The 487630-nt window shown below is 45.8% G+C and overlaps 16 protein-coding genes and 6 long non-coding RNA genes across 62 annotated transcripts; 11 read left to right on the top strand and 11 right to left on the bottom strand.

Annotated features, from left to right (window-relative positions):
* The first annotated feature begins 2098 nt into the window (after positions 1 to 2098).
* satb1a (SATB homeobox 1a) lies at positions 2099 to 67405 on the top strand. 13 transcript variants are annotated; one of them, XM_072705430.1, is made up of 15 exons: positions 2099 to 2171; positions 2489 to 2610; positions 3485 to 3608; positions 13279 to 13365; positions 40857 to 41095; positions 42539 to 42718; positions 43329 to 43455; positions 44284 to 44407; positions 48641 to 48752; positions 51660 to 52111; positions 54319 to 54531; positions 57370 to 57441; positions 57542 to 57697; positions 64464 to 64670; positions 65471 to 67405. In XM_072705430.1, exons 5-15 carry the CDS (start codon positions 40885 to 40887, stop codon positions 66038 to 66040), a joined length of 2424 nt encoding a protein of 807 aa, XP_072561531.1. In that variant the 5' UTR covers positions 2099 to 2171; positions 2489 to 2610; positions 3485 to 3608; positions 13279 to 13365; positions 40857 to 40884; the 3' UTR covers positions 66041 to 67405. The 13 variants fall into 13 exon arrangements, with proteins under 13 accessions (XP_072561531.1, XP_023665557.2, XP_023665553.2 ...); XM_072705431.1 differs by lacking the exons at positions 2099 to 2171; positions 2489 to 2610; positions 3485 to 3608; positions 13279 to 13365 and adding exons at positions 26232 to 26447; positions 30806 to 30908; positions 31243 to 31302; XM_023809785.2 differs by lacking the exons at positions 2099 to 2171; positions 2489 to 2610; positions 3485 to 3608; positions 13279 to 13365 and adding exons at positions 25700 to 25800; positions 30806 to 30908.
* On the bottom strand, positions 32902 to 37787 carry LOC111842797 (uncharacterized). The gene is made up of 2 exons (XR_002837995.2): positions 37651 to 37787; positions 32902 to 34482 (listed from the first exon to the last, which is right to left on the bottom strand). It is a non-coding gene; the product is annotated as an uncharacterized lncRNA (long non-coding RNA).
* Positions 67406 to 81050: 13645 nt separating the features above from the next.
* On the bottom strand, positions 81051 to 83118 carry LOC111842757 (uncharacterized). The gene is made up of 4 exons (XR_002837990.1): positions 83046 to 83118; positions 82080 to 82227; positions 81790 to 81875; positions 81051 to 81108 (listed from the first exon to the last, which is right to left on the bottom strand). It is a non-coding gene; the product is annotated as an uncharacterized lncRNA (long non-coding RNA).
* Positions 83119 to 101231: 18113 nt separating this feature from the next.
* LOC111842840 (uncharacterized) lies at positions 101232 to 103047 on the top strand. Its single transcript, XR_002838005.1, has 3 exons — positions 101232 to 101430; positions 101928 to 102005; positions 102696 to 103047. It is a non-coding gene; the product is annotated as an uncharacterized lncRNA (long non-coding RNA).
* A 5889-nt stretch (positions 103048 to 108936) lies between these two features.
* Positions 108937 to 163075, top strand: tbc1d5 (TBC1 domain family, member 5). The gene is made up of 23 exons (XM_023809792.1): positions 108937 to 109050; positions 132901 to 132951; positions 135355 to 135470; positions 139739 to 139805; positions 143317 to 143425; positions 144180 to 144269; positions 144355 to 144429; positions 145141 to 145208; positions 145521 to 145623; positions 146423 to 146511; positions 146729 to 146779; positions 146872 to 146941; positions 148043 to 148215; positions 151517 to 151659; positions 153648 to 153754; positions 156825 to 156910; positions 157486 to 157739; positions 158316 to 158381; positions 159391 to 159554; positions 159685 to 159784; positions 161228 to 161307; positions 162126 to 162299; positions 162396 to 163075. The coding sequence occupies exons 3-23, from the start codon at positions 135374 to 135376 to the stop codon at positions 162669 to 162671; spliced, it is 2442 nt and encodes an 813-aa protein (XP_023665560.1). The 5' UTR covers positions 108937 to 109050; positions 132901 to 132951; positions 135355 to 135373; the 3' UTR covers positions 162672 to 163075.
* Positions 163076 to 165702: 2627 nt separating this feature from the next.
* LOC111842783 (inactive phospholipase C-like protein 2) lies at positions 165703 to 207774 on the bottom strand. 3 transcript variants are annotated; one of them, XM_023809740.2, is made up of 7 exons: positions 207713 to 207774; positions 206360 to 206938; positions 187605 to 190091; positions 181883 to 182086; positions 176875 to 176950; positions 169638 to 169747; positions 165703 to 167327 (listed from the first exon to the last, which is right to left on the bottom strand). In XM_023809740.2, exons 2-7 carry the CDS (start codon positions 206603 to 206605, stop codon positions 167121 to 167123), a joined length of 3330 nt encoding a protein of 1109 aa, XP_023665508.2. In that variant the 5' UTR covers positions 206606 to 206938; positions 207713 to 207774; the 3' UTR covers positions 165703 to 167120. The 3 variants fall into 3 exon arrangements, with proteins under 3 accessions (XP_023665508.2, XP_023665510.2, XP_023665507.2); XM_023809742.2 differs by lacking the exon at positions 207713 to 207774 and adding an exon at positions 207473 to 207702; XM_023809739.2 differs by lacking the exon at positions 207713 to 207774 and adding an exon at positions 207486 to 207702.
* A 142-nt stretch (positions 207775 to 207916) lies between these two features.
* On the top strand, positions 207917 to 223334 carry dazl (deleted in azoospermia-like). Of its 3 annotated transcripts, none has more exons than XM_072705659.1 (10): positions 207917 to 207936; positions 217676 to 217798; positions 217884 to 217975; positions 218116 to 218167; positions 218255 to 218321; positions 218731 to 218870; positions 219297 to 219377; positions 219865 to 219915; positions 221153 to 221219; positions 221907 to 223334. In XM_072705659.1, the coding sequence occupies exons 2-9, from the start codon at positions 217793 to 217795 to the stop codon at positions 221195 to 221197; spliced, it is 534 nt and encodes a 177-aa protein (XP_072561760.1). In that variant the 5' UTR covers positions 207917 to 207936; positions 217676 to 217792; the 3' UTR covers positions 221198 to 221219; positions 221907 to 223334. The 3 variants fall into 3 exon arrangements, with proteins under 3 accessions (XP_072561760.1, XP_072561757.1, XP_072561758.1); XM_072705656.1 differs by lacking the exon at positions 207917 to 207936 and adding an exon at positions 216877 to 217081; XM_072705657.1 differs by lacking the exon at positions 207917 to 207936 and adding an exon at positions 217144 to 217506.
* Positions 223335 to 225475: 2141 nt separating this feature from the next.
* On the top strand, positions 225476 to 258927 carry rftn1a (raftlin, lipid raft linker 1a). 5 transcript variants are annotated; one of them, XM_072705438.1, is made up of 11 exons: positions 230984 to 231128; positions 231254 to 231517; positions 231895 to 232044; positions 244406 to 244583; positions 249175 to 249283; positions 251732 to 252167; positions 253095 to 253298; positions 255157 to 255263; positions 255373 to 255476; positions 256946 to 257021; positions 257437 to 258927. In XM_072705438.1, exons 3-11 carry the CDS (start codon positions 231900 to 231902, stop codon positions 257956 to 257958), a joined length of 1881 nt encoding a protein of 626 aa, XP_072561539.1. In that variant the 5' UTR covers positions 230984 to 231128; positions 231254 to 231517; positions 231895 to 231899; the 3' UTR covers positions 257959 to 258927. The 5 variants fall into 5 exon arrangements, with proteins under 5 accessions (XP_072561538.1, XP_023681080.1, XP_023681079.1 ...); XM_072705437.1 differs by lacking the exons at positions 230984 to 231128; positions 231254 to 231517 and adding an exon at positions 225476 to 225961; XM_023825312.2 differs by lacking the exon at positions 231254 to 231517 and having other exon boundaries at positions 230483 to 231021; positions 257440 to 258927.
* On the bottom strand, positions 254026 to 266989 carry oxnad1 (oxidoreductase NAD-binding domain containing 1). 2 transcript variants are annotated; one of them, XM_072705440.1, is made up of 8 exons: positions 266904 to 266989; positions 266326 to 266456; positions 266161 to 266224; positions 265564 to 265670; positions 264978 to 265119; positions 262874 to 263116; positions 262311 to 262419; positions 254026 to 254797 (listed from the first exon to the last, which is right to left on the bottom strand). In XM_072705440.1, the coding sequence occupies exons 2-8, from the start codon at positions 266427 to 266429 to the stop codon at positions 254781 to 254783; spliced, it is 786 nt and encodes a 261-aa protein (XP_072561541.1). In that variant the 5' UTR covers positions 266430 to 266456; positions 266904 to 266989; the 3' UTR covers positions 254026 to 254780. The 2 variants fall into 2 exon arrangements, with proteins under 2 accessions (XP_072561541.1, XP_023681081.1); XM_023825313.2 differs by lacking the exon at positions 254026 to 254797 and adding an exon at positions 260936 to 262097.
* Positions 266990 to 267237: 248 nt separating this feature from the next.
* LOC111850922 (polypeptide N-acetylgalactosaminyltransferase 15-like) lies at positions 267238 to 281125 on the bottom strand. 5 transcript variants are annotated; one of them, XM_023825316.2, is made up of 11 exons: positions 281046 to 281125; positions 272914 to 273304; positions 272553 to 272719; positions 272125 to 272329; positions 270978 to 271139; positions 270071 to 270185; positions 269777 to 269971; positions 269245 to 269376; positions 268826 to 268927; positions 268404 to 268547; positions 267238 to 268305 (listed from the first exon to the last, which is right to left on the bottom strand). In XM_023825316.2, exons 2-11 carry the CDS (start codon positions 273120 to 273122, stop codon positions 268114 to 268116), a joined length of 1623 nt encoding a protein of 540 aa, XP_023681084.2. In that variant the 5' UTR covers positions 273123 to 273304; positions 281046 to 281125; the 3' UTR covers positions 267238 to 268113. The 5 variants fall into 5 exon arrangements, with proteins under 5 accessions (XP_023681084.2, XP_023681085.2, XP_023681082.2 ...); XM_023825317.2 differs by having other exon boundaries at positions 281055 to 281114; XM_023825314.2 differs by lacking the exon at positions 281046 to 281125 and having other exon boundaries at positions 272914 to 273749.
* Positions 273331 to 274308, top strand: LOC111850924 (uncharacterized). Its single transcript, XR_002839902.1, has 2 exons — positions 273331 to 273461; positions 274091 to 274308. It is a non-coding gene; the product is annotated as an uncharacterized lncRNA (long non-coding RNA).
* gpnmb (glycoprotein (transmembrane) nmb) lies at positions 279737 to 286186 on the top strand. The gene is made up of 12 exons (XM_023825319.2): positions 279737 to 279935; positions 280655 to 280786; positions 280867 to 281010; positions 281469 to 281642; positions 282193 to 282354; positions 282784 to 283125; positions 283253 to 283294; positions 283644 to 283862; positions 284290 to 284395; positions 284752 to 284966; positions 285105 to 285195; positions 285396 to 286186. The coding sequence occupies exons 1-12, from the start codon at positions 279866 to 279868 to the stop codon at positions 285544 to 285546; spliced, it is 1848 nt and encodes a 615-aa protein (XP_023681087.1). The 5' UTR covers positions 279737 to 279865; the 3' UTR covers positions 285547 to 286186.
* Positions 286187 to 288467: 2281 nt separating this feature from the next.
* igf2bp3 (insulin-like growth factor 2 mRNA binding protein 3) lies at positions 288468 to 303804 on the bottom strand. 4 transcript variants are annotated; one of them, XM_072705903.1, is made up of 17 exons: positions 303593 to 303804; positions 303300 to 303504; positions 302260 to 302320; positions 297120 to 297168; positions 294036 to 294087; positions 293887 to 293950; positions 293298 to 293576; positions 293077 to 293211; positions 292783 to 292905; positions 292559 to 292694; positions 292170 to 292298; positions 291933 to 292001; positions 290996 to 291112; positions 290647 to 290721; positions 290440 to 290571; positions 290175 to 290288; positions 288468 to 288800 (listed from the first exon to the last, which is right to left on the bottom strand). In XM_072705903.1, the coding sequence occupies exons 2-17, from the start codon at positions 303472 to 303474 to the stop codon at positions 288702 to 288704; spliced, it is 1809 nt and encodes a 602-aa protein (XP_072562004.1). In that variant the 5' UTR covers positions 303475 to 303504; positions 303593 to 303804; the 3' UTR covers positions 288468 to 288701. The 4 variants fall into 4 exon arrangements, with proteins under 4 accessions (XP_072562004.1, XP_072562005.1, XP_072562006.1 ...); XM_072705904.1 differs by lacking the exon at positions 291933 to 292001; XM_072705905.1 differs by lacking the exons at positions 302260 to 302320; positions 303593 to 303804 and having other exon boundaries at positions 303300 to 303396.
* Positions 303805 to 311324: 7520 nt separating this feature from the next.
* tra2a (transformer 2 alpha homolog) lies at positions 311325 to 317279 on the bottom strand. 4 transcript variants are annotated; one of them, XM_023825323.2, is made up of 9 exons: positions 317093 to 317279; positions 315234 to 315367; positions 314908 to 315067; positions 314403 to 314456; positions 313210 to 313398; positions 312742 to 312857; positions 312412 to 312513; positions 312110 to 312174; positions 311325 to 311771 (listed from the first exon to the last, which is right to left on the bottom strand). In XM_023825323.2, the coding sequence occupies exons 1-9, from the start codon at positions 317126 to 317128 to the stop codon at positions 311761 to 311763; spliced, it is 867 nt and encodes a 288-aa protein (XP_023681091.1). In that variant the 5' UTR covers positions 317129 to 317279; the 3' UTR covers positions 311325 to 311760. The 4 variants fall into 4 exon arrangements, with proteins under 4 accessions (XP_023681091.1, XP_023681090.1, XP_023681088.1 ...); XM_023825322.2 differs by having other exon boundaries at positions 312412 to 312516; positions 317093 to 317278; XM_023825320.2 differs by having other exon boundaries at positions 312110 to 312180; positions 312412 to 312516; positions 317093 to 317277.
* Positions 317280 to 319325: 2046 nt separating this feature from the next.
* ccdc126 (coiled-coil domain containing 126) lies at positions 319326 to 326603 on the bottom strand. Of its 3 annotated transcripts, none has more exons than XM_023825330.2 (3): positions 326477 to 326603; positions 322758 to 323096; positions 319326 to 320815 (listed from the first exon to the last, which is right to left on the bottom strand). In XM_023825330.2, exons 2-3 carry the CDS (start codon positions 322990 to 322992, stop codon positions 320607 to 320609), a joined length of 444 nt encoding a protein of 147 aa, XP_023681098.1. In that variant the 5' UTR covers positions 322993 to 323096; positions 326477 to 326603; the 3' UTR covers positions 319326 to 320606. The 3 variants fall into 3 exon arrangements, with proteins under 3 accessions (XP_023681098.1, XP_023681096.1, XP_023681097.1); XM_023825328.2 differs by lacking the exon at positions 326477 to 326603 and adding an exon at positions 325911 to 326409; XM_023825329.2 differs by lacking the exon at positions 326477 to 326603 and adding an exon at positions 325270 to 325851.
* Positions 326604 to 326623: 20 nt separating this feature from the next.
* fam221a (family with sequence similarity 221 member A) lies at positions 326624 to 332143 on the top strand. Of its 2 annotated transcripts, XM_023825327.2 has the most exons (7): positions 326624 to 326837; positions 327442 to 327615; positions 328118 to 328308; positions 328428 to 328634; positions 329058 to 329153; positions 330133 to 330221; positions 331377 to 332143. In XM_023825327.2, exons 1-7 carry the CDS (start codon positions 326632 to 326634, stop codon positions 331473 to 331475), a joined length of 1062 nt encoding a protein of 353 aa, XP_023681095.1. In that variant the 5' UTR covers positions 326624 to 326631; the 3' UTR covers positions 331476 to 332143. The 2 variants fall into 2 exon arrangements, with proteins under 2 accessions (XP_023681095.1, XP_072561650.1); XM_072705549.1 differs by lacking the exon at positions 331377 to 332143 and having other exon boundaries at positions 328428 to 328629; positions 330133 to 330224.
* Positions 332144 to 342609: 10466 nt separating this feature from the next.
* Positions 342610 to 345323, top strand: npy (neuropeptide Y). Of its 2 annotated transcripts, none has more exons than XM_023825337.2 (4): positions 342610 to 342956; positions 343275 to 343487; positions 343948 to 344028; positions 345060 to 345323. In XM_023825337.2, exons 1-4 carry the CDS (start codon positions 342871 to 342873, stop codon positions 345121 to 345123), a joined length of 444 nt encoding a protein of 147 aa, XP_023681105.1. In that variant the 5' UTR covers positions 342610 to 342870; the 3' UTR covers positions 345124 to 345323. The 2 variants fall into 2 exon arrangements, with proteins under 2 accessions (XP_023681105.1, XP_023681106.1); XM_023825338.2 differs by having other exon boundaries at positions 342716 to 342956; positions 344966 to 345323.
* Positions 345324 to 349156: 3833 nt separating this feature from the next.
* On the top strand, positions 349157 to 374788 carry pals2b (protein associated with LIN7 2, MAGUK p55 family member b). 4 transcript variants are annotated; one of them, XM_023825348.2, is made up of 13 exons: positions 349157 to 349458; positions 356365 to 356473; positions 363186 to 363304; positions 364376 to 364528; positions 365368 to 365526; positions 366463 to 366690; positions 369380 to 369511; positions 369945 to 370041; positions 370283 to 370351; positions 370444 to 370605; positions 371130 to 371332; positions 371992 to 372120; positions 372931 to 374788. In XM_023825348.2, exons 2-13 carry the CDS (start codon positions 356464 to 356466, stop codon positions 373105 to 373107), a joined length of 1638 nt encoding a protein of 545 aa, XP_023681116.1. In that variant the 5' UTR covers positions 349157 to 349458; positions 356365 to 356463; the 3' UTR covers positions 373108 to 374788. The 4 variants fall into 4 exon arrangements, with proteins under 4 accessions (XP_023681116.1, XP_023681117.1, XP_023681115.1 ...); XM_023825347.2 differs by lacking the exon at positions 349157 to 349458 and adding an exon at positions 354871 to 355195; XM_023825349.2 differs by lacking the exon at positions 356365 to 356473.
* Positions 374789 to 375629: 841 nt separating this feature from the next.
* gsdmea (gasdermin Ea) lies at positions 375630 to 384351 on the bottom strand. The gene is made up of 10 exons (XM_023825275.2): positions 384124 to 384351; positions 381538 to 381786; positions 380685 to 380877; positions 379694 to 379868; positions 379470 to 379590; positions 379014 to 379184; positions 377806 to 377933; positions 377255 to 377429; positions 377072 to 377145; positions 375630 to 376804 (listed from the first exon to the last, which is right to left on the bottom strand). Exons 2-10 carry the CDS (start codon positions 381743 to 381745, stop codon positions 376565 to 376567), a joined length of 1485 nt encoding a protein of 494 aa, XP_023681043.1. The 5' UTR covers positions 381746 to 381786; positions 384124 to 384351; the 3' UTR covers positions 375630 to 376564.
* Positions 384352 to 385764: 1413 nt separating this feature from the next.
* On the top strand, positions 385765 to 387036 carry LOC140581962 (uncharacterized). Its single transcript, XR_011985022.1, has 2 exons — positions 385765 to 385896; positions 386063 to 387036. It is a non-coding gene; the product is annotated as an uncharacterized lncRNA (long non-coding RNA).
* osbpl3a (oxysterol binding protein-like 3a) lies at positions 386492 to 414957 on the bottom strand. 3 transcript variants are annotated; one of them, XM_023825272.2, is made up of 22 exons: positions 414632 to 414957; positions 404787 to 404958; positions 402877 to 402993; positions 402130 to 402183; positions 401862 to 401975; positions 400623 to 400787; positions 400182 to 400275; positions 399873 to 399976; positions 399626 to 399754; positions 399220 to 399379; positions 398500 to 398630; positions 396961 to 397092; positions 395438 to 395528; positions 394650 to 394891; positions 392538 to 392675; positions 391704 to 391767; positions 391402 to 391480; positions 390927 to 391071; positions 390410 to 390554; positions 389904 to 390030; positions 389225 to 389347; positions 386492 to 388072 (listed from the first exon to the last, which is right to left on the bottom strand). In XM_023825272.2, the coding sequence occupies exons 2-22, from the start codon at positions 404865 to 404867 to the stop codon at positions 387976 to 387978; spliced, it is 2532 nt and encodes an 843-aa protein (XP_023681040.2). In that variant the 5' UTR covers positions 404868 to 404958; positions 414632 to 414957; the 3' UTR covers positions 386492 to 387975. The 3 variants fall into 3 exon arrangements, with proteins under 3 accessions (XP_023681040.2, XP_072562030.1, XP_072562031.1); XM_072705929.1 differs by having other exon boundaries at positions 404844 to 404958; XM_072705930.1 differs by lacking the exons at positions 404787 to 404958; positions 414632 to 414957 and adding an exon at positions 403104 to 404757.
* Positions 414958 to 461857: 46900 nt separating this feature from the next.
* Positions 461858 to 486809, bottom strand: LOC140581939 (uncharacterized). The gene is made up of 3 exons (XR_011984987.1): positions 486698 to 486809; positions 463373 to 463470; positions 461858 to 462497 (listed from the first exon to the last, which is right to left on the bottom strand). It is a non-coding gene; the product is annotated as an uncharacterized lncRNA (long non-coding RNA).
* Between the last annotated feature and the right edge of the window lie 821 nt (positions 486810 to 487630).

Here is a 487630-nt window from a genome sequence, read left to right as displayed (position 1 = left end):
GACGGACTGCTTTGTGAGAGGCAGGGGCATTACTGAATACCGAATTACAGGGGTATGTATGTACTATTGAATAAGTAACCAGAGAGATAATTTATATTAGGAATAACTTCAATTGTATATTTGTTCACACTGGATTTCATAGGATGTATATCTGAAGGATATACTTATATAGGCATAGACGACTCGGGTGAAAATGGTATTTGAACATATTAAAGTTCAGTAAAATTATGTTTGAAAGTGTGGTTTGTGTTCATCATATCAATATGTAATAATTTATTATGCATCCTCTGGGAGAAAAGCTCAGAGTCCCCTTTGACTTGAGGTGTTTGTGTGTGTGTGTATATACACATATATACACATATAAACAATCTCTCAATCTCATTAGTATATACATGTCACTGGAATGGTTTAGCACCAAAGGATGAATGCTGTGTTCTGCAGGTGCCAGGGGCCAGGGGAACAACCTCAGCTCACTCTAAGTCTATATCCTGCATGTGTAGGTTTGTCATGGATTCTGCAGCCTCCTGTCATGAATTGTACTGTCACAGCATGCGGAGGTGGAGGCACAAACAGTTGCACACACGCGCATGCAAACTGCAGCACCCATGTCTTGCACTATGCAAAATACGTGCATAAACACAGATGCGCAATTACATCCTTGATTGCGTTTTGTTTTAAATGTCCCGCATACTCTGCTTCTTCTTTAATTGGCTTTTTTTAATTTTGAGAATTGTTTGGTGAATTGAAACAGAATCTAATTTGTTATTAAATGTTAGAATCGACAACTGAGTACAAACCTAGTGTTTGCGCGTGTGTGGATATGTATGGAAAAGAAGCGTTTCCCTCAAGCTTGCTCTGTACGGTTCAGCGTTTACAAAAGCAGGCATGTAATTGGCATCCAAAGCACCATGCTGCACGTAATCCTCTTCACCGGTTCCTAACATGCTGCGGACACGAAACTCCCCAAACGCTCTCATCATTCCAACAATCACCACTTGTCCGCAAGCACTTTAATATAGCAACATAATTCATTAATGTTCTTTTCCAAAAGAAACGTTTTCTGAGTGTGAAGTGCCCCTCGCAGCAGAAGAGCTGTCGGGGAACGCCTCCCGCCCGGCTGAGGCGCTAAACGGTTTGCCAAAGTCAGATCAGGGCAGTCAAGACGACAAATACAAATCAACGGCTCAACACTGTGGTATCATGGGCGACCCGACAGGCGAACAGCAGAGCAGGAGCAGGGTGAGCCTGCAGATATGTCCTCCAACGCGGCCGTGACCGCGACCCTGCAGGTACGCCCTCCAACGCGGCCGTGACCGCGACCCTGCAGGTACGCCCTCCAACGCGGCCGTGACCGCGACCCTGCATGTACGCCCTCCAACGCGGCCGTGACCCTGCAGGTACGCCCTCCACGGCGGCCGTGACCGCGACCCTGCATGTACGCCCTCCAACGCAGCCGTGACCCTGCAGGTACGCCCTCCACGGCGGCCGTGACCGTGACCCTGCAGGTACGCCCTCCAACGCGGCGGTGACCGTGACCGTGACCGTGACCCTGCAGGTACGCCCTCCACGGCGGCCGTGACCGCGACCCTGCAGGTACGTCCTCCAACGCGGCCGTGACCGTGACCGCGACCCTGCAGGTACGCCCTCCACGGCGGCTGTGTTGCATATGCTGTCAAAATATAGATTCATTTGATCTGACTGTTTTCATTTTTCATCAGTGTGATTTGGGACTTCGCCATCTTGCTCATTTGATTTCCTCTGCCGGCCCCTGGAGGATGGGCTCCCCCTTTTGATTCTTTTTCCTCCCGAGGTTTCTTCCTTCTAGGGAGTTTTTCCTTGCCACTGCCACCTCTGGCTTGCTCACTGAGGGCTGTGGGTGGGGATGCTGTAAAGCGCTTTGAGACAAATAATGTAATGTTGTGAAAATGCGCTATACAAATAAAACTAAATTAAACTGAAATTGAATTTTTGAGAATCGGTCCTAACGTTAAAACATCGATATTTTTTATTTGATTTGATCACTCAAATGTTTAAATTATTATAAGGTGCAGGATGTTAACTACTACCGGGCAGGGCCGCCCATAAAGGGAGAGAAAAGAAAACGGGTCCGGACACTCGGGAAATTAAACGACCGATCCGCCAGCACAGCACCGCCATCGGCACCCCCATAGGTAAGCTTTATAGTCGGGGCTGGGCTGAATTTTGCGATCAGCGATACCAACCTTGTATCGAATCAAATAAGAAGCTCGCGTCTCGTGCTGAGTGACGGGAATCGCCGGTGCACTCCGGGGTCAAAGGTCATGTAAACGCAGCCGGGTTTATCTATTTATTAATCTATATTTAAAAACTTACACTTTCCAGAACTGGGGCAAACCTATTTGTGCTGATTAAAGTGGACATTTCGCAGCTAAGCAGACAGAACTACGCTTCTCTGCCTACTTCTAATGTGGTATATTTTCCCTCGATCATAACCCGCATTGTGTCATAGCTCCAGAACAGACAGCGATTCCCCAGCACCCTGGGACCCCGGCAGCGGGCTGCCCTGCCTCCAGGTGATGAAACGCGTCGATTGGTGGAGCGCAACGTCTGTCACCGCAGGCGACCAATGAGGTGCGTGAGCCCGACGAGCCCCAGGGAGGTGCTGAGGCACCGGCGAGCGGAGGCGACATGGCCGCTGTTAACTGCCTTTCCCCAAATTGTACCAATTATGTTCGGTCTCCGTGGAGCTGCCGCCATTACCAGCCGAGTCGTTCGGGTTCTGAGTTTTGTGGTTTAAAAGACGAATGGTATTTTATCCATGTAATTGTGACCTTCCGTTATCGTTTTATGAACCATCGTTTTGCACCGCTAATTAATAAAAACGCAACTTAACATTTCACAGAAAAAGAGGCCCTGACTGTTACTGTCATATAATATCGCATATGAGACAACGGAAAAGAAATGAACAAATATGTAAATTCGTTATTCTTGGGCTTGTGCGTGTACCTTAAATATCCATTTATCATTACATGTATACATGTATTTTTTGCAAAACTGGGACACAACAAATCGGTGCTTAAGCTAAAGCTTTTCCCGGCACCTCCGTCCTTCATCCCTTTATCCTGTGAGTGACTCAAAATTCAAATCGAACAGCGGGAATTAATAGGATCTTGGTATTTGGGGACAGCGTGATCCTAAACCGCCCTGCCCAGCCCGTGCCAGGGCCCTCAACTTCGCCAGCACCCAGGCTCTGGTCTATTGCCAGGCACACAATATGGACCTGTCACATCCACGGGGACATCATGGACTTATGGGATAATGCACGTTATGAGAGGATGCTACGTAAACAGTGCATAATGTTTAATTCATTTAAAGCTCTCTGGTTTTTTTTTTAATAGTCATCCTGTCATACAGGTAGGGATCTGCGATTAAGGAAAGTTATATCCTGTGTATTACATGATGAGACACCTTTACCTTTGTTTCCTTCCAACCCCCCCGATTCCAGCACCCCTCCACCACCCACCCTGTGGTGGGGAGCGCAGCTGGCCTGAACCGGTGCCATATCTGCGATGGACTGAGGCGGATGTAGCAGCGGATTGGAAAAGGCTTAATCGCCACACAGGCCACATGTGAGCACTCGATAAGATGGCCGTCCTGCTCTCGTGCCAGGTTTGCCATTCCCATCCTCCGTGCTCCGGGGGGAAGGGTTGGGGGGGGGGGGGCAGTGCGCGAACAGGAAAGGAGCGACTCCCATCCCCTGGAACCCAATAAAATATATTTTTTTGGGGGGGAGAAGGGGCACACTAGGTATATTGTCACTCTGTTATTCATTCAGTGGCAGAAATGCCTGCTCTTGTCAGCACCGACTTCTGCATTTCTGGCACGTATCTTATTGTACATTTTTTTAAAGTGGTTACCAGTGTTACCGGTATCCCGTCCAGGGTGTCACCTGCCTTGTGCCCTGGGATAGAATGTAGGCTCTTGGTGATCAGAGGTTGGATAAATGGTATAGAGGATGGATGGATGGGTATTTTTTACATTCAGCAACAATTCAAATTTTGAGATAAATCTAAAATTAAACCTAAGTGGTTAGGGTGGTTACTGTAAGAGGGACCCAGTCACTAATAATAATAATAATAATAATAATAATAATAATAAGCCTCTGTTTTGTGGCTCCGCTCAGACTACACTCCCCCCCGGGCTGCAGGTGTCGCCCTCCTCCTGACCCAGTGCCCGTTTTGCTCCCCTGGCTTTTCCCCCCCTGCTGACCCCGAAGCAGCTGTCTTTCGCTTTCACTTGCCCCCCCCCCCCCCCCACCATTTAGTTAGACCCTCCCCCAGTCACATGTATCCGTTCCCCGTCCAAAGGAAGACGTCCCATCACTTATTGGGCACGGTTCTTATATTAATCTATAACTGTGACAGTACACCCCCCCCCCCCCCGCCCCCCCCACGATGACTGAAATGTGAAACAGAGTGTTCGGCAGTGAGGCGTTGTTTTGCGTTCCTGCGCCTGAATGCATTTATGCGTACGTCACCCCGCCAACCACACTCCCCATTCTCCTTCCTACCTCCCCCCCCACCACACCCCCGAGCGGCTGTGTCCCAGGGAAACAATGACCGCTCTAAATCTGTTTATATTATCCTGTGGAACGCCCTGCCCCAAAAAATACAGATCCTTCTTTTGAGCCGGCGTGCAATTTAGTGCATGGCATCTGCTTGTCAATAATTATTGAGCAAATGCGTTTGACCTCTGACCCCCCTGCCTGGATGAACCCCAGGTGTACCATTCTGCTGGAGTAACGAGCGATCTGGCGGTCCCGTCTCGCTTCCTGCCTCCCCGCGTCACTCGCCAGCGCTGCTGCCCCCCACAGCAGCTGGGTGACTTCAATTAAGCACTGGGTGTGTAAATGTCAGGAGAGAATTAATAATTATACACAAATTGAAAATCCAACATTAAAGGATTGCGATGTCTCCTGGATAAATTATTTAATTTGCTAATTAAATATTGTGAGGTTCTGCGTGTCTCTAGGTTACGGGCAGAGGGGAGGATTTCACATGAATTTCCAAATTGTGAAATCTTTTTTTTTTTAAATTTTTTTAAATACCCCACCTTAATGATGGCTTTCTCACGCCTATCTTATGCAGATCTCTGCCAGAGGAATTGTAATCTTTACAAAAAAGAAAATCTCCTTGCGTTTGGCGCCTCCTCAGAGCGTTTGTCATTCCACACCGTCACCATACCGCATCCCTCGGTGGTTAATTCATGCCGGTCGGCTTCATAGCAAACCCCGGCGCCCGAAAAGCCAGTTTCCCCGCATCAGCCCGGCTCGCATCCTCCGCAGCTTGCTTGGATAAGATGCATCCGAGAGGATTGACCCAACGCCAAGAGAGCCTCGGAACTCAGAATTACCTGACGCCCGGCTCGAAACGCGCGTAACGGACGGGTGGGAATCATATCAGGGTTTCAGGTTGTGCGTCCGTGGAATGAGGGAATGAGCATGTGCCCTAACCCTCATGGCACCTTTAACCTCTGACCTTTCTTGTTTTGTTTTTTTTCCAGTGAATTTGTCTCCTTATTGACTCTGCATGTGATTTGAGCCCAGGAGCAGTCGGCTGATTTTTCATTTAAATCTTCATGAAGGGTCAGCACTTTCAAAGCCAACTGGGGGGGGGGGGATACGCAGCTGACCCTGTCTTGCCACACAAGTTAGTAAAATGAGGGAGTTTTGTTTTAAGACTGTCAATAACAGGACTACACACAATATCCATCCATCCAGGAAGTTCTCATTTCGCTAAAGTAATTATTTCCATGAAACCTTACATGATTTACCCTTCCCCATACCATTCAAGACACCTTATAGTATAAATACAAGCAAGCTAAAAAAAACTAGCAATACATACTGAAGAACACACAATAAATGAAAAGATTAAGTTTAAACATATTGTAAGTGTAAGGCACCTTTTGCCTTCACCAGCTCCATAAAAGCCCTGGACATATCTGATATGTTTTGAGTAAATCCAGATTGAAATAAGCCAGTTTTACATAAGTCAAGGGCTGCCTTTACGCAGACAAACAGACAGATAGATCCCATGCTCTCGGAAACAGCGCCACCACACACGCCTTCAACTGAGAAGTTAATGATCTTTTTAAAGACGCCCCTGTCCTTCAGCTGTGCCAGATCCCAGCTGAGGCCTCGTGAGAAAACCCCAGTTTGCTCTTAGTGGTCATGAATGAACCGTGTTGCTGTGTGCGACCATCTAATTTAGGTATTGTTTAATTAAACAGAAATTAAGAGAACTGTGTATGGAATATAATTTCACATATGAATTATTATCTTGCAGTTCATTATCCATTCAGTCTCTGGAGATTCCTTATACTCTTGAAGATTCCGTTGATAGGAACTTATTTCTGCTCTCACAGATGTGTCAGAAATTCAAGGTAAACACTCACAATGTCCCTTAAGGAATCCGCTTTCCCTCAAGTTTTGTTTGTCATAAGCAATTCAGTTTAATTTTGCTGAGTTTTTAAAATAATTATTATTAGTTTTCTTATTTGTTTTCCGTGACAGGCAGTAAGGGAGGCCACTGCAAGATCGCAGGGTTCAGCATAAATGCGCTGAGAGTTTGGCCCGTTTCCAAGATAAATGGTTATCTCTAAGGTGGGGTGTGGGGCTTGAACTGAGCCCAGTACCTGTGGGAATTCATACGGGAGGCATGTAGCCACGTGCAGGTTTAAGCGGGGCGCCACACGTGCAGCCCACACCTCGCCTGCGGGGGCACCCTCCGAAGGTCGCGTTCATTCTAATTGATTCTTTGTTCTCTCTTACCGTGCCCCCCCCCCTCCCAACCACAAAGCAACAATGCCTTCCATGGGAACGTCTAATTGGGCTTCCCCGGTGGGCCTTTCCGGAGAAAACAGGCCGCTGCGGAGCCCCTGCCGCGGATTCCTGCGGCCCGCGGGGACCACCAGTGATGGGAGGTCCTTCCTCAGTCCCTCAGAGGCTCCGAGTGGGGAGTCGTAGGTGGGGGGGGGGGGGGGGGTTTGTGTTTATAGAGCAGTGCTTTTCATGGAGATTAAGAGCACTGTCTTGTGGGCAATAGGGAACGCGCAAGGGGAGATGGATGGTGTTTAGTAAGGGATGGAATCACTGGTTTGCTTGGGAAAACAGTATTTTGGGGAAGAGTGGCAAGGGTATGTACCCCGAGGAGCGGGCATAAGCGGGTTTGCCTGCTAGTGTTTGGGAAGAATAACGATATGAATACTGTGTTTAAAATAATATAAAAAACAGCATTTGTAGGGCATAAAGATGTGTGTTGTGCAGAAGAAGATTATGTCCTGCCTGTGTAGGTGTTGTATGTGGTTAGGAGACCCACCCAAGGGGGAGATTTTAAATTAAGAAGCCTGGGAACGCTGGGGGTGGGGTACAGCACTTTTTTTTTTTCCAAAAATCAAAGTATGAATGTTAGTTATTTTAATTTTTTGTTTGTTGAATATGTAAAACCATTGCTTTGGAAACAAAGATTTATCTCCTGTCCAAGACATCACATTGGAACTAGGAAATGGAAGTTTTAAGTACTAAAATACTTAAATCTATTTCTTATACTAATTGTGAAAAGGAATAAATATCGAGCCTCGTTTCTTTTTTTCCCCTCCCACTCTGTCAGGGTTGAAGTCGTGTTGCAGTTGATGTCGAAACGCCGCCGTTGGCCGCACTGGCTTCCATGGCCGTGTTCGGGCTCCGTTGGCTCTCAGAGTTTCGCGGCCAAAGTTTTGCTGCTTCTGGCCCCCGTCCTTCAGCACGGCTCCTGCTACGTTTATCCGTCTCCCGTTAAAGGCGCTTGCTTTACATTTGAATAGACGGCCGTGCAAGTTGTTCTGGGTAAGAGCTTTTGCCAGAGGATTAAATGTAAATGAAGTACTGTTACTCTATGATACCTGGCTCTGCCTGCCCTGCGGCGGCCTGGTCTCTGGCCCGGATCCGCGAGTCTTTATCGCGCGAATAAAGCCAATCCGTCCTGCGTTGGTCGGACTCACTGTCCGGGGCGACCCATCACAACAGCGCGGTGTGTAAAACATCGTTTCATTAATACTTCGTCATGCGTTCTAGACGTTGTGACAAGCGGAGTGTTGTTGGAAAGGGACGGGCCATACGCACCGCGACTTTGGACCGTCGTCTTTGGCTGAGGAGGGATTCTGCAGTGAGATGTGAACCGTTTCGTCCGCGGTTAGTTTGTAAAGTTTCTTTGTTGTTGTCTTCAGCTATATGATCCATGATTCAGACGCTGAGATGAAATTTCCATCTCATTGGTCATAGTGCAAAAAATACATTGAGATAAATAGAATATGAATATGAAAGACTTTTGAACCCGGAAAATCAGATCATTTGAGCACAACGTGCTGAGACGTGGACATAAAACACAGATAGAAAAATACTATCAAAATACAAAGACAATGAGTTGTATGGAAAGTAAACGCAGACTACCTGGTATACTATAGGAACACCATACTCTACACCAGGTAAACAGTGCCTGACTCAGGCCACACCCCCCTCCCCCCCAGAGAGGTCGTAGTGAATAAAGGTGAACCCGACAAGTGTTCAAAATGTACTTTGCATAATCCAATGATTCACAGGTGCTGCATAAACATAACCAGCAAAACTGAATCTATTTTCATCTCAGATTCATTTTCATCCCTGTCCTAAGGACGATAATCATTTGCTGTGGATATTATAACTGGAACTGTACACATAATTAAAATACATTTTGTGGTTAATGCACAAATATATTTTACTGTTTGCAGCAATGGCCCTAACCCTTATATATACACACACATATATAAAGAGTGTGTCTGTGTGTTGCAAAAACTAAATTTATTATTATGATCATAGTTATTAGTATTAAGTAATGAATGTGGATTTTCTGTGTTATACCGTTCAAATTGTTCCATGCGTTTCCTAACCACATATCCAGCACTGCGGGGGGCTGGATTGGGAGGAAGCCCACGGAGTATGGGGCGAACATGCAAACGACACACCCCCACCTAGAGGTGTGGGGTGACAGTGCTCCCCACTGAGCCGTCATGCTTGGCCATCTAAGGTGTTGTCCTTGAATACTTATTCCTCATAACTTCATAACACACGTCTGAACAATTACAAACATCCAACATGCTGCCATTACCTGTAGTAGGCCTGAATTTTGTTTGTTCAAGTTGGGTGTTTTTAAACTCCAAATCTCCAAATGAGAGGTCATATCTACAGACACCTCATGGATGCTGTGGTAGCTGCAGACACCACCCCTCTACCCCACCGTTCCCAGCCCATAAAATCCCATAAAGGGATTTTATAGTGGCCAAGACTCTGGATCAGTTTTTTCATCCTTCGTTTCAAGAAAAGCTTATTTTTGACTATAATTTCACAGAGCAGTAAGTAAATCTGCCAGTATCCGGTCCAACTCGTCTGAGATATCTTGTTCATAAAATCAGCTCTGACTCATTTTTTTTCTGAGTGAGTTCCTCTGAAGGTAAACCCAGAATTTAGCTTCTAATCCTCCACCACTCACTCATCAACTGATTAGCGCTGTTGTCATAGTTTGATTGTTTCTGTGACAACCCGACCATGACTGTTCGTACTTTTGTAGACAATAAAAGGTCAATTAATTAATATACTTACACATGCTTCGCTGATTATCCTGCCAGATGCCGTAACGTACAGTAAATGTCTTATGAATATGCATTTTGATTTAGGGGATACGTGGCAGCCCGCCTCTCTGTCCTTTGATGCCTGCTTCAGTAACCGTTGGCGCTGGAGTTTCTTCCAAGCTCCAAGGAACGCGATATCGCATTTGAACGGTCCTCGGTGGCTCTGCGGGAATTATAGGAATTCGTTTAGAAATTGGCGTTCAGCACGAGCACTTTGAGGCAGGCCACGAGGGACGAGGGGAGGCAGGAGGCCCCTGACTCTGAATCGGGGTGCCCACATGACTGCTGCGATATGGGGGGGGCAGGATGCCAGTTTTTATCGACACATCCAGATGAATCGAAAGGCACAATTCCTCCTGGGGACCTGAGGTCTACTGGCTCCATATCCGGACAACCTCCAAATCTTTAACTTGTGATGGACCCCAAGGCCCAGGAAGATCCTTCTCCACCACGCTCCCAGGCATACTCCACGCTCCCAGGCATACTCGATCCCTGGGCCGGGGAGCCTGTTTGCCGCAGAGCCCAAGCAGACCAAAGCCGCAGCCATTCCCCCTCCGGAGCAGCCTCCATGTGGTGAACTCTTGGCACCAGCCGGGCCTTGGTGAATCCGGGAGTAGTAGATTGATAGGATATGCTTTCACCAGGGGCTATTCTTGTGTTTGGAAAAAAGCAGCACTGTGTTTTTCCAAAGCTTTTCCATATTTAAATGCATAATGGTTCTCTGGGCCCTCCAGAGAGTTTGAAGAGTCATACTGAACGCGCCTTCATGCCAAGTGTTTATTTTCCAGCTAAATGGTTGATTAGAAAAGGCAACAAAACAAACTGAAGACCAATATAAAGTATTATCCAGATTTGTGAGGAGTGTGGAGCAAATGCATGCTGTTTGAGAAGGATAGATTAAAAACTCTTCACCCTCCGAGAGTGGACCCTTTGTCATTTAAGTTTCTTGGTCATTTGAGATGTTGATTAGGCAGAGACATTCAACATTTTGGGTTATATCTCCCCTAAAGGATTTTCTGGAATTGTTTCTCAGAGCAAATGGTACTGTGATGTGTCAAATATGATTCATGTCGTTAAAAGGGAAATGGGTACTTACATAGCTATTATGTTGTGTGTGTAATAATGTAATAAGATGACATGGGTAATGGCCTTTAATGGTGTGTGGGAATACCCTGCAATGGGTTGGTGCCCCATCCTGGGTTATTCCCTGCCAGGCCCCCAGCGACCATGAATAGGACGTGAAGTGGGTAGAGATGGATGGATGGATCAGTATTGGCCAGAGAAGATGGATGGATGAGTATTGGCCAGAGAAGATGGATGGATGGATGGATGGATGAGTACTGGCCAGAGAAGATGGATGGATGGATGGATGAGTACTGGCCAGAGGAGATGGATGGATGGATGAGCATTGGCCAAAGAAGATGGATGGATGTATGGGTGGGTATTGGCCTTCCTCATCCTTGTTGGATTGCAGCTTACCTCCTTACATGTTTCGGATACTGTGATGTGGCATCGACTTTAGAGAGGACTCCTGACTTTTTTTCCCTCATTATGGCCTCCACTGTAGAGCGCTGGTGTTTACTGGAGAGCTGAGCTTAGAGTGCCAGCCAACAGGTAGGCCAAAGAGACGCGTTGCCAATAGCAATAGCGATTTGGAGGACGCTTTAAAACGTTTTAAAAGCATTTTCTCCTAGTAGGGCTATTGTCACCTCTTCTGGGCCATTATTTGTTGCTACAGAAGTGAATTTACCGGAGAGACACGGTCAGTCTGTTTCCTCTTGGATCTCCAGGTCTGTGCTCCGCAGACGAAGGAAAGTACAGACGTCGAGGAGCAGTTAATAGACGCGAGAATGGAGCGGGAGACAGTGGGGAAAAATACACACGTGCCCATCCTTACAGGCAGCAAAGGAACGATGTGAATGTGACAGTAAACGTGATGCCAGCGCAAAGAGTAAGGAGGCAAGCGAGAAGAAGAGCAGCATTGATGTACAATAACGTGAAATGTTGCGCGGTACCTCGCCATCAAAGCCCACTTAACTATATCTGCCAAAAAATGCTGACTCCCTGCCAACATAGCCATGGAAACAGAAATGTTTTATTTCCACAAGCGCACTCCAGTGCTGCACAAGCACTCCAAGGCTTGGAGAGAGCCGTTACCGCCGCCCCCCGCCCCCCCCCCCCCCCCCATGGGATCCACCTGTGAGGTGCTCTCTATGGCAGGAGCAGGGTTCGAAAAAGGCACACCCACGGCCCCCACAGACCGACTGTCTCATGCTGGCTGGACACCCGGGACCAGGTCACAGGTGACAGGGTGTCCATCAGAAGGCAGTCGATGAGGACCAGGAGGCGATGCGTGGAGAATCGGCGTCCCAGTTAACCGCATGCTGCCGTTAGCGCCTTTCAGTGCATACCTCACAACAGATTCTCATTTCTCCTGAGGGCAAATAAAACTCTGACAAATTCAAATGCATTCACTGAGTCTCGGGAGTAAAAAAAAAGCAAAAACATATTGATGATGTATTACTGTCATTTTTTAAATTTAGACGTTCTTTTTTCCCCCTCTTTTTGCTCAGCTCCGGATACTTTGGCTCAGTGGTTTTGATTAATACAGAGCCTTAGTGTTTTTGAAAAAGATTTATACCTCAATTCGTCTGCAAAGTAATCAAATCATTACAAGCTAATGACAAGCATGCGAGCAATAATTATGTATCTTTCCTGTGACTATCCCAGGCTGGTATTTATATTCCCTCTCAACATGCTGGAATTTCACCCTAATGCGAGTCCGGCGGTCCGAACAGCACCTGCTATAATGAGAGCGTCTCACAAAGACCACAGGAATGTTGTTCCCAACAGTGGCTTTACTAATTCGATCCACCCCCCCCCCCCAACCACCCCTCCCGTTTCATTTCTGAGAGCGAAACCCTTCGTTGCATTTGATACCGTTTCCCCGAGTCTCATTCCCAGGTTACACTGGAATGCTGTGGTTAGCTTGGAATTGATTTTATCAGATTTATTTTTTATTTTGAAAGGTGGTGTTGCTAGGATGAGGGACACCGACGACGTGTTGAATTTCACGCAGAGACTCATTAAAGGGGTGTGATGGCCTGGCGTCTTGTGCCCTATGCCGCTTGGGAAAGACTCCAGGCCATCCCATGACCCTGAGCAGGAGAAGTAGATAGAAGAGGTTCAGATGGGCTATTAGAAGGGCGCTGCTCGAAAGATGGTGGCGCACGCGGATGTGGCGGCTCCATGCTCCTCCAATCGGTGTTCCCTACAAACAAATGTCAACATTTACTATAGTTGCCAGAAGCTTTTACAGATCAACTCGAGCTGTAACTCGGAAGCAATACCGCAGGAGATTCTCAGAGCACCAGGACTTACAGTGACTCCTACCCCCGGAGGGAGACGACGCAGGCGGCGCAGGGAGAGGAAGCAGAAGAGGGGCAAACGAGCGGGCTAGCTCGCTAGGCTAATATCCGCGCCGCGTAAAGTCCCTCTTCCTAGTGCTATTCTCGCGAACACTAGATCACAGTAAAATGAATGAGCTCCAACTGGATATTGCCACACATTAAACTATGAAGGACTTCTGATTTTTTTCAGAGACGTGGCTGAATCCCAGCATACCGGATCCTGCAGTTGAGCTAGCAGGACACACGCTGCACCACGCCGACGGAACGACCGACTTCGGTAAGAGAAAAGGAGGAGCACTCAGTATCAACATTAATAATGCTTGGTGCACCGATCCATCCACAGTCAGTAAGTTATGTTCTCCCGACTTGGATGCCTACCATCCCACCTGCCCAGAGAACATTCAGTTGTTATTGTCATGGCAGTATACATACCGCCACAGGCTAATAATAAGCTAGTGCTCGAGCAGCTATATGACGATATCAGTAAACAACAGAACACTCACCCCGACAGAGTTTTCATCATTACCGGGGATTTCAATGAAGTAAATCTTAAAAATGTACTTCCCAGATTTGACCACCATGTGAACCAGAGGGGAAACACATTGTATCATGTTTAAACAAACATAATAGATGCTTACAAGGTCGTACCACGTCCCCACCTTGGACAGTCTGATCATCTTACTCTGATTCTTGTCTCTGCACACAAAGCCCTTGTTATCAGTGCTAAACCGTCTTACAGGCCTGTCATTTTGGCCTGAAGCTGCCATCTCCTAGGTCCAGGACTGCTTCAAACACATCGGAATATATTTTTCCATCAGACCGATTTAGATACATATACTTCATCTGTACTATCATGTATTAATTACTGTGTGGATAATGTAACTGTCAACAAAAGGATCAGCGTGTCCCCAAATGAGAAACCGTGGCCGAATAGCGAAGTCAAACAGCTGCTCAGGGTGAGGGACACAGCATTTAAATCAGGAGATACCTCTGCCTGTGGAGCTGCCAGAGCTAATCGTAAGAGAGGCATCGGACCCACAAAACTAAAGTACAGAGTGGATTTAGGAGGCCCTCGATCATAATTCAAACTCACAGCGGATGTGGCAAGGCATCCGATCAATGACGGATTACAGAAAGAAGAATGTGCTAGAGAATAACAATGACAACCTAGCAGAGGAACTTAACAGCTCCTTTCCAAGGTTCGACAAGGACAATAACCAACCTCCATTCAGCTTCAAACTAACAGGTGACTCGGAACCTTTGGCCCTTCACACACATGAGGCACTCAAACACATCAACATAAGGAAGGCAGGTCCTGATAGTGTGCAAGGACTCGTGCTCCAGGCCTGTGCTCACCAACGAGCAGTGGTATTTACACACATATTCTACGCCTCTCTTTCCTTATCTGTAGCCCCTGCGTGCCTGAAGTCCTCGACCATAGTGCCTCTTCCAAAAACACCTATGATTACCTGTCTTAATGACTACCGACTCTCAGCCAGGTCTTCTCAAAATGTTTTGAACGGCTGGTACTCACCCACATTAAAGCCTCTGTCTCAGCCAATCTAGACCAACAGCAGTTTGCCTACCGGACAAACAGATCGACTGAGGACACCATCTGTGTGGCTTTGCATGTGCTGCCCTCTCGCACCTGCAAAAGACCAACGCCTACATTAGGATGCTCTTTGTTGATTATAGCTCAGCGTTTAACACCATCGTAAAATGGCGATCATCAAACTCAATGTATTGGGTTCAACCCCCTCCATATGCAACTGGTTACTGCACTTTCTCACCAACTGCCCTCAGTCTGTCAGACTGGGCGAGTACACATCATCCACCCTCACCCTGAGCACTGGTGTGCCACAGGACTGTGTGCTAAGTTCCCTCCTCTATGCACTCTTCACCCATGACTGTAAACCGTGCAATATGCATCTTGCTAATATGTGTAATAATAGCCATCGCCACTGTGCACTGGGCATCAATAATCTGTTCTGGGATTTTTTTTAGAACAGCATTGTCTATGGAAAGGCCATTTAAACATATTTGTACAATTGTATTATTCGTAGCTGCTATTTTGCATTGCAGTATTTATTAATGCACCTTTGGGGTTGTCATAAACGTAATTTTGTTGCGTTCCACACTGACAATAAAGTGCTTGAATCTTGAATCTTAAAGGGTAAGATTAGAGAGGCGGAGTGACTTGGTTGAATATTACGGGGGTGGTCTAAGACATATCAACCACGTCGTTACAGGAAATGTTCCCAAAGGTGTGTCTAACACACATATCTCTGACTTTTGTACCACGCTGGAAGAAAATTTATATGGTATTGTATTTCCTAGATTACTTTTTCTATCAGTCTAATATTAATATTTGATATTTCACAACTGTGGAAGTACTTCATAACCTTCCAGCCAAAACCTTTTAGATCAGTGGAATAAAAATAAGCTTTTGTCACAGTGGATCGACAGAAGCGATTTTCACATGCACACCTTTTCGTAACACAGGTGTGCCTAGGCAACAGGACGCGTCTCCCTGGTTATGTTACATCCTTAGTCCTGTGCTGTTGTTTCTGGTTACTTTACATAGCTATAGGTGGATAATGAAAATGTGGTCGGGTTTGATTTCTCAGTCTTATTATGCTGTGGCTGGCAGGGTGGCAGGGACGCCTCGAGGGGCGGAGTTTATTTGGGGGGAGGGAAATGAGATAACAAAGTGGGAGCTGAATCGGGGGGTGGCTGATCCTCCATTGAGCGGGTGACTACAAGCTTTCGGGCATGGGGTTCGAGAGGAGACCTTCCCCTCAGGGTGGTTGTCCTTTATGGAGGACGAAATGTGACTTAAAAACAAATAAATAATGTTCAGTATAAATACATAAATCCTTGGCATGGACTGACAGATTGATTGATTGATCGATTGAATAAAAGAATAAATACTATTTTTTTAGTCACTTATGCCAAAGATTGAATGATTGATTGATTATTTATTTCCTTCCAATATTTACTTACTTATTAACTTTTTTATCTCTACCGAACATTTATTTCTTCCTCTTGTATGCTAATGAGGTGGGCTGTACTTACACGCCATTGGTTGATCGTTATAGAGAATGCTGTGCTAAGCTTTTATGGTGCGTTCGTTTTTCTCTTGGAACTCGGAAATTCCGAGTTGAGTGACATCACGTCCGACAATCTCCCGTTCAAGCTACCCACATCTCGGAACAAACATGGCTGCCTCCATGAACATGCTGTGTGTTGTTGCTTTATATTGTAGCAGATTTGGAGCTTTCCAAATGGAGAAATGGAGATTTTTCCGAGAGACAAACAAGAAACACGAACTTGTCAAACCACATTAAAAGCTTTATAAAATATTTTAGTACATTCATAGCGATATTCTTTTTTCGAACGGCAAACAAACTACAAACAAACCAAGTCGCCATGTTGAAATTACGTCACAGGGGCAACTCGGACAACAAAACTTGTCCGACTTCAGTGTCATAAAAGAGGCATGTTTCCGACGTTTTTCGTGACGTTTCGTGACTTTTCATCCGAGTTCCGACTTGGAGAGAAATAATGGAACGCACCATTAGTGTATTAGATTTGACATTGTGACAGCTAGGGGTGGGTGATCTGATGGTTCTATCCCGTGACTGATCTTGGAAACATCCACCACCTATTTTTATGTGAATTGTAGAGATCGTGACCTTTTATGTCCTCTTCCTAATGTTTCCAAACCTAACATAAAACTTTGATGGCCAGTAATTATTTCAATTTGTGCTATATTCACATAGTAACAGAATGACTTCCGGCAATTTACTGTATCAATGTATTGTTATATGTTGACTCTCCTAGCACCTTCGTAATGTGGTTCATGTTCACGTAATTGAGTATGGCTGTACTGGTTATAAAAAAATTAACTTCTTAGATGGCTGTGCTGATTGGCCAAATTTTATCACATGACTTTATTACAGGGTCACTTTCACGCATTACGTATTTGTAAAACAATTCATTGTGAGCTATTGGCATGGTGGAGGAAAAGCTGGTGCCAAAAACGGATGCAATTCAGTAGTGTGTCAGTAGTAGGCTTGGATAAAATACTGTACTTTGGAAAAGTATCGAAGGCTGAATACTGAATACACTGCGCTAAACATCTTCAGGAAATGCATTCTGTTACAGTACAAACGTATTCAGAATGCATTTAGAATACTTATTATAAAGGCATGTGTGAAACAGCTTTGCTGTATCATTTATTTTCTTATTGCAGTACAGTAGGGTGGTGAATTTGTGACAAGGGGGGTGCTGAACCTAGCCTGCTACTGTGCTCTAGCCTGGAGATGAGCTTGACTGAGCAATTTCAGACCTCAGTACTATAGTGACAGTAAAGACCATTAGCCATTCTGTGGCTTAAACGAACACATAAATTAATAAACAAAATAAACATTACGAATGATTATCGAGTCATTCGGCTACATCCATAGAATATGTTGAATGTCTTATGCTTGCCATGTTGAAACTGATTTGTATAACGGTAAAATGTGTACATTAGAAATACATATTCTGTACTAGGCTGTACGAGATCTGTCTGAGCAGCCTTACGGTACTTTCTTGACCAAAAGATTTTTAGAGAACATTTAGAGCTTCCCACCTCAGCATGCAGGAGGAAGAAATGAAAAAATAAATGTTTGAAAATAAACGAGTGAACGAATTAATACATTTTTGGCACAAATAAATAAATTGAATTTTTTGTTCCATCAATTAATTTGTTCATCTATGCCAAGGATTTATTTATTTATTATCATTTATTTATTTATTTATACCGAACATTTATTTGTTTGTTGGTTGGTTTGCTTGTTTTTAGGTCATGTTTCGCCCTCCCTCATCCTTTCTTCTGTCCAGTAAGGAGAGAGAGAGAGTAAACGCCGCTTCATCATTCTCAACTCTCTCCCTGACCTTCCCACCTTCCTGGTCGGGGCAATTAGCAGCTGCCAGCCAAGTGTTGTTAGCCGTCCACACGTGTAGTTTCCGGGCCGACTGCGAGATACCTGTTGTTGCTGTGCGCTCGTACGGTGCTGGGGGTGCACACCGGCTTCCCAGCCACGTCACAAGAGCAACTGTCATTATTTATTAATGGCTGTTCTTTCCTCCCACCTAAACATATACATGCCACATTCACACTTTTGCAAAGTTTAAACTTCTCCTTGAACCTAACAGATGGTACCAGGTTGCTGGCAGTAAAAAGAAGCCAGCAGGTTGAGGGAGTGGTAGAGCAACTGGGCTCCGGTAAAATACCTAACCTGAAGTTCCAGTAGAAAGATTCAGCTATATAAACAAGTACATAGTAGGGAATATAACCATTTTGGGTAAAAGTGTCTGGCAGATAATGGTATTATTTTTAGATTTTATTGGAAAGCAGTCCATGGTAGCTCAGTAGGTATCACTGTCGCCTCACACCTCCAGGTTTGGGGGTTTGAATTTCGCTTCTGCTCTGTGTGTGTGTGACATTTGCATGTGCTCTCCGTGTCACACAGGATCCCTCTGGGATCTCCAGTTTCCCCCTGCAGTCCAAAGGCATGCGGTTAGGCTAATTGGCGTCTCTAAGTAGCCCATTGTGTGTGCGTGCCTGGGCCATGCGATGGACGTAGACCACTGTGCTTACCTGGTGGTCTGGATGTTCTTAGAATGACCTGGTTTGACTGCATTCAATTGGTTGCATAAGGGTCGGCTTAAAAAATGACCACGCCAAACCCATTCTGAAAAATATCTAATGGGGACTAAATTTACTTTGTAAGCACCCATCTATAATTCAGTCAAGGGGACTGTGCCTTGTTAGCGGGCTTCATTGGTGAAACAAATGTACAATGTGCATAATGCATCCCAGGGCTTTGAGTTTCTGGCTGGGATCATGATCGAACAATACGTTCTTGCCGAAAGCTCAAAGCGGCAGTGTGGCTTTCAGGATTAGCAGCACAGTGTGTTCCCTTCCGGCTTCAGTCGTACTTCTGCTGGACCTTTACATTCTCATTTAAAACGTCTACTAAACCTTTCATTCCTCATCAATGAAATCAGCGCTAATAATTACGGATATTACATGGTTAGAGAGCATGAAAGCGTTTCATTTCCATGCAACTTTATCCAACTCTGCTACTCTTCGCAAACCAAATCCAAGGGGATTTCCTAATAATTACTCATTTTTTCACACTTAAAAATTCATATTTCACAGTAATTAAGATCCCCTTGTGCTGTGGGGATTATAGCAGGGCTTCTGATTCGCCTTTAAATGAGGGGGAAAAAAAAACCTGCAGATTAATGGCTAATGAGTTTGTGGTGGGTTTTAATATGTCACATCCATTTAATTCATAAATACACATATTATTAACACATCAAACGTCTCATGCTAGCAATGGCACGTCTCTCTTTAGCGGTTACTGTTAATGACAACTACCCAGGCATGACGCAAGCCATCTAGGGGCGCTCCTCTAGCGGAGATCCAGTGAGAAGAATTTGGAGTCGCTTAATCGAATTTGTCCAATTAAGGTGGTGGTGGGGGAGGGGGGGGGGATAATATGACGCTCTCCCTGAGATGACGACTCGCAGGGGGTGCGGTGATTTGCTGAGATGCGCATCAGTAACGGAGGGCAACTAACTTTTGTCGTGCCCCTGACAGCTGTGGCTCCGACCAGCTAAGCGCTGTCTTCCATTAGGCCATTGTGATGGTTAATTCCGCAGCAAGATGCCATCCTCCATAATAGCTACTTCAGTGTATCTGTCCTGTACTGGGTAATTGGAAGTTGGAGGTAATTATCCACCACCATTGGTCATATCGGCTTCAAACAGTGAATTGCCGGTGAATTTCGAAAATGACTGTGTCTGTCTTCTCCCTAACGGTGTGCTGTGCATTAGAAGACAATGGCGACCAAGCGAAAAACAATATGCTTTACAGTACGCGCGGCCCTTCTGATTGTTACAGCATTAATGTCACTGACACGCTTGCTTTCAAGAATAATCAATCAAGCCATTTCATTTCCGTCCTCTGGAATCAGCTCTTCGGGGTGTTCCCCTAATCTCTCCTGACACATTGGAACATCACACAGTTGATGATTAATGTGGATTAACAGTCCTTTAACTTGAGTGCGCTCAAGTGCCTAATATACCACGACACGTTCAGTTAGCAATCAAAAGACTGCCCACCAGCCTTAAACCGGTTTACCTTTATTGGGCACTTAGGGAACGAAGGACTGTGAAGCTGTTCATTTTAATGCCACTACTGATCATTTCTAACTGCTGTGTCCCAGGGGAACATGACCCCGGTCTTCACCCGAGAGTGCTGGGTACTCGTGACGAGGACGTGCTGGGGCGGTTTGGAATGAAGAGCAGGAACCGTGTGAAGTGGAATCAGAGAAGAGTCAGCTCTTGAGAAGAGGTCACTGAAGGTCACGTTTGTTGAACAAGGTGGTTTCGAGGGGAAAGGGGGAGTATTTCTGAGTCCCGCCGGCACGTTAAGAAGGTCATTTGGTGTTCAACAGTGAATCTCTAAAAAGTGTTGATGCCGGGGTTCTACTGTAGCATACTGAAGGTGAGCGAGCTATGATGATTCTGTTATGCCCAGTACCTAAAAACCTTATCTAGCTTGTCAGGCTTAGGGATGTTCTGATTCTGACTGGAATCCACCATGTTAGGAGCTGCTGAGGTTGTGTGGTGCCGATTACCAAGACGCTGCAGGTCTGGGTGAATGTTATTAACAAGGGTTATTTTCTCCAGCACGAATACCTGCTGTCATTATGCAAGGTCACTACCAGGAAGCAGGCGAATGTGTGCCGGGTCTAGGAAGACAAGCCAGGGAATACAAGGAGCAGGATTGGCACCATATGGAGAAGTTGTAGATGGCTTTGAATGCAGAAGAACAAGGAAGAGTCACAGCATGAAGAGGACTTGATGTTCAGTCAAGTCAGTGCTCAGTCCATTTATTTATTAAGCAAATCTCCTAGTTAGGTATGAAGGCAGACAGCACCGACACCAGGGGTGATTTAGAGCCATAGACTCAACAGAACAGCGCACTTCCGGATTGTGGGAGGAAACCCACACACAGGTGGGGACCTGGGAACTTTCAGGAAGGACATAGTTTGAACCCACAGCACCGACCACTGAGCCACAGGGCTGCCGCTGGTCGCTGGGCGCACCGTGTGATCATGCCGTGTTACGTAACACGCCCTCCACATCAGGCCTGCTGAGGTGCGCTTCTGAAAACATGCCGGTGCTTCTATGATACTAGTCAGGAAGGTGCAGAAAACTGAAAGGAGAAATGATGCAATGAGAAATTCAGCAAGTCAAAAAACAACCCTTGTGGTCTCCTGCATTTCGAAAGCCAGCAAAGTATTTATATGTTATTTAAATATATTACATATTATTTAAAGAATTGTAATAATTAGTACAGTGTGGTACAAGATGTTAGACTAGATAATTGCATTGTAACCATCATCACCGGTCACATCTTGTAACAACCTGAATCCTAAAACTTATTCAGCCAATGGTAGGGCAGTTTTAGAACTTCTGCAATTGGCTTTCAAGGAAACAACAGTGAAAGAAGGGCTCCGCCCACTGAGGCACGACACGCTGTGAACGAAACGCCCTTCTAGGCCCTTAGTATGAACAGCTAAAGCACATCAGCCCAAAATGGTATTGTCCTGTTGGCGTGTTTGACACTTGCGTTCTGGATCATATGAGTCATATAATCTGCCTGGGATAGACCATGGCATTCCTCCCATTCCTGCATGTGTGTCCATTCGTCCATCTGGTCACCCTCCCAACAAAGAGGAAGCATATCCTTTGTTAAAATCTCCATTTAAATAAAGGTTAGGAATTTTTTGACTGGATTCCTCAGATTTCAGATTAGAGCTAGCTGCACCCCCATAAGTATCGAACCGACACCCATGCCCTGAGCCATAAACCCTTTGGGGGGGTTACACTCCCTGCAAACCAGCTGGGTTCATCAGCAGTCCACCTCTTGGTGCTGTGTACTGGGATCTGACCTGTAGAAGTCATGGTTTCCACCTAAGTGGAGCTGTCCAGATTACAGCCTCGTTCCAAACCAGCATCATCCTGCACAACTGTTGAGCTCCCAGTCAGAACCGAGTAATGGAACAGATCCCAAACTGTACTCAGAACTGTCAGCCTTTACCTACCATGGAACGCCACAATCATATTTAATTACCACTATTCAAAGAAGAGGAAAAAAAGTTATTATAATAATCTAATGTTCCTAAGATAACCTAATTTTCTTTAGTTTGCTGTGCTTCTCAAGTGATTTTTATATTAAAAAGTATATATATATATAATTAAAATTGTACTGTGAAGAAAATTGTGACTTTGATGCAGATGTAGATTCTGTGAAGTAATTACTGGTTGTAAACATTAATTGTACAGGGAATGACCTCTGTAATTTCATTTTGTTCCAAAATGTAGCTTAATAACCTTCTGTAAACTACTTTTCAGGACTCAGCATATCAAATACCTTGATGCAGAATATCTCAGTCAGTAGGTTGCACACACTTAAATAATTGTATATTCAACCTGATTTGTGAGGTTGTTATTAAATCACCAAAACAAGAGAAGAGACCTTCACACTACACATGCGAAATATAATAAAAAATAACTTGGACTGAAAATTTGCAGAGAGACAAAAAGACTTTCTGTTACATTCTTGCATCTTTTGTCATGCTGTTTTTGAATCCAGACATACTTGGATTGTAACAATTAACATATTTATAGTTCTCTTCCTGTCAAATAGTGCAGTTATTATCAATTTGGGAAGTAATTATATTGCTTTTTCTATTGCTTTTGTGCTTTATTACAGGTGTTTCAAATATGAATTTGAATCTAAATGGGGACTGAAGATAGTCTAAAGTCAAAGTCAACATCAGTTTGAGGTTCTGCTCAACCAAGCCCAGAGAATCATGGGAAACACGTAGATTATGCTGCTTCTTCTGTAGATTTAGGTGCACATAAAAATGACACTCTGATCACTGTCCTCCATGTCCATAACTGAATATCACAACAATACTATCTTCAGACAGAAGTACAAGAAGCTGTAGTCAGCACCTTTGGGAAAAGGAGAAATGACAGTGACACCTAAGATCAAACTCATTTAAAGAATTAGACAGAAAATTCATCTGGAAGAAAGCACACAGTCAAATGCCCTGAGTATTTATCAGCCTGTCGGCTTAATAAGAACCACCATGTTCTTAGGATGTATGTTGGAAGTCAAGATAAACCCTTTCCCATGGGTTCATACTTCAGATATTCACCCACTTGTTCCAGGAATAGCTCTCAGTAAACATGTCTCCTAAGCATAAAGAGGAATAAGGGGAGTGCGAACGTTTTCTGATCCTCTGTCCTCCTACCTGCATTATCTCCTGGCGCAGCCCCTAGATATCTCCGTGTTTCAAATCACAAAATCCCAGCAAATCCATTCAGTCAGATCAGCCCTCTCTGGCCCATCTCAGTGCACTATGCGCTCCCCTGTGCGTGTACCATAAGAGCATGCTTGGTTTACCAGCAGTTGGACGTAACAGAGAACAGGATATTTAACCCCATTCACACGGAAGTTCATCATACCTGCAGTCCACCATTCAGAAAAATTAATCATATGACCAAAAATGAAACCGTGCAGATTTCGTCAGTTAATTTGAACTTTTTTTTTCGGGGAAACTGGTGTCTGATGATGAGAAGACAGAAAATGCTCCTTTGTAGAGGCGATGGAAAACACCTTAAGTTTTAACCGCGCTGCAACAGCAGGGAAGCTGCGACTGCGTTCTGCAGCTGAACACATCATCTTCAAAGCTCTGTTCTGACAGCCTTTATTTCCCAGCCCGGTGCTGCGTCCTTTGTAACACAAAAAGTTATCAATTACACTTCAACTGCCTGTTAGACCCATCGTGCGTTTTGTGATTATGTAATTACATATAATGTGACACATTTCTTTGGATTATGTTCTGCACTAAAAGTTGTGTTCGCGTTAGACGTGCTATAATAGAGCTATACTGTGTCTATATGTCACGACCTGCCCCGCCCTGCTTGTCTGTGCCCAGCGTTTCCCTTGGTCGTGGCTCCTAATCAGCCACGCCTGAAGCTCGCTAGTCTCACCTCTTGTTCCTGCCCTCTTGTTACCCAGCCACAGCTGCCTCGTGTACACTAGTCTGTTAACCATGTATAGAAGTGTCTCCTAGGCTTGTGCTCCCTGTTCGGTTGTTGTTCTCTGTCCGCGTGGGTTTTCCCCTGCCTATCTTTCCCCAGTAAATACCCCTGTGAGGGGTGTCCGCTTGCACCCAGCCTGCATTTGGGTTCGTCCTTCTCGCGCTCCGAAGTGACACTATACCTACCTGGGTAAAGGTGTTGGGTAAGGGTGAACCAGTTATCACGTCAGATATTGGAGATTTAGTGGTCAGATTTGTGCTTCATTGTCTTATTCTTGCACTAAAACGTGCCAGTTGTACGATTCCGTTAGGTGCCTCTTCTTTTAATTGGCAGCGTATTTATATTATTCTTTAGTATTCAGCAGTTATTATAAATATATAGAGTTGTTATACTCGTTATGGCGATTCCTGCCGTGACCGCTTAATCCTATAGGGCTTCCTGCGCGTCTGATCTCCACACGGAAACATACCGGTCAATCCGTCAAGTTGCTGGACGGAAGGCTGGTTTTTAGGGATGTGAGTTTTGATGCGCGACGTCGCTGGAGATGCCAGCGACTTCGTCCTTATTTTTTATCTTTACGGTAAAAAAAAAAAGCCTTGCATATTATGAGACGGAAGAAAATGCATTGCTGTCTGTTGTTTATTCTTCGAAATCTACTATGATTCATAAAGTATTTAAAAATAAACTTACAAATGACTGTAATTTGTTGCACGTAAGACGGCACCCTTTAATTGCTGCGTTAAGATATATATTGTATATTATTTCAACCTCAGATGTGTAATAAATGAGTGTGAACACTATTTTGATCTTGCGCTTAGATTTTCACACTATCAAAAATTAGATTACTATACGTGAACAAATATCTATCTTCAACACAATTAGTTTAAAAGCATTCAGCAATGCACTATTTCCGTAAATAATTATATAATGTTACAACCAAGTTCCATTTCCTTAAAACGTGTCTACATATTCCATTTACATTGTTGTTGTTTTTTTTTTTTTTTTTGATAATATTAATAGCTTGTATTATAATTCAAAGCGCGCCGCGCGTCAGTTTGTTCCCACCTATTTCACACATGCAGGGTTAATTTTAACCCGTTTATATCTACTTAAGTTATGCAGATGACTGGTCATTTATATCAAGTGAGACAGATATAGCCCATATATCGTTCACATACAAATACATACATATATTAGCATAACAAACACTATTAAAACCATTCTAGACTCATTGCTCTGTGTCAATCGGATCTGCTAACCCACTTTTACCATATGAAAATGACAGCCTAGAATAAAACCCTCATGCAGAATGCATTATATAAACTATGCATTTATACCATTGTACTACACAATGCATACACAGCGAGATCCTTGTGGGAACCGTGTATTTTATTTCCTGTTTCAGTTTCGATTTGGCCTTTACGCCAGTGCCATATTGGAAACGGGAGAAAATGTATCTACATAATCTGCCAACCTAAAACTATGCCCTTTGTCTCTCTTGATAGGATGTCTTGGAGGCCGTTCATCCATGGTAAAGTAAAATGATTTTTTTGTGGTAAATACGGCTCAGCGCAGTGCAATATAAAGGCACACACGTTTATAGGCTTCTCTTTGATGCTTGGTTTATAATTCGAGTTAGTATTTATAAATTCTCACATAGATACCCCCATAATTTCGTTTGTGTCATTCTAATGAGGCATTCTGTGGAGAGCAGCATCAGCGCACTGCATCAGCCCCCCTCTCCGGAGCTTGTAAACATGTAGTTTGTGAGAACAGATACGGCTGAAGCTTGTAGTGACATTTTAAAAATGCTGTTCGGGTACCAGGAGGCTGACACTCCGGGGTTCGGGCTTGAGACGGGCCGCCGCCACAGCTGGCAAATCATCGATGTGGGCATCAGAGACTGGGAGGGGCAGCGCTGTGTCTCACTCCGGCTTTGCCCTAAACGCGCTTCCCGCTCTTCTCTGCGCGTCGCACCGCGCCGCCTCATCACTTCGACTCAGTCCCCCCTCATTATACAGCGTGCAGTGCGTCTTTATTTGTGTGTGTAAGTGTAAGAGAGAGAGCCTTTAATCCAAGACTTCTCCCCCTGTACTGGACCAGTGATACGCACTCCGACTCTTTTCCGCTCTTGATGGAAATCGACTTGCCTGGCGACTTCTGCTAACTTTCTCTAAGGTACGGTGTTCTCACGTTTTCCATCTTCCCTGCTCCGCCGTGCTTCCGATACAGTTTTGACAAGGTCAACAGAACACGTGCTCTGTCACAAGATCGCCATGTCACACAGCCGTCGCGCTGCGTCTCCAGTCCCCTTTTCACTTTCACTATACATTTAGGTAGCCTATATAAACTTGTGATTTGCTCGTCTGTCTGAAAGTTACATTGCACTCCGGAGGGGACTAAAACTTCGCTACCTGGAAGGCATTAGGGACCAGCATTCAATAACACGCTCGCTCGTGTCGCTTGGTTTACCTGCTGTTTGCGGTTTATACACTTCATCGTTTATGCACTTTAGATTGCAGAATCGCGATCACTGTAGGGATTTTTCTGAAAGATGTTTAGTGGCGCCGCGTTTGTGAAAATAACGTAAATAACTGCACCGCTTCTAGGTATTTGTACAAGCCTTGCATTCAGCGTCGCAATATTTGGACTATTAAGTTAGAGATACAAGATACGCGTGATTTTGCGATGTGGATGTTTTGTTCCTCTCAACTTGGAGTTAAGTGCGTCTTGATGAATATGTATCAATGCCCATTCAGCCAGTTCTCTTAACTCGGCTCTTGAACGCACCTGCAGTCTTTAATTGCATCAGTGGCACTCATGTGCAATTCAAATGTAAATATAATTTTACAGCATGCACATTCTTGGCAAAGCCTGATGTTCACGGTGATTCGTATGTGGGGGGAAAACGGCACGAATACCTGCTTAGCAACTTTTCAGATAACCGCAAGTTTGTACTGGCGTGCTTTTAAACATTTTACTGCGGAGAGTTCACAGCCTATTAAAAATAATGTTAGTTTGTTTGTGTGTAGTGCTGAGGCAGAAATTGCATACAGACATGTTTTTTTTCACGATACAAAAAAATAAGCATTTTACGGTCACGTATATTAGCATATTTTCCCGATGTCTGGAATACTGCATGCAGTCCTACTCAGAAATCACCTCCCCGACATCTGATTTGCACTTTAATGAGCTAAAAATGTAGGCCTCCAAATAAGGTGTAATTCTTGTCCTGAGTTAAAACATGAATTACGAGGAATAAGTTGGCACCGATGATGATGATGATGATGATGATGATGATGTTAATCCCATGGACACCTGAGAAGTCGCTATGAATTTGTTTTCGCTGTTGAATGTGAACCTGGGTCTCCCGGTTACAGGAATCCCAATTGGCGATTAGAAGAGGGCGAAGGACAGGAAACTTTATGCCGTTTCCTAATGCCTTACGAAGACTGCATTTTGAGTCGTTATGATAATTGCCTCCGAAACAATTTGAAACAATTATCCATTGTGGCGATGGCGGTAATCAGTCGTACAATACAAATAACATTGCATAATCTTTACGTTATTTTTGTTGTTATTTCTTGGAAACCCTAAAACCGCTCTCTTAACAAATGTGTAGGCTATATTGTATATTTTAATCAGAATTGTGTGTAAATTTGCTGATCTACCCGCTTGTCTCATTTAATATCCTGCGGCATTTACGTTTTGATTGCACTATTTTAAGAGATTTGTTACACTCGATCAATGAGATAATTGAGCAAATTAACCTTAAATCTGCCTCACGGCGCACTGAAAAAGCTCAGCCTGTCAACGAAAACGCTTCGCTTTAAAGTAGGCAACGCGATGACCGATTTAAAAAGTTGACAAAACAATGTTCAAGAATGTTAGCATGGAAAAATATTAATGCCATATACAAAAACAAATTATGCCGGTATACCTAAAAAAAGAGTATTTATTTATTTATTATACATTGTCAGGAACTGATTATCAAAACGTATTTCATTTCAGGATTACTTTAGTTATATCATTTATTTTTAAAATTGAATTTGTAAATGGAGTAACATTAAAAAGTGATATCATACCACAAACACAGAAACCATATGGTTTAACTTTTCATTGTGTACATTTCCATTTTGTTATTGACCCAATATTGCAGCGTGGGATATAATCAATTAACAATGGTGGCGTTATATAGATTTTCATATAAAAAATTCAGCAGCTAAAAATCCATTTCAGTTGTGAGTGAATCCTGGGGCAAACAGCCTCAGCCAAAGTGACAGTTTGAATAGTTTGCATACCTTTGGCCACAAATATGTCATGTTTGTTCATGAGGTGAGATGGGATTTTTTCCCCCCCCAGAAATTAGATCCCAATGTGATAATAATCAAGTGATTATTCTTTTTTTTCTTTTTTTTGAGGGGGGGGGGGGGTTATCATTCTGTTCCCTAGAAGCTTTCAGGCCAAAGAGCATGTCAGCTAACTTAAAAAGTTACGATGGGGTGGTTCCATTCTGTCTCATTCATTGTTCCATTCTTACCATGACTGAGTTTTGCCTAATGTTGCAGATCCTTCACCAGAACATCATTTCCAGATCAAAGGTATCACTGAGACATGTGGTTGTCATTTTGCCGACCGGGGCTGGGGTTTGCCCTGGTGCATCGTGAACCCTTATCTTCACAGGTGCGCATTTACATGTCACGTTAGCGCCGAACGTGTCAGTGCCGCTGATTTGCATGATGTCGCCTCGTCTCCTGACTGGGAGGTACCATCAGGGCCGCCAAAAGGATAGATTACCTGAAATAACCACTGCTTTCTTTACGTGGGCATGTGTGGCTTTGAATAAAAAAGAGCAACGTAGCTGGAAATCAGCATATTGTACTGAAATCAAAGTATAATCTGCATACTCTTTGTGTCATAACGCGAAGCAGTTGTTTCTCAAAACTGCATATTTATGGAACGGGGCTTTTATCAGAATTCTGCCCAAGTTTTATTCCGTTTAGAAAAACTCAGGGGGATAATAAGTTGTTTTGAATAACAATATGTGTTTATGTGAGATCTCGTAACTGGGGCGGTTTTGATACGCACCGTTTAGCGATCGGGTGCTTTGACGGCTAATCCGTTTTTCTGGTGATGCTCCAGGCCGATCCTTTTCTTCAGCGCCAGCCACGTTTTTGCACGAGCACCATACGAGCCCATCATTACTTGACCCAAACCGGAGTGCCACATCGCCACCTATTTCCGACAGTGAGGGGAAGTCGGCCTTTGTTGACACATTCTGTTAGCCCCAAATATGTCCAGTCGATCCCAGTTGAGACCACATGGAAGACGAATGGAAGATGCTGCCGCTGTTATCTTTGAGGTTTAACAAACTCGAAGCCACATGGGGTAACAAAGGTGTCAGATAAAGAAGTTCTGCAGTGTGTTTATGGTGATACAAATTACAGGTTTTGTTTTGTTTGTTTGGTCTTTCTTGATGACTTTTATGAGGTTGGTCTATGGACAACTTACTGCTCTGCTGTCCGAGAATCTCTCAAAAAAATGAGCCATTCCGAACAAATGCAGAGTTTCCCCCTTCAGTCAACCACATAACAAACATTACAATAAAGCTTGTTTGTGCTTTCACTTTGAGAACTATGCAGTTTCCATCCAGTGCAGTCACACACACACACACGCCACCACCCACACAAACAAGCGTAACTGTGGCTAGATAGACTGTAATGCAAACATTTATGCAGAAACCAGACTAGCTTTGGTTATTCTTGACTCTTGTAGACGTTTCATTGCTCCACTCCACTGTCTCCACAGCGATTTGCTTGCCATTGTTATGCACACTGTTGCGAGGGATGTTTTACAGATTTGAAGAATTTTGTCTTCACGTACATTTTGTGCATTTGCCACTTACTCTTGCTCAGGTAGACATACCGCTTCACAAAGGGCATTTCGATTATTCAAGGTGAAAACCCTGAATGCCGAAAATCATTCCTAACGTTGGCGTCTGCCAGGTAAAATACCGAAAACGGCAGTGCGCCATACGGGACAGGAGTGTTCTTCCGCCACTGTCAGCTGTGGGTCTAGCTGGTTCACTTGGCTTTCATTTAAAGATCGCATAATCACTCCCCTCCTTCACCGCCTCAGTAATTAACACTGTAGTCAAACAACAGCTCAGCAAATGGGGTGAAATTATACCTGCAGCAGGACGGTTGCAAATACCTGTCGGGCTGCCAGCCAATCAGCACTCGTTTGCCCGTCGCCAGTAAATTAGAGGCTTGTCTGTCTTTCTTTTAATATGCGACTCCTCAGCCGACGGAATGAAGTTAGGATTCCTAATGAAGAAAAAGAGCGTGGCGATTATTCAGCTCTGACGGCAAGCCACGACGGGTTTCAAGGAGACGTTTATCTTTAGAAGGACCTGCCGGTACATTCCCAGGCTCGTGGTCAAAAGAGAACGGCACACATACCTCAGCATATACATATTCATAGAGATCCCCATACCAGGCAGTTTTACTGAAGCTAATTTATGCTTTTGATTTCAGGGTTCGTTTTAAAAGGAGGAAAAAAACACTGACATACATGCGGATGCCATAGAAGCTGCCAGAACAGTGATGTTTGTGCAGTGGATGGGACACCAATGTACTGGTCTGTATGTTTCATTCATAGAAGGGAATTAATAAGCGCTGTAGAAACCTAGGAAAATATCTACTGAAGTGGGTGGAAATTATAATTCAGGTAGAAGAAAAATCACAATGAAAGTAACTTTGCAGCTGTCATTGCAAAGGTCCTAAGCAGACAAACTAACTGTGTACTTATGGTCAAAGTTTGTTTCTTTTGGGTAACTTTGGTCATTCTGGCAGGTTTCACGGTTTCTGTTTGCTGGTCATTAGCCTTTGAATGCCATCCTCCTAATCATCAATTTATTTTTGTTGTCATTTTTTGTTTTTTGTGGAATCTAAACTGCTGAATGAACATCAAGTCCGCTTTGCCGCGGCGAGCCAGCACGTCGTTCCATGAAGCATTCATCCCGGTAAAAACGGTGAGGAAATGCGATTAGGACATGGCGTGCGATCGTTCGAGGCAGCCCTCTCAGACAACGCAGTCTGCCGTTTTCCGATCGGAGCTGCATTGTTCGCCACACTCCGCGCTCGCCGATAACGCGATCCGTGTAGGCTTTCTGCCGCCTTTGTTCGCGGCCGACGGCGACAAATAGAGAATCGCAGCCTTCCCGAAGGATCCCACATCTCTGGTTTTGTAATACCCGCCCACGTGCTCCAATGACACGATTTACAGCAACTACATCTCCCTTTGTTCCTCTACTGCGTGCGGAGCTGTTCCCCTGATCCCCGACTCCTAACCACACAATGCGAGGAGAGCGGTGTTATCCGGCGACGCAGGCAGCACCATGCGAGCCCGCTCTGGGACAGGGCCCGACGTGATTCTCCCTGCGTTCACAGGAAGGGCTTCTGGAGCGGTACCCATGTCCCGAGAAATATCGTAGGCCGCACTTTTGCTCCTGGGATTTGGAGGGATTAGGCCACTGGATAGCCGTGTTGCTGACCCAAACACCAGAAATGCCCCAACATCAAAAACCCAGAGGGGACAGTTGTTGGTCACTGGTCAGGAGCGTAGTCAGTCAGGGGACGTGGCCTTCCCACCATGTGGCCCTTAAAACCACACTGCACATTTTGTTGTACAAAACTCACTTCATTCCGTTCCATAAAACCTCACTGCATGTCCTATCACATAAAACCTCACCGCACATCAATTCGTATAAGACCTCACTGCACGCTCCATCATATAAAACCTCACTGCATGTCCCATTGTATAAAACCTCACTGCACATCCTGTCGTATAAAACCTCACCACACGTCCCGTCGTATAAGACCTCACTGTACGCTCCATCATATAAAACCTCACTGCATGTCCCATTGTATAAAACCTCACTGCACATCCTGTCGTATAAAACCTCACCGCACGTCCCGTCGTATAAGACCTCACTGTACGCTCCATCATATAAAACCTCACTGCATGTCCCATTGTATAAAACCTCACTGCACATCCTGTCGTATAAAACCTCACCGCACGTCCCGTCGTATAAGACCTCACTGTACGCTCCATATTAACCTCACTGCTCGTCCCGTCGTATAAGACCTCACTGTACCCTCCATCATATAAAACCTCACTGCACATCCCGTCGTATAATCCGACATCTTATCAGCCTTCTGACATTAAATATGCAGAGAGCAATCCAAGGGGGAAAAATGATGGACACTCACACCCCCTCCCCTATTTTTGTTGCCAGCAATATTTGTAACCCCAGAATTTCATTATCATATGGCCCCCACCAGGTTGGGCATGCCCCTCCCCCACATAAGCAGGCCCCCTGCCCTGTCCACAGACAGATTTCTGTCCCTTTCACTCCCAGCTTTCCCCCTGTTTATCACACTATTAATTGTTGATACGTTGCAATGCACAAGACAGGCATTAAGGCCTAATTATTTAATCATGTGAGACTGGTCTGTGGTACCAGTGACAGCAAAGTTACTCTCCAAGCCTTGAAACCGAGATGTTTGTTGATTGTTAAATGACTAATATATTTCATAATTCAATAAAGGGGAGATGAATACACAAGTGGTGAGCTTATGAAATATACTCTTTACTGCGTTCTCTCACACAGCCACCAGTCATTAATATGCCAGTTTCAGTGAAGGCAGCTTAGGGAAGGGAAATTATTTCTGGTAGGGCTGCCTCAGAGGAGTTCTTCTCCCAGCTGACGCTTTCGCAGGATTTGTAGAAATCACGACGCCACAGCATTACTGACACGGTCCTGCATTTGTGTGTGTGTATGTGTGGGGGGAGGGGGGGGGACTCAAGGGAGAGATGCACTTAGGTCGCAGGGTGCAGGGAAACCACAGACCAGGCTGAGCGGCTCGACTCGCCAGATCGGTGAGCTCCTGCCCGGGGGTGCGAGTTCCGCAGAAGAGCAGAAACGGAAAAGTTAGTGTCTATGTTGACGTCGGGGGCCAGCGGCCACTCGCTGACTGCGCCCCACCTGTCACCACAGTGTAAGTGGGACAGCTATGGGAAACTTCCGGAATGCAGACCAGCGTGTTCCGGCACCTTAAAGACACACGCAAAAAATAGGCGGGCTCAAGAGACAAGCTTTGCATAGACTGTTACTTATTAAAAACCAGTTAAAAATAATAATAATAATATGCATGTCCTGTCTGAGATGAACCATACATGGCAAAAAACAAAGCAGTCAATAGGCAGTGTGTTTGTTTTTTGTTTTTTAACGTGTGACGTGCAGTTGAATGAGGGTAAAGCTAACAGGACGTAATGCAGTGCAGCCTGGTGTAGCTCCACGTGCCAGTCGTGCCCAGAAATTCCTTTATGCCCTCATAACTGTCCAATAAATGTCCGGGAGCATCCGGTTGCATCCATAACAGCCGCTCTGTATCCTCTCCAGAACGTTCTTCTGACGGTTGCAGCTTTTCAGTTAGGATAAGATCATTTGGCAGTACAAAAATATGTAGAAAGGTCATTAAGTCGCTATTAATCAGTCACACCTGGACATCGATCCCTCCAGCCAAATTCACTTCAGTGTCTTGTGCATTTTTATATTATTAGTGTTAAACTTCCCCCCCTTGTTTCGTACAAATCTGTTACAGTTGTATGACAATAGGAAAAACAAAGACTGTGGATTTGCAGCAGTATCGACAGGCCGCTCGGCTGTGCACAAGGCCGCTGAACAATTATTATTGTCTCATCTGTTTAGGTGCAGGGCAGATGTTGCATCGCGTTTCCTGCCGCGGCGCCGCTTGTTTTTTTTGCCTTGTGGTGGCTTTTCATTAAAGATTGTGGTCCGGAGTAACAGCACAGTATCATTCTAAGGAAATGCAACGCTGCACCTTCCACCTCTGCAGAGGCATCGCCTCTGAGAATCGACCTTTTTTGGCCACGGCTTTAGAAGACGAGCACTTTCAGGTGACTGGAAACTGCGTGGCCATGGTGTGATATTTTTACAATGCCTGTACCTTTTTAAACTGAATTTGTTTTAAGCAACACATCAATGGGTTGTACAATGGTTCAGTGGGTGGTGCTATTGCTTCACACCTCCGGGGTTGGGGGTTCGAATCCCGCCTCCGCTTCACGTGTGAAGTTTGCAGCTTCTCTCTGTGTTCGGTAAGTTTCCTCCAGTTACTCTGATCATCTCCTGCAGTCCAGAAAAAAACATGAATTTGGGTTAATGGTTGCGTCCTAATTTCCTGTAGCGTGTGTTAGTGCCCTTTAGTGGACTGGTATCCTGACCACTATTCCCAGGTCATCCGTAATCCTGCAATTTCCCATTGGGTGAGAAGTAGCTGAATTAGTACCTGCTGCACTAGCTCTGTGTATCTTCAGTTGTGATCTTTCTGATACAGGTTTGAAATCTGTTCATTACTTAAGGCCACTGTCTCATCAAGATCAACCTGACATCTGATGAAAGCTTTCAGTAACTGAGTGTGTCCATGTAGGTCAGCTGCGTACCTTTTGAATCTGTTACCTTTTGGTCGATTAGACCAGAGCCCTGGTTACTCTATATTGATATATATGTATATACATATATTGATCACTCTAAAAGGCAAGCTAACATTATACAGACGCTCCTCTACTTACGAACGAGTTGTGTTCTGAACAGCCGTTCGTAACTTGAAATGTTCGCAAGTCGTTATTCAACATCATTTTAAGGATTTACGCAAGTACAAAGAACTAGGATGCTGGGAGTTCGCACGCTACGCTGCTGCGCGGCGGGAGTAGCGGCCAGAAGTCGTACTGGGCGGAATTTGTCGCGGACAGGAAACAGGAGCCCAAGGAACACAATTTGGACTTACAGTCCTCTTCGTTCGTATGTCTGAAAGTTCATAAATTGAAAGTTCGTAAGTAGAGGAGCGTCTGTATATTTAAATTGTGGTTTTTAAATGCTTTCGTATTGTTAAGAGATATAAGATAGAGCATAGTGACTTATTTGATTATATCTTATAAGAACATAAGGAATTTACAAATGAGAGGAGGCCATTCGGCCCATCAAGCTCGTCTGGGGAGAACTTAACTAATAGCTCAGAGTTCACTTGATTCGGAAAACCATGAAGACAGCAGAAAGTGGCCAAACTATGGTTAAATAATGGTTGTCCTACTTATCCAAGTATACTTTGCAGTCATCGCAAACCAACAAGCATATTTTCCCCATATCATCCTATAATGGGTACCTGCCTCATTGACTCCTCCTCTGTAATTAAAAGATAGCGTTTTCTTTGATATTCCTCTTTTTTTCCATTGTGTGTTACTGTTAGTATATCAACTGGGGCAGCGTTCTAGCCTTTGGGGGCTGCTACCGGAGCCTGTCTGAACTTTTATTGACATGATAAAGCGGCAGGGAATGCAAACGCCCAAGACCACCCCCATGACAGCTTCCTATCCGTGTCTAAACCTCCCCCCCCCAGCTAGCGTCGGCTAATGCTAAATATTAACAGTCCGCAGAACGGCAGACAGGGGGTAGCTGAAAACAGAAGCATCTTCACATAAGGCTGGCTGTTGCTGTTTCGGAAACAAACTCTTCAGACCCTGTTCAGTCTCCAGAAACATACTTTTTATTCTCATGCAAAGAAAAATCATTATATCTTCTCAGGGGCATTGCTAGAAATTTTGGCCCCCATGAAAGCATATCATATTGGGCCCCCCAGTCCAGACCAATCCGTTTTACAATTTTTTTTTAGGGCCCTTGTCACTCAGGGGCCTGTCGAATTGTCCTAACCTCCCACAGCAGCGCCTACTTGAAATGTGCAAGCAGGAACCTTGGTTGTTTTATTTATACGTGGAATATTTTTTACACCTCGCTGTCACAATGCTGCTGAGATATCATTCGTAATGTGTATTTCATAGAGGTCATTCTTAAAAATATTCCAGTATTTTTTTTTTGTTTTGTTTTGAATGTCGAAACAAAAATTTTAGCTTTGTTCTGTTTTGATAGATCATTTTCAGTCTGATACATTTGTTTGAAATATCTCTGTTGTGACTAAGGTAGAGGTGGAGTGACTTGCTAAAAAATGAGTGTGTTTTTTTTTCTACGAATAGAATAATTTCAAACCCGTCATTTCAAACCCGGGCGTTTTCTAAACATTTAATTTATTGGTGAAAACTGGCTTGTAGAAGCAAACTTAATAAAGCTGAGCAATTTTCCCGGACGTGAACGTAGAAATACAGGAAATAAATACAAACGGTCTGCTAAAAAATAGGTGTAAAATGCTGGTTGGAGGCTCGCAACGGTGCGATCACACAGTACACCCCAGAGGGCGCGCCCCCGTTCCCCAGCAGCCCCCGTGCATGAGGCGCGCCATCGCGTAACCTGTCAGTGCCCCCACCTCAATGGCCAAAGTCAGCCTGCGCTGCGAGCCTAATAAGCCATCCTTCCCCTGCCTCGGTGCCATATGGCGGCTGCTTTTGTGCTGGGCTTCGCTGTATGGGCGTCTCGGGATAAGCACGGGAGCTCGTTTAAAACACGCGAACCCGTTTTCCGGGGGAAATAAATCACAATGCCAGCATGGTAACTGAGATGATTTCAATTTATGCATTTTTATTCTACAGATATACTTTTATTATTGGATCCTCGCATCTTATTATACAACATATAGATTTTTTTCCTGTGTGTTACATTTCAGCAAGATAGAAATCACGGGGGCAGCTTTCTTTCAGCTGATGATGCGACTGACAGTAAGTGCAGAGAAATTGTGCCTTGGAGTACTTAACACAAGTGCATCTACACAGCCTCGGCGATGATCAGTGTTTTCGGGATAAAATATTTTAATACTGAGATTTTCATTTCTCAATGCGCGAGCATATGAGAAAGTAAGAGTGCGTGCTCGCGTGTCTGTTTAGTGTGTGTGTGGCGCGCGCGCGTGTGTGTGTGTGTTATACTGTAATAAATGCAGAGCCGCCTCACACTAATCAAGCTGATTAAAAATTCCTACGCGCATAGCCGGAAATCGCACCCTCCTCTATATTCCTTCCACTTTTACTTTATTTTTTTTTTAGGATCTCCGCTTAGCCAGGACATCGGCCGTCACGGGAGGCCGTCCCAGGCGACCAAAAAAACGCTTTTGGGGCGGCCGCTTCGGGTTCTGTTTTATTTTATTTTTTCCTGTTGAAATGGGGAGAAAGGGGAGAAGCGCGGGCAGCGCCGGCGCAAGCTAGGGGAGTGATGAGTCAATACAACTAATAATTTAATGGGGACACGGAGGGAGAGAAAGAAAGAAAGCGAGGCTCCGTCCAACCACGAACAAAACCGCCATGCGTTTCTAGCGATCTCGATGCTCCTCGGAGATGGGAGACTAAAGCGTACTTTTACCTGTTTGCGATCGCCGGCCGTGCATTGTTTTCTCATGAGAAGACGGGTCATCCTCTATTCCCTCTTTGCCCTGACAGTAGGCAGGCGAAAAAAGGCGAAAATAACTTGAGATCCGCAAAGCGATCGCGCACGGCTGACATGTCCCTTATTGCACCGAGACGGGCTTAATGATATTTCGGCGTTTGTTTACTCCCGGCTCCTCTATCACGACCTGCCGTTTTCCAGGCGGACCTGAGCCGCCGAGTCCGTCGGAGAGCACGCAGGCATCGACGGGCGATGTGCGTATATTTCTTAAAAAGGAAACTTTTCTAGGCGTCCGGGTGTATTTGCGAGCTGGTATGGTAGGTCGTTTTATTGTGGCGTAAATGCAATATTACCACTACCGCCAAATAGTGGTCTCGGATATATTGCATCTGGCCAGCCGTCTTTTTTATCGCTTACCCGTGTTATCGCATTTGCAGTCAGCCCCTCACATGTGAATATTTGTTTCGTCCTTTTTGGACAAATCGCCTTTTCTGCTATCAGGGAGAATCTGTAATTGGAGAGGACTGTTAATACTCTTTGACATATCAAAAGAATTCTACACGCAAGAAAAAAAACTTTTAGGTTTTTTTGTTCGTCATCCGAAGGAACTTGAAGAGAGACAGCGACCGCCCTGCACGGCTTTATGCGCTTCCCAGTTAGCAAGTGGTAAGTTTCAGGTTGGTTTCGATCGGTCCTTGTTTCTCTACAGAATCGTTTTTTCCTTCTTGTCTTTTTTTCTGTTTTTTAAAGGTCATCTCCAAATCCTGACCTGGATCTTTACGAGGTGCGGAGTCTGGATCTAGTCGTTCTAATATTTTGAAAATGTCACAGTAACGTGCATTAATATTATTATTGCAGATATGCCTTGTTTGTGCCACCCGTTACCGTACGCGGTGTTTTTAGATGGGGGCACTGCAGTCATAAGTTTGCATGTCTGAGACTTAATTTCGTTGGGAAAAAAAGAAAACTCTTAAGTTGGAAGTTTATTTCTACGACATAACAAGATCTAAAAAGCATTATAACCGGATTTGAGGCGGCAAAATCTCCAACGTGGTGTATTGAAGATTGAAGGTCACGTTGGTGTGTTTTTGGTGCATTGGCAACAAGCAGAACTGTAAATTTGATGTGTTTATAGATGGTGTAGGTCAGCTCATGAAAACCACAATCTTACACATGATGTTAATGCGTTTTAGCATTTCTCCTAGGGCTCCGCATGAGGTATTATGTGTGGACTTTTTTTGTTTTGATTTATTGTAATTTTTTCATGTTTTAATTGAGCTATTGTTTTCCTTTACGGGGGACTAGTGAAGAATGCCACAACCATGATTTTTTTGGCCCGTATTGGTGGACCGCGTCCTTCCTACAGAGGCACCTCTTACCATGTTTTGGATGGTTTGGTTTTGGGGTGCTGGGGTTGCGTTCCTTAACTGAAGGCACCGGTTACTGTTCGGTCGACATCTCATCCGCGTGATACCAGCATAACTCCTGAGTGCAGAGAGCCCAGGCTGAACTCTAATGGCATCCTTCCCCTTCGAAAACGCTCTCATTGAGTTGAGCGTAAAGGCGTGAGGTTGAGTGAGAATTAATTTAATTGATGGTGTCAGGTTTCTCTCCAGGATGCTATTTGCTCGAGGCAGCTGGATCCCTTCGTATAGCAGACTGAATACCTCAATTTTGTCTTCGTGTGTGTGTGTGTGTGTGTGTGTGTGTGTGTGTCTTTTTTTAAGCAATTTGTGCAATTTTAAAAACCTCAATGTCTAAGATCCATCAAGGGACTGACTGGCTGTGGTATGACGTGTTTGTGAATTCCTGTTTTTGTGTCGGGAACCTGTCAAACCAGTGCTGAGACAGGGATAATTGTGGTCTCAGACTGGCTTACTGCATATTACTCAATACAAAGGGAAAAGATTACCAGGATTTTTTTTGGTGTCTTTAGCCCCCCCCTTCTGGCCCAGAGGGGAGAGTAAGTTTATTTTGTTAGTCTTAGTTTCTGAACACATACTAGGTTGCTTATGAATGAACGGATTGCAGATCTTTACCCTTTAGTTGATATATATGTTTCCCAGCGGTTTTGATGCCTGATGTACGGTCGACCTGTCGGACCCAGCGTGAATTTTTAATTTGGTGATTAGTTGTTATTGTTGACACACCACAACGAAATGTGTTCTCTGCATTTAACCCATATGTGACAATGTGACATAGCAGGGGGCAGCTAATTCAGCGCTTGCTCAGGGTACCTCAGTGGTGCCTTGCTGGTCAGGGATTCGAACCTGCAATCTTTCAATTACAAGTGCACTTCCCTAACCATTAAAGCCACCACTGCCCACCACTGAAGGGGCTGTTTATTCTCTGCACCTTGGCCTGGACTATAGTCCCAGCACAAGTGAACTGTGGCCCGTATTTATGCGACAGTCTGAAGAGTATATGTCAGATGGCTTATTGTTGACATTTACAAGCATTCTTAATTACCAATCTGCTTACGCTAACCCTAAGCCATTTCAGGTGTGGGATTTTACCTTTTAAGTAAGCTTGTCCTAAACGGAGGGCAGGATACACAGTACACCACCACTGGGTGAACATTATCACCCTGGTGAAAACAGATGCAGGCTCTTGCTGTCAGAGGTCTTGAAGAGAGATCTATTGCCCAAAGTCAGATAAATGGTTTCACACCCTTTTGGTTTACCAGGCGATCCTCAGCACAGTCCTAGTTTCATTAAAAGCCTTTTAGTACAGCAAGTTATCAATAATTTATCGTGACATTTATATCAAATCTTTTCTAGTACGGCGGAGTCCGTCGTTCAGCAGCCTTTGAGGAGAGTCTGGAATTTATTTGAATTTATCGGCATAGATGCCGTTCTAAAGGGCGTCAGCAGGTGCATTATGGGGGAAAATTGAACATTCTCCAAGCTGGCAGACGAACACTAATTATTTGGATTTCGCTCTGCTGTACCTTCCCCCAACAAAACCTCGTTCTCTTTTGACATTACATTATACGTTATTTGCTTTAAATAAAGGATTGTTTTTGTCCTCCCCTCGAATCGTGAAAGGGTGCACAAAGGACTTGGAAGGACATCTGGTTACACGTGCGCCATTGTACTTGCACATCGGTATAGGTGTAGGTGACAGGCCATCGACCACGACGCGGAAGACGGGAATAATAACAGCTTGCGACCTCTCCGCAGGTGACGGCGAGCGGCGACGCTGAGAACCATGGACCACCTCAGCGACTCGTGCCTGGGGAAGGAGAACTCTGAGCTGCCCAACAGTGTCGGGGACCACAAGAGCCCCCCTGCCAAAATTGCACGGCTGGAGCAGAACGGCAGCCCCCTGGGGAGGGCCCGGCTGGGCAGCAACGGCGCCAAGCTGGCTGGAGTGTCCCTCAAGGCCTCGGGGCACATCCTGAAGTCGTCCCACAAGAGAGGTAAAGCACAAAAAAAAGACATTCTCCAGGTCTTCGTAATTATGAGTGGCTGTTGAAAGCTGATAAGTGTTTGGAAACTCAAACTCTGGGCAAGCATTTGGTTGGCCATTTCAGAGGAGGAGCAAGTTGATGGCCTGGTCCAAGCTCACAGATTTGTCACACATCAGCTGCGTGTGGCACAGTGCTTTTAATGTATTTTGAAATATTTTAATACTCTACCCTGGGTTCTCAGCAAGGCTGAAAAGAGCTATAACTTGTTTGAATTTCTTTTTTGTCGTTTGTTCACCTCTTGGTTGACGCTGGTCAGTGACCTGTGCCTTTTCTGTCTTGGATTTGTGGCATCTTTGAACATAGATGGCAGAATTCAAGTCCTAAATCTGTGGCATTTTAGAATTCTTATGAATTATCCCTGAAATCCTTCTTGTCCTTTTTTTCTGGATGTCTTGTACATGCTGTAATGGAGTGGCAGAGAGTCATCCTCACGTCTCTGGGTGTGTTTGTTTGGATTTAAATCGAAGTTGGAGTTTATAGCGTAATAAACAGTGATTGATTCGCCTCTGGCCAGTCTTCCAGGCATCTCAGCTTAGCCGTTAGCCTTGTCTTTTTGTACATTTCTATACACCAATACTTATAAAGATAAATTGGATGTCATTTCAGGTAAACGGATGCTTTGTTATCAAGGTGGAATCTGTGGGCCTGCACCCTGACTTCCTATTTTTATTTGTTTTTCTCCATGGGAATGTTGCCCTGCGGAATGCGTAATGGGCACAGAGCCGGGCGGCGCGTGGCGTGTGGCAGGACATTGGCAGGCGCCCGTTTCCGTCTCTGTCCGTTCACTGCAAACAAAGCCGATATTGATCCGGGAATGCGCTGATGCAGTGGCCCGCATTGTGAGACGTTCTTCTGTTAGACGTGGAGAATCCCACTCACTCCACGTTCTGACCGCCCTCTCCCCAGTCACCGATGCAGATTCCATGGGTGGGGGGGGGGGGGTATACAGCCATTCTGGATGCTAGTCGCCTTTCCATGAACTTCTAAACGGACGGCTCCTGCTGACTGGAATGCTGGGTCATCTGCAGAGTTGCTCTGGTTACCATGGTGATCTGGGTTTGGAGGGCGGGGCTTCTGCACACCTATCCGCTGCGTCTCTAACATCATGCTCCCCGTCGAGTCGAGTGTAAAGGCGTGAGCCGCCTGGTCAACCATGAAGCCGTGAAGGCCTCCCTGTGCCTCTGGGTCTGAACCGAGCCATATTTTTAGCACTCGGTGATGTGCGGCTGCCCCAGACATGGAGTGGTTAGGCGGGGATAGGTAGAGTTAGGTGGGGAACATGGATGTTTAGCTTCCTGTCGCTGTTACCTCAACATTGTTCCTGTGTTTTTGAAGCTGATTGGTCCGTTTTTGAAGCTGATTGGTCCATGTGCCCCATCTCCCCCCCCCCAGGTAACATGCTGCCTGTGTTCTGTGTGGTGGAGCACCATGAGAGTCCGGTCGAGTTCACCGATGCCCGTGAAGAGCACGCCGAGTTCGTACTGGTGCGGAAGGACATGCTGTTCAACCAGCTGATCGAGATGGCGCTGCTCTCACTGGGATATTCCCACAGCTCGGCAGCCCAGGCCAAAGGTACTGAAAACCTACACAGACTAAACCCCCCCTATCCCCCCCCCGATGGGAAGTCGCCGCCAAACGGAAGCCGGCTACTGCAGATTAATCATTTTACGGTGGATGTCTGGAATGCGCCCGGCCAGTGGTCACAGGTGCTCTCTGTCCCAGAACTGCATCGTGCTCAAAGGCCGGATTTTTCATTTTTTATTTTTTTCCCCATTGTGAAGTTCAAAGCCAGAGACATCCATCAGCCACCTGACAGCTGGCCGCCACTTGGGGGGGCGGGGCTGCCGATTGCATATCTTTTTGTTTTTGTTTTTTTAAATAACCGATCCGCTTCCCACTTGTAACCACGTGCGGCTCTGCCAGCTGGTGGGTTTACATTTTTTACATTTATTTCTTTGTTTTGTCCTGTGCCCCAGCCTCAAAGTCAGGGGCGTTTGTAGGATTTTTTTTTTCCTTTTTAAAGTGGGGGGGTATAAGAGACACCATATTTCATATAGTGGCGCCAGCCTTATTAGCCAGTGATATGTCTTAAATTGGTGAGTGACAGGGGAGTGGGCCAGTCAGCTTGTGGCCCGCCCCCTCCATGCTCCTCTGTTCAGGGTGTGCCCCTGTTCCCCGGCAGGTCTGATCCAGGTGGGTAGGTGGAACCCCGTGCCCCTGTCCTACGTGACAGACGCCCCTGACGCCACGGTGGCAGATATGCTGCAGGACGTTTACCACGTCGTCACGCTGAAGATTCAGCTGCACAGGTTGGACCCTCTGGTTGGGCTTTTGGACGTGGTGCCTACGGACCCCCGATGCTCACATACAATCACAGCCCCAACCCTAATCACACAGGCTTATTTGCCTGACCAATGACCTTCTGCACCCAACACCCCCTTATAAGTCCTGGAGACACTTCTAGAACAGCCAGGTGCCTTAAGGGTACGAATTTACAAGCACATCCACCTAAACTGTATGGTTAACAAGTATCAGTGACATTGAGAACCTTGTACACTGTGTTGCTTCCCTGGAAGGAGAGTGTGGATGTGCGTTAAGATTCAAGACGTCATTCGTCCAAGTGACGACCTGGATCTGAGTTCTTTAGTCCTCTTTTATCTAAAACTGCTGCACCGTTCAGCCTTGTTTGTGGAAAATTTTTCCCTTTGTACAGAAATTCAAGCATGTCGCCTACCTCATATACATTAAGTGTTCAGAGCCCGTGTGCGTGTGCGTGTGCGCGTGTGCGTGTGCGTGTGGGGCAAACCAACCCGCCCCCCTCCCCAACACCTTAAATTGCTCGGCCAAGCAGATCAGAGCAGGAAGGTAGAAGTAACGTGGAATAATAGTCGCCGTATGCAGCTGATGTATAATTCATGCATCAACACAGCAGATGTGTTGTATAAAGTAATTAACTAATCAGAACAATCAGGAGGGGGGGGAGGGGGTGGAGGCTCTCTCCAGATGGATCTGCATCATGCCCCAAATGAAATCTGTCTGTCTTGTAGGAACACATCCAGCTCCCTGTCCTGCTCTAGTATCACTCTTCCTCCCCTCTCTCTCTCGCTCACCCTGCCCCGCCCCCCCTTTTTCTCCAGTTGCCCGAAGCTGGAGGATTTGCCGCCCGAGCAGTGGACTCACTCCACCGTGAGGAACGCCCTCAAGGAGCTGCTGAAGGACATGAACCAGAGCTCGTTGGCCAAGGAGTGTCCCCTTTCGCAGGTAGCCGCCTCTCTCTGGCCCTTCTGAACGCCCACGGACCGGCCCCCACATGAGCTCATTCCCCAGGCAGCTTCTGGTCAGGCTGCCGTCTTGGATACAGTTAATGTATTTTTTTAAGTAATTTATATTGCTATTTCCAGGGTCCGCGTTCAGCAAAGATGATGTAAGGGATAGTGCGACTTCAGAACATCCCGCGACTGCCGAGCATAACTGAACCAAGTAATTCTACGTCTGTGCTGAACAATAGGGAAGAGGGACCCCTGAGTTTTGAGAGAATCTTAATGAGAGGTTCAGTTTCCTTGACCACTTTGTGCTTTAGTGTGGCCCGCAATCATGATAGGTAAACATTTCATGGAGCGATTGCTGGAATATTAGCTCTGAGCAAGGTATTAGTCCATGTCTGACAATAAGCGTTTTTGGATTGCCCCACCAAGGGCAATGCTGATAATTTCGGGCTGAAGGCACGCTTGAGCTCCAGAAGAACATGGCACAGTAATTCTCTCCTGGTAGCATGCAAGTGCTAGCAGGATGATGCTAATCAAAGCCTCCTTACCTCCTTCCTGGACCTCTTCGAACCGTCAGCCACTGCATGACTCTGCCAGGCTGCCAGCGCTCTGTAGCATCTCGGCCTCATTGAGCTTGTCCACAGGTGGTGAACCAGGAGGGGGTTGTGGGGTTGGAGCCCATCCCAGGCAGCATAGGGTTCAAGTTAGGGGTACACAGTGGATGGAATGGCAGTCCAACGCAGAGTTCATAGTATTAAGTTATGATCTGGGTGGAGAGCCAGCCTCAGAATCCCCGAGGAAAGCAATCATGGTCCTGAAAAAGACTTGGGCATTGTCTGAAATAGCAGCTGATTGCACAAAGCTCAGATCGCCAATGAAAATGACTCTGGTCGCCATGGCATCGTAATGTACACTTTTTGAAATGACTCTGGCTGGGTCTGATGCCGAGAGCAGAGTCCAGATATTAACTTTACCTGGGGGGGGGGGGGGGGTTACAGCATTGTGGCATCATAATCCCGGTCCAGAAGAGGGTGGGGGCTCTCTGGGATGAGAGCGCTGTCTCTGCCCTTTGCCAGGGAATGATGGAGGGGGGGTACATCAGTTGCAGAGAAGGAGGCACAAAGGGAGGCAGGAATCTGTTTTATCCTGCCACTGAAATGCCGTCCTGCACCGCTACACCACTCGGAGTGGGTAGGCGTGTCCCCCCCCCACCGTGCCTGGGACAGCTGGTTATGCAGCATACCAGCTGTTAATACTCTGCTGCAGAAAAATATTGATACGTTTTGTTGTTATATCGACGACGACCGTGGATTTACACCATCTTTGTCGTCTGCTCCGTTCATTTAACACTTTTTTTTTCCCTTGCTGCGTGTGGGTTAGATTTGACCTCAGCCTGTAAAATGAAGTGCATGAGGCAGTTTGTGTAGGTTAGTGATTTATTTTTCACAATCACAGATTTTTATTTTTTTTTTTAATTTTATGATGTTTATTTTAAGAAGCGTGTAATATCACTCTGCGGTTTGTGTGCTGCATATATATATACACACAGTATATACTGGTTAATAGGCTGGTTATTGTTGCCCCGGTATTCGTGTTTTTATTTTTTAATAATTTTTTTTGAAGCGTTATGTAGCTTTTGGTGTGTTGACATGCCGCGTCTAGCAGGGACCAGGGTCTCCAACTATGACAAAACAGGGGAAAAAAGCTGTTGTAGAAAATAGGGATGACCGGCGGATTTTTCTGTTCTTGGATTAGCATTTTCACGACGTTAAGGCCTGTAATCCCAGGATGGAGTGTGTTAGAGAGGTTCGCAGACGGAGAGGAGGGATGACCTCACCGCAGTGTCGCAAGCATACCAGCACGTTCTTTCACCGTGCGGCGCGTAGCGACTCTTGTGTGCATTTTGTAGTGTGCACCTTCACCCTGTGGCATGCCGAGTGGCGAGTCAGAAAGGAAGTGGATTTCAGCTGCAGCATTGGCTAATTACTGCTTCGTCAGTCTCGACTTGGGAAGTCGTTTATTACATCAGTTCCCAACCCTCCACCCCCAACTTAAAAAAAAAATATATATATATATATATATATATTGTAAACCTAAGGTCTGATCTTCTAAATCTGTGCCTTTTTGGAGTTTTTGTGTGTTTTTCCCCCTCCCCACATACCCCCACGCACAAGAGGAATCCCTCCCAAAGCAGTCATTCTCTCGCACAGCAGAAAACCATCAAAAGCCATCTTTGTGGGCTTTCGAAAGCCCTTGTGGATTTAAAGTGACAGCATTCCCGCCGCCCCCCCCCCCCCACCCCACCCCACCCCATGCTGCCGATGTCAGAAGAGTGTAATTAAGATGTGTTAAATGGGGGTGGAATAACCCATGTCCCCCCATACAATAGAGAGCGGATATTTGTGCGGGTTCATGGGGTGAGTTGGACCCGCGTGGTGACGTCTCTGTGAGCCTCTCCCCTTGACGGAAGCTAGAGATTGTTTTGGCAGATAGTGTCTCCTGATTCTTCCTGGGCACGGTGACAGGGTTGGGAGATGGTTATCACTTAAAGGGCCCGTGTCAGGCCACGCTCTCACTGCTCCGTGCCTCAGCTCAGAGGACGGCTCCACTCGCCCACTTCAGTGTCGTTGCACCCGAAACCTTTTTTTGAACAAACGCCAACCTTAAATTTATTACAGCATTTGTGCCAAGTCAGTCAAACCAGAGCCCTTTAAGGTGTTTTGATTTTACTTCAATAATGGTGGTGATTTATGCCAGTTTTGACTGTGAGGCATCAGTCAGCTTTTATTTCATTATTTTGCATTTTGTTATCGGTGTTTAGTAATAATGAGTGAATTTTAGTTGTCGGTTGTAATTTTAGCAGCGAATGCCTCCGGTATGTCCCGTGCCAAAGTGTAAATACGTTTAAAGTTGGCCCAAAGCTAATTACAAGAACAATTATACGATTATGTGCAGGGATCATGTTGCAGTTTGACTACACTCTATGAGAAACATAGTTAAAAAAGAAATTGTATTTCTATATATACACAATATATATGACATGTAGATGTAAACATAGCCAAACACAACCAAAGAGCATGTTTTTATTGGAATTCTCCTTGATTTAAGGGGGTGGGTCTGTCATGTTAATTTTTAATTGGGCCGCGGTGAACCTGTGGGTGTTGCATGTAGAATAACATTCGTGAGGGATTCTGGGACTCGTCGAGCTTCGAGATGCAGTGCTCGATGCAGCTCGATATTCATACTTAGCAGTGATTCTTAGAAAGGTGGCCGGGATAATGCCGACCCAAAGGGAAAGATCAGTCCCTTCTCTGTTTAGGAGTGTCAGGCAAAGGGGGCAGAAGCCACTGATTTGTGCTGCTCATTCATAGCCGGAAGTCATTCCTTTTTCTCTATTTACCATTTTTTGTGTGTGTTTTTTTCCCTTAGAAATGGTGAAGATGGCATACCTGTAACCTGAAAACAGATGGTTTAGTCTTTTGAATATTTATAACAATCAAACTCTCTGCCATGTGCCCCCAGGGCAGCGGGAACATCGTTTGCTTTAATAAAAGGAACTCCCACCCCCCCACTCACCCTCCCCCAACCCATTTCTTGTTTGTGGGGAATGGATTAAAATAAATATGAAAAGTTGAAATGTGTAATCAAATGTAAAAATGGCACCGGATCGTGTGGGGGGGGGTCATATCTGCTTACTGATTCTGTCTTTTTCACATGAAGGTAAAAAAATAGTTTCTTTAGCAGATTGTGGCAAATGACTCACAGTTATTTGGTGGTTGGGGGGGGGTGGAATTCATCTGCGCTTATTACTGGTGTTTTTCTTTTTATGGAGGCTGTATTTGAACATCGCAGATTTTCCTCAAATTTTAGTGTCTGTTTTTGCCCCCCCCCCCCACAAAGTGCACCAGGCTCTTGCACGACGTGCCTCTAAACATTTATCTCTGTGCCGCCAGGTCCCAGTCTGTTATTCACAAATGGATTTTGGGTTTATTACCTTTTCTGATTGGCGGTTTAAAAAACAAAAAAAAAAAAACAGCCATACATACACATTTTTATATGAGAAAAATACCCTTATCTTTTCTTGCTTTTCCTCCAGGAAAAATAGCCCAAAGCTGTTGAGGTTTCCTGATGCAGGCCCATGTTCTCCGTAGCCTGGGGTGTCCCTGCACGCCACGTTCAACGTATGTGTCCCACTAACAATTTTTCCCTTCTCCTTTTTCCTTTTCAGAGTATGATTTCGTCCATTGTGAACAGCACTTACTATGCAAACGTCTCAGCAGCCAAGTGTCAGGAATTCGGCCGGTGGTATAAACATTTCAAGAAGACAAAGGATATGATGGGTAAGTGAAACGAAACTAGCGGAAGGAACAAAAAAACCTTGTTTAGCCGGGAATTTGTTTAGTGCCCTTCAAATGAACGCTTAAATAATGCCGTTGGCTTTCTTTTGCACTTCGTGCTGCATCAGACTGATTTGTCTAGTTTTTTTTTTGTGTGTGTGGAATCCCACAGACAGTTTTTTTTTTTTTCTTTTTGAAAACACGTGTCAGTCACTCCGTCCGCCCGTTCGGGTGGATGCTTTATGAAAATCATGAGCTCCTTGGTCTTGGTAGCTCCCAAGGTGGGGGGGGGGGATGTACTGCTGGGTTTATGAGGCCTGTAGCCTTAGCACGCTAGCATTCTGCTGACCTTCACTGTTAGAAGGCTACCTGGGGGGGGCGGCATTCTCCTCGACAGCCCCCACAGCTCTGCGGTAGGCAAATAACACCTAGTAGGGTTCCCTCTTTCACCTAGTAGGGTTCTCCCCCCCCCCCCCCCCTACATCTACAAGGACTTTTCGATTTGACGGAAAGTTGGTCTTTGGTGACTGTCCCTTTCAAAAAGAGAGAGGCTACCATCAAAACCAACCCATCAGACTCCTCTAATTAACGAGCCGCTAATTATTGATGGTTGGGTTTATGATGCTGCACACGCCGGCCCAGCTGTTCACGTTACGTTAGTGTGTCATCATTTCTGGAGGGATTTATGAGGGTGGGGTGATTGAGGGGCTGCTGGGAACCGGATGTGGCCACTGAGGTGAGAACCCCGTTCTGCAGATCCTCAGCACCCAAAAATTCGGATCAGCCCTTGATGTGGCTGGCTTAGTAGTTCTCCCGGTGAGACCTGCAGACCCAGTCATGGCCTATGTTGATTTATTTATATTCTTTTTATTACTTTGCAAAGCTAAATGGCTGGGGGAAGTTGAAATTCCTTATCTGACCCTTTTCGTCTCTCTTGACCCCCGCCTTCCAGCCCAGAACTTAATCTCGTGCCAGAACTGGAAAACCCAGATGAGTTGCTTCTGAGCATTATGTGTACTTGTGATGCACCAGTACATTAGAACTGTTGTTTACTGCTGTTTTTTTTTTTTTGTTTTTTTTGTTTTGTTTTTTTTGCCCGCTATCAATTTGTCACAAATGCTGTACAGCCGTTTTTTTTCCCCCTTGGGAAGTCAAAACTGGAAAACCCAGTTAGCTGATATCGAAAAACTATCAAACCAGGAGAGCAACTCTTGAAATCTGAAACGTGTGTGATTTCACAGTCTGATATTATGCCGGGGGGGTCGTCATCAGGCTTGCAGTGTGGTCTGCATTTAGACAGAACTTTAAACATGACTCTACAACAGCTCTTCACACTCTTCCATAGTGGGCATAAAACCCAGGCCCAAAGCGGCCTCGTTTAACACCCTACAGACCACACCCTTTAACTCTGTACTGGTGCTTCATTTTGTGAGAGTCACCCAAACTGAACCTCCTGTTAACAGGGGTTCCCTTACTAAACTCCTTTGTGTGTGTGTGCGTGTGTGCGTGTGTGTGTATATGACCAGAGGGACTCTCAATAGAATTCCTCTCTCGGAACGTTGGCCTCCACGTTTGACGGCACCGGCGACTAATAAAGCCCACCAGAGTCTCAGCGGGGCGCCTGTCAAACTTTCCCCAGGAGTTAGCGTCGCGTCGCTAGCCAGCGTCTGGCTGTCATCACGGTTGCCTCTGCGGCGTTTGTTTGGGTGTGTGCGTGCATGCCCGTGTCTGCGTGTGTGGCTGCCTCTGAGCGTTTTCTCCAAGCTAGCTTTATCAAAAAGGCAAAAAAACAGTAGCCGAGACCGGTGTGTGTCTTTCACTGTCCCCTGTACAGCAAAAATCCTGCAAAGGCTTATTTGCTTGTAATTGTTTGGGGTTTTCTTATTGCGACCTCACACACACTGCTGGGATATTACGTCTTTTGAAGTTTTTTTTTTTTTTAAACCTATAAACATGCAGTATGCGGGGTTCCCCATGGGGTCGATCTCTCTCTCTTACTCACCGTTCTTGTTTGAAGTGCTGAACTGGCAGACGTTCCCTTTCCCGTTTCATTTGCTTTTTACTTCTACCCTGTATTTAGCGTTTCCATTCAAAATCCACGTCAAATACGACATCAGCGCTGCTGCCTTGTTTTGAAATGAATCCCAGCCTCTTCACTCAAAATTCTACCAGATACTATCACGCTTCACCCCAGAAGTTTATGCACATGCTTAACAGCACAAATAAGGAGATCAGATGTTTCTCCCTCTCTGCGGGAGGGTGGACCTTGCCATCTCCTGCACGGTGATCAGAAGAGCGTCGCCACGTTCGGACTGAGCCGCTGATGCTTGTCTGTGTCTTTGATAGCTGTGTACTAGCTTTCAGTTGATGTAAATGCTTCCCCTGCGCTAAGTACCCCAAGCGGTTTGCGTTAAACCCCTGATCCTAAACTCGTCATGCTTTAATTTCCGTGGTATCGCCCTCTAGGATCGGTGGTGATGGTGAAGTGGTCCTCAGGATAAACATCTATGACCCTCTTAGTGTAGAATGCTTTGTTTGCAATCCCAGCCCTTTTATTTATCTGAAAGAGTGCCGTCGTCTTATCAGTGACTGTCTAAACGGCACTGGAACTTCTGGTGGAAGTTTACCCAGAAATCCTGCTAACTGGCTTCTCATCCTCCTTGGGTCTTCGCTGCTGTCTCGTACTCCTTGTTATTGGATTGGGAGAGTTAGACACCATCTGCTTGTGATGCCAGAGATTAACGTCTTTACCCCGTTCTATGAGTGGCGGTATCCCGGCACGTTTGGCGCTGCGCTTTCTCCATGTGGCCTGCGAGTTCCAGAACTCTGTAACAGCGCTGGCTTGGGTCTCGCCAATGCTGTCTCTGTGCTCATGCGTGTCTCTGTGTCTCTCATGCTCTTCCTGTTCAGTGGAGATGGACAGTCTCTCTGACCGCTCCCCGCCAGGCTCCAACCATGGGGGTTACAGCCAGCAGCCCATCCCGGGCAGCACGCCGGAGCACCCATCCTCACCCGTCCCCATGTCCCATGGCGGCCAGCCCTCGGTCCGTGCCCAGCTGCCCGGCCTGCACCCCGGCATAGTCTCCACGCCCATCAGTCCGCAGTTGGTCAATCAGCAGCTGGTCATGGCGCAGATCCTCAACCAGCAGTACGCTGTCAACCGGCTTCTGGCCCAGCAGTCGCTCAGCCAGCAGTACCTGAACCACCCGCCTGTGAACCGCGGCCTCGGCAAACCCCTGGAGCCACAGGCGGCCACCAACTCCGAGGTCTCGTCTGAGATCTACCAGTGGGTGCGTGACGAGCTGAAGAGGGCTGGCATCTCACAGGCTGTGTTCGCCCGCGTGGCCTTCAACAGGACACAGGTGTGCAGCTCTCTCTCTCTCTGTCTCTCTCACACACACACACATGTGTGTGTGCGTGTGTGTGTGTGCAAAAAAGATTGAGGGGAATTGTCACGGTAACATTTGACTTGTATTCCAGGGCAGTCCTCTATACTCTGTCCTCAGGTTTGATCATGGTGTAGCAGGTTCTATTGATGCTTAGATGCTGCTTTTCATGCCTGTTGCGGGAGTCACATGGCATCACCCAACACGCCAACAGGGACACATGGCATCACCCAACACGCCAACAGGGAGCCGCCGGTCGTCTTTCTGTCAGCCGGGGCGTCGTTAGCATTTGCTTGAGCAAGACCTCAGCCCCGCGAGCGCCGTAGTGTCCCCTAAATCACCTATTAATCATAGATCATGCCAGCGCCTCGCAAGTTTCCTGGTAGACAGTCACTGTCACCGCGCCCCCCTCCCCCACATGCCCTGCAGTGTGAATGCACTTCTTCCCAGACTGCGTCAGTTATGCTCCCACACCTGCGTCGTCTTCGAGCGCCGGTGGTGACACTGCACCGGCCAAGGTGCCACGGTCTCCTTCACCGGCCGCCTCCACCTCACACCGGTGTTATCTCAATCTCAGCCGCTTATCGGGGGGGGGGTGTGTACGAAACCAAGCCTGGGCCGCGCCTGTGTCTTTCGCTGATGCCGAGGGGTGGCGTTATTTTATTTTTCCCCTCCTTTTGTCTTTTATTCTTTCGCTACAGTAGTCAGGAATTAGCCCCCGCAAACAGGCCTGTGGAGGTGGAGCCACGAGCGCCAAGGCGAAGCCTCGCATTGTTATTAAAGGCAATTATTAGAACAATTTACCCTCCGATTCCTGTCGAGATGGAGCGCCATGACAACGGCGGTGAGACTGAGGAATGTCGCCACAGTAAACGCACCTGGCCGGCCGCCAACTAGGGGGCGGGTGAACGCGGGGGGGGGGTGGTGTGTGTGTGTTTCGGTCACGTAGCACCAGCAGAAGCTACAGATAGAGATGGTGTCTACGGATATTCTGCAAGGTTTTTTTCTGGGCTAGTTGCTACAAAGCACGGCTCTCCGAGGTTCCTTTTGAAGTTGTATGTTTCTGATAAAATCTTCCTGGATCAGTGGAATAGCTTTTTTTTTTTCTCCTTCCCCCCCCCCCCCCCTGCAGGGAAACAGTGGGCAAACAGTGGTGGTTTTGTGCAGACTGGCAGGCTTTCCTGCACACCCCCCCCCCACCCCCTACAATCGCCAGTGTTCTTCAGTCTGTTTTCCACACCGCTAACAGTCTTTGCATTTCTTCTGCTGTGTTTTATTGCACCCCCACCCCTTGCCCGCCGTTGGCCCATCCTCAACCAGTTGCTGTTGGAGGACATGTCCCATTGGCGTGGCTTCTGGCCCACCGAGAGCTCCACTTGCTTGCAGTTTGTACGTTATAATGTAGCTTCACGGCATGTAGATAAGACTGTATGTTGAATTCCACCACACCCCCATCAACACTGCATTATGAATCACTTTATTTAATCAAGGATGAGTGGTTAAACTGTTAAATTCAGCCCTGAATTCTGTTATGATTCTCGAATCAGTAACGATATTCCTTATTCATACGTCACACCCTGTGAACAAACCCTAAAGCCTTTCCCATACTGCACTGTTCTCACCAATTGCAGTGCAGCAGCTCGAGGATTCTGGCCAATCAGACATTTAGTTTGGTCTTCCAATCGCATGAGTCCGTTCAGCTTCGGCGCTCCTTGCGAGGTCGTTCCAGAGGAGCCATCTTGGATCCCGCCAGCTCAGCACCTTGGCTCACAGTTCAGTTCCACAAGTCCAGCATTGCTTTGTCAACATCCCTGAAAGAGTGTGGCGTGTAACGGTGATGTTGTCAGGCTGCCTTAAAGATTAGCCCCGCTGTGTTTCACCCTGGAATGTTCACAGGGCAAAATTTATTGACAACTTATTATTTTTAAATTGGTGAGGTGAGAACCATCTAATTTTTTTAAATTACAAAGATATTTAAATATTTTATAAACCATATTCCACTGATGTTAGTAAAGGTTCTTACCTAAGCATTATTTTTAAATAACGATTAAGTCTTTCGTCAATTTCAGTACATTTCTGTTTTTATCACTTCCCCACCCGCTCGATTTCCCTTCTCCCCATTTGTAATAGATCTGACCGCTCTAACTTAGAGTTTGTCTCTTGCTCCCCCCCCCCCCCCCCAGGGCCTGCTGTCTGAGATCCTGCGCAAGGAGGAGGACCCCAAGATGGCATCGCAGTCCCTCCTGGTGAACCTGCGCGCCATGCAGTGTTTCCTGCAGCTGCCCGAGGCAGAACGAGACCGCATCTACCAGGATGAGCGCGAACGCAGCCTCACCGCCGCCTCCGCCATGGGTCCTGCCCCCCTCCTCAGCGCGCCTTCGCCCCGGTCCGCCCAGGTATGGCTCAGCCCCACCCCTCTGTCCCTATCCCACCAATGAGGCGACCGGTCCGCCCAGGTATGGCTCAGCCCCACCCCTCTGTCCCTATCCCACCAATGAGGCGACCGGTCCGCCCAGGTATGGCTCAGCCCCACCCCTCTGTCCCTATCCCACCAATGAGGCGTCCGGTCCGCCCAGGTATGGCTCAGCCCCACCCCTATGTCCCTATCCCACCAATGAGGCGTCCGGTCCGCCCAGGTATGGCTCAGCCCCACCCCTCTGTCCCTATCCCACCAATGAGGCGTCCTGTCCGCCCAGGTATGGCTCAGCCCCACCCCTCTGTCCCTCTCCCACCAATGAGGCGACCGGTCCGCCCAGGTATGGCTCAGCCCCACCCCTCTGTCCCTCTCCCACCAATGAGGCGTCCGGACCGCCCAGGTATGGCTCAGCCCCACCCCTCTGTCCCTCTCCCACCAATGAGGCGTCCCCCACCTCTTTGTGCCTGCTGCCCTTTCATTGGACAGTTGCCTGGCAAATATACCCATCACTGTTAAGTAAAACTTATAGGCACAGAAAAGTGGTAAAAATGCATCCGTCTAGCAAGTGCCCGGGGTCATGGGGGGGCCTGGAGCCTATCCCAGGCAACACTGACCAGTTTACAGATGCCAGTTAGCCTCTCAGCTTCCATAGACAGGCAACACTGGGAGAACTGTACACACACTGAGCTGGGGGTGGGACACAAACCTGCAACCCTGCGGGCGTGAGGCCAGGGTACTACCCACTGAGCCGCAGTGGCGAATATCACATGGCTGTTTTTAAAATCGGTGGCCTTTTTTTAGCAAATTTAAAACTGAACCGTGACAATATTAGTGATGCCTGGTGTGCCTCTCCACCGTGTGGATTCACCAGGACATCATTTCTGCCTGGCTGACGTTTCAACCCCCCCCCCCCATTCCCCAGCCTCCAGGGTTCGAGTGCCACTTTAAAAAGCCACGTGGCAAGTTTTTCCACTTAAGCGGCTTTGCCGAGCCACTGGCCCGGAGCGGGACGGGAGGCCGCCCGCGTCGACCCGTTGAAGAGCCTCTTTTTGTAACGGGCGTGAAGTGGGTCCTTCTGCCCCCTCCACGGCACAGGCTGCGGTCCCAGGACCCAGTGAAGTGGATTGGACCCCGCAGAACATGCGGAGGCTGGAGACAGGACATGGTGTGGCGGATGGGGTCAGACAGAGGACAGTCAGGTTCTGTTCCCTAACAAGTGGGGACTTTATTCCCTGGACATAATGGCTTAAGTTTGGCAACCTGATGGCTGTCAATGCGATTTTAGCTCACGAGTGCCTAGAATGTTCTAGTGCAATGCCTTCCAGCACTGCGTTTCTTTATAGGGGACGGCGGGAGTGTAGGGTTGGTATGTTGGGATGGCATGGGGCGGGTGTATGTCGCAGCATTCAGCAGATCACTTTCATAAATTGCTCTGTGTTTGGCGGTCAGTCAGAATGAACGCAGATACGCACGGATGCTCCAGGTCACCCGGAATGCTGTCCGTCCCCGTCCCCCTATCATAGGGATCTGTCCATCCGTTTCCCATAACTGTGTATTGGGTGTCAAAAGTATCCCGGAAAGCAGGGGAGACCCCAGCTGGGACACCAGGCCGATGTAGGTTTCCTGAGCAGGGAAAATGCCTGGGCTCAGGGGTGACCTTGTGTCATTCATTAGGACAGAAAGGGATAATCGTATAGTGTCAGGCTGGAGGGGCCGCAGACTTGTGGATACCTGCTACCTATTGCTTTGTTTATAGATCTTCAAAAATTTGAACTTGGCACTTAAACATGTATTTTTAATTCAGTTTTAGGTTATAACTGAATGACTTGTAGGCAAAACGATGTGTGTATGTGTGATTTTATAAAAAAAATAAATAAAATTGAACACTGACTTTTAAAATGTTTCTTATATTATGTTATGGGCTTTTACCTTTAACAGCCCTTGCAGATTCCCAACCTCAGTCTCCAGTTACAGACGTGGGAATGGTGCAGGTGACCTCTGTGTCGTACTGCCGCGTCCCCCCCAGTGCCCCCCCACCCCTCCCTGGACAGTGGCGTGTTCTGAGCATGCTCCCAGCGCACCGTCGCTCAAGGATAACTTGATTATACGTGGAGGCAGCCTTCCCGGCAGGTTTATTTTCCTGTGTGCCAGGGAGCAGCGTGTGGCTGACAGCTGGTCACAGGAAAACACCCCAGGCTCGTGGGGGGTTGTGGGGGGGGGGGATCAGAGAGGTGGGGGCATCCGAGAGGTGGGGGCATCCAACCACACAGCATCATTGTATGTGCAAACAGGCTGAAGAACACTTAAAAAAAAAAAAAAAAAATACTAATTAATTAGAATGAGCTTCTTCGGAAGGCTGCCGGCCGTTTGCTTAGCATGGGAATGGTGGTCACTGGGCCTGTTCTCCCCAGACTGCGGAGAGATGGCGTTCTCCTCCCTTGGAGCCAGGAGCCCAGGCTGCCCACCTCACTCCCTCGACCTCACAAGTATTAGCCCTTCAGCTTCCCTGCAGATGGATGGCGGAATTTGAAGTGGAACCTTCCGGATGACCGGAATCTCAGAATGGCCCGTGGTCCTGATTTGAAATATTTAAGCTTCATTATGAGCAGAACAAATACTCCAGTGATGTATAAATGTTGACAACTTATGTCTGGGTGATCCGCCCCACCCCCCCCAAATGGATGCCGCCCGTTGTTCAGTCATACAGTGCCGGATGTATCAGACACACACCCCAGGGGAGCTGACCTTGTGGGAACATTCTAGCAGAGTAGTACTGGGACAATGGGTTTCCTAACGTTGCCCTCTCTTCACCCCCCAGCCCCGAAGAGAAGACTGTGGCAACACCAGGCAAGATGACTGGCACCCACGGGTCCCTGTCGGGGTGTCCCCTGTGAGTACCCCCCCCAGCACTCTCAAACTCGCGGCTTCTCATGATAGTCCCACCCCCCCCCCCCCAATGTAACATACCCCCCCCGGTACCTGTGGCCCAGGTGAAGCCGTCGCCACTGCCCGCCGAGCGCAATGGCAAGCCGGAGAGCTGTGTGCTGAACATCAGTGCCTCCATCTATGACGAGATCCAGCAGGAGATGAAGAGGGCCAAGGTGTCGCAGGCCATGTTCGCCAAGGTGGCCGCCTCCAAGAGCCAGGTACGCCCCCCCTCCACCCCCACCCCCACCCCCACCCCCTTCACAGAGAACTGGTCCCTGTCTTCTCTGGGTCTGGCCATCATTCAGATGCCGGGTTTTATTTTTACACAAACGGCTCAGTGGGTGCCGACTGGAAACGTGCTGTCTTGGCAATGATTTACATGTACCTTGATGTTTTGGAACATAAATCTGCAGCATACCATTGTCCTCTGAGATGCCACAGCGACGTGAGATTCCCCCCCCCCCCCCCCCCATTATCACATTGGAGCAGGTAGACCACCCCAGGAAGGTCTGCAGGGGAGGGTAGCGGGTTTTAGCTGATGTGGAGACCATGCCAGGACATGGGGTGAGGGGATAGGTCGATTTTTCCCAAATAAAACTCTTCCCCCGGACCGAAGGGTGTGGAAATACATGTTCCATCCGAATGCGATGAGGTCTACGGTCAAGAGGTGTCCCGCCCAACGTGTTCTGCTAATGTCTGCTCCAACTGCAGCTGAACTTGTATGGGAACCCCACCACCACCTCTGGCTAATTTGGACCGGCCCATCAGATGGGTAGACACACACCCCATCCTCACTGGTCTGGAAGGCAGTAGCCAGTTGGGAGGTGGGGCGTTGTGGGGGGGGCAAGGGCATCATCCAGGCTGGCGCTTTTGGCCAGTGGTCTGTGAAGGCCTTGGCAGCGTCCTGCAGGAATTCAATCGCGGCTCGTGGTACTACGAGTCCTGGGGGCCCTGGCACGTCAGGTGTGTGTGTGTGTGTGTGTGTGTGTGTGTGTGTGTGTGTGTGTGTGTGTGTGTGTGCGCGCGAACGGGTTTACCTATCCTTATGGGGACACAATGTCCCCAGAACGTGATAAATATCAGGTTTTTTTCCTGGTCCCCATAAAGGAGAACTCTATTTTATAAAAATCGGTGACTGCTATGAAAAAACTAAAAATGGATAAACTCTTGTATTTTGTTAGGTTACTTATGGTTATGGTTAGGGCAGGGTTGGGGTTAAGGTTGTCATAGTTAGCGTTAGCATTTTTCCCATTGAAATGAATCCCCATAAGGATATGTTTACCCTACATGTGTGTGTGTGTGTGTGTGTGTGTGTGTGTGTGTGTGTGTGTGTGTGTGTGTGTGTGTGTGTGTGTGTGTGTGTGTGTGAGCACTTCAAAGGGCCGGCCTGGCCATATGGTCCCCTCTTTGGGTTAACAGACTCACTGGGCCTTGATGTTCCAAGATTGTGCCTGTTTATGTTGCTTGTTGGACTCTGTACATTGTGGTTGGTCTGTATCTGTGCATATATGTATATATTTTTTTCCCTCTTCCTGTGAAGCTCCATTACGGTCACATTTTTTGGACTTGAAGGTGCTGTTGGGTTAGGCTTATTTGACTGGGAGTTCATTTAGTGGTGGGTGGGTCTGTACCGTGGGTATGGTTAAAATAGCGTTTTCTTCAAGGAAAGTTGGGAATTTTATAATGCTGCAGCTGCTGCTACTGATAATAGTAATGATTCCTCTGTGCGTGAGGTAATTCTGAGAGTTTCCTGCAGTCCTCCTGCCGTCGCACACTATTGTTTCCAGTGGCGCTGGCAATGCGTGTAAACAGTGACTGTAATAATAATCTGTTTATCACGCCACCCCTGAGTGGGTCTCCCCCCTCCCCCTCCCTCTTTGTTCTACCTCGGCCCCACCTCCCCGTCATTTCCACGCTGCTGCGATTGGCGTTGCCGTGGGCAAAGCCCACATAACCCAGGGGGGCGGGGGCACCTGGCACCAAAGCCTCCCCCACCAAACACACACACACACACACACACAAGGAGGTTTTCGTTATTAGCGGGGTGCTAATGGAGCCTGACTGGATGAAGGGCAAAGAGCGCCCCCTGCAGAATACCCTGTCCTCACGAGGGCACCTCTCCCACTTCCCAGAGTCGCCATAATACAGCAGGGTGCTGTCTACCCATTGGCTGGTGCTTTCTCACACATGGGACAGCGCGATTTTCACCCCCCACCCCCCAGCTTATACGATGCACATCAAATGATGAATGTCAAGGGATGGTGCCGCGGCAGTGGCAGGGTGTGGGACGTGCTGTTGTACCGTTGCGCGGTGAACATTGATTGGATTAACGGGCAGCGGCCGCTCGTCCCCTGTGCTCGATCAGGGGGGTGGAGGGGGGTGAATGAGTTACTGAAGGCACCACAGCAGCGCCACACAGAAGCATCTGCCAGATAAATAAATAACCACCGCCCCAGAGGGCAGGATGGGTTGTTTCGCTCCGGTTTCTGTGGCAACGGAACAGCGAATGTCATTCTGCGGGCCCGTACACTGGGGAGGTGGCTCAGCCCAAAACTGGGGGTGCCTTTCCAGGTGACGTTATTGTCTGTAGACATTGTCGGCTCTGCCAACCCCCCCCAACTTCCCAACTTGAGGTGCATGGGGGTCGCCGGGGTGCGTATTGGGTGGACCAGCCGACAGGGCAAAGTAGGGAAACGGCCATCAGGTTTTTTTTCTTTTTTTTTTTTTAATAATCAATTTATCTACTTATCTCGTTGCTTGGGTGTTGAGTTTCCATAGAAACGGCCAGCAGAAGCCACCGCCGTACTGTGCTTTGGGGGGGGGGCACGGTTTTTAAGCGAGGCGGAGACCCCCGGACTTTTGAATAATTAATTCAGCGCGTGAGTTTTCACCCAACAGCAAGCTGTCCCTGGAATGAGTCCCCTCCCTCGCCTCCCTCCCCTGCCTCGCCTCGCCTGCCTCGCCTGCTGCGCTGTCCTCACACACACGGCTTCTCAAGCATGTCTACTCAGTGCTCCTTCCTCTTTGTGCCACCCTGTTTTTTTTGGTGGTCGTGGTTTTGCTGTTGCCATAGCCTTTGGGAGCACGATGTTATCTGGCACTTGGTGCCACGTCCTTTCTTCCAGAGCTGTATAAGCCACGGCGCCCCCTACGGGACACAACACCACAGAGCACAGGTCTCAATTAGCCACTGATGTTTCTTTGTCTTGTGCAGAGGTGAGGTTGAGATGAGGTAAAGAAGGGACTGCAATGTCTTTGATGCGTGGGGGGGGTGTGCCATTTTGATCCTGTTTCTGTAGAACCCCCCCGCCCCCACTCGCCCCCCCTGGCAAGACCACACAGGGCTTGTTCTGAGTCCCATTCTCGCTAATCTGATCAGGCAGGCAAACGCAGGGGGAAAAGCGCTTTAATGATGCCCCTAATTACCTCAAGTCAATACCAACTGTATTATTAGACTCCGAGAAAATATTCCATTAGGGCCCCCCCCCCCCCCCCCCAGGACTCACCGCGCACGCCGCTGCCGAGCGTCGCCTCCTCCTACCCCCACCACCCCCCCCACCCCCCTGCCGCCTCGCTCGTGATTAATTTTATTTACGCGTGCAGGAGCGCGCGAGGTCGCACCTGCAGCCCCCCCGGCCCCCGCCCAGCCTGCGGCCCACCCGCCTAATCAGATGTGTCATAATTACCATTCAGCGCGCCGCTGCCATGCGCCATGAAATATTCCGATTGAGCTGCTGCAAGCGGCCCTGCCAGGCTCCGCGAGGGCCCTGCGCTCTGGAAACATTAGGCCCTGCTCCAGGCTCACTTGTTTTCCTGCCTCCCCCCTCCTCTCTCGGCTCTCTCCTCATCCCCGGTGTCATACGGGCACAGCATGCCATAGTAACACTCAATGCCCCGAGTGACCGGTTAAATGTCCTTTGGATGTGCTTGCTAACCTCCCCCCCCCCCCCACCCCCCATATCAGAGACGGGAGGAGGAGGAAGAGAGGGGTCACCTGTTCATTCTCTTCTGGCTTGTAAATTGGTATCAGCCCCCACCATCTCTTACATCTTTAATACCGAACAGCTCTTCCGATTACGAAACAGCTCATACGGGTTTCTCACGATTCAGAGTAGCTGGATTTAACAAACGAGTGGCACATTTATGCTGCCGCTCCCCCGCGAGTTAAATGTACAGTGTGGCGCACCTGTGTCACCCCCCCCCCCCCCCCCGCCACCACTTAAGTCCAGGTCACCAGTAACGCTTTCAAAGTGGATCTGGATTGAGTTACCTGCTGGATTAATTACGAATTTCCCAGCAAAGTTACCTTATCAAATTACTAAACCAGCTTCCTTTCTGTTATAAATTTAGTCTGCTTCACTAATTCTTGACTTCATGTTCTCAGAAACATCGTAAACTTGATGCATCCTCCTTGTGTCAAGGCTGTAGGATTTTATCGCTGCTTTCCGAATTACTGCTGGTTTGCTTGAAGGGTTAAATCACACTGGGAGATGAAAAACATTTTCCTCCAAATGGTATGGTTATTAAATAGCGCTCAGATTCGCTTTCGGTGACGTGGCTGTCAGTGTTTGCCTTTGCTCACGCCGGTCAGTTGTAGATTCTGTGAATGACTGTTCAGGCTGGTGAGGTCCTCGGGTCAAATCGGGTCGAGGTGAGGTGGAGGTGTGCGGCTCGGCAGGTTAGGACGCTGTGTCAGTCGTCGGAAGGTTGCTGGTTTGAATCCCAGGGTTGGCAGTGAATTGTATATCCCTTTGGGAATAAGCTAAATAACTAAAATGTAAATATGAAAAGAATATAAAACTTCTGCAGTGCTGTTATGGTGCAGCTGGTGTGGAAAAAGATTCTCCTCCCAGGCTTTGTCAGCAGTCGTGTGTGATACAGGCGATGTTTCAAATGAAAAGAGGGTCCCACTTACTTGTGGTTTGATTTTGTGGGTGTCATCTAATAGTAAAATAGAGCGTAACACGCTCTGACGGTCTTTACTATCTCCCATTGGCACATACGGTGTCTTATTCCACACCTGCACTAAGGAGCGTGAGCTGTAAAGCTTCCATGCGGCTGCGTCCAGGGAAAGTTCCGGAAGCTCTCCCACGGCCGGATGTCGCTAGGAGGCGCGAGGGACGGCAGCAGCCGCACTGTGTCCTCCGCGCTAATCCTGCGAGGGAGGCGTGTGCCGGCGCCCCGCCAGGACCGGATGTGACGGCTTTGCACCTCAGTGGGTGGAGGAGTCGTCGGGGGCAACCAGCACGCAGCTGGAGTGCTCGTTTAAGGGGTTGACTGGGAGTTCAGGGCGACGGGGGGGGTCAGGGCGCCGGGGGGGGTCAGGACGCTGGCCCACTTCTCTCTTTTCTTTCCCCTTCCCGTTCTTGCAAAAGTCTGCCTCTGCCAAGGAAATTTGAATAACCGCCCAGAGCTGATACATTTGCATAATAAGATTCCCGCAAAAACGTGTCCATTCGGGACTAAATTCTGAGCCTCACTGGACTCAAACGGCCCATAAGAATCCACCGACACCGGGTCCCATTTCGCTGTCCGACGACAGGGCACAGTTGGGGGACACGGCAGGCAGGCGGGTGCCCGCTATGGGGTTTGGACGCAGCACGTTATCTGCAGGATTCATCTGCGTGACGCTGTCGCTGGCACAGGACCAGCAAGAGGAACAGCATCGCTTTGTCTCTTAGGTTAATGTGGCTTTTTGGTTTTAATTGTTCTTGCTCTGTCATGGAGGAAAACATTCCTGTGCAGCTTGTGTTTTTAACCGCACCCCCCCCCCCCCCCCCTTTACCAAATGGACAGACACTGCTCGGAACGGCCATCACTGTTTGTTTTTCACAAATGTGAGGTCTTTCTTGTCATCTCGTCCTGGCTTCCGTAAAGGCTCCCACAAACGCTCAGTGTAATTGCTCGCGGACAGCTGGCTTGCCCAGGACCCGTCAGCGGGGGAGGGGTTGATGTGCACAGCTGAGGTAGCGAGATGGCTTTTATACACAGAATGTTTTACCTGCTGGGGGGAGAAGGGCCACGCAACACTCCCATCACACCATCTCACACGTATGGATTTCGCAGATGTGATATGAGGCCCCTCCCTTTGTGGCTTCCCCCCCCCCTTTTCCCTCCTTTACTGTCCCCTATCCATGTAACCCCACCACCTTGCTGTTATTACATGCCTGCACAATCAGAATGGGGAGAAATTTTTGTGTCAAACTTACTCTCATATTCAACCCATTTGATCTTCCTGTGTGATTCAAAGGCATCTCCGGGTTGGTGACAAACTTGATTTTAAAATTATATTGTGTTTATTCATTCAAACGCACACGTAACATTCCTCCAACCCCCAGGGGGCAAATAGGCCCCCCCATCACCCCCAGGATGTTAGCTCCTATAATACTATTAACATCCTGCTCGACCTCCATGCTGTGCCGTCAAAAAAGTTTAAAAAGGCACCTCAAATGGTTGTGCATTCCCACCTTGACACCCCCTTAATTTTGTTAATATTGAGCGCGATGGAGGTTAACCATGTGATATGCCGCTCAAGTCAAGGGTGTATAGATATGTACAGCCTGTTTTGCAAAGGATTGCGGGATGCAGATTTCGGCAGGCACCAATAACCCGCCTTGAGACCTACAGTGGGCAGATCACTGATTGTTTTAATGCGATGAGAATCAACAAAATAACCAATGGAAAGGAGGTTAAACCTGACTGTCTGACAGTTGGGTACAATCCAGCCCACTGTGAGCTTCCCAACCTTGTTTCAGCCGTTGCAGTTATGTGGAGCGATCTGTACTTCACATAGACCCCCCAAGACTCGTTATTTTTATTGGATTATTTTAAAATGATGAGTTATTTTGGGCATCGCCTTTACCCAGCACAACTTTCAAGGCCCAAAGGCACTGAGTAGCAATCAGAAGGTTAAATGGGCTCCGTGACCATGGGAGGTCTGACGTGCCACTTACTGACGAGCCCTGACCCCTCTCCTGCTCACAGGGCTGGCTGTGTGAGCTGCTCCGCTGGAAGGAGGATCCATCCCCGGAGAACCGGACCCTGTGGGAGAACCTGTCCATGATCCGGCGCTTTCTGAGCCTGCCGCAGGCAGAGCGCGATGCCATCTACGAGCAGGAGAGCAGCGTGGGCCAGCAGCACTACGCCGAGCGCCCCCCCCACCTGCTGCACGTGCCCCCAGAGTCCACTCAGGTGAGTCCTCCACACCCACGCCTCTGATCTGCTTCGGCCCCCTTTCGCGTTTTTATGGCTTTTATGCTCTAAACTGGGGTGCTCTCTGTGTGATATCTAGGCTTCTGCACCCCTCGCTTGATTACCTCACCGGGGGCTCGAATCCCGCCCCCTCTGTAATCCCGCTCATAGTGTGTGCCCTGCAGTGGACTGACACGCCACCCAGGCTCCAAGCTTATACTAACCCTGCACTAGATAAGTGCTTATAGAAGGTACATGGATAGATTTTTGATGCCGTTTAACATTCATAATGATAAAATGCAGTTAAATCAGTTGTTTTGACTGGATGTCTGTGCCGCAGTATGATAACTGTATATTATTCCGGCCAATAAATCCTCGGGAATGTGAATGGAAATTGAGGCAAGGCTGCCACACCACACCAGCAGAGCCAGACTGGGGCGGGGTGGAGCAGGGCTCCTGTAATCGGGTTAAACACCATCAGCGCAGGAGCACCTTTTGATGCCTGTATCCTGTGATCACATTTATATCTTCATCCCTCCGATTAGGGAGGCAAGACGCTGCACATTTCTGCGCCTGTCTCGTGGGGAGGAGTGATCTGTCTGGCATCTGATTGGTGGCTATGCGGGGAAGTGGGTGGGCCTCCAAGTTTGTCAGTGGGCAGGTTACTGGTTCAGATTTTAAGATGAGCCACAGAGGCATTGGTTTAGGTGGTGGGTTCCTTCATGGGAGGGTCCAGGGATTCCAGTGAGCCCCCCTTTAATTCTGTATGTGTGCGTGTGTGTCTGTTATTTTCTCACCAGTCTCAATCCCATCAGCCCCAGCAGCACCAGCAACAATCCCCGCTGTCTCAGCAGCTCCCACCCCAGGCCCCGCTCTCCCAGCAGCCCTTGCAGCAGTCTCCGCAGCAGGCGGGGCCTCGCCTACCTCCCCGCCAGCCGTCTACGGCCTCACCCGCCGAGGCATCGGAGGACAAGGCTCGGCCCGGAGGCAAGATCTCCCTGGAGGCCCTGGGAATCCTCCAGAGCTTTATCCAGGATGTGGGCCTCCACCCCGATGAGGAGGCCATCCACACCCTGTCCGCCCAGCTGGATCTCCCCAAGCACACCATTGTAAAGTTCTTCCAGAACCAGCGGTTCTACGTCTGCCATCGTCAGGGTCAACCCAAGGGCCCAGTTGGTCTAGGTGAGGAAGAGGAGGAGGAGGAAGAAGATGAGGACGAGGAAGAGGAGCAGGCCAATGACGAAGAAGACAAGCTGCTACAGCAGCTGAATGAGAGCACTCAGACTGTCAACAGCGACTTCTCCATCAAGATGGAGGAGCATCTATCAGGAGTCGTCCATACCGGGTCGGGGTACGACCCCAAAGAGTAGCACAGTGCTACAGTGCTGCTCTAACCCTATTTAAATAAAGCTAGTAATACTATGGTATTACTACCGTTTTTGCGTGTTTCTTTAATTTTGTGAATATCTGTATTATTCACTGTAAAGACGATGCCGAACATTTATTAACTTGCAAAAAAACACAAAAAACAATGAAAAAATTGTTACCGTGGATGTTTTCCGACTGCACTTGACTCGTTCATTTGTTCTTACACTTGATTTGAGCTACTGATGAAGGCAACAAGGCCGTGATGGGATGTTTACATCCGTGATGTCCACTGGATTTAATGAGAACACACTGGGACCAGAGACTAGGGCTTTACCGCAGATTTACCGGCCTCAGACGCCCGATTCCGCTGGCAGAGTCTGATTCTGAAATGCAAACTTGATCACGCACAAACTCTGGAAGCAGACTCTGCAGGATCGCTGTGGGAAGTGAGTCTCCCTTTTTGAATAATATTTGTTTGGAAGAAATATATATGTATAAATAAAGACGTATATATTAACTGTAAAAGGATACAGTTTAAATAAACTATGCCAACAAATGCCTTGTACAATATGGCACTGCCGAAAATTTTTTTTCCAGAAATTTTTCACTGTATCTTTCAAAGTCTCCATAGGGTTTAAAAATGTGAAGCCTCTCCATTCTCCTCTTGCATTTAATTTATTCTCCCATGCAGTCACATGGTGGTCTGATGCAATTTCCTCTCTCTTCCATAAACTTTGACTTTTGTTTTCTATTCAGAAAATGACTTCTTTTTTTTTTTATGGACGGTTAAAAACAAGTGTCTTAAAAAGTTCTGGAAAGAGGGGAGAGATGTGCTTTAGGTTGCCTATTTACAGAAAAAAAAATGTGATGTTTGTTCCAGCAGTTTGTGCTTCAAGCTTCACAATAAATGTCGTATGCAATTCTTACCGTCATGCAAATATGCTTAGGTCATCTACTAACACACAGGACACCTTAGAGCAAAAAGTAACATATGCAATACATGTGACAGTTCGACGTTTTTCCTTGTGTCTTCCTTTTAGTTTACCAACCCTCCCTCGTTATAAATCCTCTGTATAAAACGTGTACCTTTTTTATGAGTTTATTGCGATGACGAGGACGATTATTTTGCACCAATTGGCTTTTTCCCCTTTTCCTCCTCTTAGGTGTTTTTCCCTCCATTTCTATATGCAGAAATGTGCAAACTAGAAGTTAATATTGACTGCTAATTAAATGATTAAACTGTTTGTATTGTACAGCAGATCCTTGGTATTTATAAGACAGAAAGCAACCACCTTTTGAAGGGCATTTCTTCAGAAATGTTCATATTTAATGGTTTCCTTATTACATATTAAACTTACACAAAAGTCTCCTTGTTTGCTCTTTTTCAGGTGCAGTGTGTGTCTGCGTGCGTGTGTGCGCGCATGTGTGCACGCATGTGTGTGTGCGTGCGTGTGTGTACTTGAATGGGTTTTGCTGTGTGAATAACTGATTTCTGGTGACACAGTGACTTAAGGGATACTTCAGCAGCCTCACCCCTCAAGGGCTGTTAGTCCATCATCCGTGTCGTTCTCCCCATTTGCATGGTCTTCCAGAAACGTGTTCCGGGCAACTGGTGGCTCCGGAATGCCAATGGTGAGTGTGTGCCCTTTAATGGACTGGCATCCCGTCCAGGGACCCCCCTGCCCGGTGCCCTCTGCTTCCTGCGATAGGGTCCAGGCTCACAGAGACACTTCACTGGATGAGCATTTATGGAAGCTGGACGAATGAATAATAGATATTTCTTTTCCCTGTTAATCCATATCGGAAGCTTCTTTTTTTTTAATCCCGTCCAGCGTCTCATTTGCTGGCTCAGCTTTGACATTGAGCGGAAGTGATTCTGGAGCCTTCCAGATAAAGCAGGATGTGACCCTCTGGGAGCAGCTTCCCCTGGCCAGTCTAGGCGCACTGACAGCCCGTGTTCACCACCACTATCACCACCCCCCCCCCCCACCCTGACGTGCTGGAATGGGTGCTGTGAGAGATATAAATCTAAATCTGCCTAATCAAACTGAACTCTCCGTCTTTCATTTGGATATATTTCATCGTTCAATCTGTGTGAGCCACAGGATCTTAAAGCTGTTAATCATTAGTTTAATGGACTATTCTGCAGAGTTCATGGGTGTGAACTTCTGAATGGATCTAAAACATTAATGTCTGATTAAATATTAACCACTAGGTGTAATGGTGTATCTTCAAGTGTTACAACCTCCATCTGAGCTATGTGGTTGGCTGTAAAAATTGGTTTTCGTGTTAGGAAAATTGTTTGTAAAGCTGTTATTTGCTGCAGGGGAACCAGTCTATGGGTGACCAATGAGGCTTGTGTGATTTAAGCTTGTATTTTTTAATGAAAATCGTTATTTGTTGGTTCAGTTTTTAATAAATGGACACATTTAAAGAAGTTAGGTTTAGCTGGAGAGTATATTTTACACATAAAATTGCTTTTTTTTTGTGGTTTTCGCAATCTGATCAGTTTATGAAATGGCTTAACTTTTGACAGCATCAATGGATATTGTTGCGTTCATATATTCTTTGGAAGTTTTCTTTAAAAAAATTAAAAAGTAAAAAGGAACTGCTTAACAAGTCCTCTGCCCTCATGGCCAATCAAATCCGGCTGTAGAAAGTGACACCTTCGTGGATTTTCTCTGCAAAACCCCTGAAAAATCTTTGGCGGGCACGTCCTTTAACATGTGTTGATGTACTTCATACATTGCATTCATAGAGAAGCAGTTCTTGGTGTTGCTATCCCATTGCCTCAGCTCCTACACCTATGTGACCTCACTAGCCTGACTCAGAGAGACAGGGACCTGTGGCCTTGTGAACCACCGCTGCTGGGTCGTAGTGTCAGTCACTCTGGTGAAAGGTCTGAGTCTGGCAGGACTGTCCACATCGCGCCCGTTGTCTTCATCATTTCCCAGAGCTGTGGCTGCGTCACCCGGCTTTACAGCATACGAAGCTATGCAAACAGAACCCCCCCCCCCACCCCAGACGGAGAAGCTTCCTGTGTCTCTGGAGCATAAGTGCACTCTGGTGTTCTTGGTGGATTTTTTCCCTCCTTCTCGCCAGTAAGCGATGTTGACCCAAGGCTTTGAGTGTTTGCTTTCCCGCTGGTCCTCGTTTGCATAAAGCTAAATCGTAATCGAAACAGGGCCTCCGACGTGTTGACAGGCCACGCGGGACCGCGGAGAGCTAGAGCCGCTTTGCCGAGGGTGCCGTCAGCCTTACTATCCATGGAAAACAAAACTTTTGCACGTGGCGTAGACTACAGGTTCCTGGAAACAGTGACTGTGTGGTATTTATATATCCGGAGTGAGTCTTGCTGTAGATGCATAAGTACATTTGCATTAAAGGGCATGTCAACCTTTCTCTGATCATCATGGTTTTTAATTGAGCTTTTAATACATCTCTAATTTTTTCAGCGTGAGAAGCCGCCTCAGGATGCTTGATGTGGTAGGTGGTGATTTATCAGGGATTGCCCTTTTCAAATTTCTGCCATATTTGCCTTCAGATTTAGAGTGCCTGCACCCCACGCACCCCAGCGCCTGCCACTTCCTTACCCTGCCTCCTGGAATGGATGGGGTAGGGGCTGTTGGAACAGAGAGCCCGGTTTTCATTTGCAGAAAATGACATGTAGCCATCAGGCAGTCATTTAGGGGGAGGTGTGCCAATGTCTGGAAGGTTGTGGGTTTGAATCCCGTAGCTGGCAGGGTAATCATAAGAATGCTGAGCGGGTGTGTTTGTGTTCCTCATGGGGAGCAAGATAAGGTACGACCAGTGCTGCCTCCTGGGAATGCATAAAACTGTGCCACGCTATTGTTTTCGTGATCGTCTGATCATGTAAGGATGGCTGTGTCCTTCTTGCACTTTTATCTGATCAGTTCGCATCGCAAACATTCATCTTGCTCGTGAGCGTCACGCCTCGCACGGATCACGCAGTGCGTACCATCATGAGACCCTGCCCTCTCGTCCTTCTTCACCACCAGTCCTTCACCCTTCCCTCCGATGCTGTCTGGGGTGCAGAGTAGAATGCCCCGTGGTACCCCTACCCGATTCACCACCCGAGTCCGTGCTTTTCCCACCGTCATAACAGCAGCACTGTCTCCACCCTGCCCACATAAATAACGGCCTTCATATCTAAACGTACACATACTTCACGTACCTATGCAATCTTGGTTGTTTTGGATTCCAGCCGTCGTCAGAAGGGAACACTGTGTACGATGCAGGAGCTGTTTTGGCAATCACTGGTGGCCTTGTGGCAGATGAACGTCAGCCTGGACGGCCTCACCTGAGGCAGATGGATTGGCAAATGCCGCTCTCAAACCGTCCAAAAAAAAGAAATATTTGACTCCAGGGGCCAACACCAGGGTGAATTCTGATCAATGTTTTGATGAAAATGCAATTTTTTACTACGGACACAATATTTAAAAACATAGACTACATAGATTTTTTTTGTTGTTTTTTTTTTTACTCAATCAAAACATTTTGCCATCGACATGTTTGTCCATTTACAGACAGGTTGATGATCTCTGTCTGCCCTGGCAATCTGCTTTCATAGCATTTCATTACAACTTTGCAAAATGTTCAAAGTAATTCAAAGTAATAATTTTAAATTTTCAACAAGCGAGGTTTTTTGCTTCAACCTCACTTTTTTATATTCCTGTATTCATCCAAATACGCATTATCCATTGATATTTTAATGCAGCGAAGTCAGCCTATGGGTTTGAAGCTAACATCCTTACAGTTCGCTATCTACTGCCCTACTTGTCACGTTGTTGCGTTCATCTTCTCTGATGTCACACCCTTTGCCATAAGAGCTCCAGCAGCAGCAAAGACAGTTGCAGTGGCAGCAGCAATGCATCAATATCATTTTAATGCAGTGTCAGCTGCAATGCATCAATATCATTTTAATGCAGTGGCAGCTGCAATGCATCAATATCATTTTAATGCAGTGGCAGCTGCAATGCATCAATATCATTTTAGTGCAGTGGCGGCAGCAAAGCATCGATGCATTTTTAGTGCAGTGGCGGCAGCAAAGCATCGATGCATTTTTAGTGCAGTGGCACGGGTAGGGGTGCAACAGGCGTGATGCAGGCAAAATTAGCAAGTAGCTACACTGGACTTGGTCTTATTTTACATTCTGACTGCATCACGGTCCCGGTTGTTGTCCAGGGGCCCGTCGGCAATCCCAACACCGTCTGAGTGGGGGGGGGATTCACGAGTCGACGGCGGCCTGCCTGGGCGGCAGCGTCAGCAGTGCAAGTAACTCCAGGCAATGAAATTCCCTCTTTAACCACCAAGTTTAATTGTTAAAATATGTGTGGCTTTGGCATAGATAAGAATTAATTTGCTATCTGAGCACCAGGCAGACAGGCAGCCGGCTTCCCACGTGCTAGCCCCACCCTGAGTGGCTCCAGACGGAGACCGGGGCCCAATCAAACGTGATTAGCCTGGCAGTCAGCCTATGGAGTCGGCCCTGAGCGTACCCGGTGTTATGTGAGAGCTTTGTTGTCACCAGAAAAACGTCTCCAGCACCATAGGAACAAATTTGCCCATGGCTGTGAGGTAAACTGAGCCCAAACTCCTTGTTGGTCCCTTGTTAATGTTCACATTAGCAGGAACACGGCGTCACCTAGCTTCCCTTGTGCCTCGGAACGGGGGGCAGGTGACTCAAAGGCATTCTGTCCTCCGATGTGGCAGCCACAAGCCACCTGGGAGGCAAAACCCTGAGCTGCAGTCTGCGAAAGCTGATTACCGCCAAACTAGGCAGCGGACAGCCTTCCTGCTTCCTGCTCTTCCTGGTCTCAATGACAGAAGGCACAGTGGGTAGCGCTGTAGCCTCACACCTCCAGGCTTGCGGGCTTTAAATCCCACCGCCTCTCTGCATGCACCATTTGTATGTTCTACTCGTGTTAACATGGGTCGCTTCCGGGTACTCTGGTTTACTAGCTTAGAAAGTATCCAGATAGGCAAATTGGCGACTCCAAATTGCCCATAGTGTGTAAGCGTGTACCCTGTGATGGACTGGCATCCCATTATTGAGTCCCTTTCTTGCTGGGACAGACTCCAGACTCTCCGTGATCCTGTACCGGATTAGCAGTTAAGGACAATGGCAGACAGTGGCAACAAAGCAGCGACCACCTCTTCCGCCCACAGCATCTGCAGGCCTCACAGCCCCCTTGCTGAGAACACAGTTGAAGTGGCCTCTTCTGGTTTCGAGGGCCAGTTGAACCCGTCTCCCCTTCCTATCCTGCGTGTATGACCCGAGTTCTATTTCAAAGAGGTATCCCATTGATCGAGTGGTTCTGCTCATGCAGTGGGCGCTGTGACGTGATGCACATATGCCGCTCTGTTACCTAAGTGGTACATTGTTTGGTTGTGTCTGCTGGGTTTGTGTCCTTTTTTTCCCCCATCTTCACAGAAACACATTATTTGATAGCTGTGCGTGCCCTCGCCACATCCTTGCTGGCCCGCTGCGGTGCTGTAACTGTGGTTCTGCACCTTGAAGTTATGTTGTGAAGTCTTAGTGCCCCGCACTGCCAGAAACCCCGTCGTCTTCACAAATGTGACGACGATCTTGCCCTGGCACTCAACGCTGCTGCGATTTGCACTTTGGAGAAAAGTGTTTTCCAGTTAAGCTGAAGTAAAGGTAAGAGATGAGGCCCTGCAAAGCATTCCTCAGTATTTGGAGGTGGCTCTACATACATGGCATGTGGCGCATTCCTCAGTATTTGGAGGTGGCTCTACATACATGGCATGTGGCGCATTCCTCAGTATTTAGAGGTGGCTCTACATACGTGGCATGTGGCGCATTCCTCAGTATTTGGAGGTGGATCTACATACGTGGCATGTGGCGCATTCCTCAGTATTTGGAGGTGGCTCTACATACGTGGCATGTGGCGCATTCCTCAGTATTTGGAGGTGGCTCTACATACGTGGCATGTGGCGCATTCCTCAGTATTTGGAGGTGGCTCTACATACGTGGCATGTGGCGCATTCCTCAGTATTTGGAGGTGGCTCTACATACGTGGCATGTGGCGCATTCCTCAGTATTTGGAGGTGGCTCTACATACATGGCATGTGGCGCATTCCTCAGTATTTGGAGGTGGCTCTACATACGTGGCATGTGGCGCATTCCTCAGTATTTGGAGGTGGCTCTACATACGTGGCATGTGGCGCATTCCTCAGTATTTGGAGGTGGCTTTACATACGTGGCATGTGGCACAATCCTCATAAAAAAAAAAATCAGGTCTGTACAGCAAGTAACCTACTAGTTAAGGACCTGAGCCGATAAATTTTAGTATAACGTGTTGTGTCGATGTCAACTAATCTAAAATATTTATTTATAAATATTTAAAAGTGTAGAATTATAGGTGACACACATCATTTTTGGGAAATGTCTTGTAAATTTATGAGCTACAACAAAGTCTTGACTATAAAAGGGAATTAAGGCCCAAACTACTTTGACTAGCAAATCTGTTATGCAAATGCGGTACCTATTTTTTGTCTAATTTTTGAGCAGATAGAACTGTAGTGTGTAACTGCAGTGTTTAAGCAAACGAAGCTTGGCTATACCATCTGTTGGAAACAAAACTGTTCATCTAGTCGATGGATTTTCTTCATTCGTTTTTGAAATTACTCGTCCAGGTGAAGAATAATCCCAATTGAAGGCCATGATTAAATTTGCCCCAATACAAATTTTATACAGAAATGCTAAAAAATGACCGAGCATTCATGTATTTGTTAAATACATATATAGATATTAACGCATAAATTACACATATATCTTACAGTATAAATGGGATGGGTGGGTGGATTTTATTTAAACTTGGGTAACTAATCCAATCGATTATTTTTAAATACTTGCCTGAAAAAGATCTGACCTCTGTGGTGAATAAAACTCACACTCATATTAAAGAGTTTAATTTTTAATAGGATAGAACCATTCAATAAAAAACTGGGCAGAATCAAAATGAAATCTAATGACATCCCATCCAGGGTGTCCCCTGTCGTGTACCCTGAGCTTCCTGGCTCCCAAAGACCCTGTACTGTGTGAGCAGTTGGAAAATGGATAGAAAGGCTTTACTTGTTGAATGTTTAGACCCTGTAACGATTGTCACATTTCAGAGATCTCTGAGAAGGAAATTTTGCGAGGCTAGTTTAAGAAGATGGATGGATGGATGACTGCTAGTATATTGCAAAGATATACATTTTTATTTTGCACAGTACTTAAAAAATTAAAAAGATTAAAAAAGCAAACTCTTCAGCCAAGGTCAGTAGTATTTCTACAGGGTTCTGTGAAATAACCCACCTGATCAAATCAGAGTAGTAAATATCTTACCTGCCAAGCTCACAGCACACTATGCTGACTTTCAGTCCTGCCCCCCTTCACACACTCCTGCTCTTTGGAACTGTAAAAGTTGACAAGATGGAAGCTCTAATTATTCTCATACTAATTAAAGAATTGAGCAGTTCTTGTAGTGGTTGTGGACGTGCTAGTAAAAATAAAAAAAGCCAGAAAGCAGTTACAGATGCACTTATGGCCACTCTGCAGGATGTGCAAGCCAAATGTTTAATTGAGGCAAAATTTGGCAAGACCATCTTGATTAATTACAGATTTAGGTGAGGTGTTTTAGGGTAATTAATGAAACAGATTTATTGTGAGGGCTGTTTTCTTTATCACAGTCATTATTACCTCCAGCTTGTGTATATAACACAAATGATATTATAAAAGTGTTCATACAAATGCATTTCTTTTCAGCAGGAGATCCATACTTGACTCACATGCTTTGGAAAGCAGTTTGGGTTAAGCCCAGTTGTATCTGCTAGCTAGTAGCACCTCCTGATGGTCTGGTATGATGCTGCATTTCCTGCATTTCCAGGACGGACTACCCCCCTCACTTGAAAGCAGAAATCCACTACTTTGTGACAGAGCACCATGGCCTCAGATTTGGAGGTGCTGAATCTCATACCTATTACTTTACAATCTGTATTATATCACCGAAGCAGACATCTCGATCCTGACTGGATGAGGCCAAAAGCTTAAAATCATCTGCAGGTAGCAGGGATTACTGCTACTTCCTCGTACTGGGCATCCTTACTGCCATGGCTGCACATTGACAGCCTGTCCTTAAAAACCAAAGAAACCCCTGCAAGAGACCAACACCCATTTCGAATGGCTTTTATTTAGGGACTAAAACAGTGTATTTTAAATACCATAAATACATTTGTCACAGGTGTAGTGAAAAATAGCTGAATATTTATAATTATAGCGTTAACATGGTTTAAGACTTTCCCTGGGTGGGATGTCAAATGTGTAACCATGTGAAACAGGGATGGGTGGAAAGAATAGGATCTTTATTTGGGCACCAAAGTGGAAATGGGTTTCAAAACAAAACAAGACAGCCATTTTAGTGGCAGCATGAGGGAAAACAGCCACAGGGAAACAAAACAGGCATCAGATTCAGAAAGGCCTACAGCTGGGTGTGGGGTCGGAAGTCAAGGTTTTGGAAAGCATATTCTACAGGAGAATAAAGACCTTCCCAAGGGTACAAAAGCAGGGCTCCTCTGGGAAATCAGAACCCTGATTACAAATCCCTATTTAATTTGTGAAAGTGTTCCTGGTCCATGTGACCTGGTACTGGATAAGCGGCTGCCAGATGGAAGGACGGATGCACACTGGTGATGTTTTAAGCATTTTCACAGTTTATGCTGAAAATGTATAAAAACATGAGAGCATTTTAATTAAGCAGAAGAGCCTAGAACGATAAATGTGAAATATGATTAATTAGTATTTTTTAGAATATAAACACTAACAGGGAAAAAGAAGAAAAAGTTATATAAACATAAGGGTGTAAATAATACTGAGAGGAGGCCCCTAGAAGCACATGCGAGAGCCACATGCCACAATGGCCCTGTGTGAGAAGGAAGGCGGCTCCCCTTCTGGGAGGTCTCCTGAGGAAGACCGACAAGGAAATTATTAAGGCACGCGGGGAATGCGCCGGCCGCCACGGAAGACGGCAACTCGCAGGGCGTCCTACTGCAGAGCAAGAGTGCCGCCCAACTTCATGTTTTGCGCGACAAGTTTGGACACGGACCCGAGTGGCCCTGCGGCCGGCAATGGGCCAAAACTAAGGAACACCCAGAAGACTCCCACAATGAAGTTTGTTTTAACTTTAACTCCACACAAACGCAGGCGGAGTGACAAGACGTAAACGGTAATTATGTCTACGCTGCTGTCCTGCCTCAATTTCGCTGTTATTTATGGCATCCCAGCAGACGGGGAACAAAGTCTAGGAAAAAGGAGAGTTTTTGTTTTCTTGCCTGGTGGGTTGAGTTGCTCATATTTCCATCTCACCAATGGGAAAACAGACCCAGTCCAAACAAAAAACGCATTTTATTGAATATCACCAATAATATAAGGCTGACACATTGCCCCTGGATCAGACCACGTAATGCAAATGCACCTCAAAACAGTCGTATGGAGTGACCTTTCTGAATATTTAGATATCACTTTTATGCTAAAAATACCTATGAGTGCAGCTTCCAAAATTACCACAATTAGTATTCAATGATGCTCTGAACAGCCGTTTTAATCAACAGTACATTTTCTGTTATATAATTTTGGTGGATTTTAATGAACTCATGCTCCCCAGAGTAAATGATCCCTTTAAAGATTCCTCCGCATAGATTAATAAGTATGCAATATTGAAATCTTTTGTCTTGAAAACGAATATGTTGCAAAATAAAATGCTTCTCATTATTTATTTATTTATTTTAAAATTTACTCCGGCATCAGAGGATGCATGAATGGAAGTGGGAGGCGGGCTCGCTGATGGTATCTACATATGGTCTTATGGTGTCAACATTAATGGGCTTTCGTTTTGTTGGAGTAAAGGGGGTTGACCTTGGATTGTGCTGTGTTGGGCTGTGTGTGATGGGATAATCAGTGGTGACTCCAGTTAACTAGTCTTGGCTTGTCCATGGCAACATGGGTTTAGGGATGTCTAGTCCACACTTTCCCTAGTACAACAGCTGCCCTGGTAAGTTAAATTCGGTCATACGACCTGTGAAGGTGTTAAAGGTTTGACCGTTGGCCTTCAATGTGTGTAGCTCTGAGCTTAGGCCACTTTTCCAACCCAAATCCTTGCACCCAGAGTGAAAGATCACTCCAAACTGTGGTGTAGCAACCTCGGGATTATCAAGTGGTGAGGTTCACAATCATTACTCATGTGCCGGTGCTACCATGACTAATGTCAGCCTCTTGTGAGTTGGGCTGGCAGTGCATCAGTGTGCTTCCTCGTGTCATGGGCACCACTATTAGAAAATCTCCTAACTTACAGCCTGTTACAAGAAACTCTCAAAAGCGCAGTCTCAGGCTGATGTGTCCAGTGATACTATTTACTTATCTTTTGTCTGCCGTAGCTAGACTGGAACGTCAGACAGGGCTGTGATAGGAAGCCACCAGCGTGGGAGGTAGTTGAAATCCCTGACATCTGGAAAAATGCTTTTTTTGTGTATCAGTCAGTTCCACCACAGAGCTGAAGCAGGGTCACCAGACTCTTGGGAACAGATATGCTCTGAGCACTTTACATCAAGGCAAACAGTTGATATAGCAACCTATATTAAAGCAAGACCCTCTACAGAGGGCACAGAAATACATGTATTGGCGAACTCCAGCGCACAGTGCAAACGCATGTCAGCGCCATCCAGAAGGTAGGAAGTTTTTAATGGAGTGAGCATGGAGAACACCAAGCTGGAACTTTTTGGGGTTTTTTTCGTGTGTCATTCTGATGTTAAGAGGCTTTTCTGTGTTTAATTCATGGGCTCCACAACGCTAATTGGATTTACAAAGCCCCCGACTAAACAGATTCCCCCCCCTCCGCCACCAGCCAGGACTTTCAAGCTCCACAATGCAAGCAGCCTTCATACACAGATCCACTTGAGGCACGAACTGGCGGGGGGGGGGGGGGTTCCATCACCTGGGGGTTCTGTCACCTTGAAAACGGGTGTGTTTGCACCAAGTTTAGAAGAAAGTTCTCACGAAAAGGAATGGAGGTGGGGGAAGGGTGGGGGGCCGGGATGTGGAATCAGAGCTCTCCAAATGAGGGAGAGCATGGGATTTCCTCAGTTTCTCCTAAGATAACTTAATGTCATTTGCCAAGATGTGGTGGGGAGCGGCAGTCGGAGATGCACTGGGAGATGCTGCTCAGCAGACATTAAAAGGCTGAACACGCAGCAAAGACCAGATGTTCCAGCAGGTCTTATTTATACAACCATCAGCTATCTCCTAGTGTCCACGAAGTCTGTCTCATGACACTCACACGTTCACTGCTTGATTTCCGCTTGACATGGTTCACACAGACCTTAATATTTTTCAGTTGTACCTTAGCTCAACATAATGTAAAAAAAAATTGATTACTATCTAAGCAAGTAGTATAAACAACCATTTTAGAAAATACCTAAACTTGTGGTCCATATATTTATGAGCTAAAATATTTCACATAAACTCTTTCCTGTGTTGCTGATTTTTAAAACCAAAAACTTGTCCCCTGGGTATCTTTAAGTGACGTCTGGTATCTCTGCTTCAATCATCCACACTATCTCCTCTGAACAATCTACCACTTCTTAACGAACAAGATGTTCTGACTTAAGGAGGGAAATAATTATTCCTTCCAAGATATGTTTATTTTTTTGTCTTGGAAAGATTTGCTCTTTTTTCCCTTTTTATATAGCCACTAAACGAGACACAACACTGCTTCACATGGGAATATTCAGCTAAGATTACCGTGTTTTTACAAAGATGTCTTTGATAACGTTGGGTCCTTTTGTTTCCTGTCCCACTTCTAGAGTTTACCAAGCAGCGGTGCTTGTTTACTTTTGTCTGTGAGGCTGAACGCCTGCATGGCAGAAAACAGCCACGCACAAAGCCACTCAGATCTCTGAAGACAAGGACGAAGAAAGTCCAAAAAGAGAAAATCCCCAGAAACAAAGGGGGCTGTAATAAAGGCATTAGCAATGAAGCAGACAGATGCTAATCTCTCATTTCCAGAGACACGTATCTCTTCACACTTCCCAGTCACAGATGTCACCTGAACAGTGGCAGGAATCCAGCAGTGGTGGGAAGTTTAAAGGCAGGAGTTAAAGAGGATATGACTCACACATTTGTGTACTTGCAGAATATTCACATAGATGCTAAAAGGCAGACTTGTGCTTAGTAGTAATACATTAAAATCAATTTAAAAGTCTGTTCTGAGTGGAGGGCTGACAGCTGGACTGTGGTTGCCAGTACCGCACTGTCCCGGGTCCTGGTATGGTCTCCCCCAGGCCCGAAAAAATGAGGCTCTCTAGCATCATTGTGTATGCACGGCGACTCCTCGGGTAACATCTTCATTCAGCCGCTTCGCTAATGTCTGTGGCGCAGGCATCAACATGCTTTGTGCAAAATGAATTACTGCTAATTAAAAATCAACAGAAATGAGCATGCAGCACTCCGTGCCCCGTTAATATTTGAGCCAGCGGCGGCGCTAATTAAAGCGCCACTAATTTTTTTTCTCCCCCCCCCCATTCGGAATCCGCAAACGGACGATAAATTACCGGGGAAAAAAAGTACAGGTGTGTTTGGCCATCAGGGCCGTAATGGCATGATAAATCGGCACCATTCTTCACTCTTCTTTCCCCCGGATGGTTGCCGACTTGGTTCCTGGTGTTCTCCCTGCGTTTATGAATCACACCAAGGGTGGCGGTTCCAACCGGGCCCAGTTGACGATCCACCGACTGTTTGTGAGGAAAGTGCCGATTGTTGATGGTTAATGGGGGATTCTTGATTTAGTAATAGACTGCCTGCTGGTTAAGTAGGCATGTTTGCACCCAAAAGGTAACTAGTTGAAGCCTCATGAGCCAATTTAAAAATGTCAACCAAAATGTTGCTGGATGTAGTCTCTTATTTTGCTTGTCTTTTTCCTCCATGAAGCACCACTTCTGTTCCAAAAAAGGTGGTGCACTGACTGTAGTCATGTGATCAGTTGTGAAACTCTATTCTGTTCCAAGGAATAAGTCATTCTCCTTTTAACTCCTTTTCAGGTACCTGCCTGTCCTGTGCTTTGAAGACATCAGTTTTTTAGCACATCATTGGTATTATCAAAGTCTTTGCAGAATGATGTTCTTTCCCTGGCAGACTTCCAATGCTCTCCCACCGGTGTCTCTGGATTTTTAATGTAGTGTTTGTTCCAGAGCATTACAGCAGTAATGGCAGAGAAGGATTAATCGACTCAACTTGAGCAGATTTTGGGGTTCAGGTACAAAGTCTTACAAATGTTCAGCCACTCCAGTACTTGGATACAATGTCCAGCACTAAGATGCAGAAGCTGTCCTTTTGTTACTCTCTCCTTTTGTTACTCTCTCCTTTTGTTACTCTCTCCTTTTGTTACTCTCTCCTTTTGCTCTACTTTTTCTTAAGTTGTCATGTATTATTTTTCTTTCCCTGTTTTTCTCTCTCTATCTGACCACCCCCTTTTTTTCTTCTTCTTCTCTCTTCTCTTCTCTTTCTCTCTTTTTCCCTCTCTTTCTTTCCCTCCTCTCTTCCTCTCTCTATCGCTCCTATTTCCCTGTCAGCTCCGGCTTCATGCCGTAATAATCTAAAATGGTGAATAAAGAGTATATCTCAAGTAACAAGAGGAGCTTAATCCGAAGCTCCACTTGGCAAAATCAAAGTGTCGGCACAATAAAGCACCCAGACTAACATCCTGCTTGCTAAACAGCCGGACACGACAGGGGTAAAAAATATATATATATATATTCAGCCACTGCTTTTCTTCACCTCGTGAGTAGCCAAATTAAGAGTTTAATTTTTTTTTTACAAAATTAGAAAAAAAAAAACAGAACCACAATGAAATCCAGACAATAGTTTCCAGAATCCCATTAATCTATGACCTGGTTACTAGGACATTCCAGAAGGTTGCAGAGTGTTGAGCGAGTAATTTGTTGGAGTTGTAATAGAAGAGATCACACAGCAACTGGTTGATGCCAAACCCTAGAACTCAAAGCAAGATACAACTTGGGATCGGGGAGCACTACTAAGGCAATTTGTGGACAATCATTATGCTATATAAAATCTCAGGTGTGCAGCAATGAAACTGATACCGTTTGCATGAGTAATTTTGGGTGCATATTCCATACATCAATCTTCTAGTTGCTTATTAAATACAGGGTTTAAAAAATCTTCAACCATTCCATGTGCTTCAGAAAAAGACCATACAGTGACTTTTGTTTTCACATTAAATACCACAGAATTGTTTGTCGATAAAGACCTACAGTAGCAATGAGACGAGATTTTACCTACAATGCAATGAATGAATGGTAAGTGTATACCAAGTACTTTTACTTAGACTCCACACAACACTGTGGAAGTATTGTTTTTATTTTTTTTCTTGTTATATTGTCTTTTGTTTCTAGTGTTACCAGACTTGTTTTTTTCCTGTGGACAGATCTTCATCTATGGATGCATAAAATAAAAAGTTTGTTGGTTTCCATACTTGGTTCTAAGTGCCAACAAGTATGTTTTGGGGCCTGATTGTATCACTACTGGGAGAGATACCAGGGAAATGAAAATGCAGTGTTTACAGCTGCCTATCAAGATGACTGTTTTTTTTTCCACCAAGAAAAAATCCTGATGATCTACATTTTCCAAGTTCATTAACTATGCATGAACATTCTTTACCTTTCCTCTTAAAACTTTGGGAAAATGTCTGCGAGCAAAGGCTTAGTGGAAATTCCATCCAAGATGTCCCTCATGCTCTGTGATTCCTGGAATTGGAATAGATACCAGGCTTACCATGACCCTCTAGTGGGTAAGCAGTTGAAAGATAGATGGATGGATGGATGGACGGGTGGATGAATAATTTGGGGAGGAAATATGCAATATAATAAAATATGCAGAGAAGGGGAGGTCTGCAACAACTGGGTGGGGGGGGGGGTTGTAAAATGTGTATGAAAATGACATCAACTCACCACCCAAACAATTTTATGTGTCCAACAATCCCTGTTAAGTGCTGGGCCCCAAGAATCAGCCAGGGAATCACACCTGTGTTGCTCTCCATGTGCATCCTCTGTTTTCTATAAATTCATTAGCCTCGCCCAGTAACCTCTTCTGAGATCTCTGAAAAGTCAACAGTCACAGTAAGGTCTAAATTACTCAACAAGTGAAAGGTTTCAATCAATCCATATGTCTAAGATACTTATTCTGTACAATGTCATAATGAGCCTGGAGCCAATCTCAGGAATTATAGGGCAACAGACAGGGGAGACGCAGGACCGGATTCCAGTCTATCAGGGGCAAAAACACGCTCATGCACACAGAGCACTATTAAGAGACACATATACTCCTAACTGTATGTTTTTGGACTTTGCCACACAAACAGTGCCAGGGGTGAAAATCTAACCCAGAAGTCTTTAAGTCTTTGCAGTTCGACATGCAGATGACATTAAGATGCTGGAATGTACCATATCGAGAATATTGCTGCTTTTCCTGTGGGGTCACAAGGGCGAATGTGCCACACTCACAACCTCTAAACATTTTACTAATCATTATCAGCGTGGGCTTTGTGCTGTAATTTTGATAGTTATTTATTATTTTTAATTTCTTCTTTGCTATGCAAGCACTTTGCTCCACCATGTCTAGCAAGTAATAATTAACAGTCAATTAATCAGAGACCTGCTTCTAAGTTTTCGTCCCTTCTGCTGTCCCACTCCCCCGCAGTTTTAAGCTATAAAAAACTCACGTCCAAATATTGCGCGCTCGTTTTTTTTTCTGTAAACGCGAGTGACACACGGCTTTTTCTACCGCACCGTGTAACCAGTTTATAACAGTGTAAAAAAAATCAGTAAGAGAAACGGGGTACTGAAGAAGAGGGAGAAATGATGTGTAATTTCTGTAAAAAAAAAACAACTTATGTTGAATCAAGCAACCCCGTTTACCTTCTCACTCAAGTCGCATCTCGCGCGCGGGCACGCGCGTACGTGTTCACAAACCGCGTCTACATTCGCGTGCGCGCGTCACGAGGAATTAAAGCCCACCATCTGTAGCACTATTTCTCACAAACAATGTCCCGAATAAGCGTCGCCGCGTACACTTCCAAACAATAACAACGGTCGAAATTGAATAATAAAAAAGGGGGCAAATAGAGGCTGATTATGTGTGGTCACTTCATTAGCTCCGTTAACTCTCTCCGCCAACACTCGCACACGCAGCCGCATAATTACCTAATTATGCTAAGCGCGCTGACGTAGGTAGCCCCGCCACAATTACTAAACAGGCTCCTAAGCCGTTTCATCTCGCATACACTCGTAGAAAACTACCCCGCGAGCCCTTTAATTAGCGCCAGCGAGAGGGGGTTTGTCCGCCTCTAATAATGTTTGTTCAGGCAGGAGTCAGACTGGCCAACCACTACAGGCAAGGAGCCAGAGCTCTGCTGCTTTATCATCAGCCGAGCATCTGAGACACGAAGCGCTTAGATGGCTACTGAAGAAGCTGTACACCTGTAGCTCCTTTGCACACACTGGGGGGCTGGTGATTTCGAAGTTAGGAAGGCGACAGGAGCTGGTTACCCAGGTCAATACAGTCGTCGTTGTTAAAGCAGGGCCAGCTTGGCCAGCAGAGAGGGGTGGGGGGCACCCCTGACCATGTGCCCGCACCAGCCTCACCGCACCCTCTGACACTAATGGCCACCTCAGTCCTTGGCAGGCTGTCATCTCCACGACCCCTGCCCGATCCCTTCCCAACAAAACCCACAGCACCACCCGCCCCCTCCCAGCGCAATGAAATTACGCGTTTGTGATCTTCATCAGATGGGGACGCATTCAAGCACCATTTGTTCGGAATTGCTTTTAGTGTAATTTGATAAAGTTTCAAATTTTCATTTATTTCCATGGTGAAATTTCTGCTGGGGACAATCAGCCTGGCATTGGCATCATCATCAGTAATAATAACAATAATAACGATAATAGTATTTGTGAAATGCAATGATGGGGGATGATGATGATTATTATTATTGCCGTCGTTATTATGTTAAGCCCCCCCGTACCATAGACACACTGCTTCACATTAGTGATTTACACAGGTTAATGAACCCACCCCACGTCTCGACCGGCGAGGAGACATTACTGAACTTTTTAAAGCATCAGTGATTCATCTCCTCTGGTAGATGTATTTTTGCAAATGAATAAATGACCACAAGGCCCAAGTTAATTTATTTATATACTGAACAGTGCATGCATTGTAGCCCAACAGTATCCAAGGGTACTGGCATAGAAATAGAATGGCTAGAATAGCTCCACTTATTAAAAGCAACAGCAGTCGTGCTCTGTAATGTGATTTGTAATGTATGACATAAGCTTCTGTTATTCTTTAATGTCAAGCGGCTATGGACACCATATGGGATATGGGACAGTTACCCAGCTAGGATGCAGCACGCATTAACCTGCCGATGCCCTTCCTGCACTATAGCTCGTATCGTACACAGTCACGCGTGAAAAAACTGCAAGTTGTTTCCCGTAGAAATGGAGGATCCACGCATGATTGTAATCTCGCATGGGTTGTTTTGTTGACTCATTCAAGTGATTTTTTGAAGTGTTGGATTCCTTGCTGCCTTTTTGTGATGTAAGGGGGAAAACTCAAGCTTATTTCCAGGATTTGACATGTGTATGAGTCCCTAAATTCACTAACAGCAGTGCTGGGCAGATTCCTGCCTTGTGCCTCTGACAGCGGTGGCACGTGTTAATGACATCACACCCCCTCTCTCATGTGACACTCAAGCACTGTCTCAATTCACAAAACTGCATACAGCACCCTTGAGCCAAGCAAGCTAGTATTTCAGCCTCTTCACCTCAGGTTTTTTTTTTTTTTTTTTTTTACAACATGTAATCAAGACAGGTTTAATTTTCATGGCTGCGTTGGCTTGCTGTCCAGGCATCTGAAGGATGTGCATGCCACCCTTGTTCATGATGCGTATAAAGCCCGCTGCGCGGAATGCAGCTATGGCGATTAATGCAGCCACTTCTGCAGCAGCTTTTAAATGCGAGTGTCTAAAGTGAATAGTCTGGATTCAGGGTATACTTAAGACTGTGGGAAAAAAACAACCCCCCCCCCCACCCCCATGTCATTCCTGTTTGATAACTCAGCAGTGCTATTTATGAGATGGTCTAATTGCTAGGTTCTGTAATAGGTAGACAGCACGCCTGAGACTGTTCAGCCTCCCTCCCCCTTTCCTCCAGATGCCGTGAGCCAGGTTTCCACAAGTCCGCTCGGAAATACGCGTCACTGCAGAAAACCGTCGGTTAGACACCTCAGAGCGGAGGTGTGTCCGGGCTGGAGCCTCCCTTAGTCAGACGGGGGGAGAAGCTCACAGGAATCCATCGCGACTCTGAGGATCTAATGGGCAAGATGCGTGCAGCTGTGACAGAGCCCAAGCTTGCAGATTCGGCGGCGCCGTGGCGGCTTAAGGTGCAAGAACGCCCCCTGGGCAGAAAGTCTCTCCACTGCAGCCCCACTGCCTGGGATGACAGGCGCGACAGCTGAACTGGCAATTCACAGGGTAATCGCTCGTGTTTTCAACATTCTAGCGATAAATGTTTTTAGATATTTTGTGATCTGTTCATTTTCTGACTTCAGACAGGGTTACAGGGGGCCTGAGGTCTATTATCAGCAGCAGAGAGCACAAGGCTGGAATGCAGCCTGGATGGGAAGCCAGTCCATCACATGGCACACACAAACAGTCACATGCTCTGGGCAATTTAGAGACGCCACCTGCATGCTTCTCGGCTGTGGAGGGGAACTGGAATACAGGGAGGAAACCCATGTGACTCGGAGAGATCATGCAAGCCCCCCCACACACAGAGCAGGGCAGGATTTGCATCCCCAACGCCGGAGATGTGAGGCAACAGCGTTACCCACGAGCCCCCACGCCGACCTATATATTCTGTGATATATTACTTCATTAAAATTTGAAGAAGTATTTTAAACTCTTTATTCTTCATTTGTTTTCCTGGGATTTCTTTTCCAGTTTGGGGTCACGGTGAGGGTGCAGTCAATCCCAGGGAAGCCGGTTCATTACAGGACACACACTCACATGCACAATTACCCAAAAAAGGGGAATTTTTTGGTTCTTATGACAGACTAATTCAAGTAGATCTGTATATGTGTGTGTGTGTATATTTGACATCTGAAATTGTAACCAGGATAAAGTTTGCTACCTTATAATGCAATGTGCGGATATTTAAAAACCCTCTAGCAAAACATTTCTTTAGGCAAATATAGTGAACTAAGTTTAAATAAATATAATAGAATGAACAAAGAGCATGACCCATTTGAAAATTAAGATGTGTTTTTCCAGTGATAAATATTTATATGAGGTGAATAAACATTTGGTGTGTTTCAGCAGGATCAGTATTAATTAGCCAGCGTAGAAACACTGATGTGGACTGCAAACCTTCCTCCAGTCATGACTGCTAACATCTGGGCTGTTAGAGTCCTTCATTGCTCTCCGTCTTCCATCTCCACACTCCTCCCATTACCTTTTATCATCATCAGATATTGTTTCACTGGGTATCTCTTTATGATGCTCAATTAAGGCTTTCTCCCATTTATTAGAGTTTTTACTCTAAATCAATGCAGGCCCCATACTTTTACGATGACATTTTTGTTGCTCGTAGCTACAAGTTTGCACCTCTCCCTGTTCTTGTGGTATATATGCATGCCTATACATGCCCGCATCACACATAAAGGATCTATATATCTACAGGCTGGGAAAGTTGGTGTGCATGTCATGTGAAGCTCTTTTGGTGACTATCGTCATGGATACGGATCACCATCGCGCTCACCTTTATTCATTCAATAAAGGACAATATGGGCGCGAGCCTCTTTATATGTGCCCTTCACTCGAGAACATGTGTTAAATCAAAAATTCATGGCAATCTGTCAGGAGGCGGCTGATATTTATGCATCCAGAAAATCTGGCTATTTACTACGAGCTTTGACCACGTTGCAGGGATTCCTTCCTCCAGCCCATCCTTTCTGGCTGACAGTGTCCGTGTCAGATGAACGTCTCTCCCATGATGAATACATCATCTCCTGCCAAGCACCACCCAGACTCAAAGCACCCTGCACTGCAGTTCCCCCACCATCTGCTGTGACTTGACCCCGGGGCCTAATAAAGCACCCCGTCGTCATGCCTGAGAATTAGCCCCCCCCCCCCCCCCCCGAGCAGGGCTCTCTGAAGGCTGGTGGAGACCAGGGACATCTACACTGTCCTACATGCTCCGCAGCAGCAGAAATGAAATGGCCGCATGTGGGAAGGGGTAGTATGACGATCACATGATTAGGATTCTGTGCTTTTGATCAGAAGGTTGCTGGCTCAACTCCTAGGGTCAGAAGAGTTACTTCACCATCAGGCCCTTGAGCCCGACCGTTAACATGAATTGTTTTCTCAATCGTACCTTGCTTTTGATGAGAGTCCCCTAAATAAATGCACATGTCTGGGGTTTAAGGACAAGAAGACCCCCTACGCTGAGCTACTCTGCAGAGTACAAGGACCTCCCGCTTTCACCCATCTTGTTGGGTGCTGGTTGATATGCGTTGGCACGTTACTAAACGCAATGCACTTCGCTACATCGCACAGCTTTCTGTCGTCAAGCAGAGACGTAAAGAAAAAATTAATGGCCTGTTAACAGCAGCTCTCCCCTTTTCATCAGACAATGCTTGGTCGGCTGATTGGTTGGTCATGTTAATTTAGACAAACATGACCATCAACATGCTTGGGCAAGGTGGGTGACACTGATGGGGTCAAAACCAGAAACATATGTAAACCATAGAAAAACAGATGGCCATTATATATGGTATATATGGATATATATATGGATAACTAGAAAGATATATGTAGTAGCATCTCAAAAATACAAAGGGAACGATCATGAAATAAGTTACAATAACTTTTGACTTCACTCTTTCAGTTGTTTGGCAGACTCTTGTATTAAGAATAACTGACAACATTACTGACCTATGTGTGCTTAAGAGTGTATTTCAATCAAATGCCTTGCTGAAGGGGACTAATGAAGGCCCTTCCCAGGTTCCATGCCCTTGGCTGTTTCCTTTTCCAGTCTCAGGGTTCCTTTCCAATCAGAAGTCATGGACGAGAACCTGCCGTCCACCTGCTGAGAGGCCTGATTAATCTCCTGGCCCCTGTTATAGGCAAGTAGAATTCCTCAATCACGTCTCCTTTGTTGGTTTGAACAGGAAGGTGACATTCAAGTCCGCATCCACAGATTAGAGAGGATTCTGCCACTAATTCTTCATTTTCAGGCAATATTAACCTTCCATCTATCTCTCATAACCGCTTATCCGTGACTGGCTCCCCATCTCAGGGAGTAGAGGCTAGGACGCAGGACAAAATATCAAAGAACAAGGGCAACTCACAAACACCAGTTCAGCTAAACCTCAGGCTGCTGGGTGGAAACCAGAGTAACCAGAGGAAACCAACATGAACATGGAGAGAAAATGCAAACTCCACTAAGAACCATATAGTTATCAGAGGCCTCAGTGCTGACTACCTACTTGTCAACTTAAGTGTTTTTTTCCATATTGCGGAGCAGCGTTTGGCTCTGTGCCCGTAATCAGAAGGTTGCTGGTTCAAATCCCAGGGTCAGCAGAGTGATTTCACCTTTGAACAAAGCCTTTATTACCCCCAATTACTCCAGGGACTGAATGACACTGCTTTTCCAATTGTGTGGCTTCGAATAAAAGCGTCCTTTAAATAAATAAACATAAAATAATTAGCATGCGTCTAATTCGCTCACACACTTAGCAAGTTAGCATCTGCTGCAACTAAACTTCTAGATTAAAGCTGATTTAAAATTTATTTGGTCCTTTGTTGCCTGCGTTTTTGTATCAAGGAGACAGCTTTTGTGCAATTGCAATTATAAAGTGAATACCTTAATCTGCATCCTGGAGGAGCAAGTAAAGTTACTTAGGCAATGGATCTCTTGCGATACACCGTTATCAGGCTGTAGACAACGTCGTTTAATCCTCAAATTATCCTTTTATGAGCGATATTCCATTTGGTGCCTTTTTGTTTTATTTAATTTTTTTAAATACGCCCATAATAATAAAGAGGAAAGATTCTTTTTAGCACAACACTGCAGTCTTTGTCACCGTTTTAGCGAGTAATTACACAGGCGAGCCGCCCATCCGTCAGCATTGCCACCCTGAAGGACGCCTCGCGGCACATCGCCGTCTTCGGAAGCGCCGACCTAATCCTCTGGAGATACTCGGGCCGAAATAAAGTCTCAGCCTCCAGAAGGTAGCTGAGAGCAACCGTTTCCGAAGGTGGAGCTACGCATTTCTTTGTGAACATAAGGATATTTCTGCAAGAGCTTGTTACGACAATGCGTAAGGAAGTAACCGGGATAGCAAATATAATGCACCAAAACGCACGAGGACATAAGGAACTGTGTGACTCAAAGCACGTAATATATTACACGTCTATTTATGAGAATGGTACTCGAAACACCGCTGGCCTTTTCACGAGTGTGCAGCAACACAAACATGACCTTCATTTTTAAAACACTGCTTCTAAGTCTCGTGTGGCCAAAGAGCAGCGCAGATAAGTTATGCGTTACGCCAAGACGAGAATATGCATCCAAGACCTTAGCGAAAAATTACCTCGCACATGGTGTGGCTCTGCAAACAGGACTCCATATGAAACTTAATTAACCTTAATTATAATTAGAGATATATTAAAATAATGACACACACTACTATTGGGGAATGGGTTGTTGCTTGTAACTGAATTAAGATAAACTGTATTTTATCTCCGTTGATTGTAATATTCCCTTTTCTTCAGACAGATTGCCATATCTTGTTTAATTTTTTTTCACACTTGCCGGTTTTCCCAAAGGGTACCTAATTATGTACAGCAATCTTCTGCTTTACAGATGTGTCCTCTGATCTAGGATTCTTCTCTGGGTGCTTTAAATAAATATATACACCACCCATATATTTTCAGCTCTGTTTATTAATACTGGAGATACCTATATTAGAGGAATAGCAGCATTTATTTGAATAAAAATCATCCCCCAACAAACCGTAATTTTTTTAAGGAATAACACAAGAAAAAAATTAGGGCATTTTGTCTCCGCAATCAACCCCCTAGAGTTACACAGTTTCACTTGGTTCCGTTCCGTGCAAGCAAACTATTGTTCCTCCGGTGAAACAACCAAACATTATTTATAGGAATCAAAGAGCCAGCAGATGTGATTTTACTGTAACCACATCATTACTGTAGTGACCACTTACCCCCCAGCCCCCCAAAAAGGAAACAGCCAGGTCTGATATTTCACCCTATCCATATAAACATGTCTGACTTGTCAAGGCACATAAGTAGATAAACTACTAAACAGATCTTATGGTTCACGAAAGTGCCATTTTTTTGCCCTATTTTTTGTGACATCATCCTCCAGGTTTGGAATGTAGGGGGAGGGGTGTTTTTCAATGCTGTCACTTTTGACTTGTAGGTGTAAGTCTGACAATTGGGTCCTCAGCATGGTGCATCAGTCCATCTCTTCAGGGTTTCAGGGCTTTTCAATGGATGCCGTAGATTAGGAGGACCCAACCAGTATTTCATGGGGCTGTGGGATGTTCGGGATTTCGCAGACGGGTTAGTCAGTCTCCAAAAATTAATCTTTATGATGAACATATTTTCATTTGTTTAAAATGACTGTTTATGCATTCTGATGGCATATGAGAAAAATACAAACAGTTACAGTTATGAAATCGACAAAGCTATCTGCCGGCACCTCAAATCCCCCCCCCCCCCGACCGTTTCAGCGACATGAGCTGGTCCACACATGGCAGAAGGTTTGGAGTCGCTACCCTAGATGACCCAGTCAGGTAATACCAGGGCAGTTAAATTCAGATAGCGGCCAGCTGAGGGCTCTGTCCCATCCTGCCCCACCAGAGAAGCCGCTCTCTGCCTTTCCTGCACCATCGGCCGCTCTTTAGGCCCTCTCTTTTGGGGATATGCGGCCACATCCATCTCTTGGCAGAAGCCGTGCCTGCCACTCCTCCCCATTGCTGGGCTTTGCACAGTTCCTTGGCAACCTGGTGCCCGCCACTTGCCCGGAGATCTGCATCCCAAATTCCCAAAGCTTTACTTGGCCCCTGTATCTCGAGGCGGAGTTCACCCCCCCGCCACCCACCCACCCCAAGCCAGATCTTCACATTTCCATTTCAGCTCACGGCGGCGCGATCTTTATTCTTTCTGCTTCGGATTGACCCTCCCTTCTTCGTCTCATACGCCTTACGAAGCTCCACACGCAGATTACGAAGTAGAGAAAGCGACGAGTCCCTATCGCAGGCCGCTGCTGCCTGCGGTGTCCAACCAGTAGCCTTCGCAGCCCCGGCCTGAGCCAGTTCTCGCCGCCTTACGCAGTCCGGGCCTGGTGCTGCCAAGCCCTCTCAGAGAGTGCGTCTGCCTGATAAACGGAAAGCTCATTGGAGCCGAATCGTGCTCATTTCACACGCGGCGTTTTGGCTGCGGCGCTGCCTTTCCCCAAGCCTTCGGCCCGCACTCCCGGATGCGGCTTCCAGTTGGCTTCCGTTTAAAAAACACACACATCCAAATGCACGTGTGTGTGTGTGTGTGTGTGTGTGTGTGTGTGTGTGTGGGATCGGGCTTCATCAATCCACCCGGAAAACGTGGCTTTGCTCCCCACACGCTCTGCCCCTCCTCTCACCTGGAACCAGACTCCTGCTAAGAAACGTTAGCATGACATGTGAAATGATGAAACGATGAAATCATGCTGATGATTTTTTTTTACGTTGTATATGTACATTGGGATGCTTTTTTTCCCCCAAATACCCAGTATTGCTCTCCTTTGAGACGTAAACACATGCACTGGTGGGAACGTGTGAAGTTTGGGGTCCAAGCACAGGGTCAACCATTTTCCCTCACCCCCGGGACATTTTTTTTTCTATTTACACACATTTGAGGGAGAGGACACCCACTTTGCACAAAACATGTGCAGACCACCCATTAAATGTTTTAAATCATTCCACCGCTCAACATCAATGCAACCAACAGACATGGATTGACACAGACAGCATGCAAACGTTCAGGAGCTACATTAAGAGCATCAGACACTGGGAAATGAAACAGAGGAACCAAGTGGGTCATGACACCTTCTGAGGCCAAGGTGAACCTGATGACGACCTCCCAACAAAAACAAATCGCCTAGACAGTCAGCAGCGATGATGAAATTGCAGCAGACCACGAGGTGACCACTGACACAGCACCGTGATTCATGACCAGGCGTGGGAAGGGAGCAGGACTGCGAAGGTGCCTCTGGAGGGGATGTGAAGGTGCCTCTGGAGGGGATGCGAAGGTGCCTCTGGAGGGGATGCGAAGGTGCCCTCTGGAGGAGATGCGAAGGTGCCTCTGGAGGAGATGCGAAGGTGCCCTCTGGAGGAGATGCGAAGGTGCCTCTGGAGGGATGCGAAGGTGCCTCTGGAGGAGATGCGAAGGTGCCCTCTGGAGGGGATGCGAAGGTGCCTCTAGAGGGGATGCGAAGGTGCTTCTGGAGGGGATGCGAAGGTGCCTCTGGAGGGGATGCGAAGGTGCCTCTGGAGGGGATGCGAAGGTGCCTCTGGAGGGGATGCGAAGGTGCCTCTGGAGGGGATGCGAAGGTGCCCTCTGGAGGAGATGCGAAGGTGCCTCTGGAGGAGATGCGAAGGTGCCCTCTGGAGGAGATGCGAAGGTGCCTCTGGAGGGATGCGAAGGTGCCTCTGGAGGAGATGCGAAGGTGCCCTCTGGAGGGGATGCGAAGGTGCCTCTAGAGGGGATGCGAAGGTGCTTCTGGAGGGGATGCGAAGGTGCCTCTGGAGGGGATGCGAAGGTGCCTCTGGAGGGGATGCGAAGGTGCCCTCTGGAGGGGATGCGAAGGTGCCTCTGGAGGGGATGCGAAGGTGCCCTCTGGAGGGGATGCGAAGGTGCCTCTGTAGGGGATGCGAAGGTGCCTCTGGAGGGGATGCGAAGGTGCCTCTGGAGGGGATGCGAAGGTGCCCTCTGGAGGGGATGCGAAGGTGCCTCTGGAGGGGATGCGAAGGTGCATCTGGAGGGGATGCGAAGGTGCCTCTGGAGGGGATGCGAAGGTGCCTCTGGAGGGGATGCGAAGGTGCCCTCTGGAGGGGATGCGAAGGTGCCCTCTGGAGGGGATGCATCATGCACTGCTGGCTAGAGATGAGCTTGATGGCTTTAGCGACTCCTGAGTCCATCAGTGCTCCTTAGTGTGAGCCATATGGTACCGGGGGAAATGGGGGCTCATTTTAGTTATTTTTAAGGGGCTTCTTAGGCTAAATTCACAACAGATGGACAGACAGACAACAGAACGTTACCATGGACACCACACACAGTGCCCCTCATGTTGACTCCACCCACGAAGAAAATCGCTCACCGTACAAGCATGGAAGGAGTGTCTGGGAATTATAAATGACCCGAAGATAGCGCCCCCTAGCTGTGGAGGGAGTTTTCATTTTTCCCATGTTAAATTCCCACACACTGACAAAGCCTCCCCACCCACACACATACACACACTGCTGCCCATTGTCAAAGTATAAGTCATGAAGCTTGAGACATTACCGTGAGGAGTGGAAAGTAAGACTTTGCTAGCTGCTGTTTCTCACGGTAATATTTGTTTTTGATTCCTAATTGGCAACTAGGGAAATTATCATTTAATCACAGTTGGGAGGGTTTTTTTCAAGGCATTGTATAAAGTAAAAAATGACTCATTTTCCAGACCTCAATTATTTTTCGAATAATGATGAATAGCTAATCGTTTTCTCTCTACAGAAGAAAAATAAGCTTATACTTAATTTTTTTAGTTTTTAATTTTGTTTAATTTAATTGCTTTTTAATAGGCTTAGATCATTTTTATTTTCAAAGAGTAAAGCTTTGTATTTCATATTTCTTATTTCCTGTTTATATCTGTACAATTTACATTAACTTCAATTGAAAATCTGTAATTGTGTGTCATTACATGTTTTTTAATTACTGCCGTTTATGGTCAAATTACAAAGATATCCTCATTTTCCTAAGCTTTCATTGTTGCTTGGTCACAATAGAATCGGTTGAGTAAAATAAAGGAAAACAGGAGATTTTGAGCGACTTCCTCTACCCAGGAAGCTACGCACGTGGCATTTTATGAAATCAGAGAAGGCTTGGAGTTCTGATGTTTGTTTTGATGTTAGGTGAGAGCTCTTGTTGGTCATTATGCAGAATGTGCTCCATGGATGCTGCATGCGATCGAGGCGTGTTGATGATGGGCACCTTCATAGTTTTGCTCCACGTGGAGTAAGGCAGGTAGATTAAAAGGGGCTGCAATGTCAGCCAAAGATGGTAACTTGTCTTATTATATTACCTCTGCCTTCCAATGAAGAGGGCAAACCTGGGCCATCAGCAAGCACCTGACGCCAGCATAGACCTTCTGCTGCTGGGTCTCAGGTGTTAGCAGGAAGCTGGGTGTAGACCCCCCTGGGGAGAGTTGGCCCAACCTTGTAGAGTGAGGATTGCCACAGGGGCAGGAGTCCAAAGTGTCACAGAACAAAGGAGCTACAAAACTGAAGGGATCTTCCCCGCAAAATGAACATAGAGAAGATAATTACATCCTCGACATTACAATGGCCAGGAACTAAAAGCAATGCCTTCTGACAGTTGACCGACTGCTGTGCACAGCTGAATTATTTACAGTATCAGTGCCTCTCACGCCTGCCAGTCAGTCCTTCTCCCTTTCAGTTCATCAGGTCCCCATCCTCCTCGTAGAACAGAGCCAGATGAGCGCCATTAATTAGCGCCGTTCATAAGTTACAGGTGCCGACAGACCTGCTTCTCAGGCTTGCGTGACTAATCGAATTCTCTTTTTCTACCTAATCCTTTCTCCAAAACTCTAACGCTAAAATCTTGCCATAAATAACAATATATCGTGACAGCCAGCCTCAGGTGGTCAATGCATCTTAACATGAGTGATTTTTATAGCTCTTATGAAACTCACATTTTTTGTTTTAAACACTTGATCGATATGGCGGCTCAGTGGTTCCTACAGCTGCCTACCCATAGGGTTGGGGATTCAAATCCCCGTCCAGTTTCTTCTCAAAACCTGCAGATTGTCCAGCTGTTGTTAAATTGTCCTTAGTGTGAGGGAATGAGTACATTTGTCCCGCAATGGCTGAGGATGCTGTGTGTGTGGGGGGGGGGGGGGGGGTGTAGGCTTTGGTGCCTGTGATCATAAGGTTGCTGGTTCAAATCCTGCGAGTAAGCATATTTCTGTTGGATCCTTGTGCAAGGTCCTTAACCCCCCCCCCCAATATTTTTCTATGAGTATATGTGTGAGTATGTCTCAAAGGAGAGCATATGAGGGATATGTGGAAAAAAACAGCAAATTTGTTTGTTTTGAATGACAAAATTTCAGATTTCGTTTCCTGAGGTAAGCTCACTGCTGCCTCCTACTGGATGAGTGCTACCAATGAATGGTAACTCAATCAATGGATTCAGAAAGTGTTACCCAACCAGAGTTTTAGCTGGACAATCTAAGGTCCAACAGCGCAAGGCTGCACCTGTGTAATCACACAACGTGCTGAGCCTTTTGCTTCCCTTGCCTTTAATTTGTGGCCCCTCTGTGAGAAGCAGGCCTGGTTTTCCCCCGGCGGAGGGTCCGGGGGATTCCTGTCTTGGTGTCTGCTAAACGGCGGGCGTGCGGCAGCCACAGGAGGCTGTCTCATTATCCCATCCCGTCACGGAGCGCTTCCCGGAGCGAGTCCCACACCCATTGACCAAACACAGCGGGAGACGGCCCTCTCCTAATGCCTCGTTTTCTCTAAGTGATAGCGCTCTCTCCTCTTCTCTCTTTATTTTATTCCCTCTCTTTCTGTACTACATGTGCACACACACAGGCCGGTCACGCCGTTCCCTTTCTCCACCAATCAGAGTGCGGGACATGAAAGTAGCCCCCCCCCCCACAACCATCCATGTCCCCTCCCCACCACTTCTGAGGGCTTGCGTGCATGTTCTCCCAGCGGGGTGAGATTCATTCGTCGTCCTCCTCCTCCTCCTATTCCCGCTCTGTCCCATGGGGGAGAAAGCGAGCGATGAAGAGGCCCCCCCGGGTTGGTGTGGTGGGGGGGTTGGGATTCTGCTTCAGTGCAATTTCACCCATTCATCTCAGCCCACTGATGAGCGCACTGAGGGGCCCGAGCATATCCCACAGAGACGAGAGGAGAGGAGGGGGAAAAAAGAAAAAGAAAACCCTCACGGGGGAAAAGGGGGGAAGAATGGTAGCTGTTTTGGTGGAGATGCTAATATTAGTCTTTGGCAGTCGTTGTGTAACATGAAGGAACAGAGGAGCCGTGCTGCCTATTCAATGCAGGAGAGCAGATAAGAACCTCTCACAAAAGGAGAGGCGAATCAAAGGATCCGCTATTGATTTTCCATTAGATTTACTTTTGCGTGCCTTTTCAAAATCGTCACAGTGTTGCCACGAGGTAACCTTTTGAGAGCGCGTCTCCTGCTCTCATTTATTTAAGTTATTTAAATTGAATCTTTTTAATCGAGGCCAACGTGTGTCTGATGTTTCTTTCATACCGGGTTCTTCGACAAAAGTAGTCTGTTATTACGTTCAAAAAAGGAAAAAATAAGACTGCATAAAGGGTTGATGTGCATGTTTGTGTGAGTTTGAGCATGTGTGTGTGGTAGTACTTGACTGCATATTGTAGCTATTGGTTATTCCCTACCAAGCTGTATTCATACCTCAGTGTGCTACGCTGCCCTCCTATCCATTAATTTGCTTCAGTTTCGCGTGTGGAAAAGGCATCGTGACCTTGGCATTCCCACGAGGAAGCGCAGGCAGAGCCTGACCCAACTGCAGCATTCCCAAGGAAGAGTGGGAAGGCTTCCCAGCTTCCTGTGACACTTCCTGTGACACTTCCTGTACGGTGTGGCGCACTGGGTGTCCCACAGGGCCCCTACCTTGAAAAATAGTCCATGAAAAATTCTGGAAACTTCTTTCATTTAGGAAGTCTCTCCTATGCAACTCTAATATCCCTGGAGACCCCCAGGACCCAAAGAGTTCACTTATGAACATAGATTGATTGGATTTTTTCGTTGAGATGTAATGATTATAATTTTGCTGTTTTTTAAAATATATTTTTTCTTAAGTAAATTGTCTTGACTAAACCTCTGGGGAATAGCGCAGGTTTTCGCTACAGGTAGCATCATGTTGAACTAAAAAACAAATGAAGCCAGTATTTATTAATCTTATCTGACTGAATTTTGTGCTCTTCCTACTGTGCCCTAATACATCCTGCCTAATAATCCCTCATATTAGTTACAGTTGTTTAAATTTTACAGGCATTTTAATAATGGAAATGTTTATTTTGCTTACACTGGTAGATGAAAACACCATAACACAGTAGCTGTACTCACACCCTCCATCCAACCCCCCCCCCCCCCCAGGATAAAAAGTAAAAAGACAATGCCAGTGGAACGATTGCCAATGCCGTTGTTTCTCATCCAGAATTCATTACGTGGGCAGCGGTTGTTATATCCTGTTTGGAGGAAGAGTAATCCTGAATGTTGTTGTTTAGTGTGTGTCAGCAATCTCCCCTGCGGATTCAGGGAAAGAGCTGGGAATTCTGGTGCCAGTCCAAGAATAAGAGAAGTTTCTGTGGCAAGGATGCGGGTGGGAAAAGCTCCGGAGAGGAGTCACTGAAGGACATTGGACCCACGGCTTGCCCGTCGCCGTTTGCCCCCTTGTTCTCTCTCTCTCTCTCTCTCTCTCTCTCTCACTCTCTCTCTCTGCCCAGCAATGTTGAGGATGATATTCCATTTTTGCAGATACACATACTGAATTTCAAAATAAACAATCCCACTAAACTGTCAAAAAACACTCCCTCGGGGCTCTTTCGTTGCACATTCCAAAGACACGTGGTTAGGTGTGCTCCCTGCGATGGACCAACATCCTGTCCAGGGTGCCCCCCCTCCATTGCCTCTGCTTCCTGACGCTGGCTTCCGGGCCCCCGCAACTCCCCCCATAACTCATTTTTGGCCGCTAGATCGGTAAAAACACAGGAATACAGTGAAATACCTGTAGTTACAGTGAGGTGAGCAAAATTATTGAAACACCATTTGAAAAACCAAATCACAGCTACAAACATAGCTACACCGGTGAGTCATATTAAACTGAATGCAAGTCATCAGTCTGTATTAGCTGTGGAAGAGTTCTGACAATCAACACTTTGATATGTGAGTTTTCAAAGTACAGTATCAAAGGGGCCAAAGAGTCTGAAGTTGAGGTGCATCAGCCAGAGCGACGATAAAATTATTTGATGTATCAAAGGAAACAGGTTCAAAAATCATAGACACGCTGTACTGGCAGAGAGGACTAGCAGCAACGAGTCAAAGCTCCCAGTGAGAGATGTCAGAGACTAACGCTTAACAGAATAACCACCACACACTGCAAAAGTGCAGCCTCAGAAATTACCACAGAACTGCATCAGCACCTCTGTCACCCAATCTCAACAAAAACTGGGTTTGGTGAGCTTTACAGAGCTGCGATTCATGGCAGGGCTGCTATGTAGGAGCCAGTCGTATCCAAGGTCAATGTTCAAAGATGCACAAGCTGGCACGAGAAACGCAAAACCTAAGGCCCTGATCAATGGAGAAAGTAATGCGGTCTGATGAGTCATCTCTCACCTTCCCCCTACATCTGGATGGGTTTATATTTAGAGAAAACAAGCTGCTAAGCATGGCCAGGGACCTCTTATGGTATGGACAGTCATCTCATAGGAGTTAATAGGTCCAATGATTTCTCTGCATGGTTATACAACTGCCAAGGAATATAAAGACATTTCAGAGGACCAGGTGCACCCCATGGCGCAAACACTGTCCCCTCGTGGTGCTACCATTTTCAAGCATGATAATATTCCCAAAATGCACTGCTAAACAAATTCAGGCAGATCCCTGAACACAAGGCCGATGTCGAACACCTTCCATGGCCGCCCCAACCACCGCATCTAAGTCTCATTGAATCTCTATAGAAGGTTCTGGAACATATATATAGCTCATTCCTGGAGGCCGTTATACTTTGGTCCAATATCCCACCTCACACAGTGTAAGACAATTATCCAAGGACTGATGCTATTCTTAATATAGTTGATATAATATTGTTATTTTGTCTCATTATTTTAAATACACACATAAATATTATATTTATCCATCCATTTCTGGAACTGCTTTTCCTATTCAGGGTCACGGGGGGGTCCAGAGCCCATCCCAGAGGCTATGGGTGCATGAGAGGGAACAACCCAGGATGGGGCATCAATGCATTGCAGGGCACACTCACACACACACTCACACACACACTCACACACACTCACACTCACACACACACTCACACACACACTCACACACACACACACACACACACACACTCACACTCACACACACACACTCACACACACACCATTCACTCAACTCCAATTACCCTCAGCATGTGTTCGGACTGTAGAGGGAAACCAGAGTGTGTTCCTTATATTTGTTATATTCTAATAAAGAGTGATAACTGCATTATGAAGCTTAAGGGGAATCTAAAGACCGAATGCTTTGTGGGGACTCCAGTGCTCCCTGTCCTACACCTATGAACTCACTTACTGCAGAAAAGTAGTTTTTCAACCAGTCCTGGGTAACTGCAGCCCCCACTGACTTCTGCTTGACCTCTTAATTCATGTTAGACTTGGTTACACAATGCAGCAACAGCTCATTTACATTAGAGTAGCTTATTATCGGTATAATATAGACTGTGAAAAGAAGTCATATGTGTCACCTTGATTTGGTTCAAACAATGGTAAGACTGCCCTTTCAACTTAATTAGGATAATTTTACCATTCACTTGGTTAATTATACAAAAAATTTAAATTAAATAATCCAGTCAATAAAAGAAATAATCATCGTAATTTACAGTTTATTGCTATACTAAGAGCAAGACGCACTAACTAAAAATCTGCAATGTCAAGATACGTGAAGAATTAGAAATGAAATTAGCATTAATCAAACCTAGCAGCATAAAAGTTTTAAAATAATATCATATACATCCCTGACCTTAAGTGTCCCTCTCATCCCACTGTGATATTCAGGAAAATATGACAATTCTTTTAAAAACACAGATTCGACAGATTTGATAAAATGACAGATAGGAGCCAGACATATCAGCAAATATTGCAACAGCTGTTGAAAAATTACAAATTTGTTCTGCCAGTGCTGCATGTGGGCTATTTCTACAGTAGAGAAGGAAAAAATATGAAATATCATAACAATGTAATGTCTAACTGCGATGCACTGCAGGCTTACAAAGACAGCTCAATTTATACAAACAAGAAATGTATGTTGGACGAAACGTGACTTCAAATAAATAAATAAATCAGCCATTACATTTGTCTTTGACATGAACCAAAAAATTAATTGTTGGTAGAAATAAACAAATAAATCCATTGCCAAAAACCAATCAATCAATAAACAAATCTGTAGAATTAATGAATAAATAAGACTTATTTATACCAATGCTTGATTGATTGATTGATTGATCTCCAGATTTATTTACGTATTTCCTCATTTGCTTGTTGATGTTGGCAGCCCTAACCTTTTTCCAAAGCACTGTTGGTCAGGTGGACTGTACTGATCTGGGCTCCATTACCTTGGCCTTGCCAGGGTGTAAAGAAGTGTTGGCTGGCATTCTTGATTTAGGTTTTATTTATTTATGTTTGTTTATTTATACCAAAAATCTATTTATGCCTAAGATTTATTTATTTATAAAGTCTTGTTTCTTCCTCCATAAAAATGTGAAACGATTTATTTAACCTGTAAAAAGTACATTTTCACAAAGTTGTGTGGCGCTCACTTTCTGAATCACTGAAACGTAATCAAAACGATAGACACCATGTGTAAAAGGCGGGAAAACTATTTAGTCGAGTTTCATTTTATGTTAAAATTAACCCGCAAAGTGGAACCGTGCTTAAATCTGGCATTGTACCGAGACCACGTTCCGTGTTATGACGCAACCTCAGGCCTACACATCGACGCAGGTGCTGTTTGTGCAAATCAGGAAAGCGCACCTGTGAACTACCGACTTTTTTTTTTTTTTTTTTACTTATGAGGTGGTTTATGGTCGTATTTGCTTGCTTTTTTATTTTCTGGCAAGTTGTTTCTTCGTAATCTGGAGTCTAGATGGAAATGGACAGTGGATCAGCCGCAAAGATTAGGGTGAATAGCAGGTAATCCTCGCCAGTAGCCGAAATACAGCAAACCATTATCTTTTCTGTTTTTTTTTTGCGCTAAATTGAGCATCTTTTCTACGTAATTATCTAACAGCCTAAAATTCATTTTTTAAAATAAGTTATAATCCAGCTGGGGAATGGGAACAATGAGCCAATTTTCAGGGTATAAAAAGGTATAACGGAATGCCGCTTTGTCCCCTCCTATTGGAATTGTAATATCCTGCGAGTGTCTTGCGGAAGTTAATCCACTTGTTCTGCGCTTCGCATGCAGGCATGTCGTCCTACACATAGCTCACTCACCAGAAGTCCCTACAGTGCGCTTCTGAGCATGGTGATAATTCACGCAAAAGACTAACAGCGGAGTTGTGAAGTGTTTATTTGCTGGAGTGTTATCTCTTTCGCCATTAAACAGCGTTTGGGCTTTCGTGAAACATCTGAAAACGGGATGATGAACAAAATGAGCAATGTCCCACCACCCCCGTTTTCGTTTACAGAAACAACGAAACGTCTTAAAGTTCTCCAGGATTCACAGACACGATGACGCTCTTCTGCCTTGGACCCCTCTTGTTTCTGTAGGTAACAGATCGTTTCCTCGGTAATTCCCGTACTTTTCATATTTAAAGGAAAAAAGCTAAAGGGGGACATAACGGATCTGGAACAAAACGCGTGCTTGACACTCAAGTTCTTTGCTTTGTACGTTTAAATGATAACATTTCATTTTCAAAAAACAGACTTTATGATTACATTAATACCCTAATTAGAAAAGCTCCCATTCTCATGTTGGGAACGTATGCCTATTTTTCTTTACTGATTTTGCTTTTAATATTGGTAACAGAAATTTACATAGCATATTAGATTCTGCGTTTGCTTGCTAGTTTTCCATTCTTTTTTTTGAATTTCACTTGCCTTCCCTATGTTACAAGTTGTTCATTAACGTGGCACCTTATTGCACTCAGTACTCAGATATGTTAGTTTAGATCAGCCAATTGATATCTGAGCAGTATGAAATCATATGAATCCCAATGATACGTGGGTCTAATTTATAAAACAATCTCACACTCATATTTAGCTTGCTTTTAAAGTAAGCCAATATAAACTTGTTAATAATCTGTATATAGATTACATTAAACGGTCATGAAATATATATATATATATATATATATATATATATATATATATATATATATATATATATATATATATATTAATTTAGGTAAAATATTAACAAATAGTAATGAAAGTTTTCATTACATCTCCTGCAGTTTGATGGCACTGCCCCCGCTGGTGAGTTTTAGCATTGCAGCTACCACGAGGGTGCATCCCTCCACCGCCCTTCCGCGGAACCAGCATTACAGACACCGGGGAATGGTATCTGGTGTGAAGGGGAGCTGGGGTGTAAAAAAATGCGTGGAGGACAGCATTCCTCCACGTTGCTGTGCTGGGAGCCATGCAGGGACGGCATTAAACAAAGACGCTGAGCTCGCCAATAGCCATGTGTCTGATCCCACCTAGAGCGATGCATTTGTTCTCGCAGTCCTCTGCTCTCTCGTTGATCGTCCACCTCGGAGACGGCTGGGCCTGTACCAGCGAGGCCTTCGGCATATTGGAGAATGAATAAAGGATGATTTTTTTAAAAGAAAGAAGAATTTTCTATGCTTTTGTTAATTTTATTTTTCACAGAAATAATGCAAAGGCGAATGAAAGGTTTATATAGTTAAAAAAAAAACATGTATATACACATGCACTCAAGAAAAATGTAGATTTCTGGGATGGGGACCATAGGCACCTCATTCTTTGCTTTTTTTCTCTCTCAACGCGCCTTAAAAATCAACAAATCCATTTGTTCAGCAGCTGCAACTCTGTGTTAAGCTGATAACGACCTGGGCCAGCCAGGCTTTTGCTGCAAGTCAAGGCTGATAGGCCTGAATCTGTTGGCTTTTTTTTCTTCGTCCTCATTTTTTAAAAATTCAATGCTAATGAACAAGGAACGTTTTCAGAAGCCATAATGCTTCTTGTAGATCTGTCGGCTGCTATTATGACAGATGTTTCCTTGAAAGTGCTCACGACACTTGTTTTCCGTGTCTTATCTCGTGCTCCGCAGAATGCCTGCACCGAACATGATGCGATGTTTCTCCTCTTTTTTATTTTCACCGTAGCCACCGGACGGAGACAAACAGGGGAGCTGAGCAAAGGGAGAGAGTCCTGTCCAAAAAAAAAAAACACACTCGGAGGGGGAGGGAGCAGCTTTTCCTTCCTTCCTTTGCAGCCAGTTCAGTCAACCGCATTTTTTCTGATGCTCTTTGGAGAGCTTTGGCGTGTTTGCAGCCGATCAGCGGTGTATATATACATATACATATCGTTATTTATATATACGTCGTTATTTTTTATTATGACGACGCCACGAGCCGCGGTGTCCGTGCGCGGCCACGGTACCGCGAATGCCGCTCGGGGGGGAGATACGCTTGACTGTGATCAAGCGGCTCCGGACACCAGGACCCGTGGGTACCGTGACACGAGCTGCAAGGGGTCGCGCCGTTTAACGGCTCCGTGAAGCCGCGGCTCCCCGCGGCTCTTTTAAGATGATAATGATGGTGTATGTTTTTTTATGAAATGAAACCAGTTCGTGTCATTCGGGATCATTTGGCAATCAAGGTTTCTTCTCAGCGAGGGTCTCTAAACCATCTGCTTGCTTAAGCTTTTTTGAGTTTAAGTTGCCTGATTTGCCATGATGAGACCAGTTTTCTAGGTATCATACCCTCATGTATCAAAAAATGGAATATTTTTAATGAGACGATTTTTTAATGTAGTATAGTCAATGCAGTAATAATTGCTATTAGCCTATATAAATATTTAGGCCCCATCTCCAACACATTCAGATGTTTTCATTTGTCTACTGTGTATATTGAAAAGGTTTAATAGCGAGCAGCAACTTCAATTAAAAAACAATTATTGACGTGGCACCCACATAACGTGTCCCCCTACGCTTGTGAACGCCGGCCGTTTCTAATTATGGGTGATAGTCAGATTCACACAGGCATGATTTCTTTTGGAATAATACGAACAACGTTGTAAAGGTCTTTGGTATAAGTAAACCTATACGAAATATACATTGAAATACACAAAAAAACCTACCCATCCACCTTCCAAAACACACAAAAAGTAATAAAATATGCAGATCAATTTTTAAAGTTTTTGAAGTGGGGAATTCATATTAATAGCAACATTTTTTGCGTAAACAAATAAGGATAAAAGTAAAACGAGGTATTAACAGGCCTATGTAACATCATATTTATTAAAGAAAGAAAATCCGAAACGAGTATTTGCCCTTGCAGAATACTAAATGGATACAGGTGAATTACTTCCGTTTGTGCAGTGGCTGTCACATCAAATCAGTGTGGCGATAAAGAATATTTTGTTGTTAATGACCACTTCGGGAGCCACTTTGTGCTGATCGTAAGTTATTTATATTTGCATTGTTAAATCCCCATTGAAACGACACAAGTACGGTCGCAACTGGCGTGGAGCAATCAGGACAAGGCTATTAAAGTGAAAGAGGTTAAAAGGGAATGGGATTCTGAGTGGACCAACAAGTGTTTTTTCCAGTGCTGGTACATTAGATTGTTGGTTTTAGCCTTGCAACTCCAGAATATACTGTGCAAAATTAACACTCGGGGAACGGAGGTGAAAGCGAGCGCCATGTCCTGATTGGCTGCTCAGTGCGCACCTCCTGTGCACCTGCGGGGCACCCGCGTGCTGCCAGCAGTAGAAAATGCCCCTGTCCTCCATTTGGCAGTGGTCTGCCTGTGTGGTTCCTTGTGGTCTGTCTTGTGCAAAGACATTAAAGACTTTACCTACAATTTATTATCAAGGGATGATTAATAGTTGCAGGCGTTGAGACTGGAGAATGGGATGATTTTTTTTAAAATTTTGTTTAGACTCTGAAACAAGTTTCACACTAGTGTGTTTATAATAATTTTGTCTAAATCATTCAATTTGTAGAGTAATGTAAAGTTACTTGCTGCAAGAGAAAGGTGTATAAAAGGCTTTACATGAGGCTTCGTAGAGGCACAGTAAAATCCAGTCAACATTTTGACAGTTTCAAACAGCTTCTCAGCAATCAGTGATTAATGAGGCTCCCTGGAACACAGTGAGGGAGAGGGGGGGGCGATAAACGGCTGAATCGAGCTTCCTCCCGGCACGTGCGTGCGCGGCAGTGCACACAAAAACGACATCGTGCACGTGTCCTTTGAATGTCCACTCTCGGAGAGGGGGAACGGCCAGAGGCGACAGCAGATGGGGTCTGTGTTCTGCACAACGCCGCCTGAGCAGCCACCGGCTCCGTGACGTCGGATGTGCGTTGTGACTCATTTGGTATGGGATTATAAAACCACCCGCAGTTAGCCCCATCGCGCGGACAGAAAGCCGCGCAATTTAACGCGCCCCGCCCACGTCCGCATAAATAGCCCTTTTATTGTAATTCGTGTTATCGTCCACAGTGCAGGTGTTCCCCGTGAGAAAAGGAAAAAAACAGCACCAGATAATGTCAGTCTTCACCTTGTCCAAAACATTTTTTACCTTTTCATATGGGTTCGTATGAATTAAATTCCTGTCATAGGTTGTAAGTCTACTTGTGTTTGCCCAAGGCGTTAAGCAACATGATATTCCAGACATGGCAATAATGTTATGCACTGAGAACAGAAGAAATGCAGCCAAATTCGTTATGGGAGGTGGGTGGGTGGTACTTCTGGGTTCATATTACCAGACTCAGATGTGGGGGGTCTTTGATGGGTCATCTCTGTGACTGCTTCGGACATAAAGGTATTAACGGCTGCCGCTGCTACTGTATCCTCCTGGGCCACCGTTCAAAACGCCTCTTTCCTGCTTTATTCTTCTTGCGAACGCTGCCACGCGTTTACGTGCAGCCCCCAAGGAAGATGTAATACGAAACACAAATGAGGCCTGTAGTTCCCTCCTGTGGTCCTACTTTAACAATGAGCGTTCAAAGCTAGAGGGCTTTTGCAAGACATATTGATTAAGCATGAAGCAGATTAATTTTTAGAAACTTACTGTGCCTACCTTTGTGATAATAAATTGGTACATATGACACCCAGTGTTGGGAGGGTGGAAAATCTAGTATGGAAATACAGTTTGGAAACCCCATTGTCTGATGAAAAAAGTCAAGATTTTTGGAAATATATAGACTGACATAAGTAGCCGAGTCTCTACATTAGGCTCCTGTGAAAGATCTAAAAACTAAACTCATCTGAACACTTGATATTTATTGATGGAAAAATTTTAGTCAGGAGTTGGATCTATGGTTTGGCCATGCCCCCCCCCCATCAAATATGAGGCCACCCCAGTTGCCACCCCTCACCAAAACATAAAAATGAAATATGGAGCATTTAATTCTGTAAAGCAGAGCTGTCCAACCCGCCGATCAGACGACGACGGCGTGTCTCCAACTCCGCCTCAAATTAATGGATAAACCTAGCGATCGGAAAAATGCACCCCCCTCCCGGTCAGCAAGATATACCAAGGGAGACCCCCCCGTTCAACAAAATATTACCCCATTGCCAACTCAGTAAAATCATTGGGTCTAATCTGGCCACCCCATTGTACAAGGTCTGGCTATGTCCCTGTTTCTAGTTAATATCTTTTCACTCACAAGTTACTCAAAGTTTAATTAAAAATAAAAATGCTTTACTACTGCAGAGTTATTAGTAATTAAAATGGGTAAGTTTTTTTGCTTTGGAGCGCAGTCACCAGTCACGCTTTTGGGTAGCAGCATTGGTTTTTAAACAGACTCTTTTTTTCGGTTTTATTTTTGAACTCGTCATTAGTGGAGGAAGTGTCTGGCTGGTATTCTCACAAATCCTCCGCTGTCTAGTGATGCATGAGATGGGGCCACCTGGCTGAGATGGGGCACAATCCAGGAGCTGGAGCTCCAGCAGCTGACTAGCTACGGATAGTAGCGTACTGATTGGCCACGCTTTGTTTTTTCAACCCGCTTTATATTTTTTATTTCATAAAGAATAAATGCAAATCAGCCCTTGACGCGCTAATGCATAGTAGGAGGGGTTGTGGTCTCAGTAGAGGCGAGGGTATGATGGGGGGAAATACTGAACTGTTTTTTCGTCAACAGTAACATGTGCGCACGTCGTCAAAGTGCATTGCCCGCTTTAAAATGCCGCTCAGCAAAGGTTTGTTGTCAAATGTGATTTGGATTATATGTAACGTAGCTACACCCTGGAATCTCACTCAACAAGTGCACAGATGTGTCTGCTTGCATATGTGGGCATATTTTAATGTTTAAATATAGAGGTTGCCTTAATAAAGGGTAAAACCAATTTGCTGCAGAATTTCGCCAATTTACAGCAGTATTTCCTAAAGGACATTTATCCAACTGCAATATTATGCCTCTAATGAAATGTTGCCCTTGTGAGACTCTAAATACCTTTCCCAGAAAACAAAGAATATTCAGGCTGACAGAGAACATAGTGATTTTATGCTACAGCAGATGCTCTCATCTTAGCCTTACTTGTTCTTATAGAAACACTATGTTTAACACTGTTAGTCTTCTTGTTTTATTTCTGTAAATGTGGGTAGAGATAATAATTGGAAAACATATTTAAGGGTGATACATACATAAGTCTAAGTATATAAGTATCCTATTTGCAGCCAACATACTCTAAACATATCCCAGCTAAAACAGCCCGTATAAGTGTGAATAATGACGTACAAGCAGAAACTGCCCCACAATAAAGCCATTAGAGGGAAATATGGTTGGGTTAACAGGCATAACAGACTGTAGATAAGCTGCCTGCCGTGGCATTTCAGATATTTTAACCAGATGGCTTTGTGATGGCCTGCTTGCCTGTAGTACCCCTGGGGCACGTACTACTGGCCAGTGTCGTCTTATAAACACAGCAAAGCACTTAAATCACAATAAGCATTGTCTGCGGGACAAATTGGTGATTACTAAATGAAAAACGCACCATCTCAAGGTTTATGAGATTTGAGAATATAATTAAAACCATAAGTACTCCTACAAGTTGCCCGAGTCTACCGCAGTGTGGGAGTTTAATAATTGCTTTGCCGAAGTATAAGTCGTGAGTTTGGAAAAATAGAAGAAAACACCAAGGTTGCATAATAAAACATAAAATTAGCTGGATTTAAAATATGCTGTAGGGAAATTGTGTCATTTTGCACTAGAGGCAGAGATTGACTGAATTTTACCTATGTATGATTTACTGTATTTCCAGTTATTATATGAAGTATTTTCTATATAATTTTATATAAAGAAGCAAGATTAAAGACATGTGATAAAAACAATAAATGAAGTACTGTTCTAAAATACGTATACATATTTCTTTTTTTTCCCCCATTGCTCTGTTTCACTGAGACCTTTGTGCGCGCTCCCGAGTCCCCTCACAACATTCGCTCGCTCTCACGCTCGCTGACGGAGAGTTCAAAGGTCACGCCGAGTCCGCAGCGAGGCTTCGGCACTCTGGTCACGTGTTCAATCAGCTGTTTCCTCCCGACGTCCGCCTGACTGGGGAGTGTTTACATTCAGTGTAATCCCGAAGCGGTAGCCGAGGGACCGCATGAATTACCAAGGTAAAGACGACATACGCCTAAAAAGCGGAGGGACTGAGGGAACAACGGTGCTAGTGCGGACGCTGCTTGTTCGCTGTTAGTGGACGCGCATGTATCGCTTTTTAAACGTGTTTTCGTGTGGGGAGCGTGAGGGCCTGGGAAGTCGGCGGATTCTCTTCCTGGTTTTACTGTATGCTTAGCGAAAGGGCTGCAGAGGCAGAAAGGTGACGTGATAGCGGTTTAAAACGCATTCACGCAAATCTCTCTCCAAAGTCCTGTTTTTTTTAAAAAACATCAAGTGTACAGACAGGAACGGTTTGTTTACGGATTAAAATACATTTAAGATAGCGTTTTTAACGCTTTGGGTATAATATCATTACAGGCTATTTAGCTGTATGCTAGGCAAGGATGCGAGTGTAATATATATTACATGGTTCTTACTGAGTATGTAAGGTAATAACTTTTTATTTTGTGTAATTAGTCTTCCAGTGTTAGCCTTCTAGTGTTTACAGAGACCTTTGGAGGATTGTGCTCTAGTTTTGTCCTACATGTTCACACAAAAAAACCGAGCATTTTTCAAGCCGCCTTTTAAAATAAGAATTTTAAATATGAATCAAGTGTGATTTGATTTTATTAGGCAGGACGGTGTGATTTTCGTTTTGATGTATAATGTCATTCAGCTACTATAAAAGTGTAAAACCTTTCTTCCCAGTGACTGGGTATTACTTCACTAGTTGTTAAATAAACATAGTCTCAGATGGCAAAATATTTCTCATTCCCAAATACTTAGTTAAGTAACTGACTAATTTTGGTGAGTGCCTCTCACAGATTACACCCTGGAGCAGAATCATATTGCTTTTGGCCTTCTGAATTCTTACAACATTGTCAGCTTAGGCCTCAAGATTTTACAAGGACTCCTTGAATAGTTTAGAAAAGGGTAACTTGCTATGCATCCTGTCATATATTTTATAATTTTGGATTCGATTTAAAAAACTGAATGCAAACTATGCCAGAATACCTGCAGTGAAGTGCAGGTCCCCCCGCCCCCCCATGTGACTCTGTCCTGAATCTCTCTGATTGGCTGGGGAAGGGAGGACATGTGACATTGCTTGAAGGCTTTTTGAACATTGCGTTGTTGTGTAATGACCTACGTACTGAAGTCATTTTTTTTTAGCTTTTCCCTTAAAGCTTTTAAGATACAGACCATTTCTTGTTCCGTAAAGGCTTCACTTTTCAAAGAGCATCATATGACTGGACTTTGAAGGGATGCATATTTAGCCAGTGCATTACAGTAGGCTGCTCAGCAGTGGGGTTTTGCGACATATCGTTCTACACATTTTAAATACATTATTCACCTTATCCCCTGACACAGTAGATGAAGTGACATGCCAGGTAAAGGTGGGATTAAGGTGTGAGAGAAAAACCCTGACAAAGCAAAAAGGTAAATCCATTACATTTAAATTGAAGATACTCCTACTTTGTAAACTTTAGAGATGTCACTTTATGATTTTTTTCCCCCCTCTTGTGCCAGACCCTGTCATGGCACAGCAGAGATGGATGTTGACCTTTGTTACTCCGCCCTGTAACTGGCCGCTTTATTTTACTGGCTGTGCACCGGACAAAAGCCTCTGTGTTTCTGTGCTGGTCGTTCCCTACCAGCTACTTTGGCTCCTTTTTCCATTGCCGGCCTGTTCGCCTTTACAGTTTTGCTCGTCAGATACTGTGTTTCATGGTAGGAGCTGGCAGTTTACAATTGCATTTGAAGTTAATAGTAATAATTCCAGCCTGTGTTTTTGATGTTGGGACAGGGGCCCCCTGAAAAGGGAGCCACTGCACTGTGTATTTTCCGGTCTCTCTTCCCCTGAAGTTGCATGCATATATGCTTGAACACTCATCTGAATGTCTTCAATGCCATGTGAAAAGTCAGTCACAAAATTACAATTTACTTTGGACAGAGCTAACATTAGGATGGTAAAATGACTTCTAAGCAGCCGCATTGTTTCTCTTTCTGAGCTGCTTCTCAATAGCGCACAACACAGGCCTTAATTCTAGGTTGGTGATAAAAAATTTATAGAAATGACCAGCCCTACATGCTGCTGTTCATGAAAGCATGTTTGAGTCAATCAATATATTAGGTGGGAAGCTATACCCCGTATCTTCTGCTAATTGAATTCCTTCTCCTCTGTATGTGTTAATGATTTACATGGTTAGCCTCGTCTGATTAATTGCTGGTGTTGTAATTCTTAGGATGAATACATACATTGTAAAATGGTAAGACTAATCTGCCAAATGGGACTTTTGTAGAAAAAGTGGAGATGCATTGTATCCATCCATCCATCCATCCATCTTCTGTAATCGCTTGTCCTATTCAGGGTCGTGGGGGGTCCAGAGCCTATCCCGGAGGCTGTGGGCACAAGGGGGGGAACAATCCAGGATGGGGCTATACCCATTCAAAAAAAAAAAAAAAAAAGTAAAACAAGCAGTCGTGATGATGATGATTATAATTATTATCATCTGTCGAGGCCTTGTCTTAAGGTGCCTTAATGTCACAGTGTTACACATGTTATTAATCTTTCTTTATTTATGGAGAAATAATATTCCCATTATGATGTTTTCATTCCAGAAGTGCTTCTCTGCTCTTTAACCTTCACCAAGATGTTGCCTCCCTGACTGATAACATTAGTTGTACTCAAAATGCTCAAAGCATTTTGCTTCAGGATTTTAGCTGTATTTGTCCTTGAGCAATTAGCCTGTGAAATTTTCGTTTGTTGGGGAAGACCCTAGGTCATATGTTTTAAATGATTTAGCTGTTAAAACAAATACCTTTGTGAATTTCAAACATGGCACATTTTAGCAGCCAATAACGTAATAACTACCAATAACATAATAACTACCAATAATTTAATAACATGCCAATAACATAATAAATTTCTCCATTCTTAATGTAATTAAAGTCAATAATAACTGGCCAATAATGCAATAACTTACATTATTGGCAAAAAAGTTATTGCATTGTTGGTTCAGAAAATGTATTAGATTATTGGCCAGTTATTGCATTATTGACTTACATTAAGAATGGAAAAATTATATTATTGGCAGTTATTACATTATTGGCTTCTATACAACATATGTGTGGGGGCTTTATATGACTCAGTCTCCTCATGAAACCTCAGCGTCTTCCGTTCATAAGTTGACTTGAAGAACGTGTTTTCCTGTGGTATCGGAAAGCCTACGTTGTTACTGTCTGTGTAGTATCTATATATTCTCATGTAGTATCAGAGATGGCCACTTTGGGCCTGTACCTAGGTTAGCATGTTCTTCAGCTGAATCTAGGCCTCTGCTTGTTATAACAATGGTAAAACTGAGGAGGATTAAACAAAAGTATTTTAATATGGCTTAAACTAGTTCATTATGAGTTGCAGTTGTTTTCGATTTAGGTCCCCGGGGAATGCTCATCAGTTAAATGAATTCATACATCTAGAAAATGTTTCTGTATAGACAAGCTTTTGATTTACAGGCTGAATTTTAAAACATGAGCCCATATGTTTTTTGTCTCTCTTAATGCAGGAAGTTTAAAGGAAAGCATCTTTTAAAGAGCTATTGGTTCAGGATTGAGAAAGGATGAGGGTTCCACTGTGTAGCAGCTGGTGCGAGAGTCATCACAGAGAAATGGCCTGAAGTTTGCTTGTATATCACTGGAAAAGCGCAACAGTCACTTAAATTTAGTGGTTAGTCGCTCACATTTTGCTGTTGGATTAGCCGCATACTGTCTGACTTTCCCCTTTATGTTTGGTTTTACACACGTCCATCTTTTTTGAAATGGGTTAAATCATGAGGATCTTTTAATTTTTATTGCAGTGCTGGGATATAATTTCATTTTTCAGTTTATGATCGTGTCTTCCTAATTCTAAGTTATTACAGCATGAGTGTAATTTCACTTGGCCTTAGAGGACTCCGTTGTGGTCTCTCATGATTTAACTGATAAAAAGCCAAAGTTGCAATACTTATTTGTTTATTAAAGAATCCTAGGTGGGGTCATTTACCTTGTTAATATTTGCAAAGATAAATGAAGCATGCTTTTAAAAAAAATGGTAATTGAAGGATGTGGTGTCTCTGTTTTGGATGAAGTTCTCTATTTTGTGTGTAGTTCTCCTTGTAGCCCAATCTGTGCATCCCTTAGAGGACTGTGTTGAATCTGTAATTTTATTTTCGCAATTCAGGTTTGAAGTTGATCAAAGATATTGCAGAAATATGTGTGTTACCCAGGGAATTGGTTTAGGCAGTCCTCTTCGGTTGGGTTACAAAATGGCAATAAGAAACTGGCAGTTACAGGGCTGGCTAATGAATGCCTGGTATTTACAGCTGTAGATGTTGCTTGTCATTACTGCATCAAATTCAGATATATGACAGTGTTTCATACCACGATCAGATCGCAAGCCTCTACTCTTGTCTCATGCAATGAAAAATATGGCAAGCTGAATGGGAGAAAACTATCAGTAACAAACTTTACCAAAGCAGTCCAATTCTTGGAAAGATGGTGAAAGTAACTTAAAAAATTGTTGAGGCCAGGTCATCTACCTGAGGTGTTGTATAGGGCATACCATGCTGACTCGTGTTTTTACTTGTAGATGAAGATTTGCCTGTATGCCCTACATGTAACACTCCTTTAATTGTTAAACACGTTTCGTTGTATTGTCCTTCTTTTAACTCCTTTAAGCAGAGACATTTACTGACTCTTTAAAAGAGATTTTTGGTAAAATTCCGTAAAATGCTTTTTTGGATTGTTTTTATTGAAGGCTAATATTGGGCTTCTTATTTAGATCATTTTAACAATTTGTAGCGTTTTATTGCTATGTAGTTTTTACTTTTGTGGTTCTTCGCTCTGTTTTAATACCCTTATACTCTCGCCATGAATATGTCCTCCTTGCTGTCATAGTGTTAACAATCAGCATAATCCTTCAGTCTTGTCATTACTGAAAGCTATTTACAATGTTCTGCTTTCTCACATTTTAAAATATTTCCTGCACTTTGGCTGAATTTTCTAGAAGATAACGTTCATTGCTGAATAGTGTCCTTCCTACAGTGGGACTTGAGGTACTTAACTGGGAACCAGAAAGTATGTTCTGGTGCCAGGTGTCCTGGGTCATGTTTACTTTTGAATTTGAATTAATAAGGCTGTGGGCCAGTTCTGCCCCTACTAGCTTCAGTGTGTCTTGCAGGCTAGATAAATCAATTGTACTCCATCTCTTATTTAGTTCTACGCTCTTCTGCAGAAAGGTGGGACTAAGGTGGCCCTCTCATTCTGTTTCATCCTGATGGTTTTAGCATTTGTTCAAACATTTGTATGCACTACTGGAAAGTTCAATCGGCGTGATCCCTAATGGGGAGGGCCATTCTTGTGATGTTGAGTAGGTTAGCATACGTACTCGTGATTCCCTCTGTTTAACCTTTAACTGAGCAGGCCTGTGTCCCAGAATGCAGTCTGATTATTATGCTGCTCGTTTTGTATTACGTTTGCGCACTTGTTTTAGGACCATAAACAAAACCGTAGTATGACACACATCCAGCACTCTACAGCTAAGCGCTAACTCTTCAGTGAGCATATTTCCCTCCTTGCTTGGTACCACAGTCGGTGTGCAAAGTCCTGCCAACATGTGGAGAAATTTGAGGGTCCTGCTGCTGGGACCGGCTGGGGTTTAAGGCACTTGCACGTGGTTCTGGGTGTTTACTGTATGATCCCACTCATTGCTAGCCGATGCAGACTTTCCCTGGTACTGCCTCATTAGTTTTTGAATCGGTAGCCTTTTTGGGGTTCCAAGAGTTGCAGGAAGTTTGGGTTTATTGCTTAAGAGGATAATCAACCACCTGATTCACCCGATTCTTGACGGTGTGAGACTATAAGGAGGCAGTACAGGATAAAAGTGCTGCGTCTCAGGAGCTCTGTAGTCCTACAAAGACCTTCTGTGCTAAGAAAAAAGTTCCCGCAAAGCCTTGTTGCTCATTTATCATTTATACTCTACAGTGTTTTGATTTGAAAATTTTTCATAGTTTTGTTGCAAAATTCATCTGTAAGCAGCTAAGTATGTATAGCCAACAGCTGGTCTTCTTGAGTTTGAATTTTTTGGAATTTCAAATATTGTTTTTCCTTTTATCATTTAATCACATGTGTGTGCATCGTAAGCCCCTCTGTTCATCCTACTGAAAAACAGGAGGAATGCCACCGGGTCCTGCAGATGTAGTGTACTACACGTCAAAGCTCTGCTCAAGGGTGGGGATGTGACACCTTGGAGCCATGGACAGGGACATAAATAATGCTAAAATGGGGAGATTTTGGACAGAGCCCTAAGAATCAGGGCCAAGGTGAGCAGTTATTGCCTTAGAGATCTGCAGATGTTGCTATTCATAGTGATTTCAGTGTTCAGTTGTTCGTTTATACAGCTGGACTGAATGAGGGAGTCTAACATAGGGGTCATGCTGTTATCCACAGTACGTTACCCTTCATGTAAATTAGTTAGAAAAATAAATGTTGAATGAAATTCAAAACGGAATCCCGCAGTAGAAATATCTCAATAATTTATTAGGAAGTATACACAGATATTATTTTAAAAAATGATGCCGTGTCCTGGAGCATTACCGCTACCCACATCACCATTACACGCAGCAGTGAGAAATCGGCTCCCGCCGCGAAAACGGGCTTTTACGTTTTCGTCACTGGAAGCTTGTCTCGGCTGCAGCCAATCCCATTAGTTCCGTTGCTGTGCCATTTGTTTCCGTGACTACTTGTTTGGGCGTGCCCGTGGAATTATTTGTCCGCCGATTTTTATTTATGCGTTTCATTATTTATTTATTTGATTATTTAGTAAATTATTTATCCGTTGAATTATTGATGTCTCCTCATGACGCGTTTTAAATTATGTATAATTTCATTTTGAGTTTATTGCGTTTTCTATGCCGCTTTGTCGCGGAGCGAGATTGGCTTTTTTTTTTTTTTCTTCCTTAGTCATAAGAGGAAATTACACCCCACCTCCAAGGCCTCTGTGTGTTCATTGAAGTGGAGATTGAGAAGTTCCACCTGCAAAATTATTTGCATTGATCCTGTTCTCAGATTTTACAATAAAATGCTCATAGCCTTCCGTAAAGTGGGCCCAGTATGGGATTTACAATGCTAAGTAATCCATTAGCGAGATATCTGATTGGGAAAATTGCCAACTGTCAACTCTAGAGTATGACACGTACTGTATGGGATGTATAGCTACTAACCCTAACCTGCTTGCCTATTGCAAAGTATGGTAAATATAATGGATTTGCTTTAATTGGAGGTTGTCGTCATGAATTTGATCAACAGGTTACTATTAATAGAACTGTATGCAAAATCATCATCTGCTTCCAGGACAATCTCTTACTTACGCAGTTGCCTTGGAAGCAATAGGAGTAGAATGTTGCAGTCACACGACTGCGTGTTGTTTTAAAGAATGCTGTTGATGCTGTAGAGAGTCTGGTAGGACCTTCGCCTGTGTTATTTAGTTTTCTGTCAATACATTGTGCAGAAACGCAGCATGGACCAGATGGCAGCTTCACCGGGTTTGCCTTCCACTGGCGGTTAGGAAGGTTCTTCGTGTACTTTCCGGAATCCAAGTAAATACTCCTTATAAGCCTTTAAAAAGTCCTGAGTAACCATCTGAAATGATTTCCCCATCTTTGTGACAATCCATATATGTATGGTTAGATTTTTCTTTTTCCATTTCATGGTCGTTAAATGTAGACATGCTTTCTGTCCATGTTACCTTCATGTATAAGTTTTTGCCTTATCTTGTTGGGGGGGGGGTTCACTCCTGAAATCATTATTCTTTGTCTGGCCCTTCATGACTTAGTGATGTTTGGATGAGCGAAGGGATCAGAGTTCTGTTGTGTAACCAGGGGATTTGACATTTCTGTTATGATTAGCTAGAGACCCTGTGCTATGGAGGATGAAACGTGACTTAAAAATAAATAAATCAACCAATAAATAAATAAGTACTTGGTAGAGATAAAAATAAATCCTTGCCATGAATTGATTAATTAATCAATTAAAAGAATTAATTAATTAAAAATATTTATGGCAACGATTTATTTATCTATTCAATTATTTATTTCCAGATTTATTTATTTACGGATTTCTTCATCTGTATGTTAATGAGATGGGCAGCCTTAACCTTTTCCTAAAACACTATTGGTCAGGTGGACTGTGCTGATCTGTGCCTCATTACCTTGGCCTTGCTTGGATGAGTAGAAATGCTGGCATACTTGTTAGCTAATGACAACTAGCATAAAAACAATTTATGAGCTCCATCAAAGCCAGTACTGTCTCTGTTGTTAGGCAAAAAGGAACAACTTGTCAGTGAAACATTGTTTTGCCGCTTTTCCACTGCCTCCAAGAACCTAGCTGAACCTGAACCGCATCACAAACCGGTACTTTTCCATTGCAAAGTATGCGAGCGGTTCCTGAGCCACATCCGAGCCGTAACCGCACTGACATGGCTCTGCTTAGCAGCAGGGCTGAAAGCGTGACCAAACCAAGCTGTTTGCATCACTACCATCTGATTAGTCAAAATGCATGGAGATACCGGTGTTCTGTGCATGGATTATTTGAAGGAAAAAGTGTACATCCTATATATTCATTATTAGTAGTATCTCACACCGCACTGCATTCCCGAAAATTCGCAACTTGTAAAGTTCCAACCTCCTACTTGAAAAAGTACTATAGAACAGCTGAACAGAATGGATTCGTAATGCACATTTACACTAACAAATGCTAATTCTGCTAGCATTTGATACTCGCATAATATGGTAGTTCTCACAGGCGTATTAGCGGAAATTAGCACACAGTAAAAATAATAATAATTACACATAGTAAATCACGATGTGCACCGTGTGAAGAGTAAATAAGCATGTCTTCGGTTTTATGTCACTGGCGCTTTGCGCTCTCCAAACCCAGTAACACGTTTATTGTGTTGACCCTTCTGTGCAGTGGAAAACCAAAGGGAGCTGGAACCGTGCTGTAACTAATCTCTCGGGTATAGGCTGGTTCCAGTTTGCAGGTGGAAAAGCTCCATTTGATAGTTTAGCAACATGTCCATCTGTAAAACCACAATTTAAGTAACTGTACAGTAACTGTATGATTTAGGCTCTCAATATACCAACCAGTAAGTATGCAAGGAAAAAAAAACAAACAGTGGTCATATACTTTAAACAATGAATACACTTATTAATTTGCACTATTTACAGATATTCATGGTGTGGTACAAAGCATGCCAAGTAACCACATAATTAGTCTTGCTGACCAACCCAACTGGCCAATTGTGGACAGTGGGTGGGATCAGAGCAAACAAAAAAGTTCACCTCAGGGGCCCCTGCACAGACAGTGCACCCAATCAGTGATCACCACTTAAACGGTGTTGTATTGCTAAAACAATACTGATTTTGTTTGAAGAATCAGACCACCTAGTGTTTAAGCTGGTTAGCCACTTCCCTTAGCATGATAGATGGTGGTTACCTTGTGGAAGCAATTACATGTCTGGAGACTAGTTAAGACCACTAGTCAATCAGTTACTATTGCTTCTCCCTGGTTTGCCTTCCTGGCTAATAGTGCATTTAGAAAAAGGTTAGGGCAGCCTACCTCATTAACGTACAGACGAACAACGGAGGGCTACAAGAATGATTCCTGGTCTTAGAGGAATGTCTTATGAGGAGAGGTTAGCTGAGCTGAATCTGTTTAGCCTCGAGCAAAGGAGACTAAGGGGGGACATGATCCAGGTCTATAAGATTCTAATGGTTCTGGATGCTGTTCAGCCAAATGGCTATTTCAATATTAGTTTAAATACTAGAACTCGTGGCCATAAGTGGAAATTAGCGGGAGAACATTTTAAAACAAATTTGAGGAAGCACTTCTTTACACAGCGTGTAGTTAGAGCATGGAATAGTCTTCTTGCTAGTGTAGCAGAAGCTAAAACCCTGGGTTCCTTTAAATCAGAGCTAGATAAGATTTTAACAACTCTGAGCTATTAGTTAAGTTCTCCCCAAACGAGCTTGATGGGCCAAATGGCCCCCTCTCGTTTGTAAATTTCTTATGTTCTTAAATAAATCTGGAAAAATATAAATCTTATTTATTCTACAGATTTATTTATTTATTCATTTATTTATAGTTTTTTTTTTCTTCTATTTCTACCAACCATTTATTTGTTTATTTATGCATGCATGTCAAAGACTTCCTTTTTTGGTTGATTGTTTGTACGTCACGTTTCGTCTTCTATACTTTGCACCAGTTTAATGTTCATTATAAATGTCTCTATGGAAGTCTATAGTGAAATGCTGCATTATTTCCACATGAATCTGTTTCATTCATTTGGCAGTAGTTTTAATGGAACTTAGTTTGGCATTACTTTTTAATGCGGTTGAAATTGTGATTGTTAGGATTCTTATATTTTTAATAAAAGAAGGTTTTGATTTGATTTTTCTAACCTATACAGAGCAGCATGTACCAGTTACATAAGCATGTTTATTCATAAGAGTCAAATCAATGGCAAGAAATTTATTTGGAATAAAAGGAAATTTTTCATTTTTAATGAATCTTGTGAGTTTGCCAAACAATTGTTAAATAAGTTACCTGACAGCGATCAGAATTTTTTACGACCCATCATGAAATGAATAAATTGGCTGTGTGCTCTTGCCTTCTTCTTTATACAGTGTGTCTGTGCGTTAATTCTACACCAGAAATATTTTTGCTCCCTGCACAGGTTTCGCATGAGCCGTATGCCTGCAATATAGCTTAACTGTCATTTTTCTGTGAGAAATTGTCCGCTTTTTTATTTAAAAATGTGTGAAACTGTCTTTGTCAAAGAAGAAATGAGAGCAATGGTAAATCGACAAAGCTGTTGTAAAACACGTTTCTGTCTTGTGAACTTCTGCTCCCATAATGAAGCATTCATTATGATTATTTTATAGGGCTGAAATTTTTTAAAAGTACAAGAATGCATTACTCTCCGTAATGAACAGATGTTGTGGCAACAAGCGCATACATTATGCATTAAAATTTATTTCTATTTTGATTGTAGATGCTGATTTATTGAGACAAGGAGAGTTCACTGCAGTAATGGATTTAAGATATGCCTTTGTTGTATTATTTACATAATTAATAAGGGGAAGTAAACATATTGTGTGAGTTATACTTTGTATTTATAAATGCAGAAGTATACTAGCTAGGATAATAAATACAGCTTGGTTCATTAAACCTAAAATCGTGCTGTGTTATTTAATTATGAGACCTATAACTTTTAAGAGAAGAGTATATCCCTTTCAAAAATAATTCAGCTTTTGAGGGCATTTGCAGGGCTTCTATAATGCAATAATATACCAAATTCCATAAATTACATTGTTTTCTTCACAATTTAACTGCAACGGAATTTTGCAGAAATTCCTGCTGTGCTTCTCCAAAGGGGAACCTGGACTCGGACACTTGACCATGACATTTTGGAGCAGTGATTCTCAAGCCTGTCCTTGGGGACCCCAGACAGTCCCCAATTTTGCTTCCCAGTACACCTGAATAAAAAAAAATCAAACAGATAGAAGCACTGAATACACTGGTTACAGGTTTGTTGGGAGCTGAGAGGGAGCAAAGATATGGACTGTCTGGGGGGGGGTCCTCGGGTCCTCGGTTGAGAAACAATGCGTTGCAGCACGTATCTATGTGCATTCCAGCATTGACATTTTTCTTCTTTCTGATTTCGCCATTTCAGCACAGATAGCCCACTGAGCCACACGCTGCCCCTAAGCCGTGTGCCTGTAATCACAAGGTCGCCGGTTCAAGCCCAGCACGTCTGCGGGTCCTTGAGCAAGGCCCTTAACCCCCAGCTCCCTGGGCGCCGCTACAGGTGGCTGCCCTTCGCGGACAGCTTGCTCTACAAAGAGCAAGTTCAGGCAGGCGTAAAAAGAATTTCCCCACGGGGATTAATAAAAGTGTCAATTATTATTATTATTATTATTATTAGATATCATAGGCCTGACCTAGCCGAAAGTTTAGTGTCCAGCATTGATGGTAATTGCGTCACCGTGAATCTCTGGGAGCCTCTTTGGTAGCGTCCCATCTTACCACAACGCAAACTTACTATGCCCGAAACGACTGCTCGCAGAAGAATCCCGAAAGCTGGGTACGCTCCCGTGTTCCCGACTTGGCCGAACGGGCCCCTGGCTGCTCGAGGAAGGATGAGTAATATGAAGACACAGCGTCTGTAAATAATTGATTCCAGCCCGGAGGATGCCAGGGAGCAGAGCGAGAGACCAATAAATCATGTGTACCTCTGTCGCTCGTCGCTTTCAATTATTCCTGAAGGTTTTGTGACAAAGCGACGCACCTGCCCCGCTGGCCCCTCCAGCCTCTGTCCGCATTCTCGTCCTTAACGGGAAGTTCATGTAGAGCCGCTGATCTGGTTGTTCCTCTTAAATTCGCACGCCACCTTAATCCTGTTCTTGCAGCTTCTGCTAGACGGCTCCAGTTCTTTACAGGCATTTTATTTTTTTCCTTTATCTGCAGGCGTTTGGTGCTTTCGTATACACTTTGCAGAAGCTTTTTGTCTAAAATGAGACACAGTTTGAGAGGGTAGGACCTTGCTCAAGGGCCCAATGGTGAAATCACTCTGTCAACAATTCAATTTGAACCAACGACCTGTTCATGGCCGCATCATCTTAACCTACTGAGCCACACATCATGTTTAATAAAAGAGGTGTTCCGTCGTTGTCCCAGAGAGTTCCTTAAGTTCTCCTGACTATTCTGGGTTGGAGGGGTTGGGTGCACTTAAGATAGATACAGGCTGGTTTATTGTTCCTCTCCCCTTATCCATAGATGGACTTCAAACAGGGAATGGGACATAGACCGAGCTGCCCTGTAGTGACACAGTGGAAGAAGCAACAGATGTTGACGTTGATGTGAATTTCCCGCTATGAAATGAGAAGCACTTCCTCTATTCCAGATTCTCAGTGGCATGAGAGCAGAATGGCCGACGGAGGGAGAGCTCAATAGAAAATGGTTATTTGGGATGAACAGGACTGTTGGTGCTGGAACTTATACCAAAGTCTGAAAAATGGGGCAATTATCATCGTGATGGTGGGGGGAAATCTGCAGCTTTTAATTAAGTGTGCTTGCCAACTTCGCTCTTTGTTTAGATGTTTGTGCTGCGTACGAAATGCTTTTATTAATGCAAACAAACAGGAATCATTTTTTGTTGCATTTAGTTGGGTTCAGGCTGACCCAGAAAGAGTGACTTTTAGTCTTTTTAATTGCTTTGTGCTTGTTTTTGTTGTGGTATCAAACAGTGATGTATGTCTGTACGTATATTTAATGCTTTTAAGGGTCATGGGTCTTGAGAAACAATTTTTTTGATGAAGAAGAGGAAAGTTAGTTCCAGTTCTGTAGGAGGTTCTCCGGTTAGAAATGTGGTGAATATTTGTAACTGGTGTTAGTAGGAATACACAGTTTGCTAGACGGAAAGATGGATGAATGGAAAAAACACTCTTATCAGTGCATAGGCCACCGCATCAGTCAGAAGGCATCCGTTCTGACTGCCACAAACCTGAATGCATTTTTCATAGCCGGTCGATTTTAAACGTGCTTTGGGCCTAAAGAAAGAGTGGGTTTCCAACCCTGATGAAGAATTCCCGAGGCTGGTTGAAAGTATCATCCTGCTGCGTCCTCTGTAAATGTCGTATTTTCCTGACCTGTGTGTCTCTCATTGTGCGTAACGCTGTCTGTGGAAGTCCGAGACGCATGCATGCAGAGGAGCATTCCCATATAGGCATGTCAGTCCCAGAGCTGTCGAAGTTGGCCAGTTGGGGGAATATTTCTGAAAGCCCAACTGCTGCGCTTATGATATTTTTTTAGTTGTAACTGCTATATGTAAATGAAAACAAGCTAGAGGAATGGGATTGGAAGATGGAGAAGGGGCGGGGTCCAGGCAACCAATGAACATACACCAAAGCTATTCAAGTCATGGGCCTCAAGGTTTGAGCACTGCTGATTTTCCAGCCTTTCTTTACCTGTGAGCCAGGTGTGAAGCCTCTGACCAATCAGAATAAGTAATTATTAAACTCACTACCTAGGAGAACTGAAAACAAGGGCTGGATTAGAAATCGGGGTCCAGCTTTGAAGAGCCATGGGTTATAGTATCCTTTCTCTGATACCTTGTCACCAGTCTTGTAAAGCTGATTGTTTTCTCCCTTCAACACTCACCCGGTCATTTATGCCCCAGCAAAAACCTGTATCCGCTCTTTGAAACTCACTGCTCTCTTTCCTTTGTTTTCCCTCATGCTGACAGTGAAATGACGGCCTTTTTGTTACCGTTCATCCCGGCTGCTTTTCATTTACACCTCCACTCCCGTGCCCAAATAAAAGCCTTTCCACTTTCCCTCGTCTCGTGATTGTTTGCCGTTCCTCAAGTGATACAGGTACACGTGTATTTAATTACCACTGCTACTTTTGTTTCAGTCAAGTTAGTGTGTTTTCTTTTTTTCTAACTTGGCCTTAGTTAGCTACAACCACCCACTCTTGTGTTTTGTGTTTGGTGGATTGTTAGACTGACGTCGTCCAGTCAGTATGATGGACATGAATGAAATGACGGTAGCGGACGCTAGCATGGCTGTTGTTGTGTACGTCAGCATCTCACGCTGCGTGAGAGCCATCAGTGGCATTAACTGGGAGGCAGCACATGCACTGGTAGAGATCCTCGTCACAAAAGGCAATCAGGCCTGGCAGTTGGCCAGTGAGCTGCCACCTCATGGCCGCTCGTTTGCTAGCCCTGGTTTGCCGAGCAATCATGTTAGCATTGTCACGCTGTAGCATGTACCCTGTGTCCTGAACGTTCATTTTGTTGAACTAGATTTCTTTGACTGTTACGTAAAATGATTAAACTGTAAGTCTGAGGTACAATTGTGGTCATCAAAAGTTTTTTGTCAGAATGTATCCTGATTTTCAAGAGTTTGATTGTTGGTTTCACTGTAGCAGTAATGTAGCTTGCAATGTCCCCGACCTCCTCACTCTTTAAGATCACAAAGCACCGTGATTACTGTATGTAGCTTCAGAATTGTAGCATTCTCTGAATTACTTTTTTTTTTTTAAAAGATAAAAGCATACAATTGCAGGTTGATTGTGTTTCTAAGAGGCATTGTTACGCCACATGCCTTGTGTCCATTTAAGATGGAATTAATTTAAAATAATCACTCTTTTAAGCATGAATAGCATCACTTTAAGTGTCGTTAATGTGATTGCTTTCACAGGTATCCTGTGTATCCAGCAGATACTACAGATCTATGGTGGGGAGGGGGATTGGGGAGGTACAGTACTTGCAGGGCTGTTTCATAGGCTGAAAATTTTGAAGTTGAACTCCTGCTTGTTACATTGCAGTCAATGGTCTCAGAGGGGAAGCGGTGAGAGATGCATTGATTTCCCCCCCCCCCCCCCCCCACCTCCCCCATGTAGCTGTGCTCAAAACCAAAAACCCTCAGAGGAATCATTCCCGGCGTCTCCGCGGCTTGCACGGCTCCCACTAATCGGCAACGGCACGGATGTCTGCTGGGAAGTCTGTGACGGTCCGGTGCTAATTCCTGCGCTTAGGTTCCACAACAGCGGTGCAGTAGCCGGGGGGGTCGGTTGGGGGGGGTGGTACGTGATCAGGCTAAAGGGCCGTATATCTGAATGAGCGTCAGGCAGCCTCCAGATGACAGTCCATCCCTCAGTTATAAGACCTTGAACCCCACAGTGATGAGAAACCACCCTGCTGATTAGCCGGGTGTTAATTTGAGAAGGTGCTGCACACGTTGTCGTAAGAATAGATTGCAGGGGGCTTCTGTGTAGATCTGTCTCTCCGCCCTTAACAAGTCTGTGTCAGTGGGCTTAGAGCAACGGCTTGTTCTCTGCTCTTCCTGGCGGCTGTCATGCAGAAGATCGAAATCCTAATCACCCCTTGACTGTCTCTGACAAGTGTTGCTCTGTCAGTTTGAGAGTTTGCAGTGGAAAGAATAACTTTGAACTGGAATGTATGTATTTTGTCTTGAATTGATGGGGGGGGGAGGGAGATCTACACGCACATCCCAAGTCTGTGATGTGGAGGCTGACCCACAACGGCCCCCTCAAACCCTGCAGACTGCTTGCGTTTCCCCCGGCATGGTGTGCCCCCCCCCCCCCCAAGCCGCACTCGCGGATTTACAGGGGATCGGGCCCGTCTCTGGAGAATGGTAAAAGGCTGATTAATCATTGTTTCTGCACCGAATGCTATGGGAACAATGGCAAAGTGGTGTCTCACGCTTAATTAATCCCGGTGATCTCCGCCAGGTTTGTCTCGCAGATAAGTCTCGGTACAAAACTGTTCCTAATTCATCAACCCACGCCGTGCCATCCGCCCAACCAAACACGCCATTTATCTCTTATCGTTTGTAGTCGTCTTTTTTTTCCTCCCTCTCTATTAAAAGAGAGACTATGACATTGCCACATTCGAGAGTGTCCTATATTAGCTTTGTATAGACTAAGTACCCGAGATTACAGTGGTAAATCCTGTTTTATTGTGCAACATCTGGTCCAGTCACACCACATTTTATCATTCGCTGGTTGGAGTTTTCCACGACTGCAGCATAAATCATCTTGCTAATCGGAAACGGGAGTGATGTGAGGCCCATCTCGCACGAAGGGAAAAGCATATGGCCTAGCTGTCCTTAATTCCTAACCTGCGCGCGAACAAACATCGTTAGGCTGATTTACGTTTGGCGGTTCGGCTGAGAAAATCCCTTCCTTTTGTCGCCCTTAATTTGGATTTACTGCATCATGCAGAAACACCAAAATGTATCATTTCATTTCCTTTTTTTTTTTTGTCTACTAAGTTTTAGTCTTGTACACTTTGATTCATGACTTCTTCTACGTATTAGTTTTATTTTGTTTTCTTTTATGCTAATATACCTTCCCCTGTGATGGGTTGGGGCCCCATCCTGGGTTATTCCCTGCCTAGGACAGGCTCTGGCTACAGAGCCCTGCAACCGTACATAGGGCAAGCAGGGATGGATGGATGGACTGGCTACCAGGGTACATACCCATGGTGCATATAGCAAATTTGTAAATACCGATTTACTAACTGGTTTTTGTAGTGATTTCCACTATAGCTTATATTTGTTTTTTTATGCTCAAACAATATTACTAAGATTCCCAGGCAAACGTGTATCGTCTGCTTGTAACTGCTATCCTGCAACTTTTCTGTTAGTCACCAGTTTTGTTTATTTCAATTTTTTTTTTCAGCTGGTGGATGTCTTGCATAAACCCCCCCCCCAGTTTGTCAGCCTGTGATGTAGGATCAGGGACACACGGGGCTGCGCGCTGGGAACGTGCCTCCCTAAATGCCCACCGTGTACATATGGTGAGGCGCTGTTCCTTAACAATTAACCGCTGCTGGGATGCGAGCAAATCGCATTGCTGGGATCCCATCAGCGAGTCGCTCTGCATTTCGACATTAATGCATTCATGGCTGGAGACGCGGGGATGATTTTAGAGCTTAAATATTTAATTCGAGTTTAAAATGTAGTGCGTAATTAACGCTCCCCACTGACAAGAGCACAGCGTATTTGTCCATCTTAATTAGATTGTTGTTTACCTATTAAATATATATCATATCTCGTCATATATTCCTGATGTTAACAGATGGTGTTGGGAGTTTCTGGATTTCTCGTGATTTATGAAGTTGGACTTTATTAGTAAGGATTCCACTTTAATCACATTATCACAGGCCTCAATGCCCAAGTCACTTTTTTTTTTTTTAACTGAGCAAGCTTTTTCTTTTTTAAAAATCTTTCCAATTCTCTGACTGTAAAACGAGGCTGTCACCGTCTTCCTCTTTTAATAGCGCACTTCGTGATTTGTGGCAAGGTGCGTTCAAATTGCCGCCGAGGACGACCTTGCTGATTAAACCCAGACTGCTCCAAAAGTATCCTAATCTGGCAAAATATAATCCTATATAGGACAACCCCATATGCGACTCATTAAACGCTATAAATAATGTATCGGGTCGGTGCGTGTAATAAGCAAAGGTGGGGTTTCGGAAGCGCGAGCTTGTTATTCATTTGCATACCTGCTGAAGCTTAATGTCTGAAATGCTAACACAGATATTTGGTTTGGAAGCGAAACTAGGGTGCAATTAATATGATTCACCCCCTGCAGAGCTGCTCATGTGTACTAATATGGTGCTTTAAGTTTAGCACTGTTTTATAATATAAGAAACACATGTTCAGTAATGTCTAAAGCAGGCTTTGTGTGTTTTGAGAGAACTATCGCTTTCAGCCTCGCAATAAGGGCCTAGGCGGAGATCGCTATAGAAATCTAAGCGTATGTTTTCTTTATGAACATGTGCCTGTTTATCGGCTTTAATTGTGTTTAGTTTGCTAGTAGATGGCTTTTCTTGATCCACCGTTCCCGTTAGTGGTCTTTTGATATTTCTGTCTGGACTAGAGGGAATTAAAAAAAAATAACCACGCAGTGCCGAAAATAATCAGCCGTGAAGCGTCCATCGTATTATGGGACTTCTCGGTTTTCACAAATGATTGAACGTTTAATAAAGGAAAAATAAACCATTCCCCGCCGCTGCCAACATCTGTATCGCAGGACTAACGGCTCACCGGAGTGCAGAAGCCCCGGAAAACTTACCAGGCGCGGCAGCGTTTTCGCGGAACCTGCGCAAAGTTAGCCAAACTCCTCATTACCGAGATACCTCTGCGCCTGGCTTTCAGGCGGAGAAGAGGTTTTAATTGCTTTAAAATGCGAAAGCGTGATAAAGAATGGATTAATTTGATTTTTTTTTCCACCGGTAGCAGATGGTTTATGTCTGAGGAATGCATCGGTTGTGAAATTGCATCCCTCGGCTCCTCTCTGATTGGCCACTGTTAACGAAGCAGACGAGAACGACAAAAGTATTGCGTGTGTTCCCGTAATAAATTAAAGAGGAGCTTATTTAAAAAAAAAAAAAAAAAAAAGATATGCAACTTAAATAACATGAAGTCTGTGATTTCCCTAAATCGGCTTTTCCCAAGGACCGTAGGTGTAATTTTATTGTTTATTAAAAAAAGATGCACGTTTATTGTTTCCTTTAACAAGCAGATGGCCGCCTTGACTTATTTGTTTGTTTTTCGTTTCTGAATGGCCGATCAGATGCATGATGGGAGATTCAATGAGCGGCTCGTCAGAACGGCGACGTCGCAACTCTCCAAAGGTTACTTTGGTTTAGAGCTGCGCAAACAGCTGGCCCTAAGTCCCCTTGCTTCGGAAATAAAATCTTAAGGCCGCAACACTTGCCGACTGCTCAGAAGATGGTTGTGCCCGGCAAAATCAGGGTGGATACCTCAGTGGTGTAGCACTTTGCCTTTCTCCTTCAAGACTTATCAATCCCTCTTGCTGCTTATAAAAACACCCTGAACCAGTCCGTGATGCTTTTGTTCTTGCCTGGTTCTACCACAATATCTCTACCCATACTTCTCTGTAGTTCACAGATATTTCTAATTGCATTTTTCACATGAAAAATACTGTGTAAGGATGTGGCTGTATTATACTTCAGTTAGTATAATATATTAGTTGGCCTGGTAGCCAGGTTGTAACCCTACGATGCACTGAATGCAGTGAGACTGTATAATTTATTGTGCTTAATGTTCCTGTCGGTGTGTTAATGACCTCTGGTTTGTTCTAATTCATTTGCTGGACCTGTGTGCTCTTAATCTGTATGCCCCTTTGGACCTATAACATAAATGTATATGAGGGGAAAAATGACAGAAAACTTTCCAAACAAATAATGTTGACCTGTCAGCGTGGAGTCGAGGGGTTTCACTCTGACCATGAGGTTCTGAGGGCAAACACTGGCAGCTGAAGTCAGGGTTTGGTTTCTGGATCCGCATTTTTTGTTGCCACGTCTGCACAATCGGTGCTGTTTCACACCCACGGTTAACAGTTTCAGGGTCAGCCGTCCGCTCCCACCTGCAGAGCCATCTTTGATGTGTCCCAAGATCCACCTGACTGTTGTCCAGAAAGGTTTCTTTTTTTTTTTTACTGACATGGAAGGTTCCGGTCATTTCCTTCAGTGTTCTAAGGTTGACCTTTAGGGTGCTGTGTGGCTCTGCGGGTTAGGATGCTGTGCTTGTGATCGGGAAAGGTCACCGGTTCCAACCCCAGGGTCAGCAGAGTGATTTCACTATTTGGTGAGATCTTATCTGGGATAGCTCCAGGGATTGACCCTGCTTTCTCAAACATTTTATGTTGCTTTGCATAACAGCATCTGCTGTTTAAATAAAATGTGGAGAAATGTCATAAAATGCACTTCCACTGTCTCGAAAGTTGAGCAGGGTATTTGGGGCAGAAGTACCATGCGAAGTGGTTACAAAGAATTCTGAATTCTCTTGAGCTGTTTATCTGTTTCCAAGTTGCCGCTCTTCTGTTTGTTCTCAGCCGGGGGCTTCTGCTGAATGATTGCGGGAGGGACGGTGTATGTGGCTTGGGAATCACACGACACCCCCTAAGATCTACCGAACCATTGAGTTGACCGGTATTAATGAGCGAGACTGCAGGGAAGTGAGGGATTTTCTTAGATGGTCTCGCATCTTTGCATTCTTGATGGTCATGGTCCTTCCATCTTACATGGGAGGAGAAACCCAGACGTGGGACTTTTAAAACGCTACGAAAAGAGTATCTTGACAAATGCATCAGACTAAGCTTGACAGGCTCATCATGTAACTAAATAAGAACTCTGTGCTCTTAAATTACCATTTGGTGCTAATTTTGCATTCCTGTGTCTTCATGCATACACTATAATCTCACAGTTCACTGTAATGTTACACTTTTTTGTTGTGCTTTTTCTTGTTTTCTAAATAGTAAGTCATTTCTTTCTTTGCTCCTCATTGTTGAAATTATTCTCCAAAGTCAAATTAACATTATCTAATTTTGAGGCACTATGTAGTCCGCATTCTCGTCGCCCCATGGATGACCTCCCCCCGTGGGCCAGATAGGATTGCGTTTAGGGAGCGTGCGATCGTACGGAACGCAAGACTGCCACTGCACTGATCAGCCCACCCTTCCCTACCTCCCTCGAGCTGGATGGGAGATTATGTTGTCATTGTAATCGTTGCCCCCTCCCCCCCCAAGGCTTTCTTTCTGCCAGATGAAGACTCATGTACTTCACTCTGAAGTGGGGGAGGGAAATCCCATTTATAGCTGCGCTCATCTTTCCAGTGATCGAGGATCCATACCCGTGTCCTGAAGGTTATAGGTTTTGAATCTGGGGGCTGACAAAGTATTCATATCACCATTGCATCCAAGAGCCAGGACCTTGACTCCAGCTGCTTCAGCTGTGCTGGACACTGACTCGCCCTATACTTCACCTGTAAAACACTCTCATGGAGAGCAAGATAGGCAAAGAACTCCTTTACGTTGTTCAAAATTTGCTATGGTCCAAGGTCTGACCTGGGGATGCCATCCAACACAAGTTATGAATGGCTGCGTCGGGCCAGAATAAGATGCTGTCCACACCAAGGGTTTCTGCCGAAGGAGCAAATCTCAAAATAAGCATCTCTGAAAGATTCACGTCCCGTGACACATCTCCGCTCCCCCCCCCCTCCGCCCATGTTCGTGTTTGCCTGCGAAGCGGGATCTGCTTCTCTGAGAAGCGGCCGAGTGTAGCTAAACACATAGCCAGGCTTTTGGAGCTCCAAGTGGGGTGTTCAGTCCATGGGAAAGCGTTCGTTTGGACTTAATCGACAGGCTTTCGCCAAACAGATGGCTCTTCGGCAAACGAGGCACGCTGTCCAGCCAAGCACTTTCCCTGGGTTTCTTTCACTCTCAGAAGAATCAGCATCCCCATACAGAGTAGTAATCCAAATAGGAGAAAAAAATGTGCAGTTTGACAGTTCTGATTAGTAATGGATGTATTTTTTATATCATATTTTTTTCTCTAATCATGGCTGTACCACGCCCCCCCCCCCCCCCAAGTCCTCTGATCATTGGGTAATTTCTGTTAAATAAGTGCTTAGCTTTCTAGCTTTCTGAAACAGCCACTGCGACTTCAGGGAGTCATTTTTACAATCAGCGCCCAAGGGCTTAAATTACCATCTCCCTGCACTTCTATAATTAGCCTGATATTAGCAAGAAATGTTTGCTTTGGTTAAATTATTCAGAACATTTATTTCATTCGTCAGAGGAAAGATCAAATTGTTTCTTTAATGCACGGTTAAAGGCGGACAAGCAAGCAAAAAAAAAAAGCTTTAGTTACAGAATAACCATGCTTTCAGGTCTCATTATTTGTCCCTGGAAAGCCCGTCTTTGCACTGTGTGCTGGATAAATGCTGGCAGTTTCAGTTTTAAAATGCTGCATTTCTGCATTTTATGGTGATTTTTGGGGGTCACAACTTTAGGATTATAAGGTGCTGATTAAGTCCAATGAAGTATGATGCATAAGCTGGGTTAGAGGTGGTGAGCCCTGTGTTTGGGAGGATCTGACATTGTTAGATGGTTCAGCGTCATCTGAAAGTTTCTTAATTTCTTCTAAGCGATTTGAAATGCGCTTATGTCCCCGGCCCGCTTATGAATGGTTTTTAAACGTTCTGTTGTCCTAAGCTGTTTACAGATGCGTGAAAACCACTCTCAACAGACTCTGCAATCACATATAAATAATCAGCGACAGACTTTATTAATGCGTTGATACATAGCCAGTCTTAGTCTGTAATGAATATATTATCAATAATGAGATACTGGCATTATAATTTCCAGATATTACCTTTGCCGTTTAGTGGTGTTTGTAATAATTTATAAGCAAACCTGGAAACTGTTACCGTAGGAACATCAGAGCATATCCAGGGAGCTGTTTGTTATTCGGATTCTTCCCATGATGATGGAGCTGATTAGGCTGAGCTGTATGCCCTGTTCTACCTGGGCCCCATCTCCCCCCAGCCGTCTGAGGCACAATTACCCCAAAGTGAATACATGGGGGCCCCCGTCTTGTGGAAATAGCGGAGCTACTCGTGGACTGTGCGGCAGCTAACTGGCTCCCTGTCGCCGTGCCAGCAGCCATGAGCTGCGCGGTGCAACGGACGATCCCTGTGTTCTGCTGTTCGGCGACGGGCCGGGATGGCAGCTACGTCAGTGCCCGGCCGAGGCTGCCCGGCCGAGGCTGCCCGTGTGTCCTTGCACAAGGCCCTTAATTCAGCTGGATGTCATGGTAGCTGTTGCATAAGCAGCCTGTGTAGTAGCCCTCGGTGCATGCAGATTAGCACCCCAAGCAGCGTTTGTGTAGGTAACAATCCACTTGGTGTGGAGGAGGGACCTTTTCACCATCTGGAGACCTACTTTCCAAACAATTTTTGTGCTTTTCGTCTCACTCCCCAACATGTCCCTTTGGTATTACGGAGATCTCAGCGTTTACTCGACTGGGGTCGTCCCCTTACTGCAGCTGCGCTACAGGTTCATGTACAGAATCTCAAACACCCAGTTTAACAATGTGTCTGTCAGCCCTGGAGTTTCAATTCCACGCCATATCTTGCTTTTCTCTGTCACTTCACCACGTTATTCACGGCTCTTACACGGACACGACCAGCAGCATCGTTTCCCTTCCACTTTTTAAAAAAAGTATGACGATTTTCCGTGAAATAAGTTGAAACTGACAAAAATAATTGGCGTCCAGCATTCCATATTACATATTCCACACAGCAGAGTCTTTGCTTTTGTCATAAATCAATAGGACTCATGTTCTCCATATTCAAAGCACGGCATGTATATATGGTGCCGGCTTCCCTCCATTCTCTGCCTATCTGTCTGACTGTCTTGCCGTTGTTTCCTTTCAGATCATCGTCCATGCGGAGAGACTTGAGCCAGAGGCTGGTCGATGAAGACAGGTGAGCAGCCATTGTTACGGTGAGCTCGGGGTGGCCTGGGTAGTGGCCTGCGTGGGGCGGATCGGAGCCCCAGCTCCGCCATGCTGGAGGATCGCCCTCCTTCCTGTTTCGTCTGCGTTTACTTCCTGCCGTCTTGTAGACGCGTGTGACCCGGCACTGCGCCACCAGTGAGCTTAATTTAACTAAAGTTCACATTCCGTTCATTAAAATAGAACTGCTATCCCGACTTCATTTATAAATAAAAAGCGTTTAACGTGCAGCTGGCTACCGGCTGGATTTAATGTGCAGACAGAATTATGCAAAATTACCGCCGCTCTTGACAAAGACTATACATTAGCCACAGACAATGAGCAACATCACACTTAAACATCAGGGGAAAAACGTATACTTTTATGGTAATATATATTTTTTACTGTTTCTGAAAAATGTGAAGCATTTTGTTAATATTAGTGTTAAGGGAGTGTATTTTTTTTTTTTACTGCGGTATAAAAGTAGGTAATGTAAAATCCCTCGGATGGACATCGCCATGTGGAAAGCCAGAGTGTCGTCCAAGAATTATTAAAGGGAGCGATCCTTCCCTGGGGGAGCTATACCAAGTACTGAAACAGGAGTGCCAGTCCAGAGAGTTCTCTTTGAAAACTTGAATTGTTGATACAGTAGCATTTTCACAAAGAAAAATTGTACCTTTGTAAGTGTATTTAGTTTAGCGCTTAGTGAGTTGACCCACCTTGGCTTATTTACGCCATGTTGTTCGTTTACTAACATGGGAACAAAGTCTTTCCTCCATTTCACAAGACAGTTTGTAGGGGGGGGGGCGCTTTAATGATTAACTGATTGATGTTTATTGATGAATAATGTAGGGTGTTTGTTGAGGTGGCAGGCCTGCGTTCAGCACCAGGACACCTGACGCCTGCTGTTCCCGATGGGGGGGCTCTGGAAGCAACCAATCGCGGCGTTTTCCCTGCGTTGGCTTTATCGCTATGAAATATTCAGCCGTGCCAGTGATTGAATTTGCTAATAAAATCAGAGCTGCCCCCTTGGTGTCGCGTTGCTAAGTTGGCGTAAACACAAGAGGAGGCCGGTCGGACCTGGTCCCGCGGCCCGGTGGCCCATTTCCTGGCCCGGTGGCCCGTTCCCTGGCCTTGCTGGAATTTGATGATCACACTTGCTGATCCTCACATCTCCCGCACTGGGCATCCGGCCTAAACGATGCGGATTTTGTGCCCGTTGTTCATGTCGGGGTAATAATGAAATGGTATGGCTTAGCCTGTGCTGCCTTCTAAATGCAGGGCTGTGTTGTGGGTGTGGAGTCTGATGGAGCGTCTTGGCTGCTTTATATAGATGATGATGGCAGTTTGTGACAGTTCTGCCCCAGCAAAGCTGCCCCCAGACCAACCTGCCCCACTCCCACCATGTCTTTCAAAGGAGTCTAAGAATTAGAAACTGGAAAATGACTCAGGGGAGCCTTTATTCCTTAATTCATATATTCAGTCAGTCATTTATTTGTTCATTTGGTCATTCAGTCATTCCATTTTCCATTCATGCATTGTCATTCTTTTGTTCATTCTTTAATTCATCCACTTGTTTGTTCAGTCTTTCATTCATTCAGTCATTTCTTTATTCTTTTAATCATTCCTTCATTCATTCACTCATTCAGTTATCATTTTGTTCATTCGCTGTCATTCTTTCTTTGCCAGTCAGTCCCATTCACTCATCCAGCCATTCCTTTATTCACTCACTCACTCGCGTCAAGGTGCCCCCTGCTGAGTAACCAGTCCTAATTTGCTCCCCAGATGTGCCCAGTGCGGTGGCCAATGCTGGGAGATGAACCCATTAGGAAGGTGCCGCCCCAGCATGTTCATTGCTCATTTGCTTACCGTGGCACATCCACCGCCGGGGCTGTGAAAGCGCTGCCTTCGCCGGGAGCAGATTAGCCGAATTTGCCACGTGGGCCTTGGCACCGGTTCAGGCCGCATGGCCCCTGAGATAATGGCACCATGTCACTCCTGTAATTTAACTTCATGTGAATAATGTGTGTCGCAGCGAGTGTGTCAGGCTGCGTTACATAACGGAGTGCAGCGGGCAGCTGCTCTGTTGGCGCGGTTTGCCGCTCTGCTTCCTGGGTGAGAGGTCATGTGACCAGATTCATTAATTCGGAGGTGCAGCAGCCAAGGGTATAATTGTGACTAACGATCATTTTTTGTGTTTCTTTTCATATCCTTCGACTTGTACTGATGGTGTTGTCATTTTTTTCCCCCAGGTCCTCTATCAATTATAAAGCCTTGAAAGATGAGTGCTTTGTTTAAGCAAAAGTTTGAAGTACTCTAACACTTCGGCCTTCCAGAAACCAGTTTGGTCCAACAGGAAGCTGAAATGCTGTGTTCTGTTTTCCTTTTTTTGTAGGCCATAGTTGATTGTTGACATGCAGCACCCCAACTTGGAGACCAGGCACCCGCTTCAGACAGAAGACCATGAGACTGGATTTGACCCCTTGCAGAACTTCAACAGGGGAAGTGGATGTGAGTAAACCTCAGAGATCTGGTGCTGTCCTTGATCTTCGTACTTCGCAGAGGAATTGAGCTCGAGCTTAGCAACTGTTGACCCAGACCACCTTTGACATTATTCAATGATTGGTTGAGTTGTGCTAATTTACTTTGGAAACAACCGTCACTCTGAATTGTGAAATAATGGAGCATTAAAAATGCATTGGAAGTAGAAGAATGTTGTTAATTTTCTGGGACTTCAGATACCGTGAATGGGGCATTGTTTTCATGTTTAACGTTTGTTTGGTTGAGAGAGTCTGTGTTTCAGTTTATGTAACTTGACAGATTGTTGTTTTAAGGTGGAATTTTGCAAACCACAATAAGATTTATGAAAAAACAAAGCAGCCAAGATTTTTTATGACTTATTCTGTATTTTGAAGGCTATAAATATCTGTGCTGTATGTTACTTGTTGCAGCATGACTTGCTGTCTACGCCTCAGTGTCTGTCTGGACCTCGTTGTGGTAGAATGACTTGTAGGTTTAACAAAGGAAGTTTTGTTTTTGTTATGATAAAGACCAGCTTCTGTGCCTGTGACCGAAAGGTCGCTAGGTTGAATCCCATGTTTGTCAGAGGGGCGACGTCTCTGTTGGACCCTTGGACAAGGCCCTTAGCATCCTGAGAAATGCTCCAGGGTCCAGGATAAACGTCTGACCCTGTGCTCAGACGCCGAGCTTCACTCTCACTCTGTATGTGTGTGTATGTCTTTAAAAAGGAGAGCAAGTTGGTATGTGTGGGGGAAAAAAACACAGTCCGACTTACCTGTTTTCATACATGTACAAATGGAAAATAAAGTTTCATTTCATTTCGTGAGGTGATGTCAGTCTAAAAAGTGCCCTGGACACCGGCTTGGGTTCCAGTTTTCGGTTCCTCTCCGCTGTTTGTCTTCCTGATCGTCTGTGTTTGGAGGCGGTGTGTGGGAGGCGTGTGTGCGGCATCTGAAGATGGGAAGCGCGTCAGACATTGCTCCTGTTCCGCTAGCAAAGACGCTTCCGGTTTTAGCCAGCTGCTAACTGCTGACGTGTCTTATCTGTTAGGCTGAAAGCACAAATCACCTGTCGTAACCTTTTCAGCAGGTCAGCAACTACAATGTGGCACACAGGGCTCTGCCGGTGACCAGAAATGTAGCGATTAGTATAATATCGTAAATATAGCTAAAGTGACTTTTATTTCACGTTATTTATTTTGTTTCCCAAAGCTTGTCACAACTTCTGCTTTTTTGATGCTCATCAAAGGTTTTTTTATACATGCAAAAACTGCGACCTGTTTTAAATTGTGCTGAATTAATTCTCCTTTTGTACTTTTACCCTGGAAAACAGGAGTTTAGGTTTAGGGAAGCATGCGACCTTCTTGCTGTTGGGAGGCCTGGGGTTTGTTTATCAATATGCGTCCTTGACCGTTCTTGTGTTTCTGCATACCCGTTTGACGTCATCTTCCATTGCCGAAGTACAGTTCCAATATTCAAGAACAAAAGTATGCAGAACGCTGAAAAATCCCCAGATGTCATTCTTGCCCAGCCCCAAATATCAAGTATACATCTGTTGCATCCTCCCCAACAAGATCAGTCCCATCGTTCGTGCCCCAAGTTCGTTCTTGGGAGGCAAGTCAGCAAGAGCACTCTTGCTAAGAACACAAGTACGTTCTTCGCGTTCCTGGTGTTGATAAACATCCCTGGCTTCAGCCACATGTTGGACCTGCGGTATTGTGGGACGAGACGGTATAGGAGGACTTGCCCCACGACGATGCAGGCTGTATCTTTCTGTTTACACATTAAAAACATGTATGAACTGCTGAATATCTGCTGACCAGTCAGCGTGTCACTTTTTCGTCTCTAAAACTCCAGTCACCTCTGTGATTCTCCATACTATCAGAACTTTAATATAAGCTGCAGAGCCCCACTTAAATATTGTAGATATTCTTCTAATTCCTGTCGTACACACTGGCTGTACTTTAAACTTTAACAGCACTAGCAAACTTAAACCTGCTGAAGTTGTGGAGGGGAAGCTGTTGGATGAAAGGGGGTCTCAAGTCTAGGTGAGCTGGGATTAACTGTGTTTGGGGTATAATCTCTGGTGCCACATGGCAACGCCTCGGCACATCAGAGACTGTCGTCATGGTGAAGTTTGAACCTGAGGCGGGTCGCCATGGTCACGCTGGACCACATGACCTGAACTGATGATGGGAGCATGTTTCCGGGGAGACTGACAATTATGAGTCATAAACGCGACTTGCAACGTGAGCTAGCAGGAATTAGCACGTCAAGCTCGTGAATATGTATGGGAGACGGTCCCTGGGGGAACGCTCTGCGGCTTGATAGATCGCTCCTGAACTTAAGGGATTCAACACTCCATTTCTGTTCCGGTGCTTTCCGTTGCTGTGTCGATGCATTTCTTACTGGTTGGGTTTAACGCCCCCCCCAACCACCATCAGATCATCTTCAAATAGTTTACGTCACATCTGTTTTCTGTCTTTATGATGCCTGTAAAACGCTGAATTATTGCCACCAGATGGCCCCCATAATACAATAACTTCGCTTATCTTTTTCAACAAAAATGTCGTTGATTTATATACATTGCCGATAAATTATGTCCTGCATATACGCGTGATGTATTATGTGCTGAGCATGTAAATATTCAGTTATTCATAAATCTGCGAGAATGGCTTCTTTTTGAAATCGTGCGTCTTTATTCGTTACAAAGAAATACTGCTTCGCCAGTGAGGGTTTATTTGCCAAGACCAAAAAATATAACGATATAGTTTGTATTACAAGTCACTGCATGAGTCATTCATGGTCTGTTTTTAACAAGCCGTCTCCCCAACTTCTTACCTACCAGTTTGCTTTCAGAATTAAAAAAGAGCAATTTAAAAAGATGTTCTTTTTTAAAATGTTAAAAGTTTAAGCATCAGTGGAAGAGTAGCAGCAATGCAAGACAACAGACTAGAGGCTCATCATTTTTATTCTGTCTTCCTGTCCTTGAAAACAAGCGGAGTTGTGCCCGTTAGCTCTCCAAATGGTCCGGGATCTTGGTTTTCTGTCTGAGTCTTTGTTTTAGCCCAGGGACGTGAATATTTCTGGCAAAATTAGTGACTCCACCCAAGCCTCCCTTTCCCATGTGCGGGTGATCTTCTCCTTGAAAACTTTCGACACGCCACCTCGGATCCATTATAATCTCCTGCTCCTGAGATCATACTAACCATAGCCTTTACAAAAAAAACCTGTTGTATACAGTGCCCCCTAATGGTAGGATGATGTAATTGAAATCTTCCTCAACCCATAAATCAATCAATGAGGGGGAAAATAGGCAAGCATGACCTTTTTTTCCTGTAAAATTTTAAGTGCCTTGCGGCTGGGGATTTTCAACAGATCTGTCATAAATATTTTTATCTTTAAAAAAAAAAATCCCTTCCAGCGAAACGCATTGGCCGCTGAGCAGAGAGCGAAACTCTTATTTCAAATTCGTCTGGCTGATGTAGGTGTATAACTAGCAGAGGGCCCTGGAGGAGCTGTGAAAGCTGTTTGCTGAGATGAAGTGACGTATCAGGGCTCGAAGAATGCAGCCGGAATGGAGCGGAGGATGACCGTGACAGAGCCTGGTCCTCCTGGGTCCTACAGCGCTGTAAATACTGCCTGGGCCCTAAAGAAGCAGCCCCTCCGACATTAGGGCCCCAGAAGCCTCTCGTGTGCCTTAACCTTTCAGCTCCTGAAGTTGCTCTGGATAATCCAGCATTTCTCCCTTTTCTGAAGAGTGAATTATTTTCTCAGTCTGGCTGGATCCTCAACATCATGTCCCAGAAATGTAACTTTAATGGGACTTGAAATTTTCTAATGATATAAGCATCCCTTTTTGTCTCTGGCTTTTCCTTTTGGTCATTGTCTTCTGTAAATAAGGCGTATGGCCCCAGTAGGCTAGGGAAGGTTGTGGGTTCGAATCCAGTGCCCAGCAGAGTAATCGTGTACTCCCTAACTGCATTCTGCTCCAGGAGAGATGGATGCTGGCTGACCTTGATCTCTGACCCTCACTTTGGACAAGAGTATCTTGTAAATAAGTGTAAATGAATACCAGGTAACCTGTAAGTGACTCTCTGCAGATCAGTTCAGCTTCAGATTCCTGAATAGACATGCTTATATTTTTCATATAAGCACCTTTTGCGGAGGGCCTCCCCGATGCCTCAGGTCTCCGTGTGCATGTAGACGTTCCTGACACGATGGCCCGCTGTATTGATGGTCTGTATCTGTGTGTCTCAGATGGAATGCTGGACAGCGTGTCGTCTGCACCATCCTCAGAGGTGGAGTCCACCTTCCTGTCATACAGGTAAGAAGCTCAACGGCGCCCCCTAATTCCAAATATAATTTTTTTTCTTCTCCCCAGAGATCCCGTGAAATTACAATTTCCTCGCCGGGGGTGGGGGGTGTGTTGCTTGTGAACTTCAGGTGTCAGCTTGCTGCACCATTCAGTGTTTGGTAGCAGGGCGTGGGGCCATCGGATTAAAGTAACTGCATGTTTTGCCGCTGGGGGGGAGTCCCCGCTGCGGTCAGCCCCATCACTCTCTCCCTCCTTCCTTTTAATTTTCTTAATCACCAAGCAAGATGCGGTTTTGCCGTCTGAAAATGTCAGGCACACACCCCACTTCCCACACGGCAGACAGAAAAAACGCGCACGTGTGTGTGTGTGTGTGTGTGTGTGTCAAAGGAGAAGACTGTTTACTTGTAATTATTACATTGTGGGCACTAGATTTCTCCACAATGTGATAAAAACCTGTAATTTTTTACCTTGTGGCTACTTTTTTTTGGTCCCCACAAGGATGACCTCAATTTTTTTTAAATCTGTGACAGTGCCTTGTACAGTATGTTGTTTGGTTAGTGCCTGTTAGGGGTTAAAGTTGTCATAGTTGGGATATAGGGTTAGGGTTATCTATGGAGAGTCCCCACAAAGGTATGAATACATGCAGGTGCATGCATATGTCTGTGTTCTTATCTTGGTTTAAAATTATGAGTCATACTGTTCTACCTACTGCTGGCCCATGATAATCGTCACCCTTCCTGTGAGTGACCTACAGGGGGCAGCAGAGGCACAGTCCTCTGGGGACTAAACATGTCCCCTAAACAGATAAAAGCTGGTCTCTGGCGTGTCCCCCAGTCGCCATGCGACACGCTGGCATTGCCTACTGGAACAGGACCCTCAGCAATATGTATCTCGGCCGCCCCCTGGCTCCCAAATCCCTTTTAACACCCTGAACTGGATCACAGACGTACCTCAAGCAGTCAAAGCCAAATAATGACGGTGTAGGTCCTGTGTAACTGACCTGGACTAGCAGGGAGCAGCGTGTTTTGAGTATAAACGGTCTGCATGTGAAGTTTAGCCAGCCTTCCTGCATGGTTCTCCACTATCTTTATTTTGGTATTGGTCTATATTAATCATATGAACTTTTCTATATAGGTGTAGTGTGTGTGTCCAGCCTGGCGGCGCTGGATAAGCTGTTTATTTGTGCTGATGAAGCAGGTACGCCGTTAGTGCAGGTGTTTCCATCCCCACTGCGGTAAACAGACATGTCTGCAGAGAGGACCATCACACTGCCTGATTTCCCCCGGGCTCAGAAATTCACTGAACTTTACCTGTCAGCACAGCTGAGCTTCTCCATCAGTCATTCCCCCCCACCCAGCCAAGCGGAGCTCCTGACACGGCATGGCGATGGCAAATGACCTGCGAGAGGCCCACGGGGGGGCGCAGCAATGGGGGCGTCGGGGCCATGGTGCCAATGGGGAGTTCATCTGGACCACAGCTGTCACTGCGGGCCTCACAGGGACCTGTGTGTGTGTGTGTGTTTGGACCAGGCCACACTTAAGCCATTACCACGCCACCTCATGCTGAGTAATTTCATCAACCACCGAAAGTTCTCACCGGTTGCGGTCCTCTTTAATTAATCGCTGAGGGTCTTTCGAGGTGCACGTGTGCAAATCCAGGTGTTACACCAATCTGTGCGCAGAGTAAGCGGATATCTCTCACAGGCTAATTTACTCTGGTACCCCTGTCGCGCCCGCATGCTTGCAGACTAACAGAAGCTTCCAGATGCCCAGCACCCAGCCCTTTGCAGTTGCGTGTCCACGTGCCGAACACGTGTGCACCATCTCCTTGCAGGAACCTGCCTCGGTTGCCACCTAAGGAGCAGGCCTGCACCTCGTAAGCTGGGCTGGGTGGTGTCGCCACTGATGAGCTTCTGTGTGGGTGTAATTGGCGAAAGGCAGACATGCTGAGCTGTGAAGACTGTAGGGTGTTAGCGCTTGGTGACACCTGTATGGTGCCCCGACAGGAGACAGACCTTCCTGCATGCTGACGTAGCCCCAAAAAACAAATACAGCTTCAGATTGCGAGTAACTTGGTCTGCGAGTGTTCTGCAAGACGAGTAAATTTTTTTAAATAAATTTTAACTTGATAAACGAGTGAGGTCTCGCAATACGAGTATTACATATACGCTTTATCTGCCGAGCATCACAACTGAGCTGATGGTTCTTCTCTCTCTCTCGCTGCGGAATTGTGGGCAATCGTTTCCGAAGCATGGTCTCAGTCGGTGTCTCACTCGTATAGTCAAAATTTAGTAGAAAAGCACCACCCGAATAAGGGTGTAGCAGTGCGAGCGATGAATCTGTTTAACGACAGTGCAATGTCCACATTTCCGTGAAATCGAAAAGGAGGCAAAAGCGGCTGTCATTGGATAGGTTCCTTGTCAAAGTCGCACAAAAAGAAAAAGATTCCAGTGAGCCAACAGATATCAGTGATTCCGATGGTTATAATGAAAGTCTTCCTGCAAAATAACCCTCCTCTTCTCCTCTCTCTCGTCTCCCTCACACCATCCACAATTATTTTCAAAGGTAAAGTGCAGGTTAATTTGTTTTATGTATTTTTACTTTATTTTTTGTATTAATCATTTTTATATGAATGTTTTTGGGTTGTGGAACGAATCATCTGAGTTTCCATTATTTCTGATGGGAAAATTTGCTTTGATATACGAGTGCTTTGGATTACGAGCACGTTTCCAAAATGAATTATGCTCGCAATCCGAAGTTTTACTGTACCTGTTTATCAGGGTCCTTTCGAGTAAGGAGGGGTGTGGTTCATTAGGTTAGGCCTCTGTGTCTGTGATCGGAAGGTTAGAGATTGGAATTCCGTCCTCGGCAGAATAGTCACGTATGTCGGACCCTTGAATAAGGCCCTAACCCTCCAAGTTTCTCCAGGAATGACTTTGTTTTCTGACCTTGAGTTTCGCTCTCACTGTGTGTGTGTGTGTGTGTGTGTGTGAGAGAGAGAGAGTGAGTGAGTGAGTGAGTGAAAGGAGAAGAGACCTTCATGGGATACGCAAAAACAAAATTCAATTCAATTTATTTTTATATAGCGCCTTTACATGGGTGTGTTGTGATATGTTACAACATAGTTAAGACAGAATAGTACAAAAACAGGGAAAAGGGAAGACAAAGAAATGAAAGACAGAAAGTCCGATGACAGGGGAGGAGAGGAGAGGAACCAAAAACTCCCAAGTAGGGAGGGAAAAAAAACTTCTGGGGGTCCAAGGAGGACTGGCTGCCCAGCCCTAACCCCCCCCCCCCCACTATTGAAAGAGAATTAGGTAGCTTGCTCGCTTGTTAAAAGCAAGATATAAACTGTGATCAAGAATTCCGGTGTGCCTGTATTTGTGCAAATTAGATGATAAAGCATCATTTCAGTTTTCATTTTGTTTCAAAACGGCAGGCAGATTTTTCATCCCCTCATGTAGGTACAAGCGACGCCGACGGCCCCCTTCCTGACCGCTCCGATCTCCTTCTCTCCGCAGAAAAGAATGGGACGAGTTATTTTCGAACAGCAACTACCTGGCGAGGATCCGGCAGGCCGGGATTAACGGGAGGCTGAGGAGCAGCAGGTTCCGGAGCATGTGCTGGAAGGTGAGGCACTGCCGGCGCGGCAGCCACAAAGGAGCAGAGCCCGTTTGTGCTAATCCCACATCTGGCAGGAGCGGCCCTTTGTCTCCCGCGAAATCCGCGCACGTCTCTAGTCGCGTGTCCTCCCTGCTTGTCCGTACGCTACATATTCTGAATCCTACGATGGCTTTCCTCTGAAATGCCGGATCTGGGCAGTTCCCATCTCGCACGTTTCTTTGCCATTAACCCAGGAAGAACTTTACGTTCAGATATTCAACCGTCCAGTCTTTTGCTTGGTCCCGGTCCAATGTTTGGAAACCATTTCCTCCTGCCTTAGTATTCTGGTGTGTGCATACTCTGTAAATAAATTATAGCGTAACAGTTGTGTATATTTATATATTTGATTGCTGTGATGTGATCTTTGTTTAGAGTTTATAAGCAAATAGAGCTTCCGGTGTTGAACTATATTATATCGAGTAGAATGAATTATTGACGCCTTCTCATGATAATGATGCAGAATGCAGAGTGGGCTGTGGGCAGTTTCCGACTTTTCATGGGGGGAGATGCCTACACTGAGCTAGGAAGGCCTTTTGGGTTCCTCTTCTCAGAGGATGGGAGTTGGCACATTCAGCTCAAGAAAAGCGGCCTATGACTTAAGAGAGGATCACCGTGGGTAGGGGGTATCCGACGGCGTCGTTTGCACGCCGCACAACCTCTGCCCATCTTCCTTTGAAGGTCAGGTGTGGAAGATCGTCACGGGTGTGCTTTCCCATTCCAGCTTTATCTGGACGTCCTTCCTGAGGACAAGAATCAGTGGATCAACAAGACAAAGGAGCTGCGAGCTCAGTACGAGAAGATTAAAGAAACGGTGAGTGTGTCCAGAGGTCGTCTGGTGTCGGTCCTCATGGCTGAAGAGTTGAATTATTGTCTAATTTCTCGCTGACCTCTCACAGCATATAACCAACCCACGCAAAGCTGCGGGACAGCAAGACCTCGTGGTGAACAACCCATTATCACAGGACGAGGGTGTGAGTCCTTCTCCCCGTTTCCGTCCTCTTCCCTGTACCGTGTGCTCTCTCACTCATATTCCCTCGTTTGTCTTTCTTTATTAGTCTTCTCACCTTCTCAAGCCACCCCGTTGAACCTTTTCTATGCCCTCCTCCAGCGTCAGAATTCCCTGCCCTGTTTTTCGCTGCCTACAGCGGCCGTGTACCCCACCACCAAAACAACGTATTTGCATAAACAAACACGATCCTTATTTAGGAGACGCTGAGGCAGCATGTTCTGCTAACCAGCTAGCTAGCTACAATCTTCTGACTCTGCTTGCTAGAGATATTTTTAGTTTTTGAAACATCTGAGGTGGCCCCAAAGTAAGTTTTTGAGCGGGGCCCTAGAAAGCAATAAACCCGTTTCCTTAGTCCTTAGTCCGGTCCTTAGTCTCAGACCAGCTCGTCTTTTTAAAGGTGCAAATGCAACTTTGGCAGTCAGTCAGGTGGACGACAAATCGCATAAATCTCAGTGGCAGCAGTGTTCCAGGCTCGGTGCGGCCTGGAGCCGTAGAAGATGCCGAACCTAACTGGCATCTCTCCCACCACGTGTGGGCGCCTTTCTCAAGCTGCCAAAATGCGTACGAATTTCAAACCGCACTAAAGTTGGTGGGGGGGGGGGGCGGGGGGCACAGTCACTCTGTCTGTCTGGTGCTATATTTAACCGGCTGATGACTTTGAACATCTTTGCAGAGCCTTTGGAACAAATTCTTCCAAGATAAAGAGCTTAGAGGGATGATCAAGCAAGATGTGCTGAGGACGTAAGTGCGAAATCGACACTGTTTCCAGGCTTCGGGTAACAAAGCGGTAAGATTAGCCAAGGCGGCACGCCGCTCTCGCCGAAGCGATCGGAGTCTCGCGGCATGCGCCGACCGCCTCTTCCCGCGTGCCGTGGTCAAAGGCGCGAGCTAGTTATCTGGCGGGTTTCCCAAGAGAAAGGCCAACAATTCTGGAATTTCCCGACTCCCTTAGCCGTCGTGCTGATGCCAGCGCCTTGTATACCTTGCTTAGCCTTCCAGGATGAGCGGGTCCGCTTAGTCATTCCCATCTCTACGGCGTTCTGCCCGCTCCAGGTTCCCGGAGATGCAGTACTTCCAGCAGGAGGACGTGAGAACCAAGCTGACAGACATCCTGTTTTGCTACGCGCGAGAAAACGAACAATTACTCTACAAGCAGGTCAGAGACGCCCCGCCGTCCCAGGAATAATGAATAATGGAGGGCCGTCTCCGCTCATTACTGCCGCAGTGAGACGGCAGCTCCTTTCCGTGAGGATGAACACGGATTACAGCGCAGGCTGCAGGATACACCAGCCGCCTCAGTCTGGCCCATCCATCGATTTCTGTACTCATTACGTTTATTTAGTGGATGCTTTTATCTAAAGCGACGTACAAGTGAGGAGAGCAGGGTCCTTGGGGTAATTGGGGTTAAGGGCCACGACTCAAGGACCCAACGCTGAAATGAGGACTCTGCCAGTCGCATGATTTGAACCTGTGACCTTCCAGATACGGGCTTGGATCTCTAGCCAGCTGAGCTGGAGTTAACGTGATAAACATGAGCACTGTGTGTCCCCGTCTTTATTCCCGCTACTTAAGCGATCCTTAACATTATCAAGACTGAGCTGTCGTTAAGGATTGAGTAATCGGCTGCCTCTTCCATGGTTTCCTGCAGCCCATGAAACAGTTTCCTGTATTCAGCTGTCAGGGTCAGACGCCGCAGGATAGAGCTTTGGGGTTCAGCTGAACTTGTGCAGCTAATGGACTTTAGCCACAAGGACTTTAGCTTTGCGTGCGACTGCTTCAGACGTTACGTGTTGTGTCGAGCAGTGTGCCAGGTATTTGGTGTTCTTGATTGCTTGATTGATTGGTTGAGGTGTACTTTACACTTTAGCCCAGCCAGCCGTCTGGTAGGAGCCTGGATCTCTAGGGTGCTTAGAAATGTGCGTGTTCCCACTCGAGGTTCTCGTCCTCTCCTGCAGGGCATGCACGAGCTGCTGGCCCCCATCGTGTTCATCCTGCACTCGGACCATCAGGCCTTCCAGCACGCCAGTGAGACTGCGTGCCCCAGGTCTGTGCCTGCTTCTGGTCTGATCCGGTCCAGTCCAGTATTTTCATGCTCCTTGTAATGTATAGATAGGATGTATAGGAAACTGGTTGGTGTATAAGAACTGTCCTAGTGGAATATACCAGGTCTTGTCTTGATGAGACTCGCATGGTGTAGGTGGCTATGATCTGGTTCTTATGTCAGTAAAAGAGTGCGTTACTGACTCGTGTTCAATTCGCAGTGAGGAGATGAGGTCCCTGTTGAACCCGCAGTTCCATGAACATGACGCTTAGTAAGTGAACAAGTGAAATTCAGTAACGTGATGTTTACCTTTTGCTGTAACCGCGAGCAACTGTGACACCAGCCTGTCCCTCTCCCCCACAGTGCCATGTTCTCTCAGCTCATGGAGACAGCTGAGCCCTGGTTCTCCAGCTACGAGCGAGAAGTCCGCAAGGTGAGTGGAGCCCCCCCCCCCCAAGACTTTTGATTGTTAACCTGTCGTAAATTTAGGGGGGGAAAGTCATCTTCATTTTCTGCACTGTGAATTTTCATTTATTCTGTTAATCTCTAGTTTTTATGTCAAAAAACTTTCTTTTTTCAATTTGCTCAGTATACCGAGGGAAAAAAAAAAAAAAAAAAACCTCTGTGGTGAAAATGTCAGGAAAAATAGGTACCTCAGCTCGTTTATAATTAAAGTAATTTTCCGATCAATTAAATGGTTTAAATGCAGATTAATCGGTAGATAGTTTGTTACCGGGGTTTCTGCAGTGCTGGCACTTAAGGGAATACCGCCGATCCGAGGGATCTGGTTAAGCAGATGTGCAGTGGGTACCGTAGTGCTTAAGGAAACGGGCTCAATGCATGCTGGGAAGGATTCGTTACTGTGCCGCTGAGCAGGTGCCTCAGCTCAGTGATGCATCCAGATGTACCGATGGCTAATTGCAAAAACAAAAACAGCCCGATATATTAATTAATAGTAATAATTAATAGTAACCCTCCCAACCTTTGATTGTTTGTTTCATATAGATATATTTTTTTTTTCTTGGTTGAGTCTGAAGCGGATAGAAAGCGACTTTACAACATCGCCGCAAGCTTTTAAACTAGCGCTGCCGTGGTTTTCACTTGGCAGGAGACGACTCACTAAGTTGCACTTAGCTAGTTGCTCCTGGCGAAAGCGAACTACGGGTGTTTTTTGGTTTTTTTGCGCTGACATCCCGGAGAGCTCGCCATCGTGAACATTAACAGGCTTTCCATGTTTAATATTTAACATTTCCGCCAGCCATTTTGTCTCCCTCCAAAGCTTGCTTTTCCAGGCTGGATACCATACGCAGAAAAGTGTTCATTCGTCTTCAGGGGGAAAAAACATTCTTTAGAAAGCAGTTTCTCTGAACGTTTTACTTAAAATTAGCTTAAAGCCACTTCTCAATGAACAGCCTCGTTGACTTAGGTAATTCTGAGTCTCAGATTTAGGGCATGCTCACTCTCTGCAGGTACTTACTGTTGACTTGTGAAATGTTCCTTTTTTTTATTTTATTTTAAATCCCCTCTCCGCCAGGGTAAGGAGGAGATGATGACCAGCATGCCCTTTGCCAGACCACAGGATGCAGGCCCGTCTGTCGCCATAGTGACAAAGGTCAACCGCATCCAGGACCAGCTCCTGAAGAAGCATGACATTGAGCTGTATATGCACCTTAACCGGCTGGAGATCGCCCCACAGATCTATGGGATGTGAGTGTGGTCCTACTGTTGTCCTATACAGCAGGTATAGGACAAACTGCTCAGTCGCATGTTTACCCAAAGTTTAAATATTTAACAGATGCTTTGACATACATGTGAGGATTACAGAGCAGGATCAGCCAGTCCCTGGAGCAACTGGGGTTAAGGGCCTTGATCAAGGACCTAACATTGGCATAACTTTGCAGGCGTGGGTGTTGAACCAGCAACCTTCTGATCGAAGATCTCGCTGCACCATCCCCTAATAAGCCCTAGATGCCATAATAAGCTTGTAGACGTTTGCTGCATATTTAATCCCCATGTTTAACTAGCATCTGGAACTCAAACTTCATAACCAAATGCTTAGACTGTAAGCAGTCGTATAATAGTTGGGGGAATTAGTCAGGGTTCCCTTTTAACAGCGGCTTCCTGTTCTCCTTTAATTCGGGGGAGGGGAGGGGTTCTTTCTCTAAGCCCGTGTCATCACACGTTACGCTCCGGGGCCCTGAAACCGCAGCCTTCGCAGAAGCAGCCCGGGTGGCAGGAAAGCGAAAGCGAAAGCAGCCTGCGCTGGCCGCATTTTTACATCTCAAAGCTGTTATTTCCAGGCACGAGGTGCAATATAAACACTGTTGCTTTCGGGTGACTGAAAACCAGCCTTCGCCCTGGTACTCCTCCTTTGAATTGCGGCGGAGCCATCGTTTCATGAGCCCTAACCTACGCCAGACTGATTCCAGTCCCCGGTACATATCTAATTGTAATTGAAATGCGTGTTTCGCACTAAGTGGCGTGAACATGCACACGTTTTCACATGCAACTCGACGCATGATGTAATGTGACACCTGCCCTCAGGAGGGCACTCTGATTTTTCACCTTTCAGTTCACCGCAAAGTGATTCTGCTCCGCCGGGGACCTCTGAGACCCCCTGGGGGGGCCACACGGGGCTGACAGGGATGAGGAGAGGCTAATGGCTCGCTGGTGACACCGGCACGTCCGTCACCGTTTGGCTAATTGCCACAACACTATCTCCTGTGTTACTCATCAGCCTCTCACGGCATGCCACACTAATTGGAATAATGAGGAAGTGGATCAGGCCCATGAACATCTCACCCAGAGGAGCGTTCATCTCAGACCCAGACCTCTCCCCCTCTTCAACTCCTTTGTCTCTTTTTGCCCCGCCCCCGGCCCCCCTCCCCACCGTAACTGTTCAGCTCGATGGAGACCCCCTTTGGGTAATTAACAGAACAGCTCGTTGGCCAGTACAGTATTGGTCGGTGGGTTTTGTGTGACACTGTGCTGCGTTTCACGGGGGTGGGTTCATTGTTTTTACTGAACCCCCCCCCCCACAGTCTGACTCCTTCAGATTTTCCAAAAACTAAGTAGGTAATGCGAAGATCGTAGCTAGTTGGCCTACTAGCTAGTTAGCATCTCCTGAATAAGGAATATGTTTGTTTAATGCTGAGTGCAGTGACGAGTTGTGGCCAGTGCTTGTTCTGAGTGGTAAACATGGCCGCCGAACATATGCAGTGCAGGCCGTCTCACTGCACGGCTCCCTCAACTGTAAGCATGATTTACTCAGCCACCGAAGGCTTTGTTTTGGTGACCGTTTCCTTGCAGCGTAAACAGTGGATCCATGTCGGGCCACTGTCATCTTGGGTGACGGAAGCATTATTAGTCTGGATGCTCTCTCCTTTCTTATGATGTTCATCCTGCTCTCAAATGATAGCAAAGCCAATCAGGGGCCAGATTAAATGCGCAGTCTGACACAAATCATGCAGACCTCTCACCTGGAGTCCTGCTTTATTCCACGGAGATTTTTATAAGCAGTGATTTGTAATGATCATAATCCTTCACGACAAACTAACTTTCTCAACTCGTAGCTGTAAGAAATTACATCTAAGAATAAAGATGTGCTTACAAGTTTATTTAAACTTTTTATGAAGCTATGAACTATCTAGTTTCAGAACTGATGGTTTTTTTTTTTTTTTTGGAAGTTTTGGAGAAAGTTTTGGATTTAAAAAAATGGGCAGTAAAATAAATTCTGTCTGAGAATATCTCCTCTGTGTTTGAGGCCAACTTTCCTCCTCTTTTCTTTCTTTATTCCTCCCCCGCTTGCGCATGTCTTTGTTCTGCTCTGGTCAGCATCATGCGTTTGGTCCGTCCTTGTGGGGCCCATCGGTGCCTCGCATGGGAGTTCAAGTGGCTGGGCTGGGACACCCATGCAGACCGGCAACGGAGGGGCGGTGGGGTCCGGTTTGGCCGGTCGGGCCGCAGAGGGTCTCACAGCTACACGCTTTCTGGGGACGGCATTGTCCGAGAAGCCCTATTCCTCGGGAGAAGGGAGAGTATTAAACCTGAGCATGCTGTCGAGGGGGGGTGGGGGGGGGTGGTTTGGATTCGACAGGGCCAGAGATTGGAAGAGAGATGGAGAGAAAGTTATCGCTGGCCCCAGACGTGCCTGGGGAAGTGCGAAATCTCAGACATGAGGCATTTTGGAGCGGGAAGGAAGAGCAGCGTTCCACAGGGAGGCTGCGGGGGCCGGCCGGCCGGGCGGGCGGGCAGGCGAGCGGCGTTCCGAAGCGTGCCGTGTGCCGTGTGCCGTGGGCGGGAAGCCGGGGCCGTCTCGCCGGACGTGCCTGTCAGGTGATGCCCAGTCCTCGCTCCTGCCGCCACATTCCCCGGCTGGTGTTCATCTCCAGGAGCCCTGTGCTGCGGCCCGGATCTGAGGAAGCGCGCGTCTCCGCATGGCCAGCGCTGGCATCTGAGCTGCTGAAAGCGCTTCCTTTGTCTCAAGGCTTTGCCGGCTCGCAGACCCATGCTCGTGCCCGGAGGTCCTCTCCCTTCCGTCTGTGTCCCCCCCCCCCCCGCGCCCCTCTCCGCCATCGTGGTCCTGAGCGCTTTTGAAAAGCCGCGCTAAACCTCGCTGTGACTAGACAACAGTGACAAGGTGACCCGGATATGACCCCCGTGCTGCCGGTCGCCGTACTGACACGGGCCGGGTCCCCCCCCAACCCCCCCCCCGGCTTAGTTGAGGCCCAGGAACTGGCTATCTGATAGGACTTTTATTTAAACCTTTCTTCAAAATGCATAACATTAATTATGCAATAATTTTACTAACAAATAATAAAAAAAAAAATCATAAGAATGGAAACTGAGTCATGCCTGGGATTACATAAAGGTTGAATATCCCCTGTAGCAGATGCTTATTTAACTAAATGTATTTTCTCCAAAGTCGCAGCCTCCCACTAGCTGGGATGTGAAGGATCTGGTATTTATTGCCGACCGTCCCATCTGCTCTCCCCCCCCCCCCCCACAGCCGGTGGGTGCGCCTGCTGTTTGGCCGCGAGTTTCCCCTGCAGGACCTCTTGGTGGTTTGGGACGCCCTGTTCGCCGACAGCATCACCCTGGACCTGGTCGACTACGTTTTTGTGGCCATGCTGCTGTACATCAGAGACGCCTGTGAGTTCGAGTTCAAACCTCCGCCCGACCCTTCAAATCCGAGCTGTGATGGTCTTGCGTTGCCGTCGCTTTCACATCGGGCTCTTTCTTGACTTAGTGGAGCATGCCCACTGGCTACAGCGAAGTGGGATTTGACACTTTTTATTCTAAAACTGAATGGAACATTTTTCTCATCTGTTAATTTTTTGCTGTTGAGTCTCTGTGCTGAAAGTGTGAGAACTGCACCACCTATTGGCCAGATGTGGTGTTTTAATTTTATTTTTTTCTCTTTATTAATTGTAACATCCATCTCCCAAACCGTTTATTTAGTATAGGGTCACTGTGAGACACGCTGGACGGGATGCTAATCCATCACAGCACACAGTCATATTCATACCACCACACACCAATTTAGGGACACGGGTTCACCGAATCTGGATTGTTAGCTTATGGGGGTAAACTAGAGTGAGAATGCTGAGAAAACCACTAACCCGGAACACAAAAATGGATCCAGGGGTGGGGGGATTCAAACCCACATCCCTCTGAGCCTCTGAGGTACCGTGTGTGTAGGGCCGTGATATGCAGGGTTAGGCAGATCCGCAAGCTTGCATCCGGAGTCATTAGCCGGCGAAATCGGTGACTGTGGTGAGCTCTGCCCCTCTGCTGCTGAATTATCACACTCTCCCAAAACCCATAAAAGACATGCGGCCCCAAAGATAAGGAAGTCAGCCATGTTTGATTGGTACTGCTCGGGATGGGGGGGTGGGGATTTTGTTAGTTTAATTCCTCACTCGCTTCGTTTGATGGATCGCAGTTTGTTCCCGGTGATTGATTCATCAGTCTTTGGAAGATAACCCTGCAGAAGTGTTATCTGTGACTGATTACGCGGCCTGTAGCAGACGGCCCCACGTATTGTTTGACGGGCTCGCCGTCACAGATGGCTCCGGAACCCCCCCCCCGGATAAAATGTTGTGTCATCGCGGCTTTTATGTGCAGTTTATTAGGGTTTGAAGTAGCTGAGGAAGTTAAAGGTGAGAAACCAGACAACATGGGAGTTTGATAGTGGACACACACACACACACACACACACACACACGGTGCACCGGAAATGTCATACACAGACTTTCACTAGACATCTACCACTCGCCTGTTAATGTAGTAGGTAGTGAATGTACCCTAGTGGCCAAAATTGTGGAAATATTTCCAATTTTTAGAACTTTATTCAACCATTGCTCCTGTTACTCTTTTGATCATCCAGTGCATGAAATTTGTAGTATTCTTTATCTATAAACGTTACCGCTAATATTAAGTGTAGTCATTTTTAAAGCGTAATGCCAAAAAAGCACGGTACTTCCGCAATGTTGGCCACTGGTATGTGCATGAGAACGGTGTGCAGGCGCTCAGACGTGCTGCAGTCGCATTTGCTCATCCACAGATGTTTGCCATTGATGTAGCTTGATCACCGCAGAAGTTAAAAGCTGTTATTAAAAGAACTGTCAGCAAAAAAAGAAATACCTGTCAGAGTCAACTTATGTACCTAGCTATTGTTTTCTACTTAACCTGGTGTTTCTGCTTCCTTTGCCATCTTGAGTTCTTCGTCTCCGGGAGCGGGTCCAGTGACCTTCTGGAATAATGTAGCATCCAGTCGGTTGCACACTTCAGAATTTCGCAGAATGTAGTATGTCATCCAGGTTCTGTTCACCTACTGAGTTTTCAGACATACTGCATACTATATTTCACCTACTACATAGCAAACAAGTATGCGATTTCCGACATTCCCACAGTAAACTAAGTATGCTATCTAGCCCAGGGAGCTGTCATGGGTTATCATCCCGATCCAGCTTTTATATAGTTCAGCTTTCATTCACCTACACAAAGGACATGCCCAGGTTGTTCTGTCCTCAGTGATCCAGCTCTTACAATTACTGGAGTCCTTATGTCGGTTCTTTATTTATGGCTGTGAATGAATGTTGCGGCAATCGGCTCTTTGACCTTTGTGTGTTTCCCAGTAATTGCCAGTAACTTCCAGACGTGCCTGGGCTTGCTCATGCACTACCCACCGATTGGGGACGTCCATGCCCTGCTGCATAAAGCGCTCTTCCTGCGTGACCCCAAGGTACGGCTCCTAAACAGATGCCAGCCCCGCTCCGCTTACCCCCCACCCACCCAGTGAATCTAATGAGAGCATTTTTACCAACTCAGTCATGATGTCATGGTGATGTCGCTATGATGTCACTGTTGATTTGGGCTCAGTGTGCATCCTCAAATGTGAGGCAGCCAACAAAGCAGCTCATTTGGGTGCTGAGTCAGGTATCAAGGTCTGGGTGCTTATAATGGGGGAGACAAGGATTGGGAATAAGACAAATTGATCTGATTGGTTGTGGGTGTCATGTAACTTCCACTCCCCCAATCTCATAGGTTATTTGGCTTTGAGACTCACCATGTTCTCATGCCAGCGTCCCAAAGTGACATCATAAATTTTTCAGTGCCGTTTCTTCTCCTGTATCCAGGATGAGAAATGCAAGGTTGATCCTTAAGGAAGAATCTGCAATCATGAAATTCATGAAGGAATCATCATGTTGGGGAATCCCCTCACAGGAAAGCATCCTTCTCAAAAGCACACTTTCATTTAAAAAAATTCTCTTTTTTTTTGAACAAGGCAGGTGCTCCTGAATATTCATTTTTTTGTGGAAAGGTCATTAGTAGTTTGAGGTGGATTTTAATGGCTGAAAATGCTGAATGCGTGTCAGTCATTGCGTGTATTTAACGGACTGATGCCTGCTAGTGAATTTTCATGAGGAAGATACCCGTACTGTATGCCAGTAGCAGATTGGACAAAGGGGGAGTAGGCAGAGTCGAGTGGTGTTGTCTTCGGATTGGCCAGCGCTTCATCTCATGATTATTCATGAGGTACCATCACTGCTGTGTAATTGGCTTGCTTCCATAACACTTAGTGCTGACTTGGGAGGTGGTGGTGCAGGTGGGGGGGGGGGGGACCAATTGCGTGATGTAGGTGATCCAGACACAACTAATCGACCTCAGATGAGTGTCTTTTGTTTTTCCGCCTATGGGGGCTTTTCAGCACGTCCTTGGGTGGAAGCGCTTATGCCGCTGCTCCGTGCTCCACCCATTTTGGGCAGAAATGCCACAGGGCGCTGCCACGTGGTTTGAGCCTCTGTAAGTAAAGGCCGAGTTTTCAGTCCACCTCCTTCCCTCGTGAGCAGGATTGGTTCGGGACGGAAATGGGTTCTGATGTTTTATATATTAATGGTTAGGTCATCATTTAAATCATCTTTGGCTGAATATGAATATAATGCAGATGAATTGCCGTATGGATCCCTGATCACTGCGGGGGGTTTGGGGCGGTTGCGCAGCCATGCTAATGAGTGCCCATAACAGGCCGTGCTCGCTGGCCCGGCTTCACACGCCCGCATCGCCAGGTCGATATTAACACTGACACATCTCCCTGTTAATTGCTAATTGTGTTTCTCATTAAGCGCGAGTGTGGCAGGTGGCTTTAACGCTTTGTGAGTAGCCCCCCACCCCCCAGTGTCCTCCTGCGACTTCCTGTCTAGAGGCAGAGGTCCTCCTGGGTTTCAGGCTTCCGTGTTTCTGATTCAGCCCCCCCCACCCCAAGCCCCACCTCACCCCCAAGGGAGCAACTTGTTCATGCTGCACTTTGGGACACCCTCCACCCTTAAAGTTGTGGGAACTCAAAGGGAAATCTGCATGCATAAGGCCTTAGATGGGATGAATGGGCCAAAACTACTGGCTTTGTCTACGTAGAGTGTAGCATATGGCCCCTACTGACCCTGTATATCACCTTTCCCCTCGTTCAGTCCAGCCGTGCCCCCGTGTGATGTCCCGACCTTTGACCTCCCAAGGTCTTGTGGACAAGCCGTCCTACGGGCCTGCAGGAATCATTGATCACAAATGAAAATGTATTAAGGGTTTGTCCTGGTGTTTCTAGTGATTCCCTCAGCTTTATAGCTCAGTGTTTCCCAATCCGGTCCTCGGGGGCCAACAGTCGGTCCATGTCTTTGCTCCCTCCAAGCTCCCTGCCAGACAGTCCACATTTTTGCTCCCTCTGAGCTCCCTGCCAGACAGTCCACATTTTTGCTCCCTCCGAGCTCCCTGCCAGACAGTCCACATTTTTGTTCCCTCCGAGCTCCCTGCCAGACAGTCCACATTTTTCTTCCCTCTGAGCTCCCTGCCAGACAGTCCACATTTTTGCTCCCTCTGAGCTCCCTGAAGGACAGTCCACATTTTTGCTCCCTCCGAGCTCCCTGCCAGACAGTCCACATTTTTGCTCCCTCCGAGCTCCCTGCCGGACAGTCCACATTTTTGCTCCCTCCGAGCTCCCTGCCAGACAGTCCACATTTTTGCTCCCTCCGAGCTACCTGCCAGACAGTCCACATTTTTGCTCCCTCCTAGCTATCTTCTGGGACAGGGGCCGGAGCAAAAACATGGACTGTCTATGGGTCCCCAAGGACCAGACTCGTATAGCTTGCATAGGAGGTCCACATTTATCCACTGGGCCTGAGCCGTCATTGCTAAGCCGTCCAGTTGGGTGTAATTTAAAAGGACATTTAAGGCTATGAAGGTGAGAACAGTGAAGGGAAGGTTAGTCATAGCAGTCTGGGTGGGGCGTCTATAGTAGGATTTCCTCCTTTCTGCGGATTCACACTGAGCCACAGAGACCGGCAGGGTGGAGTGAACATCCTGTATGACGCAAGGCACCATTGGTGTGACCTTCCTCTGAAAGCGACAGCTCGAGTGACCGCGAGTCTGAGTGTGGCAGCACGCATGGGTGCCCCAAGTACCTCTCCTCACGCAGTGACCAAGTCTCTCGATGTGATGAACCGCAGCAGCGTTCCTGCAGTCGCTCTCACACTATTAGCGATATTAAACAGGCGCATCTGTTTTTAATTAGGAGATAAAGTCACATGGTCACCAGCGCCTGTTTCAATGCGTTTCCTCTCCCATTTTTACGACGCTCCCCGCAGTCGAACTGCAGGGTGCTGAAATTATTCTTCCTGCGATGGAAGGAAGAGCACAGCGGAAACCCAGGGGCTAAATGCTGGCAGGAGGCACAAATTTGTTCCCCTCCCCCACCCACTCAGCTGTGATGGCATTTCCTATTTCTGACTGTCCTCTCACATCGCACCCATCGCTCCTCGCTTCAGAACCACCCCAGGCCGGGAAACTACCAGTTTCAGCAGAACCTGGACTATTACAAGACCCGTGGTGCCGACCTCATGAACAAAACCCGGTAAGCTCATCCTCCAGGTCGCCATGTCTGTAGGTGACATGTTCCCTCGCTGAAGGCCGTGACACCAGGCGGCTGCCATTGCTAATGTGATAACTGTTCAAGAGCCAAACAACCCACTTGTCAGTTTTTCCTGCAAGGTTAAATAACAACTAGATTGCTGTAGTTGGTTTAAAAAACATTGCTATTGCTTTGGGGACGGCCAGTGACTCACCACCATTGTTACATGGCAAAATTCTTCTTTATGAATGGGTTTAGCTTTTGTACAGGAAGTGATATCATTTTGGCTTACCTAACCATTGAGGGTCAGGCACAGTGACAGGCATGCAGTTCTTTCTGCGGCGTCTACTCTGCCGAGTCGAACACATGAACACTGAGCACTTGGTCAAACTGCTCAGTCAGTGAGCAGATTTAGCTTGTGAAAAACAAGCTATGAGATCTGTACAGATGGTGAGCCCCCCTATACGACAGATTGGCTCAGGGTGTGTTTGGTAGAGGGAGGGTGAGAGTCTTTCAGCTGGTGTTTGCACTCTGTCTGTCTGCACTGAGGTGTTATTCCCCTTCCATGTCCCCCATAGAGCTAATGCCAAATCAGCCCCCCTCAACATCAACAAGGTGTCCAACAGCCTGCTGAATTTTGGGAGGAAGCTGATCGCCCCGGCCATTGCCGGCACAGTCTCTCCCATGGGTGGCGAGGCTCTGTCTGCCCCCCCCCCCACGGTGCCGCGCTCCACGGCCGAACCCTGTGCCCCCGCCCCCAGCAGTCACACGCAAGCTCAAGGCCAGCACCGCCTACTCAAGTCAGAGAGCATGCCCGTGCATCTGAGCAAAGGTGAGCTGCTGCCAAGCTGTGTGACCGTCTCACTGCGTCCTGCAGGGGGCGCTGCGCTCTGCATTATGGGGCCACTCACTTCACTCTGCCATTTAAAATACAAAGGCTATGTGCAGGTACTATAGGTTACAGGAGACAGCCAATCAGATTTGAGACATTGCTGTATATGATAATGAAGAGCAAGTTTACAGTCAGGTTTAAATTGTTTGTAAATCATTGCTGAATAATTCTGAGTGAAAGGTCAGAATTACTGGAGGTTTTTGCTGCTGAATGACAGATATTTCATAGACGAAACTCTAAAGGCTACATTTTCTGCTGCCACCACTGGGTGGCGCCCTGGCCTGTGTCTCGCGGCTTGTTGTCCTGTTCTCCAGTGACTGGATCTGGTGTCACCTGTCTTGTGGCCTCACAGCTGTATGGAGCAGGTGTTGGTGTACTGGGGGGGGGGGGCTCTTCTACTGGGATGTTCCATACAGAGGCGGGTGGGTGGAGGTGCGGGGAGGGCCCCAGCGAGCTTGTGGAAAGTCTGCATCTATGTGCGTGTGTTTGGGCTGAAGTGCCTCTCCTGTCTGCCAGATGTAGGTGCAGGTGGAGCTGCACACGTCTCTGCTCCCGCCACCCAGATCCTTTCTGACGTCCAAGGTAACTGCTGCCACCATGACTATGCCTGCATGCTTTCAGTCGCTCATGCTACCCCCTTATTTTAAATAGCCAGCTTTATAGTGACGTTTCCATGCAGTATTAGCAGTCAACCACCAGAGGGCAACAGAACATCATTTTACAAAGCACTGCTTTCATAATTTCATATACTATTACATTTAATTGTTGGCGTAGGTTATGTTTTCCTGTTTTAGAGCTCTTTAGACGCCACATTTTTTCTTTCCCTGTAAAGAGGGTATTATTATGTTCTCTTGACTTTATGTGGGTTGGAATTCCATTATTCTTATTAGCTGGATTTCCATCATGGTGATTGGCCAATTGACCACCCTCAAAGTCATTTTTAATTGGCCTCCGTCTCAGGTCATTGGCGTCCAATTGTTGGCAGCTTTTCATGGGCGGTGATAGATGAGCTTCCCACCAGCGATCCATGCCGGGACGCGCGTTTGCCTGTTTCTGCGCGTGCCGGTCCGGGCACATCTCTCTAGGGCAATGCCAGTGTGCCAGTGTGCCAGTGTGCCAGTGTGCCATGGGCGCTGTTCAGCTGGAATTGGCACCGCCTGTGTCTGTTCGACGCCGTGTATCTGTGACTAACCAAACCGCGCTCTGATTGGTTATCTGCGTCCATGCCCACGTAGCCCTCTTTATCATCCAGGGAGGCTTTCCACGTGCTTTCGCTTTTCTTCCTTTCTTTTCTCCTCCCTCTCGTACGGTCTTTGGCAAACCGGCAGGTCGCGCCCCGTGGGCTCAGTGAATCCAAGACGGGGGCTGAGCTGCAGCCCCCAATGTGCTCAGACACCCACCTGCTGTTTGGCCTATAAAAAAGGTTGAAAACATTCCTCCTGAATTTCCTAACGTGCCCCTGGGAGCTGCGCGCCGGTTTAATGTCGAGCGGCGGAGGCAGCGTCGCTATTGGTTAAGCCTGAGCCACCCTGCAGACCCCTGCTCTCCTGCACCCAAACAGACGTGGCCTTTTCTCCCCCTGTCCCCACAGGTCAGAGCTCCAGAACTGTCAGCTCGTCTCCCAGCGTCGAGAGTCTATCTGGGGGCCGGGACCCCAGCACGGCCTCCCCGCCCCTGTCTGCCACTAAGAAAGACTCCTTCTTCACCATCTCCCGCTCCCGCTCGCACAGCAAGACCATGGGCAGGAAGGAGGCAGTGGGTTCCACCCGCCCTGAACTCTTTCTCCAGCCTCCTCTCTATCTCTTCCCCTGAAAGCACAGACCTCTGAATGTGTCCCCTACACGCAAGCCCAATTTATTCAAGGTGTCCTTCCCCTTTCTTCCAGGAGGAGGAGCTAGAGGCCCAGGTGTCCTTCCTGCAGGGCCAGATCAATGACCTGGAGGCAATGTGCAAGTACTGTGCCAAGATGATGAACATGCACATCGGTAAACCACCAGAAGCTAGCGTGGAATTTCTTAGCTTGTACTGTTGCGATGGCGAAGCTGATGGGGATTTCGGGTTGGGGCGGATTTTACTCCCTCTTGTCTTTCAATGACTTGAGAGCATCTGTCTGGAGCTCCTTATTGTTTTTTTTAATGGAAAAAGGCCGCCTCTTTAACCCCAAAGCCCTTCGCCTGATGTCTGGCGATGTGTCCTGTCTGTTAGCCTAAAAGTGGGCGCAATTAATTGAGCACACGAGGCCTCCAGCCCTGAGTGCTCACTAAGAAGCAGCCGGCCGATCGGCAGGCCTGATAGCGCCTGGCTCCATCCACTCCTGTTTGTGAACGTTTGTTTATCGCTATGAAGAGGTTTATTGGGCCACCTAGGCGGCCGCGCCAAGGTTGATAAGGGGCGGTAAACTGCCGAAGAGAGCCGACCGCGAGGGCAGAGTCTGAGGAGGATGCGGGAGATGGGCTGGCTCAGACCCGAGGGGGGGGGGGGTTCATAATGCCCTTCAGTGAGGTACTTAACCTGCTCCAGTGAAACCCCCAGCCAAGTGAATGGGTACAAAAATGAAGTCACCTCTCTGTTAATATGAAAGTATATTACAACGTCGTCTGGTGGTCGATAATGAACTACCTGTGATGTAAGCTAGCCTGATGCAGCCCCCTGCCCTATTTACGGCCTGACTGTGGGCTACGGCCCCCCTCCTTGATGCTCCACAGAATGTCCATTCAGACCCGCTGACCTGGGCCCATGACTCATCTGGAAGGTGTTTGTGGGGGCGGTACCCGGTTGCTCTCAGATGGGTTTAGAAATTAAATCTGCACTTGCCCAGTCAGAAGATTTGCAAGAGTTTACTGGTTTCAAACCAGTACTTCCAGCCCTGGGGACATTGGGGTTACCCCGAGGCCTTTGTTGTCTCCCTCGTTTTGGCCACGAACATTGAGGCAGTTTGATCTCCGCGCCTGATGCCGCTCTTGGTGACGATGACGACAGCCAGCCTGCAATGTCGGGGGAATGAGTAATTACAGCTAATCTGTGCAGCTTCTGGCCCCCCGGCTGTCTGACGGGGCGGGGGGGGGGAGGGGCTAAGCCTGTCTCTCCTGCCCTGGGGGTGGCCTGGGGGTGCGCATGGGCTGGCTTTAAGATGAACTGGTGGGTGGTTACTGTTGTGTTGACTGGTTTCATCTGGTTCAAATAGAAGTTTATCGGTCGCATGGCGTGACAAGCAGTCATTGCATGCAGTTCAGGGTCAGTAGTGCTCCAGATTATGTGGATCTAAGAACCACCCCCCCCCCCCCACCACCAAACAAAATTATAAATTCCTGACACAATTGTTCCAATTCATTAAAATCTAATTCGTTCTCAAAAGCAATTATGCATCAAAGACGTGTCGGTCCAACCCGCTGGTACCGGGGCGTTAGTGTCTGCTTCTGTCTTCGCAGGGAAGATCCAGGACGTCATCCTGCAGGAGAAGCTGGAGAAGGAGGACGAGGTGCTGGTGTCGCTGGCCGGGCTCAAGCAGGTAAACGGCGGCCTGCCGTCTGTCTCTGCAGGGACGCGTGTTTCCTGGGCCGTTTCATTTCCAGAGCCTGCCTCTGTGCGCCGATGTGCAAATTCGAGCAGATCCCGTGAGACGCGGCTCAGCCTGTGGGCAGAAAAGGCTCTCCTGAGGAGGAGGAGGAGGAGGAGGAGGAGGGTGGATGACAGATGCAGCTGGGTGGGGGTGGGGGGAGGGGGTGAGGTCTCTTGCTCCACCCTCAACTGGAGACAATGACTGGCACAGAGAAGGTCCTCATGGGCGTGGGCCTCCGCAATCCGGGCTTGGTAGTGATGCGTTGACATTCGGGAATGTTAATTAGCACGGGCCCGGCCGCCCGTCCATCATCCGAGCCACCGGGGGCGTCCCCGAGCCATCACTGGGGTGCAGATGTTCGCCAAGACCCACCACTGTCAAGACATGGTTTTCCAGCACAGAAATCAAAAAGCTCCATCTTTAAAAATAGATAAATGAAAGACATACGAGTTAGACAAGCAGTCCTGCCCCCCACCGACGTTCGGCCCCCTCTGCTCATCTGTCACAGCTCTGTTCCTCTAAATGGCCTTTTCTTGACTGATTTAATAATGAGGAAAGATAAGCCATGACCCCCCTTCAGACCTCAGTCACAGCATCTTTCTGCAGAAGTTCGGACCAATTGCTCCCCGTCGTTCCCATTTCCCAGGTGACCTTTGTTTTGATGCAGTGTACTAGGGTGATTCGGGGGGTGCCAGTCTCTCCAGGTTGGGACAGCCTTGCAACAGCTGGTGAGTCTCACCCCCTCGGTGTCCCCCTGTCGCCCGCAGATCAAGGACATCCTGAAAGGCTCCCTGCGCTTCAACCAGAGCCAGCTGGAGGCCGAGGAGAACGAGGAGATCACCATCGCCGACAACCACTACTGCTCCATGGCCCCGAAGGGGGGGGTTCGTGGCGGGCCCCAGGAGGCAGAGCATGTGGGGGGGTCGCCGCTCGACATGCAGGTAGGCCCCCCCTACTGTCGCACTCACTTCACTTCAGCCAGCGGGGGCCTGTGGATGTGTGTGCATTGACCTTGTTGGGGTTGGGGGGGTGCTTAGGCTGCAGAGTCAGGCCTGAACCCAGAGGGGAAGAACTGGGACGACTACATCCTGATCTCGCAGGACGAGGACATACAGCCCAGGCAGGCGGAGGAGAAGAGGTCTGGGGTCCAACCCCCGAGGTCCGGCCAGGGGCATCCGCAACTGGAGCAGGAGACGGGCGGCTCGTTCCACGACCCCCTGATGAGCACTCCGTCGGGGTCCTCCAGTCCAGAAGAGGGCAGCACCCACAGCAAGGACTCCGACTTCACGATAGTCAATCCTATGGACCTGTGAAAACCCACTGAAATATGGCCGCTTTCAGCTGGTGGACAAAAAGGTTCTGTGTACCTATAACAAATTAGAACAGCCCCCGCCATGCTGAGTCGCCCTCATGCAAGTATGGAGGCTCTGGGAGCTTGTTTTCCCCCATAAAGGTCTAACACCCCCCACCCTGTCCCTAACACACCCCGAGTTCTTAGACAAGTGACCAATCACATCGGTCTGTTTCTTTTTTAATCCCCTAAATTTAAAGGCAAAATGAATAAATATCTAAGGTAGTTTTTTTTTTTTTAATTGTGATTATGAATCTTCTTTTTTAACCCTTACTTTGGACAGTCCTGATGGCTGCCGTGTACAAACTGCAATATCCACCAAATATTAATAAATGATAGGAACAGATCGTTCTTTATAGTAACAAACATGCTTTATTGTGTTTATCACGGGTGTGGGACACCATGTGGGGGCGCTGTTCTACTGGTGTGTGTGTCTGTGTGTGTGTCTGTCTGTGTGTGTGTGTCTGTGTGTGTGTGTCTGTCTGTGTGTGTGTGTCTGTGTGTGTGTGTGTGTCTGTGTGTGTGTGTCTGTCTGTGTGTGTGTGTGTGTGTGTGTGTGTGTTGGGGGCGAGGGAGGCTGGTCAGCATTTATAGCCTAAAGCCTGTAGACTATAGAGCGCAGGGTATATACATCAAGCATATATATCAAAGTGTTCATACAAGCCTATTGCCCCCCCCCCCACACGGAGCCCGTGTTTTATTGTTCTCTGCCCCCAGCCTCCCACAGTGTTGGTCTTAATGGAAAACGAGGCTGAACTGGCACATTTTTTAATTTGTTTTTTTTAGTGCCACTGGCTGAGAGGCGACCGCCCCCCCCCCCCCCCCCAATCTGTGTCTGTCTGGAGGGGAAGCTAATACCACCCTGAGCCCCAGATGTTACTCTGCAGCTCCCCGGATGCTGTGGCAGGTGGGTGTCACACCTTAGCCCTCCCCCCGGCTCATTATTTCATCAGAACCGCAGCCCTGGTCGAGTGTTAGGGGGGTTTTAATATTGTGAATCATGGACCGTGGGGGGGGGAGGTGTTCCCGGTCTTGTTCTTCAACGTAAAACCATGCTGCGCCTCGCATTGAACTGAGACTGGTGACCTCGCTGTGAAGATGATTCCTGTGCCCCCCCCCCCCCCCCAAAATGAGCCCCATCACCCCTGTGCCCATATGGAGCTGCCCCCAGACCGGCCCTATTATAGCTGCTTAGATAATTATGAAGCAAATACCAAATAATGCACTTCCTTTGGTGTTCATCATTCAGTGATTCTTTTCCTTTTTAATCTTAAACAAATTTTGTTTACAAAATGAAGTGCGTTAATTAATGCATATATGAGTGTATGTATTCCTGTCATGAAGCTGGTCAGTAGACACCCTTACTGGCAGAATTGTGCTGCACATTACACTTATACTAATATATTCTGTTTCGACATTGATTGTAAATTTCGGCAGGCAGATAGAGGACGGCTTGAGCAGCTGACTGTGCTCATGTCGGAGTATGTGCAACCACTATAGCCTGTGCTGAGGAACAACATGCCCCCCACCCCCACCGAACTGGGGCCTTTGGCATGCTGCCGCTCTCATTCCCTCCTCCCCTCACACTGATCCTGGATCAGCGTTCAGCTGGTGGGCACTTGAATACCTTGCTGGGTCTTTTCTATGTTTTTTTTTTTTTTTTTTTATATAAATGTGGCTTTTTAAAACACACATAATAAAGACTAGAGATTGACCGCTGTCAGTTATTTGCTGATGAATATTTCATTTATATAGCGCTTTTTGACAATACCCAAAGTACGTTACCTACAGCTGTTTCTTATTGGGCTGTGGATCTGCAGTCAAACTCAGCTTTTGTTCAGAAGATACAAATCCCACCACTGGCAGAGTAATTTCACCACTGGGCCCTTGAGCAAAGCCTTAACCATATCTGGTCCTGTGAATGTCTCCCTCTACTTCCTCAATTGTGCTATGCTTTGCATAATAGCGACTAAATAAAAAAAACAAACATAAATGTAGCAATCAGGTGTCGACCTCACTGAGGTTTGTAATGTCGCCATTTTAACTTTCAGATCGATCTGCTTCCCTTTAAATGTGACTGTGCTCTTCCGTCTCGCAAAGTTCGTCTGAGGACATGTGATTGCGTGGGTGCTGTTCTGAGCCGTCACTGGTGAGCAACATTCACTCAATTCCAGGTATTCTGGGGGTGTGTAATCACAGCAGCGGTAATCCTAGTGGAGGGGGGCTGTCTGTCAGACGAAGGGAATGGTGATGCCAGGTGTGTCGAGAAGGAAGGTGTCACTGGCAGATTTGTTTTGCACCCCCCCCCCATGGCAAAAGCTCCATCGTTTGCAGTTCTCTTACGACGCGGTGCGGTGTGATGCATTGGTCTACCCCTGCACACTCCATATCATTGCAAAACCCCGTGATTTAAAACCCTATTTCGCCCTTGCCGCCCCAAGGGCCGTCCCAGCCCTTGAGATTTAGCGCCGAGGCAAAGGAATTTGTTTTTATAGTGGACTGAAGCGATGAATCCCCACTGTCTGCCTGTGGAGCTCGGGGACGGACGCTAGGCGTGTCGCTCTGAAGGTCCCCGGAAGGACAGCCGCCTGTCTCACTCACCGCTTAGCTGAGTTTCTGTGTAGCTCTGATGTTTAGTTCAAAATGAAATTAAATGAATATTAGCGGCACAAGATAAGCACAGTAGTGTTAGTGTCAGTCTCCTGTTACACAGTTCAGGTTACAAACCCATTCAGCTACCGAACTGTGTACAGAGCAAGGCCGTCTTTCATCTTTTCCTGTTGGATGCACCTTAAGTGTAAATACCTCCACATTCATTGCAGATTTCTACTCACTGATTATGTGGAGGAGGATAGAATATTGAATCCAGGCTCTGGGAAAATAAGCCCAGTGGTTCTGATATCATTACCAGGATTGCATTCCGGAATACGGATTCAGCAGTAATGCAATTTAACTGTCCCACAGGATGAAGGAAAGACGCATCACCTGGTTGATTAATGAAAGAACTGATTTATTTGCCTGTTGGTTCATAGTAGACTGGCATCAGAACAGGGTCGGGAACTCAAACCGAAACCAGGAGTGAATTAAAGGGTTGTAAACAATGAACTGGGGATACGAGTATTACCCACATCCACAATACTGTTCAGCTATAAAATTACTTGTTTTTTCCATCTTTTGGAAATTGGGTCAACTTTAAAACACTGGTTAATCATGGACTCCATTGGAGATGGAAGTTCACCAGGACTTCTACAAAACATTAAATAAAAATATAAAATGTCACTGTCAAAATATGTAATATTGTAAAATCACAAATTCTACAATATATGCATAAAATTACATATGAAAGTGGCAGTTATTGGCATATTTCCACTTGGGGACGTTTTAACATACATTAAAAATGTGTATGGGCCCCCCCTTTGTTAAAACTACTGAGCCGAATCCACTTTAATCATAAAGGGATTAAACACAGTCGGTCATGGAATCAGGCCCCAGCATAACTCACCAAGAGACAAGACCAGAACTACAAGCTAGAAGTTTGGCAACTGGATGATGGTAAGTGGCTCAGAAGGGACCATGTGACCATGTGACATCCTGGTCCCTCCCATCAACAATTTAATGGCAGTGATGAGGCCTCAGACATTTGGGCTCCTCTCCCAAATGGAATGGTTCAGTAAATCAATAAGTTACGCGGCCGTTTGCATCATCCCTTGTGTAGACCGACCAAGCCGTGCACACCACGGCCAATCAGCTGCTGAGACCCCCCCCCGCTACTCATTTGTTTTTAATATTATTTTTTTTTGCTTGTTTACATATGTATTGTTCATTTTTCAAAGCTGCAGCTCTGACTCAAAACACTGTTACCCATGGATTCCTGGAGGGGGGAGGGGGGGCGGAGCAAAGCCACCAGCCTCCGCTCTGGACCAGCCCAGGGGGAGCGGACCCAGAGCGCCCCCTAAGGGTGACCTTCACAAAGCACATAAATAAAATACTCGACAAGAAGCAGCTTCTTCTGCTCGGCGCTAATAGATGAACTTTCACAGAAAAACGACAAAAAAATAAGTCATTGCACATAAAAAATAAAAAAAAAGACTTGGAACTGTACAGAGATGCAACAGGAGCCAGGTGGCTGCTGGGAGGGGACGCCCTGTCCGTCACCTCCCCCTGTCCCTCACCTCCCCCTGTCCCCCTCACCTCCCTCCTGCTACATTCACCTCTCTGGGTTCTGCACGAGACTCCACCTGTTCTTGTGCTTTGAGATCCACCCGGCAGAACGAAGGCAGCCGTCCTGCTACGTTTCACCGTCCACTCTGGCCCAGTTTGCCCTTGCGATACTGGGGGAGGGGAGGGGAGGGGAGAATGGGGAATCTGATGGTTCAGGTGTGGAACGGGGTGTTTGTGGGGCCCCTGGCCCTCAGTCCTCGTCGGTCTGGAGGTCCTCCTCCGCCTGGGCCTTCTCCGGAATGGCCTCCAGGCTGCGCCGTGGCTTGTTCCTCTCCGCGGCCGAGGCCATGGGCCCGGGTGTGCCCTTGTACAGGTTACAGGTGAGCGCCGTGAGATGGATTTGCTTCAGGTTCTCTAGGACCTCATTCTTGGCGTGTTTCAGCAGATCTGCCTGGCCCTGGGAGGCGAGAGGAGGCAGGGTGTGGGCCCGACATTAGCTTAGCTTTCGTTTACTGTTAGCGTTAGCATAGGACATTTCACACATTAATCCAAATTAGGACATTTTAACATTTTAACATCCCTTCAGCCTGGTCAATGGAGTTAAACTATGCTTTTAACTAGATTAACGACCCAAATCTAGTCCTCTCTGAGTCACAAGTCACCAACCAAGATTTCACATCAAGATGGATATTTCTCTTTGTGACGGAAATGAAAATGGCTTTCCATTGTTATGGGGCCAATGTAATTAACTGTTAAGGCTTTGTTTAATGAACTGTTTCTGACATGTCAGTGCATCTGCCCCGATCATGAATATTAATGTGCAAATATGTATGAGTCAGGCAGGGGTTTGAATTTATGGACCGGACAAAATGGTCAAGGAATTAGCAGCGCTAAATAAGGTGAGGTTTACGGTAAAATGTGAATCTCTACATTGCCCATAATGTTTGTGCATGTGCGTCCCCCACATCCCGCCCCGGCTGCCCCCCGACCTCGTGCTTTAAGCTGTTTCTCCTACAGATTTCCCCTGGGCGACCTAGATGATGGTTATGAGTTTACAGTGACTGCCCCAAGGCATATCATACACGTACAGGAGTCTCCAAGACATTCCCAGTCCACACTTCCCCCCCCAATCATCAGAAATATACCCCCTCATAAAATAAACCTTGGAAAATAAACTCGGTAAACTGGGTAGCTCCCAGGAGAATTTTCTTTGCAAAAGTAGCTCCCACTATAAAAAAGGTTGCTGATCACTACTATCACTACACACTGGGATCGTTGCTCGGCCTCTCGCCGAGCCTTAACGTCCCGACGGGGCCCATCCACGGGGCTGTATTACTTCTGAGTAATGAGTAGCTCTCTTATCTGCCTTCAGTGTCTTCAGTTCAAGGCGTCACAGTAAGCAGGCAAGCGGGAGAGATGCTTACTCAGGGGTGTTTATAAAAAACAAACGAGCATGTAAAGGCTGGTAATTGTGGAGGCGTTTGGGACGGAGATGTTTTGCAACGGGGACTGGGGACTGGGAACGCCCAGCGACGCGGCCTGCCGGGTGACTGACTCCGCCCAGCGACGCGGCCTGCCGGGTGACTGACTCCGCCCAGCGACGCGGCCTGCCGGGTGACTGACACCGCCCAGCGACGCGGCCTGCCGGGTGACTGACTCCGCCCAGCGACGCGGCCTGCCGGGTGACTGACTCCGCCCAGCGACGCGGCCTGCCGGGTGACTGACTCCGCCCAGCGACGCGGCCTGCCGGGTGACTGACTCCGCCCAGCGACGCGGCCTGCCGGGTGACTGACACCGGCCAGCGGCGCGGCCTGCCGGGTGACTGACTCCGCCCAGCGACGCGGCCTGCCGGGTGACTGACACCGCCCAGCGACGAGGCCTGCCGGGTGACTGACACCGCCCAGCGACGAGGCCTGCCGGGTGACTGACTCCGCCCAGCGACGCGGCCTGCCCGGTGACTGACACCGCCCAGCGACGCGGCCTGCCCGGTGACTGACTCCGCCCAGCGACACGGCCTGCCGGGTGACTGACACCGCCCAGCGACAAGGCCTGCCGGGTGACTGACTCCGCCCAGCGACGCGGCCTGCCGGGTGACTGACTCCGCCCAGCGACGCGGCCTGCCGGGTGACTGACACCGCCCAGCGACAAGGCCTGCCGGGTGACTGACTCCGCCCAGCGACGCGGCCTGCCGGGTGACTGACACCGCCCAGCGACACGGCCTGCCGGGTGACTGACACCGCCCAGCGACGCGGCCTGCCCGGTGACTGACACCGCCCAGCGACGCGGCCTGCCCGGTGACTGACACCGACGCTGGCTCGTTATGAATGCAGGGAAGTTATGCAAGTAAGCATCCATATCTGCAAATTGCATTACAGGGACCTGCACAAAGCCAGCTCGGACCGGACAGACATCTGTGATGATGGAGACCCCTTATGCTGTTCTAAGTGTACCGTTGAGTAGAATGACATACAAACAGCTGATTTGTTTATTACATTAAATGGTTTTCAAAGTGTATAATACAGCATCAGGAACTGGGAGGGAGGAAAAACGTGGACTGGCTGAAGGTCCCCAGGGACCGGGTTGGGAAACACGGCAGAGGGGCTTCAGGCTTGGTCCTTATTGGTTTTTGACCAGACCTTGTTTGTAAGTGGACACGGTTCTTCCTGTCCTACTTGGTTCTGCAGAATAAATTGCAGAAAGAACCAAAAGAAAATGGTGATGAGTGTGGTGGTCTAGCGATCAGCCACGCATGGACTCAGACCCCCACCTTCAGGATGGTGATGTTCCAGGAGAAGTTTTCCACCGCCCTAATCAGCTTCCTGCCCTTCAGCCCCTCCTTCGTGGCCAAGTCGTGTAGATTCTCGTGGAACTCCATCGCTGGGGGGCAAACATAAATAAGGTACATACATTTCACTATATTAAAGCATGTATGAAGACATTGTTCCGTTCTACCAGTATCATATCCTTTCATACTCCCTCCATCCCACAGCCACCCAATCACAGGCCAGTTCTCCTGCCCTCCATCCCACAGCTATCCAATCACAAGCCAGTTCTCCTGCCCTCCATCCCACAGCTATCCAATCACAAGCCAGTTCTCCTGCCCTCCATCCCACAGCCACCCAATCACAGGCCAGTTCTCCTGCCCTCAGTCCCACAGCTATCCAATCACAGGCCAGTTCTTCTGCCCTCCATCCCACAGCTATCCAATCACAAGCCAGTTCTCCTGCCCTCCATCCCACAGCCACCCAATCACAGGCCAGTTTTCCGGCCCTCCGTCCCACAGCTATCCAATCACAGGCCGGTTCTGCTGTCTGGCGTCTTAATTGGCCCAGCACTGCACCCCTTATGTGATTAAATCAGAGCAGTGCCGTCGGCCACACCGTGCTGCGAGTCTGCGGGCCACAGGTCACGATCTCTCTTCAGTGTAAGGGTTTGTGTAATTATCCGGATGACACATACACTTTAATTAAACTGTACGAATGAACTTCGTTAAGGCTTTACTGCATCTGTAATCAAATGTGGTTGCGTAACACTGTCAGCAACCCTTGGAGATGAAATATTAGCAAATTTGTTGCGTCCGATTGTCTAATGCGACCAACCAATGGACTCAGAGGAACCAAGATTTGGTCCAAAGTTCTTCTCAACCTTTGGATCCATTTTTAGTTTTATTTGATTTTTAGTTCATTAATTGAATTACAATTAAAATGACAAAACACATAAAAATGCTGACAGCACATTTCATAAAACAGGCACTCCTGAATATTCCAGAAGGTGTCTGGCCCACGTTTGCCAGCTGAAACGGTCCTGAACACACAGGGCTCAGACAGAGCTTTCCCACACCGAGACAGCTGCTCATTCTTCTGAGGACACTGTAATTAGTATGTGAGGACAGACTCCAGCGAGCTGCAGCCCCCCCCTCAAATGAGCAGGACCTGTGTGGGTACGCAGAAGACACAAATTACATCCCTTCCCGCACAATTACCGTTTGCCAGGCATCACTGTCGAACCCAGAATGCTGTAGGCTTCCACGGTGTCAGTGCCACCCTGAAAGGTGGGCAGAGACCAACCAGACAAAATGGCCGCCCCCACTAGATAAACGTCACCGTCTGTAACCATGCCGTCTGTGGCGCCGTGAAGCTTCAAGGGTTCGCAAACCACTGCTGGGTGGTTCTGGTTTCGCTTACGAGCGCCACGCAGGTGGGAAATTCTGGCAGGTTCACAAATTCACAGAACAGGAAGTGAGCAGATAAGAAAGAGAGACACGATGTTAAGTTGCCTTCATGACAGATCAGAGGGCGAAGAAACCATGAACCCAGCTTCCTCTCTACCTGGTGAAACGCTGGGGTCCGATTCTCAGAAAGTACAGGAGGAAATGACAAATATAAATTTGATTCATTTATTAAAATGCTGCCTGAAACACACTGTCTTATACAGTGAAATCCAGTTAAAACGGACTTCAAGGGACCTGGCAAAGCAGTCCGTTATATCCAGAGTTGCTGTATGCCCAGAACACAACTACAGGACACCATTTACTCAGGCCACACCCCAGCAGACACACTTGTGGTATAGATTATTATATTGTACATGTAGTAATCCAACTTTACCTGACCAGATGCGTGACTATTAATAATCCCGATTACGTATCTGCGCTGGATATCACCGGCACGCCACACGCCTTGTAGGCGGAGCTGCATGTCCCTTATAGCCGAACAAAACTACAGCTAATAGCGGCCCTGGGGACCAAATTGTTTGTCCGTTATAAGCGTATAAATTCCGTTATATGCGAGTCCGCTATATCCGATGCTTTTTCTGCATGTTCTTAAAGGCGCACGGCAGGACCAGTGGACCACGTCCGTTATAGACGATATTCCGTTATAAGCGAGTCCACTATAAGGGCATTTTACTGTAGCACACTGTGTAGAGGGTGGTGTGTGGCTTAGCGGGTGAAGTCTGTGGCTGTGAGCGAAAGGTCACTGGTTTGAGCCCAGCCTAAGCAGAATAGTCCATGGAGCCTCGAGCAAGGCCCTTGCCCCCCAGGTCCATAGGGCTGCATGCTGGCTGTCCCTTCGCTGTCACGCCCAGATTTGCTCTCACCTGCATGTGTGAGTCACTGACAGCAAAATGGGATAGGCAAAAAGAGAATTTCCTCCTGAGGATCAATAAAGTATTATTAATCATTAATAGGTTCTAGGTCCCAAATGATAAATGTTTATGAAAACTGGACTGATTTTTTTTTCTGGGGGGAGGGGGGTTGTAATATTTGAACAATACACCAAAATTACAGGAACAGCAGTTCACAGGAAGGCTTCGTTTTTACTTTGGCCTCATTTTAAAAACCACAACAGAGAAAGTTAATGACGTGCCGAATGCTCACGAACATCCTGGTGTCCCCGCGGGGGCGGGGCGGCTGCCGGGAGGCCCATTGCTGGGAAACTGGTGGTAGGCCTTCCGCTTTAGCCTCACTTTTATTTTCCTTCAGTAAGCAGTTTTGTGACATACGCTCGTTAACCGTGCCGCTGGGTCTAGCGATAAACCCCGCAAAGCTCGTCCGGTGCCCAACAGAGATCTGGATAATTAAGACTGTTTAGATGAGGCGACTGATTACTCAATGGAAGGTTCCGGAAGAGCGGAGACACCGGCATGCGCCTCGGTCCCGTGGCCCCGGAAGCGTGCGGCTCTGCCCGCGCCTTCTCGCCTTCTCTGTGCCTTGGTGACACAGCCCTGTGGTTTCCGTGGAGACGTCGCGATGACTCGGCTGCTGTGGACCGCGGTGCATTAAATCGTTTCGAGGGCCAGAACAAATGATTATGTAATCTGCAGCTGAGAAGAATGCGATTCGCAGGCAGGGAAACGGAAAGCCCTGCTAATTAATTACAGCCAGAAACGCAGTTTTTCCCCCTTTGTTTGTAGGCCGGTTCAGGACGATGAGGCACGATGAAGATATCATGGTGCTATAGTGATGCCACTGGGATGTTTTCATACACAACTCCACTAATGATATAATTGCTCCCCCAGACATGAAAGCAGAACCTACGGAATGTTAAGTGCAGCATTTTCTCACAGCTGCATGGTCTTTACCCCCCTCCCCCCCCACACACAAGTGGATCGTGGTCACGGAGGGAAACCACATTCGCACATCATGTTATACACACGTTGCAGCAGGCCAGGTCTGGCTGCTCAGCTGCGGCTGTGGTTGCCTAGCAACACAGGGCCCGCAGCAGCGGAGCATTCAGCCCCAGTGTGTGGGGAGGGGCGGCCATTTTCCAGTCGAACCAAAAATAGAGAGCAGCGGGAGCCCTCCAACGACGAATGGGGGGGGTCAAATATAGCCGCGTCGAAGCCCCCGAAAGTCCACTGGTCAGCCACAGAGCCGAGGCTGTTTGGCACCCTAACCCTTTCCTGCTAGGTCAAGATTCCCCCCCCCCACCAACCATCTTCTGTGCCTTATTGCACTGTTTGTCCTGTTTGATGCACCAACCCCCCCCCCCCCCCCCGCAACTGTCATATAGGAATTCCTCTGAAAACACTGCAATAAACCTTGAAGCTTGTCAGATTATAAACTCAGAATGAGTGTCACGTCTGGTGAGTGGCACAGTCAGGTACTAATTCTTAATTAAATACTTCCAACTCAACTGGAACCCTAAACAGACCGAACAAGAGATGCGAGCCGCCCAGCAGACGCGCAGACGCGCCCGGCAGAGCCACCCGGCAGACGCGCACAGGCGCCCGGCAGACGCGCAGAGGAGCCCGGCAGACGCTCAGAGGCGCCCGGCAGACGCGCAGAGGCGCCCGGCAGACGCGCAGAGCCGCCCGGCAGACGCACTGCTTGTGTCTCCTCTGCAGTCAGGCCCGACTCTCACCCCACCAAGCTGAAAAAGCATCTGCATAAACCGGCCTCAAAGCGCCCCTTCCCTCGATTTCCCCCAGCACCTCGCCATTACGTGAAGCTGCCTTTTTCTCCTCCCTCCGTGACGCTCAGATCGCACCTCCCATCTTGACCACTTTCCGGAAGGTTTGTGGCTCCGAACCTTGGATTCACCCTCCGGCTAAAGCCGCACCAAGAGCCATTTCTCATAACGGAGAGTCTGCTGAGAGTTTCATTACAGCCCCCCCCACCCTTCATCTCATGCCGCCACTCAGAAAGCTGCCCTTCACTGCCTTATGGGATGGGGGGGGAGCAGCTTCCCTTTCTTCACAAGAGAATCTCCATATTCCATCTTATCCCCCCTTTCTACTGAGCAACACTATTAAATGGTTTTAAACCCTCTGACCCAAATAGCAGCTGAATTATCGATGTCATTTCCCAACAGACTTCCATTCAAATAGGTGGATAGGACTACCATGATGTCAATCACTGTTTGGCTCAGCCTAGTAACCAATGAGATAGCACCATGGTAGTCCCACCCACTGTGGCTTTCTTCCATTACTAAGGCAGACAGAATTACCTTAGCAATTGAGGTCTGTGGTTTATTGTGTCAAATGAAAGACTTGCATGACCTGCATCCTTAAATCCACAGAGTGCAAAATGCCCTTTAGATTTGCATTTATCTGTCTAGCAGATGCTTTTATCCGGAGCAAATTGAGGCAGAAAATAGAGAACAAGCACCCAGCTGTCGGGGAGCGTCCAGCGAGGGACCTGAACTGTGAAACTGAAAGTCAGGCATGCAGAGGGGCTGTAGAAACACACCGTAAGGCCCCCATATCGGGGGGGGGGGGTGTCTCGAAACGCCTTGACGACAAGGGTCCCAATAGGCGAGTGCAAAAGGCAAGAGCGTCCAGTTTTGGCAGGATCCATTAGTAAGGGCTCACTAATGAAGACGGAGCAGGTCAGTGGTCAGATGAGTTTGCTGAAGCAGCCCGATAACCATCTAGGATGCAACCGAAATCCGACTGGCCGGAGGTGACGGGGTCAAAGGGCAACAGGCTCATTTCCTGTCTCAACAATGCCAACAGTAGCTTTTTTCCTCAGTGAGTAAAACACCCAACTGAAAAGCACACATGAGATATGCACCCAAGCATCCATCCTCTACACCCGCTTGTCCTATGGATGGTCGTGGGGGTCTGGAGGATGTCTTATGGGTGCAAAGCAGAGTGTAACCAAGACCTGGGCACCACAGCATGTCCAAAGTGACACTTTTATTAAGAAAGCAGGGTCACACGATTCTTAGAGCAGTTAGAGGTTAAGGGCTTTGCTCGAGGACCCTATCGGTGACATCACTACAACAGTGACATCACTACAACCTTTCCAATCACAGGTACAACGTCCAAACCAGTTGAGCCACGTGGCATATATATGATCAACATCCATGTAATTAAACTGAATAATGATCTAAAACACCTGTTAAAAATGGTTAAATCATTTAAAATTAAGTACATTTCATAAATATCCACATTGCCAGTCAATCGCCAGGGACAGCTGGGCCACTCAGAGAGGAGAGAATCCTGGTAGGGGTTTGATGTTTTTCCTCTGTGTAGCGTTTTGGGTGCCGGGCGTTCACCAGCCACGTCCGATCGATCATTCCACTGAGCTGTCAGTCAGCAGACGTCACTCACACTCCTGCGTGCGTAATTAACGCGACCACTGACCGCGTTAAATCAGCATATTCCGGGCGAATGGCGTCCAAGCTCCGTCTCTCACTGAATCTTAATGACGGAATGACGATAAACAGAGGCCTCGCCAACGCAAACAATGAAAATATTTTCACGGGAAAGAAAAGGCCGACAGATGTCCCGTGGCGGGCGCTGAGATCGCCGCCAGCGACACGATGGGCCAGCTCTGCCGCGGATCAGTGTGACAGCCACAGCCCGCCCCGTCAAAGCATCCCCCCACCCCCCCAGCCTTTAAATCCGCATGCTCATCTGGCGACCCTAAGAGGCCAGACCCAGAGCTCAATAAGCATGCCGCGATTATCGACGCTCACTCACAAATCTGTCCCGTAATGAGAACCGGGTTTGTGCCGTGTGGCTGAGATGGATTCCTGCAGCGTGACTGCAGGGAGCGGGTCCAAAATAACCCCGTGGCATCTCAACAACCATATGATGCCTTCTGTAGCTCCAGGACTGAAGACGACAGACTGATGTATTTGTGGGCAGGCTGCTTTCAGTCTAACGGGCCTTAGTCGCCTTGGGACTCCATGCAGAAATTACAATGATCATTCATTTTTAGGTAGAGCAGCAGCAGCAGCAGCAACAACCCCCACGCCTCCCCCCACCCGGTGCTGGTTCCAGTAGAAGTCACACAGCACTTTCAGGTTCTTGTGAGTCACTCCTGATGTTCAGCAGCTTCATCAATACTTTAACCAAAAGTGATGGCTGGATATTTTATTGGGTTTACTGCCTTTGCTCAAGGGCTCCTTATGAAGCTGCAGCAGGCAACCTTGACTTGAAAAGTCCATATTTTTAACTGCCACAAGTCAATGAACCTATAAAGAAAAAAATAAAAAACTCTGAAGGTTTAGAGCAGCATCAATCCAGTCCTCGGGGGCCTCCAGACAGTTCACGTTTTTGCTCCCAACTGTGTCCTTGTCAAACAGTCCACATTTTTGCTCCCTCTCAAAATATGATCTGTCTGGGGGTCCCCGTGGACTCGTTTGAGAGACACTTCTTCAGAGAATCCGTGTTCTGATGGCTTTCAAGCCTGCTCAGAGTCCCTGGACGATTCCTTCAAAACATCCCGACGGAAACTGATAGTCAAACAATATCCTGGTCCTTTTATTTTAGGTTTTGTCCAGGTTTAATAATATAAGGGATAACTTATTCTTGTTGCGTCACGCTTCCCGTGACCTACTTTGTGAGAAAGCCAACAGCAGTGCATCAACAAGCTCTCGTTGTCATCCCCTGTCTCTGGAATAGGAAGCGCACTTGCAGTGCAGACAGTAATTAACATGCATGCGACGGCACTTTGAGGGACGAGTCAACCAACCGCCAATCACACAACAGTTCACACGTGTGAATAGAGAATCGTCTGTGGTTTTATCCTGCGTGTGGAGTTAAACCACACATACCTGCTCTTTGTGTGTGTAGGATCCTCTCACACACAATGTCAGCATTGTCCACCAGCACTTTGCTTGCCTGGATCATCTGTGGGGGGGGGGGGGAAGGGGGGAGAAGGAAGAGGTGGTTTAAAAAAAAGCAGCCAAACAGGTCTGATTTTGTCAAGAACGATTACTTTTATTTTTCTAGCAGATTCTGTCAAATACAGGATTTGAACTAGCAGCCTTCAGATCACGAGCGCAGCATCGTAACCCACTGAGCCACACAGCGCCCTGAAGGTCAAGAGGTCAACCTGGGATGCGGAGGGAAGTGTGCAGGACCTTCCACGTTAATCTGAAGATCCACTTCACGGTTGTTCAGAAATGTCCCGGGTTAAACCCAGGATTAGGTAGGAGCCCTGTGGATGTGAAACGGCACCGATTGTGTAACTGCAGGCAGGTTATGAGTATAATGCATCCGCGGCAAACCCAGGGCAAAGCACAAGGTGCAAAGCACAAGGTGGGTTAGACTTGGGAACGTTTGGTAAGTGTTCAGTAAACAAAAAGCCAGCCTGAAGGGGCACACGCCAGATCCACACGGCTCAGCTGGACACCGGAGATGGATAACAGCACTAAGCGATGATCATAAGGATCATAAGGGAGGAGGATGTGAGGGATCACTGGCATCCTCTTCCAAAATTCGACACTGTATCCTTTCAGCAGTGCCCCCCCACACACCTCCCCGGTGGGTATATTTCAGGCAAACCGCCGTCTACGGACCGAGTAGTATTCTCAGCAGGAAACCAGTAATCTGTTGACCACCGTTGAGCTGTAGGAGATGAGGGCCAGGCCCTCTGGGATTCTCATTACTCATCTGCGTTGGGTGTTTGCCGATATCCGGCACCTCACATGCCGAGCATCTCGGTATAACCAAGAACGCAGATTGTGTGTCCAGAATGGGGAAAAAAAGATGAATATTCGAGTTCCAAATATAGCAAATAGCAAAAACCAGAGCACAACACCAGCTTGGTCATTAGCTCTGGGCCAGCATTGGGCTCGTGATCCAGCCGTATAACACAGGAAGTATAGTTTAGGACTGTGTCTGACCTGCCGGTCAAATCTGCAAGTTACCATGAAGATTTAAGTGCATTAAGAAGCTAAGCGAATCACGGCCCTGAAAGCTCTCCACGTAAGCGAATCACGGCCCTGAAAGCTCTCCGCGTAAGCGAATCACGGCCCTGAAAGCTCTCCGCGTAAGCGAATCACGGCCCTGAAAGCTCTCCGCGTAAGCGAATCACGGCCCTGAAAGCTCTCCGCGTAAGCGAATCACGGCCCTGAAAGCTCTCCGCGTAAGCGAATCACGGCCCTGAAAGCTCTCCGCGTAAGCGAATCACGGCCCTGAAAGCTCTCCGCGTTTGGTCTGCCTCCAGGCGCCGTTTATGGTTCATTAACTGTTCATTCTGAGGTCAGCGCCCAGTCATGTGACCCGCAGAGGTGGCAGCCAGTCCAGTCGAGATTTCCGAGCCTCGTTTGGAAAGGGGGCGGGGGGCATTCCACAAAGCAGGATTTCCCAGGTCGCTGGATAACTTAAGCCTAACGTGAAAACTATCCAATAGGAAGAGAGATGTGACATTCCTATTGGACAATTTTTACATTTGGTTTAAGTTATCTGGATAATGATGATATCCTGCTTTGTGGGATAACCCTCAGGTCTGCCTCTGTAAGGCACTTCCCAAAGAGATGCAATATTTTCAGGACAAGGCTTCTAAGCCCACAGATCAGCTACCCTTGGGAAATCTTAGCATCGTTAAAGACGGTTTTTTTATCTTTATTTTTTACGTTAGCATTCTAGAAGGCCAGTCTCTGGGCTCTGTAACTAAACATTTCAAAGTTTATTACAAACGACGAACAAATTAGTAAATATCTTAAACTCGTAATGACGATCAGTGTTTAAATCCTATTGTTTATTAAAACAGAGCTGGGAGCTGTACTGGCTCAAAGCCCCTGGGTCTTATCTTAATATTAAAACTCACTAAGTAGGCGTTTACTGTGTGAGCCAGACTACAGCACCAACTTGCAGTGCGAATCAGACGGGGTTGTGCGTTTGTCAGATGGGACAGGCGGCTGTGGCTCCGCCCCCGGAACTCCTCTGCCAAGAACGCAGCCTAGGCACAGCTGCTAAGCGGCACGCCGTGTTCCTGTCCGGCCCGGCATTGCTTGCCAGCCAGCCAGCGGGATCCGTTCCGGCTCACGTCCGTGTTCGTCTCGCCCCCTGGCAGCGAGGTCCGAGACGCAGTGTTCCTGGTGAGGACTTAAAGCCAAAGGACCCGCACTCGCTGTTCTGGCGGGTTTGTGACTTTTTCATTCCCACAGCGGGCGCCGCTGTCCGGAAGCCACTGGGCTGCCCCCCCCTGACAGGCCCATATGACAGGGTGGTGATGTCACTCATATCTTTATCGAAAGGCTGCAGGCTCATGGTTCACGTGTTCCCTGCTCCAGTCTGAGGCTGCGACACCCCACAGACCGATCCCCCCCCCCCCCCCCAGGCTCCTCCATCCGGGTCACAGTGATGCGAAGACACAGGGATTTCTCCCCAAGGCAGAAACAGTGAAAGCATCACAGGACCCTGCAATCCTGCCCCCCCCCCCCCACAGACAAGTACCCCCGCCCCTGGATTTCCAAGCAAATCGGAAAATGTCCGTTATCTCAGGACTTGTGTGCATGTACAGCTGGACAACCGGGATTAAAGAAGTTTTTCATCCATCCATCATGTAAACCTGGTCAGGGTTGTGGTGGTGGTGTGGGGGGGGGGCAGTCTCTCTCAGCCCAGCACCAGAGTACCCAGATGGTCTCCTCACACAACACGGGGAAAAGGAGCAGACTCCACACACTGAGCGTGGGAGAGATTCGCATCTGCGGTCCTGGGGGTGCAAGGTCACAGCGATAGTCACCGAGCCGCCTGATGTTTGTTCAGCGATCTGTATTTGTAAGTTAAACGTCTGACGCGGCCGCTGAACGGCGGCCTGGCAGAAGATGGCTGCAGGGCGGCTGCGGGCTCTGCGCTCCCCCCCCCCCGGCCGTGACCAGCGCACCAGCTGTGTGGGAATGCTGCCCGGCTGGTTCTCCCCTCCCAAGTGCCGCTGGGCTACGTGAGCCAGCTGCGCCACCTGCAGGGACGAGTGCCGCCTAACGTGGGGCTCATCTGTACCCCGAGCGAAGAGCCCAAGTCCTTTACACCACAACACTCCTCCATTACCCATCATGCCCTTCTTTGCTGCTCCACAGGGTGCTATATAAGGTCATTTCTACATACAGCCATGAAACTGCATGGTCTGAATGGCCCAGAACTGCTTAGGAATATACACAGAACATTCATCCCTTCCCTGTGCAACAATTCCACGCAATACTATCTTTGATACTCTTTCACTGTTACTGTTTTTTGTTATGCATCATGTAACATTACTGTCTATTAATGTCCAAGTCGTTTTTACTGTCTAAATGAGTGTTGTGCTACTGTACACATACTTTAATCTCAAAAGGAGAATGCATCTATCAATCATCCATCCATCTATCCATCCATCCATCTTCAAATAACACTTTCCATCATTCTTCCAAGCTGTTTTTCAGGACAGGACCCTCTGCAGCTCATACTTTCATGTTATAACAGTCATAGCGGCCGCACGCGCCTCGCCCCTGGGATTTAAGGAGATGGTGGCGTGATTTTCTCTTCATCCATGTCTCCCCCTGCCAGTAAGGTGAGGTATTAACCCTCCCCACCCACACGTCGTCCTTTCCCTCAGCCACAAAGCCCCGTGGCGTGATCACCCCCCAACTCCATGATACTGCTCCCCTCTCCAAAGGCTTCGCTTTTCATACATATTCTGTACGGTACTGACACTCACCCCCAACAAACCATGAGCATCTCGCTGTGACTCATTAAGCCTTAATTCTTCAAACAGACACAGACTCACGCTCAATTCTCTCTCTTTTGCTCTCTCTGTATATTTATGGAGTGTGTGTTTCTTCCAAAAGCCTCTCCGTTTAATATCTATTCGCTAGAGCAGCCCACACACTCGTTTATCAGTCTCTCTCTTCCTCCATGCCACCCATCTCTACAGCCCATAATACCAGATATACAAGGATGACCACTCAGCCAAACCCCAAAGCAGTCACTCTAAGCTACTCTAACTGTATATGTACAGTTAGATATGCAGTCCCACCCCATTACAATCTTAAAATTCAGGTGCAACTGAAGACTTCCACCAAGACGCTACAGACATGACAAGGCAGGATAAGGAAATATCCCATCTGTCCACGTCACGCCACGCAGAAATACAAATAGATCGAACATCTCAACATGACTGCCCCCCAAGCACAAATCTTTCGTACATCACTGAAAAAAAGAAAATTAAAATGTCAAAAACAAAACACTGCAACACACATGGGATGGGACTCAGCCAGCTTACTCTGTTTTTCAAAGTAACTATAATTCGTTATTGTATTAAAAGCCATGAATAAGCAAAACCACAAACCTCAACCGGAAAAACAGGCAGATGAAGCTTTTTAAAAAAAAAAACCTCAGCAGATCTGAAATCTTTAACTCGTTCATTAAATCTCTTATTTTCAGAGGAATCCCTTGCTGCTGTAGGACCTCATTATCTCAAACAGCATCTCGCTTTTGAAACAAATCACACTGCATCGAGTGGCTCAGACGTCACATTTCAGGATCATCCAGCTTCTCTGTTTACACAACAGAGGGATGCATTTTTAGTGGCTCCATGTGTGCTCAGGACTAAAAACACCCCCCCACGAGATTAATAAAGCCGAGATTGTACAGACTGTCATCCAGAAACTCAGAGAACTCTCCCGGTCCAGTCATAAAGTTTTGGTTTATTGAACCATCTACCATCCCCGTTCTTCCACATCCCCTGGCCTGTCGGGTGCTTATGAGCCCTTTTATTTTTACTGGACACAGGAAGTGGCGTGAGGAGAGATGCAATCCAGACCCCGCCCCCCCCAGCACCCCCCACGGCTTGCTTACCGATTCGTAGGTGGTGACCACCTTCTTCAGCACGTCCGGGAGCACGCCCTGGGGCTCCAGCATGGGATACTGGTCGCTGAGGTTGAAGAGCAGCAGAGCGCTGCCATCCGCCCCGGTTAGGTGGGCCGACAGAGCCAGGATGCACTGCATGAGGTTGGCCACCGCCGGCTGGCCGCAAAGCTCCTTGAAGGGCACGATGGTGCTCTGGGGGGGCGGAGCAGAGGGAGAGAGGGGGGAGGGGCCAAGCCGTCCGTCAAACTGTCACTTTTCATCTTGGACTCCACAGTGGAGCGTGCGAGTGTGTAGAAGGAGAACAAACGTGAAAGTACAGAGAACTGAAATTATTCAGACTGGAATTTACAACTGATAACCGTTAAAGCGATACTTAAAAAATAAATTAAAAATTAAAACCATCTCACCAACCTCAACAGCCACACACACACACACACACACACACACACACACACACACACACACCTCTCGCTCTGTCCAGCCATGCCTGCGGCCTCCCTTGTCCTGGGTGATTGTGTTTGTGTCCATTTACAGGAAGTATTGATTCAGTCCCTCAATTCCCAAGCTGAAATTAACTAACTGGGGTGGGGGGGGGGGGGGGTTAGCCCCCATCCACTCGATTTGTGGGGAATTGAAAGGACACTCAATTCAATTTACGGTCCCCATTTTGCCGGGTGAGAAGCTCTTGTGTTTACATGCTACTTGCAGTGTTTTTTCTTCCGCCGTGTAAAAACAGCGAGTTGTTCTCCCCCTCCTGCATCCGGACCCCCCACCCCGACCCCCACCCCCTTAACGAGCCTCCGTTAGATTCCTTCCTGAGATGCGAGTCCTTGCATCATCGCACTTCTCTCCTGCGAATCAGCAGCGGGTTACATTTCTGTAACTGGGCAGCGGGTCCCGGCAGGTGGGAGACGCTGAAGGCATCTGACACGTGATTATCACTGAAGCGCACGTGCCGGTTCCTGCACCTACCCGACAGCGACACAGGACCAGTCAGTCCTGGGCCACACGCATCCCATCATCATTTTCATTCAGGCAGTACAGAAACCAGCTTTTTCTGGATCATGCATTCTCCACATTCTTAGTTACATTTTTTTATACAAAAAATAAAGTCAGTATTCAACTTTTTGGCTTAAACTGAAAGAAATTATGATTTCTAACAATATTTTGTCACTAATATGGCTAATAATAAATATACTGTGTTCCATAGCCTTACTGTGTTTTTTTAATTACAGGTGTTTGAGCTGCATTTTTAGAAGGTATAGCTGCATCCAGTGATTAAGGATTTGTCAGCACCGCCCTCCGCCATCCCTCGCCCCTCCCCCATCCCTCGTCCCCTCAGCAGAGGTGCTGGAAGGTCACTCCCCAGCCTGACCAATCAGCTGATCCGGTAGGGCCCCATCTATCACAGCTGTGAGTCTTAGCGGCCATTATGGCTCAGCCTTGCTGTTCTCAGCTGGTTTTCTATAAGATCTGGAGTGGGAACACTGGATTTATCTCCAGTTCATGTCTGGTACTAATCTGGTGTAGCTTTTCAAATGCAGACTGTCCCTGATTTACAACTGGGTTCCGTTCCGGCAGACGGGTCGCATGCCGGAATGTATGCATGTCGGAATAGGATGACCATGCCGACTAAGGTGAGAGAATGAGACTGGGATGGTCGCTCTGCCATTCGGGACGGGACAGTACAGCACGTTTCTCTCCTAGGGCAACTGTCCTGCGGTTAGCGTGGCACCACCAGGAGGGCAGGGGGGTAGCCAGCCAAAATTCATACATAGTTACTTATTTTCTTCCCCAGGTATAACGTCGGTAGTATGTACACGCTGTCCTACATCACCGAGGTTGTAAGTTGGAGTCTATATGGAGAGCAGTGGTATGGTGGCTCAGAGGGCGACACTGCAGCTCCCAGGTTTGAGGTGTTTGCGTCCCGTTCGTTGCTCTTTGCTATACGTTGGCGTTGCCCCAACTGGATACTCCAAAACTGAGGAAGTCAGGTCAACTGGTGCCTCTTTACCTCCCCAAAGCGAGTGCATGTGCCCTGCGATAGACTGCCATCCCATGGAGAGCATCCCTGGTGCTCCAGACTCACTGCGATCCTGTGCTTATGGATAACGTCTTCTGCAGAGAAATAAATCGACTATGTTTGCAGAGTCACAGCACTCCGTTTATGGAGTTCCCGAGTCCTGGAGTTCAACCCGAACCAAAACAAGACGAAACGAACACAAGGCCTGGTGTTGCTTCACCAGCGGGCCCGAGCAGAAAGCCTTCCTTCGTGCCAAAAGATTTACGAGCATAAAAACTCTTTGTACTTAATTACAGCAGAGGGATGACATTCATAGAGAGGGCAGCGAGGACGGGCCTCACCGTTAGTGCTGACACTGCATTATCAGGGAAGGCAGCGAAGCACTAACAGCAGAGTAAAAATAGAGTACAGTTTAAACAGGGCCTGAAATGAGAGATGGAATCTGGCCCAGCCAGGCTGTGTAAAGGCAACAGCAGTGATAATACATTACATCTCACATCCCTTTTTGTATTTATATTTCAAAGACTTATGTATGGTTTCGTGTCATTTTTATTTGTGCTAGGCGAGTGGGGGGAATGTATGAACAAACCAGATTGCAAGCTTTCAATTACAAAGAAAATGTCAGCTTAGATTTACAGTCACTTATTTAGCCGACGTTTTGATCCAGAGTGACGTTCGTTGTTGAGAGCGGGGTCCAGGCCCCTCCCTGGACGTCCTCCCTCATTGTAGCAGAACGCAAGACACGGCCACGGTTGCCATTCTGCAGAAACCAGCCAATGTTCAGGTCCATCCTGTGGCCCGGAGTCTGGATGTTCATGGCTACAACCTGGCAACCACACTTCCAGAAGTCCTGGGGATTCATGTTGCTCAAGTTGATTCTCATGGGGTTAAACTCAGGCTAAGAAATTCTACACTGTGCCCCCACTGTGCCCTCAATAGCCTTGCTGAAGGGCCCAAAGACGAAATCACTGTGCAGACCACTGCATTAAAACCTGTGGGTTTGAAGTGACGAGTGGCTGTATAAAGCACTTTTACAAGTGATTCACTGCACATGAAGACAGAAGGGGACACGTATATATAAACAGGCACGTTCTGCACACATTAATACAGCTAAAACTAGGACAGCCTTGAATTCATCTGCACTTTTCATTGCACTCAGAAGGCAGCTAAACCAAGACACTTAATGTTTTACCTCCCTATTAAAAAAAAGACACTCCCAAGACAGTTCTGTGCCGTGGTGATGAGGCCAAGCGAGACGCACGTCTTCAGGCACCCGCACCTCACTCATCGGCGACCGACGCGCCTTATCCAGCGTGCCGCACGTCACGGCAGGCACCCGCACCTCACTCATCCGCGACTGCAGCGCCTTATCCAGCATGCGGCACGTCACGGCAGGCACCCGCACCTCACTCATCCGCGACTGCAGCGCCTTATCCAGCATGCGGCACGTCACGGCAGGCACCCGCACCTCACTCATCCGCGACTGACGCGCCTTATCCAGCATGCGGCACGTCACGGCAGGCACCCGCACCTCACTCATCCGCGACTGCAGCGCCTTATCCAGCATGCCGCACGTCACGGCAGGCACCCGCACCTCACTCATCCGCGACTGCAGCGCCTTATCCAGCATGCGGCACGTCACGGCAGGCACCCGCACCTCACTCATCCGCGACTGCAGCGCCTTATCCAGCATGCGGCACGTCACGGCAGGCACCCGCACCTCACTCATCCGCGACTGACGCGCCTTATCCAGCATGCCGCACGTCTTCAGGCACCCGCACCTCACTCATCGGCGACCGACGCGCCTTATCCAGCATGCCGCACGTCACGGCAGGCACCCGCACCTCACTCATCCGCGACTGACGCGCCTTATCCAGCATGCCGCACGTCACGGCAGGCACCCGCACCTCACTCATCCGCGACTGCAGCGCCTTATCCAGCATGCCGCACGTCACGGCAGGCACCCGCACCTCACTCATCCGCGACTGACGCGCCTTATCCAGCATGCCGCACGTCACGGCAGGCACCCGCACCTCACTCATCCGCGACTGCAGCACCTTATCCAGCATGCCGCACGTCACGGCAGGCACCCGCACCTCACTCATCCGCGACTGACGTGCCTTATCCAGCATGCTGCACGGGGATGACATGCGGCCCTGAAGCTGAGGACTACGGTGGCCCAGCTGCGACACGCAGAGTGTCAGCTTCATTTCTTTGTCGTCACGGCAATTTAACAGGATGCGCTTCAGCGCTTTCACATGATCATCTTTAATAAATCATGGGAAAGAGCAGATAATGTAAACTGGCATCAGACTCATCTCATTAAATTTACTTCAGTAAATTAATTTTACATACCAAAACACCTTTAACTCAGTTACAGAACAACAATTTCACTTATATCCCTATGCGTGAGCAGATTTTTATATATATTTTTTTTAATCTAAGTAGTGTATTGGCCAATATATAAAACAATTCAGAATCAGAATCAGAAAAACTTTATTGATCCCGGAGGAAATTGCTCAAAGAGTTTAGCTGGGGTGGGGTTCAAACTCACACAGACATACGTCCATTGGATATTAAATCCAATGGATTTAATCTTAAATCTTAATTGCCCACCTTGGACCCAGGGGGTGGAGTACGTTCCATTCTTCTTGATATTCGTGAGTTATGACCTCAAGCTTAAGCACAGAAACAGAATCTCTGTCTTATTTGTACATTTACACCAGGCTTTTCCACCGATCCCTCTCCATGGACAGATGTGCCAGTGTTCCTGCTACCTGGAGTCCACCATCTCCAGGGTTAGGCTTAGGGTTAGGCTTAGGGTTAGGCTTAGGGTTAGGCTTAGGGTTAGGCTTAGGGTTAGGCTGATTCAGTCTTACTGCTTAGCGAGAATTTCCCCCTTTTCCCCCCTGAAGCAGACATACATTTCATTTTGGATATATTCTTTTCACTTGCGGTCAGCTTTATTAAACAAAAATGCCAATGTTTATAATGCTCACTTGATGTATTATATTGATTAGCTTCTCAGAGCGCTTTTTTGTTTTCAAGCTGAAATGAAGGAGGCTAAGACCGAATGTTCCAGAAGGAGAAATCACACACAGGGTGATAAGATGAAGCAGAATATTCCATTTCTGAAAGCAACATCAGAAAAATAAAAAGCGGCATTGCACCTCACACTGACCTTAAAAACTTCCTTTAGTTCTCCTTACTTATTGGAATGAAGTGGTGGCTCTGAGGCTAGAGATCTGTGCCAGCCACTGGAAGGTTACTGGTTCAAATCCCGTGAAAACCCAGAGTGATTCTACTCCATTGGGCCCTTGAGCAAGGCCCTTAACCTGCAATTGGTTCGTCCTGGGTATGATGTTAATCTACATCCAGCCCTATAAGGAGGTGCTCCAGCTTACAGGGAATAACCAGGATGTTGGTGGCAGGATTGGCACTCCAGCCACCGGAAAACACTGGTCCATTCGGACTAGTGTGGTGCTGAAGTATCACCTGCCACATGGCTACACTCAGGTTCTCATCCCTGAAGTGGTTTGTTGTATGGTGGGTGCGGCAACACGCTGTAATCAGTGTATACTCCTCCTCTCCTCACCGTTTTAACATGAGTTGTTTTTGAAAAACAGTGAAAAAAAGTTTGTTATGATCACTTCATGTAAGCACATGCATACACGGGCCCAGCCTTACCTGCATGTTCTCACGGAGGTCCGTAGCCTCTTTCAGTGGCTGCATGGCAGTCTTGAAGACCTCATCCACGGCTTTGATGACCAATATCCTCATTGTGGCATATTCCCGATTCCGTTTGGCTTTCCGCACAGACAGCCCCCGCTTATGCGGCTTGCCCCCACCCCGGCGGTTGGTGATGGCCACGTGGACAAACAGCCAGGCGTGGGGCAGCAGGTCGCCCGTGAGTGAATATAAGGGGACATGGCGAAAGCCAGGCTGGATGCACTCAAATGGGATGGTGTACTGTCCAATGAACTCATCCCCAATGAAGTCGTCATCCAACACAACAAAGCGCACCATCGCTAGTTCCGGCAGGTTGATCTCAAACTCGAAGCTCTCGTCGAAGATGGGATTGTCGCCATTCTGGTTGACCGTTTTCGTCTTCTGCTCAGCACAGTCAGCTGGAATACCGTGTATTTCCACGTAGACATAGGGATCAACAACATCCCCCTTGGCACCAGAGCCCTTAGGTTTGGGGAAGTTCTGCCCGCTGATGATCTTGATATGGAAAAGCTGAGGCGACACACCGGGGACAGAGTCTTTGGAGTTAGCTCTGAAATAGGAAACTTCCTCTCTCATTATAGCAGGACGCAAGACGTAACCACAGTTGCCATTCTGCCGAAACCAGCCGATGTCCAGGTCCATCATGAGGCCTGGAGTCTGGAAGTTCATGGCTACAATCTGGCAGCCACACTTCCAGAAGTCCTGGGGGTTCATGTTGCTCGAGTCGATTCTCATGGGGCTTGGGTAAACTCGGGCTAAAAACTTCTTGTTATAGTTGACAAAGTCACCAGGGTGGTCGCTTGTGCAGCGGCTGGCGAAGGCCTCGTTGAATGAACAGAACTCCCAGTACTTTTGGTTCTGGAATGCAGCCTGGAAGTCCTTAAACGCAACAGATTTGCACAACGTCACCAAGTCAGAAAGCTCTTTTAAGAGCTGGAACCTCTTGGGTGGTGAAACATTTTGCTGCTCTCCCCCGTCGCTGCTCATCCTCTGTGACATTTCAGCCCCTTCGTCCTCATCAGTCACATCCCCTTCAGTGCCGGTGCAGTTTGCTGGCAATTTCTTACCCTTCAGCAAAATCTTTCCTTTCAGGTCAGAAGGAGAAGGCAAGTAGTTCTCATCTGCCTTTGGAGGATCAGTGTGGATTTTATCTCCCAAGATTTTTTTTAGGTGCTGGACCATCACCTTTTGCTGCTTTATTGAACAGTGGTTCTCCAAACAAAGAATCAAGGGGAAATCGGAGGCAACGAAAGCATAACGGTTGATGACGTCAATGACACTTCGGAAGACTATCTGCGATGTCATTGTGTGGCCCGTGTAAATAACTGGTTCGTTGTCTGGCCCATCCCAGACATCCAGCTCCACACTCCTGCAGCCCATCTTGAGAGCACGAATGTACCCTGTGATGTCAGAGGGGCCACGGAACTGGTCCTCAATTAGGTAGGTATTGTGGGAAGAGTTGATGTAATAGTGGGAGATGGGCTGGGTCATGTCCTGACATACCTTCTTGTGCTCAGGGTCAAATATGTGGCACTCGGGTGACGTGAGGTAATTGGTGAAGCCATCGAGGGACAGCCAACCATTGACACGACCTTCCTTTGAAGGCTCATACTTCAGTATCACCTCCAGGCTGGTTTCTTCACTGACCTGCACCATGCCTTGCTCTGCCTCCAGGAACCTCATCAAATCCTTGGTGTCCAGAAACTCTTTGTTGCTGGAGAACTGGACCAACAGAAAGTAAATCTCAGGTCGGGTGCAGAGGTCATGAAAGACTTCGATGAACTCCTCCTTGGTGACGTCACTCCCGATTTTGTCTTTGGCTTTGTGGAACTCCTTGAACTTTAGCTCGACTTTGATGTTTTTAACACCGGGATTTATGCGTTTGATCAAGTCAGTGGCCGAACTGAGACTTATCTCCTTGTTGTTACGGATGTCGGCAGCAGAGAAGATCTCGGACAGCCAGGAGGAGCGGAGGTTGTCCTGGCTGCTCTCAATCATATCTATCGTGTGCTTCCCGTAAGAAATCATATACCTAAGACCCGTAACCCAGATATTTGCCACATCTGCACTGTTTGCCACCAAGTCCAGGGACTCAAAGTTCTCCCCATATATAATAGAGAATGCGCAGTCCTCAGATATTTGATCGTAAACGCCATTGGCTCGGAAGATGTCCGTGTTCTTTCCCGTTCGCACCTCCTTGATGGACTTGACGTCAATCTTGGCTTTTTCTGACTCTTTCTTAGAGGGCTCCCACCTGAGGGACTGCATGTCAGCCTCCAGGAGGAAGTACCGGTGGTAGACCCGAGAGTTGGAGCGCACCTTCTTCAGCTCAGAGCCCTCCACCATGGCGTTGATGCAATCGCTGGCGCTGCTGATCTTCTTCTCTGTGGGCATGCTGCTGAAGGAGACAGTCTTCTTCCTTTCCCTGCGCTGCCTCGAACCATCCTGTCAAATGCAAAAGGACAGCAAAAAGTTAGCGGAAGTGAAGGCTGGATGGACCCCTGGGTTGCTCTGAGGGTGGCGGTCAAAATTTTGAAAACAAATCAAAAACGTCTTTATTATGTTAGAATCAGGCCAAGCTAATACAAATAGAAAAATGTACTGCCTGTGTTATAACAAGCTAGACTTTCAGAAGAAGCACATCATGAAACCATCTGGACAACTTAACACCCACATTTTGCACTTGGATATTACATTCCAATTATGATTGATTATAATGTGCCATTAATAATTATTATTCCTAGCATAAACTTATTTAAATTGCAAGCATTAATTAAAACCATAATAATCAATAGTCCATTATCGAGAAAAAGCATTTGTGTTTAATTCCATTCACCCTTTAACGCCAAAAAAACTTTGCTGATGTACAAGTCTGTAACAGAAATGCAAAAAGGGAAAATAAAAGTGCAGGTTTCAGCTGTGGGGAACAGTTCAGCTGATTGGTTGGGGGGGGGGGGGTATGAGGGGCAGAGGAAATGAACAGTGATGCAATAACAAATGTAAGTGAACATAAACTTTGAGGTGTGGGAGATGAAAGGTTTCCCTACCAGCAGGGGACAATAGGTCACCATCTTTGTTTATAGGGCTAATTAGAGTGCAGTTGGCAGCTCGAGCTGGAGTGGGACGCAGTGGGACGCAGTGGGACGCAGGGGGGACACGTTCGGATGAGACAGCCCACCGAGCCTTAGTCCCGCGACCTCCCACACGCCCCGGTTACACAAAGCCAGCCTGCCTGCCTGATGACTGCACTGCAGCATCACACGCTGCCACAAACATCATTTGAGACAGTTAAATATCAAATTATGATCCTCCCCACTGACTTCTGCTTCAACATCTAGCAAAAAGATCAGGATAAATATTTTTTTCACCGGCTCTTTGAACCCCTTGAGGTTCGGTTCTTCAAATGGCTGATCCTCCAGATCTCTGAAGTTTAGCTGCATTCACACAATCTACTGATGTACTTTAAGGTTTCAGTCTAAGCCCTAAGCTTGTAAACGAGGGGAAAAACAGAAACGAAATTTACAACTGGTTTTACAAGTTTCTGAAGGTCGACACCAGAGTCGACCAGAATCACCTTTGCGAACCGAGCAGCACCAGCCCGACAGGGATAGTGACAGGATTTCTAACATCGCCAAAAATCATGTGAAACCACAGGAAAAGCCTCCCTTAACCAGAGCTACACAGGCTTTCCAATGATTACCCAGAGAACTCCTGTTTGACTTGAAATTACCTTTTGCTGAGGAATGATTCCCCTTACGGTGCATAGATAAACCTGCATGGCAGGTATCCCAATTGAACCAGCAGAGGGCGCTGTAGTTAAGGTTACTTGCTTACACCGATTAGTCCCTTGTAAGATAAACAGTTAACCTTAGACTACCCCAGTGGATGATGCCTGTGTCATGTCCTATATCTGGAAACAGAAGAGGCTCCAATATGAAGTCAGATATTTTACATGCTACCAGAGCATTGTACTGTATTCCAAGAAAGAAACCTGGTAACAAAAGACACAAAGAATATCTTCAGGTCTACAGCTGCAGCTCGAAATCAGAAATGGGGGCAGAAACGGCAGTTCCCTCTCGGTATAAATGCACGAGTTACGGAGCCACATGTGAACGTACAGAGCAATTTGAGCAGATGCTGTCTGACAGCTTGCATACTAACTTCGTGAAAACACAAAACCTCCTAAACGATGGAGCTAAAACCGCACACCACAGATACAAGTTCTCCGGAATTCTCCAAAAGGGTTAAAAGGTACCTCACGATAACAGTGCACGGCTAGCAATGTGCCTGTTTGTTTCTCAGCTGTGTCACGGCGAGACGGTAAAAATACAGCTTCAGCCACCCTAACTGCAATTCGTAAAGACTCCAGGAAAACCAGGATGCAGCTACTGCACCTCCCAGAAAAAAAAAAAAAGAATCATTTACTACGAAGATGCAGCGCAGCGTCAGGGGGTGTCGTATGTGCGAGGCGAGTGCGGTTGATTCAGCGAAGCTCACAATTTGTGTCGCAAACAGGAAGCCAGTGAGAGGTGTGTTTCCGTTAGCGGGCAGCTGACTCCACATGCCAAGCCGTGTCGGATCCGTGAGAAGGACCCAGAGCGCGGTGGCAGGCTGAGGGGGACGTAACGCCGCATCTGCTGAACGTGTGCTGGTTTACTGGAAAACCACCTCAATCGAGGCACTGCGGGCTCTGCAGTTTTTTACTGTATAAATCAGTTGTTCATGTGATATTATTACAAGCGATTTAAAAAGCAGATGGGTGGTCAAAGATTTTGCCATGGTAGATGTCCTTTGCCATGGTAGATGTCCTTTGCCATGGTAGATGTCCTTGTTTGGGCCTGTAGACTCAGTTTGGTACACGCACATGCATACACACAAACACCCAGACCTTGCGCTTCACTGCATTCAGACTCCACACAGTATGTTTTCATAATCCTAGATCTGTAGTTTCTTTTTTTTTTTGTTCCTGTAGCTCAAGTAGAGCACTGCACCAACAACACAAAGGTCATGGGTTCAAATCCCAGGGAGTACACATAAATCATAACCCTTTACTGTAAGTCGTTTTGGATAAAGGCGTCAGATAGATGAATTAAATGCAAATATTTAGAGGGGGTTACCAGGGAGTTTAAGGGAGTGTCCCTGCACCGCTAACAATACAACCGCTGTTCCTCCGAAAAGGATGTGGAGACTAAGGGAGGGGCTGAATACCCGCCATGGGGTATCAACCAGAAGGACATCAGGTCAGAAGAAAATAAATCGATAAAGTGCCCAATATGTGTAAAACATATATGATCGCTAGCAGGAGCAGTGCAGGGCTTGACCCCCCCCCAAAGAGGGCTGTAACTTAGCAAAACAAAACGGCTAACAGCAGAGAACGCATGATTCACTCAAGCTCCGACTGCCTCCAGCAGCTGCCGAAAGATTATTTCGATTCAGATCTAAACTAGCATTTGAAACGTATACACCAGTCCACCGACACGGGGGGTTTGGACCTACCCGAGGTGACCTGGGACCATAGGTTCTGACCTCAGCTGCCATAAAAAAAAAAAACAATTTGCTTAAAGAAAAAAACAAAGACAAAAACCCAAAGTATGACTGAGCATAATCTCTGTCTAGAAGGGATTATTTCCCCAGTTGGCATAAGACTGAAATGCACCCCCCAGCACATTTGCAATAAACTGATAGGTAGTCAGCGACCGGAAATTGTGTGACGTAGGGATGCGTGTGTTTTTTTGGGAACGCAGGGTCAGACGATCCCTGGAGCTCCTCGGGGTTAGGAGTCTTGCTCAAGAGCTCAGTGGTGACATCACCACCCGACTCTGGGACTTGAACCGTCAACCCACCGATCACAGGCACGACGTCCTAATCCACAGAGCCACCCACTGCATGACAACATCACATGTCAATTCAAGACTGATTCGTGGGCGACTGCAGGATAGGAGAGGGAACAAGACTTAACAGTTACCATGGAAACAAACCTAAGCCACGCCCCATATCAGGGACATCAAGGACAGGGGGACAGGAGACCGACGAGGGGCTGGGCAAGTTCACTAGGGTACAACTGCTAAAATGTGCAAATTATTTTGGGTGAAAAAGTTCTCACTAAGCAAAAAGAAGTCAAACGTGGAATCCCTGGTACATCCTGTCCTTGGTGCCAGTGTGCCAGCTGGCTGGCAGCACCCGAGCTGCCCGCAGGGCAGGATGAGACAGCTGAGAAAAAGACGGGGGGGGGGGGGGCACGGGAGACAGACCTCTGCGGCCCTGAGCCCATATCGATCGCCTGTGACATTTCCATGGCACTGAATGTTTAATTATGGATATATTTGTATTGGACTATAATCACCCCCCCCCCCTTAATGGATTCTAATTAAAGTTCGATCCTAAAAGCAAAATTGAGATGTAGGTCATTAGCTGCAGAGCACTTTGATGCTCTAATTAACAGAGGTGGAGAGAGTCTGTGGTCCTCAGGGCTGGTGGATCGCGGAAGGCTGTCGACGAACGTGACAGACGGCGGCAGTCGCTCCCTGCTTTAGGGCTAAACCAACCATTCTGGAAAGAAAAGAAAGTGTAACCTACAGGGGCAGAGGGGCGGTAAACAAGCCAGGCATGGAGCCACAGGCGGGCAAGGAAGAGGAGCTCACCCCGAGAAAGAATCCAAAACACGCAGCTTGCATCTCTCACTTTTTTAAAAATCACGCCGAGAATTCAGCTCGCGCTGCACCTCCCACTGCAGGTTTCACTCACAGCTGATAACTGAGGAAACATGGTGTTTGTGGAGTAAAAATGGTGTATTATATACACAACCCATCCAGGGAGATCCCTGTGCATGCTGGGATAGATCGCCAAGACCCTATACTGGACAAGCAGTTATGTTAGATCCATTTTGTAGGTAATATGCAGTATTTTAAATGATTTTATGCCTTTACTTAAACAAAGATCAGTGTGTTTATGCCGGGAGCTCTGGGGGGAGAGCGCTCATATACGCCAGCTGACTGACAAACCCGCTTCGCGACAGCACAGGTCGGCTGAGAAGGAGCCTCTCGGCTTTCACCAAAGTCCGCTCCCAGCGATGGAGCCAAAAACGGTCCTTCCTCCATCCCTGCAGGAAAAGCGAAAGCTCCTCAGCAGACAAGCCGCCCTGGTATCTCATCTCATCCTGCCTCCCCATCTAGGAGTGTTGGGGAAGCTGGCAGGGGACCTGGGATAAGAACGTTAACCCACCATGGGCTGACCACACGCACAGGAAGTGATGCAAGTCACTGTTACTGTATGTGAGCAAGGTTAGGCATTACCGCCAGTGACAGAAGATGTATAATTCTGGTGGCTGCCATGTGACAGTAGACGCCTGTGGCTCATCCATCACTGCCCCACTAGCAGCGTGGAGCTGTCCTCGCTTCTCCTAGACTGGACGTCCTGGTGTGCAGTGGCTCTCACCCGCCCTGGCTCTACCGGGTCAGGGTGCAGTGCTACAGAGGCTGGCTACGCCCACATCCTTCCTTCCCGTCTGTGTGTCATTGTCACCGCAGCGCCGAAGTGAAAGTGAAGTGTCCCACCGGCCGGTTTTCTGGGTCCTACTCCAACACCCCCCCCTTCCCCACTCACCCCCCCACCCCGACTGTGCGCCGCAATGCTGACTGGGAAATGCTCGGGTGCGAGCGGCCAGCATAGCTGCACCGGGGAGCTGCGGGACTCGCTCGCTCGCACAAACACGAGTCTCAGTCATGAAATATGAGACTCATTGCTGCTAACTGCTGATTATCCGCGAGTTCAGGAAACAGGAAGTCGTCACGCTCCTTCCGACGCCTCCTGTGCTTCCAGGGATTAAGGGCCCTTTTCCGGTCATCTCTGGCGTCCGGTTTCATTCGCCGATGGGCTGCCCGCGGACCGCGACCGGCTGGGCCGCTATCGCACCTGCCCCTGCATTTCCAAGCCGCTTGGGTCAACAGCTTTCGGTAAAGTCTCCACACGCTCGAGCTGGCCGAGGCTGACGAGTGTGTCAGCGATGGAGCACAGGCAGCCAATCAGACGCCTCTGCTCTACCAAGCAAATATGAGCCAAAATGGACCGGCAGAAATGCATAGTTTGCTGCTTGTTCATCTGGCCATCATCCAATCATCAATCCCACGCAGGGTCACATGATCCCAGGTATGGGATCATGTGACCCTAGACAGGAAGCCAGTCCCATGTACGACTTCAACGGGCCTGACAGAATGTCTTTGGACTGCAGGAGGGACATGCATCACACGGGGAGAACAGAGGGAGGGGCGGGAATCACACCCCCTGCCCTAGAGGCATGACGTGACCCACTGAGCCCCATATAAGGATCGATTTTAATTAATCCGCTTTTTTTTTTTTTTTTTGCTTCTGTCGTTCCTGTTATTCTGTGATACTAATAGGGAGGGAGACACTTAAAGCACTAATTATCTTCCCCCTTTTCCTCCCTTTTCTGCCTTTTTTCCAAGACACCCCAGAGCGATTTATGATTTGAGGCCGTCAACTCACGCATACACACCTTACATACAGTTAGGTAAAATAGACATGCAGATGTTTATGAAATATGAGTCTCCATCAGGGTCACTTGGTCGGGAGCACACAGTTCACCAGGAGGCCCCGTACACACTGATAGCTGGGCCCCAGCCCCCACACGCTGCCTCACACTGGTCACAATCAGCAATTACTACACAAGTTTCATTACTGACAGGTACATTCATTTAGTCTGACAAAATCCTTAAAAATCGCTTTGAATCCTTCTGCAAAGTTTCCAGCAGCGTCTCCCTTTCATGCCGTCTGTGGCCAGCTGTCAACTTATGAAGATTCATGTCTCTCTTCCTTTAATGCTCAGGTTTATTTCATTCCCTTCAACTTCATTAGTGTTTGATGGAGGTGTAGTTTCTCCTACAGGCCTCTGGGGGCAGTGTTCTTTTTGCAAACTGTCCTTCCATTTATGTAAAATGTTCAAATGACACTAAACATGAAGCTTACCATCTTGCGCTTAGTCACTGCCCCCCCCCCCACAGGATTCATTTGCACCTCCCGTCTCACGTGCTGCAGACAGGCCGCTACCGGGACCACGCCATGTCTGCTACTCCACATAAATTATTCAGCGGGATACAGAAATGTCAACCCGGGAAGCAGCACCCTGACATTTCATCCCATTTCACATCGGTAGCCGTCCAGACGCCCACGTCGCCGTCACCTCCGGGAAGTGGCACGAAGGCCTGAGCCGGCAAGACGAGGGCGAAGGCCGGAGATGCTCCAGCGGGCCGAGTTTGGACCTCGGGGGGAAGGTCATGATGGAGCACACCTTCTGGGAGGCCAAGGAAGTCCTGAGAACGACACACACACAGACACACACAGACAGACACACACACAGACACACACACACACACACACACACACACAACTTGCGTCTCTCGTCACTGCCGACATGTTTTCCCGCCAATCAGTGAAAAAGCATCAGCTCACCCTGCACCAGCATCCAACCGTGTCGCCCATATGAATAATTTAGAGCCACTACAGCCAGCCTCCACCTGCTGTTGGAGATTAATCCTTCAGGTAAAGTGCTTTGCCGTGATACACAGTAATTACCTCACAGATGGCTTTTGGGAGCGAGGATTGGGCGAGCCCATCACCACAGACCGAGGGACACCTTTATCAGAAGCAAGCAAGACCACTAACCCAATACAGTAAATTTCCTATAAGAGCCTGTCAGGGTGTTCAAACGTCCTGAATGAAACATGCCCAGCACCCAATCAGAACATTCTTGGCAGTTGTGACCAGCCAATCAGCTGCGCCATCGTTGCCGCCATGCAAATAACCTACCGATTACTACAGTTGCTGCCTGTGCCTAAACTTGCGGGGAATTCTCCATCTTTCAGCTCCTTCCCTTTCACACATCAGGTGTGGTGCGCTCTCACAACCCGATGAAGTTTGGGAAGCTGCAGATTCGAGATGCGAACCATCTGCCACCACATAATCTGAAAGGAATGGATTCCTCTCTGGGAAAACTGCAGAAGGACATGGGGACTTTAGATCACACCCAGGAACGGACTAATTAAGATTTCCGTGAACTAATTAGGCGAGTCTCGTTACTCGTTTCGGCAGGAAACTGACGTGACGAGACAGGGTGGCGAGTGCAGTTTAATATCACCGCACCTGCAAGTGACTAAACGTGCAACAGCAACCAGCATTTAGGCTGTTCGGCACTTCAGCCTGCTAACAATCACTCGCCGTGAACAAGATTCCATATCATATTTCCTCTGAGTGACTCAACACGCTCCTCTGAGCAGTCTGCCGCTGACGGCAGTTTCATGGTTTATTTTTTTAAACCCGTATTTACGACGACAGCGCGGAAAGGCGCCGCCTACTCCTGTCAACAGAGCCGAGAAAATTCTGCCGTGCCGAGCGGCGAGTTTCCCAAAGCTGCCGTCGTACCGTGAGCCGCAGGGACGGGCCGCAGGGACGAGCTGCAGGGACGGGCCACCGTGCATCACCTGGGGCCAACCCCTCGCTGCCAGTGACAACCCATTACCCCCCCCCCCCCAACCCACCACCAAGCAGGTAGCTAATATCACCAAGCCGCTACAGCAGCGTTAATTCCCGCAAACCGGATTGTGTTTCACCATCTTCCACTCTGGCTCGACACAGTAACCAGCGAGTATCACATCCTTAAAATTGTGAACTAGTGCAATGTCACTGTTTACATGCCTATCCTCACATCCTATTTTACCTGCCTATTTTTAACTAACAAAATATGTCTTGCATTCATGTCTATTGCCATTTCACATCTGATCTCAGAGTTAACGGCGGCCAAAATTATTACGCCTGGGTGCAGTATGACCAAGCATGTCCTGACAGACAGCAGATATTCATCTTTTGAAGGAAGCTGAAGTCGATTCGGGTTTCATCATGGACATGGGACTCTTGCATGCCATGCGGAAGGAGGGGCCTCGCAGAGCGGGCCGTGTTACCGGGGCTGAGCTCGAATCCCATGTTGCGGACCAGCTACTCCAAAGTATTACAAGGAGGAGTGAATAATCAGATATGCAGACGGGGGTGTCTCCCCCCCCCCCCCAAGGGGCCTGCGAAACCTTCACTCTGATCTCCAGAGTGGGTGGGGGGGGGGGGGCACAGAAGACCCCGGTCCATGTTTTCTGACCGCGAACCATGTTTGAACCTGCAGCACTGCCTGCAAGACCCCACAACCTACAGGACACACCCCACAACCTACAGGACACACCCCACAACCTTCCACAACATCTTATTTTTTATACAAACCACCCCTTTTCCTACCCAATCATGCCCTTGGATCTTACCCCACCCCCCAAACCTCCCCCCCGGCCCCCCGCAGGGTGACACCTCACACAGAGCCAAACAGAGCAGGAATGCGTGACGTGTGGTACGCTGCAGGCCATCACCTTCACGCCATCAGCGCCAAACTATCATACAAACACTAATGCGCCATAATGTGAACATCAATCCTGGCTAAAGAGCTTTAAAACGCAACGCTGACTCATTCCTCATACAGCCGGCTGGTAGGAGGCTGGATGGCGGCTCAGGGGGCAGCAGCCACCTCACACCTCCAGGGTCAAGGGTTTGAATCCCAATCCTGCTCAGATTGTGTGTGTGTGTGTGTGTGTGTGTGTGTGTGTGTGTGTGTGTGTGTGTGTGCGTGTGTGCCTACAAGCCTCAGACATACAATCAGGCTAATTACCGCTTCTAAATCGAGCGTATGCACCCTGCCATGGACTGGCATCCCATCCCTTGTGACCAATGAAACACTCCCACAACCCTGTCTTGAATAAATAGTTGCATGACGGGCAGATATAACTCAATGCAAGATACTATGAAATAATCTGAATACAGTAATGGCATCTACAAATATTTTTAAAACCTGATCGTTTCCAGCAAGTTTTCATCCCTCTGTTTGAAAGAATACACTCGACATCTATTCACTTGAAAACACAGGTGTTCTAATTAAAGCAGCCAATGTATTGCTGACAGTCCCCCTAAGCTGGTTAAAACTCCCACAACCTTCACATGCTTGATACTAACAGGGAGCAGAGAACAGCCAAAGCTGCCTGTGTTCATGCTTTTGCATCCAAACGACACTTCACAGCACAGCATAGGTGAGTCTAGGTATTTCTCCCAGAGCAATGAAACGTGAGAGAGCCCAACCAATCATTCATCCAGATAAATACATTTGCAGAATAGGAGCAAACACATTTTCAATAAATTATCAAAAGCCACATTTTCAAATATAACTTTACAATATTTAATTCGATTGAACTTAGTCCAACAACATTTTCATCTGATGAGTAGGGTGGTGCAATTGGACCCCCTGCACCCCTGGTAAAAATCACCTTTGCATCGCGACAAAAAGCAAAAAGTTAAGCCCCAGCGAAATGCGGTTTTGGACAAATGTAATTGAAAACAGCTGCTAATTATCAACAATGGCAGAATGCTTTTAATTCTGCCACACACACCTGTGGGATGCATTATTAGACAGCATCTGTGTGACCCTACGCATGCCAAGTAGTTGCCAGGCAACTTTTGTTTACTCCCTTCTGCAATTTTTTTTAAGCACAGGATTTAAAAAAAAAAAATGTTTTAAATAAGATTTATCATTTTCCCTCCAGTTGTCATTTTTGAATTCTCTGCTGCTGGGGTGTTTTGGGCCTCTGTGCGAGGCATTTTAAATACATAATCGGCATTTAATTTCTGTTTCGGCAGAACCACAAGGCATTGCCGATACCGATTCCCCTTTGCCCGTTGTCATGGTTTCAGGAGCTGAGGAGGACATCTACGCGAGCCAGGAATGCGCTGTAAACACCAGCACGTGAGCAGGAATTCACTCTTCGACTATTGGCAACAGGTCAGACCATCAGACAGGTACAAAAGCTCTAAACTCCCAACCGTGCGATTTTGAAGAAAAACTGACAAGTATTGTGAGAACTGCGACATGGGCTTCACACACACAGAAGCTGACGCATTCTGGCTGCCTCTGCATGCCCCGAACACGACTGGCATCCGGAGACGACTTCTACAGCTGAAAAACAAAACGATGTAAAAATAAATCTCTCCAGATGCCCTTGTACCAGAGGGTGCTTGTTCCTTCGGCCGGGAAACACGTCGTCAGGGAATCAAATCACACCGAAGATTGACCGTCTTTTCAGACAGATATAACCACCTGTCAGGAGAGGCTTTGAAGATTCGGCCCGCCGAGACCATGCTCAGCCTCACAAAGACCTTCCCCTGAGCGTGAAAGGGGAGCACGAGCACCCACGCCGTGTCAGAAGCGGGCTGGACCACGGTCCCGGTCCTGAAGCCCCGCTGATACCTGAAGGAGGTATCAAACCAGAACTCACCTCCTAGGTGGTGACCTGAAAATCCACTAAACAAAACAGCAGAAAGAAATGACCTTCCACCCGGTTTGACACAAAAACCTGAAAGTTGAAATTCCAAACACTTGCATAACATACAGTGTTAATCTACTGGCTTTTGCCATCAGAGATAACAGCCAATTTAGCTGAAAAAAAGACAGACCACACAGGGAACAGAACTCAGTTGAGTCACACCAAGAGAAAACCCTTTGTTGACACCTGAAGCCAGAAGAGATTAATTCGACATATGGTCTTCTCTGCCCGGGGTTGGGGGGGGGGGGGGCGGGGGGAGTCTCGGCCGACGGCTCTGTCATTACCGTCACTGTTCCTTTCTCGAAAATAACCTCGATCTTGCAAAACATCCTGGCCATCCCAAAGCGGACCGATTCAAGCGGAGATTCGAAGCTGAAAATGTTGCTCCATTTGGGCTTCAAGCCGACGTCAAAGTGGAGCCTGGGATTTGGGATCAATGCCAAAAAAATAAAAAATACAGAAATAAAAACAGCCCCCAGTGGACTAATGTCATACGACAACCAGCAGAATGAAGCTGGCAGAGGAGCGAGCAACACGGATACCGTTATGAAACATGTGTGATAATCGGAGAGTGAGTGGGGGCTCACAATCCCCGGAGGGTGTATGGAGAAACAGACCGCAGAGAATCCTGCATGCTTCCAGACAGCGGCCGCCATGTCCCTGAAAGGTCTGCATGTTCTGGGGGTCGTTTTGGACCCAGACAATGACGATTAAGGATGATCCAAAATGAGATGCAAAGTGTCACTGCCTTGATGAACCTGCGCCACCTTGGACACGGAAAGCGGAATGGGGATTTTAACTGCCTTCATCTTCATCCTAGGAAACGCTGCTCCAGAATAACTCACGGCATCAATCAGACCAGCCCCAAGATCACCATTAAGGTGACACATCTAGCGGCAACTGGGCCCAGTAAGGAACAGGCCCCGGTGAACTTTCTGCAAAGGACGGCTCTGGACAGCCACAATAACGACTCCCCAAGTCAGTCTATCCCATAATAATCATTGTCCGCCAGTTGGCTGCATTGCCAGCCCTCCTCCCGTTCGCCTCGGGTCCTCAGAATATGATTCCAGTTCTCGTGTGTGACTGATCACATGTATCGAGCATGACCACAAGTTTGTAAACAGCAGGGCAGCTGGCAGAGACCACAGAAGGGGAGGGACCGGAATTGGAAGGGCCGAGGGGGGGGGGGGGGTCCCTATTTTCTACCCACGAGAGCATCAAAGCAGCACATACACAGGGGGGTGGGGACAGAAAGAACGGGAATAACTGAATTAAACAAACAATAATAATAATGATAATAATTTAAAAATAAAATAAAGAAATAAAAAATATTGGAGAAGCGATTTTCCACAGATAATATTTCCAATATACCAATCGCAAAGTAAAACAATTTACTCAACAAAAATCTGTTTAGAATGAAATATAAAACAGACTTAAGAGTCTCGTTAGCGATCTGCACAGACAGGTGAAAGGGGGGGGGACTGTGTGTGTGTGTGTGTGTGTGTGTGTGTGTATCATCTTTCAGCATCTGGCCAGTTGCTTCACCTGCACCATGTCCGGGAAGGTTGCACAACTGAGCTGCAAACAGTGGCCATTAATCCGCGGCTCTGATGGCCACGCTGGTCAGGCGAGGGCCGAGCATTCGGATAAATCCGGAATTCATTACACTCCTCTGAGGTCCAGGGCGGGCCGACGCAATAACGCTAATTGGTGCACTTTCTCCAAACGATCACCATCTCCTTTCTGCGTGTCGTGACATGGCGGGGGGGGGGGCATCCCATCTCTCCCTGGCATTTCATCCTGAGTTCAGGCAAAGTGGGGGGGGGGGGGGGGCATCCTGGTTTTAACAGCGTTACCCACTAATATGGCAGCAGGGCACCTCCGGACCACTTCCTTTCAGCACGACCTGGAGACATCTCCACAGGCGACTGACGGCCCCGAGAGCCGCGGCTGCATCTGAAGCGAGCCGCCATGTTATTTGCTACAACGCAATGTTCTGGGGCGCAAGCCCGAAGACGCCCAGGCCCCTCCTGGCATGCGCCAGCCTGAACAGGCGCCGCATGTGTTAGAAAACATGCCACGACGAAAGCCCTGCAGCTGACCTAGCAGCCGCGATTACAGACTTTAACGGGGTGGCGACACACCGGCAAGAACCAGGAGCGAATCTGCGGGGAACACTGCACCCAGAACATCTCCTATGCAACAATGCAAAAAAAAAAATAATGTGAAAATAGATCAAAAGTCATGCTGGGTGCAAAAGTTAAACGCATGATGTGAGTGGATAATACACTGCACACCCCCCCCCCCCAAAGCCCACACCCCTTCCTCTGGTTTGGGGCTTGTGCAAGGCCCAAACAAGCTTCCTCTATTACTTGTCAGCTAGGGTTTGGTTCCATTTCCTAACCATATATCCTCTCCATAATAGCTGCACAATGCAACTCATACATTACTCCAATCCATCAAAATGCAATGTTAGGACTTCATTGGTCAATTCGTTTCCTAATAACAGACACTCAGAGACACACACAGAGAAACATGGAGAACCAGAAGGTATTTGTCCCCATCACCAGGACGCAAACCAACCATGTCGACAAAGCAGAGGGGGGGGGTGCAGCCCAGCCGGACAGATCCATCAGAGGTTTTAAATTAAGTACGAGCGAGGATGTGAATCCCGTGTCAATATCAGACTCTATAAGGCATCAGGCTCTTTGACGGTCCTCCAAGGTCAAACTGAACAGCTAAGGTCACATGTAATACTGCAATTTAAGCCTTAACCGAAGCTGACAGAGGTGTGAGGGGAAAAAAAGCACATTTTCACCACAAATCCAGCTCTATTTCAGGACAAAATCTATTCCCTAATGTCCCCTTTTTACATTCGTCTTTCTTCAGCCAACATCAACAGTCAGACACGTGCTCCCAGCGTTTCCACGAGGTGGTTTTACTGGTAAGTGCCCGATGTCTCCCGGAACCTGCACTGCGATTGTGGAGAAATTCAGTCCTTTCGGTCCCTGTCACTACGCAGACATTCCACCCACAGCGATCTCCAGAAAAGCCTACAGCCCACAGAGACGCAGCTCGAGCGACATGCAGGAAAAGCCGATCGCTCGGAAAGAAAGCACTCACGATCGCAAGACAGACGTAGCCAAACCTCGAGAGATCATTAGCACCTAAACTGAAAGGCCCCCAGCATGACAAAGGGGGTTGAAAACTCTTCAGATCTCCACTGAGGGTCTGGTCATACTGGGAATGGCCAGGGAAGATGACCCACTTCTAACCTTTAATGAAATAATCATAGAAAAATAACACATTCTCTAGTCATCTCCAGAACCTCTGCAAAGTCAAGTCACCTGATTAAAGGTGAAAGGTCAGAGGATTTTTAACTGCCAACTTTACCCACTGTCTCCCCCATAACTCGGTAACCACAACAGTGCTGGTTTGCCGAAGGAGGCATTGCTGTTTTGAAGGTGTCACTAAGGTGTATCTAGGTCGACGTTAACGGTGACCAGCTCCCATACTGCACTGCGGGCCCCAGGCTGTTCGCTGTGGAATGGAAGTTCAATAGCGAAATTAAGTAGGGGGGGGGGGGGGGTGGAGTATTCCTTTGATAAAGATGTCTCGTACCCAGGAGCAGCCAACGAATGCAGTTTCACCGAACCGAGCTAACGTGACATTTCCTGCTCTTAACACTCACTGACAATGAAAGGATCAAGTTAGAACAAAAAAAAAACTCAAAGAACAGGTAGAACCACAAAATAGCTACTCAAGTTAAAAAAAAAAAGAAAAAAAGACTGGGCTAGCTGTCGTAATGTTAGCGTAATACAGGAAGAGCTACTAGGCCAGTAAGGATAGCAATCTGCTCGGTGGGCCGAACCAAGTGTCCTGCCATGCGGGGGACAGACGACCCAGCCCGCCAGACCACAGGTGGCAAAATTGGGGAGGGGGTAGCAAACCACCATCCCTTACTAACCCAAAACCTACAGGCCACTGTTAAACGTGTCGTTTCTTTGACTTCCTCCACTCATAAGATCCCCTGCAACCGTCTTGATCGACACACAGAATTAATATTACATTTAATTACAATTACAAACCCGCCGTCCAACATGTCCTTTACATCCATTATCAGGACTCAATTCGAAGCAATTAATCTGCCGAGATGGACGAGATGATGTTCCACACATTCCGAACCATTCCTTGTAAGACTGTCCAGCTGCTTCCTCGTTCTCAGTGCACTGATACCTTTTTGCCCATAAGGAAAGGTGACCAGGAACCAAAACAGTAATTCAGATCATCATCTCAATCATTTTCCCTATATGTTCTGCAAAAGTCATTAGCGAGAATTTTAGAAAGGTTATCTAACGAGAATCACCCATGTGGTCTGAGACGGATGAAGACTTACGTCTGTTTGTCGTTTCCACCGTTACTGCAGATCTCACATGCAGAAAAAGCTGGTTCACATTTTCGGTTTTAAATCGTTTTATAGACACGTGGCGCTTCAGTTTACATTTGTTCATTGTTAGCTAAACACTGAGACGGCTGAAATAAATAACCCACGCATAGACTACCCCATTTTCACAGTTATGACTTAGCTGCACGTGAAACGATCGCGCTTCAAAGTCAAGTAGATACAGCTCAGCAAGAGTGAATTGCACAATGTGCATGCCCTGCAATGGACCGGCTTCTAGACCCAGGTGTACACCAGCCGTGCATCCTATGTTGCCTGGGATAGACTCCAGACCCCCTGCAACAGGGCCCAACTGTTTATAAGAATGAAGGACATTCTCAGAAGCTATCTTTATAGCTTTGAACAAAGCTATCTTGACTAGAAACCCAGCCAAAATCCCAATACTCCTAAGCTCAAGCAAAAAAATATTAAAAAGCATCAACATGCATTGTAGTCAGTCCCTTGTTGACCACTAAATGTCACCCTCCACTTGAGTGATTTTTTCACACATGACACTTCTCAACCTCCAGAGTGCGGGTTTGTTGCAAGCATGCAAGCTAATACGCCTATCTGCAGCAGAACATACAAACACAGTTGTGTGGAAAAACACAGGCTAACGCATTTGAAAACTGAAAGCAGATTTACAATTTAAGCTGTCATCTGACAACGGATGTTTCCAAAAAAGAAGCATTCACTCGCAGGGAAAAGGCTGCGAGGGCATGCTACAATAATATATAAGGTGATAATGCAATACTGATCACAGGTGAGAGCACAAGGTGATGAGTGTAGAGGAACACGTGATCGGTGGCACAAAAAAGCATGGGTCATCCAAAGTGTCCTTCTTCCACGTTCCTTACCTTAATAATACTGCTTCGTCGAGGTATTTCCGATTTGGCGTCCGGACCCGCAGCAGAGGCATTGACCTCCCTGACTGCCGGGCTGTCGGGTCCCGGAGATCCGGGGCCAGGCGTGCTGGGCAACCCACAGTTCCCGTTCGAGACAGAGCCCTCGAGGCGCGTCTCGCCGCCAGGCACACCACCCGTCCTCACGGCAACCGGCTGCGGAGGGGGCGCTCGGACGCATTCCGCTGCGGGCTCCGCCATGGGGACCGACGCGGGAGTCGGATCTCTTCTGGGTGGAGGGGAGCGGCTTTGCTGGTTCCGAAGCGGATTGGGATCAGCGCGGCGATGAGGCGGTCATGCAGCTTGAGGGGCTGCCTCCGCTCAGCTTTAGGCGGCTGACGGCTCTCGGTGTCCGCAGTTCGCTCCCTCGCTGGCCGGCGTATGCGAGCCTGCGGCTACTCCCATCTGCGAGTCAGCGTCTGGACGCTGTCATCGTGGCCAGCCTTCGCCTTTTGTTACAAAGTTGCCGAAAAAGTATCCGCCGTGGCTGCAAACGCTGAAGTCGCATTCCAGTCCCTTATATCATCCTGAACGCTGTCACAAAAACACAACGGGGAAACTGACGATTAAACTGATGCACCGACAAATCTGACACGGCTAGTAATAAAATCTCACCTCCACTAGTAAAAACGAGCTAGTCTGGCTACGTAGGAAGTGTCATGCCCACGGCTTTGCTAACCAATTCAGCCCTGGTTGTATTCGTCTAGCTAGTCGGAGGAGCCTCGACCGAGCCCAGCACCTACGGCGAGGCAGTAAAGTCCCCCTCAGCGCCGGCAAAGCCTGAGAGTCTCGACCCCGCCAAGTGTCCACGGATCAGCAGACAGACTTTTCACCTGTTTTTTTTTTAACCCAGCTAGATAACTGGTTAGTACGCGTTAGTACGACCCCCTCCAAGCACGTGTCTGATCATAAATGGGCATTAAATATATATTACATATAATGCGATGCGTCAACAGGTCCAAATGCATCCGAAACTTCAGTATTTTTTTTGCGGAAAAAAAAGAGAAACTGAAAATGTTAGTTAAATCGACGGGAACAAAACGTAACCGTTCAGGCATAACCAGACACCTCGACTGCCTACCACGGCTCATTCCAGTAGGCACGGCGTTAGTCGCGTCTGCAGAAAGCCGAAGGTGCAGCGGCGGTGTTGCAGATTCGCACTCGGCGTCGACGCGACGAACAAAGCGAATTCAAGGGGGGCTACAGCCGCTTCCTCAAATCAGCCCTCGTACAGAGATGAGGCGCTTCGCCGCCGCTTCACAGCCCGAGCCGCACGGCCACATAGCAGAGCCAGCGCAAACATCTCACCGTCAGTCAAGCCGCGCAGCCGGCGCCCATTGGAGAAGCGCTTGTGTGCCACCGCCTTTCGGAAGGGGGGGGCGGCTCACCAAAACCCTCCTTTTTCTCTACTTGCGATCCCTAATCACAATAAAAAACACCTACGGTTGCAAATAAGATGTCAATCAAGCGACAGCTCTGGATAGAATTGGCTCCACTCCGCCGAGGCACGCCCGAAGAGGGAGGGCCGCACGGTGAGTTCCTTTAAAATGAGGCGTGCTCATAAATCAATCTGATTGTGCAAATATTCAGGGGTGAAAATGATACACCCACGGTACGTGATACTTCACATACAGATAAAACACATTGCACTTAATTAAAATAGTCCACATTTAAACATTTAATTAATAACACTTTAAGTAGCAATCATAAAACGCAGTCAGTTACTGTACACTTAAGATTAAATCGTATTAATCTAGTAATAAAGGAATCCGTTTTTTAAAACATGACAAATGCTATACATTGAATAGGCCAACATTTTCTATATTGAAATTAAATATTCTGAAATCTGCAATGCAATTGTACCATTTAATTTATATATTAATATTATTGGTTTATACATCTCATTTACAGAAGAAATGGTCTAAATAACAAAAATCCGTCTTAAACGATAGAATAAACTATAGCTGGGATTCCAGAATTAAGCTTTTTTTCCAGTATTTTTAATGTATAGGGCTATATCACATTTTTTTTTGCTATCCAAGCCGCTTAAATGGCGAAGAAATGCTATATATTACGCGTGCAAAAGTTGTGACATTTACAGTTCTGTACATGCAGTAGCCTAGAATAATGAAAGGTTATGCACAAGAGATGCGAACCGGGGAGAATATTAGCGGATGGGGTGGATGGATTGTCTGAAGTAATAATACTCAAACTGTGTGATGACTGGGTGGATGGATTTATCATTTAACATGATTTACCTTCAAAAACACGTTTTCACGTTATTATCCACATCCCGGAATATATTATTTAGGTGAGTAAAAGTGAATTAAACAATGCTTTGTAATACCTTTCTGAAGACGCAAATCGGTTGTCCCTGGTCTTTGTATTCATATAGCAATGTTTCCCATTCGCCACGAAATATTTTTAAATGTGTGAACACGGAATTTCGTTACGATTACGAATAACTGCACTTGTAAGGTAAGTTTAGATGCATTTTTCTACTTAGATCAAGCTGTCCGTATTTATTGTTTATTTGTCACATCACTGGTTTATTGCTCCATTAACAATAATTGCTGAAAGTCCGAAATAAATATAAAATTAATAACTGGAATGAGCGATATCAAATACAATATGCTTGTTCCAACACACATAGAACAATATCTAAATGATTCAGGCAATAACTATTGATAGATTTTTATGTTAAACATTTAGTTGACTGTTAAGTCACTACAATAAAACCCAATGAAATGCAATTGTTTGAAGTATGTTGGAAAATCTGCAGAAACTGTACCAGAACAACCAAAGTGTAATTAATGCAACATTACATTGTTTTTAGTTGCAATCCATCCATCCATCCATGGATGGATGGATGGATGGGTGGAGTTGCTATAAACCAAATAATAATATATCGTGTGTCCTTTGACAATATAGGCCTAATTACTAAAGCCTGTGAGTGTAACTTAAATATATGGTGTGTTCTGATGATAGGTTGAATAACTTCCTGTCCTGTAACATACAAAGGTTTCCACTCGTTCCGTGATGTGGCGACAGTTATGTAACAGCGACATCTGTTGGCCAGCTAACGTTGCTGCACAACCTTAAAACGCGTTCGGTCACAATAAGAACAAACTTGAACATCATATTAACATTAAAGATAGAACTGATATAGATAGATAGATAGATAGATAGATAGATAGATAGATAGATAGATAGATAGATAGATAGATAGATAGATAGATAGATAGATTAGAAAAAAACTTCGTGGTAATATAATACAAGTGGTTCGACTAATTAGACTACAGGCTTTATTCATAAATGCCCAGTACACAGTGCGGGTGTAACACGTTAAGCCGATCGTACCAGTTCACTTTGTGCAGTAATTCTAGTCCCCCTTTAAAATACGTTTTGAAACTGAACGAAGAAGGCTGACACAAATGTATTACATAAGTTTTTCTTTGGAATTTCCTAACACCGAAAATTAAATCTTTTTAAAGTCGGGTTATGGGATAATTACTACTTGAACGTACGGACGACGGAAATTGCGTGCAAAGCTCAGAACATCTACAAACTAAAGCACAATACAATTACATAACAAAATATGCGCATGCGATTATGTGCAACACATTGTTGTAGTTTAAGGGAGTACATAAGTAAACCATTGCACAATCGTCAATGCACACATTGTTCTTCCGCGTATAATTCTGTGATTAATTAGCTTTAGAATACTATTGTGTCTCTAATTTATTAGTCTCTGTATTATTTTCCGTATTGAATGAGCACTGAAAGAAACTTTATCAGATATAGGCCTAATTGTATTTATACTAATATTAATATTGTCAAAGAACTGACAAACGATATATCAAACAAACGGAACAAACTGCTCTAGTACTGCTGTGTTTTGCACATATTGATGCCTTTATCTAGGAATGGCTATTTTCTACTGTGTGACATTTTGAACGGAGCGGATCGAGATTACCCTATAATATCTCTGCAGAATAAAAAAATATCGACCAATAAATACTCAGCTTTGGAGGAAATAGATTTGAAATTTAACACTGCATTAATGTGAAATAATCCCATATGTGAAAGATATGTTTACCACAAATACAATATGTGTCGACTCCTGTGAAGGCATTTTATTAAGTTATTTCTCCAAGCAATACTTTTTCATGTAGGGACTGCCGGAGTCTGACAATACGGGTGTAACACGTTAATCAATAATCGTGACAGGAAGATTTAGGGCGTGACACTGAGGGATTCTATATCCAGTGAAATAGATTAATAAAAAGAATCAGACCAGGCCCTACACGTTCACTAATGAAGTGTGCAGTTGAACGCTTTCCCAGACGAGGAAGGAGGCGCAGGCTGGACACCATCTCTTGGTCTGCAGTAACTCTGCCCAGTGGCTTCAGTGCCCCTCCCACCCCTTAAATCCCACCCACCCCACTTCAAGCATCATTGCCGACCAGAGACAAGGACAAATGGGGCCATCTTAAATCGTATTCATCAATATGCGGTGTCGTAGCCTGGATTTACATAAAACCTTTATTCATAAATGCCCAGTACAAGCTGACTAACTATAACTTGGAAAATCTGAAACTTTCTAAAAAATGTGAATTTAAACGGAGTAGATTATGCTTGTGGTCCCAATGGGAACATGGGATTTTAAGTAGTGATGGGGGGGGGGGGGGGGAATCATGTTTGGATTACTGCCCATTGTTGCTGGACAGTCAAAAAGAATGCCAACCAATGAAAAAAGCAATGATAAGTGATCCACACCATTCAGTGTAACGCTATGGGTCTCTGGTTTCAAAACCTCATTTCCCCCATCACTGGCTTTACTCATCATTATATGCAAACCTTAATCCAATTACACACTAGGGTGAATACACGCAGTGAAATAACGGTTAGTGTGAGATGCATTGAGAATAATATCATCATCAATCCATCTTCCATAACCACTTACCCAGAACAGAGTAACGGAGAACCTAGCACCTATTCCAGGAAGTGCAAGGCACAAGGTCCAACTTAAATCCCATTCAACCTGCAACACGGAATTGGTCGTTTGCAGCAGCGCCATGCACCAACTTTTCAAGGAAGCCAGTGCTCGGTAAATTTTGCATCATCGTTGGTTATCGAACAGAGCCTCCTAGAACCTTGAAAGGGGGGGGGGGGCACTTACAATCATAAATCTCCACTGCACACATACCCCGTTTGCAGTTGTTTCTCTTTTTGTGAAGTGTTTTGCCCACATGATACACAGTTAGCTGCAAGGATATACAGTGCTCACAGAAAAATGTCGGGACACTTAATCCAGTAAAAATATTGCAAATGTATTGTTTTTTTTCCACAAAAATCATTAATTTATAAATGTGTTTACAAAAAATATCCATTGCATTAGAAACAACCAGTAGTTTTAAGTTAAAAAGAAACATTTCAAATGATAGTAAATTGAAACTCCCATGCAGAGTGATCCCGATTACTTGATTACTTCAGATTAAAAGTGAATGAGAATCATAGCTGTCAAGTCTCCCGTTTTGGCCGGGAAACTACCGTATTTTACCCCTCTTTCCCGCCGTCCTCCCGTATTAGTATTTTCCCGTAAATCTCCCGTATTATAATATCATTAAACAAAATTCATCTGCCTCTCCAAACTGAACTGTGAGTAGCCTCGCGAGAACTGCCACCTGCAGTAGTGTCTGCAGGTCATTTACAACATTAACCAGGTCCTAAATGCGGAGGTTAAAATGGCAATGCTGTGTGCCAAAAAACAACGTTTACTTTCACCTTCTGTGACGACTTCAACAAGGATACAAAGTCTGCAACAAATCTGTATAATAAGTCATTAGTGACTGCGATGGGCTGACCCCCTGTCCAGGGTTGTTCCCTGCCTCGTGCCCATTGCTTCCCGGATAGGCTCCGGACCCCACGCGACCAGGTAGGATAAGCAGGTTGGATAATGGATGGATGGATGGAAGTCATTAGTGAATGCCAGAGAGCCACATGAGTGAACATGAGAAATTAAAAGAAAATTTGTAATGAAAATAAAATGTAAATGACAAGTGATTATTTTAGATCTCTTGTACACCTGTCTTAAAATGTAAGGGATACTGGAGCTTGGTTGGGGTGGTGGGGTGGCTCGCGGTGGGTGCCGGAAAATTTCCCTTATTTTCAAATCCAAAACTTGACAGGTATGATGAGAATGCAGCTGTCTGTCAGTGTTGCAAAGCAGAACTTGAATATCACCATGGCAGCACTGCAAAGCAAATATATCTTATAAAAAGACATTCAGGTTTGACAAACTCACCCAGGAATGCCAGATTAGATTAGTCATAAAATATGTCCCATTTAACCTCTCGAAGTAGCCTAGCCTGTCTTTGTCATCACTTTGACTTAGTTTATGTTGCTTATTATGATTCCTGTATGTCAAAATAATCGCTGTTAAAACAAAAGTAACCCTGTCACTTTGCCACATCATTTTACAGAATACAGTACATTATAATCAATAACATCAATTATTGTTTGTTAACATATTGCATGTTTTGAATAGGGCTGAACGATACTAGAAAAAGATCACATTGCAATATTTAGGAGTTGAAAATGTACTATATAACCAAATGCACAACTTATCTACCTTTAACTTACACTATATTGCCAAAAATATTTGGACACCCATCCAAATCATTGAATTCAGGTGTTCCAATCACTTCCATAGTCACAGGTGTATAAAATCAAGCACCTAGACATGCAGGCTGCTTCTACAAACATTTGCGAAAGAATGGGTTGTCTCAGGAGCTCAGTGAATTCAAGACATCCAACTTCGTGAGGCCTTCAGATTAGCTCAAGAACAGTGCGTAGAGAACTTCATGGAATGGATTTCCATGGCCGAGCAGCTGCACCCAAGCCTTACATCACCAAGTGCAACACAAAGTGTCGGATGCAATAGTGTAAAGCACGCTGACACTGGACTCTAGAGCAGTGGAGAAGTTGTTCTCTGGAGTGATGAATCGCACTTCTCTGTCTGGCAATTCGATAGATGAGTCTGGGTTTGCCGGTTGCCAGGAGGATGATACTTGCCTGACTGCATTGTGCCAAGTGGTGGAGGGGGATTATGGTGTGGGGTTGTTTTCCGGGGGTTGGGCTGGGCCCCTTAGTTCCAGTGAAAGGAAGTATTAATGCTGCAGCATTCAAAGCCATTTTGGATAATTTCATGCTCCCAACTTTGTGGGAACAGTTTGTGGATGGCCCCTTTCTGTTCCAACATGACTGCACACCAGTGCACAAAGCAAGGTCCATAAGGGCATGGATGAGCGAGTCTGGTGTGGAGGAACTTGACTGGCCCACACAGAGCCCTGACCGCAAGCCGGTAGAACACCTTCGGGATGAATTAGAGCGGAGTCTTTTAGCCAAGCCTTCTCGTCCAACATCAGTGCCTGACCTCACAAATGCTCTCCTGGAAGAATGATCAAAAATTCCCATAAACACTCCTAAACCTTGTGGACAGCCTTCCCAGAAGAGTCAAAGCTGTTATAGCTGCAAAGGGTGGGGCAACTCCATAGTAAAGCCTGTGTATTAAGAATGGGATGTCATTAAAGTTCATGTGTGTGTAAAAGCAGGTGTCCCAATGCTTTTGGCAATATAGTGTATCAGCCAACAGAGTCTGTCAAATAACTTGGTGTTTCCGAGACACAAAACAGTGCCAACTAATCCCACTTAACACAAACCTGCTTTTGCTCATTGTCACCAGTTCCTGTTGGCCTTTCTCCTCTTCACTCGTTTTTTGCTTAATTTCTCACAAACATGCCACACAGTCTATGAATCATTCCAACAGGATGAAAATGACATGGTTGTCTCAGAAATGGCTCATGCAAAAGCAGCGGCGGTAAACTTTAGACTGATTTTTTAAATCGCTGAAAAGGAACCATCATTAAAATTGCAAAGCTAATCATCAGATTAATCAGTAGATTACTTGATTATTAATATAATCGATAGTGACAGCCCTACCCAAATTATAGTTCTAAAAGACCCGTTCTGAGTTAAACAGTTAATTGGCTCATTGGGTGCTTTTTAATTAGCAACGCTTTTGCAATAATATAAATGACCAAACATTTGTGTTTAGTATCCCTTTAAGACCCAGGGACTACAATTGTAATTAACAGCAAAATGACAGGAACAGAACTGAATGAGTACGTCAAAAAATTATGAGACTTAATAAAAAGAAAATGTCTGTGCGAAAGATATAGGCTGATATGTTAAACATAGCTTGTTAATGGATTTTAGTTGTGAAACCAATAAATCTACATTTACAGAATTAAGCAAGTGTTCAAAGACTTTCTGAATGTTTTAAAAATGTGTTTACAGTGATGCATGTTGAGCATTCTGACACAGAACTGCTGCCGTACAAAGTCCTGGTGGCAGCTACAGTACTTCCAGAACTCTGCTGCTAGGATCCTGATGAGAGTTTGGAAATATGAACACATAACACCTGTCCTTCAGTCACTTCACTGGCTTCCTGTTTCTGCCAGGATCGAGTACAAGATCTCTCTCCTCACCCACCAGTGCATTTATCCTCTTTACTTAAAAGAACTGATAACAACTCAAACCACAACACGACCCCTCTGCTCTTCCCAATTAAATCGCCACCACCCCCCCAGAAATAATCTCAGCAGGATGGGCGATCGGGCCTCTGTGCTGCTGCACTTCGCCTATGGAATGTCCTTCCTGAGATACTCAGGGCAGCCCAATCTACTGACAGTTTTTTTAAAAAAGGACTTAAAACCTTCCTTTTTAGCAGATTTTATCATTCCTAATTTTTTGCTTTATAGCTCTTTTTTAGATTGTTGAGGTTTTGTAGCACTTAGAGATTTTCTCCGAAAATGTAAAGTGCGTTATAAATAAAATGTATTATTATTATTATACATAGACAATATTTTTAACAGGTTAGAGCAGGGTTTCTCAAAATTTCCAAACATACAGCCTGGCTATTCATCATTTCGCCAGCCCACTGGTATAGAACATGGATGCATGGGTTTTATCACGATAATTTCCCCCATATTAGTCGATACTGAGATTTATCGCGATGTAATTCAGTTCAGTATTTTTTACTTCAAGGCTCCATTTTTGCTTAAAATTTCCTTGTAACTGCCCTTAAACAAAGTCAGCATACGCAGAATACAGGGACAGACTGCAGATTTAAATCTTAATTTTAATAAATCAATCAGACTTTTTCTTGTAGGATGTAACAGTAGAAAACGCCCATAGTTACTGTATTTTTTTCTCTTACTTTGCAGTGAGTTAGAGTTGTCACCCTTACCATAGTGAAACAAACTGCTGCGCCCCGTTGTTAACCAATACTGGGCGTGAATTGTCTCTTATTTATTCAGATTTTAAGTGAAACGTCCAATTGCAGGTGTCTGTGGCCGTAAACACTTGCATTCTGAATCTTGCACTGGGAGTCAGTGATTCGGGTAGGGAAATAAGTTCACGGTATTTCCAATTATAGTTGGTTAACAGTACACAGCCCTAGCCTAGATCCCCGACCTTCCTTTGAGGGAGCGCTGACCTCTTCCGTTATATTACCGGCGCAGTAGCATAGGGGGCGCGGTACTGCTCAACCAAACTTCCGGTTCCTTTTATGAGGGTAGGTTGTCCGTTTTTAAAAGGATAACCATCCTATTGGTTGTAATTGCGTTCGTTTCTGTGATATGATAGGATAAGAAACGCCCCTTACTGGCAGTTTATCAAAGTTTCTCATCCTCTATCCATTTAAATTTTGCAGGGTTGCCAACTCTGATGCTTCTGGTGTGACACACGCAAGAAATCTCACGACAAATCTATATTATTCAACTATAAACCTAAAATTAGCCACGTCAAAAGCGTGGGGTAGTTTGCAAACCCTACAGACTATTTACAAGGTAATAAAACAAACATGTTGCCAACTTTAGTCACCAGACTGGCGAGCTACTCGCAAGAAATCTCGCGGCAAATCTATATTATTCCATTATAAACCTAAAATTAGACACATCAAAATCGTTGGGGTAGTTTGCAAACCCGGCCTACAGTCTATTTATAAAGTAATAAACTTATACATGTAAATGTGTCTCGAATTGAAAATCTCACGCCAACCAGTTGGCCAAAGTTAGCAACCCCGTGTACGGTTAACAATTCCTTACAACATATGGTCCTAAAGTACACTAACAAAAATAATTAACCACTACCCACATTAACTCGACGTAATTTATACGCTTTTTAAGGTTTAACACTTTTTAAATTAACCAAGAGTGATTCATTTCATGGCGACGATTCCATTCACCATCTCCTGCCCTGACAGGGATGACCAGTCTCTACATCCAATCTCTATCACTAGAATAACTAGAGTCATGTCATACAATTTTATCATTTTTAGATATAAAAAATGTGTAATAGACTCCAGTACAGGTAAAATCAATTACGAAGAGGGGATCACTAATTAAGTCATGCAGCTGACGGAAAAGCCACCTACCCCGAGCTAATTTTTGGGTTTTTCCTAATTAGGATGAAAACCTGCAGGGCGGTACCGGCCTCTTGCTCTTCGGTCGGGTTCGGAACGGCGGCCTCCCTTAGGGCGAGAAAATATAGTTTTATGCGTGGCTGAGAGTGATTAATTTATTCTATTTTAACGGTTTTAGAATAAAAATGGTGAGTGTTTGCGGATCAACTGTAGATGAGGTTTTAAAATAAAGGAGGGAGACTTCATTAAGCGGGAATGGGGGGTGACGGAGGACGGCATGGCGCGGCTGGTCCAGTGTGGGTTTCAGCACCTGTAGAGTCAAACCCATGTGGGGTGGCGGTTCAGTGCGATTAAGGTTGCTGGCTCCATGTTTCGGCCCAGAATTTGCTCTCCGGCCGGCGGATCCGTCCACAGGCCCATGGAGGGAAACTAGCAACCCCTAGGCGTCCATTGTGGTGATATATAAAAAGAAAACTCCCGAATATTAATCATTGTAAAACGACGAAATGAAAATGGTGACGTTGTTTTTAATAATACGGCGACGATGGGTTAGCGTCCTTTTCCCTGCGTAGATGATCAGTCTAGTTTAGCAAATCATTTTATACGAGGGTAGGTAAGTAAGCAAAAGTACAGTTAAGTGGGTAATAATTTGGGTGCCTGCCCTCGCAGTTTGCGCCGATATGACCTGGGTGCTTGTCCTTTTTTTCTTCTTCTTAACTGCATTTCTTAATGCATTTTAAGGAAATATGTAATTAAAACTGTTTAATTGTTTTCATTTTAAGGAAATACATAAAGCTAGAAATGGGGCTCAGACGTTGCCTTCGTTGAAACTGTCAAACGGATACATTTTACCCGAAGGTAAACTGACGCCAAACACGCTCTTCGTCGGTGGGATCGACATGAAGGTAGGTGTGTGTGTATGTGTGGGTTCGGGCGCTGCGGGTCTGTCCTTGCGGGGTAAGCGGCGCCTTCAGCTCTTTCGGTCTGCAGGTGGATGAAAATGAAATCAAAGAATTCTTCGCAAGATACGGCACCGTCAAGGAGGTGAAGATCATCACCTACCGTGGTGGCATATGCAAGGGGTGAGCGCTTGTTCCCTAGGGAATGTGTGTGGTTTTGAGAAAACTTGTGACTATCAAGTATATGCTCAATTAGCAGACCAGATCTCTTGGGTTTGCTTTCTAATGAACTTCCATTCCACGTGTCCGTTTCCCCTCTGAAGGTACGGCTTTGTGTCCTTCAGTGAAGATGTGGACATCCAGACCATTGTTGAAGTAAGGCTGGCAGATGACAATGTGGGAAGTCTGCACAGACGTGTCTGCATGATTATAACCTGTGCATTTTAACCGTGTCCCGGTCAGCAACAGATCAGTTTTAAAGGGAGGAAACTCAAGTTGGGCCCGGCGATCATGAAGGAACGGAGCACGCGTGAGTCTCCGCTCTGTTTGTCATGCTGGGGTCCACCGACCCGGTTGCATCTCCTGTATGAACAAACCAACCGTTCTGGCCTCTACTAGACCAAACCAATGTACTTGTTCAAGAAGAGTAGCACTGAGGTTGCATTTCTCCTAGACGCATCTTAACTCTCTTTGATATGTTCAGGGCTTCCACATTCCCTGCAGTTTTGAGCCCGACAGGGTTTAGCTTGATATGTTGCCTTACGCCCTGTAATTTCTGGCTCAGGAGTCGCCAAAACCATGCATTGAATAAGCAGTATTGGGAAGTGACTCAATTGATAGATGGACAGGTCTAGGAAACTTTTTGAAAAGTAGAAATTTCTGTGTGGTGTGATTGTCAAGCTACCTGATAGGATCGATATTTTCTCTGCCAACTTCAGGCTCCATGCAGTCCCACCTGGTAGGACCCTCCCCATGGATGAGCCCATCCTCTTATGTATACTGCAGCTGCTGTATGCCTGTGGGCAGTAATCCACCACAGCCCACGACTGTGCTGAATGGAGGTAGTCCGTACGTCCAGGTACCCCTCCTGCCTTCCCCCCCCTTCCCCACGCCGCAGAACATGAACCCCAGGAAAGATGGTGTGTGTGTGTCTCTTATAGGGTTTGTAGTTTGGCGTCTAACTACAGAAGGTTTCTGCATATGGTGTTTACTTTTTCGCAAGGGGTTCAGAAAATGAGTCCTAAAGAATAGGAGCCATATGAGTCGGGTAACGGAAGGGGGGGGTTTACCCAGCCTGCCAGCAGCACATCTTGCATATGTAAACTTTAGCATTTAAAGGGAAAGTATGGTTGAGACTCATTTTTTATTATTATTATTATTATTATTATTATTATTATTATTATTTTTTCTTTTTTTTGAGAGCATTCTTTGCAGGATGCGAGTTGCTTTTACCCAGAGTAAGGTCCTCTTCCCCCCCCCCCCGCCCCCCATTTCCAAAACTCAGCCGTATACGTATTCAAGTCTCCCGGGGGTGATGATCCCTCAGATGCCCTTGAGCTACTCTCAAGCCGCCTACGCATACCAGGTAAATGGTTCTCCTGCTCTCCTCCGATGTATCTGCTTGCTTCGCTCTCGTTTCAGTGAAGCCCCTCCAGGAAACTGATAAACTTGTGGGTAGATGTTCCAGGATGCGTCTCTCTCTCTCTCCTCCCCCCCCCCCCCCCAAGATGGCCTACATTTTTGCTCCCTGCCAGCTCCAGGAGAAAATTGCAGGATGGACAAAATTTTAGATTTTTTTTTTTTTTTTCTTTTTAAAAATTACAGCTGATCACTCAGTATTAGTCTCAACAGATGAGATCTCAAGATTATTATGCAACAGCTTAGGTTTAAAAATAATTTTTGGCTTGAAGTCATGGTCAAAATTTTAATGTGACTTGTCAACACCTACTCGAATCTTGATTTTGGATAGACAAATGATGCTGGCAAGGCTTTTTGCAGAGGTGTGTGTGTGTGTGTGTGTGGGGGGGTCCAGATTGCAGAGGCAGAGATCTCACCTTGTGCCCTTCTCCCAGTACACCTCTCCACACTGGTCTGGAGAACAGATGACACGGCTCGTCAATCAGGTGAGAGATTTCCGCAAGGGCCAATTAACCAGCCCGCCTGTGTGTGCCAGAATCTGGGCTGAAATGAGCAACTCTGAGTAATTATGGCAGAATTACAATACACACAGCTTTGGAATTGTTATACGGGGGCGTGTGACAGGTCTTATCTCTAAATGTACAGACGCTCCTCTACTTACGAACAAGTTGCGTTCCGAACAGCTGTTCGTAACTTGAAATGTTCGTAAGTCGTTATTCAACATCATTTTAAGGATATACGCAAGTACAAAGAACTAGGATGCTGGGAGTTCGCACGCTACGCTGCTGCGCGGCGGGAGTAGCGGCCAGAAGTCGTACTAGGAGGAATTTGTTGCGGACAGGAAACGGGAGCCCAAGGAACACAATTTGGACAATCCTCTTCGTTCGTATGTCTGAAAGTTCGTAAGTAGAGGAGCGTCTGTACATCTTAGGTGTGATCTTGCATCACTGGGATTATTTTGACTTGTATGGAATTTTTCTTTCCTTTTGTAAATTTATAAGCATAGGTGTCTGGTTCCTCCTGCTGATTTTTTAGTATTTAAAAGCTGACTAACAATTACGATTCAATTGTTAAGCTCCCTTATATAAAGTCTGTTAATTTTAACTGGAGTTTGAGTTGTACTAGACTGGTTTGGTGCAGTTTGTTTGTTGACCACTAGAGAGCAATGTTGATTAAAACCTAACGGAAAGTATATTATTTGAATTTTGCGGTTCTGGCAACAAATTCTTGGTCTGACTAGTTTCTTCTCCAGTGTTATTTGAAAAGCTGTTTTTGTGTAGCTAGGCTCACTTTTTTTTTTTTTTAAAGGGCATGTAACCGTTGAGCCTGCTGGTTTGTTATGGCAGAACTCTGAGTTAGTCAGTGCTCTTTTTATTTAGCCGTTGATTAAAATTGGTAGTTACAGCTTTGCGAATGAAATATGAAGCATGTATAAGATCTTTTGGCCTGTATGTCGCACAGGGTGGATATGTGATCTGTACACTTCATGAAATGTGACATTATTTTGGTCAAAAATAATAATCCTTCAGCTTGGATGATGCGTGTCGTATAGTGAGTTTAAACTCTCTTGGCCTTTTCCTGTATTAATCTGCAGTTTCATGACGTCGTTTTGGCTCCAGTCCGTGCTCACACAATTTGCACGATCGGCGTGTGGCGATAGTGCCACCCGGTGAGGCCGAGCCGTGCCCAGTGCCCCCTAACGTGTGACGCGTCCTTTTCCAGAACTGCGTGGATTGTGGCGTCCAGACGCTGCTGACGCTCCTGTAGCTGGAGCCCTTCGACTTCTGAGGCGAGTATTTCTGAGATGAACATAATGTCCCTCTTAATTTTGAAGGGAGTTCACCCCCCCCCCTTCCTCTGCTTAATGGGTGCCCTTATAAACAAGCTGAATGTAATAATTTGGCTCCCTGGGCTGAATTGATTAAATATGAGGTTTTGGAAATAGGCCTTTTCCATAATCCTTTAATGGTGCACATTATGTGCAGTTGTATGGGGGTCTCTGTCTCCCTTTGATTGGATTTAACTGGGAGGTGTAGCTTCAGCATCTCGCAGGGCTCCTGAACCATATCTAATATGCCCTTCATGTCCTGAGTCGCTGCATCACAGCCCTGATGTGACTGGAAGCCATGCCTGGGAATGGCAGTGGTTCCGATTTGCATAATAAATGTACTTAATAAATGGTTATAAAAGTACTCAACAAATGACTGGCAAGCCTAGTTATCGTTAGTCATTAGGTCTTATTGCAATGCGTCCTCCAATAGTGGGGGGGGTTGGGTGGGGATTATGGATTTCCAGAAGATGATTTTTGGGATTTGTTGAGAAGCTGGAGAGCTTCCCAGTGCATATTCATTAATGGCATGTGTAGGATGAGGGACCCGGCTGTAGTGTCCGGTGAGTTCCCTCTGTCTGGGGGTGGGTTTGTGGCAGACCCGGGAGTCCGTGATGCAGTTCTCCAATGCTGTTATTCTTTGCGCAGTGAAGCATCACCCCAAGGATGGCGCTGGCCTCATCGGCTCCGCGGGACCCAGGAGTGACTCATCAGGCTGTTAGTCCGATGGAACCATTTTTAAGAACTTCATGTGGAACTTGGGGGTGGAAGCCTTTCCCATAGTTGGTTTTCCCATCTCCCACTTAAGATTTATAGTGGGTTAATGACCCCCTTTCTTTCTGTCCCCTCTTGACTTTTAAAACCACCTTTTTGCGATTTAATTTCTTCGTCTTAACTCCTCAAGTGCTCTCCGGTGTTTATATACATGTATGTAAATAAGATCCTTACTGATGTGATGAAGCCACATTGCAGAATTGATTCTGGAGCTAAAATTTGACGACTGTTCTTGAGCGTCCGAGCAAAAGCCGTCGGCTGTTTGTCTCCTGCTGGATTAACTGACGTGATGAATGTGACTTCATCTGAGTCGTTCGCTCTTTGCACGTTTAAACTTGGATATATAAGCAACTAAAGGTTATTCCACTGTCTTGACCATCACTGAACCTCATCCTTTTGTCGCTCTTTGGAGCCGTATATTACAGCACTGATCACACAAGTGTTTCCTGTTTGTTTTTATTTTTTTTTCCTTCACGCTTCTTGCTTGCTGTTTCTCAGATACAGATTATGAGCTCTTATATCCAAAACGAGTAATTGTATCCATTCGGGGCATCTGCCACTTCCTGGGGATCTTGCTGCAGCGGTTTCTCGCAAGTAAACAAAGCAGACGCTCTGTGTTCGTTTTCGACAATTTTTATTTTTTTTTTTCCCTTTCACATTTGACACTTTGAGAAGGTTCACTCTGTTTGCACTTAAATGTTTGTTCAAGTTCCGTTAGTGTTTGCTGTGTGTGTTTCTTGATGTGAATCGTTTTTGTGGGGGTGATGTGCACTCTGACCAAGCTGTTCACGCGTGTCGGTGGCTCTAGTGCCAATCTCTGGGTAACAGTTGCAGTATTAAGAAGCAAAAATTGTGTGTAATCAGTTTGTCATCGACGTGAATGGCTGTTTGGACGTGTTCGTGAGTGTCTCATCGCAGGAGTTTGGGCTCAGTGTCTGGGGTTTCTAAGTCAGCTCTGTGTTCCATGTTGTAGATTTTGACCAAAAGTGGAGGGAAGAATAATTGAAATAGAATTTTTCCTGTTTCTGCATTTGGAGTTACAGAATAGTGACAGTTGAGGGCACTGTCTTTTGTGTTTAAGTTGCTGTGATTTGTTCTTTTCACATTTAAAAAATAAAGAATAAAGGTTGGGTTTTCTTTTTAAGAAGATATGCAATAAAGTTGAGTTAGAATTTTGAAGAAATTGTTTTTTTTTTTCTCCCCTAACCCCCTGGGGTGGGTACTAATGGAATGTGGTCAGTCTGTGTAGTCTGGCTTTGTAACTGAATAAGAAGCACAATTAAAACAACTTTAATACCTGTATTATGCAACTTGTGTGTGTGTGTGTAAGGGGGGCAGTTAAGCACACACTCCACTCATGAATTTTTATTTTCTTACTCGAGCACTGAATTCAGTGTATGTAGATGTTTTGTAAAGCCCAAATTACTTGTAAATGTTTTTTTTGCCCTGTCAGGTTATTAACGGGCTGAAGTTCTGACCGTTTTTTGCATCTAAATTTAAGATCTGTGTTTTAAAAAACATCCAATTATTCTTCACCAGCGCTCATGTGGAGAGCAGGAGCTCTCGTTCTTCAGTGGCGTTTGGGTTCTTAACACATGTAACTGCTCATGTTCGAATGTTTGGGTTCAGTATGGTGGCGGCCTGAATGTTTTGTGGTAGTAAACAGAAATGGGGCTGAAAGGCGCCGTTGGTTTGGATTTACCCTGAACTGTCAGGTGTTGCTTTTGAGCAGGTTCGGGGGGTTAAAGGTCAAGGTCGTGGCTCATTCCTTGCCACCATTCCCTCTTAAAGTGAATAAAACATGTAAAAAAATATATATATATTTAAAACCTGATAACTTCCTCTCCTCTAACCAATGTCAGAACACTGCTCATGGGAGTTGTACAAAAATGTTGAGGGCAGAAGGGAAAATGATTGGTTCAGAGGGAGAGAGAGAGCCAATTAGCTTATAAAGGAGGTATGTCTAAGCACCTGGAGGATTAATGACCAGCCAATCATGTTTGGTCCCGCCTCCTCGTTGTTTGGACCCACCTCCTTTGTAGTCTGATTGGTTATCTCTCCGAAACACAATTTTTCCTTCTGCCCTCAGAACATTTTTGTGTAAGTGAAACTCCCATGAGCTGTGTTCTGACATTGATTAGAGGAGAGGAAGTTGACGTTTTATTCTTCACTCTGTGTACTTGCCAAAGTAAAAGCCCTCTCCCTGTTGTGGTTAAACCCGGCATGTTGGTACATTTCTTGTCGTGTCTGGCAGCCGGCCAGCGGCTGACCTTCAGGTTCTGGCCGTTAACCGGCGCTCTCGGTGTTCACATGACCCACTCTGGCACCCACAGTGCGGGGGCTGGTTACTGCGACAGCTGGGACCCCCCCTCACAAGCTGCTAGGCCTGAATAATGGATACATCTCATCTGTGCTTTATAAAATATACATTTGCGTAGTCACGAGGCTTCGCCTGAGCCCACCTGGAAAGCGGAGGCACGACGCCGTTCGGCTGCCCCGTCGTCCTTTTCCCGCCTCTCCGCTGCCAGGTTATTGGGTGGCTGTCACTGCCCACCCGCCTATCACACCTGTCTTCTAGCCTCCCTCTGAACTCTGCCCCCCTCCTCGAGCCTGACACACCACTTCAGTGACTAGCACCGTAACCCCCAGGGTTGCGGGTTCGATTTTCACCCCTTGCTATGTGTGTGTGTGGGTATGTGGGTGCTGGGTGGAGTTAGCATACATCCTCCTAACTTCCAAAGACTTGCACTCAGGCTAATCGGTGTCCCTAATTCGGCCATATTGTCTGAGCGTGTGCCCTGGGATGGACCAGCATCCCGACCACAGTGTCTCCTGCCTTCTGCCCTGCTCCTCCTGGGATAGGCTCCAGGCGACCCTGTGACCTTGGAATAGATAAGTGGTTGGAAGATGCATAAGATCAAAGCGTCCCACTGCTAATTAGTTTTGGGTCAGAAATCCATTAGTGTTATACAGCTGTGTCCTTTGGCCACTAGACCACCTACCACTAGAGGTTGTTGCCATCCTATCACATCCCAGTTCACTGATCTTGACCTTAAATGATCGTTACTGTGCAATGACAGTATGCTGACTTATGGGAAACTATAGCAAATATTTTAATAAAAGCAGTGTTCTTTTTTGCTGACTGAAGCTTTTTTTTCCAAACCACTGGTTGCATTTCAGTCTTTGACTTGTGGTTATGTCCGACGATGACCTCCTGTACCATTCATCTTCTCATGGTGGCACCAAGCAATCACCATCAAAACCATTTCACTTCCTTGTGCAGTTATGGATCCACGTTTTATCCATCCCTTTCATTCCCTGCATCCTGCATCTCCCCTCCCTCCTCCCCCCGCCATCGCTTCTTCACTCAGCTGGAACAGTACCGGCTGCTGGGGGGAGTCAGAGAGACAGAGAGAGAGAGAGGGAGAGGGTTTGGGAAAGGGGAGGTGGAGAGCAGGGGTGGTAGAGGTGGAGACGGTTCGGGCGAACTTTGCCGAGGGCGCGCCGATCTGTCGCTCACTTATATTCGAAGGCAGCGAGAGATCAGTCGTTCAGTCAGAGGACTGGAGGTATGGATGTCAGAGGATGTGGCTTTTGCGGTCGTGCAGTACAAGCGCAAAGCCGAAGCATACTTTAAGCATGACCTAAACTGGAGGAGGCGGAGTGCGTTCGCTGCGCTCCGTTAACTGCTGGGCTGCCGGGGAAAGGGAGAGAGACGCGTACTGGAAAGTGAAGACCTGACATTCGTGTTTTTTTCCTTTTGAAGTAAATACTAAGAAAAGATCGTTTCTTCCCGGATGTGTGAGACAGCGAGCGCCTGTGCGGTGAGCGGGGCGCATTTTCACTGACATGGGTGCGTAACTGGCGACTGTAGTCTACCTGGCCACCCGCTCCTGAACCTTAGCGTGAACCCACAGCATCCCAAACAGGTATTCCCCGCCTCTTGCCGTAAAACACACACGCACACACACACACACACGGCAGTGTTTGCTTTAGTCCCGGATCTTGAGGCGAAACGCGGCATGTAGAAAGTCACTTTATGGGAGTTCTGTATTTCCCCGCTGTTATTAATCGATCGTGGCATCTCACGTCGGGGTATTGAAATAGACGGCGGTGATCCCGCGCGCCTGATACATGCTTGCAGATGCCATCTAACCATCTACGTGGTGCACCACTGGCCTTTAAAATAAGGCTGAAGTTTTGCCCAGATATAAACCATCCCCCTCATCGCGGCTGAGCCCCGGTAACACCACGTGTGGCGTCTGGTACCTCGGCTCATATAAGGCTGCTGGGGAGCCGGTCCGGGATCTAGAGATGCATGACATGCCAGACTGTGCCTGCAACAGCTTGGGAAGGGGTGGCGGTGGTGGGGGATCAGAGGAGAGCTTTTATGCTACGGATTACTTTCAGGCGGCAAGTCCCAAACGCGCTGTCAGGGAGGCTGACGGATCCACTGTACAGACGCGGCCCCCACCGTGCCGCTATTTTACCAGTGATCCTATTTTCAATATATTTCTACATTTTAATATCCAGATAGGCTATGCATGTCCATAGTGACACCTAACGATTTTATTTGTTTCTTTTACACCAGTGATATACTTTTAGGTTTGTTTTCATCCGTCTGAGCGTCGCGATGTTTTGCGCATAGGTTTACCAATTGTTGGTGGTGAACAAGTGAGTGTTACTCTACCTACGTTTGAAACAATATCTAGACAGTCTTCCTGTTTGCACGACTATAAATTCCCACTCATCCTATATTTAGCAGAAGTGTTTTCAATTGTGGTTTGTGATCCGGAAGATGAATACCGTTTTTGTGTATACATGATTCTAAGCACTGATAAATGGATGATAGCCTACTTTAAACCCAAAACCCGGTGCTTGTAATTTGCTTCGTTGTGAAAAATCTTGTACAATAATCAGTCATTTCAAAAACTCTTTTTACTTTAGCGTCAACAGGGGGAGATTTTTTAGCCATCGTGTTTCCATTTGTCTAACTTAAAACACAATATGGAAAATACCCCCCTCCCCGCCTCAGTTATAGCGGTCAATAACACATGGTTCCTATTTAAACAGTTTTGTAGAAGTTATACGGGAAAGCGGTCTCTCGAAAATATGTCTTTTGCTTGCTTATAATGATACAGCAATCTGTTATTAGACATACACATTAAACTCAAGAGACTTTTACTAAGCTGCTGGTGAAAGACTGATTGAGGTTCGAAAAATCAGCGTATGACCATTTCAGATTAATTCATGGGGATCTGTGTTTTTTATAGATTTATAGGAAATATTTAGAACAGCAATAAATTTATTATAGCTGTTTTTATTATAGCTGTTCTTTTTTTTGCACCAGTAATGCAACTAGAATGTACGCCCGAATCACAGGTCGGTGTTGCACATCTAGTTTCTCTATGAATGACAAGAACCCTGGAGAAAGGCGGGGATCATTCCCGGTGGACACAGTGACGAACTCTGACAGAATGGGAATAAGAGGGGAGGCGGCGGTGGCCTTTTATTCTGACGACTAGAGAGGCAGCGCTTATCAAGGTTGGTCCCCATGGCAACGGCTTGTTGTTTGCATCTTGACGGCACAGATATGGTTGAGCCTTGTCTGAGTTTGGGGTGGTCCCCCATGGATGGAGAGGGGGGAGTGTGGGTGGGGGGGGGGCAGCGAGGAGACATGTTTACGCTTTTAACTGCCATTTCTGTGTTTACGTGCACATTTGGCGAGCAGGCATCCCTTTTGTGTTTGAATGTCGTTTATATTCGCCGTGCCAACCGCTGAGCAGCGTGTTCTGTACTTGTAAACTCACGCTGGTTGTGTGGTCAACCATTTGCTCAACTCGCGGGCATATTTTTTCATTCCCGCTACACGCTGGAGGTCGCAGTCTGCGGGTGAGGTCGCTTTGTGCTTCCACTGATCGTTTTCGTGGCTTAGGGGTGAGTAAGGCAACTGGTGCGATTCCACATCAGAGTGTATAAAGCTCACATTCAGGGGAAGCACAGGGTTTCTAGGCCTGAATATGTTTGCACTGTCCAAAAGCTTAGGTTAAAAGCAACATCCTGTCACTATTGATTGTGTTTGAGTAGACTGCAGTTTCTTCCCGCAGAGACCTGGCATTTCTGCACTAATTCCATTTTCCAAGATAGCCCACATCCCCGGGACTCTTTCAGAGCTGTTTGACCTTCTGTCTTTGCCTGCTAACCCTCACATCTCCGCCTACCTCTCCCATTTTAAATCCATAACCTCTGCCTCCCTCATACCCTCCCCATCTTCAACCAGCGTGGTGCGGCTTGTGGGGCAAGAAAAGGGGAATATTAAGGAGGAGAGTGAGAAAAAGAGGGAGGGATGTAATGGTCAGGGAGAAGAGCCAGGAAAAAGATGGAGAGGGATGGTGGAAAGAGGATGGATGGAAAAAAATATCAGGAAGACATGAAGATTGGAGCATTGCTCTCATTTCTGCAGACACTTCAGAGGAAGTGACTGCAAATTTCACACAGCAGTTTCTGACCTTCTCTTTATGGCCAGGCATTGGAATGTTGATGATGTGTCTGTTCTCCAGGGTCTCTTCTGAAGGGTTTTCTTGTTTTCCTGTCCGCACGTCATTGACTCTGGTCAAATGCGTTTGTTTGTGTGTGCGTGTTTGGGACTGACCCAGACTATTGGGAAATGTCTTCCACTTTGAATCCTTACCTTTATCTGGGTAACATACACTGAAGCCTGGAGTGCTTGCTGCTGCAAAGTATTATGGGTAGTGTGCAGCGTCTCTGTGAGGGCAGCAGTATTGGAGGCTACTGTGTTCTCTTTTTTGAGGGCAAATGTGCTGTTAAGATCCTCTCAAAAAGTGCCCCATCATATTTGCATAATGAGGAAAAGACACCGACCCCCCCCCCCTCACCATCTCCAGCCCATAATGGATCCCATTTCCAGTATTTGTTAGGCCTTTTGCTGAAATGGAATTCCTTCCCAATCAGACTGAGATTTTATGAGGTTTCTGCCCTTGTTTTTGCCCCCTCCTTTCCATTTTAACCCCCACCCCCCACACACACACACACCACCATCTTGCCCTCTATTAGTGCCCCCGGAGAGTGGGCTCGAGGCGGTCAAACTGCCCGTTCTCCTCGAGCACAGTGTGGAGGATGGATGTCAGGCGTGACCTCCAAGTTTGCTACCCAGCTTTGGTGTGTGTCGTGTGCTCAGAGCTGATCTAAATATACTCTTCTCAACATCTCAGCTCCTCACCACATGCAGACCTGTTAGATGCTAGATTTCACCCCCCCCCCCCATTTTTCTTTCTTTGCATTGGTAGAATCCACAGTGTAGAGAATAAGAATGAACACAGCATGCTGCAGACCTATATTCCTCGAATATGTGTATATGTATGTGTCTGTCTGTATATATGTATATATAAAGGCAATGAAATGTCTTCATGAAGCAGCTGGACAATAGATGGAGGATGGATGGATGATGGATGGATGGATAGGTGTGGATCACTGTATATTCACTATTGGTGGTGTGGTGAATCCAAGGATATAGGAGAGAATTTGATACGGGGGGTGAATGAAGCCTGATGAATTATTTGGGGGTTCGCATTGCCCCCATCTCTTACACCCCTGGATGGGTTGGTTGGTATAACATCTCCAGGGTTTGGGGTTCGAATCCCGCCCCTGCTCTGAGCAGAGTCTGCCTGTTCTCCCCATGTTATTCTCTCTTTCGTCTACAGTCCAAAAACATGCAGTTAGGATAATTGTTATCGCTAAGCTGCCCATAGTGTGTGTCTTTGTGCCACATGATGGGACTGGTATCCGCTTGCTGTCTGGGATATGATCCAGACCCCCCCCAGGACCGTGTACTGGCTAAGCAGGGAGGAGATGGATACATTGGTCCGTGACCTTAACCCTGACCATGATGGATGGGTATATGTTTATTCTAACAGCGTAATTTACAAATAATTCTTACTTCTTGAAATTGCACTGTTTGGCTGTAAGTAGTATGGAGTTACAGCACATTCAGTTTGTTTTTGATTTAACAGTTAAATGTGCATTACCTGTCCTCCTACCAAGATGTATGTCCCTGAGAGAAGTACTTAACCTTCCTGCTTAAGTACGTATAAATAGGTTAAAGTTTAAAGCTGTCATTTGATTTGGACGAATGGGTCTACTGTTCAAATGAGTAATATAATATTACTCTCAATCACAGTCAGAATGAATTCTTTGCTGTATCGCTCTTGACGGGAATTCAGAAGAAAAATGTCCTTTCTCTTCTGCTATAGCGGCAGATGTCAAGCACTTAGGATAAACAGGAGCTGCGAAAGAACCCCCCCCCCCCCCCCCCCCTGTTAGTGTGCCTTTTAGTCACGCGACACCTTCGCCCGTGTGAGGCATGTGAAACTTTTCACCCTTATTTTGGGTTTAGATTAAGTGCAAAAGGGTATTTAGAAAAAACCTAGTCGCTACACTGATTTTGGCTGTCAAATTACAGAAATCTGACCAAAGAAAAATCTGTACAGGTGTTCTGACAAAACATCCTATCTATCGAGACGTGCTATCGAGCCTTTCTGCGCATGTGCAGTTCCACAGTCTTTGGATTCGTGTTTTAGGGGTTAGGGTTAGGGTTAAGGTAAAGGTTTTAAGGAGTTTTGGGGGTTAGGGTAAGAGTTAGGGTTAGGGCTATCGATTAGCACTACGGTAGGATGTTTTGATAAAGTAGGACGTTTTGTCAGAACACCGGCTACACCAGGGTTATTCAACTCACGGTCCTCGAGGTCCGAGCACTGCTGGTTTTCCAGCCTTCCTTTACCTGTCAGTCAGGTGTGAAGCCTCTGACCAATCAGAATCAATAATTATTAAACTAACTACCTGGGAGAATTGAAAACACGGCCTGGATTTGGAATCGAGGTCCCGAGTTGAAGAACCCTGGGCTACACGAAATTATTAATGATTTCTCAACGAAAGTCGTAAATAGGTGACCTGTTTATGACTGCAGTCACAGGTTAATGTTGTAAATGCTACTCCGGCAATCTTTTTTTGTCACGGTTTGATAAACATCGCTATTGTGTCCTTTGGCGGCGGGACTCTTCGCCATTATTTCATCCACGGGTAAAAGTCCTCGCATTTGCTAAAGCCTTTCCCGTCATGAATTACCCCCGGTCCTAATTGCGATGTATTAGGATAGCTAATTTGATTTCTTTATAATTGACTGCCTATCTTTCCATTACGTGCAGTCACCTTGCAGAATGACATGCGCCGCAATCTCATCTGCGCCCCTCAAGCCGCTCGGTGGCCGGGACCGGTGTAATCAGACCTGAACAGAGCAAAGTGCCCCCGCCAGCCCCCGCCGGCTTTAATCGGCTGCACCCGATGGCCGGAGCGCTGTCACGCCGGATTAATGCGAGGGGAAGCCGGCGGCCGTGTCTGAGCTCCGGATAACTGACGCACCGCGCTACTCTCAGCTAATTTAATCCGGCCCGGGCGCCTGTGAAATGGACGTATGCTTTTATTTATTCCGATGCATCTATCAGATATGTCGCTCTTAATGTTATTTTTATGCTTGTGTCTCGCTTGCCCAGAAATATTATGTAATTCGCTTTATTATTTGCGGCTCCCCGGGGAGTTGGAGTTCAATGTTCTCCGGCTTTCATACTTCCTGTGATCAATGTACGGTGCCGGATTTTTCTTGGAGCTTATGAGTTAGATCATCGCTGGAGGTCTTAGAAAATTACTTCCTGCACAGGCCTGTCAAGCCCAAGGGGAAGGGGGATCTTCATGGTGGGGCGTTTTGTGTGGGTTTCCTATGGCACCAAAAAGACTGGGGGGGGGGGGAGCTGGGACACCCATCTCACCTGTCTCTGTCCAAAACAAACAGGCAAAATGGGCTGCGGACTGCAGAGGCTGAGGAAGTCGGAGGAGAACAGCCCAGGGAAAATCTACTCCACCTTGAAGAGACCACAGGTGCAGATCAAGGTGGGGGTGGTCTACACCTACCGCTTCGTGGACTTCCTCCTGGGTGCAGAAGGTGGGTAATCACAACGTCAGTATGAAGATGCAATGCGACTCGGCGTAACTTTGAAAACTGGATCACACTGGTTCTGACGTGGCCTAATGTGAATTAGGAAAGACTGTGCTGGACAGGACCATACTGAACCCAAAGGGGAGTGCTGGGAACTGATTTCTGGGGATTCCCCTTTTGTGGCCGGGTGAGGGGGGGGGGGGTGTACCAGAATCCAGAGTAGGGGGAGGAAGGAAGGGAGGAGAGGTGGCCAGAGGAAACAAAATGAAAAAGAGCCAGTATGGTGGGGTTCTGGGCAAAGGAGTGAAAGTAATTAACAACCTGGCAGCCAGGTTTCTCAGGGTCAAAGCTGTGGTGAGAGGTTACTGCGAGACAAAGCAGGGCGTCACACAAACACACAGACCCCCTCGGCCAGAATCGCAGCAGATAGGGACAGTCAGCTGACTCTCAAATCACTGGTATAATGTTTGTGAATTAGCCTTAGCGCAGGCTAACAGGTGGCTATGAGGGCGACACAGCGCTATGTTTACAGTGCTGGGAAGTAAAAGCTGTAAAGCAAATGGGCCGAAATGACAGAGCCGGTTAACCAGCGCGGCCGACAGGCTGCCTCTTCGTTAAATGATGTCGGAAGCTTAGAAACGCAAATCCCAAAGCGCACACACGCTGTCTCAGGATGCAGAGCCCCGGGTCGGCCCCCCTCAAACCCGTGATATTTCATCTAGCGGTTTGTGTTTTCCAGTCCTGCCCGGTGAGAGGCTTCCGGAACCCTCCTGGGTCCTGTGTGACTGGACGGATGCTAGCGAGTGCCGAGCCGGGGAGTGTGAATCACTGACGCAGCTCAGAATCACTCTCGCTCTTCTCAGCACGTAACGGCAGCTGTTTTCCTTTCAGGCTCCCTTAACCAGGGTGACCTTTAACCTTAGTGCAGCTAACATGAGCATCACTAAAATCATCCAGCTAATCGGCCGCTCCAAATTATCGCAGCATTACGACTGAGAACAACTCCGGCTACAAATAGGGGGCGCTGTGATGCTCATCGTCATCTGCCCGCACCCCTACTCGCACCACATCGTGCAGCACCCCTTCAGCCTCCTCATTTGATTGGGCCCCGCCCCCGCATCCTTTTTACCTTTCGGCGAAATCCATCTAGCATATTAACGAGCCAGTAGGCGCGCGACGTGAAACGGCTCGGAGGTAGGTCGAGTGTCACCTGATAGGACCCGACGCTCCAGGACTCGGGGTCGTCCAAATCAAAGCCTACAGGATGTGTCCCTCAGTGTCTCCTTATCGCGCTCCCAGACAGCGGGGTCATTTATATGTAAAACTCCCCGGCACCTCGAGAGCTCATTGAGCCGCTTCGGCAGCGGGGGCGGCAGCAACCCACTTTTTTGTTTGCCTTATTTATTTATCTATTTATTTATTTCCTTGGGTCCAGTGGACCCCTGTGACGAAGCTTGGGGGGGGGGGGCATCCCGAGCCTGCTCGCATATTCCTTAAGGGTCATCTGTTTGTTTGCGGAGATGCGGGACGACGCCAGGGGTTGGGGGAGGGGCTTACCGAGGATTTTCACCGCATGAAAGATGCTGGCGGTGGCCCGGCATCTCAGAGGCAAGTGACATTGAGGAGGATTCAAGGTCAGATCCGGCGCTCAATTTAATTCCGACGCTGTTAATGATATTATTGCCGTGGCGGACAGTGGGGTGACGACTGAAATGCGATGCCGTTCCACGTCTGGACCTCGGTACTGTGGTCCCCAATTGGGGGGGAGGGGGGGTCCTATGCTCATGCCTGACATCAATCCACTCTGAATGACGCCGCTTGCCGTGGCGTTACCGTGACGATTTTCGCAGCTGTCTTCCCTGTCTTCTGTATGTAATTTTAATCCTTAAGAAACATGAACAGCTTTTTAAAGTCCTACAATGGTGCTCTCTGCATACCCTGGATAGCATGAACTGTTGTAGGCACAAGTATTTAAATATGCTAAATGTAAAATCTATGTAACAGTATAAAGCCAGACTACACCATGGGGGGACAAATCCTGGCTTGTATCTCACTTTCTCCCCCTTAATGCAGGTGCAATTGGTTCCCCACTTTATGAACACCAAAATTCCTCTGCACATCATCTGAGAACACAGTGCAGCCTTTTACAGTCGACCCATCCTCCGTCAGAGTTCAGATTCCAGGTGCATTGTGGGACAGATCACACAGCTGGTGTCGGTTAAGTGTGCTGGAATGGCATTTTGCGTGGTGTGCGGCGTAATCGTCCGCGTAAGCGAGCCGGGGCTTTGAGGCGGCGGTCCAGCAGGAAGGGCTGGCGCGTGACTGGTGCACCTCCGCGTCACGCGGCGCTCGTCTGCTCCGCTGCGTGACGCTCCGCTGCGTGACGCTCCGCCTGCGCCGTTTCGCTTCCCTCTCGCCGTGCCGGGAAACACTTCACGGAAGCGTCGCGCGCCGTTTCTCTGAAACCACTTTGTTTGCCAGCGGTTGTCATGGCGAACGTATCCTCTCGCGAGTTATGTCAGTGCCGCTCCGACAGGCCACAGACATGTGCTAAGTGATACTTAAAATAAAGGTATGTAAACAGGGCTTTTAGCAATGTAGATTTGGGTATGGATGGTAAGTTTTGGGAGTGCTGTGCGTGTTTAGGGGGCTGCTGTTTCGGGGGTGATTTACTCCCTACCAATGTGGAGACCAAACTTACGCCCTTGTCTTGTCAGGCTGGGAAGTCTGGGCTTTATGCAGGTCAGTGTGGCTTAACACCAACCACAGAAGGCGGTACACTGGACATTTATGGGACGACTGGGCTTCATAGTGTAGACATGCATCCTACTAGACCATGTGTGGCGGACAGTTCACAGAGCTATTGGATCTTAACAAGAGACTGAGGTTTACAGTAGTGGTTCACAACTGGTTTAGGTTCAGGAGCCGGAGGTGAAATTTGTCGACTAGGGTGGGGGAGAGTGACTGCAGTAAAATTTGCCGGCCGAGCCGGCTGCCAGTAAAATTTGCCATCCCTTTGGGGTTTAAATTACACACTTCGCCCCCTACTCATAATTGTCCCATGACCCACTTTTAGGTCACAACCCCCCAGCCGAGAAAAAACACTGGTTTGCAGCTTTGCTATTAATTCCAGGTTTCGATTCATTATAAGTACATGGCCGCCAGGTCATTATCGGCCACGTCCCTCCATAAATCTAATGAAATGAGAGCAGAGAATCTGCTGACTAGGTCCCGAACAACAGGATATCGAGGAGCCTGAACACTTCCTTCCTTTCTGGGCCCTCACAGCTATTGTAGTGAGACATCCATCCGGTTTGCTCATGTAGAGCTTCCTCCCCAACCCGAGGCCCCTCCATCCCAGTGTGCTCATGCCTGTACGTCTCCGTGACGACAGGCCGCGTCCGTCCACCATCCTCAGCTTTGGCTGATGTCACCTTCTGTGTTTTTAACCCATCGACTTGTGTTTTTATCCATACATTTATGTTTTTTATCCATATTTATTTATTTGCCACGGTATGCATGAGTAAGATAACACAAGTGCAGAGTACAACTGACAAAGACCCAGGGGGGATATACCAGCTGGGGGGGGCAGCTGAAAGCTGATTGGTCACCAGAGTGGCCTCTCCCTGTCACTCACTGATTCCAAACATATGACTGGCTAATAATAAGGTTGGGCCCTCTGTGTAAATTATGGCCTTCCTTATGCCCGCCTCCTTCAAGGAGCCAGTTTGGGTACAAGTGCTGCCAGGCTGAGCTTCCAACGATTAACCAGGAACAAGTTTGGGAGGGACACTGCTGGCAAAACCACTTCCCTACGTCTTGCTTGACCATGAGCTTTGCTCACCTTTCACAGAACACAGGAGTGCTTTTTTCCTCCTGGACTTAATTCGTCTCTGCGTTCCGTGATCCCATCAAGAGCTTTAAAGTAGGTGTTTCCATCTTCTGTAATGGAAGGTTTAATACGTCTCCGTGCCATTCGTCTCAGAACGACCCAGTCTTTTCCTTTTCATCAGCGTGATTGGACAGAGGCACTCTCCTCCATTAAGCATTGATAAAATGCATGGAAACTGCGAGTGTGGTGCTGCTCGGGGGCCGGGGGAAGACGCAGGGACTGTGCTGTCACCTGCGGATCGACCATCATTATCAGTTCAATAGTACAGCAAATCCTGAGGGTCCAGCTGCCATCTTCATCATAACTTGCAGAGTCTCTAACGTATCGTGACCCTTTGACCCTCTGTAAGTAGCCCCTAGTGACGGTGCCCAGTTGCCACTGAATAAGAGGTAATGGTGCTCTTTATCTCTTTATTTATTTGGCAGCTAATGTTTTATATGCTGGTTTGTTTATATGTTTTCTTATTTGACTCCTGTTTAATTTATGCGTGAGTATAAGGGCAGCCTACGGCTTAATTGACCTCTTCTCCGTGTTTGCCGCTGTAGGAAGCATAGGTCTAAATATAGTCAACAAGAAATATACTTAAAAGAAGAGAGTCCTTATCATTAAAGACTTAAAAATCTTCTCTGTTCCTCAACGAGGAATTCAGCCAAAATTGGACACGTGCGCAGTGTCTATCGTTCTGCAGATGTACCAAGCCACAGTGAATAACATTGATTTAATCGGCTTGTCAGTAATAAAACGAGCATTTCTGCGTTTTGTTTGTGTGACATGTGGCTCACAGTTGGCGCTTGGCAGCCCCGCGAATTCCCCAGCGAATGTTTTTTTTTCTCGCCGATGCTTGGAGAACGAGGTTTACCGTCTCGTCACGCTTGCAGACGCACAGAGCGGCAGAGGACCGCAAACCAGAGACTGAAAGTGGGCCATTGTCTTTCAGTGAGAAAATCACGTCTTAAAGAACACATACAAGACCACCTGCAGCACGTGACGGGGGTTTGAGGTCCCCTTTAGCTGTCTGCCTTATGAACAGCCAATCATATCTTCCCATCCATAGCTCAAGGGGCACCAGTGGACACAGCAGACAGAAATGACAGGAGGGCAGATTCATGAAAAACGTCAGTGGGCGGGATTACCACGCACTCCCTGTCATCGATTGGTTTAAACCAGCTTCCTACTGGTTACTCTGCCAGTTCCTGTTCATTGAAATCAGTCGTTGATTGACAGCGGATGTTAATCTCACCCACTGTGGCTTTCCGAGGCCCTCATTTCTCACACCGCTAGTGAACATCTGGCCTCCTCTTTGCATCTGTGCTCTTTCTTTGGGGGGGGGGGGAGGTTAACGCAGCACTAACATGTTTACCTACTCCCTCACACGAATCGGTATTCGGCACAGGAAGTACCTATCACCTGAGCACCTCCGCTTCCTGTGCCTCCGAGGACCTTTGCCAATTAAACAAATGATTATTAGGGCTGACTCCTGTAGTGCATGCGATTACCCGCCTGTTCTCATTTAAAGTGACGGTATTGATTTGGCTGTAATCCAGTTAGGGGACTCTGACAGGGAAATGAACGAGGGTGGCGCTGAAAACACGCCAGAATTTCCCTCTTTACGGGATTTTGCCTCCAGCTTTTCCAAGGAACCCCCGTTCCTGTACCGTTCCTGGCTCCTGTTTGCTTGACGTGCTTTTAATACGCTTAACGCCGCTAGCGCTTAAAACGTGGGAGGAGCTTCCAGCGTACGGACGGTTATCGTGTGACAGGCAGGATGCGCAGAACGTGGGCAGAGCCGCCGACGTACCCAGAACCCCCCGGTTTCCACTCAGTGACATTTCCTGCTCAGAGAAACTGTCAGAAGGCCCCCACAAATCTGACTAGAAATTTCTTGAAAGGGGTCCATTTTTCGCCAAAATACATGGCCGCCCTACATTTCGTGTCTTCATCTGTAACCGTTTGCTTCCGTCTGAAAACTTACTTTCATCTTTTTTACTCTTGACAGTTCAGTCTCGTTTCAGGCTTCCTAAGCTACCAGCACAGTGGTATATATTTTATGTATGTTTATGTATTTATATATTTATGTTTTAATAACGTCTTGTGTAACTCATACCCGTGCACCTTTGACCTAATCCAGCATTGGCCTCAGACAAACTCTAATGACATTCAAGGCCCTTGATTATAGCTGCCAGTAACTGAATACATAAGTCACACTTAGCAATTTTGATTAGGTCACGAAACACAGTAGCTTCTGCAGCCTCACAGGGGTGAAAACCTGTGTTATACAGAACACTGTAATGTCAGATTACAGCAGCAAAGCGTTTGCTGTTCTTTAACAACACTGACAGTTTTCTAGTTTGGTATCTGAGCCTATGGATGCTGTGTGTGGTTTTAGTTTTGGATCCTGCAGTGAGAATGTAAAACCACGCCAAATGTGTAATATCGTATCAAAGCATCTAGGCAACACGTCAAATACAGTTTTTTTTTTTTCCTTTTAAATATGGATTTTCTCTTTAAGAATCGCAGATGTTATTAACCACAGTCTGAGAACATGCTAATAGGAGGTTGCCATGACGATTCCCACTTGTCACACAACGTCACTCCCACACAATTCATCAGGGCAAGCGGGTTTTCAGGGAGCTGGGGAAGCACATTGCGAGAAGTGTGACTCTATTAAACTGTCACGTTGCCCCCGAAATACGCAGTTGAAATCCGGCGATATGAGAGATGACATTCAATTTTCACCACAGGTGATGCGGAGGCGCTGTCAACAGAACATCAATATTAGCCGAGTGTCCCTGTAAGAAATTTTAAATGACCCAAAAGAAAGAGGACGGCTGGCCACTTTCGGATCGGCGTGTTTTTGACCTCCCCGGGAAAAAGTGTCAACTCACATCCTCGGTAATTTTAAATATAAGCATGTTTACTGGGACTCTCTGACCCGGACGTGGGGGTTCGTACCCCCCCGGGATGTGAACGCTCAGCTGCAGGTGACAAACTTCAGCATATCACCTCACATCTTGCACTTGGTCGTATTCTGCCGACCTGGGTTTGCCTTCACACACCCGGCTGACCTGTTCTGCCACATCGCGGGTCCTTCTGAACCAGCTGAGATCAGATGGATTGCTTCTGGCCTTCTCTTCTTACTCATGGTTCGGTCAAGTGGGGGGTGTTGGTAATTAACATTGCTCTAATTATGGGAGGGGGATATCTGAGTAGGAGTCTCTACTGGGCCTTATGTGGTGATGGGAGATGTTCTTCATCAACTCAAAGTTCTGCTGAAACACATTGAGTGATAAGCGTTACCAGAATCCCATCTTGGGGTCACCTGCTACAGTGAAGTTTAACGTGGTATCGCTTCATATGTTTTTTAAAAATCAAAATCAAGGTTAAATGAAGATATTAAAAGTGCATCTATATTTAGCCGAAATTAACAAGGACTCCATAGTATGTTGTGGCAATACATCTGTCCGTTCATCTGCAATTCCACTTATCCCATACTGGGTAGTGATGAATGGGAAGATGTGTGAAGTTCTGCACCCCCCCCCCCCACTTCCCACCAATCAGACAGGACCTTTCACCCCTTCCTGCCCAATGGCCCTCCAGATGGTTTATCGTCAACCAATGGGTGGTCCCTTCTGTTGAGGAAGTTGGGGAGCTAAAAGACTTCAGGAGTCTTTGCTCTTTTCACCCAAATGCTTTTGTTTGAATATTCTGGGAAAGTTTGGTTTTAGTCAACAGGTTGACATTCGGCCCGGTAGCAGCTGAGAAAAAATGTGTCTTCCATGCGTTTATTTATCAAGCCTTCAAACCCAGTGTGGTGGAGCTAGATAACTGAATGCCAAGAATCACCTCCGGTCATCAACCGTCATTAACCATCCAAATACACAGTGACTTGCAGACCGAGAACTGACACGTTGTAGCAGACTCCCAAACCGGAAGTGTATTTTGGTCGAGTGCTTGTTACTAAGAAACCATTTTCTCAGTTTCACAACAATTGGGGCCAGCAACGTCTACTTCCGGTTCGAGAAGCGTGCAACGCTCCATGTCTTACATTCGCCCCTTTTTCTTCTGTAAACGCCATCCAAATCACCTTATGTGTGATTTATCACGCAGAGGTGCACGATTTCATCCTGCCCGGCACTCCCGCCTCAGCAAGCCGTTGCGTAAGATGCGTAACATTTGGCGAGATACTGACGTGTCTTGATTAGCCTGTCAGAAGTGTTAAGTTCAAGTTACTGGCAAATCAAGAGCTCCGTTCTTATCGCTGCAGATTTCCAGCACATCCCCAGCAGGCTGTAGCTTCAGCCAGTATGCCAGGTAGTTGCATGATATGTGAACATTGCCTGAATTAAGTCAGCTGCATGTGGTTGAAAGTATATTTAGTGTTGTTTTTTATACGTTTTTCTACAGTTTCAGTATGACCACATCTCAGGCTAACTAGGCATTGGGGTGTGAAGCCACCGTCCCAAGCTGTGCACTCCTCAAGCTCCTAGCTGTCTCCTAGCAACACTGGCAGTACCAGCGGCTCAGACACTTCTGGTCAATCAGATCACGCGTTCGAAGATTTATTGTCTCACGGAGACAAGCCAACGTTCAAAACTCATTTTACCTCCAGCGCCCATTACTTACCACTTAACTTCTTTAGATAGGTCTGTCACCGAAATCTTTTTAGGACGCAAATAATGGCCCTGCGCGCAGAAGGCAGCTTGTAGCGTCGGCGTACTTGCCAAGCCGCATCAGCCAGGGTGGAAAAGGAGGAACTAGTCTTTAGGTGTAGAGCTTCGCCCGAAATATGCAGAGTTCGGTCTCGTTTGCAGTCTCTGACTGACTCAAAACATGACAGTTCTGCAGTCACAGAATGGGATGTCTCGTGGGCCGGAACTCCAAATACTGGTTCAGTATTTGGACTCTTAATAAGCTCTTCCTGGTCTTTAGCTCTTGTTTCTCATCGATTTACCTCGACTGTGCCCGGTATAAATAGGCCTCTGAGTTGTTTACCTTCGACCATTTGCCTCGAGGGCGCTATGCGAGCCGAGGATGGCGTGGGTTAGGGGCCAGGGGTCGATGATGTCTGCCCATCTCTGCTGACATTTGTAGGAGTGCAGATCTCAGAAACCAGAGTGACGGTGATTTTCTTATCTGCTCTCGGTGTAAGTTCCCTGGTACAGTATCGCTACACTTCCTCCCCCCCCCCCAACCCCGGCCCAGCTGCGGTAGTGTGGCCTTTTGCACGCCCCCCCGCCCATCATGAATAACCTGTCATGGCGAGACGTGCGCCACTCCTGCGACCCTAAGTCATTAGTCTTCTAAATCACCGCAGAGGCACAGTTCCGGATCCGTGGCCAGGTTGGGGTGGGGAGCGGGGGATGTGACAGACTCTCCGAAGCTACCGGGTCCCTCCCTAGGGAGGCGGAGTGCGGCGCCACGGTCCAGCGGCAGTCACACCGTCTGATTGGAACCGCCAGGTTGTCAAATCCTGTTTATATCCTCCCCTGTTGGGCGACGCAGAAACGCGCGGTTCTCATTTCAGACGTAGCCGTCTGGGTCTCGCCTCGGGCCTAGAAAACTGATCATGTGGGATTAAAGATATGGCCGCCATTTGCCCAGGTGTTCCGGGTTCGAGGCAGGCATGCGAATCCCTGTGGAATGAAAACGGCGGCTTATTTGTGAACTGGGACAACGCATCAGAACAACAGATTGCGGCTGATCTTATTAACGCCTTTTCCGGACGAGTCGAGCTAATTTATTCTTGGCTATTTTTCTCTCGGGGTTGATGCCTCCACCCCCTCCCCGCCCACAGACCATGCATGGAAAGGAGGCCCTAACATTCCTGAGCTTGTTTCACGGAAATTATTTGTTTTTGAATGCAGCCCTCCTCAAAGTGCTTTTCAGAACACTGGTGGTTTTCCGGAACTTCCCAGAAGGTTCAGTATGCAGCCTATGGGATGGCTCCTGGTCATTAGAAGTGGTGTCAGCTTCTGGATGAGTGAGCATTTACACATGTCTGCAGGATCATTCTTTCTTCCAGAATTTGATGTTGCCAGCCTTCCCAGAATTCCCTGCAAATATCCTGCAACTTGATGCACATATTCTGGGTGCCTTAATATACTCTCAGGTTTGTTCTGGTTATCACATTGGCCCACCCACTCCCCCCCCCAGACTCAGGGAGGACGTCTTTGTTAACTTGCTGTTTACTCACGTGAAACTAGCAGCAGTCGGTAAGACAATTTCCATGCCGATTTAAAGTCTTTAAAGTAGTAAGTCATTTTCACAGTTTGGTCGGCCACAGTCCGGGGGGGGGTGTTCCCTGTGGGTCTTAATGGGAGCGGCCCCCCTGTTTGGGAGTTGCAGTGTTGTGTAACAGGAGCAGGATACACAGACCCAGCGAGGATCTTCAGATGATCGTGGTATTTGACTCGGGCCACCATTGGTCACCAAGTGAGCAGATTCAAGTTTTATTGTCACATGTTCAGAAAAACACTGTGTAACTCGTATGTCAATGTTACATGGGTGGGGACAGGCGGACAATAGGTCAGAAAGGAGTGAAAATACAGGACAATGTAGAATAAGAAAGTACACAATAATGAGCAGTAAATAGGGGGTGCAACTGGGGGGAGAAGAATATAATGATGTGCAAATAGTGGCAAAAGTAGTCAAGTAAGACCCCAGGGTTCCATGACAGCTAAGGATTTAGGTAAAGAAGCAGGATGAAGTCGCTCCGGAGACAGAGAGTGAAGCGACAGTGCCGGCTGATTAAAGAGCAGAGATATTTCGATAGGCAGCTGAGGATGAAGGGCTGACTCTGTCTATTAGTCTTCCAGCAAAAGCGTTTATCAGAAAACAGCACCGTGATGAATTTTATGAATCGCCGGGCCGGGGTTATTATTTACCGTCTGCGTGTGGGCGGTTTCCAGACGTCCACTTCCTCTGCACCATTATTCCGGCGAGTCTCCCTGCTGTTGTGCCCTCAAAAATCGTATCACAGAAATAACGGCGGTTTAGCCAATCGATCGGCCCGTTATCTCCCCGCTGACGCCCCAGCAGGTACGTCCTGCCCGCCGGCGTTCGCACCTGGCTGAATTTTACCTGATAATTACGCCATTCCTCTGCATTCTTAGCAAATGATTCATCGCTTCTGAGCAGAAATTAAGAGCAGTAAATAAACTAAGACGCCACGCTCACAAAAGCTTTTCCTTTTAATGTTAATCTGTTGATTATGCCTGGCAGCTCTCATTACAACTCAAATAGGAATCGTCTAAAAATATTTTCTTATGGAGCAAGTGCTCCTATCCGGGAGGCTTCATCTCTTACATTTCACTGCATCTGCATATTTTCCCCCCATTTTTTTCTGTTCCAGTGTTCTAGCATTTGTATTCATATTTTTCATTTTAAATCCAAATGCACTAAATGTGTCCACTGTTCACTGTGCTATTCAGCTTCATTTATTAATTCTACTTTTTATCCACGTCCTATTTCCTTTTTTTAGCACGCATTCCTCCCTCCTTCTCTTTCGGCTTAAGTCACCGCCGACTAAATGGGGGCACTGCTGGGCCTCATGCCTCTGATGGGCTTTCGCTGGGCGTTGCCCCCCCCCCTGTCCTGGCACAGGTATCCGGGGCACCAGGCACTGGTGCTCGTTAGTTTGGCCTTGCTGCCTTTGATCCACAGCTGGAGACGGACACACAGCTGTTGCTGCGGTTACAGGCTTAGTAGGGGGCCCGGGGAGGAGGGGGGGGGGGTCTGTGGCCCTGTTCCTGCTCTCCCCTAGTATAGGGTCCGCTGATGCACTAGCTCACTAATGCTCCTTTTAAGCAGTTTCGGCTAGGCGCTGTGCCCGTCGGGGTTTAAGCTTCTAAATCCTGTAGAGGGGATATAAGCACTGAAAGGTCCTTTAAGGTTCCGTTTTTCTGAATATTAAAAGGCTTGAGGTTTAACTGTGCTCTCACCCACCTGTGCAGGAAGCGGCCCATGTGAGGCCCAGCCTCTTCCTGTGTGGCTCCCATGTGTGTCTGTGTTGTAACTGACAATACCATGTGACCGCTGTTCCCATCCGGATGACAGATTCAGTTCCCCTGCTGTCACACCTGTGTATTTGTGTGCAGATCTGCCCCCATGTGCCGTCGAGCAGTATTGGTGTCTTTACCTCTGTTCTGACTCTTTCTGTGTGTGTTTGATTGTCTAGATTTCGTAACAGACTGTCTCACCTGTGGATTCAGCTTTGTGATTTCCCTGTGTGTCTGTGCTGGTAGCCTCTGTTTTACCTGTGTGATTTACCCATGTGTCTGTACTGATAGCCTGTGGTTTAACTATGAGATTTACCCATGTGCCTGTTGCGGTAGCCTGTATTTTACCTGGGTGATTTACCTGTGTGTCCGGGTGGGTAGCCTGTAATTTATCTGTGTATCTGTGCTGGTAGCCTGTCTGATTTCCCTGTGTGATTTACCTGTGTGCTCTGTTCTGCCCGCCCCCGCCCCGTTACAGGGCTCCCCAGCCCCTCGGTGCTCTGCCTGTCCTCAGTCAGGGACCTGCCTGGCCAGATGAGGGAGCTCTACCTGCAGGGTTTCGTCCTGGCGGCCGTGCACCCGTTCGTTCACCCCTGCGGCCCGGAGGGGACACAGAGGCAGCTCCACCGCGCGGTGCTCATCCGGCTCTCTGACAGGTGAGCCCGGCGCCCATGGCACGCCGCCCCCCCGAGATCCCGCGGCTCACCGGCATCGGCGGAATAATAAACACGGCCATTTTAGCCACGTCAAGGGGACACAGAAAAATGAGGTTTGAAGTTAAAATAAAGTAACAATGTCATTCTGCCTTTCAGTTTATACTGCGGTCAGTGTGGGTTTTAGGATTAAAATCCTCTGGAGGTCTGTCAAACCGCGCCTCCTGGTTTTGTGTTTCAAGGGCTTAACTGAGATTTCCAGCACTCAAATCGTCCCTTTTGATGGAATATGTGAGTAATATGAAGTTCTCACATGCTAGTCTTGTTTCCATTTCAGTGAGAAACGTGTGCACAGAAGGGTGCCTTCGCCCTTAATTATCGCTGCATTTCTTGTTGGGAAGGTCAGCGGTTGAGAAGCTAAACCCTCCCTCACGCCTTTGATAAGTCCTCTGAGGACCGGCCCTTGCTGTGCGGTAGTCAGTCCACGGTGCATGCTGGGGTTTTGATGTTTCCGGAAGGACAAATCGCCTCCTTGTTGGATCTGAGTGACATTGGGGTCTCGGTGGAGAGTGGCTGCCTGATCAGAGCTATTCTAGCGTCGGGCTGCGTACGTTTCCTCTTTGACTCCTTCGTGTCTGTGGAGTCCTCCCTCTCGCTGGCCTGTGCCGTTCCTCCCTCTCGCTTGCCTGTGCCGTTCCTCCCTCTCGCTGGCCTGTGCCGTTCCTCCCTCTCGCTTGCCTGTTCCGTTCCTCCCTCTCGCTGGCCTGTGCCGTTCCTCCCTCTCGCTTGCCTGTGCCGTTCCTCCCTCTCTCTGGCCTGTTCTGTTCCTCCCTCTAGCTGGCCTGTGCCGTTCCTCCCTCTCGCTGGCCTGTGCCGTTCCTCCCTCTCGCTTGCCTGTGCCGTTCCTCCCTCTCGCTGGCCTGTGCCGTTCCTCCCTCTCGCTGGCCTGTGCCGTTCCTCCCTCTCGCTGGCCTGTGCCGTTCCTCCCTCTCGCTGGCCTGTGCCGTTCCTCCCTCTCGCTTGCCTGTGCCGTTCCTCCCTCTCTCTGGCCTGTGCCGTTCCTCCCTCTCGCTGGCCTGTTCCGTTCCTCCCTCTCGCTTGCCTGTGCCGTTCCTCCCTCTCGCTGGCCTGTGCCGTTCCTCCCTCTCGCTTGCCTGTGCCGTTCCTCCCTCTCGCTTGCCTGTGCCGTTCCTCCCTCTCGCTGGCCTGTGCCGTTCCTCCCTCTCGCTGGCCTGTGCCGTTCCTCCCTCTAGCTGGCCTGTGCCGTTCCTCCCTCTCGCTGGACTGTGCCGTTCCTCCCTCTCGCTGGACTGTGCCGTTCCTCCCTCTCGCTGGACTGTGCCGTTCCTCCCTCTCGCTGGCCTGTGCAGTTCCTCCCGAAGCGGGATTCCCCAAACCTTGAAAATCCATCACTGTTCTGTGTACACGCCAGGTTTCATTCTGACTAAGCGCTTATGTACTCAACTGAACTAATTCCCTGGCCAGAATTGTACAGTTATCCCTGTCAATTCTGATTTCATTTAAGGTAGAGTAAGGAGACCTCCCAAAACTGCGTCACTGGACCAGGATTACAGATACGTCACTTACTGTGCTTCATGTTAGAATCTGCTTCATCATCTTTCTATACTCCTAGAAGGTGGTTCTTCCTGTTAGAAGGTGGTTCTTCCTATTAGGTGGTTGCCCCCCCCCCCCTTTTTCCATAACGTCCCTGTCCAATGAATATGTCCACTAGCAGTGATAGTATTTCCTATAATTGGAATATGCTCATTCTGCTGTCTACTGATAACCTTTGACGAAGCCTTAGTCTTTGACATCAAATTGACTGATGAAAAGATGTTTTATGAAGTCATCTATTTAGCTAGTATTTATAATTGTATTAACATTTCTATTCATAATGGTCATTTGTATGGATTACTTTATATTGCGAATTTTAATTTAATGTTGATAGCTGGATAGCTTGCTGACTAACATCATTGTTAATTGCGAATATAAAGTGAGAAGAGTTGATGAAATAGATGAAGTGAGATCTTGTTCACATTGACATATTTGTCCTGCTGACGACAAACCATGTAACTGTGTTTAAAACGTTAAACCGTTCACTGATGGCCGTGTAAGGATGACATTTTTTTAGGTTTATTTAGTGAAGCACTATCTTAGAAAATGTGTTTTTTCACGCTCTTGAAATAATGGAATTTTGGAGACATATTTTCTATGGACAACGACGATACTATGGTTGCGTGGTGCTTGCTGGTAGATGCTGAACAAACACAATGACACAATGAGGGAGATTAATTCCATCCTGTGGATGCCCCCCCACATGCCAGGTGACCCATAATTCAATGTGGTCCAGCAGTCAAATGTGGCCTTTTGGAATACGGTCGCTCTCTGTGTGGATCCGTCATTCGATTTCAATAATGCCGCATGACTGAAGGATAAGTGTGTGTGTCTGTGTGTCTGTGTGTGTGTGTGTGTGTGTGTGTGTCTGTGTGTGTGTGCGTATGTGTCTGTGTGTGTGTGTGTCTGTGTGCGTATGTGTGTGTGTGTGTATGTCTGTGTGCGTTTGTATGTCTATGTGTGTGTGTGCGTGTCTGTGTGTGTGCGTGTGTATGTCTATGTGTGTGCGTGTCTGTGTGTGTGTGTAATGAGATTGAGAAGGTGGAGTAATGGCCCATTTTGACAGTGTGGAGACCGGGGTAGGGGGGTGAAGGCGACCGGGGGGGCAAACGCTTGATGAAATCGGCCGATAGAGGCGAAAAGATGCTCTCCTTTTGATCCTTCCCCCCCTCCCCAACCCACCCATTTCATCTCTGCGCTTGTCACCGTGGAGACAACGGCTTGCATCAGCACCTGCCCCAGGGGGATGGAGAGCACAAAAGCCAACAGTGAGCATCGCTGGCTGAGAAGGAGAGACACATGCGGAATAACAACCTGAAGTTGAGCGGCTCGTTGGTGATTTCCTGCCTACGGAGAGCAAAAAAAAGAAAGACGCCTTAGCATATAGCACGCGGCTAAACGGGGACACGTACCACAGCAAATCTGCCTCGTTTCCAGGATTCGCTCGACGTCGCATGTGACCAGGCCTCCATTCATCCTTATTATGCAAATGTGTCTCCGCCGACGTTGGATCGGCGTTCCGTAAGAACTCCGGATCCTTCTATTATTCCCAGAAAATCCCGTTTCACATCTTCCGCTTCCCCTCGTACACGCTAACCACGTTCGCCTCGGGCTCCATTCAATTTAAACTCTCCCCCCCCCCCCCCCACGCATTTGAGTTACTCTGAAATTGAATTAGCCCTGATTTGTTGTGTAACCACTCTTAAAAATTAATTTAAAAAGTAAGTAAATGGGCCATACTGGGTTCCGTCGAGATGCTCGGAGGGAAGTCGTCACGTCACATCACCCTCTGCCAGGGGCTTAGCGATCGCCGCCTGCCCCCTTGATATTTGCAGGGCATCATGCTTTTTGGGGGGGGGGGCACACAATGGCGAGGGGCCATAATGAAAGCCAGAGTCCAAGAGAGATGGACACTGAATTATTAACACTAATAATTAGCTAATGCTGTAGGATCATCCCGCAAAGCCCAGGGCTCCAGATACACTCATCAGGGAGAGATTAGCGGGCTTTATAATTACCTTCATTAGTGAAACGGCAGCACAGCCTGGGACGTGTTAGGACAGCAGCTGAGAGGCGTGAACCTCAGCTGAGGGGGGTGCACAGCCTTACCATGGCGGTGAGAACCCACGTGGCCAGGAATTGAAAGAGCATCAAAGCCACTGTCTGGGTTTGGCCAAAGGACTGGTGTCCCAGATCAATAAAAAGTGGCTGCTCAAGCTGGCCCATCAAGATGGATGGGTCCCATCGAAAAACATGGGCAGCAGTGATACGGCGAGAGTCTTTTCTTAAGGTCTCAGCTTTTCTCCCTCCCATCCATGCGCCACTGACAGATCTGGCCCCTCACAATAAACCCCAGAGGTAACCATACCATCCTGCTCCAATTTTCAACAGCCTTTTGCTGTCTTGATGTTTCTGGGCCTGGCATTGTGGATCCCAGGCCCAGGCGAGATGATTTCAAAGCCTTTTTTAACAGCCGCCTCGGGGCCCCGGACAGTCAGGGTTTTGGGGGGATTTAGGCCGGTTCTGCCGATGCGGTGGTCTTGCAGCGTAGGGTGGGATTAATGTCCACTGCCTTGTGATTGCCATGGATTGGCTGGGTGTGCCGACGGAGTTTTTCTGGAAGCTGGACGCCTTGAGGGGAGCGGGATGACCTTACGCTTCCTATCAGCGGGATGGGAGCTCGGACAATGGGAAGAACGGTTCCCGGCCTCATGGAATGTTGGGATTTCCTCTCGTAAAAATAGAGCTTTTCATTGGTTATAAATAACCGCAGGCTCAAGGGGCACTATTCCGGATTGGAAATGAAAAACAAGGCGTGTTTTGCCTGTTTATCAACCACACTGTAAGCATAATATGTGTCATAATATTATTTTAATAATAGTTTAAATAGTCGTTTCAGAAATGTGTAATTTGAAAAATGTGTAATGTTCTGGATTATTTGGACGTCCCTCAGTCCCTCAACCCCAAACCCTTCTTGCAGTCCTGAGAAGAACCAGAGCCAGTGTGAGGCCCAGTATCTGGAGGCAGACCTGGTGCTGTCCGCCGAGCGATTCCCAGATGCAGAGCTGATACACGGATACATAAAGAAGGTGAGACCCAGGGCCGGCCGGGAGGCAGGCCGGTCTGCCAGTCAAATAGCGGATCACGGGGGAACGGGGCAAGTTGTAAGTTGTAAAAATGTAAAAACAACCATTCGTCCACCCTCCCGTATTACGTAACCAGCTATTTAGTACAGGGTCACAGGGTCACTGCTAGCCTGAATCCTGCCGCAGCACAGAGACAGGACGAGGCAGGCGGCTCCCCAAATGGGACGCTAGTTATAAAACAACCATAAAAAGTGAAAAATTAAAAGAAAAATATGTAAGTCGTAATTTATGCAAATACATTGCAGGGGATTATAGTCTGTAAATGAAGACATTAAAAGCTGCCATGTAATCCTGGGAATTGAATTGCATGTATGTAAATAGCGTTGGGTGGCAGCAGTGTGAAGCCTAGCTCATTTCAACCTGCTTCAGCTTCTGGTCCCAGGAGGCTCATAGAGAGCGAGGGCTGGGCTCATTACGCTCAGATCTGCACGGCGTAACTGTGTGAGCAGAGCACGCTCAAGGTCGCTCAGGCAACAGCGGCTGCCTGACGGGGGACGGATTGTATTATTGGTCGGATGGGCTGCGCCCAGACGTAACGCTTCCTCTTTGTGTCTGTTTTTATGCAGCTCTGTTGTGTTCTGCTTTCTCTTAAATTTAATGAGCGCTGTTTTGTCAGCAGTCTGCCGCTAACGGCCGACCTCTTCCAAAGGCTTCAGGTAGGGCGGCGCTTATGTAACTGAGAAGATTCAGGGCCTGGTCCCAGGAGGGGGTGTGCAGTTGAACCCTTGAGGAAGGACTTTTACCTGAACCTATCAGTAGGTAATATCCTGCTATATAAATAGGTGAAAAAAACTTAAATTTAGGTCAATGTTTTTAGCTGATGCTCATCTGAAAGGGGCTGATACTGGAATTTACCGGAGCAATTTATGTGGCACTGTACTGGGAATGTACAGATGGACGGATGGATGGATGGATGGATGGATGAGTGAGTGTAGCACCTATGTTGAAGAGTATATCAGCAGGTCCCTTACTGGGATTTGAACTCAAAACCTTTGGGCTACCTCTCAGTATGGTTAATCATTGTTTGCATTAAAAGGATTACCAGCTAGTATTTTTACTTATAACTAAACGTTACTAAACATTAAACGCTAAGACGTACATTGCAAACAAACGGGCCGCAGAATCCCAAGCAGCACCATCGGCGCCGGACCGCGATGCCCCGAGAGGTCGGCATTTCTCTGATTACTACCGCGACTCAAATTCATTCTGTTTCATTCCCGCAAAACCTGTTTCCAGCTCGTCACATGAGCTAAATTCGCTGGATTAAGGCCGGGATCCTCCGCGAATCCGATGCCAGGCACATCCAAACGGTCCTGTCAGCGCCGGTCTCACCAGTGCCAGACTCCATTGGCACAGTCCCTGGTCTTCTATCACCTCCATTCAGACTGATATGAATTTACACCCCTCCGCACACGCTCCGTGTTCACGGTAAATGGCACTGTCACGCTGTGGAAGAGGATCCTCTGGTGACGGTGGAGGAATAGGTGCCCCCCCACCCCCGTTATCGCTGGCTTTATTGTTTCGAGTGTCATTTAACGCTAAACAGCCAGTGGGTCAAATATCTCGTTGTGTTTATGCACACATCAGGGGGGTGGGGCTCGGTCGCGCCCGGCGGCTTGGCATTATTAAAGGGAGATAATGGTGGGGAGTCGGGGGGGTGCAGCCCCGCCGCTTGGCGGTTAACAATTCCATTCTGGCATTGTCTCGGAAATGCCAGCTGACGATTAATTTAGGATTGTCGCCGTGGGTAATGTCCTTGGGGGCGCTCCGTGTGCGCTGGGGTCGTCAATCCCCCCCACCCGCCCAGTGAGAATGTGCCAACACTGATTTGTTTACTCCGACACTGGCGGGAATGTGAACAGTGTTGCCCGGGCGGGGTGACGGCGTAATGTACAGGCGAAGGTGTCGTTTGTCACGCCGCCATCCTCAGATGCCCCACATGACGTCGTCACGGTGATTTGCTCCGTTGGGGTGGCTTGGTTTACTAACGAGGGTCGATTATCCCCCCCTGGGACTCGGTATCCTCAGAAAATTAGGGGTGTCAAAGACTGGAGCAGCACCGTTTTGTCGAATGAGTGATCGGCGCTCGGATCTTTCCAGAAAATCGCCTGCCGCCCCATCCGAAAGTGGCTTCCTGTAGCGGCTCTTCGCAGAGGCGGTTCGTAAAATTCGTCTCTCCAGCCTGAATGCAAACTTAAATAAACAATCTATTTCTGGATTATTCCCTTTCGCCTCACGTCTGTCACGCCAGATCATCCTCAAGTTCTATAAATCCCAAAGAAGTGACGCATGCTCGTGTTTCGGTTTGCTAATATCCTCAGCATTAGCGGCAGCGGCTGGTTCTGCGGCTGTGACACGTTCAGGTTCATGTGAGGTTTCTCGCTCCGGCAGGTGCAGGACGTGGCAGAGCTGGGCAGCTTTTTCGCGGGCTTCCTCCACCAGCCAGGGGAGGCGCTGTGTTCCTCAGGACAAGGCGAGATGGAGGACTTCTCCCTGTCCCTCCACTCCAGCCCAACGTCTGTGCAGAGGGACTGGTCTGACCAGAGCCAGATCGAGAGCCCCAAGCGTCAATCTGGATCGGAGGAGCAGGACCGAAAGATGGAGAACGGAACCAGGGAGGAAGGTGGAGACCGTCCGCCGGACAGACAGGAGACTGAGGCCCCCGAGGGCCCCAAGGGCCCAAACACCCAACCTGAGGCCCAACTGGATGAAAGTGGGCAGAGCCCCTCCCAAAACAGCACCGGCTCTCCATCCACCTGTGAGAACAACCCGGACAAATCATCGGGCGGAGGGGAACGTCAGGCGAGCCCTGCGAAGCAGCACAGCAGTGAGTGTCCCCGCCTCACTCGCTATCGCCGCCCTACTGACGCCCCCCTTATGTGTCACCTGCGCGTTTCAGCCTCCAGGAGTAGCGGTGTGACCAGTTCATTACGTCTCGCTATGACCCAGATGGAACGGCGCTAATCGCTTAATTAGACGCGACACTTTCCGTGTGGCGCCGGGCGCCTCTGATGCCTCTTGGCTCCGATTCTGTCCAGCGGTCTCATTCCGGGGAGCCCTATGATGTCTGTCTTCCTTAAAAATATCAGCAGAAGGTTCTGCTCTGCCCTCCCCAGTTTGGGTGAGCAGATGGGGATAATCAGCTTTAACTCCCTCCCCGTGAGATTTTTATTATTATTATTATTATTAATATTATTACCGGTGGTCATGGCCTGTTAATACCCCCATTACAGCTGGAGCTGTCGGTTCAGGCTCCTGGACACCTTGTGTAGTGAAATGAGTGCACATATTTAAGCTGCCCCCCCCTGGGGTGTCTGCCCGCTAACGCCCCCCCCTGGGGTGTCTTCTTAGACAAAGCGGTTTTAGAGAAACAAAAGTTGCCACAAAAACAACCCCCCCCCCATGGCCCCCCCCCATCCCCCCCCCAGGTGAACCATCAGCAGTTTTTCCAGCAGTTTGATGAACAGCGAGCTCCTATTGGACAAGAAAATTGAACTCGTGAAGTAGCAAGAAATTGGTTTTCAGCAATGAACTGCTTTATCAATGATAAAAATATAAAAATTCCACAAATAACTTCTTTGAGTTGTTTACCCTGATATAGAGTGGTAAAGTACTGGATAAAAGAAGGTAATGGGGAAAATGCAGTCAGTTTTTTATATTTGTTTTAAACTGCTTATTTTTTTGTCATCCGTCCGGTGTTTTAAACCATTTCCTTTTTCGTCTGTCTTGACCTTATCCTGTCGCCTGCCCGCAGAGTTGGAGCTCTTCGCCTTGTTCAGCCACATGGAGGCGCCAGCGAGCCTTCAGAGGTACTACACCGTGAAGGTGCCCCTGCGCGTGCAGCTGTGCAACGGGGCCATCAGCAGTGTGGACGCCAACTGGTTGGATCACATGACCCAGCACTTTTCCAGCGGTGCCTTGTTGGTCGACGCATACTTCCACCTGGGGAACGACAGCGGTACGCGTACACAGACACACACACACACACACACACACACGCGCTCAGAGATGATCCACACAGATGTCAGCCAAAACCTTCGGACCACCCCCGGCGCTGCCGGTCTATCTGGCACTGGGCCGTCACGGACCACGAGCCGTTGGCTGCTTCTCCCACTAACTTCCCAGCAAACGGCTATTTCCTCATACTGGTGGAGTGTCCGATTTGGCCGAGAAACACCAAAGGAAAGATAGTGACTCACTGTGTGTGGAGAGAGCACCTCCATTGGAGCCTGGATCACATGCGGCTGTGTGCAGGTTCAGTGTCGCCAATGTCACCCCCCCCCGTGGCCTCACTGGGTCTCCATTCTGGCTCCGCAATTGTTCTGCTCTACAGTTTCTACTGACATGTTTCCTGCTATTTCTGCGGAGTCTGTGTTTTTCACATCACTATCCACATGACCCGGGACGAGGGGGTGGCAGGAGGGGGAGGAACGGCAATAATGGGGAGGTTGTGATGCAGCACCCCCACCCCCAAGATTCATGGAGACTAGTCCAATGTCACGCCATGCACCCAAATCTGTGGCCTCCTCTCATGACCCCCCCCACCCCACCTCCACTGAAATCCACAAACCAAGCCGCCCCAGCCACCAGCAAGCTGGGGTGTGCGTCAGTCGCGTGGGGGGGGGGTAAAATGTACCAACTGAAACCTCCCAATTGATACAAACAGTCAACCAGAAAAGAGGATCTTCTTTCAGAGGGGATTTGTATAATAACAGAGGCCCCCAGACCCGGGAACATGTTCACACCCAAAACAATACACAATCGCCACGGCAACGCACACCAGAGCAACAACAGTACTCTCCACATTCACGACACATCAAAATAATCCTGAAAATGCCCAGAACTCTGAAGGTCTGTCTGGAGTAAGAGCTGTTTTTTTTTATCAAAAAGGGAGACAAATTAAATTAGCGTAAGTGCTCAGATACACTGGACTTGACATTTAACTACGGTAAGCGACAAAAAACTAAATACGGGAGATCAAGTCGGCTCCTGGCTACTGTTACATTTCTGTTCCTCTTTGTTTAGCAGAATCTGCTATGGGAAATAACGCGTGTAATCTGCCAGAAATACAATTAGCTGAGAACAGAGAGACGCTGACTGGGCGGGCACGCTGACTGATGAAGTGACATATTCCGTGCGGTGCTGCTTAGCTAGCAACCGTGCTAAAAATTGCATCGGCCGTTACTGCAGCTGTAGATAAGAATGTCTCCGAAATGCCGTGCGGTTTCGGGGCTGCGGCGTAGATCTCGGTCTTATCGGTGAGTGGATTTCTCTGCTTATATGGCCAGGGATGAAAGAGGCAGGTCCATGTCTGAGGAAAATTGATCCCGCCCACACCCTTTGCTGTCAATCAAACAGCTCTCTGACTCCTGATTGGCCAGATGGTATGGGGCACAGACGAACACAGAGCAGATGGATTATTGCCCAGTATGAACCAGGATCACCATAGATGTTTGCCTAAAGATGGCAACAAGAAGAAAAACATCTGCTTGTAAATTTGCAAACTGAGAGAGTATTAACATTTTTAATCATCTATCTAAAATGACTTACAGTAGGGAAGGGTTACAATTTGTATGTGCTCCCTGGGGCTTGAACCCACAACCTTTGCATTGTTAGTGCAGTAGTTAAAAAGGTGAACTCATAACCCACAAGGTGACAGCTGAAATCGCAGGAGAGCATTGCTGTTGTACCCTTGATGACTCTCTAATCTGAGTTGCCTCCAGTTAAATACCCAGTTGTACGAACAACTGAAGCGTGCAAGTCAGTCAGCCATGGAAAACAAATGTAAATGTGTTTTTCCACGTGTCCCTCTGCAGATTTCCCCGGCAAGCTGGTGGAGAGCGTGTTTGTATTCCAGGAAGGGGATTCCAGCAAACCCATGGCGTATGACGCCATTGTGGTGGAGCAGTGGACCATCATCAACGTGAGTGCAGAGCACTGCTCCCTCATCACGCTCCTGTCATGTGGATTAAATAGATTTCAACAGCTTATATGTGTGTGTGTGCGTGTGTGTGTGTTCACTCCCTCCACAGAACACAGAGGTGAAGACTGACTATGTGCCCTTACTGCAGTCTCTGGCCCTCTATGGATGGAGGCTCACGTGTGTCCTGCCCACACCTATCATCAAACCCAACAGGTATCAAACCCAATGCAGGCATCTCTGTCTCTGATCAGAAGGTGGTTGGTTCAAATCCCACAGTCAGTAGAAACATGTCACCATTGGGCCCTTGAGTTAGTCCCTTAAGTCCAAATTGGCTGAACCTCCTTTCTCAATTATATGTCGCTCTGGATAAAAGTAAGATGCTTTCCTCAGACGGATGCCAAGTAAAATGTACCACCCCTACGAATCCCCAAGATGGACCCATGCTCCAAGTCTGGCTCATCTCATCACTGGCCGGGCGTTGGAGCGCCCTGCTTAATTACATCTGCCCGCTGGAGGATTGTACTTTTCCTCCAGGGGCTCCACTGCACTGCACTGAGCGTGGGGAATGCCGCACGATTAATCAGACTGCACCATGAGACACGATGGGGGGTGCTCCGCCTGTTCGGATCGGTCCAACTGCAGAACTGCAGGGTCCACTTGAAAGAGGGGGGGTTGTTAATCACGAAGCAGAGATGCAGCGCCCTCTGTGGACCAGGAGGGCTCTGCTTTGCTTGATATTCATCATCAGTTTTATACATTGTGTCTCAGCGTCCATAGAGGAGGAGGACACCAGTTGACCTGTTTCGGTGTTTAGCAGGTCAGCGTGGTGTGGAAAGCTATTCCACAGTGGATGAATGAGCGCGACTCCAAACGGAGGAGTGGTGCGTATGTGAGAGGATGGGACTCTCAACAGCTGAGCCCCATAAAGTAGGTGAATCCTACGGCAGATCCTTTTTGGGCCCTGGGATCACCGTGAATGCCAAGTCTCAGTGTGACGGAGCCTTAGACGGCTGCCTCGATGTCTGGCTGGGAGGGACAGCTCAGTTTGTTGTCATGCTGCTGTTGGTTCATGCTGGAGCAGGCAGCTGCCAGATGAGATGCCCGTGCATCTATGTACCAAAGACGGTTGTGCATGAGCAGGGATCCTTAAGCCTCAAAGACTCTTCCCTGATACACGACTTCCAAACAGTCATTGAACTTCCCCCTGGAGAAGTAATGAAATCTAGTCAGAGACGTTGGTTGGAGTCGGTCTGGCTGTCGGAAATGGTAGGTCCACCCCCACCACTCATGCTGAGCTCCACATTAACAGGATTATCGATTGTGGAGAGACGCTTCCACACGAGAGAGAGAGGTCTGCTGATTTCCAAGGGATGCACATACGTTTGCCGTCTTGTGATAACTCCCCGAGACCCTACTGGACAGTCCTGGTTGAATCCCATGTTGTGTCCTAAGCAAACTTCACCCCCCGCCCCCCCCGGTTAACATGGAGTGGACATTGGCTTGCTAAGTCAGCACCCTCTGAGAAGATGGCAGGCTAGGCAGCCGCCTCTATCGCCTTGTGGGTTGACCAGCACTGCTTGTGAATTAATGTTGGTTGGTTAAGCGCATTTAACCTGACAACGCAAGACTGGATGGTTGGCGAGTTACGGTGTTTGCTTGATAACCCTCCTCTCTTTTTTTAGGGATGGCAGCCTGGCCACCAAGCAGATCCTCTTCCTCCAAAGGCCCATCCTGGTCCACAAGAAGAAGGACTCCAAGGTGACCGGTTCCTCTGTATCTCTGGATGCCCCTGCTCTAGGCCAGCAGGTCCTCATGAGCCTCTCCAGCTGTACTTTTTAAAATAATGTTATGTTCATTCTCCTGGAATATGATAAAAAAAAAAAAAAGTTGATGCCGATGGATACGAGGACTCCTGCGGGGTCCTTTATTGGGTCTCTTACTGATGTCACTGGGGTAGTTTGGTAGTCAAAGCCTAGTAGCACATTTTAGAGGACTTCATGAAGGTCCTGGGGATTGTGGGAGTATGCTGCTACTGTAGTGCAGCAATAACGAGGTTTTCAAAGCGAAATCCTCCATTATTTACTCGGAACGTCGCAGAGAATGGGGTGCAATGATGGAATATGTAGCAGTCTGACAAGCGTGTGAACATCAAACATGATTCGTTTCTTTTCAGAAGCTGAGTCTCAGAGCGCGGAGCAAGTCAGGTAAGAAGTCGGTGAAAGACGCACCGAAGAACAAAAGCGAGAGGGAGAGCGGCTCCCCAGCGACAGAGAAAGAGATGGAGGAGCAGGAGATGACTGAGAAGGTGGAGAGCACGGAAAGGGGAGAAGAGGGAGAAAGAGTTAAGAGGAAAAACGACGAAAACAGGCAGAACGAGAGAACGGCCACAGGTAAACACACCAAAGAGGAGGAGAGGAAGGGTGGGCCAGAAGCAGAAACTGGTGACGAAAGTGTGGCGGAGGTGGAGACCCAGGAAGAGAAAGAGGTAAAGCCAGACATAGAGATGAAAGAAGCAGCCCTTCAGGAACCAACTAATCAAGAAGAAGAAGGTGGAGTCACAAGTGAGGGTCATCAGAAGGAAGGGCCAGTCAATGATGAGGCTGGAGGCGGGGCTTGTGAGGACAATGCCACATCACGACCGAGCCAAGAGGCCATAGATCCAGGCTGCTCTGCAAGCCCAGAAATCTCAGCATAACTAAGAATCTTCACCTAGAAGCTGACCACAAAGCTATCCGAGGAGAACTTGACAAGACACGCAAGACCCAGCCGAGGGAAACTGTGTAGTTAATACTGCTGATAGTTTGTGCAAAAGTGCTTTTGTTTACGGAGATTGTGGGGTTGTCAAGGCCCTCTAGGGCAGCTTCTCAGACCGATGACCAAGGTCAGCCCCAGGGACCTAAAAAAGTCTATAACGATCTATATAGATCTCACAGCCTTGTCTTTCATCATCGTGTGAAACATGACAGGGTATGAGGACCATGGTGATCCATGAGGACTATGGTGATCAGGCAGGGAGGTTCTTAGAGGACCCTGTCTGGATGTCCATGCTGCAACCCCCCCCCCCCAAACTGTGCCATCCTGGGGGTGGATTCATATGCCAAAGGATTGTGCAAATGCGCTAAACCATGAAAACAATTCAGTCAAGTCAACTCCAGGGACTGCGCTGGCCAGCCCATTCCGCAGCTTGGGCTGTTGCGCTCAGTACAACCACTTATCTGAGGTCATGTTTTCAATTGAGTATCCCTGCCAGACAGCTTCACAGACTCCAAAGACATATGTGTAACAGATATGTGGTGTAAATGCGCTGAGGACGATGCAGGGATGCAGGATTGCTGCGCTGCTGACATTCCGCCGCATTCCCTGGCGCTTAGAAGGACACGTAGCCTCAGCAGCTAGCAGTCCCCGGAGGACATCTGTCGCTGTTCGCACTGTTTCTGTATTTGCTGTTGTAGCGGTAGAAGCAGGTCACATGGTTTCTGGTCACATGGGCATACAGTGAGTCGTGTATGTGTGCAGCCTGCGGCATTTAAGCATTGTAACCAAGAAAAGTATTGAGTACCTAAAATGTCTTGTTTATAAAAAAGTAAGAGTTTTGTGACAGGTCTTGTAATGGGGTCTGTATGTTATAAGTAATGTGAAAGAAAGATTAATAGTTACTCTGTTGCGCAGGTGTTGCGCAGATTTTCTTTAACTGATGGGAGCAAGTATTGTGCATCCAGTTATAGCAGCTGGATCTTGATGGTATTACGTGGACACTGAGTGCTGTTTTAGCATAGCATAGGCTGAATACATCTGTTAGCATATACAGAAGCTTATGCATTAGCATGCACATACATATAGGTATATGCATATACACATTAGCATACCTATTAGCATACATATAAAGATATACATATAAAGGCATATGCATTAGTGTGCACATACACACAGGCGTCTGCAATAGCGTGCACATGCGTATTAGCATTTGCATTAGCATACATATATCTGTTAGCATCCACACACACATGGGCTTTTGCATCAGTATGCACGCATGCACTGGCATGTGGAGCCGTGTCCAGCTTGCGAGGGCAGCCACTGCGACGCTCTCGCCGCAGTGGCCCTAAATCAGATCTCAGTGTCGGCGGAGTGAGCCCAACTGCATAGCAGGCCAAAGCCTCGCCATCGACCATGGGGGTGACCGGTGCCTCAGCAATGCGTCACTCCCTTCTCTCCAAAACCCTGCACTACCCCAGAGAGTTCCGGGCACGAGGTAGATCCCGTGGACAGCAGGTGGCCCGAGGGGCTGCTGTTTGAACCGGTTTATGGATTTTCCACTGAGAGCCACAGATGGGAGTGATTTCAGCGTTCGCTGGACTGCGCTGACTGAGCCGAGGGAAATCGTTTCCCACCATCTCCTCTGCCGCACGTCAGGAGAGGCACTGGCACGGGGGGGGGGGCATCTCTTTGTGCAGGATTTCATGTTCCAGGAACACTTTGGCTCTGATAAGGCCCTCATTGTCCATCGTTAATTATTCGTGATGCCTTGCCAATTCCAATCCACACCGATAATGGGCAAAGTTTAAGAGTTAAAAATCACGGGTAATTAGGCCAAGATAAGGTTACGTTACCACAGTGATTGGTTATTATGACTGACGAAACTACTGCGCACCGGTGTGTCCTTAACATAGAAACATAAAGCCAGAAAATCCCTCGTCCTTCGCTGAACGTTTGGCTGAGAGACGTAAACTTGTTTCGTCCGTATGTATCCTGGTCATTTTAGTGGATGACGCTATTCGCTCGGTTGCGTCTGTCTCTCTGTTTCACATGGCAAGCTTTAAACATGCACTTTTTCTGCGTGACGGATGATTTTCCAAGCATAGGCAGCCATTGATGTTCCATGACACAGGAACAGGAAAGTAAGTGTCGGCAAAAATGGAGTATGTGTGTATTTTCCAAACGTTTGTGGTCTTTGTGGGAGGTAACGTTTACCTCCAAAATCTTAACAGCAGCGTCACCACGGCGGCTGCCCCGGTGAGTGTAGCCCACACCAGAATCGCTTTTCCTTCACGCTCTGCCACGCGGGCTTTTACCTACCCTAATGTCACGTGTGCTGGATCCGCCCTCCTATGAGTACGGAGCAGCACGTTAAAAATCGCAATGACATTTCAAACACGAGCGGATTCGTTTTACTGAATCCTAATGATGTTTTCGCCGGCTGCCGCACAATAACTGCTCGCAGGATATGACATCGCATAATTTATTTGCTTAGCAGCCCAAGCAGTTTTCATGAATTTAACATTTATACCAGTTTACACAGCTAGAGACAGTTTGTGTAAAGCACATCGCTCACGAGGTATGTCTGTTGCTTTTCATTCTGATACATTACAAAAATAAGGAGTGCAGAGGTAGGATACCTTTAACACTGTCCTACTGCAATAAAAGGCATGGAAAAAGAGGACCAAAATCTGCCTCCGCAGAGTATGTTCACTGTGCAAATGGAATGTAAACAGTCCTCCAAGTGGCCTGCCACCATGTTACCAGGCCTCACTACAGCATCCATGCACTGGTGTCTGTTCGAAACACCGCCACCTGGTGGCCACAGTAAGCTCACGACTTACACAAATATCAAAACATGGAATCAAACACTGATTTGTTTACATACACACACACACATATATATATATATATACATATACGCACGATCTGATGACTCAGTCTTTTAATTAATCACCTCAAATATCTGAACACTTCCTGCCTTCTGTTCTAAAACAAAAGATAAGAGAATTAAAAGGAAATATGACCTTTTTAAATACCTAGAACAACATTCTGTGACCTTTATTCAATGTAAAGAAAGATATTATTATAAAACGATGATGTGATGCAGGACCAAAACGCAGTGTGTCGGAGGGCTGATATTAACGTCTCTGCCTATAGGACGATGGATGGCTGTACTGTTCACAGGAAGCTGAGCGACTGCAAGTGCCAGCTCAAACAGAAGTGGGTTAACTGGGTAAAGGTGTCACGCAAACAACTTCCCCGAAGGAAAGCAGTATGCATCAGAGCAGGACATTTGAAGGGATATTTAGTTTGCCCCATCTGCCATCATCACCTTTGCAGTTTGCACTTTTGAGTCTTCAAGTTGTCACATTTTTAAATGTTTTTCTAAAATAATCCCGAACGTCAGTAAACAACAGATGCATCTTTCAAACTCCCCGGTAATATTAACTCAAAGTCATCAAATTACCCAGCATCTACCAACAGAGCAACACTAGTTGCTGAAATACATTTTTTAATAAAATGGTACAGATAAGCATTCAAATAATAAACTGAATATAATATTCATTTATATTAAGTCTGTTCACTCAAATGTGATGCAAACCGCAGTTTTATATGAGGTAATTTCCTGTCTAACGGCCCAAAAACTCATTTTCAAAGGACGAATTACATACTTTACATGGAAATAGTGCTGCAACAAGAATTTAATTTAAAAAAAAAAAAAATTCTGGCATGAGTCCCTTCAAGCTGTGCGTTTTCCGTAACGGCTGGTGGGGAGGCGTCCAGCCGCACCCCCGCGATACACGGGCGGACCCGCTGGTGGCGCAAGCACGCTCGGTTCAAACACAAGGCAGCCGACGCGGCGCCGCGTGGAGCCCCTGGGGACGGTGGGGGCGGAGCCTGGCTGGCAGGCTGGCCAGAGCTACCACCACTTCTCAAAGTGGATCCTGTCCTGGGGCAGGCCGAGGTGCAGCAGCCGGTCTGAGATACTGTTGATCATGGGGGGCGGCCCACAGAGGTAGCACTGGGGGTCCTTTCTCTCCAGGTGGTCCTTGAGAACCTGCTCCGTTATCCTACCCTCTGAGGAAGCACACGAACCTAATATTTACATTTAATTTACTTTGCAGCTACGTTTATCCAAAGCAACCTACATTTTGATTAAGACCCGGAGCAATTGGGGGTCTACGGGCCCCCACTCAAGGGGCCAACAGTGACTTCACTCTGCCAGCCCTGGGACTTGGACTGGCAACCTTCCGACCACACGCTTCTCACGGCCTCCGATTGCCGACTCACCTCTTACGTGCTGTCCAAGGTGCGGCTGGACGGTGTCGCTCTGCCTTGTCGCGAAGAAGTCACAGGATATCGTTCCCGGGAACTCCTGACACAAGTCCAAGATGGTGCTCTGAGGGGGCCAGAGGGAGGAAAGGCGGCAAGGCCTCCAACATGTCAACTCTCATTTGCATAAGTTCAACAGATACTAAAGGGAAGCAGGAGGGGGTACATCTCTTGAGGACATGAACTCTTAACTAGGATGATGCTGGTTCATATCCCCAGAGGGGCCCTGATATGCTAAAATACCGATTAATATTTAATAGTTTAAAAACTACCACTTAAATACATCGCTCATGGGAGTTTTACTTACACAAAAATGTTCTGAGGGCAGAATGAAAAAAAAAACGATTGGTTCACAGAGATAACCAATCAGATTGTAGAGGAGGTGGGTCCAAGCAACTGGAGGAGGAGGGACCAACCAATCAGATGTCTTGGTAAAACTCCCACAAGCAAACACATCAACTGAGCTAATGAATAACGGGGTGACAAGATGCTAAGTGCAGAAGGGGGCCAGAAGCACTGACCTTGAAGAGCAGCTCATGCACGCTCCGGGCGCTATAGCAGAGACGAATGCTGCCAGGCCGGTAGGGGGCGCCATTGGCACTGTGTTCACGGAGCAGGTCAGCTGCATGCAGCAGGATGGAGAAGAGTGGGTTGATCCCTACCCCACCGGCCAATAAGAGCAGGTCAACTGGCCGGTCTAAGGGCTGCGGGTCGAAGAAGAAGTCTCCACCCACCCTGAGGGCCACCTCTGAATCCACACGGCACTGTAATGGCACCACGTCGAAACATCAGTCACTCGCTCGATCTTCCAGTTGAGTTTGCGTTTCACAGTTTGTATTTCTCCCTTCAGCCAGGCATGTACACTAAATAGATCCGGCAAAATATACAGGAGAATGAGAAAAAGTCAATACAAAAATAAACGGTAAAAAATGCAAGATGACAAAAATAAAAGCATCAGATATTCAGCAAAATGCAATAAAAGTGGAAAAAAAACAACAAACAGCACTGGAGACATTAATGGACCAAAACAAACCTAATTCCCATTCGGAAGAACTTAATATCAAATATGCCGACCATGAGCTATGCGCCGGGGTAACAGCCCCTCAGTAATATGCCCCCCGGTGGTACTGAGTGGGAGTGCGAAGCAGTACTGCCTGGCGTCGCCATGTGCCGTCCCACGGAGACAGATTCTCATAAATATTCATGAGGTTTCTTTTTTTTTCTTCCAGCGGGCGCCAACGGACGCGGTGCGCATATGGGTGGGGGGCGGAGAGGCAGTCCCCAGCACAAGGTTTCCGCTCGCACGAGGCGCAGCCCACGACATCATTCTGTCACATTCCGCTCGGTCCAACAAGACGGCACCGCAATAAACACCCAGACCACCCTCCAGTTGCCAAGTTTCAGCCCATAAACTCTACCCAGCTTCTGCAAACAATGTTCGTTTTGTCATCCATCCAACTACACAAACGAAAAGAGGCAGTTACACATTTTCGGCCTGTGGAAGACTGTGAACCACCCCTAAAAATTATATACATACATATATATAAACAACATTTAAATGATATAGTGTTATAATTAACTTCCTGTTTGACACACAGAGGTCATTCTAACGATAGCAAATGATACACGGAAACTTAATTAGCCAAACTGCCATCTAATGAGAAAAGCCATGTTTTGCACGTCAGACGAATATCAGATCGACTCCTTCCCCACGTCTCAGGAAATAATTTTCGAGCTCTTTAATTAATAGTCAGCAGACGACGGGGGGAAACAGTTGGCGTTTTGGCGATCCGTCTCCCGGACAGACCGGAGACCTCATTAGCCCAGTCGGCAGCACTTCTGCCAAATGAAGAAACGTGTCCTAACGGCCGCAGCAGCGGACTGAGAATGGCGCGTATTGTGGCCCACGCCGATCGGACACCGCGGCTGGCGGGAGAACGCCGCGCCATTCAAGGCGATGATGTCAGAGACGCGGATTCCGCGCGCGCTCAGAACGTTACCGAGCTGACAGAAGTTTGCTCAGCTGCCCTGACGAGCTCTCTTCCCATTTAACCCTTTCACGGACGCTCAACTTGAGCGTTTTTGGTTGTGTCTTGCTCAAGGTGCTGCAGGAAGGATAATATGCAGCACAAGACTTTGTGCCCCAAGCAGAGGCACTGAGATGCTTCTCACTGTGTTAGTTAAGATTGTCTTGGTGATTTTGCAAGGTGATCTTTGGGTTTTAGAGATTAAGAGAGGTGCACAGGGCAGAAAGGTGTACAAAACCCACAGCGACATTGGAAACAGAGCCACAAGTTAAACGACCGTCGCCGAGCAGAAGTGAACCACACATCACACATTCATACGTAACTGTCGGGCGGGAACTTAAGAGACCCGAATTAGATAAGAATTAAAAGCATGCTGACGTTTATCTTTAATCTTCCAAAAGAACCCATTCAGCACAGTCAAGTGCATTTTGAGACTAATGGCATGAGCTTGAACTGAAAAAGTAAAGACTCCTCTGAGAAAAAAACAAAACATTCTGGAATGTAGATATAGGTCAATGTGACTTTAGAACAAGACATCTGGACACTCGGACCGCTTTGGCTGCGAATGGTCCCCCGATGCTGTGGAGGGCGCCCTCACCTCTCTGTGAATCCAGTGCGCAGGAGGATGCTGGCTGTACTTGACAGCAAGCTCAATCACTCCCTCCCTTCGTAGGAGGCCAGGGCTGGAACAGATGGAGAACCCCCCGACAGTGGCAAGGTCTGGGATGAAGAAGTCCACCCTGAACGGGCACAGGAAATTAATCAGGCTAGAAAAAGAGGTCAGTGTTACAAAGCTGGATCAGGTGCCAGACAGAGTCCAACATCATCTGGTATTATTTAATATATTATATCAATGTATTGATTCAGAATAGAAAAATCTATACTGTGGTGATATGGAGCGGGTTGGAGAACACCTTTTGTGGATGGAGTGACCGAACATTTTAATCAGAACAGACTTTCATGTGTGATTTTTTTTACTCCAACCCCCCCCCCCACACCCAATTTTTAACGCGCCAAAGTCCAACAGCACACTCTTGTGGCCACCACAAGTATAGCACATTATTTGACGCGCCAAATTCATAGACAAAGTATTGACTTCTAACCTGCATTGTATTAATTTTATAGGTTATTCCACAGAAAGACGCGGTGTACTGCCTTCCATCCCCCCAGCTCATCCCGCTCACCACTGTCCAGCTTTAAAGGTGAATTTGGGATCGGAGACAGCCAGACGGAGGCGTCTCACCGTATCCGACTCCTCTGTGATCCCACACACCTTTGCTGGGAAGAGGGCCTGTGGTTTCAAACACATTTTATAGATGAACCAAATCCCCCCTCGTTATGGGCATCATTTACCGCTTAACTTTTTACATCACGTAGGTTTAACTGAGGAAAACATGTGAAGCAGGAGGGCGTTTTAATTCCATTTTATAAGAATACACACCAGAACCCGCTCACAAGCTTTCTCTGGTCTTAAGGTTACGCACAGCACTGCGCAAAATATCATAATCAGTCATAAAAACACGTATTTAATTTTACAGTAACCATCCATTTAAATGGCACAGTTTTGTTGTAATAATATTATAGTAGGTCTAATATACATCATAATTCCATTATTAAGAATCAAGCACATAACTTTGGACTGAACATGGGTGGGGCGGTGAGGTCCTCACCCATTCATCATTACATTATGATTATGGGGGGGGTAGTTGCATTGGCCCGTTCTGATTTTTTTGAAGGGGAGGGGGGGGGGGCGGTTTACGCTCATGTGAGAATACACTTACTGTTTGCCTGTGGTTGGTGGCCGTCCGCTCCAGATGGTCTTTCTGCCTTGTGGACATCATTTTTCTAAAACGGTAAGACAAATTACCAGCCGAACTATTAACCCGAGGTCAATACGGAGCACGTGACTGACCCCTAAGCGGGTAAGCTTGCAGATGGGGGCTCACCTTGCGGCCGCACATGGATGCAAAGAGCGGGGTCGTAGCAGTCCGCATACCCCCGAAGGGCTGAAGATGGTGGCCGCCGGTCCCAGGAAGCAGCGCACGCTCATCGCGGCGCCTGATGTGGGTGACAGTCACTGCACAAGCACGAAACGAAGGACAAACATGTCACTGAACAAGTAATACTACACACACCAACGCGGATACATGCACGCACTGTGGGTGTGATCACATTTAGGCGTCGTTATTTTTGAGAGCAAACGTTGTTTTAAAGTGACAAGCGGACAGTTATGTCAATATCAATATCATATCATAAACTAACTATACAGCATTAGTCAAAATGGCTCGGACCATGATATACAAAGTATATACAAAGTAATACAGCATTCTTCGACATATGTAAGTTGCAGAACAGGATTTTTCTTTTCTATAACAAATGTCTATCGCAATAAAATAAGCCGGCTACATTAATACATTTACCCCATTCCATGCTTCTTTAATATTGTGTATTTGCCGATACACATACACGACATTTCGAATACAGTTTTTAAAACAAAACTGTTTATTTCACCAAATAAATCTACCTGAGTATGATGAAACTTCATACAATCGTCATTCCAGAAATCCAATGACCTTTGTCACGCGGTAAGCTGTCAGACCGCTTAACACCGGAAGTACATACCTATTGGTGCACTCGGAATGCCTTCCTCCCCATACATTTTCGATGCATTTCCAGTTCCTCTTATTTTAGTGAAAGGCATAGAGAATATTTAACTATATGCATTTCTGTATTACCACGTAGTCGTTACGCTTATCGCAGTATTATAAGCATCTGTGGATATCATAAGAATAACACATATATAATAGTGCTATTAAAATTTCGACAAAAACAGCATAAAAATCACAAATAGGCCTACGTCTTTTCAAACTGCTTTTATTAAAACATTTTATATTTCTAGATATTTTACAATGATAATAAAAGAACTAATTGATTCTATGGACATTTAATACACCAAGTAAAAGTAGTTAGCCCTTTTGTGTTTCTTCTTACTTTTAATGATATGTACATAAGTAAATAATTATTGAGTGATACGCCTCAATTCACTTAAGTCATAGCACAGTGGGTAAAATGGCAAGTATCACTTCTCCATTTTCTTAAAACAATAGTGAAACCAAATACAAGGCAACCTAGGTTGTTTTAAAAAAATAATACATATTCTTTTGCAAACCGTAAGAGTGGTTTTCAGTCTTAAATGTGCAATAATCGACTTCTAACACATACCAACTGCACTTTCCAGGAACCACTGCATCCATATTTAATGTTGGAAATGCTGTCTTGTCCAATAATGAAACACTTGTACAGACACTATGCCCAGAAATGTAAGGGACATCTGTAGAAAACAGCACATCTGGCATTGTTCTGCACCAGCACCAAATGTTTACATCGGATGCCTGCAGCACATGATGCACCGGTCGTCCAATGGGAGCTCCTCGCTCATGCAAGGCACAATGTCCCCACTGAGTATAAAAAAAGCCGGTGTGATTAGATGCTTGGCATGAGCTGCGTCGGAGGAACGATCAGCCTGCCTTCAAGCCATCTGGACAGGCAAAATGGGGGGGGGTTACATCAAACTGAGAGCCACACAGAACTGGGAAAAAGGGACATTTTCATTTTCTGACCAGCTCTAATGAATTACTCCAAACTGTCATTCTACCACAAGCTGCATATGAGGCTCATTATGCAACACTGCATCAGCTCGGTCATCACACCGACTTGCCGGCCTCGTTTCCCATTCAGGATCCTCTCAGGTCAGCCAGCTGCTCGAAGTGCCACTGCTGCCTGGGGTGGGGGCGACAGGGCCGGAGGAGCAGCGCCCCCCAGATCCCTGCCACTTGGGCTTGTTCGGCCAGCTTCCACGTGGGGTTTTCTCCCGCCTTTACGGCCTCCATGCACTTCTCCGTCAGCAAGTGGACCATCTGCCTGCTCTGAGATCGGAATAAAGCCGATTAGCCAGGGGTGGAGTTCTCAGCACCCCCTAGTCGGGGCATGGGTGCCAGCTGACTCTCCTGTGTGGCACTTTCACCTTCGTGAAGCTCCACTGCAGCCTGGCATCTGTGTCGCCTCCGGGGGGGCATCTGGAGAGCACAACCTGCTCCCCCAGGACGTCAAAACACAGCTGCCCCGTTGTCCCCCAGCGAATCTCTCTCAGAGAGTTCAGCTCACAGTGCTGTGGGAGTAGTCATAGGTATATGTAACCATCATGTGACCAACATGTGACCAACATGAGACATTCATCAACCATAGCTCTAACAGAGCTTCACTCCAGTCATCACTGCAGCTCCTCAGTAACACCAGTAGAATGCCACCAAAGTACATAAAAGTTACCATAAGCGAAACAAGAAAGACACAGCAATACCATAACTCACACCCATAATTCAGACTTATTTTACATTATGTAACACAATTCAGTGTTGACTGTGAGCTGAAAAAAAAGTCACACGGTACCTGGTTTCCATTACCGCTGCAGGGTGACACATTCACAGCCCTGACCCATGAACTCCACCCTTTCTTGTAATCTGCACAATAGCCAGTGCCAACATTGTATAGCTTCAAGCATACAGGTGTTACAAAATATATTAAAATCAGACAGACATTTGTACAATGATATCACAGCATCACACAGGTAGCATTATGCTCAAACATACTAATATTAAAATGATATAAAGCGAAGCGTTGCGATTGACCACTATCAATGCTGATACCGCCTTTTATTCATTACTTCAGGTGGAATATTCAGTAATATATTCAGTAATATCATTAAAGAGCTTTATTGGTGCATTTCCTTCCTTACACAAATAAGTTATTTGTAAACAATGTGTATTTCATTTGTCTCTGTGAGACTATCAGACATAAGTGAGTCTTGCCTCTCCTGAGAGCCCGGTCCGGTCCTGTGGGACGTAGCGCTCGGGATGGACGTTGGACAGGTACCACTGGAAGTTCTTGCAGCCTAAAGTGTCTCTCAGCTTCACCCTCTCAGTGCAGTTCAAGCTCTCAGACTGCCAACACAGCATTGGACAGACAGTCACGCTCTCCCTGGCAGGCACACCCACAGTGCAAGGCATGCCGCTGCAGCCAGGAACTGAATGTCGAGTGGGAGGGGCAATGTCGAGTGGGAGGGGTTTATAATAAGGGTCCTGTTATCATCTGATACTCTAACCCTTGTTATAAACCCCTCCTACCCCTCGTGATAGACCCCTCCTACTTGACATTGCCCCTCCCACTTGACATTGCCCCTCCCACTCGACACTCAGCTCCCAGCTGCAGCAATATATACCTGCTCATGCCCCACACAAACCTGTGTCATACCCGTCTATCACCCTTGCACCTCGATAACACACTCAAACGCGTACACCACCCACAGGGCTTCCTATGAAGTCGCGGCACGGAGACACACACCCGCCAGATAAAGTAGGCCATCATATTCCTCTCATAGAAGATCTTCCTGTATTCGTCCAGCCAGGTTTCCGCTACACGGATCTTGTTCCTCTCCACGATATCATCGTCAGGGAAGGTGTAGGGCAGATGCGTGTGATGCAGGTGTCCCACACGAGAACAGGGGGCCACCTCAATGGACCCTCCACACAGCCACACCTAAGGCGCAGGATTCCCAATAATATGGTGACATGTACGGTGACACCCCTTCAGCATGAAGGACACGATAGATCAAAAGGAGGGGACATTTCCTCATACCCTGATAGAGAGCTCGATGTTCTCAACCCCCCAGAGCACCATGCCCGGATCGTAGGCCCCAATCCTCTGGAAAAAGTTTTTGTCGATGGCAAAAACTCCAGCGACAGCAGGACTCCTTGGGGAAGAGGTGGAGGGGGTACACGATTACACAATTACACGATTACGCGATTACACGATTACCAGACAGCTCGCCTGCCAAACCAGCCACTGTCTTTTCATTCCGCTCTGCTCGGCCAAATAAGTCCATTATTTCTGGCATGGCCATCTTTGTTCTGCATGACGGGGGCCACCAACGGCACAGAGAAATAAACTGAATTGGGGGCCTGTGAATGCAGCCGAACTCTATAAAGGGCAGTTGTTAGAAGCGGTAATGTGGAACCACTCGTTCATTTACAGCTACAGGTCAGTAACAACTCAGCTGTGGGAAACACTCATCATGGTCAGACAGCAGAGGTCACTGTCTCATCATCGGGGGGGGGGGGGGGGTATTTTCCTTTGTTCTGAAATAATCGGGTGACTGAGCTTTTTAAACGGCTTTTGCAATCTACCATTAAACAAAAGGAAAAAGTCAGCAATCTGACTGAAAAGGGAACTTTTAGGAGGTCCGTCTGTGATTTTTCAGTCCAATGTAATCAGCGTATTTTGCATTAGATAGTGATGACAGATGGGGAAGTTTGAAAAGCCAGTTTGGGTTTTATTGCTGGGAGCTTCAGTTTCCACATGGTTTAAACCAATGAAAACAGGAATTCATATACCAGTAAACCAATAAACTTTCTGCAAGTAATGTGTCTGACCAATCAGTGGTTGAGAATGCAAGCTAATCCCACCCACCATGGGTCTCTCATTTCTTCTGAATATGTCACCCTGGCTGATACACCTGTGTATTTCAGACACCATTCTCTCTTACCGTATGGGCTGGATGGAGTGATCCTGCTCTTCCTGACCAGGCAGTGTTTCCCAGTGGAAGTCCAGGTTCCAGTCGAAGACTCCCCTCATGGGCCCTGCTGTCGCATTGTACTGGAAGGTGTTCCAGTCGATATGGTCCATTAGCGGCGATACTATGCGACTCCTGGGGCGGGCATGGATTGGTGCGATGGTTCAGTCCGAGAGCAAGGAAAGGCCTCGAGTCAGCTCTGAATGCTGTGTGTGAAGTTCCATCTCTGTAGCCTAGTCAGCCACCTTGGAACCCATGACAGTCTGGCCAGGAGCCCATTAAAAGTCTCACACCCACAACTCCACCTCCAACCATGAACCGGTAAACGGCTTAGTTTCCTGGAAAACCAAGAGGCTGATTATAGAATCACCATTCAGAGCCCTAATGCTGACGTCAGCAAGGGCAGAGGAATCAAACCCAGAGTTTGCTTTGCCTCACCTGACTTTGACTATATTTCAGATTTTTATTGTTAGTCTCATGTTGAATGGGTTTAAGATATTTGTGGATTAAGTGGGGATTCAATTTAGACTTGATTGCTACAATACCACAAACCACGCAGGTGGCAAACCTTTCGGTTACCATAGTTACCACCCATCATTTTTGACAAGTGAGCGTCCCAGGGGGTCTGATGAGTGGCCCCAAATAGCCACTGATTACTGATTACCGCAGCATCTCTGAAAATGTACTGTAACAGCTTCAGAGAAAATGCTGGTTTCCCCCCATGTTGTGTGCAGCTCCAAACTTTCTGGGACTCACTTGGTGTGTCTGCTGCCCAAAACAATGCTTGGCGAGATGTCAGTCTGTAAACCACAGACTCTCGGCTGCTTTACCAAAAGGAGCAAAGTGGAGTAAGTGGAGTAGTTTATGCGGAGGGATGCTGTGGAGAGCGGGCTGACCTATAAGCCCCCCCCCCTTTACTGCCGCCCTCCAGAAACAGCACTAGGAAGCAGCAGTATGGGGTACAACCACAGGCATAGTTAACATACACCCACAGGCGTAGCTGGCGTACACCCACAGGCATAATTAGAAATTCTGTCCCCAGGGGGAGCCCATGTACCATATCTGTCCGCAAGGGGAGCCCATGTCCCCTACCTGTCCCCAGGTTGAGCAGCCCGCCTACCTGTCCCCAGCGATACGCTCCAACAGCGGCTCCAGCCAGCCCCGTTGGCACTCGCAGTGGGAGTCCAGGAACATGAGGACCTCGCCCAAGGCGCGAGCGGCGCCCAGCATGCGGCAGCCAACCACGCCCAACCGCCGCGAGCTCCGGATCAGGCGCACCCCCTCCAGCTTGGACACGTACTCTCCCAGAGCACTCTTCAGGTGCCCTGTAATATGGCGCGGGGGTGATAAGGGGATGAAATGGGACTAATCAAAACCTTGAAGTGATATTCTGACACCACGCTCTGTCTTACTCCGGATCTTTCCTGCGTCTGTTTTTCCTGCCTATAACTTTCTCTAAATACACCCACCCCCCCCCCCCCCGCGCGCTTATTGCAGAGACTCTTACTGCACTAAGAGCTTGTGACAGCGGACAGACGGCGGTCGCACCGAGCTGGCTAAGATCGTCCACCAGGATGATTTCCCGCAGGTGCTGCCTGGGCGCCGTGTCCAGGACGCTGTGCACGGTCCTCAGTAGCGTGGACCAGGCTTCGTTATGGAAGCAGATGATGACCGTGGCTGAGGGGAGGGAGGCGCTGTGCTGCCAAGAAAGGCATCTGGCCGGGACAAGAACACTTAAAATGAAAATAAACGGATGCCTGGACGGTGATCAAACTTTAAAATGCCTGCATGCTGAAAAACAACTCTTTTTTTTACTGCGAAATAAAATGCACTTTTAAATGTGCTTTTAAATGTGCTTATAATTATTTGCTTTTGTCGTTTTCATGCAACGTATATGTCAGATACTTACGCGGGATGGCGCACCTCCGGGAGTCTTCGGCGGAGCGAAATTCTTTCACTAACTGCCTCGTTGAAGCCCTGTTCATTAATTTCCAAGTCCTCGGCGTCTTTTTCCAGCTCGTCCAGTTTCAGGCGCTCAGCTCTTCCCGGGTCGCCGTGCGCAGGCGGGAGCACAGCCGTATCTCTCTTGGCGTATGATTGCACCGCCTTGTAACTCATCTTTTGCCCGGGGGGATTCCTTCTAAGACCTGACGATGCAATTATCAGCTGATCATCTTTCAGAAACCCCAGATCTGACAGGGCACCTCTGCCTTGGTCTCTGGGGTCCACGATCACCTCCAAGTCGGGAGAACCGAGATGTCTTTGGCGATGGTGAGAACTTGCCGTCTTCCTTGACAAGTCTGTGAAAAGTGGATCGACGAACAGCACCATCACCACAACGAAGGCAAGTACCAGCCAGAAACAGAGAAGCGGCGACCTACACAATTTGTGCCTACATCGGAAACTCATGCTGAACAAGCGACATGAAACTTCATAGCAAGGAAACGACGCGCCTAAGTAAGCATACAAGACAGTGGGACATTATAACGCAAAACAAGTTGTTCCCTACTAAGGAATGTTTTTGTGTCGTTCTCGTAAATGTTAAATAATTTCCTTATTTTCGTTCGCAACTATAATCTTAGAATTCAAGTATTTTTTTCTAATCGTTTCTTTAAATTCATATTGTTTTCATAATATTTGAAATGTCCTGAGACAATTTCCTACAGCGCACGATTAATCTTTATGTGCAGCTAGTTAAAGTCTGGACGTCGTATTAAATGCTTTCCGTCCCGTTTTGCTGCCAATCTTTAGCACAACCCAAACAAGATCTTATGAAAATATTCATCGTCCAATATTCCTCCCGGTCCTAGTGCGAGAGGCAATCACTCATAACGATCAAAAACTAAGGATTGTTTTATTGAGTGAAATTTTAATTCGAGTGATCCAAGGTTTTCTGATGTTTACTACGGCACTTCGGAATGGAACTACCACTAAAACGATTAATTAACATCTGATTGCTGAGAGTGAAGATTTACTTTGCCATTGGAATGATATGTGATATTGACACTAAAATGAAGCGCCGGGAGACCTGAGTAACTGGCCAAGTGGTGAGAGGAATTCCAGTGTGGATTTCCCGATTCTTTCAGATCTTTCTGTGAGGTTATGGACGCCGTGACCTAACATGCTCTCACGCCGGAGAGGCGGATGCACATGAAGGCTGCTTCTCCCGGCCAGCTGGCTGCCCCGCCTGTTTCTCGGTGCAGCACCAGACACGATTTCTTCAAACTGATTCCTGGCTAACTTTGCTGTTCCTTCTTTTTCCGACGTGATTTTACATTTTCTAATAATAAAACAAAGTAATACACCCAGGCCTCCTTGTGAGTTTGTTGTAGGCTAGACCTATAACTTGGAATATTTCGTCAAAATCTGTCATTTAAAAAATCTGCAACGTTGAAGTTAATTAAATCCCTGTCTTTTTAATTAATGACAGCACTGAGAGGGTGATTATTATGAGGTACTGTAAGAACACACTTGGTCACACTAAGGTACCACAAAATGTGATACAGTATAAAAGATGTACGATTTCAGACATCTCAACACAGCGCTTGACCGACATATCGTTTCAGTTATCATTCAAACAAGTTCGTTCTTCCAGAACATAGTTATATTTGCTCAATAACAATAATGACAGTTGTTCAAAAATGATGCCCGAATCACAATGTGAAAAAATGTGAGAATATTAATATGTAGCGTTTGATTAGGATTGAAGCGAAAATGATGTGTTGGGTTTAAAAAAAAACGAGAAAATAAGTTTTGCGGTGCAGAATCTATGATGGGACATTTCAGTATGATACGTGATCCAGGAACAGGGAAGCATACAGACATCTGGACATTGCGCGTGACAACCGTGTGGAATAAAACATTCCTGTTAAATGACTAGTCCACCTGTGTGGCAAATTTTCCATATATTCTGCTCAGATACGTTTTCATTTTCCCAGCCCGCATTCCAGACCATAGCCTAATACAAACTCATATTTCACAGCATCTCGTTGAAATTAACCCTCTTGACGACAGACACATTTTAAAGGAGCTCGTTTGCCGTTTTACTCTGCGTGCATGTTTTAAGCTACATTGATTTATCTGTGTCTTCTTGGTGACCTTTCGGTCGGTGGCGTTTCGTTCCATATTTAACGGCAAGCATTTGAAGGTCAGTGCAGTCAGATCTGGAGAGGGCTAATCCGCTTTCATCGGTGAACATTAAGCCGCGTACGAGGTGTATACGAATAAGGGAGCGTTCAGCTGTAAATTGTAAAGCAGTTGTAAATTCAGTCGACCGAAGAAAATGGGTGGTGTGCAAAAAAAGGATCTTTTAAAATCTCCCTCCTGTCACCCACAAAACTCACTATCATTAAGATGCTCAAAGTTACAGGCAAAAAACGGTCCCTGGAGAAAACGATTAGCAATAGTGATAGAGTACCGCTTGAAATTTTATCACATTATTGTAATTAAGTTTAAAAAATGTATCTGTTAAGCAACTGGTGAATTTTGTTTTATCATTTCACCACATTTTTTTAATAAAAGCCTAACATCTGCCAAAACTATTTAATGTGAACTTGCCCTGATACAGCCATGGTATACAGACGGCGCTTGACTGATAGGCTATCAGTATATGAGGCTATAAAGCCCGAATTTTTGCCTTATTTAAAAACTCCAACAATTGCCAAAACTAGTAATGATTGTGTGTTAATAATTGTTCGTACATTTTAATCTATTCAGGGGTATTGAATCGTTATTTGTGTGTTACTTCCCAGTTCCCACACCCGTAAGCACTGACTCCCAGATCTTCACCGATACAGACGCTGGAATCTCCTCCCTATCTAATCGCACCGATTGCCAGGTCGGGACGCAGACTGGCGGCGTTATTCTTTCAGTCTGGGGCTCGTTCGGTGCACGTCGCTCACTCCCCCAAAACGGCTGCTCTGCGACCCGCAAAAATCCAGAATGTGACTCAGTACGAAATTTATTTCCGCTGATTTATGCTACTTTTTCCTCCCGCCGGCGCTATAAATCCGATAGAGGCGGCTCGGCGGCCCTTCACATCCATGCATCATTCCGTGTACTGAGAAGTTTGTAATTCCTGAGTACGGACCTTATTAACCTGCTGTGGATTCACTTTCTGGTGGGGCACAATATTTAGGAATCCCATATTACCTCAGCCATGCCAAAAACACCTCTTAGGTTTAAGAAGCCGTGAAGCATCGGGTATTTAGAAAAATACAACCTTACAAGCGTCTATCCAAATAATTGTTCTGACAGCCACGGAATTTGAAGAATTTAGAATTGGCGAGTTTCAGCTGCTCAGTGGAAATTCGTGTCTCAGTGTCTGTACTATCACACGGGTTTAAGGAGTGTTGACCCAATTGCTTAGCACATATAGTCTATGCTAGTTACAAAACCGGTAATATGTAAGTAAGTATTTAAATGAGCTTTTATTGCCTGTTATTCATAGGCTACCTAATTAACAGATACTTGCGGGGGTGGGGGTGCCTTCCCCTTCTGTTCGAACGATGAAAGTACCCCTTTTCGATCACTGACCATCATACAATATTTACCCCCTCCCCCCCACTCCCGGTCGAGTACCAGCCCCGGTGTTACGGTCATTATAAGGCCCTGGCAATAACGACAATAAAAATGTAGCGGTTTAAAACAGGCTTTATCTATTTCCGTTTTCTTGAACTGCCGACCGTTCTCTGTGCTGCCCCCTGTTGGTCTGGTAGCAAACCGGCGCTGACAGTTTATTTTATAGTTCTCTCACTCGGTTAGGTAGGACTATAAAAATGGAGTTCTCAAGACCATGATAAATTCAATTAATGGTTTCCACATATAGGCATAAGGAAAACGTGAGATCACCATTGTGATTCATATATCAATAAAACACAAATACGTTTAATATAATAATTTTGTATAGGCCAATATAACAGTGGCAGCATATAAATCAAAGAAATAGTTTCTGTTGCTCCGTAAAAGTTCTGGAAAGCGACTATAACTTTGCATTTTGTAAAATGCGTTCGGTGTTAGCTTTGTACACCAGGTGGCGCTTGCTGACTTCCCTCATTCTTAATAAAACCGAATTTTATCACATCTCCTGACAACATGAACCGGTAAAACCCAGCCAATCTAATAACACAAATTCTCAGCTTGTGTTTCTTACCTCCTAGCTGTTACTGCCGAACAGAACAAAATAAAATTTAAAAAATGACCGACATTTTTAATGAGGTCACTCAGCAAAAGCATTCCATTATACGAAAAGTCTCGGTAATTATATTAGACTACGTAGTTCCGTAGGTGACGTTTCAATCAAAGCAATCTTTTTTATAGCTGTAGGTAAATGCACCTTTTAGTCTAATTTACGGTATAGAACTGGACTCAGAGGAACATCCCCAAGGTACAAATAACATTAATGTACCCCAATGGTCCATTCCTGTATCTTAAACGGTACATTAACCAGCTATAGGGTACAATTGGCAGACCCTTGAGGGTACAGTCCCAGTGACAAGCAAAGGTACAAACTGGTCCCCTTTTTTCTAACAGTGTGACGTGAGACCCCTCCCGCGTCCCCGCTTTCAAGACGGTGCCGCGAATTGGGCTCCAAAGTCTACATTGTCGAGCTATATGCAGCTACTAAATTCGGCATTAAGTTGTTTGAACAGAAAATGGGGCGTGACTAAAATACATAAAATAACCGCATCCAGCTTAGTCACTTTATTCTTTATTATTTATACTCTATGACACGTGCAGCCTTAACTGCATCTTTACTCCCTGGTGTTTTCAACCTCCGTATCATGAGATTAGTTGCAACGGTTCACGGACCCTAATCTGTAATAGGATAACCGTATGATATTGAATATCGAATAGGGAATAGTATCCAAATACTGTTAATCACTCGCGCTGTAATTGATCGTATTTTACGTCTAATAGGCGTTTCATAAGTGTGCTTTATAGTGTTACATCATGAATTGAAAAATACGTGTTACATTTATATCTATAATATTATATCTATAATACACAATTAAAGGTGTTTGACATTACAAACTTATGATTATAAAAGCCATCGTGCGTGTTATGATATCATTTAAGAATATTTATTTTTAGGAGCTAAAACTACTTATACGTGTATCATTTTTAGAGAACATTTAAAAAGTATTAGCTTATGAGTTTGCAGAACTGTATCTAATTTGATTTAGATGTTACTGAAGCTCATCTGGATGCAGTTCGTTTTGGTTGGTGGTGCCTTGAGATTTACTCTGTAACAGGACAAACCCAGAAAGATATCCAGATAACGGTATCGGAGGGAGATTGATAATGGGGGGTGAGACAAAACTTTATAATTTAAATACAAAGGTATATTGGGTGGCACACGTAATCCTTGCACCCCTAAACGGTTCATACGCCCCGTGTATCAACCATGTAATCCAACCTGTTATATGCGAAATTACATACAATTACAAGCCTCCTTCGTTTATTTTTGAATATAGGCTATAGTCTAACTTCGTGAACAATGCGAACTGGATTGCAGTGTTACAGCCTTTATCTCTCATCACTCCTTCGACATATGACGATCATTTTCATTTCATCGTTTACCCACAGATGGATTAATGCTGGGATATACAGAGAGCACTAATCAGTTTAGTCACTTGCATGCACGCAGAAACCACAAGAAACAGCAATTTTTTGATACCGAGTTTTTGAAGAACTCGTGTCAGCCAGCAGACTTGCCGACTTGTGTTTCCTGTTCACAAGGTATAAGATCATCTCTGTCAGCCGCCAGCCAACATTCGATCAGATGATGCCTGTTGCCCAGATATTGCACAAGTGACACCACGTTAGAAACCACAAACGGTCACCTCAGTTTTTACCCCACAGTGAAATACGCAAGTCAAGCAGATTCCAAGCATATAGTAATTTTTATATAAAATTCTTTATTTAAGACATAAATATTTAACATATTATAAGCAATATTGTTCCAATAAATAAATACTGCTGTGTATCGGAATCAAAACCTTTTTAAACGTATATCGATACAGCAACTTGATTTGATTATTTCTACACGATTTGAACCGATATTATTCAGACCTCAAAGCAGATCAAAAACAACACGAAAACGATACTATTTCGTTGGTCTAAAGGTAAGATAAACGGCCATAATAATCTGAGACGTGTTCTGCTGCATAGAACCAAGGGTGGGGGTCACCACCATGAGGTCTCCTCTTTAAGGGGAGAAATGATTATTAGGGGGTGGTCTTGGCCAGTTTTGATAATTGTATCAAATATGTGTAGATAAATAAGTAAAGGTATAGAATCATAAACAATTACATATAGACTAATCAGGTTATATGAAAAACATTCTGCTTTTTAGTTTGCAGTTGCCCAGAAAACACTAATCAAATAACAATGAAAGACCGTACAGCTAAAATTGTAACACTTTATTCTTCCCTTTAACACACAGAAACATTTTGTAATTTTTATTTATTGCGATGATATATTTGAAACCGGATATTATTGAATCTATCAATTCTACATTTTCATAAAAGGGATATATATAATGAAGTTTATCATAAAAGGAAAAATAGCTGTTTTTGGGAAATATTTATCGGCTTTGGTGTTGGATCTTACACAGCAGAAAACAGGGAGAAAGTCGACAGTCACGGCGCATGAGCGTTTTGAGGAAACTAACAAGAGACGGGCTGTGACTCGTTATAAACATCACATGATTAAATCTGGGCTATTAAATTATGGAAGAAGTGGATTAGAAGTGTGTTTCGCTGGGGGAGCAGTTGCGAAGTAGGAAGGTCCGACAGCATCCGTGCTGCAAATTTCTTGCGTTTGCTGAAAGTGCGTCTAATTACATCCCGCGACTCAGAATGGGAGCTTTGCAAGTGATATTTGTTTTGGTCTGCACGCCTTGTATTCTGCGAGCTGATGGGCGAAAAAGTAAGTAACAGCGATGTAATTAAATAAAGTTACCTATTTTTGTCTACTAATATTTCTAGATGACATGCTATTACTACAAATAATAATAGGGAAGCTTTAAAAGGTGACATACGTGAAACGAAGTTGCCCAAACCTCGGGATTAACAGACAGCGAACTCCAGTGACACTCAGCCACGGTCCCATGCGCCCAATTACGCGCACCGTAAGCGGTCATGTGCAGGTGTCTTGTGGATATACTTACATGGGTGTTTTTCTTCTTTCTGCGGTTTTGCTCACTCCTGTTCTTACTCTCTCGTTCGTCCTTTAAAACGAAAATTTAACTGCGTAACATGTATTGGTGAAAAACGGTGACTTTCGTATAGTCCGATAAGAATTTGAGTAGAAAACCGTGCTATTTAACCCCGATCACATTGAATTTGTTTTTACTATTTTTTTGTTTGTTAAGTACCTACATTTTCAGGGGGGTTATCAATTAGGTTTGCATAACGTAGCGTAGTAATGTTTACGTTGCAATTAAACCATAGGCTACACAATTGTTAAGGGGATCCTTAGATAGATGTCGAAACACGCCCGCGATTTGTATTTCCATTATAATACAATTAACATGACTCATTCGATTTGTGCAGCATTTAAAAATTTTATTTCATTTTGACCATCAATGGTTATGGATTTTGAACATTAACTCAACTTAATATTTCTCCCTTCACCTGTTGTCCAAGCATACGGGGATATGTTCTCACATTCGCATGCGTTTAAATCTCCCGTAATACCCGGATGGAGTCCGGACAGCAATCCCTGGGACGACTACCTGTACCCGCCTTTCAAGTCGGGCGAATCCAGACATAGGACAGGTACGGCTCTCGAAAAAGTACAAGATACAAAGAAAACGTTTGTCACGTTGTCTCGATGTTATATCAGATATCATCCATAGGCAAACCCATAGTCGCGCACCTGACAAGCGACAGCCCTGCGATGAATGGGTCGTGTATCACCTTCACCACTACTCTGCAGTTTCCGAAGTGTCAGAAGGAGGACGCCAGAGGCGATCTCGTTTACGATGAGCATTGCAAGGACGGTATGCATTGTATACACAGCATCGATCTCCCATACCTACGTTACCTGTACAGGATAATGAGTCTGGGTCCTATTACGGGAAGCAAAGGACGTCGTGGATGGGAGGCCAGTCAGTCACGTGCCACACAACCGTTGCAACGGTAAAAGTTGTCGACGGGTGGGACAGGCGCAGTTTATGTATCATTCTAATTAAAAGGATATTTTATATCTAACAACAGGTAATTTTTAAAGCTGGAGCAACTATAGGAAAGTACTTCATTAAAACAGAGTGAGTTAGGCTGTTTACAGTCATTATTGCAGAATGTGTCTATGGTTAAATAAACCGACAAACAATAACTATGTTGGCTACTTTTAAAATACCATATATGTAGTAAAAATTGCATTCTGATCACAGTGACCCTCAGTTTGCCATGGTGTCGGCTCCTGCCTTACGTCATTGTTTTCTACACCTGCTGACAGACGATGGCCAGGCGCGTTCTGGTTATGTGTACAGCTGGACCTCCTGGATGGAGGACTATGGCTTCACCAAGTGCCCAGACCCTTCCAAGTGCAACGTGTTCCCCGATGGGACTCCCTTTCCGCAGAGGAATGACTGGAGACGCAGGAACTACATCTACGTGTGGCACACGATGGGTAAGGAGTGTTGCAGCGACTAAAGATTAAGCTCGTGGGAGTTTTACTTGCACAAAAATGTTCTGAGGGCAGGAAGAAAAATGATTGGTTTAGAGAGACTGTGGAGCAGGTGGGACCAAGCAACTAGAGGAGGCAGGATCAACCTACCAGACAAATCAGTGCAAATGATTTTTGACGGCAAGCAGTACCAACATTTCCTTGGTCGGCTTTGAGCTATTGTTTAACAATTAACATACAAAAACACATAACATCAATATTAATTTTAAAGAACCAAATCTCTTTAATTTTTGAAATCATTCAGCTATTTGTATTGCTTATCAAATCATTAACTAAAATAAATGTTATAAATGATGTTTGATCACAGTTCATCTTGACAGCACTGTCATGTTTAAGTAGTAAAGAACTCTGGTTCAGAAACATCACGCAGTATCTAGGATATCTGAGCCTGATTCCTGAGTATCAGGTTTTTTTTATGTGACGTACCTACACACACTTAACCTCCACCCGTTACATAACATAACCACCCCCATGTCCCCATCCGCACTCTCAGGTCAGTACTATCAAACATGTGGGGGCTCCTTCTCCAGCCTCACACTGAACACCACCAACATCACGCTGGGCGCAGATATAATGGAGGTCGTGGTGTATCAGAGCCATTCCCGCAGGAAGTACAGTCCTGTGGCCAGTGACAGTGGGGTCTATTTTGTCACCGGTGAGTTCTGCCGTTTCGGGACACTTAACAGAATCAGGGACCCACTTAACAGAATCAGATTATCCCTGAATTGTTTGATGAGTTTTGTCTAAAAGCGGAAAACTGTGCTGCTGAACACAAATCTGTAAAGCAGACAATCACCTTGAGTACAAATAAGGAGAATAATCTAATATTGGTTTCTTAATTCTGTAAATGCTTTGTTGGTTTACCAATACTAATTTACTACAGAAAACAAATTAAATCATAATTCATAAACTTAAGTAACTGAAGAGAGATGTTAGACCCAAATACATTTAAAAAAATTGTCAAAAAAGTTGCAATCCCTTCTAAATCCCTTTTAATCTGTATAATATAAATATATAATAGAAGACTTTCTGAACCCATTTAATTTTAGAAATGTAAAATGTCATTTTATTTACATCCCCACAGATAAAATCCCATTAGCTGTGAATCTCTCTCAGAAGAAGCCTGCTAACCTGTCAGAGAACGTCTTTATCAAGGACTCAGACATTATCTTCAACGTGCTGATCCACGACCCGAGCAAGTATCTGAGAACCGCCGCCTTCGTGGACTTCATCTGGGACTTCAGCGACGGCAACCGACTGGTGACGCACAGCAACGTGGCCGTGCACGCCTACAGCACGGTGGGTAACGCTACCGTGAAGCTCACTGTAAAGGCGGCCTTCCCTGTGCCCTGCCCCCCGCCCACACCGACCCCGACCCCCACGCTGACGCCCATGACCACCAGCTTTACATCGTCACACACCACAGGTAACTTCAGGGCTCTCCAGGGGCAGTACTGTGGTTCCTGGAACATTACCTTCCACTCCCATGTGTGATGCTTGTGAATGTTGTGGTTTCATTATCTCACCAATCATTATCACAACCCTCTTTACAGAGTCTCATACCTCCACAAGTACAGGAGAAACGTCATCAAGCAGTAAGTGGGGTTTATGCTTTACAACGAGGTTATTTAACATGCATAGGTGCGTATTGGAAAAACATATCAAAGCAAAGCTGGGTAGTATCCACAGAAACATTCAAAATCAAAACAAAACCTTCGGTTCCTTCATACTGTCTAGATGTTGTATTGTTTTACACTGACTAATGGCAAGTTACCATCATATTACCTGCCAAGCACAGTCAACATCCCCACATTCAGTCATCCCCAACAATTTGAATGGCAGTGAATTGACTCTTCGGTTGAAAATTTTGAGGACCTCTGCTTTAAAATACGTCTTATTTGAGAAGCACAACATAAACGGAACCGTCCTCCACCTTGGCGAAAGCCGCCACCACAGGGCACACAAGTACTCAACCCAACATGACAACAGGATCCTCAACTAAGCCGCCAACCACCACGGCTCCTGAGGTGACCACAGGCTTCAACGTGACCTCCACCTCCCCCAAGACCACCACGGCACCCTTGTTTCATCACAGCCACCACTTGGATGCATTGTGTTACCGCAATATGTATGGCAATTTCGAGACCGAGATCTTCATCGTCGGTGAGACCATGCTAGACGCTGTTTCTCACACAACAGTCTCTCTCATATTGAATTCTCTACCTCAAACTCATCTCAGTCTCAAGCCAGTTTGATTCCCTTCCTTCCTGTAAGATTCATATAAAGATCCCTTCAGACACCACAAAGCTATGACACTGGAATCAGTATCGGTTATGTTTAATGTAACGTAACGTGATTTAATGTCATTGTCAGTCAAACCATTAGGTGACACATGGTGCCCCAGACTGCCGCATCTTCGGAGGGGGCATTGTGTTGGCAAGGCAATTTCACCTTTGGCGATTTTCCACTACGGACAAGCTTTGGTGTCACTAATCTACTGCTATAAAGACTGAAAATGGTGTCACAACTGACATTAAGCCTTTGACTGCCTGAGCAGTACAGAGTCTGAACTTTGGTTTGGATGTTGCAGAAATCAATTCTACGGAAAAGAACAGGCAAGCCGTTAAAATCGTAGATGTGTCTGCAGCCAAGGTGACTAACGCCACTGTGAACTTCCTCATTGAGTGTTTGGGCAGGTGAGTGAATCTCCTCAAAAGTATAGTTCTTCTGAAAAGGGCCATTTATACATCACATCCTGGTTTAAGTGCCTCACTCTATTCTTCACAAGGAGATACTTACACATTTGCCTGCTTTTTATTTAAATGTTGATTTTCCTCTAACCCCAAGGTTATTTGCAATTGCAATTTTATTCCCCATATAATTTATTAGTTATAAAGAAAATGCATGAAACTTAAACTGCAGCAAAGGCACTTCCCTCTAGGCACTGTGAAGTCAGTAATAAGACTGGATTTAGGGCAGTAATAGCAGTAATATTAATAGTATTACTTACCTAGGTATCCCTGTTTTCCGTTGTCATTCTCCTTGATTCCAGCATCCCCACCTCAGCCTGCACAATCATCTCAGACCCTGCCTGCAAGCAGGTGAAGGACATCATCTGTGACCCGGTTCCTCCCTCGGAAAGGTGTCTGGTGACTCTGAGGCGAACCTTCCAGCAGCCGGGGACTTACTGCGTGAACATCAGCTTACCGGGCTCCCACAGCCGCACCCTGGCCAGCACTCGCGTCACCATCGGAAGCGGGGGGTCGGGTGAGCCAGGCAACATGCACATCCACGATTGGTCTAAAAAACGGCGGCCGAGGCCAATCAAAACCCGCGGGAGATAGATCAGGACGAGTAAAATTTCTTGAGACAAATACCCTGCTTAATGTAAGACTTTCTCCACAGTATCCAAACCAATGCAAGCGACAGTGGTTGTCCTGAGCACTAGTGCAGTGTTGGCAGCAATCTTCGCCTTCATAGCATCCATGGTATACAGGTACGTGCCTCAGAGCATGAACCTTAGGTTCAGGCCCCAGGCCAGGACAAACCAATCATCACGCACCTTCAGCCAAGGCCATAAGTCAAACCCATGGTGTACAAATAGCATTACAGCTCACCACTTTCTCCCCCAGCACACAGAGCACGTTCACCCCGCTGCCCCCCAGGCATTAATAAAGCCTGCCCATCTCTCCTCAGACGCTACAGGGTTTATAGGCCAGTGAGGCGGGGGGCGGCAGCGGAACAGCAGAGCCGGCAGCTGAAGGCACGTCTGGGCCAGCTGAAGATGGTGCTCTTCCAGGCAAACGAAGAGAAGAGCCACTTGCTGAGTGACCCGCGGCCCATTTAGGAGGTTCGAGGCAGGAGAGCCAGGCCATCCCACCACAGCGGTGGCTCAGTACCACGGATGTGCATGAGGCCGACGGACAGTGTCACCCGAGTAGCAGCAACGCCAGCATATTAAAGTACCATTTCCATAGCAACCAATAATAATAAAAAAAAAAAGTTAACGGGAGGCTGTGTTGCAGGGCTCCCCCATCCCGGTCCAGGCGGGCTAGTCCGCAACACGGTTTGCCGATTTCCCTGGCGGATCTTACTCAGCTCACTGGCCAATTACCAGGCTCAGTAGGCGTGTCTGAGCAGGGAAATCTGCGGGGCGGAATGGGCCTCTGGGCCCGGAACTGGGGAATCCTGCTGTATCACAACCACTACAAGGTTATGCTTTAAGCTTATCCTACACATGCTAGCTTTGAGGGGGGGGGGGGGACCCATTTAACATCCATTAAACCGCTTTAGGAACTAACACTCAAGCAATGGACTGGGACTCCATCCCGATCTACTGCTGCAGCCTGACAGTTAACATGACTACCTGTGGTACCGTTACTTCTGACTAGATAAAAATTGTGCTTCCAGGCACCTTGTTCAATAATTCATAACGTAAAACATTTGAGGCATAAAAGGTTAATAAAATTTGCTTTTTTTTCCCTTGTTATTGCTTGAAGGCCTCCTCATTACTCAAGAGCTTTGTGTGTTCAGACAGTAAGAGGGATAATCAGAGAGGAGCCAAATTTTCTTTATTCAGAGGCAATTGACAAGTGAAGCTGTGTTGGGGGGGGGGGGGGGGCACAAGTACAGTTCGACAGATGATTTGCGCTTTACAGGACCGCATTCAACCATCCCCAAATCAGTTATTCCAATAGAAACATGATTTACCACAGCCTAGATAAATCACTCCAAACAAATACGTATAAACTCATCTGTGATAATGAAACGGGGAGGAAAAAAAAAAAAAAAAGTTGACTTTAAACCTGTCACAAAACCCAAGCCTTTGACTGTTCCACTCAAAATAAAAAACCATGTATTGACCATTTCATTCACAAATCTATGCAAAATGAAGCAACTATGTACTGAAAGGGGGGAGGAAGGGTTAGTTCTTTAAATCAATTACTAAATGCAAGCAAAAAAATATAAATCAGAATTCTTCCCCTTTTCGATTCTAAATTTGTACACTTTTTGGAAAAATGAGCCTAAGTCTAACAGGGGAGGGGGAGGAAAACACAAAAACAGGCCTCTAATTCAATACCTGTGTAAGAGGTAGATCATAAATCGTGAAGGAAAAATTAAAAATGACACTTGCGCCCCTCGTCAGAGTGGCAGCACACCACACGCCGTCTCATGCAGAGAAGCATTCCTGGGGGGGGAGGGGAGGGGGGCTGAGGTGTGGAAGCACGCGGGGAGGGGGTGGGGGGGTTGTGGGGGGGAGCACCAGGCAGGCGTCACAGCCACGGCCCCGCGGCTGAGGTAGACAGCGTTCTACTGTGGAAGCATGGATGCATAAGAGCGCTTTACCACAAATCGAAAATCATATTTACATTCTGCATGACAAGGAACTACTTGTATTTAGACTTGAAGATTCCTCCATCTATATTGCCTTCTGGCTCGGTAGAAGGGAAAAAGAAAAAAAAGAAGCCTAGTCTCCCGGTGCAGTCACATGACCGCGGAGAGTCACATGACCGCAGCTGCATTCGCAGGTACATCCTTCAGTATCTATATCTAACGTGATCAGACAGTGCATTGTGGTTTAATGCCGTCCCACCCCATCCCCCAACCCTACCAACACAAGACAGAACACACACACACAAAAAAAAAAGGAAGTATTTGTAACCCATCCTGAACCAATGGCAACTACTCAGCTCAGTGATGCTTGCCCTTTGAATGTGGTGAGCAGACATTTCCTTTATTATTATATTTTTTAATTACTTGAAAAGGGGACGGCAACGATGAGGCACGGAGGACCCACAAGCCTCGCCCCGTTACCAGACCCCCACTGTTGCCCTACTGAATGAAAATAAAAAAAAAAAAAATTACCACCAAAATGAATCAATCCCAAAGTCCCTAAATAAAAAAAAAAAATCAAATAAAATCGGCATTGCTGCAGTATGTAATGTTGGCATTATTCGGCATCTAAATTGTTGCTGTAACGCGTCTTGTTCAGAAGATGGCGCTGAGGACCTCAGGAAAAACTGAGGCGAATTCAATTCAATACTCCCGTTAGCCACCAGCCGGGGGCGCTGCAACTCATTTTACCAAATACTCCTATATGTACACAATTTTATATACATGCTCATTACATATACATGTACATATACTCGTAAAATAAGAGCTGAATGCGCTCAGCTGGCAGCTGACCAAATTTTAAATTTTCTTAAAAAAATAAAATGTTCAACTATTAGCTTTATAAAGTATACAAAATACCACAAAGCAAAATAAAAGAAAAAAAGAAGAGGAACATTTTTTCATATATCATCTTTTTGAGGTACCAAAGCCTGAGGTAGTTTAGTAAAATGCATATTAAATCTCCTGGCCTTTTGTTGAACTCCTTTAGTTACTCTGGCAGTGTTACTCATCTCGCTATACATTATATAAAAAAATGCATCCGAATTATAAAATGCCACTATCAATACTGGGACAATATTCCTCTACTTCCCGAAACCTCGCACCTGCGTCACCTCGCCCCCTCCCCCACTATGACCCTCTGCTCTAACCCCCAACCACCCCCACAAATCCAAAGCAATGCCTTTTTCATATCCACTCCAAGAACTGAAAAGCTCAAAAACGCAAAAAACACCGCTGTAGGGAGAGAAACGAGAGCTCAATGCGAGAAGGTGAGAGCAGGCCTAAGACCACAGCCAAGGAAGTGAAGGGGTCCAATTTACTTCCTTTGTGTATTTTTTTTTTTTTGGGGGGGGGGGGGGGTAAAAAGGGAAAAAATAAAAAAAAAAGGTCAAACAAAATTCAGTGTCACATCCTGGGCAGAGGGCAGAGACATGGCTGGGTTGCATTTTTCCTGGCCAAACAAGAGTGGGGGGGGGGGGGGGGGGGGAAGTAGTCTCCTGTTTAAAAGCCACCCATGTCCCTCGTTGTTCTTTGGTCTCCACTCCATCCCCACAGGCCTGGGTGCGTGGGGAGGGGGGGGGGGCGGTCCCCTATATGAAGCCCCCCCTCCTATTTCCTCCTCTGCACGGGCTGTGCCCCAGGCACTGGTTTGGGCTGCTGTTGCCTTTTAACCTGGGACAAGATTTCCTGAATTTTTCGCTGCGCAAGCTGCAAGAGAAAGAAGGTTCAGTATTGCGGGGGGGGGGGGCCCATCAACATCTCAGGCCACGTGCACCTTCAGCAGCCAGTGTTTCCCCTAGGTTTACAGCTTTTTGGGGGGGGGGGGGGGACTGAACTAAACATCAAAACATTTCTGCTACTTTGACAGCGAGTGTTGCCATCACCACCCTGGGGGTGTTTTTTAAAAAAACAACAACCATTTGTGTTTGCTTTTCAGGTGGTTGACGCGACGTATTTTCCGACATGCACACTGTCTGCTGGTGGGACTGTGCTCACCTGACTGCGCTCACCTGACTGCGCTCACCTGACTGCGCTCACCTGACTGCGCTCACCTGACTGCTCGCGCATCGGGGCGGAACTCCACCATGCGCGATACAGAGCAGAGGAGAATTGTACCGTGTACAGATAAAAATGACAAGCTGTTGTGTAAATAAGAACATAAGGCTATTTAGTTTGTTTAATAAAAAAGGACGATGTATAGACCTGTTCTAGAGGAAAGGGAACCTTAAATGACTTCTGTTGTGATCTGGCACTATATAGAGAATAAAATTTAAATTAAACGACCTTCAAGGGGGGGTGGGAGGTGCCGCCCCTAATATAATGGTAGGGGAAACACTGATGAATATAGGGTGACCAGCTTCAACACTGCGCTGTTCCACGGTTCTGAAGCACCACGGGTCTCCAATGTCAGCCCAAGAGTCCAAAACCATTGTGATCCAAATTTCCAGCTCGAACAAGATTAGGAACATCTACAGCCACTTGCTTGCCAGACACAGGCCCAGTCCCATTTCTCCTCCCTTAGCCCTACCACGAGATTGAGGCCCCTCCCTTCCCAAGTCGACTTCACAGCTCATAGCCACAAGGGGTTAGGGCTTGAAATCTTTACCTAGGAATCAGGACACATTACATTAATGAGCTGCTTTCCTCACACCGCTAGTCATCTTTTTTTTTTCTTGTTGTGGATTGCAATGCATTGTGGGAATTCTTTTTCACTGAGTCAGCATCTGAAAAATCTCCGTTTCGAGGGCCATCTTGAGGGCTGAACACCACTACCCCCTCGCTGCTAAAAAGAAATGGGACAACACTACCCTACGCGGGAGGGTGGGGCTAAGGGGTGGTATTGGGATTGGGCCAAAGACGACGGATACAGGAAGTGTTAATAGCCCCTTGTCAGAATCGCAGTGTCTAATTCTGTGGAAAATACCATTTTAGAGACTGAGATGGGAAAATGCTTCATTAATCGTGAAGGAAATTGCAAGTAGAACAGATCAGTTCTCCAGGATCTGGGCTGGACTGCATTCAAATCAGACAGGGCTGAAGGAACATGCATGTAATATAAGAGAGGACTTTAAGGCAATTTACCTGACTTGCATAGAAGTGACCAGTGATCTTGACAATGACTTGATCGTTCTCGTCAGGGGTTTGGTCTCTGGGTACAACCACTTCTGCACTGGTGAGATTCTGTAGCTCGTTCACCTGCAATTTGGTGAAGGTGGGGGGGCTTATTGAAGTTAGGAAGCAAGTAGTGCCAGATACTACCTTGTTTTGACAACCAATCGCCACCATATTACCATGTGTTATGTCATAAGACAACGGTGTAGCAAACCGCAGCTCTCTGAAGTCTCACCGTTTTCCCGCCCTTGCCAATCACTCGGCCGGCAGCGAAAGATGGCACTTTTATGTGTGCTTCCAGTTTTACTTCCTCCTTGGGACCAAAGAAGTTCTCCTCTTTCAACTTCCCAAATATCCTGCCTTGAGCCTGGGGATTAAGGAAACGCCATTAAAATGCACATGTAGAAATGGGCCAGCGACCCCCCCGAAGAGAACAACGTACCTTAAACTGTGCCTCTGGTGGTCCTGCGATGATCACCATCCTCTGCTTGGCATCAGGGCCGTCTGCCGGTGCAATCTGTTGTGGGGAATGAAATAAGACACATTGCTCATTGAGGAAATGGTTTTCAGAGCCAGAAAGATCATTGAGGGCAGGGCTCTTCAAATTTGGATCTCGATTCTCAATCCAGGCCTGGCTTTCAGTTCTCACAGGTAGTTCAGGGATACTGATTGGCCACAGAGGTTTCACACCAGGCTCACAGGAAGGTTGGAAAAAAAAAAAATCAGCAGTGCTTGAATCTTTAGGACCATGATTTGAACAACCTTGACTTGCGGCTTGAAACCCAAGGTACCTTGATCGATGCTCCGGCGAATCGTGAAAGCTGCTTGATGTGTTGGCCCTGTTTGCCTATGATGGCGCCAACAGCCAGGGCAGGAATGAACAGGTGGACAGTCTCAGATTCTGGATGCTGTTGACAGAGCGTCAGAACCAACTCAATGACACCCGTTCAACATTGTAAATCACAGAAAGGCTCTGACCTCTCTGTTTAGAACGTAAACAAGCCCCATGGTTCTGCATTACACAAAAAAAAAAAAAAAAAAAAACACACAAAGCATTATCAAAACTAAGCCATTATCTCACTCAAAAAAAGAAAGCTTGTAGCAGATGACCACAAATTGTTAAGATGGCACAAGCTAATCAGACACAAGCGGGGATGCGTGTTACAAGTCCCGAAGCTGGAAGAGTCTCAAGGATCATTTCTACAAGGCCAAAGCTGGCATGACCAAGAACTAGCATTTCGGGAGAAGGAGTTGTCCAACTGCACCCCAAGCTTAACCCTTTCAGTTCCACTACCTGAAGTTCTCAGTAAGTGGTCACTAATTTCGTATGCATATCAAAACCACTGGGTGAAAAGAATTACATTGAAGCCCCGTACACCCCAACCCTAAAAAAGGTTGGGCTATTGGACGATCAAGTCTTGAGAGAAATGTACAATTAAGTACAAATCAGCCGTTAGCTTCTGGAAACTGCTTTGTGTCAAACCAGACAGAAGTCGAAGGCTTCCAGTGCAGCCGGTCACTGGCGCTAAAAGATTGCATAGATAAAGCAAACAAGCCTGAAAGCAGGACACAGCATCAAAACAAGGAGAAAAATAGTAGTGAGTTAGACCCATTGGAGGGCGAGACGGGGGAAGAGGGCCGTTCTACAGGCGGGTTCTGCCCTGCATCCCCTCAGGCCGCACGCAGCCAGACGAAGCCGTGCAAAGCAGCATGGGAATGGCAACTTACAGCAAGGGACTGACTGCCTGCTGAAAGCACCGATGCCCAAAATGGTGCATCACTCCCAATTGGGAAGCTCTACAGGAGAAAGGCAGACATTATACAGGCTCCATCACCCTACACAGCACCTCCTGCTGGTGTGGCCCTTTATTACACGGGACCCAAACAGGCAGCTGCAGGAGAGTAGAACGGACTACCCAGCATACCAGCTGGGACAGAGTGAAAGTCAGACAGGGTACTACTTACCCCAAAGGATGGGTATCCAGCCTGAGCTCCAGGGGGAGGGACTGACATGGATGGGCTCATGCCAGGCGATGAGGTAGGGAAGAGCCCAAGAGCGTTCAGGTTCAAACCTGGGATAAGGTTAGACTGGAGCTGTAGAGGAAACAAGTTACTTCTGTTACAAAGCAAAAGGGAAACGCAAAAAGAGCCTGTCGCAGTACAAACGCAGCCAGGTGAAGTAGAGAACGCTATAACGGACATTCAAAGGCCGGACACAAACCCAAGGTTCTGACTCACATCAATTGTACTGCTAGAATAAACCAGAACTGAGACAGAACGCCGGGAAAATGGCCATCAGCTACATAAGAGATCTGGAAATCCAGCCGCCGTCAGACATCGCGGAAACCACGCACATTCATAGCAGCCACGTCGTTCTCGTAGGACTCCCTGATCTTCTTCATGACCTCTGCCTCAGCTTTGGCGCAGGCCTCGATGGAGCCCTTCACAGTGATGGTCCTCTCTGGGTTGTAGAGGGTCAAGTCCTGCAGGCTGCAGGGACAAAGGCTCCATCAGAACCACAGGCAGCGTCAGCACAACGTCTGGCCAACACAGCTGGGGAGGGGTGCCGTCGACGTACGGAGAAATCGTGATCTTCGTCTCCGTGTCCTGCTCGATCTTCTTCAAGTTCCGGCCCTCCTTTCCAATCAATCGGCCAACAAAGTTGTTGTGGGCCAAAATTTTGAGGGGAATCTCTTCCGTACTGAGAAGACATTTGCAGCGGTTAGATGAAGTATGAACATGGAAGGGCAAAAAGGATGGGGGGGATGAACTTTGGCTAACTTTTAAATGCCAGGTAAAACTTAAGAGCAGCCCAAGTGCAAGATTAGTTGCTACATGGTCATTTTGGGCCAGAGGCAGCAGTCACACTTACAACTTGGTGTCCACAGCCTCCTTCTGCATGATCTCCATGATGGTCTTGCAGGCAGCAGAGCAGCCATCGGGCGTGGAGTGCACTGTGATGGGCTTCTCCGCTGCTCCTGCGTTCTCCTTCCGGTGGATGTCGATCCTGCAGCAGACGACAGACGGCCAGAGGCTCAAAGGACGTCCACTGGAGACACGCGGGAGGAGCGAGAGCGGCCCCCGGCGGCGTACTTGGACTGCGTCTGCTTGGTGATGTTGCGGATGGTGGCCCCTTCCTTGCCGATGATTGCCCCCACAAACTGCGTGGGTACCAGCATGCGCAGAGGCACGTCAGACTGTAGTTTGGGGCGGGCGCCGGCACCAGGGGAGCCCTGCCGGGGGGGGCCACGCGCCGCGAAACCGCGCCGGCCCGTCATCGGGGGGGGCTCCTGTGCAGCCGCTTCGTCAGGGATGTAGGTCACCTTCAAGGCGTAGCTCTCCATCAGGAAACCGTTCAGCTTCTCCATTGCTCTGAGTCGAGCCGGAGGAAAACACACAAGAACCGAACTAGTCAGACGGAACAGGAAGCTCCCTTTCAGGTGTCAGATCAAAGCAGGTTTAGCGCAAACTTTCCTGAAAAATCTAACTACAAACACTAGAGGGCAGCAGCTTGCCTAATATTCACTGGATGCTATACCTGAAGCCTGTTTGAGCGCGTCTGTATTCAGAGTGTTTCTCTGATCATAGTACCACGTACAACTTAATTTCTAGTTTACTACCAGGACCACAGAAAGGAAATAATTCAGCCAAATAAGCAGCAAAGCTGTCGAATTTTACTTACTGACGAGCCTGATCCTTGGAAGCGTATCGGACATTGACAACTGCGGTCTCCGTCTCCGTGTTTACTGGGGGAGCAAACCTTAATTCACTGAAACATTTCAGAAGCGTAGCAGGATTAACATCAAGGCGGTGAACAGAAAGGGCCGGTACCTTGCTCACAGCTTTCCACACCGCCATACTGCGCCAACAAGCCATCCAGCACCTAAAACAAACAGCAAGAACGAACGGAAGCATCCGGACATTCAAATAGTAGCCAAAGCGATGTCTCGGAACACACCTGTGAAAAATACGCCCTTCTAGATCGCACACGCCAGGGGGCAGTACTCATTCCACCCCCAGACGCTGGTTCACTCCACCAACAGTTCAGGACTTTCCCTGTACCAAACCTGCTGGGCATCTATTGTGTAGATCCCATGTAAAACCCGGTGGAGGTGCTACAAAGATACCAGTCAATATTAATCCCATAAAAAGGTCAAGACAGACCTGAATGTCATAAGCCGAACTGAGCCATTTCCACCACCCAATTACAGCAACCGTCTGACATTTTTGGAACCAAAGCTTTGCACCAAAGGGGGAAGAGAGAGAAACCCGTTAAAATCCATGATCTGGTCAGTCTCAAGTCAAGTTCAAGGCTGAGAAGCACCAGACACCTTGTGCCCTCATCGCACACAGAAGACCGTCACTCTACATCGTATCCAAACAAATCCACAGATAACCCTGAACCTGAACACACTTGGTTACTCCAAATACCTTGTCCAAGGTGGATCAATTTATGTGTTTTTTTTTTTTTTTTTTAACTCCACACTGTTTAGCGCCAGTATCCTACGAGTTACAGCTTTTACACATTTTCTACACAATGCTGGCAAAAGGCTTCATGATGTTAAAACTAAGAAAAATAAAAACAACCCACTGTTCATACAAGGACTTTCATGTCATCCAAGCACACAAAGCACAACTGAAAAGGGGCCCTTTGTTCAAATGAGCCCTTTGAAGCCATTCACAGGAAGTCAGACAGACACCATGTCGCACGTCCCTCAGCACTGACATGGATGAGCAGCCCGAGTTACGTTTCTAAGACGGAATTGGTCGCCAGGCACACATCACAATTCGCGGGGGGAATAAAATGTACGACATCTGATCAAAATGCAGTAGCCCTTCCTAGGTGGGCATGCCCTACTCCAAGCCAACATACAGCCTCAACGCACAGATCTTTCCCATGAAACCCCACCCCCTTTCCCCACCCTCCTGCCACTTCAGTCCCATTGGCTCCCCAGCGGAACTGCAGCTCCCCTTGCAGGGTTCACAAACGGCCCTGACGACTGGCTGTTTCAGCAGTCCGTCAAGCCGCCAGCCAATGGCTTCCAAAGGATCCACCCATTCAAAAGAGAGGTTGGGTTGTGGGAGTGGGGGTTGGGCTGAGAGTTAAAACATGATCTCCATCTTCTCCCAGTGAGCAAACTGAATAAGGAGAGCTCTATGGGGGAAGCCATGGGGGCTGAGGGGCTAGTTATACCACAGGCTGAGAGAGTGGCTGCCAGCACCAGAGGCCCAGAACATGCATATGGAGAACCAGCAAAATGTGAAGGCATCACATAAGACGTTCCATAAGGGCAAAAGGACACCCATACAAAACAGACAGCAGAAATCAGGTCCCTCAACTCCTAGAGCTAAAAACGACACCTTAAAATGTAAAAGGTGAAACATGAAGGATCAGAGCATAACTGCCAGTCTGTCACAAGACCACAGCACCCACTGATCACAGTAAACAGGAAACAAGACCTGCCGGCCTTGCTGGTCCTCAGCCCTCCATATAAATACCAAATTGTTTTGAATAAGGCAACAAAATCAGCCCGACCCAGTGTCTGTTTAGGGGACGCAGCGATGACGCTATTGGGACCTCAGATGCTGTGCTGATTGAAAAGGTCACGTGTGCGAAGCAGCTTCCTGCATCTCAGGTGTGCACACAATCCTGCTACACAACTGATCATCTCCGCAGGTCTCAGCAATCCTGCTACACAACTGATCATCTCCGCAGGTCTCAGCAATCCTGTACACATTCATCTATGAGAAGCGGACGTAGCCGTTTAACGCTTTGCTTCCCAAGTCGTGCTGCTACAATTAGCAGCTCTGCTAGAGCGGTTGGGCCGGGGTCACGGGAACTCAAACCCCGAGTCCTGGGTGCGACGGGCTGACCCTCTGAACCTCGAATATCAGCTACAATTAAACACCCCACAGGCCAACTACAGCTCCAGGTTACAGACGCTACCCCCCCCCCCCCCACCACCAGCCTACACAAGACGTCTTTTAGCAAAAGCCACACACACACTCAGCATCCAGACGCTACTGCTGTGCATCTCAAACCTGTTTCATTTTGCTTGCAATTAGCAAGCAGTCTTGTCAAATCTACCGCTATTTAAAAAAAATGAAGAGGCAGGGTTTTGCCAGAAGGTGCCGTGCTTTGTATTCCAACATCACCCTGACCCTGCCAGGTGCCGGTCCCCACTATTCTTCCCGATTATGCTACTACGTTAATACTTTACGTAATGCATATTATTTATTTATTTATTTTTTACACCGGCCCGTAAGCTGCTTTGGAAGAGTCGGTCTCCGATTTGTGGCCATTTCCACGGAAATTACACTACGGCTCGGTGACACGTTACTAGCTACCGTGCGAGACGAAAACCATCTACCGCAAGTTAGGAGGCAACACGCGGAAGCCGGAAAACAGGAGTGCAACGCCCTGGCTTTGGGCAAAACGCGCTAGATGTGCATTAATGCCAAAACTTACAAGCGCCAGATTTGTCTAGACTCTTCTTCCCAACAAATGAAGTTCATTTCTTGGCAGGGTTTAGAGCATTTGGAATGCAAGCTTTCAAACTAACCTATATTTGCGCAAAACGACTGGAACGCATGTATGCATGGACCACTATGTGTTGGGCTCATTATATGACAATTAGAGGGGGAAAAACAGTCCAGATGGTTAGTGGGGAGGGGGGGGTCTGAAACTCCAGCACAAAACCACCCAGAAAATCTACAAGACAGCACCCCCCCAGTCTAATACAACCAAACACCATCTTTTTGTCATCCAATAGCAAAACAGCATTTCATAAGAATACATTGTAACATGAATAAATCAGCCCCCTCCACTTTACGCATCTGCTCATTTCCCTGCCTACTGATGAAACCCGGCACACTCCACCCACCCCCCCCAGAAGCGAACAGGAATGCACCTACCTCCCACTGCATGTGTGGTGGGATATTCCGGATCTGCAGCTTGCAGCTCCTGGAAAGAGATTCCATGTTAGTGCCGGTCACATCCCAGTAGAACCAGTCCCACACAACACCCTAACACACTTACCACCCACAGCAGCATCAAACCGCACAGGTTCCCACTTAGAAGAAAAAAATACAACCCACCTGTACCAAACAAATTAGTGAACAAATGGTATAAGAGGGAGCGGAACTGTTATTTAATGTGCCGACGGGAGTCTCGTCAGATATGCTGAACTGCTTTACAAACCCTCATTAGAATCTGCAGCGACACACGGACGTTAGCGGTCCAACGCCAAGCACATGAGGAGGAGTCTACACTGGAACTGGTGCTGCACTGACAGGGACAAGATTGGTAGGAAGGTCAGGGGCTCCCCTCCCCCCCCCCATGCAGCGGAGCATGAGCCCGAGAGCCCCAGTCATTCACTGCTACTACTACACTCATCGTGTCCATCATAGCGAACGGCAGATTCGAGACATAGCCCCTGTGGTGGTTATCAGGACATAACGTGGAGGATGAAGGACCTTCGCTGCTAGCTCACCTGTTCACTCTCATTGCACGCACACCTACATCCTCACCACCCCCACCCTAGCAAAAGGCTGAACACCAAGCCTACAGTTTGAAGAACACTTTTTGCATTTCTCAGAAGGCAAAGCTGACCGTGCTCCTAAACAGAGCCGCTAATAACAAGGCTCTTCAGTAGCCTTTGCAGACCTGCAAGCCACAGCCCCAACCCCACCCCAAAAGGTCAGTGTGAGCGGATCGTCACAGCACCCAGTAGCTATGCACACCCAGTGTATGCCCCCCAGCGGTGTACAGCCCGTCTTGTGGCTGCTACGAATGAGGAGGAAGATCTCACCCCAAAGCAGCTACAACATCTGCTTTTTATGAAGGGGAACCTGTGCCTATTGCCACCATCATCACACTATGTACCCAAAACATTGTCCTTTATTAATCCCTGAGGGCAAGTTAATCTGTTTTTACCTCAGTAACCCGTCTTAATTCACATCAAGCTTTTAATATGCAAGTTTTGATTTTAACCAATCGAAACAATCATTTATACATAAATTTCCAAAACCTTCAGCTGCAGAGCCCAATAGGCCTCACCAGGCAGAGCACGTTACATGCCTATTTGTGCAATTAAAAAAAATAATTCTGTAGCTCGTGGGACAATTAGCTTACCTTTGTCCTTCATTCAACAAACCCTAAATTTCACAGCACATTCCAAGTGGACACTGATTACGGGTTCAAATTAAAGTCAACACCACAATGCTGAACCAAACCTCCAAATTCATACAAAAAGGAACAATATTACTTACAGCACATTCTCAGGTAACAGGATAACGTGAGGGGGGGGTAAACTGAAGACAGCAACACCCCCCTCTCCCCCAAATGACACACAAAGCATCAGGTAAGCTATTAACATGCATGTAAAGACAAGTATAAATACCATGTTGACCATGATGGATACACAACCTATTCTGCAACTACGTGAAGAAACCAGGTTGTCCAACTAGACTTGACTGATTTGCAATTCGCCTCATGCAGCTAGAAAATGCAGGCGGCACAATTTCAGTGCAAAGCTTGTCATTTACAGCAAGGGCAAGCCTGAATTTGTATCAACATCTAAGGTCTCAGCAACTGTTCCTCTGTACCGGTCAAGCTGTTAATTATACAGAGCACCTACGAAGGACACAGAAAAGTATGCATCCAAATCGTAAGAGCAGACCAAGTAATCCAGATAAGACCACAAAATTTCATCATTTCAGATTTATTCACATTGAGGAAGCCAAACTTCAGATTAAGACAACGGCATTGCTGCAAGCAGTTGCTGTTCACCATTGCAGCAGAATTTAGTGCTGCCTAATTCATGAATTTGACAGGTAATTTTTATAAAGCTCCTCCTTCAATCTGCATACTCTGAATCTCAAATTTCCAACACTAAAACCTTAATGAACTCCTCACACATTATATGGCCATCCCGTGGCATTCAAAATGTGTCAATAATCCAGTTAAATCCCAGGACATACATCCATTCTGAAATTTTATAAAAATGCATTCACTACCACCTTCCAGGTGGAGCACACACCCTTAGCACTAATGAGGTTTTCCTAAAATCCCCAAATATAGCCCCGCTTCTGCACACCAACCATAAATTCCCCACTCGTTACCAAAAATGCCACGAGCAGCTACGTCAAATTCCTCCTCCCTCCGCTTCAGCGACGGATGACATAACACGCTCGTGAATTCCAACTAGAAACACACAGCTCTGTGGGGAAAGAAAATTCCATACATCCGCCCAGTAACTTCATTTCAACACTGCATTGTTCCATACTGCTATGTGGAATACATTCTCACAAAATTCACACACTTGACTAGTTTAAATTTAGTGTATAGAGAATAGTACAAGCGGTGGACTCGGAGGGAGGAAGTAGGGATTTTCCTAGGCGCTGAACGCAGGGCTACAGACAGAAGAAAACACTACCCTATAGGCTGGTGACCGACAGAGGCCCCATTTGCAGCAAGGGGGGGGGGAGGGGCTTTGTTGCCACCATGATATTGGCTGTACGCTGTGTGTGTGCGCTTGGGGGGGGGGGGGGGGGGGGCAGAGCTGGAATCCCATTGATCCAAATCCTCCAGGCCTCTCAGGCAAATACAACCTGTTCATAGAAAATATTTATTCCACACAACACCACTCCCACCTACCCAAAAAAATCTAAATTATATATTTTATATATTCATTCAACAGCATCGGTACCACAGCAGTGCATGAAGCAACTGGAATGCAGCTGCATTTGAAACAGCAGTACAAAAAAAAAAAATTATCTGCAGAGATGCATGCGGCATACCTAAGCTGCCATTTCCAACTAAATCCTCACAAAAGTAACCGCAACTTTTGCTATGAAGTTCTGCGTGCAAACTGTCCCTGCCACCACCTGTCTGATATCCCCATAGCCTCAAAACTGCACTTAAAAAGTTTAAGAAATTAATCAAAACATAGAACCCAGAAATTCCACGAAATTTCCCTCAGAATGGCGGATTCACGCCCTATCCTGGTCAATGATCATTTCAGGTGCTTGTCTGGCCCTCAGGCACCCAAGCAGTTCAACTCAATTTTGTTGTGCAGAACTGCTTTAAATTTGCCATTACCAAAATAAGCCTGGGGGAGGAATTCATTTTAATATGGAACCGCCCACAGGCACCTAGGCCAACAATCAGAGGGGACACGTTTGGTACCAACTATGACTAGCAAAGAAAATTATATCCAAAAAATAGTTTAAGAATGAAGTCAGATTCTGTGGCCGGTGAATATCCTAAAAGTGTGCGCAAGTCTAACATTTCCGGCCGTAACCCAACTCTTATGACTGCTTTGGTGGGGGGGGGGGGATGAACTAATGCTTACGTACACGCACACATTCTTAGTGGGATCTACACTTTCTCCTCCCATGCACAGTCTATACAGATTCTGTCCTACAGCTGCATTCCTATTCCCCCATACCCCCCACCCCCCAACATTATTGCAGAAAACATTTAGGTGCCCAACATTCGTTTTTTTTGCATGCTGCTGGTTCAAAGGTCAATCAAACTGAAGCGGTTAAGAACCAGGCCTGAGACGACTCAGACAGGAAAATATCACACAGAACAAGACAGGAGCTGATCAAGGAGCTAACACACACCCAAGCACAAGTACACATCCCAGTCACACAAACCATGAGGAACCAGGACCCCAGAACACCCAGGAACAGACCCATTGCACAAGTCACAGGACTCAATTACACATTTCAGGGCACAATTTTACTATTTTATCCATTTTATTTTTTTACTCCAAAACAGGGGGGGGGGGGGCACAAACGTCTAGCCACATCCCCCAAAATGAATTTTTCATACTACAGCAATGTGCTCGCATATACTACCACATACACCCATATTAAATGGCAGCTACGTAAAAGAAATCACGCGCTATACTGCAGCAAATTTCAAAGCAACGGTCAGGACACAAATTATAACCTACATCCACAATACACTTATTTAAACGAAAAAAGGTTCAACGTATTTATGGGTTTAATTACACTGCCGTGTATATACAAGATGAGCGTTTAATTTATAGCTTACATAGAAAAAATCGCTAAATTCGCCCACACTTACTCGCTAATACACACCGATGCAATAAGTGGCCAAAAAAGGGGCAGAGAAAGTGTCACCCAGCAATCATTTAAAATTCACCTAACCAAGGATAACAGAAATACGTATTTAATTTCTCAATTTAATGATGAAAAATAATTCGCGCCCAAATAATCCCTTAAAAATTCGCCAGTTATTCCCTCCTTCATTGCGCGAATTAACGTAAAACATGTAACGTTTTTAGAAATATTCCAGGACTGCGTCACAATTTCACAAAAATGGAGCTACAATATCGCTGCAGGCACATAGATGCTTCTTTCAGATGTACGTGATGGTTTGTATTTAAATATGAGGGCCAAGATAAAAGAAAAGATGACGCGCCAGCTGTTGTGGGGCCTCACGCGGAATAAGGCGACTAGGCCTCGGCCCCCCCGCCCTGAAACTGCAGCACACATGGCGTGAAGCGGCCTAAACCTGCAATACTAACGCACCACATGCACTTTGTGGCAGCATTTTTTAAAAACACGCAGATACGTTTAATTGTCTAAAACCTTAGAAGGGGAATTCTTCGGCGGATTCCCATGCATATTCGCAGAGCCAGCAGCCACATGGCATTTACACAAAACCCCTACTACGAATCACGCTTTTTATTTCCGCCAAAAAAATGTAAGGGATGTACAGAGAATTACTCAAAATACGCGATGCTGAACGCAACCAGAAGCACACCCCCAAATTTTAGCCCCCCTAAATACACCCTTGTATTTAAATTACGTCCACGTGTTTGCTGAATTAATACAAACAAGTCGGTCACACCATTTCCTGATAACACCAAAAATACCCATTAATTTTAAAGTCCCGGGCACAGAAGAAACTTAAATGCAGTTCCTTATTTTTTCAGGAAAAACACACATTTAAATCCCACATTTGGGCAGACGTACGATCCAATTGAATGGGTTTGGTTTTGTTTTGATTTTTTTTTACCTTTGTCTTTTTGGTACAGAGTGCTCCACTTCAAGAAGTTTTCCATGGAGTTCTACTTTACCTAAGATGAGGGTAAAAAAATAAATATTTCTGATTGGTGGAGGTGGATCTAATAGTGCAACAGAAGATCCTGGAGATACGAAAATAGCCAAATTGAAAATTTCAGCGCACGAAATTTCATATAGATTTAAAATGCACGCTGTTTGGTCAGTTTATACAGTATACTGGTCAGTTAAACTGGTAATGTAAACTTCATACCACGGTAACAAATTTTACGCTTAACATGGGTTACTACTACCAATTTCTTAAAAAATATATGTAATGAGCATTACAATTCTTCCGACCCATTCCTTACGTCGTGCACAAATATGTATAGTACTACTTTATTTTAAAAATTAAGTCAATGTGTCATGTACACTGAATTTCGGTGGCCTACATTTTTACCAACACAGCTTAACCACCTGGTATAAGTAATTCAAATAGTAAAAAGCTACCAGAGGCCACACGAACACTGTTTAAAAAAATAGTCATGGTAATGATTTTAGGAGATCTGAATCACAGGTATGACGCTCAAGCCATTTAATTTAATCTTCCGCAAGTGCGGAAGTCCAAAGCAAGAAAGTAACAAGACAGCGGAGGTTATTTAAACCACAAACACTGACTATTTACACGGTGACACTGGCCTTGCAGTCAAACGCGCTATGGAGTTACATTTCATAAAAGCACGGCGCTCTCATTCTCCGCGCCGGGAAAACGGCACTTTCCATTCCACGACCTGTCGTTTCCTGAGACAGAAACTAAATTTTTAAAAGGATCGGAGTGTGCCAAAGTAGTGAGATCCGAAGTGGATGGTAATATATGTGATGGAGGGAGGAGGGGGGGCCTTTAGTTACACCCTCAATCCTTACATTAAAGAGGCACATCCATCCGATTTAAACAGTGCCGCTTGCCTTGCGAGATCTGCTACATTAAAAATTTAGGAGTCAAATACGACTCCGGATCTCCAAACTAAGAGGTGCACAGCAAACGATTTGACTTACCTGAAAGAATATCGATGGCCTTCATAGCTACCTTCTCGTCTGGGCAATCCACGAACGCGTAACCAGTTTTAACAAGAAACGGCCCATTGAAAGGGATCTTCCACTCTTCGAAGATACTTTGCAACTCCAGCGGGCTGGCTTCTTCACTCAAGTTGCCGATGTAGAGCTTATTCATGGTGTTCTGCACGGGGAAACGCTAACCTGGCTACAGGAAGAAAAAAAGCTTATTTATTCTGTCAGATAGTCTTGTCGTGAAACGCACTATTACAAACACGGAGTAGCGAGCCTGTTACCTATTTAGGTTGCCTATCGATGTATTTTAATGAGTAGCCTGGCTGTGTATTACGCTCCTTCGCCGCGTCTATCGTGCAAAATAAATAATCTTAATCATTTATTCAGCCTTTCCTAAGGATGGCGAGTTGGGCAAAAAAGGAGGAGAAAACTACTTTTTGTCTTCCCCGAACCCCTTTTGGCAAAGAGACTGAAAATGTCACACACGTTAATGCTAGCGCCGCCTCTAAATAAAATCGAGAAGAAAAAATCACTTGAATATTCCGGCTTTTTTGAATGAGCCACGTGTTCAAACTACAAATCAACTTCGCACGTGAGGAATCCCAGTTCCCCAATTAAGCCCCGGACTGGGAAAACGGTACGGGAAACTGGGGTGGGGACAGAGTGAGAAAGGAGGAGAGGTTTCGTGTTTGTAAAACCTACGTGCGTTGAGGGATTTCTTGTGTGCGGCTGTATCTTTCTCCAGAATCACATTTGAGTGTCTTTCATTGTAAGCCTTGTTTCTCATTGGCTAGTGGTTGAAATAGTACAGCGCCATAGCATGCACGCTCGCAGTAGGAAATATATGGGGGTTGGGATGGGGGTGCGGAGGGGATGTCTCTGCGGAGTGATGTATGGTGCAGTTGATAGAGGAAAGGGGGAGGTGCCATTCATAAGTGCTATCAATTCTACATGTTGTACACTACCTAGAACGCACATGTTAAGAGGACAAATTTTACTACGACGACAAGCACACGTTTGGTATTCCCTTCTCGGCATCCATCTTCTCTTTAACAGTTTCAGACTGCAATACAATCAACAAAACACGATTATTCGCCACTGTATGAGGCGTATCGGTGTTTTTCAGGAATTATGTCACTGGGCTGTGGCTGCAGATCGACCGTTTGTTGCTTTTTCCATTGATAATGGCGAATCGTGTCTTAGGCGTGTGTACGTAAAGGCCTCTTCTGTCTACAAAGAAAGGAGTAGCCCTGATTTTCAGTCAGTGGGTGTGGAGAGGCAGAAGAACCCTCCACATGACCAATTCCCTTCTTTATTTTATTGGTTTTATCAATTTTTTGCTGTTGTTATTTTTAAAAAAAGAATCTCAGCATTAAAGTCATGATCCAACAGAATTGGGCGATGCTTGCGCAAAATAAATACTAAGTTGTTATAATCGTTCCATTAGGCTACAGTAATCATAATTCTCGGCAATAAAAATGATTAGGACTTAAGCAGACTCTCGACGTAAAGCACGGCAAACACAGGGCTAATATATTTTTAAACATAATATTGTTATAGGCTTAAGCGTATTGCGTATATTACATGTACGTTCATCTACGTTACATTTACGTACACATTCTGGATGCACAAAATAATATTTAATACCTCGGTCTTAATTTAACACATCCACGCGCTTTGCGTTTATTTTCGTGTATTTCTGACTTTTATGCAGACTGCTTAGCGTAAGGTAAGCTTTAAATTGTATTGTACACGGTCTCCTCCAGTGGTCATCGCCCATGTCCTCTCCCTGAATACTGATGGATAGAGATCAAGGTTGTCTGTGTGTGTGTTTGTGTTTTTAACGGTACAATCGGCCATATTACATCATTAGCAGCAGTTTCCATTCGAGCACCACACGCTACACATAACCCCCACCCCCCAACCCAGCACCGCCCCGGGTCAGAGGTCGCGTTACTTTGCGCAGCGCTTACAACAGTTTAAATTTCGCTATGGTATACGGCCATTTACATTTGTTTTCCCAACGCCAGTGTGTAGCAGTACGCATTCAGTAGAATAGTCATAATGCATGTAAAAATATAAAATAGATTTTTTTTTGTTACAATAAAACTTTGTATGTGGCCTAGAATGCCACTTTAATATTGTGGGGAATGATATTCCCAATCTCATCTGGTTCAGTATAGTTACACTTCTAGTGCGACTGCCAGATATGGCATGTGCTTTTTATCCTTTCCCTTGCGCTACAAGCTAAATTAATATACACATGTAAATAAATAAAGAATATTAGCGGTGTGGATCCATTTTTGTTTACGGTCTGATATAACACACAGCCTACGTTATGGTGGCCGTTCTAGTACTCGCCTTGTGCTGGCTGTAAACAGCCTTTCGTCCTATTGGCTGGAATGATCGTCCAATCAGAGAGCAGATTCTCTAGTACTACTTTAGCCGGCTTCATCCAAGACCGTTTATTCATTGGCTTTCCCACATCACTGTCTTTTACAAATCAGGGCGCGAAAAGGTAACTTGTAACTATTTATTCAAATAAATATTATCACGAGTCAAAGACCTCGAACGAATTTTAGAAATAGATCAAGTAGTTTTTTTCCCCCCACACGCTGGGGGTTTATTGTTCATGCCGATTAAATTGTACTCGGCAGTACGTTAATATTCTATACATGATCATGAAAGAGTTATTTCAAATAAAAAACTGAATTATATTATTTAGTTGGTTTAATATTTGCACAAAGATAGGTCTATAAATAACGTAGAGATTTTTACTTCGAAACAACCGATGTCTTTGGCTAAATATGGCATATGGTTATATTAAAGCTGAGTTATCCAAGTGTTCTATACGGTTTACTTTACGTGTCAGAATACAGGCAATACTACATGAAATTAAATTCTGTGTAAGTATGTCGAAATAAGAAAACAGGCGATTTTCTTCCTGTTAACAATATTTTATCTTCACTGTCTATTTGCTGGCATGTTTAAACCCAGTAAAATGATTTCGTTAGAATTCCTGCTTACCAGTGACTGGCTAGTTTCAGAAGTTTAAATGGTTGCAAAATGCTGCGATTTCCGAAGCTGTAATGTATTGGTAAGTGCTGAAGGCATGCATTTCTCTTGAAGGTAATGCGGGAAAGGTTGCTTTGTTAGCCCAGGAGGAGCCCCCCTCCCATGCATATTCGAGAGAAAGGACTTCCATATTTGTTAGGCTGTATGGTGTATAACGTATAGCGTAAGGAAACCGAGCATTTTCTCGAGTGTTTCACCTTCACCGCCTTGCATCTTCATAAGGACACGGAAAACTAAAATTGCATGCGCTGAGATAATTGCATAATTGTACGTCTAATCGTAGGATTGCAGCTAAGAAAAAGAGCCTCATGCTGTTCACATATCTAAATACTATATATTTTTATTTTTTTCCGAAGTAAAATTTCGAAATTAACGCGAATTACACTAGGTAAACTCTATCCAATCTGTGAAGTTTTTGGAACTGATCGTTCTGTGTCTATATGTTTAGACAACGAATCCAGCCAATGTGTATGTTCGAATGTATGGATCTTTCTGAGTTAGCTGAACGCCATATTGAAGTTAATAAAACGCTAAAAACAACTTGCTGTGGATTCGGTTATTTGCAGTTATACGATACCGATCAATCATATGTATTTAGTGGACTGTAAGGTAACCTTTTAAACTAATCATCCAAGTTAATATTCTCTATTGATGTATTTTAAACGGTTCTACATAGAAAATGAATGTTTCCGTTTTCTCTGGTCCCCTTCCTCTAAAGTTTTCCACTTGACAAACACATTTGTAGGATACAGCCTTTATGGCGTGTTTTCCCAGCAGAAATGGCGGATGTCTTATACATGCACATTACATGATTCAGATTTTGTCATTTCGTAATTTTCGTAGAAGGATACTATAATTAGTGTTTACTTATTTTTTTGCAAAAACTTGGATAAAACCATTAATGCTTATTGTGCCGGGAAAAGTATACCAGGCTGCGATTGTGCTCATTAGAGAAATGTGTAATAAACAGGATTAAATCTGAACATAGATTATGTTTTAGTTGTTATGTATTGGACAAAGAATCGTTGCAGGAGGCATTTTTCTCTGTGTCTGAATGTATTTTAAAACTGCTATTTGAAATAATTTCCAGCAGGAAGATTCTTATACTGTAGGTTCTATATATAATGATTTTAAGTACTAAAATGTTTGTTTTTCTCTCAGTACAATTTATTAGTGCACAAATCAGTAATTATACCAGGCCATGCTTTTTTGAACAGAAAATGGCGGTTCCTGGAAGTGTAAAATAATTGTTTTGGTCACATTGCTTTGGGTAAGGAAATGTAAAGTTGTATTTAATAGAGTAACCTTTTTCTTTAAACAACAAGCTAAGAACATTTATGTTTCAATAATGTTTTTCTAAGTAATTAGTAGCTGTTAATTTATATTTTTGTAGCATTTTAAATACAGCTTGTTGTAAAGTATAAAGTTATAAAACAAGTACGCTGGCGAGAAATTAGAATTAAACGTATAGTTTTAACACAGCAGTATTTGTTTATTTTTCTGCCATATTCTAATCTTATTCGTACGTAATTTCCGTTTTGATCCAGAAATTAATATAAAATAAATAAGATACAATACTGTACGACAATATACACATACATACGACAATATAACGTTGTTTATATTTATAATACAATTGCCTTTAAATTATAAAATGGAAACCAAACCCTGTTGGCGTATAGTTTTCTGCTTTAATAGTACTTTAAATATAACATGCTTAAATGTTGTTTGGGTAAATCGCCAGTTCTGCTGTTTACTGTACTGTTGTGAATCATCATTTTGTTTTAAAAAATCAAAATATAAAATTCCATTTAACTTTCCATGACTGTTCACTTCGGGGCTGTGGATAGACTTACAATAGTGGGGGAAACTTAAGAAATAAGTAAAAAATGGAATTACGTTTGATTCCTTGCATTTAGCTGTTATTGATGTAGCATTACTGGGATGTCGAATGTAAAACAACCATGACACAATATGTACATTCTGCTTTCTGCACAAATACCTTTTTTTGAAAAAAATCAGAATCACCAAGTTATCAAGAATGAGATACATTTGTATTTTTGGCAAAAGAACAAACAATGACAACTCATGAAATAGTTTATACAAGTCTGACAAGTCATGGAGTGGCATGTGACAGCAGATGTTAAAATACCACAAGTGGGACTTGTGTATATCGGATGCAGGGAATCATTGAATCATAAAATAAACAATTTCATTAAAACCTTTTTGTGTGTGTACATAAACGCTCAGGCAAAGAAAGATGTGATGACCACTGATAGCATCTGAACAGAGTACAGGGATTAGCACCCGTGTATGGCTTCCATTGTTGTGTTGTGCTGTATTCAAATATACACATTCATGCTGTGGCACAGGTGACTTCTATAACCTTGCTACTAATGCATGTCAAGCTGTCCACTTAAACGCAGGTGAGACGTACATAAACCCGGGTGTGTTTCCCAAAAGCTCTCCAGTAGCTTACATGGTTGCACCAATTCGGTTGCATGGATCCAACTGTGTAAGTTGCTAATGTATTTAGAAACTATGCTTTTGGGAAGCTCACCCTTCAGTGGCTGCTGCTCGGTGACACTGCAGCCTGACAACTCGGTTGATCAATGCTGGAGGCCCAGAAGTCCAATAGACACACTGATAAGAGGTAAAGTGGGCTGCTGGGAACAAGGGAGAGAGTGTTTATTTTTGTGTTTGCATGTGGTAGATGCCCAAACTGTCTGGATATATCCAACTAAATAACTGATCAAAAAAAAAAAAGCCATGAAAGTTACGAGGAAATAACAACAAGGCATGTATGCTTATTTTACATCATGTCGAACATTTCTGAGAAAACGAGATAAACGCACATTTAAAATTTATTTAAAGAAGTGAATAGGACATAATATACTAGTTTTGGACAATGTCATTTTAATTGTGTTTCAAAAACTTCATCCTGGGTACATGGGATCATTTAGCAAACGCAACTCAACGAAGAACCATTTATCTTAATATTCAAATTTAATTGTCATGTAAAACACACATTAATCTAGGTCATTCCACAGACAGTACTATTTGATATAGTACAGACTGTCATATGTGAACTTAAATGTGCTCAGGAAACAAGATCAAATATTTTTTAAGTGGATTGCAGTGAATTTCAACATTATTTTCAGCAGTGCAGTTTATCGCCATGGTTTTGCTGAGATTCTTTATATATAATAAAACTCTCTGAGAACTGAAGGTGAAACGCAAGTGAGTTAGTTTTTACTAGATAATTTTAGAGTTCATTTGTAGTAACTCAAGCAAATGCTATCTGGATCGATTGTGCAAAAAAATGCACTTTTTGGTGAAGTATTTATTTGAAATTGGGTTATAAGATTAATTTCTGTATCAGCATATTATGAAAAAGCAGGAAAGTTGATTTTCTGAATTGTATAAAGAATTTTCAGCATTGATCTCATGCTACCATAATGGTGCTTGAAGTTAATCGAAAATACCGTCTTTCAGGTGGCGCTATTTCCAAAGTGGAGGTTCTAAGCAGATGTAATGTCAACTAGGCAAGGACATTGATTAACCTATACTGTATGTGCTTCTAAAGCTTATAGCACGACACACTGTATCCCTTTGAACTGACTAGCTCATATTTTTTCCATATTGATCCAGCTGTTTACTTCCCCTCTGGTCTGCTCATCATTTACGTTAAGCTTTTAAAATCCTACAAGTTTTCTCTTTACCTCAGAAAATGTCTGAATTGGTAGAGAACCCTCCCCTCTGAGTGGCCAGTGATTTTGATTCTTGCCCAAGACAATTGTTCAAAATACTTGAATAAATGTGAAACTGCTTATCATTGTAGCATGTTTAATATAAAATGGAGGGCATAGCAACACTCAGCTCTTGGACCAGCATGGCTACCATATAATCTAGGCTGCCAGTCTCCCAATTCAGCTACAGCCCTTACCAGCCAGATTTTGCGTTTGCATTTCTGTTGAGCAGGCGTGGTTAAATGCTTCTCCCAGACAGACCCCACATTCCCCATCCCCAACCCTTAGGTTGACTGCGATGGAGAAAATGCTTCTCTCCCCAACTATTTGACAGTACAGACAGCTTGAAGGTTTGCACCACAGCCAGCTGACCAGCACGAACCAGTAATTGTTACTGGTGACTCAGCTATCAGAAAGGCAGTCTGATGTTTTCCAGTAACCCCGGAGATGCCCATGCTGTGGATGTCTCTGTGTTGAGGTAATCTCCGCATCTGAAGTAACCACACCCAATACCTTACAGATCAATGTCACTTTTGACTTCTGCCTTATACCCACCGTGAGTTTCTGCATGAATGATTTGCAGTTACATTTAGGTGACTACTTCCTGGCCACCACTTCCTGCATATGAATGTGTTGGTTTTTTTTTTTTTTTTTTACTACTGTTTAGTAGTGCTTGACACAAATTGCAGGGAAAATTATTGGTGGCACATAATCCCCCGATTAACCAGTGGGGAAATGTCCCGCACAGCAGTAAACTGTTGCATATTTGCAAAATTGACATTGTTCAGCACAAAATTTGTTCAGACTAAATGGGATTGAATATAAATCCTGTTTTACAGATCTTCCCCCGTTAGTAAATTCCTTTACCAATACTCGAATTATTAGGGGGGCAGTCGTGTGCTATTTGCCGCAGTCGTACATCGGTTTGGACATTTCGCACAAGTTTAAAATGTACTTAAATGTATAAAACTAGTTTAAGTTAGACACCAGGGCTTATCGCATTAATCCATAATTTCCATAACATTTCAACATTACATTTCTAAGGTCTAACAGGATCACCGCAGATGTCTAGTTTAAAACTAAAACCCATCTTACTCAATAATCCACTCCGGCTTAAATGCAGTTACCGTAGTCTTGCACAGCATTGTGAGAAAACAGGATGTCTTTGACTGCCAACAGACCCAGAACATGAGACCGAAATATCAACTGTTTATTTCGTTAAAAAGAAATACATCCTATCAAAATAAAAAAAAAATCCAAATGACAGAAATAAACCTTTAACTTAAGCAGACACGTTTCACATTTTGTATAATAAATCATTTTAAACATTGTTAGGAATTGGGAGGAGATGTCCTAACAAAATGCCACCCACAGTACCATTTTTAAGCTTTCAAAAACAGACTCTTTTGTTCAGCAAGACTTAAATGCTATACACAGATGCACAGAAAAGTGTAGAAATTAAGATCTCTAAAAAGACGTAAACACCTCACCCAACTGGATAATCCCACTGAAAAGAGCTTAAATGTTACCCAGCTTAGATTTTATGTAAATATTGCAATGCCTTAAAGTGGTGGTTTCATTAAAGATCAAACATGAGTAAAAGAGATCCTTGAGGTCCAAGCGTCTTAGTATCGTCCTGGGGGGAAAAAAAGGCCGTTTCAGAGAAAGTTTTTCATAAAATCTTACAACATCAATGCGTAGCCTCTGTGGTACGGTAATGTTTTATGAAAGACCACTAAGCTCATACTGCTTAATTTACAGGCAAAAAATATCACCGATTATCACAGTATAATTAGGGAGCTACAAATATTGGTCTAGTAGCAGTACAAATGCCCAGTAAACCACATGCATAAAGCATCTCTTCAATAACAGATTATTTCATGTGGAGGGTCATAATGCAATTAAAAGATGGACCCAGTTAACATTACATTGGCTTATTTTTAAATGGGACGGCTCCATTAAAAGTGTACTTACGGGGGCTGTACGATCGTGACCTGGAGCGAGACCGGTATCTGCTGTAGTACGGGGATGGAGACCGCCTGCGACTGGAAATACCGACAGTCAGGACTGGGAAACTACTTGGGTACCAGGAGATAACCAATACTCTGAACTACTGAGGTAAAATTAACATATAACCGGATATCCAAAATATACAACGTTGATGTTAGTCATGACCTGTGTACAACAATTAACACAGTTCACCCCAGAACTTAGGTGTCCATAACATTTACATGAGCTGCTCTGCTGAAAGCGAAAGTTTCGCTGCATTTGTTCACCTGTATCTGTAGTCATACTCGTCGTATCTGTCATAGCGATCGTATCCACGCTCATAATACGAATCGCGTCTCCGGCCACCACTGCTGCTGCTCCCGCCACTGCTGCTGTGGGAGAGAATCAGTCACCACTAACACAAAGTGCCATCTATTTGGGACCATATTCCTGAAATAACCGAAACTCAGCATGCGTAAATACTTAATCCAGTCAGGAGATAGGAACTCTTTGTAACACATGAAATCCCAACTATATTAAGCATGCACCATTCAGTCATGACAGAGAGAACTACAACATAAGAACAATGTTCTTAGAGAAGCTCTTCCCGAACTCACTGTGTGGGCCGTCCCATGTAAATGCCTGGTGTGGGGGTGTGAGGCCGCTTGGTGATGGAGTAATCCACTCTGATGCGTCTTCCATCTAGCTCCATGCCATTCGCTCGCTCCATTGCCTGCCATGCAGAGTTCAGCCAATCAGCATTTCAATAACACTAGCGAACAGATGAGGGAGGCCTATCAATGAATGACTAACAATTCCAATCCACTTTACGCCTTGGGATATGTAACCCATAGCCATCTATGCATTAAAGGGTGTGTGCGTCCCTGTTTTATGCTACCAAGGAGTAGCTATAAAGTAATGATACAAGACAGACCTCATAAGGTATAACAGAGCTCTCTACATTGAATTATGAGGAGGTTCTATACAGACAATACAACAAGCCAACTTTCTATTACAGAAATACTGTCTGAAAAACAGCAAAAATATCAGGCCACCAACAACTTCACAGGGCGAGATGACCGCACCTCTTTGGCGTCGTCGATCCTCTCGAAGTAGACGAAGGCGAAGCCCCGGGAACGGCCCGTGCGTTGGTCATACACCACGTTGACGCCAGCTAAGGGTCCATAGCGGGAAAACACCTCACGCAGGTCACGCTCTGTGGTGTACAGGCTCAGCCCAAACACCCCGAGGCAGGTATTGGGGTCTGGATTGGCCTGTGGTAAGGGGGGAACCAGGGGGACAGAGCTCAACATCTAGGGAGGGAGATCTATGAAGACAGCTGATCCTGACAAGAACTGTTGTGGGCGGATACAAGGTACATGAAATACAGGCTGCATGGCTGTAAAATAGCGGTAACAACAATGTGTGACTAAGCCCCCTACACCTAGCACTGTTTGCATTTAAAAGCTTCCACATCACCAAACTGTCCTCCATGTCACATCCCCGCACACACAGAAAAGGAGCCAGAGCCCTTAACAGCCGGTAACCAGTTACTATCACACTAATATAAAAAAAAATCGTGCACAAACAGAAATAAACCAACAAAATACCATCCCATCCTTAGCAAAACAGATCAAACCAACATCAATGATAAAGGTTTCTGGTGACGACAGTCAATATTTATGTCTGCACCTAGGCCCAAAGACATTTTCTCCCCATTATAACAAAAAAAAGCTTAGCAAAGAATTTCAGTATTTTCTAAGCGATTCTGCATTTACATTTGGCACAGGAGAGTACCTTATAGGAGTCAGAAAGCGTCTGCATCCAGCTATAATTATGTTTCCATTAACTTTACAGGAAATGTTTCCTTGTTCGGCTGAGAATGTTTTTTTAAATTGACAGCTGTTATTCCACATCATTCTTTAAGAAATATTAGCATAATATCCCCAAACATCAAATATTCCCCTTGAATGGTACAAATTTGAAAGGTTAATTAAAAAAAAAATATATGAACCCCATGCCAAGCAAAATAAGCAATATAATAAATATCTGTGGGTAACTGTTTGACAGTTTTAATAACCCCTTTTTAAATCTGAGCACAAACACTACAGCAGCCACACACCAGCAATGATGATCACCCCCAAATCCAAGGCACGTCTGTCAGTCTCAGCACACAACCCAACGACTTCCCTTAATGTGCCCACTGCCCAAATGGCGCAAATGGTCCCAGCGTGCGGCCTCACACAATGCTCCAGAAGGTGGAAGAACGTTTACATACCCTGGCATCACTATGATTGTACGTTTCGCCTTTGAAGTCGTTGCTGAATCTGGTCTGTTGATGTAACAAGAGGGGGGGGGGGGTTATAAAAAAAAAGGGGTTATTAAAATGCAGTTATTGCTGCTCCCACAGATTGGGAATGAAAAACATAACCAAAGGCTGCAGCACCCGTGTTCAAACATGCAAAGAGAGTTAAACAATGTCAGAAAGGGCTACACAAGACTCACACCATTAAAAAGGTTAGCAGTGAGACATTACTAGACCCAGCCTGGTGTTCTGTATTTAACAACCATTGAAACCCAAATTTCACACCTGGCCAAATAACAGAGGCGGATCAAATAAATGTTGCTGCAGTACAATGGTATTTACGGTAATTAGAAGTGTTTTCCAAGCCTGTGAAACATTTGAAAATGTTAGACTTCACTCCACTGAGGCTAAATGACTAACGCCTGTGAGCACAGCTCTGACACCAAGCACCCCGCAGGCGTAAGAGCGCGACACTGACCCTGCTGCCTGTGTGCCTACGTCGGTTGGACATGGGTGACGTGCTCTGACTCCTCCTGCGCCGGTAGTCCGGGCTGTAGGAGCGTGAGCGGGACTTCTTGCGGTGGGAGTGAGAGCGAGAACGACTGTAGTGCCGGTTGGAGTGTCTCCGTGAGTAAGACCTGAGGGTTGGGAATGGGGGGGGATAGGAAATCTTACACAAACTGAAAAAGTCTTAATGTGCAAGTAAAAAAAAAATCATGATGGGACCAAAACTGATTTTAAGGCTTTCCGCTTTGTGCATTAACGGACATCAGCCCAGTAGCTGTAGACCCACCCATCACTCACCTGGACTTGGAACGAGACCGGGACCTGGACTCCGACCTCTTGGACACCTGCGATGGGCTGTGTGAGGCCGACCTGCTCTCCGACTTAACATGAACCGGGCTGCCGCGGTCCGATTTGGACGGAGAGCGGGACTCCTAATATCACAGCAGCACGTTAAAATGGAACAAGTCATGGCAGCAGCCATCAAATACAAATCATGGCACTGCATGTGCTGTTGAGGAAAGGGTTAGATTACAACCATCTCAATTAGCACAAATGAAAATCAGAAAGGGCATCTACTTTAAGAGAATGTCATTAACAACAACAACAATCCCCTGTAACACATATCCTGTTTCCACCGCGTCACCAATAATATACTACAAAAACAATAGGGATCCAGCACTGCTGGTGCTTGGACCCCTAATCATCATGCATTTTTAGACTACAAATGGCAGCATAGACACTTGGAACATAAACCATACATTTACTTAACCTAGGATACATTCATCCCTCCAGTTTCTGTTTACGCTACTTCGCTCAGGCTTTTTTTCTATTCTTCGTTCTTCGTTTTTTCAGTTTTTCATTTTCTCAATCCGGGTATTCTTCCCCAAATTGAAATCATTTTCATTTTAGACATGACATAACGCAAGTGCTTCTATCTGAACCAATCTTCAGTTCATTTTCCCTTCCCATTTTATTTTCTGATCTGTACACGTTTTCATAAGCCTTCTTTTATCTTGGACATTCTTCCATATTCTTGGATAAAACTCTTCAAATCCTTCACGATCAATAACCTTTATGAAAAAAGAACATTCAGTATAATTAAGAACATGGGATTTAAAAGGAAAAAGCCTGTTTATCATCTACATGAGACAAAAAAAATGAGCCAACTACTTCTCAGATGCGCGTGCATCCCTAGCTACACAAAATATCTACAAATATCTACGATCAAAGCAAGTGAACAAAGTAAGAAAACACTTTCAGGTTCCCTATGAGTATATACGTATGAATGCATCACCAGATACCAAACACACGTTTTAAGACGTCTGATCAAGAAAAGAAGAACTGGCCGGTGAATGAGATCAGAAAAACGGTATTTAGTAATAAGGGGGGAAGAACCGTTCTCAGGCAGACAAAATATCCTGATAACTTGGTTTCACTGCTATAAAAAGCATCTAGGGCCACATAGAGACGTTACCAGCCTGTTGTATATGGTAATGAAATTGGATACGGAGACTCACTGGAAAAAAATGACGCAAAACATTAGCTAGTTGGTAGCTAGCCAACTAGCGCTCAAACACCTAAACATTCACGGCTTTAACGACCTCGCCTGGTCACTATTAGAATCATACAGTAGTAAAAGTTAAAAATAAACTGCTTCAATTTACATTTCGTGATTTTAGCCGCTAGTCAACACGGATGTGCATTACGGGCATTAGCTAGTTCCGTAGCACAATTCAAGTGGTCCAGATGATTGTTTGCGTATCAGTGTTAACTGGTTAAAAGGCAATAACCAGTTGGGAGACTCGGTTATGTGGAAAGTATCAGCATCGTATAAAATGACCCTTTTTGCTTTACGCTGGCCTAAAGTGTTCATTTAGCGTAGTGTGGCCTAGCTATCCTAAATCGCAGAGGCACAAAAAGGGGGAAACTGTACCAAACTCACTAAACGCTTACACATTTCAATAACGTGACAAGGATATAGCTTATAATTACCGGCCTAGTGGTTTTTTTAAGCATACGTAACGACTGTAGCTTTTACGTTTGTGCCGTTTGCCAGGCATATCGATCTAGCCATCTAGCTACAGAGAAAGAGAAAGACAGACCCTGGAAAGAAAGGAAATAGTATCCCTTCAGCGAACTATGATAAAAATACTTACTCGTCCTCCAAAGTTTCCATCCTCAATGTCACTCATTTTAACAAGTGTGAAATAGCGCTAAAAAGCCGACAAACGACCAAATATAACAAAGCGTCGCTTATGGCTCCACTATAGCTAATCGACAACGACGGGCTCTAGAGAAAATGGCGCCGTCTCTGCGAAGCTTTTTATTCAACGACTGCGGAGCGACTGGGACCGGATGACGTCGATGAGGAACCGCCCACTGTCTTCTTCCCGTGATACTTTGCGCACTTAAATTTAAGTATGGAGTTACAAATGGTGGGGAGGTTATGGTATACCGTTTCTGCTGTTTTTAATAGCTGTATAAAAATCCTTGGGCCATGTAGAACATAAAGTTCATGACGTTTTGCTGACCTATAACTGACTTAGCTAGGTGGTGAAAACACTGAAACTTTAGTTGTTTGAAAGCTACTTGACCAGCTACCAACTAGCTGTTTTGTGTCTTTTTTCCAGTGAGTCCCCATATCCAGTTTCAGTTCTACATTATTCACCTTGCATTTTGCCCATTATGAGTCAAGTAATGTTTCATATATGAAAATACCCCTCTCCCCTGCTCTACTTCAAGACCCTCATGAACCCAGTACTGGACCCCTGTATTGGGCAGCACAGGTGGACACCTCTCTGGTATCCTGGATTGTTGACTATTTGATCTGCAGGGTACATTATGCATGACACCAAGACTGTGTCTGAATAGGTTGTGAGCAGCACAGGGGCTCCACAGGGGACTGTCCATTCCTGTTCACATTCTGCACCTCTGACATGTCATCTGCAGAAGTTCTCTGGCGAATCTGCCGCTGTGGAGTGTAACGGTGTAGTGACCAGCTTTGTAGTGTCGGCTGAACCATCTCTAGCTCAGCATCAGTAAGACCAAGGAGATGGTGGTGGGCTTTCCGTCACCATTCAGGGTGAGAAAATCAAGGTGGCGCTGATCTAATGGATCAGCAAGTTGGTGACACATTGGGATGGGCAGCAAACACAGACACTCTGAACTAGAAGCGATGGAGCCTATTGAATTTCCTGAGGATGCTGTAGATTCTATTTTTAATGTCTACAATTATTTATTCATGTTGATACATATTATTTTATTTATCGTACGTTTATGTTATTATTTCTTCTGCCCCTCTCCCATATTGGTGTCTGTTTTTCCCATCAGATTCTGGACTGCTGTAACATCCTAATTTCCTTTCAGGGATCAATAAAGGACTCATCTCATTTCTCCCATAAACAGAATTCGGTGAGGTGCCCTTCTGGAAAATGTGGACTTCTGGAAGTGTTTTCGGTGATCGCATTACTTACGCTATATATATATAAACAGCGACAAGGTGAGATAGCGGCTGACTGGATTTCAGCACTTCTGTGGCTCAAAAAAAATTTCAGGTGAAGCACGAGCCAGAATCATGTTAGAAAATATAAAAATGTGAAAGCAGGGTGTGGGACCCCCATGAACAAAGTGTAATGGGGGCTGGGGATGTCCCCCTTTAATGTAGACAGAATGTGGAAAAAGTACTTTGTGTGAAGCTGGGTGGGGCCCGTTTCACCTTGTGTGACGGGCCAGAAGTGGTGGGGATGTGACCCCCAGATATCCTTACGCAACTGCAGCATTAATCGACAGGTCAAAATCCAGATCATAGAAGGTTCAGAGCAACGCACTAAATCTGGGAGCCTTGGTGGGGGCGGGGGGGGGGGGCAGGGCTGGGGAGAATGAGACAGAACAATGCGATTGCAGTTATGGGGGAGAGGCCCCGGAAAACAGGGACAGCGCAGCATTCCACCACAGGTTTATAGTGTTAAATTTTCAGCGTGCTTGGCCAAAACATAGGGCAGGTGAAGTGAAGTCACTGAAGTTTGTTTCTAATAGGCATCCATTCAATTAGCAATTCTGAAAAACTTTTCTGTGTCAGATTTTCACTGTGTCACCATGCTGGCTTTACCAGGTGATGCCACCTTATACCCCGAGGGTGGGGGATTCGAACCCGGCTGCAGCTCCGAACATGTCAAATGCTTCTTGATGCCGTTAGGTCACTGCAACCCACACTGGAGAAGCAATTAGCAAACATGAAGAAGTCTGTTCAGATACACTGCAAACGGCTCAGCAATCGATGCACAGATTTCTGAGAGGATTGTTCGCCAAGAAATACAAATTCTTTCACAAAAGATTTGCAAGAATGCAGGAAAAAAAATCTTACTATACCTGAAAACGCCACAACAACAATTAGAAATGATTAAAATAGCTTTAATGATCCAAAGAGACAACTTAACAAAAACTGCCAAACAGATGTATTCAAAGTTTGTACATGAAATGAAAACACAGCAAGTGACAAAACAGTGATTAGCACATGTATAATGGAATATTATAAACATGAATAAGTATGGTGGCCTGAAGCAGCCAAAGCAGTTATTTTTTAAAGCCATCGGAGGTAAAACTAGACAAATCATGGATACAGACAACTGTTACCGGCTAAATCCATCTTATTCATTGGCATCTAATGTCTATAAAACATAAAACAATTGTACAGAAACCATAACATTAGATTCTATATAATTTTAGCTCTCTACAAAGATATTAATTCAAGAAAGCAGCTACTTATCAATGGCTTGATTACTGATATATGTGTGGTTTGTTAATTCTTTTCCCCTCTACTTGATTACTTTTTTTTTTTCCTTTTTCCTGAGAACAACCTTTAATTATTGGCCTGAAATGTACACTGGCAAACCTCAGCTGTATAAAGGCAGTACTGTTCTCTATGAACACATGCTTATTTAAAAAAAACACACTGCATAAAGCTGGTGTCTGTGTATCCACTGCAATAATTATCAATGTGTAACAGTGAGCAGAAGCCGTTTAAAAAAAACAAAAAACACAAGGCTTCAATGTTTACGGCTTCTGATTTCACACACTAACCAATTCGCCTCAATTAGCCTTGTTTTGCAAGTGGAGATCAACCCCTCTAAGGATAAATTATGTGTATATATAACTTGATAAAATGTACATTCTACTTTTTACGACGTTTATCACGGATAAACCTAAGTAATGCTCGTATTGCTCCTCTGCATACAGTGCAAATGAAATTCTTTGGATATCATTCATAATTTAAGAAATGCTATAATTTAGGACTATAACATGACGACGGCTGCCTTCATGATCACCCAGCTGCTGAAAGACAAGTGTTTCAACAGGCTGCAGTCGAGTACAAGATATTTAGAAAGATGCCACAGGTGCGGCCAACATATTTACACGAGGAGTATAGTTATTTGGAGCATTCGCCGTCCTGATTGCGAAACAGCGTGGCTGTTGCGAAGTGCGGAGTTACTGACAATTATTATGTGCTTCTATTGTAAGGGCACAAAAGGTGCTGTTGACGCAACGTGAAAAGTCACATTTTATGCTGGAGCAAAACAATGTCTATTAATTCGGTGAGAAAAAATGCCAAGCACATAATTCAGCCAATCAGGAGGCGTTGATATGAAGCGATAGCCAATCGGAGCAAGCAGGCTATCTCCCTTGGCCTGGCTTGTCAGCTGATTCCGGGCGCACGGGGGGCATCTCCTGCCTTGTGGCGGGGGCGGGAACAGGAAGCCCACCGACGCTGTGAGTGCTGTTCGTCAGCGAGCCGTTCATCACCGTGTCCACTTTGCCCTCGAGTTTGACCAGTCGCTGCAGGATGTCATCCAACAGAACGGCAATGGTCCGTTTCAGGTCAGCTGGAATAAGAAATAAAAACGTGAGTATAGCTTTAAATAAAAACCTGTTATTAGGGGAAAAAAACTTGGGCTTAATAAAGTGAGGCCTATACAGCTTTTTTTTTTTTAAGGTATTTTCAAAATTGGGTAAATGGGTTTTCAAAAAAAAAAAAAATAGTTTACCTATCCATTAATTTTCCAGTACAGGGTGAAAGTGAGCCTAAAGCCTGCCCTGTGAAGCACAGGGACACACTGGACGGGATACCGGCTCATCCAAGGGCAAACTCTCATAATTATGCTACTTCGCCCAACTGCACGTCTTTGGAAACCAGGGTGACACAGGGGAGACCCATGTTAACATGGGGAGAGCATGCACACGCACACACACACACTCGCTCACGCGCACACACACACACACACGCACACACACTCGCACACACACTCGCTCACGCACGCACGCACAGAGCGGGGCAGGAATCGAACCCCCAGCCCAGGGGGGGCTGCTACAGCTAACGTGCTATACTTATGATTATCTAGCTATATTTTTTTGTGTATAAAAATATATATAAATAAATTAATGAAAGTTGCATTTATATAGCGCTTTCAGAACCGATGCAGAGCCACGTCGACCACCCCCACTGTGTAGCCCCCACCTGCATGATGCGACAGCAGCCATTCTGCATTCTGTTTTTAAACATATACTAGGATAGGATAGGACTTTATTGATCCCACAGTGGGGAAATTTGTGCGCTACCACAGCTCTAGACAGATAGCCTGAAAAGAGTACAAGAGTAATCCAAGAATATAAAAATACAAGAATACAAGAAAAAAAAAAAAGATAATCATGAAAAGGAATAATAATTAAAATAGCAAAATTTGTTACGTTTTTTTTCTTACGACAAAGTAAAAATGTTTTGCCGAAATCTAAACTCCCTGGGCTACGAAGTCCCTTTACAGAACTCAAAACAAGCAAAAGCCTGATCCAACTGACTAGCGACGTGAGAATTGCATGTGCATAATATAGCACTTCACCCAGCCTTAAAATATACTACAGCTATTTTTTGAATTCAGTACAAAATACCACACCTCGTGCTGTGATGTCATTCAGTGCCTGTGTTATGCTCTAAACTGACCCCCTTCCACAGATTGCCTGCCCTAACCTAATTGCCAAAGCCAATAGTGAAAATTTGCTGACTTCTGATTACTTTTGGTGTTTGGTTCATATCATTTCAGGTGTGATGGTGCCGAGTATGAAGCTAATCGCCGCATTATAGGTATGAAAAGATGACAGAATAAGACACATATCGAAGCAGAATGAATTCAACAGTGTCAAAAATATTAATCGAGTAAATGAATTGCTATTTGTGACTGAAGGTGACGATTTGCTCAAATGAGCGAATTTGAATGAAATCAATGAAATCCTGCTGTGTGTCGGGTTTGAATGAAAAAGTGGTAACTGTCATATTTGCAACGTTTTATAGGAGATTGTTAATCTTAAGGTCTGATTGTAAAATACCGGAATAAACCAGTAATGTGTGTTTTTTTTTCCAGTCAGATTAAGGCAAGAAAAATGAAGGAGAAGAGAAGCAAAGGGGCACTGCCTTTAAAAAGAGCAATTACATCAGGGGAGGTAATCCATGGCAGAGGGGCAGTTTAGAGCACAATACCTGTTGCAGCTTTTACGTCAGTGGAAAACCAACACCTTGAAGTACCAATAGTAAGGTACCTGGCGCAGTGGAAAAGCACTCATTAAAGAGAATGCAGAATTATGGGGGAAAAGTAGGGGCACTGGTTTTGATCCAACTGATGTAATATAATGCAGAAGAAGCGTTGTAATTGAGAAATGAGATTGCATAGTTTTTTGTGCAGCCCTTAATGCCCAGGGATCTTTAATGACCAAAAATAGAGGCATTGCCTCGACGAACGTGCACGGCAGCTACGGGCCAGGACAGCGCAGGCCTACCGTATCCAGCCATGGAGGTTCCCTGCGGCCCAGGAGCGTTCTGGTTCTCCTCGGTGAGCACCTTGACGTATCTCTTGCTGAGGTCGAGGATCTGCTGCCGCAGCTGGGCGCTGCTCTGGTGGCGCGGCTGCTGGAGGGTGTAGCGCATGAGCATGAGGCCCCAGACGAAGCCGAACGCCAGCAGGATGATGCTCAGCCTCTGTGAGACGTTCCTGCGCAGCAGCGGAGCCAGCATGGTCCCGGCGCGGGGTGGGGCGCCCGACCATGGGGCGCGGGGCTCCCCGTGCCGAAAGAGGACCGGCCGCGGCGCGGACCAACTCAATCCGCCAACGTCCGACCCTATAAATCGCAAAAATCACAAGTCGGCATCTAAACGGCAATCCAGCTCTGATAAAGCAGCCACCTTTGTCCTTCGTGAATTCAGCCTGCTGTGCAGATCACACTCATGCTTTGCGATTGTGCACAGATGTTCAATTTTTTTTCTGCATAGATCAAGTCTCATCGGAGCGTTTCAGCTTTTAAAGTCAAGTGAAACTTCCTAGCCGAACATCCTGGAGGCAGGGAGCAATTATTATGTCTTGTTGACTGTTCCTCATCACGGAACACGCTGCCGATATCCGTGCAGGGTGTGTTTAGGTTCTGCTCTCGTGACATGCACGGCACACTGCCAGTGGCTATACGTTTCCCTCTCTTTTTGTTCTTGCCCCTACAAATGCCGATACATTGTTCTAGAACAAACAACAGCGAGCACAGGAATATACATCAAACCATGATACAGCGATGGGTTGTGACCTATCTCCGTGACAAATCTCGCAAATCATTCTTGAAATAAACAATTATGCAAATAGAAGATAAAAATGACTGTAGCGTTCCTGCTTGCTGGGCAAACATTTGCAATTCATAGTCCCGTAATTTATGGTTTTCTAAATACAAGAAACAGCCTAAAACAAACAGATACATTCATGACTGGTCTCTTAGTAAGATATGACAATTTAATCTCTCTAGACAAAACACTTTAAGAATGACAGAGGCCAAAATAATTAGGGTTAACTGCTGAATAAAAATCCATCTGTTATACAGGAAGGTAAATGTTCAGCACATGAATAATGTAAAAGGTTATAGCAGGACCAAGCCCCCATAACCATCATGCCCGGCTTACAACCTCAGTCGTTCTCTGTAGTCACAGCACACATACAAACAAGCGACAGGGCTGCAAGAGAACATTAGCAGATTGGCCACGACCAAGAGCAGACCGGACACCTAGTACAGCCGACCTCGTCCTAATCAGAAGAGATCCTCGTATTGGATTATCACACGTGTCGTTTTTTTTTTTTTTTTTTTTAGGACAACACGGGAAACCAGCTGGGTGTTCAGGATCGTTCCCAGCGCAATGCTTGCCTAAGGCATAAATTACAGAGATGTCTGACTATGTACCTGAGCCACTGTTTCTCAGTCAGGCAAAACTTGCTCTGCAGAGAGTTATCTGTGCGGCGCGCTGAGTCAGGGGCAGGGGATGGAGGAGCATAACGACGGGGGGGGGGGGGGTACCTATACAAAATTTGGACACAGCCATTTTTATAAAACCACAGTTCGCAGTGGTCTGGTCGGCACACACTTGAGTGTCTTTTATATAAACAGACACACAAACAGTGGAGCACTTAACAGGGTATGTCCATCAACTCCCAGATACTACATCACCATGCATAGGTGCAAGACATCTGAATTGTGGATTTCAATATCCTAAAGGATCACTGGTGCCAGAAGCACATGCAGCACACCTAGCTGACATGCCACGTAATGTCTGGAAGCAGGGGATGACAAATAAGGTCAAACTGGTCAGCTGGAGCGAATCCGCTCAAGACTTAAACGCAGGCCTGCTGCAAGCCAGCAACCCAGGGAACATTCCAGAACCCCAACCCCGTCATATTCCACATTCAGGTCATAGAAATAATCCCGAGGAGACTTTCTCCCCTCTTAAACAATTCACAGTCACTTGTAATATGTGGTAAGACACATGCAGACAAATTATGCTATTAATGAAATATTTAGAAAGGTGTAAACACTTTACGAAGCAACTCCTGCAATGCCGCGTCTGAGGTGAAAAGATGTCTGGCGTGCTGTCACCACCAGTCCCCATCTCCCCTAGGAGTCACAGTCCAAGATCATTAACAGTGCAAGCAATTACTGCTAAAAAGCAAGGTTTGTTCTTAAAAAAAAAGGGCGGATTAGGTAAAGTGGAGAGCATTCAACCCCACTAAAACCAAGCAAGACAAAGTCAGACGCACGAACAAGCAGCGGCTTTAGAGTAAAACATTTATATAAGGCTACAGATTCTGATCAGGTATTTTGCACCTCTGATCACCGTCTCACTCAATCATCCAAGGTCATCGCGGAACGCGTGACTGTTACGTCACAAATCCCAATTATCCTATTAGAATTACCCTCGTGCACTTTTGCATCTAAGAATCACATTCCAATAAAAGTAACGGGACAGATATGCCTCGTACTTTACCTGACGTGTGGGTGAAAATATTCAATCCCCGCAAATTCACAGAAAATCATTCAAGCTGATCATAAAGTTTAAAATAAGATGCAAATTATAATGCTTAATAAATGAGTGCCTTGTGTTCTTTGCGTGTTGAGATAAACACGTTATTTATACAGCGGATACTTGGATGAACTTCAGTGACGTTGCACTAAAAGCCCAATGGGTAAGAGCGTGTAGTCTGATATCTCTGCTTTTGTACCTTTAAAAGGTGTGCACACTTAACCTGAATCCGTGCTGTAAAATTACCCAGCCATGTAAATGGCTGAAAACCGAATAAACAATGATACTAGTCGCGGTGTAATTTAAAGATACGATAAAAAGCTTCTTGGGAAAAGCTTAACGCCTGAACCATTTCACGCCATTACACTCCAGCTGCATTCGTTGTCCACGCAACTACCAAGTAACTTCACCGAATACCATTTTGCAGCCCAGGAGCTTCAATTCATACCGGATATATGCGGAACACATCCAGCGAGTTCTGTAAAGCGTCCTTCCGTTTTTATATCGACGGGCAAGACACGCAACAGAAATAAAACCAAAATAAATACAAATTTCGCATGGCCAAACAAAGCCTAGTCTCAAAATTAAAGTTAAAATGGTCTTACCTTATATACCATATTTACAGCAAATGTTATTTCAGTTAATCTCAGGCGACGAGGTTATAAATCGTTTGGTGGATAGCTTCTAGCTTTTAAAGACCAGTAGACGACTCTTCTATTGCAATCGTTATAACGATGCGCACCAATTGCGCATTCCCTAATATAGTTTCTGCCGGTGCTTTCTTTGCCAATATTTAATGTCAGAATCGCACGCTTGCTCTACGACCCACATTCCAAAATTCATCTTTCTGAATCGTTTTGCATCACCACGTCGAAACGTATTTTGAATTGCATTCTGGGAAATGTATTTCTGATGTTGCATTGTTGTCAGTATATGACAATAAAACTCGAACCGGTTGATTTACAATCAACTGCTACACTATAGATGCTCACATGAAACGACAATATGTAAAACGAGCTTTAGCTGGGGAGAATATGCAAACTCCACATACAAAGGGAAAAGTGGAAATTCGAACCCCCTAAAACGGGAGGTGGGAGGCAACATTACTACCGTTTGAGCCATCGTGCCACAAACTATTTCAGGAAACTGTTCTTATATTACAGCCTCTTACATATGTGCAATACACGGTCGAGGCGTCGTCCTGCTCACTGAACACAATACGGCCAAAGATGTACAACACATATATGGACGGCGGCTCATCGTTGATAAAAGCATCTGTGCTGAATTTTGAGGACACATGGCCGCAGCAGTTTAACGGATCCGCGCATGCGTAATGTAGTAGTCACGCGCTGGACTCGGATATGCTCTACTACCTGTAACTTAGCAACGGTGGCGCAGTGTGCACCAACTCAGGTACATAGCATTCACCAGTATGTTTCGTACTTTTGTAACGGCGCTATTAACGCGATGGACGTAATACGTGTGAATAAGAGTGCGATCACTGCAGTTGAAGACTACCTAGAATACAGAAGGTCTGTAAGTTGCCGCGTTTTGCTCTTAAGTCTGTAAGCATTGCACTGAACAATCAATGAGAAAGAAGTTATGTAGACGCGTGATTTGAGGCTTGTTCTGCTAAAATCAGCATTGAAAACAAACCTCGAACATTGTATAATTACTCATAAATAATGTGATTTTCTTTTCCTTATAATAATCCCTATTTGTGCGAGTAGTGTGATGGTACCACCTCGGCGGCACACAAGGGAATGTTTCAGCTTAGATAACATACCAAAAGGCTCACAGCAGCTCTCCCTGATATATACGAAGACGCCATGCATTGTTTTCTAAGATGGTGTGCCTGTGGAATCCTGAAGCAGCGTGCTTTGTGGATAGACTGCACTTGCAAACTTGATCAGATTATAAATAAACGGGGAGACATATGGGATTGCAGAATTCATTTTTGCCAACCACTTTTAGTTCCCCATGTCTTGCTCCTCCTGAGAGCTGTCCGCGCCGTTCAGGTTGATCTTTTTGCGGCTTCTGCAGCACTTAGCCGGGCTCTGGTCAGCGAGTGAGGGCCAGTTAAAGCGAAAGATGAGCGGAGATGCGGAACTGATGGAGGCTTCTGCCGTTCACCAGAATTGTTGGCGAGGATGATGGGGGGATACTCTTCACCTCTGAGCAATATGCGGCGTACAAGCAGCAGGTTTTGCCGACTAGGCTGCAGAACAGGCTGTACGTGAGCTGTGGGGTCCCGGGGGGCATGGATTGCAAGCTCATTGGACCGGAGACGCTGTGCTTCTGCTCACACAGGTGCGATCTCTTTCTGTCACCCCTCGCCACCCCGTTTTATCTGCACTCCCGTGGGATCTGTGCTCATTTCTGTACACGTAAAGGCTTGAGGGTTTCCTACGTCACTGTGCCTGCACACATACCTGCATCTGTTGAGTTCTAATTTTAATGCTTACATGTATCGGCACTAGCCGTTGGTTTCCATTTTCCAAAATCTATATGTAGCACTGATTGCCTCAAAACAGCTGAATTGCAATGTTCCCCTAAATAATTGTAGTTCAGGAAAAATTACGATTAATGCTTTAGACCATTTAGAAAATGGATGGATGGTGGATGGATGGATTGGGAGGATGGATGGGTTTCCCAGGTTAGACTCCAGATGACCTAAAACCCAACTGGATGATGATGAATATCAGCTGTGAGCTTTTTGTTACCTGTATGTTCAATATTCTGCTTTCACGGGATACTCTGGATGCCTGTATGATAAATGCATGGCTTTTAGAGCACCTCCATTTGGCTTAAGGTACAAGCAGCATCAGACGGACTTTGAGAAGGTGCCCTTAGAGCGGCCGCTGGCTCTGCCGTGCCGAGTCTCCAGCTGCAGCTGCACCTCCTACTCCTACATCCACCTCAACGGCTCCCAGCCAGTCCGCTGCCGGTGCAAGCACTCCGCCCAGGACCACAGCGAGGCCGGCGGGCGCCGGTGCAGGAAATGTGAGTGCGGTTCCCTTATGCCGCCACATGAGGCGCACGGCCAATTCGGGTTGGCGCGTGTGGGGAGACAGCTGGAGAGAAACAACATGCGACGGCCCTGGTTGCGCTCTTGCCGGCAGGTTCTACATGCGCTGCGTTCTACAGCCCTTATACCTGCAGTTGTGGCCAGCCTAGCTACGCCCACAAAACCCTGGTTGAGACAAAGGAGGAGCGCTTGGCACGGGGCATGCCCGTGGGGCAGGACGTCCCGTACGTTGCCATGGGAGGACTGACGGGATTCAGCTCTCTGGCTGAGGGCTTCCTGAGACTTGAGAACCGCAGGTTGGGTGAGACCATGCACATTGTAACTAAAGGCACATAGCAGCAAACTGGAGTATAGATATTCTACTCAAGGAGAGTATCTACTAGATCAGACAAACGCACAGCACTGCACCGTACAGAGACGAGATCAGAGAGGCTGCATTTTCGGCTACTACCATCAGTCATTAAGTCATTAGCTCTTTCTCCTGTCGGGCGTAAGAAATGTAAACATTTGGAATCAAGTGTGTTATCTCGTGTTCTTGTTTACGTCAAGAAGTGAAGAAAGTTTATATTTCAGATGGCTTGGCATGGTAAAGTTTTTGGAAACCGTCCGCTGTTTGTTTGAGGGATTCATTTGCTTACGTTAAACGTGGAGGACTCCCAGCAGGGGGTGTGTTCTCTAACATGTTGGGACCCTGCTTTTGTGAACTTTTTGGGGGGGCAAATAGGCAATCCTCCGTACTCTGGACTGGAACTGGCTGGATCCCGATCCTCCGTTGACTGTTGGTTCGAGAAGGCCGACGGGGCGTGTTCTCAGACTGCAGGTAAGGTTATACGAAGTCGCCATAGCAGTAAAACACTTCTAGTGTCCCTCTTTGGTTTGTCTGCACAAATGTAGAAATCCTCGAATATCCGTGAAATTCAAGGCTTTAAACATTGCAGGAGTGTCAGCTGAATATTTTAAATAAGATTTGTTTGTGTCTTTAAGCGATCAAATCTAAATGGTTGCAATACTAGTGGTTTCCCTGCCTTTGGTCATACCTTCTAATAGTAGGAGTGCTGTCACTTTGATGTGCTGGTGTGTTTGGATTTTGTGAATGACAGAACAGTCTGAACAGTGCCGTCTAAAGTCTGTATCTGTCCAGAAGCTCATCTGGAGGCAGTAGCTCAGGCCCAGCGAAGCCGTCACAGATCAGTAGAAGCGTCATCAGAGGCTTCCTGCATGGTTATGGCAAGGAGTACATTTGTAAATGTCAGTGCGCCATGTTCTTGGCTGTCTTCTGGCTCGGCACTGAAAATGTATAATTCGTTGAGGGCTACAATGAGTGACAGCCGCAGATGTGACATCGCCACATCTGGCGAAACGTGTAAACACACCCGCTTCAGAAAACTGATCCTCCTGCAACAGATGCAAAGTTTCAGTGTCTCACGGTAACTCAGAATTGTTCTCATTATATTCGTTTAACCGTTCAGGCACAGGACACTTCTGCAAAAATTAAATGCAAATATTAAAGACATGCAACGTTAGTTAGATTTAAGAAAATGTCAGCTGTATGTTGGAATCATTGCGTAAATGCTTGGTCTAGACTGCTGAGTCTTCTGTGATCATGTCCTTCCATTTAGAGTCTGTTCCACAGTTTAAAAAGTCTCCTCCTGCAGAACCAAGGGGTTCTGAAGTTGTCCAAAGCAAAACAATTCAAATGAATGACAATAACTTCATCTAGAGTTCAGTCACACAGTGGTGTGTCCACTGTGAGCATCACGGGAATTGTATGTGACAGACTTCTGGTCTATAATGAACAGACATAAACTCACTGAAGCAGAAGAAGTCAGACTTGAAGACAAGGGAAGACGAAGACATGGCCGTCTTTGAAAGACGATACAAGGAGAGGGTGAGTGGTGGCAGAGGGCAGTCAACCTATATATATATGTGTGTGTGTGTGTGTATCTTGTTAGATGGCTAGATAAACCTCCTATATAACATACACACAAACTCACACACACACACGTACTCTTGTAGAAAGTATCCTCACAAATGGCATCACTGTCTGGTTTGGGAACACCACTCAGGCAGAGAGGAAGGCTCTACAAAGAGTCATAAAGGCTGCAGAGAGGATCGTTGGAGCTGACCTCACATCCATGGTCACTCTCTGCACACAACGCGGCAGGAAAAAAGCCCGGAGCATCCTCAGGGAGCCACAGCACCCAGCGCACTCTCTGCTCAGGCAAAAACACTCAGCATTTAACCTGAGACACTGCAGGCTGTACAGTATCATCACACACGAAGCACGTTTTTATAACATCCTCTTTCCAGCCATACTTGGTGACAGAAGATATAACAACAGAAGGGAAAACATGCCAACATAACCTCTGATGTGCAATATTTCTTAAACAAAAGCAGTGTTGGTTTACAATGTGTCCAACAATGTTTTACTGTAGCATTATGACGCAATATTCTCAGGCGTGCAGCACTTTTAAATAAAAATCTGTGTTGTGTTTTACTTTGTTAACAGTGTACACTGGTCTACGGCGTGCACTTTAATAATGGCTGTTTCACTGCACTTCATAGTGTTTCACTGTTGCCTATTTTTGCACCTCGAGATGTTTGAGTATTTTAGTTGCGGATTTCATTCTATTTTACAATGTCTTCTTACTACTTATCATTTGCCCTTATTGCGTTTCCTGGCTTTTGATTACTTCTCTTCTTTACTGCCTGTGCGTGTACAAATGGAAAATAACTCTCTTGAACTATTAATCCCAAGCTGGAAATGACCACTAGGGTCTCGTCACGCTAGGCCCCAAACCAGCCCTTCCTGTCTTTCTGGTGTTACAAAAAATAGGTACTTCTTGTGGGAAGCAAGCAAACTAATGAACTAATGAATTGAATATAGGAAAACATTTTAAAAGCACTAATTTCTAGAGATCCGCTTAGCTTTCGGCAAATTACTCTAGTGCAATTAGCGTTATGCTGTATCCACATTGTCGAACTGACCTCAGCTTACAAATGCAGCTTAAACACAAGTGATTCACTTAAACTCTGGTTTCAGCTGGAAATGGAGGAAGCGAGGAAGCAGAAGGTGCTGCCACCGAAAGGGCCCCGACCGTCCGCCACTCCTCAGAGGAACCGCGGCAGGCCAGAAGGGTGATGTTTCCTGTATCATTTGCGGTGCGCGGTTTGAGTTTACTCACTCTGTACTTCTGTTACAATGCAATGGATATGTTTTAGTAAAGTTGGATTGCTGTATGCTATACTATTTTGATTGAATATACGTTTAGAAAAGTCAACTGCCGAAGTACATTCTGTAATGTATAGCAGCATCCTCCAGGGGTCAGCAGTGCTCCGCCATTCTCTACTGTGGTTTTTTTTTCTTGATTGAATGGAATTTAAGAGTTTTTGGGATAAAAAAGGGCAAATTACATGCTTGTCAGTCCAATCCTTCAGTAATTGAAATGTAATTGTGAATTAAAAGTAATTGTCGAAAAGCAGCATTCCAGCTGTTTCCAAATGGGCTACTTTCACACCTTTGGTAGCTCCACGAAATGCAAGGGTAATAACAGTCAGTCAGTTAAATTAATTAACTAATTGAGCTGTTGATGAAATTTAACAAAAACATAGAGGAGCCCTGGAGGAAAGTTTTGGGAACCAAAATAGTGTTTTTCAAGCCATGCAACAAGATATCAGTAACTTTTTGGAGAACAAAAGGAATGCTTCTTTATTTTTTATTGGGTTACTGTACATTTGCATATGATCTAATGCAGGGGTCACCAACTCCGGTCCTGGAGAGCTACTACCCAATAGGTTTTCTATCCCAGCTGGCTTCTGATGAGCCACACCTGCTCCTGGTATTTACCTGAGAACTAGTGTGACTCATCAGAAGCCAGGTAGGATAGAAAACCTACTGGATAGTAGCTCTCCAGGACCGGAGTTGGAGACCCCTGATCTAATGTTAAATTGTGATTTTTTTTTTCTTCTAAGCAAATATATACTTCCTATCCCTTACCATTAAATATTTTCTTTGACTACCTTAGACTGTTGCACCGTACTGTATATAGACATAACACAGATTATGAGACATTATGATTGATGATGGTCATAAAAGCATAGATATGACCGGATCCTGGGGCATGTAAACAGTCAATGTACCTTATATGGCCAAAAGTATGTGGACACCAGCTTGTCCAACATCTCCTTCTGAAACCAAGGGTTTACGTATGAAGCTGGTCCACCCTTTGTTGCTGTAATAGCCTGTGCTCTTCTGGGAAGGCTTTCCATTACATGCTGGGACATTGCTGGGGGCATGTGCTGCCATTCAGGTTCTGGGTGATCAGGTCCCTTTCTGTGAGCTTGTGGCTGCCACTTCATGACTGATCTTGCTCCTAGACGTTTCCCCTTCACAATCACATCACTTACAGTTGACCAAGGCAGCTATTGTAATGGAGAAATTTGGTTAACAAACTTGTGGGAAGGATCACTAATCATTTCTGGATAATCATCCATTTTGCTGCCAGTGTTTGTAGCTGGAGACTGTGTGGTTGTGTTCTTCATTATACATGGATGTCAGATGTGTGTGTGGATTAATTAGCCAGTTCCTCTAATCAATAAGGGTGTCCGCACTCTTTTGGCCGTATAGTGTATGAATGTTAGGAATGCTCAGCAGTTGTGTTTTTGACATTTCAAAAATAAGTCAAAAAGTCAAGTTTGATGTATCCTGGAGTTTTGTATTTGTACAATATACTGATCATCCTGTATGAATATCCAGCAGTATGCATGTTGTGTAGACTTCATGTGTCACATCCTGCCCTCTGCTTCCACCTGAGCCTCCCGTCTCCTCTCTGGCGTGATCTTAACAAGCCATGCCTGTTACTATTTTGTCTTACCTCTTGTTCCTAAATCTCAAATTAATCACTCCCAGCTGCCTCTCATTACCTCCCTTGTTAGTTCCATATATACGTGCTTCCCAGTCCTGTGTTCCCCAGTCCATTCATTGACGTTGAATCTTCTTGTTGTCTGTGCCTTACCTCATTCCAGTCCTCCCATTTCGATCCCTCATGATCTGGTGTATTTCCAGCCTCGGATCTTTACGTTAATTTTTGTTTCATCACCATGCCTGCCTCCGAGTCCTTTGTCCCACCGGTCGTGACATCATATTAAATTATAAAACCTAGAGTGTAAATGAAAGATGTCTAAATAATGCAGTAGGAACATGAGGACTTTGGACTGAAGGTGATTAAGTCCCAGGAAGGGCCTTTGAGTCAAGGACTAAACGTTACAGCAGCTGCAGTGAAGTATCAAGCTGCAAAAATATGTGAAAGTTTGTGTTACGTCATTATGATGGGCAATAACATACGTCAGTATCTGTTTTTCAAATCGTCAAAAGCCACTTCCGTGAAATTTGTCTTTTGTTTTAAAGATCAATGTGCAAATCCAGATTAGAGCTGTGCTTTGTCGAAACTAATAAAAGGATTATGGGTATTTAAAGTAACAGGTACAGTGAATCCATGCTGGCTTTTTGACTCCCTATATCCACACCCATCCGGAGTCAATATGGCTGGCCAGACTGAAAGAGCCTCATCTTTGGTGTAGTTGTTTTGACGAGTTATTTATTTGGAGAGCCCCTCCCTCTGGGAAACTTCCTGGGGGTGTCACGATTTTTATTCATTCTCACATTACAGTTAAATCTAAATACATCTAGGTTCATGCTGGCGGGTGGTGTGTAGCGCAGTGTATTGGGGCACTGTGCCTGCAAACAGAAGGTCGCTGGGTCAAATCCCAGGGTTGTCAGAATGATGTCATCATTGGGCCCCTGAGGATGGCCCTCGGCCCCCAGTTGCTGCAGGGACTGGCTGACCCTGCTTCCATTAAAGTAAATGTGTATCGCTTTGGGTAAAAGCTAAATAAATTCGATGTAACTATAAGTAGATCTCACCATCTATACTTTATCTCTACAAAACTCACTCTCCTGTGTTTTAGCAGAGGGGTCCAAAGCATTTATAAATTATCAGGTTTAATGATTGTGGGGAGAAAAAAAAGCCTTGCATTTGAATAAACAGGGGCATGTGTATGATATATTTCAATATGTCAATTTGTTCAATATCACCCATTTGTACATAGAAAATGTCAAAAAAAAAAAAAAACAATGTTATTTCTCGATTAGATAAGATTTCTAATCATCTCAGAGGACTTATAAGAGCTTATAAGACAAATTGCTGGTTTAGCTAACAGAATCTTTTTGGGTTTTTGCCATCATTATAAAAAATCCCATAATATGACCCTTTCCAAAATCGCTCCTGGTCAACTGTGTCTTTGCCAGGTTCTCTGGGTGATTCAATTGCTGTACCTATCTACCCAAACATGACTAGGGGCTGGGTGACCAGGGTGACAAATTGCCGGTTCCCAGTGCCAGGTCCTTCCCTCAAAAGTGCCCCTTAGAGAAATTCCGTATCATTACGTGCAGTTTGTGCCGCCTTTTGCCCAGCTGAAATTTGTAGAGGAGCTATTATGGTTTTTATCTTTAGTATAACCAGGGCATTTGGGGCTTAAAAAATTTCAGTCCCTGAAGTTTAAAAGTGATATTTTACTCCTATGTCTTTGGAGGCATCGTTTTGCAGAGTAACTGCGTCAATAATCATATGTCCTTGAGCGTCATTTTAATATACGCAGACATTTGCTCGCTTGCTTGACGGTGACCGATCCCACTGATTATGAAACATGCAAAATAAGAAAAAAAAAAACAGAGAGAACTGCACCAACAACCAGGCACGTCGCTAGAAATTCTGGGCCCACTGACAAAAAGTCACCTTGCTTCCCCCCCCCTTCGGCCGCACGATTGTACATATAATTTTACGTGTAATTTTACGTATCCAAGGACTCCTGTTGAGTGCTGGGCCCCTGAATCTCTCAGGGAATCCACACCCCTACTGCACCCCTGTCGAAAAAACGAACTTTCAAAGAAAATATCACAGCCACACAATGACGTCGATTTGTGACCTGCAGTATTGTTAACGTTGGGGCATCATTGGGGTCAAATTCATCTACTCATAATGTGTAACCCTACGAATGACTCCATCGCAGTAGCTGTGAATCAGGCATGTCGGGCCATGTCACAAATTATAACGTAACGATGAACTGAATCAAAGTAGATGTTACTAGGTGGCATTTGTTGTGATTCAGATTTACAGTATAAATTTTTTGCAGTGACATAGTAAGAGTTACAATGCTAATATCTTTTTATATGGTAAGACAATTTGATTGGAGTGCAAGCATAATTGCATAATGTTTCTCAAGAACAATTGTGCAACAAACTTGCATATCTAGATATCTCATTAACTTTAGCTTATGTAAATGATCTTTCAGAGTCCCGCCTACTATTTTCTGGACTCAGGTAGGAATGGATCACATTACAATGCTATTAAATGTGTAGCAACACTAAAGACTCGGGGATTAGAGTCAATTCACAAGAAAGCATGACAGATGAGGCCTGTAACCTGTAACTCTTTAGTTTGCTGGAACCCATTTAAGTGCCTTTGTACAAAAATCATATACACTATTATACTCAGTACAATGTGCAGTGAAATGCGCAGTTGCCAAGCCAGAGACTGTGAAAGAACACGTAACTTTATGAAAGCGTATTGTATTGGCCCCCAATCCAGACCAATCCAGTTATGTTCCAAAATTTCTTGAGCCAGAAGCTCTTCCTCAGCCTGTCTGCGCTGGCCTTCAGAGAGTGAGAGCATTTGCCCGATATCAACACAGAGGAGAGGCCACTGACTGAGGTCCCTAACGGTCTTCTTGGCTGTGGACCTACATCTACTGACAAAAATGTTCTGGAGGTGGACAGTTCCTGTGCAATTGTGCATTCGGCTGAGATGAAATAGGTGCTGGTGAACCTTCTCCATTAGAGAGTCAGTGTGAATGGAGCAGGTCAGGTCCCCAGTTATGTGAACACTGAGGTACCTGAAGTGGCCCCTCATCTACTAAAGCACTATTGATCCTGACGTGGTCACGGTTTCTCTTCTGTTTCCTTCTGAAGTTCACAGTCAATTCGACTCAACAAAAGCATTCATTAATCTGTATGTGACAGTAATTTGAGATAAGACTATAATGGTCTCCACTCATTGTGCGTTTTGTTTAGTCTTTTGAATAGTCATTTTGAAATCAGTTCCACGGTTCTATTATTGATAAATATATGATTTACATTTTTGACCCTGAGTAATAGTTGGGATTGTTGGAGACACTTAACACACCCATATATAATGTATTATAGATACCTTCATAATGCATTATAATGGCTTATACTGACCATCATAATGCATTATGAAGGTATCTATAGTGCATTATAGATGAGAGCTTCATAGAGCAATCATAATGCATATTAAACATGGCTATAATATTTTATGACTTTTTCTGATCAGTTATAGCCATGTTTATATTACTTTATGAATGCATTATAATGCATTATGAAGGTATCTATAATGCGTTACGATGACTGCTTTAAGTAAAGTCTTACCAAATTGTTTGACCCTCTTTGTCAGGGATTTAGCAGTAGTTTTATATAGGTAGCCTCATGACCTCAGGATCATGGGTTCAATTTCCTGATTCAATACTTGGTGAGACAGCATGACCTCTTCGCGTGGATCTGCAGTTGTCATGCAACGTCATTGTCAAACACAACACGTTTTTTTCCAAGGAGTGAGACAAGAGCAGGAAGATTTCTGGATGTCATTGGTTCCCAAGTTCACTGCTAAGCCCATCACTTCAGGCACATGACTGTCCATCTTCACCTCGACAGACTATGTGATCTGCCTTTAAATTCCGTCTTAAGCAGGTTGGTTGAGGAGTGTGTGTGTGTGTGTGTGTGTGTGTGAGGAGGGGGGGGGGGGGGTAGGGATTTAAAAAACAGTACTTCTGCCATTAAACAGTGAATAAAAATACATCAAGCAGTCTGTAAACATGGTGATATCGGTCCTAAAAGGAGAGCTTAGAGAGGATTGCCAGCTGAAAATTATGTTCTTTTGTAGAGTTAATTTTTCCTTCTTATTTCGTAACGCACTCCAATTATTTCTGAGTCTAAAAATGTGCTTTGATGGATGTACCAGTAAGGAATATATCAATGCCTCTAACGAATCCAGCGCCATATCAGATACCGAACCACGGTGACTGGGTAAGGGACCTGCCGGATCGTCTCAGGCCGGCAATCGCATGCGACTCGTCAACTGTCACGCCTGTTACTGAAGACACACCATTCAAATGGGATTGGAGAGGAAACATCCTCTAATGTGTTTTCAGGAACAACCAAGTCATATCAAAGCAAGCAATGCTTTTTAGCTGCTCAGCAGGCACTGTTTCTATAGTATATTCTGGCTAATAGACAGTGGTTCAATATCTGGGTACATTGCCATAATGTTTGAATGCCAAGTACCAAAGAGACCTCTGAAATTTAAGCAAAGCATAAAAGTGAAGTGTGCAGGAAATATCCAGCTCGACAAATCAGATAAGCCACGTGGATGTAAATCTTTTTGGATTAAGAAAAGAAAACACCAGAAAACTTAAATTTAATCAAGGTGTGTGACGTTCATTTCTTTCAACCTTACCGTGCTTCTGGGATTTAAATGTAGGCCCTATGGCTTCAGCAAAAGACACATTAAATTTGTTGGCTACATTTGTAATCAGAAATTATGTGTATTTTGACTTTTTCAACCATGGGTCTTTTAGAGTAAATCGGTTGAATGTCTTGAGTAGCACATTAACCAGCAGCACCATGCTAACTTCTGTCACCTGTTAAATCTGGGTGTGTGAGTCAGGAAGGGTCACAGTGACAACAATGAAAGTGAAAGGTATTAAAATGTAAAAATATGTGATTTCATGCTTTGCTGTTTCATAGTGTCTATTGTGTTTGTTGCTCTTTCTTATTGTTAATGATTCTGTTTTATCTTCAATCTTTTCCAATAAGAGCATTTCTAAGGTAAGTTGGGTTAAGTCCTGAGATGTTTCTCTGAGACAATAGGATTATGGTCCTCATAATCTCAGGAAGGACTCCAATGATACTCGATGCCAGTGACGCTGCTGGTTTACTAGATAAGTAGTCAGAAGTTGGGTGGATATAACTTATTATCTCATATAATCCAGCTGAGCTGAAGATTAATGCTGGTGCATATAGAGAAAAATCCCCTCTGATTGGTAATTGGAAACCATGAAAGAGGTTCGCTAATTTTAGCTACATGCTTAAAACAACGCAAGATCCTGCCTACTACCAGCTAAAATCCGGAATATCCTATGATAAAATTTTCTACCCACATTTCGCATCAGAGGGCGCAAATGATAAATCTGAAGTGTTGTTTCGCAGATGTACGTTTTTTGTTTCCGATTAAATTAAGTTATGCGTGGTTAATCGATTGTCTTCGTCCCTGGAAGGCAGCTCTGCTTAAATCCTGATTATACAAATATTTTAGCTCTTGGTGATTTTCAGAGTGAGTTGTTTGTTTGGCAGGCTGTCACCTTACAGGGGCTTCTGTTGCACTTGCTGAGGGTGATGCTGGACCTGTAGATCCAGCAAACAGAAAACGACACCACTGCTGGGTCCACGGAGCACTGACCTTTCTGTTAACTGGGACTGTTTGACTTTCTCCTAGAATTATGTCTGAAGTTCTTTTCTCAGAAGAGAACTATAATCCAGAACAAAAATTAATTACCGTAGGAAAAGCACGGCAATGATTTATAGGCATTACAAAACACAATCATTCCCTTGAACAAATGGGTTGTGAATTCCAAACGTTTTATTGCTGAAAAAGTGATTACTGTTGTAATCTCAAAGACATTATTTCCCTGACTAACTGACTTTTCTCAGTCTTCCAGCCTTTGTTCTGAGTATAACTGCAAAGAAAAGCATACCAAATATTTCACTTATACATTGCCTACTTGACAGTAAAATACTACAAGACAGAAGACAGCTATGAAACAGGGGATTTGTTAGTATATCAAAAAGATTCCAATCCAGACTTATGAGCCTCCAAGATATATCAGCCACATAAGTGTGTTCAAGCCACGGAATATTTTCATTTAAATCATGCGCTGGTAGCACGATAGGAGACAGTAAGTGTTTTCGTGGGTTTGGGCCAAGTGGAGGCAGCAGAGACCCAGATCAGAACCGTCCTCATTTATCCATCATATCCTTATAACCAGGCTTTTATAAGATCTTTTAATAATAATGAGACTCTTATGTTCTTATGTTCTTATGAGACTTTTTCTGAATCACATATTTGCAAAATTATTCCATCCATCTTCTGAAACCACTTATCCAATTCAGGGTCCAGACCCAATCCCAGAGACTACAGGTGCAAGGCAGGGAACAACCCAGGATGGGGCACTAACCCATCGCTCACTCACACACATACCTATGGGCAATTCTGTAGCTCCAATCAGCCTTGCCATGTTTTTGGACTGGGGGGGGGGGTAGAGAGAGAGACCAGAGAACCTGGAGGAAAACCCACAATGACATGGTGAGAACATGCAAACTCCACACACATGGAGCCATGGAAGAGACTAGAACCCAGTTCCCAGTGGAATGAAGTGACAGTGCTAACCACTGCACCACCATGCCCCCCCACAAAATTATTCACAGGGTAAAAATAATTTTCTTTCAGGACTGATGCAAGCATATAGCTAAGCTCTTTCTGTAATAAAGTTTAGCTTAGTAGGGAACTTTTTTCCACCAGCTATGGGTTGGGTACAAGAGAGAATCCAGCCACTGCTTTAGCTGTGATGATGTTAGTTATCACACATTTTCCTTGTTCAATCACTTGCTCCTGCTTAAGCTGTCCCAAAGGGTCCAAAATGACAGTTTCAAAGTGTTCGTAAAATTTGGAATCTATTTTTAAAACAGCAAATAATTAGGTCTGTGCTGAAAATCCTTGGTGATTCGCATACAAATCTCAGTTTTTTGAGGGGCAGGTAAGAAAAAGCTTTCGCACAGTCTTGTCTGTGACAGACACGCGCACATCTCAGATGAGACACGAGCTCCGCTCTGTAGCTTTTAACTCCAGGTCCGTTCTAAGGCTATTAGTCTTATTCTTGGCAATCGTCCTCCTAAACAGAAACGGTGCACTTACTCAAAAACGGAGTGTGATAGGAGATGACAGGAAGTCCTTCTGCTGCATTTCTGGGTCTGTTTTTATTGTCTTTTTTATAAGCTTAATGGCCAGTTTCTTTGGCAGACCCGCTTGCTGATGTTAGTCTACTACTCCAGACAGCCAATCTTGTGGCTGAAACTGAAAACGTGCGATACACAGACAGCGGCGTCTCTGCGGCCACTAACACCTCATTAATGATAGTGGTCAGAGAATAACGGTTATTAGTTTATATTATAAACAACAGCAGCTGAAAATTACTCATAACGGCAAGAGTGCTCTTATATAAGTTTAAGTATATAAATATGATTGCACTTGTATATGGGAGAGTGTATAGCGCTGAAGAGACGGAATGGCTTCTGGATGGATATCTAAAGTTTGCCACCTTCCATGACACACGTTCATCTCAACTCTCACTGCTCCTTCACTGAATTTAATCACAATTCTCACGAACAGAATTGCCTGTTATTACCTCTTGGGCGCTAAATTTGATTCGGTTCCTTCCATCCCGTTTTTTTTCCGAGGCTCGACCGACACAACTGATTTAAAGGTGTTAGGAAAGGAGAAAGGGGAAGTGTTATTTTTAATCTTTTAATGCTTCGTGGCAAGTGTTGAGAGGGTAATTGGTCATTGAAAGGGTCGATACTATAATCTCGCCGTCAGGGGATTTGTCACTTTAACATCTGAACCATGATTTCGGCCACTTGCATGAAGGATATCCCACCTCTGGAGAAGGAGTATTCACGGAAGAGAACAGGAAATGCTTCACAAGCTCCGTCGCGCGCTTCCAAATCCTTTTAGCGCGCGTCGGAATCTCATTGTTGTTCCATGCCTCTCGTGAAAAACACACCGGATGCAGACATAACAAAGGAGCATGAGGGTTTATGTAAAGTCGACCTAGTTGGGATCATGATGAGTCAATGGGTAGCACCGTAGTGTCACGTTCTCATGGTTGTATGTTCAAGTCCTGTCATCTGCTCTATGTCTAAATCATGCGTGTTCTCCTGTGTTTACATGACGTGGTTTGGTGACTGTCTCCAGGTTTCTCTGATTCTGTACTGGGTACGTGATTCGGCGATGGATGGATGCATCTTATTGGGACCTAAGTGAAAAAATATTCTCTTTCTAGTAGTGATTTAGTGTGATGCCTATAGGCGTTATAGTTTTTTGAAAATAAAAATGGGCTTGGGTTTGCTTGATTAAATAAATTATATAAAGTTTATGATACTTAAATTTAGTTACAGGAGAATGTTGTGGAAGGTTGCACTACTTCATGCACTTCATCTCAAAGCAAAGTGAATAAACATGGATGCAGATAAGGACCTCTGGACAATGGGTGGGTAGTTAGGGAATCAGATAGTGAGATGGGTGTATTGACGAGTGAAGGAACATCAGTGCCTTGTGGGGATCCGTTCTGTACTCAGAAGAACCAAAATGACAGCGCGCTCTTAAGATGCGGTGACGCACTGCATGCCCTCCTTGTCTGGCTCCTATGCTTAATCCTCTAAGCAATTTCACTCTTTCTTCGGGGGAAAAGGGGATTAAGTTTTCTCTTGCAGACTCACAAAGGAACATGCGCTCGCTTGTCGGGCCCTAGATAACATAATGTTACGATTTTAGGCTAATGACACATCTGGAGACCATTTTTAGGTTCCGATGCACATTAACGCGCATTGTTATCCATTCCGCCATAATGAATATAAATCAAGTCTATATTTACGGCGATGATAATTGGAAATCAGCAGCGATCTGACTGAATGTTGTCTGAGTGTGTGCAACTCATGAAGCCATTAGACAATGTTCCTCGACGCACAACTCAAACCGCTAAGGCCTCCCTCACAGATAAATAAATACGGAATATACAAATAAATGCACAATTTGAAAGTCGTAAACAAATAGACATGATTTGTATTGCCGCCTTTCAGACCATTCCACGGCAAATACGATGTTCGATGAAACTCATGAAAAAGATGTTCCATGTTAAATCTAAAGAAAACAACCCATAATATATTTAAACTCACTGTTAATTTAATTTAAACGTTTTATTTAAAAATTGTATAGTATGCGATTGTATTATTCAGTAGTTCACCACAGTTATCTAATTTATGCTTCTTTGAAGACTCGAATTCCGATTTCATTCCAAAGAATGTTAATGCTTCTCCGTCGTCTGGATCCCATGCAGTTCACCATCTTTCATTCTACTTAATCACTTTGGAGTTGTCGCATTAAATGGGAGATATTTTAACCTGTTTGAAATCCGTAAAAAAGCGAATCACATTTATTGTAAATGTTGCTTAAATGGGCGATGACGGCTAATTCTGTGACGCGGCTTTGCGGAACCTCGATAAGAAAATTGCGCTCGCTGGCGCGTGAGCGGACGCCCCCTCCCCACTGCCATCGCGGTATAAAAGTGCAGGAATGGACGGTACCTGTCACAATTCTAGACTGGGGAAACCGAGAAACTCTGGACTACTGATTAAGACCTCTCAGCCCAACAATCGCACGTAAGTAAAGCAATTGTTAATCTAGCAGGTATGTGTGCTTGCCAACTGTAAATACGACCAGTTAGGTACCATAAATGAAGTACTTAAATCTTACGAAAGTAATCGAATACCCTAAATGAATCTGGTATAGGCCAACGTTTTATTTTGTTAGTCGGAACTTTTAAACAAGCAAGCAGGGATGAACAAATAAATAGTAACAAGTAAGCTAAATTAAATTAATAAAGAGGCTGATGGGTCTTCGATTATACAGCCACGTGAATTTGTTACATAAACTCAAAAGCGAGATGCTTTGAATTGAGACTCTTCCTTTTTCACCAGTTCCGTGTTCAGTGACTCGGAGAGGATGCGTCCTAATCTCGGCATCTGGGTAGGGATGACTGCTTTAGTCATATGCACGTTGATATGTTTGGGTACACTGGCGGACGCCTACCCCTCCAAGCCCAACAACCCGGGAGAGGACGCCCCAGCGGAGGAGCTCGCCAAGTACTACTCTGCGCTGAGGCATTATATCAACCTAATAACGCGACAGAGGCGAGTGTCGGCTCGTGATTGTGCTTCGGTGTAACGAGCGATGGCTTTAAAGAGTATTTTCTACCGAGTATTTAATTTGCAAGTATTCTGAGTAGCCTACTTCATTTCCATTTTTAAAGAACGTTGTCAAAACGAGGTAATTAATGCAAAGATACCGTGAAATGATGCAAACAATTGAAAAACATTTGCAACCATTGCAAACGGGAACTAATACTTGTAGAGTTTAATGGAAAAATAAAGCTATGTGCATATGTATCTTCATTTTTAAATTAATATTTTGAACGTTTCAAAAGTTGTAAAAGATCTAAATAACTTTAATACTAGAGAAGACAAAAATTTTCACTAGAACAAAATCCATCTGAAAGTGTGTATAGAACCGAGCTCGGTTTCCTTGAGAAAAAGTTGTCTTTTGATCAAAGCGAGTTCTGAAGACAGCTGACTCCTTCTGCCCGCCGCGCAGGTATGGGAAACGCTCCGGCCCTGACACGCTCTTCTCGGACAGGCTTCTGAGGGAAAACACGGACAGCAGCCCTCAGTTCAGGTGATGACCTCGGGGCTCCGCCTGAAACGCACACAGCGTTGAACAGCATCACATAAAGTGACGTACATCGGCGGTTAAGGAATATCGGAATACAATTACTGTGAGAGAGCAGGACCGGTTTCTGAAGAGGGACAATGACTCGTATAGCAGTAAGATTCAAGGTGAGGTATTCAGGGTCCAAGTGGGGTACACAGAAAGACAGGTAGGATACAATATAACACTTTGTATGGAGTCTTTAAGAATGAACATCATAGGATCGACACCCCCTGTATCGGCAGCACCCCCCCCCTCCGCCCGCTCGGAAAACGTTATCGTCACCACGATAATGGTGTCACTGTCGACAGAAGAGGACCATGGCTCTTTGGTGCTGATGCAATTTGGACGACTGGTGAACTGTTCATAATTTTAATATTTCTGGTCGTTAAACCATCGCACTCTCGTAGGCGTTTGTGTTTATTTGCGAATACCCATTGTGTATATGGGTATTAATGCTTATATTCCCCCCTGGATGTTACACAATTTTTTCTTTCCGGATGTCAATTTTGTTCTGGTCGCTGCATGTTTGATTGTGCTGTCAATGTAGCCATGTTTACTTAACGGGATGCGCGCCCATGTTGCGCGTCCCTGTAAACGGATGTCCTATTATACGAACATACAGCAGGATTGGTCCGAAACCAATTTCCACCAGCTCCGTACTGTGGCAATTAAAGATTCTATATTATCCTTTCTATTCTATTCTATTCTATTCTAGCTGAGTAATATAGTCATGAATGATGAGAGGTGTTGAACAAATAGTAGTATGTATCAGTAGGACCGTAAGTTAGGGATAAGAAACCTTTACACCTCATTTCCTATAACGGATTATGTATATATCATAATTGAGAAGTTCTGATTAAACTGAGAGCTTAACTATTCACCTGTCCATCTCTCTTTCCAGGTACGAGGAGCCGCCAATGTGGTGATGTCAGAGATGTATTTTTGTCCTGCTCCATGCCTCCTTTTACCAACATGGCCACCGAATTGCTGCACAGATGTGATCCTACTCCATTGTCTCGAACACCCCGCCGCTGCACCTCGTCCCGCGAACGTGACTGACGTCATCATAGCCGTCATCATAGCCGTCACGCGGAGGGTCCTCATGGATGGTCATGGCTGCATGCAAATACCACCCAATTGTCTAGCATATTCCATAAACTCTTATTTAATGCTATCATGAAACTCACAAGGGAAAATCGTTGTACAGTGAAATCGTGTTAATACTCGTTGTTCAAAAATAAACTGGTTTGTTGATTGTAGCATTCACTGTATTCTTTGTGCAGTCTACATCTGTGTCATGAAAAGAAACTTGGTTTTAAGTGACCGTTTTAAGTGTGTGGGGATGAAATGACATTTTCACTTTGCTATTTTCCTCGTGTAACTTCTTGCAAGCATGAAGACTCAATAACAAGACAAGATAATAAGATATGTTTTATGGAATGGTAATAATTAATTACAGGAAATTCTTAAAATGACTAAATATATTGTGCTTTAGCTTTAGTAACATGGACTCATATAAAAAGATGTATAAACTGAATTACATTTTACATTAGAATGAGAATCCTTAAGGTGCACTTTCCTCATTGGGCAGTCTACAGTAAATAAAGTGTGCTAAAGACATCACCAGCCAATCGGATTCATGCATAACGTCTTAAAATGCCTATGAAAGTGATGTACATTAAGATTCGAGAACACGATGAGCATGACGATTCAAAGCTGTCCTATGGTAATCTGCAACTGTAAAAAAAAACACCCAGCACCCATTTAGTGAAGACAGAAGCTTGTTTCATAATGGTTACTGATAAATTTTCAATAATTTAATGTCGGGTTGACATACTCTAGTGGCCAAAATTGTTCAAACACCTAGCATTTCTGGCATTAGGCTTTATATACGTACGATATTGGCAGTAATGTTTATAAACAAGCAAAGAATGTTTACAAATACCATACACTGGACGATTAAATAAGTAACTGGAGCAACAGTTGAATGCAATCTTTAAAAATATGTAGTCTCCACAATTTTGGCCACTAGTGTATGTCTGGAGAAGTCTAAATTTATATTTCCCGAATCACATGTAGGAAAATCATTAGTATATTCGTTTACAATTATATCCAGCCCTTATAGGCTGTTTATAATGAAAGAGTTGGTGGACCATTACATGCTCCGAAAACATCCGTGTGCTTTGTTGCTGCGACCCGTAACTGTAACCATTACTTTTTTTTTAAGTCAATCTTCCCATTAAATGTCCATAAAGCCTAATTACGTACCCACAAAACATGTCAGCATTATTCAGAAACTGTGACGTATTATTTGTCTGGTACGGATTTTCAGTATCAGAAAAATACACCCTGTTGGTAATGTTCAGCCTGCAATCCTCCGTCAGAGAAGCATTGTGATTAATTTAAAAAGATCCCGTGTCTATAGTTATCTAAGCCGCAGTAATAGTTGAGAAATCACAATGTGAAAGTGACGTGCGCATGAAGTGCGTTCGCCGTCAGTATGTTGTATTGTAATGGCTCTCTGGCGCCCCCCAGTTGTTAGACGTATTAAGTAGCACAAAAGAGGCGCTTGTAAACGAATTAACGGCGTGTCGATATTCCGACAGGTCTTTCTACCTTTTCTTTGTTGTAAAACGTAAAAATATCAACCAAACATTTTTTTAATAAATGGCATTTACTACATCAGGTAGCCTAAATACTCAAAACGACAGAACCAAAATATTTCAATAATGAAATTATGATGAAAATAATGAAAATAAATATTGTTTAATGTTTTGGTTTACATGTGTCAACATTGTATCTGAGCAATTCTTCATCAAAATTACACATCTTCTCAGAATTTTATTTAGCAGAAAGCCATTTAATATAAATAGCAAGTTTAATAATTAAACCCTATTCATTTTGAAACATAATAATGATTTATGATATTTTCCGCATGCTAAAAACCTCGCAGGTCTAACCTGCAGCCCACGACAGGTTTATCTATTTGTTAAGGCGCACCGTAGTAATTTGCGATTGGTGTTATCAGCAAAGTGAAACCTAGCCTCCTAATAAATATTTTCCCCCAGTTTAGATAGAAGTTCAACCCCTACATTTTCGTTGTTTTTAAAGATGACAAACTTATGACGTCACTAACAAACTGAGGTCGGGTACATAACAGAGTAGTATGTTTATTTCTGTTACTCGTTCAGGTATACACACCGCTTCAAATTAGATTACTTGTCATGTTTTGACATTTGTGGTCGTAATTGAAAGCTCTCCGCTGACAGCTATAGCCGACAGCCTTGACATAGCACAGCTTGGGATCTGAACCAGAAATCTCCATATTTCGACTTAACCTTTTCAACAACACTACATGCTGTCCTGCAGGTGTTTACAGTACATGCTAAATAAACGCACTGAACAAACTTTAAAATCTTTCTAATAGATTCGTACATACATGAAAACTGTTATTATAGCCAGAATGCATGCATTAATCGAATCAAATAAATCTACTTAGGGGCCCAGATAGCACAACATCCCCCCCACACAGTGTGTCCCCGGTACCAGGAATACAACAGCGGCATATGGGAAAAGTACTGCGACTCTTCCGCCATATTTACGCGATATCATCCGAACGAGGATGGAACTAACGGAGAGCAACATCGAATCGCAGCAATGCTAAATTTTCTTCACTCGTCCGGATCAACGATTTTTAAAACAAATATATCGAAACGACTTGGATTTAATTGCAAGTAAGTGGGTTGCAAGGAAATCAAGGCATTTGAGTCAGAGTCGCACAGAAAATAGCAGCTGTATGTTTATATGCATAATTGCAGCATATGCGTCTTATCTTTCCTATTAAGGGACAAATTCAATGGACCAATTCAGTATAATTCAATGAAAAGTCTTACAAATAACTAAATGCAAATCAAAGTGTTTCAAGGCTCAGTTATATTAAAGCCATGAAACACAGGCTTTAGTCTCGACGGAAAGTAACACACTATATTTTCGTCGAATGTCGAGACTTCCAGCACCGAGACTTGGGAACAGTGAAGCACTTAATTGTGAAGCTTAATTAGGCGGCGTATCATATACCGATAGTAAGATGATAGATTTTTCCAAGTTTAATGATAACAATCACTGTTGTTTCTTAAATATATATTGTTGTGCCTTTTCAATAAAGTGCTTTAAATCTATCAATTTGTGGTTATTCGAAGAGTAATTTACAGAGCCATTAAGTCTTAAAGAATTAAGTAACTGGACCATAGATTGAATATATATTTATTCATAATATGTGTTGTTTTACCTAGATAAATCCAGCTAACCAAGTCGCAGTAAAATAAAATAACATTTTATTGGAATTAAGTTTCTCTTAAAGTACTTTTGGTTTGTAACTCGTAGTAGACATGACACCTTCGTTAGCATTGCTAATATAATACAAAGCTCATAGTTTCTTTTATTGGCTAAATGCTGCCCTCTTGTGGTGATTCTCTTCTGTGAGCCACAGTGCACCCCAGCAATTTAAATAGCAAATGAAAAGTTTATTTAATACAAGGGCTTTTTCTAACCTAAGATTAAACCAATTACAAAGACAAGCGACAAAAAGGAAGATGGAAAGGTCTGGGTAGGGTCAATATGGGTTAAAAACAAAAAGTAAAAAACGAAAATAAAAAAACAGCGGTAACAATAATGATAAAGTAAAGAAGACTTTGTAAATTCAAAAACATTTTATATCCCGCACTGACGGTTTCAGGTTCCCTCTGCTTGTTTTGTAGAAGATGAGAGGCTTAAACTAAATTAACCAGACAGTCAATTAGGCTTACGCGTAGCACACAGCAGTAAAAAGGATTAAAGTTCACTGCCCGAATCCCATTAAATTTCTCGCCTAATGGACTACGCCCATCGGTGTAAGCGTAAAATAAGTTGTGTAACATTTAAATTCCAGTCTTTGGGAGTGTAGTGTCCTACAAAGGAATTTATGTGAGACGAGAAAAACACATCAGACATGACAAACAAAACAGGTCAGGCGATATTTCCAAGTTGAGCTGCAGGCTACTTGGTTACAATGTCAAGGATTAAATGTAAAAAAACACAGTCGCAAAATATCCACATCCATAAACAGAATCTTAAATCGTTTCTCGGTCGTAATCGATTCTAAACCAATTTTTAGATATACCCCGGGCTCCAAAGAATAATTTCGGTTAATAATCGTAGGACTGCACTCTAATGAAGGAGGAGTCAAAGCTACGGCGCTCAGCTCCGGTTGATGTTTGCCCGGAAACGTCACCGAGGGGCAAGACCGGGGAGCGTGATCGGCGTACCGTGCGCGGGGAGTTAACTGCGGGATCGCGGCCAGGGAAGAGATGGATCTATAACCAGACTGGAGAGAATAAATTACAGCCAAGACACTAGGTAAGTCGTTAGACTTGCCGTCGTATGAATCTGTATGCTAGTTTTAATTACATTTTAATTCATTTCAAGTAAATATTTGCTTTCAGAGAAGGACACATTTGCAATAAGTAGAACGCGCATTCCTTGTTCTGTATGAGAGTGCAGGTATAGACAAGATTGATTGAAAGCGATGGTCCCCTCTGCGCGCTAAATCCCCCGTTTTTACCCCCTACCGGAGCTGTTTTCTTTATAAAAGTGACTCCCACGCGTCGACGGCGCATGAATGGGTAGCGAACATCGCCGCACGTGTAGCGTAAAGTCAGTAATGATGCCCAGGGGGGCGGTGGGCGACCCGCGCCGTCACACGCGCCGGGGACCCCGCGCTGTCATGCCAGGACGCGCCCGGACGCGATCCGTGTGTCAGACATTACATCGGCAGCACATTTTCCGCCTGCCCCTGCATGCCTCTTTAATGTTGGTTCCTATGGATCGCCACCGCAGTGATCGCCGCTCAGCCGACACCACCAGGTCCCACTCTGTGGCGCTTAAAAGCATTTCTTTGCACTAACGTAAAACTGCCTGGCTTATTGCCCAGAAGTTATTGCGCAACTGAACCTGTAGAAAAGTTAACCGAATATCTGTCCTGTGAGATTACCATTCTCTTCGGCAGCATTTAAGCATTCCTTATTGGTGAAAATGTAGGAATGCATGCGAAAAAAGCAGTTGTGCTCTCCTGTACTCACGGCTACGTGTTGCATGTCCCTACTTAAGTTTACTCCTACCTTTCCATTGGTAATCTGTCATATGAGGGTAATGACACGCGCTTTACGGGATGACACGCGTTTCCTTGCCATCAGTCTGCAGATCCCTTCTTATACCGAAAATGAACCACAAGCACTAACAGCAGGCTGTAAACACGTATTTTATAATTCTAAGACACTTTATAAAACCTCCATTCTCTAAGTGTGGGATGATCCAACCTTATCATTTGTTTGTAGAACTACTTATACAGAAAGAAATGTTCTTCATGTTGGCTCTGAGACTTTCTAGATGATCACTGGTGCATATGATGCAGGATTTAATTTGTGTTCACATATTGTAGACAAAAGTAAACTTTTGTAACTGATGCTTAAATCGTAAGCCTGTTGATTTTGCAGATCATGGTTCTTAATCAGTGGGCTATGACTGTCAGAAAAAAGGGTAAAAAGGTGTACCTTTGTATGTCGTGGGCTTGTACTCTCAAGGGTCTGCTAATTACCCCCTTAGCTGTAGGTAATTGTAGGTAATTGAAAAAAGACACATCCTCTGTCTTTCAGGTAGGTCTTTTAAACTGGGGCAGACCCACCACTGGCGTAAGCCTGGGCTAAGAGACACGTGTGTTACAGTCAGTGATTCAGCAGTAGGAAATCAGGACTGCAACTATGAAGCAACATGCGGCAAATGTGGTTTTATTTACGGTGCCTTACAGTGAGATATTTATGATATATAGCCAAGTTATAAGCTAAGAGCTCTGTACCACACCTCAGGGTGAACCCAGGGCAACAGGACACACAAAAAGCCCCCTAACTACAAATCAACACCGACTTACCCAACAAACCTCAACACAACATACAAGAAAACGGAGGGCAACTAAAACGGCACTTCGCCCCTACAAAGTACTCATTAGCAAGAGGTGCAGACAGCCAATAAACACCAAGTCCAACACTTGTCCTGGTTTAAAGGACTCCAAGGCAAATAGCACAGCATGTAAGTCTGAAGCTGCCCCAAGGGCAGGGGTGTCAGACTCCCGTCCTGGGGGGCCGGAGCCCTGTGTAGCTTAGCTCTCTCCCGGTACAAATGATTCAGCTCAACAGCTGTGTGATAATTAGCAGAAGGAGATGAACCAGGTGTGTGAAATGAGGGCGAACCCAAAAATGTGCAGGGCTCCGGCCCCCCAGGACTGGAGTTTGACACCTCTGGCCAAGGGGTTGAGGATTTCATGATGTTCTACATGGGGCAGCCACATAATTGGTCACAAATCATGCGGATACGACTGTGGCATGATGATTGGTTGGATGGATGAATGTTGGGTGGTCTTCCAGTGGTGTTTTCTGGAAAACTGCTCATCGATAACCAGGTTTGGCGTTATCTTACAGTAGGTAAAATTAACAATACGCAGCTGTTGCTATTGTCGTTTGGTTACTAAAGTTCTTATTATAGAACTCAGATTACTATTCATTTTTATACGATGAACAATCACCAAAAAAAATCACCTACAAATTATTTAATGTTAACCAATAAAACCTTATTATTAAATTACATCTCTGTGTTTTTTTTTCCCAATAAAAGGTTATTCTACATTTTGCAAAAGCAAACAGACAAGTGGACGTGACTTATGCACCCCCTCTTGCTCATTCCACTTTCCATGTTTGTCGTCGTTCGTTTGCTAAAAGTGAGTGACAGCAGTAACGGCCGTGGTTTGAATTTGCGAGCTTCCATTTGCTGGCCAGGTTTCCGCTGTTATTGTTGTACTGTAATACTGGGGCCACAGCTAAGGTACAAATGGGGTAATCCTCTTACGGTGCAGCGTTTGAGCCTCCGTGCGGGGGCGGGGTGGGGAGACGGAGTGAAGTTTAAAGCTCTTAGGATCAGATGAAAACAGTTTTGTACTGTTGATAGTGTAGGATGACTGCAAGGTTGTCAAACAGAACAGGCCTAAATCAGCGCCTTCTTCCTGATACCGTGCTTTTAGAAGCATTGCAGTTATTGCGTAATGCTGAATACTGACCTTCATGGGATCCTGACACGACTGAGAAAAGCATTTAATTCCTAGAAATTTAGGTCTGGTTTGTCTGGTTCCCGTCCCTTTGATTGACAGCCGGCAAATAAAATGGCGAGCCTGTGTAAAACCGAACAAATACTCTTTATGTTCTTGTATTCTGCGTTTACAGAGTTAAAAAAAAAAAAAACACGTGCTGACTTTAACAGCACAGCTGTGGTGACCCTGCTGGGAGGGAACATGAATTCCTGTTACCTGAGTGTCTGTGTGTTTGTGTGTGTGTGTCTGTGTGTGTGTGTGTGAGTGTCTGTGTGTTTGTGAGTGTCTGTGTGTGTGTGTGAGTGTCTGTGTGTGTGTGTTTCTGTGTGTGTGTGAGTGTCTGTGTGTGTGTGTTTCTATGTGTGTGTGAGTGTCTGTGTGTGTGTGAGTGTTTCTGTGTGTGTGTGTGAGTGTCTGTGTGTGTGTGTGAGTGTTTCTGTGTGTGTGTGAGTGTCTGTGTGTGTGTGAGTGTTTCTGTGTGTGTGTGAGTGTCTGTGTGTGTGTGTGTTTCTGTGTGTGTGTGTGTGAGTGTCTGTGTGTGTGTGTGAGTGTCTGTGTGTGTGTCTCTGTGTGTGTGAGTGTCTCTGTGTGTGAGTGTGAGTGTCTCTGTGAGTGTGTGTGTGTGTGTATGAGCGTGAGTGTCTCTGTGTGTGTGTCAGTGTCTCTGTGTGTGTGTGTTAGTGTGAGTGTCTCTGTTTGTGTGTAGAGTGCTTGTGTTTTGCTCCAAGTTGTTAAAAGGCCAAAACTGGAACTGCAAATATGTAACTCGTGCCATTTTTATACCACAGTTAATTTATGTTTTAGAATAACAAAGTGCGTAATGCATGTTGTTGGTTTGTAGAAAGAGCATCCAGGCAGATCTGGGCTCACTCGTGCGTGTGATTTGTAAAGGATTCACTTGGAAACTCTCGGACGATGTGTGTCAGTTCTAGTTACGGCTTAATCATCGATTGTGTGTAGCGTCGGATGGGAGGCGTTTCCATAGCGATGGGGAAGGAGAGCGGGAGGTGCAGGATAGACAGCAGAGCCCTCTGAAGGTACCGGAGGTGTTTATATTCAAAATAGCCCCATTCACATGGTTGGCTGCTTAATGGCTTCTCACTCAAAATTCAGGACAGGAAAGTACCGGAAACAGCTCGGGTCAAGGTGGCAGTGTCCTCTAACGTTTTCCCAAGGAGTTCAGACATGTAATGCAAGGTACTTTTGGTTATTTATTCCTCTTATGCACAAATTGGGGCAACATGGTTGCTCAGTGGGCAGTGCTGTTACCTCCCACGTCCAGGAATGGAGGTGTGTGTGTGTGTGTGTGTGTGTGTGTGTGTTTGCATGTTCCCCCCATGTTACATGGGTTTTTTTTCTGGTACTGCAGCCCAAAGTACATGCAGTCAGGCTAACTGCTATGTCTAAATTGCCAGTACTACGTCAGTGTGCAGTGCCCCATGATGTACTACGTCAGTGTGCAGTGCCCCATGATGTACTACGTCAGTGTGCAGTGCCCCATGATGTACTACGTCAGTGTGCAGTGCCCCATGATGTACTACGTCAGTGTGCAGTGCCCCATGATGTACTACGTCAGTGTGCAGTGCCCCATGATGTACTACGTCAGTGTGCAGTGCCCCATGATGTACTACGTCAGTGTGCAGCATGTAAAGTGTTTCCCGTTGATTGAGTTTGGTACACGAGGCGCCTTGTTACAGTAATTCACAGCACTGTGTGGGAGGGGCTTGGCTATGCTGCCAGTGTTTACAGGAAATATGGAATACACTGCAATTAACCTGGAATAAAGGCTTTGGATGGGGGGCTGGGGGAACAGTGAGGAGGGCAGGTTGTGGGGTGGGCAGAGATATTAGGTGTTGAGTCACCCCTTTTGTGCTCGACAATATGAGGAAGATTGAGAACTGACTCATTTAACCCAAAGGCTGAGCCAGACAGACCCTCACCACCTCAGCTTAAAATGTATGGCTTTAAAATCATCCTGATTAGACTATGGGTAAGCAGAGGAAAAGTAAACAAGCCTATATTTTAGTTAAAATTCTTTTTTATTTCTATACAATGCATAGTACCTCAATATTCTGTTTTTTTCAGGTAATCATTTGTGTACTGCGTACTTTTAAAATCGGTTTGCACTGCATTTACTTTGCACTGCATTTACTTTGCACTGTGTGCACTGTCACTGTCTTTGCACTTTGCCTGTTTGGCACTGTATGTATGTTCTTGCTGCTGTATGCACCAGAATTCCCTGCTGGGATCAATAAAGTGGATCTCATTTTTGATCTTAAATCTTACATTTTCTTCTTGCCCCTTGAAATTCAGGTCGCATTTATTTAGGGAGTTTTATTTCTCCTATTTAAGGATCCAGTTTAACATACAGGCCAGGGCTTCTTCAGGCTGTGGCAGGATATGTTCACATATGTCCAGGCTCTGTACTGGAATGAGCTGAGTGAACAGTGGAGTTTTGCCTCTTGTCCTGTCCTGTGTCTGCGATGTTGCCTCTATCCTGCCACCACCGTGCCCGGCTCTGTCCAGCCCTGGGGGTCGGCACTGCCGACGTTGTGCAGCTCCTGAGGTCGGCTGGGTACAATGGTCCCCTCTATGAATGGTTCAGTCCAGTGACTGGTGTCCGAAACAGAGGCCTCCTGTCCCAGAACTGTGGGGTCCAGATGGCCAGTCAGAGAGAGTGGTCTGGCACGCCCGGCCCACCTTCCCGCTGGAGTTGGTCTGCCCCGGGGGCCGTCTCACTCTGTGCCCTGTGGTCCATGAGAGGCGTGTTTTAGAACCAGCGCGCAGACTGGTCACCCGTCCTCACTCCACTGGTGAAATTCCTCTCCCGTTGATGTTGAAAAGATTCTGCTGTTCTCTACTAGGTCCTGCCGTCTCTCGGGGGCATAGCTGAGCAGCCTGTAGTTCCGGGGGGGGGGGCTGCTCGGGTCACTTGGATCAGGGACGCTACATCTGGCACAGGTGAGGTTGACCTCAGAGGAAGGCAAGATGTTTATATTGGAGGTAATGGGATGCAGGGTCTTACTGGGAGTGATTCACAAATGCAGGAGGCTTCTTGAAGCTTCTGACGTATGAGCATTCAGCAAGAGAGAAGGACTCTATTTTTATGGTTAGCTGTCTTGGTAAAAATCTTTATTATGTTACTTTATTACTGTGGAGATGATTCTTGCAGAGTAATTGATGATAGAGATGTGGGTTTAGCCACAGGCCAATCTATTCTCCCACAAGGAGCCTGTAGTTTTTTGTTCTTTAAATATCCATCCATCCATCAATCCATCTTCCAGCCACTTTGTCAGGGCTGTTGGGGGGGGGGCTGGAGCCTATCCCAGGCAGCACAGGATGCAAGACTGGAGAAAGTCATGGATTGGGTGCCAGTGATTCCCTGAATAATTCCTATAAAGTAATTTATTTAATGTTTTATTTTTCAGTTGTGTGTGAACATGGGCGTTTGTCACATTCTGAAAGGTTTCTTTTGAGTCTGTCTTTCAAAGACAATCGAGGGTTTAATATCTGATGTCCTCGCTAATTCCTTGTCTATCGGGACACCACGTCTCAGACCTATTAGTACTGTTTGAGAAGTTTGTGGTAAAGGGGGGACCGTCCCTGTTTTTGCACACATCACAGCGCCTCCCCCTGGTCACACGCAGGTAAGGCGCAGGACGCCCTTTTTTGCCTGTCTCTGCACTCTGTTGCAGCGGTACGGTTTACCACAGCAGTGGGTGACTCTGCGTCTTTGTCTGGTAACGAGGTGGCAAGGCCCCTGGCGTGTCACCATGGCAACCCCCGTCATGGGCTGTTCCCGCGAAACGTAATGCTATTACTCGCTACAAGCCAAATTCATGAATCTGAACAGAATAAATGAGCAGAAGAATAAATAAGTGTAACAACGGTAGCCTGTGAGCCAGCGGAGATTTCGCTAATCGTTGAGTCACCCATGATGTGTGATTGCTGACAGTATGAGTCTGGTGCTGTATTCTCATTGGTCGAAACATCAGCACCATGTTTTGAATATCTGCCTTTGTGAGTTTGAGGTCGGGAGCAGGTGACGGGGATCTTAATGCAACGCAATGGAAATCACCCAGCCTAAAAGCCAGCTTGTTTACATATCATTTCCGGATGGTTCTCTGGAGAGCTCGGACAAGTCGGCGAGGTTTCCGCCTGTGGACGAACGTGTCGCAGCTGAACGAATCACTCTGTCTATCTTGCAAGAAGCCCACGCCTCTGCAGACATGATCACAGGTACAGAGACTCCACGCGGCAGCAGAGCTTTGTGGGTAATACAGCCTGATTCTAACCTGCTACACTGAAGCTGTCTAAAAACTTAAGGAAAGCCATGAGCTGGAATTGACTGATGACATACGGAGTGCAGTCCCATAAGCAGCCAATAAGAATGCCTCAAGCTGACCTTTAACCCCAGTAACAGATTAGCTGTGACTAACAGGCATACCTCTCCTCAAAATGATGGTATGTCCAGCTGACTTACCGTAGTAAAATAATGGCATCTGCTGAAAGAAACCTTTAATGCAGATCTAGTTTGGTTCATGGTTTGTGGTTCACGGTTGGTTCCTGGTTTTGGCCCTGAAATAACCAGGTATGGGAGAAGCTATTGGTTTTGTCATAAGGCTCATTTTAGGTTAGACTTCTAGTTCATTGTCTGTTTCTCTGGAAACTTTTCTTAACTCATTTGTAATATAAAATGTTCAGTGTGCTGCTTTTTTTTTTAGTGTTGCTAAAAACGGCACTCATTTAGGTCACTTGTGCCCTGCCATTGATTAAAACCTGCCATTTTCTGCGTGCCATCTTCAGGGCTGGATTAAGAGCATTAAGTGGCCCTAAGTAACAGCATGGTGGGTCACAGAATCCTGAAATGTATCTAACATACGGAAACGTTACATTGGCTCTTCAGTGTGCCATAATAAAAGAACAATAAATAATCATATTAAATATACAATTATATTAAATATTCTATATCTTAAACTGCACTAATTCATGAATGGAACCGGAGCAGGGTGGGATTATGGGGACTTGCCCTGCTTGGTGCCCCCAGGACGTGCCAGCCCCAGGACGTGCCAGCCCCAGGACGTGCTGCCCCCGGGCACGTGTCCAATGCCCATATGGTCAATCCATGCTGGGTCGTCTGCTTGATGTGTACAATCTTCTGATCCCTTTGTTTTTTTTTCGTGGACCAAAGAAAAACATTTTAAGGCTTCTTTCTCTTTATTTTCTATTTATTTCTGGCTTTATTTTTTATTCCTTTTTTTCTTTCATTTTCACGTTTTGCTTGCTGTTTCCACACGAAAGCGTGGGGAAGTAAACTGAGACCTGCTGGGTCTCTGGACCGTAAAATGATCACGTAGGATTTTAGGACGTGGACACATGAGAGTTGTACTATTGTCTTACTGTTTTATTTGGAAATGAAATATCAATGAAACATTAAATACACGATTTGGAGTAAGCAGGGGGAGGGAAAATCCCAAACAGCAGATTGCATAGTCCTGCATTTCTGTCTGTGGATTAAATTCCAGATTTGTGGCAACCGGTGGGTGATTATGGCTTGCCAATCGTTTAATTGCTTGCCTAGGGAGGGGGTGGGACTTAAAAGGTATTTTCGAAGCTATTGGCCAGTACTACTGCAGCAACTGGCCAATATGTATGAAGAGTCGTGCTTTTGAGCCAATAGTACTGAGAGCCTCGGTAATGCAGGGGCAGGCGGAGTTCATGGTCCCGCGGATCAGCACACAGTGAGGACATGGTGCAGGGCATCTGTCCAGGAATTGTGGGGCCATTATGCATATTCAGTATTGATTGTGCAGAGGGAGCCCAGATAGTGGCTGTTTACTGGTGGACTGGAGTGACAGTACACATTTTGGCAGGGGAAAGGCAACAAACACCGAAAAATAAAACATTTGTGGAATAAATCTAATTTAAATCTGACACCAGGTTTTGATGGTATTATCTAGGCAGAGAGTATGAAGGTCCAGCTGCACCGGGGGGCCAGGCTCCGGGGGGTCCAGCTGCATTTAAATGAGCATGTCTGCTGCCTGATGAAATGAGTGTGTAAGTGTGTTGGTGTGGGTTGCTGGGGGGGAGGTGGGGGCTGGGATTTAATTAATTTGTGGTGGAGACAGGATTGTAATGGTTTGTGGGATTAGAGAACGTGTGTCTCTGCAGCTGCATGAGCACACTGCATGCTGTATGAGCACACTGCAGCTGTATGAGCACACTGCAGCTGTATGAGCACACTGCAGCTGTATGAGCACACTGCAGCTATATGAGCACACTGCAGCTGTATGAGCACACTGCAGCTGTATGAGCACACTGCAGCTGCATGAGCACACTGCAGCTGCATGAGCACACTGCATGCTGTATGAGCACACTGCAGCTGTATGAGCACACTGCATGCTGTATGAGCACACTGCAGCTGCATGAGCACACTGCATGCTGTATGAGCACACTGCAGCTGCATGAGCACACTGCATGCTGTATGAGCACACTGCAGCTGTATGAGCACACTGCAGCTGTATGAGCACACTGCAGCTGTATGAGCACACTGCATGCTGTCTTACTGCATTTAAATATTTATGTTTTATACATTTTATCTGATAACTGTAGTGGCATAAGCCAGAGGTAGTTGAACCCCGGGGACACGTTTGAGCAGGGCTGTGACGCACGATGGCGGACTGGGAGTCTGCTTGGAGCGTCAACCTGCCGGCTGTCCGTTCCGGGCTGTTCCGGGCTGTTCCGGGCCGTTCCGGGCTTCCAGAGATGGTCGTCTCTGCAGTCAGACCAGAAGCTTCCTCTGGTCTGACTGCTGTTGGCTGGCAGGGAGGTGAACTGGAGCTAATGCCACACTCAGCAGGCAGTAGAATTCCTGGTGGTTTGTATGGAACGTATGTGATCAAGAGGTTTCCTTTGTGATGATGGTGTTCTATTTGGAAAGGAATTTCCCTGAAATACTCCCAGCTGATAATCAACGATTAATTTAAATTATACTGCATGTGCCTGATTTGGTATTAGCAGCAAAAAAATATATGCTAAAGAACTGAATTATTAGTAGTAGATGTTTTTCATGTTTTTGTGTCAGTTATTAAAGTCCATCCAAATGTTAGGTTGAAGGATTTAGCCGGTTTGATAAACACTGACCGGTTGGGTTAGGAAATCCCCTTTTTTCAGATCTGGTGACCTTTCTGACCTTGTGTAGAAGGGATGTGAATCTACTAAATGGATGTGAATCATTTTTCAAGGGGGCTGAGACAAAGAATACAGTGGCTGAAGCCCCTCAAAATCGGGTCACCTGTGGGGCGTCTATGCTTTTGCCCCCCCCCCCCCCCCCGACTGGCTGGCTGATTACAGGGTGTCAGAAGGTCCTCTGGATCCTCGTGGAGGTGCCAAGCAGTACAGCCAAATACAATCCTACATATGCTGCACGTCTGCGGAGGAGGAGCGCACGTGATGGGAGCGCACGTGATGGGAGCGCACGTGATGGGAGCGCACGTGATGGGAGCGCACGTGATGCTTGTAGGGCGCCTTGAGAAGAACAACTTTGTGGGTTCAGTCGTCTTTCGGCCACCTGGAACAGACGCCGACTTTAGAAGCTGCTGAGGAGAGGAGCTGTCTCGATAATTTCCATTTTATCTTCCTCAGTGAGACACCCATAGTTGTCTGAGGAGGTTTATTTTTTTCTTCTACAGACAAAACATTGGGGTGGGGGGTGGATTTTGCACTAGACAGGGCTTGAAGAACACGTCCCAGGCTGATGCGACAGCGGCGTGAGCGGATTTCCCCCAGTGCCTTCGCTGACCGCTTCCTGTTCGCTGCTGCAGGGGGGATAAGCCATCATTGGGTTTCGAAATGCTTTTCAGACTCACTGTGTATGTCGTGCTAAATTCAGCCATCAGGGTGTTATCCTTGGATGCCTGAAAAGCTCTGTAAACTACTGTTGGTTGAAGCATCTTATTTAAGTGTCCAAGAATCACTTCAGTGTCCTGAGCTCTCTGGCCTTTCGTTCATGTTCTTCAGAAGGGTGAGGTCCTCAGATCAACTGAAGCGTCGGCTTTGGTCCTTCTCCCTAAAACTCCTTCACAAAAAATAAAGATCATCGGGCTGGCTGTAGTTATGTAATCCGGATGATCTGTATTGCCCCCTGAGTCTGTGGAAGGAGGTTCATATGTAGGGTCTTAAAAGTTGACCTTTTTAATGCTGAGTAATACTCCACATGAAAGGGAAATGCGTCAGACCTCCTCAGTCGGCTTCATGAAGGCCGCAGTAAAACTGTATACGAGGCGCAGGAGTGATTCATCTGGCTGCCAGGTTGATGCTGAGTCACAGGAGCTGCCAGCGAGCGTCACAGTCACTGTCTGCAGCGGTTTCCTCTCCTTTCTGTGAGATTGGCACTGGAACTTTTCACTAAGGTTAAGCTGCCCTTGTCTCTCTTAACAGAATCCAAGGAAAATGACTCAGAGCAGGAATTCCCACACACGCTGAGGGATTGGGACCCATGTGTCAGGAGGACCAGGGAAGGATTAATGGTTTTCAGCTCAAGGCCGATTCATTATCCGGTCGGAGACTGACGTTGATTCCAAAGGTTTCCAATTTCTAGATTGCATACTCTCGTTTAGCACCTGTCACGTGATACCGTGGTCTGTTGGATTAATTTGTCAATGAGTTTGAGAATTAATCTATAGCTATGCTTGAGCTTGCATTTGTAGACAAATTAGTGGCACCAGTATTCCTCGTCCATGTTGGCTGTGGTCAGTTAATGGCTGGTTCCCGGTTTGTTCATGGTTTTTCAGTTGGCTGTCATTCATATTCTGTATTTGATCTTTGATCAGAATGACTTGGAGTATATTCTCTAATCTACTGGAGGAGTCACCATCTCCACAGGGGCTGCTTTGTGAGCCTTGGGTGTAGCTTGAGCTTTGGCTGTGTCATCCTCTGAGTCACATGACATGCTGTGACTGTCACATGACTTCCCATTTAGCTCAGCCTCTAGGTCAACAATGGCTTAGTGATGTAAGTCACTGTCAGACAATGTTTGTATTCATAAACTTTGATGAGTTGGTCACTTTAAAATTCATTGACTGCAAATTTCGAACTTCTGTATTTATGTTTTGTCTTTTTCTTTGTGTTTGCCGGCTGTGTGCAGCCACGCATTTATATTAAAAGAAAAATTATCTGGAAGTTGAATTTAAAAAAATCAAGATTTTACTAGAAATATTCAAGGGTGCAAATATTGACTAAAATGTTGTCAAGATATCTTCTGTTTCAAAACATACATGTCATTTATGTCATTTCTTGAATTTCAATGTAAAATGTTTGTAATCTATACATTTGTCTCCTGTTCACACTGGTGAAAATATTACTGATTCTTTGTCCAGTGTTACATACTGCATTCTGTGCGTTCTGATGGCTGGATTACCCTGAGAAGACAATTTTACTGATAAGGTCAGGATCTTGTGGTTTGGGTTTAGCAAATCATGACTGAGATCTAAGTGCATTAAGACCTCTAAAGATCTTCGGGGCCTGTTTGTTCTGAAAGCTCTGCGACATCCTTTCAGTTGTGACTCTTTGCTCTCAATCTCTGTCTGAAGTTTCACATCGAGACTCAGTTATTCCGCAGTTTAACTCGAAATAAACTACGCTGGGAGCCAGTGGCCTATATATCTTGAAATTAAGTTTGATAGGGATCTAATGGTCAAACAATCACGTTTGAGAGGAATATCTGTGGAAAAATAATGGACTATAAAAGTCAGAAAATAAAACACATCGAGAGGCAACTAAAACTGCTCCTAACTCTGCTGTGGCTAAACATCACCAGCTGCTTCTGAGCTATGCTAAGCTACGCTAAGATACGCTAAACTACGCTAAGATATGCTAAGCTATGCTAAACTACGCTAAACTACGCTAAACTGAGCTCATTAACTACCCAGCTATCAACTGGTATTACTGAAGGAATAGAGTTGTAAGACTTCTTGTTTTATTGGGTGTTCATGTGAACAAAATTACACATTATAACTAGCTGGCTGTTATTATTGGGAAAACAGAAAGGGGTGTCGAATGTACTTCTTACATTAATATGCTCTATTTAATAAGCTTAGAGCTGAGTACTATTTGAGTCCAAGTCTTGGACCCGTAGAATCCAAACCTCAGTTTCAAGCTTATCAAGTCCGAGTCACGGAAATTGAGACTCACGTTTGACTCGAGTTCAAGTCCTGGGTTCGAGTGCTACAGTACTGGTCTCTGCAGCGGCATCTTTAATCCAGAGTCAGCAACAGTCAGTCTGACACAATGTGAAGCGTAAATTTTGATGTTTTCTTTCTTTCTGAAGAACTTTACCCTTAAAGTCACGTGAAGCAGTGAGTTAATAACATCCCCACTATTGTCACACGGGATCGTCACTGAGCGCTGACGTTCGCTCGCTGACCTCGCCGGTTAGCGATGCCCGTCCTCGCTGCCATTGGATCCCGCCTTTGGGCTCCTTGTTTCACACAACGCCCACGGTGCCAGACACTGCCAAGTGTCTGTCACTGAGGTCACCGCAGTGTCCTTCAAGGAGCCTTGGTGTCTCCTACCAGTGTAGAATAGATGCAGTGAGCTGGTGGCAGGGTTTTTTATGGCAGCACTTAATTGGAGCAGTGTAGTGCAGTGTATCTCGCTGCTGGGCTCATCCATGCGTGTGCTGTTAAGGCTGTATGCTGTGGTACGTGCTTCAGCTACCGCTAACATGAATAGACTGCCACGGTAATGCTATGCAGACAGACAGCTTGTATGTCTGTCAGCCACGGTCGGCTCAGGTCCTCCTCTCCTAAGCAATGCAGTGCAGCTCGATATGGCGTCACCCCCGAAGACAGCAGCGAATTAACAGCTGTTCTAACCCAACAGAAATGATAGACTGGTGTTTGTCGATCGGCGAGAAAGTCCATGAAGCTCACCAACCCCTCACCCCTCTTAGCAATGCAGCAGGTCCTGGACAACCTGGGTGACCTGCCCTCATCTGCTGGGGCCAAGGACATCGACCTCATCTTCCTCCGCGGCATCATGGAGAGCCCCGTCGTTCGCTCCCTTGCCAAGGTAACCATGGGACACCCCCCCCCCCCCCCGAATACGAATTTGCCTCAAACGATTTAATGCTGTGATGTCTTCTCCTATATCTCAGCATGAACACTGCAAACACATGCGTGTGTCGGCGCCCCCTCTGGCGGTACACGCTTACAGTTTGGAAGGTGCCTTTTGTAATATAATAATTCTCAGCTCCTGGGCAAAATGCTGAGCCTCTGCCATTGAACTGCTGCCCAAGTTGCGTTACAGTAACAAGAAACCATCTGAATACCGTCCAGAAGGCCGGGGAAGTTCGCAGCGCATTGCTGTTATTCAGGCACCATATGAAACGCAGCGCAATGGATTGACTTTGTAGCGTGCAGGATGTAATTCTTTTGAGACGATGTGAGATTCATTAGTATTGTAGTCACGGTTACGCGCTACCGTGGAGACGGATACTTTGGGTAGATGAGTAATGCACTGCTGCTTGGCAGTGATGAATTACGAGTGACAGAGATGTGACCTCGCTGGGCGCGATGCTCTCCTGTGACACGTTGGAGCCTCAGAGATGGGAGATCGAGGGCTAGGGACTGGGATCGTCATGACTTCACTGCGTTGGGGTGCTAAGGGCTAGGGACTGGGATCGTCATGACTTCACTGCGTTGGGGTGCTAATTGTTCTTCTGGTCATCTCCGGAACCACAAATGGTCACAGAACTGTTCCCTTAAGGGACCTTCCACGGGGAACGGTGTTGACTGTGTGGGAGAGGTGTAATAACAGTGCCTGTGTGTAGCTTGAGCTTTGGCTGCGTTGGGTCATGGTGCAACAGTGTACAGGAACTCTGCTGACCTTGCCCGCAAGCTCTGAGCCGACCTTAATGTGGTGGGGCAAGATTAAGCAAGATTACGACCAGATTGTGTGGCTAAATATAGTGTTTGTAATGGATCCGAACCCCTGTGTATGTCTGTGTCTCTCATTAAAAGCCCCATAAAATCTGATGAGGAAATACTGTTTCGACAGTTTGAGGGTTATGCTATCAATGGCTGTCGACTCTCACACCCCCCGACCCCCACCCCCCCCACCCCCGGCCCTGGTTCCGGACAGGCTCACGAGCGATTGGAGGACGTCAAGCTGGAGGCCGTGCAGGATAGCAATGTGGAACTGGTGTCGGAGATCCTCGGGGACATCAGCGGCTTGAGCGGCAGAGACGACAGTGCGGCAGAGCTCTCCCAGATCCTCAAGGAGCCTCACTTTCAGGTGTGTGTGGGGGGGGCAGGTTTCTGCTGTCCGAGCTTCAGCCCGGCTTCTCTCCTCGCTGATCTTACAACACGCCGTGAGCTTGCTGGCTGGAGCTGAGGAGACGGGCAGTGGGAGGGGTGTGGAATGCAGCAACTGAGGGGCGATTCTGTCTCGGGGTGAAATCTCATGATGGATGATACTGAGCTCTGCTGTATTCTGAGTTTTCCAGTAACCAGCAAATCAAAGATTAACACTTCTGAGATGTTTAATGAAAGGGAGGACTGGACTTGACAGATCACGCTGCTTTGAATGGAAATCTGGAGCATGTGCAGACAACTTTGGCACAGAGTGAGAGAGAGTGAGCGAGCAAGCTGCCTTAGGCCACGACTCCTCCCTCAGGCTGAATGTACTCGCTTGGGACCAATCAGAGGAAGAGCCCGGGGGAGTTCTTTTTCTGTAGCCAATCGGATCAGCGGCCTATCAGGGGATTCACCCCACTCCAGTTATAAGCTGAAATGTGTGGTTTAAGCTGTCGGATAAGACCTTAGTGACCTAGAGTCGGTCTGGGAGCTCCAGTGCAACAGATGCGTGTGTGTTTTGAGGGCTAATGAATGCAAATCTTGCACTATGGCTACAGCGGTGAGAACAGTAGTTCTTTTTTTTCCCCTCCGCCTTCGTTCAGTACATTAAATCCATAAAATTTTTGTTGGGTCATTCAGCAACTGCAGAGCAGCAATAGCGTAAAACTGAGAGTTGTAGTTTAGAGATGTTTTCCTGGTACACGCATGTGTCTGTCGCTGCAGACTGGCCTTGCAGGGACAAGTCGTGACTCTCGCTGTTTCTCGCCCGGTGTCCAGTCGCTGTTAGAGGCCCACGATATTGTGGCTTCCAAGTGCTACGACTCCCCGCCCTCCAGCTCGGGGCCTGAGGACGACGCGGCTGTGATGAGCAGCCCGCCGGTGCAGGCCGACGCCATCAGGATGATCGGCATCCGGAAGAAGGCGGGGGAGCCGCTGGTGAGTGCCGGCCTGCTGCCGTTAGATGGATGGATGGATGGATGGATGGAGAGACAAAGAGGGCTGCTGACTCAGTTCCTGGTGATTTTGTAAAGCTTTGAGCTGTGTTTGCTTTAAGTAAAGATGGATGGATGGATGGATGGATGGATGGATGGAGAGACAAAGAGGGCTGCTGACTCAGTTCCTGGTGATTTTGTAAAGCCTTGAACCGTGTTTGTTTTAAGTAAAGATGGTGAAAACATGAATATTATACCAACAGCAGCTGTTATGCACCAGTCTGAATGATCTGATGCTTTATATGCCGGAACTTTATTAGTTCAAGTATGAGTACTGCTATGTGGGAATTCCTTAGCTTTTGCAAATCTCATCTTTCTCTCCTTTGAGACATAAGCACACACGGGTAAAAGCGACACACAGATCAGCCCATTCTTCTGCCACCCCTGGAGCATCTTACGGGTGACTATTCTGCCGAGGATGGGAATTGAACTAGCGACCATCTGATCGCAGGCACCCAGGTCTAATCTGCTGAGCAACAAACCATCTCCCTACTTCACTCTTTCCACCAGTGTCAGTTTGATAAAGATCAACCTTCTATCTCTGTGATGAAACCCCAGCTGTTTTATGGTGTGATTGAGTGTGTTTTCAGTGATGATTTGGCTATGACATTTCCGGACAATAATGGTGATAGAGCTTGAATTGCTCTGTATATTGAGGTTTTTACGTGATTATGACTGTTTGAGTGTTTGTGTCCCTGCGATGGGTTGGCCCTCGTTCTGGGTTGTTCCCTGCCTTGTGCCCGTAGTCTCCGGGAGATCCGGACCCCCCGCGACCCTGAATAGGATAAGCGATTTCAGAAACTGGGTGGATGGATGGATGGATGGAGTGTGTGTGTGTTGTGCGAAATGGAGGTAACTTATTGTTTGATTTTTTTTTTAGGGTGTGACGTTTCGGGTGGAGAAGGACGAGCTGGTTATCGCCCGCATCCTGCACGGCGGCATGATAGACAGGCAGGGCCTTCTGCACGTGGGCGACATCATCAAAGAGGTGAACGGCCGCCATGTGGGCAGCAACGCCGCAGAGCTGCAGGAGCTGCTGAAGGAGAGCAGCGGCAGCGTTACTCTCAAAATCCTGCCCAGCTACAGGGACGCCCCGGCCCCTGCGCAGGTCAGACGCGCATGAGCATGCGCACGCGCACGCGCACACGCACACGCACTGACACGCGTCTCTCTGCTCCTGTTTCCGGAGCCCTTCTCATCGACTTCTGTCTATTGTTTCAATGTACTTCATCATTCCCTGAATACAAATGCAAATCAAAACAAATTGTGAAAAAAATTTAAAAAAGAAAGAAAAAAAAAAACCTCAGGAATTATCGTAAAAAAAAAAAAGGAAGATGAAGATGAAGATTTGAAAAAACGTCTTATTTTGTGGGGATGTCTTCCGAACTCATTTTTTTGCATTCTTGTTTTGGGAACTTTTCTCCAAATTCTGCTTAAAAAAGTTGTAGATAGACAGCAAGAGAGAGAGAGAGAGAGAGAGTGAGGCACGCATGGTGAAGACGCGCTCAGGCCACTTTCAGAGCAGCGTGACCCCGCTGGAGGGGCATCGTTGGTAGTTTTGTTCGTCCTTTTATCGATCTTTTAAAAGCGTTCAGCTGCAGGCCGAGGAGAGTTAGGGGACAGTGTGCCGAGGATGGTGGACGAAAATAGTCCGACGTCAACAGGTTGTCATCTAGGGTGGGGGCCTGGTGTGCATGTAGAGACACATTAGCACATGTTAGGCCTCTGCCATCTCATAGGGTCAGCAGGGGTCATGACCCCTGCAATGCTGTGCCTTCCTTCGATGAATTTGTGTGCCTCTCACGTACGCCACCCTGCCGTGCTGCTAGGAGTCACTCAAACGCTCTGTGAATGTGTGACGGTTGGGTTTGTTTCGCCAAAACCTCCCTTCGAACTGAGGACATCTTTAGATGCCGAAGTGTTGGCATTGGTTGGCTTTTAGCAGTGTTTAAAAAATCAACTCAAATCGATATGGGTCTCGGAAGGAACTCTAAGAAATAAGCATGTATATGAAACAATATAGGGGCATTATGGGTAAACTACCTGTCAGGACCCGGCCATACGTGACCTTTATAGGGCAGAGGTCATTCCTTTGGCTGTTCGCCTTCTCAGTTTGGGGTTCGACCTACGAACCATCATTCATAATGCAATGCTGCTGAGCATGTTGGCATTTAGATCGTCGTCTTGTTTGCTTACATGGGCAGAGGTACCATCTGCTTGTGCCACGGTGTCTCTCTCCTTCTCCCGCTCGCACTCAGCTCACCCCGCCTGCCTCGCTCTGCTACGTTTTGGTCCTTCGGGGTGGGGGCGGGGGGGGGAGGTAGGGCGTTTTAGAAGGTAAGACTCACTGTATTCCGAAGGAGGCCCAGAATGTCGAGTGATTGAAACGGGACACGGAAATCCCTATTAATAACAGTCGGTGTGCTATGTGGGACACAGCAGGGGGGTGAGAGTGGCCCTTGAGGAGTTGGGCTGTGGATCCCGGGCCCCCCCCCCCCGCTGATGTCGCTGTGCCAGGCTGACACGCCCACAAACCATGCACTGCAGCTGCAGTACAGTTGTCTCTCTTGCTAGCGCCTAGATATGCCTGCTAACACACGCATGCATGCGACATTTTGGCCAGCTGTCCACGTCCCTGCGAACTCATCTGTCCTCTGGGATTAACTAAGCCCCACTTAGTTAGAAGCTGGGTTCTTGTTAAAGGACTGAAGCAGGCCCCTGTTTAATGAAAACGGATAACGATGAGGAGCACCTCTTACAGGAAGTGTTTCCAGACACCAGACATGCCTTCATCAAGACTAATTGCCCTTATGAATAATAGATGATGATAATGTTACCAAGTAACGGCTTCAATTTTGATCTCGGCACCACGAAAGTGGTGATCTTCCTGCCCGTTCGTTAATTTGATTTGCTTCAATAAGCGCTTCCAGAATTTGTACATTTAACGGGAGGTGACACATGAGAAGGACCACTGCCCTCCCATCCAGCAGCTGTCACCGTGGGTGAATGGCGCGGAGACGTGACCTAGCAATGGGATATCGAGTGTCAGGGCCAGAGACCTGGAAATAGCGTGATGCTGCGACTCGCCGCCGTGACGTTTTAAGGAGGGGAACTCTAGCGCCCCCTAGGTGTGGAGGACGATGGGGATCACGGCTCGGAAAATCCCGAATTTGCTCAGAGACTCAAGGAATGATTTCAGTCGCAGAGTTGCATACTGGTTGGTCAAAGCAAAATCTTGGTCTGGATTTTTACGTTCTGAACCTGAACTTATCTACCTCTGCTGATTATAATGGTCAGGATCATATAGCATCCCTGACAGTTCCTCTCTACCCATCATATTTATGTCCTTTAACAGGGTTCCAGTCAGCTCTGTATTTTAGAGCATCTTTTAAGTGCATCATCCCAGACCTGTGACCGTCTGTTTATGAATAATATTTTCTGTAATTTTTTTATTTATTATTTCTTTTCTAAAATGTACATTTTCTTCTACCAATATGTGACTGACATAAATTAACATATTAATTGCATCAAAATTCAGAAAAATTCAGAAAAGATCAGGTCGTCCTTACAGATGTATCTGGACAATGTGATTTTGCAGAGGTCTAGTCAAGATATTACCGAATCTAAAATGTTCTCTTTTGTTTTTCTTATCTACCTTACCCAGAATGCCCTGCTCCTACTCGTTGGCGTGAGTGAGGAGGATTGGTGGAAAAACGTTCCCCCATTTCTTTTAAAAGCTCTGCGTTTCCCATAATCAGTGGTCAGTTTGATTCATGCGGGTCTCTTGTGACTCACAGGTGTACGTAAAGCCACACTTCGACTACAACCCGTCAAAGGACAGTCTTATTCCCTGCAAGGAGGCCGGCCTGGCCTTCTGCAGGGGTGATATACTTCAGATCGTCAACAAGGAAGATCCCAACTGGTGGCAGGTGAGCCAGATGTCAGTCTGCTTGCTGTTAGGATGGAGATCTGTGGCCTGTGCTACGAAGCGGGTTACTGGCTTATCGGGGTAACTTGTCGGATTTAAGGTAGTCTGGGCAAAATGTAAGTGAACGATTATAAAGTCCATTTAAACTGTGGTACCTTAAATCCGACAAGTTACCCCAATAAGCCAGTAACCCGCTTTTGTAGTACAGGCCACTGGTTAGAGGCCCTGTGCTGACCAGTACCCTCCGGTTTATATTACCAAAACACATAATGTCTTTATGCTTTCTACATATCAAAGGTTAAGATGGAGTTGAGATATATGTGGGTAGATCTCGTTTCAGCCAACCTACCCCAGAGCAGATGAATATATATGGATTTTTAGGTATAGCACCTGCCATCCAGAGTCTTCCTCTGAAGTCTCTCTTCCTCTTATAGGCATGTCACGTTGTAGGCGGGGCAACTGGACTTGTCCCCAGTCAGTACCTGGAGGAGAAGAGGAAGGCTTTTGTCCCAAAAGACTGGGATGATTCGGGTAGGTTCAAGATGTCATTTTTTTTTCCACAGAAAATGAATGTTTTTCTTGCACAGAAATCTATTTTTGCTTCTGTTCCAACCCATTCTTAGTGTTTCTTAATGTCTCCCCTTCTCCTGGCTTGAGAAAACCAGTTGCAACTGGTTTCACCGATTGTACTCTTGGGTATGAGCCATCAGCGAAGACCAAGTGCTCCCTCTACTGGGCAGTAAGAGCATTAACACTCATGCGTTATTCTCAGGGATGCTGTGCGGGGCGATGAGCGGAAAGAAGAAGAAGAAGATGATGTACTTGATGGCACGAAATGCAGGTGGGTGCTGGGATGCCGTGTCACATGACCTTCCTTGGAAGCTCCCTTTTAGCAGCAGTAACGGGTTAGCATTGTCTGTAAACATGCGCCAGAGTTCGACCGACACGAGCTGCTGATCTATGAGGAGGTGACCAGGATGCCCCCGTTCCAGAGGAAGACGCTGGTCCTGATCGGAGCGCAGGGAGTGGGCCGGCGCAGCCTGAAAAACCGACTGGTCGTGCTCAACCCGAAACGCTTCGGAACCACCGTCCCCTGTAAGATCCTGCCGACGGCCGATTGTGGATTTCTCTAGAATTACACAGAGATTATACTCACATGGGACGCCAGGAAAATGACCAGGTTACACAGCTGCAACAGCAACTGCAATAACACATCAAGACAATAATAACAATAATAACAGTTATTATATATTAGCATCATTATTATTGTTATTATTATTATTATTTAGCTGCTTATTTTATGTATATTAGTGGAAGGTACAATTTTCCAAATGAATTTACATGGTTGGATATTTTTCTGAAGCATAGTCAATGGTCTTGCTTAAACAAAAGATATTGCGGCCCAATTTTAAGATGTCAGTCAGAATTCGACCAGAATTGACCAGCTTCCCTTTCTGCCTCCCAGTCTTTGTCACATTGCTATAGTAACAGGACTTGACTGGCCACAGAATGCGTAACGGCTTGGTATGTCCATGTCTTCTTAAATGTCGGGGGCGGGGCGCACGTTTTATTTTGGTTTCTGTGGTTTCATTAAATGAGGCAGCTGTTCTCTCCCTCAGTCACCAGCAGGGGGCCCCGGAACGACGAGCGGGATGGACACTCGTACCGCTTCGTGACGCGGGCGGAGATGGAGGCGGACATCAAGACGGGCCAGTACCTGGAGCACGGAGAATACGACGGGAACCTTTACGGAACCAAGATAGACTCCATCCATGAAGTGGTGAAAACTGGACAGACCTGCATCCTGGACGTCAACCCTCAGGTCAGAGCAGAACCAGAACCTCTGGATTGTTCTTCAAACTGGACTCCTTGTTCCCTGTCACTGAGAACCACACTGGTCTTTAATTATTTCCTGAATTATTTACCAATGTCTAGAGTACGCAGTAAGTTATCACTCACATAATCAGAATGAGCTTAATTTTCACAGTGAGCATACAATTTGCTTTCTTGTGTTTGATCCCGGCATTAAAATGGAACTGAATGCAAAGACATGACATACAGCAGATGAATACAACAAGTAAACATGCTGCTCACAACTACTGCTGCACATTTAACCAGGAATGATGTCATGGGCTTTGCTATACAGTTTCTATAATTTTGGAGTAAAATCAATACAGAGCCACAGACATACAACTCTAAATAATAATAAGTTTCCTTGTCCGTCGAAAAATGATTGGTCACGGTGCACGTTTAATGTAGTTCAGTCTCCCAACCCAGTCCTTGGGGACCCTCATGTAGTCCACATTTTTGCTCCTTCCCAGCTCCCAGCCAATCAAGAACACCGAGTACCTGGAAGGGGTGTGTTGGGAGCTGGGAGGGAGCAGAAACGTGGGATCCTCGAGGACTGGGTTGGGAAACTCTGCTGTAGATACTTGTCTTGCCGCCTTGGTGATTTACAGGCCTCTTCCCGCCTGTTCGCAGGCCCTGAAAGTTCTGCGGATGCCCGAGTTCATGCCGTACGTGGTGTTCATCGCCGCGCCGGAGCTGGAGACACTGCGGCTCATGCACAAGGCGGCGGTGGAGGCGGGGCTCACTGGCAAACTGCTCACGGTCAGTGCCGGGCTGGGTCAGGCCAACTGCGATCCTGCACTGGATGAGTGGATATGGGAAATGGGTGGGTGGAAATGATCAGAAATCTATTTTAGTTTATCTGCAGGTATGAAGGGAAATCAGCTCGCTGCTGGGAATGGCAAACTTTTTTGTTGCATGCGTCGCTATAAATATACCCTTTGCTTTGAAGCTTCAGATCTGACATGGGGTGTGAATAAGAAAATGGGCAGAGATGCCACTTCCCGGCAATATGCTCTTTCACGCTGCTGATGTGAATCCCTAATAGCCTGTTCGGTATTAAAGAGAAAGTAAGGCTTAGAAATTGTATTTGTTCAGTTAATTAAGTTTTAACATTTAATGAGATGTGTTTAGCTGTACACTTGTGGTAGCTGCATCCTGTCTTCTTCAAATGTCGATAGCCTTGTGCTCGTAGCCTAGGGAGAGGAACCCCCTGCCACCCTGAACTGGATAAGCAGTTAGAGAAGATGGATGGATGGATGGATGGATGGATGGAAATGTCAGCATTAAATTTGTCAGGAAAATATGAACTGTGGCATCAGTTATCAAAGGTTCCCCTGAACAAAGACAAAATGGACTGGTCATGCAAATAAAAGTCCTGGGGCTGAAAATCAGTCCCACTATATGCCTGCCCCCCTCCCCATATGAAACCAGGTGGTACTGGGCAGTGAAGTTTGTTTGTCACTTGGGTCATGACTGGACCTGAGGAAGAGTTCAGGTGTAACGCTACTCTCGATTAAAAATAAAACACTTTATGGCTTGTTGAGAGTCTCCTCCTGTTTGTCCTCTCAGGACATGGATCTTAAGAAGACTGTGGACGAGAGCGCGAGGATCCAGAGAGCTTACCGGCACTTCTTTGACTTGACGATTGTCAACGACAATCTGGACCAGGCCTTCGAGAAACTCTTGGCTGTGGTGGACCGGTTGGCCAATGAGCCGCAGTGGGTCCCCGTTAGCTGGGTCTACTGAGTGGAGCCTCCTTCAGGGAGTCAATGGGCGCACTTCCTGGAGACCGTATACTCACACGATTGGACGAGGTAATGGGGGTTAAGCCCCGCCCACCCATAGCCCCGCTCCCTGTGTTAAAGGGCCACACTCAGTGTACATTATCAGCAACTTTTTCTACTTATGCTCAAAGGGATAAAGAATACTTATTTATTTTAATATTTACAGCTTTTTACTGGGTAACTTTATATTCATCAACTTGAAATTTAAAACAAGTGAATTTGGATGCTACTGTTTTTTATTTATTGTTTGTATTATAGCTGTTAATCAGCTGAAGCCAAAAATTTTGTCTTGCAACAGACTTTTGAGAATAATATATATTGGTACGTCTAAAATTGATCACTTGTTGGAGAACAGTACACTACAGTACCTTAGGGGTTCAGTACCCTAACTGTGACTAAATCACAAGACAGTCCTTTATGGTCGCTACTCCCCTTCCTGTGTGTACCAGTCTCTGACTGTACACCAAACTGGACCAGAATCCGCACCATTACAGAAGCTTCTCCGTGTGGAAAGGACTCATTTTAATACTTCTTTTGCCCTAGGCAGAGTAGAGAACATTGTGTGTGATTTGTCCTGCTTGTTTGTTGACATTATGGTTTTTAGCTTGTTTACAATATCTGTTGCTTTTTGTGTTTGGATGCAACATTTTCTTGGTGACCCTTTACTTAATATGTATGTGATTTGGGTTTAAATGTTGCCATTCCCATTCTCTGGTAGTGGTATTCCTTTAATAATGATAATATAACCCAGTGTTTCCCAGTCCGGTCCTCAGGGATTCCTAGCCAGTCCACGTTTTTGCTCCCTTTCAGCTCCCAGACGGTCCAGGTTTTTGCTCCCTCTCAGCTCCCAGATGGTCCAGGTTTTTGCTCCCTCTCAGCTCCCTGCCAGACAGTTTATGTTTTTGCTCCCTCTCAGCTCCCTGACAGTCGGTCCACGTTTTTGCTCCCTCTCAGCTCCCTGACAGTCGGTCCACGTTTTTGCTCCCTCTCAGCTCCCTGACAGATGGTCCACGTTTTTGCTCCCTCTCAGCTCCCTGACAGACGGTCCACGTTTTTGCTCCTTCTCAGCTCCCTGCCAGACAGTTTATGTTTTTGCTCCCTCTCAGCTCCCTGCCAGACAGTCCACGTTTTTGCTCCCTCTCAGCTCCCTGACAGTCGATCCACATTTTTGCTCCCTCTCAGCTCCCTGACAGTCGGTCCACGTTTTTGCTCCCTCTCAGCTCCCTGACAGATGGTCCACGTTTTTGCTCCCTCTCAGCTCCCTGCCAGACAGTTTATGTTTTTGCTCCCTCTCAGCTCCCTGCCAGACGGTCCACGTTTTTGCTCCCTCTCAGCTCCCTGACAGACGGTCCACGTTTTTGCTCCCTCTCAGCTCCCTGACAGACGGTCCACATTTTTGCTAAAAACATGGACTCTCTGGGGTCCTCCAAGGACTGAGTTGGGAAATGCCATCATTTGTTTATGACCTTTGATTTCGGAGCATTTTAACGTTCTGTCAGTGTGTTTACATTGCAGATGTAAAACCATAATTCCACCAGAGCAAATGCTTCTGCTCTCAATATTGTCAACCCAAAAGATGTTTGTTTCCGCTTATACTTGAACATGCCTCAAACCGGGATAAATATACTTTACAACAAATGGGACTGTTTTGTTTTTCTCAATTATAGTGACCTTAAGTACTGCGAAGGGAATCTGTATGCTGGTCATTTTTATTTAGAATACAACCCATTGTGTATAAAGTTACAAGGTAATGAAACATCTTTTCCCTCTGACCAGTGCTGGATAGGCTGCGTTACAGAGTCTCTGGTCTGGTTAGAGATGAATGTGTTAAGTGGCACATACATGATTCCTCTGAAAGGTAGAAAATGGCAGAGAGAGAGAGAGAGAGAGAGAGAGAGAGAGAGAGAGAGAGCTGTCAGATTTGCCCTTTATTAATAAGTTGGTTACTGATGTACAGAATAAATCTTCATGGCTCTGTAATCTACGTCCATCCACCTTCTCCGCCAGTGTCTCCCAGCCCGGTCCTTGGGATTCCCCCCCTCTGTGTTTTTGCCGTCCCTCAGTACCGGGTTGGGAAACACTGTTCTACACCACTAACCTAGTGCAGTTTGCCTATCCTGGGAAACAAGGGGTACAAGGCATGCTGCGACTGGTTTAGGGTTAGTCCGGGGGTGGGTGGGGAGTCTTTTCTGAATCATTTCTGCTCCAATCTACTGTAGGAATTTCCCTTTGATCATTTTCATCTTGTTGCTGAGTGCCGTCATTACGTCAATTTATGGAACATTTCAGCGAACACCAGCTGCCACATGAATGCCAGGCTGAAAACCACATATTCTGGAGTGACTCAGATAACTGGCAGAATGGCCTTTGAAATAATCTGAACTTTAAACGCAGCTTCCCTACCCTGCACAAGTACGATTTAAATGTCATCTTCAGATTCCTGACTTCTTCATGGTCACAGCTCAGAAGAAACACACATCACAATTATGTATTATATTATATTAAAACAATCCATATTTATTGCGTGCCTAAAATTTATTTACTGTAAAATTCATGAAAAACATTTCTGAATGAACACACACAAACTGTAATCCACATAGCAGCAGAGTGTTTAAACGCCATTCATATAATTCATCTTTTATTTTTAACACTTGTGTGCTAATAAAAGTAGAAAGTAAATAAAAGGCCATACAAATTACACACGTGTAAAAAATTGAAACATTTCCAAAGTTCAAAGCTCTGTAAAAAAAATACATAATTTTAATTTACAGTGAAATGACTTTGGAATATTTCATTTTACAAAATGACAATGTCAATAATGACTTATAAAATTTTATGCATTGTTAAAGTGCAAATTGTACTTTATATACTAAAGCATATATACCTTCCCCTTTTTATTGCCTTCAAAATACATGCATTACATGATTTTGTGAATGCCATTATATAAAGATTTTCTGGAATACAGCAGAATATATATATAAATATATATAAAATAGGAATCAGAGTAAAATAAGAACATAGACATGAAAAAAAAATGTGGAATTAGCAGCTGGAAAGAGTAAAGAATAAAAAAATAGATTAGTCACTTTTAGCTCTGGGGCTCAACAGTGTGGCATCAGTCCAACGGCCATGGGATTTGAACTGGTGACCTAGCGATATTAACCGGCTGAGTCACATACAGGTCTACTTTACTAACCTAGCAATTTCACTTCATAAATGGTACACGAGAGTTTTTTTCTTAGCAAAGTAATTTTAGCTGTTATAAAGGCCTTCCATTTGCAAAAAGAACTGTGACTGTGCACTTAAATGAAATGTGACACCTAGACATGGGAAGTAGCACTGAATCCGGGCAGCATCGCGAGACGTCAACGTTGGTTTCCGAAAATGGTCCTTTGCTGGATTAAGGTGGACTTTGGCAGTCAAGGGCAGCCATGACCTAAGGTCAGGCAGGCCAGGCTGCGGACAGCCACACACACGACCAGGGGGAGGCGCCCTGAGCCAGGCCGGGTCGCAGCCCATAGTGTGTCCGTCTCTCTCTGCAGTGTCACTTCTGAGGAGGCAAGCAGCTGTTGAACCTTGAAGTATACACCCTCCTCAGCAAGGACTGTCAGATGCGAGTCCTGCAGTGAACATTCCCCGGCTGCCACTAGGCGGCTCACCTGTGTGATGTAGCCAAGAGTTAGAAATTAATTCCAGGCCCCAACAAGGAGTCCAAATGCACACCTTCGCTGAGAAACAGCACGTCTTGTGTTGTGAATGCTGCAATTGTGGCATCCGTACTAAGCCTGCGTGTGATCTGAGCGTTTCCGACCAACCGAATCGAATGAATTTGTGCAACGAATGGTCACTTTTCAGTCAAGCTAATATTCAGTTTTTTTTTTTGGCATATGAATTATATTGCACCAAACTCATCCTTGGTAACTTACCAGGTGGTGAAGGGCTCCAAGGACTGCAGGATCACAAGACTGTTCCAGCCAAGTTAGACCAGCATCTGTCATCTCTGTCAAGTCATAGGATTACAAAAAAAATATGGTAGAGCATTTTGGGGATGAACAGTCCTCTGTCCTTAAGATACACGGCTCACAAGTGACTGGTGTTAGTTTTCTTACCATCTATAGCACTTATTAAAAGGTACACAGATGTGTGTAGTGAGAAGCTCGTCGTCTGAGGACCATCAGCTTGATCCAGACCTTCCAAATTGGCCTGGAGAAATTCCAGAAGTTTGACCACCGTCTCATTCTGAGGTTGAGACTTCTTGCCACCGTTCCAGCACCGTTCGTCCAGCTGAAAGGTCAACAGATAGGAGAGGTTATGAAGTGTATGAGCATCTTCATGGTGTAGCTCGACATGTAGAGCATTGTGCTAACAGCGCAAAGGTCATTGGTTCAGATCCCAGGGAGTGTGCATAAATTGTAACCCTTCTGTCTACTGTAAGTTCCTTTGGATAAAAGTGTCAGATAAATGAGTAAAATATGTCATCAATCAGAAATGAAAATGGGTAACTAAGAGCAAAGGAACACTGCTCCTGTTTATGGTGACCAGGTGCTTCTATCCACAGTAACATGCATTTTTCTGAGAAACTGAACTAACAACCTTCTGTTGGACCTACCCCACTGAGCCACACACTGCCCCCTGTCACCAGTCTCCCAGGGTCACTCACCACGCTCTCCAATATGGTGACAGCTGCTCTGTCTGTCAGGATCTCTCTCAGGTAGCAAAACAGCTGGGATCGGGCTTCTGCAGGGAGATCTGCGAGCTTCTGGAAGTGCGGACTCAGCTTCTCCAGATCTGTGACACAAGAAAGCAGTGCTGCAACCACCGGAACCTCAAATCATGTCGCGTTCCACAGCAGTCCACAGTTCACACTGCAGGATCTCGGCCCAATTGTAGTTCCTCGGAGGCAGTTCCGGAACCGTTCCAGACTAGGTTCTCTGTGCTCGAACACGAGCTACTGTGGAGTCACTTACAGTGACTGCTTGCTGATTAGCTGACCACAAGCACCAGCACTGAAAGTTACAGGGAAGTGCTGGGAAGAGAGAGAACTAGTACAGCAAAGATTGAGCAGATGAAACTATTTTTGTACATCAGTTACATTTAATGAATACATTTTTTGCTTGTATCTCCATGTTTCTTGATTGGACCAACACACTTTTGTCTAATATTGTGGCCGCTGGCGGTGGAACTTGCCAGCGCTCATTGATGGGATACATTTCACTGTTTTTTGTAATCCTGTGAAACCAAAAGATCAATATGCTGGTCAGATTTAATAATGAAATATAAACATGTTGTATAAATAAAATATAAATAAAAGGCTGCGTTCGGTTTTGATTGCGATCGCTCCCCCCCCCCCACAATAACTACAAAGTTTAACCTACAAGCTTTTTGCATCTCCCTTGCTGATTTAGCATGATGGTCCCAGTTCCTGTTATGCGGCGTGAAAGCAACAAACAAAAGTGGCCAGGGCCATGCGGCCCAGGGACCAGGTTCCGGAACTTCAGTGTGAAAGCGCCTAGAATTTGTGAGTTGGTTCCCTTAAACCCTGCACACTCTATCAATTTATGCATCACTGGTACTGACTGGCCTCGTGCCCATTGCTTCCGGGATAGGCTCCTGACCCCCCGCGACCCAGTAGGATAAGCGGGTTGGACAATGGATGGATGGATGGATGATACTGGCTGTTCATTTACTATGCAAATCATATGCATTACAAAGAGATACAAACATAATTTCTTTCATGTGATAGAAATTAACAAGCATTATATTATAAAAAGGTCACCTGGTAGTGATGGCACTAGATATGGCGTAATACTGTATATAAGGCAGTGAATAACACACGTGTGGGTATCTGTAAGGAAACGGTAAAGTTACATTTTTCAAGCACGCAGAGTGGTGCCTCCGGTGGAATAGACTGGTCATCCTCCAGGTCAGCGCTGCTTGAGCTGTCTACTTCCATCAGGCTACCGGCTGGATACTTGGGGGACGGGCTCCTCACCAAGGTTTCCTCGAATCCCCCGTACGTGTTGGGCTGCAGGCAGAGCTCTGCTCAACACGGCGAGAGAAAACCCAGCGTCACGCGTGTCGCAGAACCGGGCCTGACTTTCGGCAAACTGCATCTCACTAGCGCAGATCAGAAACGCACACAGGTAAAGTCAAGTGTGCTTTATATTCATACCATCCATAAAAAGATACCTAGTGCCATAAAATTATGCTGCCCCAGGAACATACAAACAGCAAGTACAGGCGTGGTTTTCACAATAGTTAAAGTACAAAACACAGAACAGTGTGCAAAGACTGGGCACATGTATGTAATAGCGAAAGGCTCACCATACTGGCCATTTTGTTTGATCACAAGCTCGATGATGCTGTACGCTACGACCGTGTGGGGCGGGATCTCCAAGGAAACACTCCTGTCCTTCTCCCTGTTTCCGTTCTCTGTCACGGAGACCTGTCAAGCAGCCACACCCAAGGCATTCGTTTGGGAATTCGTTTGGGAATTCGTTTGGGAAACTCCAACAGGCAACATGGACGCCTTTTCTCACACTTCCCACCTTCACAGACTGGGGCGTGAAGAAAGTCAGCCCCGTTCCACAGGAGCCGTGGCCCTTGACCTTCTCCATGATAGAGCAATGCTGGGTGGTAAAGATCCTCTCCTTCAGGACACCAAACACTTCATTCCCCTTCTCCTGTGTTTGTTGGATGAGGCAGTGCTCCAGGTTCACGTACCTATGGGTGCCATGACAACTTGATTGAGCTTCTGAGAACCAAAATACTTCACTGATGGCATTTTAATAACCGTCAGATTTTAGTTTTCTAGAGTGAATGTTAATATTTGACAGCTGAAACCTGTGAATTTGACATATTACAGTACTAAGCAGACAAAATGACAATTTTTTTTCCCTTCCTGTTTCAACAGCTGGGTGACTACTGAGCCTAAATATGCCATTTGAAGTGTATTTTCCTGTATTTTGTCTTGCTTTTCATATTTGCATCACAGAAAGTTCCCTTTATCTGTATATACGAATGGACCAAATGGAAAGTATTTCCATGCATTTTATGTTTCATTAAACGAAAACACATTAACACACACTTTTCTGTGCACTGTTGTGAAATTTTGGTAACCTGGTTAGAAGACACTTCCCTCTAAACCCTCTTGAGGAGCAGAGTGACCTACAAGGAACTTGTGATTCTGCATGTCACCAACTCAACTTTCAGTTCCTTCAGTGATCAGTTTCACTATCCATTTGTCCTGCAATAACTATCTTAGCCGTGGTGTCTATGGAAGGTCGTTCTCTCATTTGTATGTCAAGAACAAATAGGTGCCCTACACATACCCATATACTTCTGGAGCAGAAGTGGATAATTCAGGTCCAGGAAGTAACCAACCAGTGACTGTGACTCTTTATACTCAACTGGTTGGTTGAAACAAAATCTCGGTCAGGATTTTAACTTTTCTGGACCTGAACTATCCATCCCTGTTCTGGAAGCTGGCAGATGGACCGTGCAGTGTGTGTGCAGGGGAGAGAGCGGCGTCCTCCTGACCTGCCCTTGGAAGCGCACAAAAGCTTCTGGACGTCAACTTCCTCTTTTTTCAAGCTTCCAAACGAAGATCGAAGATTCGAGGAGCTGCGTGATTTCATGGTGACTTTTGCTGGGCCCATCTCCGTCTCCATGTTCCCAGCCAGGGAGTCGGCATAAATCCCCTCGTACTTCAGAAAGTCAGAATCCATCACATCTGAGGGCAAAGGATTTGCGACATGTCTGATTAATAACAGCTGGCTTAGGGTTAGAGCCAGGATTAGGATTGCCTTGAGGGACAGGGCTAGGGTTAGATTTGACAATAGGTTTAAGGCTATGAGTAGAGTCAGGGTTGTTTTTAGGGTTAGGGACGATATTAGTCCTAGGATTAGACTTAGTACTTAGTACTAACCCTAAAATTAATAACTATAGTATAGGGTTATTGATCGCTACAGATGTGACTATACTTGGTAGAAGAGAACATAGGATTTACACAGGATTAAGTTAATTATAATAGTTATGATTTCATATTTTTGATTTTTAAAATTAATTTTACATTGTAGAAATGTGTAAACAAGTGTTTCTTGTATTTATTATTTTAGTTTTATTATCTAAAGAAGTCGAACCTTTGGTTTACAGCTATTCCTAATTGTTTGTGTTCGCAGTTTTAATAATGAATAAATTCAAAACGAATTCCATTTTCTCTGCTGTACCATAATGCCATGCACTGAACCGTGAACCCAAGATTTCTATCGAATTATGGATTTTGTGTATCATTGCACCCCGTGAAGGTGTGTATAATTGGTTTGGGAGGTCTAGACAGGTCTGTGTGATTAGGGTTAGATAAAGTAACAATAGTTTTTAAAAAGGTAGGTACCTGTACAAATGGGCTCGCCGACAAGCACGTCACTGAGGCTGAAGTTAGACGGCAGGTATTTGGGCTTCTTCCAGAACCAGTGCCTTTTCCGCTTGACGATTAGTGACAGCATTCTCAACTTGTCCGAGTTGTTCAGCCGCGACACTGGGATCAGGCATCCATCCGGGTCGATCTCGTTCACGAAGTTCCTTGTCGCCTTCGCAAACATCTCCAAAGAGCTTCAGGTGAGGTGTAGCTTATCTCAGAAACCTACAAGGAGTTCAAACCAAAAATTTCAGTTATCGAGCTAGGGATGAAAATTACCACGCCCACAACTGCTGTCAGAAATTGTGATTTAGTGATGTCAACATAAAATGTTCTCAGAATGAACGCAAAAAGGTGATTTCCCAGCTGGTTTCATTTTGAGGTATTACACGCCATCACGCAGCGTAAGGCTGTGATGATGAAAAGCGTATTCCATGAAACTCAGGGAACGTGGCAATGCAGGTTAACCCTTAGATCAAGGGTAGCCAACCCTGATTCCGGAGTGCTGATGTCCAGTAAGTTTTCCATCCTACCTATTGAGTTACAATCTGCCTGAGATCAGGTGTGGTTCTTCAGAGAACAGGAGGATAGAAAACCAGCTGGATATTGGCACTCCAGGAGAATCAGGGCTGCATACCCTGCATGTTAACCTACCATGATAGGAAAGAACTACATATATATCAGATGAATACTGTATTTTTAATTTCACAGTAGGCCATTTGGTGGTTTCACAGAAAAAGAAAGGAAAAAAAAAAAAGTGTACGCCTACTCACAGTCGATTCAAAAGTTGAGTTCATGAGTAACAACTTTCAAAAGTGTGCTCTGCGGTAATTACTGGACCACTATTGTCACGAAGTTATTTTGTGCCGTTAAGGAAAAATTGACTGACATACAATACACATTTCTGGGATGCACAGAAACTATTTTAATTGTCCGAATTTTTTTGACTGACTCATTCAGTTCAGTTCTTGTCATTTTACTGTTAATGACAATTGTAATCATTGGGTCCCAAAGAGATACTAAACACAAATGTTTGGTCTTTCATGTTATTACAAAGGTGTTACTAATTAAAAAGCACCAAATGAGACTGCTAGTCAACTTTTTAAATCAGAATAACTATTCATTCATCACTATAATTTAGATTGAAATTTATTACTAATTGAAATTAAAACTACTGATTGTTTATAATACGATGGGTACGAGGTCTGACACAAAAACTGTGCCTGTAACTCTTTCTGTTTAACAAATTCATAAAATCAACTATGATCGCCTTCAAAATAGTTCCCTTCTGAGTTCACACAGCTGCATACGATGCTGCCAAAGTTCAAATTAACTCTGACCTTATTGTATATATATATATATATCATTCATAATTCTTCTTTATTCTTCACAAATAAATCCAAACACACGCAAACACTTCTGCATTATATCCAAATGATTCACTATATGATGCATTGTATCCAAAAGCCCGGCTGGGTGATCGTCGTCTTTCACGCTTTCTTTGCCTTCCGAAAAATCCAGCAACGCACGGAATCTTCGCCGTAAGCCTCGGTCCTTAGTTTAACAAGAAACTCCATTTTCACTTTTGCAACCCGGTATTTTCCGCATCCCTAAGAAGCGACACCTCGCACCGAGTGAAGCTGCTGAGAGTCGCAGCACCGCGGCCGTTCAGAGCGCGTCCCGCGGCCGTCGGTTCGTCTCTCCCCTGCCACTCTTGGTTCCCGGGCAATATGGCTAGTTTTATTTTGTGTCGAACCCCGTACATTTTTGTATACAAATTAATAAAGCAACGATTTTTGTTACAAAAGCAATAAATTTGCGATATTTTTAAAAATATTTTAGCGTCCCAAGACTTTCTGTTAGTACTGAATATATCTTAAGTAATTTAACAACAAATGTTCAAACAAGTATAGAAAATTCATTGTAGCTGGTTTCGGCGAATGTTTTTATTCTGTTTAATACCGTGTGCGGATCGGTGACTACAAACTGCTGACAGTGTGCGCAAACGGCGAGAAACAGCATCCATCCCGGCTGTCTCCTGCCATCTGCCATGTGCTTCCCGCGAGTGTTTACAGTCAATGGATGAATATTTAAGCTTCAAAGGAAAAGTGTTTAGTTTGAATGTTTCCATCCCATACATCAATATAACAAAAACATTTCACAATAATTGCGTTCTATTAATATCGCAGGGTTGAAAACGCTCACGTGTCTGGGGAGCCACTCACGCTTACAGATGCTCACGCTCACGCAAGAAATCTTACGGCAAACCAATATTATTCCATTATTAACCTAAAATTAGCTACATCAAAAACGTTGGGGTAGTTTGCAAACGCTACATACTATTTACAAGGTAATAAAACTGTTACATGCATGTAAATATGTTGGCAGACTTTGTCTCAAATTGAAAATCTCACTCCAGTCAGCTGACCAAAGTCGGCAGCCCTGATATCGACATATTTGAAAATCCTTCAGAGATTTTAATGTAAAACAATTATGAGGCATGATACATAAGAAGTAAACATAGGTACTGAGGATAAACATGACAATTAAAAGGATACTTACTAAAGGTTAGGTCCCGACACCGAAGAAGTTTGCACTAGAATTGTTTATTTGGCACAAGCCCTCACGAATCTGATTGGTTAACGCGCTTCTTAAGGCAATTTCTATAGGATAAGATGATTGTCAGCGGAACATTAAGTAAGAACTGGAAAGGTTTGAAAGAACACCGGCGGAAGTTCACGAGGCTTCAGAAACTTTGATCTGCAAGTTATGTGCGTCATTATTGCAGGATATTTTGAAAATAATGAAGATACATGTATGTACAATGCATTCATTGCATTACTCAATAATTTCAAAATAATTCATAATATATTTGTTTGCGGTTGGAAGATATATTATAATGTGTAATTTACGCGTCGGTTAACGATAATAAATTAATCACGCTTTCTAAAGTAGACAATATATTGAGATTCTTGGGGGTCACGCAATTTAGTAACCCTTGTCCAACAAACCTACTGATGAATATGAAATATATGCGTGAAGTACTAAGTCTTAAGAATCACAAACTTATTTATGTATTTGCCTGAGAGAATTACACCCCTCAACATATCGGCCTGTATAAAATGGCCAAAATGTATGATGTGCATGTGAGTTGATGCGTGTATGTTAGGGGTATATCCTACATAAATCATTTATTCTTTTTGAAAAAACCGCTACCGTTAGCAGAATAATGCACAAGGACAGTCACCCCCTGCACAGCATATTCTCCAGGCAGAGGAGTCTGTTTAGTGGCAGGCTGCGGTCATTGTCCTGCTTGACGGACAGACCGAGGGAGTCTTTGCCCCCCCAGACCATACAGTTCTACAACGCATCACAGAGACGGAAGAGCAAATTGACTGATTCATTGCTCAGTTGGTTTAAGAATGAGATCAGTGAACGACGAGACACCCTCTCTTTTGCCACCTACTATTGTTACGAAGCACATACGTCATTAAATATAACTAAAAATGAAATATGCACATATCCTATGCATAATATATAACAACTTTATTTTCGAAATTTCCCAAAGCAAAAAGCACTGCGTCCTCATCAATCCACGACGCTACGTATCATAAGAATGCAGAGCTGCCAGCTCTCACGCATCTGGTGTGACACTGGCTTTCAGACTCTCATGCTCGCGCAATAAATCTTATGGCATATCTATGTTATACCATTATAAACGTAAAATTAGCTACATCAAAAGCTTTGGAATAGTTTGCTAACCCTGCAGAATATTTACAAGGTAATAAAACTCACACACATGCCTGTGCAGTCTTGAATTGAAAATCTTACTCTAGTCAGTTGACCAAACCCTAAGAACATTAACTAATGTGAGCTAGTGTGAATTATGCAACCAATGCTCATGTTTTCCCACTACAGCCCCCCCCCCAGGTACCCAAAGTGCCCACATACAAGTTCTGCTGAAGAGGTCCACGGATCTTCTGCAAACCAGCACCCACGGGATGCAATCGTAGCACTTGTTGTCCTTGCTGGCTCTCTGGTCTTTCATGCAGTGGTCGACACTGGCTGTGCAGTGGTTGACACATTTGTACAGGCCACTGGCCTGTGGATGATACACCGTGGCACAATGGAGCTTCATCCCAAGGCTCTTGGCAATTTCAGCCCAGAGGTGAATTCCGAGGTGGATTGCTGGCCACAGTCAAAAAAGGCGTAAGATGGTGTGCTGAACTGGGCCACCCAGTTGCTGATGAATGCCTGGGCGACACTGGAAGTTGCTGCTGATACCAAAGTTACGACTTCTGGCTACTTTTTCTTTCTATCTACCATGATAAGCAGGTAAGAGGGGAGGGGGCCCCACACGGTTCACACTGACACGGTTGAAACGCTGCGCAGACTTTCTGAACGGGGTGCCACAAGGCTGTGTCCCGAGTCCTCTGCTCTGTTCAGTCCTCACTGATGACTGTATACCAATCCATAACTCCACCTCCATCACCATTTCCAGATAACACCACTGTCAAAGGCATGACCTGCGACAATGAGGAGGCAAGCTACTGAGTAAACCAAGAAAACCGACACTGAGCACAAAGAACACAAAGGAGATCATTGTGGACGTGAGAAAACCTAGATCTGCTTATTCCCCAATATACATTAATCAAGATGTGGAATATCTGGCCAGCTTCATGTTCTTCAATGTCGTGAGAGCCTTTCATGAACTCGCAGCATCTCCTCTCTGATTGACAGGAAACAGCAGTACCAGTTCCTCATAAAAAAAGATTGAACAGAACCAACTTACATTATTGGGATTAGCTACCAGTCCTGGCGAAACTATCCTAAAGCAGTTTAGTCTGTCATAAAGCAGTAAACAAAATCAAGCCACAAAACATTAATATTTATGAGGGCACTCACAGAAATTGTGAAACACAAACATGAGCAATGACTAGAGGAGATATTTATTAACCTATATTACCTCAATTTAAACACGAGGCATTAGTATATATTACAATATTCCATGGCTTACCAGTGAAGTTAATGTAAAATAAGGCAGTTTTATAGACTTATAGACAGTGCATAAATTTCCCAATGTTGGCATTTCTATGTCAATCTCAAGGGCCGATTGATTAAGGCAATATTTAGTAATGAAGACGTTAAAGTTTTCATGGAGCAGTAGTAATAGTGAAGAGGGTCTCTTGGCACCGTTGGGCAAAGTTTTGGCATGCATTTTACAGGGCGCAAAGTCACAAACACTGTGCGTTATAACCTCACACAGAATTGACAGAGGGTTTATAGTCACAGTACATTCAGAATGTCAACTTGCATACAGATTTCACAAGTAATCTATTGCATATACTAGATCTAAGGCTGTAATTTGCAGTTCATGTCCTACAAGTAGGTTTATGTGAATTACTGTCCATCTTGTCGTTTTACAGATTCACAGGGCCATGACTATATGCTAGGGATCATTTCATATGCATCTGACACTTTTTGTGAAAATAAAAATCAAAACTAAAAAAGGAATAGACTGAATTAGATAAGACTGTTAAAATGACGCGTAGAAAGTGCTGCATAATGCAGTAAAACTATATTAATACATTTTCTAGATGATGTTTGTATCATCAAACACTGGGAAACAAAACAAATGAAGATGCAGTATTAGAAATAAAAGTAAAAAAAATAAGCTTGACATCACCCACAACCAAAGTGAAGCACTTACTGTATATATCATTCATCATTTTTCTTTGTTTTTCACATATAAATTCAAACACACACAAACACTTCGGTATCTGTCTTTGTGGGGAATTCACTTATGAATCATAAATTAAAGACAGTGTGGAACCCAATCAAAATAATACAAAAAGCAAATTAAGGTCTCGTATTAGTCATTTAAAAAAATGTGAGTAATTTGGCATTTTACATCATGTGGACATAATTGGTTTTGAATTCCAGAATTTACTATTACTATAATATTTTTCTTTAACATGCAATTTCATAATATAATATTTGTTTTAAAAACCATTATCTTGAGTGCTATTAATTCATTTTGGGAAGCATCTACACCAGTTAACTTCTGTTTTTAATGCAAATAGAACATCAACAATCTACAACACAGCACATTCATTCGAAGTCAGACTTCGTCCTTGGCACAATCTAGTGTGGTGTTACACAGAAGTAACATAAGTCTTACACAGCGTGAAGCATCAAATGCTGTCGTTCCTCTGGCGAAGTCCCAGGCTTCTGTCTAAGCTTTGAGCTCCATAGAGGAAAGCAGGTTTAAGGCACTGTAGTGCCCCCCAGAGGCAGAAAAGGGGATGGTCAACAAATCAACACACCATAGCATTACTATCAAAAGGCCGGCCCAATGCACTACGCCATCGCAGTCATAGCAGGAAGCAGAAAGCCGTCTCCAGTTACCCTGAGTTACCACAGCACAGCACAGTCCAGAGTGGCCAATCCTGGATCCTTTCTCAGGTCCCAGTAGGTGTTGTTGGTCATCCAAGTATCATCTCCCGACTTCCTGTATAAAAAGCCGGACGAATCAGAAAAGTAAATCGGGCAGTTCAAGATTCTTCAGAGGATTATGCCTAAATTACATTATCTATAAAAAAAATATGGAAACCTGTTTCCGCCATGTGGAGCAGAAAAACACACATTTATCAAAATTCTGACTTAGTATGTCCAAATTCCGCGTTTTCTTAGGACGTAACAGGGTGGGGGGCGGGGGGCGGGTGGGGCGGCTAACACTGCTGCCTCACCGCGAGAAGGTCCCGGGTTTGCCTACGACCTCCAGAAGCTTCAAAGACACGATGCACGCTTAACATTTTATAGACGGACATTTTATAGGTCCGTAGCAACTAATAATATAACTACCGTTAGTGTAATAACTGCTAATAACGTAATACTTTTCCCGTTTTTCCTGTAATAAAAGTGTATGATGTAATAATGTGATGTGTTTTGATTAATAAAAGTGTATGATGTAATAATGTGATGTGTTTTGATTAATAAAAGTGTATGATGTAATAATGTGATGTGTTTTGATTAATAAAAGTGTATGATGTAATAATGTGATGTGTTTTGATTAATAAAAGTGTATGATGTAATTATGTGATGTGTTTTGATTAATAAAAGTGTATGATGTAATAATGTGATGTGTTTTGATTAATAAAAGTGTATGATGTAATAATGTGATGTGTTTTGATTAATAAAAGTGTATGATGTAATAATGTGATGTGTTTTGATTAATAAAAGTGTATGATGTAATAATGTGATGTGTTTTGATTAATAAAAGTGTATGATGTAATAATGTGATGTGTTTTGATTAATAAAATGTTAGTATGGTATTGGCAAGTCATTACTTTATCGGCTTTTATTACACTAAGAGCGGGAAAAACACTATGTTATTAACAGTTATTACATGAACTCATTAAAGTTAGATATGCCTGTACCACATCTTATTAGGCGAGAGAAAAGTTCTGTTGCCCCTTTTCATTTCAAACCAGGTTACCATTTACAGGATAATTATCATGGCATGTTCCGATGCAGACTACGACTCACACACACAGCTGGAAAGACTACAACGCCTGGACAGAGCAGAACCTGATGGCAGAACCGGGCTTCCATAAAAAAACATGCAGTTTTCTAATTGCTTTGGATGGGTTGGGTTTCATACTTGAAAAATCGAGGTTGATGTGTCAGCTTGTTTACTTCCAGAACTCTCCTCCTGTCCCTCTGGAGTTCTTCGATCCTCTGCTTTTGCTCTTCTGCAGCTGTCACGTTCCCCTCCTCCAGTAACCTAAAGAAGATATCATTTAGGATCTCAAGACTGGGCCTGAGGCAACTCAAAAATACAAACAGCAGCAAAGTTAACACAATGAAAGCATCTCTTGCAGTGGCTGCCATGGTGAATGGTTCATGTAAGCAAATGTGTAATGTTGCAAATGTGATACTGGTAATAATCTCAATTTTCCCCCCTAACTGTATCTGTATCTTTTCTTTTTTGTATAATGAATATGTAACGCCGCTTCGGATATTGAGTTACTCCCAAACAGGACTTAGCTATTTAGTAAAATTAGGGGTTTGAATCCCCAGGAAATTTGTTTGCTCCTGACCAGATGTGTAGCCACATAGTAAAATGATAAGTTTGAACCCGCCCCCGAAATTTGCAGGACCCTCCTGAAATTCATTCCTGGCTATGGGCTTGATCACAAAGCCTGGGAACCAAAAACTTATGTGGACTGATGCTGAGCACTGAGAAGCATCCGGAAGACTCCCGCCACCTTTTCCGTGTGACTACATAAGTTGTGAAATTTACACAAGACTCAGATTTTTCATGTCCAAAAATCCCTTACCTCTGGTCTGGGCGGAACCGTGTGTCAGTTGGGGGCAGCAGTGGCTTCAGGGTGGGGTCCAGCTCGTTTAACTCCATGGCAAACTGGGTGAAGCCATAGTACTGCTCGTAATCGGGGGGCATCGGATCTGAACACAAACACTTGGTAAAGGCTCGACTCCTCTTACTTGATGAATGTCTAAACTGAATATTAAAACCTTTTAATCTAAGTAATAACTGTGGTTAATATGAAGTTTAGGCCTTAAATACCTGCAACATTAAGGAATTACAATATCCAAAATGAACAGGGCATTTTCTCCCCACAGGTGGGTTCTACATTTTTTTAATTGAGCAGATGCGTTCATTCAAAGTAACGCACAACTGAGAAGACAAGGGCACTCAATACCTGGAGCGACTAGGGCTAAGGCCATTGTTCCAGGACCCCAAGGTGAAATCACTCTGCCATCCCTGGGATTTGAACCAGCGACCTTCTGTCCTAACCTGCTGAGTTACACACCATCTACTCACTTGGCTTCCAGATGATGGTGGCTGAAGGGGGGTTTCCATAGTAGATACTCTCATGCCATTTCCCAAACAGCTTGTGAACGACCTTCCCAGCTTGGTCAGTGATCACACCCTCTACCTCGTTGATGCTTGAGCTCCAAGACTTCCCCTGTTCCAGTTTAACACACAAAACATCTTATTTCATAGAACAATCTATTGAACACATATAAATTATTTTTATAGTATACATGCATTGCAGTATATCAAATATATATCGATAACAGATTGACTTCAGAGAGGGACCACAACTGTAAAACTCAAGGCACACTTTATTCAATATAACCTGATTTCTTTGAAATTTGTCCAGCAGGGGGCACTGTGAAGTCGTAATTTCATGTATAATGTTAGTCTGGGATCAATCCACTCCAGAGACACTGCAGTCCATAACCCTGACACTTTAAAACGTGGCCCCGGTGCTTTATACTCATGGACCAGAGATTCTAGAATCCTATAGAACAGCTTCTGCCTTTCTTGCGCTCACCTTGAGGAAGGTGACCTTGCACTGGTAGCTACTGCTCTTGTTGTTCTTGATAGAGATCTCCCCGTAATGTTCAATCCACTTCTGCCCACTGATAATGTTGTGGATGCAGGAGGTGACCTTGTTCCATTCATAGTGGTCCCCAAACCTGGCATGTGGGGGGGGGGGTTTAGCCATTTCAGTCAATCCATGTTCCTGAAACAATTCTAAACCCTTGCTGTCCTTCACTTAAGACACTCACAAAAATAAATTACAATTACCCATAATCCCCACAACCCTGCTGAGGATCAGGGTTGAAATATAAATGGATGCATGTAATTCCTTATAATACTGCTTTTTCAGATAGAAAAATTCAAACAGAAACTTGTACTCAGAAGCCCCAAGTCTAGTTCAGGTTTTATTACAGAGCAGACAGCTTTAGGACCAGAGAGACTGAATTCCAAGCTCACCAGCGTCAGAAGGGTTGGGGTGAACTCACCGTGGGAGCAGCACGTGCGTGTTGCCCTCTGGGACGATTTCCATCGACTTTCCCCAGAACTTGTTCCTCCATCGCATGTCTGAAGGTAGCAGGCAAAGTCAGATCGGGTGTCATTAGCAACGTCAGCATGAAATGTACTGTGAAAAGTCTCCACCTGATTCACTCTCATCCTCTCAGAACAGTATATTTCAGTAATGAACTGAAGGACACAATCGCGCTGGGGCAAAACCTCCAAGAAATCTAGAATAAGACAGTATAGTATATCCAGGGTGAACCGACAAAAAAATCATGATGAGTCCTACCTTCCCAGAAGATGAAGTTCTTTGATTCTGCATGGCACACTGATACTGGTGGGTGGTGGCTGACCTGAGAAAAGACTATGATTATATCTCCAGGTATTCCAGGTAGACATTTTAGGTTAAAACTGGATGTGCTTAGAGACGTTAACGGAGTGAAAAGAGGCATGTGGAATGCAGAGGAATTCAAAGTATTATGTTAACTGCTTTGGGGAGGAACCTTCTTCATCTGAATTGTCTGTAAGCCCAGAAGCACCTCTTGCTGACCTCATACCTCCTACACAGAGGTGTTTGCGACCAGCAAGGACGAGATCAGTCACCAAACCCACCGATCCCAGTGTTCTTCGCTTTTCACGAGATGAAACAGATACAGATCATCTCTATGGCAACCATAATCGCTGGGGTAAGATGAACCAATTCTTAATGGGGCCATAGCCTGAAGTCCTGGATCTATTGGTAGCAGGATAGTTGATGGAGTTCTGGCCCTTTAAGTACACAGCACAGAATTTAGAGTCCCCCCATAATAGACTGTCATATTTCAAATCTCCTCTCTGTGGATCTCAGACCTACGGGTCAGCTGGGGACAGCTACTATATTTCTGAGCAATATTTTGTATGACACGTTACAATGGAGCTTCTCATATATTTGTGGATGGAAATATACAACTCGAAAAGTAGGTAGGTAGCTACTGTCAAAACTAGCCTTTCAGCTACAGATATTAGAGGCCTGCAGCATTGTATGATTCTTCATTTCAAAACAGTACGTTCCAATCCCGGCTGATCACAGACAGTATGACTGACACCTGGCCTTTTAGAAAGCCTGATGCGGCACTAGACTTACCTGTTCTGCGACGAAACGGAAACCCTTGTCTGGTCTGATGCACTCGTAGGTCTCCCCCAGAAGTGGATTGAAAGGCTTCCAGCCGGCTCTGTAGTAGCTGGATGCGTACGCAGAAACCGCAAACGTGGCGACGTACACCTAGAGACGATCAACGGTGCCACATGATCATCATAAGCCTTTTTCAACCAGACAGTCTAAAGTCGCTGACAGTTCAATTAGCGATTCATGAATTGAAAGTAATGTAGTTTTTTTTTCTTTTTGGAAATTTACTAACCTCCCCACAAAACCCAGAGTGTTTCACAGCCCTGTGGAATAGGGGCCGCAGACAGACTGGGAACCTTTAGCTGTAACTCATGTTAATGCCTAGAAATTTGCAATACTGCTAAAACTACACATTAAAAGGACATGTTAAAACTCATAGGACCTAGCTCCTGGGGGGGGGAGGGGCCTTGTTTTTCTTTGTCTGGGAGTAACCACTTGTTACTCTGGAAGAGTGAGTGTTTGTGTACCCTGAGCTCATATTGTGTTACCTGTGACAGTGGCCCTGTTTTATGAATTTTGACTGACGTCCTTTTCATATTAAACCTAGATTGAACCGAACCTGAACTGCACCTTTTGAAGATCTCACACATCAAACGAGTCCCATAATGGAAGGAAGAATGAGCTAAAACAAACCTTGACTTCCCACATTGTCTTGTAGACATCTAATGGTAATATACTACTACCCAGTAATGAAAGGATACAGAATGAGTGGCCGCACCTGAGTATCTGGTTTAGCCAACATGTAATCCCTGTATTAAGGTAAACATAACCAGGCATGAGACAGTGCAGATTGATGGATGCTGAAGCAGGCGAGTCCCACTGTACCCTAAAAGGCCTGAAAGCACTTTGGATGATTAGAATGTTAATTTATAGCCCCAGATCTTTCAAGTGCCCTTCGTCACAGGCGGGTTTAACGTCACATGATCCATCTTTGAACGAGTTGGCTGTAAATTCCCATTCGGTCTTCTCTTAAAACACAGTATCCTTGGTTCCAACCTGAACCGCAGTACCATCATTTCTTCTTCTTACTTGTGTTTAAAGTAAATAAGCAGCAATAATACACTATTGAGCTAAGCTTGCATCTGTGTCTTATACATTTCTGGGCCTGGTGCATACTGTCAAGTGTTTGTTTAAGACATACATGAGACCAGGGGTCTGTTTCACAAAGCAGGATTACTTGCTTAGCCAGATAATTTGCCAGATTTAAGGTAGTCTGGGCTAAATAGACCTTATTTTCATCAACTTACATTTCGCCCAGACTACCTTAAATCTGGCAAGTTATCTGGCTAAGCAAGTAATCCTGCTTTGTGAAACAGGCCCCAGGGCTCTGTGTGTAGAGGTTCAGCATGCCTGAGGGGACCCAGGTTCACAGGGTTGGGTTTGTTTCTGGAGTCCCCCGAGACATCTGATTGGTGGTCCCGCCTCCTCTACAATCTGATTGGTTATCTCTCTGAATCAATAATTTTTCTTTTGTTCTACCCACAGAACATTTTTGTATAAGTAAAACTGCTATGAGCATGTTTCCACGGGGGCACTGGCCCCCAGACACGCCCCAGTTATAGCTACTGCTTCAGTCTGTGCATGCAAATGTAGATTACGTGTCATATAATTAGGTATGCAATTAAATGCATATCATTAATGTAAAATCCCCTTATCAAGGTAATAATTATTAACGTCATGCCAGTTCAGCTATCATCAATAAAGCATATCGTTATCAAGCTAAATATACATTAATAACCTAATAAAACATGTTGGTTGTACACTTTTTAAATAACATTTGTAAACGTGTTTTATTAATGTGAACTCTTGCTGAATTTGAAACTTACAGGGTTACTTGAAACTGCATCATCACGATTGCATCATCGCGATTGCATCATCGCGATTGCATCATTGGCTAATAGCCGAGTGATACGTCAAGGGGAAGGAATTTGGACGGTGGAAGAGATTCGGCACGACAGCCCCACACAGACGAGTTAATCGAGTGACAGCAAGTACTGCAGCTGCATGTTCAGGATCCTTGTCTGAAGGTCACTAACGATGTAGCTGAGGGGCTTGATCGGCGCCACTTGCCATGCGCTCGAAGGGGTCCTCGGTGGCTGCGGCGCGGTCCAGAAGCTCGCTGTACTCCAGCTCCTCCGCCAGCCGCTGCAGCGTGTTCAGCGGCTCATTCAGCGCCACCGGCATGGCAACTTTGGACAGGTCCTTGCCGATGTTGTTCTTCAAGATGTTCCACAAGCTGATGGGGCTGGAGGAGCTTGGGGAGGGAAGGTTTGACCTGCGCCGCATGTCGCCGGAACCGTTCTGCACACATTCTGGGGGCGGGATCAGAGTGATTACACACCTACCCCCAGGACACACACCATGGGGTTACAGGCCACCTAAAAGTTTTCATGCAAATTCTCATCACCATATGGGTGCCTGGGGGCAGCACGTCCTCGGGGGGGGGGGCACCAAGTCCCCATAATCCCACCCTGCTCTGGTTAATGCGATGTAGCATCCAGTATATTTAATATGATTGTATATTTAACATGATTGCCTATGGTTCTCTTAATACGGCACACTGAAAAGCCTATGTAACGTTTTCCTTTTGTTAATAGCAATTCTGAATTCCGTGAGCCACCAATCCCTTTCTTTCTGACAGGACTTCATGTGCGCTTTTCCCCAGGGACACAATAAGCTTAATCTGGCTCTACTCCTTATAGACATGCTCCAGATCTGAGCTTTACTTTGAACCCCAATATACAGCACAAATACATACATATATGTTCCTATATATAATAAACCCAGTGGGCTGCCTTACTGGTCTTTGGGTGCGTTTGAATGTTCGGATGAGAGGAATCAAAGGTACCCCAGCATACCTAAAGGGGGCTTCTCGGGTTCTGCCTCGTTGAGATGCTCCACGGATATACTGTCACTGACGTCGCTGAGATAAGATCCGTCGTCTGAGGCCTGGAAGGACAGGAGACACGTCACGCGCGCTCTACATCATCGCGCCCCCCAAAGCAGGCGGTCTCTCTGCTCCTCAGGTCTGCTTATGGGGATTTTTCACAGGACGGCCAGTCAGCTTATTTGTCATATCTGGAATTGCCTTATTAGTTTGCCGAACAGCTGAGGAAGTGGCAGGTTAATTAAAAGGAGATTATTCTGCAGTGAAGCTCAGAGGAGAAACACTGACCTCACGACATAAAATTACCGTGAATGTCACATTTATAGAGTGGACGCTTTTTTCCAAAGCGATGTACAAATGAGGATCACAGAAAAGTGACAGACAGTGTCCCTGGAACAACCAGGGTTAAGGACCCAACGGTGACATCAGCCTGCCAGAAATACATCAAAAATGTCTCAGTGTATCAAAATAAACTATGAAATACAGCCACCAAGCAAAGTAGCAAAATATACTACAGTATCTTGTATTTTTAAAATACAAAAATACAATTCACTTCTATTTTATATCAGCCTGTTCCTTCACAAGCACATTGCCTCATATGGCCAAGCATAAGAGCAACGTTTTAACTACTTAATGAGACACGATACAAATGTGAAATCAAACAAAGATCAAATATTCTGAAGTGTCTTGAACACATCCCAACTACTCCTGAGAACATTCAGATAACACCAAATCAATCAAGTGAAAAAATAATAATATCAAACTCAGAAAAACTGTGTTTTTTTGTAATTTAATTGACAAAACTGCTTTCTTTATTGCACCACAGTGGCAAAATGAAAAATGAAAATGTAAGCACAACATCTTAAAAACTTTAAACACAAACAGGCCTGAATGGAGCTTCAAACTCTTTCGGTTCAATGCACATGACCAACTATTGGCTCTAATAACTAAACTTCCTCCTTGCACATGCACAAAGTTTTGCACACGTGATGTCATCATTCATACATCAAGGGGGAAAGTATTTCTTGTATTTTCAAAATACAATAATACTGAATATCAAAGCATTTTGAAACAAATGACATAATCATTTTTATGAAGTAAGTCAAATATAAATTACAATTTGAACTGGCAACCTTCCGGTCGTGGCCATCGAGTGCTAACCCTAAACCACAGGGTCGCAGAATGCCTCTGAAACGAAGCAAACGCTGGTTTATCTAAAAATCAACAGCCTATAAATGTTTAGATTTATGCAATAAAGTGCCGCATTACACCTTTGCTGAGCTATGAGCTATTCATATTAAATCACAGCTATACCGGGTAAAATCTAAATCCTGAAAATGGATATAATGACATTTTAAGTTAAATTACCTGTATCTCTATATTTAGTCTAATACCGGTACTCTGTCCCTTGTGGTTCCAGACATGAACAGCTGACCACCTCAATGCCGGAAACCCACCTCCTGAAAAGACGTCGCTGACTGTAGGCCGTCTTACCTCATTCTCAGAGGAGCTGACAGACAGCAAGACCTCCTGAGCATCAAAGAACTCAGAGAGGGACTCAGGGATGGATGTCCTGCTCTCATTGGATGCCTGATGGACCAGGGGGTGGCGCCCGTCAATGGAGTCCTGTTTGGGGGGGGGGGGGGGGGGGTGGAGAAACTGTGTAAGATGACATTGACACTACTGCATTACTCGAAAGTGCCCAGATTTGCATGTAAGCTGATTAAAAGTCAGGAGGAAAAGGCTGCTTTCAGTAAAGAAACAAGGCTGATGATCCGACATGCAGGGGGAGATATTTGACAGAGCCGCCAGTTTGTGTCTATTTAGGTGAAGCAAACAAACTTGACGGCACAAATTCACATATAATCTATCATCATTCTGTCATTTTGGTCTCCAGTCCTTCTCAGATGGTCACTGCAACCAGCTCTGCATTACAGCTCGACATTTACATTTAATTGCCGCCGTGACGATTGTAACCCAAAGCAGGTCCGGTTAAGCAGGGAGCTGGGAGCTGAACATGCAGACCCAAAGGGATCGTTCACTGCATTCACTGCATTCCTGCACTGGGGCGTTTACACGCCACCACCTGTTAGGTAACACGGCATTTTCCCAAACCTCCTAAAAACTAGACGTGAACATGTATCCCACTCAACCCAGTCAATTCCATTTGAACTAAAAATAAAACAATAAATAAATAGCAAATATTGCAATAAAAGAAAAAAAGCCCACTCCATTTTAATGGCCCTAATGATTTACTCTGCACTCGTCTTGCCTCTTAAAAGGCACAGACACACAGCCGGGCTGCAAATAACTTTTACTGGGCTTCCATTTCTTGCTAATGCTGAGAAAATGATTATGACAGAGAACAGACCAGCACCGACCCAAGGGATGCATATCCTGACATTCGACTAGAAGCTTTAATTAAAAATGACTGGTGCTGATTTACACTTCAAACACCTGGATGTTTTACCGGAGCAGATATGGATGAGCACCAAGGGCCGACGGGGACCCCTACGGCGATTCAGTCTAGCAGCTTCCAGGTCGCGTTCACGGTTAGAGATTAAGACGGCTATGATTGGTGGAGAAGGCGGCACGTGCTTCTCTTAGTCAAATATTAGCAGAACTATATGAAATATAAATATAAGCAGAACTATATGACATTCAGATGAGAGCAGAGAACGGGGTCTGGGGGATGCAAACTATCACAAGAGGACAATTCTCTTTGGATTTAGGAAAGGGTGGAACAACAGACAACCAATCAGGTCCGCAAGTCAAGACACAAGGGTGACGAGTGTAGTGTAGTCTATCTGCACAGGACAGAAAATAGTGACTGTTTTAAAATTATTAGTAAAATGCTTATGGGTGATCTAAGTGCTCATCACATGACTTCACTCCTCCCTGGAATACCCATGCCACCCCCCTCATCTTACAGCCTTCCAACTTAAAGCACAAGAGCATCTTCACTAAGATGAAGTTCTTGCTAACTAGCAGGAACGCTCTCAGGGAAGGTGGCCGTGGCCACAGGAAGTGTACCGATTTGAGGGTGTTCTTCAGCCCCAGGGCCTGATGGGAAGGCAGCTGGCAGGCCTCATGCTGCATGAAGTCCTTCATTCGCTCGCGTTCCGAGGACAGGGCTCCAAAGGCGGACCGCATGGCGCCGTTCACTGTGGGTCCGAGAGCAATCAGACAATTCTGTACTCCTATTAAAGACGGTTGCTCATCATGGTAAGAAGAGAAATGCTTGATAGACAGAAAGAAAGGCAGCAGGGAGATCGAAGTCAACCTCGCTTGGGCATGCTGCTACGTCAAGATGAAGACAAAACTGAGAGCTAGTCATTGTAAAACACCGTTTTTAAATGTATGTTCAAAAATCTTAAAGGCTGATTTATAAGAATAAGAAAAAAATGTATGTTGTTGTTATTCTGACAGAAACTGAATTCACTTCGAGGCCGTCTGATGCTGGTGGGGAAGACAAGTTCTTCGTTGTTTTTTCTCAGGTTTGCGTAGAAAGTCTATCCACTCATGACAGCCAGCTAGCAGACATTTTGTTGTTTATTTTTGGCCAAAACACCTGGAAGCTGCCTCTTTTTGTACTGTTTTTTCAGTTGAAAGATTACTCTACCTTGTATCTCTTAACTCAGAGATAATTGCACTCATTTCCATAAAAGTATAGTGGATAGAGTTTTAAAAATCACATTCCTGTGATAAAGGTTGGCACATGAATTCAGGCATCAAACACAGATCTGGACTCACGGTCTCTCGCCACCCGATAGAAGTCCTCCAGGATTTTGGACGCCTCCGTGGGCGAGTCGGGGGTCTCGGGGTAGACCTCATGGCTGCTCAGCTCGATGGTAGAGAGGTTCGGGTTGGAGGAGTGGAGGCGAATGGAGCCGGAGGATATGCAGCTGGGTACCTGGGAGACATGGAGCACAGCCGGTCGTGTGTGTGGGGGGGGGGGGGGCATTAAATATCTTTGTGCATGAGCGGCAGGGGGGAGATTACAAGGCCACAGAGGCCAGGCTTAATAATAACAACAAAAGTAGATTTAGAGAGAGAATCTCTTACCTCTGCCTGATGAAGAAATGGAGAGAATAAAATGAATATCCTTATTCAGAAAGTCGAGGGAGAATAGAGCAAAACTGAGGCTCAGGGGACCTACCTGTGCAGTGAACATGTGCCTCGTCGCGGGCACCTGGAGAGTCATTTTGCCGTCTTTCCCACAATTCTTTGAGCGCCATCTTCTGTGAGTTCTCTTCTCCTTTTTGCCAGCGATGTCAAAGGAGGATGGCTGACAAAACAGAAGAGTATCTGATTACTCCGTAAATCACATGAGTGATTCTAGCATTTTAGGGTCGCCGTGTGACTTTGAAGTATCGTTGAGGACTGAAGGATAGGATTTCACATACAGGGAACGTGGTCATGGATGGTGTGGAACATGTCCGGTGAAGAATGTCCATGTTTCTCAACAGGTGGTCCATCTCCTGAAGGTAGGACTCACAAGCCGAAAGGCCTGCAGGGACAAGGATCACTGCTAAGGCTCAGTGTTACTCCCGCTGTAGCCCTGTCCTGTACTTTAAGTTGCTTTTCATAGAAGTGGCAGGTAAATGAGTAAATGGTGATCCCTCGCCAGGGAGGGGAATGTAAACAAAGCTTTCTCAAACTATGAAGCCCACTGACTTAGAGAACATTGTGGGAAGATCTGGTGATCGCCCTACCGTCGTTGACCTTCTTCATTTCTTCAGAAGACTGTAGCCAAGATGTGAACTTGCCCTCGGGGTGTCCTGGCGATTGGTTTGTCAGTGTTGTGCGCTGTGTTGGACGGACCAGAAGCACTACATCATCGTCAGTACAAACCTTTGGTTGTTAAACCTTCTGCATTTACACTTGTAACACTCAAACTTTTAGTTAAAACTTTTTGTTATGGCTTCTTTGAAAAGAAACTAACTCCACACAAAGAATTGCACAGGCATTTTTAATTATCTTGTTGATTCCATACAAGGTGAATGTTTTGCCCATTCAGTCATCTGGATATTCTGTTGAAGAATAATATTTTCCTCGAGGATACAACATCAGCAATCTGACATGTGACTTGCTACCCAGAGAGGTAGGAAATGAATATTAACCTGCCCGTGTTCAGACTGGACCTGTCATTATACCTTTCTCAGGGAAGCAGTCTGTGTCAGTCCAGGAGATATCATGGTGGGATAGTGCAAGCAGAACTGCGACATCTCATTGGGATACATCGCAATCTCATTCTGACGGAAGACACGGTGAGTTCTTAGCTTAAACACCCACTCCTCAAACAGCTCATCGGTTGGGACCTGTGCAAAGAAACGTGTATTAGAACCACAATTCTTAGACATTATCTGTGATAGCGATCATGTCAAGTGCATTGATTTATGAGTCCATTGTCTCTGGAATATTTAATATTGACTCATTCATTAACTATACCTCTTTGGAGTAATTGTTTTGCATTGCAAATGGAACTATCAGTCAGCTGTGAAATTGGATAATTTCCGGGGATAACGGAGTGGGAGCAGGGAGGCATAAAGCAAAAAATGTTATGTTTCTTCCTTTGCTTCCGTTCATTGCTTTCTTCTCCTCTGCTGTTTGCATCGTTACTTAGAGATCTGCTCAATCCAATCATCTTAAACTCTGGAAAATCAATACACAGATGCCTGAAAGCAGCAACTATCTATTCTGCAGAAGTTTAATAATCAAAGTTCTAATAAAAGAAACTGTGGGAAACATGTTCTACCGGAGAATTAGATTACAGGTTTACAAGGTGAATCTGAACCTCTTGAGGTTTAACAGCTAACGATCTGTGAGATTGAATCTGTCAAGAGGCTTGTAGGAGGCTGTGTTTGGTCTTGTCTGGTGCCTCTTCTCTTCTCTTTGGTGGTGTTGGGTCTTTGGGGACCAGTGATCACGAAAGGCTCACTTTCCCTGTTTACAAATTGATCGCTGTTTGTGTCACTGGGAAGTCTGACTCATGATCTTGTTATCTGTGGCTTAACTGTGACCCTCACACCTATTAAAAAAGCCATAAGCAAAAGTAAATACACACCCAGAAGGGTACGATCAGGCAAATTAGGGTCCCTTTAACAAGGTGGTGAAACTAGGGACGTATTTAAAAAATGGGCTCTGGTCCATGCCCTTTCAGTATATTCCATTTTAACAACTAATGTGTGTGCACAGATACAAAGATCTGGTTGACTACAACTGGGTGTGGAACAGCGGTGTAAGGAGAAATGATAGGTAAACTGAACAAGGAACTGCAATTAAAGAGCAATTTGCAAAGTATGACCACTGCTGGGTCTGTTGATGCTTGGTACCTCTGACCGTTCCTCAGATTACGGCCTAAGCTTCTCCGTTCAGCACAGGGTGCTCTGTACCTTCAGGTGATAGATGTTTTCTTCGGCGTCCAGGTCGATGCACAGGCCCTTCTTCTTAATGGACATGACTGACAGCCCCACATCGATACGGCCGTGCAGCTTCCCCTTCCGGATCTGGGTGGAGAAGACACAAGGACATCACCCGAACGTGATTCCATGTGGAGACACCCAGAGAAAACCTGCAGACCAGAGGCTCTCGTGCAAAAACAGACATATTTACAGACATGAGGAGCATGCCGATGTAAACCCCCCCCCCCCCAATACTCACGTCAGTTCCACACTTAGCATATTTCAGGATGCCCTTCTCCAGCACGAAGTATCGCTGCGGGAAGAATGAACACGGTGAACGACAAGGACGTGACAAAACGTGAAACGCTGCCACACTCACTGTGTCACGAACAGTGTCACTGTAGTTTCATTTTTTAAAATCTTGTTTTCATTTTCATATTATTTTCAATCTCCATTTGAAATCTGATTTTGTTTTAGCTAGCTTTTAGTGTGGCTTTTTGTGACGTTTTTATTTCTAATATATATTTCTATTTAGTTTTCTGTTTTCGTGTCTATTTTAGTAATTTTATTTCTAGATTTAACCTCGCAGATCTATTTTGTGTGTCTGATCTTTAGTCCTGCATGAATACGCAGTAAACGTTATGTAGTAATATCCTCAAAATTGCCAAAAATTGTTCCACACATTATTAGTGGTATTAAAGATAAACAACTAAGTACTTTAGCTAAATAGTTTTTAAAATTGCTAATGGTACAGTATTTGACATTTGTCTTTCTCAGATAGTTTCAGAAGTTGTACTTGTAGTTTATATTTAGTTGCAATTGTTTATTTTATTTTCGAATCTTATTTTATTCCAGTAAACAATTCCGTTAATAATCCTGGTTACAAACACGAACTTGCGTTTGAACCTCTACCTTTTGCCCTTGACTGTCGAGAGGTTGGTAAAGCTACTCAGATTCTTCTAGAAACTTCTAGTGAAGCCCCTAAATTTGTGGCATGTGACCCCACCTTGTGCCAGCCTTTCATGGGCCACTTCCTCTTCTTCAGCAGCAGACCCTCCTGCTTCGGTGGCTCCTGGACGATCTCCAGGGCGCCACGGAGACCCTCCACGATCTCCCAGCTGTCCTGTGGGGGGGGGGACGACGCCGGGGCTGAGTGCCGAGCGGCCGCCCTGAGGCGCGTGACTCACAACGCTCTGCATAATGCTGACTAATTTAATCAGCGCTAATTAGCACCTGGGCTGGAGGTGAACGTCAGCCCCAAAGCTCCATCCACCGTGACGATAAATTACGCCTCGGGCTGTCGATCCTCCCATGAGGAACCAGGGAGATGATGCAGACCGAAATCAGACCCCTGTACCTGCAGGGTCAGCATTTAGGTCAGTCCCTCTCCTTTGTCTCTATGCCCCAATTCTCACTAAAAGACACACGTCTCCACCATGCCCAACCACTACCTGGAGCGGAAATAGATCAGTGTCACTCTGCTTCCCTCGCTCTCACAATCCGTCCCTCTGTGTCACACTCCAACCGTATTCCTCAGCTAATACATGGACTAGCTAATATCTAACTAGCAAACGCTTCTCTCCAAAGCCAGCTACTGTAAGAACGTAGCATAAAGCGCCATAAAGAAACCATAACAACCGGCCTGCAATGTTACACAATCATCCTTGATGTGGCTTTTGGTGACAGCCAGGCCAGCTGAAGCGCACTGTGCCTGTGTGACACAGGAAACTGCATGTTTCTGCAGCTCAAATTCAGTGAGGGGCCAATCTGCATAAGCTGCACTGACATATACACGACCAGAGCACGAGCGGGTCAGCTACACATAAGGGTTTCACTGATCATGCAGTTTATTAACAGGGTATATTTGACCATTTGCAGCTTAATTACATGTACAAAAAGGTGGAGTGACAGAGGAGAAGGATGGGGGCGTGTAGACACTACCAGTCAAACGTCTGGACACACCTGCTTTTAATGCATTTGTCCCTATTTTAGGTAAGTTATTCATCTTATAGTAAAAGGCCTTGAAGCAATGAAGTAATACGCATCAAATATTGCAACAATGAGGAGAAGTTTTCAACATCTCAAAATGTTCTCAAATTTCAGACTCTTCAAAATAGCCCCCTTTGGCTTAGATGACAGCATTGCAGACTCTTGGCATTCTTTCAGCAGCTTCCTGATGTAGCCACCTGGAATGCCTCTCCAACAGTCCTGAAGAAGGTTACACAAGTTATGGCCACAAGTTGGCTACTGTGTCTTTATGCTTCAATCCAACTCATCCCAAAGCAGCTCTATAGGGTTTAGGTTGGGGGGGGGGGTTGTGGGGGCCAGGTCATCTGTCATGGCACTCCCTCTCTTTCCTTCTTCACAGGATAATACTCGCTATAAAACCTCGAGGTATGCTTTGGGCTGTTATCTTGCTGAAAAACAAATGATTTTCAGTTGATGTGTCCAGACTTTTGACTGGTGCTGTATAATTACAGGAAATGGTATAGAGACAATGTGCCTTCCGGGACGTGTGACATAGCCAGCGGGGGCGGCGCGACCGTGGGAGTGACTTTACTCTGAGAGCATCTGACAGAGCAGAGGAGAAATTGCCCAGTGCAGCCTTAATGGGAGCAGTTGCCTGGATGCTGCATGTAACTACAAAACTGGGCCCTAACTGGAGACCCATATTTCAGTCAATACTGAAGAGTAGGAAGGTGGGAGTGAAGCAGACAGGCCCAAGATGAACAATAGAGAGTGACACTAAGGATTATGGGATTGCAGGCTCATATCACATGCATGTAAGGGCAGTATTATATTTTATTAGATTAGTACAAGTTGGTGCTATATCTGATATACGTGATAACGTGGTGTGTGTCTTGGGGGGGTGATTTCAGAGCGATGAGTCAGATGTTCGGGAATACCGCGGGTTACCTGCCGCGAGCCATGTTTGGACAGGCAGCTGGCGTCGCTCCGGGCCATTGGCGGTACCTTGTGGGCTGCGCCGCTGCTCATCTCAGTGGCACTGCGGGGGGGGGGGGGGGGGGGTGTGGGCGAGAACTAGCCTCACAGATCTCTCCCAGTCACTGACCACATCGCTCTTTTCCTGCAAAAGCGGGCAGCAAGGAAGAAGACGCAGATATAAAAATCACGCCGCCACTAAATTCAGCCTCCTTTTGGCTTGATGATATGTACATGTCACCTTTAGCTGTATGGTGAGAGTCACAGAGGAAGTGATGGGGTACACTGTCACCTACCTTCCTCCCATTACCACGCATTACCTCATTTTTGCAAATAACTCACTAAATTTATTGTATTGTACATATCATACACAATTTAACATTCCTTGTACGACACTCCTTCCATACAGTTACCAAGCACATTGTCTATATTAACCGGACTGCATGTGACCATTGTACTGTCCTATGTATGAAATGGTAGCACTTTATTGATCCCTGTGGGAAAATTCTCTTTTTGTTTATTCCATCTTCCATTCTAGCCCTGACACACATGTAGGTCAAAACAAGCTTGGCAGTGAAGGGCAGCCACCTGTAGCAGCACCCGTGGAGCTGGGGGGTTAAGGGCCTCGCTCAGGGGCCCACAGATGTAGCTATTTTCCCAAGGCTGGGATCGAACCGCCAACCTTCCTATCACTGAGCCACACCCTGCCCCCTACTCGCTCTGTGTGTGTGTGTGTGTGTGTACAAACTTGGCCAATAAACCTGATTCTGATTTAACACAACCAGTGATGCTCCTAACTGGATAGAGCATCTGGGGGTGGGGCCCTCCAGGTCAGTAATACTTGGGGGGTCTGCAGGTCCTTCAGCAAGGCCCTTAAGCTCCAGCTCCCTGAGTGCCGCTGCATGGCTGCCCTCTATGGACAACTTACTCTATGAAGAGCAAGCTGAGGGAGGCGTAAAGACAATTTCCCTACAGGGATAATAAAGTGTCAATTATTATTATTATTAAGTTCACAAAAACAACTGAATGTTCTAGAAAAACAGGAAACCTAGAAAAACGAGAAGCTTCACTGTTAGTATTTACACACTGGCGAATCTCAACAGGGCTACCAGCCAGAAAAAAACCATTAACCATTATAATTTATGTATAAAGTGATTATGAAGCACAAATAGGGAAGATATGTGGCCCAGCAGGTTAGGATGTTGTGCCAGTGATCAGATGGTTGCTGGTTCAAATCCTCTAATCACAGGAGTGATTTCACTGTTGGGCCCTTGAACAAGGTCATTAACTCCCAGTTGCTCCAGGGACTGGCTGGCCCTGTTTCCTGGGATGTACATCACTTCAGATAAAAGCATCTCTTAAATAAGCAAATGTAATAATTACATCAAAATAAGGTTACCTATTCCCAGTTCAACATGTAGATTCAGGTAAAGTTGCCATTTTGATAAAGAAAGGCATTCGGGCAACTCGAGCCAGTAATGCCTTCCAGTCAGGCTATACCAGGAGAGGCCTGTAATTTAATGTTCTTATGTGTTTACAGCCAGTTTCAAGGCCAATCCGCAAATGACTATTTATGGATATAATTGTGAGAAGTTTTCAAAAGAAGAGAAAGGAAGGTATAAGCTGCTATAGCTGAAACAGCTGCTACGACAGTGATTATTAGCTAATCTGCTACACTTATAAAGGAAAACTGAAGGTCAGCCTCTTCCATACAGGTTCTCAATTTAATTCCACATCAGCCTGGATTTTTATACGATTCCTGTCCTGAAATTGCTCCCTCCTTCCATTCACTGTGAGTGCAGGAATTAAGAGATATCGTTCTGCTCCCCGACCTCTGCCTCCATTAGTCCTTCTCTAACATTTGTAGCTAATGGCACAATGCAATCAAAACAATTTATTTTGATTTCCGCTTCCTAATATAATTAACGCGCGTGATTGTGACTCAGCAGCCGAAGGAACTTGCTCATGTGCGACGCACTGATTTCACAGTGTAATCCGCTATATCTAAAGGATACTGTGTGAAATAAAAGTGATTCAACACAAAGTGTCAGTTCTTACAACAGTCCTGCCTGACATTGCTAATCTATTTAAATGCATAGAAATCAACTGACCCTCCTGGTTTCACAAACATATGGTGATTTTATCCTCAGAACCCAAAGAAATAATAAATAGCTGGAAGACTGAATGCGCTCTTCGACTTACGATGGGGTTACGATCCAATGAACTCACCAGAAATGGAAAATATCAGAAGTCAAATATTAATATCGTATAACAAATAAGTAAAAAAAACCTAAATACTGTCACTAGCTAAGTAAATAAATAATTTCTGCAACTAGCTATATACCAGTAATTGAAAATAAAATAAATGAGGTTTATCTGGTTAAACCCGTAAGAAAACACTGTACGATACGCTGATAAATATTTACGAGGTGTTTACGCAACCTATCTCTATAGAGACTTGAAGCGTGGCTGTGCACAAGCTACCGACACCCAGCATCGGTACAGAATATCGTACAGCATATCCTTAGCCTGGCAAGAGATCACGCAGACGACCGAATGTACAGACTACCGAATGTACAGACTACCGAATGTACAGACTACCGAATGTACATCGCTGTCACACGATAGTGAATCAAACCAACATAAAGCGAGAAGCATCTGTATAAGAAAACAAGGAAGACAGAACATTTTGCGGAAAATACTCAATGTGAGCTGTATTAAATGTAACTGCAGACCCAACAAGATAAACATCTCGCGTTGCATTATGCACTCCCATGCCCAAAGTATCTGGCTATATGTTTAGATCATCTGGCAAACATTTGCATGGTGCTTCCAGGTTTAGGTGACATTTCCATAACCTAACGTCAAGCTTCTGACCTCTCTCACTGCACCGATGGATTCATCGGTGCAGTGACCTGTAGCTGATTTCCAAAGCACAAGTTAGGGGTATACCCTGGATGAGACGCCCATCCACCACAGGCCACATGCACAGAGACACACACTACAGGAAATTTAGAGACGCCAATTAGCCTAACAGTATGTGTTTGGACTGGAGGAGGAAACCCGCATGACAGGGGCACCCAGAGGGGATTTAAACCGCCGGGTCCGCAGGTGTGACTCAGCAGGGCTGCCCAGTGAGCCTCCATGGCACCACTTCCAGTTCAGGAATAATTTTTAAAAAATCACATGTTGCACTCCAGTTGAATAGTGGGAAGTCATTGAGCTGCGGAGAACATCCTGTTTGTGTAGCGTGCAATAAATCCACCGCAAATGCATGCAGGCGAGAGCCGGGGGCGAGAATCGAGAAACAACAGTCTTTTTATAGATTCGGTGGAATAATAAAGCTGCTTTTGTGTCTTTTTGCCTGTACATTCTCCCATTTAGAGAAGCAAATACATGATGTTGTTGTTTACATCTCAAATCGGAGGGCTGCTGAGTTCACAGAGATGCACAACCCTTCAGCACTGCCTGTTGATACTGATGTTTTTCTCTGATTAAAAAAAAAAAAAACATGGTTTAGACATCCTTCAAAGGTACAATACACTCCAACAGGATGTGGTTTGGCACACCATGCTCCCCATCCTGTCAAGGCTGAGAGAAACTGGTTTTCCCAGCATGAAGGTACGTGGGGTGGAAATGGGCTGGACTGGACCTGAAGAGTCGTCACTGCATGCTTGAGGTGTGTATAGTTAGCAATGAAAACATCACACCGTCCCATCCTTACCTCCCTATAAAATCCCAGTCAAAGGTACAAGAGCAGTTTCTACTTGTTTAGCCTTGAGGGTGTTTATCTCCTGCCAAGGCTTGTTAGTTTTACTCGGTACTGGAGACCACCATTCCATGTGATGTCATCAACAGGGACCTACTCAATTTCCAAAGTCACAGGCCCCGAGGACAGGAATGCTGACGCAACCTGCATGTGTCTTAAGATCCTCCAGCAGCAATGCATGGCATCTGTGGTAATACTAAGGTCACTCCCAGGATGTGACTACACAGTGGGCTGGTCTGTGGTCGGCTCCGAGCTCTGCTAACGGTGGCTGCTGCTGTCTTGCAATGAGATACCGACTAGACATCAAAAGCGGAGAAGAGCGGTGGTTGGTGAAGAAATGAGGTTGGTTAAGAGATGAGGTGCTGAACATCCCTGATTAGGCAACAAAATGTTACAATTACATGAATCACAATTCATGACTGTCATTGTTTTTCATCCATCCATCTAAGAGTGGATTATCCTGTTACACCAAATTCATTGTAGGAGTAAATGTAAGGGCAAAAGACTGATTGTTTTAGCCATATAAACCATATAATACAGATTATATGAATGATACATTATAAACTTTTACACATAATCAGATAACAGACAGCTACAGGCCCCTATATTTTCAGCATTACACCCAGTCAGTAGCAGAGGGCATCCATATACTGTATTAGCTGTATTACCACATTTCGTTATTTTGAGCCAAAAAGGACTCCGCAAAGATCTTCTTCAGTTTAAGATTGCAAATGTCTAAGAAACATAACATCAGTCTGACAACCTTTCCCCTGAGTGTCTGGGGTCTTTGTTAGTCTAGGGTATTTGTTACACTGGGTCGCTACAAGACTGTCCAGGGTTTTCTTCCCCTCTGCACTTGTGTCTCTGCGCCTTTGCCTTGTGGCTTAATCACAAAGATTAATCATATCCTTGCCCTCTTCTAAATCAATCCCTCTCTCCACCTCCAACTGTGCCTCCAAAGATTTGGGGCTACGAACTCAACAATGTCAGTGCAGTTCACCCGCATGAAGTTTCATATATAACGTTTCATGCAGCACAGGCAAAATTACAGCGCCTGACAAATATCGCATGACAAAACAGATCCACCATAAACAGACAATGCGACCTTTAATAGAAACACACAGAAACCAACAGCTCATCGTAGCCCCACCCACAAGCCACAACCCAGGGGATTATTAACTGTTGGTTCAAGGACATTCCTCTGCCAGTGGCCTTCAGGACAGGGTGCTACAGGGGGAGTCCCAGACCGGTGTGGCAGCATCCTGTTAATGGAAATACTCAAAACAAGGCAGAGAGTTCAAATGAAAAAAAAAGTCTATTACAAGCAGTCAGAATTAGCATTTCTTCTGAGAGGCTCCTGTGATCTCTCATGGTGGAACGAGACGCTCCAGGGCGACGTCGCTCTAGGGTGACGAGGATCACTGCTCTCCCTTGACAGCACGCTGCACACGTGAATATTCATGCGTGGAATGCAGCAATGCATTCGCACCACTGCATGACAACAATAGAAGCAGAATTTCCCCAGACCATGTACAAAGGTCCCGCCTACACAAAACACAGCTTTCAAACTCGACCAAACTAGCACTTTGTAAATCTACAGAAATAAAAAGTGAGATATTTGTACTGATTTATCTGTTATATACAATTCCTGGACCAGCCTGGAGGATTCTACCCAACTAGCTTAAATACTTCAAAGTATCTTCCTAAATTAACGTAAAATGCAAAGAAGGATGCTCTTATGTAACTATGTCAACAACACTTCCTAACCAAATAGTTTAATTCCAGTCAGGTGCTGAATTAGCAGTTGCTGGAATATTCAGTTTATAGGAAAATCCTGAAATGAGGATTGTTTATGCTTATCTGCTTTTGATTTCAAATGGAATCAACAGCATTAACCCTTCAGACTGTGAGAATCACTGAAGATACGGATATGAAAGATGGACAGTACGAGTGTGTAAATACAGAATCCCACTCCTAACCCTAAACCTGACCACAGCTGGTGTTCAGGGGTTGATTATAGGACCACATCCCTCTCCACGGCTGACTGACTGACACCAGAGCATTATAATGTGATTCTCAATGGACACAGAACAGTTTAATGGCCGCTGGGTGGCGGGGAGACTGCTAATCCACCCTTGAGTGTGCAGAGTAGGTCTGTTGCTGTCGTTTGCCTCCACAGAACGGAAATGCTTTTCTGTTTAAACTACGACCCCTGTGGAAAAATGAGTCACTGAAACCTAATTCTAAATTCACTCTCTCTCTCTGTCTGTCTCTTATACACACACAGACTCACTGCTGGCACAGGAAATCATTTCCAAGGAGACTCATTGGGTTGTAGCATGTTGTGCTGCTACCAAACCAGTTTCCCTGACTACCATTTGTTTGGGTGATTTAATCAGATAAATTATTGTTTTGAAAGCACAAGCAGATCTTCCTTTTGCTGGCTAGAAAGAGATGTACAAAACCAGTCAAAACTCTGGACACACCTACTTATCCATTGTTTTTCAACAAGATAACTACCCTAAGCATTATCTTGTGAAAAAGGAAAGAGAGGGAGTGCTGTGACAGATGACCTGGCCCCCACAACCCACCCCCCCCCCCAACCTAAACCCTATAGAGCTGCTTTGGGATGAGTTGGATTGAAGTATAAGGACACGGTAGCCAACTTGTGGCCATAGGTTCCACAAGTTTCTTCAGGACTGTTGGAGAGGCATTCCAGGTGGCTACATCTGGAAGCTGCTGAAAGAATGCAGAGAGTCTGCAATGCTGTCATCTAAGCCAAATGAGGCTATTTTGAAGAGTCTGAAATTTGAGAACATTTTGAGATGTTGAAAACTTCTCCTCATTGTTGCACTATTTGATGCGTACTACTTCATTGCCTCAAGGCCTTTTACTACAAGGTGAATAACTTACCTAAAACAGGAACAGATGCATTAAAAGCAGCTGTGTCCAGAATTTTGACTGGTACTGTGTGTGTTGAAAGCTCATGAGTGTCTAGCATTAGAACACTTCAAATCCACCCAGTCAGAGTGGAAGGTTACGATCATGGATGGACTTTTTGCATGTCTTGGGTATGGGAGGAAAACAAATACACACACACACGCGCACACACACACAAATATAAATTACAACTAAAGCTTTATCTGAGCAGCAGGACACCGGATATCTTTCCTCAAACTGTCACGCAGGGCATGAATTGACAGTAATTTTATAGGGGCAGGCACATGATACAACTCAGCACTGGACCAAACTAGGACAACCTGAAGAGGGACTAAGCAGGCAGGACAAGGTACAAGCATTAAAAATTAACATGATACCATGAGGAAAGGAAGTGGTTTGTCTTACAGCTGCCGTCTCTCTATCGTGTCGGGCAGATCAGCACAAACATGTCGAGGATACTGAGCATGTTTCCTGAATGACCCCCCCACTCCCAACTGCTCACTGCTAAGCAACCCGACTGGGGGAGATCCCAGCCTCCATGCTGTCTGCATCACACATGGATACAGTGATGGAAGGTGATCCACAGGGGACAACGGGAATTAAGAATAAAGAGAGAGCAGCAGTGAAAAGACACATTTGCAAGCTGTTGAGGTTAAAGACCTTGCTCGAGAATACAAAGGAGGTCCTTCTTGGGGTTGGAACCTGCTTGTTGGTGCTGGATGGCATGGAGCGTAGTGAACTGAAACATAGTGAACCGACAATGGCTGCATGGCTGTACTTCAGTCACTCAAAGAGACCACAAGATCAGCTTGAGTAGGGTTACCCGGAAACAGGTCCCATTACGCATCAACAACGCCGGGTCGACTCACAGAAGCCACAAAAAGCTCTGCATGCCCCGTGACATTAAATATAGAGCCCCAGTGTAACTTTTTCCTCATCTCTGTTTCTGCGGTGACAGGGCTGTAAGCAAAGCACATGCTTTTTTATCGAGAGATGATGGAAACGTGGACAGGCGGTGAGAAAATGCCGTCAAGAGGGCCGCCACGAAACAGGTGGGTTTGACTGTGAGTCAGCAAGCAGAAGCAACGGCAGCGGCCAAGAGCCGGCATGTGTGAAGACAACGACCATTCGAGGTGTATCCTGCCACAGACGCCCAGGGACAGCCGCCGTTTGGCACCGCTGAAATTACAAGGCAGGGTGACAGTTCAGGGAGACATTTTCACAACCGCTGTTTTTCCCCCACACTAGCTACCCAGGGAGATTGCAATTTGAGTAGAACATCCTGGTTTCAGGGAAATTACCCTTTTCTTCTTGACCGACTAGGTAAACACTTCAACACATATCTCACACTTCTTACTGCGTTCATATCTATCTTAGGTATTACTCTGAATACCACGACGCTTTTCCTAATTGCCTTAGGTCTTTTTACATTAGTTTATATAACAATATCCTTTGTGACCATGACCTGGATAAATAGTTAGAATATCTCATCCATCCATCCATCCATCCAGCCACTTATCCAGGGTTATGATGGGGAGGCCTGGAGCCTATCCCAGGCAGTAGAGCAGGGGGATGCCCTGGATGGGTTCATAATCCATCGCAGGTAACATTGACAACTATCATCCTGTCGTCTTTTTCAAAATTGCACCAAACACATAACATCTTACACTTCACAGAAAACACTAAATGTCTTATTGTTTAAAAATAGACATATCAACCTTATTGGAAGGTTTGAAGGGAATCATTGCACATGTAAGTCAGCCACATATCTCACAATGCTAAAAAGTGCTCAATTATCAGACAGATCCCTCCCAGTGACATCCATAATTACACTACAGTTACCCGCTTAGCTGACATCCCCTTAAAAAAAAAAAATCAATTATGCAGTTTGACTGATTCTTACAGATGGATGTTTCACTAAAGCATCAATGGCCGCGATGTCTACGGAGTCATGGGTGTAGATTTACGGAGGTTATCCCCCTCGCTAAAATGTACTGCATGTGGGGAGAAGCAGCCCCCACTTTCCCCAGAATGACAGCTTCCCGCGTACGACCGCTGCCCTTGTGCAAGGGGTCATAGAGCAGCCAGGCGAAGTCTGTAGCAACAAACAGCCACATACTGTACCAGTCACATGGCTGGCCGTAGTGGCAGGACTGTATACCTCAACTCAGCCTATGAAGCTTTGCCATTTTCGTGGGACAGGCATAAAGATAAACTACAGTAGCGTGCTAACAGAATGACCTCACCCAACCAAAACTGCAATTACAGATGACCTCATTCAATGAATAAATAAAAATACCCCCCAAAAAAATCAGTTGCCACGGAGACGGTATTTTTCAAACAAATCAAGCCCGGAATCACAAAGCAAATATAGGCCTTTACACAGAACAAGAAGATAACATCCTGGGCTATATTAACAGTGCTTAACACAAAAAGCATTAGTAATGAAAGATATCGAATAACCTGCGATTATCGGTGGCGGAGAGTTTAATATTGGGGGGCACAACTTTCACGCCCCCCGCCCCCGGTTCCAACGCCCTTTCCTTCCTGCCTGCCTGCCTGCCTGCCTGCCTATCTATCTATCTATCTATCTATCTATCTATCTATCTATCTATCTATCCTTGAGCGCAATAAAACCTATAATATATCATGATACTAACCATTATTTTATTTAATTTCATTTATTACTTAATGCCGGTGCAAATATGATTTTTGAAGCTTACTGGACTCAAAGGTACTTAACATCTTAATGAAGCTGATCTGCTTCCCACCACTTTCGGCATAGATCCTGGCATTCGCCGGACTCCGGCCCATTAATGGTTAACTGCCCTGGCAGGCTACCGCACATTTCCGCAACTCGTGGCTAGTAGAAGGTATTAGTCTTAACATGTGCCATTTACAGCACAACAATAATGTAAAAGAAGAAGTTACCGCTGTTGGCAACTTTGACAGACAGCCACAGTCCGTGTAATCATAGGAGTGAATGACGGTTACATTTTACAGTTGACGTGATGCCTAATGTACGGCAACGAAAAAGCCAGAAAGTAGTCATAGCAGAACTCGGCATATTTTAAGAATCTCAGCATTTAAGCAAGGACACATACGTTACCTATTTTGAAGTTTCCACAGAAACACTTGGAGCCCACCGGTCACACCTCTTCTCTCCCAGTGACAGGATTCTCACGTGTCGTTACCTCGATGAATGCAGCAAAAACTCTACATTTCCTTACAACACCGTAAAAACGTGTTTCGAACGGATCGGCCACATCTCCACTGTCATTTCGTTTATCATAATATTAAAGACGCTGATACATAAGCCCTCGCCTGTCCTGGAAACACCTCTCCAGGTATCTTTCTGCTTCTCTAGCTCCTAGATGGCTGTTTTCAAGCCAACTTGACCGAAGCGATCTGTTCTGGGCGGCCCGCGAACGGCAGAGAAAATACGTGAGTGACAATCCTTTCGTCCAGTAAACGCGGAATACCACTGTGTACGTCATTCATTGAGGAGGGGCTCCGTCTTCTTAGTGACGCGTGTCAGCGTTTGCGGAACACGGGGCAGGTGAGCACAGGTAAGAGGGACGGCGTTCTGTTCGCTTTAATGAGAACATTTTCCATAGTGTGAAGCCATATAATGATATTTTCTTCCTGTGCATTTATAACTTCAAGATGTATACGCACCTTTTATAATGCGACCTGGCTTTCGGGGTCGTTTACATTTTTTTTAAAATATGGAAATTTTAAAATTTCACTGTCAGCCTTGCCTTGCCTTACTCTGAGGTGATTTGCAGTAAATCACCCCCTTAATTCATCACAATCAACCCATCACGTGGGTAAATATACAGTCAGAGTAGTGAATGGCTGAAGATGAAATAAGTCTTCAGTCGAGGACACAAAAATGCACTAGGCGTCCTGCTGTGATCCTAGAAGCGATCTGAATTGCTGAAGTAAAATACCCAGCTGTATAAATACAGAAAATGAGAGCCACTTTTGTCTGAATCATCAGTTAAATTTAAAGTAAATAAAAAGGATGCCAGCTGCTGATGCTTAGATAAGTTAGGGCGAATCAAGAGATAAGCGCCCAGCGCATAGTGGTTTGTTTATGTCAGCTGCGTAGAGGCAAGCTAAAGACCAGCTAAGTGACACTGGAAGGTGAACCGAGGGTGTTTGGACATTTAGGGAAGTCTAGAACATATACACAGGGGCAAGTTTGTCGTTTCTGGGGTCCCGTTCAAAAAGCGGCTTCATCCTGCCCAGATTTTGCGGCTATTTGTGGCCAACAGGCACGCGGGGTGGGTTCAGTGGCGGTAAACACCATCGTTGTATGTAGCCTACAGGAGGCCAAAGGATACACTGGAGATTGCTCTGTTGTTGCCTGGCAAGTATGCTGTCTCCAAAACATTCCAATGAAAAGACACCTTGTTATAAGCGCCCTGCCCTCCTTGTAGTGAGGAATGTACAGTATGTGACTGGGACTGGCCCGGAGATGCATGGTGGGGATGTTCCCTCCCTCCCCCTCACTGCAGAGTATGACCCATCCAGTGGGTGGGAACGTGGCGAAGCTGTGGAGGCTGTGGATTAGCCAGTGTTTCCCAACTCACTCCTCATATTCATTTATGTGTATAGTCCAAATGAATTTCCCCTTTGGCAATTAAAAGAACAGCAGAACACCGAAACAATAAACAGAATGTGTTGCCACGAGATGTAGACAGGAATACACATGTCTGTGAACATTGCGGTTCCAGGTGCAGACATAACTAAAACCAAGAGGTTCTGGTGCTAGTGGGGGTGACGTGATTACCGGTCGTCTTCGGATTCGGGCAGATTAAGTGTTGCACTTTTCACTTTGGTGGTCTGATAACGGACACCCTCGCATTTTACAGTAAAATATGGCATGAAAGATATTCTGTATCTTACCAACATACAGTCCTTGGAACATTTAATCAGCCTGCTTGAATTGTCATGAATTAGCTTATCGTTTCATTATCAGCTGAATGGTAAAACTTGTTCACTAAAAGGTCATTGACCAACATATCAGAATTTTTTTTGAGGATTTGGTCACCTGTACAATCATATTTTGACAAAAACAATATAATTGAGTTATTGATTTACTGTGGGTTGTTTGTGTTTGATTTATATATGATGAGCTCTTTCTATCTGTTATCTATATATACTATTTTTTTATTATTCACAGATCTGTAAATTTAAAATTGAAAATCTAATTAAGTTAATTACATAAAAAAAGTTAATTGACTCCTAAATCATGTTGTTTTCTTTTTAATATACATATGCAGGGACAGGTCTGTGTGGTGGATGGATGGATGGATGGATGCTTTGCACTGATGCCTCATGCCTGTGGGACCAGGGTTCACATCTCTGCCGTGGCTCTGTGTGTGTGGAGTTTGCATGTTCTCTGTCTCTTGTTGTGGGGTTTCCTCTGGGTACTCTGGTTTTTTCTCCTCCACAATCTGAAAACATGCTGAGGTTAAGTGGAGTTGCTAAATTGTTTGTGCGTGAGTGACTGGTGCGTGAGTGTGCCCTGTGATGGGTTGGCGCCCCATCCTGGGTTGGCTCTGGACCCCTGACCCTGAATTAGATACATGGGTACGAAATCAGGACACCTGGGGAGGACAAACGCCTTAGACATGCATCAGCAGGTGTTATTGAAATTACAGATGCAGATCAAGTGCCTTTAGTCACTGAGTAAGAATCTCCACAACCTTAGGGGTGTGAGGTCACAGCACTACCTACTGAGTCTACAAAAATAATAACCTGAACAAAAACCTAATTAATTTCAAATGTAATACAGGAACACATAGCTAAGTGACTATAAGCACTACAGTCTCAATGGAAATTGATGTTACGGTATCACTGGGTGAATTATATAAGCATACTACCATCTAGTGGCCAAAAACGTATTTACGACAGAAAATTCAATATGGCAAATCTTCACACATACGTCACTGGGAAAGCGTCAGTGTCACTTTAGGACAGACCATAAACTCGCAGCTTTCAAGAAAATTGATGCTGACCCTCTGTTTGACTTCCAGGAATGCCTTATGTGTAACACAGTCACTTATTTCAACACATAGCTTGCAAGTCTTAGATGTAACCTTTAAGAGTTTTATTAAGGAAATAATAAAAATAAATAACATGTGAGTGAGAAGCACATAAGTAGTCTGTCTGTTATTAAATTAGCAATTCAGTAACAAATTTACCAGCCAGAAAGGCATCCATCCATCCATCCATCCATCCATCTTCTGTAACTGCTTATCCCATTCAAGGTCACGGGGGGGGGGGCAGAGCCTATCCTGGAGGCTATGGGCATAAGGCAGGGAACAACCCAGGATGGGGCGTCAACCCATCGCAAGACACACACACACACACACACACACACCATGGGCAATTTGGTAACTCCAATTAACCTCAGCATGTCTTCTGGAGTACCTGGACCTGGAGTACCTGGACCTGGAGTACCTGGACCTGGAGTACCTGGAGGAAAACCCATGACGACCCTGGGGAACAGGCATATTCCAGACACTTGGTAGATTATATTGTACAGAAATGGACTCTGAGGAACATGTTTGTTCCACTTTGGGGTCACATTCATGTTGTCTGTACTTTGAGGAACAAACCTGCAGCAGGGCTGCCCACCCCTTTCCGACAGTGTGAGGCACTAAGAAATGTTTATTGGTTGAAGATTAAAGATGATATTCATTGTTACCAAGACTTCCTCAGTAGGGTCTGTAGCTTTCGCTTGGGCGTGCAGGTCCCCCCCCCTCGGTTTCTGGCTGCTTCCTGTGTGTCCCTCATCGCGTTGGAACACCTTGATGTCTTTGTCTCCAGATTTGCATTGCATTTGCATTCTGAACTCCGGGGTCCACTGCCTTGGCTTGGTGCCTTAATATATTCCCGCTCAGTAATGACTTGGACCGAACACAGAAGCCAGGCCGTTTCTGTAAGACAGTGTGCTGCGCATTTGCGAAGAACTCCCAATGGTCAGTATGGTTACTATGACGATGGGTAACTGGACGACCAAAGACAATCTGGTGATTGATATAAAGAGGGAAGGCTGACTTGATAAACTAAAATGGAAACCTTGCACCTAAATTGCAACCATAAGTGATTCTAGACCCTATCTAGGTGATTCTAGACCCTATCTAGTTGGTTTTAACCAGCATATTTTTTGTCTCAGCCCCAGAAAATTTAGTTTTCGAAATCCGTTTAGCGATTTATCCCATATTTTTGTACTAATTTCATATATTTTTTTGTCCTACACAATTTTATACAACTGTCATGTATCATTCAGAGCACATGAAGACACAGCTGGTACACAGCCGGTACACAGCCGATCCATGCTATTCATCTGGAAATCCAAAACTTTTTTTCAAAGCCTGCATTACGACGTATCTGCGATGCATTAAATGTAGGTAATTTTTTCAATCGCCTTTCAGTCTAGCTTGCTCGCCAATGTCTCTGCTAATTATTCGCTCAGGAAAATTGAGAATTAGTCACCGTTGATGCAGTTTCCAGGCCTCATTGTTTCAAAAATGGTGTAGCGTGTATATATACTATGAAATTATCTGTTTGTGTCCTGAATGCTTCTAGCCTTAACACATGCCAGTATTTTTGTAAGGGGGGGGGGGGTGGTTTAAGTCAGCACACTCAGAAGATGAAGTTAGCTGGGGGAGGGGTGGGCGCTGGCACTGGTGATTGCTAAGTCGGCCCCCCCTCAGAAGATGACGTCCTAGTCCGCCGCTATGTCATATAACTGGACACAAAAATATTATTACAATACTCACCTATTCCAGCCTCTGACTCAAACCAAAGGCAATGTGTCTGATGTTCATGTGTCTAAATAAAACTTAAGGGACGCTTATTTGCACAATTAAAAATAAAGACATAAAATAGACACACTAATCTGGTTGTTTTATTTCTTGGAAGTAAACTCTGCTGATTTCTCAAACGAAGGATCCAGTGGATACGGTCAGATAAAAGCAGATAAATAATCGTCCATTACTCCAGTGGACGTGTTTTAATTCTATATCTTCAGAAAGGTTTTTGTGTATCATTGTTCGGTTTAATTTAAAAAGAGAATTTTTAGGAATAATGTTCACTACAAAGTTCACATTAATAAATATTATTTGCATAAATTAAAGAATGCGAAGTTTGGGGCATACTGTTATTGACTAAATAAATAAGCATTGTTAATGCTTTATGTTAAACTAAATGTAATATATAAATGTGGACTACGAAAAAATACGAGTGTAATTTGCGATTCATCGATATCACGTACTGGATCCGGTGGTAAGTGAAGAAGCCAATTTAAATAGTTCATGTGGTTCGTTTTAGTGATGAAAAACGCGTTATATATTATCAATTAGTATCTCAGTAAGGACATTTTGCAAACATTGACCATGATTGTATGCTTTCTGCTGCCACCTATCGTCAAACATAATAATTACACCCCCAATTCATGGCAAAAGGGGATTTTCGTTAGCAAACGTTCCGCCTATTCGCAGGACACCAAAAATGCACCTTAAGCTCCCTGATCGTCAGTTAGATATTCATTAACCTGCCCAATTTTCTCCTGCTGGTTAATAGTCTTGTATTAGCTGTTTTTATTTATTTTTAAACATTCAGTTAGATTGCACATAGATATTTCGTAAATGAATGACTACTTATGAAATATATGGTTATTGATCTAAGCTCTACATTTTTAAACTAGTCTAAAAGACTTCAACCCTCGTTTGTAATAGTTTCCTAATGAACAATGTTTCCTAGACACAATACTATACATTTTGTTTAGGTGTTAATTTATTCCTTTACAAGCAAAGCCAGTACAACATTTAGGGAGTATATTTAGTGAAGCAGGGATGTCTAGCCTTTGGGAAAATATTTTGGAAAAAAGGATCTGAAACAAAATAGAAAATGTGATCATTTTTAAAAGTAAAATTATGCCAAATTTTCCAAAGTAAAGTTTAGAAATGTTAGACTCGTACGTATTGTGGAAAGACAGTTGTATATGTCACTAAAACAGTCAGAAGAATATACTCAAACAAACAGTATTTTTATTTTTGTTTTACACAGATGAATATTTTTGACACAACACTGCTCAAGTCAACGTACAGTATTTTTTTCCCATATAAAATAAGCAAGGAAACCACACAACAAGTACTGAAATGATAAAGTTTAGGTTTTCCACTTTTGGGTCAAGTAAAAGTTAATGTAGAGACGATCCGTATCCTAGGAGTTCTTCAGGGGAGTATTCTGGGATGTCTTCCAGTGAGTCAGTATTGTATCTGTAGTCTTGCTCTCTGAAGAGGAAGTCAGTGAATGACGTGTACATGATGAACAGAGGCAGAGAACAGCAGCAGTGAGATACAGATGCTAAAGACGGGACCCCCCCCCCCCAGACAGGAACGCCTGGTTGGGACCCCCCCCCCCCCCATCTTACCTGCTGTCTACCGCGGCTGAGCTGGATCCACGCAAGAGGATTGCCATGGCGTCGAGGGCTCTCCTGTATTCCGCTCTCCGGCCGAATCTCTGGGGGAGGGTCGCGGAAGGCGAGGTGAGCACTGCGGATCGGGGGCACTGGCGACACGGGATGACGACGGACACGTCAGTCGCCTGCGCCCGGCCGAAACGTTGAGGCAGGTTGAGGAAGGACTTCGGCGTCCGTACGGCCTCTGGTGCCGAGCGCCGGCCAAAGCGCAAGGGCAGGTTGGCATGGAGTGGGGTCACCTTGCCCGCCGAGGGGAACAGCCTGAGTATGGTGGGACCGCTGCCCTTCCTGCTGGTGGGGGCCACGCTGACCATATAATCACTTGCTTCAAGGCTTCTCAGGTTTTCATTGTTGCCCTAGAAAAACGAAACATTTAAACTGTGTGAAACGTCCTAAAATCAACCCGCGTTTAAAGCATTTACATAAAATCCTCGAATACACGGTTCCTAAATGATATCCGTTTTCAGCAACCCTTCCAGTCTACCACTATGCTTTTTTAAAAAAAAAAATCCGTTAGCCAATCAAAAAGGAGGTTTCATACAGCTTTTTTCCCTCCTCTTACCTCTGGATATGGACCCTGTCGGGCAGTGGGTCGGGGATCGAGATTGGATGGTTTGTAGAATAGCTCTATGCCAGTAACACCTCTGAGCGCAAGACAGCCCAGAATGCCTAGCATCAACTGCGGGCCGGCAGCGTAGCGTGTCATGTCTCTCCACAGCAAGGGTTCGCATCCCACAGTGCGGTGCACGGGCAGGCCTGCCTTACTTAAAGCTTCCTCAGACAAAAAAAAAACCCTTTTCTTTGTGACTCTCATTACCTCACTACTATGACAGTTGTCACCGGTCCATTCAACCAGGGAAAATATGCATTTAGCTGAAATTTCAAGTATGTTATTACGTGGGAGATGCCCTTAGGATATGGCACACCATTTCTGAATTATTTACTAATTGCTGACACTAATTACTAATCGAGAGATAATTAAGAGATCGTAGAGGCCCTAGCAACAGGAAAACATGCAGGCTAAAGGAAGGGCGAATGACAGCTTCTCCCAGCAGACCTGAATGCTTTATTTTCTGCAAACGAGTGCAAAGAGGCCATCTTTGCTGCGACTACTTATATCGTTGGGTTGTCGGCCCTTGATATAATAGGGGATGTTTGACCACATCTGCCAAATAATTCTCGTATTGTTCTGACTTGTCGCCCTCCTTCCTGTCTCTGAGACAGAACAGCTCCCCCAATAGGAGGTTGGTGGGGGTGGGACAAACCACGATAACCCCTGCGGTTCGGCAGGCGACGTCGGCAAAGTTCTCCAAACGGGAAAGTCTTCCCATCAGCTGGAGCTCAGATTTCACCGTGTTTATAATGTGGGGTCGCAGGCTGTCCAAGGTGTCGTCTTGGATTCCTCCTTTCAGACGGGTCACCTGCTGCACACAGATGCTTGCTCACACTGCCTTGTCTGTCAGTGTACTGAAAAGGCAAAGACTGTGTAAGACAGGCTGAGGGATTTCCGGGGTGTGTGTGTCCCTGGTAATATTTACATTTCCCCCTCTTTGTGTGAGTATGTTTTTTATATATATATATTATATGTATATATACACACACACACTCACTAAGGCTTTTCCTAGTATTCTTTTCTTGTTTGTAGTATATTGTGACACTGCATGGTTTATCAGGTCTCATTATGCAGGACCTGTATCTGTAAATAGTGGAAATTAATATGCATACCAGTGTATTTATGTTATACGGTCGACCTTTCTGCATCGCGATTTTCCCCATCGCGGGTTTGTTATATCGTGGGGTCGGCATAAGAAAATAAAGGGGAATTTTTTTGTGAGCTTTGTTAACTCACAGATGCATAAAATATATGTACAGTGCAGTTTTGAGATCACCAAGCGTGTTTACGGCAGCGTCTCATAAGATATCTCACGGTGATCTCTGTATGTCGTGTCTCTCTGCTCCGCTTGCGTGCTCCCTTCACTCACCAAGGCCCAAAACATTTTACGTGGTTTTTCCAGATCGCAAGAGGCCTGTGCCCCTAACCCTCGCAACGCGGAAAAGTCACCTGTAAATGATAAATGCCGTAACTGTGTAATGTTTGCCCGGGAATGCATGTGTTTTCATTCTGTGAAATGTGGGTATGCTGTTGGCTTTCAGGTCTGTGCTGCTTCCGGTTTAGCTCAGCGGTCAGTGGTCATTAAAGACCGATTCTCCTTTTTAAAAGAGCTGACGTCTTTATTAGAATGAGTCTCATTATATGATTCTGACCATAAGACAGCTGCCAGTCATTTATTTCTCTGCAATTTACCATGCAGTTACCTAATAACAGTGTGTGCTGTAAAGTCCAAAAGCACAATGGCGGTAAAAGACATCTACTTCCTCACATATAAAGCACATGTTTCCATTAGTAGTACGTCAGTGAGGTCACGCTCACTCCCCCCCCCAATGTCCTCAGCTGGCTGCTCATATCATGTGCATTGTCTATGTGCAACAGTAGCTCTGTCATTCACAGGTGAAAGGGATGGGGGGGCGGGGGCGGGGGGTGGTTAACTTATTGCAGCAGGATGAATGAGACCCTAAACACCCCCCACCTTGTCTTTTATCACACATCAGCCAGATAAAGCCCCTTCTTGAGTAGTGCCTCAAACTGCACACATATTTCCCAAAACGTCTGTTCCTTTCTTCTTCCAAGTGAGCCCGTCTGTAACTAGGCTGTCAGAGAAAAGGTGGCCATCCTCCCTATCGCATTCCACTCCACGGTGCCGCACACCCGCGTTAATCACCTCAAACACGCACATCCAGAGGTTAATTCTGTCCTTCTGCCCATGAGTCAGAGCTCAAAATGCCGACCGGCAGCGTGTCAGAAATGAAGCCGTACGGATGGGGGGCTTTTAATATCTCCGGCCAGAGCTGAGGTTAATCGCAAGGCAGCAGCCCCGCTAAGGCAGCCTGTTTCGATTCACCCAAACAAGGGATTCTGGGTAGCTGCTTATTAAAGAAGGCTTGAGATTTGCAAATAATTACGTGTTTTGTGCAGGGCTGTTATGCAAAAGCGGGTCCAAATTTGCAACTCCGATGTAAATACGCACAAGTCAACTTGAGCACTGGTTCCAAATATTGAAATGACTGGTTTATCTCAGCGATACCTGAGCAATATGTCTAATTCTGTAGACATGGATGTGGATGAAATCTTCTGCAAGGCGTCTTTTCGTATGGAAACAACAAGAGCTGATTATCTCATTCAGAATTACGCAACCAAAACTGACAGCTAAACAACCATAAAGGCCTGCAGCTAGGAGAGATAGTTAAAGATATGGACAGGTGTTTAACTGAAAACTGCCCTATAGAGTTACAATAATCTTAAAAAAGTGAATTCAGAGAAAGACAGCATTCCAGCCCCTAGCCCTGTGGGTGTAGAATTTGCATGTTCTCTCTATGTCTGTGTGGCTTTTTTCAGGCGCTTGACTTCCTGCCACAGGCCTAAAACATCTGGTTAGATGAACTGGTGCGTCTACATTGCCCATAGTGTCTGTGTGAGCGATTGCCCAGTGATACACTGACATCTAGAGGTTGAGCTAAAGTCATTGTTATGGCGCTACCTACAGTATAAAATGGTGCTGTAATAACCAGAAACAAAATGCCGGGCCTGTACAATTCGGGCCCCTGCATACGTCAGGCCTTGCTGGCATCCCGTCTAGATGTCCAGACCTTCATGAGTCCCCAAGGTCACCGTGATCCTGCACTAGGAACCTTCTGGTTCTTTGCCACCATCCTGCCAACTGTCCAGTGTCATTCATTTTTTCAAACTAACAAACGAGCTGCTGACAGCAGAAATGAAGCAGTATTTTTGTTCAGGATGCCACAGGAAAGAGTACTATTAATCCTGTCCACCAGGGGGCAGAGTGACACCTCGCTTGGGGGATGCATGCTTGCGCCGCAGTCTCGCTGCTTCCTGTCCACGGCTCGTTAGGCCATGCCGGTGCAGGCTACACTCACTGTTCAGCACATTCTTCAAAGAAGTGAGAGGTGGGAGACATCGAAATTGACATGCTGCTGTCGAGTTAGCTGACGCGTTCTGTATGTGCAGCGGAATAAGTGAGGACTAATGACATTAATCTGTTCAGTGGGGTGCTGAGTAGCTACATAGCTTACTGAAAGTGTGTCTTAGGTTACCCCGAGTAAGCTAGCCTTAAATAGGGCGAATCGCGGTACCATTAAGGAGATATTTCAAACGTGTCTTGCATCGAGCTCAGAATTTTTCCTCAAAAGGCACTTGGACCCAACAGCAGATCAAACAGCTTGCGGCTGAAACCGATGCAGCATCAGGAAAATGCGGAGCACACGTGGAAATGCGTGTCTCTCACCCACGTGCTCTCCGTTACGCACACACGCACACGCGCGCACGAACGCACACGAACATCATCAGGCTGCCGTGGACGATCCTGACGGGCCCCTGCAGCCATCCTCCCCGTCTGAGAGCACCATGAGAGGCGTCCAATACAAAGCAGAGCATGCAGGACCCGCGGACCAACTCTTCCTGGTCGCAATTCCAAGCATACTTGCGTGTAGCCCCCTTGTGGTTGGACTTGAAATGGCACTTAATTAATTAACCAATTAAGTAATTATCATTACATAGAAGTTGTCTGGAGTTAGTTGAATTGTGCCTATTAACCAGTTGTGATCCTGCTCCAAATAAAAGCGGGGCAGGTACTGGAGCTGAAAATTCCCACAGGAAGAAAAGCAGCAACGAATGAGTCAATTTCTCAGTAATTTGTACAAAAGAATGGAAAAGGCTGCATGACGTGGACAGACATCAGCGGTGTTCAGTCCTGGAAGACTTCAGATGCGTGTGTTTCTTCAGCAGCCCTTCTTTGATCACCCTGACCTTTGTATGGGATTAGTGTGTTTAACATTCTTATAATGTTGGATCACACATGAAAAACATTACTCATAAACAGATGTACCTGCACCTGAGAGTATCTTGGCTGTGGTCCACATGTTGTTTTGAAAGAAAGTACATCCTCCCGTATTTAGGGAAATATGTTCTGCACCCATAGGAACCAACAAATTGGTTATAACTGAAATAAGTGTAGACAGAGGCCCCACAGGACTGAGCTCGGCACCAGTGAGTATCAGGCAGTATAACTGGATGAGATCTAGTTACTGTGCACGTTCACTCTGTCTCCAGGTCCTGAGCTCCTTTAAGGTCAAAGTTCATGCATCGCCTGTTTTCAGATCACGGCTTGTTCTGCTGTCAATAATTACAATTACCATTCTGCTTACTCAGCTGAAGGCTGCGATAAGTTCAAAGGTCTCTGGAGAGAGAATAAACAAGTAAATGGGGAGAAAATGTGGGGGGAAGCGTCTGGCCGGAGCACAAAAGTAAACAGGACTGACACGCTTGATATATGAACGCTTCATATGTCCAGCAGACAGCCAAAATGGTTACTTTTCCATGTGACGACCGTGGATGACCTAAAAGAATGAAGGAGGAATGATGATTAAATAGTGACTGTGCAGCCAAGCACAACAGCGTCAAAAAAGTGCCCTGCGCATTACCCCAAAGACTTCGCTCACAGACGCAATTTATTCATTATTTATGCTCGAAATAATTAATGACGAGCTTGTTGCCATTCCTCCCTCATGCCATCTGAATGTTTTCCATAAAATCGTGGCTACACTGATATTATTTTCGTTGTGCGAATGAGGCACTTTGGACTTTAAACGGCAAAGTGAGATGGTCAGCTAGTCAGGTTAGTTCAATGGTGATGGAATATGCAGTGTGACTGTGTTACAGCAAACGCAACACAACGTGCTCCAGTGAACAACCTCAGCACAGCCTGAATGAGAGGTTCGCACTCACGGTCTGTATTTCTTTGATTGTGTAAGGATTGCACTAGTGCAAATAACTAGTCGTTCATCCAGCTGAAAAAATTGCTTTGCACGCTGTGAAGAATTAACTTGGAGAACCGTTCCTCAATCATGTGACTGGTTCTTTATGATGAGTGAGTCACTGCCATCATGGTGCGTAATTTTGGCCATGTGTGTCACACGGCAAGAATTTAGCTGTAATTATGTATATCCAGATCAGAAGTAACACCCCCTCTTCATTACCCGCAAAATCTGTATCCACACTGGATGTCAGCAATTTCTACAGACCAACTGGCCAACATGTGACAGTAAACAGGCTTGTCAGTCTCGTCATAGACAGGAAATCTCGTGTCGTCTGTAAACATCTACTTTCTAGATCATGTTGATATCTTCCTGTTGCAGTAATATAACGTACATCAACATAACATTAAAATAAGGCCAGCAGAAACATGATGCAAAACACATTATTAAACACAAGCCTTCCCAAATGTCCTAGAAGGTACATAAACTTGTAGACATCAGCCTGCTTAAATGTCCTGGAAGGTACATAAACTCACAGGCATCGTTTACATTGTAACTATCCACCTCCTAAAATCACCCCCAGTAACTGGGTTTTGGTCTTACGCATCCTGGTAGGACAGACCACAGGTCTACATCCAATATGCACCTTTATGTTAGACTTTGCTGTGTTTGCTTTAGCACATATGCTAATACCTCGTAATCCGAGGAACGTTCTGCTGTATCTCCCTTCAACAAAGGCGCTGTACCTATTCGCTCATGTAAAATATCCCCTTGCATTATTGAGTAAAGCCTCTTAGAGTAAAAGTATCAGTGAAGTGCCTCAGTGTCAGGGCAACGAGATCAAATGCGGGGGAGCTTCGGGTGGGCAGACCCCGCTTGCTTTCCCCACCGTCTGGCCAGCTCTTCCGCTTGCCCTGTGAGCCCAGTCCTGGCCCACCTCCTGGCCAGGTTCCTCATGGTTCTCAGAGGGCCACGTTCTAGGTTTACACTCCCCCGAGTCGGTGTGGGGTGTCTCTTGCCTCCGTCTGGCCGATGGTCTTGATAAGCCCGGCGCCAGGAGTCTTCACGCTGATCCTGACTGACCCTCCGAGCTAAATCACAGTGTCATTCCCCCCCCCCCGCCCCCCCGACTCCGTCAGCCTTCCTCAGTTTCCCGGGAGTCGGGCTAATGCTTCCCTAAGAGGAGGCCAGTCCGGCCAAGTGCCCATGTGGCCCTACTAACCCCAGCCTTATTTACACCCCAAAGTGGGATGCTGATTTACTGTAGATTTACTGCATTTTTCCACGACCTGTCACAACACCATAGCCTATCCTTTCTCCCTGAGGACAGATTTCCTTTGCGAATCCAAACACAGCACACTTCCTGACCTTAAAGTACACAGTGACTTTGGCCTGCGGAAAGAAGCGCAAACACTTCCAAAGTAATATTAGAGTTTCTCTGAAGCCATTTTCCCTTAGAGGCAGTTTTGGTAAAATAATAGTCGATTTACTGATTAGGAAACTTATTACTAAGTTTTAGAAGGCAAACCGCTTTGCTACTCAGTGAGCAGAATAGCTTAATGATCCAGAACAGCTTCAGTGCTTTTCCAGCTGTATAAATACATACTAAATTGCAATATACGGCATTTTAGTTTCTTTGGATGAAGTTGTATGGTTGGTATATAAATAATTATGAAAGAAATTATCCTGTATTTTTGGAACTGGGCTCAAAATATATTTAAAATTTGTCTCTCAAACAGGACAAATGTCCCCTTGCTGATCGTCACTTTGCTCTTTTAGGTAACATTCAGAAATGTACAGTGCAGTATTGTGGGATTTATGTCTTTGGTCCCGTGTCGTGCTGCAGTCTTGTGGCTAGCAGCAGATGCTAAAGCTTCTTTTATCACGAGTTTTATAAGTAGCCATATTTCATATCTCTGTGAGTATTATGTCCTGTCGGTGCTTTATTTCACCATAACATTCCAACTGTTTGTGATAATTTAATGTCAGCATTAAACGTTGAGGCATATTTTGAAGGGGATCTATGTGTGTTTGGGTGCGTGTTTGGATGGAAATGTCCGTGTCAGTGTGCAGGTGTGTGTATGTTTTTCTGTGTGTTTGTGAGTGTGGGGGGGAGAGGAAGGGTTTTCACTGAGTTGAGGGGGGTTCTCTATCTTCTCTGTGACTGTATAGAAGCTGACAGTAAGTACTGGGAACAAATTCCAAAGGCATTCTGGGATTTCTCGCCAAAATAACATACAGGTCACATCTGAGTCTGCTGTCACTCACAGCCACCCGGTGGTCTCAGCTCTCCCATCTCGGAAAAATGATACTTTTGACTTCTCCAATGTATGGGCCTCCAAAGATGTTCTCCACCCTGATACAGATGAAAATCAGCGCTGCTAGGTAATAAAAAAGCGCAGCTATGTAAATATAACGTCATAAAACGGTAACGAAGGAAAACAAGATAATTAGCTGTGTTTGTTGTGAAAAATGCAACATTAAATAAATACCACATCAATACTCCCAGCTGATGCCTTTTTAGTGTGGAAAGCACAGGTCTTCAGAGGAAAGAGTCATTTTATTTGAGAACTGCGTTGTGGGCTGCAGACATTGTTATTCCTGTAGCATTCACGGTCGATTGTGACACAGGCTACGACTTTTCACGTCTTTTATATCACGTCAAAGCTACCTGCCATCCATCCAATGCCTTACTCACGTTTGAGGTTACACACGGATTTGATCCTAGTTGGATTCTGGTGAAGCTGCTTCTCTGACCGCTTTCTATTGCTGGGTTTTCTGCTGGAGAAGTTTTCTGCAGCATTTAGAGCATTAATCTTTGGGTAATGATGTGGTGATGCTCAGAACCAAAATCAAGTAAATACAGTCTCTACAGGCTGTAGACATACAGAAATACAGTTAATCTCTTCTAACTAGAGGTAAAATCACAACTGCCAAATATCCACTTATGCACTTTTCTATGGGATATCTATCTGGGATACCTATTTGGGGAATCTATGCTATATTTCTATGTTACATGGGTTATACTATATAAAAATAAACAGAATAGACCTGAATGCTAATTATTGTTGGATATAAGGTATGTGCCAGTGTGGGTCAGATATTATCAGAAATATTTTTGGTCAGGGGCTCCCAGAAAATTTACTGTCCTCCTGTGACCCATCACTTATTATAAGAGTCAACGGAGAAAGTGAAGGAATCCAAGGAGACAGATGATTTTTTCCCCCTAATAATAATAAAAATAAAACAGATTTAGGGCCATGCAGCTCCTTGAGTGTGTGGAATAACATCTCACCGATATATCTGTACAATGAAGGTCTTGCGTCCAGCGGCTCATGTGGAATAATTAATGTATCATATCTGTTTGGTAGGGATCACTTTACTCGGGGGCATAGGTCTGGGTGTGGAAGGTAGGGACACGTCTCTACGCATATTGCGGGGTCACCTCGTGTGTTTAGGGGGGCTGATTTGGTCCCTGCAAACATTGAGCCCAAACGTACAGCCGTGATTTTACTTCATCTATATAATTGTTTTTGAGTATAATTATAATATATATAATCTATAAATATATCGTTAACCTCTAAATGTACTTATCTAGGCCAGAAGATGTTGGAAATTCAGTTTAACTTACAGCAGCATTTAGAGCATATTATGTCCTAATTGTTACTGTTGCTGATTTTTGGAGTATCTGCCCGGCTGGTACCCCGGCCACTGCATGGCATGCTGGGATTGCTGGCAGTGACGGGGGGTGGGGCTCTCGGGCTGCGGCCGCCCGGGGCTTGGGGCTCTGCCAGGCTTGTGGACTTTCTAGCTCAGCCCCTGGAAGGATCAACTGCCACCCACGGGCCTCTAGAACTGTCCACCCACACCGGTACCAATCGACCAATCAGATGAGGGAGCGGAAAGGTGGGAGTGGGTGGAGGTGGCGGGGTTGCCAAGTTACCCACGGTAGGAGCACAAAAGCACCAATAGGCTATTCCAGACTCTAACTGCTGACCTTTGATCTCTGGGTGCATGCTTGCCCCTGTTGGGTGCCTCAGAAACTCTTCTCGAGGCTTCTGGTCAATAGGCCAGTGGGGTCAAAGAGTGGGCCACCCCTGGGGGGGGTAGGCCTTGCGTGGGATGTGGAGCGACCCCTCCTCCTCAAGGATGAACTCCGGTCGTCCTCTCAAAGCAGCTGCAGTCAAAGAGCACCCACTGCAAGGGACGCTACAGCAAAATAGATTTTGCAGCACCAAATGCACAAGACGCAGTGCCGATTCCACCAATCGCGTTGGCCTCCTCGCCACTGTGGTACCAACCTACGTTGAGGAGCAACAAACCTGACAAGAAGTGGATCTATGCAACAGATCATGTGGGTTGATTCATAAGACATGTCCCAGTCATCATCTCAGAGCCTCGGGGTGAGCACGGCATGCTCAAAAAAGAAGGATTTAAAACCGCTGAGTCCATGAAACGAATGTTCGCCCCCGCCAGGTCGCGGCCCCTCTCGCTACTCAGAACAGGAAATGAAACAACGAGGTCACCCCGGGGGGGTCAACCTGCCTCTCAAATGGGTCACCCTGCCCCAAGCAAGGGAAGCCAGTGGGGGACAAAGACTAGGGCCCACAGATAAGGATGTTGAATGGGTTAAAAATTTCTCAGATCATGACTGGATGCAATTTAAAGCAACACCAAATGACTTTACTATGGCTGATCATATAGTGCCACTGAAGTTAATTTTCAGATTCATGCTCCCTCATCTTCACGATTCAAGATTCAAGACTTTATTTGTCATGCTCACAGTAAAGAGTCACATGTGGTTTGGAGATAAACGCCAGTTTGAACATCTCCTGAGAAGCCTACGATCTGTGGGTGGCTCCACTTTGAGATATTTTCCCTAGTGCTTTATACTCACAACAAACTATCAAAGCATTTTAGTATGAAACAAACATTGATTATCCCAGTTAAACCACAGCTTTGAGTTTCCCAGTGATCTCTCATTCCTGTTCTTTACCCATATCTCTGTTAAGCCCTTCAAAAACTCGCTAATCTGCAGCATCTGAAAGCAAATGGTAGATAATGAGAAGGATAAAGCTTTTCTTTCAGCAAATAGTAATTTTGAAACACATTTGTTAACAGGATGACAAGTCCTAGTTTTGCAAAACAGCAAGATAGGAAGAAGCCTCTAGAGTAAAATTCTAATATTTTCACCTGGGAATTTTGTCCAGGCACATTTTCACTGAAGAAACTTGTGTCAACTACCTTTTCCACATTCATATTTATACCAGTGTTTGCTATTCCACGCATTTTGTATGTGTGGAGTAATTGCTAAACTGTTATTTATGCTGACGAGGCAAATCACATCGGATGACTCAAAATGCCGCGAGTGACATCTGTCACAGAGTTCTTTCCTTCACAATGGGTGGTCACTAATGTTGGTTTGTCTTCTGTCCAGATGGGACAGGGATTTGTGGTTCATGCTCTTTGCATTGATAAACCCGCTTAGTGAACGTTTGTGGCCTTTCCCTTTTTTTTCGGGATGTCCTTGCATCATGCGTAAAGTTTTTTGAGATGCCGGAACAAACACACTTTAAATTTACATTTTTTTCACGTATCAGTCAATCGATTAAATATTTCGGATAGCTAATTTCCACAAGCTATTTGTAATAAAAACCTTTAAATTGTTCAGGTCACGTGATCTGCCAATATTTTACAAACAAAAAATGATTTCTAGACTCCTTTTGAAGAAGGAATTCAAATTATACTCCTGTAACGGTAATTTGTGTATTTAAACAGTTTATTTTTGAATCCTAATGAACATTTATTTAATTTATATTTTAATCCTATTCTTTATTTCTCCCAGCCAAAGCTTTCATTTGGTAATGTAACACCAATGGTAATAATTAAAAAGCATATCATTCATGCGATTAATAATGCAAATAATGGCACTCATGTTCAACGTGGACCCCTAGAGGACAGGAGGTGAATTTCCGTTCCCGAGATGCTCCCTATATCCTCTCTTCACCACCTCAGGCTACACTGAGACACGGCAGCCTGCAGGCGCTAATCACAACCAGCTCCTGTGCACCGAGACCGGATTGGTCCTGACAGCTGGCCGGTCATGACATCACCACCCCCCTCCACCGCATGCATCATATCTGACGTTTCGCTCACATCCTGGGACTCGCATGCTCGTCTTCATGACCGCGTGTTGAAATTCTGAGGGCTGATCTGGCCGGATGCTGTTGGAATCGCAGATATAGAGTTACGAGACATTCGCTGGCCTTCACTTGATGTGGCTCAGATGCTCGCTCTGGATAGGCAGCTGAGAGTAGTTATCTAAACATCCTTAATTAAGGCATGGTTTGTATTGCACTAATGAGATCCACCATCTCCGAACAGAGTCTCGTGCTTTATGATTTGATTTTATGACCCTATTCTCATTCCCTGTGGCATTCGGTTCTAGGGCATGTTTAGCTGTTAATTTTACCTCAAGTGGTCCCGTCTCTATGGTGAGCAGTACTGCCGCGAGTCATCTCCATTACACAATGCCTCCTCGTCCAGGTCAGTCCCTTTTATGGCCTTTTGTTTAGATCTGTTTGGTAAACTCCCAACATGTGTGATTGAGTAACATCTCCAGACCACCAGACTTGTGATTACGCTGATTTTTTTTTTTTTTTTTTTTTTTTGCGTCATCCAGCGTTCTGCACGTGTCCTACTCAATCACTCCATTGAGGGCGTCAACATTTCCTTGGATGAAGGGCTGTGTGCCTGTAGTTGCTTGTTGTTTTTTGGCCTGAACTGTCGTGTCCTATTGCCAGCTTGCTGAGTTGGAAGGAGAGCTGCAGGCCAATGACCTCACCGTGTCTCCAAACAGCACTTTGGTCACACCAGCCCTCCCATCCAGCAATGGCGAGCAACAGTGAGTGCTCTGGAGCTGCAGGGTCCCTGCAGTTGGGGCCACTAACATGAGTTTGATTGTAATGCTGAACTAAAGCGAAATGAAACATCTCTTAGCTGCCTGAACTGAAAAGGTTAATGGACGTTTCATAATAGATATCCATTCATCCATTCATCCATTTCTGTAACTGCTTATCCTGTTCAGGGTTGAGGGGGGTCTGGAGGCTATGGGTGCGAGCACAACATGTTGATAGACTGTGTCGGAAAATTTGACTACCTGGAGGAAACCCTACGATGACGCGGGGAGAACATGCAAACTCCACACACGTGGAGCCACGGCAGACACTGGGTTCCTGGTCCCCTGGTGCCACCCCTTATAAGAGATAAAATAATAATAATAATAATAGAATCATTAGAATAATATAGAATAGAGTAATATAATTATGAGAAACCTGGACAAGGATGAAGTATAAAAATACCTTGGTATTGATGAGAGGGATGGGGATCCAGTACATCAGCATGAAAGAAGCCGTTATGAAAGAATACTATCGTCAAATACACCTAGTTCTCAAATCGGAGCTGGATTCCCAAAATAAGATCCCTGCGACCAATAATCTCGTAGTACCAGTACTTTGGCATCATAGACTGTAAGAGACAGGAAGTTAAGAAGCTTGAGCGAAAAACAAGGAAGCTTCTCACCATGTATCCAATCCACTGCCCAAAGGCAGATGAAGAGCGACTATATATCCGGAGACAAAATGGTGGCCGTGCACTAATACAACTTGAGATAACGGCACTATTGTTGGGCTCAGTGAATACATCAAACTGGGCAAAGACGGGCTCACTAGCATGGTGAGTAAACATGAAGGTGAAGTACTCATTCTCCAAAACTGCAGTTGAAGTCAAAGAGCAATTCCACCTGAAGACTCACCAAGCTCCTCTTGAAAAAGGATCTGAAAGAGAGCATGTTGAAGAGCATAGAGGAGAAGCTAAAAGCGAAACCATTGCATGGACAATTCTTTAAAGCAGGGGTCTCCAACTCCGGTCCTGGAGAGCTACTATCCAGTAGGTTTTCTGTCCAACTTGGCTTCTGATGAGCCACACCTGCTCCTGGTATTTATCAGAAGCTGGGTATGATAGAAAACCTACTGGATAGTAGCTATCCAGGATGGACAAGAATATAATATGGATGGTTACACATTGTTCCGTAAAGACCGTATAGGTAAGAAGGGAGGTGGTGTTGCAGTATATGTAAAGGAAATCTTGCAGGCAAGGGAGCTTACTGATATAAGTAAAAGTACGGAAGCTATATGGGTAAAATTAGATGCTACAAACTCAAATAGCCTAATTGTCGGTGTTTGTTACAGAGCACCCAATGTAGCTGCTGAGGAAAGCAGATTGTTATACAGTGATATTAGGATTATGAGCAATAAAAATGATGTGGTAGTTATGGGTGATTTTAATCTACCGGGGATACAGTGGGACATTGTTGCTGGCTCTTCTGAAAATGAACTTGAGATGGTGGAATTAGTACAGGATTGTTTTTTTACTCAGTTTGTTAACACCCCTACCAGGGGAGATGCCATTCTTGATCTTGTTTTGTCTAATAACCAGGACAGGATTGGTAAATTAGATGTTTTAGAACCACTTGACAGTAGCGATCATAACATGGTTAAATTTGAGGTTAAGTTTAGTGCCCGAAGAGCAAAGTCCAAATCAAAAATATATAATGTTAGGAAGGCTAACTTCAATTGTATGAGATTAAAACTAGAAACCGTGAACTGGATGGAGTTAAATAACAAAACTGTTGAAGAGGCATGGGAATTTTTTAAAAGCACATTATTGCAAGTACAAGAGGACTTCATACCTGTTTCTAGCAAGAATAAATCTAGGAAATTGCAACCTAGGTGGTTTAATAGGGACATAAAGTATAAAGTAAGGAGGAAAAGGGCTTTGTTCCAGAGATGGAAAATAACTGATGATGACATAATAAAGCAAGAGTATCTAAATCTACAGGCTGAATTAAAAAATGACATTAGACGAGCTAAAAGGAATGTCGAAAGGAAGATCGCATTGGAGGCTAAGGATGACGTTAAAAGTTTCTTCCAGTATTTTAACTCTAAAAGAGCTCTAAAAGCTGAAATTACTAATCTGCAGGATAGTAAGGGTCTTATAATTGAAAACGACATTGACATAGTAAATGAGTTCAATGATAGTTTTGCACGGGTATTCACTGTCGAGGACACTAGTAACTTACCAGTTCTTATTACTAATTCAACATCGTCTATAACTAATATATATATAACTGAAGCTGATGTTTTGCAAAGCCTAGCTAAGCTCAAAATAAATAAATCACAGGGCCCTGATGGCATCTTACCTATAGTGTTAAAAGAGATGAGGGATATTATTTGCCGACCCTTAACATTACTGTTTCAAAAATCCTTATCTGAAGGTGTGGTACCTTCTGATTGGAAGCATGCCAACATAACGCCCATTTTCAAAAAAGGGGATAGAAGTAATTTGTCAAACTATAGGCCAATCAGTCTAACTTGTATAACTGGTAAAGTTATGGAGGCTATAATCAAAGAGAAAATGGTAGATTACCTGGACTCAAATAACATTTTGAGGGATAGCCAGCATGGATTTAGGAGAGGTAGATCCTGTTTAACAAATCTGTTGGAGTTTTTTGAGGAAGCTACTCAGGAAGTTGATGATAAGAAGGCCTATGATGTCATCTATTTAGATTTCCAAAAGGCTTTTGATGTTGTTCCCCACAAGAGGCTCTCACTTAAACTCAAAGCGACAGGTATTTTAGGAACTGTAGCGACTTGGATTGATAACTGGTTAACGGATAGGAAGCAGCGAGTAGTTATAAGAGGCTCGATGTCACAGTGGGCCTGCGTTCATAGTGGGGTACCGCAGGGTTCAATTTTAGGACCACTTTTGTTCCTAATTTACATAAATGATATAGACACCAATATATACAGTAAACTGGTGAAATTTGCAGATGACACCAAGGTGGGTGGTGTAGCAGATACTGAACTAGCGGCTCAGCAGCTACAGCGGGATCTTAATTTAATTAGTGACTGGGCTGACACCTGGCAGATGAAATTTAACATAGACAAATGTAAGGTACTCCATGTAGGGAGCAGAAATATAAAGTACAGGTATTTTATGGGACCTACTGAAATAAAGGTAGCTGATTATGAGAAAGACCTTGGTGTGTATGTTGATGCTTCCATGTCTCATTCTCGCCAGTGTGGGGAAGCAATAAAAAAGGCCAATAGGATGTTGGGGTACATCTCCAGGTGTGTGGAGTTTAAGTCAAGGGAGGTAATGCTAAGATTATACAATTCCTTGGTGAGACCTCACCTAGAATATTGTGTACAGGTTTGGTCACCATATCTTAAAAAGGACATAGCGGCCTTAGAAAAGGTGCAGCGTAGGGCCACAAGAATGATTCCTGGTCTTAGAGGAATGTCATACGAGGAAAGGTTATTTGAGCTAAATCTGTTCAGCCTCAAGCAAAGGAGACTGAGGGGGGACATGATCCAGGTCTATAAGATTCTAACAGGTTTGGATGCTGTTCAACCGAATAGTTACTTCAGCATTAGTTCAAATACAAGAACTCGTGGCCATAGGTGGAAATTAGCGGGAGAACATTTCAAACTGGATTTAAGGAAGCACTTCTTTACACAGCGTGTAGTCAGAGTATGGAATAGTCTTCCTGATAACGTAGTGCAAGCTGAATCCTTGGGTTCCTTTAAATCAGAGCTAGATAAGATTTTAACAACTCTGAGCTATTAGTTAAGTTCTCCCCAAGCGAGCTCGATGGGCCGAATGGCCTCCTCTCGTTTGTATAGTTCTTATGTTCTTATGTTCTTATGTTCTTATCCAGGACCAGAGTTGGAGACCCCTGCTTTAAACTACTCGACCAGCAGTATGTAGATAAAGGAGCGTCATTGGCATTTCATCCAAGCTCAGGCCTCAAAGGAGAGACAGAGAGTTTATTGCTTGCACCACAAGACCAGCCACTGAACACATGACTCTATGAAAAAGCCATTCTTAAGATGGATGACGATAGTAAATGCAGAGAATGTCATCAATTTGATGAGCACGTAAGCGACATTGGGTTTGGCTGCTCAGCGATAATGCCTACAGAATAGCCTCACAGGCATCACAAAATGGCGAGCTATCTGCACTGGGCCATCTGCTAGGAACTTGACCATGAAATGCCTGAGCGCTGAGCTTGACCATGGCCCACAAACAGTCACAAAAATCGGTGTCTTGATTACAATTATGCAAGACGTGTCCATTAACAATAGGGCCAAATTAGCGAACCGCCTCGACATGAAGGCAAAAACATGCCTCCTAATCAATGCCGCGATCCCAGATGACACTAATCATCTTACACAATAAACCGAGAAGATTGGCAAATACACAGATCTGGCGATAGAAACAAATCCACAAAAACAATCATAGTGTCAGTTGTCACTGGAGCCCTGGGACCCCTAAGGAAGGAATTCAGTGACCTGGGGCTTCTCCCCAGTACACCTTGTACTAAGGAGCTACAGAAGTGCTCTTAGGAACTGCACATATGGTGCTCTTAGGAACTGCACATATTCTGCGAAGATTTTTAATGTAAAGTAACACTTAGGTCTCTCATAATTGCTAGGAAGCCTTTGTTTTTATTATTATATTTAGAAAATGAAACAGAAATAGATCAGAATCATTGTAAAGCACTAGAGTAACTTTGCTTAAAAATCTGAGCCCTGACTCGTGTCTGTCACCGGAAGAGGCTTCCTGTCACAAGCCGACCTGCGTCGTTTTGACAGAACCTAGCGCTGCAGGCTAACCATGTTTATGAGGAATACGCCATTCCGAGATTAAATCGAGCTATTGGCACAGCTGCACCAACCCCCCCCCCCCCCCAAAGTGCCCTGCCGTGCTCCCCATGTCTCCGAACGAGATAGCAGATGGGATGGTGGGACCTCAGAAAGAACGGAAAGTGCATGAGATGCCAGCAGGGCAGAGAATGGGCGCGCAGGCTGGTGGAGGGACCGAGATACTGGAGGAAGAAGATTCTGGAGGAACAGGATGATGAGGATGCAGATGTATTGTTACTGTAGTATTATCTGTATGTCAAGTATTTGTTTCTTGTTTGTACAATAATAATAAATAGCTGGCACTCATTTGATGGAATGTGCCTTTCATGGACGAATTTAAGTTTCTTACAAAAACCTGAAAGAAATGAACGATCTTGAACTACACTAAACAAATATATATAACTGAAAAAATAGCTGAAGCCAGAAGTGCTTTAGCTACATTTTGTTAGCCGTTACTCACTGTCGCATTGTGAGCCCTTTGGAATACGAGGATGGCTGGGAGGTCCTTCTGTCGCAATCGTGACGCCTGACATTGACACACTGGCTATAGGCCAGGTCTCTGAGACGGGGGGGGTAAGGTGAGAAGAAATGGGTGGGGGGGGGGGTCTCGCCTTGCCTCAGTGCGTCTGTCGTTGGCTAGAGGGTATAGGGCTCCGTGCGGGAGAGGCTGGTGGCGCGAGACGGACGTGGCTGCGGCCGATTCGGCAGCTGGGTGGCAGGGGGCAGAACCATCCAGAACCTCCGTGGGAAGAGGTTAGGGCTTTGACACCATGACCACATGGCACGCTCGGCTGAGACTTCCCAGAATGCCGTTAGAAAGGAGGCCGCACGCCGAGGGTGGGGGGGGGGGCAGTCGGGTCTCTCCCCAGGCCTCTGTAACTCTAAGCGCTAAAACATAGCAAAATAGCAGCAAGCGTGGACAGGAGGTGTGTTATGGCAGACGGGCGATAGAGGTTACGATGTGAAGGCCCCCACCTACCCCCGGCTGTCTCATGGGAAGCTGAATAACAGGGGGGGGGGGCGATGTTCTCTCCCGTCTCTGCTGTCACAAGACCAAACCCCCAGCAGTGCAGGGCCACGTTTGTTTGGGGGTGGGATGGGGTTTGTAAGTGAAGTCCGCCTTCGGTGCTGATGTCACAGGCGTGGGTGTGGGGGGGGGGGAGGTTGCCGGGTGCTCCTTTAACAGCCCACAGGTTTTCATACCCACACCCCCTCTTCACTGGCACAATAGCCCCCACGCTGGGAACGGGGCCTCCAGCTGCACGAGGGGCCCTGGGAGGGACGACGGCCATGTGCCCCGCAGGACATATGCTCTCTGTAGCCAGGATTCACACACGGGGGGTGGATCACCATTGTCCCGTCAGTAAACTGCCCACAAAAAAAATAAAAATCAGCTGTAAGTTTTCAGATGAGAACCTCACCAGGGTGTCTGTGACCAGCAGTGGTGTGTAGGACCTCTCACCGGGGTGTCTGTGACCAGCAGTGGTGCGTAGGACCTCTCACCGGGGTGTCTGTGAGCAGCAGTGGTGCGTAGGACCTCTCACCAGGGTGTCTGTGACCAGCAGTGGTGTGTAGGACCTCTCACCAGGGTGTCTGTGACCAGCAGTGGTGTGTAGGACCTCTCACCAGGGTGTCTGTGACCAGCAGTGGTGCGTAGGACCTCTCACCAGGGTGTCTGTGAGCAGCAGTGGTGCGTAGGACCTCTCACCAGGGTGTCTGTGACCAGCAGTGGTGTGTAGGACCTCTCACCAGGGTGTCTGTGACCAGCAGTGGTGCGTAGGACCTCTCACCAGGGTGTCTGTGACCAGCAGTGGTGCGTAGGACCTCTCACCGGGGTGTCTGTGAGCAGCAGTGGTGCGTAGGACCTCTCACCGGGGTGTCTGTGAGCAGCAGTGGTGCGTAGGACCTCTCACCGGGGTGTCTGTGACCAGCAGTGGTGCGTAGGACCTCTCACCGGGGTGTCTGTGACCAGCAGTGGTGCGTAGGACCTCTCACCGGGGTGTCTGTGACCAACAGTGGTGCGTAGGACCTCTCACCGGGGTGTCTGTGACCAGCAGTGGTGCGTAGGACCTCTCACCGGGGTGTCTGTGACCAGCAGTGGTGCGTAGGACCTCTCACCGGGGTGTCTGTGAGCAGCAGTGGTGTGTAGGACCTCTCACCGGGGTGTCTGTGAGCAGCAGTGGTGCGTAGGACCTCTCACCGGGGTGTCTGTGAGCAGCAGTGGTGCGTAGGACCTGTCACCGGGGTGTCTGTGACCAGCAGTGGTGCGTAGGACCTCTCACCGGGGTGTCTGTGAGCAGCAGTGGTGCGTAGGACCTCTCACCAGGGTGTCTGTGAGCAGCAGTGGTGCGTAGGACCTCTCACCAGGGTGTCTGTGAGCAGCAGTGGTGCGTAGGACCTTTCACCGGGGTGTCTGTGACCAGCAGCGGTGCGTAGGACCTCTCACCGGGCTGTCTGTGAGCAGCAGCGGTGTGTAGGACCTCTCACCGGGGTGTCTGTGACCAGCAGCGGTGCGTAGGACCTCTCACCGGGGTGTCTGTGACCAGCAGTGGTGCGTAGGACCTCTCACCGGGGTGTCTGTGACCAGCAGTGGTGTGTAGGACCTCTCACCGGGGTGTCTGTGACCAGCAGTGGTGCGTAGGACCTCTCACCGGGGTGTCTGTGAGCAGCAGTGGTGCGTAGGACCTCTCACCGGGGTGTCTGTGACCAGCAGTGGTGTGTAGGACCTCTCACCGGGGTGTCTGTGACCAGCAGTGGTGTGTAGGACCTCTCACCAGGGTGTCTGTGACCAGCAGTGGTGTGTAGGACCTCTCAAAGCATGAAATTGCATGCGGCCCCTAAACTGGGGGCCTTCTAGGGTGACACTGCATGTTCTGCTAGCTACAATGTTCTGACTCTATTCGCTAGCTATTTATTTAGTTTTCTGAAAAACTGAGTTGTGACTTTTTGAATGGGGCCCTAGACACAAATACCCCCCCACATGAAAGTGTGGAATGCATCCCTTCCTTTTGCGGAGGGAGGGTGAAACTGGGAGTTAACTTGATGTGGGCGGGCCAGACTGCTCGTCCCAGCCGCATGGCACATGCCGGGGGGGGGGGCTGCACGCCATCTGGACATACAGTCTTCTTCGAAACGTGATTCTGCTCTGGATCGATGCCAATGCTGATCACACTTCCTTCCGCCCCCCCCCCCCCCAACAACCCCAACACCCTTCCGCCCCCAAACACGATCTCCCCCAAATGTATCGCCTTCCCCAGGTCCTCCGGGTGACATTTCTGATAATGATGACAGGGACAGTAATTCATCCTCATATCCAAGACTGTCTGAAAGGGACGAGTGGCCTTTCGTGAGATTACATCCATCCACACATGCTATTTGTTTATTGCTTCTCTGCCTTTAATTTATGCCATGCGGTCGCAAGCCTGGTATGTCCAGTAGGACGCCAGAGGGTTGTGAGTTTTAGTCCCCGAAATGGGCCGAAATGTCAAATATAGTGAAAACGGTGTTCACGGCTCCCCTGCGTGCCGGTGAACAGGAAGCACCGTGGGTGAAGGTAGCACTAAAGCGGTCAGATGGCTTCCGCGGCGACGAGCCGGTGAGTGCGGCTGTTTCCTGCCTCCCAGAGAAATTGGGACAGACTCCAAGCCCCCCCGCCCCGGGCTAAAATGTTTTCACTGTTTTTCACCCTCCCTGCTGCTGCCCCCCGGTTGATGTTGCCCAGGACGACCACTGCCATCATCAAGTGGAAAAGCAGAGCTGGAAGATAAATGGACTGTTTGAAACACGGTACTGGAGCTGAGGACAGACGAACGATGCAGACGACTGAAAGCTCCCTGTCAGAGTGTGAGTTTAACCTGCCGGCGGATGGAATGTCAGGGAACTGGGCGCCAGCGGAGGGGGGGGGCGTACCCGCACGAGCTGGGCCAGTGGTCTGCATGGCACCCCGGCCCACAACCTGGCCCTGGCAGTCACTCTGGTGGTGATGGATGGGAGGTGAGTGGGGTGAGAATGCCGGGGGGCGCGGAGGGGTGCGGGGGGCATGCTCCTCACTTAGGGAGGTCAGATTCAGTGCACTTTCCTGCCCAGTGTGGCGATAAGCCAAACTCACATAAACTGGATTAACACTGGGAGGGGATGTTCTGATCCAATTAATCTAGGGCACAGGCACTATGAGGTCATCTCAGGCACATTTTTTGTTGAGTTTGCATATGTGTGTCAAATACTATATTACATTTTACTAATTCACCAGATGCCTTTATCGAAAAAGCAGGGTCAGTCAGTCTATCAATCCCTGGAGCAATTGCAGCTAAGGAAATGACTCTGCCAACATGGGATTTGAACCTAAAACCTTCTGATAGCAGGTACAGCGTGCTGACCTGCTGAGCACAGTTGGCTATGTCGCGGGCCTATGCAGAACACCCATTTCTCAAACCTTGTTACGGCAACCAGCGTTCAAGCACACCACAGAGCTTGGGGGTAAATTAAGAGGCGGGGGGCTCCGAACGTGCCCTCAGAGTGGAGGCCTCATGCTACACTGTGTGAGCAAAGGAATAAAACAGCGAGTTGTGTCATGTGACCTGTGCCTCACACCTGAATGAAATGACACAAAAAGCCCCGGAATTCCCTTTGATTCTAGAACATTCAGCGCATTTCTCAGTTATCTTTGCACTGCAAAGCCACCCAGATGAGCCTGTTGGCACGCAGCACCTAAGCTGCACTGGATCCTGCTACTGGTTATCCTGGTCAGTTTCAGGGTGGCCTAGCTGATCCCAGGCACTCAGGGCATGAGGCTGGGAAAATCTCACCACGCTCCTTCTGATCCAATTAGAAGAGAGTACGCATGTGTGGTCTTTGATGTGGTCGGGTGTTGGAGATGTTGGCTGCTGAAGCAGCCGGCTTACGGAAGCAGCCCCCCATCAAACACCCAGTTTTGTTTCCAGTTCTCGCTGACTGTCATTTATTTGCTTATGTATTATTTCCAAACATCGCCATTTAAGCGATGGCCATCACTGGCCACCGATGCAGATAGACCTTCGAATCACTGAAGATTTCGTTATCAAAACTGAGGCTTTACATCACACTTCAACACATCTCTTACCTCCTAGCCCCACCCTCTGCGGGCTGTCAGGATTCCACAAGTTGAGATTTTAAGATAACCGAGTCAGAAGAATCTACATATTACTTTCATTAAGACGAAGTGTATATATTTGCATAACTGTTCTGGATGTGCCTTCGGATTTGGGTTCAATGCGGGCTGAGGTGGGAATCTGATCCATTCAATGTCATGAGAAAGTTCCATAATGTTTTTCAAAAATGGCACATTTGGCCACATTCCACCATCAATCCGCACCTCTCCATCTTCAGGGATAAACGGCTCGGTGTGTTAATTTGATTTATCTGACATGAGATTTTCAGTGAGACTCACTCTCGCCCGATGGCCTGCCCCCCCCCCCCCCCCCCCCCCCATTTCCGTTTGATCGCAGGGGACACATGTGTGTGAGATGCATGTGTTTTCATTCAGTGCTGGGCTTTCGGAGCATGGCTGGGTCCACCCCCTCTGCACCCCCCCCCCCTTAGATCCACGCTCACTGGGCTTTGGTTCACACCTCCAGCACTGGTGTGATGTCAAGACAGAGACCTTTAAAAATTGTCGTTGTTTAATACCTGTTTTTTTAGGGGATGCTACTGAAATGAAACAAAATTAAATGCTTTACCATTTACAGAAGTACTGGCACAGTACTGTTCCCTCTGGCTTTCTGCAAACAATCACATGATCATACTTTATTTCCAACCTCAAAACAAACCTGCCAGGTCCATCATTCACAGCATATTTGTTCTGGGCTCATAATCTCTTGATGACGCCCAGCGCTTCTGGATAAACTGTTTTCCTTGTAATCATGTGCAATTAGCAGAGCAGGGCGTGCCCCGTCATCGCCCGCTAAAAGATTCATCGGCAGATACCGGCCCTGCGCACACAAAGCCAACACCACAAGGCGCGCACCCTCAGCAAAGAGACTCAAACAAACGCCGGTGTGCATGGACGATCTCCTTTGTGCGGTATTTCCCGTCTTGTCTTGGCGACGCTCCGCGGTCAGCGAGTAAAAACCGCAGACTGTTATCAAAGGGTGTTGAAAGTGTCCGTCGGCACCACAAGCTCCAGAAACGGTTAACAAAGCCTTGTTATTCCTTCAGGGGAGGCAGCGGGGAGGGGCGGGCACTTCTGCCCCCAGGGGAAAGCCATCTCGCTGACAGACAGGTGGCAAACTTTATATTTACGTGTTTAGCGGACACTTTTGTCCAAAGAGATATACAAGTGAGGAAAGTCTGGGGTCGGAGGGCAGGGTCACCCAGCACCCAGCACCCCTGGAGCACTTGGGGTTAAGGGCCTTGCTCAAAGGGCCAACAGTGATATGAATACTTGGCAATGGGATTTGAACCCACAGTCCCATGACTGATGCACACAAGCCAGCCTTGTGTTGCACTGGATTCTCCAAGTATTGCTGTGTATCATGACTGAGCTGTAATATTCTGCTACACCAGCAAGAGCCTAGGTTTGGCTTCAGATTTGGTGGGGATGTCATTAGCCCCGACCCACTGAATCCACATGGGACTCCAAAACATTGGTAGGGACATGTCATTATGGTCCATGCCCAAATCTACAGCCTTGTGCAACAGTGTCAAATATCATGGGTAATGCCCTAACTCATAGCTAAGAAGGAAAAAACGACAAAGGTCCGTCCTTATCTGTCCTTCTGCTATCTCTCTTGGGTAATTTGGTATCTTTCATCTTTAAAATGTGTTTTGTGGCTTTTCCTGCAGTCACCCTCAACTTTTGGCTGAAGGCTGCAACTTGGCACATTAAGTAAAATCGGATTTTCCGAAAAAAAAGAAAGACGGGCTAGCAAACGGGGCAGATATAAAGAAAAATCTCTCTCAAATGTGTAGCAATGTGCAAAAAAAGCCAAAAACCTACCCACACTATAGCGGTATACTTGAGAACCAAAGCTGTCAGAATGTCTTTTGTTGTCTTGGTCTGCGCTTCGCGTTATGTCGGAGGCTCTCAATGCTTTTGTATCAACAGCTAAGCAAAACCACAATACCGTCCCGCATGGACGTGACACCGCGAGTCGAGCTTCAAATAGCGGTCAATGCTCGAACTGTCAAACAAGCAAGACAAATGGCAGGATCTGAACCACGAGTCGAGTCTCGCTGTCGGAAAGGTAGGAGCCCCCTTTGAAGGATCACAACAACTGCGCTGTTCGCGTTACGCTCCGACGGCGGCGGGGTAACAAGAGCCGCGGGGGCCGCGATGCCGGACGGGACACCGCAGAGGAATGTCGGAAATGGCAGCTTTTCTTCTGTTCATCATCCTCCTCTATTCCTCCCACTCGCCTGGTGCTGCCTCATTTTACTTTTGCTTATATGTAAATGAGAATCCGATATACTATAAGCCATGCTTAATCTTTTCTGAACACCAATAAAATCGATCACCTCTGCGATCAGTTCATTTAGTCAGTTTTACCATGTAAGTACACTTTTACGTACAAATGCATATGCTAGTGTTGTGTGCATTTATCACAGCTGATATTTAAATTTTGTATAATTATTAATGCTAAAGGTGTTAAAGGCAACAACAGTGATAATGATGATAATTGAAGTCAAGCTCTGTTTTAACGGCACAGCAACAGTGTACTGTCAAGATCGACAGGCTCACAGTCCAACATTATAACCGTGAGCAAAAACAAAAAATATCCTATGTTGCCAGTGAGCTTCGACATGCACGCGCTGTTCCTCTTTAGTGATGCAGTTTGTCGATGGGTGGCACGTGACGGACCCGTCATGGGCCTGGTGCACAAAAGACCGAATCCCCAAAAGATTCCAAGCGAACCCCAAATCATGTGTTTAGCTCAAATGTTTTAATGAGCATCGCTCTCAGTTTGAGAATTCCATACATCACAACAGTCCTAGTCCAGGACACTGTTTCTCAAAACCTGTGTAGTGCTATAATTATCTTAACTTTAGATACAGAGAATTCAATATGAGGAACCTCAGATTAGGTTTCTGGGCTAAGCAGATGTTGTAAGAACCTAGCAACGCGACGAGCACTTGATGTCATGGTTTCTGAGATACATTAATTAGTTTAGCAACTTTCGTGACCCATGTACTTGCAGTTTGGGGATTGTCTGTTTGGCCATGGATTCTGTGGACAACACAAGTGGTCTACCGGAAAGGCCAGAGCAGGATGTTCTTTTTGAGGAAACTAAGGTCTTTCAGTGTGAGCAGCTAAGTCACTCAGTGTGGTCTACTAGTCTATAGTAGGTTATTTCCTACCCTGCGGAGCACTTGAGAATCAGCGTCGTGAGGGGGGATGCTAGGCGACTAAACAAATTGGTCAGAAGGACTCGTACTGGGCACCCTGGAGATTATCTCTGATTGGAGGATGGTGGCAAACGTCACAACCAGTAACACTGAATGTTTAGCTGTCGGTCCCTCCCACCACAACGTGCCAAGAAGCACTACTGGGTCTCCATTCTCCCAGCAGCCGTAACGGTGCATCAGTCATCAATGGTGTGGCTAGGCAACCATGCATGTAATAATCAGCGGCCCTACTATATATATATGTGTGTGTGTGTGTGTGTGTGTGTGTGTGTGTGTGTATATATATATATATACACACACACACACACTTATGTATTGATGTTTGTTTTTATGCTGTTTGTGTCATAGCTAATACATATGGTTCTCTTTAGCCAAAATGTTCCATATAGGATTTATAAAGAATCTTGTCTATCTGTCTGTCTGTTTGCCTTTCTGTCTGTCTCTGTTTGCCTGTCTATCTGTCTGTCTGTTTGCCTGTTTACCTGTCTGTCTGTTTGCCTTTATGTCTGTCTGTTTGCCTGTTTACATGTCTGTCTGTTTGCCTTTCTGTCTGTCTCTCTGTTTGTCTGTCTGTCTATTGATATGATCCATCTTTGTGGCTATGTTTGTAACTGTGGATATATCAACGCTGTGGTCCTTTTTAAAGTGCTGCTTCCCTTATTTGGTCCACCCCATATATAAAGACAATAATGGATTCCAGACGCACCTGGATGTAGCACATGTCTGCCGGGAAGTCGAGCGGCTCCTGATTGGCTCCTGATTGTCACCTCAGTGGCTCCTGATTGGCTCCTCATTTCCCTCTCGTCTTACTTCTTCTCTCCCACCTGCCCGGTTCCTGTATAAACTGCAGACTTAGTGTATGAGGAAAAACAGTCACTCTACCTCCTGCTTTTCTGTTTTTTGAATGTCCTCTTTCTGTCCTGGCCTCTGTATCCCACTCTGTCACCACATTTGTCCACACAAAAGTGAAAATCCCTCCATAAACATCTGGAATAAGGCTTTGAAAATCAGTAAAAAAAAAAAGAAAGAAAAAAGCTCAGGTTATGATTAAAAGGAGATTACCCTGAACAGTGTTTTCATCTTGACTTTTTCCAAATACACATAGATATCCGGACCAGTGGTCTTCTGTAGTAAGAGTGTGTGAGTAATTGGCTGAACACTTTCTTCAGGCAAAAAACACATAAGCCAAGAAACGGGGAGACGCTTCAAAGTCACCTGAATAACTTTTTTTCCCTGATGTCTGAATATGAACATGAGAGTCGGCCAGCATATATGAGTGTAATTAGACTTCAGAATCTTTTTGTGAGATTCGTCCTTCGTGATGTTGGAGTCGGCTCCATAGCCCCGATGCTGTACTCTAAAATGGATGCGAGAGTTTAGCTTCAATTATCATGTGTGTTTCGAAAAATCGGACAGGTAAATAAAATGTTAATATGATGTGAACCACTGCTCATTAGAACAGAACACCTCTTTCCCTTGTTCCTTTTCATTAAGTCAACATTTCAGCTGCTGTTGTTGTGCCCTCAAGTGGTGAGACCTTGCAATTATCTCGCTAAAATGATCTGGTACATAGTGCCCCCTTGTGGAATAAATTGTTTACTACAGAAGGAATAGAAAGGTAGAGTGACACCTAACTGTTCTCGAATGTTTCATTATTTAATTTCTTCTTCTTCCTAAATTATGGTAAAAATGAAAACAAGTTTCAGCGAATCATTTTGCTTTTGCGTATGTGTCCTTCCAAAATAGAGATATGCTCTATATGAGATTGACCTGGCATATGAAACTCATCTATCCATTTTCTTGCTGTTTATCCTGTGCAGGGTTGTGTGTGTGTGTGTGTGGGGGGGGGGGGGGGTAGGGCAGCATAGGGCACAAGGCTGGGGTACCTGCTGCATGGGATGTCATCTGCAAAATATCACCTTTATTATAAAACAATTCAGGGTCACTTTAATTTGATTTCAAGGCAACTGAAATACATTTCTAGTTATGTGTGAGTCTGTTTAAACCTCAGAACAAAGATTCGTGTGTTTTTCTTCTGTCAGAGAGAAAAGTGCAAACTGTTGCATTAGCTGAAATGCACGCATATCCCAGGCGTGTATGAGCAGGACCAGCTCTGCAGAGAGCAGAAGTGGCTGTTTTTTTAACCCAACAATAAACACTCTTCTGTGCAGACAGTGAATCGCTGGGACTGACAGGGGGGGACAGCTCTGAGTCGTGAACCAGGATTCCTCCAGTAGAAAGTCTTTGATTGTCTGTCAGAGCCCTTCTGGTTCTTGAAGAATAGCTGTCAGACTTGTCAGTCCGCTGGATGGGCGAGTATTTCACCTCTCACGGCTGCGGACCGCCTCAAGCGAGGCACGGACCCCCCCCCCCCACGACCCGGACCTCTGCCTTTCAACCCCTGACCCCATTCACTGGGATTTAAACGGTGAGGAAACATTCCAGCATGAGTCGTCCATTTAAGGGGAATATTCTTAAATTCAATTAACGTCTGACAGGAAAGTTTTATGCTAAAAAACATCACAATACCTAAAAAGGAAGAAGGTCCTCAGAATTAAGTTTCTTAGGGCTACACGGAGTAAATTCAGTTGAGAGTGTTTAGGCTATTTTGAACAGGCCTATTTATGTTGGGTAAAAGCTTTATATATATATATAGTCTGTGATTTCTAGATAATAACATAGATGTAATACAGAGACACAAAACAAATAAAGTTGATGGCTTTAAATTGACTTTAAATGATATTCAAACGACTCAGATCACAGAACTTTTAAAAGGTAATGAAATAAGAAGATGACAGATGATGTCTCCCCCCCCGGCGGAGCTGGCGCTCACAGCGGCGGTGGCAGCAAGCTGGGACTCGCTGGGAGTTAATGGAGCAGTGGTTTCCCCTCCTGCAGGCTGGCAGCCCCAGCCGGGCCTGCAGCGAGCCAGCGGGCCTGGGGTTTTCCTGGTGCTGGGCAGCCAGAGTGTGAGCGCAGATGCCGGTGGGAGGCCTCTCAAAGCAGTGCAAGCTGCAGCTAAAACCAGTGGCATAACAAATGACATATAATACGTCTTTCCAACCTCTTATCCTGAACAGAGTTGCTGGGGGGGGGGCACTGGAGCCTATCCCAGGCAGCAAAAAGCACAAAGCAGGGGGGGGCACGCTTGAAAGGGATGCCAGTGCATCGGAGGGCACACACACTAAGGGAAATTTTGAATCACCAGTTAGCCTAACTGGTGTAGAAGGAAAACAGAGCAACACTGAGTAAACCAGTGCCAACTTGCTAACGCAGTGCTGGTCATCCCATTAGACATCACCGACCGCCGCCTAGGGCGCCATTTTCTGGAGCTTCCCCAGCATAGCAAGCCATTCTCATTTTTTCTTGGGCTCACGGCCGCTGAAGCCTGCTTAAGGAGCCTTATGGGCTTTGACCGGTACTGTGTAAACTCACACCAAAGGAAGTGTGAGGCCACGGTTCTTCCCACATACAATTATTGTTATTAAATATCTACAAAAATACTGCACAAATGTCCTATATTCCACATCATTCAAATATTTTCTGGCCCAGGACACCCGCATGCTATAAGACCCATCTGTGTGACTCTCAGTGCCCAAGAATCCTGTGGGGTTTCGAGTAAAGTCCTTACATTCCATCCGTTTAAATTCACGGCGGAGGCCATAACTCACTGAATCCAACATGATGTCTGTCTGTCACACCTTGTTTATACCACCAGCTATTTACGAAAGGAATGTGTCACGCGGCGAATCTTCTGCGGGGTGGAATCCTTCCTCGTCAGAGTAGCAGTAGTAGAAAGACAAACATCTGACGAGGCCTGACGGAAGCCAGATCCGTTCATGACCTGTTACGGCTTTTTGTGTCATTCTCCATCTGGTCGCCCAGGGGCTGTCAATGGCTGCCACTGTCCCCCTCCCCCGGCATGTCCTGACAGCGCACAGTGGGACTTCCTGTCTGCCCTGCCCAAAAAAAAAAAAACAACACTAGATCAATTATCATCAAGGGTTCACTCAAGAAAAACTCTTGGTTGTAGAGCTCCCATTAACACTGGACTATCTGCTCATCATTCTGCAACAGACAGATGATTGGGTCAGGGTGGGCAGATATCTCTAGGTGGGCTAGAAACAGAAGATAAGTGTTAGACAGCCTGTGCAGGAGTCTCTCCCTCAGGACGGCAGTAACCGGCCACCTCGCAGGAGCCTGGCAGCTGTGCATCGGACAGTTGGTCCAGTCTGTTCATGCCGTTCCTCCATTTCCTCTCTTCTGTTCCAGTTTTCTCCTGTTCCTCTCCGCCGTCTGTCAAGAGGCAAACTGCTCACGCCTCCGTCATGTTCCAACACAGCGTCGCCAGACAGGCATCAGATGCCCATTAAACCTCAGCCGCCGTTTTCTGTTTACGTGGAAGAACCCAGACAGGCTAACGCTAACGGCTCTGGCATCTACACGCTAGTTTTATTAACTAATTTTATTAACTAATTTTATTCACTCATTTTATTAATCTGACTTCGAATCATGTTAGCCTTGGTGATCCCAATTAAGAACTGAGTCCTTCCAAAACGGTTTCACCAGCCAGAAAAAAAATGAAAAAATCAACGATGATTTTTATTTATTTCATTTACACAGTTAGGAAGTAAACATGTTGTGCTTCTCAAAACGAGGACATCGCCAATGTTACGTAATGCAACGTTTTTCCACACTGTCAGTTAAAAAGGCAGCTGGTAACACTAAAATAACAATGTATACCCCCCCCCCCCCCCCCGAAGAGTCTCCTGCTTCTTTAAGTCACATTTCAACAATACAGGCGGCTGCCAAACGGCAACAAAACTGGAAAAAAAACAGCGATGTGCTGAGAATGAAAGGATCCAAGAATCTGAAAAGTCTGGTTCGTCACAGATACCCATTAAAAGGAGAGAAAAGTGCTTTTCTTGTGCCGGTCTGCACGGTGGCTAGTGACGGACTCTCCCATTAAGGGCTCCCATTATGTCCACATCAATGATGGAGAAGAAAGAAGGCAGTGGGAGACCAAGGGACGAGTCGGGCGGGGGGGGGAGAGGATCTTCGCTGAAAAGAACCATGGTTGAGTGTGAAGGGAAGCTGCTTGGACGTGACCGGAGATCTGTGCACATCCATCAGGCTCGGCCAGAGACTCTTGCTAATGCGCTAACATGCTAACGTGCTCTATGCATGCGGCAAGGAGGATTTATTTTATTGTTTTTTTTGTTTGGGAAGATGCAGCAAAACCTCTGTGCCGGATGCACTGGTGCAAACGCGCGGCTCCCAATTAGACACAGGAGAGCAGAGCCCAGAAGCACAGGGCTGGGAAGCTGGCAGCCTCAGCGAGCAGAGGGACGGAGCCGGGCCGGGTCTCCCTGAAGGAGCGCGCCGGAGACTGGGGCCCCCCAACCCTGTCCCCTCGGCCCCCCCCAACCGCTCCTCTTGGCGGCGCTCGCTGGGCGACGAGGTCAGCGGCCGGTGCAGATGCTCTCCGTGTGCTGCGGGGGGGGGGGGGGGACACCACCGGGTCCCTCCCACTGTGAGTGTCGGGCTGCAATTTAAACTGCGCTGCTGATCGGCACGCACACTGACCTGCCCCCCCCCCCAAGAGCAGGACAACTAAACCAGCAGTGCAGATTTACAGCTCAATATATGACACCCCCCCCCCCCGCCCCCATATCCACGCCCCTCTTAACTCTGCTGCAGGCCCTTCTGTTGTTCCACACCATCTGTCATCAGCGGCACTTTTCCCAGAACACCCCTGGGCGTCCCTATGGTGCTGCCGTTCACACGGACGCCTCCCTGCACACCTGTCAACCCCCCCCCCACCCCCCGGCTACTTTTCAGCCTCAGCGTGTCCCCCCCCCCTCTCACTCCGCAGTGACACCTCCCACATGTCTGCTGCTCTCGCCTTCACACCCTGCACATCACCAGTCCATGGTCACATCTCCAACCTCCAGCACACATATCACCTCTTTCCATGGGCCTGGGGGGGTTGGGGGGTGGAATTTTTGTGGTATTCTTAAGAATGCAGTGATGAACGATAATGAAAACAAAACCCACAAATAAGTTGGCAATACTTAGTTACTCAGTCACTACTCAAGGACTAATTATGAACTAATACAGTTACTGCATGAAATACACAAACTGTCATGATTGACATGGGATCAATGCCTCCTTAATTACTGGCTTCACTTAGTCACTGGTTAATTAATCAAGTGCTATTACATTATTTGTGCCCCCTCATGTAAAGTGTTACCTCATTTAATGCAAACCAATAAAACTTTTAAAGCCTGAATTATATCTGTGTTTTTATTTGTTTAAACAAAAATGAGATGTTTCCTTAAGAGCAACCAATCCTATAAGACTACTTTAGCTAAGGCAAACAATATTGGTTACTCACTGAGTGCTGCGATTTGGTATCTACCAATCAGCTGTGTCTTCTGACTATAGTGGCTGTTATGTCATTGGTAGCATCAGCCAAATCTCGCAATGCATTGCGCGGTAAAAAAAATGTGCATTGTGAGGTGAGTAGACTGACATTTTAGATAAAGTAAGAGCAGAAGGTCATAGCTGGGCTTTTCCATAGCAAACAGACAAGCGGACATAACTCTAGAGCTCCTCCCTCCAGGTCCCCCCCTTGTTCAGATGCTTCCTTCAGCTGCTCCTCAATCACTCTCCTAACTTCCCCTTTACACAATCTCTCCTATCTACCTCCATCACCTCAGCTCTGTAACCGTTCTTTTCTGCTCCTCCTTTCCCAATTACCTCCTTCCACAATCTGTCGTCAAAGTTCCCCGCACCTCTTAACTTTTTTCCAGTCCACTCACTGTTACCGTGAACCCCCCCCCATCAAACCGTGGGCCGGTACTCGATCTTCGCTGTGCGTCAGTCCTCGGCTAGCTGGACCTTCTCCGAGGCCCGTTGTCGTTCCGACAAACCCGGGAATCCCTCTTAACCCTGTCATTGCCATCGGCTGAAGTTCCCGGCCTCTGTAACCCCTCATTCCCCCCTGGAGGACCCACCCCACTATGTTACCACTTACTCAACAGGCAGTGACCCATTATCAGAGGATTGGAAATGAAGAGCAAAACTCACTCCCTCCATTTTTGTTGATTTTGAGACAAGACCGCCAGTGACCAAATGTCAGGCTTCCTCATTGCATGTTACAGTATCAAGAACTAAAGCTCACTCACTCCTCATGTAATACAATGAAGAACTTCCAGTCCATGGAATTTAAAGTCCTCGTAAATGTTCTCACAAACGTGTCCTGTGGACTGAGTGAGTTTCGGAAATGTGCTCTTCCAATTGGAAGTTCATAACTGGCAAACCCTTGAGTAGATAATAAATTTACATGGAACATTATATGATATGAAGTTATTAGATGTTATCCATATTGTCACTTTATGGCATCTGACCTACAGAGATCAGCCAAGCAGGTGTGCTGATTGCATCAGAATCAGGACAAGGTCGACCGAACCGGAACATTCTCTGACGCTTCACTGCGCCCATGTTTGTGCCTCTGGTTTAGATCATCCTCTGTCTCAGCAGACATGTCCCACTCAGAATTTGAAAATCGTGTGACGGGCCAAACATGGAGGGAACGACCAGCAGAAACTGTGTTTGTGTAGTAATAACACTCGGACCGTCGAGTTTTCACGTCCAACGGAGAATATCCAGTACAGTCTTGCGGATAACCCTCCACCCTCTCTCCATCTCTTTCCAAAGCCCCTACCTCTCTCCCCCCTTATTTTCTTTTTCTCCCCCCACTCCTGCTGCTGGTTAAAGTTCAGTGCTGTAGAGTTTGGCACACTGAGCTTCAACGTCATCCTCTGCCTCAAACTCATACCATGTGAGACCGGGCCTCTCGAGTTGCACTTCCAAACAGCCCCGGCCTCCATCAGATAAGCGCAGTCGGTCCCGGCTGCCCCTGTGACCTGGGGTTATTGTGAGCTCCGACAGACAGCAGGGTGAATGCATTTCATACCCAAGGAGACGGAGGAGTGTAGGGTGCTTTTTCGAACACCCCTCACCCCCAGTGACCTCCCCACCCTCTTCCTATCACAACAGTCAATCTGTGGGTAGATTTTTTTTATGCATTTTTTTTTTGCCAAAGTCATGAATGTTTCTAGTGTGCGAATGGTCAATATTTGGGTCAATGACTGTACTTAAATCTCCTTCCCAGAAGGATGCTGTAACCGAGAGCTCAATAGCTTCAGCGGAATGAGTTTTCCATGGTTGATGTTTGCTGTAGCTTTGGCATCGTGACCCGCAAACGAAAAGGCATCTATGTGCCGCGTTTATCGAGAAGATCGATAGACGGAGCCGGTCGCCGCTCCATCCGGCCCGGACCGATCCATCCGGCCCCCGCCGCTCCATCCGGCCCCGGCCGATCCATCCGGCCCCCGCCGCTCCATCCGGCCCCGGCCGATCCATCCGGCCCCCGCCGATCCATCCGGCCCCCGCCGCTCCATCCGGCCCCGGCCGATCCATCCGGCCCCCGCCGCTCCATCCGGCCCCGGCCGATCCATCCGGCTCCCGCCGCTCCATCCGGCCCCCGCAGCTCCATCCGGCCCCGGCCGATCCATCCGGCCCCCGCCGCTCCATCTGGCCCTGGCCAATCCATCCGGCCCTGGCCGATCCACAAACTGAAACCCAGTCAAAGCAAGCTGAACCGATCCAAACCAAACCAGTCCGAGATGTACAAAGTAACAAAAACACTGAATCTCGTCTTGAGAGAAACAGCTGCCAAAATAGATTTCAACTGATTAAACGAAACATTGACAAAGTAATGGAGATTCTCTGAAAAAGTAAGACGAAATGAAATATCGGAGGTAGTCGGCGATGTTTTCCATGCCGGTTCATTCTGCTGTTTACTTTCTGAAAGATAAGTAGTAAACAAAATAGCCAGAAATGATATCGTCTTCTTCATTGAAATTGTACTGTATTTTGTATATATTTTATTGCCTTTTTTGTTCTTACTGTAACTTGTCCACATGGGTGTTCATCTGCATGCTTGGGTGGAGCATGTCAGGTTGTGTTCTTTGCTCCATGCTGCAAAGGTATTGCCCCCCCCCCCCCCCCCTGGATCTGAAGTCCTTGAGTGTATGGGGGGGCTGGTGATGGTAAAAGTTTTTGAGCAGGATGGGGGGGGGGGGGGTGACTTTAATTGGTGGTAGTTGGTGCAATTGCCCATCTCGCCTGACCAGGATCCGCCCCTAGGTACAGATGATACAGGACAGACTGTCAATCTCTGGGGGGCGGCGGGGGGGGACGTTCATCATCCCTGCTGTCCGAGCTTCACGCCTGGCTTGTCCGCCACGTAGCCGCCACAGTAGAGAGTGACTCAGGGCGGGAACGTGGCCCGAATCTCCAGGAAACAAAAGGATATTGTGCTCAGACCAAAACAAGACGTCTCTCGCACCTCTGACCGTAATGCACCGGGCCCTTGGGGTGGGGGGGGGGGTTCGCTGGGGCCCATCCAGAGGGGAGTCTGTCTCGCGCTCAGCACTGTGTCGGGAATGTTTAGCTCCCAGCCGGGATGGGGGCGGGGGGGCATGGACATGGAGGCTGGCAGACCACTGGGCAAACCACAGAAACCCTCTGGGACAAGCGAAATCGGATGGATAAAGATCGCCATGCATTAGCAGATCGATATCTGCTGGGAAACACAAGCCCCCCCCCCGCCCCACGCTGCTGAGTTGCCCCGCCCCGCTGGCAGGCAAGGCGAGATGGGCCGGCATCCGCCCCGAGGCCCTGGAGCACACAGACGGCGGGCTGGCGGTAATGGCCCGGCTCGGGGCCGTCCGCGGGATATCGCTTTCAGGTCGCGTTAAATATTGAACAAGGTCAGGCGGCATGGAGGGGCCCCGACACTCCCCGCAAGGCCAGAGCCGGGCTGGCTGCAGCGGGGGCGAAAATAACCCCGCTTCAGGAAATAAAAGTGCATTAGCGCAGTAAGGCACAGCCTGCCGACTCCACAGGGAGGGCTCCTGTAACGCGGGGCCCTCCCCAGCGCTCTGCAGGCCCAACTCCCGCCCCACGTCTCCGATATCTGGTCCGCGGGCCGAGGTGTCATTGCCGTGGGAGTTTTCTGGAGTGCAGACTGCTGTCCTTGCAGGTGTCCGGTCTGGAAGGCCGTGCCCCCTCCCCCTATGAGTCACACCCCCCTCAAACTTCAAAGGCGATGTCTGATAAATGTGGCGATTCTCTGCGTCTGTGAATGACCTCGGGGCTCAAGTCTCCCAGTAACACCACAGAGGGAGACGTTTCTCCCCAGGTCTGCTCTTATCTCGCTGAAAGAAGTACACAAGCTCCTTTAAGAAGAGCTCGGGTCAGTTCCTCATAGATGCTCCCCCCAGGAATCAGTGCTGGTCATAGCCCGTGTGTCACCCTAGGCAAGCCGGTGCCCCCTATCTGAGACAAAGTAAAATTGACTCGCTAAGTTGGCACCCCCTCAGAAGTACCCAAGGAGGCTCCCTGTGTCGCTGACTGACCTGACCAGCACTGTCAGAAGTGGACTGTCCTCACCACAATCTGAACCCCTTAACCTGCCCCCCCCCCCATCCACTGACTGCCCCTAGAGTTACAGCACATGGCCTGAAAGATATAGATTGCATTTAAATTCAAGCAACAAAAAAAAAAAATATTTCAATAGTCTTTCCTCCAAACTAAAATCGGTATTTCGGGATGCATAACCCGTATATTAAATACTGTCAGGGATGTCCGGATGGGGGAGGAATGTTAAATAAGCGCCTTCCTTTGTCTCTGTGCGCACCTTCAGCCTGAAGAGCGTTCATTTGCTGTGCCGTGACTCGGGCCATAGATTTATACCCTGCGGTTTCAAATGTTAATGTAGCATAAAGGATTTTTTTGTTAAATGTCTCCTGCGATTTGTCTTGTTTCATAAAGACTTCATATGAAATTACATCAGTAAATACTTTAGGGCTTTTCTAAAAAAAGCCCCAACCATATCACACGAAACTCAAACTGGTATGGTTTAATGATGGTGCTGGTTCTTAACCAATAGGGTTCTTCCGTCTTGATGGTTTTACAACAGAACAAAGGACATCCTTCTGCCCACGATTTGTTCTCTTCAATCAGAATCAGATGAGGATTTATTTGTTTGTTGCAAACACCAGCTGTCACTGCTTATGTAAGCTGAACCCCTGTACTCTGCCTTCCTGGTATCCTACCATAGTAACAGCTTTATGGCAACTTTGGTATCAGAAACCCCCCCCCCACACCCTCAGGGGGGGGGGGGGTGGCAGTATAGACCTGATTCCCAGGCTAACAGTGTCAGATGAGAGGTTGAAGTAGTTTAGGTAACATCAAACGTCCTCAAATTCCTCAAAAGGATGGAAGAAAGCTTGCAAAAGATGACAGACTTCAAGGGAAAAGTCAGTTCCATTTGCCGTCCCCCAGCCTGGCGTGTTCGGCAGTTTATAATCAGAGCGCATATTATCTTTTCTGTGAGTTTTAAACTCGATCCCCGGTCGGGGAGTTGAACCGTCCCATTTTGTGTAATCAGGCAGTGGTCGAACATGATTGCTGAATTACCGCTGATTGAGTCCACATGTCGAGGACTTGGGCTGTGTGTGTTATTTCAGAATGGTGTCCATTAGTCTGATCATGGGAGGGGAGGCAGGTCGGGGGGAAACTGGGGAGGGTGGGGGGACGCCAGGGGCGGTTAGGCTGGGACCGTCTTAGCAGAGAAAGACCCCTTTATAACCGCCAGGTTGTGTATAAACCGGGGTGCAGCTTTTGGAAATGTGGGCCTGGTTAAGGGCTGGTTTTCACCACCAACCCCCCCCCACCACCCCTGTAAAATGGGTCGTACAGCCAGTCTGGCTGGGAGAGACCCGTCCCCCCACTGCGGCTCTTGTTGGAGCTGCAGATACCATCGGACCCGTAACCCTGTGACGTGCAGAAACTGAATCCGGTTCTGAGGCAGCAATGAATAGACAAGGCCGACAGTGACCACGGGGAATGGTTCCCACTTCTGAGACATCCTGACCAGGTAGCCGGCAGATATATCTGCAAGGTGACCCATAGTAGCTTGCATTAGTCTCTTAGGTAAGAGCGTGGAATAATTCTCTGATGATCCAAAGGCTATTTCAAGCGATCGTATATTTTAGTACTTTAGAAAAACCTTCAGAGATGTCCTAAAATGCACAAGGGATCCATGCATCCATTAAATTTCATTAGTCCTCCGACATGACAGCCAGGAAATTCACCTAAAACAAGCTTCACCTTCCAGTGTGGTAACTAAAGTTCTCCTGGTTACTTCTGTTGTACTGCATCTCACTGCATACCCCAAGAAGCACTGCAAACGTGGTATCGGTGACAAAAACCCTGCCGGACTGTACAACAGAGCCTTGAATCTACCTTTAAACATGCAGTAAATGACTACGAGTCTTTTAGCGGGACATGTTTGTAGATTGTCCTCCAAAGTGCCGATGATACGTGTTGATTCTCCAGTGCTGATATTGACAGCTTGGGCCAGCCGGCCCTGCACTGGAGGCTGGGCTACCCTCCTTCAAGGACAGTAAATTTTCTGGCCTGAGCCAAAGCCTCCCCCCCCACCCCCCCACCCCAGCACTCTGCTGCTTCCTCATCAGCGTTAATAATGAAAACTTCTCATACTCCACTCCCAAAGGCACACGGCCCCTCCATCACTGACCGTAAAACGTTACACAACTCACTTATAAATAAAACTGTGCATTGACCATGGAAATAAATTTTTAATCAGTACCATCCAATGGCATTTGCGTTGCATACAGAATGCTGGATGATTACCGACAGGGTTCTAAGGTGTGGCCGTCATTTGGGGGGGGGGGATAACGTACAGAGCAGATTTCGAAATAAAACGGTTCAATGTGCCGCGCAAATGCAAGGGACTCCTTCGCATCTGGGAGTAGCTGTCGCAAAATAAAATGCCAAATGCAAAATAAAGTGCATCTGTGGAACAGGGCGACTGCAGAGGGACCTGGACGATTTGGTGTTCGTGGAAATTGCAGGCTTGGCGGAGAGGCGCAGTCCCACCGCTGTCCCGCCGCTGTCCCGCCCCGTCGCTGTCCCACCGCTGTCCCGCCGCTGTCCTGCCCCGCCGTACTCGGGACACTCGGGAGAGACGTTTCCCAAACACAGCAGTGCGGGTTTGACGGCTGTTTTTAAAGGTCAGAAAAGCAAATGTGAGCTCTGTTTGATACTGGCCGCCATCGGGAGAAGATGTCAGCACCAAAAACAGGAACAATATTCTCCAGAAAAAAATCCACGATATTTTCTTTTAGAATATACACACTGGCAAAAAAACAACGCATATAATTTATACTCACAGACTCTATGTCTTTCATACACACTCTATTATACATTTATTTTTAAAAAAAGTTTATTTAAAATTTAACTTCTCACTATTTATTTTAGCTACAAACCTTTTACAAACAGTCCAGCACAGAACGGAACCTCGTTGGGAAAGACATCATTTCATTTATTTTTTCATGTGAGACATTTATGGTGAAATATTAGCGTCAATACTAATATGTCAGATCTTATTATATATATTAACTCTTTTAAAGATGCAAAAACATTTAAAATATATTCTAGAACTGACAAGAAGCTAACATAAACCATTACGAAATACAGTTTTGTCAAGAATATAAAATATACGGAATAGTTTTGCAAAAACTTAATTAAATATGGATTAAATAATTCACTCAGCGATCGACTTATGGATCTTGTGATTAGTCATGTTTAAACCAGGAACTAACTAACATAGACTTAAGCATTGTCTTACATAATGGCTTATAGTATACCACTACACATGCAGTATGAACATCACGTGAATTTTATATAAACCATCGAACGTATTTAAAATCATGTTAAAATAATGAGCAATGCAATTACGACCCACTGAGATACTGGAGGGTCCTTTCTCACCACTTCTATGTCCAATACCAGAGGGCATCAGGACAGAAAATACTGGAAAAATATTCTGTAAACATATCAGGGAAAAAAAGTCTATATGTGTCTCATGGAAAAAGTGCTGCAGGAAAATATGTTTTTCTGTTGCTTTTTTTTTCTGGAAAATATGTGTGGATTTTCTCTGATATTGTTCCCTGGCAGTTTTAAAGATTAGGGAAAACTCAAAGCGTATGCTTCATTGACAGAATCTGGAATGGGAAATCGACATTCCTAATAAGGAAGGCGATTCCAGGTACACAAAGGCCTTCCAATCATATTTTGTCTTTGGGGTATAACTGAATTCCTACGACTGCGGCTTAACTGCAACATCCAACAACTCACTTCACAGCATTCGGTCATTTTATACATGTGCAAATATTTAATGTTTTCAGCTTACATGTTAAATACTTTGTAACAGTGAGAAGTCATGTGAGTGAATTCGTATGAAATGCACGACAGGGGCATCTTTTAAAAATCAGGGCGCTTTAATAATGGGCACGCATTTTCAAAATAATGAACCTCGTTGTTTACACGCTCCGGCATTTGACAGTATCTGCCCATTACTTTTCATCGAACTGGAGTCGCCATGATCCCAAATAAGACGATCTGGCTCGCAGACCACAGCCGTTAGCTGTTCTCGGGCTGTTATCCAAGATTAGTGACTGGAGTATTTTAATTCAAATCATATACTTTATTTGAGAGTTGTTTCACAATATGGAAACAAATAAACAGCGGCTGCTTCTCTGGGAAAAAGACGCTACACCAATCAGCATTGTTGACGGATTCCGTCCTGGTGTTTGTTATTATATTTTGAGCATGGAAACCATGGGGCGCTCTGCAAGTCCAGTGGAACCGGCCGCACTTCCCGCTCTCGGTCGACGGCCCTTTGATCAAGTCCGCAGGCAGGGTGGTGCGTGCGTGTCGCCCACAGCTGCGGACCCGTCATCATCAGGATGTTGGGTCTGTGTCAGTTCGGCCCCATAATCAAGCCCTCCCCCAGCCGGGCTCCCGAGGTCTCGTTAGGACATTCATGTGTGCCGCTAATTGGCAGCCTTAACGCCAACAGACTTTCCCTGGGTGTCACAACAAAGCGGACAAAAGCTTTGTCTCAACCGGGGGGAAGAAAAATAACAACACAATTTGGACGACACAGAGAGCGTCCTCGGAACAACGAGAAGCCTGAAATACTCGTAATTGAAGTCATCTGTCCGAGAGAGACACCGCATCCATAAAAATCGCGACATCGACCGCAAGAGTAAACAACGCCGCCAAACATGTGTACCGCTTGGTCACGTTAGTTCATTTGTCAGTGGATCCGCTGGCCAATGGAGTCGACGTGAAGTTGGCTGCTCCTCTCCTCTGCGAGGACCCGACGAAATCTCAGGCCGGCCACAGCGGTGCCTTCGCAGAACTCGCTTTGGCCCAGCGGAGATGTCGGGCTGTCAGCAGGTGAGAGTTATCAGCGTTCCTTCTCTCTCCACCTGTGTTGTGTCCAGCAGTGCAGGAGGACAGCAGAAGAAAGCGGGAGGATGAAAGATAGCAGCGATTTTCCCCTCCCCATCTCTTACATCATCGCCCCCACCTCGTCGGGGGAGACGTTGTGGTGAAAAGGCACAGCCCTTACGCCTGTCAGCAGCAGAAATCTTTAAATTTGGTCGCTTTGGAGTGTACTTGGCCAGAACTATTGGAACTTTACGGGAATATTCTACAGATATTTGCATAGCTGGTACGGTTTTCAACCTGAATATTTTACTAGAAGGGTGCAGGTTAAGTATCTCAGATTAAGTACCTAAGGCTGCCTAGCAATGAGTCCACGTCCTTAACTAGGACGCCACCTTCCTGTACACTCAGGAAATGCATAGTGATCTTTAGTAGAGTGTAGTTAAGGATGACTGAGCTGTCATTGAAAACCTGACACTATTAACACCCCCCCCCCCCACAGCCACACAAACATCACTGGCACGTCTCTGGATTTACGTCACGTAACCTTTGCCAACCAAGTAAACAAAGAAAGAACAACATTATGACATTATTTAATTAGATGTGGACACATTGTGGCTTAATGCTGTCACCTATTCCAGTGCTACCATGGTGACCACTGACTTAATGATGCTTAATGATTTCTTTGGCCAACAAGTCATCCCCAGCTGGAACATCTTAAGCAAAAAGCCTCATATGCATTTTTAATAACGGAATCTTTGATTAATTGCAATGCAAAAATAGCTTTAATATTCACAGTAAATGTAGGTTCTAAAGCCCTTCTCCAAACTGCATGTATGAGGGTAAACGGTTTATTTAATGGCCAGGATTAATGTCACTTTCACATTGTTGTGTCGAGTCTGAGAAATGTCCTGACCTTCTTTGGGATGTTATGGCATACTTTTCCAGTCTGCACAATATGTCCTGTTCAAATCCCAGGTCCTCTCTGTCTCCCATTCTGGCATCAGCGTCCTCCTGCCCATAACAGAGAGACAACTAATTTAAGACAGATGTTCTAAACCTCAGGTGACCTTGGCCTCGAATATTGATATTCATTAATGTCTTGCTTTTTGTAAGAATAAACATGCCAACCAGCTGGGAGATCTGTCAGTCCATCTGTCAGTATGTGTCTGTCTGAATGAGCCTCAACACTGTATCAGCCCTAAACCCTAAAACACCTACAACCTGATATGCCAGCAAAGTGAGGTAGGATGTCCCTGACTGTTCCAATCGGACGGTTCTCTGGTATAAACAACTCTGCCATGGAGTTGGAATCAATTATTTATCGTTCAAAGTTGCAAAGCCATGTCACTTTTACCAGTTTTTATGGGCCGACGGTTGCATTTTTCAAAACGTCTGTGATGTGACATACTTACAAATGGCATCCCGACTTTCGGCAGTACACTCGGATCGTTACCCCCCCCCCTCCCTCCCCAGCATAAAAGGCATCATGGGTAAGGCGTCGCAGGAGAGAAGCCCCCGGGAAACACAGGATCCCGCTGCACGGCAACAATCGGCCGTCGGAGGCACTCAGCGTTATTCCGAGCCGTCGCCGTTTTTGTTTGTCTGGGGTGAAACGCTGACAAAAACAAGGGGTCCCATCGTTTCCACTTTAACAAGGACCAGCTGAAAGTGAAGGGCAGTGGGGGGCGCGGGGGGTGGGGGTGGGGGGTGCTGGGATACAAACCGGCCTGTGTCTGCCAGTTCATTTCCTGGCCTGTGAGAGACGGCTTCCTCTGCCTGAGCTCTGAAACATAGCAATGCACCAGGGGAATTCTGAATAGAATCAATCGCACTTGTTAGTTCTTGAGTTTCTCTCTATTCCCCACTTACCCGGAGCTAGATTCTCAGCTGCAAGCAATTACTGCCTAGGACTTACTAGGTAATGGTTTCCAGATTGGTTCTTGATAAGCCCCTAATTGAAAGAGACAATTTTGAGTTTGGACAATGTAAATCCATTTCTGATTATGTCAGGCCTGGGCAGTTCTGCTGAAGGGGGGATAGCGGTGGTGGTTTTCAGCATTCACTGCCAATAAAAGCTTAATTTGAGAACAAATTCTCTTCTCTCGTAGTGTCTGAGAAAGAACAGGAGAGCGCGAGTGAACACGAGAGCTCTCTCTCTACCAAGCATCCTTTTCAGGTTTCAAGCTGCTCAATTTAATCAAAATCACCTCTTTTACACAATAGACTTCAAGTAGAAATGGAATATTGTTGAAGAAGAAAATCCATTCAGGTCATAATACACACACTCGCGGCGTTGTCTGCAAGCTATGTGTGATTACCCATAATGCTTCGGGGCTGGAATGTTTTCACGGGCATCTTTCTGTGGGTCGGAGGAGTGAAATGGAGTTAATAAACTCGAGTGCAAATCAGACGTTCCTTTCAGTTCTGCGTTTAATGCGGAGAGCCTTATTATTCTCTGAAATCGAGAACAGCGTGTGAAATGCAAACCTCACATGTGATTAAACACAGCCAATGTTTAAACTGGCTTCCTAATCTCAGATTAATACTGACACATAAAAAACTTTTTGCTTTTTTTTTTTCCTCAAGGGAAAATAAGGTGGGTGACTACACCTTGTAGGGGCTCAGAAAATAAATGCAGTATTTTTACAGTTGTTTCAGTGTCTAGAGTTGAAAGTGGCTTGCTTTGCGATGGGTGGCGGCCACGGGTGGCAGAGGGCAGGTGGGCGAGGGTCCGTCTTCTAGCAAGTCCGTGCGGAGTAAAAAGGGAGAGCCTCGAAGGCGGGGCAGACATGTCCGCTGAAACCAAGATGCATCCAGAGAAATTACACCGAGGATTAAAAAAAAAAAACGAAACACCTGGAGTCAGTCAGCGAATGCGGGGAGTGCAGACTAAGCAAACAACCGGAGGAGGCCAAAGTAAGTAATGGCCGGGGAAGTCATGGAGAACAGAAGAAGCGGTAACCGGAGGAGACACGGCCCTTGTCACGGAAGATTAATTCAGATTTACCGATTGAGATTTACTCCGAGGCCGCGGCTCCCCGAGCATGTGCAGAGCCTTGTCAGTGCCCCCCCCTGCTTCACGTTAATGGAACGGAGGGAGCAGCAGGGGGTGCTTTTTTTATTCACATGTCCATCACATCTATGGGCACTCTAGCCGTAAAAGTTTCCATCCCCCCACCGCAAAAACGCTGGCCACCCCCTACAGCCACAGGACTCTGCAGTTAACTGCAACTGTGCGGAATTACGGAGCACCACGGCCAATTATGACATTCTACAGCCATGAAATCATTGTGAAAATTGGCTCCAGCAGTGAAAAAAAAAGAGCTTTTTTTTTTTTTCTTTCGCCATCCTGGGTCATTTTAACCATCAAAATCCTGGACAGACACGCTAAAGCTAAAATTTTTAAATAATGGCCGCAATTAAGATTAACAATTAATCCAAACAGTTCACGACACCGCCACGTTTGGGTCATAAAATTGTTGTAACATGTGCAAGGGGTGGTTGTGGCGGGGAGGGGGGGAGGCGATTGGCGTCCAGAATTTGAGCGCTTCTGTGATTGGATGCCAGCGTGTGACACAGAACAGATGCGTTAGGGTGACAGCAAGAGGAACCGCTGCTCGGATCCCAGCCGCGCCTGCTCTGTGTCCAGCCACCAGCCCGGTTTCCCCAACCCGAGTTCAATTAAACAAGTGCCGGCAGCTGATTAAACGTTTCGCTAACATTGTACAAACATCCTCCTGACTTGAGGAGGGGCCATTTGAGCGACTTGTGGTGACCCCGGATTGAAATCAAACGTCAATCAATCACCATGTGAACCTCACGGGGCTCCCCGCCGGTGACAACGCTTGCCATCGCTCACTTTTAATGTACGACTGCGAGCGCGTCGACGTCTAAAAGACGCATCGGTGGTGCATTAAAAACTGCGTTAAACTGGCCGCACCCTCCGTGAGTCTCCATGAAAAGCAGGGGCTCGATTAGGCAGGACTACTTCTTGGCGTCCCACCGCCCGCGGAGCTTGGAAGGATAATCTTGGCATGGATTCTGCCTTATGGGCACAAGAAAAACCACAAAAATACAAATAAATCTCATTCCTTTGTCATTAATTTCCCATAATCTCTGCGACTACATTCAAACTTTATATGCTCCCTTCATTCGGAACTAATAATGATATTTTCAGAAGTGGGCGGAATATAACTGCTGGAATATTTTTCTGGTTTAATTAACTTCATACAAATAGCATGCATAAAATGATATATAATGATATATAAAATTCAATATATATTGGATACAGGAAGCATTAAAATGAACGATATATACAAACTGAGGTGACATTCACGATGAACCACGATGCTGAAGCACAAAAGAGCCATGAAACAGGCACTTAGGAAGTTTACCCTCATCCCAGACATCTACGGTAATGAGACCTGCACATAACTCCTGCCAACAAAATCTGAACGATTTATTGGGGTTCATTTAAATATCTGTCGTTCGACCGGGGCATCCTCCCCTCAACATCCTAAAAACAGATCCATAGCCGTAGGTGAGTCTCTCGCCTCCCGAAGTCCTCGGCACGAAAGGTTCACCCTGGCGAGCTCGGGGTCGGCAAGAGCTAACATGTCTGAACTGAAACAAACAACAGGCGAATAAGCACGTCCATCACCGGGGCCTGCCGCTGTCAATTAAATGCCCTATCACCCGTGGCTGGTTTTTTTTTCCATACTCCAGCTGTGAGTCGTTACTGGCGTATTCAACCTTAAGCAGTCCGACTCCATATGGCTGACGGACGTGCGGGTTCTTCGAGATGGATGGCGAACGGGCGTCTGTCAGCACTAAGTGGGTACAGGTCATGGCACCACGAAGCTGGCATGCGAGCGTTCCGAGGGCGGGACCACTCTGCTGCTGGAGCACCCGGGAGGCCGAGCGGGAGCATGGAGAACCGACATAACCCAACTGGACCCATGCCTAAGCTCATTTGTTTATGACACAGTATATGTGTTATGATCCATATAAATCCGCATGCTCTCGAGCCCGACCACTGACAGGACGGCTCTCGCACGGTTTCGGTGTGGAGCTCTCGGGTTTATTGTCTGACACAAAGAGGTTTTAAAACAGCATGCGCCAGAGCCCCAGCCAGGAATGGGAAGCCGATCAAAGCCTAAGCAAATAATGAACAATGCAGGCTGCGTGAGGAAAGGCAACACCAGGAATCAGATGTATTGCAACACTAAAATAACAAATCACGTCCTCTGATGCGAATCGCAAAACTTGATTTCATGTAGGCAGTGTCAGTTTCGTGCCATTAATTTTTACAAAGGAATTACCAAAAGAACAGTAGTGTTTCCCTTTGTCCAACATGTGACACACATTTGCTTAGATTTATATTGGCTGTAAACATAGAACAAGAAAAACAGTACAGATCATAGAACAGTGTTTATATTACTGCTAGAGTGATAAACCTTCCCTGTCAGAAGTCTTTTAATAATAAATGTCTATCAGAATCCACGCACCATCAATTTTTTTCCGTTTTTAAACTGCCTTTCATGCTTATGTAAAAAGTTAAATTTCATGAAAGGGACATCCATTGTCTAAACACATTAGACCTGCCTGGAAAGCACTGGAATGCACTACAGTTAGCAAACGACTGTTCTGTAAAGGACAAGGTGTATAAAAAAATAAAGCTTTCAAAGGCTTCAGCGGGTTGCATGTGAAACTTGGGTCTTAATTCAGCACTGCTTGCTGAACTCAAACATTTGCAAGGATGCTGTTTGTCACTGGATGATAGGACACATGTGCACAGGTTTCATGTGGACAAGGGGGGTGCTTTAACTCCCCTCTCCCAACTCCATATGCATGCAATTTAGCACTCTCTGAACATTGAGGGGAACGTCTACCCCCCAACACACGTACCCTGGCCCCCTAAATCTATGCCTGCAATAGAATTCCTAGCTAGTGCCTGCATTCCCCATACAATGCTATATTTCCTTGTTACTCAATGGTGCTACATTAAATTATGTTAAAACTGATGGTCACATGACTACTCAGTCAGAATGCGATTGGTTACATCCATGTGTAGACATTGCAGGATGCTTGAACCATGCAGGGATACATAAACCACTATGACATCTAGCTAAACTCCACAGGGACAGCCTCAGCTGTACTTTGGTCCATCTCGAGGGAGATCTTTGAGAAGAATGGGTTAAACAGAGCTGTTAAAACCACCATTAAGCTCCAGAGGATGTTTGAAAAAGCTGGAAAATATTTCCACATCCGTTAATGTTTTTGTAAAGTGAAAAAAAACAGTTATATGGGGATGAAGTAGCCATACGCAACATTTCCGTCTTTCTAAAATGAGATTTTTGGTACTTTGACAGTAATTTGGTCTGACTGGCTACACACTACAATGCTCGTGGATTTCATCAATTATGCCGAAAGCATCAATCCTGAACGGGGCTCTGTTTTATGTGACCCATGCAAATATCAGCTTTTAAAGCCATGACGAAATACCGCTGAGATAAAAAACAAACCCAGCCTGACAGACATTCAAAGTGACCGTGTTTTCAAGATTGATTTAAGATTCTTTAAAAAAAATTTTGAACAAAGGATTGGTAACAGTGGTACCAATGACCTCGATTTCAGGGGCCCGGAGGGGGATCTGTCTTCATGCTGACGGTGTGGTGAGAGCGTCTGGTGTGATCAGCGGAGCGATGTCGTAATGCGAAGTCAGACCCGAACCTGACGTGTCCCAGAACCGCGTTTGCCATGAAGTGGCCGACGAAGGCTTGTTTATGTCAGGTAGCCATCAGCTCTCGATTCCGTAATTAAGTCCGAAGCTTCTGGCAGTAGTTCGGAAACCCAATTCTCTGGCGAACTTCTTTCTTTCCGTTTTTGATGGAGAGCAGGAGTCCTCTTGCTTTGTTGACACTGAAAAGAGTATCTATGGAAAATAAATCCAGCTCCGCTCCTGCGAGTGCTCCCCCTGAACGGAAAGGACGGGAGCTGTTCGCCTCTCGCCGTTACCCTGCCAGGTCAGGACCTAGACTGATGTCACATGATGACACCAGACAGGAGATTGACGGGCGCTATTCTGGCGTGTCACGTGTGTTACACTTCGGAACAAACACACAGGTGATGATAATGGTTGCCTCGGAAACCTTGGAATCTGCAGTACCCATCAGCCATGTTGTAGGTCTAGGGATGATGTCATACAAGAAACTAGGAAAACTACTTGGCATACTTTGGATGGACCTTGTTGCTGCTATTATCTCAGGTATCTTAGGTTAAGGAGTAACAGTGTGGTTCCTTGAAATGCCACATTGAGGATATGAGCAACCAGGAGCTGATAGTATCACTAGATGCTTTCTACCCTCACCGCCACCTTTCATTTCCAGTCAGAAGATCCTCTTCTGCCACCCGACTCTCAACTCGAGCCTAACCCTAACCCTAACCCTAACCCTAACCCAGCTTGGCCCTGGTGGAGGGCAAGCTGTCTCCTCAGACGCTGAGGACTGATGTCACTCTCTATGGAAACTGCTCCATTAAAACAGGAATTCCAGAAGGGAATATCGGAAAATATGAATTGGCCTTAAATCCTGCGGTTCTAAGGACTGTTAGTGTGGTTCAGCAGAGTGAAGTTTAATACCCATGTTACTGAAATATGACTTAGGTATTACAAGGGACTTTAAATATACCCTTTTCACTCAGAGGAGCAATAAACTAGGTTGAAATAGTATATAGTGAGACTTTTAAGAACACGGTGTTTATACAACAGTAAATTTCTCAGTGATAATGTATTGAGTCCTGTTAAGCTTTACACTGTTTAGACAGCACACTATAAACTTCTGTGTTTCTATCATCTCTCTTAAGCAACACCTATTTGGAGCAGGACCTTAGTGAGTGTCGCCTGATCAGAAATCAGTGCACCTGAGGAATGGGAATCATAAACTCTGACTTTGGATGCCAGAGGCTTTTCATGGTGCAAAAATAGAGTGTGTGCAAACCTGAGATACGTTTTAGACAGATATTGTTCATGATTTGAAACAAAAATATTGCTTTTGTAGCATATTGTAGCATTTTTAATCTAAAGAACAGGGAAATTGCAAGTTATTGTTTCTTAGCACTCAGCGCCCACCTGGCCTTCAGGGGACAGGCCAATCGCGTTGAACCGCGAAAGGATGAGCCAATCACGTTAAACCTCGAGAAAAAAAGCCAATCACGTTGCACATCCACAATATCAGGATCAGAGAGGCTGCCTCTGGACAGCAGCCATGGCGCTCAGCATCCGTTACCCGCCGACCAGCTGGACTCGGTCCTGCCTCGTTTCCCCTTTTGTCTTCCCCCCCACCAGTTTGAGCTCGGAGACCCGTAAAGCACAGAGCTGAGGACCCAACTGGTGAGTTTGGCGGTGATGCACTCATGAAAAGGCACAAGGAAAACTGTGCAGAGACCAGTCTCATGGCTCAAACCCAACTCTGCAACTTCCACAAGTCAGAATTTGCTTTGCCATACTTTGTTTTCCCTACAAAAAATACTAAAAATTCATATCACCAAAAACTTTCTATCATTTTCCATTATGTTGTGACTATATTTTTATATTGTAAAAATGTGTCAGTATATTTTTTGCTTAATTTGGAGAAAAAAAACACACTTTTTATATATGATATGCAAACATTTATTAGTCATTTATTTCCTATAAATTTCCTCTGTCATATTTAACTTTCTGTTTTGGTGGCCCTCTGTCCATGGGGTGAGGAGAGTCTGGCTGTCATCCCTGCCACCCCCACCCCCCCCACACCACGGCCCAGGTGCCATGCATCTGTTTCCCCCTAATTTCTTGGTCACTGCATAACAGTAACTTGCCTGGTCGCCCCCCTGCCGCCTCTGTTCTGTCCCTGTCCACTTAAAGTGTGTATCTAACATCTGCTCTCAAAGTGCAGGCCTTTCAGCACAGTTCTGAAACTCGACACGGCCTCACCGGCTCATGGTTTGTGATGTGAGCGGCGTAAGAGTGCAACAATGTACAGGCGAACAGGCGAAGGGGGTAAGCGAGGAAGAGGCCGCAGGCCGCCCAGAATGGGCCGCGTTAGGACGCCGGCGCTGACCCGATTGATACGTGTGCTGGTCTGCGGGCTCTCCAAACCCCATCTTAACTCCCAGGGTTTATTATTACGGGATAATCACTCCCGTCTGCACGATGAACTCGCACAAGGCTGCAGAGCTCTTTATCTCCAACACAAATACATTCCCCTCGTCAGTTCAAATTAAACACTCTTTTCACTTTTTTGTGTCTAGAGGGGATATTATAATCCACCATGACTTCTGGACAGCTTCATGGGCAATTAATAATTCAACAACTATGTAAAATAAAATGTGAACTGGAATAAGGGAACATTGTACATGTCCTTGTAATGTGTTACTATTTAAACGCCGTCGGCGGCCGTGATCTGGGCTTTTCACGATAATCTGTTACCCCATAAAGGAGCGGCAGTCAGCTTCTGTCCATCGATCTTCTTGGTGCCAGTCACAGCGACGGAGAGTGTAAAAAATGAAGACGTGCTGCTTTGGAACCATGAGAAGCTTCACTAACAGGCTTTAACGAAGTAATCAAGTAATCAAGCAATTAAGTAATCGAGAGTTCTGAGGAGAAACGTCCCTCTCAGGAAACAGAGCACCACGGATCACGGACGCTGTGCTTTTCAATACTTCAAACTGTCGCTTTGCTCTCCGGAAGATGGTTATGCTCCGGAGAATTTCCTTATGGGAGGTTTATCTTTGCAAAAAAACATACTGTAAATATTTCCACAGACTTTATATATATATTTTTTAAAAGAACATGTTCAAAGGCATTTTAATGGATATTACTTAAAAAGGACATGAAATGTCAAATTGATATGAAATGTCAAATGTAACTGTGGAGATAAAATTATAAGGTACAAACTAACTTAACTAACTATAAAGTTTAAAACCTTAAATGGGACAGAGAAAGAAATGGAAAGAAAGTATGATCTGTTTTATAAATAATTTTGTAGTGTCAGTACCGGTTTAGTTCTGTAATCCTGGTAAAACTTTAGACTATTTTTATCTTTTTCCTTTAAGCTGCCACTGGAGAAAATACATTTATGTATCTTTGTTTATCTTACTTCACACATCCAGTAGGGTGGATAGACAAAGGAGAGCCTGGAACGGCCAGGCAATTCACTGAATGAACTTTGAACTCTGAACTGTTCTAACTTGGCCCCTGGGTGCAGCAGAGGTTGTGGGGGGCTGACCTACTCAGGGAGAGGTGTGGGGGGGGGGTCACCCTACAATTGCATCTATACATGCATGTGATGGTGGCCTCTTGTCTCCAGATGGGAGGGTCTCCGGGCACAACATTCTGCGAAACGCTAAGGGATTTACTGCTATAAGTCCTCACTAGACGGGATTAACTTTACTGATCTCCATGAGGGTAAATTTCTTTGTACGTATGTATGTAGAAGTAGACAATAAATGTGTAAGGACATAAAAATCATATAATAAAATAAAGTAATAAAATTAAATTTACAAAGAGATAAAGAGCTTTGAAAACCACTATGTACCACTATGGTAAGAAGAAGAGAAGAAACCAAAGACACACAAAAATAGCCTCTGCATTTCATACTGGTTTGGGAAGCTGGTTTATTCTAAGTGGGTTAAAAGCACATAAAGTTTGTCAGGAAAATGCCGCTCCTGCTTTTGAGCTCCTTCAGCAGACGCCCCTGCACAGAGCTCGCACACGCCAGCATCGCATTGCCACCCTGACACCCCTACGGCTCGCGGGTCCCGTGTCCGCCGTATGACAGGGCCGGGGGGGGTAGCAGAGTATGGCGACTTTGTGCCAATCAAGACGATGACATGGCAGGCGCCCGAGTCGGTGTTTATACAGGGGGGGAATGTTTCAAAGGAAGCTGAAATGTACACAAACAGATTAACAGAAGTAGAAAGGCCAGCCATGCTGATTGCTGCAGTTTAGATTGGGCTGCTCTGCGTTTGTTTCCCTATGTCTTCACGATAAACATCTCATTGATTCTCTGAAGACAAATTAATTCACCAGGGGGTTTCGGCTCTGGGCTTTGGGGCCCCTTTTCCCGCTCCCCCCCCCCCCACTACCCCCCCCCCTCATGCTGCCTTCACCCCTCCCCCCAAACTCTCCTCCTCCTTGACACTCCTACAACTGCACCTTTCTTGCCGCCCTCTCTCCCTCTTCCTCTCTCTCTCTCCCTCTCTGTCCATCTCCATCATTAACAGAAGGGCCTTTGTTAGCGATACAATCGTTCCCATGGCAACAAGCTGTGACTGGCAGTTCCAAAAGCAGGCACTTGATGCTGCTGGATGCCAGTGGGGGTGTGGAGTGCTGGGTAAGGAGGAAAATAGTGAAATCACTAACTACACAGCCAGAGGGAAGTGGACATGGACCCAGTGTAGTTCCCTGGCAGGGACACATCCTCGTAACTCTACCGTTTATTCTGCACCGTACTTAAAAGTCGTTACCATTCAACCATTAGAACTCCCTGCAGTCTTACCAGTAAGTCCTTCTCCACTTTTTTGGGCATTGTGGCCGCCACAGCTACAGAAAGCCAAGCAGTTCTACCGCTGCACAGTTAGAGAAAGCAAATTGTGCCCCGGCAAGTTAAAAGAAGGCGAGTTGTTGTGCCTGCTTGCCTGAATTATGGGAAGTAGCAGCGCGAGTTACTAGGATACTGAGGGAAGGGAGCGGGAATGGAAGCAGGTGAATGGGAACAAGCAAGAATTTTTGTTACGATGGCCAGAGATCTGGACGCTCGGACGTTGGATCTCTGCAGTGCCCACATTTAACAGCTTTTCCTTTTTGTTAGCTTCCTGGTCATTAATCCTTACGGATAAAGTTCATTTAGCCCTGGTTTCTGGTGAGAGAGAGAGAGTGAGAGAGAAAGTGAGTGAAAGAAATCGGAGGGGGGGGGAAGGATCAGGGCGCTACACTAAGCAGAGACCTGGGGGGGGGGTGAGTAATCCGAGGATCCCAGTGCCAGAAATCCTACCCCCGCTCCGGGGGACGCTGCCGCCACTACACTGAACTGGGAGGCCTCCCAGCGAGATACGGCAGGCATGTTCGGCAAAGGAGTCTCTCCTTAGGTCATGGACCTCCTCCCTTGCGGGGGCGTGCGGGCAATCTTCAGCCACGGTGTGAAAAACAAGCTGTGAGCGTCGGGGTGCCGCGTCGCATGCCGTCGCATGCCGTCGCATGCCTGCCCATCAGCCGCAGAGAGCCGCCTGCTGCCTGCGTCTCCATAGCTACAAACTACGCGGCTAAATACAGAAAAGTATGTGCAATCTGCAAAAATATGGCAAAACATTTAAAGTATATAATAACCCTCAAACCTTTTTTTTGTGTAATAATGTTTCTGCAAAATAACTGTGGGAATGGCACTGGGAATGGTTGTGAAGTTAGACGAAACATTAATCATGAAGCGGTGCCGTCGCTGGACATTAGCTGTGATATATAAACAACGTGGAGAATAAGGCCTGCAGGTCCCTACTGGGGTCTCGCATTGACTCACCCTGTCCCCAAACCCCCCCCCCCCCCCATCTGCCCGTTCTGTAGCACAGACCTCCCTGACAGCCCCTTTCCTCCCCCGGCACAAATCCCCCCCAGTCTACACTGATATTTCCAAGCCCAAAAGAGCCTGCAACTAACACATTCATGGATATTGAATATACACACACACACACACACACACACACACACTGTCCTTATTTAAAGACACTGATACCGGTACTACATTTGTGCACATTCCTTATGGGGACACAAATGATGTAGTAGTACACACTTACTTAATGCATTAATTAACCAGTTACTAAGTGGTAGTTACATACTGATCCCATGATTGTATTCCATTCAGGAACTATTAGTTAACAGTTAACTAATTAGTTAGTAATTAACTAATATAGTTCCTGCATGGAACAAGCAGTCATAATTTATTAATGATGAACTAACACTTCTGGCTAATTAATCCGTAAAGTAAGTGTGTACTACTACATTATTTGTATACCCTCAAGAAGTTACTGACACTGCTTCTTGCTGTCACACATTAAACCCCCATCCACACACACACACACACACACACACACACACACACACACACACACCACATACTCAGTCAAAGTATCTTTATTGTCACCTTCAGTCACATGATGATACGCTCCGAGATGAAATTTCCATTATGTTTGCCCAGAAACAGTAGAAAACTATAGATAGAGTGTGTAGATAATAGATTATGAATTTGTAAGACTTTAGCTATGACATATTGAGACACGGGCAGAAAAAAACTAAAATAAAATGCTGCAAAAAACACAGCTTAAACACAGGTTTTCTTTCCTCCTCTCTCTCACACACAAAACGACATAAAAGCAGAGGATGGCTCTTCCCCTCTGCCTGAAAGGACTTCATTTAACACGTCCCACGACTTTGGCTGAGTGACACCCCAGACCGAGGGAAAAGTCATCCGGGTCTGTCGGGCTCGACAAACCTCACGAAACAAAACATCAGAGAAAAGACGGAAAAGAGCCTTGGAACGGGTGAAGCCGTGGGCACAGCGGAGAGCGGAGAGTGGAAAAATAAAAAGATTATTTTCAGGTTCAAAGACACTCTTTCTCTGTGCTTTCTGACCATCAATTAGGGCGGTATTCCCCCCGGGGGAGGGAGGGCTGGCTCTCATTGGTGCCATTCACCCGTCAATCAGCTTGACACTGACACCAAAAGGCTTCATGTTGTGCTGCGGAAACTGTCTGTCAGCCCAGCAGCAGCTGCGATGACATCACCCTGTTTAGGCTTGGAGTCGGGCCGGCATGGGCCACAGTGCCGTGCTCGCCGGACCCCCCCGACCCTCGCCCCGTCCCGTGCCCGCTCCCTTGACACCTCCACACGGCTGCACCCCAGAATCCACCCCCCCCCCCACATCCCCCGCTCCTCAGCTCAGATATCCCCACTAACATGTCTGCACCCCCCCCCCCCACCCACCTCCTCGCCCAAATTAAGCTGCGGTTTCTGTGCAGTTTTAAAGAAATTAAAACACAAGTAAAACATTACAACGAACCAGAAAATAGGTTCTGCTTTAGGTGAAAAACTATAAACAGCAACACTAATTTTAAAACTGTTCGTTTCATTTTTCACTTGAGCTGAACTTTGAAAAGAAGTTCAGTTTCATCGTGTTCTTAAGTCTGCAATTATGTTTAATTATATATTCTTCTTTGTAATTACAAAAAGCTTGTTGTGTTTGTATGTGTTTCTATGTGTAAATCTTCACACGTCTTTACATGAATTTGTGTGTGTGTGTGTGTGTGTGTGTGGCTGTACGTGTCTGTATTGCTGTGTGATTTGTGATGTGTACATGGTGTCATGGTTGTCGTCGGTTACAGGTTGGTCTTTGTGCGCTCATAATCACGCACACACACGCGCACACACAAACACACACCCAAGTTGGTCTACCTATCTAAATGAGGACCGTCCACTTATTTCTATGGGAAAAACCCTAATCCCAGTCACGACACCCTTAACCTCTACCCATCCCTAACCTTAACCATAAGTAACCAACCTAAATACAAGACATTTTTACTTTTTTGATCCCATTCAGAAAGGTTTATAAAACTGAGGTTATCCAAATGGGGACCTCAAATGATGTCCCCAAAAGTAAGGAAATTTCAGGTTTTACTACACTTTGGGGACAATTTGGTCCTCAAATGTGATCTATGCAAACCCACGCGCACACGCACACACACACGTAGACACACACACACACACACGTAGACACACACACACACACACACACGTAGACACACACACACACGCACACACACACACACACACACACACACACACAGGCTGAGGCTCCATCACCTCAGGACCACCAGTGAGCTGCTTGCTCTGTGGCAGCTCAGGACTCAGATCCTGTGTCAGCGTGTATCCGGCCTGTGTCAACAGTCTGAAGCAGAGCTGCCAGTGTACGGTTGCACTTACACGGGTCAACAGTATCTACATCTCCACAGGGCAGAGTCCCCCAAGGAGCCTGGGGGCTGCTGCTCACACGTCTACTGCATTACCCAGTGTGTACATTATACACCACACTCATTAACACACACGGGTCTCCATAGCATTACCCTGTGTGTACATTATACACCACACTCATTAACACACACGGGTCTCCATAGCATTACCCTGTGTGTACATTATACACCACACTCATTAACACACACGGGTCTCCATAGCATTACCCTGTGTGTACATTATACACCACACTCATTAACACACACGGGTCTCCATAGCATTACCCTGTGTGTACATTATACACCACACTCATTAACACACACGGGTCTCCATAGCATTACCCTGTGTGTACATTATACACCACACTCATTAACACACATGGGTCTCCATAGCATTACCCTGTGTGTACATTATACCCCACACTCATTAACACACACGGGTCTCCATAGCATTACCCTGTGTGTACATTATACACCACACTCATTAACACACACGGGTCTCCATAGCATTACCCTGTGTGTACATTATACACCACACTCATTAACACACACGGGTCTCCATAGCATTACCCTGTGTGTACATTATACACCACACTCATTAACACACACGGGTCTCCATAGCATTACCCTGTGTGTACATTATACACCACACTCATTAACACACATGGGTCTCCATAGCATTACCCTGTGTGTACATTATACACCACACTCATTAACACACGGGTCTCCATAGCATTACCCTGTGTGTACATTATACACCACACTCATTAACACACGGGTCTCCATAGCATTACCCTGTGTGTACATTATACCCCACACTCATTAACACACACGGGTCTCCATAGCATTACCCTGTGTGTACATTATACACCACACTCATTAACACACACGGGTCTCCATAGCATTACCCTGTGTGTACATTATACACCACACTCATTAACACACACGGGTCTCCATAGCATTACCCTGTGTGTACATTATACCCCACACTCATTAACACACACGGGTCTCCATAGCATTACCCTGTGTGTACATTATACACCACACTCATTAACACACACGGGATTCCATAGCATTACCCTGTGTGTACATTATACACCACACTCATTAACACACACGGGTCTCCATAGCATTACCCTGTGTGTACATTATACACCACACTCATTAACACACGGGATTCCATAGCATTACCCTGTGTGTACATTATACACCACACTCATTAACACACACGGGTCTCCATAGCATTACCCTGTGTGTACATTATACACCACACTCATTAACACACACGGGTCTCCATAGCATTACCCTGTGTGTACATTATACACCACACTCATTAACACACACGGGTCTCCATAGCATTACCCTGTGTGTACATTATACACCACACTCATTAACACACACGGGTCTCCATAGCATTACCCTGTGTGTACATTATACACCACACTCATTAACACACACGGGTCTCCATAGCATTACCCTGTGTGTACATTATACACCACACTCATTAACACACACGGGTCTCCATAGCATTACCCTGTGTGTACATTATACCCCACACTCATTAACACACATGGGTCTCCATAGCATTACCCTGTGTGTACATTATACACCACACTCATTAACACACACGGGTCTCCATAGCATTACCCTGTGTGTACATTATACACCACACTCATTAACACACACGGGTCTCCATAGCATTACCCTGTGTGTACATTATACACCACACTCATTAACACACATGGGTCTCCATAGCATTACCCTGTGTGTACATTATACACCACACTCATTAACACACACGGGTCTCCATAGCATTACCCTGTGTGTACATTATACACCACACTCATTAACACACGGGTCTCCATAGCATTACCCTGTGTGTACATTATACCCCACACTCATTAACACACATGGGTCTCCATAGCATTACCCTGTGTGTACATTATACACCACACTCATTAACACACACGGGTCTCCATAGCATTACCCTGTGTGTACATTATACACCACACTCATTAACACACGGGTCTCCATAGCATTACCCTGTGTGTACATTATACACCACACTCATTAACACACACGGGTCTCCATAGCATTACCCTGTGTGTACATTATACACCACACTCATTAACACACACGGGTCTCCATAGCATTACCCTGTGTGTACATTATACACCACACTCATTAACACACACGGGTCTCCATAGCATTACCCTGTGTGTACATTATACACCACACTCATTAACACACAAGGATCTCCATAGCATTACCCTGTGTGTACATTATACACCACACTCATTAACACACACGGGTCTCCATAGCATTACCCTGTGTGTACATTATACACCACACTCATTAACACACACGGGTCTCCATAGCATTACCCTGTGTGTACATTATACACCACACTCATTAACACACACGGGTCTCCATAGCATTACCCTGTGTGTACATTATACACCACACTCATTAACACACACGGGACTCCATAGCATTACCCTGTGTGTACATTATACACCACACTCATTAACACACGGGTCTCCATAGCATTACCCTGTGTGTACATTATACCCCACACTCATTAACACACATGGGTCTCCATAGCATTACCCTGTGTGTACATTATACACCACACTCATTAACACACACGGGACTCCATAGCATTACCCTGTGTGTACATTATACACCACACTCATTAACACACGGGTCTCCATAGCATTACCCTGTGTGTACATTATACACCACACTCATTAACACACGGGTCTCCATAGCATTACCCTGTGTGTACATTATACACCACACTCATTAACACACACGGGTCTCCATAGCATTACCCTGTGTGTACATTATACACCACACTCATTAACACACACGGGTCTCCATAGCATTACCCTGTGTGTACATTATACCCCACACTCATTAACACACGGGATTCCATAGCATTACCCTACATACTATTACCATATACTATATGCACATACAATTTACAAACCTCATTTGCCCCAAAAAATCACACAGCCCCCACAGACAGTTCACATTTTTGCTTCCTCTCAGCTCCCAACACACCTGTATCAGGTACTCGGTGTTCTTGATTGGCTGGGAGCTGGGAGGGAGCAAAAATGTGGACTGTTGGGGGTCTCCAAGGACTAGATTGAGAACACTGCCTTGGAACAATCACAGAGTGGGTGGTCATTATTGTATGGATGATAAAGCAATAAAAATAGACGAGTGCTCATTGTTTATGGACTGTGAAGTGTCATATCTCTACTTAACATTGATTAACGATGATATTAGGCGAGCCCGGGAACTCTTACTAGCAATGAAACCACAGAATTGCTGGTTCCCAAAAGCATTCTGGAAATGTGATTCTGGGAAGCACATGGCAACCCCATGGCCGGACACTTAGGACGGGAAAAAGACACTCCAACGGATAATAGCCAAATTCTATTAGCCTGGAATTTGTATAGGCACTTGTTGGCGGTGTTAACGTTGTGGAGAATAGCAGTTAGCAAAGCCAATCCTACATCCCCCTTCTGTTGATGGATCCCAGACCAGACTTCAGAAGGGCATCTCCTCTGTTACCCCGGAGCAGGGGGTTCTTCACTGAAGACAAAAGCTGGGGCGCCAATTCAGTTAGAATTTCCCAAAGGTATTCTCACAAACCAGGACACCCCCTTTGTGTCACAAACACTTAAGGCAGGCTAGTACATTAGCATTAGCTAGCGCCACTCCCAAATCAATGACTTAATGGGGCTACTTAACAGAACAGTCAAGTTCATGATTTGTAAGTTCATGCACACAAATGAGAAGATTTGATATATATTAACTGACCATCTGTTGCTAGCTATTTTGGTGGGGGGGGGGGAGGGGGGGTTCCCCAGTCTTCAAGTGGATTTCCCTGTTGCACTGATGCTCAGCCAGCAGTCGTGGACCTTCTTATGGAAAATTAGGAAGGCCCAAGATCATCGAAGAATGAGGTATAGCACATAATTTAAGACCAGCACACCGTCCAGTGGGGTTCATGTCACGAACATTTTCCCCGGGCCAAAGACATATTATAAAAAGTATGTAATGACTGAAATACACGTTTTTGCACTGGATTACTGAGTTTTTATTTTCTTCCATTTATCAACTTCCAAATTACTCTGTAAATGGTAAAGACCATCCAAGTTCACTTGATATTAATTAAATCATTCACATGATATGTGTTGGAAATGAAGATGGGAACTGACAGCAGGACCATCCTCTCACCCCAGGGAAGCACATGTGTTGGGTCCTGAGTGACACAGTCTTCTCCAGTCCCTAACAGGACCCATTTTGCCTCTGAACAGAGAACCTCAGTTGTTTCTGAAGGTACCTGAAATATGCCCTTGTTCCCAGGAGAGAGGTGAGGACCATGCACTGATCACAGCACGTTGCTGCACCCACCACACAACAAACCATCTCAGGGATGAGAACCTGAGTGCAGCTGGGCTGTGGGTGATACCTCAGCACCACACTAGTCCAAATGGACCAGTGTTTTCCGTTGGCTGGAGTTCCAATCCTGCCACCAACATCCTGGTTATTCCCTGTAAGCTGGAGGACCTGCTTATAGGGCTGGATGTAGATTAACATCATACCCAGGATGATTGCAGGTTGAGGGCCTTGCTCTAGGGCCCTACGGAGTAGAATCACTCTGGACATTCACGGGATTTGAACCAGTAACCTTCCAGTTGCTGGCACAGATCCCTAGCCTCAGAGACACCACTCCACCTTATCCCCAAAAACTAAGAAAAACCAGCATTATTATCTTTGGCTTGTACCATATTTGCATATTTCCATTCGAGTGGCATCTTCTAAGCGTCTCAGCCAATATCGGATCGCGTTCTTCATCCTCACACTGTCTGTCTTCACGGTGTCTATTGTCTATTCACGACTTAGTTATTTGCATACTGTAGCTGATCCATGTATGGGGCGTGGCTAAGCAGGTCAGCATTCCAGTCCGGTTGCTATATACGGCCAATAAAACATCTCGAGTGTTGAACTGCGCTGCAGCCTGTCTGGATGACGTCATCATGTACAGCAGTGATTGACTGCAGCTCACATACAGAAGCCTGCCTATGTATACAGTACAAACCACACTCATAAACACATTAACACTTATATACACACACGGTCTACTGTATTACCCTACACATGCATTATATCAACTTTTATAAACACGCAGTGACACACTGTATATTGTGATGCATATGTACATATATACTGCATGCACTTACAAATGAAGACATTTGCAGGCCTATCCCATTGCGCCCCTCCCTCCATAAAAATATTCAGACTCATAATAACAAACTGTACATATACTTCCTCTTATCCATATTACCGCATTCAAATTTGCAAAGAAACTGACATCTCTACTGCATCACACTCCCCACCCTGTATGCACACTAGGGAATATACAGACATATGTTATTTACCAAAATTTCATAGCATGAGGTTTCCTGTTGTTTCTGAACGCAAACCAACAAGAGAATAACGAGTTATTGCACTATAGCACATTGTATTACCCAACAGAACATAAACATATTAGCATATTGTGATCAGTGGGTATTTTGCCTTCCCAAATTGGAGCGTATATTAGTGTCTCAAGATTATCTGAGTGTATTTCGGTGATGCTTGGCCGTCATTGGACATTAAGTCACGTGACTATCTTGCGATCAGAGCCGCCTCAAGCATTAGTGAAAATAGTACATTAGAGGCAGTTGATTTAGGGGAAAATCCCCATGGGCTCTAGGGCCCCCCCATTTCTCCACAGGCCGACACGCACTCTCTCACTTTCCCCTGGGAGTTCACGCCCGCTGATAAACAGCCAATCAGAAACACCGGCAAAGAGGCCAGTCTCTCAGCTGCTGTCGGTCCTGAAACAGAGCCTCTCACACACACACATTGAAGGACCCATCCAAACCTGTCCCCACACACATTCTGGCCCATGATATGCCTGTGGAACATTCTTTATTTACACCCCCACCCCCCAGTGCCCTCCCCCCCATCCTCACTTGATCCCAGTAAGAGTGGGGTTTGTCATGGACAGAGACCAAAGGAGCACCGTGACAGCTGCTGGCCCCCTGCCCACGATCCCTCATTCATTCCCACAGTGACACCCACAGAGTCAGAGAATCACAATAATAAACATTTTAATTGGCCTCCGATCTGATCTGTCTGCTCTTGCTTGGGGTCTTTTCACACAAGGGGCTGAACTTCCAGTGTGACACATGAATGCACACCTCCCCCCACTCCCAATCCATGCATTCACAGTCAGAGGTGGAAAGCTCATATCCAAAAAGTAAAAATCCAGACCAAGGTTTTGTTTCAACCAACCAGTTGAGTATAAAGAACCAGAGTACTCAGCTGGTGGGTTGAAACAAAACCTAGGTCTGGATTTGTACTTTCTGGATCTGAACTTTCCACCTCTGCTCACAGTGAGAAACACCTCCCCCCCCACCCTGATGCAAAGACCCCTGATACAACCCCAAGCATCACAAACCAAAACTCGACAGTCCACATACACACGCAGAAACATCTGTAAACATACTGGAATTCTGAAGGAATCAACTACCTGTTTTTGGCTTCTCTGATTGTTTCATGGTACGCCACTTCCTATGTCTAGGCAAATTCATGTGGACTCATGTTTAATCAGTTCATTTGAGAGGAAAATGCACCAAACTTGCATTATGTGCAATATTAGAAATTATGCAATAATAGAGTTTTTTTCCGCATTTTCTCACCCTCCTGCAATCTATTGGCATCAAATACAGTGAGACTTTGGCCACTCATCAAGTCGCTACAGAGTATCGGCTGCCCCTTAGACTGCCTGTGTTCTTCCCACATTAAGAACAATAACAGAAACTCAAGCTTTCAGCAGGCGAGCAAGAACCATCGATCTGTCGCTGCCAGTCAACTATCGTGACGGATGGCCTGGCCCGTCCGAAGCACACCCTTCCCAACCTCAGAAAATATCCTTTCCTGTCATATTTGCTGAGTCAAAGTCAAAGTCTGACCCACATCCGACACACAAAACAAAGTCAAAGAGCCACTGGCAGACTCAACCAGGAGAGATGGATGCCTGGGAGCAAATGCATATTCTGGGTCAGAACCCTGCTGCTTTGTGGTTCCAGTCGGTGGCTTTGGAACCCTCAAGTCATGGAAAGCAGAAGCAGTGACGCCCATCTGACAGAGAGAAACAGAGGGCCAGAAGTGAGTGATTCACTCTTAGTGAGAAAGTCTGATGAAATATGGCCAAAGATCCTGGCTGAACCCCAGTAAAAGGCTAACTTGAGGACAACAATCTACTGGAAAAATGTGGAAAGAAGTTGGAGTGCAAACCAATTGGATGAGACTGGGCTCAGGAGAAAGATCAGGTGAGAGCAGACATTCAAGATGAGGCAATGGAAGGCCGGCTGAGTGACGGGCCCACAGGAAGCCAGGGCATTCTGGGAACGGCAATCAGGAAAAGCAATGCAAGACAAAACCCTTGAAAAATTGATGTGGTTTTTTTTTCCAACAGAGAGTGTTGTCATGGTCAATCAATAACATCAAAACACCCCCCACCCCCTTGATGGAGTGCTTGTTAATCTTTAACCCACATTTCAGTGACGCAGACGGTTTGGTCAATTAGAAGCAAAGACATTGCCCTGGATGATGCAAATATGTCATAAAAACAGATGGATCATGATTCTTAATAAAAGACATCCGATGAATAGAAAAAACTTTAATTGATTGTCAGTGGTGGGTCTGGGAGGGTTTTCCATACTTTCCTTCTGAAGTCCGCAGATCAGGTTAGATTTCTGGTCAGATTTCCATTGTCTCTCTGCATGTCTGTAAGTCAGCTGTGATTGGCTGGTTTCTCCTTCATCGGCTGATCCATTCTTCCCGGCTCTGGGTGCAGATCACCATGATCCTGTTCCGATAAGCATTTACCGAAGCCAAATCAATGCAGTATTTATGGGTGAAGAGATTACAAAACCATTCAAAGTTTGTTTAATGCTGTTTATTACAGATTTTTGGGTATAAATGCTTGCCAAGGGAATTACTCTCAAACTCCTAGAAAAATGTGAATTAAGGTGAACCGACTAAACTACTAAGCCGTCTAAACCAAACTAGAACTGCCGGACCTGTTTGTGCTAATTTCACAACTTTTAACAAATTTCTGTAAACATCTCTAGTTCCACAGCAGACAGAGAGGAGGCGGAGAACCTGACATCGCTGTGTCAGGAGAACCAAGGAGCTGGTCCTACACCCCCCTCAACATCAATTGGACTGTACTGGACATGCTGAGCAGCTTCAAATATCTGTGCGTTCACATCTCCAAGGATTTAACATAGACTATACATACACAAGCCCTGTCCGGAAAAGCAAGGCGGTGTCTCGACCACCTGAGAAAGCTGAGGAAGTTTCTGCTCTGGTGCTGTGGAAAGTGTCCTGACCCAGAACATCACCTCCTGGCTTGGCAAAAGCTGTGTCCAGGACATTAAAGATCCACGGAGTGATCCGGGCGGCAGAACACTGCACCAGATCAGATCTACCATCTCTGCAGGACGTTTACACCAGGAGATGCAGGACCAGAGCAACCAGGATCGTCAAAGATCCGTCTCACCCCAGTAACTTGTTCGCCCTGCTGAAATCGGGCAAACGCTTCAGGAATATTATGGCAATAACAGAGAGGTTCAGGAAGAGCTTCGATCCTCAGGCCATAAGACATGCCACAACAGCCTTTTAACTGTTCATAATAACGTCCATTTACATCAATAGCAGCTAGCACTCTGCACCTCACAACACAAGCACACGTAGTCTGTTCTATTATATTGCACATTGTACAGATGTTGCCTATAATTGTAAGGTTATTCGGATATACTTTTCTATATCTTTTCATCACTTCCCCACTTTTTATATTTATCTTTAATTTGCGAAACCTTATTGCACAGCCTCAGCGTACATTCCACTACACGTTGTACTTGTTGTGCATGTGACAAATAAAGAACCTTGAATCCTTGCGATGGAAAATGTCCTCGAAGTTTTTATATAGGGCAGGATGACTCGACCGGATATCTGTGAACCTGAAATGGTAGGAGCAGAACCGTGACCCAGACTGCGGCGACGTCGGCGGATCGGAATACGCAGCCGGCTGAACGCGAGTCGGCGACGGGCTGTAGCTATAGCTACCGCTTACCTCATAGCACAAAGCTGCCCTTGTTTATCGCTATTATTAGATCAGCATCATAAAAGGAAAGCAGCTTGGTCTCCGCCACCTGCCCCTGGCGTTTCTCTGCGCAATATCCGTGTAACCGTTTCTAATTATGTCATCTCTCTCGCCGTTACTTGGCGTATCGATTACATCGTGGGATAATGAAAATCGGTATACCAAACATGACAGCTTAGTGTATTACATCAGCAGGAATTTAATTTGTGGAGCCATTAACGTGATCGCGGGAGGCTTTTTTTGGACATCTAGGCCTTAAGAGGAAGGATCTTCCTTGCAGATGCATGTGTCCCAGCATGCCTCAGTACCTGTTCTGCTTTGGAAATTACTTCTATTTACTCAATGAGCCCCTGGATTTTTACCATGCATAAGCCTTCCTGGCCGTTCCATAATGGAAAGTCTACTAAGGCAACAGCCACCATCAATGCATCACTAAAACCAGGTCCAAACAACACACCCATCGACCTCTAGGCAAACACACTTAAAATGAACACAGCAGTAAAATAATTTTTTATAGTTACAACTAAGTCAAGGGCATTTTAATGTGCCATTTAACAACCTGCAAATCCCAATATGATCCCAGCATTTCAACAGCAAGGAGTGAATGATATGTTGTTGAAAAAATGACCGGTGCCTCGTTGTCGACTTGGGAGTCCCAGGTCATCGGAGACAGTGGCGCGCGTGCCTGTGTGTGTGTGTGTGTGCATGAGCGTAGCGTTCGCATGTTAGGGTGTCGCGCCGACTCTTTCAGATCGTGTTTCTCTAGAACGTTCAAGGTTCCAGTGGGAAAAAAAAAGTTTTCGCAAGCGTGCCGGCAGTTGTGAAAACGGCACGAACCCCAAGCCCTGCTCCACGTTGGCCCCATCTGTCCGGACGATAACTTTCACGTGTGCGTGAGGTAGA

This window comes from Paramormyrops kingsleyae, chromosome 23 (genome assembly GCF_048594095.1).
Source record: "Paramormyrops kingsleyae isolate MSU_618 chromosome 23, PKINGS_0.4, whole genome shotgun sequence".
NCBI lineage: Eukaryota > Metazoa > Chordata > Actinopteri > Osteoglossiformes > Mormyridae > Paramormyrops > Paramormyrops kingsleyae.
The sequence above is the reverse complement of the archived record's forward strand: the minus strand, read 5'-3'. Positions and strand labels throughout refer to the sequence as shown.

What these genes read in the sequence shown, in the direction of transcription:
- satb1a (XM_072705430.1), top strand. Translation starts at nt 40,885, where the DNA reads ATGGACCACCTCAGCGACTCGTGCCTGGGGAAGGAGAACTCTGAGCTG. An exon ending in CTCGGCAGCCCAGGCCAAAG is followed by an intron (nt 42,719 to 43,328) that starts GTACTGAAAACC and finishes GTTCCCCGGCAG; the next exon opens with GTCTGATCCAGGTGGGTAGG. An exon ending in AGGAGTGTCCCCTTTCGCAG is followed by an intron (nt 44,408 to 48,640) that starts GTAGCCGCCTCT and finishes TTTCCTTTTCAG; the next exon opens with AGTATGATTTCGTCCATTGT.
- tbc1d5 (XM_023809792.1), top strand. Translation starts at nt 135,374, where the DNA reads ATGCAGCACCCCAACTTGGAGACCAGGCACCCGCTTCAGACAGAAGAC. An exon ending in TCTTCCTGCGTGACCCCAAG is followed by an intron (nt 153,755 to 156,824) that starts GTACGGCTCCTA and finishes TCCTCGCTTCAG; the next exon opens with AACCACCCCAGGCCGGGAAA. An exon ending in CCATGGGCAGGAAGGAGGCA is followed by an intron (nt 159,555 to 159,684) that starts GTGGGTTCCACC and finishes CCTTTCTTCCAG; the next exon opens with GAGGAGGAGCTAGAGGCCCA.
- LOC111842783 (XM_023809740.2), bottom strand. Translation starts at nt 206,605, where the DNA reads ATGGCGGAGCCCGCAGCGGAATGCGTCCGAGCGCCCCCTCCGCAGCCG. An exon ending in CCTACACACACAAAGAGCAG is followed by an intron (nt 169,748 to 176,874) that starts GTATGTGTGGTT and finishes TTTGCCCCCCAG; the next exon opens with CGATGGAGTTCCACGAGAAT. An exon ending in GGAACATCACCATCCTGAAG is followed by an intron (nt 167,328 to 169,637) that starts GTGGGGGTCTGA and finishes CTCGCCTCCCAG; the next exon opens with GGCCAGGCAGATCTGCTGAA.
- dazl (XM_072705656.1), top strand. An exon ending in TCGGTGGGATCGACATGAAG is followed by an intron (nt 217,799 to 217,883) that starts GTAGGTGTGTGT and finishes TTCGGTCTGCAG; the next exon opens with GTGGATGAAAATGAAATCAA. An exon ending in TGACACGGCTCGTCAATCAG is followed by an intron (nt 219,916 to 221,152) that starts GTGAGAGATTTC and finishes GTCCTTTTCCAG; the next exon opens with AACTGCGTGGATTGTGGCGT.
- rftn1a (XM_023825311.2), top strand. An exon ending in CTTCCTCCTGGGTGCAGAAG is followed by an intron (nt 232,045 to 244,405) that starts GTGGGTAATCAC and finishes GCCCCGTTACAG; the next exon opens with GGCTCCCCAGCCCCTCGGTG. An exon ending in CTCATCCGGCTCTCTGACAG is followed by an intron (nt 244,584 to 249,174) that starts GTGAGCCCGGCG and finishes CCCTTCTTGCAG; the next exon opens with TCCTGAGAAGAACCAGAGCC.
- oxnad1 (XM_023825313.2), bottom strand. Translation starts at nt 266,429, where the DNA reads ATGAGCGTGCGCTGCTTCCTGGGACCGGCGGCCACCATCTTCAGCCCT. An exon ending in CATCCATGTGCGGCCGCAAG is followed by an intron (nt 266,225 to 266,325) that starts GTGAGCCCCCAT and finishes TTACCGTTTTAG; the next exon opens with AAAAATGATGTCCACAAGGC. An exon ending in ACCTTTAAAGCTGGACAGTG is followed by an intron (nt 265,120 to 265,563) that starts GTGAGCGGGATG and finishes GTGCCCGTTCAG; the next exon opens with GGTGGACTTCTTCATCCCAG.
- LOC111850922 (XM_023825314.2), bottom strand. Translation starts at nt 273,413, where the DNA reads ATGAGTTTCCGATGTAGGCACAAATTGTGTAGGTCGCCGCTTCTCTGT. An exon ending in ACATCGAGCTCTCTATCAGG is followed by an intron (nt 269,972 to 270,070) that starts GTATGAGGAAAT and finishes CCTGCGCCTTAG; the next exon opens with GTGTGGCTGTGTGGAGGGTC. An exon ending in TGGCCTACTTTATCTGGCGG is followed by an intron (nt 269,377 to 269,776) that starts GTGTGTGTCTCC and finishes CTGTGTTGGCAG; the next exon opens with TCTGAGAGCTTGAACTGCAC.
- gpnmb (XM_023825319.2), top strand. Translation starts at nt 279,866, where the DNA reads ATGGGAGCTTTGCAAGTGATATTTGTTTTGGTCTGCACGCCTTGTATT. An exon ending in CTACGTGTGGCACACGATGG is followed by an intron (nt 281,643 to 282,192) that starts GTAAGGAGTGTT and finishes CCGCACTCTCAG; the next exon opens with GTCAGTACTATCAAACATGT. An exon ending in GACCGAGATCTTCATCGTCG is followed by an intron (nt 283,863 to 284,289) that starts GTGAGACCATGC and finishes TGGATGTTGCAG; the next exon opens with AAATCAATTCTACGGAAAAG.
- igf2bp3 (XM_072705903.1), bottom strand. Translation starts at nt 303,474, where the DNA reads ATGAATAAGCTCTACATCGGCAACTTGAGTGAAGAAGCCAGCCCGCTG. An exon ending in TCCAAGGATCAGGCTCGTCA is followed by an intron (nt 293,577 to 293,886) that starts GTAAGTAAAATT and finishes GGCTCGACTCAG; the next exon opens with AGCAATGGAGAAGCTGAACG. An exon ending in CTGGATACCCATCCTTTGGG is followed by an intron (nt 292,002 to 292,169) that starts GTAAGTAGTACC and finishes TTTCTCCTGTAG; the next exon opens with AGCTTCCCAATTGGGAGTGA.
- tra2a (XM_023825320.2), bottom strand. Translation starts at nt 317,128, where the DNA reads ATGAGTGACATTGAGGATGGAAACTTTGGAGGACGA. An exon ending in GTAGGCACACAGGCAGCAGG is followed by an intron (nt 314,457 to 314,907) that starts GTCAGTGTCGCG and finishes TTACATCAACAG; the next exon opens with ACCAGATTCAGCAACGACTT. An exon ending in ACAATCATAGTGATGCCAGG is followed by an intron (nt 313,399 to 314,402) that starts GTATGTAAACGT and finishes CCCTTACCACAG; the next exon opens with GCCAATCCAGACCCCAATAC.
- ccdc126 (XM_023825330.2), bottom strand. Translation starts at nt 322,992, where the DNA reads ATGCTGGCTCCGCTGCTGCGCAGGAACGTCTCACAGAGGCTGAGCATC. An exon ending in AACCTCCATGGCTGGATACG is followed by an intron (nt 320,816 to 322,757) that starts GTAGGCCTGCGC and finishes TTCTTATTCCAG; the next exon opens with CTGACCTGAAACGGACCATT.
- fam221a (XM_023825327.2), top strand. Translation starts at nt 326,632, where the DNA reads ATGCGTAATGTAGTAGTCACGCGCTGGACTCGGATATGCTCTACTACC. An exon ending in CGGGCGCCGGTGCAGGAAAT is followed by an intron (nt 328,309 to 328,427) that starts GTGAGTGCGGTT and finishes TCTTGCCGGCAG; the next exon opens with GTTCTACATGCGCTGCGTTC. An exon ending in GGCGTGTTCTCAGACTGCAG is followed by an intron (nt 329,154 to 330,132) that starts GTAAGGTTATAC and finishes TATAATGAACAG; the next exon opens with ACATAAACTCACTGAAGCAG.
- npy (XM_023825337.2), top strand. Translation starts at nt 342,871, where the DNA reads ATGGACGGTACCTGTCACAATTCTAGACTGGGGAAACCGAGAAACTCT. An exon ending in TCTCAGCCCAACAATCGCAC is followed by an intron (nt 342,957 to 343,274) that starts GTAAGTAAAGCA and finishes CTTTTTCACCAG; the next exon opens with TTCCGTGTTCAGTGACTCGG. An exon ending in AACCTAATAACGCGACAGAG is followed by an intron (nt 343,488 to 343,947) that starts GCGAGTGTCGGC and finishes CCCGCCGCGCAG; the next exon opens with GTATGGGAAACGCTCCGGCC.
- pals2b (XM_023825348.2), top strand. An exon ending in AAGATCCCAACTGGTGGCAG is followed by an intron (nt 369,512 to 369,944) that starts GTGAGCCAGATG and finishes TTCCTCTTATAG; the next exon opens with GCATGTCACGTTGTAGGCGG. An exon ending in CTTGATGGCACGAAATGCAG is followed by an intron (nt 370,352 to 370,443) that starts GTGGGTGCTGGG and finishes AACATGCGCCAG; the next exon opens with AGTTCGACCGACACGAGCTG.
- gsdmea (XM_023825275.2), bottom strand. Translation starts at nt 381,745, where the DNA reads ATGTTTGCGAAGGCGACAAGGAACTTCGTGAACGAGATCGACCCGGAT. An exon ending in CAAACAAAATGGCCAGTATG is followed by an intron (nt 379,185 to 379,469) that starts GTGAGCCTTTCG and finishes CGTGTTGAGCAG; the next exon opens with AGCTCTGCCTGCAGCCCAAC. An exon ending in ACTCTGCGTGCTTGAAAAAT is followed by an intron (nt 377,934 to 379,013) that starts GTAACTTTACCG and finishes CTTGTGTCACAG; the next exon opens with ATCTGGAGAAGCTGAGTCCG.
- osbpl3a (XM_023825272.2), bottom strand. Translation starts at nt 404,867, where the DNA reads ATGAGCAGCGGCGCAGCCCACAAGGTACCGCCAATGGCCCGGAGCGAC. An exon ending in GAACTTCATCTTCTGGGAAG is followed by an intron (nt 391,481 to 391,703) that starts GTAGGACTCATC and finishes TGCTACCTTCAG; the next exon opens with ACATGCGATGGAGGAACAAG. An exon ending in CATCAACCTCGATTTTTCAA is followed by an intron (nt 388,073 to 389,224) that starts GTATGAAACCCA and finishes CTTTTTATACAG; the next exon opens with GAAGTCGGGAGATGATACTT.